We start from the raw sequence: 511,528 nt of genomic DNA, 5'->3' as shown, positions 1-511,528 counted from the left end.
CAACAACTTTAGCCTGCTCTTTAGAATTTCAATTCAAAATGGTGCTGTTAGTTTGGTAAATACCTATGTAGAACAGGAAAAAAGCTTAAATTTGGGACGTGGTTGCATTATACAAAGAAATTTGTACACAGGAATGTTTTATTACATCGGCTTGATTTTCATACATATTAAATTATCACAATAAGCAGTTTTTCTTTATCTATGACTACCTAGTTGAGGGAGAAAACACTCTATACAGAACTACTGTATTCACATTACATCAGAATTTAGGAAAATAAAACTGTACATACAACTGTTCCATTTTGTAGAACTGCATGTACATAATAAGCATATTTGATATCTTTTGATTGATGTGATAATTGTTTAGACTGCAGTTTTTTTTGCAGAAGGTTGAAGATGCTTGCAATGGTCACAGTTAATTGGCCACACAATTCGCATGTTTCAAATTATTAATTCAAACTGATCAAAACAGCAGATATGATCTATTATAGACAAGTCCAAAGAAACATATTTTGCCTAGGTGATAAGAAAGCTGTTAGTTGTGTACATTATTACAAATTAGTAGAACTACTAACAAAATTTGAACCCCAATGGATGAGTACATCTAGGTAATCTGTACAAGGAGTACTTTTGTATTGCAAATGCTTGATAATACAGTTTTTGCCTGCCTATTGTGGGACTCACAAAATTGTCAATGCCCCAAATATTTTAGCACTCCTTCTCTTAATAATATTCTAGCATTTCACTACAATTCCTTGTTTTCACAGTTTTTTTAGTTTCATAACCACACCCTTTCTACCCTGACTAGCTAGGAAATCAAACAAGGTGTCTTGTGTCAAAACCATATCTTAACACTATCCAATCAAAAATATATACCAAATCATTGTGTTGTTCCACGATATACTCAAGACCTTCCCTCTAAGATGTTTTTCAGTTATGGTACCCACAACCCTTTCAATAGTTACAAAGGCCAGTCACATCTGTTTTTAATTTTAATGAAATTACAAGAATCAGCCAAATATTCACATCCATTAAAAGCTGTATAAACTTATTTATAGCAGTAATAATTAGTAATTGCCAAACAAAGATCAACCACCCAAGAACAGCCCTACACAACAACAATATCAATAACATGGGGTCAGGAAGAACTCCAAGTTAAGACAGGTACAAAACCCCTGACAACCAAGTTGTAACTGGTACTTCCACTTCCAATTGGTGGAGAGGATCATGCAATTGCAAAGTTATTTGAACAAATCATCACAAAATTACTCTCAAGTTATGCTCAAGTGGAGACTGCTTTAGAAAAACAGGGGTAAAAATCACTGAAATTCAAGATAAAAGTGTAGTTTCACGGCCACTCTACCCACCTGGCCACAAGTTGTTGTAAAGTATTGACATTTTAACCATTTCTTAAAAACTAATCATTCTGTAATTTATTGACAAGATTTATTTACTACTTGTTTCTATGTTTGCACTAATAAAAGCCTGAGGGTTATAAAGGTCTCAAACTTTTTGCTTAATAACTTGGCAATAAGATGAGCCCTATTCTAAATCAAATTTCAAATTTCTTGGCACTTTCCTTACTCCAAAGCACGAGAGGTGATGTAACATTTGTGCATCATAGACAGACCCCTATTTGTACATTATCATGCTCATCCAATTCACCAAATGCATCATTCATATTTGAGGTTTATTGATATATCACTTAAAAAAAAGAGAAAAAAAAAGATGTCACAAAAATGTTCAATTATATATTTTTTGATATCACCAATTCATCAATGTACTAGGAAAAACGAAAACGTGATCTTAATGCACAGGTACTTCTCACACACTGTGCAATAGTAAGTGTTTAACAATTGTTCGAGCTTTTACCCAACCATGAAAATCGAACTTAAAAAGTAATCTATGTTTAGGTGAAAGAGAATTAAGTTGCAGAACATAGGTAGCAGCAACCTTAGTGTGCCAAAAATATTTTAAGCACATCAAATGTCATTTAAAAAAAAGCAAAAGACTTTGTCTAGTTGCTCTTAGAACCCGAGCCTTTTACATGATATTTTACATGATGCAGAAGAATACATCTATTAATTACAAATTTTTACCAGATCACATTGCCAAGCACAATTAGCAAAAGTGACATTTCAATTAAATTCACTTCAGAGCTCTGTTTTCTCTATGCTAAGTGTAAAACAGCTTTCCATATTTTTTTCTTGGAAAAGGAGAACATTAAAAACTAACTAATGGCCTGAGACTTCTTTTTAGTCATTTTTTTTAGTTACAAAATTCTTTGAAACACTTTGCCTTCCTCCATATTTGAAAAATAAGATGGTAAACTTCCAAAAAGTTAGGTTTATGCTAAAGTTAATTCATTTAATCCTTCACACCCTAACATCAGTATGCACATTCTCCAAACAAATCCTATAATAATGACAAGGAGAATTTGTTTAAAAGTCAAGATCTTCTTTGGTTGATAATCATGCATATCCTATATTCCCTTGACCTATTATGTTTGATTCTGCAGTGATTTTTTTGGGAGGAATTGGATGCTATTCACTTAAAGGGTTAGAGGTTTAAGGGTTTTAGAAATATGAAAGTTAAGAGTTCATTCTTACAGCACAGTCATTAACAAACCAACCAAGCCTATAGGGAAGAGCTAAAAATAATCAGGGTTGCATTGTGTTAATGAGAACTCAACCAAAGTCAAGAAATGATGAACCTGTATGCTTTGAGACACAGCAGTGACATCAGAGACACATCAAAGGCGTGTAACAACAAAAATAAACACTGATATAAGGAGCAATCAGTGAGTGAAGAATCTAAATTATAGTTATAGTAATCAATCAACTGTACAAAACTTTATTGCCTGAAAACTGTACTAGTTTTTACAAGGCAAAAAGGGATTTATCTACTATTTTACAACAGATTTGCTGGTTTACAAATGCCGTCAGATTAACAATCAAAATCTCCCACATATCATTAAGGATATCCATTAGAGAAACCCAGAGAATTTCGCTTCTGGTCATTATATTGAACAAGTTTTGAGCCACACTGCACAACAGAAGCATGTCATGAATGATACAAGTAACAGTCTTTGAAAATAAAAAGGGCAGGATCACTGGCAAAAATCCCTTTCTAACAGTGATAAAAAGATTTTCCAAAAGTTGGTAATCCATTTTCTCATGGCATCACTGACAATTTCCCAGACAACTGGATTGTGTACCCTCTAATACACTACTTTGTTAAACTTCTTGCATGTGAGCCTTTGTGTCAAGTAACTTCTCTGTACATCAAAATGACTACTTATTGATTGCATGCTATTAGTTGCAGAGGTAAATTTAAAATAATATTTTTATAACTTTTTTATTTTGTACAAACAGGTCTGTTTTTAAATTTACTGTTAAAGGCCATCATCCTGCAAGTAAGAAAAGAAAAACAAATAAAGGAGTTGTCCTAATACTAGCAAATTATGATAACAAATCCTACCATTGAAAAAAAAACCAACCAGACAAACAAACAAACAAAACAAAAGAATTGTGATAAGTTATATTTTTTATTTCAAATGCCCTTTGCTAAAAAAAAAAACAGCAACTTGAAAAAAACCCTCAAGTTGTCAATAACATTCAAAAACTGGGAGAACATACAGTTGGTTAACCATGCAATTTCTTGCTAAAACTACAGGTAAGGAAATAATAATTTCTGCTGTTTCAATTTTGGAGATTGAAAAGTAAACCATAGAGAAGACTTTTAAGAACTGTGTCACATACATTAACCATGTCATATGGCAATTATGCAACACCCATGTCAACCTGAACATCCAAGGCATATAATTCAGCAAAAATACTTGTCAATTTTTTTTCTTTTTGGAGAACTACGGTATATAATTGCACTTGCTATAAATCTTGTAAAACTAGCAAAAGATTGAGATACACACTAACCGAGCCTGAACAACAAGCCACTCCTCTTTTCTTGGGAGGTTCTGGTGGTGCATCTCCTACAAGATCGGGTGACGGCACACCATTAACCTCAAATAAATTCAGTTCTTTATAGCACTCCATCTCGATCATCTGCAGAAGGAATTTAGACAGGTTTTTTATAATTAGGAATGGACCTATTTCAAAAATTAACCCCATCAGGTCTATTCAGACAACTGTTCTTCAATTATCACAGTCACCTAAAGTGAGGGACAACTACTTAAAATTCAATTAAAAGAATCCACATTGCCATGCATCTGTTCAGTAATAGATCACTGACGCTGTCAAAAGGTGGCAAGAACAAAAAAGGAGCACAGCTGAGTGTATCTCTGATGCTTGTACCACATTTTGACATCTTCTGTGATCCATTTCTGTACAGACCAACAACAACATGGAATCTATTTGTTTTCTATAGTAAAAAAGCAAAATGTTGCTCATGGTGATCTCACCTATGTGTCTGTCACCCCATAGATCTTGCATAAGAACCAATTTAAATGAGTGCAGGGTTCAGCTTATCATATGACAATAAATGGCAAGCACTGAGTGTGTGCATGAACTGTCTCACAAAGAACAAGAAGAAAAAGCCATGGGCACCTATCATGATGGGGTTAAAAGCTGAACTACAGAGTAAGGAGGCAAATATGTTCACCATCAAAACCACAACACAAATGAACTAAAGTTTGACAGAAGTACCTCAGATTGCCAAGGAATTGAAACTGATCCACTTGAAAATTTCCTATAAAATTCCTCATCACTTTCATCCAAACGAACGCCCTTCACAGAAGAGAACTGTTCAATGTCTAGGACATCTTTGCAGTAGACTGCTCTAGGCTAGAAATGTTCAAAAAGCAAAAGGTTAACTGATGACAGAGAGTTGTTTTCAAAAAAGATTACCTAAAGTGAGATCTTGTTCATTTGTAACCAGTGTGAAAATAAAAAATACATTGGTCCCCCATCAAGAGGTTACACAAGGGAATAAATTTTTTTGTTGTTGTGAAAAAAATCTTAGTAGTAAGTAAATAAAGCAGTGGTCTAAAAAAGTTAGAGAAAGCCATTTTGACCCATCAGTCATCAACTTTTTCCTTATTTTATTTCACTTTAATCATTTCTTCTCTTCATTCATTCATAGGGGGATAACAGGAAACATTTAACCCTTTAATTCCCATGAGTGACCAAGACAGAATTTCTCCTTACAATATCAACACAATATCAACCAGATAAATAATGAGAGTAAAGAAAAATATCAATTTGGGGATAATTAGTTGATCCAATACTAAATCCTCTGAACTAACATTATAAGAATTGCATGGTTGGGAGTAAGGATAATTACAAATTTGATCTGAGAGTTAAAGGGTTAACCTGCAAATTCAATTACATTGACTCATTCTTGAGAGAATGAATAGGTCTCCTTTCTCTCAGATTAGTGATTTAAAACAAGGATGACCAGGATCGGCATTAGCTGATACTTATACCCACAGAATTACAGAATTAGTGGGAACAGCCAGGAAAATTTTTTGGGGGAGCCACAATGTCAAAGTCAAAGCAATTCTTCATGCTAAGAAAACCGATGGAAATTTCATATTAAGGATAACACCAACTTTTTTCAATGTAATGCACAGATGAAAATCAGTTGCTTAGTAATGCCATGGGTGGTCAAAGCTAGATAAGAATAATATTTAATGGCCTTCCAAACTTACATCAGGTACAAAAGGAGGTTTGAAGATTCCAGCTTCCAGCTGGGGCCAGTTAATATTTCTAAAGAAAATATGTTTCTTTATTTCTTCTCCACTTGAATCACCACAACCTAATCTGTTAATTACTTCTTTCTGAAGTGCCTAGAAAAAAAGCAAATTATGCATCAAAGGAAAGCGACATAACAGCAAAATGAAGTTCTAAGCTGTGTAACTAATAACTCCAACTGATAAGGCTGAGCCATGCCGTCCAAATATTTTCCAAGAAAAACCAACTCTGTTCCAGTCAGTTTCTTTTACATCATGTCTTCAGAGTGTGAAATGAACAATTTTGCTTCTAATAAAAAAAACCCATTTTTCTGTCATTTACTGTAAAAGCTTTAACCAACACCCTCGGCAGTAGCCTTGATATATTGTAATATTAACATGATTCAATTGATATCCAACGAAAGCTGAAATATCACATGCTAACCATAAGTTGAGGACAGTTTGAATGTGTAATATTATAATAAATAATGTACTACACAGCTTTCAAAATCCAGTAAGCGAGAAAATTGAATTCACGTCTCAAGGCCAACCAAGATGGAAGAAAAACATTTTAAGTAGGACAAAAATAAATCATATTTAATGAAAAAGTTCATCTTTGTTTTCATCTCAGCTAAAGCAATGATACTAGCAGGTGAGTTGCAATTTAAGCAATTGCAGAAAAGATGCCTGAAAAAATTGCCAAACAAAAAGGTTCCCCAAATTTCCAACCTTTGCTAAAAATATTTTTTTGTACTCCCTATGGTAACCAAAATGTTTGTGGCATGGAGCAGTGTTAGAAACTGTTTGGTCCATTTGGTCCTCTCAGCAACCTACCAGGTTACCCTCTGATAATAATTTTCAAAAATCCTGTGATTCACATTACATACTTATAGGCAGGAAGGGGCTTTGTGACTGTTGTGTCATGTGCTGACAGAAGTTATGTTCCCTAATGCAATTCATTACAGTCCTCTAACATTCAAGATGTTACCTGACTACATATTAGTCTTGCTGATGAACTGAACTTTTCTGTGTACACCTCTTCGTCCTCTTTAACTCTCCGTTCCACTTCATCCCTCTTCACTTTCTCTTTCCTTGCTCTGAACGGAGACTACAACAACACAACAACATAAAATGAAACTTACCACTGTAACTTTACATGATACTGGATCTGCCAGGCTCATGAAAAATTCTCCTGATTAAGAAGTGGAGCCCATCAAGCAGGTCTTGGTTTACTCACCTTTCCTTGAATCATCTCATAGATAAGACACCCTAGACCCCACCAGTCTGGGGAAAATGTGTAGCGTTCATTTTTTACAACTTCTGGAGCTGCAGCACAAAAAGGAAAAAAAAATTATCCAGGCATGTTTGTTTTGAAATCAGTTGCAAGAGAATGAAAGAAGCTTTCTTTGAGTTAAATTCAACTGCTATCTGGCTGTTACATGTTAGCTTCCAATAAAAAGTGAAACTTGAAATGATTGTCACTCATTCGCACTTTCCTACATTTGATATCAGTTCAAAGTGTTTGCTCTCAGAAATCTCTTGCTTCTTTTGATGTCAACCTTTGTTCTGACTGAGTGCTGTTACTTCACTCTTACACAACTCTAAATCCAAAAGACCTCCAAATAGCTATTACATATTTTGATCAAATTCCCCACCCTTCTTTATGCACCATTCATGTTATGTTGAGTATGAGAATTTCCTCTTCACTAAAAATTAATCTTAGTTGATAGTTTTATTTTTTCACACCACTTGTCTGCTTGACAGTAGGTTGATGTTTTATCAAGAAAAAAACTTATTGGCTCACTCCAAATAGTAAGTAGGCTAATTAACCCTTCAACTCCCAAGATCTCATTAGAAACTCTCCTTACTGTCTGCTATACAGTTCTTGTGATATTAGTTTGGAGAATTTAGGATTGGATCAATTTATAATCCCCTAATTGATATTTTTCTTTATTCTCATCACTTGTTTGCTTGATATTGTCTTGATATTGTAAGGAGAAATTCTGTCTTGATCACTCATGGGAGTGAAAGGTTTAATTACAAAGTGACTTATGCTTAGTAACAACAAAGGAGCAAACTTACCCATATAGCCTATTGTTCCAACTCTCCCTCGTATTGTCTCTCCATTTTTAATTTGAACAGCTAAACCAAGATCTGAGATTCTGACATGACCATAATCATCTAAAAGCAGATTTTCTGGTTTCATATCTCTGTAACCAAGACCAATAAGAGGTACATCATTCAATAATTCTGCTGTAATGATAAAACTGCAGACAATGTTCGATTCTATTTTCTTTTTAATCATTCTACATTGAACTTGTATATCTGATCTTTGAGCGCATTTGAGACTGACAGCTGAGTAAGGGGTTATAAAGGCTTGAAACCTTTATGAAAAAAGTCATATTACTTCTACTGGTAATTCTCTTCAAGTTGGTTGCATTCCAGGAATATCAAAGAAGCTTAATAGATTCCCTAGACTACCTACACTACAGGTCTGTACCAAATTATATTTCCGTAGTTGATGGCTAAAGGAGTCTTTAGGACTTCTCAGTGCTGCCTTTCTGTTCTAAATGTCCATACCCTTTGAAAAACACCCAAACACCTATAGATAGAATACTGCATTTTAAAAAAATACACTACATTTTTTATAATTACATACCTGTATACTATTCTCTTTGAATGTAAATGAATTAATCCTAGCATTACTTCTGCAGCATAAAATACAGCTCTTTCTTCTTCAAATCCAGGATTACCCATGTTATGGACATGAAACTTTAGATCTCCACCATTCATTAGTGTTAAAACCATACAGAGCGCGTCTTTGGTTTCATAAGCATATGCTAGACTGACCTTCAAAAACAAGAAGGTTTGAAAAGAAAAGAATTAAAATCATGGCTCCAATCATTCCAATTCCTGCAAATACATGCAGATAAGCTGCACCTTTTCCCCACAATTTTTTTTTAACAAATTAGGGTTGTGGCTTTTTTACATCTGAAAAATGTGCCACAAATCAGTAAAAATTAACACTATTCATTAAAAATTCTTCATGATGTATCAAATGCCTGGTTACTAAGCTAAGGACGCCTTAATGGTCGAACCAAGGATTTCCTGTTGTTTTGAGTAAAATTCTTTTAAAAAATCTGACAGGAAAGAAAGAAACACAGGTTGAATAGTATCAGAGCAAGATCAACCATAAGTCTTTGTTGGTACATGTAAAACAGCTAAAATTATTGGTAAGAACTGCTTACAGCATTCTCAGTAAGTCAGTGAGTTTATGCAGACCTGTACATGTTCTGTGAAGCAACCAATAACTTTCTTAACACTCTCGTTAATAGTGATTTCTTTTTTAAAATTTGAGCTGCCATACTCCAGGAGTGGCTTATCTGCAGGTGCTTATTGTACAACTCTCAGTTTCCTTAATATCACATTAAGGTTTTCATTTCTCAGAGCATTTCATGAGACAACAAAAATCATGGTTTTATAATTCTTATCGTACCATCTGTTCTATGAATGTACTTTTTTCTTTATAGGATACGGTGTAAGTAGGAAGAGGATTATAAGCATGTGGGGGGAGGGGAAAAACATCTATAACAACTCACAAAAATAATTTCAATCATTTTCAGATAGTTAGAGAAGGTTTATGATTAACAACTGATTAATCTTCTATACTGGCAGAGAAAAGGAAGCAAAAGATAGTTACAATTGGTTTTAGATTTATTCAACATCGCCAACTTTTAATTTTATAGGTATTAGTACTCACCACAAATCTGCTGTCAATTTTTTCTAAGAGCTGCTTCTCATTTAATGCCATTGCTTCTCCTTTCCTTCTTTTTATCCGTTTCTTTTCTAGTTTCTTCATTGCATACATTTTCCCACTGATTTTGCTTTGACATGCACAGACCTAAAATGGAGACAACTAGCATTAACTTCTAAATATCAATGCCTGGTAAAGATACTGATAGTAGTAATAGGATGATATCACCCTTTTTTCTTTGCAGAGGTAGTGGAAATTTTCCCTAACACCATTTAAAAGGACTGAGGTAGAACTTAAAAGTAATTCCTAGGAAAATGCTGAGAATTTAGAAGACAAAAATTGTCTTTGTTCAAAGGCAATTTTCTTACTGCTACACTTCAAATGTCCGGAGTCCATCAGTTTGTGGCCATATAGCTCCCACTCTAAATAATTATGAAAAATAAATTCCATTTACCTCTCCAAATCCGCCTTTCCCTAACACTCTGTAATGGCGGAATGTCTTCTTTGTAACAGGTTGTCTGTTGATAAACAAAATAGCCCAGTTTAAGAACATGTAGAAACACACTTACTTCTTAATATTAAAAGGTTTGAACCCAGAAGTAACAGTTAATTGAATGTGTAGCCTGATTCTTGGGTGACATGAATAGTCTTCAGATGAACTACTGTCAGTATCAGTGATGATATTTTGACAATTTTAGCTTAAGTCATTATCAGAGTCAAGTGAGAAGTTGTTTGTTGGCCCCATGTTACAGGTAGGGTTAGTGACTCCAGCTTCAACATCATCACTGGCTATAAAGTAAGTTTCAAAAGTCAGCCATGACTTTAAGAATCTCATTATTGACAAGAGACTCTGCTCTATTTATGGCTTACAGTACTAGCCACTGTCAGTGAATGACTTTGGAAGCTGGGTTACTCGACTTGAAACACACTCCTCTCACAGATCTCAACTAGCACTGGCACCAAACAAATACTTTCCTTATTCATAACCTTAACATAACAAACAAACCAAGCAGAATGACTTAGCTTTGCTGATGGATGAAAACTGAAAAATCACAAGTGGCTTAAATTAGTCATAATTGCTTCAACAATCAATAGCTTATCTGATACCCATGGGTGATCATTCTCCTTATTCCCATGGCCTTAATGTTTGATTCAAGAGTGATACTGTAAGGTGAAACTACATTTCAGTCACTCTCAGGGGTTCAAGGTTTAAGCAAGTTACCTTTCAAGCCACTTCCACTGAAGATACCGTGCAAAGTACATAGTATGCTGGTAATCCTCAAAAGGCTTTTCCCCTAAGAAATCCTTGACTTCCCTGAAAGAAAAAAAAAAGAGTTTATGAACAGTGTTGATTAGATCTATGAGAAGCATAATTATCTAGCACTCTCCAATAATATTTATGTCATTCTGTTTCCACAAGCATCTTATGCACTTATTGATACCTGTGAAAGGCCAGAAAACTTCTGAATGCCATGGCAATTGATAGACTGTTTGAGTTGATTATCAGGGCTGTCACTACTTTTTGAAGTACTTGGAAAATGAAATAAATTGCCATGGAAAGGAAGTAGAAATCCAATATTCTTTTTATAACACAGTGAGCCTACCCTTTTCTTGGCGGACACTTTCAAGCTGCTAGCAATGTGGACAGTACGAGAATATGTACAAAACTAACATCTCATATCCAAGAAACATGACATTGTTCAATGAAGCATATTTTCAGTCAAAACCTCAGGAATTGCAAAATCACTCTTTAAAAAAGTGAATAAGAATTTTGGTTGATGATGTTGGGTTTATTTTTAATTTACAATTTTCCTATTTGACATATTTTTGCTATACTTGCCAAATCCTGTATCAAAGTAGCTATGGCTCAGACTCTTAGCAGCTAGTAGAGGTTCCCCATTTTCATGTGCAATTTGAGAGTGATGTTGTAAGGAGAAATGAGATGCTATTCACTCTCAGGAGTCAAAGAGCTTAATAAATCATTTGACCCTCTTACAAACACAAATAAAATTGTTACATGTATTATGACTTTACCCTTTAACTCCCAAGATCTCATTAGTAATTCTCCTTACTCTCTGCCATATAGTTCTATGTGATGTTTGTTTGGGGAATTTGGTATTGGATCAACTTATATTCCCTTAATTTATATTTTTCTTCATTCTCATCTCTTGTCTGCTTGATATTGTATTGATATTGTTGGGAGAAATTCTGTCTTGGTCACTCATGGGAGTTAAAGGGTTAACAAATTGGAGTAAAGTTTTATACTCTTTTAATGCAACTCTTAGGTATGACTTTCAACACCAGTAATATGCCTCTTTAAAAGAAAAAATTACACACAATCACTGGCAACACTTAAGTCAAGTAATTATTATTACTATTATTATCATTATTATTGCTGTACTTGTACATGTGATTCATGATAGGAAAACAAGAAGTGAAGCTTTCGACAAGCTTTGCCACAATCAATAGCTCCACACAACAACACATGTCAACCACTTCTCTTTTACATCTGTGCTAATAAAAGCTTTATAGCACAACTTGTCAGTAATACCTCACAGCATCTCTAAAGAACTCCATAGAGAATTCTTCATCAGTAGATTTGGCCACTATGCTTCTTGTTTTTTCTGCTGTGTCATCCATGATACCAGCCACTCTTGGTTGCTATTACAAACAAATGAAAAAAGAATGCAATGAGATGCAAGAAACAAACATCTTGGTACTAAGCTGAGATTTGAAGGTTGATGTGCATCGCTGTAAATAACAATGATATATTATGATCCATTTTTACTGTTCACCTCTTGAACAGGATACCTTAAAGGTCCAGAATTTTTTTTTTATAATGTGCAAATGTAAATGGTGCACAGTCCTATTAGCAGTGATACTGAAAATATTTCATAACCTCCTTGTCAATGGTCCATTTGAACATGCTTGTCAGAATCAGATACACGCAAGGTGGAGGTATCACAATCACAAATAAGTTTCTGTCTTGAACACTTTTCCCCTCCTCCTCCCTGGAGGGTATAAGTTTGATAGATAGAATAAACAGAGATTTTTGGGCAGCTGAAATTTCCCATTCTCAGATGTTATAGAATTTCTGAAAAACAAGGATGTGTATGGGGCTGTGTCAAGAATAATTACCAATATTTAAAGAGATCTGATTAGCAAAAAAACAATTCTTCCAAATCTTTTTATTCATAAAAGTGATCCATATGCGATGAATAAAAATGTTTGGTTTTAGTAATCTAATTTATTAGAGACAGAAAAATTTTCAAGACATCCATCACTGATTTTCCATATAAAGATGTGAGGAAATTGGGTTAAGATAAGGCTCTGATAGCTCACGCTATGTGGGACAAAGTTAATGTATGTCAGTAACTAATAATATTTGTTTATACTTTGAGCTAATTTTTCTCTATAGCTCTAAACAGTGACCAAAAACCTTCCCATTTATATTTTCTAGTTGACCACTAGAAGGGTACTTTACATATAATTTGTTTTGAATTCAAAACAACTATAGTATCAAAAGTAATAAAATTTCTTGAAGCATGACAATAACAAATTTTGCTTTTAGTATCCCACACACCAAAAGATAAACACAGCACAAAAATTCAAAGAGTAAAGCGCCTATAATAATATCAAGAACAGTTTCATGAAGTAATTTTTCTTTACCTTGCATGTCACTGCTCAAGAAATGTACAATGTATTTAAAAAACACTTTACAAATTTGTAGCAAAATAACTTCAAATCAATTCATTGCACAATTTCATCTTCTGAATGTAATTAAATCTAAAAAAAAACCCAACAATTATATATATGGCAGCACTACAAATGTTAGGAGAATTTCTTTTCTTTTGCCATACTATGGAGAACATTCTCTAAAAGACTACAGTTTCCTACAAATAAATTGGTGTATATTTTCCAGTCTAAACATTTAATTATTGATACAGGTCTTTTGATGGTTCTTGCAACAAATTAGAGGTATAACCATTTATCTGTTTAACTGCACTACCCTGGGTTCATGCAAAAGCTAACAAGGAAAAGGCAGCTGCAATCGTAAAGCAAGACTCGCAATGCGTACATAGACAGTGTCAAAAAATATTCAGGCAATGTGTTGTGCTAACATGCTTAAATTAGCTGGATCTTTGAAACACCAAATTTTTTTTTAAGTGAGAGAGGGGTTGGTAAGTTTCAACCAATTCGTGTTACAGACGATACACCAAGTTTCTAAAAAAAAAAAACACTGGCAATAAGCAGATCCCTTGATCTCTCAATGATAAGAGCGTAATAAAATTCACACCAAAAACAGTGTCTGTGGAAAAACAGTTCAGAGCCGGTTTCTAGCATTACAATTTCTGTTGGGTTTACAAGATCTACAATAGTTGGTGATCAATATCAAGAGCACATAAAAGATAGCAAATCTTCCATTAAAGAAAAGTAAACAGTAGAAATTTGCAACGATAAATTACAGGTAGATGCGCTAAGACAAGATCTACAACTCGCTTTCGGCTAACTACAGTTATTTTGGTTAGATATTTCCTGCGATTTAAGAGCTCTACGAACACAGTTGGGTGTAGAGAAATTAAATAAAATATGAAAGGCTTGTAGTAGATTGGGGAGCTGTCAAGCCACTAGGGTTTCAATATTTATAAATTAAATCATCATGGATTGTATATACATCGTATTTCGGGCAAGAGAGATCATGCAGAGACACTGACGAATAATCAATCGTGATGCTATCTGGTTCGACACGAAACAACACAACAAGGTGAAATGTGATTTCAGTGTGACCTTAAATTATAAATGATTCTCTTCATTAACGCGCAAGAAGTGCTGTAAGTCAACTTGGAATTCTAATCATTTACTTTTACCCTAATTTTAATGGGTAATTCAATTCGCAGATCACAGAAGCAATAGAATTTTATCGAGGGCCATCGAGAATAAACCAGACGGTCATGATATACGTAAAGAACTTTAAAGTTATTGCCATGATTCCAACCAACAGAACCGTTAACGATGTAAATTATCTGCAATGAGCGACAAATTCCGCCCGAATAAATAAAAGAGAAGAACATGTCCTTAGTAACCCAAGTTCGCTGCTTACCGAATCCTCGGGAAGATGTCTTGCTACCAGTTGACGAGCCAACTCGGGCTTTTTCGCTGCTTCTGCTTTATCGAATACGTCCTAATTTGAGAATAAGACAAAAAACAATGATTCGTTTATCAAAGCTTCCGCAGCATAATTGAGAGCGTCCGCGAATTACGCAAGACTGTCCATGCAATTGCAAAGCGAGGTACCAACAAACATGCGAGATTTTCTGCTTACCACTTCATCGAGGAAGTCGATGGCTTGCTGAAGTGGAGCATCGCCAGCGCAAAATAACCGAAAGAGTTCTCTCCCAATGGGTTCCTTCTCACAAATTCTGTCATACGTGAGAACAACTGTAGGGAGGAAACGCACGAATAGTCTACCTTACTGAATTTACGAGCCATTTTAACCTAGAATATGATCAGGCGAACAGCTCATAACGAAAACCTGCATTCTACCGTCAGAAGAACTCAACATGAAAGCTTACCATCGTTCTTAATAGCTGCAGATATAGTATGATGCGGAAATTTCAGTAGTTCTTTCCATTTTTTACTTCTGCCTTTAGTTTTACCTGCAACACGGAGAAACACGTTCAAAATATTAGAATAGAGTCCTGTGTGACACTTCAGTTCGAATGCACGAACTCGACGAGCAGAAAAGTGTTCGAAACATTTGCGAGCTTTCATCCACCGCAAGGTGACCTATTAACTGCAAAATTCGAGGTTATACTCACTTTCTCTGGCTTTTAAATAAACGGTGTTAGCTACAATATTCTCTAGTTCCATAACTCGGACCAAATCATGGGAAATAAAATGGATAGTAGGAAACCACCCACAGTAATATGGCTGTCATGAACCGAAACACAAACGAGGCTTCTGATTGGTGGATTTGTTATAGATATATATATTTTTTTATTAAGTCTGTGCCTTCCCTCAAGTTAAAGAAGTATCCCTGCTGGATATAATGAAGGAAAATAATAATTACAGTGACGGATTTCATTCAATATTTTGCCTCTTCGCGTGCCTGCCTTCTGTACCCTGCAGAGTAATTTGAAATCGAGTGTTTGGGCCGAGCTGTTTAAGATGTTTATCGAGAGCAGGTTCGCTCCAGTACACCACCCTTGACAACTCTACACAGTAATGACGTCATTATCAAAATAACCGGCTCACTCTATAGATGGAATAGATCCACTGTTTCCTCACTGAAATGATGCGAGATTAACGATGTAAATTTTAAGAGGAAAAAAATAGAATAAAACGATTACACTTATCTGACATATAATGAAATTGCAGGAAACGAATTGTTAGGGAAACGGCTTTCAATCTAATCTGCAGAAGGAATTTTTAAAGTGAAAAAGCTTTTATATATTAGTCCCGGCATCAATTTTCCGAAAATTGAATTTTAGCAGTAAATACTTTTACTTTCTTGTCTGAGCAAATTTTCTTGATTTAATTTTTCTGATGAATTTTAGAAAAATTGCTGATGAATATCTTGTTCCTTTTGTAATTATTTGCTCGTCTGAAAGTCTCATTAGTAGTCTGAATATTGCTTTTGTCTGTTTAAAAATTAGACAATACTGAACACAAGGGTGACCTCTGAAACAATTAGAACTAAGGTGCAGGTAAAAGTGGTTTTAAAGGAATATCACATCGACGCACAGTCCGTAAATTAGCGTTGAAGGGACTACTATTAATTCCGTTAAATTTATTCTTTTTTTTTCATTTTTTTTTCGAAGAGCGTCGGCAGAACTAAGAAAGCGGAAATCAGGATAAAATAAAAGCGTACAAAGGGGCACTTTCTTTAGGAAGTAAAGGGATTCATTAAAATATTTAAGCAAGTGAGAATCATGTAAAACAAATAACCGAGATTATCCTGTTTTATTTCCTTATTCAGTCTGACTGAATTAAAAAAAAAAAAGGAAAAAATATAGGAAACGAGATGACCGAGAGCGGAATAATCAAGCTATCCTGGCACTTTAGGAAACCTCACTAGGTTTTTCATGCTAGTTTCTCACGCGCGTTTGACTGACACCCCGGCTCACACGCACTGCCTAAATTAGGCGTAAGACGATTTCAATAGATTTTAATAAATGAATTAGGAATCAGGAATGATTATCATCATTTTTGTTAAGTACTGCAGAGACGGCACAACACAATTGCCCAATCATCACTACACTGAACGAGTTGAGAAATTTCTAGCGGAGCGGCAGGTCACCATGGCATCTCCGCTTTAATTTAGTTTCATCTGCCCGTAACCCGAACGGGTTTTAACGGGCGGTGGAACCCTTTCATGTGAAAAGGAAATGACTAAGACGAAAAATCAAAGAGGTATCGACTCATCAAATAATTAAAAAAGACTGTAACGGAACCGTTTTTAGCCACCCCAGGTGACGGAACAAATGCAGAATGATCGCTACAGTGCCTGTGAATATTCTCAAGCAAATTATGTGAAATATTATGGTGACCATCAGTCTTTATACTATTTCAAACTCTGCTAGGGACGAATGATTCCCCTCTCTTCCCCCTGAAAATCAGGTGATTCCCCAAAATCCACCCCCCGAGGTGATAAAGAATGACAGGTCTCTCAGGGATCCTAATAATCTCCTACCTAACTCCTGACACCGCTTGGCCGTGGAAGATCTGGGTACGAGACTACTGTTGGTGTTTAACTGAATGTTACAGTTTTCTATATTTTGAGAATCTTCAAGGAGGAGCAACCATCAACCAGTCATAATACATTTTTTAAAAACTTACCTTACAGACTCAAAGATCAGGCATGATTCGAAGGATTAATTACAGGGTGTCTGCTGTATCGATTTATCTAATTTTAATTTCTTGTCGAGAACTTAGCTCCGTTCACTAAGTTTACTGAACTACAGGTAAGAAACAATCAGTAGTCGTTTGTTTAATTATTTAATCTCTTGGCTCACTTTGAAGTATTCACTCTGTACAATAGATATGCAAGAATGACCCTTTTCACATGAAAAAGGACGCTTGATTTTCATGGATTTTATGCTAGTTCATTAGATAATGTGATTGGTTGCTGCTAGGTGATAATTAGAAAGAGTCCATCAATTCCTGTAGCTAAAGTTCATTGTCTCTTGATAGTAAGATATATTTTAAACACCTGTCACTGGGTAGTAGATACACTGCACTCACGCAACATGAAGTCTCCTACGTTCTTCTATAGTCAACATCTCTTTTTCTTATTAACGTCTTCCATTTCACTTTTTTTTTAAATGATAATAATATAAATGATAATAATGGTAATAGTGATAATAATAGAGTAGTATAATGACATTAATAACAACAATAATAATAATAATGATGATGATGATAGAAACAACGATGATGAAGATAATAGTTATAAATTCTCCTAGCAGGGGTTTATACAGCACAGCGTTCATGGCATAAATATTTTTTGAATTTGTCAATAAATACCTTGGCGTAATCACATTACTTATCTCCAAGAAGAAAAAAAGAAAATGAAAACTCACCAAAAAAAATTGCCATTCAACGAAGATGTCGTGATATATCCAAATTTGGTTCTTTATTGCAACCCGTTAGCATTTCAACATAAGTAGTGACTGTTGTTTTAAGTTCCTGAAATGATAAGACTGGGAACAAGCAATAATATCCTTTGCACCCGTCGGTTAGTCTAGTCACGCATCGAACTCTGCATTATCAGCCTCGAGAAAGACATTAAACAACCAGGCTGTCCTCGTTCTGTTCATCGGTCCTAAACCTTCAAGTTCAGACCTTGTTTACAATACAGTTAAATAATGTTGATCAAGCAGCATTCCTCCTGGTTTGGCCCATAGAGTTTATTACAAATTGGACCGAACAGCCCACTTTCTCCTTCACAGCTTTACGTCGGTATGTTACGCAACGCTTATTCCATTCCCCCACCTAACCTCGAAGAGAGTGAAGCGTTGCGTGACAGCCGTTAAGGAAAAAGGAGCTTCTTATGGTGTCACGATCCGTCAATAGTTTCTACAAAGCACAATGTATAGTCTATATAGAAAATCTTTGAAAAGGGTTCAACGTTCAAATACTTTGCTTTATTTGACCGTACTTGGGAATGCCATGGTAATCTAAGAAGTTTGACGTGATCACATTTGATAGTGCTTACCAATAATCGCTATATAAGTGTGCGTGATATGCGTCTCCGGCCATGTGATAAAATGCTAAAAAATGGAAGTATTGTGCTTGTGGCACACGCTGCATATAGACCGTGCAGTATAGGAAAGACGTCATAATTTTCTTCCAGAAAATCGGCACGATGCATCTATGTTGGATTCAGTATGAAAACAGGAATATGATGCCAAACGTTGGAAAAGAATTTTAGATTAGCTAGTTGGTAGCTATTATCTGAGAAAAATTCTCCGTGATTTATAAGTTTTGAAAATCTTTCCCCAACCATCAAAAAAAAAAAAAATTTGGTTTCCTATGATCAGTTGATAATTACGAACAATTATGATTACCTCTCGTCACATTTTAATTAAGTTTTATGAATTTTTTTTTTGGTGGTAAAAAAAATTGAGGTGGTCGGAAACGCATGATATTTTTATGAAAACTTGTCGAATAGTATCGTGATGCCTGCCCAATGTTGTTTCTTTTTTTTTGCGAGAATGAGTTACAAAGGTGGACATCAAGTCTCGTTCTCAATAAAATGATCCAAAGTGCAAAGATATATGTAAAGAAATACCTGCTTTCCTTTCGGAGGCCGAGGCTCTTTGCTAAGACGTTGCCTCTTCTGTTTCCGTCGCTCTTTCGGGCAATGTTGCGATGTTCCCTATCTACCGTGTGAAAAGGTGAAATCTCTGAAGAGCCTTTCTTTCCTTGACCTTCACGCCAACTGTCGTTCAAAGGATTTTCACCACAGCACCGTTAAGAGGAACCCTAAGCTTCAACATTTGCTCTTCACTTTTCGAGTCTCTAAGAGTTATTTGAACTACGTCGCTGAATTCGAAAGATGCATTCTGTAAAGCAGAAGTTTCAATGTTCAAAGACTAACTGATTTGAATGCCGCAAAAGTCACACATCATTCTAAACTAAAATGGTTAAAATGGCTTCGTAATACGAATCAAATTTAGCCAGCGGATTCTATTTTAATAGGAACAATGACGGACCCTTTTTCCAATTAAGCACATTCATTGATTTAAATCTTTTGTTTTTCATTTGCCTTAGGCCGTGATTTTTTGCTGTGCCAAAAGAAAGGAAAACTGTCCATTTCACTTTGAAAATCACGAACATTTATTTTTAAAAGTGTTTTTTTAGCTTAAGGAGACGTTTAATTACAGTTAGTAGTTCGCCACCACCTTCAAAATAGTATTTTTTCACTCAAGCTGTAAAAATTGCACACGATAAATTGCTTTTAATCACAGTTTTATGTCACCTTAGACCGTAGCCAATCATGTTGAATCAGCGCTGCTTATCTCATTAGTTCTTCAATTGCTTATTTACCGAGGTAAATAACGGCGATTTATTGCAGCAAAGAAAAGCGTAGGTTTCGTACATATTTATTTCACTCATGTTGCAAACCTTTGTAGCGTTTTTTTTTTCTCATCGTAAAATCTCACTGATAAGACGTAAAAAGTTCCATTCCCCTCATCCAAATACGCGAAATAAAGAGCAGACTTAAGGCTAGTTCCTCCCAGCATGGGAAGAGATTGTGCTGCTGGATTCCTTGACCTAATAGCCTTGTTGTGGAGTATTCAAATAATGTAAGTGCAATTATATTTCATTTCAATATTTTTTTCCAAGATATTCGACGTCAAGTCGAATGAAGACCGTTACATTTTGGTTTAATTAATTTAGCAAGTCTAATGTTGCCCAGACCTCCCTGGACCTTGAGTATTATTATTCCCAGCTAAATCCGTAGTGCGTATTTGAAGAAAAATCAAGCAAGCCCAGGCGCCGTATGACGCCTGGGAATGAAGGTGCGCAGCGAGAAAACGCCCCATTGTAAGCCTTACACATTGCCTAAGACCAGGGTTCGTACCTAACACACTGAGATTTTGAAATCATTTCCAATTCTACGAAAAAAGATTTGGTTATTTATTTAATTATTAGTCCTCTCAATTTCAACATTCTGCATTGTTTTGAATTGATTGATTTGGCGAATTGGCGAATTGTATACCCCTATCCACCCCTACTCCAAAGACCACGAATAGCCTGCAGCGCAAACGTATTTTTGGCGAGGCGACGCTTAGTATTTCTTCGCAAATAACTGATTTGGCTGCCATCGTGAATTTTAAACCAGAGGCCGAGAAAGAAATTTCTATTAGAGAGGTGGTCGCACGATTGCGAGTCCTCGTTGCTCGCTAAGTACGAGAAAGTTTAGTTGTCTTGATCTTAGAAGAAAACGACTGATAGAGATGGAACACTAGTGTGAGTTAGTTCATAATACACAACGTCTTCATAATTGTCGTTGGCTTCATTATTAAGGGGTGTTGTTCTATCAAGATTAAGGAAAAGTTGGTGTCCAAGAGAAAATAATAGTTCCATTATTTCTCTTGTTTGTGTCTTGTAAATATGTCACTTGAGATTGTATATTCCACAATAACAATAACAACATTGCGTGCACTGTCTAGTCTAGTCCCATCGCCCAGCAGCACTCCTTGCGAGCACCTTGTCTGAATTTCAGAATTTTGTCTAAGTCGACATCAAGTCGAAAACTTCCGTTCCGATCAAGAAAACTTTTTACGGGATTTTTTTGCAGTTGTAGAAACCATTACTGCCTGTTATTTGATGCCTTTGGGAGTGTGGGAAATGATTGGAGAGCCTCAAATACGCCAGTCAAGGTTTAGTTTTGGTCAAGTTTTCTTAACTTTTGCCAATAAAAGTTTTGAGAGCCCTGCAAAGTATACGAGGGGTATTGTTTTATCTCGATAAATAGATTCGCCGCGTCAAAGGCTAGACATATGTTTTAGAACCGTTTTAACGAAAACAATTGATTAGTTTTTATCCATATAAAATTTAGCTGTTAAGATCTACCAATAATAAACTTACCAACAAGATCTGATACCTTTTGGGTCTAAAATCCTTTTTTAAGATATTGTCTCTCATAGCAAAGAAAAAAAAACCCTCCTTTCAGAAAACGAAAATAATTGCTGCCTTTTATGAGAGCATCTTTTCCATCAAAACTCCAAGAAAGAAATTCGGAAAGAAGGTATAATTCCCCCCTTTCCATCTGTTATACATTCTACGACAACAACAACAACAATCTTAGCCTTCGTGTGGCTGTATAACGTTTCTACTTGTGGGGGAGGGTATGACTACATATACATAAAGACTACAACAATTTTTATTTTTTTATTCTTAAGATAAAAGTTACAGTTTTTTTTTATCCCGTAGATAGCTAATGACAATCTAAAATGGCCATGGGACTCGAAAATTACTGCACATTGATAATAACTTATGACATTGAAAAGTTATGAAAAAAAAAAATGGAATAAGGAAGAAGGAGAACAGCTTTGTGGAAGATTTAAATATACAGAGGTCTTTTACAGGCGTTAATTCAGAAGCGGGGGTGGGTAGGAGCCTGAGTAGGATATCTACCAAGAGATCTGATAACTTCCCTACGCCAGACGTTCCTGCCTACGCTGCACGTACCGTCGTCGTTGTCAGCTTTTATATAATTATTACATATGCGTAATCAAAACCCCTTCTTCCTATAAAAAGGAATGGATCTTTAATCAGGAATACTTAACGGAGCGCGATCAGTGAAACGTCAGTGCTGAAAAGGATTTTAACATGGCTTCACTTATCATTTGCACCAGCTACCATTTATATGATAACTGCAAATCCCGTAATGTAGATATAAATGTCGATTGGTGGACGAGAGACGTAACCCGAAGTGAAAGACAGATGGAAGAGGAGTACTGAAATTTTCTCTCTCCCACTCTCTCTCGTTCTATTTTTCCTATGGGTCTCGTATCTCCCCGATCCTCCCTGTCTTAGGTAGTCTGAGATCGAAGGTTGGGAGATTGTGTGACGGTGTTTCTTCTCGTATGAAATCCTGCTGAGCGGAAATGAGCTCAAATTAGTCCAGAATCTGTTAGAAAACAAACGTAAACAGGGCCACAAGAGTCTTTGTTTTGCCTCTGTATGAAGAGAGAGTTAACGAGGATATTGTTCTCACTAGAAATTTTTGCAGGGTTTTACAATCATTTGAAGATTATTCTTGAGAGAACACGTAACGTGTAACATGCTTAATAGTCACGGTTCATCAACTTTCGAGGCGTTGAGTTCTCTCGCAAGAATGTGTCAGAAAGACGATACTCCGTGACGGCCGAGGTTCAACAAGTATCACACTTCAATTTTCCGGGTGTTGGTCCAAACGGCTGGCAATCTTCTTCGGCAGTGAAGCTAGTTCTGAATGTAAGAAAAACTCTTTAGGTTAATCCCAAAGAAGATAAAATGCCTTTCCTAATATTGAGGGAGATAAAGGCAACCAACTTGCCTGCCGTCGACAAGAAAGGCAAAGGAAAAAGTGACCCGTACGCCAGTTTGGAATTTCAAGGTAAACGTGATAACATTCGAACAAGTAAACCGATTCATTATTTTAGTTTTTTTGTTTTTGCAAGGATCAGAATCATGGATTACATTTGCTCCCTATGAAGAAGGGATTATTTGTTGAGGGCAAGGACGACAAGTTTGCTTTAAACAAGAGATTTCCTTGCAAATCATGAACTCTCTGGGGAGTGTTCTGTTTTACTCGAACATTAATCGCGTTAGATTAATCCTTTGCTTTTGTTTTATTCGGTGCAAAAATTCTTCTCAAAACTTCAAGAATTTTCTTGGGCGTGTTAATTTCGGGGGAATTTCTTCGTAAACGGACCCGTGTTTAATCATAAGGGCAAAGAACTGCCCAAAATACTTTCAAATAAGGTCGAAATCAGAATGTTTACACAATAAGTTCAGTATCCTTCGAAGTTCAGAAACTCTCTGTGTCCTCCACCTCACCAATTCCAGAAAGCTATTTATCTGCTCTGTTGACTTCTTTGTTTGCCGTTCAATAATCTTACAAAGCGACCACTCAAAACAAAAGATTTGATTATCTTTATTTGATGTTTTTTCTTCAATAGATATGTATGAATAATTTATGATAAGTTATGCATTTCTATTGTTATCCCATCATGCATGAAGCGCTGTATCTCATCTCAGGGCAACATGTTTTGCATGATGGCCGCGGTTGAATGAAATATGAATGAATGAAGCTCAAAAAGTCAAAATCTGAACACTTAAGCTAGCCAAAATGCTTCGGGTTGCCGTAAGCAGTGCTGTTAATTTGCCCAATGTAGAGACCATTGGAAAGAGCGACCCTTATGTCGTTCTTACTTTCCAAGGTTTGTACTTTCCGTATTTTTGAGTTGTGTATTAACAGTCAGTGTTATTTTAACATTTTGCTTGAGGTGGGGCGATTCGCTTTTGTAAGTTGTTTTACATTGCATTGACGCATTTTAACAAGAAGTTAAGCCAATTTTTTGGTTAATTTTCAGGGGTAAAGAAAAAGACAGAAGTGATTAAAGATGAGCTGAACCCAGTGTGGAACGAGGTAGCACTGGTTACTTTTTGACGACCTAAGGACGGGAGAACCGCTAATGTGTTATTAATGGCCGCACGAATTTTTACTGTGGATAAAATAAATTTAGAGCGCAATTTTCATTTTAAATTTTTAATATTTTGTTTCTTTTGTGTTTAACAGAAATTTGAATGGGATTTAGGCACTCAGCCACTTTCTGTAGAGGAAAATTTGATCGTTCATGTCAAGGATTGGGAACGCATCGGAAGAAATCGGTTAGTGTTTATTATTAATATTATCCTGGCGTTATTTCCTGGTGATATTTTCTTACAGAGTTTTCTTTTCTTTGTAAGAAATTTTGTAACTCTATTTTATCGCGTCGAATCACATATTTTAGTTTTCTAACCTGATATTTTTCTGCCTTTGCGGTTAACCTGAGCTTTTGTAGTCAATTTTTATCAAGCCTATCTTTTAAAGTTATGACAGGAAGTTTACCAACTTCTTTATTTCTACGGCATATATTACTTATTCCCAGTCAACCATTTTGATTGAGATCAAGACTTCGTATTAACTGGTTAAAATTGAGGCGATTTTTAATATCACAGGAAGTTCCGAGAACAAACGGAGTCTGATACTCAGAATTTTCACGAGTTAAAATAAATATGTGTTAAAATCGTTTTTCACGATTTTGAAGTTTCGCCTATTTATCACTTGGATCTCGTTGTTTTTCTTTTATTTTGCCGAAATAATCGAGCTTCAAGGCTATCTCTACCACAAGAAACCTAGAAATCAGCGAAGCAGTCTATCACTGTTTCTATTTATAGAAGATCGTTTCGCGGAAAAACCCGCGGTTTGGAGGGAGTATTGCGTCAACTTTTAAGTCGATCGAATTATCATTTTCGTTGGATCAGTGCCATGGCTTACATAGACTTTGTAATGAGTCTTCAGGAGTTTTATTGATGGCATGCTGTTCGGTAGTCTTTGGTTTAAAAACAGCGAAGCGTTAGTCGCAATTTCTATCTGCGAGCATTCGCCGCGATCGAGACAAGGTGTAAATCGAATAAAAAATATCGAATACATTTATAAGTTTCGTGTCGAACAGAAGCCTTTCGAAGTTTTAAAAAAATGTCACGGGGATTGAGGTAATTTGGACACGATGGACGGTATTTCGCGTCGGTACAAAGAAATTAAATCTTTATGATTTATTTTTCGATGCACTGTAGACTTAATCAGTCGCTTTAGTTTTTTGCCTTCTTTCTTTTTTATCTCCCAGGTGATTGGCGTTTTCGCTTTCCGTCATATGTAGAGACAAATTAGCATATTTTAAAGTTTTGTTTATTCTCGGCAATCAATTTTTTTTCTGTTGTGTATAATTTTAAAAACTATCGCAGCAGCTGTGATATTTTTTAATAACTTTCGGTAGGAAAAACATTTTCGATGCAACATTTAACGTTTTCAGTTAATCTTGATTGCTATTTTTAAGAATCACGTTACGGCGGTTCCCACGATTAAACCGCCCTCATATTGACGATATTGTTCGGCTCATAATTTATTCAAACCTACTTTTCACAAGTGGGAATTTTTTTCGTAAGGTAAATTACGCAGAAAGAGAACGTTGATAAAAGTTTTCCATGTAATACGACTGATAAATTCTAGCGGAAAAAAAAGGAAGGAGAATTTTGTGAATTCTTGCGTTTTAAGTCTGAAAGAAATAAACCTGAAATGTGAATAATCTGTTTGCATAAACTATGACGGAGAGCTGTCAGAAATAATTATTGAGATCAAACATCTCTCAATTTGTCATTAATGGCTAAACCTGACAGGGTGCTTGGAAAAATTTTGGAATTAATATTTAATCAGATTTGTCATTTATATTTGATTTTTTTTTCACTTTCGTAAGGATAAGGGTCCTTTAGTGAGGTACAAAACCACCTAAAACTGTCTGGCAGCAATTGCTATTTATACTATTCTCACTGAGATAAATTTTTAGCATGTGCTTTTTTTTCTTATCTAAAAGAGCATTATTTGATATGACCTATTGATATGAATAACCTTTATAGAAGGCATGTGTTTTGGATAAAAATTCACTTCTGAAATCTGAATTAAGAAATTTGTGAGTTCCTTGGGCATTATATACATGTCCAGTTCAAATTTCAAAATTATTTATGATTGAAATAGAAGAATTTTCACCCATGTGTTATGATAAATAAATACTCTATTGTAATAAGGTTAACCTCAAAGTAGCCCATAATTAAGGTTTCTCAAGGGTATCAGGTGGCACCCACACTGGAATGGCTTAATAGTTAACCCTTTAACTCCCAGGAGTGACCAAGACAGAATTTCCCCTAACAAAATCTATACAATATCAAGCAGACAAGTGATGAGAACAAAGAAAAATATCAGTTAGGAGATTGAGTTGATCCAATATCAAATTCTCCAAACTAACATCACAAGAACAGTATAGCAGACAGTTAGGGTTAAGCAATTATCAGGACTGTTGATTAAGGGGGAATAATAGAATAATTATGCAAGTCCTTGGCCTATTCCAAACATGTTGCTTCTACTAAGATTAATTTGAGCTTGGTAGTAGCATAAACACTGCAGTGGTTTTGAATTGTCAAATTAATTAATGGGAGTGTAGGTCACACCACACCACTGTCACATGACCATGTTATGAAGTTTGGCCAATATCAATTCCCTTTGCAAAAATGAATTTTCTAGAGCATTGTTCTACTACTGTGCTGAAGTCAAATTTAATTCTTGAATGTCGATCAGCACAGCAATAACATGTAAGGTGTGGAACAGGACAAAGACATCTTCCCTCTCAATATTCCCCTAAGTGTGCAAAATGCTGACTAGCGGTTCCCTTGATTTTATTAACAATCACATAAATGGTAAAGTAAACAACAATGAAATTTCCAAATACTAATGTGAAAAACTCATCAGGCAGAATTATGGGGCAAGGGAATCCATTCTGTATAGAGCTCTGAGCCTAATGGAAATACCTTTTTTCAAGAACAAAGAAGGAGATATTTTATTTGATCTCAAAAGTTTGATTCAAAGGGTTCTTAAAAATTTAACTTAACTGTGTACTTGTATATTGAATGGAAAGTGGTAGTTCTTGGGTGTGACTAGCTTCTTCTAAATCTGGTTAAGTTTCTAGTTTGATTTCAAGGTAAAGGTAATTTTTATCGGTCATGACCTCTCTTTAAACAACTTATTTTATGTAAGGCTTCTTGGCACGGCCACCGTCCCCCTGAAAGACCTTGTCAAGGACAGTAGCCATACCATGCAGGCTGATGTCAATCTGCTAGATGGTAGTAACAGGATGACACAGGTGAGTGTTTGTTTTGCATTATAAGCACTTTGTTAAGAACTTGTAATGAGGTCTTGGGGAGGGGGAGGGGATGATATCTCAAGAGGCAAGAGATTGGGACTGGAAAGGGAAGAGAAAAGTTCAGTCAGATATATCAGCAATAAAAATAATTGTTTCAAATCTTAATCATTATTACCAATCAATATAGACTTGTTCAGCAGGATAAACAAATAATTATTTTATGGGAGGTGACCGATTTTATACTCACTTGTATCATTTCTTTGATTCTTTTGGCATTTTTTTCAAGAGATGGTAAATCAAAAAAATATATGTACTATTGTACTATCTCTACATTTTCTTGGAAGATCTATATCTGGAAAGTCAAGGCTGTCAGCAATTGCAATCAGTTGATATTAATTATCAGTCATTTACTTAATGCAATTTCCCCTCTCTTTGGTGAGGTTTTTAAAAACATTTTTTGATCACTGAAATAAGCTCTCCTCTTCCTCCCTCGTCTATTGTGCACAGCTCAATCCTAAAACTTGCTCCTCTACCTTTATTCTCAAGTAGTAATCTCCAAATGTAATTGCTTTTACATCATGGTGACTGTATTCTTGAGACATGTTGTACAGAAAATTTGATTAATAAACAGATGTAGTTTACCAATTTTGTGGGTGGAATTAATTTTTTCTCTTTCTTATTTATGCAGGCAAAGTTGTCTCTGCGTTTGGAGTATATTCCTCCCAAACCAGCCAAGGGGGTTGAAGGAGACATCATACCAACAGACGAAACAGATCTGGGTACAGAACAAGGTGATGAATTTGGATTAGAAGAAGAAGGCATGGATGATGTGGAAGGAGGGGGTGCTGAGGGGGTGAATGATGCAGTCAGGTAATTATAAACTCAACCCTTTAACTCCCATGAGTGACCAAGAAAGAATTTCTCCTTACAATATCCATACAATATCAAGCAGACAAGTGATGAGAATAAAGAAAAATATTAATTAGGGGATTGTAAGTTGATACAATACCAAATTCTCTAAACTAATATCATAAGAACTATATGGCAGACAGTAAGGTGAATTCTTTAGTTTTAAGTCAGGCTTGTAACTCGTGACAGTGTGCTTTACTGAAAGCTTGGAGATAGAATTTTAAGAGGCAAGGCAGTTGTTACAGACATTAACTGAACCTGCATAGCACAACCCTTGGCTCCCGAAGTCTTCACAGCAATTTATTATCAGCATGTAATTTGTGAATTTCAACACAATCTCAGCACAACAGTCAAACTAAAGAGAATCTAAATAGTAGAGAAACAGCTGCAGACTTCTTTCTTTATTGTGAAAGCATTAAATTCAGGAAACTTGATGCAAGGACTTGTTTAGCTATATGATGTAGGTGACTGAACATGTCACTGGTAGCTTCTACCTTTTTTCATGCTTGCATCTTATTTCAGTATTAATTGTTATTTATGAACAATTATTTATAGTGCTTCCTTACATTTCACAGGAAAAAGCGTAGAAGGAGAAGAACTGCCAGGCACAAGTTGTCCAACAAACCTCAAGACTTTCAAGTAAGAATTATCACATTCAGGTTTCCACCAAATGGTGACATTAGTCAGTGGTAATGTTTTATCAATAGTGGTCCAATATACCAGAAAATTAGGTTGGTCTCTGTGTAATAAAGAATTGAGTGCTGATTAACATTCAAAATAATTTGATGTATAAGAAATTTTTGAAGCTATAGGAAACATATCTATTTCTTGAGGAATATTTCTCAAGGATATACTCTAGACAAATAAAATAAGAGAAGATGTACACTGTAGGTTAAAAAATTTAAATTAAATTAGAGCATTGATTTTTCCATGTACATTGGGTATGTAAGTACAAATGCCATCAGAACCATTCTGGTTTAATATTCAGTCTGGATTGTTTACTGAGATGTTCTGCTGATAGAGGAGTGTATTTGATGGCAGTTGTATCAGGAGGAAAAGTAAGATTTAACACGTATGTCAAACTGTTTCAGGTTCGTGTACGAATCATGGAGGGTCGCCAGCTGTCTGGCTCCAACATAAGTCCTGTTGTCAGAGTTCTAGTTGCGAACCATACTCGCCAGACAAAAGTTAAACATTCAACAAACAAGCCCTTCTATGATGAGGTGAGCTTTACCACTTTTCTCAGATTCATTTATCTCTAGTATTACACGCTGTATTTAGAATAAGCTGACATATAGGTACTTAGTGTTTCAAGTTTTTGGTTCATAATGTTGTCAATAAAACTTGGAACATGAATGTTTACAGCTTCCTTTTACACTTTGTATCCTAATGTAAGGAACAAGAATTGAATGATCAATTTTGACTTGTCATAATACAAATCCTCCTTGTGCTTCGCAATTGTATTTAATTTAAATTAAGTCAATTTATTCTCTTATGTTTTCTCTCAGACATTTTTCTTCAATTTTCAAATGTCACCATTGGAATTATTTGATGAAATAATCAGCTTTGAGGTGAGCAATTTACAAAAGGTTGGAAAATAAGATATAGCGGCAGAGCTGTCATATCCAAGTATCAGTGATTGAAGAATAATTAAAATGTGAGATAACCTTTTTTGATGTCAATTTTTTCATGTAATTGTAACTTCAACAGGTTTTTAATTCAAGAAAACTGAGAGCCAATGCCATGATTGGTTACTTTAAGGTAGGCTGAGCCTTCACTTCTAGATCAATAAAGAACAGTATGATGCACCTACTATGTACATGTACAGTTGATCATGTCTTCTGATCATCTAGAATATAGTACTCCAAAAGACTGATATCGGTGACTGTAAAATATGCTGATTAACTGCTGTATTTTTGAAAACGAGACTCCCATAATTCTTGCACAGTTGTGTTCCACATGAGGGTTCCGAATTTTAAAAACTAGATTGGTTCAATACAGAAACTTAATTTTAATTATTATTAGCTGCATGGCAGTTAAATGTGAATAAGTGTTATTCTGAGTTTAAACAGTTTTTTCCAAGGAAAATTTGCACTTTTTCATATGATTGAAATCAGGCAGTAGGAAAGGAGAGAAATGAATTAGAATTTAATTTCCACTTTTAAGAAGGTAATGAAAAAATATTTGTAAACCATGAATGCACTAAATTTTCTTTCTCTTCTTTAGAGTGACATTGGTTTTTTCTACGATGAGCCGTGTAAGTACCTATCTTGATAAAAATAATTTTATCATTGTGATAATTACAATTATTCTTATCATACAAGTGTTGATTAAATACGAAATAGAATATTTGATAATGAAATGTCTTAAAATCAAAACCATAGCCAATCAGAAAAAATTAGATATGAAATGGTAAATAGCTAATGAGGTGCATAGTGCCAAGTTAGCACAAAAGGTATAATTGCTTAAAAAAGTTTTATTTAATCCTGGATGTCTATGGATATCACACAGAGGCTTTCAGAGTAAAAACTAACAAACTGCCTAAATTGTTGGTGACCAAGTCCCAATTGGTTTTAGTTTTTCATCTGAGCAAAAGGTGATGCAAGATTTCTTGACCACTCCCAGAGTGCAGTGAAGCAAACCAATACAATCCAGGATTTCTTTCAAAGGTCAACTGAAATTGCAAAGTTGAAAATTGCTCAATGGTAAAGTTTTTAACATTGTTGGAAATGCACCCCCTTATTTTCATAATTAGGGAATCCCTCTTTTTAACTTACTTAACAGACAGGGGAAGTGTGGTTTGTAATAAAATTGCTTTTGTCATTAATTCTTCACTATTCTTGTTTTCACAGCCCATGCTGTTGTACGGAAATGGGTTCTACTCACTGATCCTGATGACAAGATGGCTGGGGTTAAGGTAAGAAAAGAAAGCTGTGGACACATGTAAAAGGCTATTTTGAATACAAAGCAAACTTTTACTCTTCAGCTTCTTAGGAAATTGTTGTTTGTTTCAGTAAGCAGGTAAATTTTTCTTACATCTATTTTTAATTATTGTTATCTATAAGAGTAGATAAAGGTACGTTGTAGATCAACAAACTTAATGAGTATTAGAAGTCTGACATTTTGAGTGTTAGATGTAGATTGGAGGAAAATAATTAATCATCTTAAGGTTTGGTACACAAGGACCGAGTTGCAGTGACTGTGCATGACTTGCTGTACTCTTTACAATATAGATCAGAATACAAACTCATTCCATGCCACAGGACCTGCCTGTAGTTCATGGAAATCAAATGTAGGACTGTGTAATGAAACATGGATTGAAAAATTATAATAGTCATGACGCTGGTAGTGATTAATAACATATGCTAATGTATTGGTAAATACACATAGTATGGAATGTATGAACATCTATTAATCAAATGAAAATTGTCTCACTTGTTTATACTTGTTTATCTGTATTCTACTGAGGAGATTAGGATGTTGTTAAAGGAAAACAGAATTCAAGTAATTTGACCTCTTACAATACATGGTAGTGCTTCAAAGTAATTTGTTTGTAGGAATTCTGCAGAAGTTTTTAAGTTGTGCTTATATCAGCAAATAATTTAAGATAGCAATACAGATACGTAAAAGTATATATCAATTGATATTAAGGCATAATTACACAAAGTTAGAAAAATACCAATAATTGAGGTGGGCAGGGTTGGAGATTTTGCACATGGTTGGCTTCTGCTTTGAGAAACTAAAAAAGATTTTAGTTCTTTATCTTATTTTTTTTTCAACATCTAATATTTAGATATATCTTGATTGCATGCATTATATAATATACATCATTCAGTGAATGAAACATGTACAAATAAGTATGGTTTCTAAAATTGTTGTGTACTAGTGTTGATTTATATGTCAATGTATTAAAGGCAAGGGTACTCATAATAATGATTCTCACAAGGCTTAAGGGGAATTTTTGACTCCACTTGACTTTCCAGATTGTGAGTTATTTAGTGTGCAAAGTATCAAGCTTACTCACTTTAAGGATGTAATGATTGTTAAGTGGGACAAACTGCCACGCATATTCAATTCTTTAATCAAACAAAGTGGCAAATAATCAAGATGATGAATGCTTTTTAGAATTTACTGAAAAGAAACGACATGCACCATTTATCAGAAGTGCTTACAAGTGCAAATGAACAGAGTATGCTGTAGGAAAATGGTGTATTTTATAACTGGCCTACAGCTTTCATATGTTAAATATTGCTTTCCATGTATCAGGTGTTTTACTGTAAGGTGGTATCAGTGAGTTTTAATGCTTGCACTTATTATGTAAGTGACTACTTAAAATGTCAGGATGAAGATGAGGATGATGAGCAGCCTGACACAGGAAAATCACGTGGGGCATCTGGACGGAGAAGTGGTGGAATTCCAGCAGTAAATATCCTGCTATTTGTGTTTATGACAACATGATACAGCACAATTTCCTTTTTACCTTCTTTTCAATTTATTTTTTTCATTAAGTCATCTGCAAAAAACTATGTGAATAAGATGTTTTTAATGATCTTGTTTACAAATTTTTGAAACTTAAATTATTTTTGTGGGGACTTTTTAAATTAAAATAAAAAAGTGATAAAACATATTTAGTACTTGAGACAAAAATGAAGGCTAAAATGTTATTCTGAAGGTAACTAGTGTCAATTTTAAACTAGAAGGCCTATTGACCTTTAGAAATTGAATTAATTTTAACTGTTGAATTGAAATAATAGGCATCCATTATATTGAGGAATTCTTTGTGCTTCAGACATTTTAAAATTTGTGTGCCATGATTTTCATCAAATTTACCATGGAAGGTAAAAATATTTTCATTGATATACACAAAAGTTTCAAAGGAGGAGAAGTTTTTTGGAAAGTGCAGTTAAAATACTACATTAAATAGTTAAATAGGGTGAATGTTCTACTCAATGTTAATTGTTATGGAAATCCAAAGTAAGATAAATTTTTGATCTGAAAAATTGTGGTGAATATAAATATCAATTACATGTATGGAATGCCCTAAAAATTAAAAGCGAGAGTATATTGTCTAAATAAAATACATTTGATCATTTTAATGTGCATCTTATCATTACTAATAGCTGTTACAACAATTTTTGTGAAAGTTTTGTGGGTAAGTGATCATTGATAGAAAATAAGAAATAATATAATGATAATGATAAATGGATTGGTTTAAACTTGCAATTATTCAACCAAATATTAATTGATGAACTCATTGGCACACCTGGCTAGATAGACATTTTGATGTAGACTGTAATGATTAATTTAACCTTTGTAAATGGTTTAATTGAGCATTGATTTAGACCTGGTTTCCTAAATAGGAGATGATATTATTAGTTTGGAACTTCCTCAAAAAGAATCGTGAATTATTTTAGGTGAATGTTAAAATTTTCAGTTGTGTTTATTGACACTCGCAGTTAAAATGAGATGTAATGGTTAATGTTCATGTTAACATTTATTTCTTGTGTTCAGAATGTAAAGAGAGATTAAGAAGATTTTCAATTTGAAGTAGTTTGTAATTGTGACTTTTCTGAACTGAATTTACTCAGAACAATTATACTTTTTTGTTAAAAGACATGTTTCATAATTGCATTTTTTAAAAATTCTATATTAATGATTCATCATTAGTTTCATATAATTGTATTTGAGTTTAACTAAATTTATTGATTATATGTACTGAAAGTATTAATTTCAATACAATAATGATGGTTAAGTACTGGTTGATTTATGATTGTTATAATAAAAAGCAGAGGTATTAAACTTGAATATAATTTTGTTAGAATTTAATACCAAAATTATAACATGCACATACCTAAAGGGAAATTATTATGATGCATTCTTCTGTTATTTGTTGATTTTGTTCCATAAAGAAACTTACGTATTACCTTAATTTTGATTTGTCAGAAACCTATTGTTTACTGTACCTTTAAACCCAAAGAAAATTGAAACGTTTAAAGTTTTCTTTATAAAAAAAAGTAATAGACTGCTGCACTTTGTGTCAGATTACTAGTGTTACAACCCACTTAGGATGTTGGGAGAACTTGAGAAAAGGGTGGGTTATCGTGGTGGTGAACTGATGGAAGTTGCGGCTGGTTTCTTTCATAAACTTGTATTTCTAATGTATAGTTTTAAAGGTTAAATGCTAGGAATTTTCATAAACAGAATAATGGTTCAAATAGGTTTAAAATAGTTTAAAGTGTGGTCTGTTGAGGTGAAATACATGATGTTAAATTTCTATAACACTAAATATTAAATCCCTTTAGTAGTTGATAATTATGTTACCATCTCATCTTTTACTCTCTTTAAGGCTTGCTCATTTAATACCCCCCTATCTTTTCTCTTTGCTTTGTTTATTCTTTGATCATCATTGTTTAATTCCTATCAATTCTTTTCATTCATTCCCACCAGGGTTATCTCAAAGTAACTGTCATGGTTTTGGGGCCTGGTGATGAAGCTCCGGTAAGCACTATTTTATACTTAGTTCCTCCAATGCAATTGTATGGTACAGAGTAAATAGATACTATATCACTACCAAGAAATCATTAGTAGATCTCATTGGTGATTTTCCTTACTATCTGTCCTACAATTCTTCTGATGTTAGTTTGGAGAATATGGCTTTGGATCAACTAATAATCTTCTCATAATATTTTCATTACTTGCATAACTTGTTTACTTGATATTCTGATGATAGTGTAATAAATAGAAATTGCATCTTGGTCACTCTTGAAAGTTAATGGGTTAAACAAAAAGTTGTATTTTTTCTTTCTTGCAGTCTTCCTCTAAAGGTGCAACAGAGAATGACACAGATGATATTGAATCGTGAGTAGTTGTAGTGCTGTTAATTAAGTTATTATTATTTGTGGAAAATTTGTGTTTTGCAATCCATTTTTTATGCAGAATATAAACCACCTTTTGTCTGTCTTACCTAGGAACTCTTACCCTAAGAATTCCAAGACTGAAACTGTTCTAAATTACTGCAAAATGAATTGTGAATGCATGTCTCCTTTAGGAACTTGTTGCAGCCCTCTGGTGTGATGTTACGACCAGCTGTCTTCTCCCTGAAAGTATACAGAGCTGAAGACATTCCTCAAAGTAAGTACTGCTTCATGAATATTGTTAATGATTTGTTGCTGGACTATATATATTGTCACAAGATAGAGAAATATAATTAAATATTTGTTTACTTTTTTGGCATCAATCTAATGCAAGGAACCCTGAACAAGTGCCAGCATTTCATTGTCAGTTTGAGATAAATGTGATTGTCTTTATTGCACTTGCATTTATATGAAATCTGGTAAATGATAGGTGGTAAATTTTCTGACTGATTTTCCATGAATTAATCATATTTTTACTGTTGATGTGAAATCTTCCTCTTGTGCTATCAATTTTACTGCAGGGCTCATTTTATATCCTAGCCATTTATATTTTGGTGACATTTTGAGGCAGCTTAGAACTAAGAATTTGCAGGGGTTTTACCCATGTCACATTAGATATTCCAGGAAGGTTTTGACAGGGTCGTAGGCTTGCGCTTTAGCTCAATTTGCTTTGTTGGGCCTTAGTTTAGTTGTCATTGGTGATCTCCTTGCAGCTTAGAAGTATGCTGTTTGCCTTTGTTGCAACCTTTGCAGCATCTTCCTTTTGATACTTTTGACCAAGTGTTTTGATTGAAAGATTGGATGGCTACTTGCAAAAACTAAAGCCACATAAAGAGGAAAATGTCTTCAGAACTCTACAACAAGCTTCTGAGTTGTCATTGGAATAAAATTGTTATGTTGTCTTTTGCAGTGGATTCTGGATTCTTTGAAGGTGTAAAGAGAGTTCTTCATGTTGGCGAGGTACAGTGTAGATTCTTTGATTCTAATATATATTACCATTGAATAGTTAACACAAAAAGCTCTTGGAGGGTTAGGATGTTATAAACTGCTACAAAGGATATGGAGAGCAAAAGATGTCAGAATAAAGTCACTAAACTTGTGCAAATAAGGTAAAAAGTAGGTCTGTGCATGGTTCACAAGGCACTGAACCTTATCTGGATTTTCTGGGTAAGTCCAGTATGGGTCACCTCCCAGTATTAGTTAGGCTTCGTTGACAGTGAGACAGCATGCAGGTTCCACTTCCTAATTGAGAAAACGCACCGTTAGAGTTACGTTTCTTGCACAAGAACACAATACAATGACCTGGCTAGGTTAAAGATGGGATCCCTGAACTAACAGTCCAGCTTGCTAACTGTTAGGCCACTGTATCTCCTACTTGTACTTATGGGAAAAGGGTTTAATCACATTAATACAGGGGTGCAAAATTTTTCAAGTCGTGGAAGTGTGAGTAGTGCTCAAGGGATTTAGTAGCTACATGTAGTTTGGCTGACAAACTGAACTTGGCCAATGCTCTGTCAGGGTATCAAGTATAATAAATATTGGTTTATGTCCGTTATCCCTGTGTAGATGCTTAAGTGTTTGGTCTGTTAGCCCATTGGTCCATCTCTCTGTTCTTCTTAGCTGAAGGTCAACACTTTCTTATGCCCTTTGCTATCAATTAACACTACATTTCTTCAGTTGTAACTCTAATAAAGTATTAAATCAGTTGCACATTGTTTTTTGTTTTTGCCTTATTTAGGAACAGAAAGAATTGGTTGATCCCTACCTTGTCTTCAATTTTGCTGGAAGGAAGGTGAACTTTTTCACATTTGTTGTTGAATATCAGGATGGACCAATATATTCTTAAGCTCTTCTTAATTAACTTGTTATGGTAGAACATTTTACAATTTAGCAGTTGAAATATTCTGCCCCTTATCTCTCCCTTTAGTTCTTGTTCAATCCAGGCTTGAACATGAAGTAATGTCAGTATGATTTATTATTGCCAATTTTTTTTCTGAACAGTCAAAGACAAGAGTACATTACAATTCAGATCATCCAGAGTTCAACACAGAACTCAATGTACAATTCAAGGTGAGTTGTGTAAAACGTTAAATATTTATTTACTTTTATGCATGCAGTTTTATTTCATTCCCATGATGATTTTGGTATATTGAACATGTGGATTTATTGCTTTTTTATCGCAGTTCCCCTCAATGTGTGAGAGGCTAAAACTTCAGATATTTGATTGGTAAGGCTCCACAAAGACTCAGTGTGATAAATCATCTTTCCCTCCCAATTGAAATTTAAATGGTCCAAATTTATGCCTTGAGAACGTTTGATTCCGAATTTTCACTTTATGAAACTTCTCTTGTTAAATCTTAATTTACATGATTTCAACTGTAATTTTTAATTAAAATATATGTTCCATGCAGGGATCGATTGACAGCAGATGATTGTATTGGAACAGCTTATTTGCCAATTTCCGCTATTTCTGGACAAGGCGATGATGGTATAGTTACTGATCTCCTTTTTTTTACATTTTGTGATAATGAGTACAACTTTGTTCCTGTCAAGAATGCTGTCCCTTGAAATTCAATTGGAACTTCCTAAGTGTTATTAGAGTTGAAAAAATAAATTACCATCTGGTGTTTGAATCTCAGCGGGAAACGTGATTTTTCTTCAGAAAAACTGCATGTCACACAAGGCTTCGTCATTTTGGAAACACTTTTCTTTAATGATTCTTTCTTATTAAGAAACAGTGAGTCGCAAAAGTAGATAAAGGTAAAGAACTGATAAAACTCCTTGGCTGGAATCAACCTGATACGGTTGTGTCAGATTATGAAAGGAAAAAAATCAAGTTTCATTTAGCCTAGGACCAACCGTTGAACCCTTTTGGATAAAAGCCGTGTTTAGGATACTGCTATGTTTGTATGTGCGTGTGACTTGAATTCTTACTTCTGTTGAGGAGTACTCAAACCTTGGTACAATTCTGTTCTACTGCAGGCTTTCTCCCTTTGTTTGGTCCTTGTTACATTAATTTCTATGGCTCGACAAGAGAGTACTCCGACTTGCCTGATGAATACGATGACTTGAATCTTGGAATTGTAAGTATTTAATACATGTATAGTTCAGACCTGAAAAAAAGTTTGGTTTTGCCCACCATCTCTGGTTTGTGTACGTCTCATGTAATGACCAAAGTAGTGGAATATTCCATTAAGATGCTTTTTGAATTAAAAATCTGTGCAAAAATCCCACAACTGAGTTAAATATACAATGGTGTGGCCCGGCGTGTTCTTGTTGACTCTTTGTACTCTTTCATAGTGTAAAAGCATCCTTGCGCCAATGTTTTTTTTTCTAAAGTTATTCCACTTGTCCCACCAAAGGAAATTTGAAACTTTCGATGTTTCACTTACAACACGATATCTTTCAGAATTAAGCAAATTATAGGAAGATTTACTTTTTAGTCGTGTTTTGTGGCATATCTCTATTTACATGTTCGTTTTTTTTACTATCCTATTTCAGGGTGAAGGAGTTGCTTACAGAGGAAGGGTGTTAGTGGAACTGGAAACCAAACTGGGACCGTCATCAAAGGAGGTTGCCGAAGACCTGCAAAGTCATGAGATCATTCGAGTACAGGTACTTCAGCAATTAAACCTTTGGAGAAGTAATTTTTCGTTTTCGTGTGATTTCTTACAAAGTGTTTCGATGACCGCCAATGAGAAATTGCCCTCTCATACTTCACTCTTGCCAATACAGTAGAACTCCGCCAACTAAAACTCTGTTAACTCGCTGCTAACTCAAATTAAATCAGATTTCCGGTAGAGGGTATTACAAGATGATTTGGTTTAATCAACTGAGTTGATATTGTAAACTTGCCACCGTAAAGATTTCCTAACGCTGACGTTTCGCCTTGACGAAGGGCTAACACTCGAAAAGCCAGCGTTGAAATTCTTTCGGTGGCCAATTTACATCATCATTTAAGTTGATCATTAAAACCAAACTTTCTTGTAACTCGAACACCTTGACTCGAGCTAGTTTTTGAACACTAGGAAAGACATATCACAGCGTTTGTCGTTTTTTGCTTTTGATCCTTTAACCCCCTAGAGTGACTAGCATCTAATTTCTCCTTAAAAAAATTACCCTTGAATTTCATATTAAGGTCACGCACAAGTCAGCACCTTAGGAAATGTAGAGAGAACAGTATGGAGAATATGCACACTGATGTTGGGTTGTAAGGGGTTAATATTGTTTACTTATTTATTTTGTTGTGCTCTTCAGCCGTACTTACGCAGGCGTAAGTTTAAGTTGTTTGCCTGCTTCCTGGAGGCAACGATGATAGCATCCACAGACGGACCATTGGAGTTTGAAGTTAGCATAGGTTGGTCGAGAAATCTTTTTTAGACGAAGGATGCAGTAAAACTCTCCATTCTTCTTTTAGGCCTTACACTAGAAGTAGTTTTGTGGTATTCACACCACTTTGCAATTTTTAAATTGAGTTTCATTGGATCGGTGGTTTGCTTTACCTCTCTTTAGAGTGCTATTCGATTGAGAACCGTAAAACCAAAGTATCACAACGACCAATCACAAGGAAGGAAAATACCTTTAAGAGCCAATGAGAACTCAAAGTTAAACCAACCGAACTGTCTAAAGCGCGGGAAAACGCGGGCGGCCAAGTCGTGATTGGTTTTAATTTTGCATCTAGTTGGTGGGGAGAGTGGTGCGAGTCTTCCGGACTAAAAATTTTGCGCTGTTTCTCGACCAATCAGTTTCAAGACCGAAACCAATGGCGACTAGGTCCCTCTCGATTTCCCGCGCTTCAGGCAGTTTTCTTGTGAGTTCTTATTGGCTCTTTGTGATGCTTCCCTTTGCTTTTATTGGATGTTGCGTTTACTTGGTGACACAAGACTCGATCTAAATGCGCGCTATTAAAACGTGATTACTGTTTTTTGTTAGGAAATTATGGCAACAAGCTTGATCAGTCAGTTCCTCCATCGTCTTCCACTACTCCACCCACCAACGCTGTTTACGATGGCTGCTACTACTATTACCTTCCATGGGGAGACACCAAACCTTGTGTGTGCGTGGATAGTCACTGGGAAGATATTTCCTTCAGACTGGACAACTTGAATATCTTAACTAGAATGTGTGAGCGATTGGTGAGTCAAGGCCATAAATATCAATACAGATATCTACTAGGTGATAAGTTACGGCTTTATTGACCTTTGAAACCACAGGTGGACCATGAGATAATTGAAATTTTTATAGAAAATCCGAAATATTTGACGGATACGATTAAAAGTTTCTACGCATCTTGGTCTGAAAATGTCAGTGAAGTTAAAAGAAACGTTTATGCAGTGACTAGAGTTTTTATTTTTTGCCTCGGTGGGCCTTAAAAAACGCTTTCACTGAAAAACTCACGACTGTTGGCTCATTGGAAATAGGATATTAGTTTGATGCTGTGCTTTTATTAAGGACTCGCTTCTCTTACTTTTCCTCTCTTGTAAATTTGATATGAGTATCGGCAAACTTTCAAGGTAACTGGACGAACTGTGTAATTGGTGTAACATCGGATGTGATGGTACTTATAGTACTCAGCGCCTTAGGAAATCATCTGCCTAAGCGGTGTGAACCTGTTGTGAATCTTTCCCTTATATGGTGGAATGGCCCAAAAGACCCAATAATGGTTTGACGTTTGTTTTTGTCGTTGTAACAGGAAACGAACATGGAGAAAGTTCAGCTTAGTCTGGAAGCAAATGCGCCAACAGCCGAAACAGCCTCACTTTTGATAGCTTTGTTAGATCAGCTGATCAATGATTGCAGGTACACAGGGCGTTCCATTTTAAGTACAGCTGCGTACAGATCTGAACGATCTGTGGTCATGAATAAGAAACTTTAACCGTCCAATTTGAAAGAAGTTACCAAACACTGAGACACTACATAATATATTTAACTATCTAAGAGAAGCGTAGGCGAAACTTCGTCTTGTAACGTTAGCTTTAGAAACTGTTTACGGTGGCAAATTTACATCATCATTTTGATCCCCTTTATCTTAAGAAAGCACATCAAAGTCAGCTCATGAGAGTTTTATCGAAAAAAAGAATTTCTTAACGGCTAGGTCTGCTAACTGTGTAATATGCAGCGAAATATATTGATTTATAGTGTGGATGATTTGGTTGAGGAATGTAATTCAAGTTCTCAAAGCTAATTCTGAACAACTGTTGTCAGTTAACTGTTGAGAAAAACCAACTTTGGGACTTGAGTTTCGAGAGTGTATTTACCATTACGTGACGCGTGAAAGTAGGGGGGTTTTACTAGTCTCCCTAGTTTGTTTAAATACTTTTTCAACTTGTAAACCCGTTTGATTTTATCTTGATATCCAGGCTGCACGGCCACCTCAGACACCTGTTCAATTTTCTACTCCTTAGGAAAGTAAGAACAGGAAATGATAATTTTATTATTGTCTGTAGGAGACCACTACCTAAGATTGACAGTTCCACTCCTGGTGTCAACGAGTTAGACCTTAAGATTCAAGACACAAGAATTTTGGAGAAGGTTTGTTCATGTTACTTTACTTATTTCAGGTAGAGAAACAAGTGTATGTGAAACCTATATAACCATCTACAATGAGTGGCAAGAGTATTTGGCATGCCTCCCCTTAGTTGGTGGACAATCCTCCACTCAACATAGTAAACAGAGGTCTTGTAATTCATTTCAAATAAGTTACTCAACAGTCCTATCTTTCTCCCCAGACAATGTTGCTTTAGGTTGGTGATCATTTGGTTAACACCAAGCAACATTGAAATGGGGTAGAGGAGGAGATAGATGAAAGTTGTAGAAAAAAATTTAAAAAGTTGTAAAGCGTGCCAAGATATTTGCCACTCATTGTAGGTATACATTGAAATTTTGTGCGTTGTGCAGACAGGAGTGTGTCATTGGCCAAACTTGCACGACTTTCATGGGTTAATAACTTCGCCTTTTCGGAATATTTTATGAATTTTAAACAGTTACGTTAACTTTTATGCCAAAATCTGTGTTATCTTTCCTTTGGAAACTTGTCTCGCTCTCAACGCCTCGCTATTTTAGACAATTGGTAATTAAACTTAATGTTTGAGGTTCAAACGAAATCGTTGCCATCTCGTAGGAGTTTTAAACCCGTGGCGGTGTTGCTGATCATGTCTGTTACTTAGTGTCAACTCTTTATCTCCCGAGAGTGACTGATCAAATATTAACGTCACAAAAATAATGGAAATGATCAATATCTGAAGGGGGAAAAAAAAAAAAATATCTGAAGGAGCTTTTGATTGTTAAGCAAATTCTCCTTGTCAGTACCATAAGATATGTACAGAGAAAAGTAAGGAGAATCTGTATGCTGATGTTAGGGTGTAAAGGGTTACGCTCAACCTCTGGTTTGTTACAGCTGGCCATCATGGAGGAGGCAACCAAGCTACGTGAAAGTGCGACGGATGTTGCTGAAGCCATGGCAGAAATTGAGGGTTACATGCAGAGATTGAAAGATATTTCTGTTGAGGTGTGTCCTCGTGAATTGTATGGTTTGAGTCACTGGGTTGCACTTGGTATAAGTTATACAATACTTGGTTGTTGACGCATCTTTGTGGTTGTTTTTCCTTTAGCCCCAGAACAGCATGCCGGATGTGGTAATATGGCTAATCAGTGGTACCAAGCGAATTGCTTCGTTCCGTATCCCAGCTTATGAGGTGTTGTTCTCACCTCAGTTTGATGCCTGTGGTCAGAACTGTGGCAAGGTCCTCAATATGTTCATGAAGGTTAGATAATGTATCATCATCAGTCCTTTAGATGCTAAGTAGCACATAGGGCGTCAACTGGATTCCTCTGTTTCCTGGTGTTCCGCAAGTCGCGTTGCCTGCTCCTAGCTGAGGTCTTAAACTTTCTTAGACTTTTCGTAGAAGAGAAAATAATCCAGGAGTTCATTGGTGAAGCTCAACTTCGCTCTGTTGTCGCTCCAGAAAACTTATGCCACTCTCTCAACCAATCAGATGTAAAACTGAAACAAATCACGATTTGGTCACCCGCGTTTTCCCGCACTTTAGGCAATTGCCTTGCTTTGACTTTGAGTTTTGAGTTTTCATTGGCTCTAAGAGATATTTTCCTTCAGTTTAAGTTTTGGTTTAACGACACTCAACCGAAAAGCACCCCATACAGAATAATACAAACTTGTAATTCATTGAAGTTAAAAAGCAGTAACTTGTATCAATGAAGTCAAGGGTTGAGTCAAATATTTGATCTTATGGAGATGAACTGTCTTTGTTTTATGGTAAGATTAATTACTTCATACTTCGTGCTGTAACTGTTTTCGATGCTTTCGCTGTCTGATTAGTACCCAGGAAAGAAACAAATGAACCTTGAAGACTTTCCAGAAGTCCCTGCCCATGTTCGAATGATAGTCTGGTTGGGGCTCGAGAAACATCAGGAGGATTGGACCAACAGGGAACAGACAGAGGGAGACTTCTGCGTCTACGCAGAGACGGTAGGAGCCTTTCACTTTCACCATGTCTTGACTTTTGTATTACTTTGCAATTGAGCTGATCCACATTTCTCTAAAATGGCGACTAAAACTAAAACTTTCCCTAAAGAAGAGATACCTCTTATTAACCGAGTTCGAGGTCTGTACTTTAAATTATAGACCCAATTTTTTCCGCTCAGATATATGGTCCAAGCGCGCAGGCCATAAATCCGAACGGAAAAACAGTGGGGACCGAGAAAACGAGTTTAAATAAAGGGGGAATATTTCAATACAAACAAACTTTTGAGTTTAGCGGGCCTTATAGTGAAATACGGCTTGCTAAATCGACCAATCATAGTGCTCATACTGACTGAGAGATATAATATGATCTTTTTGCACGTCGGTTCTCGGTCCGATTAGCGCGCACTGAGCATTCATAACTATATACATATTTTTTACATCTATATTCGAGAAGAGTCGTTTTAGACGTTTGTTCTTACCATTACCTGATGCTCTGAACATGGAATCATGGTTTGAAAAAGTGTCACTTTGTATGGCAAGGTTGAAAGTACCAAACTGTGTGAAATGATTAGTTACATATGTGATACATATTTGTCCCATTGTATCCTCTTCTCATTTAGTATGAGAATCAAATGAATGTGCTTGGTACTTGGACCTCCAAGGGACTTCCTCGGCCTTCTTGGTCAAACGCACGGGGAGATGTAAGTATTTTCATCATTGCTTCAAATCTTACTAGTAATTTATTTTAGATGTTGCTTCGTTCGGAACGAATTTAGCGTAATTAGCCTGTTATCGGAAAATTCATCAGCCCTTTGAAGATTTAATGTAGATTGGGTAGTTAACTGAAATTTGGAAAAGAGATTTCTCGGTTATTTACTTTTTACATGACTCCGTTGAAATGTCATGGCTAACTGAATATTTCAAGTAATGACTGTTGATTGAAATGCCCTAACTTACCGATTTACTTTTATCAGGGAGATTAAGGCAGTTGTGTGTTGGAGTCTTAGCAGGTATATGAGTGCAGTATCTCAGGATATGCAGATATGTAGGTAGAAGAGAGGTGACGATGGTCTGCCGTACAGAAGGTGACTGTAGGAGATTGGTACTTTATATGTGTAAAGAAGCTTCAGATTTCATATGGAGTCATTTAGTTAGAAAGTTACTTAAAACGGTAATCGATAACTACACATTAAAAAGTTTGAGGAGGTCCTATTTTTAAATCAGTTAACTACATTGCATATTTTAGTTAGCTCTGATTATGAAATTGGCCGTGGAAAAGAGTTTAGGTCTGCAGACTATTGGTGTTTATACTCTGCAGAAATGCTCTGAAAATCTGATCAACTGTTCCTCCCGATAACAATTTAATTCGGTTTATTTCAGTTAAGATTGTATAAGGAGTATTTTGTCACTCCTCCCGGCTGGCGCTTTGAAGAAGACTGGTTCGTGAACCCAGAGCTAAGGTAAAGATTTACGCTAAACGAGATGCGAAATGATTAAAAAGGTTCAGGCCTCGTTCACACCAAAACGTTTAAATTTGAAAAAGTAAAACGTAGTTATCAAATTTATCCGGTGTACGAGGTATAAGTGTTCATCGAGGCAAAAATATGCCTTTGAGCAGGCCCTAATCAAAAGCGCTTCGGCATGAGTGTTTCTTCGCCCGCGGGAAAGTCTAAGGCCTTAAGCTCACGCCTCAAGCATTTAACTCCCAAGATGTGATTTTTCATTTGTCCCTCTAGCTGCTGCACATTCCCTATTAAAGTATTTGCTGTTAGATCAAGATAACAACTTATGCCTGATAACTTTGAGTATTCTCATCACCTGTTTGCTGAATGATGTATGGATACGGTAGAGAGAAGTTTCATGCTAATCACGTCCAGGATTTAAAGGGTTAAGCCGGCGAGAGGTTTAAAAGGGGTCTAGCACTGATAATGAGAGCAAGACTCCCGGTAACCCTCTCCCCAATTCGTCTCCAGTCTTTTCGCGAAAGGAGAAACGCGTATCCTACAGCGCTTATTATAAGGGCCTGTGGGAAAAATCCATTTACGAAAAAATAAGGTTCAAGTCAAAAGTCCGTAGAAAATAAGTATTAGAGTTTTTAAATGAACCACAACGTTTGGTTAAAATGAAAACCCCAAAACTTCTTAAAATTCTAAACAAAGGAGTAAAAAAATTCGCGAACGAAAGCTCAAAAATAACTAACAATACTCCGTAAAAGCAAACAACATAAGTACGCGAAAAATGTCCTCGTCAGTCTTATAATGTCATGGTTAGAGTTCTTTTTTTAGAGATTGGCTAATTTGTAAAATCACATGCGCCGTGCGTGAATACGAAAAGAATTCGCGAACGAAAGCTCAATAACAACTAACAATACTCCGTAAAAGCAAACAACAAAAGTACGCGAAAAATGTCCACGTCAGTCTTACAATGTCAAGGTTAGAGTTCTTTTAAGAGATTGGTTAATTTGTAAAATGAAATTGAAATTGAAATTTAAAGACCAAAGGGATTTTCTACAGCTAGCTCGCACGCCGAGCTAAAATGTGCACTCGAGGAGACATGCGCGCTATCTCTCGTGCACGTACCTAAGATACAGACAATCTCTTGATTGTTAAAGACGTCATAACTTGACAGTCACCATGAATGTCTCCTGAAGTTTGATTTTAGTTCTACTTCCTCATAGTCTTTGTTTTAAAATTAATAGCATGACTTATGACCGAGACAGTGGTCACAAGAGCTTTCTAGAAGATGTGTTTGAAAACGAGTCTCGTCTCCCTGGTGGCAGCTGGGGACCTTCCTCTGTGCCCTGGACGGATGTGGTAAGTGTTCTGTTGCAACCTGAACCTTCGGTGGCGTGTCCAGGGGGATGGACCGAGAGGTTCCCTCCCTCCCCTCCCATCTGAAGGTCTTGCAACGACATGATCGCATGCTTCGACTCATTATTTAGAATTTAGAATATAATATTCTTGAAGTATATCTCAGCCTATTTCGGATCTAATTGAAAAAGAAAAAAACTGTTTATGAATCCAAGTTTGGTTCTCCCATCTTCCCCACCCATAAAAAAGTCCTCAATAATCCCCCAACCGCGAGCATACAAATTGTAAAGTGTTATTGCGTTACTCGCTGACCAAATTGCAACAACGATGTTTCGTTGTTTTTGGTGTATGCGTGAAAGGTGAATTTCACGATCACCTTTCAAAGCCATACCTTGGGGCGTCAAGTAATGAAGTAATGCTGAAGAAGATTGCATGCAATGTCAGTCCTAAGAGAGCACTTACGTCTCTTAAGAGAGTTTTGAAGCACATGTCGTGCATTGAAAACTTTGACGCCTTTGATTCGTTCCCTTCTTTTTATTTACGAAGTACAAGTTCTTAATTGCTATTTACAAGAAGATTTCTTTCGTAGCGTGGTGATGCTGTGACAGCCAGGGATGAGTTAGTGTGTCCAGAAGAATGGGAGTGGACCTCAGATTGGACAGTCGACTTAAACCGAGCCGTGGATGAAGATGGTAATTCACGGTTTTACGTTCCTAGCAAAACCAAAGCCAGGTTTTAGCTTATACACTTTGGCTTTGCTCTTTCAATTATCTTTTTGATAGGTTTTGAGTACACTGTGGAAGCCACATTTGGTGGTTATGGACCCGTGGAGAAGACATACCACTTGTGTCGGCGAAGAAGATGGGTCAGAAATAGAGTGTTAGTGACAGATGCTAAAATGGAACAAGAACAGGTGATAGGATGACTTTAAACTTGAAGACTGGTTATCGCCCAGGCCATTCATGGCTAGTGCAAACGAAACAATGACCTCATAGTTGCTGGTTGTTAGGCATCGATATACTGTGTGGTTGTAGTGTTATATACAGACAGAAACCTAGTTTGATTGCTTCTCTTTTGTCAATGTAGATCCGAGCTGAACAGCTCGCTAAGGAAGGGTGGGAGTATTCACCAGTGTTCAGCATGAAGTTTCATGCCAAGGAGCGTAAAATGGATCTGGTGCGGAGAAGAAGATGGCATAGAAAAATGGTGCAAGAGGATCCCAGTGCCCCCGCGGTCTTCCATATTGATGTCGGCGATGGTGATGATGTAAGAGTCTGTGTTTTTTATATTATGGCCTACTTAGCTGTTGCCTTTTCCCTGGATAGAGTGAGTTTTAATGTAAATTGGCGTTGATGGTGTAACTGCCTTTTCTGTCACACAAGGCGCAGTCAGAAGTAGTGTGTGACATAGGCTACCACTTAGTCACTTCCTTACTGCTCGTGTTCGAGTCACCTCACTCGATGAGATGTAAGATGGACACTGCTTGGTTGGTACCTGTTCAGTCGCATTTAGTAACACTAATAAGGCTATTAAATAATTTACCTTTCTGGTAAGTCACGTTCTGAACAAAATTCAGTTTTTGAGGACTAGATATTCTCAGACACAGAGGAGAAAATTTTGTGTGGATCGCTGAGAGGTCGCCGTTGTAGAAAGATTCCCGCCCCTAAAGGGAGTGGTTTCCTATGCGACAAGGCTGTTTTCCTATTCAGTATTATCGTGGCCTCGGCTACATCCTAAAGTGAATTTTATTTCTTGCCCACAGGATAAGGAACAAGAGACGATGATGAATGCGCCAAGAATGTTCATAACATTTGACAGTAAGGAAATTGGTTCTTGTTTGCAATTCGTAGAGTTTCCTCGGTAGAAAGTCCGAAAATGTTTTAAGAAATTTGATATTTGACCCTGATACTAGACCATCAGCATTAGGCAACAGAGAAGATTTCTTTTTTTCAGGTTAAAACGTTCGTTGTAGCTTCGATGACTACATAAGTTAACGTATGTCCTCCGATGCACAAAACACATTAAAATTACAAGTGTGACATGATAGAAGTTCTTGACTTGTTGACATCCCGTAATTTACAAGGAAATAAGGTGGATGAGTCTTGAAAAAGATAAACTATTCTCTTTGCCGAAAGTCGTTGTTGGCCATGGACCAGGTGACTTTTGGGACGTCATGGTGATATTTAATTGCCTTTCTCGTCAACTGAGGATGAGATGTTTATAAGGGATTAACCAAGCCGTTAATCTCATTTGTAGAGCCGCACAAGTACCAGCTGAGGGCCTACCTTTACCAAGCGCGTGATCTATTGGCATCAGATGCCGATGGCTTCTCAGGTAAAATGCACTCGTGTTGGTTTGTTACTTGGTACATGTATCTATCAGCCTCGTGCTTGGTGGAACAGGAGATCCCTACGGCTTGACACCATTCAAGTCTTATCGCCGCTGCATGCATTTTTATCTGTGCTAAGTCAATTTGCAGACCAGTTGACTTTCCTTCACCAATCAACTTCAAACTATTTCGCACTTAAGTCCTGTCTACTCTCCTGTCATGAAGGTCTTCCTGCTTTGCCCTTCAATTTTTTCGTCCACTTTCTTTTGGCTTTGTCCGTTTTTAACGCGTGTCTGAGATATCAGTCGACAGATGATTAATTCCTGACTCCGAAAAAGCAAAATACATTTGGACTCGTGTTGGGACTAAAAGAAACTGGCTCGTGTAACTGCATTTTCAGATGAATGGCTAAGCAGTTGCGTCTAACTCCCTAACCTCGCCCAAGAATCAGCCTGTGTTTCTCTATCTTTCATTTTAGTAGCTACTGCGTCGTGATGCAATGTGAACTCTTTTTTTCGTTACGATATATTTTTCAGACCCTTATGCACGAATTGCATTTGGTACCCAAAGCCAAGTGACAGAAATCCTTACACGGACAATTTGTCCTACGTGGGATCAAACGCTGATATTTGAAAATGTTCAGATTTATGGCAGTATCGACAAAGTTGCAAATAACCCACCGGAAGTCATCATCGAGCTGTTTGACAAGGACCCAGTGGTGAGTTGGTTATTTGGAAACAAATGCAACCTAAGTTTACTTTCGACACAAGTAAAGTAACGAGGAAGGTTAGCCTTATTCTGATGCAGGGGACCTTCCACGATACGTAGACATTTTGGTGTGGTCAATTTAGCCGGAACTTTTTTGATAAGAGTTTTCAGTAGACTTGACAGCCTGTAATTTTCTTTAGTCATCGAATGCGCCTAAAAGCAGAGAAAATTGATTATAGAGGCGGAGAAAATAAGATCGATGACTTAGTTTTGAGTTTTTCGGTTTCTTCTTGAAGGGTCAAGACGAGTTTATGGGTCGATGTGTGATTAAACCACTGGTGAAGATGAATGGACAAGGGCCCCCAGCACCAAGACTGTTGTGGTATGATGTCACACGATGCGGAGAGGAAGCTGGCGAGATTCTGGCTGCCTTTGAGCTGTTTTTGGTGCGTGAAACTAAAAGCTACCTCTTTTTTCTCTTTTGTGTGTGGTGTACTACTTTGTGTTAATCATTTTCTATCCTTACGAAAGGTTAAGGAAACACATGATCAAAATCAGTTCTCATACTATGAGCGCCTTTTATCTGTCACAAAAAGAATGCAAGAGCACTTTATGAACAACCTAAATGAACACTGACAAACGGTGCTTATCGAAGATATGGAAGTCGACAAAAACGTCACTGTCCAGTTTAGTGTATGGCTCAATGTCGAGGGCACAACATGCAAATTGGCCAAATATGAGGGTTGGTTGGGCGGGTACGCCTTCCCTTTGTTTTGCTTGTAACAAAAGTTTGGGTCACATTACTGAGTTTAATATCAGTTGTCTTGACTCAAACCCAGCCCCCCGTACCCCACATTTAGCACGTCAGTGCTTTGCCTCTTTCACGAGCTTAGCCGGCTAGAAATCTATCCCTGCTTGGATTATCAGTCGTTGTTTGAAGTTACCCTTTAAGACTGAATTAAAATGTGGCTTGTCCGGAGCTTTGCCTCACTGGTTAGTAACGGAGAGAAGCTTCTCTTTGAGACCTGTCTGTGTTGATTCGAATTAGCTTTGAACACTATTGTGTATCAAAAATGTTGGACTAGACCTCGTCTCTTTGTTGAGACATGCGGGACCAGTGAGAATGACATTGTTATACACGTGAAACCAATGGAAAGATGATATATTTTCGTCTTCTGATTTCATTTACCCAGGACGAAGGTGCAGATTTACCATTTGCTCCACCGATGAAAGGATCGTTGTTTCTTGTGCCTAATGGAATCAGACCTGTTATGCAGCGTACAGCTATAGAGGTATATCTCAATCGAGAAGCCAGCTTAGACTTGAGCTTATTGTAGCAAAATGTCGTAAATTACTGTCGAACACCAACATCATTGTCATAACACATCCACGATGACTAACATATGAAATACGACAGATGACTATCTTCTAAAATCTCTCCTGATGGACTCAAAATAAAGAAAGATTCGAAAAATATTCGAAAAGTTTTTCTTTCAATGACTTTATCCTTTAAATGCCTGTGAGTATATGAAAATAATGTTTGTGAACTGCGGCTTAAGAAGTGGATATGAAACGATCTTCGCAGTAACGAACACTACTTGAGCAGTAGCGAAAATAGGGCCTTATTTTCACTACTGCTTAAGTAGTGTTCAGTAGTGCGAAGCTCGCTTTCATATCCACTTCATCCTTTGGAGCTCTTCCATTGCGAGACTCCGTGTTATTCGGCCAGTGAAAATCATGGCCAAACCGTTTAGAACACTTTTGCGGGTAAATTGCGATTCCTTGCTTTTTCCTTTCCCCACGGACAGTGTTGGGTGCCCGAAATCAAACGCAATTTAAAGATCCCGAGGAGGGTGTAGACAGGAGGTGTGGGGCAAAATCTTAGAGTGTTTGCTTGTGTGAGTGGAAAATGGACATTACTTTCTCATAATACAAGAGAAAGGTGTGTCCCCAAACTTTTGGCCAGGATTGAAGGTTCACAAGGTTATCTAAGGAGCATTGATTTATTTGATTATTGATTGGTCTGTGCAATATTCGATTCCTTGGCAGGTACTATGCTGGGGCGTACGGAACATGAAGAGGTATCAGCTGGCAAGTGTAGCTTCACCCAGCATCGAGTTTGAGTGCGGTGGACATGTTGTTCATTCAACAGTCATCAAGAACACACAGAAGAATCCCAATTTTGATCAGCCATTGTTCTTCTTCGACGTGGTGAGTGCATTTCTAGTGTGAAGTGTTTTGCTTTACACGAAATAAAAGCAGAAAAGGGCTTCTATAGATTGCAGTTTGCCATGAGACTGGTCTGTGACTTCAAAAAGGTGCACACGAGCTAAAGGCGTGTGTGTCATCGTGTTGAAGAGACGAAACTAAGAAAGTTGATTGAGGCAGATAACAAACTTGCCTCTCAGCGCTAAAATACTCGGGGAGTTGTTCTCGTATTTCTATATAATTTCTTCTCTCTTTTTCTCGTCAACAGCTTCTCCTTAACTTTTTCATAAATGCCTGTGATTTTGCTAAAATCTGCACAACTGTGCACCATGAGGACGATATTTTATGTTATGACTTCAGCAGTGTGTCTATGCTCTGATACGTCATTGGCGACGTTTTATCAAAGAGCGCGTAGCATCCGACACCTTATATTATACTGAACGGAATCCGTGTGTTGCATATTTTTCACAGCACCTCGTTATTTTTGTGTTCACAGTACCTGCCTAAGGAAGAGTTGTACACCCCACCAATGAATATCAAGGTTCACGACAACCGATCTTTCGGCCGCAAACCCGTCGTCGGGATTCATTCCATGAAGTCCATGAAGAAATTTCGTTGTGAACCCGCCAGTATGGATGAACCTGCAGACCTTCCTATAGGTCAGTTGATAGGTGCCAAGCCGCCATTGCTATACTCTTTCGTTTTGTTACAGTTAATGATAAGGGGGGATATGAGCTCTTAGGATACAGATGATACTGTGAAGGACATGGGTGAAGAGAATGTAAATGCCTTGAAAGCTTGTTAGCAAAGTCTGGGATTTCTTGTAGAATTCCGGGTTTGATTTTAGTTTCCTATTTAGTTTCCGAAATGAAAATGTAGCGAAGTAAAAAAATGAAGCTGAATGCAGTCAACGCGGTCACCCTTTCTCCCACTACCCCCCCCCCCCCCCAAAAAAAAATTAATTAACTCCCTCGATCTGATTGTTCATTCTCCCCTCTACTTGCTACACATTTCCTTCATGAACATTAAAAACTTCAACCGGATAAGTTTGAGTATTCTTATTACCCGTTTGCTGGATGATGTATGGATATTGAAAGGAGAAGTTACACGTTAATCACCACTAGGAGTCAAAGGACTTCAGACAACTTTCAACGACCCAGATTAACAACTTAAGGCTCTGAGATTTAGGATTCTTCCTTAACCGTGCTAATGAGAATAAATTGCTCCCAACAGATGAAGAGGTGGACGATGAAAGAGAATGTTGGTAGTTTTATACCCAAGACTTAAATGCACTATGAAATCTAGTGTACTCGTGTGTGCTACTTTGTGGATTTACCATTAGACATGCTAGAGCTGAACTTCGTTAGTTTATTGTCACACTTATTTTTTTAGCGGAGAGTGAGTCTGGCAGACATGGCTCATCTCACATTATGGACATCAAGGAGGAGCAGAAGAAAGGAAGTGTAAGTAAAGTAACTCTTGTTAAAAGCATTTCCAGAGAAGTGAAAGTAAGATTTTTTCACCTTAGAAAGCTTTTCGATCCAAAACCCAAGCAATCACAACAGCCAGGAAAATATCGCAAGGAGCCAATTAGAACTGGAAGTGAAATCACGCGAACTGCCTGAAGCGCGGGAAAAAGCGAGTGACCAAGTCGCTATTGTTCACACTTTTGAATCTGGTTGGTCAAGAAAGTGACGCAAGTTTTCTGGACCAATCCCATATCGAAATAAAGCAAAACCAAAGCAATCCTGGATTACTTTTGATACTGAGTTGAAAATTGCTCTATTGTAGTATAAAAATGAATACAGTCTCTTGTCGGAAAGGACCAGCTTTGGACATGACCTTGAAGAGCCCGATTCGTTATTTAAAAGTGATGTTAGTCTAGAAACACTCCATAGAAATACAGAGTACACATAGTACTTGTTTTAAATCCTTAAACTACTATCAACTATCAAGAAATATTTAAGATTGCCCCTTTTGTTAGGAACAACAAGACGAGGACATCGATTGGTGGTCCAAGTTTTATGCCTCTGTGGGTGATGTTGACAAAGCCGGTGTGTATCTTGAAAAAGGATTTGACAAGATCATGGTAAGATGTCGAGAAGCTGTCACCATTTCATCAAAACTTAAGCAAAATATGAGAAAGAAATCAACCATCGACATAACAGCTCGTCGAAATGCACGACAACAGTGCGTGCACATGGCGCATTCTGTCCAGTTGCACAAGCACTACGCACTAGCTGTCTTACTAAACTGTCCAATTACAAGCAAGACGTGTACACTGTCCTCTTAGTATTTATCGGGCTGGTGATAACCAATCATGTTCGAGAATTTTGTCAGTAATCATTGCTTGAGAAGTATTGTGCTCCTTGGGTTGTTTTATTCTCTTTCCTGTTTTTCGGAGATATCAATCAGACTGAACTGTGTGTGATCTTGTGTTTATTCCAGTTAGTCAAGACTTCTTTATCTCATTAGTGACGTACATAATGAACACTAATTATACGTACATAATTAGCCGTTAATGTACTGATTTCATTACACTATTTGAGGAAAATTGTGGTTAGAGCCCTTCGAATGCTTTATCGATTGTTTTTCTTTAGGTCTACGATACAGAGCTGGAGAAGGTTGAAGTATTCAACGGCTTCCAGGACTTTGTAGAAACATTTTTCATCCACCGAGGAAAAGTGAAGTCCAAAGCTGAAGAGGAGGAGACAATTGTAGGGGAATTTAAGGTAAAAGTTGAGCCTTACGAATCGTGAGGTGCACAATGGTTTCACATAAGAAGGAAATGTAGCCTTAAAGAGGGCCAGTATTTTCTGTTGATACAAAAATGAATTATTATTAGTCAAAAAGGATCAATAAGTTACCGCATAGTCAAGTGATGTCCATTGAAGAAGTCCGTTGGCTCGTGTCTGTTATAAATCGTAGAGGGGTTTTGGATGTTTTTGCCGTTAGGTGGTATGTAGTGACAAGAAGCCTCGGTTCCATTGACACCAACGATATTACTTTAGAGATATCTTGATCGGAACTACCCCTTCCCCCCCCCCCCCCATCCCTTCTATTTCCTTCCATTTAGTGAGAGAACCCCATTCCGCCTCTTTTCCGAGCTTAGCCGTCTAGAAAACCATAACTTGCGTGGAAATGTCAGTCGTTTTAACAAGTTACCTATTTTAGACTTGATTGAAATGTAGCTTCTCTGGGACTTTCTTCAGCAGGGTAGTGAGGGGGAAAAGGCGCTCTTTCGAGACCTAACGATGATTCGAATGAGATTTGCACACTATTGTGTGTAAAAAATATTGGACCAGACTCGAAATTTTGGTCGAGATAAGTAGGACAACTGAGAGTGATATTCGGTGATATTGCTCCATACAGCTACACTTACCTTGTGTCCGAACAGAATCAGTAAAACATTCGTTTTTAGCAATGGCTATATAATTTTGAATCTTTATTTTTACCTTTTTGTATACCTAGATGCACGCATCTTACAACAGATTTTAAAGAAAAGTGTAATAGAATAGTTTTTGAATAAAATTTGAATCATTGTGAGATTTTGTATGAGCATGGCATCCCTTTTTAACTCGTGAATTGCGCGCATGCGCAAGAGCGAGTTATAGATACGATGTGGGGAATAGCATTCGCTCGCTCGCTCGCTCGCTCGATTGGTCGATTCCTGTAAACTTTTTTTAAATTTTAGGCTTTTGAGTGCATTTTATAGTTTTTGGCGAGCAATAAACAGACGAAATGGCGACCTTTGTTGCTAAGAATAGTGGTGGGGTGAAAAAGAAGCCAATGATAATCTTAAAAGAGTTTTTTTTTTTCGTTTTAGTTTCAACAAGCGGCGCCAGCGACTGGCAGGCATGCAAGGATTCACACTGAAATAACAGAACAACCTTCGTTTTTCATAAAATTGTAATTTACAGTCCTTGAACTTGAAAACAATCCGAAGATTCGTTGAAAATATCACTTACTGCGAAGCGCTCGGAGTTTACAGATGTTCAAAAGCTTTTTCTGTTATAGCGTGAGATTGAGGACAAAATTGATCATTACGTTTCGTCGCGTGTGTTTTTCCTGTGAGAAGCAACAAAAGATGCCGTCGACTGACGAAATAACAAGTTAACACGAAAATCAGATAACACCTAAACAAACAATTTTAGCTACCGATTTTCAGTGAATTTTTAAAGAACAATTTTCTTTTAAGTTTCAAGACAATTTGAAGATTCAACATACAAACAACGTACTAAAATGCGAAAGTTACACACCACAAAATTGATAAATAGGCCTGAAATGAAATTCTATCTTGTTATTGATCATACGTTGCCTAGCACGTGACCTAAATCTACCCAGGCGGAGATCCAAAATGACGGTGGCAGGCTTGGCTTAGTTATATCACTCAAAACTCGTTCCCGTTTGTCTCATTTGATAAAGAGGGAATCGTTAATGTTTTCATTAAGACAGTATTGCCTTGATTTTCTAATATTTACAACGAAAGACAGTAAATTTCACTTTTCACCCACATTTACTTCCAACCTTTTCTTTTGAACCAGAAACAAAAATGATAGACGTTTAAATCACATGACATCATCCACCTTGTCAAATGTAATAGCATGATCATTTCAATTGTAATGCCTTCTTATCCCAACGTTACTTTGTTTCTTTGCTACATTAGCGAACACTGAACTACTGCTCGTACTCTAGATATGACAATCAACCACAAAATTCCCTAAACCAGATAACATTAAACATAATCTAAAAAATCATGTGTCAATTCACGAGTTTGCTCACAGAGCACTTTGATTATTAGTTATATCATATGCGTGAAAGATTTACCCTGCTTTTTATTAGTAAATAAAAGTTTACAACTTCTATTTTCCTTTGCTTCAGGGATCTTTTCGAATTTATCCTCTGCCAAGTGACCCGAACTCTCCTTTGCCGCCCAAGATTCTACGGAAACTGCCGCCTAGTCAGCCAGTGGAGTGTATCATCAGAGTATACGTTATACGAGTAAGATAACAGCCTCGCTTGGTTTTTTTCCGGCTTAGTTTTTTTCCTTGATTAGTTTTTTTCCTTGATTAGTTTTTATCCATGGCTTGCGAAGCTAGCCCCAATTGTTCTAAGCTGGGTTTAGATAAACCAGGGTTAGTGTGAAATTTTATTTCATATCTGAAAGGTTTAAAAGAATATTTGAGTTAATCCCATGTTTGTTGGTACAATTGAATGATTGAATGCACTAAAAGAAATTGGGAAAATTATCCCATAACGGCTTTTGAACAGAGAAATATAGAAACCTGGATTAAAATTTAACCCTGGGTAAGCGCTAGTCCGCTTACGAACAACTGGGCCCTGATATTTTGCATTGCGTTTTAATGCTGCGTGGCAGGACCGCATGGGAGTGGAGCTCGCACCTCGTTTTCAATTTATGGCAATCGCTCTTCCTGGTCAAACGGTCATGGTCATGATTGTTTTAGTCGGCGATAGAATACTGATTTGATCGACATGAATCAAGTTGAAGCTGTGAAATCCCTCCTTAGCTTTAACGACTCAAATTGATGAAGTAAACACTCTTACACAATGACAGCCCAATCGACTATAAATTTTGTTTGTTTTATTTGTTTGTTTGTTTTTTTTGCCAGGCTTTAGACCTTCAGCCTCAAGACACTAGTGGCCTGGCTGATCCCTATCTTGTCGTACATCTGGGAAAGACTAAGGTCTCTGACAAGGATAGCTATGTACCAAACAATCTGAACCCCTTGTTTGGAAAGTAAGTTGGCAAATCTTGGATTATTGTTTGTATTAAATCATCCACCATGCTCGCAGTGTAACAGGCGATCACCGGTAAAACTTACTCCCGGTAGTTTTTTTTTTTGTTTTTTGTTTTTTGTTTTTTTTTTTTACCGCCTAAAATCGCCTTGAAATCCTGAAAACTGAACGGGCAGAAGGATTGCTCTACCGGTTTGAAACTTTATTCTGCCTGTCGTGCTTAAACGAAAGGATAACACTGTACTCGTTCTTCTTGGGTGATATTTGCTCCAAGGGTGACCCTCTTAGCAACGACACACCCATTCATGTAAACGGGAGCTCAAAGGGATTTTTAAGATATAAAGAATTTTTATTTTTTTGGATACTGAAATAATCGCAGTAATTTTTATGATAAACACTCGATATATAAAAGTACAGCGCAGGTTTAGTAAGATGTTGAGATATTTGTCAAGAGCGTGGGACAAAGAGAAATCTGTGTATCTTATGAGCATTCGATCGGTAGGCCGTTGTTAAGCATTTCGACCTGAGATACAAAGTACTCGTTAGCCACGTAGCTGGGCCATTTGTATGTTACAAATAGAACGGAATACTACCGGGAATAGCTTTGGCGCAAATGTTCTGTGCATCTAGTATTGATTACGATCACGCGTAACTTTTCTATCCTTCTTGCTCTTTTTAAGTAACTTAAATAGCTTCTAATTTTTATACAAGAGTATTATTTCTATCTCGTTTACTACCAGGATGTTTGAACTGACCGCCACCATTCCCATCATCAAGGACTTGCGCATTAGCGTCATGGACTATGACGTTATCGGCCGAGACGATCTGATCGGTGAGACTACAGTGGATTTGGAGAACAGATTCTTGTCTCGTTTCCGTTCCACTTGCGGATTGCCTCAGACGTATTGCACGTGAGTATATAAAGAGCCAAGAGATAAAAATCCTAATGTGCCAGCTGGTTTAGAAGGTGAACCATCAGAAGAGATCCTGACTGCGCATGAGTGGAATATTTAATCATATCTTATCCTGATGTATCATTTATGTGATTTTGTATTGGAATGAACACCTTTGATTCAAACCAGTGGCGTGACTAACGTAAAGTCAGTCAACGACATTGGTCGAAACCAAAGATGCAAAAGAAACGTGGTACTCTTGGTTACCACTTAACAAAAGTATACCTTGCCGACAAAAAAGGCCGGAGAGAAGAATGACTTGTTTGACTCGTTATGTGATTGACAGGTCGGGTCCAAACCAGTGGCGTGACTCTCAGACGCCACGTCAGATCTTAGAGTACTGGTGTGAGCTGAACAGCTTAGGTAAACCTCAGTTCCTTGGGAACACGCAGCTGGTGCTGGACGGAAAGGTTTACAATTTGCAGGAGTTCGGTGAGTTATTCAGAAATTTCTTGTTATAGTAAATGAATTTCTCTCAGAGAGCTTTACAATTTAGTTTCTCGAACACAGAAACGAATTTAACCCGTTTGACTCCTGAGAGTGATTAGCATCTCATTTCTCCTTACATTATCACTCTCGAATCACACCTTAAGGTCATGAGAATAATGGAAATGATCATCAACTGCAGAAGTTTTCGATTTTAAACCAAATTCTCCTTGTCAACACCTTAGGAAATTTATAGAGAACAATGTGGAGAATTTGCAAACTGATGTTGGGGTTTAAAGGGTTCATCGCAACGTTATTATCCTCAATGTACACATTAAAAACAGCCTCGAGCAAAACGAAGTCCAGATTGGACTAACTTGTTGACTGAGGGGCGCGATTTTTAAAAGCTATTCCGTTGCCCAACCAGACTTCGAGTCTATACCTGACTAAGCATGCTTTACATTTTACGTCACAAGGATGTTTCTGGCATCAACTTTTTTATGTTGGGGTAATATCTTCCTCGTGTCCTGTTTTGTCCAACAGAGGAAGGCATGCTGTTCCATCCCCACTTGGGTCCACCTGACCAGCGCTTGGCATTACACGTGTTAAACTCCATGCCGGTAGTACCTGAACACGTCGAGACTAGGGCATTGTATAACTCACTCCAACCTAACATCGAGCAGGTACAAGTATGTCGCTTTTAACAGGGGGAGGGGAACCTTAGTTAGATAGCTAGAACAGTTGTTAGTGATAAAAGTAAAGTATGTCATTGTATATTGGCCTGTTAGAAGATAGCTGTTAGGCTGCTAGAAACACTGGTAGAAGTTTCAGTACTAACTTCGATACTTCAGCTTGACTTCTTGGTTCACCCATTGTCTTCTTAGACTGATCAGCGTGTTCACTGTCCCTCTCAGTTTTGGTAAATTGTCGATAAGAGAGAAAATCAGAATTTTGAAAACAACGATAAATATTACGGTTTCAAGTCATCATTATGATTGTGAATAAAAACAGTCCAGTCTTATTATTCCAGTCTTATTATTAAGAGTAAACAATCCCAAAACGCTAAGCTGAAGCTTGTTAAACTTTTTAACTCCCGATATGAAATTGTTAATTCTCCCCTCTAGCTGCTGCACATTTCCTTGTAAATTCGTTTCGAGAATTTTGTATTAGATCAAGATAACAACTTCTACTTGACAAGTGTTAGTGTTCTCACTACCTGCGTGCGGTATAATGCATAAATCTCCTCTGGAAGTTAAATGGATTAAGTGTAATAAGCGGGCAAAGAACCTGGGAGCCAGTTATAACTTGGTTCTTAACTTGGATTTGATTGGCCGACGTGACGAGAAGGCTGATGCCGAGAGGTAAGTACTGTGGGAAGTGTTGTTCTAATTCTTGGCACATTTGTCTTTCAGGGTAAGCTTCAGATGTGGGTTGACATTTTCCCGAAGCATATGGGAATCCCAGGCTCACCTTTTGATGTTAATCCTCGCAAACCTGGAAAGTGAGTGTAGACACACATTGCAACTGTTTTACTTAACCTTCCCGGTACTGCATACCTTACGCATGATGTTTGTATAACTATTTTAGCTTACTTTACCCTGAGCCGGCATTACTTTCTATGGTACTGTTTATTATAACTGAGTGACTCAAGAGGTTGTATTTTTTAACGTTCGTTTTCCAGCTATGAATTGAGAGTAATTATTTGGAACACAAGTGATGTGATCTTGGACGAAACATCAATAACTGGAGAGAAAATGAGTGATATTTACGTGAAAGGGTACGTACCGAAAAAAAAAAAAGGAAGAATTGCTTTACCTTTTGACTCTAAGAGTGACTAGCGCCTAATTTCTCCTTACAACATCACATATCAGGTCATGAGAATAGTGGAATTGATCATCAACCAAGGAAGGTCTTGATTGTTAAACAAATTCTCCTTGTCAGTAACTTGGGAAATATATACGGAACAGTGTGGAGAATCTGCATAACGATGGAAGGGTGTAAAGGAATCATACCTCGAGCCATCGAAGCAATCAGTTAGATTTTATATCAGACCTAAACTGGTCGTTTTCCCGCTATATCTCAGGCTGATTTTAAAGCGATGTGTATTAAACTCGTTTGCACGACTAAGAAATTACTTTCTTGCAGTGTCGAGAAAATATGTTTTGTGCTTTTCGTTTAATAGATGGATCGCTGGGATTGACGACTCACAGAAAACTGATGTGCATTACAGGTATGTAGATTGTGATCAGCATCTTATTTCTCCTTACAGTACCAACTTTGAATCACCTGTAAAGGTCACGAGAATAAACAAAATGATCGCATATTAAAGGAGGTCTTGATTGTTAAACAAATTCTCCCTGTCAGCACTTTAAAAAATGTATGGAGAACAGTGTGGAGAATATGCATATTGACGTTAGGGTGTAAAGGGTTATGTGTAACTAACTTTGTCGTTGATTTGTCGGGCTTAAGCTTGCGGTGAATTCATTCGGGTTGTTATGAGAGAGGTGGACCTGTGACAAATTTGAAGGATGAAACGACATTGAAGTGGACGGAGAAGATGAAAATCTTGCCAAAGAATTCTTTCCATTCTTAGCACTTCACACTGTCCTACATACCTTGATTTGGTATCTTGCTTTCCAATCCTGTCTCATCTTTCCGGCGCTGTAGTTTCTATTATAATTGCAATTTTACTGTAGCCGTGAAGGGTTTGAGTTGTCGCGTGTTCAAATATACCCTTCAAATGAGTGGCCCTGATTTCATTACATGTACAGGAATACCTTGAGATTCGATAAGCGATTGCAGCATTCACAGTTAATCCGTAGATGCAATATCTCTATTATGACATCCTGTATCACTCAGGTCTCTGGACGGCGAAGGAAACTTCAACTGGCGTTTTGTATTCCCATTCATGTTCCTCGCTGCGGAGAAAGTCCTGGTTGTTAGAAAGAAGGTAATACTGGCCTCTTCTTGTCATAAATTCAACAAATAGATTCCATGTGCGTCTGTTCAGTTTTTTTCCACATGTGGGCGTCTTCTGTGATCTATTATTATACGAGCCCACCGCAACATGGAATCTAATTGTTTTCTGTGATTAAAAAAGAGGAAAATGTTGCTGATGGTGTCATCTATGCGTCTGTCCCCTAATAGATCATGAGTCAGAACCAACCAAAATGCGTGTAGAATTCAGCTTATTATAAGAAGCTTACTGCATTCTCCTTGTCTGTTACAACAAAGTTAATGTTCAGACTAAAGGTGCTAATTTAAATGCATTGGTTTGATTATATCTTGATAGGAACACTTTTGGAGTTTAGACGAAACAGAAGAACGTGTCCCTCCGCGCCTAGTCATCCAAATTTGGGACAATGACAAGTTCTCTGCAGATGACTTCTTAGGTGAGTTTTATTTGTGTGTTTTAGGATCCCAGAATCATTTCTGGGTTTTGTGTGTCAGGGTTCGTACAGGTCCTGGAAAACCTGAAAAGTCCTGGAATCTTATTTCGACATTTCCAGGACTGGAAAATGATTACAGTTCCTGGAAAGTCTTGGAAATCTGCTCAACCCAAGCAACAAAGTTTTCAGAATTTACGTTGTAAGAAATGAATGTAGAGAATTGTATGTAAGTAAGGAGAATTGATTTTGAAATCTTGGGAATGAAAGGGTTTAAGGTTAAAATTGGTGTCTTGGAAAAATCCTGCTAAATATTGACATTGATCTACCTTACCTTGAGCCGTTTGACTGAAAGCACAAGAGTTTCCAGATTGCGATATTACTGATGAGGATAATTTTAACTTTCTTGTTCGTTTTCTGTTGGAAATTTCACTTGAGATGAGGGCAAGTTTGCGCTAGCTGTTAGTTGTGTTGTTTCACCTTGATATCTCGTACTTTCAAGGGAAACGAAACATGATAAATAACTGACATTGGACAAAGCAGTTAAATTTGAATACGAGATAATGGAGGTCAACCCTGATTTTTGATCAACGAGATATTTCATCCAAACCTTGTGGTTTTCTTTCCAGGTCAGTTAGAGCTGAATCTGAACCGTATGCCCAAGCCAGTCAAGAGTGCCAGGAGGTGTAGTCTGCAGCAGATACCCTCATACGAGGAAGGAAGAGCCAGCAGCAGTGTAGAGACGGTGTCCTTGTTTGAGTCGAAGAGAGTATACGGTTGGTGGCCTTGTGTGGCTCAGGAGGCAGGCGAAGAGATGCAATTAACGGTAAGGTCAAAAGAGAAAGTCTCCTTTCACTTGACGCACATAGGAGAATTTGGAAGTACATCTCATCAGTTTCTCCCGGTTGGCTTGCAGTACTATGCGTCAGATGCCATCATGGACATAGAGCTGTTTTCAATTGAGTGTCGAAAGTAATTCATGATTGCTTTGCTTTTGCTCAATTTCGCACTGTGATTGGTCCCAAAAAATCGCGTCACCTTCTCATCCAATCAGATTCAAAACTAATTTGCCTGTTTTTAACTTGAATTCCCACTGGCTGACTTTGATGTCGACCTGCGCTCCAATTGGCTTTCGTGAGTACTGTGGTTTTGGTCTTTCGAAACTGAACTGAAAATTGCTCTATCATAAAGATGAATTTAAATTTTGATGATTTTGTTGGCTTTAAGGTTTGAAATAGTTAAAGAAGAGAAAAGGAGACGGAATTTTTACAAGGAGATATAGGAAAATATTCCATTTGCCATTACAATGGAGGCTTGTTATTCCGTTGTCCTTTGTTATCAAGGAAAAGCGCGGATGAATGTCAATATCGGAGCAACTGCGCATCTACCCTTCTCTTGACTCAAAATTTACCCATATTTTTATCTGTTGACTACTGTTGTTATTGGTCTTTAACTGAGTTTTGCTGATAAAATAGATCTAGCTAATTCACATGCTTAAGTTTTGTAATGAATTGTTTGAGCAACGATAGCTTTTTATTTTCCTATTTATTGCAGGGTAAAGTAGAAATGGCCTTGGAGTTGTTGACCCACGACGAAGCTGAAGGAAAACCGGCTGGTAAGGGGAGAGATGAACCAAATCAGAACCCGACGTTAGACGAACCTAAGTAAGTAAACGAGCTATTCATGTTTGTGATATGAAGAGCCTGGCAGTGTTGATATTCAGCAAAGAGTTCGTTGCAGAACTTTGAAGGAAAGCATCGGCTCGATTTGTAGGTAGCAGCTGAAATTCACGCTATAGAATGAACATCAAGGGAGAAGTATTTGAATCAGTACGAGTAGTTTTTGTTAAACTGGAATTTATGTTCCCTTCGTGTCACAGTCGCCCAGCAACCTCGTTTCGGTGGTTCACATCCCCTCTGAAGACTTTACGGTACATTATATGGAGAAACTACAAATGGATCATTATTGGAGTACTTATCACTCTACTGATCGTGGCCGCCATTGTTATCTTCCTGTATTCCATGCCGGTGAGTATGATGTTTGTTAATAGTTGAGCTGTATGAACGCCTGGATTGGTGAATTAGAGCCAGATATACGCTCTGGTCAATGCATAGAAATGGAAAACAAGGAGATTCATACAACCCTTCCTCCTCCTCCTCCTCCCCCCATAAAATGTGGCGGTGAAAATGGCGGGAAAACGCGCAGTACGTGTGGTTTTTATGCACATCTGATTGGTTGATTTCTAAACCAATGATGAAGGGTAGAAAACGAAATTCCGTAAGAGGCCTTGTGAACCAAAGTGTCCTAACAAATTTTGCGGTATATTCCGGCACAATGGTCTATAGGATTAAATGGAATGAAATGAAATGAAAACTGTTGATCGGTTCCCAACTAACGCCAGGAAAAAAGAAAAAACATTGATGACCATATGGTACACGTAGTGTACCGAACACTTTAGTATATTAAGGGATTTAAATTAAGGGTGGCACATGGTTGCTATGGTAACCCGACATGACCAAAATAAGTGATCGCAACTTGTCGATTAATGAGGATCTTCTTTGGTAGCTCAAAAGAAAAGAAAAATTGTGGTAGTGCCGATTCGTCAGAGAATTGATATAAAAAAAAATACGAAACCACTTTGCGTCAGCTAAACACTTAGAACGAGGGAGTGAAAGAGTTTGTAAAATAATTATGATTCTATTTTACATCGTGTTTCTTGTTTTTTTACCTTTTTGATGATCCTTTTTCCTTTTTTTTCTTTTCAGGGATACTCAGTGAAGAAGATATTCAACGTTTAAATCGTCCCCTACGACGGAAAACTAACACAGCTCAATACAAAGTCTAATGTGTCGAATTTATACTACTATTATAAAGAATGAAATGTTAATAGGATTAATATATTGGAATGAATATTCAGTATTATGTTAATCAGAAAAAATTAGTGGGAGATGCAATGCAATGACAATTGAATAGCTATTACGTAATTATCAAAAGTTATGGAAATATGAAGATTTAGATATATGAAAATTCACATATTTGCACTGCGGTGGAAAGATGAAATTAGAAGATCCTCGCAGCTAAGAACACTACTGAAACTAGTAGTTGTAAGTAGAACCTGAAAAAAATTTTCAGGTTATACTTACAACTACTAGTTTCAGTAGTGTTCTTAGCTGCGAGGATCTTCTTATGGAAATATGTTTGAACCTTTGTTCAAATTGTTAGGTAGTAACAATGAATGATGATTACATAACTGGTCATATGTTTGTTAACCTAGTTACTCTTATATGCCCTACGTAATGTTTTGACTCCTTTATACTGGTGGCATAGCTTTGAATGGAATCACTTAGTTGAAAAAGGGTGCTTAGGAGTCTTTTCAGAGAATTATTTGATTTTGCTTCATCTCTGTTTGATTTGCTTGTTTTCAATGTGAAGCGACTGTTTCTTTCTTCTCGTGTTCCATGCATTTGCACTATCCAATTGAGGTTTGAGATGTAAATTCGATAAAAACGTAGAGTATTCGCCTTTTGCGTAGTTTTGTTTACTCTAGAAATAGCGGGCGAATAGAAATAATGTGTCTAACATTTTGTCGCTAGCGATGAATCCCTTTCTGTATTTGACCAGTAGACAATGGAACATGTAGGAATGAAAGGGAATTTCACATTCAAAAAATAATTTCAATGTATTGTTGAATGCTGAAACCAGCTGGTTTCTTAGGTAGTGGTCTATTTTGCTCTCCCATGGTTAAATATCCGTCACGCAATCTCCAACTTTTTTACGTGACATCCCTATCAGATGTCACGCATCAAAAATATTTTAGGAGAGCGTGACGCTTAATGTGAGGCCATGTTACAAAATGGGTCAAGTTAGCATGTTAAAAGAGGAAAAAATACTTTGACAGTTTCAAAGGACAAAGTTAATCTTTTAGAACTGCTACTTGTCTAGCAATGTTTAGTAGTGCGAACGGATAACTCAAGTATAATAGTATTAAACATGAGCTGATATGACATGAATTCTTACTTGGAAAATTTTGAAATATAGCATTTGACAATGAGTCCTTAGGTTAGCCGCGGGAATGAATATATTATTGAGAAAATGTAATTAATCTTTGTGGATACAATTCCATTTCTCAAGTTAATTTCTTAAGCGTTGTTATCAATTGATACATCCATTCAGGATGGGTGCGACAATTGTTTGCATTTTGTTAAATAATCAATTATTTTTTCATTTGAATATTGCTTAACTAAGAACTATCTGAGATAGAAGGGTGTTAGCTTGTAGCTTCAATAAATAGGATTTGTGCTCTCGAATCAGAAATTGCTTCAGTGATCTTTCTCTGTTTGTTAGTTTAGCATTCTGAAGGGCGTCGAAAAATTGCCCCCGTCCTTACAAGAAATTTGTCGCTTACGGTCTTTCAGCAATGAACGTAAACCTAGAGTACGTTTTTGATGGAAAAACTTACCTGAAAATAAGAGCCAATCGGACCAAATGAAAATATCGCAGGGTATCAACGATAATAAAAGCCACTCTGCCCTTATCAGGGAGAAATAACCAATAACACGTCACGCCTTTCATTGGGGTTAAGTTTTACAGTTAAGTCGCGTGGTACATTTCTAAAACCAAGGAAACGGTATGGTGGAGTATAACCAGAGTAACCAAATAAGGCCTCTGTCCAACATTCTATTGCACTTTTCCTAGAGTCAAAGAATTGTGACTCGAGTGTTAGCTGCAGCTTAAAGCCGACACCCCGGTTTGTTCGTCATTTTAGCCATCGCCACCGATAGACGCTCTGTCGAAGTTACACGTCATTTCACCTAAAGAAATTGTCGTGAAAAAAGATAGCACTAAAAACGGTCAATAAAAATGCTATTAAAAAGCAAGTCAGTAGTAATTTTATCATTTTTCTTATTGTATACGGCCCAAAATACACTTACATCCTTTCTCAGAGTTGAACCGCAAGCGTTCCTTATAAAAATAAATTGATCAAATACGACTGATTTCAAAGTACTTCACCGAGTTACATCTTGCGAAAGTACAACGCATTCGCTTGAATCGATGTTATCGATACATCAGCACTCCCCAGTCATCAAAGATAATGAGCAGGAAACCAGTTAAATATTTCGTGTAGACAGTTCGTTGTCATATTGACGATCGGACAGAATCGTTTAGAAACTAACCGATATATTATTCGCCCTTTGATCGGTCAGAAATTATCATTTATATTACAGTGAAACTCGTAGCTATTGAATGAAAGCAATAGACCCCACTAAATGTCGTTATACCGAGGTATTAACCCATGCACTTACGATATGAAGCGTAGACTTGAAAACTTTTAAATCACTCGCCTTTGGCTCTTGACCCAAAAACCTTTCTCGTGTTTACCTATAAGAAAGCTCTTCAAATTGAGTGTCTTTCAACTAAGACCAAAGTTATCACAATGGCCAAACGGAAGAGAGGAAAATTCCTGTAAGAGCCAATGAGAACTAAAAAAACCCAATTATTTAGCCTAAATGCGGGAAAACGCGAGCTACCAAGTCGTAATTGGTTTTTGTTTGATTGATTGATTGATCGATCGATTGATTGAGCGATTGATCGGTCGAGAGGGTCTATGGAGCGAGTTTTCAGGACCAATCACAGAGCGAGGAAAAGCAAAAAATAGCTTTGAAAATTGTTTTATTCTGCGTCGGTTGTTACGCCGGTTCACCGATAGAGCGTGAGGTTTCATGCTAAGATAAACAAATGTTCAAACAATCCTACTTGCATCAGGCGATGTTTTGTAAACTAAAAGAGGAAAATGACTAAGGTGATATAAAAACGACAGGCAGTCGAAAGACTTGATCCACTTCGATTGTTTGATCCGTTCTAATTACACATAACAATTAACGTTTTTCCTTTCTAAAGTAAATATCACAGCAGGTGCATGATTTTTGTGTCTAACGAGCGTAGTATAATTTATAGAATTGATTGATTTCTTTCTGATGGATTATTACGGAAATCTCCTTAGCGTTTAGCAACTGAAATGTTTCAAAATAAGACGAATTAAGGTTTGTGTTTTCCCAACAATTTATGCACGTCAATACCCTTTCAGTCTTGATCAATAGCTATTATTTATCAAAAGCAGGTGAATGTCCTTGAGTAAATAGTCTATGCCATCTGTCTGTAAAAAAATCTTTCAGGCTCTTTTTTCCTTTCCCTACGGTTTTGCCTTAACGATAAACCACACTATTAAAGTTACCTTTGGGGATGAACACACGTGGCCCTACTCTTTCTTACTATACAGTTGGATACTATAAATTTTACTGCGGAATAGCTTTAGAATTACAAATACAGGGAAAATTAAACATTTTGTCTCTGCTTGCTTCCCCATTATAAGCTTAATTTAGCAATGTAAAACAATTTCGATGCGATACCGCTAACAAAGAGAGAGTACTTATTTAAACGCTAGCCTAACAAGACTGCAGACTCTGCCAAATTAAGGGGGGATAAATTGTAGTATTAAAACACACCTTTCATTCTCAACAGGTTCTATATTTTTATCAAACTGGGACGGAAGGGGGAAAAAAGGTGGACACCTTTCGTCTATGAATTTACCTTCACAGAGCTTGTCCCAGCTGATAGATAACCAAGGAGTGATTTGTAGTAGTCGCCTTTTCGATCTCGACAAAATATAACAATAATACTCAAAAAATATTTAAATTTCATCGCACACAGTTACAATAACTTATGAATAATAATTGTTCCTTATATTCTTGTGATCGAATACACTGGTTGTGAAATTAAATCTGTGGTTATTCACAGCATCTCTTCAAACAACAGATTTAGACAATTGTTCTCTTTTCAAAATATATCAGTGATAAAGTAGTTTGCAGTTTAATATCTCATCGTCAGTGTAGGCTTTGTGGAGAGTTTCAAGTTCAAACAATAAATTCAAATTTTGTCTGCTTAGCGAACGTTCACATGGTAACAAGTCAAGCCGAAGAGCATCGTTAAAATGCCATTGTTGCTTCCATTTTATTTGTTTCCAAACCATTTTCATTTTTCCCTCGCGGCCACGAAGAGAGTTTATTGTTATCACAATTTGATATCCATGTCGGAGTTAATCATTCCCATAGGAAGAAAAATGCAAGTTTGAGGCAAAGAGAAGATTTTAAAGGTGAGATAGTTAAATCTTTTTTTGAGGAGGTAAATCTTCAATATACGTGGGGAAGCATTAAACCCAGTGTTGACGGAATATTTGCACGTTGAATTTCCAAACAAATAATCGTATCCACCTCTCGGAAACTTAGCACATGGTTTTGGAATTTATGATCTTGAGTGATTACCGCGTGTTTAAGTGTTCTCTTATTTCTTCTGATAAAATTTCACTTATCTTCATTAAAATGGACTAAGTGGAAAAACGTTGAGGTTGTAGTTTAATGTGCGTCGCGCTAATGTGTTGGTAATTACATATCTTTTGGAAGTTGACTACCGACAAAGAAAAGGCTGAACTGTTTCATGCATTTGCGGAATAGAACTGTTTTCTTGATTTTTCTGGTTCGAATTTCCTACGGGTTTCTCTATAATATTTTTGTCTCAAAGAGTCACTCAGCAGGTCATTGTGAGTTGAATCAAATGAACCTTTCAAAAGTATTTTTTTCCTTGTCCAGTTTACTTCACCTCTTATCATATTATGTGAAAAGAAAGACAAATTATTTCAAGAAAAAGAATCGAATGCTTTGGTAAGATGTTTCCGTGCAGTGCCCGGCTGTGGAAATTTTTTGTTGAAATAATGATTTAAGACAGTAATTAAAAAATATGCAAAGCAAGTTAGAAAAAAAATAATAAAAAAATAAACTCCAAGGGCTAACAAATTACAAAAAATACAATAAAGTATCACGTTTTACAGTCACGGTGAGATTCAACAAAAAAGTGTATGCCCAGAAATAAACAAATCGGCCACAACTGGCCCTTTTCGTTTCGTGTTGTCAGGGGATGGGGAAGCCCTAATTATTTTCCAATAACTTTTTTTTTAAATTCCAACAACGGACAAATTCAGAGGGTTAGTTGTCAAGGTAACGATACGTGACGTCTCAGGTCAGATGAATTATGTACGAAAATTCGGGCATTGTGCTTTTGTTTGGGTGTCACTCCTGAAAACGTGGCATTATTCCTACCAATTATGCTCACAATTTGTTATTAAAAAATATGCTCAATTTAATGATTCAAAATGATAGCTTTTGAGAGCCCCTCAAAACCTCCCCCCCACCCCCTCCCCTCCGTCATTCCTACAACAATCAGCTTAGTAAAACTAGCTGAGAATAAAAGACTTGCCGAGGTTCACAGCACAACATTTTGCTACAAATTCCAGTGCAAGCAGGAAAATCAGGCTCTCTGATGACAGTACTCAGCCTTGATAACTTTTCTCTTGTTGAAATGTGTTAAAAGACAAAAATGGCATCCAACAAGAATTTTCTGTATATGTGTTTGTAACTTATTTAAGTATTGGAAAATGAATGGAAATAATATATTACCATAAGCCATTCAGTAAAAATTATAATAAGCCAGTTGATCGTTTCTTATTCCTTTTGGCGGTCTTATCCTACAAGTAGAATTTCGGTCACCTTCTTCTTATTGTGATCGTAAATTTGACATGGAGTCAGATGTTTCTACGTAAACTACAATTTGCAGCTAAATCTTGGTATATTTCCACTATGTTGAGAAGAGATGTTTAATTACGAAGAAGAATGATTTTATCTTATAAAAATTGATCCCGTACAGGAATTTCCTGGAAGTAACCTTTCTCATATTTTTTTTGACCTCTTTGACTATTCTCGTTTTTTAGGTTAAGTCCATGTCGAATTCACGATCAAGAACATAGTTCTTAAATTTCAGTTTAACACGTTCGACACCTGTTTTTCTTAGAGGTGACTTAAGGTGTAAACATGTAGTACTTTTCATCCTCCGCACTAAAGTTATAATCACGGAACTTATATGAGGAGCACGTAGCTCTTTCGAGGCGGTACTTTGGGTATGCCCTTTCTTCTCCGAATTTCTGCATGTTTATTCTGTTGTTATGAAACAGTCTTCGAAGGCTATTTTCTCTTAAGACGTCTTTCTAAGTATGATTCTAATTCTGCTAGTAAGTTCATTATACTTCTCGTATTGTCAATCTTGTTTTTGTTTTGCCCGACCTTGACCGTAAGACTAAGAAATTTTAGATAGAAAATCATTTTGTAGAGTGTAAACATCTCGAAGGTACATACTTAGTACGCAGGAACTGTTTCTTGTAATTTAACGTGATTTGCTAGCTGAGTGAGAATTGATAACGTTGCATGAGGATTGAAAGCTTAGTAAGTGTCACTTTTATAAGCTGGTGACCTGCATTCTCACTCAGATCTGAGCTGTACCCAGCATAGTGACTTATATAGCAAAAGAGTGAATAAGGAAAGAGACAACCGAACGAATGTTAGAAATACTACTCTAACAAATGTAACATAGAGGAATTTTTTTAAGAATTTTAGTTATTAAAGCGTCATTATGCTCGAGCTTTCCTTAATTTTTTTCAACACACAACGGTATAATTTGCGGATCTCACCAGTATGCAGATGTGCATGTGGCTTGCGCTCCGAATACTCTTGTGAGACTTGCACCTTTTCATTAGTTTCACATTCATGTTAAATGTTCAAAAAACAATTCTAAAAATCTTAAAAAACCTTCATTTACATCATCCTCCTTTTAATAAAGGGTTGGGCGCCTTTATGGAAGAGTAACTCTAATAACTCTGATTTGCCTTAATTTTCGCATTCCACCCGTAAAACTTCGGATGAAATCGCGGATGAACGACACTTTCATCTTGATTGAGTCAATCAGTTTGCGAAACAACCTGGGAAGTTTCACAGAATACCTTTCGCCTAGCGCTTTCCTCGCCGTGAGAGCGATCATGGGGGGTGTACTGGAACACGGAAACATGGAAAAAAGGGGGTTGCTAAAAGATCAGTTAAACCGTGACTATGGAGATCATTGGTAGTTACAAAGCTTATACATGTAGCATTCTTTCCCACCAACAGCTGACAAAGAGAGGCGTTAATTGAAGACAACTAATTCTCATTTGAATCCTAGAATACTGGCAGAAGGAAAAACATAAATCAAAGTTTCTTGTTACAATGTAGTGTCTTGTTTGCCTAAACCTTAATCTTTTCTCTCCTCAGAGCTCAATCAATAGCTATTTTCCTTACTGTCTGCCCTCAAATTTCCCATAATGCTGCTTCTAAGAATTTGGTGTTAACTCAAACACTAATCCCCTTGTTGATATTTTTCTTTATTCTCATCACCTACCAGCATGATATTTAAGAGAAAATAGTTCTGAGTCACTACTGGAAGTAAAGGGGTTAATACCAACGATAAATAAATCTTGAGCCTGAGTCTCAAAACTGGATTTTAAAATATACTATATAATTGTGGTTAAATTCAATATCCATATAGCTTTTATATTGTTTCTTTTTAGGTTTGTTTGACGGGCCATCATGGATGATGATGGGGATGCTATATCCTCCCCTCCCCCACCTGCTCCAGCCCCAACTCCATCTTCCCCAGTAGAAACTCCGCAGCCAGTTGAGAGAGCTGTTACTCCAGAACCTCCACGTGAGACAGATGAGGGTCAATCGAAGGTTGAGCAGCCATCCAAATTGAAGGATGAGAGGCCAGAAGGCACAAAGACACCACCTGGTGGAAGTCAGGAAAGGTAAGCAAGAAGACATGTTTGGGTCAAAAAATTATGTATGTTGATAACAAGGAAAACGTTGTGCCCCCAGGGAGGGAGAGTGAGAGTGAGAAAGCAAACTCGAATGAGAACCTAGCACACAAAGCTAGCTAGCTGACAGTGTGGAAATGCAAACATGATACTCATTCAGCAATCCTTGTTACTAATTAACCTCATAATGGAGGCCTGCTTGCAAGCTACACTGATTGGGTTTGAAGATATCTTGGGTAAAGTATCCAAATCCTCCCTTAAGCATAACTTTCAAGGTGTGCTTTGATGTGGTTTAACTACAATACACATTTAATGGCTTTGTCTTGAAATTATTTATCCAAAAAAAAAAGGATGCATGAAAAACTACCTGGAACAGAGGATTTACTGGCAAAAAGTGAAGCAAGGAAGAAGCTACCAGACAAAAATCTTGATTTTCAGGTCTGTAAATTATAAGTTCAATGTTTGGAAAATAGCCATTAACCCTTTAACTCCCATGAGTGATCAAGACAGAATTTCTCCTTTTAAGATCAATACAGTATCAAGCAAGCAAGTGATTAGAATAAGGAAAAATATTAATAAGGGGATTACTAGTTCTCAAAACTACTAACAAGAACTGTATGGCAGACAGTAAGAAGAATTACCAGTGAGGTCTTGGGAGTTAAAGGGTTAATTAGCTATTAACTTGGGGATGGTCTAACATCCCATCCAAGGGGGGAGTGCATGCAGTAATACTCCTTGTTGCTTCATGTTATGGAAACTAGGATAAGCTTCCTTTGGATGGGCCACTGAGCTTTAGTACAGACTTTACCTTCCCTGTCAGTGGTTGTTGTACTTATTTTGGTTTTGGTTTTACAACGTTCAATCAAAGAGGGTTCAGCTATTTGTTTGGAACTTCACATGACTATCCATATGCCTTGCAGTTTTAAATAATAAAGGCCTGGTCCGTGTTTTATTTCATTAATGCTTACTTTTTCACTTTTCAGGTGAGGGTTAGAATTATCGAGGGTCGTCAGCTTGCAGGAGCTAATATCAGCCCTGTGGTCCGTGTGACAATGGACAATCAGTCACGGCAGACTAAAGTCATCAAATCAACCAACAAGCCATTTTATGACGAGGTTCGAAAATAAGAAATAGAATTGCTAGAAATATACTTTAGAATTCCTGAACCTTTGACACCCTAACATCATGTAGTGCGCATATTCACCATAGGGTTCTCCGTACATTTAGATATAACCGTTTTTTTTTTACTCAATCAGAAGACCTGATTTCTTGAAGAATTCTGCTTTATTTCCTTAAGGCACATTGAACTAAACTGACTATAATTGCCATGTTGCTAAATCTCAACAGGTGTTTTTCTTCAATTTCAATGTTACGCCACACAAACTGTTTGATGCTCAAGCCCTGTTTGAGGTATGATGTGAAAGAAGTTACGCAGATGGATAAAGAATGTACTCAATTTACCTGCAATACCACAGTGAGATTTTTCGTGGCCAATTTGAACAAGGAAAGAGACAAATGTTTTCAATAATAAAGAAATAATCAGCAAGTAAGGGCTGTTGAAAATGATTAAGAAATGATAAAATGCTGTACTATGTTCATATTTGATCAGGAAAATAGGTTACATTACTTAAATAATTCACTATTCTTACCTAGCTCAGGAGTGTGCTGAATATTAAATTTTGTTCTTCAGGTTTTTAATTCCAAGAAATTAAGAGCAAATGCAATGGTGGGGAGTTTTCAGGTGAGATTTGCTTAGTTAAATGCAAGTCATGTGACATATTCCTCCTATTAACATAGTTATATACAGAAAAAAAACATGGAAAATATCTACACTGATAGTTATTTGGAATGTTTATGTGTTGTACCATCATTTATTTATGCAAGAATTTTTTTTTCAGAACATAGTAGGAGGGAGCTAAAGGATTGTTAAAGTCATTCATACATAAGCACTTTTGTTCACTTCAATAAAGCTTGAGAAGAATGTTTATGTTATACAAATCACACATTTTATCTAGTTTAAATACTAGCGCCAAAGCTATTCGTAAATCTCATTATGTTCCAAATTATTGATGATGAAGCTGACATACATTCTGTTCTGGTAAAAAATTTAAGGGAATATTGATATACTTCACAATTATTTTTGTGTTTTATGATGTTTCATGATGTTTCATGATGTTTCATGATAAGTCAGATCTGACTATCTCATTTCTCTTGCAGTGTGATGTTGGATTCTTCTATGATGAACCTTGTAAGATCACAAAAATCTACCTCATTATGAAAATTGTTCTGTCTTTAAGTTGTGTTCAACATTTTTTAAATTTGAGGTTCATGTAACTTTAGTAGGAAGATTTTGTACCATATTCTTGTGCTGGGGTTATATTGTTACGTTACAAAAGTTCATAGGCCTTATTCTAGGTAGTTAGATTGTTATGCTCGCAACGTCCGAGCAAGAGGGGGTGTTAGAATACATGCCCGGATATTCCGAGCACCCACACTTAAGTTACTTAACACTTGATTTCCTTTGTGGTGAATGCCTGAAATGATTATCGTTCCGTTCTAATTACGCCTATCTGAAAACCTGTATATGATGTGATTCACTGTGAGAAATAAATCAGTTATTACTCCTAGCATTGGTTGATGTGCCATTTTGTGTAACTACTATGGCGACATCGAACTCTTGGAACCTAACATATATACCTCAAATATGTCTAGAGTAGTGATGTTTGGTTTAGATTCAACTTCAGTTGTTTCATTTTTTCCAGCTCATTCTGTACTAAGGAAGTGGATACTTTTATCTGACCCAGAGGATAAAATGGCAGGAGCAAAAGTAAGAAGCATTTCTTGTATATTGGATAACTTGTTCTGTATTTTGATCTATAGAGCAGCTGATACACTCACATACATGTTCACATTCACAGTGGCTAAGCTAGTTCTCATTTTCACATTTTCCTTTCTCAATGGTTTGATATCTCAGTTTGATTTTAATCTGATAATTCTGATTAAAATCAGGACGAGATGATAATTTTCAAACTAAGGAGAACAAATTGATCCACGCCGATACATAGTGGTTTTTAATTCAGTGCACGAGGGTGATGAAGAAAATTAACCATTTCCTCAAATAGTCTAGTGGGAGAATTTCAGAGGCACATATTTTAGTGCACTGGACTCTGGGTGCCTCATGAACATGGCATGCTCACAACACATGCATATAGTTAAATTCAACAACTTCCTTCAGTTCAGATCATACTTCTATTAATTTTCCTTTTACAACCCTTCTATTGTACTTCATTCTTTAAAGATAAATGGTAAGATACATATGCACATGTATCCCTAAACCTTTTTTAAACCACTCTTTGCAGGGCTACTTGAAAGTTACAGTTATGGTTCTTGGACCTGGTGATGAAGCCCCAGTAAGTGAGAAATACAATGGATTTCTTGATGTATGACTGTCATGTTAGCAAGATAGTCTAAGGTTGCGTGGTATCAATAAACGAGTGTGGCATCGATTCTCTCTTGTAGTCACTTGATATTTCCTTGCAAAAAAGTCATAAGAATTTGATGTTAGATCAAGATAACAACTTCTACATGTACCTGATAAGTTTGAGTATAATCTTGATACCTGTTTGTTTGCTAATGTATGGATATTTTAAGGGGAAATTTCATGTTAGTCGCTTCTTAGAATTAAAGGATTGGTAAAGAATGCGTTGTCCATGTTTCACTGTGATTGATGCTTTCATTTGCATAACAAAAGCATGGAACACCACTTGACTCTCCATAAACAAATACCTGTGGCCTAAAATGCTTTGAAACATGAAACTTTTTGCACTTTTTATTCATTTAAATATGTGTTACTTTCATCAGTTACATACATTGATAATGATTCAAATTGTGTTCTATAAATGTATAATATAAAATTGTGCAAGGTTTGTGAATAATTCAACTTGGCATGTACATGTACACGTATTAAATGTAGATTAATTACCAGTGTTGGAGATATCTCAGGGTGGTGCATTAATACAGTTTGGGTGCCACAGGGTAACTAACATATGTCTTTAATGAATGCTTGTATGGTTTGGGCACCCTGGGTTTCTGAGATCAGAGCTTTGATCATCCATCCAATCGTGTAACCCTTTATTTATTTTTTGATTCCCAAAGAGTGCCTGCAGGCTTCTAATTTCTTGTTACTGTCTAACTTTTGAATCAGATCCAGAGGTCATCAGAATAATAAAAGTAATAAACAATTACCAAATTAGAAAGCTCCTGATTGATTGTCAAACAAAATTTCTTAGTCAGTACCATAGAATATGAATACTAATGCCAGGATGCGAATGTTTGAGAGTGCTATTTTTTATGTGATATCTTTATGCAGGTAGTGACGATAACTGAGGATCAAGATGACCTTGATGATATTGAAGAGTGAGTGATATTAAGTTTGGTTTGTTTAATGTTTTTGTTTCTTTTCTTTGGATGTTGAGCTCACATTTGAAATTTGCAGCATTTGGTATGTGGGCTTGAAATGTTTGCTTATGTACAAAGAAAGCCTCTTTATTTATTGAATCTAAATTAGATTTTTTGTGTGTGTTAGCCATAATGATTGTGTTTCTGTTATCTTGTTGTCCAATTTAATTTAAGTTTCTATACATGTCACGATCATTTTATGTAGAGAGTGAAGTTTGATATTTATTTGCACTCTGACTGTGTTTTCTTTCTTTAGTAACTTGATCCAACCTCCAGGCATGATGCTTAGACCTGCAGTTTTCTCCTTGAGAGTGTATAGAGCTGAGGATATTCCGCAGAGTAATACTTTATTTTTATTAGCAATTTATTAGAAGTTGTAGGGGATCCGTGTGGTTTCTCCTAGTGCTGGGAGTAATGCAACCCTGAAAGGATAAAAATACATCTTTGTCTAAGTTCTCAGTATCTCATTTGGTAGAACATGGGAAATTCAGAATCGGACTTTTCTTTGAACTAACTTTGCGAATAATGTTTAGCATCCTTTTCTAGTTCTGAGCTTTTTACCTCTTGAAGTTCCTAAAATTCAATTTTCTTCTGTCTGAATCAAATCAGTGTACATTTTAAAAGCTCATTAGGCTGTGCAATGTTTATAACCGTCTGAGACATATGGACATGCATACCATAGAAAATAAATTTTCATGGACTTGTTATGTATTTATCTTTTCGTTCTGTTACATTTGTTTCTTTGCAGTGGACTCTGCTGTATGTGAGACAATTAAAAAATCCTTTGTTGGTGGGGAGATGAAAGAGTTGGTTGACCCTTACATGATGTTCTCATTTGCTGGCAAAGAAGTATGCCCTTTTTTTTTCACCTGTTTGATTAAATTTTCTAATTTTCCTTTGCTTTAAAACAATATGGTCTCAAAAACTTTACACCAACATGAACCAGAATGTATACACGTATATGTAGCTGCTGACATATACTCGTATATCTACAGAACAGTACTCTTGTTATCAGGAAACATAGAGATCAAATGGAAATTCTTGTTGCCATAACTGATTTCAAGAAATAACCTTTAAGAGTAGGCATATCTATGTGAACTGCAAGTTTTACAACAAATTTACTTCAAAATGCAATCATAGTTCTTCTGATGGACACAGATGCCTGGGAGTTGCCAGATCTAGTGAACAATGCCCGTGCAATAATCCCCTGAAGTTTACTGAACTAGGATCAATACATATGTGTTATTGATCAGGTGTTTAGTTAAAATGGCAAGACTTTTGCCAAGCTCCTTTTCTATGTTTTATGAACCAAGTTGAATGTTAAGTTTATAAAAATTAAAAAAAAAGAACGTAACTTTCGGCCATTTTGAAGGAATAGGCTTGGCTATAAGCAAAAGATTATCATGTAACAAAAATATTTTGCTTCTGTGAGAATTGAGAATGACTGGTTAATTTTTGTGCGGTGGGAAAGAAAGCCAATTTGGGGGGTACATGTTGGTTTTTTATTAAAAAAATTGGGAAATATCAATAAGCTTACAATCTCAGTTAATAAAATTAGAGAGCTGCACAAAGTTAAATTCTTTTTTCTTGCTTGGGATTAAAGCTGGCAATCCCACTTGGGTAGCAATTTAGAACAAAGGATAGGCTTCATCTTACCCACAGGATCTTTAAGGTCTCAATAATAAGATTTCTCCTTTTTTAGGCAAGAACGGATGTACACAAAAACTGTGATCACCCTGAATTCAAACAAGAGCTACATGTTCCATTTCAGGTACAAGTTATTTTTGCTTTGGTTGCTACATTAGAATTGAAATCTTGTTTGTGTCTTTAACACTTTCTCTCCCAGGAGCAACCAGAATAAAATCTCTCCTTACAATAAAGGGCCCAGTTGTTTTAAAGTTCAATCTTGCTAATGATATTTTCAAATTAGTGTTAACGCCAAGTGTGCTGTCCAAGCAGGTTGCCCTACTACTGAGCCACAGAGGAAATATTGGTGAGCTTGGCCAGGAACATGTCTATTCAGTGCTGTTTAGGATGTGGAAAAATTATGCGCTTCTGATTGGCTGAAAATGAGTGCATTCTCATGTAACATGAGTGCAAATTACAAATAGTGTGCACATGCTTTCAAAATTTTCATCTGTCTTGCCTTCCAGTCGTGTTTTACTCATGTATACTAGTAACAAGTAATAACAAGATTTCTCTTGCAATTTGGTGTAATATGCACTTGTAAATTTTTCAAAGATTACAAATTGCACCTATCCTACAGGCTTGTACAATTTTGTTGTCTTTGAAAAATTTACTCGTGTTTATTTACACCAGATTGCACTCAAAATAATGTTATTACCTTTACATATGTAGGGCATTTGTCATGTTTTAATTGAACCTGATAATGACCTTGCACACCAAGAGTTCTCTAAGGCTAATTAGTAGAAAATCAAACTGTGAAATCTGAAGTTCTAATCTTTGGGAGTAGGAATGGGATCAGGACTGAATCTTTTTTCCTACCCTTGTGACAAATAAATAATTTTTTCATTTGCTGACCAAACTTTTAAAAGATTTACAACATTCCTTGATTAATCTGGTGTCATGGAGTCAAAAAGTGACCATGCGTATAGTGTTGCCTTTTTTAATATACACTTTACATGATACTGGTGGACATTTACTTTGTGCGTTAAGATAAATTCAAGGATTATAGTTAGTTCAGGAGAAGTCATGTACAGTTACATGTACATATGTGCCAACAGTATATTTATGCCAGACAGATGAAATGAAGTACATAAAATTTTTTTTCCAGTTCCCTACAATGGCAGAAAAATTAAAGTTGCAGTTATGGGACTGGTATGTAATTTTTAAAATAATATTCATAGTTTAATTTATTTTATTATACTTCTTTTAGTTAATTTTGAAGTTGAACAAGTTAAGTCTAATAAAAATTTTGATTGGCACATGTCAACAATATAACAGATAATCAACAAATTTATGCCTAGGAAAGTATATTTTGTTGTATACATGCTATTGAAAAAACTTTTCTAAAGTTGCAAATATTTTTCCCGGTTAGAAATTTTTAGAATTCCTTGCTGATGGATGTGACCTCCTTTAGAGAGGGTATCTGGATGACTGTAGAATATATCATTTTGATGATCAGTGTTGAGCTAAAATTGTACACTGCCAAATATTGAAACACTTGTGACGCTAAATTTGAATTTTTAGGTAGATGGCATTATAAAGGATAAGCACTCTCCAGCTTAGTAGTAGAGTGTTGCGCTTCAAAATCTGCACCTCTGAGGTTCCAGTCCTCATGAAGCACTCAGATGTTTTTTCTTTTTCAGGTGCCCTCAACATAAGAACCATTTTTGAACACAATACTTATATTATGCAAAACTGTTGTTTTCTAGGGACAAATTAAGTGGCGATGACTGCATTGGAACGTATTACCTTCCCATGTCTGAAATATCTGGACAAGGAGAGGAAGGTTGGTACATGTATAAAAAAAAGACTTAATATACTGTTTATTAGTCCTGGAAGTGCAGTGTCCGAGACAAACTTCTTAGGAGGAACATAATCTTGAGGGAGGCCAAAATAAGTTCCAAAGTAGAGTTTGAAGGAGATCCATGGTGTATGCCGTATGCTCCCCAGCAAAAGCCAAGGTGGCCTAATCTATTCCCTGATCTGCGCAGACAAAACAGTCGGTGTTGAGAGGTCTGATAGGCAGCAGTAGACCACCGGTAACTAGCTGTTGTTGAAATATTGTGAAATTTGGTCATGAGCTGCACATGCTTTTTCAGTTTTTCTGCGGTTATTTAGCAATGAAGATGAGAACAACAACTTGCTTCAACAAGAGCAACAAGTGAAAGGATCTTTCTTGTTGTTTTAAATATTTGTTCTCTGGAAGTACATTTCTGTTTGTGTCTTCCTCATTCATCAACAGTCTTCTGCCATGATTTGACCAACTCTATTCTCTTGTACTCCTAGGTTACCTGCCAAGGTTTGGACCTTGCTTTATAAACTTTTACGGCTCCACAAGAGAATACTCAGATCTTCCTGATGAATTTGATGATTTGAATATTGGCGTTGTAAGTCTTTATGAATACAAACGTTTGATTGTTTACACCCTTACAGTCCATCAATTATTTTCGCTCGCTCGCTCGCTATTGATCTCAATCTATCACTTGACTGCATATGCCCTCAGATAATAATCTTAAATTTGTAAACCTTATGTCCAGTGCGATGAAAGTCTTCGTTTAAGGTTCAATTCAAGATGCGAGAGTCTTTAGCTGTTATTTCAGAAGAAGGGACATGTTTGTTTGTTCATTAAGTCGTTCCAGAGAAAACTGAAAAGTAAACAAACCAAGCATCAAGTGGGAAGCAATTCGTTACCATTTTGTCTTACGCTTTGCAAAAAGTTTTGATAGATGATAAACATCGTAGTGTTTATTTGGCGCGAAAATATACTCGTACATTAGGGACATCATGTGTTCATCAAAGCTCACAGTTTTCGTTGAGCTTTAATCGCGGAAAATTGTTAGATATACCGTTATTGTGATTGGCTGACGTGTTTACTTGAGTCTCAATCTACTTTCAGGGTCAGGGTGTAGCATACCGTGGCCGAGCTTTAGTTGAGCTGGAGACAAAGTTGGACACTCAACCTACCAAGATGGTCGAAGAAGTACTAAATGATGACATTATACGAGTTCAGGTATGCATAGCTCCTGCTTGAAAAAAAGAAACGATTTACTAGTTGGTATAACGTGATATGTTCGTAGACATCCCTTTCTTGCCATCAACGGACATTTCTCAAAATCAACGCGTCTGATGTTAGAGAAAGAGGTGTAACGTAAGCACCGAACAGTTTTGCACATTTGGATCGAGCAGTTTTCGAATGAGTGTTGAATGTAATCGGGCACTGCATTGTTTTTGCTTTACTTCACTCTGTGATTGGTCCAGAAAACTTGCATCATTCTCTCAGGCAATCACATGATAAACTAAAACCAATCACGACTTGGTCGCCCGCGTTTTCCCGCGCTTTAGGCAGTTTGGTCGGTTTGAGATCTCATTGGCTTTAAAGGTATTTTCCTTTTTTCTGATTGACCGTTGTGATTAATTTGGATTTGGTTTTACGACAGTCGATTGAAAAGCTCTGTAACATGCTGCACAGACTATGTGACTTAGACCCTAGTGTTACCAAACCCAATAGGGTGTTAGCTCAAGTCACATACCTTTGCCCGTCTTGAAAGTGGCCTGACTTCTGGGAAATATTTCTTAAAAACCAGAGCATGTTTAAGTTCAGTTATTTTCCCTTCCAGACTTATCTACGTCGGCGTAAATACAAGCTGTTTGCCTGCTTCCTGGAAGCCACACTGGTCGCTTGTACTGATGGACCTGTTACTTTTGAAATAAGCATAGGTATGAATGGTTACGTGATTAGCAAATGTTGACTTGTTATGTGTTCCATTACTGAACAGACCCACGACAACACGGCATTTATTTTTTTTTAAATGATAGGAAAACAAAATGCTGTTAACGGTGGCGTCGTCTATGGGACTGTCCTTTAATAGATCATTAACAAGAACCTATCAAAATGCCCGTAGGAGTCACCTTATCATATTAAAAAAAAAAATTGCTCACGGTTGTCGCAATGCGCAGTTCTTTGTAAAAGTACTGATTGGAAAATTCCCTTGACTCAATTTCGAGAAGTATTGCAAAGTGATAAACTACTTGTTCTTCGCTTGCTTCTGTTGCTACACTGTTGTTTGGTTTCTGTTTTGGTTTCTGATATGCAAATTTTAATTTTGTTACATGATGGTAGTCCATTGAAAGCATTCCTTAAAATAAAGTTGTTAAAAATTTTGGATTCCCTTCCCCTGCCCCCCCTTAAAAAGACAAGTGCATATCACATCTCTGCCTTCCCATGGCAGTTACTTCCTCATTCTCCTGTCCTCGAGATGGCCATTGTAGTTTCTGGTATGCGTTTTTTTCTCAGGTAACTATGGAAACCAGCTGGACTTGTCAGTGCCGCCCTCGTCGTCTTCTACGTCACCAACAAACGCCATATTTGATGGAAGCTACTATTATTTCCTGCCATGGAATGATATTAAACCGTGTTGTAATGTAGATAGTCACTGGGAAGATATCGCCTTCAGACTGGAGCCACGAAATATTCTGACACGGATATGTGAACAACTTGTGAGTTTTAACATTTCGCTAAACAGATGTGCCAAACGTTCTATTTATTTACGGAGGATTAATGTGTGTATTGTGATTTTCCAATTAGGAGTCAGACTTGGAAAAAGTTCAGCTCGCTGTTTCTGAGAAAGCAACTCTAACAACCGTTGCTGTTCTTACAATTAAAATGCTGGATACATTGATAGAGAGCTGCAGGTAAGAAAGCTGGGAGGGTCATCACACAATCCGTCTTAGGAACGTTGATCATGTTGAGGCGGTTTTGTATCTATCAGCAAGTCTTGTGATTTTTAATCCCTGTTTTGAACTCCTGTGATCCGATTCTTAATTCTCCCATCTAACTACCCTGCATTTCTTTGAGAGGCAAAAAGAAGAATCTGTACCCGCTAGTTACTAAGTTTGTTTCCTTATGATCTCTTGTTTGTTGGATAATGTGTTGATTTTGCACGAGAAGTTATAGGTTGATCAAGTGAGGAGAAGTGAACAGAACACATTCAAAAGATGAGATATCTTAGATCAACACTCAAATAAATACGGCTTTATTAAAGTGATCTCCTATGATTCGCAGAAAACCGCTTCCGCAGTTGGCAGCCAAAACACCCGGAATCAACGATCTTGATCTGAAGAGAAGAGACACACGAGAAAGTGAATTGGTCAGTGTGAGAGTGTCAAATCTACATCGATGCTAATTATGTATCTTTGATTCAGAGCCACTTTAAATTGATTGTCGAAAGTAATCCGAGATGTTATTGGTTTTGCTTTTCTTTGCTCTGTGATTGTTCCAAAAAAACTCGCGCCACTCTCTCATCAAATCCGATGCACAACTAAAATCAATCACGACTTGGTCACCTGCGTTTCCCCGCTCTTTGGTTGGTTTCTACTTTGAGTTCACATTGGTTCCTAATAATATTTTCTTTTTTTCTTATTAGTAGATTTGACAACTTTGGTTTTGGTTTTAGCGGTACTTAATCGAAAAGCGTTCTAAGATGTGAGATTTTTGTAAAGCCATTCCTTTTGGTTGCGTTGATTGTTTCATTTACTCTCCCGCATATGTCTCCTTGACACTCTGTCGGTGTCGCAATTGAGAAAACTAAACTGAACGTCGCGATATTTTGAATCGCTCCTCTGCGAAGTAGAAAATTTACTTAAATTACAGGAAAACTGTGAAATAATATTTTGCTTAAGGGGTACGTTCCCTCGCTCCTCGAGTGAGGGGGGGGGGGGGTGGGGATGGCACGGCTACACGTGAGCCACCCCTGAGGAGGTGATCCCAAACGAGAAAGGGATAAGGGTGGTTAGTGGTAGCGAAGATAACACAGTAAATGTGGTAAATGACGATTTGGAAAGTGAAAAGCAAATTCTTTACTTTAAATTTACAAATTATTGTTTCTACGTTTCTTTTAATCAGAAATGTATCATCGAAGAAGCCTCAAAACTTCGTACAAGTGCGACTGACGTAGATGAAACGATTGGAGTCGTGGAGGATTTTTTAAAGAAGCTTCATTTCCTTGCAGTAGAGGTACGAAACATGCTTGAACACAATACAGTAAATTCCTTTTATTCCCAACTCTACAAAGAGCAACTTTCAATTGACTGTGGAAAATAATTTCGAGTTGTATTGCCTTTTCGCTGCTTTGGCTGTTTTCTCTTTGATTGGACTACAAAACTCGCACCTCCCTCACGGCTAATCAGATGTAAAACTAAAACGAATGAGGACTTGGTCTCTCGGTGTAAATTTGGGTTTGGTTTTCCCAGCTAACTCCATCGCAATGCTCCATGGGAATGCTTTTTATCATACCCACTTCCTTTACCTCGAAGTAGAGGTCGCATCCTTGATTGGGTGGGTCTTGAGGTTCGGGACTCGGTCAGCGAGGTAACTTCAACGAGTTTTAAGCTATTGCAACCTCCTTAATCTCAAATTGAACATCTTTTAGAGGGCAAAGTAGGACGTTAGGGCAATTGTTGGAATAATGATATACACGAAGCGTTTAGGACCTCTTACCGCCGTCTGTTCACCCTGCGCGCACGCTCGTGTTTGGGTTTCGCTTAACGGCGCCTTTTCCGGCCACAGTCGCCTATTACACCATCGGCAGCCGCCTATGAAAACTTTTCTATTTTAAACCTCTACAGACATGTTTTTTTAGTCGTGTTTGAATGTCTCTAAAGCCGCAGAATAGTATGCCAGATGTGGTGATTTGGATGATGAGTGGAGAGAAGAGAATAGCTTATCATCGTATTCCTGCCTATGATCTTCTGTACTCAACACATGCAGGGGCTCGTGGAAAATACTGCGGAAAGACACTGGATTTATTTATGCAGGTAATTTTTCGAACAAAAGTTGCCTTGCGAGCGGTTTTTAATGTTCAGATATCATCGAAGGAAAGAAATGAATCCTCTCTCTAACCTCACAGTACCCCGGAAAGAAACAGTTTAACCTAGAGGACTACCCAGAAGTTCCCGCTCAAGTCCGCGTCATGCTGTGGCTTGGACTTGAGAAAGACCAAGAGGCCTGGACTAACCGCCAAGAGACTGAGGGCGACTTTTGCGTATTCGCGGAAACGGTAAAATTAAGTTAAAAGTGATTTTTCAATGATTAGCTTGTAAAGATAAACTGGGTGTAACTTTCATTATAATGACGAACCAATGCACATCGGAAGTGACTGCAAATTTGAAAGAGTACTTCATTTCAAGGGAATTCTCCTCGATGAAAAACGAAATCTATTTTTTACTAAGTTATTGGTTTAAAAATCTTTTGTTTCCTTCTCAGCCAAACAGATTAAGGACTAAAGGCAATTGTGACTTATTAACTCGCGTTTATACGCTTGAGTTCTTATCAGAATGGTTTTAAATCAGTCATACCACTTCTAACTCTGGTCTCATTGAGTCATTCCTTTCCTCTCATTATGAGAACTTAGAGTTTGGTTTACGGCGCTCAAACAAATTGCGATCTGACATCCAACCCGATTTCATAGGCAGATCGCTAGGCAGTCTTTACACAAGGTAGGAATAAAAGAATTCAATCTATGTAAAGAATGCCAGGCGAAAAGCGTAATCCTTTTGCAAACGGCGTAATCCTTTTGCAAATAGCGTATTTCCTCACGAGAAATCAACTAGTGGCCAGAGAATCTGCGTTCAAATGAAAAGCTACGTACGTTGCGCTTTTGTCCTCAGTACGAGAACCAAATGAGTGTGCTTGGTAACTGGACTGCTAAAGGACTCCCTCGGCCTGCCTGGTCAAATGCTGGTGGAACGGTAAGTTAACTTATTCTCGAGAAAGTGACAGAGTTGTTATTCTAGGGAATTGTTTGAGTCCTCAGCTTCCACTGATTTGTTGCTGCGTATCATGAAAATTACAACCTCTACACCCCCCCCCCCCATAGCAATGGATTTTGAATAGTTAAAACTGCTTTTTCGAGCTCTGAGAGAACTTAGCAGAGTAAAAACCTCGTTGGATTTCTAAAGGTCTTAGCTTGAGAATGCCACGTATGTACAGTGCATACTTACACATACTAAAATGCCTCCATGAATTTGCTAAAGGCATTGGATTGCGCAACTATAGGTCCAGCCTAGAATAGTTCTGACCAAGGCTTAAATGTTTTTCTTTTTTCGTGGGAAGTACAATTTATTCCATGTGTGTTGGCCTTCACTCAGGAGTATATTTAGGTAACTCCTCTTCTCAGGATAAAGCGAAGTACGAATTTTAGGTTAATGACAATAATTGTTGAATTATTATGCAGCTGAAGCTGTTAAAGGACTCGTTTATTCCTCCTGATGGCTGGAGTTTTGATGGAAAGTGGTTTGTTAATCCAGAGCTAAGGTGGGTCACTAGAGTTATAAATAACTTATTCTACCGTGTAACATAATAAGCTATGCTAGATTGTAGTTTGATTGGTTCTTACTAATGACACGAGCGTAGCCAGCCTATAGCCCCGCAGCGCTGGGCTTACAATTTTTTTCCTCCAAAGGTTGAAACAAAAATTGAACTTTCTTTACGACATACTTTCGAGTTATAAGATATCAAAGAAGCTGCAAGAGTAAATCTCGTCACGTGAAAGCACTAGATTAGCACACTTCCAGATCTCTAAAAATGCCTACAACAAATCAAAAAGGTGGATACGCCCATGTATGATCTAATGGAAGACAGACTACATTTTGACGTCACCCGTGATCTATTGCTGAAAGGATGCATGGCAACGTGGAATCTGAAAACAAATCGTGGCACTCGAGGCATAACAGAGTGAATCACTAATATTCTTACCAAATTCTGATTTCCCTGTAACCAATGAACAGACGAATGGCAATTTGAAATTCTCCTTACAATATCACCACTGAATCATACATCAATGTCATGAGAATAAAGGAAATGATCCCCAACTAAAGAAACTCTTGATTGTTAGAGAAATTCTCTTCGTCAGCACCATGGTAAATGTACAGAGAACAGTATAGAGAATATGAATACTGATGTTAGGTTGTAAAGGGTTAAATGTGTGTCAGCCAATCATCTAATATTCAATAGGTACACGGCGAGAGGGAATCTATTGGTTACGTAGAAGTAGACAGTAATTTAGTTATTTTCAGTGTTAGTGGGTAGCATGGAACTTGCAGTGGTTATAGCACCTTTGCGTTAGCTAGGACTCTATGTTTTTCCTCTTTGTGCAAAACTAACTCGTGGATCTCTAGCGGGATAGCCTGTCTCAGGCTCTCTGTTGGAGGAAATGAGCTCCAAAACGGCTGTGGTCACTCGTGTTCCTAAAAACCACGAGCACTCTTTGTCACTCGCCTACTCCTTTTCCATTTACACTGATTTTGGGCCTGGAACATGCTATAGCTGAGGTCATAATAATGCACTGGAAATTTCTGAAGTACTGCTCACCAGTTTGGTCTATCAGTTAAGCAACCTCCAGAAAGTAGAAGGATTTGCTGTTTATCAAATACCATTTTTCTTATAAATTTGAACTGTGAAATGATCTTTTAGCTTAGCGTATGAAAAGGACTCAGGCTGTAAAAGTTTTATGGAGGACGTATTTGAAAACGAAGAACGTTTTCCTGGGGGGCACTGGTCGCCAGCGTCAGTAAATTGGACAGACATTGTGAGTACCTCGTAGCAATACCAATACTAAGCTTTACGCGCTATATGCCAACCGATAGAGTGTCATGTTGTCCACTGAGCATGGAAACAATGGAGCTTTTACGCGTGTTTACTGGTATTACTTAATACGGATTCTTATAGAATGTGCGATCATGTAGTATTGTCCTTTAGCTCGCGTGTGTCTCGGTGTAACTTTTTTACATGCAAAGAGCGTAGATTACGTAAATGGAGAACCTCGGTGAACATTCCCCACATTCAGTTTTGGAAGCAAGGTGTTTGTTGTCTTTAAAGTAAAGTAAAAGTATAGTAGGGTAGGTGCCGTTAAGGGAACAGCAAGGAAATCACCACGGCAACTGAGCTAGGCGACTGTCAGCACTACACCAACCAACTGGTGTGTGGAATGAGCACTTACCCTCAAAATGGAAGGGAAGGAGGGAAACGAAGCGAGAAAAACGCCAAAACAAATTGAGCGGAAAAACAGCGCTATTCCCTGAAAAGCCTCACTTAAGCCCCCTACAACAAACTGATGGAGCCGCGGCGATGAATCGGTTTCAACCTTGCCTAAATTACACCTCGCGTAGTTAAAACAGTTAAACTTTCGGACACAATTCATAGTTAACGGAAATGCACGTGATTTATTCCATTTTAGCACGGAAATGCTGCCACTGTTAAGGACTCAATAGTTGCCCCTGAAGGCTGGGAGTGGACTTCAGAATGGAACGTGGACACCAACAGGGCGGTGGATGAGGACGGTAACAAGATAATTGATAAACAAAAATGTGATTTGTTTTGTCACTTTCGTGGGAAGGCCAAGCTTTCTGATTTTGCACGCCGTGGTCCTATTACCATCGAGTTCTCTGTGGCTCATTGGTAAAGCATCAGAGCGAGGGTTTGGGGTTCAATTCAAAATGTTTTCTCTGTCTCAAAGTGAAAGGCAAGAAAATAAAAGAAGTGATCACCAACAAGAGAATCTTTGTCGCAGCGCCTTAGGAGATGTTTAGATTACAGCGAGAAGAGTATGCCTACTCATGTTAGGGTGTTAGGGGTCAATCGGTCTTAGTAAACTCTTGTCTCACCTAAGTGAAGTCGAAACTTTTAAAAAGAATGTCTTGGAAAGCTGACAGCTGTGCTGCTATGAACGTCATGATAAGACTGTTTTGTTGTTTGCTTTCAGGCTGGGAGTACACTGTAGAAATAAGTATAGGAAGTTATGTGGCAGTGGAGAAAACGTATCATATGTCGAGGAGAAGGAGATGGGTTCGCAGCAGAAGCTTGATGAAATCTACCCACAAAGAGGAAAAGGTACAAAAGTATTTGTAAAAAACACTTGGAGGATTATTTCTGGGAAATAATATAATGATTCACTCTAGCGTTTAGAGGCGCCTTTTGCCTCTCACCCAGGGTGAGGAAGAGCCTACGGGAGGTTAGTTTGGGTGATAATTTATCTCTTCGCATCATTTCAAATTAAGCCAGCCCTTTGCTACAGACTTTGAAAGAGTAAGATTTCATCACTGCAGATTAAAAAAAAAATAAGAAAATAAAACTGAAAGTTCTGAAATATTAAAAGAAGACACCCTTTCGCAAGGTTAATTTAAGAGAGTGCTTTAAGGCAAGGAGCCACATGGTCTTGTAAGATCGGTTAAAAAATTTGGGAAGAGCCTGCATTTGGGTGTTTATTGAAAAGTGGGTGATTATTGTTTAAAAAGCCATGATGTGTGAGGGTGCGCCCGGTGTAGATACCATGCTTCTGAAACAGGAGAAATTCTGTTTTGTTATCAATGTCCATATAATAAAAGTGCATTATCTGCGTTTTGTAGGGCCAGGAAAAGGTAGACACAGAGGGGTGGGAATATGCTGCAGTGTTTTCATCAAAGTTTCACAGCAAATGCCGCACTCGAGATTTGGTTCGGCGTCGAAGATGGCATCGAAAAATGGTTCAAACAGATCCGACAGCGCCAGCTGTGTTTCAAATTTCTGACGAGGTTTGTAAATCGGAGAGCGCTTTCACGGTTTAGAAAGCACAGAGTCTATGTTGTTGTTAGCATGAATGCCGGATCGAGAGGTCCAAGGTCGAACTCTGGCGGGTCCTTTGTGTTGTAGTGCTCTGGAGTAGGAATGGATACTAACAAACTGTTGGCGAAAATCTGACAAAATGCTGGCGAAGAGGGGTAGGGGTAGGGGTAGGGTTAACTTTCGGTGTATTAGCGTTTTATCAAGGGATGGTAGGAATACGCTTACTCACTCAATGCTACAGAGAACGGGGTATGCGTTGGCGATATGATCTAGTGAGAAAGTGTGGTCAATTGTCCTTACCATGGTCCAGTCGTGGGCGAAGTTCTGCAGTTGTTCTTTACAAAAAATGTTCTATCTGCAAAAGCCCTTACGGAAGTTAAACAAAAAAAAAGACACGAACTCTGTCTTACGGAAAAAAAAGAAGCAAAGATTCTCTTTTTCTTTAAAACTGGACCTGAGAATAAATTTAAAGTGATCAGAGGTAACTAAAAACTGTCCAATCTCGGACAAATAATTTTTCTCGTGCTAATCATAGCTTCTGACTGGACCAGACAGTTATGGAGTTACTCTAACAAAATAGTAAATCTGTTTAACAGGGTAGAAAGGGAATAATGATGGTGCCCCGGATGTTCATCACATTTGAAAGTACGTAAGATAGCTTAAGGAACACTTATTTAACTTTAAAACTAAAATGAATTTTAGGAAAAATAAAATTGTTCTTTACACGTAACCGTCCTTCATAAAACACGAAATAACCAGCTGGTAGAAAAGCAAACCTTTAGCAATTCGTGTCCTTGTTAATCATCAAGAAGGATGCATTTGCCTTGCAACGTTGAGTTTTAAGCTATAAAATACACGACAGTTTGTATTTTACTTCAGCTACTTGACATGTTAGTTTTTAATCGATATTGATAGAATGACCATTACTAAATTTAACCTTTATAGTTATCGGGAATTTGTAAAATTTCAATGGAACATTTTAGCCACAAAAATTAATAATTTGGTCTCGTTCCAAGGACTTTCATAATAATACAGTTTGTAATTGCTCCCCCGCCTTACAAAACGGTTTATCTCCCATAACTTTGCCTTTTCAGTGACATAGACTCAAGTATACGTTCATGGTTATCTTACAGAACCTCACAAGTATCAGCTGAGAGTGTACCTATTTCAAGGGCGGGACCTCCTGCCTGCAGACCCTGATGGACTGTCTGGTGAGTGTAATGTGGCAAGGATGATTCAGTGGCAAAATGCCTGGATGTTGATTATATCTCTTTCTTCATTAGGTCGTTAGCTTAAGTCGTTTTGATATGATACATTGCTTGCTGAACCACAAGAAATAAAATGTGACCAGCTCTGGAAAACACAAGATAATATTGCGAATGTTAGACCTTGACTGCGAAAGTCAGTGTAGTCAGAAATTCCAGTGTAACAGTACTGAACAATTGTATGAAAATCTGTTCCACTTAGTGCCTGGTCACTTCGCCGACATGTTAATTCTCCAACGCCATTAGTCAACTCGCTGACACCGTAGATCAATTGGCCGACATTCGTCTTTGTTCTTTGCCAAAGAAAAAAGATGATGATGTTACCGGGTAACAAATCCAGGAACAAAAATTAGTGTGGCGAGTTGATCAAAGTTGTGGCGAGTTGACCACTTGTGGTGAGTTGGCATTTCGGTGAAGTGGCCGGTAACCTTCTATTCAACCATCAACTAATACAACAGCATCAATACAGTAAGGTGAAGATTAATGCTTTTTTTACTCTGGATTCTATTTTTTCTGTTTAGATCCCTATGTCCGCATTTCTTTTGGTACTCAGAGTCAGGTATCAGAGATCATTCACCGCACATTGTGCCCCACTTGGGACCAGACTCTCATCTTTGAAAATGTCCACATCTACGGTAGTCCTGAAATCACTGAGGCATCACCTCCACGTGTCGTCTTGGAACTCTTTGATCAAGACCCTGTGGTAAGACGACTATAGTGACATAATCGTGCCATAGCGTGATGTCTTAACCCTTTAACTCCCAAGATCTGATTGTTAATTCCCCCCTCTAACTGCTGCACATCTCTTTGTAAATTAGTTAAGAGAATTTGATGTTAAAATAAGATATCAAATTTTACCTGCCAAGTCTGGTTATTCTCATGACCTGTCTGCTGGATAATTCATGGATAATATGGGGAGAAGTCACACGATGGTCACTTCTTGACGTTTCAGGGTTAAACGTAACTTTCCGGGGAAGGGATATCTCTATATAGGTGTTACCGTGTTGTTAATATGAGAATACTCTTCAAAGATTTTCCTTCTCCACCTAGTAAGTTGTCTGAACGCGATTATAACGCTTAATCGTGTAGTTTGATCGTCGGGGTAAGAGTAGTCCTGCGAAGGACTGTTGTCGGTAATGGTGACTGACGTTTTGACAACCTGAGCGGCTGTCATCATCAGGGTCGTGTGAAGAGTTCATGGCAGGTGAGTGTAATAAGTCTGGACAAAGCAAAGCGATGAGGCGAGAAGGTAGGAGAGGAAGAACCGAATAAGGACAAGTAGAAGGAAGAGGAAGGCTTTTTACCCATTATCAAGAGAAGTGCAAGTCTGCGAAGTCTGACCTTCGTATAAGAAGTGAAATTAAGCACCACTTGCGCTCACAAACTTGAACGGTTTTGATGTTCTTAACATTCCTTTCAAATGTGAAGACATTTTTTTTCTTACTAGGGTAGAGATGAGTTTATGGGTCGCTGTGTGGAGTCACCTGTTGTTAAATTAAATGGCCAGGCACCGCCAGCTCCAAGACTTCTTTGGGAACCAGTGAAAAAAGGCACGGAAGATGGCGGGGAAATTTTGGTTGCGTTCGAGCTTTTCCTGGTAAATGTTGTGGCATATATGGAGAAGAATTTTTTCTTATCTTACGTGGCACTTTGCCCTAGCTACTCGAGTTTACCTGTATCTCTTGGTCCTCAAAACGTCCTTCTCGGACTTGATCTCTGCCTTTCTAGTCAAGGAAGGGTGCAACTAAGTTAACAATGCACATGAAAAATTACGTGCTTCTGATTGGCTGAAAACGAGTGCAAAGTTTTGACACGAGTGCAAATTACGAATAGTGCGCACACGCTTTCAAAATTTTGTCCGTCCTGACACTCTGTGATGTTATGTCATGTACATTATTAACAAGAAATAACATGATTTCTCTTGCAAATAGGTGTAATAAGCTTTTGTAAATTTTTCAAAGAATACAAATTGCACTTGCTCTACAGGCTCGTGCAATTTTGTTGTCTTTGAAAAATGTACTCGTGCTTATTACACCAAATTGCACTCGAAATCATGTTAGTACCAATAATAATTGAATGCTACAAACCTTTATGTGGTTGTTTTATTTTGTATTTACTCCACAGGACGAGGGAGCTGACTTACCTTACTTTCCACCCACCAAAGAACACAAACCGTCATTGTACATGGTACCCAGTGGAATCAGACCTGCGGTTCAGCGCACAGCTATTGAGGTATGAAAACCAGTAGCCTGTTTCTCGAAAGTCCCGATAACCTAACAGGCCCGAAGCCATATTTTATAATTAAAATGTAAAGAAAAGAGAAGTAGGTTTTGGCACCCTTACCAGTCCATTTTGTCTCTCTAGCTGATAGTTTTATTGTAAAACTTTTGAAGTCATCATCCTGAATGAAAACAGATCAGCTTTACGTGCCCATTAAGTTACCTGGACCTTGGAGAAACTGGCCCCAGTATCACTAATCTACGTGTGTGTATGTTGGTAGCAAGCCAGTAAACTTTACCTTTTATCTCTTACAGTTTGCTTCTTCGGTCGTGGACACACCCTTTACACCCTTACATCAGTAACATCAGTATACATATTCTCCAAACTGTTCTCTATATATTTCCTGTGGCACTGACATGGAGAATTGAGTTTTTTTGACAATCAAGAGCTTCTCTAGTTGGTGATCATACTCAGTGTTCTCGTGCCTTAATGGGTGATTCGGGGGTGATACTGTAATGAGAAAGTAAATGCTAGGGATTCACTCTACACTCACTCAAACTACTCTCAACTCGAAATTTGCATTAAAAAAAAAAACTTACAGCCAAATTTTTCAAGTTGTGGTTTATTGTTTGCCATTCTTGTCACCTGTTGGTTTTTTCTTGTTCCTTTGGTTTTTGTTTACATCCATAGTGATTACATAGACTTAACGATGCAGAAAACTAAGCACAACATCTTCACATACTCCTTGAACAAAAGACAATTCTTTCGAGGAGACATTGTACATACTACTTCACAGCACGGGCTCTATGTTTTGAGTGGCGGAGCCATTCGAAGGGGGGTGGGGTGGGGGAGTAGTTTACTTCCTCATTAAGCTTAGTACAATTTAGTTCCACCTAAATTTCGCTCTTTTTATTACAGGTCTTATGCTGGGGCGTTCGAAACATGAAGAAGTTCCAACTGGCCAATGTCTCCTCGCCAAGCATCGAGTTCGAATGCGGAGGTCACGTGATTCAATCGTCGACTATTAAGAACACTCAGAAAAATCCCAACTTTGACGAACCGCTGTTCTTTTTTGACACGGTAGGGATTGCCTAGCTTGGTTACCCAGGATCACCATCATTGTTGTAGAGGTGATTCTTGCTGGGAATTAGTCACTTGTGGTTGTACTAATCAACCAGGATGATGTGATATGCTACGTAGTCATTTGGAATTTCCATTACTCAATTGCATGTAAAAGGGGGTGAATTTCTGGGGAAAATGTGGTGCTGCGTTGAAGGGGAGTGTTAAAAGATAATTTAGTTTTATCAACTGACTTGATAATGTAAATTGACCACAGTAAGGAGTTTCTAAAGCTGTTGTCTCGAGCGTTAGCCCTTTTCAGAGCAAATAGAGGAATTGTGGGTTGTGTCAGTGTGGCTGTGTTCTCTCCGGTAAAGGGCTAACGCTCGAAACGTTAGCTTCAGAAAAATTTTACTGTGATCAATTAACATTAACAACTCCGGCAGTTGTTAAAACCAAGTAACTTTTGAAAGGTATTCATCGACACAGAGATACAGTGGCTGACTCAAACGAGCGTCACCCTAGTTTTCTAGCATCTCATTTTTGTTGTTCAACCTACTCTGCCAAAGACATTGGTGGCAGTTAGAATTCTCCGATTATTTTTATTCAGGCTGAAACTTCATTCTAATTCCAAAGTATGTTTAAGCTTAATTTAGATACTTTCATTTCACTCCTGGAGAAAGATAATGTTAACGTCTTGCTTTCATACTTAAAGTTAACTGTTGTCCCTTGTGTAACTAAAATAACTTATGTTTATACGAGTTACTGACCACACGCGTGTATGTTTTTTTTTTCGTTTTGGATTTTTATTGACTGAGACAACGTCGACGTCCTTTACTAGCAATCAAAGAATGAGTTTTTAAATAAAATACAAGTTACGCCCAAACATATCCAGGAGTTTCAAAAGAACTGGACAACAGCGGTCTATCTCCGCTTACAAGACCTCTCATCGCCGTCTGTTTAGCTGGCGAGTAGAGTTTCGTGTTTGGGTTTCGCTTCACAATACAACCGCCTATTACAACATCGGTAGCCGGGTCATGGAAACAGATATTGAAACCCTACGTATTTCAGAGATGGTTTCTTCTTCAATATTCTTTTCTTCTCCATCTTAGTACCTTCCTAAAGAGGAACTCTACACTCCACCCATGAATATCAAAGTGCGGGATAACCGCTCATTTGGCCGCCGACCCGTTGTCGGTGTTTACTGCATCAAGTCACTGCAGCCTTACAGGTGCTTGCCTCTGGACGGCAATGATTTGGGTGACGATGAAGGTTGGTGTTGAAGGAGAAAAATAATTCTCTCGCGGTATCTGCCACCTCCGGCATACCCCACTGTTTTAACGCATGATCCCCCCGGTGGAGTTTTCGTCTAGTTAGTTTTCGTCTAGTTAGTTTTTTTTTCCTGAGGCGAGACGAACCAGCTTTCTTCTGGTAAATTTAATTGTCGTCCATTCTTTAAAGGACAAAATAGAGAGAAAGAGAGAGCCACTTGCAACAAAACAAATCTCTCAATCTCTGAAATCTTTCTGTTCTTCCAGGCTCCTAAATTTGCTCTCGCTTTAGATACAGTATTCTCTCAATTAAGTGTACTATGTAAATTTTACAAAGACTAGAAATTGCACGCGCCCTACGGGCTCGTGCAATGTTGTTGTCTTTGAAAAATTTTCTCGTGCTTATTAACACCAAATTGCTCGAGAAATCATGTTGTCACCTATAAAAATTGCATTGTTTCTGGTTTAAGTTTGAAGTTTGCTGGAAACGTGCTTGTAATCTGGGTATGATTTAACATAAGGAAACACACAAATGGTCCACTTGACTTTTTTTCGCAGCCGATGCAGCCAAAGATGAAGAGTCTGGTTCTTACTTACTTGACATCGCTGAAGAGACGGACAAAACGGTAAGATGAACGAGAAAATTGTCCTTGAAGGAAAGGACACTTTGGATAGATTGTACGAAGGGGTTTTTCCAATAAATTTCATTATTTTCGATGTTTGTCAAAGATGTCGTCAAACTTTTGTAGCAGTCGATCATTGAAGGGCTTTGTTTACATGGCCATAGCACCATTCGTTTTAAAAATGTTTGTTTCTCAACAGCTCCAATTGGATTGTTTTCAAGGCGTTCTTTTGTGCGATCCCAATCCCTCAAACTTCAATCGTCAACTTGTTATTTCGTACTAAAAATTTATTGGAATTTGTACTCTGATGGATTATCGGTATAGAACGTGCATTATTCATTTCATAGCATAAAAAGTAAGCGAAAAAAATTTCCTGTATGGTAGGGATTTCAATTAAAATCCGTTTAATGGCGGTCTACCGCCGCCCATAAGACCTCTCAGGTGGTTTGGGTGTCGCCTTACGACACACGCAGCCATCTATTTCACCACCGACAGCCGCTAATGGAAAAAGTTATCGAAGCCCGTGTGTAAGAGGTGTTGATAAATCATGGAATCCTGATTTTTTTCTTTTTTTTTGTGGACAGGAATTGGTTGAGGAGGACATTGACTGGTGGTCGAAGTATTACGCCTCACTGAGCGATTATGATAAATGTGGAGATTACATAGAGCGTGGCTACGACAAGATAATTGTATGTACCTATGAAATAATTGTTGCTTTTCCTTGGTATTTTTCATCAGTATCCTACGAATTAATATTGGCACTTCCAATCTTTATTCTACTATGGAAATACGTCGTGGCTTTCATAGAGTGTTCTTTACAAAGTACAAAAAACGCAAATTTAAATTGGTAACCGGATAGAGCCTTGTTAAAGAGGTTTGAGTTTCAGCGCTTTCCGAGTAATTGTGTCCTGTTCTTTGTAAGACACATTACCCTCACTCTGCCCATCCCTCCTTCAGGAATATAAAGCAGATCATAGAGAAGCCTAACAGAATCCTGGGGGATTGGTGGGGGGGGGGGGGGGAGGAGGAGGAGTAATCTGCTATCGGTTGGCATCTTACTTAAACCTTTACACACTAAGATCAGTATGCATATTCTCCATACCGTTTTCTATACAATTCTCAGGGTGCTGACAAGGAGAATTTGTTCAACAATTAAGAGGTTCCTCATGACCTTAATGTGTGATTCAAGGGAAATTAGATGCTAGTCATTCGAGGGGGTTGTAGGGTTAAGGGTGATAATCATACTGAAGTTTCCCAACAGCACTCAACTTCAACTTTGCAAATTAGCATGATTAGTGGAAAGAATAAGAAGTGGTCTGTCCTTTCTGATGTTGTTGTTTTTTTTTCTTCAGGTGTATGAGCAAGAGCTTGAAAAAGTGGACGTTTTTGAAAAGTTCCAAGACATGGTTAAGACGTTTGAACTTCATCGTGGAAAAGCCAAACCTGGAGAGGACGCCACTGTAGTTGGCGAATTTAAGGTACTGAAGTCAAAATTGAAGGGGGTTGGGGTTTTAATTTGATCGAAAGTCCTCGAGGTCAGGTTTGACAAGAAATCAGTTTGATATCCTTCTAACATGAATTGAGCTAAAAAGATGTCTATCCGACTAAATCTGTGTTTCTTGTGGGTTTAGGGAGCATTTCATGTGTACCCGTTACCAGGCAACCCAAATCTCCCGCTGCCGCCTCGTATCCTGAGAAACTTGCCTCCCAGCGAACCGGTTGAGTGTCTGGTCAGAGTTTATGTCATAAAGGTTGGTTCGAAGGCGCAATGTTGGGATAATGATATTGTGTTTTGTTGTTAATTGGAGTATTAAGTATAACGGTAATTCACGGCACATTTCGCGGGGTGCACTTCAGACAAATGCAATAAGAATTGCCAATAACTATGACCTCTCTCCTCGTTTTCCATCAAAGCAATACTTTCATCTTAATGTGTGTAGCTAGGTTAGAACAGATTTTATGGGTCGTATATCCGTTTTGCCGTTATAAAACCAATACGATGGGGGTATGGAACATCCGTCAGGTTTGAATCACAGCAAGCACCCCAATGCTCTTGTCGTGGATTGATGATAATTTTCTTTTTAATTGTTTCTTTTCTTGTCATAAAAATGGACTCAACCTTGAGTTTGAGACATTTAATTACCTTTTTTGCTTTCCTGATATTAGGCTATTGACCTTCAACCCATGGATCCTAATGGCCTGGTGAGTACTGACAATTTTTTTTTTTTATGTGCTGGGCAACTTGTATAGGTAATCACATGATTTCGATTGCAATTTGGAATAAATTGGCTAGAGTAAATTTTTTTAAAGACTAACAAAATTGTGGTCTTTGAAAAAATTAACGAGTGCTTATTTATTCCAAATTGCACGAGAAAAATCATGTGATTACGTGTTAATAATATACATGGAAAAATACGAGATGGCTTATCATAATTATGCTAAGCAAAGCGCACGCATCAAGTGCAAAAATAATTTATTCAAACCGTGCGTTCGTTCAAAACAACCGCGTACGATCAAAACAATAATATGCAATGATATCTTCACATCTTTAAGGCGCAAAAAAGTTCAAAGTTCGTCTAAACAGTTCAAGGAATTGTTCAGTCTGTGTCCGAATCACTTTTGATGAAATGGAATCGCCGTTTCCGAGGTTTAACCATGTTTGGAGGGAAGGGCTTTTCAGTTCTTTTTCTCCCTATGATAAAATTTTAGTCCTCTTGAGTGGAAACGATCCAATAGAATTTCTTGTTTTGGTGGACTGTCCGTCTGTGGAACCTAATCTTTTATCTTGAGCGAAAGTATTGCTAAGTTGCCTGATATATCCCTTTTGGAGTAACACCTTTTGGATCACGTCTCTGTGTTTTGTTGTGTTGTAGATTGTGTAAGATCTTTAAAAAGCGTTTGTATTAGCGATGCTATTGTGATTTGAATTTTGCCTTCCGTTTTCTAACAGGCTGATCCGTATCTGGTCGTATCTCTCGGGAAAACTACGATCAAGGATCAAGACAAGTATATTCCTAACACGCTGAACCCTGTCTTTGGAAAGTAAGCTTTTCACCTTTGCATCGTTGTGACAAACCGTCTCACGTGAGGTGGCTGATTGCTGTCTTTTTTACCCTCACATCCTAACCCATCTTTGTTTTGTTATCATTTCCTTCATTTCCATGACCTTAATGTTTGAATCAGCAGCGACACTGTAAGGAGAAATGACATGCTAGTCTCTTTATTAAACAAAGCAAGCCTTTAACGCAACAAATGAGTAAAGAAGTACCACTGCTAAAGGTACTGTTTCCCCCTTCATTAATTAGAAACAAGTCTTTGTCGAGTCCATGAAAAATTTGCGTTATACAATAGAGCTACTACACCTCTTTACACCCTGTTGAGTCCATGAAATTCGCGCTTTACACTGGAGCTGTTACACCCACTTAGACTGTGCTTTGTTATTTTTTTTTAAGGATGTTTGAGGTTACGGCCCACATCCCAATATCTAAAGACCTGTGTGTCACAGTGATGGATTATGATCTGATTGGTAAAGATGACAAGATTGGAGAGACAGTTGTAGATCTGGAAAATCGGTTTCTGTCAAAGTTTGGAGCCATCTGTGGCCTGCCTCAAACCTACTGCACGTTAGTATTACAACTTAATGAGATAGTAACAGAACAATGAGAGAAAGTTGAAAGTGCTGATACAGAAGCAATTTTCATTTTAGGATCGAAAATATTTTTGTTTGAGTGTTACATTAGTGATGAGCGCGCTTTTTGTTTTCTGTTTGAAGGTTAAGTTAGTGATAAGCGCGCTTTTTATTTTCGTTTTATTATTACGTTAATGATAAGCGCTATCTCTATTTTGAGTTTGAATGTTACTTAAGCGATAAGCGCGCTCTTTTTTCCGTTTGACTGTTACGTTAGTCATAGGCGCTATCTCTATTTTGTGCTTGATTGTTATGTTAGTGATAAGCGCGTTCTCTAATTTTTTGTTTGAATATAACTTTAGTGATAAGCGCGCTCTATTTTCTGTTTAATTGTTAGGTTAGTGATAATCCCGCTCTCTATTTTCTGTTTTTTTTTTCGTTAGTGACAAGTGGGCTCTTTTCTTTTGGCTTGATTGTTAAATAATTGATAGGGGCGTCCTCTGTTTTCTGTCTGAATGTTACTTTAGTGATAAGCGCGCTCTATGTCCGTTTGATTGTTACGTTTGTGATAAGCGCGCTCTATTTTTTGTTTGATTGTTACTTTAGTGATAAGCGCACTCCATTTTCTGTTTGATTGTTACGTTAGTGATAAGCGCACTCCATTTTCTGTTTGATTGTTACTTTAGTGATAAGCGCGCTCCATTTTCTATTTGATTGTTACTTTAGTGATAAGCGCACTCCATTTTCTGTTTGATTGTTACTTTAGTGATAAGCGCACTCCATTTTCTGTTTGATTGTTACTTTAGTGATAAGCGCGCTCCATTTTCTATTTGATTGTTACTTTAGTGATAAGCGCACTCCATTTTCTGTTTGATTGTTACTTTAGTGATAAGCGCACTCCATTTTCTGTTTGATTGTTACTTTAGTGATAAGCGCGCTCCATTTTCTGTTTGATTGTTACTTTAGTGATAAGCGCACTCCATTTTCTGTTTGATTGTGAAGTTGGTGATAAGCGCACTCCATTTTCTGTTTGATTGTTACGTTAGTGAAAAGCGCACTCCATTTTCTGTTTGATTGTTACGTTAGTGAAAAGCGCACTCCATTTTCTGTTTGATTGTTACTTTAGTGATAAGCGCACTCCATTTTCTGTTTGATTGTTACGTTAGTGAAAAGCGCACTCCATTTGCTGTTTGATTGTTACGTTAGTGAAAAGCGCACTCCATTTTCTGTTTGATTGTTACGTTAGTGAAAAGCGCACTCCATTTTCTGTTTGATTGTTACGTTAGTGACAAGCGCGCTCTATTTCCTGTTTGATTTTTACGTTGGTGATAAGCGCACTCTATTTTCTGTTTGATTGTTAAGTTGGTGATAAGCGCACTCCATTTTCTGTTTGATTTTTACGTTAGTGACAAGCGCGCTCTATTTTCTGTTTGATTGTTACGTTGGTGATAAGCGCACTCTATTTTCTGTTTGATTGTTACGTTAGTGACAAGCGCGCTCTATTTTCTGTTTGATTGTTACGTTAGTGACAAGCGCACTCTATTTTCTGTTTGATTGTTAAGTTGGTGATAAGCGCACTCCATTTTCTGTTTGATTTTTACGTTAGTGACAAGCGCGCTCTATTTTCTGTTTGATTGTTACTTTAGTGATAAGCGCGCTCTATCTTCTGTTTGATTGTTACGTCAGTGACAAGCGCGCTCTATTTTCTGTTTGATTGTTACGTTAGTGACAAGCGCGCTCTATTTCCTGTTTGATTTTTACGTTGGTGATAAGCGCACTCTATTTTCTGTTTGATTGTTAAGTTGGTGATAAGCGCACTCCATTTTCTGTTTGATTTTTACGTTAGTGACAAGCGCGCTCTATTTTCTGTTTGATTGTTACGTTGGTGATAAGCGCACTCTATTTTCTGTTTGATTGTTACGTTAGTGACAAGCGCGCTCTATTTTCTGTTTGATTGTTACGTTAGTGACAAGCGCACTCTATTTTCTGTTTGATTGTTAAGTTGGTGATAAGCGCACTCCATTTTCTGTTTGATTTTTACGTTAGTGACAAGCGCGCTCTATTTTCTGTTTGATTGTTACTTTAGTGATAAGCGCGCTCTATCTTCTGTTTGATTGTTACGTCAGTGACAAGCGCGCTCTATTTTCTGTTTGATTGTTACGTTAGTGACAAGCGCGCTCTATTTTCTGTTTGATTGTTAAGTTGGTGATAAGCGCACTCCATTTTCTGTTTGATTTTTACGTTAGTGACAAGCGCGCTCTATTTTCTGTTTGATTGTTACTTTAGTGATAAGCGCGCTCTATCTTCTGTTTGATTGTTACGTCAGTGACAAGCGCGCTCTATTTTCTGTTTGATTGTTACGTTAGTGACAAGCGCGCTCTATTTTCTGTTTGATTGTTAAGTTGGTGATAAGCGCACTCCATTTTCTGTTTGATTTTTACGTTAGTGACAAGCGCGCTCTATTTTCTGTTTGATTGTTACGTTGGTGATAAGCGCACTCTATTTTCTGTTTGATTGTTACGTTAGTGACAAGCGCGCTCTATTTTCTGTTTGATTGTTACGTTAGTGACAAGCGCACTCTATTTTCTGTTTGATTGTTAAGTTGGTGATAAGCGCACTCCATTTTCTGTTTGATTTTTACGTTAGTGACAAGCGCGCTCTATTTTCTGTTTGATTGTTACTTTAGTGATAAGCGCGCTCTATTTTCTGTTTGATTGTTACGTCAGTGACAAGCGCGCTCTATTTTCTGTTTGATTGTTACGTTAGTGACAAGCGCGCTCTATTTTCTGTTTGATTGTTAAGTTGGTGATAAGCGCACTCCATTTTCTGTTTGATTTTTACGTTAGTGACAAGCGCGCTCTATTTTCTGTTTGATTGTTACTTTAGTGATAAGGGCGCTCTATCTTCTGTTTGATTGTTACGTCAGTGACAAGCGCGCTCTATTTTCTGTTTGATTGTTACGTTAGTGACAAGCGCGCTCTATTTTCTGTTTGATTGTTAAGTTGGTGATAAGCGCACTCCATTTTCTGTTTGATTTTTACGTTAGTGACAAGCGCGCTCTATTTTCTGTTTGATTGTTACTTTAGTGATAAGCGCGCTCTATCTTCTGTTTGATTATTACGTCAGTGACAAGCGCGCTCTATTTTCTGTTTGATTTTTACGTTAGTGACAAGCGCGCTCTATTTTCTGTTTGATTGTTAAGTTGGTGATAAGCGCACTCCATTTTCTGTTTGATTTTTACGTTAGTGACAAGCGCGCTCTATTTTCTGTTTGATTGTTACTTTAGTGATAAGCGCGCTCTATCTTCTGTTTGATTGTTACGTCAGTGACAAGCGCGCTCTATTTTCTGTTTGATTGTTACGTTAGTGACAAGCGCGCTCTATTTTCTGTTTGATTGTTAAGTTGGTGATAAGCGCACTCCATTTTCTGTTTGATTTTTACGTTAGTGACAAGCGCGCTCTATTTTCTGTTTGATTGTTACTTTAGTGATAAGCGCGCTCTATCTTCTGTTTGATTGTTACGTCAGTGACAAGCGCGCTCTATTTTCTGTTTGATTTTTACGTTAGTGACAAGCGCGCTCTATTTTCTGTTTGATTGTTACGTTAGTGATAAGCGCACTCCATTTTCTGTTTGATTTTTACGTTAGTGACAAGCGCGCTCTATTTTCTGTTTGATTGTTACTTTAGTGATAAGCGCGCTCTATCTTCTGTTTGATTGTTACGTTGGTGATAAGCGCGCTCTATTTTCTGTTTGATTGTTACGTTAGTGACAAGCGCGCTCTATTTTCTGTTTGATTTTTACGTTAGTGACAAGCGCGCTCTATTTTCTGTTTGATTGTTACTTTAGTGATAAGCGTGCTCTATCTTCTGTTTGATTGTGACGTTAGTGACAAGCGCGCTCTATTTTCTGTTTGAATTTTACGTTAGTAACAAGCGCGCTCTATTTTCTGTTTGATTGTTACTTTAGTGATAAGCGCGCTCTATCTTCTGTTTGATTGTTAAGTTGGTGATAAGCGCGCTCTATTTTCTGTTTGATTGTTACGTTGGTGATAAGCGGGCTCTATCTTCTGTTTGATTGTTACGTTGGTGATAAGCGCGCTCTATTTTCTGTTTGATAGTAAAGTTGGTGATAAGCGCACTTTATTTTCTGCTTGATTGTTACGTTGGTGATAAACGCACTCTATTTTCTGTTTGATTGTTACGCTAGTGATAAGCGCGCTCTATTTTTTGTTTGATTATTACGTTGGTGAAAAGCGCGCTCTATTTTCTGTTTGCTTGTTACGTTGGTGATAAGCGCGCTCTATTTTCTTTTTGACAGTAAAGTTGGTGATAAACGCACTTTATTTTCTGCTTGATTGTTACGTTGGTGATGAGCGCGCTCTATTTTCTGTTTGACAGTAAAGTTGGTGATAAGCGCGCTCTATTTTCTGTTTGATTGTTACGTTGGTGATAAGCGCGCTCTATTTTCTGTTTGATTGTTACGTTGGGGATAAGCGCGCTCTATTTTCTGATTGATAGTAAAGTTGGTGATAAGCGCGCTCTATTTTCTGTTTGATTGTTACGTTGGTGATAAGCGCGCTCTATTTTCTGTTTGATTTTTACGTTAGTGATAAGCGCTCTCTATTTCCTGTTTGATTGTTATGTTGGTGATAAGCGCACTCTATCTTCTGTTTGATTGTTACGTTGGTGATAAGCGCGCTCTATTTTCTGTTTGATTGTTACTTTAGTGATAAGCGCGCTCTATCTTCTGTTTGATTTTTACGTTGGTGAAAAGCGCGCTCTATTTTCTGTTTGATTGTTACGTTGGTGAAAAGCGTGCTCTATCTTCTGTTTGATTGTTACGTTGGTGATAAGCGCACTCTATTTTCTGTTTGATTGTTACGTTGGTGCAAAGCGCGCTCTATTTTCTGTTTGATTGTTACGTTGGTGATAAGCGCGCTCTATTTTCTGTTTGATAGTAAAGTTGGTGATAAGTGCGCTCTATTTTCTGTTTGATAGTAAAGTTGGTGATAAGCGCACTTTATTTTCTGCTTGATTGTTACGTTGGTGATAAAGGCACTCTATTTTCTGTTTGATTGTTACGCTTTTGATAAGTGCGCTCTATTTTTTGTTTGATTATTACGTTAGTGAAAAGCGCACTCCATTTTCTGTTTGATTGTTATGTTAGTGACAAGCGCGCTCTATTTTCTGTTTGATTGTTACGTTGGTGATAAGCGCGCTCTATTTTCTGTTTGATTGTTATGTTAGTGACAAGCGCGCTCTATTTTCTGTTTGATTGTTACGTTGGTGATAAGCGCGCTCTATTTTCTGTTTGATTGTTATGTTAGTGACAAGCGCGCTCTATTTTCTGTTTGATTGTTACGTTGGTGATAAGCGCGCTCTATTTTCTGTTTGATAGTAAAGTTGGTGATAAGCGCACTTTATTTTTTGCTTGATTGTTACGTTGGTGATAAACGCACTCTATTTTTTGTTTGATTGTTACGCTAGTGACAAGCGCGCTCTATTTTCTGTTTGATTTTTACGTTAGTGACAAGCGCGCTCTATTTTCTGTTTGATTGTTACTTTAGTGATAAGCGCGCTCTATCTCTTGATTTTATTTTCTGCTTGATTGCACTTTATTTTCTGCTTGATTGTTACGTTGGTGATGAGCGTGCTTTATTTTCTTTTTGACAGTAAAGTTGGTGATAAGCGCGCTCTATTTTCTGTTTGATTGTTACGTTGGTGATAAGCGCGCTCTATTTTCTGTTTGATTGTTATGTTAGTGATAAGCGCGCTCTTTTTTCTGTGTGATTGTTATGTTAGTGATAAGCGCGCTCTTTTTTTTGTTTGATTGTTACGTTAGTGGTAAGTGCGCCTTTTATTTTTGGTTCGATTATTATGTTAGTGATAATTGCGCTCTCTATTTTCTGTTTAATTATTAGGTTAATGGTAAGTGCGCTATCTATTTTCTTCTTAATTATTAAGTTAAAGATAAGGGTGTTCTTTACTTTGTGTTTAAATGTTGCGTTAGCGATAAGCGCTCTCTTTTTTTTTGTTTGATTGTTACATTAGTGACAAGCGCGCTCTATTTTTTTCTTTGATTATTACGTCAGTGCTGAGGGCGCTCTCTATTTTCTGTTTTATTGTTTCGTAGTGATGAGGGCGCTCTCTTTTCAATGTTTGATTTAATGGTAGTAGTAATCGCGCTCTCCATTTTATGTCCGATTTTTACGATAGTGGTGAGGACACTCTACTTTCTGTTGGAACTTCTGTTTGATTGTTACGTTAACGATAAGCGCGTTCTTCATTTAATTTAATTTGTGTTTTATTGTTACGTTAGTGATTAGCGCGTGCTCTATTTTTTAGTGATAAGCGCGCTCTATTTTGGGTTTGATTGTTACGTTAGTTATCAATAAAGGGCAAAATTACTGAGCGCTGATTGGTTGAGAGAGAGGGCATTTTTTCTTAATCGAGGGCATTTTTAGTAATCAAGAGAGGGCATGATTACCTGTTAATGATTGGCTAATCCATTGCATAGCAACCGTTCGTTATCTTGAAATTTGTTAAAAATAGACTGCGCGCGTGATTTTCCTTCGTATAAATTTTGCCCTTTATTGATAAACAAGTAATCCCATGAGACCTCGTACTATTAAGGATTAATTGCACTTGAGTTTTCAAAATTTTCCAAATTGCCCTCGTCGCTTCGCGACTCGGGCAATTTTGGAAAATTTTGAAAACTCTCGTGCAATTTATCCTTAATAGTACTTGGCCTCATGTGATTACCTATACTAATAGGGGCACTCTCAATTTTCTGTTTGATTTGTACGTTAGTGATAAGGGCGCTCTTAATTTTCGTTTGATTGTTTCGTTAGTGACAAGCAGGTTTTTTATTTTGTTTGATTGTTTAGTTGGTGATGAGCGTGTTCCATATTTTCTTTTATTATTTCGTTAGTGATAAGCACGCTCTCCATTTTCTGTTTGCTTTACGTTGGTGATAAGTGCGCTCTTTATTTTTGGTTCGATTATTACGTTATTGACTAGCCACTCTATCTTTTCTGTTTGATTGTTGTGTTACTAAAAGGTGCGCTCTCGATTTTCTGTTTAATTGCTACGTTAACGATAAGGTCGCTCTCTTATTTTTATTTAAATGTTACAATAGTGATAAGCGCGCTATATTTTCTGTTTGAATGTTACTTAAGTTACAAGCACACTCTATTTTCCGTTTGATTGTTACGTTAGAGATAAGCGCATTTTATTTCGAACTGGGTGTCATAAAACCAGAATAAAGTTATCTCAGCAGCTAGTGAGAACGGAGTAAAATACTGCAAGTTCCTAATACTGAAGATTTCAATGTTAAAACAAACAATTTGCTTGAGGCGCTGTGAGTGATGATTTAGCGATTGGTTTAAGTTTTAAATGTGAGTATTTGAGATTGTAGTGCGAGTTTACTGAACTAATCATAGAGTATAGTATAGGAAAGCTAGAGCAATTTTGGAATACTTTAGACACTTAATTGAAAATTTATCTAATTCCTTGGAAATCTGATCTCAGTTCCGGTATTAACAAATGGCGTGACGCTCGCACACCAAGGCAGATTTTGGACAAGTACTGCGAGACAAACAACTTCCATAAACCGAAATTTATGGGTAACAACAAAGTAATATTCCACGGAGATGCGTACTGGCTGGAAGATTTTGGTAAGTGCGGGACGTGTAGCCCCTGAGGGTGACAAGCATCTAATTTCTCGGTAACTGGGTGTTACCGCCGAATCAACCAAAAGGTTCATGAGAATTGAGGAAATGATCGCTGACTTGAATAACTCTGGATTTTAACTAAATTCTCCTTGTCGGTGCCAAAGGAAACTGATGGAGAATGGAGTGAAGAATGTACTGACTGGTGTTAGGGTATTGAAGGTTAAACATTACATTATCTTTTCAGTTATGAAATATGTGCGTGGCAACTTTAGGATAGTTTTTGTATTAAAAGTCAGAAACTTGTTTAACGAAGGACGCCAAATAAGGAAAAACTGTCAACTTAAAGATGGATTACAATGGCTTGCTTTTAAAGCACTAATGATATATCGCGATGATATTTCCCTGAAACTGGTCATTAATTAACATTTAGAAACTGCTAATATTTACTGTAATTAGAGAGTTAGCTTTTAACGACAGCCTTTCGATACAACCTTAATTTCGGTTCCAAACGAGTTCGTAGACGCGTGTGTTACACGAAATTGGATTCAACATGCCAAGATTCATTTTTCTGCCTGTCCTTAACAAATCGGTGTTGTTGGTTAACACTACTACTACGAGCGATGTTATTAAACTGACAAGAGAAGAATATTTGTGGTGTGAGGCTTCCATTTTTTCATCCTTCCATTGCACATGAATCAATTTGATGATTCCCTTTACTTCTTTGCAGAGATTGGAATGACAATATCTCCTCACATGGGTCCCCCTGATCAACGCCTTGCCTTGCACTTGCTGAACGGTTTACCACTCGTGCCAGAGCACGTGGAAACGCGACCGCTGTACAATACCTTGCAGCCTGGTGTAGAACAGGTTTGTAACTTAATTAATTTACATAAATATGAACTGGTTTGATTCAGAGCTGAAATTGTTTATCTTGAATTTTGGATTCCAGGAAACTATAACGACGAGTATGATACATTACCTGGAAAGTTTACTTTTACTTTTCGATAGTTTTGCCCTTTCGCTTTTGCTAAATGACTGAATTTTTTAAAGCTAGCGCCTTTTCCAAAACGTGTGAGGAAAGCTTTTTTACTCTTTTCGATTTCCTTGCCTAAACTCGCCCAATAAAAGACCATGGAAATCACCCTTTTCCTACGAAACGTTCTTTATTTTGCAAGGGCCTCTTTTCACTCCCAAAGTCACGTTCTTGAGAGACAAAACGTTTAGAATCTGATGATTTTTTTCCATTTATCCAGCAGAACTAGATAATACACATGTTCATGATATTTTTCGTAATTTTACTTCAGGGAAAACTTCAGATGTGGGTGGACATTTTCCCTAAAAATTATGGACCGCCAGGGTTACCGTTTAACATCTCACCCCGAGAGCCTGGAGAGTACATGTTACGTGTCATCATATGGAACACGAGTGACGTCATTCTTGAGGAAGTGTCTGCTTTGGGTGAAGCGATGAGCGACATTTACGTGAAAGGGTAATCTAGATGTGTTGACCTTTTGCAACCTAACATCAGTACGCATATTCTCTATGATATTAGGTTTACATTTTCTATGGCACTGACAAGGAGAATTTGTCTAACAATTATGAACTTCCTTGTTGTGGCTTGCGCCTGTGTTTGGTTCATTAGTGCTACTTTGAGATGATATTAGATGCTGGTCACTGTTATGGGTTACAGGTTTAACTGGTTTTTTTTCTGAACTGTTTAAGGCTTCCTTTATGTTTCTCAGCCTTCGATCGAGGGAAGTTTTTATACACAGAAAACAGAACGACGGTCGAAGAGCTCTCCCATTCTATCAGGACCTATTTTCAATTATTTGAATTTTCTTTTGTAAAGGAAATCATCGGCTGAATTTACTTTTTTTACCGCTAAATTTCCGCTTGGCCTGATATGACATGAAATTATTAACTTAAATCGAGTTTTTTCGATTTACAGATGGATATCGGGGATTGATAAACAAGAAAAGACAGATGTTCACTACAGGTTAGTTATAGACAAAACGAAAAAGTTTCACATAGGGACCTGATTTCCTAGAGTCCTTAGTTTTGCCTTTATCTCTTAGATTAATTGATTGATATATTATCGAAAGTAGTCAGGGATTTCTTTGGGTTTGCTTTACTTCGCTGTGTAATTGGTCCAGAAAACTTGCTCCATTTTCTCGACCACTCAGTTTCCATACTAAAACCAATCTTGACTTGGTCGGCCGCGTTTTCCCGCGCTTCAGGCTGTGTGGTTGTATCTCCTTTGGGTTCTCATTCGCTCCACGGGATAATTTGCTTCCATTTGATTGGTTGCTCTGATTACTACAGTTATTTTCTGGTAAACTCCGTCGAAAAGTGCCTTCATGATTTGACGATTTTTTTCTAGGTCTCTGGACGGTACAGGCAACTTTAACTGGCGATTTCTGTTCCCGTTCTTGTATATTCCGGCCGAAAAAGTTATGGTTGTAAGAAAAAAGGTATGAAATAGCCTGCTTTTGAAGTAGTTCATACGTAATTGTTACTGAACCAAATACATTTGATTGGATGAAGTAAAAATTTAAATCAAGAAAGAAGAGTCTGTATCTTTATCCGCTTTAACTTCCCAGATCTGACTGTTTATTCTCCTCTCTAGCTGCTACACATTTCCTTTTAAATCAGTTACGAGAATTTGACGTGAGATCAAGGAAAAAACTTCGACCCGATAATGTTGAGTATTCTCATTGCCTGCTTGCGGATAATTTATGGATATTAAAGGGAGAAGTAAATTGTCAATTACCTCAGAGAGTTAATGGTTAAGCAGAACTACAACGGAAAATTGCGTTAACTCTCTCAAAATCAAGGTTCCGCATTTGGGCAGCATTTGTTATCACTATGGCAAATTTCCATCTCTTTTTGTTTCGACAGGCACACTTCTGGAGCCTTGATATAAGAGAGCAGAGGATTCCCCCTAAACTGATTCTTCAGATCTGGGATAACGACCTTTTCTCTCCGGACGATTTCCTCGGTAAGTCTCTTTCCCTCATTTGTGAACTGCATAAGTTGTGTTCTTGAACAGTTTAATGTTATTTTTAGATTTATTGCCATTCCATGGACACCCTAAGTTGAAGATACAGCTCCGAAAAAAGCAATCTTACTTACAAACTGACTTTCCTGATTTGCCGCGATCGTAGCACAAACCTGTTATCGTTTTGTCTTCCAATACATTCTTTTAAAATAATAATAGACGTAAGAAGTTGGCTTCAATCATGTTACTTCCCCTAATTGATAATTTATTTATCCTCATTACCTGTCTGCTTGCTGCTGTCTGCTTGAATTTGAACAAAATGATTGTTTGTCAAAAAAAAAAAATTATTTGCAATTCGGTGCATGTATCCTATTAGAAGTTTTCGTGTGTAGTATTGCTAAGTATTTTACGAGTTGTGCTGTATTTTGATTAGCGTGAGTCAAAATACAAACAACGAGTAAAAATACTCAGCAATACTACACACCAAAACGAGTATAAGTTATTTGTTACCTGCTTTATTTTATGCGCATTTCTTATAAGGCGGGAAAAGTGAAGCAGATAAAGAAGCGAAACACTCGCAGCTGACCGGTTAAACAGGTTTTTTACAGTACAAGATAACTAACTGTCCGATATCGCGGAATATTTGTACTCGACTCGCGCGTTATTTTTGCTCTGTAGTTGGATGATAGGGTGTCATAGCTCCTCTGATCTATTACATCGCCAGTGCACCACCATTGATCATCTTAAAGTGGTTTATGTGTCTTTTCTTTACTAGGTACGTTAGAATTGAACTTAAACAAAATGCCAAAACCTGCCAAAAATGCCCGCAAGTGCAGCTTAGACCAGCTTCCAGGATTGAAAGACAAACCGCGACGAAACATAGAGACAGTGTCACTGTTTGATCTGAAGCGAACAAATGGATGGTGGCCTGCAGTCGGAACGGCGGATGGAGAGCAAATCTTGGCGGTATGTACTCAATCTTAATAAAGTGCTGAAGCAAAGGAAATTTGTGGCTCTAATAGACAGGCCAATAGTGGACGTAATTAGATAATCAATTACTCTCAAATGAAGCTTTTAAGTACTACTGTTAGCAAAGAATGTGACAATTATTCCATATGAACAAAAACGAAAAGAATACTTCGTAAAGTGTTAACCTCGAAGAGACACTATGGCTTTTTACATATATAGTGTGATGGAATTATAAGAATGTGACTCACCATTCTCGAGCTAAGGCACGGCTTCCATTTAAGCCGAGGTACAACTATAATGTTGTGTATATTACTGAAGTAGTGGACTCCTTTTCACTTGCAGGGTAAAATAGAGATGACTTTAGAACTGTTGACACAACAAGAAGCTGAGGAGAAGCCCGCTGGAACAGGACGAGATGAGCCGAACCAAAACCCAACACTGGATCCGCCAAAGTAAGTACAAAAAAATCAATGAATATTACACAAATGCTCTCTAAGTGTCAGTTCCAGTGATGGGTCAAGGAGCGGCTATGTTTTAAGGTCTTCCAGGAGACTACAGGGCGAGACACACAGAACGAAGGAAAAGGTCACGTTGTGTTAACTAGCGGCTCCTGTAACCGAGTTTCCCGACAAATCTGTTTCCACGATGATGACCTAAGCAATATTTTAGTCTTGACCCTTTACAATCTAACGTTCATATCCGTATTCTCCACACTGTTCTCTTTAAACATTCTTTGTTAATGGCAAGGAGAATTTGTTCGACAATCAGGTACTTCTTCAATTGTTATCGTTTCTACTATTCTCACGACCTGTGCATTTGATTTATTTTAATACTGTAAGGAGAAGTAAGAAGCCAATCACTCGTAGGAGTTAAAGTATCAAAGCGTTGCCAGTGATAAATTCCGTTGATCACTAACTGCTGGTTACCGTTGGCAGGAGATCCTCCTTTCCTGCCCTTTAACAATACTCTGTGAGGCCTAGTGAGGTAGCTTGCTATTACTAACACTGAACTTTTTTTTGCAGTCGTCCTGCCACATCCTTTGCCTGGTTCTCGTCTCCATTCAAAAGCCTGCGTTACATTTTGTGGCGCCGTTACAAATGGAAGATCATCAAATTCTTGGTGATCTGTCTCCTATTAGCTATGGTAGTCCTGTTTTTTTATGCAATGCCGGTAGGTTTATATGATAGTTCTAAAACACATACTGAAGGAGATTAATGGTGCAATCCGTTATATTTTAAGGATTAAGTTAGCTTAAGATAACGAAAAATGTTCGGAAAAATTATCGATTGAGTTGCGATCCAAACTTGGCAGAGGCGAACATGTTATGGACGTTATAATGCCCTTTGACATCCTCTCTGACCCAAAAGTACAAATGTGATGACCTGAAATCGTATGAAAGGGTAGAACTTTTGGCGGTTGATTCACACTACAAGCATTGATCGTAGAAGCACCTTGTCCTCTTGTAATACAAAACAATTCTAGACGGAATCGAACACCAAAAACCCTTGCTATGCATCAGATTTAACCGCTCCAAGCACCTCTCTCACAACTCTGCTCTCATTTCCTCTCTCCCAGTATTTAAAAAATTAGGGCAGACTCGGCCCTTTGTCATATCTTTTCTCGGACAGCAAATGTGCCCTAGTTTCCACGCCTTACCTTCGACTCACATCATGAGCATGACTTCTTATAATATGCGTTTACTGTGCATGCTTTTCAGGGTTATACTATGAAGAAGATAATCGGTGTTTGAAGACAACCAATCTCAGCATTTTACCACAGTATTATCAGTGGGGAGACCACAATTAACAGGGATAGTTGTACGTGAAATCGACATGAGGCTGGAGACTTTAAGGGAGCGTTTCTCTCCGAATGTCAACAATGACCCAAGAACGGTTTAGCAACCTATCGCTACCAGACAGTTAGAAAGAAAAGACAGACTTTCCCTTCTTGACATTGCCAACGAATTTACTGACCGTAACTGCAGCAGAAAGTGAAATTTTGGTATCGTCAAAGAATGCAATGTACAGTAAATACCTGCCACTACCACATTACCCTTCGCTGTTTTATATTAATTTAATATACCCGAAAACATCACTAAATTAGGTTTGTGTCAGTTGTACATTGTAGAGGATATGTGATATGTCGATGAAGCAATAATGAATCTGATAGATATCGCAAGGGATATTTGGAAATAAACTTTTTCTCCTATTAATAAATCGGCTAAGCATCATGCCCCCCTCCCCCCCCCTCCCCCCCCCCCCCACACCTCTAGTTGGCTCAAACTCACAAGCTCGTCTTTGGCCCCACAAAGTTGCTGCGCGGGCCCTGATTTAAGGTGTACTTACTCTGATAATCATCTGAGCACTTAAAATAAAACAATAATCCTTATCAATCTCAGCGATTCATTCGCAAATACCAGCGAGCTTTGTCTCGAGAATTATTATGTCTACTTTGTCACAGGTAAGTCATGAAACATATCACCATAATTATACATCATTACGCTTCATCCACCGTCACTGAACATCATTCACCGTCATTGCATATCACTCACCGTCATTATAAATCATTGCGCACTGTTGTTACAGGTCATTCTCTGTCACTGTGCATCATTCACTAAAATTGCGTGTCATTCACCATCATCACACATCTTTCGTTTAAACTACGCACAATTCACCATCATTATGCTCTATTTAAATCAGCACATCTTTCGCCGTCACTGCACACTGTTCACCGTCTATAAGTTGATTCGGGAGAAATAAAGGTTGTCGAACGTTTTTTTTAATTTCCATGATTGTTCCCTACCAATGTCTGTTTTGAAAAATACAATAAAAAATGTATTAACCGAGCTTGCTAAAGAGATATGATAAGCAATCTTGACCCATTTATGCCTGTACTAGTACCAAGAAATAATAATAATAGACCCCATTTGTATCTGGGTAACAGGTAATCCGTCTAAGTCTTCTTTATACATCCGTGTTCAATATCTATTTTCCTATCATATTTATAGTTCAATTTTCTCAATTTAAATGTTATTCGAGGGTATTGCGAAGAAAGTTGTACTACTCCAGTCAAGATTCGTGAATTTGAAAATAACTTGTCTCTTTCCAGTAGTTTCCCTTCTATCTTCAAAAAGAATTTGAGACAAGTTATATGGACTCCCCAGTTGATTGGATTGGGCTAGATTATAGTCAGTACCTGCAGTTTCCCCTCGTTATTTAGAAATTTATTTGTATTCAAATATATTTCACGTATTCAAATATTATTTCACGTTACGTGACGAACCTTGCGTAACGCATTTTCTGTAGAGGACGAAAAACACTGGATCTAGTTAACGAGGAAATTGAATTTTTTGCTACTTCGTGAACGATGGATGCAAACTGTCCATTCTGTTTCCCAAGCTAAAGTAAAAACAGCAGCTTAAATAACAGTTGCGTTTCAATACATTTTGGCTCTTGTTTGATGGTGTTTAGATTGGAAAATGGCCTCACAGTGGATTAAAAACTCTCAAATGTAGACCACGTGGGACAGCCAGTTCCACGACACGTTATAGGTAAGGAATAAACATGATCGTCATTAATTTAACCTTTATTTGAGCGCGATAATCTTAAAGCTATAAGAATTTGAGTCATGTCTTTAATCATTAAAAACGAAGCTGCAGACTACGGACTTGGTACAAACGTCGGACTAAGAACAGGAACAATTTGTCGTGTAAACCGATCCTACATGTAAAAAGTATTTTTGCACAATTTGTTACATTTGATAACTACGTATTGTCGCCCAATCACCTTCCTGAGGTCGTCTATCGCGGATCTTTTTCGCCCATTCTTTGGTGGTGAGGATAAACTCTTTTCGAAACGTTGTTTCAGGCCTCAGTCGGGTATGAGATGAGGCTGCAAACAAGCTCTATGCAATTCTACAGTACATGTAGGAACTAAATAGATAACGCGTGATCTAAAACAACATGTTGTAATGCTCGCATTGGATCAGTTCTTTCTTTGTTTTCTTTCTCAACGGTGTTGGAAGGCAAACTTACACCATGAGGTTTTTTTTACTTGTTTACCAAAAAAACGACTGGAGCAGAAAGTGTGCAGTGCACTCAACACAAATACACTGTACCTCCAGACGTCATGTGATTCTAATCTATTTGTTTTCATACGATAAGTTGAACTTGATTGGTTCTTATCTATGATGCTACAATTAACAGAATTTTGCTTTTTTATGATTTAAAACAATTATATTCAGGTCAGTAACAGATCACAGGAGATGTCAAAATACAACAGGAACATCAGTGATACAATTGGCTGGGCCTTGTTTGTCACTTTCTTGTTCTGACCACATTTTGAGGTCATCCTTGATCTGTTACTTAGTAGACACTAGTGTCCAAAAGTAAAATCCGAAAGAAGTGACAGAAATAAAAAATCAGACACCAGTGTCCAAAAACAAATATTGCACACAAGTGTCCAAAATCAAAAATTGCACTCTAGTGTCCTTTAATGTCTAAAGTAAAAAATCGGACATGAGTGTTAAAATGGAAAAATCAGACACTAGTTTCAAAAGTAAGAACTGGTCACTAGTATCTAAACCAAAAACTCCACCAATAGAGTCCTAAATCAGAGATTTTCGTACCCAATTCAAAATGTTCACTGATTATTTGTTATTACTCACCGTATGTACCAATAATTATAATGCTATTCTCCATTTGAGGATTGATTTTGGTTTGGTGTCTAGTTGCTTCATGCAAAAGCTAAACTCAGGCTTGATAGGCAACTTGGCTCAAGTACAGGTTTTACTTTATCTTGCCACAAGTCAGGAAATGGTCAGGAAAAAAAAGGTCCTCCAAGGTCAAGGAAAAGTTTGGAAATTTTGCTTTAAATCAGAGAAAATGTATATTTTTCAGAGAATTTAGGATTATGATTTTTTTACCAATTCAAGTTTTTAAGTAGGTTTTTATAGACATGAAATGTAAATAAACTGGTTTTCATAAAACAAAAAATATGATTTGGTTTTAGTGGTATGTACTGTAGCATATCCACATAATGGCTTTTCTTTCATCTATCAAATCCTAGATTGAATTGTAATGTAGAAAAAGCAGACAACAAATGTACTGGATTGTTTAAATATAGTTTCATGAAAATTAAGAGATGCAGGTAGAAGGTTTCCAAAAAAATCAATGCATTTTCCATGTTGTGTCAAGGAACTATATATTCATCTGCCTTGTATGAGACTCACTGAAATCATATTAATAAATATTTGGGTGGAAAGAATGGTTGTAGGGGTGGTTGAAGGTCATCACTAGAGCCAATTTGGGAAATTTTAAAATTTTCAGGGAATTTCATAAAGCTATGGCTGTAGTAACCATGTTGTATATTCATGCACTTCTGTTTCAAAGTTAACTGAAAATTTCTTCTTCAATATAATTTGTAATAATATAATGTCATAAATATGGTAATTCTTTTGGATTGTCCAAATTGTTTATTTTGTTTTGTTTTAATATTTCCTAAATGCCTCTTTACAAATATTTCACAGGAAGCCTCATATAGCATCTTTCCCTCTGTTGCATAGTTTAGGACAAATACCTTTGTACTGAAGAAAAATAAACAACATTTGTCACTTGAACACCTCGTGGAAGTATAAAAGCCAAGACCTGAAGTTCAAATTACACCTTTGTTAAAAATTGGACAAGATGGAGCTCAGGGGAGGACATCAAGATTGCTACTAAATTAGAGAATCTCCAGAGAGCAGAGAAGTAAATTCCACTTGTCTCTGATGAAAATGTCAATGCTGTGCTTCAAATTAACATTAATGATTTTTAAGGAAATTTCCTCTTTAATAAAAGCAAATTTTTTCTGTGTCTTCAATTAAGTGTGTGAATGAACTTAAACAGGATATGGACACTGAGCAGGAAATTTATTCTGGAAGATTATGATAATGAAGTTTATGTTCAGTCACTGTACATTTCCTTCTGCATATTTGGGTCATCATTTCCATCATTGTTATTGTTGCATGAAACTGTGTTACTGCTCTGACCATGGCTTTGGGTGTTAATAATGTACCTCATTTCACTTAAGTCCTGGGTCTAAGCTTTAGTTTCTCACTGCAAAAGTAAGAAATAATATGATCATTTTCATTGTGTCCTCACTTTTACTTTATCTATTTATCTTGATTGGCCTTGACTGAAGTAGTTTTATGTGGTTATTCTTATGTTCTAAATTAGATAATTTTCAACATTGCAAAAGGTGTTATCAAACAAATTTGTCCTACTGTTTTCCATACATTAATTTATCAATGGAATTTTTTTTTCATATGTTTTGACCGAAATAAACTAAGGTTATGTCATGTTGCTCTTAATTGAGGTTTTTTCATCGAAACAAAGTCTTGCTCATGGTTTCCTCCACAAAACGTCTTGCACTCCGGCTAGGACATTTTCTAGCTTTAGAATGTTTTCAGTCCCTGTTGGTGTTCCCTGATGACAATAAGTTGGAGTATAACCAAGCACGTTTGCAATTGAAGGAGACAAATTGTTTATTCGCTCTGTCTGTGTCATTAATAGGTTCAATGCTGGTTCAACATTCTCTTTGTATATTTCCTCTTGACTTACGTATTCCCGGTCCAGAACAAGTTTTAATTTGCGCTTACAATCTACGTTGAGGCTTGGCATTCGTTTGCAGAGAGGAATATCTCGGAGAAGTGGAGAGAAGGCTTTCTCTGGTCAAATCAGAAATGGAAGAGGAAGGAGTGGATGCGGCCGTGGAGGTACGTTAAGTGCGTAGCAGTTTGGATTTTCCAACTTACATGTTTCGAGAAGCTTTTATTCAAAGCAACCCTCCCATTTACACGGTTTCGCGCTGGAAATACGCTACGATTTCATCCTCCTTTTCGCCAATGGGCTAGAGCAGTTTGTTATTTGGACTATTCACTAGCGAAGTAACAGTATCAGTGAAATAAGCTTTTTTCTTTCGCACAGATATATGGTTGGAACGAACCGAGACGAGCGCTCAAAAACCTGGGGGCTTCGCCGTCCGCTAAGAAAGCAAAGCAATACGAATGGAAATTATTGAGACCGCGAAAAAAGAAGATAGCCTTTGCATTTTTCAAATCTAAAATCGGTCCAAAATTTTATCTTTCCATGCGAACAATTTAAACTACAATCGCAAGTTCCAGTCGGGAACAATTGCTTTAGTAGACTCAGTCTGGTTCGGCTTTCGAATGCTATGTTAACTATATTATTGTTTCCTTAGTAACATGTCACTTGATCGTGAATCTGAGCGGCGATTGGTTACCGATTTGTTTTCGTCTGAGTAATCTAATTTTAGAACTATTCCGAAAAACGGTGTTGCCACGGGTAACACCGTTTTTCGCGGAAAACGGTGTCACCACGGGTAACCAATCCGATCCGGGTTTTGTCGACGCCGTCAAGGGATGACTCGTAGGGACCTCTCTGAGCGACGGCAAAAGATATTCGTTTATACGATATGCACGACAAAACCTTCACACGCTACAAACTTATGAAAACAAACACTCATGGAAACTTCAAACCTACCGTACAGAATGGTAACTCTTTGCAGAAGAACATAGTTTTAATGTGAACTAGGAAATCGACTGCAGCAACTTTCGGCCGCTATATTAAATATTTGCCGAACATTCTTCGGAGACATCGTCTGACGTTAGTGTTTTAAATATTTAATGCAGTCCTTTGAGCTGTGTAGCGCAGTTTATGCGGTGCTTTCGGTTTGCGAGGCGAGATGTCCGAGGAGAAAAAAATGAGGCAAGTATTGAACCACAAACTGATCCATTTTAGCTAGATGTCTTACTAAAGCGCAGATTTTACATCGAAGGTAGCTCTGCGAGTTTTTTACCACCCTATCTCCTGTTAGTGCGCGCTTTGCTGTCTGTTGTCGACTAATCATTACGTTCTTCCTTTTCAAGCAATCTCTAGGGTGACTTTGAGATAGTTTGAGGGCATAGCGACAAAAAATATGCGTCTCTAGTCAAGTGTGCCTTGAAAGAATCGAGCAATCAATAGTATAGCTTGTCTTTGCCTATAGTTAACAAGAGCTTGAGTTAAATTGAACAAACGCGAAACACGGAAGCCGCACCCTTTCGATTTTCCATTTGAATGCTTTTCGTCATGTTTTCCTTTTCAAATGTTTCATATTTATTGAATATTGGATGTTAGCTTTCAACAGACTGGCCTTTTGTAGTTAACATTGGCTATCCACGAGTATGAGGGATTGTTATTCCGTAAATACGAAAATTGAAAATGAAGACTATTTTGGGACTTCCGCTTTCCCTTTCATAGGTATTTTAATTATTGTTTGAAGAACTGTTTCTATTTCATAAAGAAAACCACTGCCTACCTGAACAAAAACAAGCTTCCATTCGTATTTTATCTCATGATTAATGCCTAACCACCAAAGTAACAAATATCATATGAAAGGTGCTAGATTATTATTGCTGCTTTCTTCGACCAGGTTCGCTTACGTTTGGCATAGCAATTGTCTTATAGACAGGAATAGAAACTTCCTCACTCTGATCAACTAGCAAAAGAGCCCAAATTTTTTGCTCACCAGCTTGAAGCTGTTTTCATGCTTTCCCTTGAAGTGACTTAGAAAACTTTCTTGTTGATTGACCTTCGATGAGAACGACACCAATATGACGATGCACAATCGCAAAGTCGATTTCGGCTTCGTCAGAGCTTACTTTCCTCAAATTAGTCGGACGATTAAGCGGCACCTTTTAGTGAATAATATTTTTTGATGAACTTAGCAAATTTTATTTTAGTACAACGAACATCGGTTAGTTAGTTTCATTCCCGAACTTTCCCAGTACGTAGAACAGTTGGAATTCGGCGCTATCTCCGTCAATATTCCCTTTCGATTTCAGTAAGGCGAATTGCTCCCGTAGTCTCTCCCGTTGGAGGGATGTATTCGAAAGAAAATGCCAGCGGACACACGACAGTTTCATGATTTATAGCGTTAACAAAGTCCGGGTAAATTCTGCTAAAGTGATCTTCACAAGCTTTCAACAAGTCAGAAGAATACTTGCTAGCAGGCAATCCTGCTGGTAAGTCCTCCCCTGTTGAATTGTAGAAACGAAACGACTTCCGCGTGGGGGCGGTTACAGCCAAGGAAAAAAATATCTCATTTGCTTCCATCAACTTATCATATTTTTGTGTGATATTCTGAAATAAGGACCATGCAACAATGTGACAACTCATTCCGGAAAGTAAAGTGACATGATCGATCTTTTACACCCTAGAAACAGTATACATATTGTCCATACTCATTTTTATAAGTTTCCTTTGTAACTGAAAAGGAGAATTGGTTAAACAAGTAAAGTCTCCTTAGGTTGGAGATCATTCCCGTTACTCAAGTGAACTTATTGAATGATTCAGCGGTATTACTGTCAGAACTAATTAAATGCTTTTGACTCAGGGCTTCAGGGGACCTTCGATTAAATGCTTGATAATTACTCATAGCATTATTTCTCGCTGAATCCGATTTATTATGAATGAATATGCACTTAAAGGAATTTCTCGACCTCTACGGGGAGGGTCCTATTTGAGACAGTTTGCATCATGAATTTTACACGAGGTAGCAAGGGTAATCACACCCAAGCACGTGACCCTTCGAGTTGTTTGCGCCGCTTTTGTAGTACTTTCGGTTTGCGAGGCGAGATGTTCGAGGAGAAGAAAATGAGGCAAGTATTGAACCAAAAACTTATCCATTTTAGGTAGATGTCTTACTGAAGCGCAAATTTTACATCGAAGGTAGCTCTGCGTGTTTTTTACCACCCCATCTCCCGTTAGTGCGCGCTGTGCTGCCTGTTGTCGATTAATCATTAGGTTCTTCCTTCTCAAGCAATCTTTAGGGTAACTTTGAGATAGTTTGAGGGCATAGCGAAATCGTAATCGTCGTACTCGTACCGCGAAACTGAAAGGAGCGCAGGTTCCTCTAAAAATTGTAATAGTTGGGTCATTTTGACAGCATCGTCAAGTGGTTTCGTCTCAACCACTTGTTTGAACCTCTGGCAAAAGGCAGGGTATTGTTGTGGTGATCCATCAAACTTCTGGACTGGCACATGAGGAAGATCATGGAAAGCACTCGTCCTTTCCATCGAGGAAGGTGCAAGGCTTTCATTCACAGTTGCACTGGACACATTGGGCGTGACTGTAGAGAACGTCACAGAAGTCTACGGGTTTGAATTGGACTCATTTTGGCGATCACCTTTGACGGGCTTAGACACATTTCTCTTATCAACGGCTGGATTAAGTTGCTTTTTTGAACGACAAGTGGATCACTAACACAGATTCCTCCGGCTTCATTCATGGAGGTAGTGCCTGCAGGGTTTTCTACTGCAGGTTTAGACGTGGGGGGTGGGTTTATAACTGACACAGGAGTAATACTGCAAGAAATCACTGAAGGCAGAGAAGCGACTGGCACTCGGAGAAGTTGCATCAGATTGTCCTTTGCAGGAGATTTTTCAACTTTGTGAGACCCCTTAGCACCCTCCTGTTGGATAGTCAGTTCAGACATTGCTTGTTCTGCCAGAAACGCCTCTAGCTTGGCTAGTTCTACTTGATCCCTTGCAGCCGCAACCACTCTTTCAGCCTCCAGTTTGGTTAGTTCAAGTCTATGTTGCCGTTCCAATTGCGTTCGTTTTATCTCCATCTCAACCCTTTTCACCTCCAACTCAACTGCCCTTCTATTTCTTTCTTCAGCCTGTTGTTGCATCAATACTGCCTTTGCAGCGAGGACTTTAGCTTCATGGGTTTTCGAACTAGACACACTCAACCTTGAGGCTTAACTTTTTCCGGATTTCACAGATTCCGGCTGGGAATGATTCCCTTTCTCGTTTACTTCTTCAGCCATTTGGTTATGGTAAAGTTCGGCAGCATCAATAACAAAATTTTTCAATCTTATCATGTAAGCTTGTGCCCTGGCGGTAGAGTATCGCGGTCACTCAAAACACTCCAATATTTTTTACAGGAAGCGTCAAGCAAATCATCATATTATCTCAGCATGCTCAGGAACGCGTTATTAACTTGTGTTTGTTGAATTCGTACCTTAATAACATTTCCAAAATCCTCAAGACTTTTATCTAGCGCGTTACACGCTTTCGTAACGGACAACAAATGCCCCTTGCGAGATCTTTCCAGCGACTCTAACCTTCCGTAGAGAATTCTTCGTTGCGACATGACACAAATCTTGAAAGATAGCGGTTTCCTATGATTAATCGACGATTCTCAAGTTGAGGTCGTAAACAACATAAATGAGCACAAATTATTACACCAATGTCCGGAAACTATCCGAACTTACCATATGGTGAAAGGTGGGAAACAAGAAAGACAAATCACAATTCCAGAGCAAACTAGCTCCACCACATGCGATTGAAAGAAAATGTAAAGGTCGGAGAAGAATAAGCTATCAAGGCATCATGGTCTTACGTATCTATAGAAAATAATGAACTGCGGAATGGACTTTACGACTTGTTGAGGAATAGCCTCAACACATATATTTGCGAAGAAGTTCAGTTCCATCTCTTATGTAAGGAAAACTAAAGCATCACTGATATCGTTACCATTTAAAAGCAAAATATATATAACTTGGGTCCTTGGAACTCTAAATAAATTATCTTTAAAAAACATGAACATTTAAGTTCTGGTATAATTTGAGAGTTTTTGCCCATTTTCAGCAAAAGCTATTGCATTTCCAGCACTCGATGTTTTTCACATTGGTGCTCTTTGTCTTGATGATTTAGCTTCTAAAAAAACAATTTGTTTAATTTATTGCTTGCTTGTCTTTTTTATGGTTAAAATCTTTTATCCATTCAAAATTTGTTAAATTATTTTAATTTTGGTTTTTCTTATATAGTTTGTATGGAAACATAATATTATCTTAGACATAGAAAATTAAATTGAATTAAAGTGGTTTAAGAAATTTTGAACCACAAAGGGTGGATGTAATTTGTAAGAAGCCTCATATGTCCCATAATTACCTGTAAACTAGTTAAGTTTCTAGACAAATTTGATATTAAAACAGTAACATCATCGTTGCATCTGTATCTCTGTAGGCTTCCATGTCCAGTTTTCCCTGTCAATGGTCCCAAGCAAGGTACATTTGATTACTATGTCCTTGTGTGTGAAGATCTTGATTGGAGTATCCCCGCATGGGATTTCCTGAAGACTCCTATTTTGGAGGCTGCAAAGGTATTGATACATCCATAGAGTAACATTCCTTTTAAATTATTATGTAGGTGTTGACTGATCATATGAGAGCCTGATGGACAACTATTTGGCTTGAGCTAAATAAATAAGACCAATATAATCCCTAATTACTTTTGAAAATCTATTTGAAATTTAATCTCATGACAAAATTACCTCACTAACTGTTTTAGACATAATTTTGTAGGTGGATAAAGCTGTTGGAGTTGAGACCTTGGTGTTTTTCTGTGACCAAGACTTGCCAATGGTAAGCTTACGGAAATTTTCAATAAGATGCTAGCAACCTATGAAAAATTTAATTGTGGAGCTGCGCTCTGTTTATATGAATGGTCCGTGCAGTGACCCATAATCATGTGAAAAGAAGAACAGTTTGTCAAGGTCCAGTGGATTTTTAACTTTCTTCCCCAAGAGTTTTAGAATTTTTGTCTCCATGAAAAGTCTGCTCTTGTTCCAAGTGATCCATCTAAGGGGAGCTTGTCCTTCTGTTTGTAGCATGAAGCAACTAGATGTAAGAATATTATTACTATTAAATGGGATGCCAGTCCAGTGCAGATCATTTCTCAGCTCCTTCCCTATCAGCATCTGTTAAGCCTCCCTGAAAGGTTGCTCTTAATACCTATCATATCCCTGGGAAGATAGAGGTACTGTGAGAATAAGCGTGTCTTGCCCAAGAACGACTCAGAATGACCTGTCCAGGTCTCAAACCCAAAGCTACCCTGGACCTGGAGTCTAGCCCTTAATCTGGTAGACCATGGCATCTTGCACAACATACAATGATATTTGAAAACTTACCTCTACCCAGGTATATGCCCCGACAGGCCCTGTTAATAGGGACTACGATGATGTGAGACGATACTATGATGCAGCAATGAATGGAATGAAAAGGTGATTTACTATGTACAACGTGTTTTTTCCCATATGCATATGCACATTTGTGTATATAACTTCTTTTTTTGATATCATGGTTTTTCGTGGGTGAAAAGAAGAGATGTGCGTGTTATACTTGGTCAAGATTTATTACATATAAAAAAATAAAATGGAAACGTTTACAATAATCGCCTACCTCAAGGCAACCATTGATAACAATGAAGCACTGTACTTGCGTTTTAATTTAAAACAGTTACCTTTTATTTAACTTTGAGTGAAAATGTGTGCTGGAAATATAAAAACTATTTTATTTTCTATGTTAGGGAAAGGCTGAGCCTCATGAATTGTGCAGTAATATGATTATGTTACAAATTAATCATTCACTTCTCTTTGGCAACTAATAAATAAATAAATGTTCGTTGAATTTCAAACATTTTGGATTAATTTGAAAAAAAGATAATAATAATAATAATAATAATAATCTTGGTTGATCTAGAGAATATTCACCCAATTTTGCGGGTTCCAAGAAAAGTTGTTTTTTTAGCTTTCTGGAATTTGAAAATTTAGACATTCCACATGGAAACAAAACGCCATGGCTATTTTCCACGTTAATATTGTCAAACTCAGTAAGGATGGCCATAAAGTCACTCTGACTGGATGCTTTGAAAAACCAACAGTAAATGCTTGCATGTCACTAAAAACCTTTTTTGTTCCATTTTAAAGGTCTGCGTTGCAAAAAACTGTATTGTGAGTCCTTATAGCCTTAGCTGATATGATATTGTCACAGACACTCTGGGCAGGCTCAGTTGAAATTGTTACTCTGTCGATAAATTATGGTGTTTTATCATTTTCTAAAGGGCTCTTAAGGGCGGAAGCAGATGCCCACTCCTGGTGACCATTTCAAAAGACACATTCCCAAATTCATGGTCTGTGTCACTTCTTGGAGCTCTTCATGCACTCTATGTGGTAAGAATCACTTAGCATGTGATTTAGAGATTTTTTTAGCCATCACTGCATAAAATCTATGCTTTGAGTTTGAGGTATAGTCAAATGACTCCCAGAGATGCTTTGTTTTAACTTTTACTTAAATTCTGTTTGCTCTATTTGGGAAAAATGGCACAGTAGTGTACAATCCAACGACTTCAAAGAGCGACATACAGGAAACATTTTGTGGATGGGGATGTATTGATTACTGGTATTTGAATTTGCCTTGAATTTGCCAAAACTCAAAATCCAGATCGTAATTCAGCTATCCATTCGGAAATTTTATCTTTGAATTGAGTGTTACATTTTCTTAGTACTAACCAAGCATAAAGGCCTTACAGGGAAATATTGGCCTGGGGTTATGGCGGTATGTTTATTGTGCTTTGGGGTACTAAATGTCTTTAGGGGGCATTTGCTTTACTAAACAGTTTGGGAACCTCTCCACAATGCTATCATTGGGACCGACTGAAAGGGGAGGAGAGGTCTAATAAAAAACTTTCGCTTTAGAAAGATAGTATATTTTTACTAAGAAAAATTACTTTCAAAACACTTGTGAGTTTATAACATTATCAAAATACTTTTCAACAAGAAAGAAAAATAATGTTTAAAAGAAAAGCATACCAAAACAAACAAGGTACAGGGAATCTACAACATTCTCTAGAATGTTTACTTTTAATTTTGCAACTGTTTAGTTTCTCCTCATATGAAATGAATTGTCTGCTTGAGCAAGTTGTCTTGTCATTTCATAATGAAGGAAGGTTTGTCTTATTAAGAGACTGAAGAGTTTAGAGAGAACAAGGGTCCTTCAAAGCTCTTATTAACAATTCTGACTCTCATGTTTAGCCAATTGAACTGCGAGAAGCCTTCCCAGACAAGGAACAAAAAGTTGATCACCTTGGAGTGGTACTATTTGGTGATGTGAGTTTATTTAAATAAAATTATTGTTAACGTTACATTAGTGTCTTCAAAAAAGGGCCTCTGGTGCTTTCAAAGATCAGCGTATGGGGACACCTTGTTGAAGAAAAAAAACTGGCTGCTATCGAGCCTAAAGCTTTTGAAAGTAATCATAAAAAGCAGTCAAAAGCAGAGTTAAGAAAGGCAGATTAATTTCAAGAGTTTGCTTCAAGCCAAAACGTGATATTAGAGAAAGCTCAGAATTATTATTGTTGGGAGTGAAAATGTTTGATAAATGAACAATGCAGGAACACAATGGAGAACATCAAGGCGAGTTATGTATCTAAGTGTTAATTAAACTGTCTACAACAAATACTTTCAAAAGTGCCTTAAAGAGTTTTCCCAAACCAAGATTTTTTTTTCATAAAAAAATTCCATGTAACAGTAAATGATGCAATTCGATGCATTTACACTTTGACTGCTGGATTAGGAGACAAAGGAGTATCATTATTTGACCCATATATATATATATATATATATATATATATATATATATATATATATATATATATATATATGGCTTAGATGATCCCACATATGTGAGATCACTTGGGGTGGCTATATGGTCTTACCTCCATCCTAGCATCAGCACTGCACTGATGAGGCCCAGAAGGCCGAAACAGTACTGTCTGCAGTTAGTTATATATATATATATATATATATATATATGTATATATATATATATATATATATATATATGTATTAATAAGAAGTCTGTGTTTGATTTTTCCGTTTTACAGTGCTCGATACGTAGAGGTAGAGCTCGATGTATATTGAGATAGGGAAAAAACAGAGAGAGAATACTTTCATCCTTACAAGTCTGTGTCGTGATTACTCACTCATAAGGGGATTTTAATATTTTATTACATTTTTCATATTACATTATTACATTATTAGGTATGTATAAAGTCAGTGGCAGTGTTTGTGCTCTTTGAAATTGAATTTTCTTCCATTAAATTCATCACTTTCTTGGAAATATTGACAAAATGCAAGGCAGCCGTTTTTAAATTTAACGCACCTAGTGAGATGTGATGCAATCCTCGATCAATCAGAGCGCGTGCATTTCTATAATCACTTGTGCAGTTATACTAAATACACATAACTATGTCAATCTCTAGGGCTGCAATGTGGAATACATCGAAGCAATCGATTCTGGAAGGTGAGCATATCATGGTGTACTATGCATATGGCAATAAGAAAATTATAGAGAATAGTCTTGTGCTTTAGTCACTGGTGAAGCTTTCTCTCAAGCCATGGCTCTGAACCTATACTTGCAGTCATACATCCACATCCCCCTTTTCACAACAAGGGAGGGATGTTTCACTGTTAACTTTGCATCTTTTTTGCCTTTAATTGGTTTTTAGTCAAAATTAAACCATGACAATAGACATCAAATTCACTGGAAAACGTTCTTTTAAGTTTTCTGAGGTCACTGTCGTGGTGATCAAATACCTGAAACAGTGCTCAATGGATATCCTCTTGCAATCATTATTAAAATGACTACAATGTGCCTTCAAAAATCAAAAGAGAGAACTGTGGGTTATATCTCACCAATTGTTGTGTGATCCGTATCATAGGTATGTGTGTCAGGACATTGGTGGATCAGATCCTGAAAGAATGGCTGCCCCTCGGGTGGAGGAGTACATTCGTGAATTATTTGAGGGTTCTCCAGTTAAAGTAAGCTGGTTTGATTGTTTTAATTTGTCCTGGACATACTTTGTTTTATAATAAAGTTTTTAGCAACCACAATGTTTAGTTGTTAGTTTTCAAATTTTTGGTCTTGAGGAATTGTTCCAAACGTATTCAGAAACTTTAAGGGCACAACTCGGGCACCAACTTGCAAAACCTTTAGCTTTACTTGTAGTTCCTCTGCATAGATCCCTTTGCGATCTTATGCTTCCTGATTTAATTCAGGTAACAGTTGTTAAGGATCCAGCTGAGTTTGAGAAGAACTATCCACTGTATGCAGCCGTCAATAGGTGTGCAAAAGGTAAGTAATTTGTCATTCTATTTAAGATACAGATTCTATGTTGCTGTTGGTCTGTTCATCAGAAAAATTTGGTATGGAAAAAGTTTTTCCGTCATGTTTCTACCTCATTCATGTTATTTTTTTGTATTTATTGCTAAATAATGACAACAATGGCAGTAATTGTTTTCTTCGTCATGGTTTCACCAGATTAATATAATTACATTTTATTAAATAAATGGATATAGGGTAATGAACTTCTGCAAACATGTTCCTTTTAAGCTGGCAAGATCTAACAACGAATGAATCAATTAAAAAGTTAACTATTCAATAGATGTAAAAAAAAAAAACAACAAAGAAGAGAGATTCTCCATAGTTTTAAAAAAACTTTTTGTCAGATGTTTTCTGTGTAAACACCAGTGTGCTTACCAATTTCAGTTGTTGAGAGACACACTGGTCGAATCATCAACTTGGAGTACCTGGCAGAAGGTGACATCCAAAACACTGTCCTTCTGGTTGGAAAGGTTGGTACCAGAGAGAAACTTGTGCTTATCAGTCGTTTAGCCATTTTCCAAGGTTTTCCATGCTCAATTGCATCTTGGCTAAACTCCTTTGTGCTGCCCCTTTGAAGTATTTGACTTTGCCTTTGGTCATAGTAGATGGACCCGGTCCATTAGCACCAGTCTTGCACGATACTCCACTTCTTGCTCATTCTTTTCCAAAATTTTTTTTTATCTGTGTCCTGATATATGTCATTATATGTTAGGATTTGACAATAATTGTTAACTATTTACGCCCATTTCTTTGTATTTTAGGGTGTGACTTATGACACAGGTGGTGCAGATATTAAGGCTGGTGGGGTTATGGCTGGAATGAGCAGGTAAAGATGCTTTTAATATGGGCCTTAGTATGCACGTACTTACACTTTTATTTTTCATTTTCTTACATATTACAAGATATTCCTTTGACCCGTGGATAGCAAATGCTAATCAAGGCGGGACAAATTTGTTTATTTATTCATTTATTTTTTACTTACTTAATTTAATTAGACTGGAAATAAAACGGAAATTAAGAAATATAATATAAAAAGGACAAAAAGATACGCAAAAAAAAAAAAGAAAAAAAAGGAAAATGGTAGATGTTCATTGTAAAGGAGGAAAAGTCATAGCGTTTGTAAGTGTACGAAAAATTTTGTAGAACTGGTTTAATTTGATTCAATTTTGCTGTGTTTGAATTTTAGCATTATCTCATCAGACTTCATACAAGAATCTTCGGTTTCTAGAATATTGAGAAGAGCTCTTTTTGTTTCTTTTTTGAAGGATTTCTTTGAAAAATTTTTGTATTCATTAGGCATCTCATTCCAGACTTTGACACCAACACGCGAAAAGGCTTATTTTGCATTGTAAGCCTAGAGTACTTAACGCTAAAGAGTTGTGACGTTGATGAGCGAGTATTATATGTATGGATGTTTGAGGTTCTCGTAAAAAGTTTCGTGATGTTAGAAGGTATACTCTCGTTATGAACATCAAGCATTAATTTACATACAGCTTCATAATATAAGAAGGTAATAGGCAGCATTTTCGCATTTACAAATAAGGGGATTGCACGTTCTTTTCTATCAACAAAGTAGATTAAACGTAATACTCGCTTTTGGAGAACAACAATTTTGTTTAGATAGTTTTTAGACGCATTACCCCAAGCAACGAGTCCATAAGTTAAATAAGGTAAAATTAAGGATTTATAAATATTTGTGAGTACAGATGATGGAGCAAAGTGTCTCAGCTTAGCAATCATTCCTATGGTCTTATTTTAGTGATAATACAATCCAAATGGTTTTTCCAAGAAAGATTTTCATCGATTAAAACACCTAAATACATGATATAACTCTTATGTTCCGAGCTTATTCTTCTATTTTTTTCACTAACAAATATATTTATTTGAGGAAGATAACGGATTTTCTTTTGTCTAGGGCGAAAAATTACAAGATTTGATTTTTTTGTATTCAAAGTCAATTTATTTGTAGTTAGCCAGTCATGTAAATTGTTCAGTTCAGCATTGACCGTCTGTTCTAAAGACTTGGGGTCCTTGTCAGCATAGAGAATATTAATTATGTAATTGTAGCACTGTTGTGGTTATAGAATATAAAAGGGGACCAATCATAGGGTACTGCGAGTTGCATAGAATCCTCAATTGATAGAAATTTGAGAGAATGATCACCTAATCTGATGGCTTCTGTTGCTTTAAACATGAAAAAAAAAAAAACAACAACAACAACCCAGAGTATGTTGGCTTATTATCTGAAACATGAGCAACTCTGTAGAAAAAAACTTGTTGGTATGACTGGTCAGAGTAAGGGTTAATTTTAGATGCTGACCCGAATTATACAACTTTAAGAATGTTATTGAATCCTGTACAAATAGTTTTGTCAGGCTGACTGGTATTCTTACCTTTATGAGATCTCACTAACTCACTCACTCATGCTTGTCACTCTTAATTGGCATGTAGGGCAGCAACGTGCTCGCATGCAGCGATAGATTATTATCTCAGTCATGTACTTTTTTATTTTAAGGGATAAGTGTGGGGCAGCTGCAGTGGCAGGGTTCTTTCGGGTATGTTAATATTATAATTATCTTTATATCACGTAACATAGGGCCTTTTTTATATCAATTTACTTTCTTCTAGAAGATGTGATTGATGATTCAGAATTAATCTTTCAGACTCTTGCTATGCTGAAACCAAAAGGAATCAAAGTCTTTGGTACAATGGCCATGGTGCGCAACAGTGTTGGTGCAAGTAAAGCACCAAAAAACACATACAGTCTAAATGGTGTCTCACGTTGAAATACTGCATTTTAAGTACCCCTGTGATGATACGTCTTAGATAAATCTTAGCCGCATGTTAAATTAACTGTGTTCACGTATTGAAAAGTTAAAGTTCTAAGGCTTGAATGTCACTTTCGCTTTCAATCAGCTCTAATACCTTAAGCCTTAACAACATCAACAATATTAGTACTGACCAGAACGGAGATGCTTCTTTAATTTATGCTTTCAATTATGAATCCTTCTCTTTACTGTCATCATCCTTAGAAAAGCAAAATTTAATTATGCGAGTTCATCACCAAAAAATATTAAATGTACAATTTCAGAGGGCTATGTTGCTGATGAGATTATAACCTCTGCCGCTGGGGCCAGGATTAGGGTTGGTAACACTGATGCTGAGGGTCGCATGGCTATGGCTGATTGTGTGCATCATATGAAACTCAAGGTAATATTGTGAATTTAAACATAAAGCAAATCAAAAAAATGTAACATACTCATCAAAGAATAACAAGAAAGCGATAAAGAACTTGATAAAATGAACTAGATGAGAATTTAGCTTTGGCGACACCAGGGTGTGACGCTTCATCTTCTTGATTTGTACTGGGTTCAGTTGAAGTTTAGAGTGTTTGGTTTTTGTGGAGGGCGGAAAAATCGAAGAACCTAAAACCCTTAGAGCGTTTCAAACTTTAACAGCTTGTGATTACATCTGAATGCCTGAGTACTACAATTTTTCTTTTTCTTCCACCTTTTCTTGTTCTTTCCTCTCTTTCTCCCATTATTGCCTTTCCCAACCTTTGCTCCTTAATTTCTTCCCTCCTCTCTTCCCTTCTTTTATCATTTTCTTTATATTCTTACTATGTCCGAGGAGACTAATTGAATCTCGCTTTACTTCCCAGTGATTGTCTCATTGTTGTACCAGTAATAAATGTGTAGTCGTTTTGTTTTAGGCTCTCGCAGAGAAAGTTCCCACACACACATTCTTACAATTGCCACTCTCACTGGCCATGCCCGCCTGGCTATGGGTCCTGCCTACTCAGTAAGTACTAATTAAATTGCCACTACTGTTATACAGTCAACTTTCTCACCAAAGCGGTTCCACGCTGTTTAAATTACGTTTTCTTTTATCAGTCAAGTACAGTTCCTGAACTCCCCCATAATTGACCATTCCTCATACTTCTTAAGAGAGCGCAACCATTTTCAGGGGAAAAATTGGATAGCTTCATTACTCGTGCGTTTCTGGAGGATAACCAACCAAACAATGATTATTGTTATGAAATTGCAAAAAAAAAAGCTATAAATCGTCACGAAGAAAATAGATATGTGGTATCTCATATGTGGCACTTGAATGGAAGTTTAGTTTGAACAAACGGAGATAAAGTCATTTTAACAAGGAACGCATTTCGAATTATAAACGTGCACGTTTCAAAACCAGAGAATGAAAAAAGCTGGTGGCGTACTGTAATATGTTGCCTGCTATAGTATATAATCTTTTGAAAGGTACTTTTCGTAATTTCAACCGGTAGAATAACTATAATGATAAGTAGTGGTGATAAGAAGAGAATTGGGAAGAAAAAGAATTGGGGAAACTTGCTGAGTATAAATAGGCCTATAGATAGGAAAAAGAACAGATGTGGTACATACAATTTTGACTTCATGTCCATGATGTGTGGCAAGGCCGTTTATCTACCTTCATGTTTTGCTTATTAGATTGTGATTGACAATGGGCCCGCAGCTCGTACCAAGTTTGCTCAAAATATCCAAAAAGGTTAGTACTTTTTACTCATTTAGCCTGGTAATACTAGTCTTTTCAAGAACATGCGAACTGTAAAATACAAAATTCAGTTAGCGTGGATTGTTAGTCGTTGTCACACTTACTCAATAATTGGTTTGTTTATATTTCTAGCTGGACATGATATGGGTGATCCGTTTGAAATCTCGACAGTTCGTAGAGAGGTATTTGATAAGTTTGATTACTAAAATTATCAGCTTAATCTTGTTCTAAGTCGTCGTTACCCTAAAAATCTTTTTTTCACTTTTATGATTTAAGTGAATTTCTAAAGCAAGCAATCTCACTTTGCGGTCTTCACATCTGCCTCATGTATCGTACTTCACCACCAGTTTGCATCTAGTTACAGAGAAAACGGATATTGCGGCGTTAGGAAGCGTTCATTTATATTTATTTGTGTGCATTTCTTTTGTAGAATCTTCAAGGGTTAAACTTAAGTCGTTTTTAATCCTACACGGTTGTCACAGAAAATTGTGCCAAAAAGTTTGTTTAACATTGTAATTTTTCAAATCCGTGTAAAAAACTCGGTAAGATTAAACAGATAGGAGTAGGTTGTGTATGTTCTTTGTTTGATTTTCAAGGACCAATATTCCTCTTCGTTGGTTTTCACGTAAATTTCACTCAGTTACTTCACAAGCCTCGTTCCAAAATAAAAATTCTAAACCTTCGCCTCTATAAACACAGAATATTCCAAGTCATGGGCGTCCTTTCATCTTAAAGAGCGAGAAACTAAACAAACAGGGAACCCAGCTAACAAATTTATTGCCTCCGTTCAGGATTACGACTTCGTCAAAGCCCATTCAGAGTATGCAGACGTATTGCAGTGTAATAACTCTCCATCCAGCAGAACACCCAGAGGACATCAGTTTCCAGCTGCTTTCCTCATCAGGGCCTCAGGACTTGATAAGGTGAATTCAAATTTTACATTGCAAAGAAGGGTGTTTTCTTTCTGCGCTACTTCGATAAAACTTCACTGCAATTGAGTACACTGCTGCTAATCGCGCATCGATTGGTTGGATTTGAAGATCCCTTACTCTTTTTTGATTGAAACATCGAACAGTCAATATATTGTACTTTATTATCACTAAATATATTTATAATAAGTAGAATAATATACGTATTTTGATCGGTTCTCTCTTATGGTATAATGGAGGACAAGTGCATAGATGACGTCACCAGAAACAACATTTTGCTTCTTTATCTGAGAAAACAAATAGATCCCGTGTTTCTGTGGGTCTGTATAGTTAGAGATCACAGGAGAAGTCAAAATGTGGTAAAACATTGGTGACACACAAGGTTGCGCCTAATTGGCCCTTTTGTCCTTACCACATGTTGACGTCATTTTTGATCTATTATAAACAAACGCACGGCAATATGGAATTTATCTGTTAAATTTATTTATTTATTCATTTATTTATTTTTCATACTAGCATGGTATTGACTCAAACCAGCCACTCTGTTACTCTCACTTTGACATTGCTGGATCAAGTGGTACATTCCCACAAGTTCCTACTGGGGCGCCAGTGGTTGCCATGACAGAAACCTTTCTCAAAAGCCATTTGTTAAGAATCAAAAAATTGTATAGCGGGCGCATTTTTTTACACGTGTAAGATCAAGGAAGACATGTTGATTCTGAGACTCCGCTGTTCATTCTAGCGTGAGATTAAAAGGTAAAAGCTATTACTCTGTGTCACGACCCCGTTGATATTGACCGTTCTGCCGATTGAGAACACCATTGTTGAACAGATCATAAGCTGATCATAGCATTGCAAAGCTTCATGTTTTTGCTTGAGCACTAAAATTTAAAGATAAATCAGCACGAGAAATCTGATTTTTATTTATTTTCGTTTGAGTCAGTTCTAGTATGGTGTAGGAGTCGCAACGGCATATGCGAGGCTTAAAAATAGTTAAAAAAAAAAAAGGTTAAATGAATGATGTAGTGTAAGATGATGATATAAGGGATTATTTATATGGAAAAATTAGGAAATGCTTGTGTTAAAGTTGAGCCGAGTTAAACAGGTATTGAAAAGCTTGTCATGGTTTTCTTTTTCGTAGATTCTCGGAGTTTTCGATAACGCTTCGGTGTTAAGTTTGAGCCAAAATATTGCTGGAAATAATAGGAAACAACGTCACATGTCTGTGATTCCTCGCGGTTGCCTAAATGTAGTGGAATATGACTGACAATAAATAAATAAAATGCAAAAAAATTTTTTTTTGTTGCTGATTCTTCCTTTTTTTTTGTTCGTCATTTTATTACTTAACCCTTTCACTCCCAAGATCTAATTTTCAATTCTCCCTTCAAGCTGCCACACATTGTCATGTAAGTCACCGAGAATTTGGTGTCCAATCAGGACAATACTACCTGATAAGTTTAAGTAATATTATTACCTGTTTGCTGGATAATGTAAGGATATTATGAGAGGTAACAAATTAATCGCTTCTAGAAGTAAAAGTGTTAAATTAGATTTTCTTAATTCAGGTTAAACGCGAGTTGCTGTAAATGATGTCATTCCAAAATGTGCCTTCCTTTCATTTTAAGGATCTTCGTGGATCCGCTGAAATTGGTTCCCTCGCTGAAGAAACGCAGGTTAACGTACCCTAAGATATTAGCTTTAGTATTTACGATAACTGCACAAGTCTTTACGTTGGGAAGGGTATTTGGTAGAGCAACATCCCTCCGTGAGTCGGAACCAGGTGATTGGAGTAGGCTAGATTATATTACATTGTATTCAGTTCCAGCAGAATCCCCTCGTTATCAATATAATATATTGATATTAGAAAAAAAAAAAGAAACAAAAAAGAAAAAAGAAAAATACCATCGTGAAATGGCAATGTAGATGAATAGCTCATTGCTCATTGCCTTGCGTGACGCATTTGCTCTATTGGACGAAAAACACTGGAACTAGTTAAAGAGGAGATTGGAGTTTTGATACTTTAGAGCAGTAGTTGCAAACTACCCATTCTGTTCCCCGAAAAACAGAAGCTTTAACAGCAGCTTTAATAACAGTTTCCTTTAAATACATTTTATCTCTAATTTGATGGTATTTGGATTGGAAAATGGCCTCACAGTGAATAAAAATCTCTGAAACGGAGACCACGTGTGACAGTCAGTTCAACTATACGTTGGAGGTAAGCAACAAACATGACCTTTATTTGAGCACGATAATCTTAAAGCTGTAAGATTTGAGTCTTGTCACTAATATTTAAAAACTAAGCTGCAGACTACTGACTGGGTACAAACGTCGGACTGAGAATAGAAACAATTTGTCGTGTAAATCGATCCTACACGTAAACAGTATTTTTACACAATTTGTTACATTTGATAACTATGAATTGTCGCCCAATCACCTTCCTGAGGTCACATTTAGCAAAATTTTGCCTTTTCATGATATATAAAACAATTAATTGTATGCAATGTTGCCATATAGTAGATCACAGGCGATGTCAAAATGTAGTAGGAACAACAATGATACAATTGGCTGGGCCTCGTGTGCCACTTTTTTGTTCTGACCACATTTTGAGGTCATCTTTGATCTGTTACTGAATAAACACTGGTGTCCAACTGCAAAATCAGACAGAAGTGTCAAAATAAAAAATCAGACACTTGTGTCCAAAAACAATTATGGGACACTAGTGTTTAAAGGGGAAGTACGGTCTAGAAAAAGTTTACCTATATCAAAAGTTTCTGACTTGTTTTTTCATTATTGGCAATTCATTTGAGCTTTAAGTGTATTTGTTGCCAGAAATTACGTTTAAAAAATTGACATTTTGGAATTGAAATCCGCCATCTTTATTATGACGTAGCTATGACGTAGCAATAGTCAAGCGTTGTAATGTCGACTAAGATGGATGAAAACATAGAAAACAGCGGCGAGGAGAGCGATAATGACTCAATTCTCGACTTGGATCTTAATCCAGACGGTGTAATTCGTCCATTCATGTTTGAGCCGCAACATAGCTCATCTTCAGGAGAAGAAGAAATTTCTGTTGACAAAGAAACTCAGGAAGAGATACAAGAAGAAACATCTACGCGCTCACGTCTTGGAAATCGCGAATGGTGCTCTTGCGGCAACTGTCAAGAGATGCCAACAGAAAACGAGTGTATATGCTGCCAAGAAATGGATGTACTAGGTGATCGACTCGATCTGGAAGGTAATTAATTCTTCTCAAATAAAATCTTTGTTTCTAAAGTGATAATTTTTTATTTTTTTACTAAAGAACGGCGCAGTGCCCGCAATGGATTTATTTCACCCTGCTAACTGAGTGATATGAACTATCACTGAAATTGCAGGTAACAAGCTTCAGTGTATTACAGAGCACGGATCATTTGGACCCGTGTGTTTACTAGCGGACGTCTTGAGAACAGCCCTAGTTGGCATGCACCAAGTGAGAAATGACAGACTTGAAGATTATCCGTCAAATGAGTAAGCACCGACAGAATAAATATTTTTCACAAAATTCATGCAAACAAAACGCTTTAGTTGTTTACGAGTTCGTGTGACGCGAACCCTAAGAAACAAATGCAGTGTTGTCAGCCCTTTTAATACAAGTGGTGTTGTAGTCTTTTGTCTGAAGGGTGAACTTCATCACTATATTTAATTGTAAAGAGCCAGTACACCTCTTCAGTTTGTGTGCTTTGTTTTCCTAATGGAGGTAAATTATGAGTAAATATGGACGTGGACGAGACAAAATTGAAAGAAGGAGTTCTTATGAGAATCATCACATCACTTAATGAGGGAAAATAAGAAAGGGAAACTTGCTACATGTAAACAGAGCCTTAGTCAAACGGCGAGCCTCAGGAAGTCTCCCTTTGTCACACAATGTTAGCTTAAGATATTGATCTCATTACAAATGAGCCCCTGCTTGGCGAAGTAGAATTTGTTTGTTTCAACTGCATTTGTCTGGGTTCTGTTCCGAGCATGTATCAATGTCTTTTGTTTTTTCCTAGGAGTATGCGATTGGCAGGTTATAGACAGTTTACTTGGTGGACTTATAACAGACTTGGTAAAGGGAACAGACGCGTGATTCCTTCGTGTGTTGTGGCATCAATAAGACGTAATTACCCAGATGCAGCCGGAAATTATACAGGCTTTAAAGATGCCGAGGACAATGACTCATGGCCGGGATAGTCACGTTTAATTAATAAACTTGTCTTTGTTTTTATTAAACATTCAAGGAGGTCCACGGCGCTATAGGGGTATCGGCTCCAGTTCCAATCATTAAAATACCTTCAACAGTCTGTTCCAAAAATAGAAAACTGACAATGTAAATGCTAGTGCCATTTTAGGCGGACTATTCGATTTTTGTATTTCTATTTTTTTCACTTGCTTAATTTTTTTCCAAATCTGGATACATGCCGTGCGAGAAGGTCCTCTTTTGGTGGGCGCGGAATGGGTGCGATGTTTTTTGGGAGACCAGGGACTTGAACTTGCTCTGGCTCTTCTCCTGTGTCTCTCATCTCCAACACTGAGCATAGCATTTCCGTAACGTGCGGCTTGGTCTTCTCTTCGAAAACAGGCCTTACAACCCAATCCTTCATCCCCTTAGGATAAACATAGCGGAATCGTTTCTCCCCAATCGAAGCCTCTGCTTGAGATCGACCAGTGCCCGAATTGTGGTCTAAAGCAGTTAGCTGTGTACGCGCTACCATTCCCAGGTATCCAAAATGTTGCCGCTTGGGCGCGTATTTGTTGTAGAGTGAATGGTACACTTCTAAGGCCCCTGTGTGGATGGTCTTCGTTAGAAGGTCCAAATCCTTTAAGAGTGTCTTCTCTAGCACTACGTGTTTTAACGCTTCGTGTGCCGGGGAACCTGCGACTAGCCATTTCGTTTTACGATGTGCCCTTGGGGAAATGGGCTCGTGTGCACAACGACTGTACAGCACAGTCGAATCCCAATCGTGTTTGTCAGCCGTGTGGTGGAGGATGCTGACCCACTTCTCTTTGAGGAGCTGGGGATTCCCGTCACATGTCATCGCTGACCACCACATATGGTTTGTCACGGATTTTATCCAAGGAGAGAGGTCCCTGCATTCTTTCTTCTTGGCTTTCGTGACTATCTTGGACTTGATGTTCTTAGTCAAGTGCCACACGTCTACCTGGTGCTCAACACCGAGGTCCTTATACTCGCTTCTCATGAGTGCCTTGATACCGGTGTGCCCGTCAGTACCTACAACACCTACAGGAATGCCACTATTTAGTGCGCGATCAATACTTAAAACCACGTTTCTCCATTGCCTGTGAACTTGTACTCTGCTTTACATGGCAAACTTCGAAATCGACAATTTTCTCACTCTCTTTGTCCATCATGGTGTAAGTTCCGTATTTGGCACTATAGCCTGGGGAGTCACAACGTCCATCCCCGAGGAGAGTGACTGAGTTCCTGTCTAAGAGATCGGCGAGGACTGCCACCTTTTCCTGCTGCCAACGATCATTTATAACAGGGAAAAGGTGCTTCTTCTGCCAGTTGTGATAATCCGATTTGCTCAGAAAGGCAAGATTTATTGCAGAGGCAACTTCTGAAACACGCGAAAACGTATTTCCTGTAAAAAGTATAGCACCTGAAAGCAATACGTTCCCCGCGGCCGCCCTGTTAACAAGTGGCTGGGAAACCCACTCCTTCGAATGGGAGTTTTTACAAAGTGTCGTTACTTTAAGCGCACTTCCCTTTTTTAATAGCTCCTTTTCAAGAACCTCGCCACCGCATTCAACACAGCGGCCAAATAACTTAAGAAGTTCTTCCTCAAATACTATGTACTTGGGAGACGAACACATTTTCTCATAAATGGTATCGTGACTGTTACTAACGGGCGGATCAGTCTTCAAATCGCTTTGGGTGGTGTCCTGGTCCACTTCTTCAAAGCTGATGTTAAACGAACTGTCTTCCCCAGCCTCTTCATCACAGCTGACTTGAATGGAACTGTTGTTGATATTGTCATCATCAAAGCTGACTTGAAGGGAATTGTCGTTCACATCGTCATCTATTGTTACGTCAGTATCTTCTTCCAGGTTAATCGAGAGTTCCAGAAGCCGAGGTGGTTGGCTAGATGAAGCTTTGATCGGGGTCGAAGTAAATGGCTGCGTACAAAGGGACCCAGGCTTAGAGAATAAAGGCAGCGGATTCCATGGTGGAACACAACTATAGTTGTGATCTTGAAGAAGCAGCGCGTCTCCTGTTTCACTAGCAAGCCATTGTGTTCCACACGTCGTAAACTTTTTTTCAGGTTCGCGGTGTTCTGCGCTTGCAGATGTAGCGTCGGTCCGGATAAACTGAGATTCTGTGCAGCTTTGGGAAGAAAGTTGATTCGCCGAAGGTTCTATTTCAAGCTGTGGAGAAGAGGGCGAAGCAGCACAGGAGGTAGATAGTGTATCGCTAGTGTTTTCCTTTACAACTGAACACGAAGACTTTTCTTGCTCTAAAGATAGCAAATTGGTGTTTTCAAGAAGGGTGTTCAAGACCTACGATGAAATGCAGAATGTACCGTGTTGATTACATTTACAGGCTGGTATCACAAAACAGTTGTTAGTTGCATCATTAATATTTCACACCCCACCTCCTGTCGGCTCTGGCGATTCGCCCTACCAACGCTTGTTTGTCGGATTTTCTTTGGTGGAGGCGCATAGGGAAAAACAGATGGAACTGCATCATCTTTTAAATGTCTCTTTTTCCTGCTACCGTCAGATCCAAGGAGCTCGGACTGTATTTTTACAAGAAAGGAAAACAAACAAACATTAAACACACTAATGGTTTTCCTCATTGTCTTCTTATTTACACAGAGTGACTAGAAGACCTTTTTCACCGTGATTCTGGTATAAACAAATATTCACGTGCCTTATAAGATAATTATAAACACTGCTTTGGAAAAATGCTTGGGAAAAATTCTTGGGAGAAAACGGCTAAGCGCCTCATGGTCGCGATTGAATTTACTACACGTGGTCAATCACCAATGCGAGCTTCAATTTGTTTTGCTGCTATTACAGTGGTTCTTTTAAATAAAATTAAAGAAAAAATACAATTCGAGTATGGGAAAGGTAAACATACCTTTCAGTTTGAAGCAAAGGTCAAATATTCATACCTGAATATTCCGCTTGAAGTCGTCCTTGATAAAGTGATCTGAGCAGACGTAGCAGTTCTCGGGTTTAGGTTTCGGCAGAGCGTCCTCGCGTTTTATTTTTGCCAGCCAAATTTTCTTTAAATTTTCATTTACAGGTAGCTTGTGGAAGCTTACTCCTTTCCCTTTTGTATTTTTGTAAGTATTATGGCAGTTAACTACAAGACAGTTGACCATAGTTAAACCCTCATTAGAAATACTCGTCAGAAAGGTCAATCAAGTCAACCAGGTCAAAGCGATGAACAACAAGGTTTGACTATTGCTACGTCATAGCTGACGTCATGTCCAAGATGGCGTTTTTCTAGTCGCGAAAGTGGTAGATAAGAGCAACTTCAAAGCGCTGTTGTCGTAATTACAAAGCAAACTGGTCAAAACGGCAACTATTTTCGAATTCCTGTGGAAAAGTTCTATCAATAGAAGTAAAATTTTTCTAGACCGTACTTCCCCTTTAAGATGAAACCTCAGACACCAGTGTCCAAAATGTGACCCTACATATGATTTTACGGACAAGGGTGATAGCACACTCGCAACACACTTCCATTTGCAAACAAAAGAAACCGGCTATAGCATGCTTACTGAGCATGCTAGGGCACTTTTTGATGAGAGTGTGCTTTTGTTTCATACAATAATAAAGCATGTGCTGTTGAACATTGAAGGGTGAGCAGGCAAACACACAAAGCATGTCAACCTTCGAATACAAAGCTAGTATGCAAGCAGACACAGCACACTAGCATGTAATCTAATGCGTTGTACACTTGTTAATTGAATGTAAAGCTAAAGTAATCATTACACAGTCAATGTACTCATTCCTCTAGTAATACTAGTAGGTCAATTAAACCAAAGTTCATATTGATGTTCTATAATAATTAACTTCCTGATCAGAAGAAACAAAGTTGAAACATTTGGCCACAAACAAGTTTCAAGAGTTTAAAGCAGACACTTCAATTACTTTGTTCATGTGTAGAAGTAGCTTTTTACAATGAAAAAATTTCACATTCAAAGTTTCCATGATAAGCTGATCAAATTTACATTACTTTTCTACTGGGAAATTTTTTTGTTTTTATGTTTTTATTTTAAGCATGCAGCCCAAACAAGAAACAATGGTGAGTTTGGGTTGAATGACTTGACAATTGCAAGCAAACACTGAGAAAATTATAACTGGGCATGCAATGATCTGTCCTAAAAAAGATTTTATTTATTTAAAGTATGATGCATTCAACAGTGCGTGATTTGCTGACAGGCAAAAACTTTGTAAAGTTAAGACAGGACCACAGCAGTAACAAAAAAAAAATACCACAGCCATAGGAATGCATGTATGGTTTTTCTCTCAAGACTAGTCTGCAACTGGTCTTAGACTTGGTCTATTTGAGTCTAATGTGCATGTTTTTGTTCTCTTATCTTTGAGCTGCACTGTAGTTGATATTGGTGCAAGAAGACTGATGAAATTTTCTATATCACTATAATTACACTCTTTTGGATGATTTTGAAATATCACTTGCAGTAGACAGAGCTGTAAAGCATATGCACAAATCAAGAGTTTTGCCAAGCTCACATTGGAAACCACAACAACACTAGAATTGGTTGAACATTTGAAAAATTGAAAAGCAGCACAGATTTTTTTCTCAGGTTTAGACTCTGACAGAGTCAGTCAGGTTAAGCTTAAAACTTTTGCTACAGCCTGTTCTTCAACAGAGGCACAAAATATATTTTTCACACAATGATTAAATACATGTATCCATGCATATTTGTTGAAATTTAGTTGCAAAATGATGTATTTCAATTGGGAAAATGCATTTTTTGTAAGTTGAGCAACATTAATGTTAACATTAATTAAGTTTGCTTAAAAGCAGTTGCCATGGGTGAAGGTTAAGAAGGCTTACAACATTTTTGAAATTACATGTACTGTACTGCCATGTTGATTAATATATACTGCGCAGGCATTATTCAGCTCTATCCTTGCAGTTTCATTGCCAAATACCACTACCAGTCAAATAAATGTGAATTTTTTTTCACTAAAAATCATTTGTCTTCCATGTAAAATGTACAATTTTACTTCAAAGGGTATTTAAGAAGTTCAGATAAGATAAATAGGATAGCTATTTGTATATTATGAGTGGTACAGTAAACATTGTTAACAAAAATGGGTGCCACTTTAAGAATGCCAAATGAGGTAGACATATTTCTTGAGCAAATACAAAATATACTGATGGGAATGTTTATTTCACATGCAGGTGCTAAAAAGAAGAATAAAGTCAAGCCTCTAACCTGACTGTGTGACTGAAGGATCTTTGAATTACAGTTTGTTGTGGCACTCCTTTTGTTTCCTGATGCTGAAATGTATGTTGGTCTTGAGTGATGGTATTTGGTGTGTGACAATGTCAGCATTCAGGTCAACTGTTTCAATTCATGAAGTGCTAGAAGTGAATTACTTTGGAGTTATGTAGGTCAAGAGTTCATTCATCTTCACTACAATGTAGTATAAGGGGGTAAGTTTCTAAAGAAACTATGGTGCTGCATTGGTGGGAGAGTATAACAAGTCATTTAGTGTTAACATCTCAGTTGAAAATATAAATTGGCCACCATAAAGAGTTTAAAGGCTGACATTTCAGTTGTTAGCCTTTTTTCAGAGTGATTGGCAAGCATTAGCCTAATCGCTCTGACAAAGGGCTAATGCTGGAAATGTCAGCCTTTAAACTCTCTATGGTGGCCAATATATGTTTTCAACTCAGTTGTTAATACTAAATTTCCTGATTAACTGGCTGACTACCTGATTGACTGACAGACTGACTGATTGACTGACAGCAGGTAATTTAGTGTTAACAACTGGGTTGAAAACGTAAATTAGCCACCGTAAAGGGTAAAAGAGCTGACGTTTCGAGCGTTAGCCCTTCGTCAGAGCGATATTCCAGACTGACTGGGTGACTGACTCACTGACTGGCTGACCGACTGACTGACAGCTCTTGAAAGGAAGGTGAGTTAGCTGCCTGTCTGGGAATTTAAATCTAACCAAAAACATCGTTTAACAAATTTACTCAATGGCTTTGTATACTTGAATTCTGTCCACACAACTCGACTAGTTTTTTGCGTTCGCATTCGGTCTTCATTCGAAGGAGTTGTAATAGCTTTTGCAAAAGAAGTCTAACAGCAATAACATCTAGGGCCATCCGTGACTTGGCCATTCTAAAACTTTATCCATGTGACTTAATGCCACAGTAACTGTGTGGTTGTTATGTGCTGTCGCCTTTTTCAGCGCCAAAATAACTTGCTACCACTTTTCGGTTAGAGTCGAATTCTTTCTTCTTAAGTGGAGGCGTAGGGAAATTGGTTAGAGTAGTGAAATGGAGTTCACTTTGGTTCTGCTTTTTCTTTTATTCCTTTTTGAATTTTTCTGTTATAAATGTACGTTAACCAAAGATTAAGGTTCAGTAAATGGTGTAGCAATCTGGCAGATACTTACACCTGCAAAATTGTTTTGCACAAATTATCAATTCGAGATAGACAATGACTTATTTGAAGATTGCAGTAGTGAAAGAATTGTTTGTCTTGTCTTCGGGAATTGAAAGTTTCAAGCTGATATGTTGATATACTGATTTCAGGGTAGAAATTTCAACATCTTACCTAGTTTTGGTTATATTTTTTAGTTCAGGCGTTTGGTTTGACAATGGAGACCTTGAGGAAACCACGACGGCTTTGGCAACAAGAACGTGGCCGAACAAAAGGTTCAATGAACGCATCTGTAGCTCAACACTTGCGTTTTAACACGTGCGTTTCCTAGCTGTTCTCTACAAAACAACAACTTTAAATCACCAAATTTGCGTGGTCTGAGGAAGGGAACTGTTCACGTTTCCATTTGAAACTAAACGCTTATTACACATCTTATGCTGAAGATGAGGTATGGCGCCGTTAGAGGCGGTAATTAAATATACCCTCTGGCGAAATTCTGAAGAAAACAAAAATTGTTTTTTTTAGTAACGTTGTGGAGCCATTACAGAAAGTGATGATCAAAACAGAAGTTGTAATATGCAAATTCCATGCCAAAAGCAATTTCCACGTTACCCGAAGTGTTTTCCAAAGACTCAAATGCAGCAGCTCTCAGTCTCTGTTTTTTTTTTTTTTTTCATTTCCTCGGTTTTCTTGTGATTGCTTTTTTCCTGTGTGTCATTCTGGTAGATCTTTCCTGTCCTTTCTCGTAGTAAACGTTGTTGTTAATATGCTCCCAGTTCATTTCTATTGAATAAGGTGATCAAATATATAACACAGAGAAAAAGCTCAACTCATTCTGTTTTAATTTTAATTTTTTTCAGCAAACCTATTTATTCAATGATGTTCTTCAATTTATTGCAGATCGACAAGAAGAAAAGCAAGTGTTTAGAGAAAAATACCAACCTCGGAGAGAATGCAAAGATTGGGGTCCATCTGCCACCTCCCCCCCCCCCCTTCCACACCCGCTTCTTATTTTTTTAAGTATTTGTAGAGGCTGTGTACCTTGTGGAAACATCTTGTAATACGCATGTGTATTAAAACAGGCATTTGCTTACCCAAAACGCATGACTTTCAAATAAATGTTTCTACCACAAGGTAGACAACTTTTAGGAAGACTTTAGAAAACTGTTTGTCAGAGGTGGGTGCCGCGGGGGAGGTTGGATGGGTGAAAAAAAACTGTCTCAAATTATTGTAATATTACTGTATTAAAAGATTTTAAGAAAAAGATTGTGGTGTTAATATTGTAATGTATATTAAAGATTCTATTGTAATACTGTAGTGTACTAAAAGATGTTTGTACCATAGGGTAAATGATTGCTATGAAGAGTTACAAAAAACTGTCTCAAATTATTGTAATATTACTGTATTAAAAGATTTTAAGAAAAAGATTGTGGTGTTAATATTGTAATGTATATTAAAGATTCTATTGTAATACTGTAGTGTACTGAAAGATGTTTGTACCATAGGGTAAATGATTGCTATGAAGAGTTACAAAAACTGACTAAAAGTGGGAGGGGTGGGGGACGGGGGACCGCTTTTGGTTTCACTTCAAGGTAGGTATCTGTTATAAACTGTCTACTAGAGGCGGGTGTGGTGGGGGATGGCGGATGGATCAAACCCCAATTTTTCATTTTATTCTCTTGATTGGGGTTCGATTCAACTTTGCTTTCTTTTCAAGATTGATATCTGTCTCTAGTCTCATGCTAAAGGCGATCGTGTTCCTTGGTATCCAGCTGTGGGTGGTTGAAGAAACCTGCATAACAGGGAAATGAAATTAAGACCAAGAATTTAAGCCATAAAGAACGATACGCCAAAAGACTTAGGCAAACATCCACAAGCTTCTGTCCAACTATGCCACAAATATTATACTCGTACACAGAAAGTAAAACGAATCCGCATGCGTCCTAAATAAACCTTCATAAAAAGAACGACACATTTTCCCAGTCAAAAGACCATGAAAAACTTTCACGAACATTGCAAAAGTTTTCGTTCAAGTGAACATCTAAGACACACTCACCAAAATAAAAAGCATTCTCGTCTTTCTTAACCTTTTTTACACTTGTAATCTTTGGGGTTGCTGAAAGAGGAAAGATACGCAATAATTATAATCATACAAATTTCTAGGACCACCGGTTAAAATGAAAGTTGTCCATTCATTTTAATCTCATCACTTAAATTACAAATAAAGAAATATTTTGGCAGTTCTGACAGTTTATTCGTTTTAACTATTGTTTTTTAATAATCCGAAATATTCAAGAAGCAACTTAAGGATCGACAAATTTTAGAGTTGAAAATTAAAACTATTTTCAGATCAAAGCTAGAGAATTGCGAAAGTTTGCTTTGGCGCATTTCGCATTTTAGTTGATCGAAAGACCAAGTAACTACCTGCCGTTTTCGGGAGACATAAAAATTACACTGAGTACCATCGGCTCTGACGTTTTGACAGCTCTATGGTAATGTCATCAAAAAGAAAAATGTAAGTGAAATAAGCCACGTAATAATGAGCTATGTTACCATAACCATTAATTAGACCAGCCCTGAAAAGTTTTTGAAAATATTTTGTCTTAAAATAAAAGTATAATTCGGGCAAAACTGGTCGGCCATTCAGGAAATATACTAACGTTAACCATGGTTGCCACAGCCAAAGGTTTTTAAAATTCACTGAGCCTGTAACTTTTCCCAGAAAAATGTAAAATTTCCCTGAAAAACTGAATCAACGATTTACCAAATGGTGGCCTCCGACCTTTCCACATAGCCATCTTCTCCAACCATACATCAGGCTTTTAGCAAGTCACATGTAGAGTACGTGAGTCCAGAATTCCTCAATATAACGACAAAAAAGGATATTTTTCCTGAAAACCCAACATCAGCTTGCCGTTCATCTTTTAAAAGGAAACTATTCTCCTCATCAAACAAATTTCATGTCCGTGAAATTTACCAAAGAATTATCAATTCATTCTCAAACCTACTTGGGCTTGCATTTGAGAGGAAACGATTTGCTAGCCAGGAATTTATCAACTGTAGTTATTACCAATATACATAAATAGTTTTTCCTCTTTTTTTGGGGACCAAGTCTTTGCATCACAGATCAAGACTAAGAAAGAGTTGTGTGGGGTGAAACCAACTCCTTAGTGAGTCAGCTTTTATTCACCCATCTCTTGTACAAAGTCAAACATCCGATTAGTGCATAAAGACCGTCCAGTGTCCAAAACAGTTTTTTTTGGGGGGGGACCAAGTCAATAGCATCACAGATCAAGTCTAAGAAAGAGTTGTGCAAGGTGACACTGATCCCTTAAAGGGCCAGCTTTAAGTCTCCCATCTCTTGTACAAAGTCAAACACCTGATCAGCGCATAAAGACAGTCCAGGGTCCGAAACAGTTTTTCCCACATTTTTGGGGACAAAGTCTTTGCATCACAGTTCAAGACTAAGAAAGAGCTGTGCAGGGTGAAACAGCTCCTTAGTGGGTCAGCTTTTAGTTACCTATCTCTTATGCAGACTTAAACACCTGATCAGTGCATAGACAGTCCAGTGTCCAAATCAGTTTTTTTGTTTTGGGGACTAAGTCTTAGCATCACAGATCAAGACTAAGAAAGAGTTGTGCAGGGTGACACCAACCCCTTAAGGGACCAGCTTTAAGTCTCCCATCTCTTGTACAAAGTCAAACATCTGATCAGCGCATAAAGACAGTCCAGTGTCCGAAACAGTTTTATTTTTTTCAGGGACCAAGTCTTAGCATCACAGATCAAGACTAAGAAAGAGTTGTGCAGGGTGACACCAACCCCTTAAGGGACCAGCTTTAAGTCTCCCATCTCTTGTACAAAGTCAAACATCTGATCAGCGCATAAAGACAGTCCAGTGTCCGAAACAGTTTTATTTTTTTTCAGGGACCAAGTCTTAGCATCACAGATCAAGACTAAGAAAGAGTTATGTAGGGTGACACCAACCCCTTAAAGGGCCAGCTTTAAGTCTCCCATCTCTTGTACAAAGTCAAACATCTGATCAGCGCATAAAGACAGTCCAGTGTCTGAAACAGTTTCATTTTTTTGGGGGGGGGGGGGGGGGACCAAGTCTTAGCATCACAGATCAAGACTAAGAAAGAGTTGTGCAGGTTGAAACAGCTCCCTAGCAGGTCAGCTTTTAGTTACCTATCTCCTATGCAAAGTTAAACACCTGATTAGTGCATAGACAGTCCAATCTCTAAATCAGATTTTCCCCTTTTTTGGGGGACCAAGTCTTTGCATTACTGATAAAGACTAAAAAAGAGTTTTATAGGCTGAGATGAAACTGAAATAACAGTCCACGCCCCAAGAATTTTTCCTTTACATGTAGAACCAAGTATTTGCATCATGCAGAGGTGAAGACCAAAGAAGATACTTTTTGGGTGACACTGACTCTTTACTGGCTCAACACTTCATTACCCATCTCTTGCAAAAAGTGCTCTTCAATTCAAAGCATAAACATTTAACAGTTTTGGAAACAGGTTTTATCTTTCCTTTTCCTTTTTTTGGCAAATGACCAAGTTTTCACATACTCAGGCTTTTTATTTCTAGTATACTAAAATGATACTTATCTGATAAATCACCTGCACCATCAAAAACCCTACCAGACTAGAGGAGAACATCTTGCAACCCTGGGAAGGAAAAAGAAAAACTTATGAATGACTCTCAAAGAGAGGTTGTTAAGTTCTACAATATAAAAGTATTTCCCTGTTGTCTCAGTATCAAAACGCAGTTATGTGCTTAGTTGTGTTGAACAGCTTTGTAAAGATCTTAAGCACCTTTCACCTTTAAATTTTAAAAAGAAAAAAATGACTGAACATATCAGTCTGTCATTAATCAGGAAGATCATCAGAAAATCTGTCAATTCATCTGCCTTAAAAAAGCTTTAATTCTCTACAAATGTAATCCAAATTTCTTTTCAAAACATTTTACAAAAGAACTCAGTACATAACAGTTTATGCCAAAAAAAATTTTAGAACTATTTTCATATTCTATACAATACCAGTTTTCAGCTTGTGGAGAACAGTTGATTGTTGATTATACATGTAGATGTACATCAAAAGTATCAAACTTAAAAAATAAAGTTTAGTTTTCACTGGCAACGCTAGAACAAAGTTGGCAGTTGGAATGAAATAATTTTGTCTAAAAAGTCTTGGTATCATGTGAGAATTTTTGATAACTAGATGTACCTCAGAAACGTCAAACTTAAAAAATACAGCTGGGTTTTCTGACTAGGCTTAATGTTGAAGAAGCTTCAAATTGACCAGCTCATTATTTTCACCAACAACATAGAAGAAATTTTTTGTCTTAAAAGTACATGTACAATGTGTTGTTGTACCACAGAAAACAAAGAGCAGGGATTGAAATTGTTAAAAGCTTGCTGTGTGATGCTCATAAGTCCTTGGAATATGACATTGCACACATAAAAATAAATAATCAGCATGTATTATTTAATACCATCTCATCAAAAACCAGTCACCTCATGAATTCAAACATTTCCTCTTTGTTCAGTAAATGGTTTGAACCCAAATTAGCTTGTGTAGTAAATAGCTCACTGTGAAATGGAACTTCCAAGAAAAAGGTTTAAGTCAGCAGAGGGCTTTGCATGTGAAAGCATGTGAAAGCATGTGAAAGCACATCGCATTCAATGACTTCTTTTCTTAAATTTGTATACTTTCAGGTGATAGTTTACAACTTTTCTCATCTAAAAGATGAATCTTCCTTGACTAATGACAAGACCTTTTTAATTCCCATGTAAATTTTAGAATTTTCCTCTAACCTGTGCTTATTGTTTTTTTTAATTGTTCTTTTGCTTTAGCAATTTTTTTTGACAGACAAAAATATTTCAATCTCTCTTGCAAGACCAGTAGTTAACACTGACACTGACTTCAGAAAATAAATCTATCCACACTGCCTAACCTTGAGATTAATCTGTCTTCATTGTACATATTAGATACAGCTATCTACACTGTAGTCTACTATAGATACAACTATCTACCCTGTCTACAATAGATGTAACAATCAGAGTGCAGATCTATCAGGAGTAGATTTAAATTTCCCGCGTTCAGGTATAAAAATAATATCAAAACGAATAAATTAAACAGTTGCTTACCAGAACTAAAAACATAATGATCGAGAAAACCGTCTCTAGAATCAAATTTTAAAAAAAATTCTGCAAAACGAAACATCCTTGAGAAATACCTTATCACTGCACGACTTTCAGATGTTTCGGTGTCCAGCGGCGAGTATGTGAACATCAACCATTTTTGTGTTTGGCAGCCACGGAAATCATTCCTATTAAATTAGAATGAAGGAACCGTATAAAGATAAGTGTGCTTTAAGAGCCAGGTGATGCTGAAGGGCCCTTTTATCTCAGAGTTTTATGTCAAACGATAATATTGTCGCTGCTATCCTACTCTCCATGGTCTACATGGTAGCTCTAGTAATTCCCAGTCTCCGCAGCCAGAAGAATTAAACAACCTCGTTCTCAGAGGTCTCGGCGGTGAGCGAGGGCTCACTATTTGCCTAAAAAGTAATTCTCAAGAACCGAATTTTGGTCCATACTGATTAGTGACGGACCGTGTTGCTTCCCTTTCGATTTATGGAAGATATCAAAATTTGCGAGCACCAATACTATGTTTTTCTAATTATATTCTTAGGTTTATTTACACCTTAAGAATTCTTTTCGCCCTTGTTTCCTGGGCGTCGGTTAAAGAAGGTCTCGCGTACTCAGGTCTACCGCACGTAAGCACGCTATGCCTACTAGGCGCAATGGAAAGGGCCTCTCGTCTCAAGCGAGAGGTCTGAGATCCCAGGCGTCTTTTTTTTCTTCTCTTTTCCCTTTTTTATATTTAATTTCTTCCTCAAAAACTTGTTTTTTTCCCTCTTTTCGCTTAGAGCGTCATCAGTTATTGTGCAGCAGTCGGCATCTTTTTTTCGGTTTAAGAAGCCAATTACCGAAGCGCAGTGTTTGTCTTTCCTTTTCCTGCTTTTGGAAAAAGTAGATTCGAATCATTCCGGAGTACAGTTTGGAGATATTATGTTTTAGGCAGTTGAATATTTAAATTTAATAAAGTCAACATTGGCCTATAAATATTTATATGAAAGAAGGCATATCACCCTCACTGTACATTTACCGAGCACTTCAAATGTACAACATGTGCGCATACCTTATCCTCGCAGTCTTAAATTCAGGTCATCTTTCATCCATCAGTAAAATTTGCTCATCTCACATCTCAGCTGTTAGATAAATATGCTTTATTTCTCATTGGACTGTTAGATCTTTGACCAATTCTCAGGTATCAGTTGAGCCTCATGCATGAACTAAACATTCGAAAGTGGACTTACCACAAAGTTAACAGGAATGGAAAGAAGAAGTGATGGATGGGAGGGAGTAAATTTGGGGTCATAACAACAACTCGGACATGGCTTTCAGCCATTTTCTGAGTTCAAAACGGGTGAGCATGATTTAATGAATAGATTCGACGATTAAAAAATAATTCTTTCACTGTCGCGGACTTCACTTATGCTCGTTTTGTCATTGCGCGCGTTATAATCCAGGCGCGATTATCAGCTGCTGTTCGGGAATATGAGCCCGCGCTCCTTCCCCACTTACGAATTTAAGAAACGTGCATAGATATCCTACCCAACACACAAGAAAGAATTTAGCTCCATACAAATGAAAATTCTGTTCAACATTGATTTATTTCCATTTTCCCATGAAATAATACCTGCAAAATAGCATCTTATGAACGATATGAAATTTTAACAAAAATTCTCGCATTATCTTTAAGCCTTTTTTGCTTTCATTACATTTTTAACGACCGCTCTCCTGTGCAGTCTCAATGAGTTACGTGACTGCTGACAATTTCAATCATTAGAAACTAACTAGAATTAAACATCAGACACTTGAGCATTGAAGAAAGCCTGTTTGTACTCTCTACGCAGAGATCGATATCATTATGCCTTGTGGGAAGAATAGCTTCTTCAAAATTCAGTCCTTTGTGGAAGATTTGAAGATTTTCTAATGGAGAACCAGCAGAATAACATTTTCTTGAGCTAATATGAAATTTAATGGACCTTATCAATTTGCATTCTAAGGAAATTACCTAACAGCTTTAGAGTTAATGTTTTTAAGGAAATTTCGAGATAAATTTGTCTTCAGGTAAAGGAAACAGAAGTTTCCCAAAAATCGCTGATCTTGTACTGTTGCCGTATCTGCCAACTTTAAGCACCAAATATCTTCTTTACGGTGTAACCCTAAAATAATAATAAAATGAAAGGTTTAACATGTATACAAATCCCGTTAAAGGGCTTTTTGATGTGCTGTTGTAAATGGCGTAACTAACCAAAACCAAATTGATATTATAACCGATCAGAACAACTACTCCTAAGTGCAGGAAATTTTGGGTGAGTAACCCGTTTGGTTTTGCTGTGTCGCGTATATGTGAGTAGTTGCGGGGTACAGGTCAGTCAACCCTTTACACCCTAAAATCAGTATGCAAATTCTCCATATATTTCCTAAAGTGCAGACTAGGTGAATTTGATTATAATCAAGCGTTTGTTTAGTTGGCGATAATTTCCTTTATTCTTGCGATTTTAATGTGTGATTAAGGGGTGATATTGTGGGGAAAAATTAGATGTTGATTTCTCTTAGGGTCAAAGAGTGAAGACCAATAACATTACTTCGTGAAGTGGAGCAAAGGCAATGAAATCCTTGATTACTTTCGATGTTAAATCATAAGATTCTCAAACAAAGGGCTTTTCTTTATAACTTATGTAAACATCTGCAAACTTTTCTGAGAGTTTGTCTCTTATGCTAAACGTCCTGAACACACAACAGTGTACTCGCAGGTACAATGTACACCGTAAGGGCTTTCATGAACTATACTGCATTTATATTTCGTGTATAATACCTTTTTCATGGTATGTTACACTCCATGCAGCCATACATGAGCTACAGCGCGTGGTTTTATAAATTATAGTAATGCTTTCAAAAACAAGACAGTGAACTTACAGGCATGCTGTATATAAAGATGCCAATCAACAAACCAACAATGAGCAAGATGAGGAGAAGAATTATTAGCCATTTGTATCGTCGCCAGATGATGTATTTCAGCGTCTTGAATGGTGATGTGAACCACAGGAACGAGGTAGCAGGACGGCTGGTGACAAATGAGTCATGATCGATTAACGATTTACAAGCCCAAATACCAATCACAGAAGGATTAAGTAGAGGTAAAGTAAGTTATTTCTCAACAAGTACCTCTCTGAAAAAAGACAGGCACGCTGTAGTGCGCATTTCAACTAAGAACCTTAAAGTCAAAACCAAAGTAATCGGCCAATCAGAAACAAGAAAACATAACGAGGAGCCAATTGAAGCAAACACCAGCAAACTACCTTCATTATTGATTCAAGGCTCTAGTTTTGCATCTGATTGGAAGAGAGATGGCGCGAGTTTTCGTTGGATTTCCTTTGACACACAATTGAAAATTGCTTTATGAGCCGTCTACCTTTGTGGTAAACACAGCTTACTCTCTACACTTACTCAGGTTCTGGCAGAACTGGGTGCATGTTGGGGTCATCTCGTCCTTGTCCCGCGGGCTTTGCTTCTGCCTCCCATCCCTGAAGTAACTCAATGGTCATCTCAACTTTACCCTGCGATAACAATGAGAGAGAATATAACAGCTGAAATATTGAGCACGATGAATGTATATAGAGGAGATCCTAGCGTGTGATACAACGACGAGTCATTGTTTCGCAAATTACGAAATTGCACAACAATTTGATTTTGAATTAAACAATTTGAAAAAATATATTCCTAAGTTGATTTTTCTCGAGTGAGACGCCACCCTAGTAAAATGAAAGTTTGGAATGGAACGAACTAAAAAGAAACTCTTTAAGATGCTGGTATACATTTCCAGTGTTATTTTAGCTGGAAATTTAATTTTCACCCACCATCTTCTAGAATTTAAGGGTTCCTTGGCGGAAAGGCCAAGTAAAAAAAATCTGTGAGCGTGTATGACACTTACCGTTGGTTCAGCCGGGTTTTCGGCATCTGGCTTAAAACAGGCCCACCAACCTTTTGTACTTTTTACCGTGAACAAGTCAAGGGTTTTACCATTAAGTCCTGGATCTTTGTTAGGATCACCACAGTGGTCAGAGTCAAGACAAGGCTTTGCCAGCTCATTCAGATTTAACTCTAGTTGTCCTGTGTATAACAGAGAAACACAGTAAGAAAATACTTAGCAGAATATCACTTCGTCAATGTGCCACAAGTTGGTGAGAATACGCACTTCTTGGTACAATGTGTCTTGAGAGTACACACTAGTAAACCCAGAAGAGAAAATATCATGAATAACACATCGCGAGACGAAGGAGTCGTCTTTCTTGTCAAGGAGTCGAGCCTCGGAGCGAGGCTCAATCGAATTCTATGACTAATCCTTGAACATTTCCTAGGACGTCACCGTCATTGGTGTACGGACACCTTCTGTCCTGAAGAGATATGACCATCGATTTCCATAGATGGCGGTGAAAGATTTTCTTTATACGATGTGCAGGCCTATAATTGCCTACCTATGAAGTCATCACTAGAGAATGTGTCGTTCTCCCAAATCTGAACTTTGAGTTTTGCGTCGACTTTCTCTTCAGTCTCGTCAAGACTCCAGAAGTGTTCCTACGAATACAATAAGCTTTAATCATACTTTCTCTTTCGAAAACAAACCTTTAACAAGTTGACATCAACTGAAAAATAAGTAACTAAGTATTGTCTGTTGCACTACCTTCTTTTTTACAACCAATTTCTTCTCGATAGGCAAGTAGTCAAAAGGAAACACCATTCGCCAGTTGAAGTTGCCATCGCCATCCAGAGATCTGTTTCAATCAATCAAAGCACTCTTAGGAATAAACGTTTAAGCGGAAGAGCTTGAAAGAAATTATTTATGTTAAGGATAGGAGGAAGCCAGTTTTAAGGATTTTTATCTCTATTATTTTATGAAATTTGTCCTCAATTGTTTAGCCTTAAGTTGTTGAGGAAAGTGAAGCCGTTCAATAAAACGAGAGAGAGAAGGAGAGAGAAAGTCAAGCGAAATGACTGTTAAATTCCTTAGGGGATGAAAAGCTGTTACATGTACAATGAATTTGAAAAATACTGACCAAATTCCGGAAAGAAAGAACAATATTGCATTGTATACCACTTTAATATGGCACTGTTAGTTGTAGAAACGTAACTAGTGAATCCTTTACGTAAACGAACAACAATTTTTGTTTCCGGCGGAGTTTAACTCTTTAACCCGGTTCCACCCTAACATCAGTATACATATTCTCCATACTGTTCTCTATGCATTTCTTATGGTTCTGACGAGGAGAATCTGTTTAATAATCAAAAGCTTCTACAGTTGTTAATCATTTCCTTCATTCTAATCACTTTATTGTGTGCTTCAGGGGTAACAATGCAAGAGGAAATTAAGCTAGTCGCTTTTAGGGGTCGAAGCGTTCAGATGTTGAAGTCTTTAGATTTACATCATATTTCTCTTTTCCTTAACTTTACCTGTAATGAACATCCGTCTTCTGTTTCTCGTTTTGAACGTCGATCCATCTAAGAAAAATCCCAGTGTACAAATATTATTGTCTATATTAAATCAGCCTTTTTAATGAGAAAGGCAAAAGTATTTTTTTTTCATATAAAAGCAGCAACGAGGAGGTACTCACGCCTTGACATAAATGTCACTCATCATCTCGCCTGTGATCGACTCCTCCTCGAGCAAAACGTCAGTTGTATTCCAGATGATTAGACGCAACTCATTTCTATCGGTACAAAACATCGTGAAAAAATTCAATAAACGGAAATCGATGAATCCGATTTGAAGGTAATTTTTGAAACTCCGGCACTTATTTTCTTCGGGAGGGTTTCACTTGGAAAGTCATCTTTTGAAATTTACTTCAGCAGTTTATCCAGTTCCATCATCTTACAGTTGATCACCTATTAAGTGTTTTAGTGACTTAAATCGGCTGAGGTAGCAGAGAAATTTCTTTAGAAACTAGCAAATGCTCTAATTTACTTTCAGGATAATTTTTTTAGCTCCATTGCTGGGAAGAATCACCGATGCATTTTTTTAGCTTCAAGTAACTAATAATGATGCGAGTAGACGGCACACCTCAGTCCCTATGTCACAGAATATCCAACTTGTTACGTTTAGATCGATTTTTCAGCTATTTTAACCATCTCAGGTACAGTGTTTCTTATATGAAACGAAAAGAGCAGACCTAGAACTAGTTTCACTCACTTCACAGGTTTCCTTTCGTCGATAACAACAGGCGGCTTGCAGGTACCGTCGTCCTTTGGAAAGATGTCGACCCACATTTGAAGTTTTCCCTACGTAGAAAATGAATTAAACAATTAATGAAGGAGGAGGAAAGTTTAGCGACTGCTAAATACAGTGGTAGGATGACGATACTTCAAAACTTGCTCCATACCTGCTCAATATCTGGTTGAACCGGACTGTACAGGGATCTGGTCTCCACGTGCTCCGGTACCATATTGAACGTGTGCAGAATGTGAAGAGCCAAACGTTCGTGAGCAGGTCCTACTTCCTTTTCTGGCGGATCACCTTCCTCTGTGAATCATGATAAATAGTCAATCGAGTTGTAAGTGCAAGGAAATCGAAATTGCGAAATGTACCATAGGCGAAATTTTAGGGATACCTCCCCTTTAACGCTGAACTCCGATAGTTTATTTTTGTTTATGATGTATATTCTTATCAAATGTTTATTCAGACAGGTGAGGATCTCTTCTTAACTCTTTTGCTCTTAAGATCTCAGTAGTAATTCCTCCTACGGTCTGCCACGATAATGTTATATAGTTCGAAAAATTCGGTATTAGATCAACCAATAATCCCCTAACTGTTATTTTTTTCTCGTCGATTATCTTGATATTTTCTTGATAGTGTAAGAAGAAACTCTCTCTTGATCACTTGTGGGAGTCAAAGGGTTGAATTCTGGATTTCGGATTCTACGTTAATTCAGTCAAATATTTTCCAAGCCCAAAGTCAAGGTTATGTCAAATGAAAATAATGCTTTCTTACCGAATTGGCTCAAGGTATATTCTCTGTCTCCAATTATGATCCTGTCAGGATTCTGATTTTTGCCAGGGAAGAAGTTGAAGGACTTCATGGCAGTCTCGCAGTACCTCGTAAGGATACTGAATGGCTTCTCAGGATGGCGCCAAGCGTTGGGCCCAGACCTAAAAGAGAAACAAACGCCAACCGTTAAGTAAATGTAATAAAATGAAAGTGAAAGTGAATCAAAAGCAATGACTCAACAATTACTTTCGAGCATTTCTCTCAGGTGAAAAAAGCGTTTAAATGATCTTGGAGCACAGCTTTGCTTAAGATTTCGTTTTTGGTTAACTGTGACGTATCACAAAGAAGCATATAAAAGTAATTAACTCCTATTAGTCTTAAGCTTTTTTCGCTCTACAAGAATAAAGGCAAACTAACGCGCTAAGATAGCTCAATTGTTCTGTGTCGATTTTCTGCAACTTTTTAAACGTTTCCCCTAGAAACTACCTTTAAAATCCTCAAGTGCTTATGATTTTTATTTGAAAAGAAATGATGCATGAAGTTAGTTAAGATCTGCAAACTTACACGAAGTATGTCTTGTGTAAACCACACTTTGCATGGAAGCGAGTCAACAGCCTCTGTTCCAAGTCGACCACCGTTTCACCGATCAAATCGTCCCTGCTGAGGTAGTCGTAGTCCATCACTTGGATTTTTAGATCTTTTTCCTGAGGGATGGAAGTTTTGAATTCGAACATCCTACGATAAGGAAAAAGAACAAGATCATTGGTATTTACAACGAAGCTTACCAGTGATGCATGTTGAAAGCAGTGCATGAATCTGAGGACTGCAATTTGTGACATGCAACAACTTACTTTCCAAACACCGGGTTGAGCGTATTTGGTTTGAAGTCTTCTTGATCGTCATATTTCTTCTTTCCAAGGGACACAATGAGATAAGGGTCAGCCTACCAGGGTTAAAAAAAACAAAAAGTATATGAATTAAATACCACTTGTTATAGTTGTAAATCCAAACCTAGTAAAAGGATACATACAAAAAAAAAAAAAACGTACTCACAATACTGTGGAAAATTTGTCAGCATGAGCCTTGACAACGACGACCACGACGAAAACAAAAATAACAATGCAACAACAAGAACAATAACAAAAACAACAACACCAGCAAAAGCAACAACAGTAACACTCACCAATCCACTTGGATCTTGGGGCTGGAGATCAGTAGCCTATGTGGAAAAAAATCGAAATTTTAAGCTGTTTTTACAATTGATGTACTGCAGAAAACAACGTACAGCTGATCCAAAGGAACAAAAAATGAAAATACCGAAAAAGCAAAGATGAATGACTGTTTCGTTTTTTTGCGAAGAGCACATAAACTCAACCAAACCAAATACTTTTCACCAAAGGGAGTAAAAGAAACTGAGGTGCTGCGTCAGTGGGAGGGGTATAACGAGATAGTTTAGTTTCATCAAATGAATTGTCCATGCAAATTGGCCACTGTACAATTTCTATACCTGGTTTTCGAGCGCTAGCCCTTCGTCAGACCATTATATCGACTAGAACTCGAAGTTTACTGAAAATAGATGGGTGCGAACTTACCAGAACAACGTACACTCGAATTGTGCACTCGATTGGTAAGCTGCTGGGAAGGTTAGTGAGCATTGTTTCAGGAAGATCTGTATCCGACATCTCATCAGGAATAGGGTAAATACGGAAAGTTCCCTAAAGAAATAGACCATGAAGAAGATTTACATGCAAGTCTGTATTATTGTAACTTTAAGCCTTAAGAGTCCTGAAATAATTTTACATCATTACCGTTCGTAACTAACTGAGTTTAAAAGCTTGCGTCTTCTTATTCAGGTTAGACATAAAGAGGCCATTTCTGAATTACCTTTGGCCTCATTTTGAAAGCGAGTCTTAGTGCTCATCCTTTCATGTGATTGTAAGTTTTCATTCACATGTAAATTAAACTCGTTTCCAAACAAATGTTTGAGTACCAGGGCTCATTTTGAAAAAGAGGCAAAAGGTTATTTGGAAATAGCCCATTGCACACCTCTTTGATTCACTTTAGGGATAAGTCTACTAGAAGGGAAGGAATGCAAGCTGCTTTAGCTTATCTAGGTTTTTTCGCACCTTGAATTCACCAACCGATCCTTCGTCTTCGTCATCATCCTTGTGAGACTTTGTCTTTCCACGACGAAGTGGAAAGGTTGCAAGGAAGTCGCTGAAGCCTTGGAATTCTGGGACTTTTTCAAGCTCTTTGTGATACACCTGGACAAAAACCCAGAGAACAGTTATGAATTGTTGTGGGTCATTCACCAATTTATCGAGGTGGAGCTATTTCAAAAATGCTATGGGTTGTTTTGAGAAGACTATCACTTGAGTTTTTTTTTTCTCTCTCTCTCTCAGAAAGAAGATATCAGAAGAAATCTACGGTAAAATTGAACAGGCCTTGAAACTGTGTGTGCGATTCGTTATTTCTTGCGATATGATTGTGTTTTCTTTCTTTACAATTTCTGGCCAGTTAACACTTAAGGTAAACTTAAAAACCCACCAAACAGCCATCAAACAAAGTTGAAATTTTTACCTTGATTGTGTCATATCCCCTGGACAAGTATTTCCTTGTATGTTCGGTAAAGCTGGCTTTGTCTCCTTCTTTGTCTGTCGTAAACATTCCAACAAGCTACACAAAGAGAGTGGTAATTTCCATATTTAGTTATCTAATTTTTCAGTCTCTTTATTAGCAATCCGAGTATCACTTAAGACGACAGTTGAATGGCAAACTTAGCAGCAAATCATGCAAGTAAAGAAATCTGTTAGTAGCCTTTTCATTCGCGAAGGCCAAAAATATAGTGCGATTCCCTATAAGGAATCCATCCCCAAAACCCTGGATTCCGCGCTTCTTTGTTCTATCCCTGTACCTCTGTGCTAAAGCGAACTCTTCGCTGAATCACGCAATTAATAGAGCAAATGATTTAAAACGCAGGCAAATGATTAGCTATTAGCTATTTAAAATAACAAACAACCTCGCACCTTTTCTCCTTTAGATATTTTTGCTCCTGCTCCAGCCCCTTGCAAAGAGGCGAAGTACTTGGACCACCAGTCAAACCTGTCGGGATCCTGTATGAAGAATATCAGGTATATTTATATGGCAATTTTCTCTAGGTCGTAAGTATTCTGTTCTTATTTACCTTGTGATTGGTCGAGAAAAATGCGTCATTTCCTTAACCAATCAGAATAGAAAGAGCATGTAATCTTTACTTAACGATCAATAGCTCGTTCTGAATTCAAGATCCCATTGGCTGCCCGTTATATTTTTCTCTGCTCTGATTGGTCGTCGTAACCCCTTTGGTTTTGGCTTTATAATAATCAATTGAAAGGCGCTCTACAGTCAGTAATAGATTTAGAGATATTTCATATGATTAACTTGGACCATTACTGCTATACATAAATTTTCATGTATACGCACGCAAGTCTTCATCAGGGACTCAAGTGCCTTAGAAAAAGTACAGTCTTAAACGCCAGAATCATTTCTTAAATCAAAACACTCTTTACATCGGCTTATTCGTTTCCTTAAGATGAAGTATTCTTTAAAAAAAGTGTTTTGCAATTGGGTCTACAAAAAACTTTTGCCGCTTACGATCATCCTCTTTTCCTTTCCTTTTCCCTTCGACTTTTTTTCAGGCGGTGGAGCTTCTTCCCTTTTCTCAGGCCAAACTTTCTTTTCAGGGGGTGGGGCATCAGTTAAATCCACAAGCACTTCTGCAAGATTGAACACAAGACTGCGGTCTGTCACAGCCCATAGGGTACTTTTTAAAGAGACAGCGAGACGCAATGCAGGCTAAACAAAGACTTCATCTTTAATCCTTTATACCCTAACATCAGTATGCATATTCTCCATACTGTTCTCTAAACATTTCCTAAGATGCCTACGTTTAACGAAAGAATATTTTAAAAGAAAACTATTTGCGACCCAGAAGTAATGACGATTATTGAAACTATAATAGTGACGAGAACAAGGAAATTGTAATGACGTACCATCCACTTCCGAATCGTCTGCAGCAGTCTGTGACGGCAGCTTACACTTAAATGCCGAGAGAGACTTGACTGAGTGGATACCAACCAACGGTTTTCGACCAAATTGTCGGTTGTCTCTGACTCGAATGTTGATTGGTGGCGAGTACAAGTCCTCCACTGGTAAATTCTACGACAGATTGCAAAGTTTATCAGACACTTCCATCATTGCAAGTTTTAGGTGATGTTAACCAGGAATTAGCTTTACTTATTCAGCTCAACAAGAATAATGTGTTTAACTGAACACACTTTGACGGTGTGGAAGTGAATACGGGAAAGAGACAGAGAGACAGAGAGAAAGAGAGAAAGAGAGAAAGAGAGAAAGAGAGAAAGAGAGAAAGAGAGAAAGAGAGAAAGAGAGAAAGAGAGAAAGAGAGAAAGAGAGAAAGAGAGAAAGAGAGAAAGAGAGAAAGAGAGAAAGAGAGAAAGAGAGAAAGAGAGAAAGAGAGAAAGAGAGAAAGAGAGAAAGAGAGAAAGAGAGAAAGAGAGAAAGAGAGAAAGAGAGAAAGAGAGAAAGAGAGAAAGAGAGAAAGAGAGACATACAAACAGCCTGATTGCCACTGATGTAAGAGACTTACCAGAATCTTTCTCTCTAATACTGGTTCTCCAAAGTTCGGCATTTTCTTTGTGTTCTCAAGAACAGGTGACTCAATCACCGAACCCATGCATTCGAACTCGATCGAGGGTGATGTTACTTTGGTCAACTGAAATTTCTTCATGTTCCTTACGCCCCAACAAAGAACCTAAGGATAAATAATCAATTACGTAAGGATACATAATCAATTACATAAAAACCCGCAGATAAGCCGCACCTTTTTTCCAAAAATCGTGGCTTGAAATTGGGGGTGCGGCTTTTCTGCGGGAACATTTGAAAAAGGTGCCGTGAATGTTTTCACTCGCGTCCGATCCAATGCCTGGTTACTAAGCTTCGAATCTTCCGCTCACGTTCTTGTTGTAATGCAAAAATCTATGGAAAAACTGTGTTGAATGAAGAAATTCCTGTCAATAAATACCAGAAAAAGATCAATCATATGTCAAAGTTGGTAAAAACGATGTTCATTATATAAAAGTGCTAAAATTGTGGGTAAGACTTTGAAGTATTTTCCGTTAATCGTGAGTTTACGTTCGATGAACTGTAGATGAAGAAGACTTCTCAAAGCTCGACTTTGGATTTCTTTTGATTTCTTTCAAAATACTTTTTTTTCAAAAATTTGAGCTGCTAAATTCAGGGTGCAGCTTATTTTCGGGTGCGGCTTATCTGCGGGTTTTTACGGTACATTGGAAATAAGCGATCTCTGAACAGTTTTCCATTTACTGAAATATAAAAAATTGTTTTCAGCGCCACAAAACCAGTTTTTGGAAAAGTTTAATCAGTACTTAGTCAAAATCTATATAAGAGAAGAGAAAGAGTTTTATTTTAAATATTGAAATTTTTTAAACATGTGTCACTGTCTCAATTTTGATTGGTTACAAGCATGCAGTCGCTTCTCACGGCCTTTGAAAATTTCAACACAATTAAAAGCAATTTTCTGATCGTTAAGTCGAGTAAACAGTGATTCAAGTAAGGTGAATCCATCGCACGGGTCTCGTACACCTAAGAAATACCTACTTTGTTCGCTTCCAAACACGACTTAAGTTTAGAGTAGGGCTTCTGACTGACATAAAATCTCTTCGATCAACATTTTTATTCCGTAGTTCAAATCTGCTTTTCATACATTGTATTTGATAAGAAATCAGTATGGGCGTACTCTTTTGTAGGCCAGTGCACCTAAAGAACATTTCCGATTAGCTGAAGATCATCACATCTTACCTCCACAGCTGTCTTCTGAACGACGGGCCGCACCTTGCTCCTTACAGGGTACACACCATCACGCATAGGGGGTGGGAGTGGCAACTTTGCTCCCTCATCCTAGAAAAATAATCACTCAACTTACACCTCCTTGTTTACTTTCATAAATTGAATGTCGATGCTCCTGCATAATAATGGAAATGAGACCTGACGATTTAAACACTTACCATAAACAGCTCGCATTCAGCGAGCATCTCGCCCCCATCGTGATCTCCACGCATCACCTTGTGCCACAGTAACTTGGCTTCTGGTTCTTCGAGTCCCTTGAGTCGAATTTTTGGAGTCAACATACAGCGACCAAGGAAATCATCTTTTCCCTAAAAAATTGTGAAGGAGAATGGTCTTCAACTAATCAAATTTCAAGCTGTAAACTGCAAGGGCCGGTCATATGAGCGAAGTCAAAACTTACATTGTTATTTCAGACAATTAGTGTGCCTTAAGATTTCCTTAAGTAGGGCTTGTTGAAAAAAGAAATCTTTTTTCTAGTGTTAGCTGCAAGCCGTCTTGGCACTATTCACAAAATGATATAAACATTTGGTAAAAACGTTTGACCCAGATCGAAGATTCTTTTAAAGGCACTTTTCCTGTTGTGAGGAGCAGCCCCAAGAATTTTGATGACATTTATTTTTTAATGGAAAATTTATGATTTTTCCCTTTCAAACCGTATCGTTCGCCTTGTAGGTCAATTTGCTTTCATGTGCTAAGTTCTAATGCATTTTACAGCGGTTTATCAAGAGAACTGTGAAAGAGCTACTGAGGTATTGAACCAGATCGAACGCAGATTTTACACCGAAATGATTCGGTTTCTGCTTAACGGTACGGTTCCAATATCAAGAGCACTTTGACGACAATTTTATACTTCAAGTGATCCTTGAATTCCCGATTAAGCTGCCAACTACTTGACAACTGAACGGTATCTTAAAACTGTTTTAGTTCACAACTGATCGTACCATGCCCGTGTCATGGTCAAACAATTCCACGACCACACTGGGAGGATTTCGCTTGAGGTTCTCAGGATCTTCGCTGATTTCCATGTTCATAAAAATCAATGTTTGATCCCAGGTTGGACAAGGAGTTTTGCTGATAATGTTCGTTATTTGACTTTGGTTACCAAAGGCAACTCTTGCGTAAGGATCTGAAATGAAATAGGAAAAAGTGCGTTACGAATTAGGTTTATTGACGCAGTTTCCTTTTCATGCAGTTCTACTGTAGTTTTCTTTGCGCTAAAATATTGTGGGGAAAGAATTGTGATTATGGCTATGAACAGCTCTCCATGGTGTCAGGGAACATGTTCTTAAAGAACCCAGTATTGGCTATTCTTCCTTCCTCTTACTTAATGAACAAAAAATGGCAAAATAATATATTGAAGTAATTTTCATTTCCATGAGTTAAAAATAATAACAGCAAAGAAAGACCACTGCGTGTACGAAATGAACCAACATACCATTCATTCCATTTTCATCTTTGGCGATAAGGTCTCGTGCTTGGTAAAGATACACCCACAGTTGATACTTGTGTGGCTCTGTTGTGAAAAAGAAAGTTGATACGGTTTTTCAAAGTTCGTCCGAAAGATATCGGTAATAATAGATAATAGATAATAAAAACGTAAATATAAGGAAGAAATCGCGGGACTACTTACTGGCAAAAGTTACAAACATCCTTGGAGATATGCACAACGCACTTTCTTTGTCCTGCAACATTAAATTGTCAACACATTTAATATAATGACAATCATATTTTCCAATGAATTTAGAAAAGGAAAGAAAAGCATTTCAATACAAGACCATCGCTCCTTCTTTTTCTCGCTTTTTCCTTTCATCTTCGCGGGAATGTGCGGCTTTTTTTCCAGCCCTGCCCGCATCATCACGTTCTGTTCTCATATGGCGATTTTTTTTACTAATGTTATCCAATAACTGCGCATAAGGCCAAACAGTTTCATATGATAAGGAAAGTTATCCATTCCTCGCATTTTAACCAATGAATTTCCTGGCTCCAGTAAGTTGCCGCTGGTGACTGCGGCGAAGGCCTCTACGTCGGTCAAGAAGCTATTACAGGCTTCTCGTACGTCCCCACTAGATCATTAGAACCTTATGACTATAAACCATTGCGGTACCAATGGGAACCAAACCTTGCAGCAGGGTTCATCTGTAGGACTTACCTTAGATTTGAGCTGGATTCGCAGAATTGGTGGCAGCTTGCAAGAGAATCCATCAATCTTCCCTGCGCTTGGTACTATCTTCAACAGCCAGCGTCTTCTACGCACAAAATCTAGCTTTTTCTCCTTGGCGTGAAATTTCTTATTGAACAACGGAGCGTAACCCCAGCCCTCTGCCAAAAGCTTCTGTAATTGATCCTAGAGAGAAGATTGGATCGAGAAGAATTAACCAACATGAATCATATGATAAGCTGAATTGTATACGCATTTTGATTGGATCTATCGGAGGACAGACGCATACGGTGCAGATGACGAAACCAATAGCAACATTTTTCTTTTTATCATGTAAAACAAATAGAATAAATATTGTCATGTTTCCATGTCCAGTAATGGATAACAGAAGAGGTCATAGTGCGGTAAGAACATCAGTGACACACTGGGCTGCGCCTTGTGTGCCACTTTTTTCCTACCGCATGCATCTGTGATCTCTAACTGAACAGAAGCACGGCAACATAAAATATAATTTTTATAATCCTTAAACTCCCAAGATCTGATTGTCGATTCTCCTCTCTAGCTGCTACGCCTTTCCTTGTAAATAAGTTAAAAGAATTTGGTGTTAGATCAAGGTAACAACTTGTACCTGATAAGTTCGATGACTCTCATTACCTGTTTGCTGAGTAATGTATGGATATTATAGGGAGAGGTTACATGTTAAACACTTCCGGGAGTTAAAGGGTTAGACAGAAAGCGTAGTAAACATCACATATCCGTAACGCGTCGCAAAACTTAAACCAAAATTATCACAACGCCCTGTCAACCCTTTTTTCGATTCTCCCCTCTAGCTGCGTTACCCTGCTGCCAGGGTAATGTTCCGAAACGCGCTAACGAGAATTCGAAGTAAAAACAAGCAGACTAACATTGGAGCCCAGGAAAAAACGCGAGTGACTACTTAATCGCGAGCATTTTACTTTTTATCTCATTGGTTAAAAGGGTAATGTAGCTTTTTGTGGGCCAAAAAAAAATTGTGGCCAGAAATTATTTTGCGGCGAAGCAAAGAAAAAGCGATGCAATTATGGATATTCTCGACATTCAACTTTGATGGCGGCTATGAAATGAGGTCTCAATTGAGAGGTTCATTATTTTAGGAAACCATTTATATTTCTCTTTAAGAACTTTACCTGTTTCTTGGTGGAATTTGCATCCACTAGCTCCCTCAATCGCACAAGTCTTCTTCTCCTAGACATGTGGTAAGCCTTCATGACTGGCCCATAAATTCCATACGTTGGGTTAACAGAATATTCCCAGCCTAAAATCAAGGGTAAATATATCCTTACAATAAACACAAAATTATTTTAGAGTATTCATGAAGTGATACGAAACCATCTACCCGTATTTCAAAAACAGAATCTGAAGTCATATTTCGAAGATGAGATTCATATCCAAGTGAGGCAATGAAATATATCCTCTTTTCATCTACATAGATTCTCTTTAGTCACTAGTTCGTATTTCATTTCTTTGTAACCTACCGTCTCCATCGACAGCTCTGTTTTTGTCCACTTCCCAGTCCTTTGACTTCCACGCCCAACCGGGAGGAGCTTTTTGAGCAGAGGGACCTGGAACCTCTTCTCCGTTCTATTTAAAAAGAACGAGTCAGTGGAGAATTTATCAGGCAGGTGAAATTAGACAAAAGGAAGGTTCTTACCGCATCAGTCCAGTTATTTTCTCCGGCTGGTTTGAAGTCGCCACCGGGAAAACTTCTGGCTTGATTCTCAAAGATATCTACCAAATATTCTTTATGCCCTTCATCAGGATCGTGGAACAAACTGAACGAAAAGCAAAACTGAACTTTAGTATCATTTTAGGAGCAAAGTAAAACTTATTAGTAGCTCGGAGTGCAAATGCAACGACGTTTCCCGTCTCGAAACCAGTGGTTGACGATTTCATGAACAAAAACAGACAGAGGACAATTCCATTGTGAAAGTATTCATCTTTTTGAACTTCTGTCATCGTTATGTTCGGTAAAAAAATCTTCTTAATTATTCAACAAAGTTAAAGAAACGTTGATTCCATTATTTTTGTACCTGAGCTCAGGCTTCTTTTGCCAACCACCTTCAAATTTCCAGCCTTCAGGTGGAAAAAACTTGTCTTGGGGTAGTTCCAACTGGAAAGAAGACATAAAAAGACTTTATGAGTCATCCCAATGAAAAATATGCTCAAAGGGCAGGCGCACGTTTTGACCTTGCCCAAGGGATTTGCTCGTAAATGAGCAGTCACGCGAAGCGAGAACCTTGTCCGTCCTCTCACACGCTTTTTACTTCTGTTTTGCATCTAAAGGTTAAACAAAATAATAATGATAATAATAATAATAATAATAATAATAATAATAATAATAGCAAAGAAAACAACCCGTGAACATTTACCCTCATGCCATTCAGCCTTTGAGGGGCAGATGATCATATACTAGAGCTGAAAAGTCCAGAAAGATTACTATTGAGTCGAGTATTTGAGAAAATGATTACAAAGAACAATTAATTCTGCTGGGGAAGAAAAGCGATTATCAAGGTAAATAACATTGTACTTACGTCACCAGATGCATCAGAGAACCGAGGACGAGTCAGCTTATTGTTGGTCCACTTGCTGATAATCTTCACCTCATTTTCGTACTGATTTTCAGAAAATAAAAATATGTAACTAAATTAGGGTGTAGTTGTGCTTGTTAACATATCTACATTTATGAATCAATTTATCTTTTGGATTCTCTAATCATCGGCACTTTGGGGTGAATTTCATACAAACTCTGAGCTTACATTTCACTTAAATCTTATTTAAGCTTCACCCCATACTGTAATGGAACTTTGTCGAAATTGGCGACTGAAATGAAATATCCTTTCAGCATGAAGTACAAGGTCCGTGTTGAAGGCTTTTAAATAACTGCAACCATAATTAAACACATAAAAATGTCTGCACTACTTTTAAAATCAAAATTTCCTTTGTCTTGACTGAAATAACAGCTGGTTCATAGCATTTTGAAAGATCATCAAACTGACGATGCTTATGTAGGCAATGATACATATTTACAGTGTAGTTTTATATCTTCATAGTTTCATTTTTAGCCTCTCTTGTGGAAGGGTCTATTGCTAAGCAAGAACGTGATACAGGACAACGTTTGATTTCCGAGCCACCTGCATATACCTGTAGGGTCTCGCTCAAAATCATTATTGGTCTTAAATAACCTACCGTCTCGGCAAATACACAGAAATCCCCCTCAGTTTTGGGTCGTGCAGTCCAGTACTGCTGTTGCTTTTCCAGTCCAAGCCACATCTCCACGCGTAATTTGGCTGGAAGTTCTGGGTGTTCCTCGACGTCTTGTCCTTTCTTGCCTGGATACTAAAGACAAAAAAGCGAAGAGCAGTTTTGAGTGAGCGGTGGCTTAGTGCCGATCGAACGAAACGACAAGGACGAAAAGGGAAGCCAATCGGTTGGTATAATTTGTATGGAGATGTTACAACCAGCTCTTTCTCACTACTTGCAAAAGCATAATACAGGTCAGGCAGCCGAAAAGAGGTTGTTTAGCCATACCAAGCCAAGGCAATAAAAGAAAAACAAAAATAAAATAATCTGCGAGGCACTTTGTAACAAAGGGTAATCTGTCCATGACTCTTGTTTTGTTTAAACTTTTATGGCGAAGGAGCATGCGCAAGCATTATTATGTATTACCCAGCAACGGGAGACATAAAAAAACCCCTTCCCGCTCCCTTGCGTTCGTGCGCGCTCTGGGTGATTTTCTAAATGAGAACATAATTAGGAAGCTATGTGAACAGAATGCAAGGAAGAATGAAAATAATGCGACCCTACAGCGCTGATCCTCCTTCCTTTTTATGTGTCATTGATAGACGGACTCTAAATAATCTTGGCTAGTGATAAACACGAGTTTCTCAATGAACTTACCTTCATGGGAATCTCGATTGTTTTTCCACAGAATTTTCCACATGCTGCTTCAGTCTCAGAGAACAACAGTAAATGAGATGGCATTCTGTAGTACGACACTCGTTTGTCACCACTGATCATCCATATGATAACGTCCGGTAAACTCACTTGAGGCTACAAGAAAATTTAAGGTTAAAAAAAATTAATGGTGACTAACGTATTGCTGTATTTGTGGTATTTCACGGAACATTTGTTGGCTCGAACACACATGGTTATCATGAGCAGTTTAGCACGCTAGACTGTACTGGGTCGAAGGAGTTATGATTTGTAGCGGCTCTACTTTAATCGAAATGCTGTTGAAGCGAAATGACTTTGTAGCAAGGGACTTTGTGGCGAAATGACCGAAAACTCTTCAGGGTCACAAGTTTAATAATAGGCTATTTATTTCGAGCTACTTATCTAATTTAAAGCTAATGTGGTAAGAAATAATTTATACGCAATGTGCGAAAGAGGAGGGGTGTTAAATGTTAATTGTAGCCAAATGTCTTAGACACGGTCTTCAGCAAGACAGATAACTCTCACAAAAACTACTCTCCACCCAGAAGTACAAATGAGGAGGGGGGGGGAGGGTAGGGTAGGGAGGGGGTGGTTTCTGCATTGAACTTTACATTTAGACCAAGTTTCGTTGGCAGAATGTTACCTCAAAGTTCGCTAAGCGCCTTCAACACAGATGGTTACCCGCTCAGCAACATAAAAGGATGGTCTGTGTCGTCTAAGACTTTTGATACAGCGTGATGAAATTTTCCACTTCATTTTCCGTAGGGCACGCATGCAAACAAATTGAAATTTAATAGATGACGCGGGTTACCTCAATTTTTAAGTCTTCAAGGCGCTGTACAAAGCCGTCGAGCTCGGAGAACATCTCTTTGAAGTCCACCTCCTCCTTTTCCTCTTCACCCTCCAAAGGTGGTGCTAATTTCCACTGCAGAGCACCAATATCATCCAACAAGAACATCTTGAAAACAACAATGGTGATTTTTCAGTTGACAACAAATGCCAAACAAAAGGATTCATCACAATCATAACCACGGTAGTATTCTAAACTCCAATAATGTTAGTCAATTTTTTTCTGTTTCTTCGTACGAATTGCTTTAATAAAAGTCGAGTTGGCAAAAAGCAGTGTTGAAAATTCTGATCTGAAATTATGATCTGTGGATTACTTTGCAAAGTTACACTGTACTTACAAATTCGTCAACTCTCATTTGATGGAGCTTGTTGTCCAAACTGTTTCGTTTTCCGGGAAGATTGGGAATTTCTTCCTTAAAACGAGAGTGCTCCGTTCTAAAGGAAAGCGGCACAGCTATCAGTATGGCATTACCCTTTTTGTGATATTCTCATCTTTTAAATTCAACGCTGTGTTGTAATTGTTCACGTTACCTGCAGTCCCGGGCCATGTTGTCCAACAGGGAAGACAACATATCCTTTATTTTTGGGTCGTCACTAACTTTGGACTGTTCAGCTGCTTGTTTCAGACGTGATACGGATTCTCGCTGAGATTAAAACACAATATCAGAGTCGGTGAGGTTTGCTCAGGACAAGAGTAAGCATTATTTTTAAACCTTTAACTCCCACAAGTGACTAAGACAGAATTCCTCCTTATAATATCAATTCAATTTCAAGCAGACAAGTGACAAGGATGAGGTACAATATCAGTTGGAGGATTTTGAGTTGATCCAACACCTAATTCTCTGAACTAACATCATAAGAATCTATGGCAGAAAGTAAGAATTGCTAAAGAGATCTTGGGAGTGAAGGGGTCAAATTTAAACAATCGATGAACGCTAAAAAGCGCCTTTTTCATGCAATAAAATAAAACGTAATGCTCATCTCAACTAACGTTACTTCTTCCTTAGAAATTAATGAAGTGAAAATTCAAACGCAGGCTAGATTTCTTAAACAAAATCACTTCCATTTATTATGTTTCAAACAAAGTTTAAACAAAGACCTCAAAATGATTTTCCCTCAATTTATTTCACTTCATTTAGAATTTGATAAATGTTCATACAATGTCCTCTCGTTGACGATTTTTTGCTAGCCTTCTTCCTTATAGTTTGCCATATAAATTACTGGCCATAGTCTACAGTCGCTCGATACACAATTTTCTCACTTACCAGCCGCTCTACCAACTTGGAGAGAATGTTGACCGGTTCAAGTCTAAAGGCAATATCCTCCCAGGAGCATTCCACGCATACACAAGGCTTCTCATGTCCCCAAGGGAGGTAATAGTAATGACAACCGTCGTAAACAGCATTGCAGGACGGTGTGTTACACGCAGCCACTGACTCATCAAATTTGTTTCCGTTGTTTCCTATTGGACGTGATATCAAAAGAAAACTCTTTCTATCGATAGATTTTTAGAAACTTGTTACGTCCGTCTACATCCTCCCCTCCCCCCCCCCTTTTTTTTTTTTAGGTGCCTCTGCCAGGAACAGTTTCCTCGTGGATACCATTATAGAAAGGGCACATCATGATCTCCTCGCAATTTTATTAAAAAATTCAGTTTAATTTTCGCAGTTACGTACCGATGCTGACTTCAAATTCTACAGGCCCATCTGTCTCAGAGACCATTAGTGCTTCGTAGAAACAGACAAACAGCTTGTACCTTTCACGTCTCAGGAAGGGCTGGAAGAGAAAAGTCGTTCATATGAGTAGCTATCAAACGTAATATACATGATGAACGTTTAGATTTGACCCAACTCTGTATGGAAACAATCCTTAGAAACCTGCTACTAACAATTATCAAAAGTGGGTGGGGCAACCCGTGCACCTGCTTCACAAAAATCGGGCATGAGTGACGACAACATAGACTATTCATGGCCGATAAACCGGCAAATTTGACCTTCTTTAGTCAGGTAAGTCAAATATGTAAAGTGAAGGAAGTCGTTCATGGACTGGTGAAAAGCAGAATACGGTGTAGATATTTAACATTCAGTGGCACAAGAAGAAGTAGTACACTCCGCAGATACTTATATAGGAACATTTATCTCCGGCCCCCCATAGTTATATAGCCAGCTTACAGTATCTCATATGACTTCATCAAGTTAGGTTGATCTTACCTGAGCGGCAATGATGTCTTCATTGGCCAGCACGCCTATCGGTTGCTTAAGATCTTCGTTAAGAGTCGTTGTTAGCTCAACAAGAACTCGTCCACGATATGCCACACCTTCACCCTGAAAGAAAAATACAGGTAAATGAATGTCGTTCGCTTGGCTGTTTTGCAACTACTGTGAACATAACCAGAATTGTAGGCACCCATAAGGCCAAGCTCAAGTTATAAAGACCTGTCGAGAGCTATGCACATTAGTTTTAAAGTTGTATGGTGTTTTGGGGTAATCCAATAGGAACAATGTCCTTCACAGTTAACAGTGCAGAGAACAATATATGAATTTAACCATTGTAATCTAAAAGGTCTCCGATATTCCTCAGTATTGACAAAACGCGATGCAGCCATTTTGAGATCCAGTGCCCCTCAAAGAATCACCTGGCCGAGGTGATTGTCACGAGATATGACGTAACCTCGACCGATCGGAGCGTGAGAATCCTATAATCAGCTGAGCAATCTTATTGAAACCGTGTATGGTGGCCAAATCGCTGGCACGCCACTTCACGTTATACGGGCCAAATTGAATGAAGCTTGGAAAATCTAATCAAAGACCAAGCTAAAATGCACCTATAAAAGCCGAATGTAAATTGAAATAAGCTGCGCTGACCAAAAGTTTAACAAATGACTCAGAACCTCGAGCTTGTGTAAGAGAATACTGCCGTGCGTTAAGTTTACTCACAATTCCCTTGTTTAGATCATCGTGTTCATCTGGCAAATTGGTGAACTCTCTAGTGGAACCATAGAAATTGACAAAACACGGACCAAACTGAGGCAAGAAACCTGAAAATTAAAACAGCTCATTTGTTTTAGAAGGTGTTTAAGGCAAAAACAATAAAATCGGAGTAACATTTTGATCGATTTAATCGGATCATTCTCATTGTATATTTAGCTTTACCTTCATCACCTCCTTGCCCGGCAATGGACGACAGGTTGATAAATGCTGTGCCGATACAATCATCAGATGAACCTCGGTCCCTGAAGAGGAACGGAATAACAAATGTTAATAAACATGCGGATACACAAAAGACACCAACAACTACAAAACAAAAGCAGTACAATCTAACACAAGTAAATAAATGTACCTCTTATTAACCGAGTTCGGGGTCCGCACTGAAAGTTACGGACCGATTAGAAAAAACGAGGTCCCTTAACTTACAGTAAGGACTGAAAAACGAGGATAGTACGCGATAATTATAATATCTCTAAGTTCAGTTAGAGGAGGAAGATTTGAATTCATACTAATTTTTGAATTTATTTGACCGTAACGGGGAAATAAGGGCCCACTAAACTGACCAATCATAGTGCACGTACCGAGACTGAATAATAAAGAAAATTCCTCCAGCATTTTCACCCGACACTTCTGCATTGTTTGAATATACGAACTATTTTCATGAACACTATCGAATAATGGATCTAGATGGTAAATATGACTTATAAATGTTACAAAACTATTGTAACTTACCAGTCAAACACTTGCAGTTTCAGTCTCTCACACATGGACGGGAGCTGTGCCATTCAAAAAGAGATAAAATTTAATACGAAAGTAACAGAAAAAGAAGCAATGCCACATTGACGTTTGTAAACTAAGAGTCACAGATCAGATATGATCGGAACACACTGTAGAAGGATGCATGCGAGAATCAAGCGAAAAGATTAACCCTTTTACTTTACGCCATCCCAAATCCAGTAGTGATGATGATGATGATAATAATAATAATAATAATTTCCTTTGTTTTCTAGACGATAAGGATTTAAGTTTAGCAGCTTAGCATAACATCCTTTTTCAAAAGGAATGGAATTTGTAATTTGTAATCAGAATTGTAATTTCTTAGTTCTAGCAGGTTCGAAGACAACCACAAGATGCAATAACTTGTTAGAGTTGTATCAGAATTAAAGTTATAAAAGTAACTTAAACGAGAGGCCTGAAAGGACTGTATTTACCATGAGAGGGATCTTCAGAAACTGTTTGAATTCTGGATTACTGTCGTGGTATTTTATTCCCGTCGTTGCCTAATGAAAAATAAAAAATAAAAACCATTGTTATCTTCATTTATCGACATGCGTTGACAGAAATTGTACTACAACCACAGTGTGAGGTAGGGTTTTGTTACCTTCTTCCCACAAAAGCTAAATTCCATGTATGGATCCACAAGGCCTTTCTTTCCTTTGTCCTCCTGCAAAAGAACAAGTCAAAAACAAACCAATTGACATTCAGTTTGACAAGAGCCGTGATTTCGTACATTATCACATAACTTAGCCAAACTTTGTGTTTTATATTTCACCAAGAAATCATCAAAGTGGCCGGAAAAACCGACACAAAAACGACTCGGACTCTTTAAAAACTAGGCAGTTAAAAAGAAAAACTAGAATTACGTCGTCCAGACACAGCAAACATCCCGCCTAATTAGCCAGTGATGCTGGTTTAAAAAGTGCAAAGACAGGGTTTTTAAGTTCAAGTTTTTTTTACCTAGCGAAAGCTAAACATCAAACCTCTTTATCATCGTCGCTTGAAAAAAAGCTGAAGAATTTCTTAAAGCTCTGCCCAATTCCTGTGTCCACTGGAGAGTAACACAAGAAAAGTCGCGTTAAACTTAGAAATAAATTCATAGAAATCTGCGAGTCTTGAAGAGCAAAGGAGTAGCAGCGGTATACACTAACAAATGTTAAGTACTGTAACCGCGAATTTTAAATCACCTGCCGCGTGAAATTTTGTATTGTGTACTGTTTATACATATGCGTTCGTAAGGTAAGTTGTCAGGTAGTGTACTGTAATTGGTGATGATTGATGTTTTTTAGTAACGATCAAAGTCGGAATGTCGGTCAATGTCAGTGTCGAGGGAACTGCACCCCAACCAACAACAATCAACTGATAACAAGTTATGGTCAATGTTGGGTCAGGGGAGGGGTAGGTACACATTTGCTCAGATACTGATATTGATTTGTTGTAAGCTCTTACTTTGTGGAAGATCTTCTGCATGAAACACTTTAAGAGTAAAGACGGCTGATTGTCGAGTTACACCTACGGGTGTCAGAAGGTTTCTGAAACCAAAACAGGAACAGATCTAAGACTAGGTCAGATTAGATATCACGTTGCAGAGTGAGTTCGGTAAGAACAGTGAGAAATACTGAATGCACAAATTTACAGCCAGAGTGATTGAAAAAAAAGCAAAAATATATTGTATGAACAATTATCATAACTGCCAGGTGCTGAGTCAGAAGTGTCATAACCTATATCAAGCCCTCATGAAACAGAAATTGTACTGAACAAATCCAGATCTGTAAATAATAACAGTGAAGTTCGGATAAATCTCGATGTACCATTGCTATGAGAAATATGAAGAGACGATTATACTTACGACTCAATATCATCCTCGATATCTTTGGGTTGAGCATTTGCTGCAGCCTAAAGAGAGAACCAAACTCATTACCTCTATGCATCAGATAAAAGCGATTTCCGGGACCAATCCTTGGCAATTCATTACAAAGAAGAAGTTAGAAATTGGTTTGGGAGAACTTTGAATCTCTCTTAATGATTTTTTTCAGCGCCTTAACTGAAGGGCCTTATTTTTGCCTTAGTTCAAATCTGTCGTGGTATTAAGCGGAGCTGTTTCTCCCATTAGATAAGATATGTATTACGCCTCTTTGTGTCCTTACGGATACTTGACGTTCCGAACGGTACTTTACCCATCTAGCAACTTTAACGGATTGTTGTTAGCGTTTTTGAAACGGATAGATTTACGCTTCAAACGCTTTGTGAAGTATAGGTCTCTAACAGACGGCTGACGGATGCCTTACACTATTGGCTGTTTAGCAGAAAAGCGTCATGGTGCGTTTTCCTATGCAAAGTCACATTTTTGGAGTAGGGTGTACTAGCCTTATCCTGGCTTTTGAGGGCTTGCAAGGTTCTTGTTTTTTTAAATCATTCCTTCTTCTAGGCACCACTGCTACCCCTCTTTGATCCTGTTTTGTCGCCCACTAAACATTAATATTGTTGACACAACTCAATATACTCACCGGCGGTTCATCCCCGGGTCCGAGGACCATGGAAGTGACTTTCAAATACCCCTGAAAATGAAGTTATGGTAGAGGGAAGTTAATAAAAACACAAGAAATCGATCAAGACTCTTTTTGAGACCGCACACTTCTCGCAAAGAGTAGGGAACGTATCTCCCGGTGTTAAGGTCTGACCTTGTCATTGTTTACACAGACCCCATTCAAACCGATTTTAAGCTGAACTGAGCCACCCTGTCTAAATATCACAAATACATACATACACTGAAGATGGCTATCAAATCTGTAAAAATTGAACGCCGAATAATCGTCGATATGAAGATTTTAGACAGTGACCACATTTTCATAAGTCATTTGTTGTCAGGCAAAGATCATGGAGCAATAGCATCAGTCCCAAGTTCAACGGTTATTGTACTTACTGCCGGTGTATCTCCTCCTCGAGTTTTCTTTGATTTTCCTTCCTCCTATTGCGTTAAAAATAACAAATAAGAAAGAATGTTTGTCGGTTACAAAGAGTCAACTGCAGCTTACACTACGCTCCACTCCTTTCGACAATAACCTTCAGCACACGATAACTAGATTCCATTCTATCTCAGAATAAAAGGAGACACGTATTTAATTGCAAATACATTTTAATAGAAATATCAAACCTCATCTTCATCTCTATCCGCTGGTACTGACAACAAGACCCATTTGCGAATGAAAGAATGACCTAAGTTGTAAAATCATCATAAGTAAGAAAAGGCTTGAAGTTTTTGAAGTCTACTTTTTAATACTCTAAGCTTTGAGAAATAGAATTTCTCATTGAGAAACGTGCATGTTTTTCGATTTTGTAACAAAACGAATATTTCAGTAGACTGAGGAATGAGTCTTAAAAATACAAGGCATATGAACAGCTGAGAGTCCACGTGAGCCGGTCTGGAAAAGCCGTCCGGCCCTGATGCACATGAGCGGCTTTTGTTGCCAAAAAAGAAAAGAAATATTATTCGCAATTGCTGCATAAAACGAGTGACGTGGAAAAACTTTTTGAGTTACACGGATAGCAATTTCAAAAATTACACCTCGACAATTTTCGCGAGAAGCATACAAAACCTTACCTTTCATTTCGTATATTCCACCAATATCGCACTGCGAATAAAAAGTATATGTCCATGTTAACGAGGTGTACTAATATCATTAGTTGTTCAACTCTACCAATTCAATCGACTAATAGGTTCTACGCACCTCAAAATAACCGAGCAGTGAATCAGAGCGCAGTTTTCGTGAATTGAAGACCTGTAAAATACATCTGTCATTAGAATCATATCTATGACAACGGAACCATGTTCCAAACTGATGCATGTAGAAGTAAGAAGGGCGTCTTCAATAAGTGTCAGAGCATAGGCGGTACAGAGATTCAGGCGCTCTGATTGGTCGAAGGTAATTTGCTATAATAACTTAACGCGGGTTCTGTATGATACTGAAGCCCTTTTTTTACAATGGATGTACCTTGGCAGTCGAAATGAAACATAATCTCTCGAAATATGTTGATCGGGTTTTCTCTGATACTTCACCAAGCCGAGGTTAGCTGCCTTAAAAACTTCAAGTAGCTTTCATAGTTAAATCTCGATTAGTGGCATCGTCCGACGGTACCTCGGTCTCGACATGGAACAACAGTTATACAGACATCTCTCCCAGAGTGAGAGAATATTGTTTTCAAATCTTAACTGACTGGCTGTATACCTAAGAAATTACAACAAAACCCACCTCAAGTGTGACCAGTTCATCAAACAGCTCCGCTTCCGACAAATGGAAATTGAAGAAGAATGTCTAAAATGGACGAGCAATTCATTGTTAAAACATTGAGACGAAACTGCGTCCTTTAGGAGTGGAATTAGTTAAAGTACGGTAAGAATCACAAAAGATGTACAAAATTATACAGGAGCCGATACCATGACCTTCAAGTTCGTAACAATTGATGAATCTCTTCAAAACGCGGACAACGTTTTAGATGAAGCTTGTATTTGAGTCAATAGGCCCAGAAGTAGTTTTGAAAATGTGAACATACGCAGTCTTAGAAAAAGATAAACAATAAACAGACAAATTGACTGCCCCAAACCTGATTGTAAACGGGCTTGTTTGTGGATTTTTTCACAGCTGTTTCTCTCCGCTGACCATTCACAGTCACACGAACAACTGGATGAATATTGCTGCCTGGCAACTGGCGGCCTTCAAGAATCCTTATCCGGATCTACGTGACAATATAAAATAAATTAACTTAAAGAACGAGAGACGGTACATCGCAAACCTTCTAATCAGCTCCGAGGTTTTTATTTCAAATTTAGGAGAAGACAAGGATGCCTATTCTGAGGGTAAGCCTTATGATCAAGGAAGGGGGAGGGGTGCTCATCCATTTTGTTTCCGATTCGTCGCCGGAAATCTTTGTACTTTGCGATACAGTATTTGTGTGTGAACAACAAAATAAGTTATGTATCAATTTAAAAAGAGCTAATCCTATAGTTTTGCAGCACAGGTGGTGCTCGAAATAATTTATCCAACGTTTACTTGTTCTCAAACTGAAACAAGTATGATGTAAACGTGCAAGGCCGGATGAAGATTCACAATCAGTTGTCTCAGTTCTCGGAGGGGGGAAGGAGAGAGCCTTTTCAAAGCAGATGGGGGCACTAATTTATAATTTTGGTCGACAAGGGGTGAGCGCTAATTCGGGATTCCCCGAACGGACTAAGAAAGTTGTTTCCTTATCAAGGTACAAAGCGTAAATGAAAGGTAGCGAGCCACTAATAGATAGGTGTCTTACGTGGACAATGAAGAAAATTGTGTTTGTAGATTTAAATCAAATCATACGAGGATACCTGGAAGTCTTGCACTTTTGTTGACCAAGCTCTTCTGCCTCCCCTGCTAGTTGGTTTCCTTGGATGAATAAAAGTATGAAAACAGTAAGATGAGTAGTAAGCTTCCCAATTCAGACCGACAACGTTCAAGCTCAATTACAAACAATAGAAACATCGCCCTACCTCCTTCGCTTCTTTCTCGGCTGTCCTGGAAGTGCAGGGTCGCCTCCTGCTTCTTCATCTTCGTCCTCTTCATCACCTTCATCACCCTCTTCACCAGCCTCTTCCTCCCCGCCTCCTGCGTCACCGCCACCACTCCCAGGGGGAGCAGAATACTCAATCTTCAGCATAATTTTGCCCTAAAAAAGGAGAACGCGCGAAAGAAAGCCGTGTTAGCATTTTCCATGAGTTTTTTTCATATTCACATGTTTCCTTCAAGCCTTAAGTTAAAATGTAAGAGAAAAGGAAAGCTAGTTATTGATAATCAGTAGTTGAATTAGAAATTGATTTTAAGACCAATCACAAATAGAATATTACCACATTCGAGAAAGGTATTTTTTACTTAAATTTGGTGAAATGTTAAACGTGTTAATTACTGTGCACACAATAATTAGTATTTTTAGCCAAAAATATCCTGTCTTGCAATTTGCATTGCAGATGGTTTTATAGGCGCTCGACATGAAAGTCGACAGCACAGTTGCATGACAAGAAATATCCTCCAAATTTCCGTTGCCTGTGACTTTTTTAACGGCGCCTACAATGTGATTACCGTAGGTTGGTTTTTTTTTTCGCTCACCAAAGTGGGATTGTTCTTGCCATCAACCAGATCATATGTTCTTTCAATCTGATTGTTTCCCAGCAGCTCTCCCAAAGGAACTTCGACTTTACCAAGGAGCCTAAAGAGATTGGAAAAAAAAAGAAAGGAGCAAAATAATTTCAGATACTCTAGCCTCTCCTTGATGTAATAAATTAAATTAAGAAAACTAAAAGTTTGGCCAAAGAATAGATGATTTATTCTCTGGCAAATACTAGGACAGAGGTATACATGCTGTTTTATAACTTTATTGTTATAAATGTACTTAATAGCTAGTACCTTAATCTTCGTACCGATAACTGAAAGCAAAATCTGTCAAACAGGCAGTCTTTAACTTTAGGTGTTTTTTCTGCCATTCAGATAATAATGGGAAGCTGAGTTAAATGCCGAATATACTTTTTTCATATCAAAAGGAGAGGAAGTACATGCAACGTTGGACCTTTATGGGTTAAACCCTTGCCAAACTGAAGTACTTCATGAAACGCTCAACCGTCTTACTTTCTCGCCAATAGCTTCTCATAGTCCTTGACCTCGATAGAAAGCTTGTCATCCGGGGACAATGGTTGGCCTGAAAGATCCCACTGGAAATCCTGCAATCAAGGAAACACGCATTAATTTCAAAACACAAAAAGGGTTTGGATGTGTTTAAAGCATACTATCAACTGTGTACCACTAGTCACTGTTGGTTATGTTCTCTTACCTTTGCCTGAGGATACTATGCGAAATAGGGGCTATTTACGTTCATGACTGACGTTTGTTGATGCCATATTCGACAAAACACTGACACTAATGGACAACTCGTGAAAAGTAAAAAGAGTGTTACATGCAAGTCTTTTTTTAAATATGCTTTTACAGTTGTATGTATACCTTATTCCAGACTGGATCTAAAGTATTATCTTGATGATCAGTTTTCTTTTCATCTCCTGCAGGTTAAAAAAAATCCATGAAATAATTAAAAAAAATGGCAATCAACTGAATCAAAAAATCGCACGCGGTTCTTCGCCTGTATAAACCCTTGCTTGTCTTTAAATTCAGCATGGAAAGTGCAGAACTTTTGCTAAGCTCTGTAAACTTAATAACTTAAAATCCTCTGGTTACATCATGTTGTGTGTTAATATCGGAACGTAACTCGGTCTGCCTTATTATTATATAAATATGAACACTCAGAAGAAAAACAAAACAAAAAAAAAACCAAACAAAACAAAACAAAACGAAAAGAACCCAAACAGAACGAAACAATAAAACATAGAGAGAAATCCAAACAAAGCAAAACAAAACAAAAAAGACAGTCACGTAGATAAAGTAATCAGAGAGGTAGCCAATGACTATTTAATCGGTTTGTCTTTTATTTATATCTGCATGTTAGTTTCCAGGTCGTCACCCACTCGCGTCTACGATGTTGCATGTCATTCAAAATTCAAGACGTTAACAAATTTTCCACATGAAAGATTTTCAAAATTAATCTGCCATGAATGATTTTTTTCCACATGTATGACTACTATTCAGTCGAATGGCTAACACTGAATTAAATGATGCAAAAATGTCATGTTTGGCGAGCCATATAGAATTATACTGCCGCAACAACGCCCTGTAATTTCGGCGAAATTTCGAGGCGGTATTTAGTCAGCTGTGATATAATCACGAGAGGCTTCAACTGGAGTTCAAAAATGGGAAAATAAATTGCCAACTTGATTGCCCCTGACTTCACTTTTGAGAAGCTTTGCATAGATAAAGTTAAAGCATTTTTAATGAGCTTAACTCAAACCCGAAAACAAGTAGGCGAATTGTTCTCTATCCACTTCATTCGATTCAGTGGAAATTCTAGAATTATTTATGTCCCTCGGATAGTTAAAAATATTCATATTCAAATCACTTTGCTCAAAATGAACAACGAATTATTAGGGTATGTTGTTTAATATGTTGGCAGCCTCATGCTTTCAGTTTTTTTACTTTGCTAATTATGTCGCACTTTCCGTGATATTCCAATATTTTGATTATAGAGACGCCCTGTAATGTTAATCATTCCGAAAAAATTCTACAAGAAAACAAATCTAGAACTTAATTTTCATAATATATCCCGGGGCGTAAATTCAACTCTTGTCCAAATTCCATGCAATGGCTTCCTCTTTGCAAAATCTCTTTAATAATTTCCATAAAAACTCAAAGCAGACATTCAGAAAATGAAAGCTCATATTGAATGATAAAGCCGTCTTTATCTAAGGCGAAGGTTTTTTTCTTTGAGAAATGAAGCGAGACGAAAACACTCCTGAGCCTTTAATGGAGATTAAAAAAATCCTTGCACTTTGTGGCCCGACGCTAACGGCCATCTTAGGACAGTGAAAGCCTTGACAAGAAACAGAAAATCTTAGAGTGAAAATAAGTTTTCAAAATATGGTATTGCAAAATAAACAATGCTTAAAATTAACTTGACATCGTGTATTGTCCTTTCTAAAAAAAATTCCTAAATCCACTTTAACCACCTGATTGCCTCAAGCTACAAACACAATTTTTACTTGACTTTAAATGTGCAATAGATAAAAGGAAATTGAAAATTTGTCCTATTTTAAGATGTCGTGGTGAAATTTGTAGCTCACGCGAGTTACTATGCATACAAGATTGTTTGTTAAATAGCACTGGGATAAAGGTCCATGCGCGCAGTGCCGACATTTAAATTTCGGTTTGAAATGCTTCACTGATTTTTCAAAAACAGCCTGTAAACTGTAAACAGCAAATCAAAAAATTTCGTTAGATGCTCAAAATCGCTCATCTAAAACTAGATTGCTTCATCTTGGTAGAAATTAAAAAGAATAAATGACCTAAGATCAAAATTTAAACGCTCAGAAACTTGGAATATTGGAACGCAAATTTCTACATGAACATTCTGCATAATAATGAACACTAATTATGCAGAGCTAGTAAAATGGAGTTTTAGTGTCCTTTAACACAAGTCAAACTTTTTGAACTTTTCTAAGTAATAATGGTCGCAGCCCGCGAAATAAGAGCCTAAACTACGTGAAAACGAGTGGAAGTTTATAAACATGCCATAATTGTACATATATCGGCTTGTACATGTACGAATGCAAACGAATTGATCAAGCACTGAAACTTACCATGGAAGATAACTTTGGCGTATGGATCACTCTTTCCAAATTTATCGACGTCTGGAAGGTCAGTGGCTCGTTGGACGGTTACTTTAAGCATTTTCCCGGTCTGCTCTTTAGTTCAGCAATCCAAGAACACCTTAAACCATCACGAAAGTGAAACCCTTCAACTCAGCTGTGCCACGAACGCTTCTATCTTTACGGTTGACTTCCACAGACAGCCTCACACCCATTCACAGAACATTCTGCATAACAATTAGCTTTACGCTCCGACATACAAAGAAATGCAAACACACAATAAGAAGCATACTTAAGCTTGGCGTCGGATAAGGGTCACGACCTAAATTCTTGCCATATTTGGTGTAACGACGAATATTTTCTATGTAATTCAGACAAAACGAATATCACAACTTTCCCATAAACCTGTTCAAAAATAAAAGATTCCTTATCGTACAATTTGAATTTTTTTCTCACCAAAAGTAATATTATGGCATTTTTTTCCGAAGCTGAATAGCCAATCAGTAATTTCTATACGCGATAAAGATCTTATGTTATCCACATCGTAGTGCAAACGGTCAGTTCATTTCCGCACCATTTGTTGACTAAAAGATGTTTCTGGTATCGCCTCCAAGTATTACCAAATATGCGACACTATTTTTCAGAGGCCAGCAGAGTTTTTAATGGCGTAGTGCAAATTTATTTGGAACACAAAAAGAGCTAAAAAGATGAATACAAGACTATGGAAAAAAGACCTTAGGGACTTGAATAAACTTGCAGAAGATGTGGTAGCGAACTAGAAGAAACAATGTCAAGAACAGGAAGAGAGAGTCACAGTGAGAATGTTTGCCAGAAGAAAGAGAATTAAAAATAGTATGTGAAGTTACATTCTGGTTCCTCTTGTGTCTCACTCTCTTTCTAACACGCTGTTTTTTCCCTCAGTAATGGAAACTTGCGTTATCTGGAGCATCAAAGTAAATGATAAACCTTGTGTCACCAACACTATGTTGTTTATTTTGCCGATTATTTTCTACGCCTTTTCTGATCACGAAAGGGTCACACGTGGGTCACAAGCTATTTTCCTCATAGAAAATAAAACCACAGTTTTTCTACATCTCCTTCGAAACCGATTTTTGACCACAAACTGTTAAGGTTTGCTATTTTCGGTGTGCATCGAACTTCTAAAGTAGGCCTGAAAGAATTCTAGAATTTACAGAGACGGATTAGCTAAAGGGGGACAGCTTTACTGAGGTATCAGGGCAGAGGATACAATACCACATACAGATTAGTTGAAAATAAATAAATAAAAAACAAATGTTTTCTTTTACGCAATCAGAAAAAAAAGACAATAGCGAAGACGTGCGAAGTCTCTGGTTTCAATTCTTGTGGAGCGGAAGTTGTATTGACAGTAAACCCTTTACGCCTGAACATCAATATGCATATTCTCCATACTGTTCAAAGGAGAATTTGTTTAACAATCAAGAGAAACTTTAATTGGTGATCATTTCCTTTATTCTCGCGAAGTTAATGTTTGATTCACGAGTGTTATAGTAAGGAGAAATTAGATGCTAGTCACTCGTAGGGGTTAAAGAGCTTAGTTACGTCTACATCTCAGTTTGCTTTATGTCTTGGTCGGTTCTTGAAAAAGTTCAATATCTTAACAATACCATATCTATTTTCCTATTTCTTCTCCACAATTCACATGCATGTTTCCACGGTCACAAAACTTACTAAAGAAGGACAAATTTCAACAATGCAGTTTTCGTTCATCATTGCTATTTTTTTGTTGAGGAAGTGTCTAAAAACCCAAATTCATGATCATCCCCATTCTTATTATCTACAAATGTTACCCTATTTAGCTCCATAACCTCCCCTCTAAAACCCAAACCAATGAAACTGATAATTTTCAATTTTCAATTTTTACAGTTTAAATAAAGTCAAAACTAGCTCAAGATAAAAAATGTAAATGCAAGTTTATTTTATCAAAAAAAAAGACATCAATATTTGCTTTCTAGCTATTTTTAAGATAGCTATATATTTGCGGTCTACAACAAGTGTTATCTTATATCCAAATAATTATGAATTGCAGCATCGATTTGAATTCACTTTAACCTAAATTTTTCTCTTCAAGGAAAAGAAGCCATCGATGGTCGAAAGAGCTCAAGTCTTTTTTAGTTCCTAAGAAGTTTTCCAATTGTTTCCATGTCGCGGGAAATGAAAAAAAAAATGAAAAATTGTCAGCCAAAGAATGATAACTTGATAAAACACCAAATACTCTGGTTAATTTACATGGAAACATATTGCCGTCAATATTTCCTTATTCATAATTTTATCAAGCACGACCGTTCCCATGAACGCCAAAATATTGTTTATACATTTGTTCTATCTCAATTATAATAAAACGCACCCCAAAACATCTATTAACCCAGTTAACCACAGCAGTGACCTGCCCGAAAAAATACCTATCCCAATTTTTCCAATTTAATTTGTAACATATTGCCTATCAGCCGCAAAATACTATTTTTAATACCTTAAGTAACAAAAATACATCTTTATCAAAAATCTACCTGCATTTCTCATGTGAAAACATTAGTAGTAACTGACGCAGTTACTCGTGGGATTGACTTGCCCACAAAAAAATATTTTCTAATTGGTTTTTTAATTTCACACAAAAGACAATTCCTATCGATGCCAAAATATGCTTCACGTAGCCAGAAGTAACAAGAGTACTTCTTCATCAGACATTTTATCTTGGCAAGATCACCTTTGTACCAAATTGATCTTAATCATCATGAGTGTAATAAACGAAGCAACATTCAGTTATCTGTCGAAGAAGTTTTCATTATCTTGCCCCAGTAAAGTAGCAGTGTCTGTAATGGTTATCTCGTCATGGACGAACAGAGACAAAAACATAAATCTCTATATGAACACCCGATTGCTCCCTAAGGTTGAAGAGCTTCCTGTAATTTTCCAAAAGTCTGATAATAGACCTTTAGATAACCCATTACTCTATTGCCAGATGACAACCATGTGGTTTATATATTGTAAAATAGGTTTTGGTTTGTCATCGTGGTAAATAACACTTCCAAACGAGAAATGTAATCGTTTTTCTCACGATGAGTTCACTTTGGATGCGGATCGCAAAGTTTCGAATACATAGTACCGGTCTCCTACAGGTTGACCGTACTCAGTCGCTCTCAATCGACCTCGCAATCTACGTTCCAAGCGACCACATCGTGAGACAAACGATTACATTCTTCCTTTGAAAGCATGTGGTTTTTATTAATTTTTTTAATTTCTTAAAGCTTGCAAACATGGCTTATCTGGAGTTGCTTCTCGCCATCTCCACTTGTTTGGCGTAGTGGTACTTCATAGACCAAGCCCTCCATTCTACATGTCCCGCTTGGTTCACAGAAATAAATCACCGCTTCGATCTAATAGGACCAAAACCAGAGAACATCAAAATTAAGTGAGATGAAGCGTGAACTTGCTCTTTGGCTGATCGGATCCTTTCATTACTTTGACAGAAAATGTCACTTGTAGGATACAAGGCCAACCTAAACGTCAAACAAACTGTAGATACTCACCCTCATAATAGTCTTTGGTTCCCAGTCTACCTCTGGCACCTGGACTTTGCACAGAGCTTGAAAAGAACCTTCACCTATAGAGCCAGATGAAGGTTCTAACTTGAATACCTCTTGGATAACTTCTTCATCTGGAAGAAAACCCATATACAGAATAGCCATTACGAAGTGGTTTTCTGTATACTTCTTTGACATTAAAGCAAGCAATCTGCAGTATCCTCCTTCCCGAACCGTACACCAAGGGTAATGGTTTTGTTTGTAATGAAGCGTTAGTACCTCGATTTCCATTTAATCCCTCAGCTTTGAAAGTATAGAAATTAAAAAACCGCTCCACATATAAACGATTCTTTGAAGGTATACTCGCACAAAGCCAAGCTGCTCACTTCCTCATTCATTCACAATTCAAACAGATCTTACAAGCTCTTACAGCCACATAGCATCAAAGAATATTCATTCTCACCTTCCTGAAGCTTAAAGGTCATAACTTGCCAAGGACTTGTCACACCCTTAGTAAGGTAACATCCTTCAGGAAGACTTATTCCCAGTTTCACCTCCAGGCACGATCCACCGGTCACGTGAATGGGTTCTTTGCGTGTGATTGGCGTTCTTTTTGACGTTAATCGTTTCGCCACTGCACTCACTTTATTTGACTCGCCGGCGACCGCACGGTCTTTCGAAAGTTTAGAATGTTCAACAATATTTAGCTACGAAGGAAAACATCTCTTTCAGCGGAATTTTCTGCGACTATCTTCAACCTGTGCTAACTTAACCAAACTCCATTCCAGACTGTTATCTGAATCATGCTGGATACCAAAACGATCTAAAACTCTTAATCAAGGCCCTTGATGATACCTGAGATTGTTTCATCTGATTACTACTCTTAGTCCATCTAATAAACATCTTTCCGGCGTAAGTTAATGAAAAAAATATACATAAAGAAACGACCTTAAGTAACAAAAAAATTTGTCTTCAATGAGAAGAAACTAAATGCAGTGCAACAAAAAGACGTGCGCTGTACTTGTTCATAGTATCGGCCTGAATTCTCTCCTGTTTCATATTTCGCTACATCTACATGTACCTGAAGTGATATGTCTTGCCATGTGCGATATACATGAAATACAATTTGAATGTGTAGCGCCAGTTTGTTTTCATCGGGTTGCTAAACTACTTACCGGATGTATTGCCTTATTTTTGCTGAAGGCTCCACAGTTACAGGAGTCACTATGCAGGACCAGTAGAGTGATTTTGTCGCTTTTCAAATATCTGAGTCAAACTTAAATGACGCAATATGGGAAAACCTACACTACACTTGATTAATAAGAGAGAGTGAATGCTTCTTAGCGTACCACACACATCATAAACGTCATGGTCACTCTTTCCCCGACAACATAAACATCACTTCCTTTAGCCTACAGCAAGCTTAGAACGCTATTTATAGCCTCTTACCTGCGACACTAAGAGTGTTTTCAAGTCAATAACTCGGACGGCGTGGTTGTTAGTGTCTGCTACATACAACGTTTGTCCATCCGGGCTGACGCACAAACCACCTGGTTCGTCAAACTGTACCCCACCCTGCTCAGAAGACAGACCTGGTTTACCAGAGCCCAGAAGTGTTTCACAAGTCTTCTTTGCTGGGTCAATAACTTTAACCTAAAGACAAACATGTAATTAGGCTCGGAAGAGTTGGTTTCACGTCAGCAAGAGCTTGCTTTAAGTTTGGATCAAAAAAGGGTGTTGAAGGACGGCTTTGCAAATTTCTCAGAAAATTGTTTTCAGAAAAATAATGCGATCAGCGGCACAATAAATACTATCGAAAAGCAGTCAATACTAAGAGTAATTTGGAATGTCTCTCAAAACGGAGCAGCAAGATAGCTATATATAATCACGATCAAGAAAGGACCACGTACGCATGAAGTTTCTGGATAAATGTCAGTATCTGAGCAAATGCGCACTTACCCCTCCTCTGACGAAACAACAGTCAACTGATAACAAGTTAGGGTTAATGTTGGGTTTGGGGAGGGGTATGTGCGCAATTGCTCAGATACTGACATCGATCCAAGCTTGTTATGCCGAAGTGATCACAGATGCTCATTTATGTCCCTCGAACCTAACCTGTCAGAAAACATTTTTACAGAAATTTCGTACACATATATGTAAGTATGATGACTTTCGCGCACGCCAAAGAAGCAAACTCCCGTACATTTGCGAGGGAAACGACTAGTTTAAAATCGACGAATCTACAGTTTTTCCACCTCGTGCAGAAAAGGATATCAAGCGTGAATCATTCAGTATATATGGATCATTCAGCGTTGTCACAGTGCGCAATCATCCACGCACTGCCACGGAGTACAAACTCTGTATAAAAATATTTGGATACCTTATGGTTGTACGAGTCTGCTACATACAGCCTCTGTGTCAGCGGATTCCAAGCTACTCCTAAGGGATGCTGCAGCTTGACATCAACACCTTTACCATCCTGATCACCAAATGCAAAAAGATTCTGGAAACGAGAAACGCAACGTTTTATTGGGCATGCACTAGACAGAAGAATACCTTTGATGTAACCAAATCACCTTATCCTGAAATTCATTCCTAGAAGGTGCAGGTGTTAACGACCTGAGGGACAGTAACAAAGTCATCATCACCGTCGCTCGTTGCGCCAGCGCACGAGGCTGTCACACTGCCCCACCATGATAAGGTGGTGATCCCACTCGGAGCAGAGTAACAAAGTGGCTTCTAAAATAATCCAGGATTGCAGATGGTTGCCTAAGTTTTGCTTCAGTACATGCACACTCTGCAATTGGCATCTGTCAACCTTCAGCCGCCACACTGGTGTGATTAGTCTAGAAGCAAAACCAAAACCACTGGGACTCAAGCAATTTTCGATTGAGTGGTAAAGGTACATTGTAATCTGAGATTGCTTTGTCTTTCGTCTACTTTACCATGTGATTGGTCCAGAAAACTCGCGTCACTCTCTCAACCAATCAGATTCAAACTCAAACCAGTCGCGACTTGCTCGCTCGCGTTTTCCCGCGCTTTAGGTAGTTTTGTTGGTTTTTGCTTTGAGTTCCACATTGGCTCTTAAAGGTACTTCCCTTTCTTCTGACTGGCGTTGTGATTTCCTTGGTTTCGGTATTTTGAGACACTCGATCGAAAATTACCCCAAGACGACTAGTCATTCGCGTTTCCACCTGGCTCACTGGTAGAACATACGATTAATAACTAAGTAATGTCATACGTTAAATTCACTCCAGAGGATGGGTTTTTTTTTCTTAGCCTATCCATGTATCAAGTGCCTCTCACTTACTGTTGGATCCCTGTCAGCTCCCACAAGAGCCTTTGTAGCACCACTGGCCACATCAACTGTCCTTATACTGCTGCTTTCACTGTCTGCCACAAATAAGCATCTGAAGGGTTTTTCCTTTGCAAGACTGATGCCTGAAGGCTGTGCAAAGGCTGCTTTGTGGGGATAACTGTTATTACGATTCTCTTCTGCACCACTTCCAGCAAATCGAAGACATGTTCCTTTTACTTGAGAACTAACAAAATTATACCAAGAAGCATTAGAAACACAATCAGTAAAAGATTGTTTATTATAAGACTGACAAAAATGACTTACCAATAAAAGAATCTTCAGATGAATATACAGGAAAACAAATAAAATTATAGAATTTTATCCATGAAATGATACGTGAAAATTTTCATATGCACCATACATAACATGTATGGAAGCATTGGAAATGAGAGAATTTAACTGATTTGGACATTGAAGCATGAACTGGCTACTTCAAAAGGAGGGGAAGGGACTAGCTATGATTTTAGCAGACTATCACTCATGTTTTGAGAAATTTATTAAAGGATTACAAGTTTTGTATGGAATCATTTCAGTTTTGATGATGATGTGCCTGTACCAAAAGTGTATCATTTTCAATAGCACCTTTAAAGGGGTCTACATATAAACGCAATATGAACATGAACATAACATGTGACATAAAACTTAAGTTTAACAATGTAAGAGTTACTTTTTAAATGTTTCATCAAAGTCTACTTTTACAAATTGAAAGAAAATTGATGGAAAGTTAACGGAATTATTAACAGAATCAGATTCCTAAATCTGGCAGCAGCACAACCAAACAAACTAGCCCCACAGGTCTCCTTAATTCATTTCTTACTTTTGGTGATGTTAGAGAAAGAAATCAGGGGTTACTGTTGCTTCAAAAATCATAATTTGACTATGGCAACACATGATAAAAGAACTGACAAAAAAGAATGAGTGGAAGAACAAACGATTCAACCAATGTAACAATTAACCACTTTCAATGGATGAACAAACAAATGACAAAAGAAAGTGAAATGTGATCATCGCAGTAAATGTGTGGCTTCATAGCTCAGTTGGTAGAGCATCGCACCGGTATCGCGGAGGTCACGGGTTCGAATCCCGTTGAAGCCCTGATTTTTTTCAGGCTTCTTCTTTCCAATTGCTTAAATTGGAAAATTTACTGCGATGATCACATTTCACTTTCATCTACAACCGCAGTACAAATATGAATTATTTCATATAAACTTCACAAACAAATGACAGTTGACTAACATGTTTACTAACCTCCCATTAAACCATGTGCTGTCCTTAATGTAAAGCGCCCATATTTGATGTGTGCCTGCCATAGCAATGTACAAAACATCTCTAACATCTCCATCCTCTGCATTGGTAGGTCCTGCAAAAAGAAAAAAAACAATAAGAAACTACAAAGGGTGATTAAATTACAAAACACAAAAAACCAGGTATATTGAAGAAGGGAAACCCAGCATATGAAGAAGGAAGTACATGTTGATAAAAAAAGATAAATAAAGGAAATGACAAAAAAAAAAAAAACAAAACAAAAAACAGGGAAAAAGGATTTCTTAGCAACAGCACATTTTCATACTTTGAACACCATGAGTTGGGTATCAAACAAAAAGAGAAGGCAATGAAATGCTAGCATGCTGAACACTTGACGTCTTTAGAATAATCCAAAAAAGGATCTTCTTCAGATTGCTAGAGCAACAGTATCACAGACTCACTAAATCAAGGCAAGAGGAATAGCTGCAACCAATTTTTAACTTAATGTTTGTGGAAAATTAGTACATGTTCATGTAAAGAGCTTACTTAAGTAAATTAGATAATGAATGGCAGGAAAGTGTGATTCAGACCTCAAAAAAACTGTACTGTCTTTAAAAGCGTCTTTGCCTAAATGCTAGCTTAAAGGTGTGCTCCTCAGAACACTGAAGGCACAAATTTGTATTTCCCAATATGAGACTTTCAAATATCAGTTGCATTGGGCTGTCATACCGTAATCATTGACAAAAAATAGACAACAATAAAAAAACAGAACAAAATAGGTCAGTAAAAATATCTACATTTTAAAGATTGAAAACAAACCAGGTGGTGGGCCAATAAGGACATCCCATGGTGAACTGATGCTTTGTGATGTTCCAGTGTTTCCACCTTCCTTGTCACTTCCTTGCTTTCCATCGCCAGTGACAGTGGTGACCATTCCTTTCTCAAGATCAATCTGGAAAAACATAATGAACATAAATTTGTTCAAAAGTTTATCCCAAAGAAATCTCATAAAAAGTTGTAACTTTGAGTTAGGAATTGCATTCCAGAATCATAAATCAAAGATAAGATCCAAAACATTATATGAGAAGAAAATATTAAATGAAAACAAAAAGTAGTTCTTTGAAAATTATCACTTACCTGTCGTATGGCATGATTCTCTGTATCAGCAATATAAATTATTTCCTGTTCAATGGCTATTCCCTGTGGTGAATGAAATCTAGCTTCTTGAAATGATCCATCAACAAATCCAGCTTCAAATTTTTCTCCTCCTCCAATTATATTTAAAATAATTCCTTCTTTGCTAATTACAAGGATTCTATGGTGTCCTGTGTCAGCCACAAACAATCTTTCTCCTCTTTTGTCCATGGATACCTTTCCAGGAAATGAGAGACTTGTCTGTGGAAGAGTGTCTTTGACCAGAGACATGCCAATGGAATGGTCTTTTACTTTTCCTACAAGAATAAGGTGCTGGGTAATATGCAATAGATTGGTGGGAAGAAAATATTGAGAAGAGAGAGTTTCCACCAAAGAAGCATATCACTTATCATGACAAATGGACACCTGAGTGGGATTATGTGACTTTTGAGGTTATAAAAGGTTAAATAACTAATCTAGGAAAAATGTTGACAGATTTCAACAATACAAGTTGCATTTTAGCCATAGAAAAAACCAACTCAGTGTTACTAATGCAGTATGGGAAATTATGATCTTCAGGGGTGAATGCTCCAAACCTTCCTTTTTGTTTTCTAAATTATTTTATGATTGTTTGTTAGTGTGTTGGGTTTTTTTCTCCAATGCATGACATGGGGGAAAATTGCAATGTCATATATGGCAACGAGAATCCTTGATTCAGCATGATTCATTTCCAATTCAATTTTGACACGTTTTGAAAGTAAAAGAATTGATGTCAAAAATGTTGCAGTACCTCGCTGTTTGTAGTATTTAAGAGCTGTTCCCACAAATTGTAACAGCGGATCTCGGTGCCCCTCCCCCACCAAACTAAGAAGAATTTTTCCTTCTGGACTAACAACGACAAGAGTTGGCCAACACTGGACAGACAAAGAGTGCCACAGCTTTGCCTCGGAATCATTCACCACGGGATGTCTGATATCGTACCGTAACACTGCACTTAATATGTTTGTGGACGATTTTTCGTTCTCGAATTTCGCCGAATGAACACCGAGTATGACAAGGCCATCTTTCTCGGAATGAAGGCGTTCCAGTGCCTCCAGATCTGGCAGGATATGTATACAGTTTATGCAACAATAGGTAAAGAAATCCAAGACACATAACTTCCCGTGAAGCTGGTCTTTGAAGAACAATGAATTTTTGCAGTTCAGCCACTCCAGATTCGAATCAAATTCTGGAATACTTAAGGAATCTCTGGATTCCATCCATTCGATAAATGTATAAATTGCTTCGTCTCTCTCTTCCTCTGAGGCCGCGGATTTTAAAGTACATAATAGATCCTCTCCTTTTTTAATAAACCAACCCTCTGCCAGCGCCATGATATCCACGAGAAGGCAATGATGGGTATGAAATGATATTACCTGGAAGAGTAAGTTTTAGAATCGCTACATCATCGTGATTTTCCCCAAGGCGTTCCAATATTGTGGTCAGCAGAGATTTCCAAAATATATTTGTGTTGTGTAATTTCATCAAAGAGTCGTGCGTGCACGGTAATAATTTTCGCTTCTCTGAATGGACATGAAGTCTCAGCTTTTCTTGTTTGTAGAGGAAAGCAATGTGGGAATAAAATACTTTTTGTTATTCTTAGTAACTCTATGTAATTCAAATTTCGCTTTATTAGCCTGAGGTTTTAAAGGTGGTGATGGGAGCATTTTTTACCGCAATTTTCAAAGCTGATGATGAATAGTATGTGTCGCCACCCTTTTGAAAAATAACATGGCTGACCCTAATTTGAGATTACCAATAAAAAGGGAATACAAAAAAAAAGTATGAGTTAAAATTTCAAGAATGGCGTGATTTTTGCCGTAAAGTATAAGCTTCGAACGACCTGACAAGATTGAAATAAAAAGGACATTTTCCTCTTACAAAACATCATTAGCAAATTCATAATTTCCAAAACATGCAAAGCTGTGTTTACTGGTCACTACCTTATTGTTTTTTTATAATGATAGAAATTTCCATTTGGTAATAAATTAAATCTTTTTTAACCTTTTTTAACGAATCCTCAAGCAAGCGCCTGAAATAAAGACAAAATATTTTATTTATGCCCTCTGTATTTTGCCTATTTTCAGAACTGGTGAAAATTGGTCTCCATGACGCCCAGCGTATATCAACAAGGAACGTAGGGCAAGCTTAGCTTTGAAACAGGTTACATAGATACTAACGATTCAAGTGCTGTTTATGAAAAAAATGTCATATCACTAAGGAAGACTGAGTGTACGTGCTCTCGTTTTGCGGTCTTGTTTGTACTCCGATCACAAATGTTGCAACATGTACTATTTTTTTTTGTTGACGTATGTGGCGTTTTCTTTTTTTTTTTTTTTGTTGCTACGTATACCGTTTTTTTTTTTTCTTTTATTTGAATTTTAACTGTAGGTGGGGATTCTTTTCACAAAAGGCGTCATCATCACCTTCGTAACTTGGCTAAAATGCAGGAATGCTTCATTTTTTTTTTCGCGAAGTTTCCAGCTCAAAAAAAATGCAGATCGTTTTCGAGTGGTTGAAGGCAGATCTGCATTTTTTCGTTCTCAATGAAAATTTTTTGTACTTTAAAAAAAATTACACCTTGGAAAATTCAAGGAAAGGAGGTTAATTCGTCAGCCACAAAACTTTATAGCCATGATTGCACCTTAAGAGGGTGTAATTGATGAAAATAGAATTTTCAATTTTTAATCAAGTGAGCGGTCAATGAGAAGTGATTGACAGCTAGTTAGCGATCATTATGAAGGAGAGGTGTGGCTAAGCTGCCCTCTCTGCCTACGACTTCCTATAGGTTGAATCAAAGGGCACGATTTTCTCGCATATAACTGCTTATGTAAACCTTGATAGTGAAGCTCAGCTCACCAGCATGTTGAAGGTGGTTGTGAACAATGCAAGTAATCTCCCAAATGTCGATAAATTCAGCGGAAAAAGCGATCCCTACGTGATAGTTAGCTTTCAAGGTAAGTGGCAAAATTTAAAATTGTTGCCCAGTGGGCTCCATGTATAATTCGAGAAAAATCATATCCCATTTAGCTATGGTAGATTTGCCCTTCGCAAAGTCATAAAACAGATCTAGTTTTTGAAGAGATGCATGAAATGTTTTGATTTAGTCAAGTAAAGTTGAAATAAGTTATGAGGTGACGACAAAAAGGTTTAAATATTCCAAATGCTAAACACGAACGAGGAAAAACATCTCGTGGTCCAAAAACCTCTGTTTTCGAGTTTCTTTTAGGAAGAAAAGATTATAGCGCCAACTTTATCAGTCGTTTTAATTCGTTTGTTTTTTGGTAAAATCGAACCAACCCATCTGATAGTGAAAGTTCTGTGTTCGAAATGATCAACAACATTGTTTGTGTTTACTTCGCGTCGCAAACAGTAGAGTTAATTTATCCGAGTGTAGGTCAAAGTCGAGTTGGGAGCTGATCGAAAAATTTAACCGAATTATTCATCACCCAGAATTGTACCCTTGTCTTCGTCTTAGAGCAAAAATCGTGCCTGTACAAGCATGATCGCTTCGTTGTAACGCACAAGTTTAAATAGTCTGATTAAAACAATACATTAATGTTTTTCCAATATAAGCGCGCGTCGGAAAGGCTTGAGTCTCTTCGGTGTTACTTGCAAGTAAATGTAGCTCGTTTGCTGAAGCTCATAATTCAAGTTGTAACAAAATTTGCTCCCGACGATTAAAACGTAGTTCACTTTACAACGAATACTTTCTCCGCGCACTCACTTCTTTGGCTGATAAATCATCACTGCAGTATGCCAAGTGGGGCGCTGGTAGTAAACGAGGAAAATTAAGTCTTTAACAAAAGGAGGTATTCATGAGCTTAAGACTGGGTTTCTATCGCGTGATAGCTGATGAGGGCAAGGTTCAAATCAACTATCACGGATAGCATGGAAATCGTGAGCAAATAATCTTATTGTTTCAGTATAAATCTACAAGTCGTTCTAAACTAAAAAACAAGACAGGCTCGGAATGGATTGTGAGTGGCGTAGCCAATCAGATTGCGGTATTTGTGATAGAACACTGGCAGACATCTTTGAAAACCTTCAGAAAGTACTCTCCAGTGCTTCGGTGAAAAGTAATGCTATCCTGTTCCAGTAATGAATGGAGTTCAAACTTAGATATTCAGAACTGGCTTATTGTCTCAGTCATTTTACAATAAATCAAAGTGCTCTGTGAGCAAACTCGTGAATTGACACATGATTTTTGAGATTATGTTTAATGTTATCTGGTTTAGGGAATTTTGTGGTTGATTGTCATCTAGAGTACGAGCAGTAGTTCAGTGTTCGCTAATGTAGCAAAGAAACAAAGTAACGTTGGGACAAGAAGGCATTACAATTGAAATGATCATGCTATTACATTTAACAAGGTGGATGATGTAATGTGTTTTAAACGTCTATCATTTTTGTTTCTGGTTCAAAAGAAAAGGTTGGAAGTAAATGTGGGTGAAAAGTGAAATTTACTGTCTTTCGTTGTAAATATTAGAAAGTCAAGACAATACTGTCTTAATGAAAACATTAACGATTCCCTCTTTATCAAATGAGACAAACGGGAACGAGTTTTGAGTGATATAACTAAGCCAAGCCTGCCACCGTCATTTTAGGAAAGCACACTCCGACATCCGTCAGAAGGAGGTCATCTCGGGTAGATTTCCGATTACGAAATCCGAGCTCGCCCGATGTTGTCTTCGTGATGAAGGCCCTACACGTGCTTCGTTTTCGCTCATGACTTCGTATTAGGCGTAAGATAGTGCTTTTTTTTTTGTTGCTTACCTTCATTACAGACTCCACAAAATTTTTGCGATGCCTCCTTTTCACGGATGACCGATTACAACTACAACATAGTAACACCTCCACGAAATCTGTCAAAAGGAGGATTTTAAAACACCGGAAATGGAGAGGAAAGATAAATGATACGGTCGATTGACTCCCAGACAATTGAATGGTCCAAACTAGCAAAGGCGGGAAATTTGTCATCATGCGAGATATCAAAGTATCTGTTTGCTCACTCAATTCGTATTCAGCGTTCGGCCGTATTCCAATCGATAATTTCGCTTTCTGAACAAAATTTCCAATTCTATGATGGCACGTAAATTAACTTGTCAAGAAGTGAGTTCATTGTTTGAGAGAAAGTTGTCTGAAAGGTGAGGTCTCTCCTGAAGTCTACTATGAAAAAGAATTCGCGCAGGATGAAAAAAAAGAAAGTAGACTATAAAAGGCTGCCAGTATCTCAGAAGAAAAATCCTTTCACTGGACGTGTAGGGGAAAGAGGAAACAACATGAAAAGGGGGTATAACGTCAGCTTAAACGATATAGAACGCCAGCCTGCCAAACAGCCGAAACTCGCACACATCAAGAATGCCAACTCAAGCGCTGAGGCTCAAATAAACATAAACCCATAAAAAAATTCAAACGCCAATCAAACTGTAAAGGCAAGCACCCCTTACACACCAAACACGACCACATGCATCACCAACACCGCAAACGCAAACACCATCTCCTCCATTAACACAACCTCGAGCACGACCAGCACTGCAAACACATGCATCATCCTTACAGTAAACGCGACAACGAACACAAACCTGGCCCAGCAAAATAAAAAAGATGGTGAAGTAGAATTTGTAAAGACCTCTCACAGAAGCGCCTCAAAGGCCGGTAAATTCCATCTCTCGGAACAGGACATTAGCACCACTTCAACTGGAGACTGGCTCACCGACCACTCAGTCTGTTCTGAGGGAACAGTTCCCTCACGCAAGAGGATTGGAAAATACAACTTTGGGGCCTATTTTTAATTTTTCTGTTCAAAAAGGCCAATTTTCATAAATCCTGAATACTGGCAGCCATCATTGGGTGTTGGTATCTACTGTAGGATGCTACACTCCTTCTGTAGTTTATCTGTACGACAGCCTGTTTTCGGGAAGAATTGCAGCCCTCGTGCAGAAACAGATTGCATCAATTATATACGACGAAGGAACCAGTTTTAAGGTCATTGTACCAAATGTGCAACACCAGAACAATTCCGATGACTGTGGAGTTTATGCTATTGCTTTTCTGGTTTCGCTACTACATGGCCTCAATCCTTCTAATCTGACATTTGACAGGAAGCTGATAAGACAACATCTTTTAAAGAGCCTGGAGAGTGGATCATTCGACCTCTTTCCCCTCTCTAAAGTACCCGAGTGTCGAGACAGGAGGCCACTTTTTGTTCAAGAGGTCTCGGTAATGTGCGAGTGTAGAATGCCGAGGGAAGAGTCAGACTCGAAGTCTCCTTCTCGTTGTGTGAAATTTTGTAGCTGCAAGGAGTTTTTTCACAGGAAATGCATTTCAACAATTATTTTGGAAGATTCAAGTGCAAACTGGCGTTGTCCAAACTGCGAAAGAGCCCTTAAGCAGGAAGAGAAAAATAACCATTAATTTAACATGTAGTATTAAAAACTGATTCTCAGAACTTCCCATTAATTGTTTATTAAGATAATCGTCGAAGTGAAATATATATGTGTAGTAATTTTTTATCTATGTAGAAGTCAGCTAAAAGAATTTTTCAAATGTATTCATGAGAAACTGTTTCTTATAGATCTTTCCCTAAGTACGCTCTTGCGTTTAGAATTGAAAATCCTCATCTAAATATTGTAAAAAATATTATCGTAGAATATTTTCAATGATGATCATGGCACAACGCAGATAGAGAAAATATAATAGGTGAGACAAATCACGGATTATCCTTGTCGACAAAAGTAATATCGCCTGCTTTATTATATTCAAACTTAATCTCCGTCCAATCGAGGTAATGTACAATTTTTTTTATCAATTACCATATTAGAAATAACAATATATCGTAACTGCGTTAAATTTATTTCATCAGAAATCCAGAAAATTTCCGGTGTTTTAAAATCTCCTTTTGACAGATTTCGTGAAGATGTCATTACGTTGTAGTTGTGATCGGCCATCCGTGAAAAGTAGGCGTCAAATGTATTTTGTGGAATCTGTCATATAGGTTAGCAACGGAAAAAAATGCAAATATCTTAACGCTAATACAAAGTCATGAGCGAAAACGAAGTAAGTGTTCCTTTCTACTCTAATTTGCGGCTCTAAAATGCGAAATAGGGCCTTCATGAAAACATCGGGCGAGCTCGGATTTCGTCATAAGATATCTACCCGAGATGACCTCTGGTGTTGTAACATCCTCCTTTTGATAGATTTCGTGGAGGTGTTACTATGTTGTAGTTGTAATCGGCCATCCGTGAAAAGGAGGCATCGCAAAAATTTATTGGTGTCTGTAATATAGGTAAGCAACGGAAAAAAAATGCAAATATCTTAAGGCTAATACGAAGTCATGAGCGAAAACGAAGCACGTGTTCGTTTCTACTCTGTTTTGCGGGTCTAATATGCTAAATAGGGCCTTCATCACGAAGACAACATCGGGCGAGCTCGGATTTCGTAATCGGAAATCTACCCGAGATGACCTCCTTCTGACGGATGTCGGAGTGTGCTTTCCGTCATTTTAGATCTCCGCCTGGGTAGATTTAAGTCACGTGCTAGGCAACGTATAATCAATAACAAGATAGAATTTCATTTCAGGTCTATTTATCAATTTTGTGGTGTGTAATTTTCGCATTTTAGTACGTTGTATATATGTTGAATCTTCAAATTGTCTTGAAACTTACAAGAAATTTGTTCTTTAAAAATTCACTGAAAATCGGTAGCTAAAATTGTTTGTCTAAGTGTTATTTGATTTTCGTGTTAACTTGTTATTTAGTCAGTCGCCGGCATCTTTTGTTGCTTCACACAGGAAAAACACATGCGACGAAACGTAATGATCAATTTTGTCCTCAATCTCACGCTATAACAGAAAAAGCTTTTGAACATCTGTAAACTCCGAGCGCTTCGCAGTAAGTGATATTTTCAATGAATCTTCGGATTGTTTTCAAGTTCAAGGATTGTAAATTACAATTTTATGAAAACCGAAGGTTGTTGTTATTTCAGTGTGAATCCTTGAATGCTTGCCAGTCGCTGGCGCCGCTTGTTGAAACTAAAACGAAAAAAAAACTCTTTTAAGATTATCATTGGCTTCTTTTTCACCCCACCACTATTCTTAGCAACAAAGGTCGCCATTTCGTCTGTTTATTGCTCGCCAAAAACTATCAAATGTACTCAAAAGCCTAAAATCTAAAAAAAGTTTACAGGAATCGACCAATCGAGCGAGCGAGCGAGCGAGCGAGCGAGCGAGCGAATGCTATTCCCCACATCGTACCTATAACTCGCTCTTGCGCATGCGCGCAATTCACGAGTTAAAAATGATGCGCGTCTCAATTATTTAGAACAAAATCAAAAGTCTCCTTTCGGAGAGGTGCACAAACTAGCACAATTCTGATAAAAGGAATTCTCTTTTCGGAGAGGTGTTAAAATCGGTGCAGATGTGATAAAATAAATGATTGACATTCTACTGGTATTATACCACAAATGCTGTAATCTGAATGGCGACGTCACTCTCTATCTATTCCGTGATAGAGAGTGAGTAACCTAAAAGTGTGAGGTTGTCCAAAAAATTTATCATAATAACAAAAATATCCTGAGAATGTCTTGTTAATCAGTTTTTGACGATTAGTGGAAATAGACAATTAGACTATCTGCTCTCTATTCCATGCGTGTAACCTGATTCGAGCCTTACCCTCATCAACTATCACGCGATAGAAATCGAAGGGGAATAATCTGATTGTTAATTAGAATGGATATTTCAGCCTTTCGTGATTTAAATGGGGATTGAGTGCATCGGATAATAAAAATGACAATGTGTTGTGATTAAAAAGAGAATAATGAGATGTGGCAGCAATATATGAATACAGTAATTCCCACAGCAGTCCTTTATCTTAAGGAGCAAATTATGGGAGCATCGCTCTAACAAAGGGCTAACGCTCGATACGCCAGCTTTTAAACTCTTTACGGTGGCCAATTAACGTTATCAACTCAGTTGATAATCCTAATTAAATTCCCTTACTATACTGTCCAACCGACGCAGCACTACAGTTTCTTTCGAAACTGTACTTCCTCATTTATAGGAGCATTTTGGTCAAACAGTTCAAATTAAAGGAAAATTAACGAAAAGGATGTAAATGACATCTCGTCGACTTAATTTCCTCATCGACAAATGTGGAAGAAATTATTTTAAGAAATGGACCTAAATAATTTAGGAATGGAAGTGAAAAATAATCCGCTACATAAATGCAAAACAAAACCGTCATGAAATCGTAGGTCTGACAAAAAGTTCTGCATACATGAAGTCTGTTTAGCTTTCAAGACTCAGTCTCTCTTACAAAAGTTCGATGCATTTCAGTCAGAAAAATCGATTTTTTTTTCATACTCCCCGCGCGAATCTATCTTAGTCTGATTAATGAAAACCATATTGGTTTTGCCAATCATGGCGAACTAAAATTTTTGCCGAGAGAAAATCGCTTCAGCGCTCAGACAAAGGCCCATTTTTAACAGCGACGATTCTCAAGAAATAGCACAAATTGCAAAACTCTCACTTTCACAAATTTCTGCTTTGTGGAATATCTTTTGCCTTGCATATTAAGTTTTAAGTTTTATTTACCCAACGCTTTTTTTATTCGAAAAAAAAATTTTTTTGACACTCTTGACTCGCGATTTTGTCTCTTCAGCTGCTGAAGGTATCACAGAAGGAAAATAAGCGTTTTCATTTAGACGCGAAAATTATGCGCGCTAACCCTGAAAAAGTAAACATTTTCTCAAAGCTTAAAAAAACAATGATTTCGGATTATTACCTTAGAACAGAATGGGAACCTAATCATTGACGCCGAGACGTTTATTCTACTAAGCATTTTAATCAACACGTTTCTTTTTAATCGGAGCGTGATCTTCACATATTGATCTAAATTAAGCATGTGTCTGGAATTTTTATTTGAACGCCTCGGTATTTCTTCATAATTTTTTTAAAATTCGAAGTAGTGCTTTTCAGCAGAGTTTTCACTGTAGACGTTGTATCTCAAGAAAGACGTGAAAATTATGCGCGCTAACCCTGTAAAAGTAAACATTTTCTCAAAGCTTAAAAAAACAATGATTTCGGATACTTACCTTAGAACAGAATGGGAACCTAATCATTGAAGCCGAGACGTTTATACTACTAAGCATTTTAATCAACACGTTTCTTTTTAATTGGAGCGTGATCTTCACATATTGATCTAAAAGCATGTGTCTGGAATTTTTATTTGAACGCCTCGGTATTTCTTCATAACTTTTTTAAATTCGAAGTAGTGCTTTTGAGCAGAGTTTTCACTGTAGACGTTATATCTCAAGAAAGAAGGGAGAAATCGAAAATCCGGGACACACTTTTTGGGGTTCAGTATATTTCCAACATAATCTCCAAATTTCACGAAAATTGGCCGAATGTCAGCCGAAAATAAACTCTTCAAAGAACAGAACTCAAGCCAAAACACTTCACCAGAAAAAGCAACCCCAAATTTTTTCAGGGCGTCGGTACTTGTCGACATAAATACGTGCTAGGAGGCAAAGAGCGAACACAATTTGTAAGGAGTTAGGTCGAGATGGTTAAGTGTAACACGCGGAACGGGAAAAGGGACTTGTTGCTTTTGGACATAACAGCTTGAAAATAACACTTGACTTGCAAAAACCAATCTCTCTAGCTTTCGGAAAGAACTAAAGTAAGTAGACTTGATGACGAATGAGCGATTTCGGAACTCAGGGTACAAAACGTTTATCAGGTGACGAGATGAAGTTGACATGAAGTGCCATAAATCTCGCGCCTTCTGTTCTACTTTCAAATTATTTTTTGCTTTATAACTTCTGAAGTAAAAAAGATACCAAAATGAAATTTTCAGAAATTGATGGATAATTAGTTTTTTAATCGATGTTAAGTTTTCAGGAAATTGAAAAAAAAAAGATTTTTTTTCCTTCTATGATACCTTAAAGGTGAAAAGTAATTGCTAATCAGTTCCGAAATAGCCAATTGGCGCAGGCGAAGAGGATTATTCACCTATTTGGAATATACTAATAAATGAAATTTACTCGTAAATTGAAAACTTTGCGGTTTTTTTACGATTAAGAACACGACGAAAAATCATTAAGAATTGAAAAACCTTCATCCTCATTTAGAAAAATGCAGGATCCGAAAGTTGACCTTTACAAAGTAAAAGCTGACGTTTCGAGCGTTAGCCCTTAGTCAGAGCGAATGGCAAGAGACGAAGGGCTAACGCTCGAAACTTCAGCCTTTAAACTCTTTACGGTGACCAATTTACGTTATCAACTCAGTCGATAATACGAAATTACCCTGTCATACTCTCCCACTGACTCAGCACCACAATTTCCTGAGGAACTGAACCCCCTTAACAAAGCATAGCTGCATACTACCCATCGCTTTGTTTCTTATTCAATTAAAGAGATACAATGAAAAAGCAATCTTCAGAAGCCAGGATGGCTATGGAAAACTGCTGTTTACCCAAAATATTTCTTTATTTTCTTGCATGAATTGTTCTTATTGGTAGTCAGTTAAAGAGCAGGTCTTTTAAGTTGGAAAATGTAACACATGATCTAAAAAAATATTTGCAACGTGAACTAATTATGTAAAGGTCCTTTTAAAACGGAATTCTCCGTGTACATAAACATCGAAAATTAAAACTTATGCGGTTTGTTCTCACTGAGGATTTATCTAAATATACGAAGCAGAGAAATTCCTAAAACCAGAATTTTGTGAAAGGAAAAGGTCGGAAATTTTTGCCATATTTGATAAATCAGTTCATGCATACTGTTAAGAATGGGCCTTTGATTGCTGGAGCGATTTTCGTCTGCAAAAAATTCCTTTTCTAATATTTGACAAAACCATGATTTAGTCCATTTTTCAACAGTATTTCCCTAGGATTACGAAATTCCCAAGCATGTTCTTTGGTCCTAGATCGTGTTCGTCACATGCTGTTAAAGTTTCTCTTCGCAGAATGTCTATGCTCTTCTCATTTTTGGCGGCACAAGTATGCGACATACTTGTTTCGCATCAACCACATACTCTTTTCCGTCAAAATTATTTTCCCGTTTCAACTATTTTAATGGTCTTAAAAATTGTTCCCAAAGCTAATTTTGTGATTACTTTTCCCCCTCTTAGACAAATTAACCCTTTGTACCTCAACATTAGTATTCATGTTCTCAATACTTTCCTCTCTAAATCTCTTATGGTACTGACAAGGAGAATTCGTTTGACAATCAGGAGCTTTTTTAAATTAGTGATAATTTCCTTTCTGTTCTTGACCTTTGTATTTAATTCAAGGAAGATGTTGTAAAGAAAAATTAATTAGAAGCCAGTCACTCTTAGAGATCAAAGAGTCGTCCATCCGAATACTGTTAACGCCCGTAATCATGGTCGCTACCTCGTGATACATCATCAACGATTTAAAAACGATTTAAATATAGCTGTGTACGTTCTGAGAGAAATTCAAGTTTCCCTTGCTCTTAACTCTGAAATGTGAACTTCTTCATCTCTTTCACTGTGATATGATTTATTCTACTCCAGGCCAGGAACAAAGGACAGACGTCATCAAAGATAATCTCAACCCTGAATGGAACAAGGTATAGGTTTATATCGGTGACTTTACTACTGCCATAATCCAGACATCACTTCTTATCTTTCTCTTCCGTAGAATTTGAATTTTTGATTTCTGACCTTATTCTCAGAGCATCAGTGGAAAAGTCAGACATGATTCCCCATAGCTGTGTTTTCCTTTCTTCTCGTCAAATATATTCTTGAAAATGTATCGATATTGTGAGGAGAAATTCCATTTTAGTCACTCTCAGAAGTGGATACAACCACACAACTCGAACGAAAAGCTTTGCATTCTTTGCTTATGTATTGATGTATTTGGTTTGTTTAGGAGTTCGAATATGACCTCAATGGAAAGGAGTTGTCAGCTCAAGAGACACTTCTTTTCAAGGTTAAAGACTGGGAGAAAATAACAGCCAATCGGTAATTACTTACTCATCTCTTATTGCACTCTTCTCTTGACACTATCTAACGATTGGCTAATGATCCAAAGATGTCGCGTGATAGTTAATGAGGGCAATGCCTGAATCAACTATCTCGAATAAAAATCAAGATCAAATAATCTTTTTGTTTTGCAACAACAAGACAGGCGTATGTTTCTATCTTATTTTGTTTACGACGACCGCACATAGTGAGGCTATCTACTTTACTCACTATCTATCAAGAAATCGATAGTGAATAGCGGGGCCAATCAGATTGCAGCCGGATTTGTGGCTAATCAGGATGTAGCATTTGTGGGAGAACGCCAATAGATCTACACACCTGTACAGTTCTGAAATGGCATTTTAAGAACACGCTCCTTTAATTCTTCGTCGATAACGGAAAAAAGGTTAACGGACAATTTTGTTAGGGTGGTCTCCGAAGCAAAATTTCAAACTAAACTAAGTAGAAACATATAGTCATGAATCCTAGCAAATATTCAATATAACAATCAAATAGAGGAAATTCCTTAGTCCCGAAAGCAACGTAAGTTGTCATGAGTTGCAACCAATCAAAGAAAAAGTCAGAGATCATTTTCTGATTTTTCTCATCTCGCTATTGAAAAATAAACATTTAAGTTTGCTGAACAAGTTTCTTGTGCACCTCTCGCACACCTGGCGTGTTGTATTCTTTCGAACGCTTCTTTTCTATTTTCAAAGCTTGAAAGACTCAAAACGGTTTATTGCTGAACTGACCTCGGTTTATTGTTTGATGTGTCATGCACAAAAATTTCACCACAGTTTGAGCATGCTGTGCTGTTTTCCTGCTGACGTTTAATGAGTATCCTGCTGATCGGATATTTTCTTCGAAAAAAGGCATGTTTGTAAAAAGGAACGTTTGTTTTACGACTGATTAACGAAATTGCAGAAAATTAATCAAACCTCTTCCTCCTACAGCCTTCTTGGTTCAGCCACAGTTCAATTAAACAATTTGGTCCGCTCCAAAAGTAAGTCTGTGGACACCGAGGTTAATTTGGTAGATGGCGAACAAAGAGCCACCCCCGTAAGTACTATTTTGTAATGATCTTCATGAAAAAGCTAATCCAAGAAGTAAGGAAGAGAAAGCTTACACTGTTGACACCCTGGTGACCCGAACCTCCCGTTAAGAAGTTCAGGTTTTAAGTACATTCAGACAACCCCTTCGTCAAAAACACCCCAGCCTCCCCCTCTCCCCTATACCCCTCCGATCCCTGATGACACACTCTAAAATGAGAATCTTTATTATCACTCATTTTTTATCATAGCGTTGCAAGTAAGAAAAGTTCTTGCTTTTGAGAAAATGATCTAATTTGCAGTTCTTTGAAACTGATTTGGTTCATTCAAAATTCCATTACGTTATTTTTTATAACGCTTACATCGACTAAACTTGTTATATAATTTCACACCCAGGCTAAACTTAAGATCAGCTTATCTTACGACCCTCCTCCATCCGCCGCCAAAGGAGAGGCACAGGAAGGTGGCATTGAGGAGGGTGAAGAAGTGAAAGAATTTGAAACTACTGGAGGAGAACCAGGGAAAGTAGGAGTTAAAAGGTAAGTTCTCTTCTGAAAAGTAGTCAATGGCTTGGCTATGTGCGATGATACGTTGCTCCACAGCAGGTTAGATAGACTGTTTTGATAGACAGGGGAGATAATTTTTTTTTGTTGGCTTGCTTTAATGGCCGGTGAGTCAGTTGGCATTTGCCTATAACGCTATAGAAGTTTAATCACTGGCTGACCGACCATGTTTGCAAGCCACGAGCGCAAATAGTTCTCTGATTTCTTTTGCAAACTGAAATGTAGTAGGACAACGATGAATCAGTCATTTGATTAATTCAGGTGGTAAGAAAGGAATCTAACAGAGCACCAGTTGTGCCTACCATTGACATATTTTTGTCCGGCTGATAAGGAAAAACACGATGTAGTATTTGAGAAAACGGAACAGGGATAAATCAAGACTGACGTAGCGTTTTGCACTTTATGCGGCCTGTTAACCCTTAACAGCCTTACATCAGTAGGCAAACTCTACATACTGTTCCTTATACATTTCCCAAGATCTTTACAAGGAGAATTTGATTTGGTTCAGGGATTATATTGTAAGCAGAAAATAGATAGTTACTCTTGAATGTCAGAGGATTAACATACATCGTCATATTGCGTTTGTAAGTAGACCCCATGAAGAGTGCTATTGAAAATGTCCCACTTTTTGTATGCGCCCTTTGCCATCAATACAAAAAGTGTGATCTTTAATAAATTTTTCGAAACACGAGTGATAGTCAGGTGAGTTCATAGCTAGCCCCCCCCCCCCCCACCCCTTTTGAAATAGCCAGTTCGTGCTTCAATGTCGAAATGAGTAAAATTCTTTCATTTCCAATGCTTCTTACATTCCAAGATGATCAGTTATTGAAAACCGAATTACATTTTCAGGACCAGACGTGGACAGAAGGGAAAGGCGTTATCAAATAAGCCTCAGGATTTTCAGGTAAGAAATATAATACAAATATATATAATGAAAACATTTCAAATCGCTACTCTCTTACAGCTGAGGTTTTTCTCTTAAGATATTTCACACATAATAACTTTTGCTGTGTGATTTGAAACAGATACGTGTAAAGGTATTTGAAGCTCGTCAGTTAACAGGAGGTAACATCCACCCTGTTGTTCGAGTGAGCGTGGCTGATCAAGACCGAGACACAAAAATCAAGAAATGCACAAACAATCCGGCATTTAACGAGGTTGGTCATGTAATCATTTTTGCATGGACTGGACATGTCACAAACTTAAGAAAATAAATCTCAGAGCTAAAAGCGTCATTTTCTTCAATTCCATCATTTCATACAGAATTTCTCCTTCAATTTTCACTCTGCACCCATGGACTTGTTTGAAGAAACAGTGTCGTTTGAGGTCAGTAAACAGGGAACCCAACACTGATGAACCACTTCATCGGTATTGTTAACCCCTTGTTGTTATTGTAAAAGGCAGGAGGCAAGTTCTCCGTGCTATTCTCAATGTATTTCCTATGTTATAATTACCTCCAGGGAGTATTTTTTAACTATCAGGAGCTTCTTCAGCTGATGATATTTCCTTTCTTCTAATCACCTTTACATTTGATTCAAGGATGATACTGTTAGTGTACGGAGAAATTCGAAGTCAGTCACTCTTAGGGGTAAAGCGCTGGTTCATATTTTTTTTCGAGTCCTGCAAGTTAAGATGATTTGAATTAAGCGCCTCTAAGCATAAGCTTTATTGGTTTTTTCTTTTCTAGTGGATGACGTCTTTTTTGTACGAATGTCTTGTGTTTGATTGTTTGTTTTAAATTAAACAATGTCAGCTTGCAAGGCTTAAAAAAAAGGACCAGTCTTAATATCATAATGTTAATAACCATATGCAAATATTCATTTTACTTTATCTCTTTCTTCCTTAAGGTTTTCGACTCCAGAAAGTACCGTGCGGACTCACTACTTGGTTATTTCGAGGTTAGCCAGATTAAATTTTCAGAAATGAGGAAAACACAACGAACACTTGATAACTATTCCTTAGATTTAAGATTTTGGTTAAATAATTGCGACAAATATTAAGTTGATAAGCTATGAAATGGTTACCCAAAGCGGGGAAGCCAGCTGAGTAAAGAGCAAACTGAACAAAGCAGATTTTCCGCACATTAGTACTGTAACATGATCAATAGAGGAAGTTGTGTCATTAATTTCTCTTGTATCACCCTGCATACAAACAACTTAGAATGACCTCTTGAAAAACATTGTGTGCTTCGTACTAAAAACGTGGCCTGGTATGACTGCTTTTTTTGTGTCAATTTGGAATCGAATTCCACCTTTCATGTTATCAGTTCCGACGGCGTTCTAACATTGCTGTATCTTATACCGCTTGCCTTAGAGTTACGAGTAAATTTTTTTTCAGCTTGACATCTATTCAATTTACGACATGCCAGGTAAGTGGTTTGATGAAGTAACGCTAGACTCTACATGGCTGGCTTTTAAGGTATTGTTAGCCATCTCTGTGTTTGATCTGGATCAGCTTTAATTTTACCGACGAAGATTAGGACGATCCAGCCAATCTTCAGACATTAAGGCAACATAACAACATACATTTGGCACACTTGAGACTTCACTTATTGATCGTCATAAATTATCTTTTGTTTTTAAACCTTTGACAATTACAAATTCAATCAATCAGATCCTCTTCATCACAGTGGATTTTTCGTATTTTATGCCTCGATACCAAGAGAATATGTCTCTGTGTAGCAATTGTATACATGTGCATAATGAGATATCTTAAAAAGATAAAACATTATTCTTTTTGCTATCTCAATTTTAAGGTCATTCTTTTATTCGTAAATGGATGTTGTTAAGCAATCCTAAAGACAAAGGAGGCGACGAAACAGAAGAGGTAGGTTCATTTATTTCCTTTTAAAAACAGGCCAGCTACCCTATAATAGAACCAATTTATGAGGCCAACCAGACGTTTCTATGAGAATCAGAGCTCTGATTAACAAAAAGCGCCGATGCAAGATTGAAGGGCATATGTTAGGAAAACATAAAATGCAGCTTGAAGTATATAAAATACGATGACGAAACAAGCCCGTAGCCATTAGGAAGGTTTTGGCGGGTGGGATGAATGCCTACCACCCCCTCCACTCTCCCCCACCAAAACAAAAACCTAATGGACAATGGAAAATGGTACAGACCCAAAACATGGTGAGCGGGAATGAAAATAGTGGCAGAGAGGAAAAATAACATTATACCGTTTGCCCTAATAAGTCTCTGAAGTTCTGACATGTTTTTTTTTCGCTGATTTTTTTCTTTTCATTGATGAACAGAAAAGCGCAAAAGGAGTTCGAGGAACTTCTAGAGGAGGCTCACCAGCAGTAAGTGCGATCATACAAAAATATGTTTATAATCCTTGTGGAGATTTTAAGAAGTCTAACGTAAAACCGATAACACATTTTCATCTCTTACACGTTTGATTATAGGGTTACCTAAAAGCGACAGTAACCGTGCTGGGACCTGGAGACAAACCACCGGTAAAAAAACTATAAATCTTAACTCTTGCCGAAACTTCGTTCTATTGCTGGTTCCCTTAAGATATAGACACAACTTTCTCTTCAGCGTTGCGTTAAATTTGTGTAATTGATTAATGTACACGTCCGATCACGGTCACTTGCGGTTCCGAAACGGAAAAACATAAACTTCGCCCAAGAAAATGGCGCAGGAAATTAAACCTGATTAGAGCCATCAAATGTAATGGCGATGTTCCATTGCTAATTGAGAAAAGGGAGATAACAAATTTATCACGAGGAAAGTTGTTAAAAAGAAGACATAAGTTAAACCAAACAAAATTACAAAAGTACTTTCAGACAAGTCCTTTACAACTATGTGAATGACTGTAACTGTAATTAAGTTTTACTTTTTTGATGAATTTTTATTTATTCTCAGCCTCTGTCTAAGCTCGCCGGAGAGGACGGTTCTGACGACATTGAGGCGTGAGTACCTTTATGAATTTAATAAGCAATTTTACAAATTTATCTTAAAAGCTCTCTCATATGCTTTCATTTTTTCTCATGTCATGTTTCCCGAAGAATACTAATTATCTGCTCGGTGCCAGTTTGTCGTTCTTGTACAGTTTGTCCTATCACTTTCTAACAAAAGCTCGCAAACTTAATTATGTTTTTGCTTTTGCGAAGGATTTGCAGTGACATAAGATAACTTTTTATTACGAATATATGAGCTACATCATGATCCAGAGTAACTAAGGCAAAAGTCAATCTATTTTAAGAGTCGATGGCTATGTGCTGTTACGCGAACTTTGGGTCAACAATCGTTATTTATGAAGTAACTACCTATGCATGCATTCGCACCGTAGTTATTTGGTATCGTTATATTGCGAAATATTTCATAGCTTATAATTACGAACAAGTCCTCAATAATTAGCTCTGCAGGACGCGCGTTTCTCTACCAGCAGGAAGATTTGAGACGAGTCAAGGAGAGGTTTGACAGGGGTCTGGTGCTACAACTAACCAGGCCCCTTATAGACGTCTCGCCGGTTTTCGTTGCTCAAACCGTAATACTATTATTCTGCAAACGCGGAGAAGCTGGTGCCGAAGTGCTTATAATGAGGAACCGAGGGGCTAGATAGAGTAGTCTATACGTAGACTACTATATACTTAGCCTATGGAATTCATCAAACACTTGGGAATCACAAAAGCCGTGAAAGTCGCTGAAACATTTTTTCGTTTTAGCTTGGTTGGTTTTTTTTGTTGTTTTGTCAGTTTCCTTAGTTTGATTTGTTCCTTTCATATCGATTATTTTTTTTACAGTAATCTTCTTAGGCCTGCTGGAGTCGGTCTTCAAGACGCAGTTTTTACTTTCAAAGTTTATCGAGCGGAGGATCTTCCTCAGAGTAAGTTAATTAGGTAGTGTTATCAGTTATGGGTCGAATAATTACAGGTTCTCCAGAGAGAATTTTTGTACACCGAAAAGAAAATCGTAATATTTTAGCTCAAAAAAATTACCACTAAAAATTATGCGATGTAAAGTAGCAAAATAGTAGTATTTAGAGCTCTAACATGATGATTATAGAATACAACTGTGTCGTCGGTCGTTCAGCTCGAGAACTATCGTGAAAGAGAGATGCCAGAAAAAAAAAAATGGTACAACCCAAAGATGTGGCTCTAATTTGTCTAATTTTGTGTTTGTAGTGGATACAGCTGTGATGCAAGGTGTCAAGAAATTTTTCAACATGCAACAGGTAATACTCTCTCATCAGACGCAAACAAAAGATAGAATAAAAAGCAGAACAAAAGTCAAATCTCATTTTTTTCGATAGGAGGATGAAAAGCTTGTGGATCCCTACGTTCTATTTCAGTTTTGTGGAAAAGAGGTATTGTACATGTTTCTTTGTGTTTGTCATAATCTGATCAGATTAACCTTCTACATGGAAACAATGCTGGCTCGCAAGGAAGTTTTCGCTTACGTCTGTGATGAGAAGCTACTTTTAAAAAGTGACTCTCTAAGCCCATACCTGTCGTGTTAACCACGAGGAAAAATAATTTGAAAGCCGGTACGACTGCTTGTTGTAAGCGCAAAAGGTATGACTGCAACAACAACAACAACAGCATTAACAACAACAATAACAACAACAGCATTCACAAAAAACAACAACAACAACAACAATAATAACAACGACAAAAACAACAGCATAATCAACAACAACAACAGATATAATTACAAATACAGCCAAAAAAACAGCATTATCAACATCAACAACGTCGACAACGACAACAACAATAAACAACAACAAAAATAACAAAGTGGGACTTACAGACTCATAAAATCCACGTCCTCTTTGGAACGTCTTTCTAAATCCGACAATATGCATGAAAAATAGCAATAATCAATGAACGAAGGCAAAGTATTTCATTTCTCTTGATACAGAATCGCACCTCTGTCAAATACAAGACAGACTGCCCAGAATTTAAGGAGATCATCAAAGTTCCTTTCATGGTAAGAGTAAACAATTTAATCGGTTGTTTACAACCTTATAAACTATATTCTTTCGTAAGGGTGAGATCTTTTCCTTCTGTTTTTGTTTTATACAGTTTAGTGTATTGTTCATCCCTTCTAATAAAAATTTCTGGAAATTCACTTGAGAATTTCTTTTACAGAAGAAATCTTTCAAATCAGTCTACCTGCTCGCATAAGTGATATTTCTGGTTTAACGTTTCCACCATAATAGATTCCTGTCAACTGTACCGTTTAAAAATTTCTCTCCTTCAGTTTCCATCAATGTGTCAGAGAGTGAAAATCCAATTGTCCGATTGGTGAGTGAATAAGCTAACCAAAACTACACTCTTTACTCTTAAGCCTCCTCCACACCAATATCTTTTGATGCGTTTTTTCCATCATCTACACTGAAACATTCGAAAACGCTCATGAAAATAGAGTCTTTCGAAACCAGTTTCGAAAGGCCTCATCTCAACCTAGGCGTTCTTGTTCGAGAATGCATATTGCTTTACAGCGTTTTTGCATATCATCCAACTACATCGCAAACAACGCTGATAAAACCGTAGATATTTAAAACGTTTTCAAGGGTAAAGAAAATACATCGTCCTTTAAACGCTCCGTTTTTTGAAAAACCTCTACCGAAAAATGGGTCACTCCTTTTCATTTTCATTTGCATTTCCAAGCGTTCTTGTGCGTGCGATAAACACATAAAATGTATGTGTTTTCAAAGGAAGATTCACTTATGTGGACAGTTCTAGCGTGGGTGAATATTAAGTCCTTCACTTTGCTTGGGACGTTGCCAGACATTTTTGAAAAACGTTTATTGTTGTCGAGCCCCTTGTACGGGTGTTATGTATCAAGGAATAAGCATGTTTGCAATATTTCAACACAAGTAATTATAGGAACGTACGATAACAGTATACAAACGGCAATAGGGAAAATTAATCGAGGCAAGGTATAGTGCTACTAGATAAGAAAGCGTGCCTCCTTTGATTCGAGGATTATATACATCAGAGAACTTAACACACTGTACACGTAAAATTTCTCTCTAAAAAACAATGTGTATATTCAAGAAATGCATTGGCAGGTTCTCGGGAATGTTGTTTGAAAGTTCGTATTTTTTTCCTTCAGGGATCGTCTATCTGATGATGATTGTATTGCAACTACTTTTCTTTCTCTTGCCTCGATGTCTGGACAAGGAGAAGAAGGTTACATGATATAGTCTGTATGACATGATAAAAATCTACGTTACCTTTCTATTTTCCTCAAATTGTTCGTTTTTTATCAATTCATTTCCTTTATTGACTACTTTATCTGCAACTAATGAGCGAATAATTTGTCAATGTCTAGGATTTCTTCCAACGTTTGGTCCTTGTTGGTTAAATTTTTATGGTTCCCCGAGGGAGTTTTCTGAGCTTCCAGATGAGCATGAAGATCTAAATGATGGAAAGGTACTTGAAAAATTATTTATATAGTTGTGTTGTGCATTTTCAAGTAGTGTCTGGCGACAAATAGATCAGAATGCGTCCAATAATTGATTTTTGTTAAGGAACGTCTCATCTGGAAGACAACAGTTCTTTACTGAATTGTAATTACGTCGAATGCTAATTCACCGAAAAGGACCTGATGCATGAATCAATATGTGAAATGTTACTTATTTGTGCTAAAAAAACCCTGTTTGGCAAATATTAGATCATATATTATTTTGTAGTCACGTGAAAAAAGTATGCAAGCTAAAGCAATTTCTAATAACTGTAAGAGATTAATTAACATTTTTATTTTACAGGGGGAGGGAGTGGCGTATAGGGGGCGATTACTGGTGGAGTTGGAGACCAAGTTGGGTGAAGAGATTGACAAGGAGCTGGAAGTCATGAAAGGACCAGAACTTATTCGAGTACAGGTAGTGCTGAACTGCAAAAAGACTCCACTGAAAATAAAACTAAACAAAACAGTCATTTAAACAGGCTTTTCTTTAGAAAAATCCCTATTTTAACAGTATTGAAATAAATTATCACTATTTCTACATCTTTCATTGTTGTGAACGCCAAGCGTGTGGCGAGAAATTGCTCTGACGGGCTTCTCAGGTGGGGTCTAGTCCTTCACTGCTCCGTCATTCATGCAACACGTGTAACACATGTAACACACAAGATACCTTGTGGTTCAGAAAAGTTTTTTTGAGGTATTACCGTTAGTCAATGGTTTGAACCTCGGGGTAACATTTGAACGCGTCGCACGATTTTTGTTTAAGGTTAATCATGATAAAGACTATTGTCGGTGGTGCAGTGATCATATCTGATGTTTCGAAAACCTTGAGAAAGTGGTTGTCATAGTCGAGTAATGATGATTCCCGTCAGAGTTGTCGAAGGGTCAGTCACCACGACCGACGTTAAAGTAATACCTACATATACAATCATGAACAGTAACTAGAGTGTCAGTCTCAAAGCTTCATACAATTTTTAAGTTACCCGTAATATTTCTCGTAAATCACGGAACTTGCGACTAACACTTTGTTCCCTAACCGATTATAATCGATACAACCGAATGAAAACCTCACAAATTTTATACTAATAAAAAGTACAGACTAGTTTCTATGAATGTGTAAATTCACGCATTTATACTGAGGCCTTAATAATGTTGTTTCTCTTAAGCCATACCTGAGTCGCAGCAAATACAAGTTGTTTGCTTGCTTTTATGAAGCCTCCATGGTGTTTGATGTAGACGGGCCTATTGAATTTGAAGTTAGCATCGGTAAGAATTTCATTCTTTTTGCTCTTGGCAATCCTATAAAGTGGACTAAAGTAAACTGATTGTATGATGGCGGGATGCAACGAAATTTTTAAAGATTCTTCTCCAATATGTGAACGTATTGCTGTGCCAATGTGAGTTAAAAACAAGCATTTCAGATTTTTTGTTTCTAAGGGATCTTCGGTCTCAACCATACATGTAATGTTAGAGGACAGCAATTAGTTGCTGAAATTTATCATAGGGCTTTTCACAAATTGTCTGTAAATGAGCGGGAAATTGCACAAAGTAGCTTGTTTTGCAAAAAGGTTTCTCAATCATTGTTCTGTATCGAAACAGTTTATATAACACAGTTTACTTTAAAGGTAAATGTATTCGTTACAGAATTTAAATGATTTACAATTAATGACTTTTAGCAACAACAACTATATCCCAACAGTGTACCAGATTTACACAGATCAGATTTATTTGAAATGAAACTTCTTTCAACAATTTTCCCAGCTGATGAGAGCTGTTACTTTGTAGGTAACTATGGCAACATGATGGATGAGTCGGTGGCACCTTCCAACACGCCCCCTTGTAACGCAGTGTATGATGGAAGTAACTATTACTATCTTCCCTGGAGCAGCGAAAAGCCTTGTGTGTGCGTGGAAAGTTATTGGGAGAACATATCCTTCAGACTGGAACCCTTAAATGCCCTGCTGAGGATTATTGATCGCGTGGTAAGACCAAGTGCTACTTTAAACGCTTCTGCATGAGCCTTGCTTTTGTTCTAACAGAAAAAGAGTCCCCTTCAGTGGAGCAAAATTTCAGGGAGCTATCATTTCAAGCAACACGCGCATTTTCAGTCAGGTTTTTCACTGCGGACAAATTTTTCAAAATCAAATCTAGAAAAAGGGTTTGGTTCAAGGAGCGTAAAACCTTGACAGAACTGAGCTGAAGTAGTGAATTCGTGAGATATTTGTTTGATATTGAAGATGACATGGAAATCATATCACAGAAGCAATACATTTGCTGTATCCTCAGCGTAGATTAACGGAAATTGCCTTTAACCAAGAAACTTTTTCTCTCCCCAGAAAAATAAAATAACGGAAGTGATGTATATGATCGCCACCAATGCACCGGAAGTAGACAGGGCTTCTTGTTTGTTCTCTTTACTGGACCAGCTTATCGTAGACTGCAGGTTACTTGGGACGTTACATAATTTGTAAAATATACTGGTGCATGAAATTTCATGATAGGTTTATTCAAAGATACATACATAACCAAGAGAAATGCCTCTTAATCAAGATCTGCTGGACTTATACAAGTTTTAAACGTAATAAATGGATCCTTTGATCCCGACGCTCCTGTTTCTGTTTGAACAAAGGGTCATATGCCGACCAATCTTTCGATAATCGACACAAAATTCGTTAAAGACCGAACAAGAAAAAAGCACTGATAATGTTATGAGGCAGTCATGAAAATCAAGTCGTGCATTGGATGCACTTGCATGGATAAAGCGAAGTCTATCATAAGTAACCCAAATTGTATTATGGTTGAATCGAACCATTTTAAGGGACTTGTTCGTGAAATTCTCGGCAATTTCAATATTGAACGAAGAGTCATAAATAAGTAGCAACTATTTTAATGCATACAAAGCCTCAAGATCAATGCAAAACCCGACAGATGGTGCATGGATTGAAAAAATTAGGACAGAATAACAAGACTTGTTAAAGGGTAAATTGGCAAAAAGAGAGTGGGTAACGTTTTTCAGGTTTTCTTATCAGTTTGTTTCAATGCGTTATCTATGTGAGGCTACGGCCGTGCTAATGGAGGGGTTAGATATCGTTAGCAGAAGTAAAACAGTAAACGCACCAATTTTTTACTATTCTCGGTCATAAAGGGTTGAGAGTTAGAGAGGTGAGTTAGTTTAAGTATAATGCAGTCCAAAAAACAGCTAATGTTTGAGCTCTGCATACGATATACAAATTTGAAAACAATTGAGACACTGCGAGCTGCCTAATTTGTCAAAAACCTATCGTTTACTGTACTGGTAAAACCAATAGGAAATTAAATTTTTTATTATAAAGTAATGTACCGCCTTCTCCATAGAATTACCACTGTGATTACTTACTCAAGATGTTGGGAGAACACTAAAAAAATTTGTAAATCACGAGCCAGAGGCCGTCTTTCACTTAAAAGAATTGCTTTTTTATGCTTTCCAAAATCCTCATTTACTTTCTTTTCATCCAGCAATAGCCTCCCTAACTTGAAAGGGAAGACAAACAAACTCGATATGAAGCGGGACCGTGAGAGAAGATGCGAGTTGGTAAAGCTGCTGTTATTCAATTTAGTAGAATTTTTCCGAGAAAAAAGTTCGCAGCATACTCTAATCGTGCTCGAACACATTTATTTAATTTAATTGATCTTGCAAACAAAGAGTTTCATAATAGGTGGGCATTCCCACTAAGATCTTGTGATTGTGAAATAATACCTTTTTTTGTGTCTTTTCTTAGACTAATGAAAATTGACAAAAGGTTTGCATGAATGAGACCTGGTGAAGGTCGATCTGAAAAAAATTCAACGAAAAAGAGGCAACTAATAAAAAAATGATGAAAATAACCAAGATTCAAATTGAATAAACAATAACAAATTAAATATGAAGTGAAAAAAGTTTCAAGCTATGAAAATTCTCAGTACCCTTGCAATAGTTTAAACAATCTGTTCTCCTTATGTTATAATCTTTTTCAGCGCTCTATCGCACAGGACGCCACGGAGCTTAAAGAAAAAGCAACAAACGTTGAAGACGCGCTCTCAGATGTAAACGGATTTCTTCAGCGGTTACAAGACCTTGCAGAAGAGGTCAGTATAAAGAATTAAAGGCAAATGCCAATTTGATGCACATTAAGTTTCCTCTCGTACGCTTCTCGACTAAAATTTTCTTTCTAGACGACTAGTTTTTTTTTTTAGTATTTCTGAGTATCTAATTCAAGCTTCGCTCTGTTGTCCTAGCATCTATCAACCCTCTCTTGAGTAGGAACTCCTTCTCTCTCCCAGGAAAAGGCGACGAAGTAGAGGTTACCACTCCTTGAATTACATGCGCGTCTCCGTAAATTCCGTTTAGTGGCTCTGATAGCATTTCGAATGTGTCTCATCTTCCAGCAGTACACAACAGGTTTAGAGAAGAATTACTAAGCATCAGTGTGAAAGAGTAGAACGACAAAATCTTGGAAACATTGTTAATTCCGGCAGTTGCCATCAGAACGAAAACACAAATTTTTGGCAAAACAAAGTAAACACACAGGATAAACAAAGAAAGAATCACATTCAATAGTTTTTCAGTTCTTTGTTCGGAATTTTAACTAGGTCTTTGTCAGCTAGCAAAAACGTTACTGCACACACATCATAGCGCTCTGATTAAAAGGAGCTTTCAGTTCAAATTCAAGCAAAGTTTGAAAGAATTTTTCTTCAGTTCCTTAACCAAAGCAGGTTTTGCTAACTTTTCATAGAGATGTAATTGTACTTGGGTATTATTAGAGGCAAGGTTTCCATAGACACTTTTTAAGCTGCCCTGTTGAAACACACTGTATAAAGTTCAAACTATAATAACACTTAGAGATTCTATCTTCTTTCTGAAGTTAGTTAATATTTGCTGTAGTGAATTATAACGTTGTTTACTTTGCTTCAGTTCAATTAAGCATGGTTTGAATTAAAAATGTAGCAATATTTTGAAGACAATCTCAAAAGCTTTGGTGCTCTCCTTTGAAGTCTTGAAGATCTAAACATAATTTCTAACTTAAATGAGTAGGTGAAACATAACATTGTCTAGACTTTCAACTAACGAAAAAGAAGGTGCTTTGTTGATCGTGCGTGAATATGACCAGTGACTTAATTAATCTTTATGTGTGTCGGAATACTTGAATTGTCTGAAAATTCGTTCATGCGTTTTATCTGGCTGAATTGCTATCGCCCAATCATTGATGAAAACTGATGACGTTCAAAACAGAAAAATCTTTTAAGACGAAGAAAAACTTCTGTTGGCATACGGAGGGAGTTGCTCACACTGTTCAATGCAAGAGTTTATTGCCAGGAGATGAGATTTAGTAACTGGTCTTCACTATTTAGGTGCTGAATTCTTTTAGTTCTTAACCCTTTACACCCTAACCTCAGTAGGCACATTCTCCATACTGTTCTCTATACATTTCTTAAGGTGCAGACAAGGAGAATTTGTTTTATAATCAAAAGCCTCTTAAGTTGGTGATCATTTCCTTTATTCTCGTGACCTTAATGTTTGACTCGAAGGTGATATTGTTAGGAGAAATTAGATAACAGTCACTCTTACGGATCAAAGGGTTAATTAGTCAACAGCTTTGTCAGCTTTTGCCCATTCAAATTCATGACAGGCCTTAAGGTAACTCTTCCCATTCATGATATACAATTCATTTTGATCTTAATCTTCTACAACTGATACAGCCTCAAAACAGCCTACCCGATGTTATCCTCTGGATGATCAGTGGCTCAACGAGAATTGCCTACCACAGGATACCAGCCTACTATGTCTTGTTTTCACCCAAGGAGGAAGCCTGTGGTAAATTTTGCGGCAAAACAATGGAGATTGAAATGAAGGTAATTCACCAATTTATTTAGAGGCGGGGGCAACATTTCCGTTTTAGCGAGTCAGTTTCAGAAAATGTGTGAAGTTTAGTTTTACTTATGTAATGATTTAATCATTACAAAGAAAATTCAGATATTTTAATTGCAGTGTCTATGCGAACGTAACTTTTCCCTAAGAGAATACCGCGGTCTTGTTAATCAGCGGTAGATACATATGTGATGCAAGACCAAAGTTCCAGGTAATGATGGGGTTACCATGTGATACAGATAACTCCCTCCATTTGTTCCCGAGCATTGCCTAGGTTCTTGCTACAGTTAATCACATGATTTCGAGAGGAATGTAGAATATATAAGAACGAATAATTACTATGTTTTCCAAATTGCAAAGGGACTATCATGTGTCCACCTACTTATAATATAAATGAAGAAATCTTGAGAATATTGAGCAGAAGCAAAACACTCGAATCACCGAAATAAGCCCGCAAATATACTGGAAGAAATCCAGTTTTTACTTGTATTTCATTAATCTTCTAATAGAGAAAGATGGTAAACATTTGTCATAAACAGGCACAGAAACAAACTTTCGTGATCGGATATAGTGCGAACTGAACTAAGAGAAATCTTTAGTGCGATATGCTACTGACAGAGTTCCCTTTTTTCCCCTTCTAGTACCCTGGTAAGAAGGCCCTAAACATTGCAGATCACCCAGAACTACCCGCAATCGTCCGAGTCGAGCTGTGGTTCGGACTTGAGCAGTATCAGAGTAACTGGACTGCACGCGAGCAAAGAGAAGGCGATTTTGGCGTCTTAGCAGAAACGGTCAGTGCACTGTACGATTAATTCTGTGATTGCTAACGAAAAAAAATCTGATACACGTTCAGTTTTTCGAATGTTCAGTCCAGTGAAATATTCTATTCAATCGTAATTATAGCGCTTTTGATTACGAAATTGTTACTTCTTTTGCAGTATGAAAACGAAGTCAAAATTGGTTTTTGGACGAAGAAAGCCCTCACAAGACCAGGATTTTCGAATGCCAGTGGAGAGGTATGACTTCTAGCTTAACCGACTAAACGAATTCAGAATATCATTATCACAGTACTGATTTTCCTATTCTATCCTGTTTTTCTTTTCTGTCACTTACCTCATCTGATATTTGAGAAAAACGACTATAACATGTACTTTGCTGAAATCTGGTCCGTCCTTTTAGATTACACTAGAACTATCATCTATTTATTCATTGTGTATCGTTGTCTCTTTGTTGCTTATTCCTATAGTTAACATACTAACAAACAACGAATGTTTCACATTTATACTTTCCTCTGAGCAGGCTGCATTTGTTCTTCATCTTGTAAGAATCATTCCAATAACTTAACAGTAACTGTTCTGTTTGTATGTTAACTAATTATTAGCTATTTATAGTGGTAAATATTTTGATTTTCGTCCTCAGCTACCACTACCCAAAAAAAAGTTTCAGGCCCCTGAAGGTTGGGAATTTGAAGGAGACTGGTACATAGCTCCGGAAATGAGGTCAGGTTTGTTTTTAACTTAAACGTTTCTAGCTGCCTTACTGATTCTCATTTTCCAAACATATTTCCAAATTTTTAGCCTGAAAAATTAAAATTACTCATTTTCCAATAAATTTGATCGAAATATTCAATCGAACATTCTCTATATTGAAATTTTCAAGCTCCTTGCTGATTTCGTGATCAATTTTAAATCGCTACGGGTAGAAAATTTGCTGCAGGCCAGGCTACTCATCGTGCTCTCTTCATTTGAACTACTTATGGCTTACCCTTAAATTCAAAGAAGTGGGTAAAGAAGGCGTGTGAGGGCACATGTCAAAAGAGTGATAACCTGAAGGAATAAAAGGATCTGGCCAGCAACACTTTGAGGAAAGGTCCCCCCTCTACTGTAAAATCAACCTGCCTACCCCCAACCACCTTCAATACGTTGTCAACACGTTGCGCAGATTGATTTAAAACGTAGTAAAACTAAATTATGTACAATGTTGGTCATTAAGAGTGTACTGAAAAACAGCAGTAACAACAACTCAAACCCTTGATGGTTAAGTTAAAGGTTCGCAGGTATACGCAGATTTCAAATTGCTTGAGCTTTGTTTAGAGCATCTTTCTGTCGTTCATAGCCATTTATGTACCCATCTTGTTTGCTATCCTGGAAAGTGATATTTATCAGAGAGGTAAATAGCGCTTATCACACGTACTGGTTGGTTAGCTTGGAAGTAATTAGAAAGTCCTATTCACCTCCGAGAAGCCGAAAAGACAAAATCGTGCGTCACAGGTTTAATTTCCGAGCATTTTACGGAATTTTGACACATTTTTGGGTGGTTTGTACTATGATAATATTTCTCCTCAGTGTCGGTGGAAGTGGTATAAATAAATTAGTCATTTCACCACTTATTAGACTCTATTTTAAGTCCCGATGCCTTCGGAAGATCAAAAATGAAGGTCTGTATTTCTCGTTGACAGTTTCATGAAGAAAGTCGATGAAATCGCGTCCATTAAAGCCGAAACCAGAAAATTTGGCCTTTGCTTTTGCATTAAACTGAGCTAATACTTGTTTTTTCGATTCCCCTTGCGCTTCTTCTATGGTATTCCTCGCTAAGTACCTCAGCACGATGTAACATTAAGTTCTTGCTTAATCTTCATGCTTTGAAAAAATGTAATTTCGCTGAGGAAGATCCGTGATTTGCGACTCTTTTTCGCCGTGAGCCGATAAGTTTCCTTCTCTCCCGACCTGCTTGTTCGTAGATTCGTCCATCACGCTGTTTGTGTGAGTTGCGGTCACTTGATCAATTTTGTTTCCAGCCAATTTTCTACCTGCCCACCTAATAAAGGGAATGGTTAAAAATGCTGTTTGGAATGAACGCATTCGCCAAGCATATAGAAACTGATTTGTAGCGGAATTGAGCAGCAGGAACAAATACTGCAGATCTCGAAACCAATGGATAAGAACACAGCTACATGAGTTACACAGGTTAATTATGTAGACCATCACAAGCGAAGGCACGCCACAGGCTAAAAATGACACGATAATAAACAGAAAGGACATCGTTATCTTCTGTTCACGTTTAAGATATTTTTGCCGATCACGGTTGCTTCTAATATGTTCAGTGTTCTTTTCATGTTGACGAATACTCCGATAGATACTGAAGTTCACAAATAGTAGAACAAAGATGCTAATCACGACCGCTGTATTGGCAAATATGAAAGCCAGAAGATAGAATCCCACTGCCAGGTATAGTAATGGAAGACTAAGGGAACACATCCACAAAACAACTGACGTTACGATTGTACTGGAAGCCTTTCCTCGTACAATGCGGTTTGATGTTGCCACTTTGTATCTGTTGACAGCTAGAGCCAGTATACTTAAAACTGATGCAGTTGAGCTCATAAAATATGATACATACACCACCCATCTAAGACCAAGGACAGGGCGTTTCAGAGCCTCGCTTGCGTGATATCCGACAAATACAGGCTCAGTTACAGTTCCAACAAGCAGATCTGCAATGGCGAGGTTGAGCACCAAGTAGTTAAAGGGAGTTTTGAGGTTTTTCGTCGGGTTCCACAGAACGGCCCAGCAAATAAGTAGGTTACCGGGTACAGTTATGATGCTTAAAATGGCAGATACCGTTGTTGTGGTGACAGAAGTTGCAAATGGTGCCCAGTAATGGTCACAGAGGTCAGACTGAAATACCATTATGACACAGTGGGAGAATCTAAAACGGAAAGAACATTTTCAACACATGTATTTTCCACACTTTTTGCAAAATCTTTGTGTCTCTAACTTAAATAACTCTTGAATATTTATTGAAATCCAATGTAAACATCGGAGCCTCCATTTTATGGGCTAGAATTTCCAAATTTCCAAGTTACCCTCTTCATTTCTGACTGCTGATTGGTGCATTGAAATACCTAAGTCACGAGAAAAGAAGAACAATGGTTGTGATTAGTACTTCAACCAGCGAAAGCTGTAAATTTAATACATGACGAGGGCTCTCCCTGTTCCATCTCCATTGGTCTCTGAATGTCAGAATATTCCCAAAATGCCACGTTTAAGATATTTGTGTCTTCCATGGTTGCTCTCCAAATTTCAAGCTAATCCTTTAAAATTGGGAGATCGAGAACCCATAAAATTTTTTTAAAAACCTTAATTATTTTATATGTAATCATATGCCATTAAGAATAATTGCTGATCGGCAGCGTTTGTAATAAGGAAGCATTTTTTAGTAACCTACACATTTTGCAATACTAGCTGCGGCATTATATAAGGAGAGGTACGAACGAAAAAAAGACACTGAAAAGAAACAAGCCGTATCCAAGTAAGGAGGCCCAATACTTATACCTCGTCACTAATTGAATAATGCCATTTTTTCCTATTTGTTTTTATGTGTCTGTGCCAAAGTTAAAGTTATTTAGTTATTTAGGCAGTCTTCATTCGCAAGAGGGAAACCACAGGTACCCAAGTTTGAAAAATTCAGTATTGAGTTGCGAGATTCAAAAACATATTAGAATTTTGTCACACATTGCGTAAACAGACGAGCAGTTCAAAGTGCTACAGCACTAATTAAAAACTGTGTAGCTCGCCTTTATTACAATATGGTGCAATACGTATTACAAATGCTTAAGTTATTTCAAACTGAAGCCGCAGCTGTTCTCACAAAATGCGCCGTTATTACAAAATGCCGCAACCGTAATTCCAAAACTGAATGCGTAGGTTATCGCAAAATACGTCGCTAACACAAAATGTCGCAGAACATTATTTGTTGTGGAAAAATTCAACTCTTCATTACTTAATCAGCTTAATGAAAGAGAAAAATTAATTGATGGTAGGTTATTGTGTACCGATAGGTAACGACTGCCATCAACATATGATGTCTTTAATAAAAGATTATAAAAAATGCATACTCCCCAACAAGGGGTTTCGCAGTATGAGTTTTCAGGGAGCAAATACCCACTTACAAGAAAGATAGTTAACAAAGTTAGTAACTTCAGAAAAAACAGGAGCGAAAATAGAGTATTGAATTTTAATAACTATTGAATAGGATGCTTCGTGTGTTTGGAAGCCATTATCGAAGTCTTTACCGGACATCAGTTATCGTTTTCAAACGTAGATTTAAGCGTATTCAATACATTGTTTTATTAAATTTTTGTTAGCAAAAGTCATTTTATCTCGGTGGTAATTTTACCGAAACCTTAATCTCCATACTAAGGAAGTCTGTATCGTCTGGAGACAGGACATAACTGAAAACTGTAGTGTGTAAACAACGTAGTATTTAAGAACTACGCTGAACAAATGGAATGGGTTGTTTTTTCGTTTTCTCAGTATTTAAGATCGTTTTGTTGAAACCGTAGACTAACCGTTGAGTTTATGTGGTTTACTCGACGTAGGTGATAAGGGAAGTCGTGTGAGTTTCCGTTTTCATTTGCGGTGAATCTGATGTAACTGAAAGCATTATTTAAGCTGCGTTTAAAAATGCCCGACCACATGTTAGAAGCTAATGCACGCTTTTTTTCCAACGGTATATTGTAGGACTATCTCAACCCCCGCGCTAATCGGTCTGTGTTTACAGTGAAAACTATATCCTGTGCCCTGTCCATATTGACCGGACAATCTGACTCAAGTGGACTGTCTCGTTACAGTCCTTGGAAAGAAGCTTGTGGAGCGGTGAAGAGATATATCAAATATGATAACGCCATTATTAAAACTGTTTACCTTATATCACACACGTTTTACCCGGTTCATACATGATAGGGACTTTTGTTAGTCAAGCCATACCAGAGTACAAGTAATACTGACAAACACAGGCTGGAACCCCGCCGAAGCCTGAATCCTTTTTTTTTCAGGCTTTTTCTGGACTTCCTGATTACGGTTTATCTGCGACGATCATATCTTTAATTGTCTGTCACCGGCAGGCCGAAAACATGATTAATTTTACATACGCCAAAATTTCGGGGCACGTGCTGTTTTCAAGTTAAATTTAACTTCAATGCTAATAGTCTCTTTTATTTGAATTAAAATGTTGTCTTTACCTATGTGAGAGTTCCTTACCCTTGGTCAAACTGTCCGGAAAAAAAGGGAATGGAGCAAGAAAAAGTAATTAGAGGGTCGAAATAATCACAGAAAAGTTCCTATAGATACCCATCTACATTATGCATACAACCTATTATTCTGGTCTCTTCTGCCGAAAGAAATATGTGGTATGATAGGAAGGAAGAATAACAGGTCAGGATTGTGGTTGCAAGTTGCAGGTTCATTATAATTGCAGCTTTGTCGTATGAATTGGGAAATAAGGAGAGGTATTTTTAAAAGCACGTAGTCTTTTGATGAGATCGAATGACGGATCTGAAAGGGTGAGATATTAAAAATAAATATAGATAGTTGCGGTGGCAGCTAATGGGCCGATGACGGCATTATTAGATTTTGAGAGTTAAAATTCTTTATTGCTAATGGATGATTGTTTGCTTTTCAAGAGTATGAAAACATTAAAAATAGTTTTTTGAGCATTTTTTGCACAAATTGAATGGTGAAAAGAATAGTTTCGGAACCATATTTTAAAATTCATTAACGGAATCTTTCTGCCAAATAATAGTTAAGATCCAATAATTTCTTTATTGACCGAGCTTGTTAGATCCTGACTTGTGGCATTCACGAAGTCGTTCACTGTGTTTTAATTGGAGCTGGACCTTGTCTCGAGCCATACAAACGAGGAAAAAGGAGAAAGCTAAAAAGGGATAATATACAACCATTTATACTTTACATTCGGTCAATAACGCGTGGATGTTTTTCTTGCTATACCTAGCGAACTACTGGAGGCCAAGTCTCATACAACGAAATCGATGCTGTACTTTGATGTCATCCGTTCGCACAATGATAGAGATGAACATTTGCAAATTCTTCGTTTCATTATTGATATATAAATATATGTATATGCGCAATTTGCAAAAAGATTGGCATAGAAATACGGAAATAAACTGTCTAACCGGGAGAAGTGGTTAAAAAGAATAACTACGCGTTATTCGAGCACAGAGACCACTTTGCGTGGAAAATAATGAAGAAAAGAAGAAACTATCAATGGCAAAATTGGCGTACCTCTAAACTTCCTTTGTGATTAGTTGAATGGTTTGAAGTGTACCACCAGGTAGATTGGACTACAGCTTTTCTCTATAAGTGTCGTGCGCGTATCATTTTAATTACGAAGAAAATCAACCACACCAAACATCTTGAGCAAGGCTCGACTGATTTTTTTTCCAATTCCAATTGCTAGCTTCATAAACACAGGATTGGGGATCTGCTTGCGTTTTTGAATAAATGATATTCACAATGACCATCCTAGATTGTCGGGAGAACATAACTTTTATTTGCAGTTTTCGGAAAGTCTGTCTGTCATCTTGGATGCATAACCGTCATAGATTCAATGCTGAGATACCTCAGAGGAGATTTAGTGTTTTGATGTTCTCCTTAATGCTCAATTCGCATCATTAAAGATCATGAGAACTGGAATTTATTGCAATTTATTATATTTTTATTGCTAAGTGGTTTGCTTTTAGGTTGTAGAAGAGGAAAAAGTCGCTGTTTCGCAGAATATCCGAAATTAGCTATGAGGTTAAATAAATTTAGTAATACTTCCTACAAAGTAGGCACAAATATCAAGCACTCACCTTGATACAGGAAAAGTTGGCTATGTTGGTGATACTATTTTCCTCGTAGAATCACGAAAAATCTAGCAATTTTTGACCACAATTTTTTTTCAGATAATTTTTTTGTCAGCAGGTGTTTGCACTAAAGTACTGAACGCTTAATAAGGTATTTCCCTGAGCTATTTCTTTTCACAATATGACGCACGCCAGCCAAATGTAATTTTCTGACCTTACCGATGTATTTCACACGATTATCCTAATCAGCATTAATAGACATGAATACAACACGGCGAAAGGAAACGGAATTGTTTCACATCGAATTGAATACGATAGTATCAAACAAACCTGACAGGAATATATTAAAAAAAAAACAAACAAAAAACAAAAAGCTGAACATGTCTGTCCCTGTCAATTGAGAAAAAAAAAGAGCGTGGACCGATTCGAACAAAGCGATCGCAGATAGACGCCCAAATTTATTCTGAACATGGGCATTTACTTACTTATTGTCTTATGATGTCTAGAGCTGATGTTTAAATGAGGGCACAGGAGGAACTTTGAATCAACCAAAAGTGTATCGAAACGTTTTTCCACGTTTGAAATTGAATTTTGTTAATTTGATACAGGTTTTCTTTTGTCGTAATAAGTAGTGACAAAGGGGGATGTTTATCTGAGAAGGTGCAATTTAACAAAGCAAGTGTGACTCAGGCAGGTGGTTATGACCAATGAGCTTTGACTGTTTCTTGGGAATCATGGCATGTGATATTTACACATATCCCTTTGGCAAAATAAAGTGGTTTATTTCTTTCAACTACGATTTCCTTTGGCTAACAATAGCAGAAGATTTCGCCCAATTTAGAAATGTTCTATATTCTTTGTTCGCGTCATTCTATCTCATTGACAAGTTTGGCTAAACGTTTACAATGAAACATTTTTATCTTATACCGGATTGTTCACAATAATTTTGGACCCAAATTTTTATTGGGGAAATTCCATTTTTTAGATCACAAACTTGACGATTAAGGCTATAACTAACGTAGGGGAAAAAGATGTGAGATTTGAGATTTGACGCAACCATAGCGAATTAAAACAATTGCGTAATAACCCCTTATTAATTTTTTCGCAACCTCTACGCATGTCCGGGATGGATAGAGTGACTATCAGCTGACAAAAAAATTGACATTAAGGGGCCAGTCATTTCTTATCACGGGGGAAGGGGGGAGGGGGGGTTGCGTAGGATTTTGGAAGGGGATAAAATGGTTTTCAGGGGGAGCAGAGGGGGGATCAGTTGTCGCTAACCGCAGGGTATAAATGTCTGTTGTTTGGTACATCCTATTTCGTCATTCGTTTTGTTCTGAGTTTTGATGGAACTAACCTATCACTACGATTTTATTGTTTATAAAAAACTTATGACTCAGTGACTTCATTTTTTATCAAAGTGATAATTTTTACCTGTATTTCACACTTCCATTAAATGAAAAATATTATTCTCTATTTGGTTTTCCATCATTATCATCATTATCTCTACTATGTCGGTGGCAGTTACTTAGCCAACACAGTAAACACATAAAATGTAAAAGTAATGTTACATACATGTCCAACTGTAAATTTCCAGTATAATGAGAATTAGTCAATACTTATTAACACGTCCTTGTTGAACTAATGAACTGAGATAGTTCTTAAATCGCCAAGAAACTATAACAAGGAGGAGCTGATTCCAACCTCAAGCCTAGTTATGGGAAAGGAGAACCGAAACACTACTTTCTTTCGATAACGTTTAACAAGAGCAAGCTTATGGTTAACCATTAAAATGAAATATCGCTAAATTTTTACAAAATTTTGCGGATTTTGTTATTATCAAGACCCAAAATAGTTTTTTTCAGAAAGATCAACTGAGATCTTTTCTTCTTTCTACAAGGCTACACCTATACAGATTTTCAAAATTTATTCAGCATGAAGGTGACTCTCGAGGACCATTTAAAGGTCGTTTCTATGGATGTGGGTCGCTGTTGTAAGCTTTTTTTTTAGTCAGTAAATACAATGTTTATCTATAAGCCCGACGCAACTGACGCACGTTCTTTTTAGGTTATCTACCAGTCTGGCTGTCATGTTATTAGTCGAGCATACAAAACTTCTATTCTTGGGTATTAAAGTTTGCTCTCTCTTTGCATAGCTCCGGGGGCACTTACTTTCAGTTCCTGAGATGGTGTACTGTCAGTTTGAGATTGCTGTGGCGTCGGATAGTTTAAGCTTAACTCTTGTCTTCCAAATTTGTCTACCAGCCATGCAATTGCTGATATGGTCATAAAAGCCCTTTTAAAAGAGCGCATGCGAAAGGCGTAAAGAAACTGATTCGAAGCAGAGTTAATCAGAATGAACAAGAACTGCAAGTCTCGGAGCCAGTGGATAAGAACACAGTTGCATGTGTGACATAAGTTAATGATGTAGACCATCACACAAGAAGGGAAAGAACACAAAATAAATGCAACTGCTATCATAAGAAGAGAGTTTGTTGCCTTCTGCTCGCGTTGCACTTGCTTTTCTCGTTCCAACTCGCTGCTCTGAATGTGTGCAGAAGTTTTCCTGTGTCGTTTTAGAAAGTGACACACACGGAAGTAAACGAAAACAAGAACGATCGAAGTGACAACAACTGCAGCGTTAGCAAAGATGAAAGCCAGTCTAAAGAAACCAACAACACGATAGAGAAGAGGAAGACTAAGAGAGAGAATCCACAGAGAAACAGACACTTTGATTGTGCGACTAATGGAATGCTGTGCACGATATAAGCGGTATGACCTAACCACCTGGTACCTGTTGACTGCTAATGCCACAATGCTGAGAACCGAGACCGTCGAAGTAAAAAAATATGACACGTGGACCACCCACTGAACACTCAGGAGTTCTTTTACCTTGAGGGCTTCTTTGACGTGGAAGTCAACAAAGACTGGATCTGTGATCAGTCCTATGATGAGGTCGGAAATGGCGAGGTTCACTACCAAGTAATTGAATGAAGTCTTCAGCTCTCCGGTTGGGTTCCGTATCACAGCCCAGCAGATAAGCAAGTTGCCGGGCACGGTAACAAGGGTCAAGATAGCGGCCACCACTGATGTCGTTACAGAGGTCGCGAATGGGGCCCAGTGATCTTGGCAGTAGTTGGATTGGAAGACCATTTTGTAAAAGTATGAGGCTATGAAAAAATGGAGGCCACAGTGATCAAACTTTGCTTAAACGCAGCCTTGCAATTAACTGGCGTCAAATCTCTGCCTGCATATTCTAACCTGATTTGATTTATAAAAGACTCGGAGAAAGTTATTTTCTGTAAATGCAATTGTGTTACTTTCGGATTAAATGCTGACTTTCTAACTGCGCTACACCATTCAGTTGATTTTACAATGAAATTTTACTTTCCAAATACTACGCGAAATACACGAGTGTTGTTCAATATTCCTGAATCGACACGACTCGTCAAATGCATCTTATTAGTGCGACTTAGAATAAATAGTTGGAGTGGAGGGCGAATGGTTCGCTGAACAATTATCTGAATCGTTCGACACGGACGAATCGTGAATGGAAGTTACAACTCGTGGTCGGATGCTTTTATTTCCTTTGGTTCTTCTGGTAAGATTTCGAATAAGAGTTAGTAATCTACCTCCAATAAACAGATTGTGGTGATTTTTCTTACAACCATCCATCTCTCACTTGTTCGTGTATTTTTTTAAATTCATCACGAGTCTCATTGTTTGCATTCCTTGCACGAATAATCTAGTGTGGTTGAAAATATGGCAAAATGTGTAATTCTTCGCTGCATGTGCTTACAGAACGATGAACACATATATTGGCTTTTTTTATTGCTTTGCTGTACGATGAAGTGAGTATTCTCTTTTGCTTTACTGCGCGAGATAAGGAGTGTTGTTCATGATATAGAGAAGGGAGAACGTTTACTTCCTCAGGGCCCGTGCTTTTAGAACGACGCATACAAATCTTGGCCTCCAGTTTGTTTTGCGTTACGAGTTATGGAATGTTGTTCAAAATATAGAGAAGTTAGGAAGTGTAACTCTACGCTAATTTTCCTCATAGTACAATTACGTCATAAACATATTGGCTTCTTTGCTTTTTTTTTCCTGCGCGAAATATCGATTGTTGTTCAAAACATGAAGGATCGATCGATTCCACAAATCTTTCAGAGCACCCTTCTCCCACCTCTCTCACGATATATTCAGTCGAAGTCCCACAAATGAGATGCCTTCCATGACTCGACCACGAGTCGGGACTCCTATTCATGATTCGTACGAATGAGATTTGACAAACTATCTCATAGAGCAAGTAATGCAATATTACCAGGGCCTATACAAAGCCAAATTCACGAGGCGATAATGGCGCTATTCTTTTCGAGACCAGGAAGCAGTCAAACGACCATGCACATACTAGATTCTTGAAAGACTCACTAGCATATCAAGGGGCCGTCGTGTGGAACTTATTTAATAAAAAAAAAAAGATACACGTATAAACTCTAAACTCTAAACTCTAAACTCTAAACTCTAACAAACTCTTAAATCAACTCCTGAGTACGACATTCTCGGGGACTACACCTTCCACAGGTTATCTAACTCTACCTCTCAAAACAGGCAAATCGACTACGCTTATTTTGAAATATGCAATAATAATATATTTTATTTTTTATCACTTTTTAGGTTTATATGTACAGTTTTAATTTAATTTACTTTAATCGTAATGATAACATTTTATTTAACATTTCTTCCAAGGGTTATTTTACAAGTAGTAAGTATGTAAGTAGTTTATCCAAGTATATCGCACTGAACAAGACCCCAAAAGCTTTTAGCTTTAATCTTATCGGGTAAGTGTTGAGTTTCTATTCAATTCTATTCTGCTCGTTCAGGGAACCATATTCCTACCTCTCTCATTATTTATTCTACGGATAATGGTGCATTTGTCGGATTGTCAACTTAGCTTCACGATTTGTCAACTCAAACAGATCGACATGCAGAAAGTAATTTCGAGTCGTATCGGTTATTGAGCATTGGACATGTGTAAAGTCGCGTTACGTCGAAATAGTTTCGCGGATAATCACTGAAAGACCACTCACCGACAAGGAAAGTTAAAGTTAGCCGCTATAGAACTTCGCTGATAAAATATTTCCAAGTTCTTTCATCTGCACCCCGCTTCAGGCTTAGCTTGAAAATGAGAAAATGAGAATTACGTGGGCAATTTATGAGATTTCAAGAGCTGATAACCGCAAGAAAGTGAAATACCGCAAAACCTCAATAGCTGCACAATATCATTTCGGGTCATGGATGATTTTCCGGATTCTGAATAAATTAAAGCGTCGTGATTGGCGTGGAAAAACATCAAAACAAACTATTTCCCCCAGCGGGATCTGGGAAACTAAAAAAAGACTTTTCGTCAGAGGAATTTCTAGGCGGGTATATTGTTAAGCCCAAATAACGGAAACGCTTGATCAAGATAAATTTGCGAGAACAAAATTGTTTTATTTGATTCCAAACTAATAATGTCAGAAGCCCATTGATGGCTTCGTGATAATGTCAAATCATGGCTCGATGTCAGTTTCGAAAGTTCTGTTTTCTCCATCTTCGCGCTTCATTAGATTTGCAACTTCGAGATCAATTTCAAGGTTATGTTTAGAATTGACACGTGTTGTGTTTCGAACTCTTGTGCTCTCGCTTCTGGAGAATCCAGTGCTCTTGAAAATTTCCATTTTATCTCATTTACCTCACCGCCCCCTTTCAGAACTTCCGCTCAATATTCCATCATCGTTGGGTTTTCTCCGAAATTTCAAGAAGGTCAAATACACCAAAAAGGCAGCTGAATCGCCTGCAAAACAATAAAGAAATGAAAAATTCATCATTTTGGGTGGTTTTCATCGTCATGCATATTGCTTTTCCCTTTTCGAATTTCTTCTTTGAAAATAACCGCAAAATGGCTCTTCTTGTATCATCACATTTAGGCCGTTTAAATTCGTAAATCTTCAACTATACCAGTTTCCCACGATGTCGTTTTTCATTCTCTAATACTGATGATCTCAATTTTCTGAGCATACAATCAGTAAAATGAAACCATCGAATCCAAGCTAATCCAGCTATTATCTTCAACATAGATACAACTTGTACCCTCTGGTACTCTTTGTAAGATTTCTATGCTCAATCCATGTGAAATATCTTAGTTCTTCTGAAAAATGGACAAATCAAATCTCAGAAATTTTCAGATTTTTCCCTGTGGATCCCAATGTTCTTAAAATAATTCTTTTTTTTTTTGTTTTTCTTTGTCTTGGGTATGTTTGTTTGTTTGTTCTTCAAATGTTTAGTTTCCAAGGGTTCGAAACAGCTTAATCACACGTAGATATCTTATCACACGAATTAAAAATATGCCTTTATGCGTCTTATCAAGTCAACACTAATATTCAGTAAAAGCTAGAGGTTATATGGGGTACCCTCATTTTCTAAGCGCACAGGACAACAATTAAGACCCATTGACAGCTACAGAATCACATGAACTTTTCTTCCGTCTCAGCAACTCTTCAACGTTATTTTCACCATTGCAAATACCCACAACAACCTGAAACATCTTAATAACAACTTTGAAGACAATAATAACAACATTTTGTTTATGTGAGTTTCAGACTTGATAGGGAATGGCGTTTTGATTTTCCACGCCGAGCAGTCAATTCGCTAGCTTAAAATGGCTCGTGTTCAAATAGTGCTTGTTCAGACTTGTTTAATTTGAACAAGCCAATTGTTATCCAATGTTGAACCTAATTTCAGATACATTGCTGTGAAGTGTTCTGTCTTCTTAATTATAATTGCATGATTATGCGTTGCAAAATTTTCATAAGACTGACTATGAGGGCGATTTTCCATGTATGTGCTGAGGTCTTTAAAGAGTGACTCGTCCTCGCAAACGGATTTGTATGGGGGCTATTTATTAGTGTGGGAGTTAATGAAAACCTAGTTAATGACAGTTTTCGCACTATTATCTGAAAGTATTCCAGCTGCTATGTTTCTAGGCCTGTTGCCAGAGCCTTAGCTTGTAGGCCATATTTGCAACCAATTTTCCAAAAAATATTTCATACCAGAAAAAAGACTTTTATCTAAAGATGCATACCCACCAGGTTTTCCCTTCCACTTGAATCTTTACAAACCGACATTCTTCGGAGAAATGGTAAACATTCGCGTTTACTCGTATCAAGTCGTACAAAGCTCAAAATCTACCATCTTTCTTAACTTATCAACTCCCATGACGCTTGTTCGAGATAAGAAAATGTTATGACTCAGGACCTATTCCCATTAGCAGACAAAACTAGAATTGTCCCGACAAAATCAAAGGACAAATTTTTGTCTCCACTGTTGCATTCGCACTAAAAATGTCGAAGCTGTCAAAAAGCCGTCAAATTCGGTTAACAGCTTAAAATAACGCCGATATCATATTTCAATCAGCTGTGCGCGCCAAACCATCAAACGTTTTGGCGGGACAATGGAACATGTTCAAATGTTTCAACTTGTGGCGTGTTTCTTGCTTTTAAATTTCGCTCAGATGGCAGACGAAATGATGCATATGATGAGCTTAGTATTGAGGCATCGATTTCTAAGACACCAAGCAACTCTTTTAATGGTTGAACACCGTAGAAGACGGAAACGCCGGGCACGTCGACACGACCCGTACTTTGCGGAAGTACTACAATGACCGAACAATTCCCGTGGAGTTTTTTAGTAGGCAACTGCGAATGGATCGTTGTACCTTCGATATTCTGTTGAATGTTTCGCAACCTGCTCTAACACGCGTAAACACAAAATTGCGTGACTATAATTCGCCAATGGAGTAAAGTATTCCAATTACCGGGATTCATCTTAAGTTAAACTTGTAAAATCTGCGAGTTTCGCAACGAAGGACAATAACTGCAAATTTTATTGGTAAAATGAACCCAATTCAATTACCACACTAATGGCAGCGTTTACGACAAATGGTTAACAAGTTTATCACAGTTTTGTTTATTTAGTAGATGTTGCCAAGCTTTTAACTGGGACAAATTTTGTCTGCGGTACGTTTGAAAATTTGTCCGCTTCGGCAAAAAATTGTCAAGTCGCGACAAATCATCCGCACTTGTAAAGAGTTAGTGATAACAGAAAATTTGTCTAAATAAACAATTTTGTCGCTAGTGCGGATAGGCCCTTATCTTACCAACGAGTTATTTGATCTGTAGCCGCTCAGTTGGTGGAGCAATCCACCTCGATTTTTCGTGCTCGTTTCAAAATGGTTAAAATCTTCCTTTATGCAACAACCGGGCTTAAAATAAAGCTTCACCAGCTCTAAATTTATAAAATCATTTTGCCTTCTGTCGTTATACGCACCGCGTTCCTGCTGCGTCTTTGAATATCTTTACAAACAAACACTTACAATGCTGGAATTTTGTCAAACTGCGTGTGAACTAATAATTTTCCAGAAGCAATCTAATCTGGGATTATATTACTAACTGTTTTCCACGCATGTAAGATTTTTCAAAAAACATCTGAAAACCCAAACTGATAAGTGCAATGATATCAGGTTTTTAAGGTCAAGAAAGAGCGATCGCCAAGGGAGGAGATCTTTAATGAGGGTGAATCCTTCATTAACGACAAATTATCACGCAAAATCAAATCCTGCAATAATAGTTGAAAGAAGTGGGAATCTTCTGGTCATAGCATTTGCTTCACTCGCTTTGGATTACCCGGGAAAAATTACCACCTTCTTTAGCCATTAGCTATTTTTGAAATCACAAATACATCTTACTTTATTTCATTAGTTTGATGTTTGACCGCGACTCAGGCCACAAAACGTTCTTAGAGGATGCATTTGAAAACGAGGCGAGGATGATTCCTGGGGGGAACTGGAGCCCAGCCTCTGCACCTTGGACGAATGTGGTAAGTCTGTGATATTCACAATGCACGCTGTTTCAAGTTTTTTTGTGTCTTATATTCATTTTCTTTTTGCGTGTATCTGAGATGTCTTGGACTGTCAAATGTTTATCGGCCAAAAATTGTGTTAATAATCGTTTTTTTCCTGTTTCACAGCATGGTGACAAAATTGACGAGAAAGAGAAGATAAAATGTCCAGAAGGCTGGGAGTGGACCGGAAACTGGCAGGTCGATGACAATAGAGCTGTAGACGACGAAGGTATCGTTAAGACTGAAACATTGGGTTAATTTAAACACTACTGTACACATTTAAATTCCAATAGCAATTACAAATTGAGAATCGACCCAAAAGCCAAGACCAGCCAATTTAAACGTTAGTGCTCTGATGCACCCCTCCTCCTAGATCACGCTGTCCCTAAGGAACAACAGTATGCTCAATTTTTTTGTCATTATTATTTTTTAAACAACAAAAAGCATCTGCAATTTCGTTCATCAAAGATACCTGTCACCTCTTAGCCGCATGTATTGATGACAAAACAATACAGTTTATGACCAAAGGAAAGAACAGAGAGATTCAAGAGGGCCAAGGTGTTCTTGAATATGAACTAATATTGGCTGCATTTGCAATTTATGTAATGCATTAGTTGGTCGATTGACAGTTTTGCTTAAATTTAGGATGGGAGTATTCTGTCGATGTATCATACGGAGTGTATGGTGCCATTCAAAAGGCTTACCATTTGGTGAGGAGAAGACGATGGGTCAGGGAGAGATTATTGAAAGATCCAAAGGCTGCTATCAAACAAGTAGGTCAAAAATAACCGTATCTTGATCTGAGTTACCGATATATATGCATGTGCTCTTGCATGAAGGGGGTAGGAATATAACAAACAAAAAATAAAGAACCTCATCTGCTTGAAACCAAAGTAATAAGTTACTGTTAGCTCAAGAATTCATTAGTACGCCTTGAATTTCGATTGAAGGGTTTGCACCCAATTTCAAAATTTAGCGAGACCTAATCTTGCAACAAGCTGAGACTTGGGACGGTTTTTTGAGAATCTCAAATGAATACATCAACATGGGGTTTTGTCCAGCCTTAAGTCTTGTTTCCAGTAAGAAAATTCGCGTTCCCTTGTTCCGTATGCTAAATGAGATTTTTCAGGAATGCTGAGGGAATTTCGCATGAGGATTGTTTGCTTGGAAAAGATACAAGTGGTATGCTTCTGCATAACAAACGCTTTTTTTTCTAATTTTAGAAAGAGCTTGAAGAATTCGAGAAGGAAGGATGGGAATATGCCCCAATTTTTACGGCCAAATTCCACCACAAAGAAAGGAAGATTGATTTCGTCAGGCGTCGGCGATGGCACCGAAAGATGGTTGCAAAGGGAGGAAAGGAAGCCAAAGTGTCCATGCCTCCTGTGTGTCTTCTCGAGCTTGAAGACGAGGTGAGATCTACAGCTATGGAAACGCAATCATATTTTTCATTGATTGCAAAGATCAAAATACAAAGAAAGCTTGACCTATAAACTGAGTAGCAAATCAAAGCAGAGGTAAGATCTATAAAGGACCGATGAAGATCAAGGAATGCGTCAAACGGCCAAAAGCGCCGCGGGAAGCCTGTAACAAATAAGTGGTTTTTTATAGCTTTATAGGTGTGTTTGGTGGAGAAAATGACAAGAGTTTTACGAATACATACATACAAATATACTTTGTTAGTATTCCCTAACTAAAAGGGGCTTTTAAATACTAAACAGCAAAGAACATTATAATTAAAAAATGAATAAAATTAAAAAAAAAGCGGTCAATTAAAATAATTCTCTAGCATGTGCGTTTTCAACTTTCTTTTAAATGATGTTAAAGGTAACTGTTTAAAGTCTTTGTCTAAATTGTTCCAAATGTTAACTGCTCTATGAAGGAAACGTCGCTGGCCTGAATTTGTCTTGCTTGGAGGAATATCAAGGGATTCTCTGTTTCTAGTGTTATGATAGTGAATAAACTTGCGCCTTCGGAGAGACTCACACAAGTATGTGGGGACCAGGCCCTTCATGCACCTAAGCGTCATTACAGTGTCTCTGTAGTGGAGATGCTCATTTACCGGTAGCCCTTTGATCTCGCGTAACGCAGGTGTTATGTACTCAAATTTCTTGGTTTTTGTGATGATTCTGCACGCGAAATTCTGAAAAGCTTGAAGCTTCTTGATATTTGTTGCAGTTGTGTTCGACCAAAGTGTAGAGCAATAGAACAATTTGCCTAGGACTAGAGCGGAGATGATCGTGCGTATGTCACAAGTCGTAGAAATAATCGTGCACATGTCACAAGGCGTAGAAATAATTTTATGGAGGATGTAGGAAGTGTAACCCAATCTTCCTGCTCTAATGATTATTTTCTGCGGTTGAACCTTTTATCAACTGGATTTCTCTTTCTGACTTGTTATAAATCTTGAAAGACAAATGTTCTCGCAATATTCTCTTATTTTAAACAGGAGGAGAGTAAAAGTTGTTTAAGGAATATTCCAAGAATGTTTGTTACTTTCGAAAGTAAGTGAAATAATTTCAAGGTTTTTCCATGTAACTGTCTATTTATTTATTTATATTAGCTTTATAGTCTTGAAATCAAGTAAAATCCGGCTAACATTGAGAGGTAAAACTGACTTTCTTTAAAAATGAATAAAACACGAATAAAAGACCAAGAATAATATGGGACCAAGAACGGCATATTTTCATTATAAGTGTTCTTAAAGGACTCAGCAGCTTATCGAGAAAAAGCAAGAAATTTTAATTTAGATTCATTTTGTTCTTGTTTTCAGAACCTCACAAGTATCAGATGTGGGCCTATATCTATCAAGCACGTGACCTTCTCGCCATGGACGAGAGTGGGATGAATGGTAAAAGAAAATATACGAAAAACTTTTTAATTAAACGAAGAGAATTTACCACATTGCTAGTAATATTGCAATCTGATTGGCCAATTTGCTGTTGTTTAAAAGAGTAGAGACAATGCTGCTCGCGTCAACGTGTCGCGCAATGCTTTTATGGATGACTCTAAAATATATTTTGACATCGACGTTGTGGTAAAAAACAAGTCGATAGTGGTTCAATGCGATCTGTCCTCTTTTCGACAACGATATTCGTCATCACAGTGGTCAAAATCTGTTGCAAACTCACTCGGCTGCGCCTCGCGAGTCGATAAGCAGACATATCACGTTAAACCACCACCGTACTGACACGGATTTATTTGCTTGATTCTTTTTTCTCCAAACATCAGATGCCTACGTTCGCGTGGCATTTTGCAAGCAAAGTGCTGTAACAGAAGTGCTGACCCAGACTTTATGTCCCACCTGGGACCAAACGCTCATATTTGATGATGTTGAAATCTATGAGAACGTGGAGAATGTCGCCAAGAGCCCACCGAGTGTGGTGGTAGAGGTTTTTGACAAGGACGCAGTGGTACGTTTACATACAATTAAAGTAAAAAGCAGTGATACTTTTGAGGTACTTAATCAAAAGAACTGATGAAGTGTGGTTCCTATACTTGATAGTGGACAGTACGTTTGTTTTGTGCAGATATTTAGTCATACTTTGAAGAGTAAACTTTTATACCGTTTTTAATGGTTTCGGTCATTAATATAAAAGAAAAATCTTGAGGTTTAAAACACGGTCGTAGTGTTTTACTTCATATTGGATTATAATGATAGAAGAACCTTTTTCGACAAGGTCAGGCAAGAGGCATTGCACTGAAAAGTACCTTCCATTTATTGTCGAATGTTTGTCCATCTTTGCAAATCTAATCGATAAGACATTTCGTGTTGAGCTTTCATTTGAATAGTGATGGTTGTTTCATGACGTACACAGGGCAAAGATGGCTTTCTTGGCCGCTGTGTGATGTCACCTACGGTACGTCTACATGGACACGAAACTCCTGAGCCGCGGCTGCAGTGGTTCAAGATCAAAAGAGGAGACGAAGAAGGAGGAGATCTTTTGGCTGCTTGCGAACTTTTCCTTGTAAGGGTCTTGGATTTTTTTATGTTTCCCCATTTTTCGGCGTGGCGCACAGTTACGGTTTTCAGAAGGAGTGTTATCTGTTTATCTCTTTCGGAATTCACACTATGTTGACGAGCCAATGCTAAGATATGAAGCAGTTTCACCAATGTGATGCGGGGGTTCCAGGGAGGTTTACAGCATCGTGTTTGTGTTCAATTACCCGTGCATAGAGAACTCAAGTACCTGATAAACTCAGATGCTCACATCTCAAGGCATGTGGACTAAGAATATAAAGTTGATACTTTAGTCAGAACAAAGAGGAGTAAAAGTCCCTCTTAAGGATTACTTATTTTTTAGTTCATATTTTGTACGTTTATTGTAGTGAAGATATCAGAAAAAATAGTTTAAGAGGTATTCATCTTTTATTTTTAGGATGAAGGTGCAGAGTTACCATTCACCCCACCCATGAGAGGAGACTTATATGCTGTGCGAAGTGGTGTCCGTCCAAAGTTACAACGGTCAGCGATTGAGGTCAGCAATCGGTTTTAGCTTCCTACTTTAATTTCAAGTTTTCGTTGATTTGGAAGAGAAATAATTTGATATCCAAAACTTGACTTTATCACAGCCGAAAAGGCGTTTTTATATGTAGGAACACTTTGTCATGTCGCTCGACCTACTCTATATATCTTACAAAAGTAATGTAGCCAAACGCAAATAGAAAATTAAACGAAACCTTTTTACTTAGAAAAATAACAATCAAATAACAGCGATCCGACTTGACGATGGATTGTTTCGTTAATTGCGCATGAAATGCAAACTGTATAACACCAAAACATTAGCGTTTTGAAACCATAGTTGAGTTGAAAACATTCTACCAGTCTTGCCAAGCTATCGTCTTTAAACCACTATCATATACAGGTCTTGTGTTGGGGAGTGAGAAACATGAAAAAGTTTGAACTAACGAGCGTGACGTCACCAAGTATTGAGTTCGAGTGTGCCGGAGGACTGGCGCAGTCTGAAGTCATCAAGGATACGAAGAAGAACCCGAACTTTGAGAATCCCGTTTTGACAAGAATGATTGTGGTAATTACGAATACCTATTTTGAATAGAGAAAGTTTGTATATTAATCTTGCTTTGGTAAGCATGTAGGTGTCTCGTATACAGCTATTTCAATTTACGTTGTCGGATCAAAGCTTCAAGGGTACGGGACAAGACCGAAAGGCGGTATGGGTAGATTAGAATTAATTTTAGGCTTTCGGGGTTGTCGGCGCGAGATGGACATGGAGGCTGAAAATACAATTAGTATTGCCTTGCGCGTCATTAAGATCCCATATTCCCCTTCGGTCTTGTCTTGTAGGCTTGAGGCTTTGATCCGACAACGTAAATTGAAATAGCTGTATATAAAAACCGATTTTCCAAAATAAAAGGGTAACGGGGAAAGTGCTGAAGTATCTTGAACCAACCTATACCTTTTGGGACTATTACGTTGACCCTTTTCACTTTCTGAAACGCTTAAGTGTATAGTTTATACTAAAACGATGGAAACCAGTGTTTGTTGTCACTGAAAACAAATATATTTAGAAAAGCAAAACATAGGCTATTTGAAAACAAGTCATTTTGGAAACGCTGCCTCTGGCATAAAGAGCTTTAAAGGTCTGAATACGGTGACTGAAAGAGTCAAAAATTATCTCGTGCATCAGCGTTTTCAAGAATTTTTATTTGGAAGATAAGCGAAATTGCATCAAAGAGTGTACGTTTTGAAACCGGAAACTGCATCGGTAAAGAATTCCATTGAAATTGTAATGGTAAGGAAAGGGGAAAATAATATGGTGAAAACGTTAGCGTGATTGAAAGTATTTTGCGATGTTATCGAAATGATAGCAGGTATTGTAAAGGCTCTAGTGTGGGGGGAACCCTACAGGTTATATTTTTCTTAAAGAACCGTCAACACTATCACATTTGTTAATATTACGCCATATGCGGCTCATAAACAAAACACTGAGTTCCATCATAAGCCCTTCAAGTCAATCCTTTCTTGATGTTTTTTTTTTTTTTCATAGAATCTTCCCGTGGAAGAAATCTATACGCCAGCACTTAACATCCGGGTCCGTGACAACCGCTCTTTTGGTCGTCGACCAATCGTCGGTGTTCATTCAGTGAGATCCATCCAGAAATACCGCTGTACAACGCCGCAAATCATTGAGCAAACTGACTCTGGCCCTCAAGGGTCACAAAAGAAAGGTAAGCTTCCACTGATTATTGGCTTTTAATAATGAGGCGAGACCATTCGGTCTTGCTGTTAAAGGTCAATAAGCAAAGTTATTTATGTCCACGTGAGTAAAATTAAGACAACAAGCTCCTTTTTAAAGTTGTAAAACTTGCTTCCTATTGTTCCCTGAACGTTCACACGATGTTTAACGGTTTTCTCTCTTAAGAATTATTTGCTTTGAGATTTCAATTTACGGTATTTTTCTTACTATTTCACTCTTTGATTTTGTGTTTAGGAATCACTGATAACGTTTCAACCAAAAGCAAAGAAGGTTCACATGTTGTCGATATCAAGGAATCGAAAAAGGTCAAGAAAAAGGTACATGCTAATCCTCACGTAAGTGAAAACGTAAACATACTTTCCAGTTTTAATTAAGCTCTGACAATTGAGATACCATCACCACTGCATTTGAGCAAGTAAAGAGCTTAACCAAAAACGCGGACGGCAACCGGAATAAATTCATATGTGATGTGTTTTGACGCCAACATATCGACTGTGCGGTCGTTTTTTTTGGATTATAAACTAAACTGTAATGACCAAAATGATGTGGTGAGCATTAGGATTTAGAATTTTTAACTTCCGGATGCTGTCCGTCTCAGAAACGTTTGTGCTTAAGCTCCCTATTGACCTTTATAGCAAATAAACCGTGCTCACGAGCATAGTTAGAATTTTCTAAGGGAGGGGGGGGGGGGGGAAACGCGGTGAGGAACTGCACCCGTTATGCTTAGTGGCTAATACCATTGCTTTACACCTTGTGAAAAGCAAGCTCGTATTCACGCGGCGAGATGGACAGGCACCTGTAAAGTGTCTAGCACTAGAAAACATCTATGTCGTAAATATTCAGAATTACGTGTTTACACAAACCTGAAATATAAGGTTTGTCAGAGAGGGGCACGGGCACCCTAGGGGTCTCCCTGGTTTCCCCGCCTTAGTGCTACGGTATGTGAAGTTTTTTGTACAATATCTCTTTTTGTTTCACGTTTTCTGTTTCAGATAGAGAAGAAAGAAGAAATCCCAGAGGAGTCCCTGGATTGGTGGTCGAAGTTTTTCGCCTCTATAGGCGATGAAGAGAAATGTGGAGAATTTCTCAACCTAGGATACAAAAAGATGACGGTACTAAGTTTGGCTAGCTTCAGGCAGCGAGGAATAGTATTAGCAGTGCAATATAAATATATCTTCTCCAACCCACTTTCTTTTCGCCCATGCTATCGCCCTGAATTAGGTGACAAACCTAACGTGAACCTTTGGTCACAAGACATCTTCAGGACTGGGAAAAGTGTCCCCTGAATTGTGGTTTCCATTCAGTAAAGATAACAGATACATAGCTCTCGGAAGAAATTTTTCTTTAATTCGAACGGAAGTTTCTCGTCCCTTGAAAAATTTTTAACATCTGGCTCTTTAGTTTTCAAGGACACGAAGTTTTTAACGGCTTACGGGCGTAAAGAATATTCGGCAATTCTGGAAGTCAAAACTGAAAAGTATTATTTTTATATTTCTTGGGAATCCTTTATTCAAAAGCTGATAATAGAATCACTGATTCTATTATCAGCTTTTGATCAATTTATGGCACGTTGAGTACATTGGTGTTAAAATTGCCTACACAGAGTTGAGACCTTGCAAAATACATGCAAGCACTTTGCGTGTACATCCAACAATTATCTATACCTTGCTTGATTATGAACTGAACCTGAAAAATGATTACTTAAAACTTGCTTCTCATCGAGAATCCGAAACATTGTATGAATAATGAATAATTAGAATTTCCGGAAATCTTGTAGGAGATTTTCTTCCTGCTTTGAGCAGTTTCTGGATAGTACGCTAATAAAAACATGTCATCATTCTTAGCTTTGATTGACGTAATTTTGCTTTTGGAGTTGACCGTCTTAGAAAATAAGCCTTGTACTCTAGTCGTATTAATTGCAAAATATTTACTTTTAGAAGTATCAATCAATTAAATCATGGCGTTTAAATTTAAGGTCTATCAAACTGAGCTGGAAAAGGTGCAAGATTTTAATGGCTTTGAGGACTTTATAAGTACGTTTCCTATTTACCGCGGAAGAGCGAAATCGCGGGAAGAAGAGGCAGATACCATTGTCGGGGAATTTAAGGTAAATAATGTTTTTGCTGCTTCAAAAAGCGAGCGCATGTTGCATTTTTCCAGAGGTGTAAAGTAAGAAAACTTGTTAAAAATATCAATTTTTTCAGGGAACATTCAGAGTGTATCCGATGCCAGAAGATGAACAGATTCGTCCCTTACCAGATACTGTTTTTACGTATCTCCCACAGAGCAAACCTGTAGAGTGCATTGTCCGCCTGTATGTTATCAAGGTAAGAGAAACAGAGTAAGCCATCAGTTAGTTAACTTGAATAAACATTAGTTTACGGTAAAGTTAACTGAAAAAGAAAGAGAAAGACAAGAGTTTGTTTCAAATTACGCAGGAGTCAAAACGCAGGCATAACAAAGTACACGTACACAACTAACGGGCACCTTTGTCATATGCTTGTACTGGAGAAAATAGCAGTTTTGAAAAAAATTATCTGGTCTACCGATAATTCTACAACATAGAAAACTCATTTCACCTCATTTATATTTCTAGGCTTTGGAACTTCAACCGAGAGATGACTCTGGAACAGTAAGTTTAACCAGAAGATTCTTAATTTAAAGAGATCATGGTCTAATAAAGGAACTAAGCGATGTAATATAATAAATGGAGAAAAAAAGATAAACCGAATAGGAAATTTTTAAAAGAAATTTTAATGTCATTAAAATGAGGACCAGCTCTAGAGCTTGAGTTGAAGAGTAGAGTAGTTCGCAATTAAAATATGGTTTCTATTTTTGACAAACTTCACGGAAGTCATGTAATGTAATACAATAAACTCGAAGTTTATAAAATGCTGTTTTTGCGAGGTCCCTTGGTGCAACTCAAAGACTTCTGTAATAGGAACTTCTTGAAAGAAACGAAAGTCATGACAAACAAATTAGACCACGTTACAAAAGTTTGTTTGCTATTTTTATCTATCAAAACGGAAATTTTACTATGAAGTCACTAAGTGCTGTTATCAGCCTAAATATTTAGCTCACGTCCAAACGTATGGGACGCGGACCACTTGTGCGCACACGCACTCGACAGTAAATGAACTACACTCTACCTTTCTATTTTTCCAGGCCGACCCATATTTGGTAGTCACCTTAGGGGACCAAACGTTTGATGACAAAGATGTTTATAAACCTTACACAGTGAATCCTGTCTTTGGAAGGTAAGCCTACATGTACTGCGTCTGACAGTAAAACTCTTGTACCATGTCGCGTAACCCAACGCTAACGGCTAACTTGTTCTTAGTTAACTGTTGTAGGGATAGGGGAGGGGTAGGTGCACAGCTGCTCAGATGCTAACATTGATCCCTTCCTTTCAGCGAGATCAAGAGCGTGATTTTTAGATTCAAAGTTAAAAAAAGAAGCCCAGATGTGTGATGTAAAGTTAAGTCTCAAAGTTTTTCAAATGCGCGTCGAGCAGGAGATTTTAGGTGGTCGAGAAATCACCAGATAAATAAATTTCAATTTTCTACTCATCCTCGGTACATATTCCGATGCGATAAACATCCTCTTTAGTACAGAGAGCTTTTGTTTCATGTCACCTCAAACTCTGCACTAAGACCCGGTTAAGAAGACTATATAAGCACATATTAATAAAAAATTACTATTTTTCGCGTTTGTTTTCAGACTTTTTGAATTTACAGCTACCGTACCTCTTGTCAAAGATCTCAAAATCGCCGTTATGGATTATGACCTCATCGGACGAGATGACGTCATCGGTGAAACACAGATCGATTTAGAGCAGAGACTTTTGTCTCGATATCGTGCTTCTTGTGGATGCTCTAAGAGTTACTGCAAGTAAGAACTTCTAACGCTTAGGTATCTCTTTCATGGATTATCCTTGCAGTTGACACCTGTCTTCCTTCGTCAGATAATAAACGGGAAAACAGGATCCCCTTTTTTAAGGGTGTTTGTCCCGAGCCTCAAAGGCAGTGGTAAGGTTCGAGACAACAAAGTTTGTACCGTCAAGCAAATGCTACCAGGTTCGAAAGGCATTCCCTTTAATCTTTTACACCCTATGATCAGTTTTCATATTCTCAACACTGTTTTCTTTACATTTCCTACAGTACCTGCGAGGAGAATTTGCTTGACAATCAGGAGCAACTTAAATTTGAGATCATTTCCTTTATTCTCTTTATTTCATGTTTGAGTTAAAGGTGAAACTGTAAGGAGAAATTTGAAGCCAATCACTCGTAGCTTAAAGGGTTAAGTTAGCACATACCTACGTAGTTTTTATAGGAGAGTATTCCCCTGGTGGCTTGTTGCTAGGGGTAACGGGAGTATAAAGTGAGAGGTTAGATGACACAGCTCACCTTGATTTATTACGGTTCATTATTACATGTATATCTATTGACGTTTAAGATCTGGTCCTAACAAATGGCGAGATGGGCGAAAACCGAGAACAATCCTGCGAGACTGGTGCGTCATGCATAACAAGAGTCTTCCAGTGTATACGGATGAACCTTGCTCTGTGACAGTGGACGAACAAACTTATACTCTGGCTGAGTTTGGTTAGCATTATCATCAAATTTTACTCACGGCACTAATTTGTTTATTTGATTGACTTTGCAATCTGTCCATAACTGATGATTCTTTTATGATGTATGAATGAGGGCTTTCCTTGCCTTTAGTTGCATCATGATGACACATCTGTGTTGTTGTCTGACTCAACTTAGCACATTTCATGGAAATAATTCCATGGTTTAGTTGTAAGTATTGATACGATAATAGCTCAAAAAACTTTGGGAACCAATGGGCGATCTTACAAGTAAAGTAACGTATTCTTTATGGCTCATTGCAGCGAGGTTTCGTTACCACCTTTCTCCTGTTAGGTTTTGTGATTTGGTTAATTTGGATTTAGTTTAAACCCCTAATCTTTATATGACTAGATCCTGCAACAACTGTCATCAACAGAACATCTGCTTTAAACATCATTTAAATTATCTTCATTCCTCGACACGATTTGAGATAATTTTTAATTCGGATCTCTTACTTCGTTTGGATTATCCCTCGGATTTCGTTTAGTATTAAATCCTTTTTCAATTTTTTTCAGAGGAAGGAACAATAATCCATTCGTACCTTGGGAAACAACAAAGTCGCTTGGCTCTGCATGTCCTCAATAAAACGAACATCGTGCCCGAGCACGTGGAAACAAGGGGTCTGTATAACAAAACACAGCAACCGACCATGGAACAGGTATAGAGAGTCCCATCATATGGCACGACGCGAATATTCGGCACTTAAAACCTTCACATGAAAAAGATTCCTTTACACTGGCCACTTCTGAGTTTTAGAAACCTCCATTTTACAATTGAAGCATGGTGCAAACCTTTCAAAGACCTTGTACACTCGTTTTCGGGAGAAGTCTCAGTCACCTCGAAGACGACTAGTTACCATTCCCAAATTTACAAAGTATATTCCCAAAGTACAAGAACCGCATTACTAATTAAAGAGCATGGATGATAACAATAGCTAGGATTCTGTATGAAAAACTTCCTTGAAGAGGCCTTTCGAAAATTAAACCCTAAGCAATTTATCAAAAGCGAACCCTCATCGGAGAATTTTCATTAACGCTCTCTTATATCCGAAGTTTTATTTGTCCCCAACGGAGTCAACCCCATTTCAATTGTTGCGCTTGTTGCTATTAAGGATTCATACTATCTGAAAGTTTCACCCTCGCTGCATCTTTAATTTTTCGGCCCTTTACTACTTAATGTCTAATTCTTTACCGTATTCCCTTTCGTGCTATTGATCTTTTTTCCACAGTTACGATACTTATTTGTTTTTCAGCCTTTTGTTTCTCTATTTATTTGTTCTTTCTTGTATTCTTTTTCGTGCTATTGATCTATTTTCACAGTTACGATACTTATTTGTTTTTCAGCCCTTTGTCTCTCTATTTATTGTTCTTTCCTGTATTCTTTTTCGTGCTATTGATCTGTTTTCACAGTTACGACACTATTCCTTTGTTTTTCGGCCCTTTATTTCTCTGTTTCTCTGGTTCTTTACCTTATTATTTTTCGCGCTATTGATCTGTTTTCCATAATTACGATGTTTATTCTTTGTTTTTCAGGGAAAACTTCAGTTATGGGTTGATATTTTTCCGGCCGCAGAGGGCAAAGCACCTGCTGCGGTTGACATCACCCCAAGAGAACCTCAAGAGTAAGATCTGCATGGTTTTTGTTACAAGAAACTGAGCATTCAGATTTGTTTTAACTGATGATTGCACGTCGTTTTCCTCAGCTAGTTTTCATTTCTTAGAAACAAATTGACAAGGCTTCGTGACCGGTATGAATATAATATCTCTTGAATGTTGAGGTCTAGCCATTTGTTTGCAGAATGAATTAATTTTTCTTGATTTTATGGGACATTAGAGAAATTATATGATGTTACAAAAAGCAACGAATCGATGGACTGCTCTGAATTTCAACGGTGCTTCAAGATTCTGTGTAATTGGTTCAAAGCAAATCGTGCCATCTTAATTCACAACCACACATGTGCAAATTGTATTAAGACTTATCATTTTGCTACTGTGTCAGACCTATCGCGATGTGGTCACTCACGTTTTCCTACATTGGACGCCGTTTATATTCTTTTTACTTTGTGTTATCATCGATTCCCCGTTTAATTTTTTTTCGCCTTCATTAGCCACCAGGAACAAATATTTGGTTTGGTCTTACATGACACCCGAAGGACTTGAAGCGCATTTTGCGTAATTGGCATTAACCACTAGTATTGGCTATTTTCAGATACGTTCTTCGTGTCATCATATGGAACACCAAAGACGTTATTTTGGAGGAGACCTCAATCACTGGCGAGAAAATGAGTGACATCTTCGTGAAGGGGTAAGAGAGAGGAAGCGATTGATAAAATTATCGTTAGATTTCTAAAAAGTTTTTATTTCCTGCTTCATGGAGAAGTAAAGCAAAGAGATGTAACACATAAGGTCAGTTGCTAATGTTCACTGCCATGACACAAAGGCGTTTAAGCTCCTTATCGGTGTACCTATGAACTTATAACACTTACGAGTACAAAAAAAATACAAAAGAACAAAAATATTTAAGTCAAGAAAACAAAAAAGTAGTGACAAGACAAGGAAAAACTTAACAGGTTCTTATTGCGAGATAAACTCAACATCATAGTAGCTTAGTTGACTTGATCATGAAAAATATCCACGAGTGATTATTAATAAGTTTTTGTTTCGATATTAGCTGGATTGATGGAATCGATGATTCACAGGAAACTGACGTCCACTACAGGTTAGAAATGATAGAGCCACATTGATTATCGATAATTTTAAAATAATGTGTACTAAGAGCTGAAGTAATAGAAGTGACACAGAGTCTCAGAGAGTGAAATTAAGTTCCTGATCAGACTCCCGGTGCCTCCCGTTTGCGCGCGTGATGTTCGAGCAAGTCTACCCAGACTTTCCAAACAAAGTGACAAAATCATTTTGAGAAAACTCACTAATTTTTTTTGCAGATCCATGGACGGGGAAGGAAACTTCAACTGGAGATTTGTTTTTCCTTTCTCTTACATTCCAGCAGAAAAGAAACTAGTGATTAAGGAAAAGGCAAGAGAATGTAAAATTTATTATCTCTTTAGTAAAGGTTATTTCTGTAATCGTTCTTCACGATGCGGTCACTTCAGATATGGATCGCGACGTTTCGACTGCATTCCGCTTGTCTTCTTCAGGCGATGAGGTCGATTGAGTACGAGCCACCTATATTCCGTTGCGCGAGGCTGTGATTAGATGGAACTCCACGGCTGTAATCAAGATGCACTAATCAGAGCCGTGGAATTGTTCGTAGCTTCCTTTTTTAAGTCATACCTGAAATTAGTTGAATCTACAATGAAGCAGGCTATGAAAGATATTTGGGAAGGGGATCTTGCAATTTCGAAATTTATGATGAGGGGCTCGGCTTTGAAATGCAATCTTTGGTTTGATACATGAAACACTAACTAAACGTAGTCCTTTCTGGAATGATCTATACTGAATATGAACCAGTGTTACCTTAAACGTCACATTTGGCTTAGGAAATGACATGAAAACGTATCTCAACATCATAGGAGCATTTCTGGAGTCTGGACGAGTCGGTAGAGAAACTTGTACCTCACTTGATGCTCCAAATATGGGACAATGACTTAGGATTTGCAAATGACGATTTTTTGGGTTAGTAAATCTTGTTTGGATCATTACCTCTGCCCCTCTTTCTAAAGCAGTTTTTTGGCAGTCAATTGGAAGGCTAAGAAGGAAAAGATATTGGAGAGTAAGGTATTTTAACCCATCAAAACAGCACGTCTGTTATAATTTGAACCCCATATATCTGAAGTCTGAAGTCTTTCACCGTGGGGCACTCTTTATCTGAAGAAAATTGTAAAAACGTATAGCTGCAGAAACCATAAAAATATGTTTAGCAGAGCGACGAAGCGTTCTTCTTTTTATTTGCTTTGGTTTACTCATAATAATGAAATAATGATGATAATGATAATGATTGTGACGATAACAACAACAACAACAATAATAATAATAATAACATCAACATTTTAGGCTTGCGTTTGTTTTGAGACCCTTTTTAAGTATTTGTTAAAGGTTGTACAATTGAAAGCCAGTTAAGATTTTGAATCACTGTCAATTCTTTTAGTGTCGAATCCCAGTTACGCTTTGCGCCCCATGTGGTTACACTAATGCATTAGACACTTTTGATCATAAACAAAATTCGGTATGAGGGCTCATGGAACATGCCGTATATGGTTCATGGGACTGAAGGAACAGTTTTGTTGTTTTTTCAATACTGCAGGTTCTCTACAGCTCGACCTGACATCTCTTCTCAAACCGGCGACTACTGCTCGCTCTTGTAAGCTACCAGGAGACTCGGAACCATCACCCAAACTGGACTTGTTTAAGCAAAAACGTTGCTATGGCTGGTGGGCTACAAGCTCTATGAAGACGGGATCAATGAAGAGCACGGTACATTGTACCTGTTTACTAACTTGTATACATTAATTGCTCAAGATAAACTGAGTAATGCCTCAGTGTAAGATGGACCTAGTAGTCATTCCACTGAGTGAGAGGGAACTTGCATCGTTCATTTGTTAGTATTTATAATTCTGATGAAGTCTTGCTGTGATCCGAACGATAAAACAAAAAGAAACACCTGCACTCATTAGATGCTTGATTTTTTGTACCTCGTGTCAAAGATTTTCACCGCCCCGAAGAAAAAGCCGTGAGCTGGTTCGTTTAGGCACGATCCGAAAGAAACGTAATTAAATATTTTCTTTACTTTCCAGGGCAAACTTGAGATGACTTTGGAAATAATGAAAAGAGCAGAGGCAGAGGCTAAACCGGCAGGACTGGGGCGAGACGAACCAAACAAGAATCCGCCATTAGAGGAACCGAAGTAGGTTGCAACCCGTTATTACTCAAACGTGGGAAAAGTTTTTTTTTCGTGGAAATTGTGGTGACAGGAGTCACACGTACCGTACTTCCAAACTTGTTGTTAGGTACAACAACTTATGAAAACTCACACTGCGTAACTGAACTGCGTCAGATCACCTTTGAAAACGAAATTCTTTTTCTTTCATTCCTCCACAGCCGCCCTCCGACCTCGTTTCCATGGTTTACGTCACCACTCAAAGCTCTCCGCCATATAATCTGGGGCAGATACAAGTGGCACATTCTCGGCTTTCTGCTATTCCTTCTTTTCGTCTCTCTCATAGCGTTCTTCATTTACGCAGCTCCGGTAAGTGTCACGTGTCAAATCGCTCAGTCATCTAATTACTGTATATTTAAAATCCATGGTGACAACCCTCTCGCGTTCCAGTCCCAAACATTTTGGGGATTCTCCCCTTACATCCGTTCGTTTTAACCCTTCACATCCAAACATCAGGATCTATATTCTCCACACATTTCCTCAGAATTTGTTTCACAATCAAGAGCTTCTTTTGTTAGTAATCATTTCCTGATATTTTCGTTACCTCAATACATGATTCAGGGGTGACATTGTGGAGATTAATTATATGCTTGTTACTCTTGGCAGTCAAAGGGTAAACAAAGGCCGATTTTGAACCAATTGGGTTAGCTTGATCTTTACTGTATGCCTGCGAGACGTTTAACTCCGATTTTGTTGGTTGTATCAATCATAATGACGAAGAAGCGCTCTTCGAGAGTTTAAGTGTTTCCGCACCGTCACCATGTTTTAAAACAAAACTAACACATATATGTTTCACCTTGTAGGGATACACCATGAAGAAAATGCTAAATGCGTAAAGGGCTGAAAGTTCAGTTGGTCAATTCTTTGGAAATAAAAGTTGAAAGGATCAAGCTCGGCCCTGCATTTACACGGCTTCATATTGGAAACAATCAGGGACTGATTGCGCAGAGTAAAGGAAAGCTTTGTTACTAGTCAGCAAATAAAGTTGTGCATCCACAAGATTTTAAGGCTGCATTTAGGCTAAATAATACAGATTAGGCTTTGAATTTTTCAATTTTTAGTACTTAGCCAAAAGAGGTGATTGTATTCGTTTCAAGGAATCTAGTTCAAAATTTGGTGATTTAGTCAAATAGTTTAATGAGTTTACTCTTTTAATACCGACAATGTAGATAGCTAAAGAGTTTTTCGATTTATTAGTTCAATCAAACTAAAGTGAATATATTTCCAGTAATCTCGACTAAAATAGTGAAGGGGGCAGGAATCAGTTTTCAGCCCCCTTTTCTACCACCATCTTTTTTTGTCGTGTCCTTCGTATTGCGCTTATTAAACAATTCTCACTGGTAAGTACCTTGCCATTCTTGTTCATAAAACAGCGTGACCCCCTACCTTAAAGTAGAGGGAGCTTCTATTTTGCTTCACTGAGCAAAAATGAGAGTTTCATTTTCCATAAAGCTTTACGAGTTAAAATCATCAATAAATGGGTAGTTTGGGGGAGATTTCTAGGATAGTTCTTCAGCTGCAAAGAGAATAAAATGGATATTTCCCAAATGTGTCTCGTTCGATGATTCTCCCAATCACCCACCACCCCCACAGGCATTTGACGGCTCATGGCGTTGTGAGAATTTTATGTCATCTTTTCCCTTTCTTTTGCCTGACGTTCGCTGCTCCGCGTTTCGTAGCTCGTACCAGGCCCTTAAACTGGCCCGTCATTTTCTTTTGTTTCCTGTGACAAAGATCAATCAATTGATATATTAACGACAAAAGCCTTCGATAAAGAGCCATGGGATGACATAGTGGCTGTCACTTTCAAAGTGACAAGAAAGATCGTGATAAAGCATCCAAGGTAAAGTAGAGAGACGAAAAGAGAAACGCCGCAGTCGCCTATCAATATGCTTCATAGTTCCTCAAAACATTTCCTATTTCTTTGCCAGTGAATGTACTTTGTCCCTAACGTTTGACAACAACTTTGCAAAAACGCAAGAGAACGATTATTTTGTTGAAAAGATGTGACACACTATGGCAAGGTCAAATTAGAAAGTACATTGGTTTAACAGGCGTTGCACACCATATTTGCGAAAAGGGGAACGCGACTTGTGGAACACACCATTCATTTTGCGATGAACGAGACGCGTCTTGAGAGGTTTTTGCTTGTCATACTTTCCTCACGATAAGTATGACAAGCAAAAACTACTTCTGGGAAGTGAGTTGCGATAGCGTTCTTTTTTCACGATAGAGAGGCGAAGAAGGAGAGGAACCGGGAAATTTCAGGATCCCTCAGCCCTGCTGCAATCAAATAATATAAATTTTGAGGCAGGTCAGCACTTACCTCTTGTTGAGCATATTTAATTGGAGAGGCACATAAGCAAATGGATCTGGTTTTCCTTTCTTCTTCACATCACCGCCCGCTTTCTATCGAGTTAATGAAGAGAATTTCTTAGTATCAGTAGAGATTCAATCCTGGCTTCTTTGTAACAGTTCAATACACGAACATTTTCGTTATAGCACCAAAGAATTATAGTCTCTGTCGCAGCCGCCGTTTGGTCTCGCAAAAGTCCCTCTTTTGACAAAGCTGCATAACAGACTCGAGAAGGGCGCTCAAAAAAAATAAAGCAGTCGACAAAATGTCAGGTATTTGCTAGTTATATGCAGTTCTTCAAAATGGCAATCGAAACGAAAGATCAACATTGAGAAGAAAAGTAATATTGTACCTAATTTTCCATTTTGATTTATCTACACATCTGTCAATGGGTGAAAAAGGAAGTTAACTTTACGAAAAGTGAGAGACCGCAACAGGAAGCATTAAGCCTAACACTGAGGAAGAAATTCGAGAACACAATCAATAAGGCGATGACTTGATCATTTAATGAAACCATCGGCCAATCCGCCAATCGACTTGTCAGTCTTTTGATCATATTAATCCCTTAATCAATCAATCAATCAATCAATCAATCAATCAATCAATCAGTCAATCAATCAATCAATCGATGAATCAATTAGTTGGTCAACAAGTAAATCGCTCGGTCTATCGGAGAGTCAGGCGGTCCCTCAGTTAGTCAATAAGACAGTACGTGTCGGATCAGTAAGGAGGACAGGAGGGTAATGAGAGACAGTTAACAAAACTAACCCATACCTTCGCTTTGTACTCAGCTCCAAACGCCTTATCACTCTTTTCACGTCTCGAAGGAACCTCTGTTAGATAAACTTAAGGTAGTTAATTCTACGTCATAACAACAGAGCAGATGCCAACGAAAAAAAAACAAACCTTCAATGAGCGCATCATCTTCATTATTACCACCAAAAGATTTCCGCTTCTTTTTCCCTGGGAATGGATCCTTGAAGAAATGTGGAAAAATGTTATATGAATTAATCTTTAACTAGTGACAACTCTTCATAGCAAAATAATAATAATAATAATAATAATAATAATAATAATAATGATAATAATATCAATAATAATAATAATACGACATCGGTTCGTGCGTCTTTTAAAGCAGTTCTGTAACACCCGTACAAAAAGTCAGTGAATTGAATCATTTGTTACACAACTTCTGGTATTTAACAGAAAGTAATCCTTTTGTTGATAGAAACTCTTATTATAGAATAAATGGTTGTTATTTTATCATGAACGGAAATGGTTATGTATTCTATCAAGAACATAGATGGTTGCTTCTTTTTCTAGCTAAGTTACCCTTTCCACTTGTGGGTTTTCTTGCAGGTGGCCGCTTAAACGAAATAGTACATTAAGTCACAAAATGTGCACAACTACGCCTGTCAGTAATAGTAAAACTATATCTCCTATTGAAAATGAAATGGAAAAAAGAGCTACTAAGGTTACAGCCATGAACTACTTTCCCAGCCTTGTTAGGTCTCGTCAGCGAGGCATGGCTCATTTGTGGCTCACTTTTTATTTCTTCGTATTGATTTACATATTTTCGGGGGGGAGGGGTGGGTCAGCGGTGGCGGCTGCGTCAATACTACTGACCCCGTAGTGCGCATTGTGCGACTTCAGTGTATGTTTTGCTTATTTCTTATCATAGGCTCAGCCCACAAGTGTATCAGCAATACAACACGGCTTACCTCTTCCATATCCTCCACGGGGTCCTCCGGACCTGTCAAAAATGATAACATAATCACAGTTACAAATACGCAGATGGATAACACGCTAACGAAGGGCAGTTTGAATGAGCAGTCTTACACATCAACAACTACAATATAATTCCTGAAGTCGTCTCACAGGACATGTACCTGATTTTCTCTTACGCTTGGATCCAGGCTCGTGTTGTTCCTCCTCGTCCTCGTTATCTTGGATGATGAGCTTTCCATCGGAAGAAACCTGGAAATCATCTGTTGCTTTACGTTTGGTAGGCTTTTTTGGATCCGTTGCTTGGGACGAACAAAAATATGAAGTCAATGGAGGACTTTAAATTCATTCATCTTGATGGATTCAGACGTTCTCTCTAACACTTCTGAGATCCATTGTTAGCAAAGAGTGTCTTCAGATACAGCAGTTTCAACTATGCATTCTTGAGCTACATTTTCTACCAAACATTCACAGAGGAAAACATCTTCCAACTGTTGCCATGACAGTATCGTCCGCAAAACGATCTTGAGCTAGTTCATGTAGCTATGGATTCTCAGTAAGTCTTTTTTTCTCTCTCTTTTTGGCCGCAAAAAAGTTGAAATCATGTATGGCGCAAAACTCTTCTGTCATCAAATGTTCCATGACATTGTAAGGATTGAAAAAGTATCAGCCTAACAGAGTAACTTATCTAACTGTTCATGCATGCTCCTATTTTTCCTGTGGTTTTTCTCTGTGGCATTATCGTTAACTAAGTGATTTTAAACCGCTATGAATTTTATTATTTTTCGCTTATTATAAGCAAGCAATATTCCCTTCAAAGCTAACATTTTACTTAAGCGCAAAAACGTACCTAAGCATCCTGGATAACGCTATCAAAGGGATAAATTGCTATACAACGGATAAGCGTTTACAAACGTACTGCGCTAACCTCCGGATACAGATTTATCCACTGGATAGCATTATCCAGCCTTCGAACAACTGGGGCCTGGATGCTAGGAGATGTCTTACCCACAACCCTCTGCACCACTCCCGGGTCAAGAAAATCCACAGGCTCTTCTTCAGTTCCCTCTCGGATCCAGGCTTTTGGACCTTTCACACGTTCACCGGCTTGACCTGTTTTGGCAGCCTGCGAGTCGATTAAAAAGTTTCAAAATTCTGTTAATTATTGTTTCCACGGCATTTCCCTATGCTCAACAAGAACAAATATCATCTTTCTTAATTCAGGTTCCTACAAAGATCAGACACTCATCAGTAGTAAAACATCCCTAATATCAACTTGAAACAAATGTGGCGTTGAAGCATGTTTGGAACGGGTGTTGATACCTGTTTCTTTTTCTTCATACCAGGTCTCTCCTCCTCTTCATCTTCTCCAAACATAAGATCTTCATAACTAAAAGTAAACGTTGCACTGACGTGAACTCTAAGTAGGTGGTACGAGACAAACTAAATCGGATAGTGCGATCCACGAGCTACGATCGCGGCGTAGAACAGACCACAGTCGCTTTGAGACTTTTCTCATCAACTGAATGATTGAACGTTTTCCTGAACGCAAACTGTTCACTGAATAGTGTAATGTTAAACGAACTTCACTGGAACCTTCGATCAAACAACACCTACGAAAACAGAAGAGTGTCCCCTGTCCGTTCAAAGCAGCGATTAGATACAAAGGATAGAGGAACTTCTTTTCAGTATGAACAAGTTTGTATATAGCCTTTAAGAGAGGTGCTCTTGGAACAGAGGTATATCATATCAGAGGGCCCTCCAGAATTTCCTCCTCGAATCATCAGGGCGAAAAAAAAGTTATGACAAAAAAGGATTAAAAAAAGGTTTCTTTCGTTTTACGCCGAACTCAGAGCGTTCCCAAATATACTAGCAATATTAGTACAACTGGTATATAAAAGTTCGATAAATGTAAATCGATGATAACCCAAATGCAATCCCTTTGTGCAGTGGGACTGGTGATGCAATGGCGTTGTTTACTCAAGCTACTTTTGGGACTTGCGCCTCCGCTATATCAAAAACCAACCTTTCAAGTTGTGGCGATTCTTGATCGAATCCTTCTTTGTCCTCGTGCTGGAGAGATTGAATTAAGTCGAATTACGTTACAAACAAGACTCAAAGCTGGAAACGAAGGTACCCAATTACAGATTCTACAACTTTTCAAAACGTATTGAGTCTCTAATGCGTTATCACCATAGAGCTACAGTGCAAAGAACAGGGAACAACTTCACGTTTAAAATTTGAATTCGATATTCCTGTTGGTATGTTGCTCTTTTCCATGTAAATTGAAGGTAGCATAATACACACGCATACAAAACTATACTATATTAACAGATAGCAGCATTTTTAATGATAATACGACCGAGTGAGGTCCAACTATACAAGCGATTAGCAATGTCAGACGATCTCGTAACAGGATGTATACACATAAAAGAGGTGAATATATGAAAATGATATATGTGGACTGCGGTTTAAGAAATAAATATGAAAGTGATATTCACGGTAATGAAAACTACTTGAGCGGTAGTGAAAAAAAAAAAAAAGGCCTGAAAAAAAATTCAGGCCTGTACGGGGCCTGTACAGGGATTTTAACCCAGGACCACTGCGTTGCCGGTGCAGCGCTCTACCAACTGAGATAACAAGTCAACTGGGAAATGTTCTCTACGTAGTGTTCATTACTGCAAAGATTGCTTTCATATTCAGTATACACATAATTGGACATAAAGTCCTGTAACCAATCAGTCAAAATTATGACAAAATTTGAACCAACTCAAGCAATACTCACGGATTTTCTGTCTCTCCTTGCCGCCATTTTCTGCCTTTTTAGTCTCTGAGTTGTCTTGTAAGTGTTGTGAACTAATTTTTGATGTTCTTCAGGGGTACTTTTGTAGATTGTTTGGTATCTAAAAAACAGAGCAATCACAATAAAATCCGACGTTCGTCATTCATAATTTTTTTCAAAAATAATTTCAAATCATAATATTTCCCGAGCAACGTTAATATACAACGATTCACTAAATTTAAGTTCTAATTGGGTACCATTCTCCCACCAAAACGTATCTTTTGGGGGTTTGATGAACGAGAGGTACACGTCAGTGTATTCGGCGTATACTCTCCAGCGATGGAAAATAGACCTTGCAGTTCTTCCCAAAACTGGCCGTTAAAACAAAGAAACGAAATAAAATTTAATTCATGTTCAAGTTTTGATTCGAGTTTTAAGAAATTCTGCAAAATCTACATTTCCTTCACAAGTATACCGATATCAAGGTCAAACCATCATTTCAAGAATCTTTGGGTGTGTGTGTTGGCTACACTCAACATTTTTCTGAGGTAGCAGGAAAGTAATCAATATAAACAAAACGAGGAAATAACATTACGATTTTAATAAAGGAAACCAACTGAAATATAAACGGCTCAGATTTACTACTACTGACCCAAACTTCCTGAGGAGACGTTCGAACAGAACTTTGATATTGAAGCGAAAGCGCCGACGGGCATCGTCGTTCCAGGCTACCAGACCACCAATCTACAAAAAAAAGTCCAAACAACATTTCCTAAAAGGTAGTTTCAACAGCACTTGGTCCTTTAATGAATTATCTGATGCGAGACGCCACAATGATTCAACTCTCAGCAGTTTGAAGTACAGCTTTCCCTTCGCAAATAACGACATTTACTACTGTAACCACGAGTTTCACAAAAATATCTTTTAAATTAATGGATCTTCATTTTTTCACTTACGAGTTCCTGGAGATAGGGAAGCAAGTCCTGTTGATTCATAACAGATATGATAACCTGTGGAAAAAATAAACGATTGTAAAACTTAGAGGTTTCAATTGAGAATTGTAGTAGCAAGAGGACAGTGTAAAGTAACGGGAGGATATTCTCCACGTCTAAAAAAAAAATACACTTGTAGCTCAGGCTTTGGAAATTTAGCCAAAGAATTCTGCATTTCAAACGATTATAGTCATTATTTCGATGAGTTTTAGTTTAAAAATCCTGCAATCTCTCTGTTACGCGGAACGTGAGTCAAAGTATCAAGATGTGAGCGACTTGACCTTAAGTACGATGCACGATGCGACAGTAATTTCGCGGTGAGTGGAGCATGTCACTTGCATCGCTTAAGGGATGAAAAAGTAAGCTTCCCGACTGCGTATCACTCTAAATATTAAGGAAACCTTACCTTGAAGAAGCCTAGACATGACTTGATCACCTCCCTAGCAGTGGATCGCAGACAAACTAAAATACCTTGTATAAGTTTCTCTAGCAAAGCACTGGGAACATCGTCTGAAAATTGAAAGCGTAAACACAACGTTAACCATTCAATAAACGTAAGGCGCTGCTTAACTCGAAATGTGCTTTTGATGCTGGTCTAATACTCACGTCGAAACTCGTACACAACCTTAGACAGGGATATGATAGTGGCACTTATCATGTGCGGTGAGCCCGCGATGCCCGCAACCACCAACTCCAGAAAAGAGATCAAACATTCTAAAACAAAATAAGAGATATAAAATAGTAACAAGTGAATTCAACAGAACAACTAACCTGTAAAATAAAAACACTCAAACCTCTGAAGAATGAATTAACTGTATCCGAAAAAAAACGTCACAAGGCGTTTTCAGAAATGTTGTTATTATTTCAGAGATTTCCTCACCTTGTCTTGTCTTGCCCGACGAACGGAAGTTGGCGTTGCAGCATTCGATCAGTAAAGTCAAGGCCGATGTGCGAGCTTTAACAGCAACTTCTCTGGAACAAAGTATCACCTTGAACAAGACAACGAACAGTTGCGTCTTACAGTCGAAAATTAACTGAAAATTGTCCGTACAGTTAAAAACTTCTAACCTTGTCTCATTGAGTGTCATTAAACCAAGAACAATGTGATCAAAAAAGCCAATCAGAAGAAAGAAAACTGAATGTCACCAGGAGGAAATGAGAACTGAAAGAAAAAAAAAACCGCTCGAAGAACGGGTAAGCGCAAGATATCGACTTGCTATCGCTTACTGTTTGATTTTTTATTGGTTGCATCTGATTGGTTTAGAGGTTTGGGTGACTTTCCTAGACCAACCAGTTAAACAAAACCAATGTAATCTGAGTTGTGTTAGATGTTCCCTTGAAAATCACTCTTTGAGGAAGTTGGCTGACTTACCTCAGGAATTATGGCTTGAATAAACTCTGCAGGGTCTTCCACCTTTTTAACTATATGAGCAAGGCAGCGCAAACGGGGCTAAAAAGGAGAAGAGAAACAGAATTAAAATACCTTCTTCGCCAAATCTAGACTCGTGTTAAAGTCAAATGCTTTAACGTAAAAGAAAAGGACCAGAAAATTTTACCGAAATCATTACGCGCAGCATTTACGTGGCCCATAAACCCTTCACACCCTAACCTCAGCATGCATATTCTCCATACTGTTCTCTATACAGTTCCTTAAGTGCAGACAAGGAGAATTTGTATAACAATCAAGAGCTTCCATAGTAAGTGATCATTTCCTTTTCTCCGAAGACCTTAAAGTTTGATTCGGCCATAAGACTGTAAGGAGAAATTGGCAGCTGGTCACTCATAGTGTGAAGGGTTTATGCAGGAGTTTGCACTGCATGTAAATTGTAGCACCCCATGAACAGATGTTGATTCATCGCAGGTAGCCCTTCACCAGCTCCTCAAGTTTCTACAAGGCAAACGTGTTCCTCGCCCTCCCCCCCCTCTTTCCACCTTCCCCCCCCCCCCCGCAAGAAAAAAAGGGGAGTAATCCTCTTTCTTTTTATATCCAAGTCGTCATCTTCATACCATGACAAAGAGTATTGTACGTTTATAAATTATGGTTCAAATCCCCAACAGGAGACTCAGAATTTCTCATAGGTTAGCTCATCATCTCAACAGTACTCACAGTTTTAGAAGCTGAACTTGACGCCGCTAATGTCTTTAAAAGAATTTCTTGAAGTTCGCTAAGATGTGAAACGACGAACTCTTGGCTGCTCTCAGATTCAGCGCCACAAATCTGTTCCAATACGCGATAAGCCTTCTTCTGCTGCGTAATATCTGTGGCCTTGAATATAAACAGCACGCAAAAGGTGATGCATGACTATTACTTCGTGTCATATGGTTTTACCTCTAACTAGAATGCTTTTAGAGTTATTATAATATTATTTCGAGTTAATCTTCTCAATCCTTGCCCTCCTTGAAGATACATTGCAAGACACAAAAAATTAAGAAAGCCAAAAAAAAAAACAAAAACAAAAAAAACACACACATATGCAAACAAAAACCACAACTTCGGTGAAGTTATTAAATCGCGTACTTTGCTATAACATGCCTTTATTAGAAATTTGCGAAAATCTTGAAAATTTTTCTTTGTTGCACAAACAAAACAAGCTCAAAGTGTTCACACTGGACACTTCATTCTCTTGTATTCACCTGTAACCATGGCGACGCCAAATCATAGAGCTTCTTTATATTTTGCCCATCCACATAGGGCACCATCGCGATAACTAAGTCCATCATCAAATGTCTGAAAAAAGAAAAATGAAAAGTACTTATTATTTTTATTTAAATGTACACTTCCTCAAGTTTTTGCATCATACATGTAAGCAGAGTACATCTACCGTAGATCGTTGTCATTTACACGTACGGTGTAACTGACAGCAATCGCCTGGTACATGTCTATGCTAGCAGTCTATTCTATTCAGAGGTAAAAAGAGAAGAGAACCTACGTTTAAATTGCTTTGGCTTGTGTCTGAGTTAAGGATTCTGTTTTCATTATCATTATTATAATTTTTAGCAGCTAACATTTCTATTCCATCTTGCGTCATAACTGATCTCTCTATGATGAGGGGCGAAGTAGTTGGCACACCTCCCTTTAGTAGGTAGTCGACACAATAAATAGCAATCTAGTAATTTACATCTAAGTTACTTCAAATTCCCCTCTCTCTTCTCCCTAACAATGTTGCAAGAAAATTAGGGACCACTTTGTTAACACCAGGCAACATTGAAATGGAGGAGAGGGGGTGACAAATAAGAGTTATGGAAAAAAAGTTCAAATAATATCTAGTACCGTGGTTTTCCGTTGCTTTTACCGTCGGTTAACTTTTCAAGACCCTTGGAGAAGAACGTGGCCACGAGCTAGAAGAAGGTATAGGACAAGTTTTAAGTAACAGGATTTTATTATGGCTCGTCCGAACATTAATGTGTTTATATAATTCTAGGGGAGAGAATGTTCATTTGGGTCTTATGCAATAAGTTGTGAATTTATTTAAAATTTCACCGAGCAACGTTTCTTGTCTTTCGAGCAAAATTTTGCATGCACCTTAGCCCACGCAACGAGAAACGCGATAATTTGTGAAAACACTCTTTACCAGGCTTTTCCTTGTGTACAAGTTTAGGGAAAACAAAGGGCTGGTTAATAAAACAGAAGGATGGAATTATTTCAAAAACCCTACTTATGAGGAAAATTCGAATTCTATTGATTGTTTAAAACTACGGCCCAAATTAGACCTTGTTTCAATAATCGACCCAAGCGTCTTGTCGCATAATTCCTTTTGCTTTTTGGCCAATTTGCTATCAATGAATTCGTCTTTTCCTTCTCTATCCAGCGCATTGACAGTGCAAGAGTAGCTCGCAATTTTTTTGTATCACAAGGAACACGAACTTTGTCTTATCCTCCCTTGTGATGCGGTTTGGCAAATGGAGTAGCATAGAAGGCAAGTTACTAACTTTGTGATCTGTTATGCTCAGGTAAACTCTGACTGTCTCCAGTATTGCCAGTTTATCAGCATCCCCTTCATCGTCTTCCGCAGTGTACAAGTTAAACAGGATTGGAAGGTAGTTCTTTGAGTATTGGGATAACTCCTTTTTGCTTGCATCTGACAGTTTCAGCAAAAAGAAAGTATGATTAGCGATCTGTTACCTTTGCACAACAAAGTTGATGTAGGGTCTGCATCAGATAAAGAATGACTCGTGTGGTTATCATAGCTGATCCCACAGTGACAAGGGGTATCACCATTCCTCAAAGATGAAATACTAGCCCCTAGCCCTCCCCCTTCCCCACTATTTTGTCGTGATTCCTGCCACTATTCAATGGTACCCATTAAACCCATGTGTGACAGCTGCGCCGGTCCAGCTTAAGAACACAACACAATGTCCTTCCTAAGATCCAACCCTTTTTGATCAGCAGCTCAACGCGATTTACATTGGGCCACAGAGTCTCACGGGAAAAAAATCCATACAAAACAAATATAACGATAGGCTAAAACAAAACGGGAACAACAACAAACTCATATAACCTAGCCCAGGTTGTTTACAGGCTGGAAAACCCTATCCACTGGATAAATCTCTATCCGATCGAAAAGTTACTACGCTTTTAAAACTCCTATCCGCTGGATTAGCAATGTATATGCTTTTTAAACAACCGAGCCCTGCTATTCGCCTCAAAACAAGGTAACGTACGTCGTTACTTTCTTGTATGTCGCTTTTCGTGCGAAGCGACTGGTTTCCGAGGGGCACGTCTCGTTTTAAAATACGTGAGAATGCCTTTACCTCCGAGGGGCTGAAATTTCAACACGATATCTTCTCATTGTACATCCACACATCTAAGATATGATAAAAAAAACCAGAATTTCAAGTGATGGCCTTACCATCCGACACCTTGGAAATAAGCAGCCTCAAAGCTTGGCACACTGTTGAACGTAAGTCTGCTCTCTCTGTAAGGGCCGTGCCCAATATTCGAGCGACAGACTTGAATGACTGCAAAGGAAATTGATTTCGAAAGATTTAGCTGTATTAAAAATCTTATATTCGTTCGATCAGTAACGTGTAAATATTAATGGCATGGTTTCCTATCACGAATGGCTTAATTAAAAAAAATCTGAGTAGAAATATGAACTCTACCAGGCATATGTCGGTCGGTCGAGTGCAAAATCCTGGTAAAAGAGCCCATATCTGAAAAAAAATATACATGTATCATTATCAGGTTATCCCACAAGTACAAACTAAAGCGGTTCATTACATATTAAGTAAGCAGCACAAAATAATCGTTTTTAAATAAACTTTGTTTTCGAATATTCCTCAGTTTTCCTTTTACCCACTTTTGTTTCCTTTTGATATTTTTAGGGACGATTCAATTTTTTTCTACATATTTTTTATACCATAAAGAAAAAAAAAAGCCAATAGTCTTGCCGCAAGCGCAGGACAAGGAATGTTTTGTTTTTACACAAGTCGATGAGATCAGGTAGGAACATTTACATGCTTATAAACGAGTACGATGAAAGGAGTCCTTAAGTGTAGCCAATACGTCACTTTTTTTGTTTTTATTTTTACCTGTAGTTGCAAAGTGTCATATACTTTACTCTCGAGTAGTTTCCCTGCTTCCTTGAGAGTTGTAGCTAAAAGGAAAAAATTATACACGTGAATCTCTCTTAAAGGAAACTCCTCTGTTAGGAGAAATAGGACGCCAATCACTCTTACGGGTTTAACGGTTAACAAGTGGAAGCAGTCACGTAAACGTCTGGATTGGACTCTTTGGAAGTCGCCATAAGTATTATTCAGGTTTTCGGAAAGAATAAATGTGTACAAAATCAAGGACGTCCTGCTTGTTCCTGTACTGTCAGAGTGCTGTATTTATTTCAAAAGCAGTGCGGCGGGTGTTTTACGACATATGTAAGAAGCTGTCATACCTTTGGCTCTCAGATCAGCTGACAGTGGCAGCAAAACTTCAAAGAAGTATTTTAACTCGGTGTCTTTGATGTTATCTTTCAAAACAGGCAGAAGCCAGCTGCGTGGAAAGTTGCAAGGTCCACCTCTGGAACATGAAAGTAAAAATAATGTCTAATGTCAATGCTGAAATAAATCAATTGCAAGGAGTGGACGATGCGAGCTGAGAGAATTGCTATTCATCTTTTTATCATTCTATAAGTTTGGAGGGACAGCTTCGGGCGAAGAGATATGGACGATATTAGATTAGAACTAGACAAAATATTTCATTCCCTTTCCTTTTCTCATGATGCGTTCGCTTTTCCCCACGCTCGTCCAGCAGGACCGTAAGAGAACAAACAGCCTCAAAGTTTAGAGGAGAATGGATAACACAAAAACTGTTCACGAACATGCACAAAGTAAGCCAGACACACAGTGACTAGGTCTCTGTTGTACGCCGACGACATGACAGCTACTCTAGCAAATATTTCATCAGTCGAAAAAGTAATACAAATCCTTAATGACTTCGAAAAATGTTCTGGCTTAAAATGAACCTTTCTAAAACCAAAGCTATGTGGGTTGGAAAAAACAAAAATTCTTTAGAAACACCTCTGGGCCTTGAGTGGTGTACAGGTGTTAAGACCCTAGGTATTCACTTCTCCTGTGATCAAGAACAAGTTATAAAACAAAATTTCCAGGATAGATTAAATGAAGTTCAAAAAATGATTAATTTATGGAAACTCAGAGGTCTCTCCCTGTTTGGCAAAGTAACAATAATTAAATCTTTCCTAATCCCAAAATTATTATATGTTTCCTCAATAATAGAAACCCCACCCGAAATTATTAAACAGATGGAGAAAATGATCTACAAATTTTTGTGGAAAGGCCCTGATAAAGTTACAAGGCTTTCTGTGATAAATACTTTAGAGAATGGTGGACTGAATCTCACAGACCTTGAGCTACATATTAAAGCATTAAGATTGTCCTGGATTCCGCGTCTCATAGATGAGAAGGAAGAGCCCTGGATTTCTTATCTCAAATACAACTTAAAAAAATACGGAGGATGTTTTCTTTTTAGATGTAACTATGATGTAAATGATCTTGACTTAAGTCTTAGTAAGTTTTACTTACAGCTTCTAAGATGGTGGGCGGATTTTAGATGCTCCTTTTCTGATGTGAATTATTCTCAAAATGTAATTTGGAATAATAAGGGTATACGAATTAATAATAAACCTGTTTTTTATAAAACATACTTTGACAAGGGCATAACTTATTTGAATGATTTACAGTTCGATGTTGACAATGTGCGTTCTTATGAATTCTTTAAGCAAAAAGGGCTTAACACTAATTTCCTGACTTGGACAGCCTTGAGATCTTCTATTATTAATACGAAATCAAAAAGCTCCTGCCCCATCCCCACAGCGGGTAATCTCGATCCTATGAATTTTGATTATAAGTCTAAATCTTTTAATGCATATACTGCAAAGTGTAAACAGTTTTATTCTACGATGATAACAAGTAAAGCGAGAATCCCGAATGGCTTTAAAAAGTTGACAGCGGATTTTGAGCTTTCAAATGCGCAGGAAGTTTTCTCTATTCCTTATCTTGTTGCGAGCGAAACGTATGTTTGGTCGTTTCAATACAGAGTATTGAATTTCATTTTGTTTACAAACGATAAATTGTTCAAAATAGGGTTAAGTGATTCGGACAAGTGTTCTTTTTGTGGAACCTATACGGAAGATCTGTACCACCTCTTCTTTAACTGCTCCTTTGTGCAAGCTTTTTGGAACGTATTTACAGTCTGGTGGTTTGATCTTAGTGGCGAATATTTAATTTTGTCTTTAAAAGATATTATGGTTGGCTTACTTCAGAGGAACGATCTGTTAAATTATTTGATAATTTTAGGGAAATTGACTATTTGGGAATGTAGAAAAAATAACACCTCTCCAATATTTAGATTGTTTTTGCACAAGGTTGAAGTTAAAAAACAAGTTGAAAAAATAATTGCTATAAGAAACAGAAAGCTTCGCGATTTTCAAATTAGATGGGAATTTCTCATATAATTTTGTGTTTGCCCTTTTTTTAAGGAAAAGAATGGAAGACCAATGCATAAACTTAGATCTCATATTCTTCCTTGTTTATTAGTTTATTGTAGTTTATTTTTGTTAGAGAATTAACTGGGCGTCGCCATCGCCGGTATGTGTCACTGTGCAATGTTAAAAGAAAATAGTACTTTTTGTATGTAATGGCATAATTAGTAGACTGTGTTGTTAATAGGGCTGGATACTGTAAGTAGTGTAATTATTAGTGACTGTAAGTAGTGTAAATATTAGTGACTGTAAGTAGAGTAATGTAAGTAAGCATTGTAATTAGTGTAAGTGGTGTTTCATATTGTATTGTAAGCATTGTGTTTGTAATTAAAAAAAAAAAAAAAAAAAAAAAAAAAAAAAAAGCCAGACACACAGTGGGCTCTTAAGGCGCGGGCGCAGACGTAGGCGCAGCGAAGAATGAGAGCCAATACAGAAAAACTGAATCCCATAAAGAGAGAGTAAAAACTGCTCATTTTCATCTCGTTACCTCTAGGTTTACCTCCCACAGTGAGATAAAAAACCGTTCGGAAACATGAAAATCTATAATGTAGTGAGCTTTTCTAAAATCACTGAACATTTTTTCACATTCGGGCAAATAGTTCTCCATCAATGACATTCAAAATTTGTATTCAGAGCTTTAGCTACTGCACTCTGTTGAATAAGATATGACTGTCAACTTGAGAAACAATACAATGTGGTTCATGTACATCTCTTTATGAATGGGATATATTGTTTTAACATGTGTTCAGCTGTAAATATCTTTAGTCTCTCCTTACATTTCCTTGTCGAGTTGAAGAGGCACAGCTTCTAAAACAACCCTGAAACAGAAAAAGTAACCGTAAGACGACTTAAACGTATCTTGAACAATTGCCTCATCAAGCTTACAAAGTGTATAGTAACTATATGCAGTGTGCCAAGACGATAAGATTAATGTGAAAGCTGAAAACCTTGTGACTTTTACTTGCCCTTTCACCATGCAAAACTCTTATTACAATAGTGATACAGTGTACAGCTGCAGTATTTTCAATATACCTCGATAGAGCAATTTTCTTGTGTAGAAAGAAATCCGACACTAATGAATGAAGGGGGTGCGTTTCTAAAAAAGCTGTGGTGCTGCGTCGGTGGGAGAGTATAACAGGTAATTTGGTATTAACGACTCCGTTTATAATACCAAATTACCTTATTAATCCGAGACTACTTTGATTTTGCCTTCCTTGGTACGTGATTGGTCCAAAAACTCCGCCACTTTCCCGACCAATCAAGCTTAAAAGCAATCCCAACTCGATCACCCGCGTTTTCCCACGATTCAATCACTTTACAGGTTTCAACTTTGCTTTCACTTCTTATTGGCTCTTGAGATATTTTTCCTTTCCTCTTATTGGCTGTTGCGATTACTTTGGTTTAGGTTTTTCGACACAAACGAAATAGGCTCAATCACAAAAAATTCTTATAACCAATCTTCTAGCTCAGCAGCCAGCAGGGAAGGTTACTAAACAGATCTCTGAAACACTAAGAGTTGTGGTTTTACCACTGTACCTTGGTCCCATTTTCTGTATAGCCATGCCGACGGCTCGGTCCAACTTGTTGACATAAGGGAATTGATGTGTGCCACGCAAGTCACAGAGGGAAACTAGAAGCTTTAAGAAAGGAACATAAAACATTTAAAATGGGTTGCATAATAAGGTTGCCCTCTTGCAAAGAACAATTGTCACGGACCAGTAACTTATGTCTTTTGACAACGTGAGCGAATTTGCTGGGATAAAATTTCTAAAAGCTGAGCACCCTGGTTTTCTGGGACAAGGGCCTTCAGCCAAGTGGTTATTTCTCGAAGAATTAAAAGTCGCATGTATATGAACAAAAATGCATGAGTACAGTAATAGCGGAGCTCGCAGAGCGTAGCCCTATAATTATACAAAATAGTAGTAACCCATCAAGCCGAAAAAAATTTGGATGTACGACCGTACGACCGACCGTACAAGGTGCTAATTTTAGCATGCGCGGCTAACTGTACTACGGGCACTATTTTATAATCAGTCCTCTACACGGACACGGAGAAGTTGCGAATGAAAATCCATCAATATTACCACGCACGTTATCCATAGTAAGGGCTTTAGTTTTGTTGAAGAGAGGTGCGGGAAAAAAAATGCGAGCTCCGCTTTTGGGCTTGCCTAAATCTATATATTACATCAGAAACTAATGATGATTGTGATGGATTTTCACTCATAAGCATGGCAAGAATAGAAAAATACAGATACTCCCCACAACTCAAACTTCCCAGGTACACGAAGTACAATAAATGGTTAGAGTTTGAATCATTGTAAGTAAAATCACAATGAAAATGACTCAAAACAAAATCAGTCGCACGCACTAGCAAGCGACTGGTTTAAATAACTCACCTTTCTTAGCAATTTTGGGCAATGGTTCCCTAGGACCTGTTGAAAAGACGAGACTCAGCTTTTTGTACTTCGTATAGGGATGTTTAAATTGATAACAGAGAAGGCCTATACCTAGATGTACGTGTACAAGTAAACAACAAGAAGTGCTGTAGCATTAGAGTTTTGTGTAGAGGTAAATAAAACAAGTTAGACAAACAAACAAATAAACTTCGTTCTGACGAATGCCAAACGCTCGAAAAGTCAGCTTTGAAAATCCATCGGTGGCCATTATACATTATCAAATCAGTTGCTAAAACCAAAATTATCTTTTTATACTCCCCCACCGACGCAGCCACACAGTTTCTGTAGAAACTTAACCCCTTTAAGCATATTAACAGACAGACAGGCAGACAAACTCAGAAGGAGAAATTCACCTCGAATGAGACTCTGACGACCTCTAAAATCACAGACCATGATCCTTGATAACGATATTGAAGACCTGACTCTATGCATCTATAGAAAGATAAAGCATTTCATTACGATGCTCTGGCTAACGACAGTGTATTGCCTCTTTTAATGAAGTGGCTAACCCTCAGTTTGTCTAATACAAGAAATCAGAAACTAGAGACTACCAAGGAAACTAACAATTCTTAATGCCCACTTATTAATTCGGTTTTGCCTACTATGTTTCTAAATTGGGGCGCTTTTCAATTGAGTGTCATAAAACCCAAAACCAGAGTAATCAAAAGATCTTTAAGAGCCAATGAGAACTCAATGTGACACCAACCAAACTACTTAAAACACGGAAAAACACACGTGACCAAGTCGTGACTGTTTTGTTTTGCATCTGATTGGTTGAGAGAGTGGCGTGAGTTTTCTAGGCCAATCACAGAGAGAAGTAAAGCAACACCAATTCAGTCCCAGGATACTTTGGACACTCAATTGAAAAATGCTCTGTGATGTGAAAGAATAATTTCTGGTCTTCTTTGTTTGTGACAGTAAGAAAGAACCTGTCATATGTGGTAGTGACCATACTCCTCCAATTGGCCATTTTCGATATACTAAAATTCAAACTTGGCTCCGAGGCTTGGGGGACTTAAACAAAAGAAATCACTTTGAGATTGAGAGAAGAATAATTAATTTATTTTGTTTTATTTCCTCTAGCCTCGGAGTCACGTTAGAATTTTTAATACATCAGAAATGGCCTATTGAATGTCATAGCATGCTACACTGACATAGGATGACACTCACTTTATAATTTTGTGTAACGGGGTAGCGCTTGCACCCGAAGATTTGGTGATCTCTGCACAGACTTCTTCAGCAACTAGAGCAAGACACTCTTGAAGTAAAATCTGCATATATAAGAAAGTGGATACAGTCACTTCCTAGTTCAAAACATCAGATAGCAAGAGCCGAAACTCCATCTCGAAAGATACATACACGCCATTGATCTTTGTACACAATAGTGGCTTAGAATTTATGCTTTGAGATCTTTGTTTTAAACTGCACAGAAGTCTCACTCAGTACCCCAAAAAACTCATCGAAATTTTCATCTAGCCAGGTTTTGGTTCAGCGAGGGAAATGTAATTTTATCTTAACAGACTTCTCTGACGTTTGAGGGATAAGTTAAAACCCTGAACATACACGAAAACTCAAAACGTGAAACGAATTATAAGAAACAATAACATAATTATTATTGGAACGAAAACTGAGAAATGCTTTAGCGTCGAATGAGAGTAAACAAGACGTACGGGCGTCAGTCGATTTAGCCAACTTCTCGATCGAGTCCCATCATTCTACAATGATTTTAAATTCTTAGAACAAAGCTTTCACGATCCCAGGTTGGAATCTTACATCGTCCAGAAAAAAAGTGCATTAAGTTTATTGTTCACATCTTAAAAACTTTCGCAAACATATTATACGAAATATTAGTGGAATCATGAAAAGTCGTTTCAACGTTTCGTTGAAACGGCAGCCATCGCATCCTTGAAAATGTTGATTCGATGTTTTGGCGGCGGCATTTTGAAACAAGGAACTCCGAAACAGTGCAGAAAAAAGCAAGCTGACTGCGTTGAATAACGCACTCAAGACACAAGCTTTGACGCGCGAAGGTTTTGCATGTGCGTTGGCCATCTACCTCTGAGCTGTACTGTATTTTCAAACATTCATTTCTTCAATAATAGAAGTTTCACATCCTCGAAATTTCCAGTACACACAGTTGTGCAATCATGTACACGCACTCACTGGAACAATTACATGTACCAGTATTTTCGAGGTTTTGGTCACCCATTTGGAGAAGGACCTCTAACACCCAGGGTGCATACACCGTTTGGGAGGAAAACAATCTTTCTAAGATTACTCTAAAAGTGGCTGAAGAAAGACTCACATTTAGGTGGAAGTACTTACACTCATTGTGTCCTGTGCAGCTTTTGAGAGAACTCGTTGATCTGATAGAAAGTAACTCATCAACGAAGAAAAAAATCTTGGCAGATGGTTGTAGCAAAGAGTAGCATCTAATCTGCAAGGAAATACATAAAAAGGTTGATATACAATGTACAAGTACCAAATGTTACTGTATCTTGAAGCTCTGAATTGCTTCCTCCCTCCCTTTTAGAAGCCCCTTTGGTTTGTCATTTCTTTCATTTTTCCAACAGTAAATGCACAAAATTTAACAACTAGCTGTACACCGATGCTTTAACGTCACAAATGCAAATTACACTATTGAATCTGCATGTAATTAAGATAGCATTACCAGAACCATTTTGATGCATAATGAAAAGAGCTACAGTAAATCTTTTCCAAATTTACAGCATTTGCACTTCAAGATCTATAGACCCTAAGGTTCACACTCATACCTTGCGAGGTTAACATAAGCCTTCTCTATAGCTGAAATCCAGGCTTGTGATGGATTGCTGTCATTGACACTAGGTTGGTAATCATATAGAGCCTGATACAAGAAATGCATGTTTCAAAAAAATTAATGACTGACATTGCAAATTTTATTTGCTACTCAGTGCAGTTCTCAACTGAGTGTTGAGAGCCAAAACCAAAGTACAGTATGGCTATTCCAAAAAAGAAGTATGGCATCATGATGAGAACTCAAACTGAGATGCTGGAGAATAGCAAGTGACCTTGATCTCAATGGATTTTAGGTTTGCATACAGTTGGTTGACAAGGTGGTGCAAAGTTTTCAGTATAACAGGACAAAGTAAAACAACTCTAATGCAAACCAGGTTTACTTTTGACACTAAGTTTTGAAGACTACCTCAACAGTTCTTTCACCAAACAAAATAATCCTTACTGTATTTATTGCTGAGTAAAATGTGCTTAAATTATAACAATTTGTACTCTTTCTTCTTACATTGATTAGCTGAGCATTAAGCTGCTTGCTCAGTGTTGTGGTGTCTGGGTTTGCACAGAGCAGCTTATAAATGGCTTGAAGAGAATTCACTGTCACCATCTGGAAAAAAAAGAAACACACATCTTATTACATGAGCCAGAGGAGAAGCAGACAGAGTTTTTGAACTTTGAATTACTGCAACACAGTACTAACAGTGTAATGCAAGTATAAGTACAGTGTTCTATGAGACATACCACATTTCCTAATGTCATCAGCTTTAAAAGGCACTCACAAATGGTCTTCACATTCTTTGAAAAGAAGGAAAAAACATTTTAACCCTTTAAGTCCCACCAGTGACCGAGACAGAATTTCTCCCTACACCATCAGTATGATAGCAAGCAGACAAGTAATGAGAATAAAGAAAAAATATAAATAAGGGGATTATTGGTTGATTAAATTTCAAATTCTCCAAACTAACATCAAATGAATTGTATAGGAGACAGTAAGGAGAATCACTAATGGAATCTTGGGAGTTAAAGGGTAAAAAAATTCAAATTATTAAGCTTGTTGCTAAAGATGGGTTCTGTACTATAAAACCATAATAATAATTTCAATTCATGCAATCTTTGTGCAGGTACATTCGAAGGTGCAGTACATGTGTACTGCCCTTTAGTTTATACTTAAATATAGGCACACTCAGAGCAAAAGACTTTGGATTCTAAATTTCATTCCTCATGTTTGTATTGCTTTTTGGCTCTCCTTCCCCAAACCTGACAATACAACCTTTATCAATACAACCTTTATCAAATTTAATTTGCGGCTGGATTTGAAAATATTGAATATGAGTTAAAGAAGCACTACAAAATCAAATAAAAACTTCTAAAAACAAAGAACCTTGTCAAGGAGCCATAACTTTACTGACTAAAACAACTTGTGTATTTTGCCACCAACTAATTCCCTAAAATGGCAATAAAGTCAATCACTGCACATTATGATCAATTTTTGTATTTTATGTAAAATTTAAGAATGACAATGAATTTTTATGGAACTTTAAATCTGACCCACTAAAAAAAATTCAGTAACATTACAATCCCCACAATTTAATGATACAAACCTGTACAGGAAGACAAGGGAGTATTTCCTTTAGAATACCAATGATGTGTAAAGTGGTGGCTGTACCTTGTGAAGACCCTATAAGGAGTGACCATACCAGAATAAAGAAATTGAATTGGGATACAATAAACTCAACAGGTTAAAACATTACTGCTTGAAGCAATGTTTTGCTTGATGCAACGTTCTTACATCAGTACCTGGACTTAACTGCGCTTTATTGTATAAGGTACAGACCATGCAGGTGACTGTGTGGCATTAATAGGGATTAAGGAAGTCTTCACTAACCAGGAACACAACATTTGATTTACAGTTTCAACAACTCTACATTTTTAAAACTCTGATGATAAAGACGTCCACTGAGGAAACTAAAATGTCAGTCCATTCCTGCTATAATAGTCTTTTTGCAATTTTCTCACACTACGGCAATATCATGACATACAGTAATTGATAACTTAATCATCATGCCATACAAGTAGATATGCATACCTCCATTTTCTTCGATTTGTTGAACACAGAATTTGGCTGTTGCCCCACAAGCAGGGTGATGTGTCATATCTCCTGGTGGCTTCTCTAACAGTACTTTAACTGCCTCCTGAGCTGCTTTTCGGACCTGCAGTACAAACAGATGGCTGAGAATTATCAAAAACCATGTATGAACAGGAATTTTATTCTTATAGTCTTATATTGGTAAAACAACTTCTGGCTACACTGTAATTAGTTTGTTCATCCACATCTTGAACAAATGTATTTTACAGGTACCAGGGTTAATTCACTGATATATTGGGAAGTAACAAGTTAACCCCTAACACCCCAACATCAGTATGTATATTCTCCGTACTGTTCTCCATTTGTTTCCTAACTCCCAACAGGGAGAATTTGTTTAACAATCAAGAGCTTCTTTAGTTGCTGGTCATTTCGTTTATTCTTGAAACCTTAGTGAATGATTCTGGGGTGAGATTGTAAAAAGAAATTAGATGCAAGTCAATCTTGGAGTCAGAGGGATGATAGTTTCTGAGAGTCCCATATACATGTAGGACACATCCAATAAGTTCTATGTTAACATCAGTTGACTCTCGTTTGCACTAAATGAAGGTGGTAAGGGGTTAATTCAGTCAACAATTTTCCTTTCCCTTACCTTTGGTTTATTATGAACCACAAAGCTCAATACTCCATTGTAGGTTGTTATTGTTGATGATTCTGACCAAACAGCCCCTTCCTGAACACTGAGTAATCTGCACAGACAGGCAAGCAGCTGGGACAGAAAACAGAAAAAATTCTCTTGCATCATTTCTAAGGATACATGTACATCCCCATGTTAAACTTTAAGTATACTGTAATTATTTAACAGTAGTAGCAAAACAATGTCTCATGATGAGACATGATGTGAAATTGCACTTTTCAATACATGAAAAAGGTTAGTACAATATTATACTGTATATAATATGTACATAAGCTCAAGGACTTTACTGCCTAGTCTGTAGCTGAATTTTGCAGGCCACTTCAGTTATAAAGTCAAGATGCCATCAAGAAGACAACAAACCATGAATGAAACCTACACTTGGTCCCAAGTCCCAAGAACAAAAAGGACATTTACCTCCTTAAAAATGTACATGTTACAAAAACCCTGTACATCATGATATTAATACATAATTATGATTAAATTACGTGGACACTGTTTCAGTCCTATTTGTAATAATGAAATGTAATGCAAGTGGTGTTGGGAACCTGAGTTTGTTCTACAAAGATATATTTTGCATTGAAAAGTGACACTGAACACTTTACTAACAGGTCTAAGAAGTCCTGGGGTTCCATCAGCAGCATGAGATGCCATTATCTTGACAAGAACTTGACAAGACTTGGAGAATTTTGATTGAAGAATAGCATCAGGGACACTGAAAAAAAAATGAGAGAGTGAGAGAAAAAAAAAGAGATTTTGTTTTGAAATTTGCAAAGAAGTTTTGTCCTTCAACTTAATGAGACAATCATTTCTACTAATGTCTATTGTTGATACATCTTGTTACATTTTGAACTGCCACAGATAAAAGCTTATGAAAACTTCAAATTAATAACAATATTTTTAATAATAAGGTCATGGGTTCAAATCCCATACAAGCCTGAATTTTTTTACCAGGCCTTCTTTTCACTACTGCTTCAGTAGTGTTCATAACTGCAAAGATTGCTTTCATATTCACGTCTTTATCCACAGTTCAAATATATGACTTTCATATATTCACAGATGTTTATTCGCCGCTTCATGGGTTTGGAACCAACACAGTGACCAGCTCCCAGTTGGCTTGTTGGGTCAGTTGGTAGAGCACTGCATAAGGTTACGGGTTAAAATCCCATACAGGCCTGAATTTTTTCAGGCCTTCTTTTCACTACTGCTTTGTTCATAACTGTGAATATCACTTTCATATTCATGTCTTTATTTGCAGTTCTAATATATGACCTTCATATATTCACAGCCCAATATTTTTAATAATATATTGTGAATAAAGTTATATGTCCCCAACTGGTTAATACCTATCCATAAATCAGTGTTTACCCTTTACGAGCATCATTCATTATATTCAATTACACAACTTTGTACCTTTTAATAACCAAACTCAACAAAAATGTTATTGCTACTATTGCTTCCATCTCATCAGCTGACTCTAAAGCAGTCATCTTTAAACAAAAAGGATGGAAAAAAACATCAATACAAACATTCTGTGCCTTACTCTGTACCGATTGGATTTTTAACTTTGAGAAAACCAACAGTTACTGTTTAGTCTTAACATTTTTAAAGATTAGATTTATTATATGTTGGTCAGTCTTCATCCTTGCCAGCTGATCTGTTTTTGTTTTTTTTCATTTGGTCTTCAGAGACCATAAAATGAGCGAGTGACAAAACAATCGCATTAAACAGTAACCATGTGTGGATATTCTTCCTCTGTCACAAACAGTACAATGTATGTGCAGAACTGTGAATGTGCTTGCAGACCAAAATTCAATATAAACTAAAATTTAATATAAAATTGCCTAGTTACAAAGGAAATTTACACCAGTTTTTCCTCCACACTCCAGCAGACAGCAATAAGTCATTCATTGCATAACCTCATGACTTAAAAAGGGACATCTACTCCTTAAATATACACCATTTATCAGTATGCTTAACATGAGACATTCTCAGAGGGCTGAATTGAATGCATGAGAACGTAAAGTTATTTTATTAAGTAATAACCTACACTGTAAACTTGGATCACCTACTGTGAAAGCAAGGACCACTTCCATTATCACATTTTCGTATTCACAACTACGAACAACTAATAATTCTTTTCTCTATGAGTTTATCATGGCATGCATATCCAAAACTATAAAATTTAACATACCAGGGCAGCAAAATACTCTGTTTCAGATTCCTTGCCACCTTTTGATTTGATAACCTACAGAATTAAAAAATGGATTTAATTTTATATATCTGTTATGATATAGTTACCACTGACAACAGATACACCAAAATTCCCCTACAATACAAACTTACTCTGTGTATATGACTGCCTCATTAGAGACCATGTTTTAAACCTTCATTGGGCAATGTTTGCCTTTACCATTCACAAATGCCTCAAATTTTAAATATATATATATATATATATATATATATATATATATGTATGTATGTATGTATGTATATATATATATATATTGTGTGAAAACAAAATAAAATAATTCTTGAAAAAATCTTACCTCAGTGACTGCAGCCAAAACAGCACAAACCTGGAAGGGAAATTAATTCATCCATAAACTTTGTTGTGTTGCTCATAACACACAAATCTTTACTTGCTTTTATGTAATAAAACAATCCAGACCTAAAAACAATCATGTGTCATGCACACACAAAGCATGCCTGTAATGCACACAGATGTTTAAAACTTTTCTTTTGTTAGGTATTCACTTCACCTATATAATAGTGGACAAATATTCTCTGCATGAAAATGTAGTGAGTGAGTTCATCTTTCACCTAACTTCCTGAGATTTCTACAAAAGGCCTTGTCAATTAAGCCTTCAGTAATTATATCTACATACTGTAAGATTTTATACCATTAACTAATGGCGTAATTTGGCTTAGTTGGTGTTTTTCATACTGTAAGATTTCACAACAGTAACTAATAGCATAATTTCATTCAGATGGTTTATATATACATATATATATGTATATTGTAAGATTTTACACTGTTAACTAATGGTGTAATTTCTTTCAGTCGATAATTTATATATATACAGTAAGATTTTATGCCAGTAACTAATGGTGTAATTTCATTCAGTCTTTATTTACATACTGTAACATTTTATGCTGGTAATGAACAGTGTGATTTCATTCAGTCAGTATATATACATACTGTAACATTTTATGCCAGTAAGTAATCGCATAATTTCATTCCCTTGCCATATATACATGCTGAAAGATTTTATGCCTGTAACCAAATGTGTAATTTCAATCAGTTGTTAGATATACATATTGTAAGATTTTACGCCATTAACTAACAGTGGAATTTCTTTCAGTCAGTAATGTATATATCCTGTAACATTTTATAACAGTAACTAACGGCGTAATTTGGCTCAATTGGTGTTTGATATACTATAAGATTTTATGTTGTTAAATTATGATGCAATTTTATTCCAGTTGGTAATGGACATACTGTAAGATTATATGCCCTTAACTATTAAAGAGGTTATTTCTTCCAGTTGATATATATACATACTGAGTGATTTTACACCATTAATTAAAAGCTTAAAATCTTACAGTATGTGCACCAATGCAGATGGTGGCATAAAATCATACAGTCTATGGACAGTGTGAGTCACATATCATGCCATTATCTAATTACTGCACCACAGACCATTTATTTTGTGAACGGTTGGAACATGAGAGTTAGAGTGAACTGCAATATATGATTATCCTGGTGAGAGTTGTACTATAAAGGAGAGTTGACAGTGACATTGATTGATTTTCCTATAACTTTAGTATTCAATTTCTGAAAATTTCGGACCCTATCATTGACAACAGTCCTTCCCTGCAGGACTACACAAGACATTAAATCACACTACAGTCACCTGATGGTCACTGTAGGAATAAAAGCCCAGGTGAAACAAAAATATGTCTCAGTTCCCCGATATGTATATTTACCGATTTTAGAGCCAGTTCTCGATGGAAGAAGCTTAAATCAAAACGCTTTCAACTGACCTCTTTGTGTTGTGATGAAGGAGAATCCCAAAATCTCTTCACAGTAGCAAACACAGGATTGGAACAGTCCGTTAAGCCACTAATGCTGAAAGCACCAAACGTTTGTCCACTCTTCACACTGAATCCTTCGTCCTCTTTAAGCTCCACGTCGCCATCGTCATCGTGTCTTTCTTCATGTTTAGCGAGAGCTTCAACAGTTAAATTAGAATTCTGAGTTGAACGACCTGTGATGCTTCCTCTCTTTGCTGCCGTTCTGTACTTTCTCGTTGCCGGATTTGACTCGCAGCTTTGGCCTTTTCGCCACGTTTTGTGTTTTCCTTTTCGTAAACGCACCATTTTATGAGTCTAAAGTCTTTAAAACATGATAATCGGGCCTATTTTTCAGACTGTTCATAAACGCTGTTTACGAAATTCGAGTGATCCTCGTGGTCAACACGAGCCTTCGCTCTATTTTTGAGTGAACAGCGGGGTACCAAAAAAAGTGTCACGTAATACTAATGTAGTGTATCATTACGCAAAAGTGCTTTAATAAGCGGGATAAGTTTCTATGGAAACGGTGGTGCTGCGTCAGTGGAAGAGGATACAGATTGGACACTGTTAAGAGTTTCAAAGCTGACGTTTCGAGCGTTAGCCCTTCGTCAGGGCGAAGAGAACGAAGTGCTAACGCTCGAAACGTCAGCTTTGAAACTCTAAACGGTGGCTAATTTAAGTTATCAACTCAGCCATGGACAATACCAAATTATCTTGTTTAAAAAAAGCGGTCACTCCCGCGCAAGAACACACGAATGAGGAATCTCCTCACAGAAATCGCGCGATCTCAAAGCTATAACACCTACGCGATTCAGTGGAGTTAAAGATGGATAAGATGAATTCAGTCCGTCTAAATTTTCTTCTTTCTTATTTCCTTTTAACCCTTCGCACCTCAACATCAGTATGCAAATTCTCCATACTCGTTACATTTCCTGTGGTACTTACAAGGAGAATTTGTCAAACGATCAAGAGATTTTTGAATTCGCGATCATTTCCTTTATTCTCGTGACCTTGCTGCTTGATTCAATGGTGATACTGTTGGGAAATATTGGATGATTATAACTCTTAGTGATTGTTACGGTGACAAAATATTATTAATGATTGACAATGATTTCAAACAAAGTAATTGACACTTTTAGTCGTTTCATATATCAAGTTCATTAGCTTTCAGTTCAGTTTAGTTTGTTACACGTGTTTGCTAACCAGTTTAATAGAAGTTACACCAAATGATCAATTTAACGGGAAACCGGCGACAGAAGTAAGTTTCAATTAGTTTAGCTTGTAATTTACACTTTTAGTCGTTTCGCATATCAAGTTCATTAGCTTTCAGTTCAGTTCAGTTCTTACACGTGTTTCCTAACCAGTTTTATTGAAGTTACACCGAATGATCAATTTAACGGGAAACCGGCGACAGAAGTTAGTTTCAGTCAGTTTAGCTTGTACTGTCGGTTTATTATCCACTTTTATAATCGTTGTTGTAAATACTCGAATGTTTCATAATTACATTGCTTAACTGTATGTTTCAGATCGAATAATTCCTTCAAATAAACTTGTTGATTATACGATTGATGGTTTCCCGGCGTTTTTGTGTCAATTATCCAACGGTCCAGTGATTAAAGGGTTAGTTGGCTGACCAACAATCGCTGTGCTCCATACATACTAGTAAGATTTTAATGGTGTTAACTCCGTTTTTGATTTTTAAGAAGGGGAAAACACAATTTATCACAAGTTAAATTTCTGTTTATCTCAACCAAGAATCTAAACTTTGTGAACGAGGCTGGTTGAGACTGGGTTTAGGTTATAACGTCCAATCACATGTTATTATCAGGATATTTGGCCTTGTAGCAAAGTTATCAGGAGGGGTCACTATGCGCTGCACTGGGTCTAAGTATACTGTGTAACAACAACGTGGAGGACAAAAACTGTAACATGCACGGTGCGAAGTCGCACAGTAGGCGTTAAGTGATCTCGTCACACAAAATAGTCCAAAATGTCTTAACCGTTGAAAGTTTTCTAAGTTTTTAGCCTTGGTAAATTTAGACTTCAGTTATTTGTATTTTGCGATCGACGAACATAGAAATTTTCAGTTGAGTATCGGTTATTCAACTTTCAACTCCAAATGTTCTGATTGGTTCACTCAACTCAGGTTATTAGCTCATATTCCGAGCCACCTTATATGGAAATGCATTTCGCCGACTATTGCGGAGCTGAAAACGCTTCAAATATTCAAACGTTTAGGATTTCATGGTAATTAATGGAACATTTATAGCCAACTCGATGCTACGCACCTCGTTGGCTATTTATCAAGTCATATCTAACGCATGCTCATGAAGTAATTGCAAATTATCCAGGATCTTTTTGGTGTTACTCTACATTGCTCTGCGATTTGTCTAGAAATCCTGCGTCACCCCTTTACCAACCAGAATCAAAACTGAAGCCAATGGCGACTTTCCTCAAGCAGTTACCCGTTTCCACCCTGAGTTTCTATTGGTTAATGATGATGTTCACTTTTATTTTTGTTATAAATAATTCGGTCTTGGTTTTTCATCCCCTTTGAAAACTGCTGTCCAACTGATTCACTCTGAAGAAGAGCTAATGTTTGAAATGTCAGCTCTTGAAACTCTTTTTACTGTGGCCAATCTACATTATCAACTCGGTTGATAAAAACCAATTTATCTGTTAATACGTAACGATGTAGCACCATAGTTTCTCAACAAACTTACCCCCTTTGTTGCAGTGTATTATACTTGAGACTGTTTATTGAAGTTGGTTTCAAATGTGTTTAACATTTTTTTCTTTTTTAATGATCCTATGTACGAGTCATATGTTATGCAAACGGTCTTCATTCAGTACTTGTTACGTCGGGTAACAAAACGAAAATCGTTTACAAATAAAGTATTCATTTCTCAGACTCAGAACTTGTTTCCTCTGTAAAACCCAAGTTGCTAAAATAAAAAGAGCCTGGACGACGGGCTTGATTTGACCTTTCCTCGCATTACATTTGCCTTCTCAAAAGAAAGCCTCTCCTAAAAAACTGTGCTCTACATGTAGATACTGTGTAGGGTTCAGATTTGCTTGGCGATTGTGGAGAGTAGTTATATTTAACTAACCGCAAGTAAATCACTCGACTAACGTTGCTCTGGTCAAGGGCCAATTAACGATAATGTAATCATTGAACCTTTTCACTCCCAAGATCTAAGTAGTAATTCTCCTTATTGTCTGCCATAGAATTCTTATGATGTTAGCTCGGAGAATTTAGTATTGGATCAATTAATGTTTCCCTGATTGTTATTGATATTATTACGATTCTCATCACTTGTCTGTTTGATATTTTCTGGGAGAAATTCTGTCTCAGTCACTCATGGGAGTAGAAGGGTTAACGAACGATAAAACTCTGCTCTAGGGGTTAAGAAAGCTCAATGTTCCAGAAAGCTCGATACCATGTATTTGATAAAGAATTTCGACAATACTCCTAATTTCAGTTTATCAATGTTCTTCATACTCGCATGGCCGTGTACCGCCGACTTCAAATAGTTCAGCGCTTGAGTAAATCTCCTTGATTGTTTCTCAGGCTAGATCATTCTTCCCCTTAGTTTGATCTTGTTCTAAATTAACTTGTCTCAAAAGGGAAATATAAGTTCACGGTTTTTTTGGCTAAGTAAATTCAGTTTATTTAATGATTTACGAGCTCTACACTTGAATTACGATTGCAAGTTTCTATACCAGGGCAACAGAAAAGCGCTAAAACGATGATACTCTTAAATCCAATGGTACTCAGCCGTTTCTTTATTTGTCTAACTCTCCTAATGGGATAGACTTATTTAAAATTCTATTATTAATTTTGTTTAAAAGACATCAGTAAGGTTAAATAGTGCGTAGAACATCTCACCGCCAGTGACAATTATATCATCCAGTTAGAGGGCAATTAAGTACGTTACATTACAACACCGTCGCAAGGGTGAGGCAGGCCTTGTGCTGGAGAAATTATACCGTGATGACTTAACTATTACGGCGCATGGTCTTGTACGTTTTGCTGAAGTGGGTGATGTTCGTTCAGCAATCCGTTGCGCATGTTCAAATCTCGCCCTTCACCGATTGGATTTTCGCGAATAGTGTACCTTTCAACCTTGTGTGAGTTAGATCTCCTAAATGACCACGCAATCGACCCAGTGCGATTTGCATGGACGTTTCTTCTGGAGAGGGTGTATGAAATCCTTGATAAACGCCTTTCAAAGCGAAAATTGCACTGATTAATAATTTTGCGGAACTCCCTTTGAAAGTTATGGCTGAGTAATATGTACAAGAATGGGTCTATTGCGCTGTTTGAGTGCGAAATCCATAGAAGTAAAGAAATCGCATAAGGTGGTATTCTCGAAACGGCTTCTTTTTGAAAAGTGACGTAGTAGTGAACGGCGTGGGCTGGAAACCAGCAAATTGCAAAAGCAGTGACGATCATTACCATCACCTTGGCAACCTTGCGCTTTGATCTTTCCACTCTGTCTCTAAAAGTTGGCGAACGGGACATTCCAGGAATGCTCCGATTATACAGTTTGTAGCCAATGATCGTGTAAAGTACAGTTATGATAAGAAGCGGCAGCAAGTAAAGTAAAGCAAATAGCGAAGCATAGTATACTTTAGAGAGAGTATCTGCCAGCTGCGGATCTTGTCCAAAATATTGACTACACGACCATTTTATTTCTGAAGAGGGGAAAGGGGTCACTTTGAATATTACTATTATTGGGCTAGTAACTATGGCCGCACAAATCCAAATTGTGGCTGTCATCTTTTTGGGCTTTCGAAACAGCTGTCCTCTCATGGGATGACAGACGGCGAAGAACCGATCTATAGATACCACCAGTATAGTCAGAATGGACGTAGCAATGGGAAATACAAATAAATATTGAGAGATCTTGCAAGTGACAGTGCCTGAAATCCCCGAGAGCCAATAGTGCCCGTTGTACAAGAAAGATACTGACGTAGGAATTACTATGAAGACAATGAGCAAATTGGAGCAAGCGAGGTTGGCGATTAGTAAGTGAGTGGCTGCTTTGATGCCGCATTTCTTGCAGATGATGTAGAGTCCGAGGGAGTTTCCAATGAATCCAATGACGAAAGTTATTGCATAAAGCGTTGTTATCAGGATCATCAAACTGTCAGACATTGATCCATCATGGAGTCTGTATGGGCCCTCTGAAAACGAAAGAGATACATGTCTTCTCGAACGTGAACAACACCGAAAGAAAATAAACTGCCTCATTGACTGCTGTAGCAATGCAGGAACTGTCAAACAGAGAAAATCTGATGGGCAACGTCTACGTTACTTCCTCGTGATAGTAAGTGACCTAATTAATATATTAGACTGGGGCCATTGCTGGTGAAAGGCCTGCTAACAAGATGTTAACTTAAGGTACTTAAATGATTCAACTAACTTAATCTTAATAAAAAGATAATGATAAAGAGATGGATTTCATTATGGGAAGGCTCTGGAAACCTAGCCGAGATTCCAGCCTTAAAATAGACTCAAATTGCGATGGAGCAATCACCTTGGCCTGTTTCAGGTATTTAGTAAGTAAAACGTAGCGCAATAGTCGTTTTGAAGAAAGAGGGAGGTTTTGCTATCCCTCACTTTTTAATCTCAAAAACATGTTTTCAGTTCTGTTCATATCAACTGTAAGGTCATTAAAAGCACAAACAATTGATCAGTCGCTCTTCGCTTTCCCTGTGGACTTTTGTATAAAGAGGAGTTACCTTTAGCTATTTAAATAGCGTTGTGATAGAGAGAGAGTCAAATTTGAACATTTAAAACGGACTCTAGTATTTGCCTTTTACATTGTCGCTAAGAGAGGCCACGATACACTTAGAGGCTACGGGCGCACAGATACTCCCCACCAAAGTCTTGAAAATGTTTTGGAAATCTATGAAAGGGTAGAATAACAGCCCAGAACCAACATAACCTTCCTTTACGATAACGCTTTCGATTTAAATTCGGTTAAAATGAATGTATCTTGTCTTTTCTTGTTATTTGCTGCGTTTTTGTATTTTTAACTTCGCGCACAGTCGCGCCAAGGTTTACCAGTAATGATGTATATTTGATGTAGTCTAGAACAAACCTGTTGTCAAGTTTGTATCGTTGAAAGAAGAGTTTTCGTCCATCATAGTGATGTAGTTTTGTTATCCCTAGAAAAAAATCATTAAAAATTCCGTGAGAAAGCACTAGAGCTGGACTTCCAAAGGGATCGGGAATATTAATCCACTTTGGGTCTCTGTTCTTTTTCCGCTTTTTTTGCACAATTCATATCTCGGGGGACAAACCAAAACCTAAACAACGCCACCGCAGAAAATCAGGCTGTTTTCCACCCATTGTTCTAAGGGCACAGACACAAATGAAAATTTAATGCGAAAATTTCAACCCAACTTTAACCGTTATAGCATCCACTCAGTACACGCACAGACACAAATGCAAATTTAATGCGAAAATTTCAACCCAACTTTAACCGCTATAGCATCCACTCAGTACACGATAACACTCGAATATTTTGTTTGCTCCTTTTTGTAACCTTATATGTCCATCCTGACTGTTTTCATGCCAAATAATAATTATTATTACGAAAAAAAAAACACAAGTATTGAGAGCATGTGCCCCAGGTTGCAAGCTGAAACCTGTTTTTTTCTTCCTGGTGGCAACATTTAGCGATGCCATCGATAAATATCAGGGTCGGCCAGGGGGGGTAGTGGAATACCAATATACCCGAAAAAAAATCGACAAAATACCCCAAAATACCCCAAATTCCTCCAAATATACCCAAAAATAATCGAAGCTTTGAATACTTTATACCTGAAATTCAAAGAAAGTGATATACTGAATACCTATATTTAAGCTGCAATATACCGTATACCCGATTTAAAACGCCCCTGAATACCGAATACCCAAAAACCCTGGCCGACCCTGAAATATTGTTAATTAGATCGGATATGTGAATTGTCCCAAGAGCGTGGAAAATTTCAATCACTTTACGTTGTCGTGATGTATCACATCAATATCTTTAACAAATTAACTGATATCATCTTGCTTTTGATGTAATCCAGACGTTTATAGTTGCAGTTATCTTGCGGGGGTTTATCATGAAACCTCTTGAACAGAAGAAATTTAAGACACCTTTATTGGAATGGTGTAACTGAGACGTTTCATGATATATATATTGGGCTTCTTACTGTGCATTTTAAAATTGTTTGCTTACTAAATTGGACCGATCTTATCGGGCTAATATTGGCAATCCTTAACTTTGATGAGAAAGGTAAAAGTTTTCTAGGAACTAACCAAATCAAAACAAGTTGTTTTCCCGATTGGCTGTTCTGAGAACCTCATCCGTTGAGCCAATATTCTGGTAAACAAAGAAAGCCGAAGCTATTATTGAACATTTTAGCTCTAACTCCCTCTTCTTTCCTCTTAAAAGAGGTGAGACGCATTAAAGGTGTCATGCAAGCAAAATTTGGTATTGATAGGAATGTGGAGTGTTCCAATAAAACTTGACTGAGACTGGAGTCGGTAGGTTGAGTTACAAGAAAGCTGACAAGATTGTTTTACATCATAACTCTGTAACTCCTTAAATTTGATTAGTCAAGAGTTGTTCCCAAGCCAGGAAAAACATTTGTAGTTCACGCATGAAGATAGCACGCGACTTAAGAGGGCTTACTCTTGTTTTGCAAGATAAAGAATTGAATTGACAAACAAAACCTACAACAAAGTACTTATTTAAAGATGCAACATCACCTTCTGATAGTGAGCCAGCGAATTAACAAGAATGATAATCAATTGCTCGGGAAAGTCCTCCTTTTAATCTGACCACACCTCAGAACATGTCAGGCAACACTAGAATAGAAAGAAAATTTGTTAGATATTCTCATGCAAAGCTTTGTCGCCGACATCTTCCTGAATGGCGGCTTCAATACTCAGTAGTCAAGAACAAATATATTTTTCTTTTTTTATTATTATCATTAAAATCTAGGTTACCTTTACAAGACTTAGATATAATCCACAGAATACAATGGGGTATAATACAAGAAAAAGAAACTAAGAGCAAATACGGCCTCGGAAATGATTCTCGTCAGGAGTAATGACTCCTGTTCTCGTTCACATTCAGTCTGCTTTCTAAACAAACTCCATCATCAACTTTTTGTTGGTGAACAAGGTCAATGAAAGGTGTCAACGGATATTGTTTTGCTGAAAAACGCTTTAAGAACCACTGAGAATTAACATAAATCGCTTCCTTTACGTTAAATCGGTTTTACCATGAGTGAAAATATGGGTTGCCCTTCGGGTCACTCTGTCGTTTATCTTCGCTTTGTTCCAAAAATTGGCCCTATCCAGTTGTGCGTTTTACAAACACATCGCCAAAATGTTGTACACCATTGACAAAATATTTTCAACTCAGTTTTGATAAACAAAGTCTCAAAAGATTTCACTTAGTTGCAAGCTATCGTGGCTTTGATGTTGGTCAGCAGAGCTTCAGGCATCGTCGATAGAAAGATGTCTCTAGTATCATTTGCCTTGAATCTTGACGAATTGAAGGTTCGAGATTACAAATAACAATTAGAAGATGGCACCAGATGAAAAGACGAGACAATAAAAAAATTATCCCAAATAATAACAAAAAGTGTCTATTGTAAACGTTGAGAAAAGGACTTTGCATCTGTTACTCCTAGTGCACAAATAATCGAAGACATATGAAAACTACGTACATTACCACCGAAGAAATCTCTGCCTTCACGAACTGAGCTTTATCGCCAACTCGACACTTTCTCCATAAATTTAGTAAAATCATTCACCTAGCTGGCAAATTACAAATTCAAGGAAAACAATCGATCGGAAACACTCCTGTCAAATACCATATATCGCGTCGGATACCCTGATGGCTTTCTGTTATGTTTCGTTTAAGGTTGTTCATCGAAAAATGAGAGAACAACAGAGGTTATAAACTAAATCTAGGATGATCAGCTGTAGGATTACCCCTTCGTCGAAAGTTATAATTTAATTATTATATGGTCATGTAGGCGTGACCAAGATAAGTGCCAACTGAAAACGAAGCCGACATCAGTCGTTTGTCCGTTAATACCGAGCAATCCGTGTACAGCGTTATTCAAATCAGGTCTCATCCAAAACCCGGGCTGTTATAGCTTCTTTCTTTGATACAATTTCTTCATGAATGAAACAGATGTTCATCAAAACTTCATAACTTCCTACCTTTGACGCAGACTTTGGCTGACTGATCAAAACAATCCCCAGGAAGGAAACAAAAATTGCCGATTTAGATAATATCTTACTCATGATCACTTTGACAAACTAATGGAATAGCTTATGCAATCTTATCAAACTGTCTTCGCAATAATATTTACCAAATTAATTCTTGAGTGGTTTGCCGTCAACCGCGAACAATGCTTCTTTGCATGTTTTGGTCCTAGAAATCTGATGGTTTCTAGCTGAGAAACGTAAGGTTACTGAGATGTTTCCGATACTGCCAGTTCAACAAACAAAATCTTCCCTCGATTAAGGAAATATGTAACAGAAAACCACTTCGGTGCCGAGAAGGATATCTCCAAAGGAACAAACATTTCCCAAAGCACCCTTAAATTATTGCAGTGTCACGTGCGGAAATCTAAACAATGCGCTTTGGGTCACGTTTTTCACCGATAAACACTTTATTTCAGGTTGAAGCGGATAACGAACTCTCTTCAACCAAGACGTGGGCCCTTCAGAAGAGAAAAAAGCTAAGAAAACTCCATATACGATACTCTTGTCACTCATTCTCCCCTAATGAGGATAATAAAAAAAAACTCTTCCCTGCATTCACTGATGCTGAAATGGACGTTTTCAGAGTTCAGTAAGCTTCAATTGTAGAGCGCAATATAAACAAATTAAATTAATTCAAATTGGATGAAGCAAAACTACTTACATTTGAATTTATTGGAACTGATTTCTTCCACACGCAATCGTAACAGAGTTCGCTTATCGATAACTTGATTTACATATATTTTTTGAGAACCTTTCGGCAATATAGATATGATGATTCTTATCAACTGATTATAAAGATGTTGTGGGAATCAATTTGCATTTGAATTCTTCATCGATCGCTATCAGAAGACCAATCTTTTTTCAACAAAAGACTGTGGATTTTTTTTCCTCAACAGTTATCCCGCTAATCTTTAAAAAAATTCAACCAAAGCAACAACTGAGCGATTCTCACAAACACCGCGGCCATAGTTAGCAAGTTTCAAAATTTTCGTTTGCATGCAGCTTACAACCGTCTTTCACACCAGCAAAACATGTTTAGTTAAATCAGGCTTTGCTAAACGAAAATCAGAGACAGAGAACTGAAAGAAAACCTGAAGTTGCCATAGCTTTCAAATGCAATTGGTCACCAGTAGATAGCTTGTGTTTTCAATGTACTAAATCCGAAGTCCAAAAGCATAAGTTTAAGGAGCTTCTATGTGAAAAGGACACATTTAAACCGTGTTGAACAAAACAGCTTGAAAATATGAATAAAGCTTTGGTGTGCATGGCGTATAAGTTAGAAACAGCACTACTAAATTTTCTCTTGACTGGATGAATTTTAAGGTATTATACATTTTTTTTTACTCTGTTTGTCGAATCGCTACCATTTTTTAAGACTTGATCGTTCTATTTCATCAAAGAAGGACACAGTTATTATTAATTTAGTGTTTGGTAAAATAAACTTTCACGTGAAATACTTCGTTCAAAGAGCGGTGATATTTTTTCCTCGGCTATTTAACCAAAGCATTAATGCAGAGTTATTACTGATTTCGATTTTTTCAAAAATAAATTTCAAACACAAAACAATTATCTTACTTTATCACATCCGATGTAGAAACCCTATTTAACTAAGATATTTAGTCTATTTACGATATTGAATGCGAGAAATTCTTCTACTTTTATTATTTTTTCATACCCGATTTTATACTGAATCCAAGTAAAAATAGCTGAGTGTCTATTCGTGATTTTTGTCTCTTTTTGGTCGGGAAAAACTCGAAAAGAATTCAATAATCCTGCTATTTTTCAAATTTCCTTAGGATATCTGTACCGATACAAGTACTCGCTTATTTCCTTACATCCAGTGTTCTTTTGTAAGCTTAGAGGAGATAATGATATACTGGATTTCCTGCTTTTCTTCGATTTTGGTCTCCTTTTCGGACCATTCTCCGAATGGAAATCCCATAATACACAGGAAAATTACAGCAGCACGTAAAAATTATACATCTCTTTCATTGGTGATCTCGCATGCAAGAGTTCAAGGAGTGTAGCCAGATGTTGCTGGCCAGTAATGCAAATGTAATTTTAAGCTTGGCAAAAAAGGAAAGAAATATTGATAAAGAGACATGTGCCAATGTTTAATCGCACAAGTGTCTGTAAATAAAGACGACTAAGACTGTCATTTCTCTTTTAGTTAGAGTTATTTACTTGAAATTTTCAGTGCCTGTAAATCTTTCGCATAATTTGATTTCTTTTGAAGAGATTTGTAGTTCCTGGATATATTTACTTTTTTAAAAATCTCCTTCGCCACATTGGAAAGGATAAAGTATTTCTCCCAAGTTATTGACGGATGTAATAAACTTAAGATTGTCATTCAACCTGGAGCAATTAAATCAAAATGCCAGGCGGATTGATTTTTCAATTTCTACTTGAGTTTTTCTAAGTCATTACTTGATCCATTTGTTTTTCATGACAGGATTTAATAATTTGTTTTGGGATATATGATATTTGAAGCCCCTTCGGGTACTCTGCAACATCAATGCTACCGTCACTTAGAGAAAGAAATCAAAATACCTCAGTCTGTCTTTTTGTCAGGAGAGCTCGGCAAGATCACTTTAACCTTTTCTCTTCTTACTAAATCAACGATGCCTTCGATGACGGCGGCATCATTGATATTGGGACCGAATTTTCAAACTAGCGCTCGTTTGCATTAAAAAAGGCAATTAATGCGTTATCAATGATGACCGAGTTTATGACAATGGTACAGAAACTACAACAGGTGATGCTCTTTGGCACATAATGTTGAGAACTGAAGCACCGACTCAATTGATGGTCCAAACTGAGGCTGGCCTTAAGTGAGTCATATAAAAGCGCGGTGTGATTTCACTGACGGCGGTTGACAACTACAAAAGAACCTTTTAACTTAAAAGTACTTTTGCTAACAGTTAGTAGATCAGTCGATAGGACGAACAAAGAAAGCTCCAGCAAAAAGGGAGTCTTGGACGGGTTCAAAATCTTACTTTGTAGTCCAAAGGTTGTGTGAGCATCAAGTGAAATGCTGCAGTGCGTAGTGTCAAAACGACACAGACACATAACTTCGGATTTTTTATAGCCTGTTTTGAACTTTTCATTGTAGCTTGGTTCTGATTTTTATGGTAATGGATAAATCTGCAAAATCTCGAAACAAAAATCTAAAAGAGCCTTTGTTTCTTGTCACAAAGGTTGAATCACTATCAGGAATTCTAAGTTTGAATCGAGATTTACACTTTTTCCCGCTGAAAGTTCGAAATATGCAGTCCTTTGTAACTTATACTGAAACGATGACCTCCAACAAAATCTAGTCGTGCTTTACAATTAGATATCATTGGACTGGACTAATTTCAATTAACGAACTTTTTATCGTCAGTAATTGCATTGTACAAAGGTTCATAGGAGTCCTTAACATCAGCATCTCACAAGTTCACTTTCTCTGAATATTTCTGGGCGATAAATTCAATCAAAAACATTATTCTAATAGAGATCTAACTGACTGATGATTACTACTAGCAGTAGTTTTACATTATTTTAGCACATTTGCGTCCCCCACACGAAGGCAATACATGGAGATGGAGTGACAGATGTTGAAGCAAAGCACCTACGCTGTTTTACGATAGCCATATTGTATAGGCACTTAGCAGAGTTCCGCTCAAGGAGAGGCGAAGTAATATATCAAGTATGTTGCTTGGTGACCATCACAGATCAGGGGTCCTTTCACGTAATGGGAGTTGAAATTAATAATAAATCAAGTATGTTGCCTGGTGACTGTCATAGAGGTCCGGTGCTTATCAAAATTCTAAAAATACAATGTAGTTGTTGAGATATTCTTTGAGTATTAAGAATCCAAGTTGCGCACTTATCGTGAAGTTAGCGCAACATGGTTTCCGGTGGAGTGCGTGAACTTATGTACTGGAAGACGTAACAGTTAGTTAATTAATTCCTTGTGTAAACATGAAAAATAAGTGGTATTTCAGATGACTAAAGAGTGGAAATGAGAGGGACAGCCGTTGAAATCATCGAAGGTTATTGAAAATATTTGGTGCAAGTTTGTTGATTGCTATATCACATCGCCACATATTGTTCTGCACTCGAAGCATCTAGAAGCATTCTATTTACAGTGGTTGATTAGTTACCTTTGTTTATACAGCTAACAAAAAGATACCTAATTGATCAGCTATTTCAATAACGCAGGATTTGCAGTATAGAAGATAATTATGACTTATGGAGAGCTCCTTACAAAGCTATATATCTTGTGGTCTATGGGTTTGACGGAGAAGGATCATTGACCATATCCGATCAGAAGTTGGGTTTCCAAGCATTAACCATAGTGTATCAAGGTGGTTTCAAGCTTTATCCGAAAATAGACAGAAATTTAGGTGATCGGGTCATCAAACCAAACGGATTTGTGTGAATTAGCAAAATTCTTTAGAGCAGACTGCAGTCTTAAAGTAGTGCTTCTCCTGGCAACCTCAGACAGAAGATGAGTATGTAAGTATTGCATAAACACATTCCAAGAATAAGCAACTCTCGGCGAAAAATCAAGAAAGTCCAAGCTGGACATCAAAATAATAATGCGCGGGTTTAGATATATTTTAGACACGACTCAGAGTCGTTTTAGCCCGAGCTGCTAGGCGAGGTTTAAAGTAAGTCTGAGAAGAGCCCGAAACGTTTCTTTGCCTAAGAACATAAATTGTGTCACTATTATCATTACTTTGAAGGACATTGAAAAAATTAAGACCTGAAAAACTTAGCCCTGAAAAAGTCTGAACAATCACGCGAGTATGCGAGCGGGCTAATTTGAAAATACAGTTTTAGCCTTCCAAAATCTCAATTTCAGCCCATGAAAGGCGTCACAATGTCCGACAAAGTTTTAATTATAAACAATCCCACTTATCCATGCCATTCCAATCCACAAGAGTTCATATCTACTGACGGCAGATGTCAGAGATGCACATATGGCTTATATATAATCTACATTAAAAAGCTAAACGAGCAAAATACAGCCTGTAGCTATAATAGTTTTCTCTACTTACTTGCCACGCACCTCGCTGGATAAAAATAAGCTTGATGATTTTAGGTAACCCAGCTTAAAGATGGGAATTAGAATTTCTTTACGATAAACGTCAAGTGTGATGTAAAGCCTTGAGATCAACTCACCTACTTGGTTGGAAAAACTGAGGAATTTTACCTCATTTCAAAATATCCTTGGGAAAAAGCTCTGCTCCATGTTTTTCATTTGGACAATAGGCCCGCGTTCAATGCTTGGTCGGAAAAGTCAATTGGATCAAACTTCGTCCTTCTATGTTATGGGAGCTGAAACTGAAACTCTTCCTATCTTTAAGATCCACATGTACCATGATTGACTTTGTCATTATGACGCAATAAAATAACAATAACCTTCTAATTTTGACATATGGTCAAAGGTAAGGGTTCAGCTGTTTGCGCACGTGCGCTTCTTCATTTTGTTCGTTTACCAGCCAAATCTCTATTAATAGACCGCTACCAATAAAGCCCTCTCTCTCCCTATATAAATATGCCCGCTCTGTGGTGTTTCCGAATTCTCTCTTTTGTTGAAACGAGATTTGTCTCAGTAAGGTTCAACAACGCCTGGGAAAAGCCAGTGACACCTGGGCGAAGTCCGAGATATGTAGGACAATATGAACAGCTTGACTAGGAAGTGAATGGCCTTATTCCGGAAAAAACTCACAAATGTAATCCTCACACTGGAACAAGCAAAAATTTCCGAGAAAGGAAAGTACATGAAACATTGCCAATTTCCCCTAAATTGTAACTTAGGTGGGAAAATCGTCTTCCCGACTCAGAAATACTTGTTGCTGCTGATACGAAAGTATTGTGACTTAATTATTTCAAAGTTATTGAACTATTTTTAAAAACTTTATTGAATGGAAGGAAGTGTTGCAGCATATATTTTAATTATGGGTAATAAGCCAAAACAAATCATGGAGCTGGAGTCTACTTGTGTTTTTTTTTTTTTTTTGTGATTTGGAAGAGTTTTTGCAACAGCTGCATACCCACTAAAATATCTTGCGGAGATCGATCATTGATTGAAAATAGCTTTTAATTAAATTGAATCCCTTTACGGGTGCGTTTCTTTGACTTTTAGATTCAAAACAGATCAGGAAGATTTGAAAAATCTTTCCTTAACTCCGCCAAGAGAGGCTGGCGGAATGATGAATTCAAAAAGTATCGTTAGTCATTACGAGAGGATTCATTCCGGATTGAGTTCATTTGACGGTGCGTTCCTCTGCAAGAGGATCCGCTTATTTCTATTTTTGTTCATTAATTCGTTACTAGTTTTTTGAGAAGAGTTGGAGATGCAAATGAACGGCTGTATGGTCCAAATATAGTACATTAAGTTTGCGGTCTTCCTATTTGGAGGAAAAAATCATGCGGCTAGTTTTGAGTCAAGTATTTATTAACCCCTTACACTCTAGCATCAGTATACATAATCTCCTTACATTTTTTAAAGAGCTGACAAGGAGAATTTGTTCAAAAATCAAAAGCTTTTTTCAGAGTTGGTGATCATTTTGTTTTTTTCTTGTGACCATTAATGTTGGATTCAGGCGCGATTTTTTAGGGAGAGATAAGGAAGGAAAAATCAGCGGGAAGCTCAGTATTTGCCGCAACAAATCCTCATTAGCCACTTCTCGCGCACAAATCGTGGACGTCTGGAATTGATCATAAACGAAAGTTGCAGTGATTCGTTGCTCTGTTCTTGGAAATTGACACAAACAACTTCACAATCATGGCCACGATTTAGAGTTTCGCAAGCCGTTGCGCAAAGAAATCGATTAAAAACTTTCTCAAAAGAACGGTCGAACTGTCGAAGATCACGGAACGATTTCCGAAGAACCCCATACAATTATAAAATATAGTCGTTGTCCTAAAGACAATCCATTGCTTTCGCCATTGTTTTCTGTGAGGAAATCTTGCCAAGACTATACCGTTTATGAACAAAACTTAACGTAAAACCTAGCTTAACTAGAGAACCAAGCGCAGCTCAAGGCGTAGACAAACGACGAAGTGTTCATTCGATTGATTTGGTGGCAAAGAAAATAACACAAAGACGCAAACGAACAGAGGAAATAACTTATATGAAGTCACAGCAGTCACAACTGTTCGGTCATGACTATTGTGAAACAAATGTTATTCACTTATCGATTTCTCGGTCGTGAAGCCTCGGGTACTCAAGATAGACTCGTATTTGCCATAATGCCGAAGTTTTCCCTTCACTGAACCATAAGTCTGATAAATGCCATGAAATTTCTTTCACTTTCCTAGAGTTAAAGAAATCGGCAACGGAATCATGAATCAAAAAATATTTCAGTTTGAGTTTTTTGTTTAATGAGACAATTTTTTTAAATGATTTGGAAAAAAATCACTGACATTTCATGAAATGTCTCTGTCGCTCAGATCACAGTAAGTATGCTCAAATCACACTTCAAGCTCCGCAGAATGCATTAAAATAAAGTGAAATCAGTCAGAGTGATTGCGCGCACGGTTCCTATCGCATATATACAACCCAGCTGCACTAATCAAAATCACTATTGTGAAATTTCCGAGTGCCTTATGTGAAAATCTTAGGAATTCTGGGCTTTGTCTTCAATTTTACGCTTATTCCTTGAAGACTGAAATAGAATTGAGTCGAGCACGACCGCTTTGAGTGGTCAGATATCTTATTATTTCAACTATAAAAGTGAGACGAGATTAAATGGTGGGATTTGGATGATTATAAGTATAAATAACATGATTCTAGTGAGAATGCTCCTGTGAAATCAGACTAAGGGCTATAAAAGTAAGACATTAGTACGTGAGAGGACTGAGGAAGTAGTGTATTCTATTCTTTCGGTCCGCAATAATAATCCGTTTCTGTTCCCACAAAAGTACATGACACGAAAGAATAAAGGTTGCAAAATGAAATACTTCCTCAATGCATAACTAGTTATGGTCTAGCTATGTTTTAAGTTCTGAGGTTCGGTCACTTTCATCTTAATCGATCTTAATTGGGCAAAAACGTTTTTGAATGCTGATAGTCCAGCACAACACGAAAACTAAAAACAATCTATATCTATCGTTCAGGATATATTTTCAATAGCAGAGCAGCGGAGAAGAAGATTCAGCAACGGAATCAACATTTCCGAAAAAAAAAATTTCAGTATGAATTTTCAGTTTAATGAGACAAATCTTTTCATGATTGTGAAAAAAATCACCGAGCAGTATTGTCACGTAGAAACCAGGATCGTCCTTTAGCTGTCAGTTTTCAATCACTTCTTGACGTCAATTATTACCATTCGATTCATCGCATATCTTTTATAAGTTTGTTTGCTTCACAAGCTATCATTTTTAATTTAAAGGAAACACGAATTCAAAATTATTGTTGTGAGGAAAGTAATTGTAAATGTATTGCAATGGGACAAGTGTCACGGATTTTCATTTATTGATTTTCAGTTTCAATTTCCAGATGTTGGTTGTATCAATAAATACAGCACTCGCTGCAAAGAGACCTTGCTATTTTCGCTTCGAATGAAATCCTTCTTATGATTGTTAAATATTTAAAATAAGGAAGAAAAAAAAAACCTTTCCACGCTCGTATTGAAAAATAATAATTTTGTTTTATAATAATTTTGAAGTAAATACGTGCTGTTTGTCATCACTTGGACGGGTCTCGCGCATTATGACTGAAAGTTGGGCCCGGGTGGCACGTGATAAAGGGCTTCTCGATTGAGTGTTATAGAATCAAAACCTAAGTTATCGCATCAACCAATCAGAACAAGCGAAAATCATAAGGAACAAATGAGGAGGCAGAGCGAAGTGAGCAAACCGCGTAAAGCGAGGGAAAACACGATAACTAAGGCGTGACTGGTCTTAGTTTTGCGTCTGATTGGTTAAGAGAGTGGCGCAAATTTTATGAAGCATTTACAGAGCGAACTAAAGAAAAACCACGTAATCCGAGATTACTTTCGACACCCAATTGAAAATTATTTAAATCTTTCTTTTCAAAAACCATACCAGATTTAGAGAACATAAATATACTCAACCGATCTCATTTATTACACTGTTAGTGATTAGCTATTGGTGGTAAACTTCTGACCCCGACCAAGTACGAAAAAACCGTTCAGCCGCTGGCAATGCAAGAACGCTTTCAGATTAACTTTCTTTTTCAAAATAAGTACTAGCTTGTAAAACACCTTGCAATCGATATTCCGCATAGTACAAAAAAAAGTACATTGTTAACTATAAGCTGTTAGTAATACGTGAATTGTTTTGGCCTATATGCATCTCTCGATATATTAGAAGAACCCTCCACACAGCGCTAAAGTATGCTCGTATGTTTGCCCACAGTTATCTTCTATATCGGAAAACTGTAAGTTCGTTTTTAGGAACAGAACTAAAGTTAACAAGAAAAAAAAAAAACAAGATAAATAGTATTCTCATAGAAGCACGCACCTTCAGAACTCAGAAACTGCTGATAAACACAATATCAAACCTGAAACACAATGCATTAACTGCGATGAAATATTTGCAAATTATTCCCTTGGCAGACCATCTCAACTGAACAAAATCCACACAGTAGCATCAGGTAATCGTTTCCTTCCTCTTCTCATCAAAAAATGTCGCTCTTAATTGTAATTGAAAGAATGTCTCGTTTGTAATATTTTCAACGTTTTCATTTCGCGTGGAAAGATATTTGACGTGAAATCCTTTTACGTTGGCAAATATTTTTCACGTTTTCATATTGTACACTGTTGGTCGGTGTCGTTAATGTGTCTTACTATCATTTCCGCTTCGGAAACTGTTTCCAAGGTCGGAAACATAATGTCAATTTTGCTTTTAAGCGGCGAATGGGCTTACATGGACTTCGGACCTAAATGTTTTTCGATATGCAAGATATTCAAGCCAAAGGAGACTGTGACAACGAAGGGCGCGTCGTAATCAAGATCCGAACCAGCCCTATACACTTTCAAAAGACACGTAGCCGTCTGCTTTCCTTAATCCGCGAGACGAGATCGAACGACAGTACAACAACAACAAAAGAAAACTGCCAGACCAGTAGTCCGAGAAAGTTTAGGCTTTGAAGTTTTCATGACATTTCTCGGCTTTGGTTATCTGCGGACAGTTAATCATAGTCTACGAGCAGCCCCTCCTTTCCGACGAAGTCTGTCAAAACATAATGAAAAGGTAAATGATGTTAGCGCGCCGCTTGGAACTCTGGGAATGAGGCGCGCTAACATCAATGTTTCTTTCACTAATTTTTTTTCACTCGCGCGACAGACTTCGTCGTAAAGGAAGGAATGACTTTTCGTAGTCTAAGTTTAACATTTAATTTCCTTTTCTTTTGCATACTTTACAACACAAAAAAACTACAACTAAAAACGAACTTATTAACATCAAACCAATTTGTTAGTTTGTTTTATTCGTTTCAAACGTGAACATTATTTCAATTGCAATACAAAATTGTTTCCCCGTGCTTCAGATAACTTCAATAAATAACATTTAATTTAATTATCAGCCTTAATTTGCAATCAAGATATCCATTGCCCAAATCTGATCCTATCCTATGACGTCAAATTCCAAAAGTCAAAGGCAAACGTTCAAGAAACCTGACGCCAACTTTTGTACATTTTGTACAAGACTCATCCTTTACATCCAGATATGCACATACCATTAGAAAATTTTACATAGCGTTAAATCTTGAAATTTAAATTTAATTATTGTTTTGCAAAAGTATGAACTTAAGCGGTTCAGTTTTTAAGTCCAACAAGTATTAAAGATCAACTAGTTGCCTAAGGAAAGTTGAAGCTCTTAACCTTTTAACTCCCAGAAGTGATAAGTGATTAACATATAAATATATATATATATATATATATATATATGTATATATTATGTTACTAAAAACCCTAACTTTTTGAATACATCACAGTAGGAGATGGAAAGACTCTTATATAATATATAATATAATATAATATACCATCTTTAGTTAAACTGGGTTTAACTGAATGAAAATCAGAAACAAAGTACTAAAATAGAATTTTCCATCATTTTCATGTACCAGCAGTCTTAAACTCGTATTTTCAACGTGCTGAATTTGAAGTTGACCAACAGTGGTTTAAACAGCTTCTTTAAAGAGAACGATTTCAAACCATATTAACAAAACAGTTGTAAAACACGTAAACTTACATGTATGCTTTGTTGTGATTGGGATATAGGTCTACATTAGATACCACTTCCTTTTTTAAGCATCAACGAAAACAATAACTTCCTGACATTGTTGTGCTCTCTTACTTTAATAAACTGTGGAGTGACCCCATTCTGATGCCAAATGGCACCATTTATGGAAATTATTACTGTTTTTTTTTTAACGCCAAAACTGAATGCACCTTTTGGAAGACAAAATTGGAAGTGAAGTTAATTCCACCAAAAAACGAAACAAAATTGAATGGATCCTTCAAATGTATGTGCATGTCTTGTTGAGAACAATAACTTTGAAATTTGTTCCAGTGTAATCATGGTTTGAAAAGTTATTAAGGAATTCAGCTGTCAATTCATATCCAAAAACCTAACACTTACACCATAACAGTTGCACAGAGATTACTACACATCTGTTATGTAAACTTCTGTATTGTTCTGTGGCAAGAGATGGACTGGCACAGAGATTACCAGTAGTGCCTGGGACCTACCGTCCACGTTGGACAATCAGTTGGGGCATGTGCTTTTTCAGTGAATAGGACACTTACATGTAACCTCTCACAATGTGTCTATCCAACACAAAATCATAAATGGGTAGAGGCAAGCTGTTAGCAAAGCCTTTATGCACACACACAAAAAACAGTGATAAGTTCCTTCTGGACCAGGCTTCTGACTCCTAAACTTACCTAATATTCACAGGATGGTATGCAAAAGTTGCTTTGTTTTAAATACATTGTTTACAAGAGTACTTACATCTAAAAAATTAGTGTAACCTTAAATTTCTAGAATCTAGAATGATTGGTAGGTAATGGATTAAAAAAAAAACCAAACAAACAAACAAATATTATAAAACAACTGGAACATCAGCCATTAGAGAATTTATCATTAATCTAGAAAAAATACTTTCTATTTGTTACCTGCTAAAAGTTCATCACTTTAATTCCATAGCATTGGTTTTGATCCATGGAATAGCAGACTAGAAGTTGATCATTCTGCTATTAAACAAAACACCTTAAATTTACCTCCTCCTAGAGTATGAATTCGCATTACCCAAAAATCACTTGGGTCCTTTATTGTGCATCATCTCTTTTGCATTAACTGGAAACACAGTGCATGATCCCTTGTATCCCCCCATCCTCCATTAGGACTAAATTTAGAAGCTAGATTGTGGTCGCCTTCCTGTATGTTCACGGAGGGTGGAAAAAGGCTGTTTGTGTTCTTCTCTATGATGGTTTGGAACTTTTGCACAGTAGCATCAATCTTGCAATCAGTTTTCTTGTGATGAAGACCACTGTAATGACAAAGAGTAATTTATATTATCACAATATTCACATCATAAAAATGGAAGGTCCTCCTCATTAGCACTCAAGACAATAACAAACAGTAAATTATGTGATCATAATAATCACATCATAAAAATGGAGGGCCTTCATAAATTTAGCACTCAAGACAATAACAAACAGTAACTTATGTTATCATAATAATCACATTATAAAAAAAGCCCTCCTTATTAGCCCTCAAGACGTGCATTTCTCTGCATCCAGGAATGTTTGAGACGAGTCAGGGAGAGATTTACTGGGGGTCTAACACTTCATTATCAGTGAAAAGCTTGTGTCAAAGTGCTTAGAATGAGGGCTTGCTCTTAGGTTAAAAAAATAAACAACAAACAACAAAGAAGAAAGAGTAACACAGATAACAATCACAGCCAGGATAAAATGCAGTTTCATACGTAAGGTATGTACATACACTAATTCCATATGTATGATGTAGCCATTAAGTATACTGATTGAATATCCTAAGATCAACTTTACCATTCTCCCAGGTGAAAAACTCTTGGGCCCTTGAGGATGAGTGACTTGAATGGCTGTGGCAAGCAGGAAACACTTATCTTCATCAAAGACCAATCCCAATTGTACTCATCATAGCTCTTGCAAAAAACCTATAAAAATTGAGTGACTTCTTGATCAGGTCATGCAAATTGACATCCTCACAAAGGCAATTGCAGATTAAAAAAATACATGATGACCAATAAGTAGAAGAAATAATCTTTGAATGTCCATTTTGTACACTCTATCTTAATGCTACACAAATTCATGGGACCATGTGCACACATCATCTCACATCATGCATGTAGGGTAAAATTACATGTAAATGCATGAGTTGTTCTGGAGTATCTAATAATGGTTGGTAGACACTTAAAAATTATCATATAATATTGTTTCTAGCTACAGTGGGTGTAAAAGTATGTTCCTTCCTGCTGCTAACAAAAAGGCAGCATTTTTTGTTCTTGAGCATAGCAGGGTCAGGTTTTAAAACTCTTAATTGTACACACACAAATTCATAGCAGTCACCCTTAACCTAGTAAGTTGTAACACTTACGTGGAAACAAGTCTGTTCCTGGGCCTTTTAAACAACCCATAACTGTGGGGGGAGGGGGAAGGGGAGGGGAGGGGGTAGGAGTTTTGGATTTATTTTGTGTACTGTTGCTGCAGTAGTAAGTGTAAAAAAAAGTAGCATGCTAGAATATAGAATAGTACTATGAAGTTTGGTGAAAATTACCATGATATCAAAAGGCTCTTAATAACTAAAATAAATTAAAAATGATGTGTATACATGATTATTCCCACTCACATCACTACATTTTTTTATTTTATTCCATGTCACTCTATCAAATGCCATCCCCATGTTGTGTTCGTGGGATCTCCAAACTGAAAGGGCTGCCTGGATGTGGTAAAATTGTTTAAGATTTAACATTTAGCTCCTACAACAAAGACTTAACAAGATTATTTAACCCTTTTACTCTCAGAGGTGATTAACATGTAACTTCTCCCAATAATATCCATACATTATCCAGCAAGTAGGTGATGAGAATACTCAATTCCAAATTCTCATTATAAATTTACAAGAAAATGTGCAGAAGCTAGAGGGGAGAATAGGCCATTTTACAGTTGTGTACTTAGTTGCCAAGCCTTTGATTTGGAGTGAGGCTGAAGGTGACCTTGTTGTGTTAGAGACCAGAATCTAGTTAGCATGATAAAAAATTAATTTGCATTTCAAAAGCAGCAAGGTTTGTAACATAACAAGGTCACCCTTAGCCTCACTCCTGTTCAAAGGCTTGGCAACCAAGCACACAACTGTAAAATGGACTATTAACAATCAGATCTTGGGAGTTAAAGGTTAATGTCATCTCAATGCATCTACTATTTTGTCCCATGTTGTTAGTTGGCCAGTGATTTTACAGTGTGATAAAAAGTACATGAATGAACATCAAGTTTGTCTGTGCACAGTGAATACCAAAAGTGAAAGCACCTTACCATGTCTTTAGCACCATTCAGCTCATAATTATCCACAGCTCTGTATGTACCCAAGGTTATCAAATCACAGTCTTCCTTACAACCACTGTCAATCAAGTAATGCACAAACATTTGAGAAATGTTGACAGACAACCTTATTGGCAGGTTTTAACAATAGAAGAATAACAAAAGAATTACACCAGTACTTATGATATGTTATTTAGTGAGTTTGAAGTGCCACTCTGGAAGACATGTAACTGCTAACATCCCTATCCCACATTTTGCCTGACAAATGCAAATCATAGCTGTCACAAAACACCATTATGTATCTTTGAATGCAGTTTGCTTAATTTACATGTTCAGTCATGAAGATGGCCACTAGTGTTATCCAGCACTTGGGGCAATTGATTGTCTTAACCCTTTAACTCCCATAAGTGACCAAGACAGAATTTCTCCTTACAATATCATTAAAATATCAAACAGATAAGTGATGAGAATAAAGAAAAATATCAATTTAGGGATGATAAGTTGATCCAATGCTAAATTCTCTGAACTAACATCATAAGAATCATACGATTGAAAGTCAGGAGAATTACAGAGTTGATCTGGGAGTTAAAGGGTTAAATTTGTATTCGAATAGGCTCCTTGTAGTATTTTCCTTTCCTCTGATTGGCTGTAGTATTTTCCTTTCCTTTCCTCTGATTGGCTTTAGTATTTTCCTTTTCTCTGATTGGCTGTTGTGACTACTTTTGTTTGGTGTAACAAGGCTAATGCTCTCTATGCTAACTAGAAATTTATATTACGTGTTACTAACAATATGATTTACAAACTAGACCTAAACATTAGTAGCAAATGCATTTGCTATGACGAAGGGCTGACGCTCAAAAAGTCATCTTTGAAACTCTTTACAGTGGCCAAATTACGTATATCAACTCAGTTAATAATAACAAATTACCTAAATAGAACTAACCTCATTTTGCTGTTGTACAATAATTTTAACATGTGGTAGAAGTCTGGACTGACATAGTAATCTTCTTCGAGGAATAAAACTGGACCTGCATAGTCTTTTGTAACATTCAGCATGTCAAATACTGTGTTTGCCTTTAGAAAAATTCACAATCCAGGTTAACAAATAAATCCAAGAGTAATTAAAAAGGAAGTGAAGATGATCTTAAAAACTGTGAATATGTGCAGTACTTAGCAAATGCCAAGACTACTAGTAACAGTAATGGGACATTGTAGGTGCATTATCCAAAGACTAAAGCTTAAGATGAATAATGTGTAAGCAAACAAAGATAGATGTTTTGTTTGGTAAATTTGATATTGATGAAGACTTTATTGTTATTAACCACATGCTTTTTCTTGCAAAGTTCTATATCTAACTCTATAATACAAAACCATCTTTAGGAATTTTTAATGCTAAATTAAAAGCTACTCTTAACATGGAATTTTTGATTGCCAAAAGAAATGGCACACTGGTAAAACAAACAGTGGGAAGCTTTTATTCATATTAAGTAATTCCCCTTCTTACCATTCTACCATTAGTGTAGTTAAATAATAATGAGCCATGCAACAAGAGTTCATAGGCTATTTTTGCACTTTGTGCAATAAGCTGGTTTTCTCAACTGTTCTTCTTCCCTGTTCTCTGCAGTATTACATACTGTAGAGTAATTGCAATGCTAGCATTGTAAGTGATGTTTAATCTTGTAAGTAATGACGCTTTTAGTACATTATGTAGCGTTAGTAGTGTAGGTAAAGTTAGTGCTGTAAGCATTGTAACAGTTACTATTGCAAGTAGTATTAGTTTTTGAAAGTAAAGTTTGTTTTTGTTAAGTAATGTAAGATTGTAAGAAATGTCACTAATGTTAGTATTGTCACTAGTGTTAGTAGTGTAGGTAAAGTTAGTGCTGTAAGCATTGTAACAGTTACTATTGCAAGTAGTATTAGTTTTTGAAAGTAAAGTTTGTTTTTGTTAAGTAATGTAAGATTGTAAGAAATGTCACTAATGTTAGTATTGTCACTAGTGTTAGTAGTGTAGGTAAAGTTAGTGCTGTAAGCATTGTAACAGTTACTATTGCAAGTAGTATTAGTTTTTGAAAGTAAAGTTTGTTTTTGTTAAGTAATGTAAGATTGTAAGAAATGTCACTAATGTTAGTATTGTCACTAGTGTTAGTAGTGTAGGTAAAGTTAGTGCTGTAAGCATTGTAACAGTTACTATTGCAAGTAGTATTAGTTTTTGAAAGTAAAGTTTGTTTTTGTTAAGTAATGTAAGATTGTAAGAAATGTCACTAATGTTAGTATTATAAGTAATGTGTATATTTAAATAAAAATTTTTAAACAAGTGAGCAAAGAACAGTTGAACAGTGTCTTCCCAAGTTGACCCTACCGATTGCACATTCAGAAAAGGAAACAAAACCATCTTTTTCACATACAAGGTCTATATGTCACCATTGTGAAACTTGCCTATATGGTACTATCAGCATTTTTCTTTCAGCATGTCGTAGCTGATTGTTTGAAAGAAGGAGTGTACTTTACTTTTACTGAAATGACGCCACTAAGAGGATCAAGAACTTATCTCCTGAACAGCAATTTATGCCCCTTGAAAATGTATCCATTCTTTCAAGAAACTGGAGCAAGGTAAAAGGAGGGTAAATCTGCGATATAGTGAACTTACCTTCCACCACCAGTGATGTTTTATCATAGTAAATGGTGCTTGTCTGTAGTGACCATACATATCTGGAGTCTCTGCATTGATACAGCTCATTTCTTTAGCTCTAAAAGTGAAAATACACTTTTAATCCTTTACACTATAACATCAGTATGCATATTCTCTATACTGTTCTCTATACATTTTCTAAGGTGCTGACAAGGAGAATTTGATCAGCAATGTAGAGCTTCTTTAGTTGGTGATCATTTCATTTATTCTCGTGACCTTCATGTTTGATTCAGGGGTGGTATTGTGAGGAGAAATTAGATGCTAGTCAGCCTCTTAGAGGTTGAAGGGTTAATTAGAATAAATATCTTTCAGACTGAATAGCTCATTTGTATACAGTCACGTGTGCATTTTTTTATCACATGCAGGTGCAATCTGTGTTATTTGGTGTGCAGTATGGAAATTGCATGCATGTCAAGCATGTGTGATGCTGCAGTTCAAGAGAGCTTTACCAGCATTACAGTGAATGTAACAAGTCCCATGTCAAGCAAAAGAGTTGTCCATGTTTGAGGTATCTGAAAAGTTGAAGATACCAAAAATGAATTTGATGTACTCACTTCTCACGTCTGATATCTCTTGGGCAGTCCTTAGGATCAGTTCCAGGAAACTCATTTGGATACAGCTGATATGAGAATGGGAAAAAGATTTGCATGACCTGCAAAAAATAAAAAAAATAAATTAAGATAAAAAATACATTTAAACTATATGGAGTAATTTTTTATGAATCTAGATTCATAACAAGAAGCAATGCTTGACTGTGTGGTGGGATCATCTAGGTATCGGAATAAATCATACTTGTTGTTGTTTTTAGTTTTACTTCTTATGACTAATGCACTGCGTAACTTTGCTCTTTTTGTTTAAATTCCAGTTACTGTCATCGACAGAAACCCCTCTCTGAACAACCCTTGGTCAGACAAACTCACAAAACATTGGAACCTGGCAGTGTTTTTTGGTAAACTGCCAGCCATAAAGGAAACAAGGTTGATTTCATTACCTACATCTAGATGCGTTAACCTTTTCACTCTGAGGATCTCCTCTGAGTTATTCTTGTTACTGCCTGCCATACAATTCTCATGATTTTAGTTTGGAGAATTTGGTATTGGATCTACTCATAATTCCCTAACTGACATTTTCTCTATTATCATCACTTGTCTGCTTGATGTTGTAGTTATATTGTAAGGAGAAATTCTTCTTTAGTCATTCAGATGAGTTAAAGGGTTAAACAACAGCAAAAGCAAAAATATCAACCCTAGATTGTATCATGCTCGCACTTAGTCAAAACAAACATGCAAAAAATGACAGGTTGTGCTATTTGACATGTACCTGAAACAAGCTAAGTTCACTAACATTTCTTAAATTTGCTGACTCAAATTTTGAGACATAATTGACTCATCAAAGTCTCGTGAGGGCTGTCCAAGATAATCATTCAGCAATTAATTTCATGTATATTTTCATAATGATTTTAAAAAAATTATCAATAATTGCGTGACAACTTACTCTCAAAAGCCCCCCGAGGTTCATGAACCTTTCTGAACAGTGAGGAGAGCGTCTACTGAGTATATTGTAGGTAATAATTACGGTAATAATCTCTTGTAATCGCAATGTATACTCTGGTTTTTGGGTATATGTTTCCAGCTGCTTTTGTTTTGGCAAACAATAATCAACATAAATTTACGCGAGGCGTCACTAAGTTGATACATGAATAATTGATTCTTTGAGGAAAATTTACGTTAAGAAGGATTCCGACTTTTTTCATGTTTTGCTTTCCGTAATTAGACTCCCCTTGGAATAACACTCCAAATTGATCGCTGCGGTGTTAGAATCACCTTTAAGCTACGAAAAAGACCACGTATTAAAAAGGAAAAACCCACTACAATAAATTACGAGTAAGAGGTATTGCATCAAGGACACTTCAGCGGAAGTCGTTTTTAAAGTTTTAAAGCGATATCATGGGACAAAATGAAGGAAGATTTTCAGCCATCTACCGGTATTATTAGGAGCATGTCATAAGCTTAACTTTATCCCTACAATAAAAAGTCGTAAACATAGTGCGAAACAAGTTATGGTAAACTTGTCGAAAGTCAACATTTTCTTCGGAAAAGCTCTCACTTTTGGTAATCAATTCCCAGCAGTTTTATCACCTAATTAAATTAAAATGAGAACCAACGCTGACTAAGGATGAAGTTAATTGAAAGAAGGCACTTACTCTACAAAAGTCGATGGATTCCACCAGTTTGTTCATTTCGTCGGAGTGATAGTCGTGACTGACAATAAGCAAAGCATCTTCGATTCCTCTCGAGCGCCTCATAGAATTCAGTAAATGAGAAAAATAATCACTTCTATCGTGCACTTGAATAATGATCACAATTGAACTTGGAGACAAAGTCGTACCGAATTTGTCGCCATTTCTGATGTACTGTTCGTCATTCATATTCTTTACGAAATGTCTAAGTTTCTGAATCTCAGGTTCAACGCTTTTGTTTAGTGAAATTTTTATTGTTGGTCGCTTTGTAGTAACACGTAAGCTCTCTTGCGGGACATTGATGTTTATATTTTCATTCCTTGCTTCAGTTTTCATAGCGTTTTCGATTGATGTTGTCACAAGCGCATTGATCTGCGGCCGATTTAGATAAAAACCATTATTATGAGGAGGAGGGTCGATATTGCCAGACGGGTCGAAGGCAATGATCTCGTGTAGCGTCAGCACCGCAATAACTGCTCCAATTCCCACCATAACCAAAATAAACAGTTTTGTACTAAAGAGACGTATAGTAGTCCCTCTATATTTGAAAATCATGGCTTCAGCGTTCAAAGAGGAAAATACCATACTGACTCCTTGCTACAGCAAGGGATGACTTTGTAAGATATACTCAGTTGAACCCATAATGGCGGACGCGAAGCCGGCGTTCCTAATAATGAGGGCTAAGACATGCATGTTAGTCCCTTTAAAATGGTCCTTCTTGCTACCAAACTCTATCTTGAATCCTTGGTAGCATATGTTTTCCTACAGGAACGACTTCCAAGGTCATCTAAACATTTTTCGGGGAGTGATTTCAACTGTAACTAGCAACCATTACCGCAGATACAGCTTCCGTTTCCCGTGTTTGCGCGCGTGTAATTTATTGCTGAGCGCATTACCTGTTTCCACTCTCACTCGGTTTGCCCACGCTGCGAGAAACAAAATGGCAGCTTGTGATGCAGTTTGTTTTACTATAAAATGGAGTGGAAAAGAATATTCTATCGACAAATTATCGCCGACAGACACGGTCGGATATCTAAAAGAGGTGATTAAGGAAAAAACCGGAGTTTTACCCGAAAGACAGAAACTGTTAGGTTTGAAATATAAAGGTAAAAAAAAAAAGTTAGTCGCTATTAATATTTGGTAGAGCTGCAGATTGAGAGGGAAGCGTGTGTAAATTATAAAATTAAATGTGGTTAAATTTTAAGTTATGATGGATAGGAAAGTTTCTTAATGAGATGAGTTCCTCAAATGAGATACAGCTTTCACACATACGCCGTAAATCTTGAAATTAACACTATCTCTTTCCAAGGCGCCTTTTTCAAATTGTTTTGTCACCAAACAACAGTTTTCTGGTGTATTTTTCATTTCAGGGAAAACTCCTGATGATGATGTGCGCCTGAGCGCCTTAAATTTGAAGTCTAACACAAAGATTATGATGATGGGAACAAGAGAAGAAAAATTAGTACGGCTTGTTAATTTTTTATAAATATGAAATATTAGTCCTGGGTAACTTGCTCTACCTACGTGAATAGTATGTTATGATGACCTGAATTTTCAGCAAATTGAAAAAAAAAAGAAGATATCGTAGCTGTGTCAATTTTTGAAAACTTTAGTCTGTGCACCGTGTTCTATGGTGATGAAAGAAAACCTAACACTAAAAAGGTTTTTTTTTTCAAACATGTTGCTTGCATTTTCCTCACAGGCTGAAGTGATTTCTCCTTCCGAAGAGTTATTGAACAATCAAGTAATAAATGACTTTGACATTGAGGAAGAAGAGATCCAAATAGAAAACAGGTACGTAAACCTTTTTAATGACATTGAATCAAAGTGCTCCATTAGTCATTACTTTTAAGGTCAAGATTTGCATCCTCATTCCCACACTTTTTGCCATATCTTTTTTTCCTGTCAAAAAAATGTATTTTTCACTTCTCCAATTTCTCCAAAGGAATAATTTGTACACCAAAATTTTGGAATGAAAAATGTAGGCCACGGTGCTCAAATTTTGAGAGGTAAAGACCACTGTACTTGTTTACCTTGCCTATCAATTGAAAAACAATACCATGTTCTTTGTATCCATGCATGTTTATTGGCTACACACAGTTTGCACAGTGCAATACTGATTAATTGCCTTAAAGAGGCTCTGGGGAATAAACCACACAAACTCTTTTACTCCTCAGAGCTTCATATGGCAGTCCATGATGTATTGCTAAATTTTTAAAGATAAAAATTGGTGGAATTTATAATCTGTAAGTTTGTTGTAAAAATATAGATTAAAGAACAATTTTTGGCTTTTAATATTATTTTAGGTAACCAACCATGTTATATCTTTGCAGAGATGAGAATCTTGCCAAAATAGATAAAAGAATATCAGAATATAAAGTGGAAATACGTAATCCACCAAGAGCTGGAAAGAAGTTACTGGTACTTGATGTTGATTACACAATATTTGGTGTGTATATCAGTTTTAACTTCTTTATCAGTTTAAACAAGAGCTACACATTCCATCAATGAAAGTTATCATCGACGATGATTTAGTTAAATAATCAGTTTGCAGATTTTAAAAATGATACTTATTGTATCTCTCAGTTAGAGCATGCACTATGGAAATCATTGGTCAATCAAAATTTTGTTTGAATTAAAATCTTCTCCCTCTATTTGAACTCAGAAATATAATAGATATCTTACTAACCTCATTTTTCTGCACTGATTGATGACCTGCATGCTTTACATTTAGGCCATACAGTATAACTGTACATGTAAATCCAAGAGGAAAAAACTGTGACTTACAGTAGGGACCTTAAACTCCATTACATTGATCTAGAGATTATGTAACTATTTAATTTCAGATCACAGATCAGTTGCAGAGACTGGTGTGGAACTTATGAGACCATATCTTCATGATTTTCTCACTGCTGCCTATGAGCATTATGACATTGCTATATGGTGTAAGTGACTGTATTAAACAGTTATTGACTGAAGTAAATATTGATAAATACTCCCCTAGACAAAGCCAAGGGGAGTTTTTAGCAATATTAACTTAGCTTGAGGTAAAAAATTGTTTTAGTATAATAATTGAATAGTAGGTGCTTTCAAATTATGTTGTAAATATTTATTTTGATGTTGAAACCGTTCTGTTTTTAATAGGTTGTTTGATTACTCATATCGAGATAAGCAATCAGTGTCCATTTTTAGAAATTAATAGGTTTATTTAATTAAATCAGCAAAACCTTCAGATCTTTCTTTTGAAAAGTGTCAGGCCAAACTTACTAGCATGAATTTTCTCCTGTTCCTTGGTAACATTGACAAAATGCAGTGCAGCCATTTTGAAACTTGTAGCTCTCTTGCTACTGTGTATAACCACCTTGCCCAAGATGCTCATTTTTATAATCATTGCAGTATACTTAAAGTTACACTGAATTTCTTAAATTTGAAAAAATAAGTAACCAACAGAATCAACAAGAAAGTAAATTTGTTATGCAAAAACTCATAGGAAATTTTTGAGAATAAATCCTTGTCAGGGATGACCTTATTCAGGAAAAGTGTGATTTCCATCACTTCTTGAGAGGCTGGTGTTTGATCCTCCACAGAAGGAATGACTAGTTGTACAATCAGCAAACTATGTCAATCTGTAAAGTAAAGAAACTGAACAAAAAATTAAAACTTGGAAGAAACTGCCTGTTGTAAATACCATGTGTAGTGCTCATTTTGGTATAATTAATGATTTAGTACATTGTATTTACTGAATATTCCAATAATATTTTTCCTGCTGTTTGTAACATAGCTGCCACCAGTATGAAATGGATAGAGGCTAAAATGAAAGTAAGGAAATTATAAATGAGTAAGTTATATTCTGCGGTTTTACAGTTGTTGAATTCTTCATAACTGTGTATCTTTTTTATCTTAAACTATGTCATGATTATAATAATAATAATAATGATGGTAATAACAATGAAAACAATAATTACAATAATGACAATAGAGTTGACTTTATAATTAACATTGATAATAATAATTAATAATAGTAATGCTCATCATAATTATTATGATAACTACATGACTATAACAACAACTTACAATGGTTATGATGATTATGATATTAGTTTTACTAATAGTGATGATGAGTATGATGCTAACTTATTAGTTTCATTAAACTTTGTATTTTTCTCCAGGAACTTGGTATTTTTGACAATCCAAATTACAAGATTTCCTTTCTTTTGGACAGTGGAGCAATGATTACTGTTCTGTCAACAAAATATGGGCTTATTGAGGTAAAGTTTTATATTTAAACAACTGAGTGAAATGTGAAGTAGGAAAGGTGGCTCTGTGTCACTAATGCAATCTTTGAATTGCTTAAGACTCATTTTTCTTGTAGACTAAGCCACTTGGTGTTATATGGGGAAAGTTTGAGGAATACACAAGCAAAAACACCATCATGTTTGATGATCTCAGAAGAAACTTCCTCATGAATCCACAAAATGGTTTGAAGGTATAGTTATATTGTGCATGTATTCTGTTAGGGGTACGTTTCAAATTAAGATTATTTTTTATCTGAATCATCAATAATTGCACCTGTTTACAGCCTTTATTTTTAATGAATAATTGAAATGAAAACAAACAAACACAGTGTACATATACAATGTTTAATTCAAGCCATTATTTAGTGTTGCATATAGATGACGTTCTCCATTGCCAAAAAACTAGCAAGATTTTAAAAAGAAACAGATTTTATCTGTGAGATGCATGCTGTTTCCTACAAATGTACTTAATTCACAACTGTGCTGTCATTTTGTTTTAAGATCAGACCTTTTCGAGAAGCCCACAAAAATAGACACAAAGACAGAGAACTGTTAAAATTAACAAAGTACTTGAAGAAGATTGCCAAACTAGATGATCTTAGTGATTTAAACCACAAGCACTGGGAGAGGTATGTATGATAATTAATATGTACAGTACAATAATAATAATAATAATAATAATAATAATAATAATAATAATAACTCAAGAATGTTTATTTGTTATTCAATTTGTTACAAGATCCCTCTAACATGGGTTTATTAAAGTATACAGTCACACATGTCTTCCCTACATGCTAAGACATGTATACAGATATATACTGTTATACTTAGAACCAGTAGCAAGTGATTTTTGTTTTGTGTAATTATGATGAATTACTCTTTCCAAAAGAATTTACAATCAAAGAGTAATGCTAATTTAAGTTTTTTTTTAAGTGCCAGGTGCAGCAACAAAACCCAATTTTTTTTTTCAAACAAATACATGTTGTGTGTTCAATAAATCAGCTCGAGTAAATTTTTCAAAGGCTAACCAAATTGCATAAGCCTGTAGGGCAAGTGCAATTTGTGGTCTTTGAGTGAGTGCTGATTTATCTCAAATTGCAAAAGAAAAATAATGTGATTATTAGTTAATAATATACAAGCAAAAAGATTACTGTTTTTGCTTTTAGTTGTTTTTATTTCGTGCCATAGCTCACTAGTTCAGCTGCTGGCCTCTGTCTTATTGCCAGAGGTACCAACTTTTCCCTCAAAAACTTTCTTCAAACTCTTAACACCTCTCTGAAGAATTATTGATCATTTATATTCTTTATCTTGTTAGGTATCAGTCAATAGTAATAAGCATTACATGAAAGCTATCATGCTTGTAATCTTCCCAGTCTTTCCTATGAACTGTTGCATAAAACTTGTAGAGAATTGTATCCAGGACCTCTTGTTAATGCTTTTATATCCATTTTTGGAAGCCAGACTTGAAGAAAGTTGTTTTCCCTTTGTTGGGTGTTTTTGTTTTTTGCATTCTCCCCCAAACTCTGAATTAATTTAACTCTTTTGTTGTGATTTTGCGACTAACCTGTCAATCAACATAATTTCAACTTAAACTTCCTGCACTCAATTTCAACTTTCTGCACTCAATTTCATCATTCCTGGATGGGATTGATGCTAGTCCATTGCAAGGTTACCCCCTAGCATTTCATTAGGCTTCTCACCTGACAATTTGGCAATACCCATTTATACTCCTGTGTGGGGAGAAGCACTATGAGTGAAGTGTCTTATCCCAGAACACAACTCAGTGATCTTAAACCAAAAGTCCAGTACACTGATCATAGGCCACTGTGTCCCCCAGCATGTATAAGGACATTGTGTTGATTTAGATGGACCCTTCTAACTTTTAAAGTCACTTGCTTTTGAATTCCTAGATTACTTTCTAATGTTACTGATTAGTTTGTTTGTTTTTTTTTTTCAGCTACAAGCCATGATGAATAATTTTCAATTTTGATATAAATGAAGACAGTTGATATGAAGACAACTCCAGGAAGTCTAAAACAAGAAAAAAAAAATTCTGATTAGCTTAAAGTTTTGTACATAACTTTTACTTTGGATGAAAGTTTTAAAAATGGTGTTGTCTTTGTTCTCAACAAGCTTTGTAATTGTACATCAGCCACCGTGGGTAACTGGTGTTGTAAACTCCTCTGGAGGCTAACATGTAGTTATTTATGCATACCTTTTATAGTCAACCTGATGTTAAATATTGATGGTTGTTGATATTATTCCCATCAGAGTTTATTGGTCCAAATAATTCTCTCCAGAATTTGTCATCAGGTTTTAAAAGTAATTGAGGCCTGGAGTTGAAAGCTCAATTTTGCTTGTTACGTACAGGGTGTGTCTGTGGAGCTTTGCTCTCTTCAGAAAATACAATAACTGTCAAATTTATTATTATTATTATTCTATTGTTATTTAATTGTTTTCTTAAAGTAAGCAATTACTCCTAAGCCCTCTGTTTATCATAAGAAATTACACATACATTAATGAGTGAGTAGAAAATATCATCAGGAAAATGTCATTCCCTACTACATACTCTTGGTTACATCCCTGCCTCTCTCTTGGTAACCCAAAAAAGAGGGACCAGTATCAAGTGGTACTAGGGCACCAACAGTAATGTTTTCATCAAGTGCTGTATGTGCACAAACCATCTGTTAAATGATGCAATTAAAAGACTACAAGGCAGTGGCCAAATATAGGTTCAAGAGAAGTAGCTACACTGATTTGGTTCAGCAATTGCCTGGTGACCACCAAGTTGATATGTTCCAATCAATGTAGCAGAGTGGGAAAGGGTAGTTGCCATCAAATGTTACAGAGAAGAATTCCCACCTCTCGTGTCCCCTTGAGAAATTTTCTCTTTTATTAATAGCCGACCTTTGTGTGTAAGTGGAGAACTGTACTATCACTTTTCCTTTTCTAATAAAATCCCACTCCTCCCAGTAAGAGGGCTCTTTTCAGTTAACATTTCCTCCCACCCTTCTAAACAAACACTGTGTATATTCAGAGCAATTTGGAAGAGGTGATCTGTTCTTTCAAAAGAAAGGAAATACTAAATATTTCAAGCATTACACAGATGTTTCATTAAAAGCAGGTTATAAGACCTCTTCCCACCTTCTGTTCAACTTTAAAGCTGGCTCTTGTGTTTGGGTTTTACCTTACAGCCCCTTTATGAGCACAGCCTCCTATTATGCCGTCAGCATCCATTTAAGGAAAAACTTTGTAAACCTCTGATTATACTTCAGTCTATGCTGAAGGAGTGCTGTTAAACAAATACCTTGTTTTGGTATGCATTGAATAATTGGCTGTAGAGTGGGAAAGAGTTGCAAAGGGGAAGGCATAGTCAGGAGTATGCAAGCAATCATTTGTAGGAAACAGTGCCACGTTATTGAATTGCTTGCTTTCCCTGTTAAGGCTTACATTGTTCTGCAAATCCAAAATGGCAGAACGGGCCAAGCATGTTAATATAACTTGTACAAGTCTGTGGAGCTGACCACAGCAAATTATTAAATTTAATAGCACCGTAAGAAAACACCCAACAACACACTCACTTGTCTTCTAGCTTGACTCATTATCTATGGCAGTTACATGTACAAGCACCACAATAGCTATTATCTTGGACAAAGTTTGTTCAACTTCTTTTTATTAATTGGGTATAAAGGGCAACAGACTTTCTTCTGAACTCAGATGTCCCTTTAGACAAGTGAGGTGCTTGTTTTACCTCTCCAGAAAACCTCACAAAACAACCTCTAGGTAAGAGGCAGGATTCCCTTGCAACTAAATGGTGCACACAATATGAAATCAAACACAAGTAACTGACACAGAATTATGTGTATTATACTATTGCATCTGATTAATTACTTTTGTCTGATAGGAAAAGTTACTTGTCCAAGACATTCGGACGGTCCAAATTTCACACAAGTAACTGACACAAAATAATATTTATTATACTATTGCATCTGACTGATTACTATTGTCTGATTGAAAAAGTTACCCATCTAAGACAGTCAGACAGACCAGGCTTCCTGCTCTGCTACTAAATTTCACGCATTTGCAGATAAGCTACTGAACAATATTGTTAGGTTTGCTAATTGAAAAGGCCATTAGTACAGTAGCTAGCAAAGCCAGTCTTGTAACATACAAACATAGCATTTCAGGTCCATTATTCTCTCCAAAAGTTTTCTGTAGTCATTTCTGTGTTAACTCTGGAACTCTCATGATCTGCAGAGTAATTCTTCCCTATACATGTAGCTTTCTTAAGACTAGTGTTTGGCTATACATCAGCATAACACCCCTAAGCCTTTAAGTCTGTCCTCTTCCAGCACCTACTGGCTGGAGTATGTATTGATAACGTAAGGTAGAGTTACGTAATAAAGACGCCCGAGACGAAGTGGATTATATGGGGTACCACCAGTAAGAAAAATAACAAACATGGAAATCACATTCCTTACCGAGTTAGAACAGAATTGTACTCATAAACTTATCACAAGATCCTGGACCTAACTTAGAATGAGTTAAGACCATACAATCTCCAGTATTGTGTTCTTAAAAGCTGTCATTGTCTTAAACAGTTTTCAAAGTGTGCAATATTTCATAATGGATGTCATGATTGAACGTTGGTCTCGGATGATTTTTCTCCAAGTTCTATCCGTCGACCCGTAAATCCAGTCTTATAACCTTGATTTCTTTCAAAGATAGTTTGCGGTATTCCTTCCCTGTATTTCAAACTCTGAACCTTTGTTGGATCATCCAGAGAATCAATCTGCCTTAAAGTTCGTTCCTCCATGGTGCTTGGTTTTTCCTTGGACCATTTTTCGCTCGTCCTCACTCGATTTTCCACATAATAACCAACAGAGCCGACGACCACCGCAACTGGTAAAACAACGTAAGGAGCATACGTTCTTGCTGCGGCTAATATCACAGGCCAAACCATGATAGAAAAGAAGGTAAAGCTTCTCTCAAAATTTGTCGAGGTTCGATCAACCGTGCAATATGGCGGAGAGCGGACGAGTGGAACCTGGGGATGATTAGTTATCAAGCTTTCTCGTTGGTTTTGTCTGTTTGGTGGATGCCTGGCGGAAATCAAGAGAAAGGGATGTAATCAATATGGCCGACGACTTGTTACTTTAACGATGATGTTGAATCGTTAAGGATTTTCACGTTTAAATATGATTAGGAAAGGATTAATGAGTCCTAAAAATATTTTGATACTGAGCTTCGTACTTTCCCTTCTTGGATTTTTATGGTTTACAAATCAATGCCTTCAAGGTACGTGATCTGTTATTAAGAGCCTCTGTTGGTAAGTAGGCCGTCGGCCCAGCCTTTTTTTAACCCTTTTAACCCAGATATCAGTTTGCATATTCTCCATACTATTTACTATACATTTCTGCAGGTGCTGACTAGGAGAATTTGTTTAACAATCAAGGGCTCCTTTGGCTGTTGATAATTTTCTTTATCATGACCTTAATGCGTGATACAGGGATGATATTGTAAGGAGAAATTAGATGCTAGTCACCCCTAAGGGGTTAAAGGGTTAAGTCTTATTTGGTACTTGCTTGACATACTCCTTGATGGAGAGACGAACTGTGAGAGTAAGGTGGGCTACCCAAGGACATGGTACAATGACCCAGTCAGGGCTCAATCGTAGACCTAAAATGGAAAGTCCTGTTTCAAAACAATAGGCCAGTGTGTCTTCCTCCTACTCTCCCTTAGTTATGTTCCTCAGAAAAGTCTTTGAACATCTAACATGTTGATTCTGGGGGTAGTGAATGGTCACTTGAAACATTCTGGGTTGCAGAATATTCATCAGATCTCAAAATCTTGTAATCCTTTGTGATAGCTGCTGATGTCTCACAATTCTTTCAAATTTCTCCAAGCTCATGGCAATCCACCAAATAGTGATTTATCTAGCAAACAGTGTTGTCCACCCTTGGAACAACTAGGGCCAGAATTTGTTCCTGTAGCTCAGGGTCTTAGTCTAAGGCAACCAGAGAAGCCTAGGGTTTTTGATTTGAGGGACAAAAGTCTGTTTGATCACCCATCCCCTAGTCATCAAACCAGTCACTTTGTTAGGTTTAATTTTGAACCAATCAATACTGCTCATGATTGGTACATTTTAGTTTATTTATTTTTCTAACTGTTGTTGTTTTTTTTTTAACAATGTTTCTTCTAGACTCTGGTAGGTCAAGGGATGATGTGGTAAGGATAAGCCAAATGCTTAAAAAACTGGAAAAGAGAGAGCTCTCATTACAAGAGAGAGAAGAAGAGATCATTAAGAAACTTAAGATCCTAGGGATAAGAAAAGTCAACGGTCTGTTTGAAGAAGGCTTTGATGAAATGCCAACTATTTATTTTATCACTCCTACCTATAAAAGACATACACAAAAGGCTGACCTAACAAGACTGTCGCAAACACTGTTACATGTCCCTAAACTTCACTGGATAGTAGTAGAAGATTCTGACAAGAAAACAGATCTTGTTTCACATTTCTTGGAATCCTGTGGTGTTAGTTACACACATTTTGCAGTCAGAACTCCAAAGCAGCTCATAACTAAAGAAGGAGACCCAAGGTGGTTAAAAGCCAGAGGTGTAGAACAGAGGAATTTGGGCCTTAGATGGATAAGACAAAATTTAAAGGATGATATGAAAGGTGTTGTATATTTTGGAGATGATGATAACACTTACGATTTGAGAATATTTGAACAGGTAAGGTACATCTCAAATTAAATATAGTCAATCGTGAACTCTTGGGTGTTTAGTTTGTATATATGTAAATGGTATCACCCCTTTCTTTGGTGGTGCTGCCACAAATGTGCAAGTTGTAAGTAGGGTCATTAGAAGCTGAATCATGACTAATTGGAGATCTCTGCAGGTAGATTAGTCACTGCAAGTCAGAGGACCCCTAGTTAAGTAGATCAACTTGAATATAGAATTAGTTACCTGTAGAGATCCAAACTATATCTTTCTTTCATTCTACCGGTAACTTGTAATTCCTTTTAAAAGAAACTAAAGAGCATTTCAAGAATTGTGACTTTTATTATAATGAATTTATATACTTTCACAAATTTTAATTTTTAGTGTACTCTTTTTTAGTGAGATTTTTAGTGACCATTGAATGTGGTTTGACAGTTCTGTTTTAAATTTTTTAACTGCTTCTAGATGCGATACACAAAGAAAATATCAGTTTGGCCTGTAGGCTTAGTGGGTGGTTTAAAGTGGGAAGGACCAATTTGCAAAGATGGATCTGTTGTCAGATTTTACACAATGTGGGAGCCAGGACGCCCAATGCCTGTCGACATGGCAGGGTTTGCTATAAATGTCAAACTGATTATGGATAATCCTGAAGTGGAAATGGACCCGATGGCCAAGAGGGGCTATTTGGAGTCTTCTGTTGTTGGCAGATTGGCAGCAAGGGAAGATTTTGAGCCATTGGCTAATGATTGTAAACAGGTACACCAACTTTGTTGGCTTAGATAAAGCTTCAGAACTGGTACAGTGTGCAGGTGTAAATTATCATCAAGTTAGACAACATATAATTTTTCATGGATGTGTATCAACTGCATTGATCTTTTACAAATGAATGTCAATTTTTTTTGATGGACTGGACATTGATTGGTTCAGATGTATGTGAGCAATTTTCCTCTGCTTGCACAAGACCATAAATGTCACTCCCACTATCCCTGATTCCTAGCCTGAATTGCCAGTGTTCAAAGGTGGAGGGGGGGAGGAGGTAGATTATTTTATTTTATGAGCATGAAGGGCAATATATGAATTAGCACCCAGACTCCAAGCTGGCACACACATCAATCACCCAACCCCTTGTTGGTATGTGGACCACTCAGGCTACCTTCTTTCCCTCTTTCTCACTTGCACTAAGTTACCATTCCACCTCTTGCTTCCCTTTTTTAATCCCTCCCATTACTACTCCTACCCTCATCCCTCACAAGCACCACCTTCCTTTTGGCTTTTGGTAACGCAACTCTCTTGAACAACTAAGAGTTCAAAATTAGCAGCTATTAAAACAAGCGGAATGTGGTTGAGATTCCGTAGAAGAATGTGGGTGACTGACACTGGACAAAGCTGAAAAGGATCTCAATTGAATGATCTTGCTCTTTGACACGTTGATCACAACTACAAAATTTGTAAACGTTTTCCTTTCGGTATAACTCTACCTTTATTTGTTTGTTTGAAAAGGAACGTTAAAGGGAGTTAGCTTAATGCGTTTGTGACAGATCCTCTCCTCTTTTAGTCCTTACACGTGCACACATGTCAAGTTTTAATTGATTTCTTTGGCCCTTAGGAAATGCTTTATGTGCAATCACTTGCAGAGGATTATTTGTTCAATACCGTTTTTTCTTGTTAACAGATACTGGTGTGGCACACGCAAACAGCTGAGCCGAAAATGAAACAAGAAGATAAATTGAAAAGAATGGGACGTGAGTCTGATCCATCCATGGAAGTCTAAACATTGGTTATCTGCTAACTATGCTGTTTTTCTATCAAAGTTTTATTAAACTGCTTGTGGAACAATTGGACCATATCTTTGTTCTCTTAGCACTATGAATTTAACGAGCTCTAATCTAAATTTTAAACTAAAATGGCAAGATAAATATTTGAAATTAAAAGAAGGTTATTTTGGAGGACGAATACTGATTAACAAATATATTTCACTCAGTATTTGTGGAGAAGAAGGAATATGATCTTGTTTGGGTGTACGTTTCAACGGTGAGTTTTTGACAATAATAGCTGCACTTTTCGGGAGTAGTTACAGTTGCTCTCTTTCTTCCTTGCCAAGCATTTTCGTTCCTTTTCATGGATTATACATTAATTCGGTGTTGCTGAACTGTGCTTTCAGTTATTAATACGAATACGCGCATCAGTCATCTTGAAATCGACTTGTAGAAGGGCTAGACTTTGGTTTAAGGCTATACACTAGTCATGCGCACTTTACCTTCTTTATTAACTCGGCCTTTTTACGGCAAATAGCAATACTTTCGCCGTGGGTGCAAACGTAAGTCTGCCCAGTTCACTCCAGAAAGGCGAAGGGTAAAACTTTTGGATTTGTCGGAGCTTGGTGTGAGTAGGATACGTTAGAAGAAGCTGTCTGTAGAGGAAGGGCGCACGAGTTTATTAGTGATGGATGTGAAGTCGAAGTCTAAAGAAGATGAAGAGATGGGGCATCAATGTACGAATATCCACTCAGATTTGAAAGCAACCGAAAGCGCTAGTTTGACGAACCTTCGGCAAACTCCATGGAGTGCTCTATATTTGAATTCTCCTCAAAATTTACTTTCAAAGAAAGTGACAGGAAGGTCGAACACAGGAGAGAAAGAATTTTAATTCCTAAAAAAAAAAGTCGTACTGAGGTGCTGTGAATGCTGTTTTTGTTTTATTTTTTTCATTTCAAGCGTCTGTTTTATAACTTTCGCTGGAAAGATGAGTATACTATCAAATTTTAGTTTCCTCGGCTTAGCTTGCATGATTTTTATGGAGATTTTAATATCAATTTGATTAGCGTAGCACACGACTGATTACTCCTCTGTGAACCCTTATTTGCGAGCTTCCTCATCTATGAATGTGCTCATGGAAATGTTGTTCTACCTCTGACTTGGTCTTCAGAACAACTATGAGAGGAGTATGCTGTGACTGCCATGCGGCGAATATGCTGTGTCGTCAACAGTATGACCTGGACTGTGAAATGGCCTGTCTTGGTCGGAAAGGGTTGAATTCACTGGAGAAGAAAGTTCGGAAAGGTGATTACTTTTAACCGAAAACTGCCCTAAATGGCTCTGGCATTAGCAACATCCCATTTTAGTTACTGCCGGAAGCGACATGAAGGGTGTTTCGGTAAATTTTCTCCATTTTCCCTTCGAAGTTGAGAGGAGAGAGATTATTTTAGCATGGAGGGCAATCTTTGGAATCTTAGTACTCTCAGATCTATCGCTGGCACCCGCATAAATCACTCCACCCCCTGTTGGTACGTTGACCACTAAGCTTAAGGCTACTCGCTTTCCCACTTGCGAGATTATTTCTCTTGTACTTTTAGATTGTTGAATTTCCCAACACCTAAGCTTTACTTCTCAATAAGACATTGTGAAAATGGACCCATCAATCCAGAAGGAATTTATCAACAGTGCCAATTGAATCATGATTTTTGTAAGTGTGTCAATTGAATGACCACGTGATTCCGAACCGCGTGGAAATGAGTCTCGAAAAGGATTCTGAATTACTGGGTAAATTGCATCGGCATTAAACAAACTGGAAATGCAAACTTAATTCTATCATTTCTCCTCTAACTTAAAATTCGTTGTAGTTGACGCCATCGTCTTCACCCATTAAAACCTTTTCCTTTTTACTTCTTTTAACTACACTCTTTTCTACACTCGCCTCGGCACGCATCATCTCTGATGCTGGTGTACAACTCGTTGAGCCGATTGAAGTCTGCGGTGAGTGCATACTTGGTGTCCGGCTTAGATGCAATCTCTTTGAGCTGCCCCATGTCGTAGTTTCGTCCAATTCCAATAGCAAATACGGTGATGTTTGCCTCGTGCAGTTTTTGGGCTGGTAGTGTTATATTGTCAGTTGATTTTCCATCAGTCATAACTATAAGAACTTTTGGAACCTCTGGACGGCCTGTTTCGTCGAATAGTTTACGCTTAACGAAAGATAATGCTTTTGCCGTCAAGGTACCGCCTTTCAGGTAAGGTGCTTTTTCAATATCCTTTATCATTTGTTCCGCATCAAAGTATTGCTTTAACGTGAAGATAGTTTTGATCTGAAAAGCACGAAATAGAGAAAAATATCAATTCAATTGCCTAGCAAAACCTCAAGGAGAATTAAAAAACAGCACTATTATCGCAATAGTTATGATGGACATCTTCATTATCGTTATTGCCATCGTCGTTATCGATATTGTCATACTGGTGTCGCCATCGTCCTAAGTGTCATGGTCATCATCGTTATCTTAATCGTCATCTTCATTGCCGTCATCGTTACCATACTTGTCGTCATCGTGATCATCGTTATTGCCATCGTGATCATTATCATCGTTATCGTCATCTTTATTGTCATTGTTATTGTTGTTATCATCGTCATCGTCATTCTTACTTATCGTCATCGTTTTCGTTATAATCGTTATCATCCTCGTTTTCGTCGTCATCTCATCGTCGTGATTGTGGTCGTCATCATCATCATCATCATCATCATAAGTCCCAACGTCATCCTCTCTTGTCATGAAAAAAGGGGATGGGGGAGTAGTAGTGTTTGTTCATCATTGCTCTATGACCTTAGGTTCACTGGTGGGCAACTGTCATACAAAAAATCAGAAACTGCCTAAACTGTACCTTTTATTAAAGATAAATGTAATCTACTTACACAAGGACTTGCCAGTACAACAAACCTTTGAAGAAAACAAGACCATTCCCACGTGTGTAAAGGTCTCTGAGATAAATGAACCGTTCACAGCATTTTTGATAAAATCCAAACACTTTTTGAAGTTTCCTTTGCCGTATTTTTCGATGCTTCCTGAACTGTCCACTAGGAATCCAATGTCTATCTTGGTTTTACATTCTATGCAACGACAAAAAAATGATAAGTATCAATAATTTTTTTTATTATACAAACTACAGTGTTATACAAGGATTTCCAGCCCTGAGAAAAGCCGTAACAACACGTGAAAAAATACGATATTTTGTTCACGTGTGTTTGATATCGCCAATCAGATACTGACATGTCACACGCCTTTCCGCCACTCGGTCAGGTTGATGAATGAACGGCAAAGCCTTCACCATTCTCAATCCATGGTCGTTTGTCGGAATATTTTCGGATTAATTATGGCTGCTATAAAACTGAAATATCCTTATTGACGCTTACAGACAGTGAAGTTCAAACTTTCCTAGAAAGGGAAGAAAATCAAAATACGAAATGAAAAACCAAAAGTTACGTATTTAGTGGCTTTGGTAATGGAATTTCTCGCGACTGAGGACGAAAATCGACCACTGAAAGATTTGCCACAGGCCAATTTTGGCCGTTTACCTGAATGATTTCTTCTGTCGGTAAGGACCAATTCAGTAACTGAGAATTTTGTTCATTGAAAATTAGGCCCATTGTTTGTTTTCGTAGTGATTCAACGCATGTTTTCATCTTGAGTGCGCCAACGTACTTTACGATTTGTATTCTGGATTGTTGATCCTTTTATTTTCATTCATTAACAGAGTCGACTTTTCTTGTCAGTAATAGGCTATTGCGTTCATATGATAAACAAAATAATACATAGAGAAAGATGATACACGGTTGCTTGTAGATATGAGAAATAATACGTGGTTGCTTGTAGATATGAAATTTCTCTTCTCGTATTTAACTCAATATCTTACTCCGTCGTTCGCTGCGGTCACTCCTGAGCTATTGAGTTAAACACTCGAAGGGAAATTCCATATCTACGCGCGCCCATGCATTATTCTCTATTTATCGTTTGGTTGGCACCAAAAGCCAACACAAGAATACAGGCAGCTCGTCAGAAAGCTTAAAATAATATTCTAATTTTAAATAATATGATTTAAGTAGGTCACTTGAAAGCCTTTTTGTCTTCTCAATTCAAATTTGAACCAAATTTGAAAAAAGCAAGTGTTAAAACCCGTGAACGCATTCCACTGTCTCTGACATGACCCCTCAAGTGCTTGTTGTTCACAGTTATTTGTTTCTTCACTGAATGACTTACTACAAAATCCACAGGTGAGAGCACAATGCTTATCCATTCCGTACGGGTACTTGGTACAGAAGTCATTATCTCTGTAGTCTTTGCAAAAAGCCTCGTAAGCTTTGTCATCCCGACAGGTGTCATCTAACAAAAAAAAAAAAAAAAATCCTTAGATAGAAAGGGAATGGATAGATAAGCAAAGAAAAGAATAGGCTAAGAATTTAGTGTAATCCATTGTGAAAGGATTGTGCCATATTATTGAAGTCGCAGGTTCTCGGATACTTAATAAATATTATTTCCGTTAAAACTGTCACTAATACTTTTTCTAAACAGAGTGAACATTTGTGCAAAATTAAATTTCATTCGGGTGAAATCCGTGTGGGAGCGAGGAATTCCATATCAAACCAATTAAGAGTAATTTTAGATTGATTACATCTGTAATAAGATTGGTTTAAATGAATGGCTTCTTTCAGTCTCAAATGTAATCTAGAAATGCATTGTTTTGCTTCTCCTAACCTTATTGGTCTCAAAACTCGCTCTTTGTTCTTAACCAACCAGATGGAAAACTCAAACCAACCGGGAGATGATCCTTAAAGTTTTACTGTGCTGGTGATCGTTTAAAAGCTTTTGCTATGAGCTAATTTCTCATCAGTTCCTCGCGAAGTTAAGCTAACTTTTGATTGGCCAAGTCTACGAGATAGCTAGTGCGGTTTTTGTTTTACGACACTTAATCGAAACAAAGCTTTATGACTTGTCTCACCAAGAGTTTACTTTAGCCCTTCGGCCTAGCGTACCAATAGTGGTCAGAAGCGATGAGGTTCGATTCACCATTTTTGAAGAACTAATATGACATATTTCTGTTTCCACATTACTTATTTAAGGAGGTGACTTCAAAATATTATGCTTCAAGAAAGTAATGTTCGCGTAACTATTCACAACAAGCTCAAGTTCAAGAAAGCTATTTTTCGTGAAAGGATATTCTTTTCGTTGAATTATTTGTTGGGAAAAAACGTACTCTGTGACACTTCTTGTCTTGCCCTTCCAGCTTCTGTACCTTTGTAAAATAGTAGAGTGTTGGAATAGAGTTACACATTAACAAACAATTCTTAAAAGTATTTTACAGGTAAGGAGAACTTTGATCATCCATCGCAGGAGCGACCTACCGTACTATTTTAAAATTGTATCTTAATTGATATCCGGGTGTTTTTATACATTTAACCCTAAAACTAGAATCTAATTTCTCCGTACAATATCACCCCTGAATCAAACTTCAAGGTCACAAGAATGGAGGAAATGAACCAACCGAAGAAGCTCTTAGATGTCAACTGACAAAGAGAGAAAAAAAGGAAGAGAAAAGTATGGAGAATGTGCATACTGATGTTAGGACGTAAAGGATTATGGTCGTGTCTCGGACTGTGAACATCCGTTATTTCAACCTGTTAATTTTTTATCTAAACTTACGTGCATCCTCCAGGCTGTGATGTATGGTTGACCTAAAATTCTCGTTGAGTATAGAGCTACTTTTTCTCGCCGCGTTTGAGTCAGCGATGTTCCAGTTACTTGAAGAGGCGTCTGAGAAAAACAAGATATTATCACAAGAATAAACATAACATTACAAACAATTCGGTCGCTTTGCTAGATCGTATTCCTGAATGTTTTACATATTGCAAAACACCTTACGCAAGTTCCAGGATTATCGTGGATGTCGCTGTTTGAGAGTCTCAATTGGATTGTAATTTTTAACGGCTAACGGTTAAAATTTTGGCCATTTTACAGCTAACGGTTAACTTCCTTCCTTTATGATCAATAGAAAAATGTCCACGTTGAACTTTTTTTACGACTTACTGTTGCAATTTGTCAATTTTTACGCCCAACGGCTCAAGTCTTGGGCCTTTTATGTTCAGCGGTTAACCCTATTGAGACCCTCCTGTTTTGTTGAATTGAGAAAGCAATATTGTACTTGACACAGTGCGTTTTTTTCCTAGCATGTGGGTAGTTTTTATCCGATGGGTAGCATTAGGTTTGTTTGTTTTTATCATTTTTTTAAATACCTTCTCAGTTCTTACCTTTAGTGAAGACTGCTAGAACTGATAATAAGAGGCAACCATAGAAGATGGAAATCTTCATTTTGACAATCTGTAACAAAATCGAAATTGTTTATTTCGTTAGATAAATTGTGATTATAACACAGACATTCAACAAATTTCCACGTTCTTCACACACAGAATCAATGAAACAAAATGTTTTCGACTTTATTCATATCTAGAAAGCTAGATGAGACAGGTTTACAGATTGCGTTCGGGGATCACAATGAAACTAGGAGTCTACGACTAGTTGATTGCCTTAATGCACCCATAATCGATTATATTATAAACATATACATGTTTGTTGATTTTCTTTTGTTATTATTTAACATAAGTTATAATGTAATAATTATGATAACAGTGTTTGTTTTCAGTTTGGTGTACAATGTCATTTTGAATTAATTACATTACAACATTACTTGTTGTACTCACTCTGGTTTTAAGCTGACAATAGTGCAAAAAATCTGCTTACTTACCAGTTTTGGATCGTTTGCTGTTTCATCCAGAGAACAACGGAGCCGTGACTCCTCAATGTTTGCCTGAAACACCTTACAATTTTGCGGGAGAAATGATAAATAATTATCAGTTGAAGGGGGAATGGTTTTACGTGTGGTGTATTCAAAGATTGGCAGCAAGTCACAGGTGTTGGTACAAATCGTCACGGGTGTTTCCTTTTTACCCTTTTCACCCTAACATCAGTATGCATTTTCTCCATACTGTTCTCAATACATTTCCTAAGATGCTGATAAGGAGAACTTGTTTAACAGTCAAGAGCTCCTTTAGTTGGTGATCATTTCCTTTATTCATGTGACCTTAATCTGTGATTCAAGGGTGATACTGTAAGGAGAAATTCTAGTCACTCTGGAGAGTTAAACGTTAAAGCGATCTCTGTGTAACTGAACTTGATAACTCCGAGAAAACTTCAAAAGACCGGGGGGGGGGGGGGGGGGCACAGAGGGGCTATGTGCTCTTCAACTTTTTGTTTTATTTGTCATATCACAGGCGGCCCGAGCTCCAGCTGTGAGATGATCATCTTGCGAAATAAGAGTCATGGCGAAATTATAAGAGTTTGTATGTGAATATTTATGACCGCTCTTCGGAATTAAAAAATACAATCAAATTGCCACTAGAAATACTTCACCTTACTTCCACAGTGCATCACTTGTTATCTGACCGCTTACTGTGTTGAAAAGGACCCATTTTAGCGAAGTATCCATTTGTAGCAGGTAATTTAGTGTTAAAAACTGAGTTGAAAACGTAAATTAGCCACCGTAAAGGGTAAAAAAGCTGACGTTTCGAACGTCAGCCCCTCGTCAGAGCGAAAGGTCAACCGGTCTGACGAAGGGCTAACGCTCAAAACGTCAGCTTTTTGACCCTTTACGTTGGCTAATTTACGTTTTCAACTCAGTTGTTAACACTAAATTACCTGCTACACTCCCCCACCGACGCACCACCACAGTTTCTTTAGAAACTTACCCCTTTATCCATTTGTAGGTTTACTACGTACTTAACTGAGAGAACTAAAATTATCAGCTCTCTCAATGCGACAAATCATAATTTAATTCTACGTGATTCGGTTGTTCTTTTTGGTTAGTGCAAAAACCCGACATAAGTAACAGATCGAAAAAGACCATTAACAGCTGAATCTAGTCACTCAAGCTCACAGCCAAGCAATACTAATCCGGCAAACATTTTTCAGGAACCATGCTTATAACGCTCGATTGTCAAACAACTTTTTTTCAGCCCTGATGACAACTTTCTACTCAAGTGTCAATGTCGCCGACAAACGTTCTTTTCAAAAATTCCGTATCCGGGAAGATTCGACTCAACGATCAGTACTTATCTTCGTTTTAGAACTTTGCCAAGGAGGTTTCCATTGCTACTTACGACCTTACGGAGACCTTCATCTTTAATTCGAGTTAGGAGCTTAACTAAGTGTCCTTAAACAGTTAGATAAGCTTTCAGTGTTTACATCAAGTCTTGTATTGATCGTACTTTGAACGAAGAAAATTTTCAGGAAATAAGCTTTTAAAAAGTAAACCGTCTGGATTAGCTTCGCGATCGAAAGTTAACCAAGGCTAGATACAGTTTGTGGTTAATGGATTTCTCTGTTCTCGTCGTGACGCAGTATATTTTTTCCGCCAATTTGTGGGCGAAGCGAAAAGCCATCATAGCACGACTTTTCTGTCACCGATGTCGAGTTTTACGTCTATGAAAAATTGCTTCAGGTGCTCAGATTGCGTAGTAAAACAGAAAATGCATTTCACGATCAGTTATGAAATGAAAACCTTGAAGAGAAAGATGTTCTTGAAGTTATTTACACTGTGTTAAAATATATCTCTTACGATAATTAGCAATTTCAATCACTGTAGTCGTTCATCCTTTTGAGAAATATTTGTATTCCTAATCCCGACATGGGGAACAAATATTTCCCAAACTTTGAAATCGAGATTAGCTTTATGATTCGATATTTAACAAAGACTGCTTAAAGGAATATTGTCTAGAACTTTAATTTTCTCACTATTTCACAACTGAATTTTAACTTCATAATCATGTTCATGTATGATTTCAAGATTAGCTCTACAATCTTAATCAAAAGTTCATTATTGCGCAGTTTTGTCTTATGAAAGTTACGCACAGCCACTTTCTCTCTCGCCTGAGATTTTATCAACAGAACCGCGAGAAAAGTTCCCACCTGGAAAGAACTGACCAATTGTTATGATATACGTGAATTTTCTAAAGTTGCAATTAACTTAAAAGGAAATAAAATGACACTTCTGTTGCAATTATTAGAAAGATTGTTAGTATAATGAAAGGAAATAACTCAATTTGAGAGGTTTTCCGAAGTGTAATTAGATAAACTGTCGACATTTCGATTGATGTTAATTCTCACTTAGATTCACGGATAAATCGCTGATTTTCTCGTGTCCGCTGCCTTAATGAGATTGGAGTTGTATTTCGTGATGTTCTTATCATTCCTAACGAAACTAAATTGTCGTGCCTCAAGCTTTTTACACCTGTTTACTTAGTTTAATAAAGCTAGTAAGTGAGATTTCAGTTTTTCTTCTTCTTTGCCATGGTAAAGTTGAAGTACTGTTATCCTTCATGACAAGAAAGAATTTTTAATTTTTCTTCAGCTTAGGTGTTAGGATTAAGGGCGAAACATTAAATTCTTTCAATTGCAATAATAATTCGTATTATTATTGATATGTATTAAAATCCTGTTTTGTGTAATGAGGGTTATTCCCCAGTGTAAAAAGTTTTTAATTCTTGAGTTATCTCAAAATATACGGTTAACCTTCGGCTTCCACTGATTCTCTTATCTGTTTTACCCCAATTAACAAAAATCATGATCACTCTAGACCCACTTGTCATCGCGCAAGAATCATATTTACAAATGGTAGGGATATGAATGTCAAAATCTTCCTCGGCAATTTTTTTTAATCTTTTCACCAAGGGCAGATAAAGAGCCTGTGATAACAATTCACAAGTTTTTGTTGTGCATGTGTTAAAAACTGTCTCTGGGAAACTTCAGAAATTATAAAATCGTCTAACCGACCGTAGTCGGATCAACATTAATCCGTAACACGTGTTTGGAGGTAGAGGCTAATAATTAAACCGTATAAAGGTTAGTCACGTTTGATGGTAAATCCTGTCAGGTACGGCACGGAAAAGTCGTATTACTATCAATTCATTATGTAAAACTTACGTCAATTAACAATATTCCGTCATCTATTAAAGGGGCAGAGATAACATGTCTTGTTTCAAACTACTATTCTAAACTTGGGCGCGTGAACAAAGCCAACGACATCCATAAAGGTGAGACTCCTTTTTCATGGTTTCTTAGCAGATTATGTCGTTACGGCGTTCAAATTTTTGATGGTAGATTCGAGAGAGTTGCTCTTTTAAAACCTCCTGTTTTTATTATATTCTATTTCTGTGTTCCAAAGACCTTCACTGTAATTAAACTGAGGTCAGGTGCGAAGCCATTGTTTAGAAATGAATATCATTCACAGTAGTATTCTTTTCTTCAAAGAGAAGAGTTTACACTTATCCTCATTTTAAAAAAGAGGCATCTCGGAAACGGTTTGTTCTGTAATGTAATTTTTCTGCTTGAAAACTAGCTCCTAAATAAACCGTCATTCATTCATTGCGAGAGTTGAGTTGGATTCTCAGCGATGAATTCTAAAAAACCAACTCAAGTAGGAGATACGATACGTGATCATGGCTTTTATTGGGAGGAAGATTTACATTCAGTTTGTGCATGGCATTGTAAGGGCTCTGTAAAATAAAACAGTTTAGATGTCTTTGTAGGAGAGTTTATGAAAATACTCTTCACTCGAATTATTTTTTTCCACTAGCGTCTTGATCCTATCTTAGGTTCATTATTATTTTGAAAACGCGATGTCAATTTCATATTATCTTTTGAAATGTTTCGTTAAACATAAAATAATTCAAATACATCATATTTTTTTTTATGTTTGAACAGCACTTTGGAAGTGATTTCAATATTAATTATTTTTCGGCCGGCTTAAACGCGAGTCTTTCCTGTTTACTTGACCATGAAGGCGGTTAGTTCAAATACACATATGTACCTAGCAGCCAAAACAATTCTTTCAAGTCTTGATCTGATATGTAAAGTTAATAGCGAGACGTACGTCAGAGCACAGCGAGAACTATTATCATTCTTGGCTGTGAGATATATATAGAATAACTTGTTCTTGGCAGTCAGTTAGAATTAAGGGAACAAGTGTAAATAGGAGGGCAACCAAGGAAGAACAAAAAAAAAAAAAAAAAAATACAGGGATACAGGGATCTTAATTAAAACCCCGCCAATTTTCTCTCGCCCGCCCAGACGGTTGTCTCTGCTACTGGCCGAGAACCCAGTCATAAATGGGCGGGAAGAACAAGTATTGAACGTCCTCTCATATGCCTGTTACGTTCTGACTCATGATCAAAGTCGGTTTACGTAATTCACTGGTAGTGCTTTTAGAATTATGATCCAAATCACTGATTTTCCACCGTTCATTAGCATAAGCGGAAAAGAGATAACTTCCTTGAGCTCGAGTTCGCGCGCTCTTCGTAGGATTGACAAGAACTGTACTTCAACTGTTGAGATTTTCAGCTGCTCATATAGTATAAATATTTGCATACATATTGCTCTTAATGTAGGAGTTGAAACTCTATGGCCCGAAGAATTACCAACTTTGCCACATCTATGCCTGCGTTGATTATCAAAGTGACGAACTATTAAGTAATCATTTCTCGTTATGAAGTAATTTTCAATTGAATTTAAAAAATAAACCCAGGTTGCATTTGCTTTGCTTTAGAGCGCTATTTGATTGCTTTAGATAACTGGTGCCATCAGTTCTCGACCAAGCAGATGCAGGACTAAAACCAAACTCGAATTGGTCACTGGCTCACATTTTCCCGTGCTTGGCGCAGCTTACATGCTTTGTTTCTGAAGTTCCTATTGGTTCCTTCTGATTCTGCCTTTTTTTTCTGACGCAGTTACGACTTTCTCGCTATTGATGTAATATGCTCAGCGTTTAAAAGATTTTAGAGTGAACAACGACCGGAGGTGGTTTGGTTTGAGTAAGAAAATATCTTGTACCTTAAATTGCTTTTTTTTGTGTATTCGTAACTCATTCAGTTAAGATAAAATTTTTCGAGTGTCTATCGGTAAATAAGGTTTCATTGGCAAAGGGGAGTGCTTTCAGCATGTTTGGTTCCACTCTTGGAAAAAGTAATGTTGTCTTTTCTAGCCCGAGAAAAAAAATTTAAATGAAAAGCAGGACTAATTAAAAGGAGAAATCTTTTTTTTTTTGACAAAAATAACCGCAATTCTTAATCAGATAAATTTATCGATCATAATAAATTTAAATTTTGCGAAAGAAAAAGAAAAGAAAAGCTTAGCAGGAATATTAGCCTTGGTTCCAACGCAACGCTGTGCTGACCGACTAGATTAATGTTTAAAATGGACAAAAAATTGATCGCCATAGGTCGCCACAATTAATTTCGAATTAATCCTTTCTTTAACTTTACCCTTTTAAATGACAAGTTATTAGAATATGAATAAAAAGTGGGCCAAAGAATAATCCCATCCCATCTGGGGCTCGGATTTTTAACTTCAAAGAATAATCATGATAGGATTAATCAGTCAGTGAACTATTTTTTTACAATTTATAGTTGCTTCTGCTGATAAAGCTTGAAATCCTGTTGGAAATTATTTTTCTCATTTGTTGAAGTTGCTAGTTTATTTTGGCAACCATTCACAACATCAAACTTTCAAAGTTTGAGCTTTTTCTCCCCCCCCCCCCCAAAAAAAAAAAAACAACCGAAATGAGAGTTTGTTTTGGTGAAAACACTCTCATTAACAAGTCACTCATTTCGATTTTTCAAGCAACAGAAGATGTTTTAACTTTGCATGTCAAGCCGTGATGGAGGTCACGTTTCAATGCACCCTCAGGGCAGTAAAATGAAAAGCTAGATATGTACTACAAAAAAGTTTACTATATATATTTTACTCTAATCAGTTCAACGGCTTTGTTTTGAATGAGCTCCTGTCTTTATAATGTTTTCGTGACAGGTAGCTACAAGTTTCTAGACACAAACATCTGTTGGGTTTGTTGGTTAATCTTAATAAATGGAAAACTGTTCCATTAATAGTTGTAACTTCCCTTCCCAAACGTTGAACTATTGATGCACCAGCGATAAAAACTGCATATTCAGTGAAACCTCACTGGAACAACTTCGCTCCTCTTTTGTTTTTAAGGTAAGGGAATAATATAAGTAACGAAATTGACTATTGTTGTTTTGAGCCAGAAAGTGTTAAAAATGTTAATTGTGAAAGTTCTTGTTTTAAAATTGACTTTTCTCTTCGTAATCTTAAAGATGAGGAGATACACAATTAAAACTATGGGTAGTAGTTTTCATTCGTGTTTGGTCTCGAGTCGATTGTTTTCTCTCTTTTAGAAAAAAAAAAGAGTTCATTGTCTTTTGAAATCCGGAGCTTTCTTTCCCTTTATTTTCATCTCCAGGTGACTTGTATCACTGCTTCTATTTCTACCCTGTCATATGAAGCTCATTGTTGTCGTTGGTTTTGAAGTGAGATTTGTCGTGCCTTTTTCACACGCACGTTAGCTGTTTCTGCTTTGTGACAGCAAAGGATTAATTTTCCAAAAGAGTTCAGTCTAGATCTTTGACGCAGGAAGCAGGTGCAAAAGACTAGTTTTTGCGTAATTTACCTCCTGGGTTTTCCCTTCAATAATGAAACTCCATTAACGCTAAAGTTAAAACACGTTCTAAAGCTGTTTTGTCAAACACGAGTTGAAATTGTTTCCTATATAGATGCTGCTTGGATTGATGTTTGTCGACCTCAAATTTAGCATAAGGAGACTGCAAGTTCGTGATTATTTGAATCCTATATAAATTCATCTTTTCCGTTTTCCGTTGCTGATTTTCATTCAGTTGAAAGTGGTTTAACAAGACATGTGAACTGGGCATAATTTTGCATCATGTAAGCCGACAGATTTATCTGATCTACTTAGGCGTATGAACTCGATATGAATTAAGGCGGTTTTCTGTGTTAGCGAACGATTTTTCTTTCGTTTTTCTTTAATCTTTTTACCCGATTGAACTGCCCTACAGATTATCGACAAGGGACATAGTATAATGATAGACTCCCACTCAAAATGGGGAGTCTGTAGACAAACTTAAACTCTCTCGACGCCGTCTCCCGCTTCGTTACTTTTAGCACAAAGAGGAATCTGTCATTTATAATCACACAGTAGAATTTTACTATAATTTTATGTTTACACGTTACTTTTTTATCGCATACTACCACCGATGAAGAAGTTATAAGCTATTACATTACGGTAAAGAAGTTGTGACGGTAAAAGACATCCATTTTTCTTTTCGTTTCAAGCACGTTTAGAACAATATCGTGCTGCGGAAAATAAACTATTTTTGAAATTACAGAATAGTAGTTGCAGCACCAAAATGTCATTAACACTCAAAGCCACTCAACCAAATGTGCCAACCGTTTCAACCAGCCTATTTAACTTGTAAGAAATCGTCTGGAAAAATTTTCTCATTTTGGAACTGCTAATAAAAAGGCTTGTGGAAACTGCTTCTGTTTTATATTCTCTTGGTGAATTTCGTTCTTCGAAAACAAGGAAGATCTATTAGTCTCTAGCAGGGAGACTTAAGTGGATTCTATGATTGGTCAGTGACAATTTAACTGTGAAAGCTAAGCCACGGACATGGCGTCAAAAAAAAAAATTCAGGCTGCATATCTTAGTTCGATGCTGTCAATCCGTGTTAATCTACTCTTAGCCGGTTTAGCCGTCCATGATCCTTTTGTTTTATTTCTACCTCGTTAGTGTCTGTTAGTTCTGTAAAACAATTTTCCCCTAGTTAAAGGAACTACCCGGCCTCATCGAAGAGGATTTCAAAGAGCGTGACGAACTTCTTTAAATCGAGAAAGTAACTCGGTGGCTGTGTACTTGAATAATTCGATGGTGTACATGTATTAGTGGTGAAACTTTTGTACAGTCGCTGTAACAAAGCTGAAGGTTCAAAAAAGTAGAGCGCACATCCCGACCTGATGGAAAGTCGGGTTTCCCCCTCCCTCCTCCGTTTTCAGTGAAGTCGCTTAATCAGTCATGTAGTCAATGGGGGGAGCCCTCCAGTTCGGCACTTGAGGGGTGGGCTGAGATTTGTCACCCTTAGGATAACCAAAATAGACATTGACTGCTGATTCTTATTCTAGAGTGGTATTTTTTAATTTGCACGGAAACAAAATGTTCACTATAAGAGTCGTGGTTAGTTCGATATTCGCTTCTAAATGTGCTAATATATTAATGTAAAGGAAAAATTTTTCAATTTTACGATTAATATTTCAATACACCACAAATTGCTATAAATGGATATAGTTCTGTATAGATCATAGATTAATTCTATGTTAGTTATAGATTTTTTCATATCACAAGGATAACAAGATATCTTGTGCGGTAAAGATTACAAAGTATCTAGCTCAGAACTTCTGCCAGTTGAGTCGAATTTTTTTTATTTATACCAATCTAGTGATTGGGTAAACAATCAAACAGACCATAAGAATTCGATCCAACAGACAGCTGTGACTAGAAAACACCCTGAGAAGTTCACAAATGTGAAATCAACTCATTGCATTTTACGTTGAGCCTCAGTTATCTTTAGCAAAACAATGTTTAGGTTCAGAGAGAGGTAGGAAAATATTGCTGACGTTCCCGATGCAAGGATTGGGTAGAATGTAATTTATGAAGAAAATATTCAGCACATCATGGGCAGCCTCACACTAAACATGAAACATCCGTTTGGTCACGTCTAATTTTGTTTCCTCTACTATCTTGAATATAAAATCGCAGGCCATTACTTCATTTCAAATTAATTAAAGGCGGGCAAAATAATCTGTTTCGTTCGATAATGATGTGTTTAGCTTGTGCGCTTAAGATGGATAGCGATCGATCCAACTTAGGTTTCCTTAACGACTCTTTTTTATTTCTTTTTATAAATCGAATTTTAATTTTACTCTTGCTATTCTTTGTTCCCTCTTTGGTTGATTAACTTTTTTTATCCATCAAAATGACAATTTTTTTCGTACAATAGCTATTTGCATGTGTAATTGTTTTGCAGAGAAAGTTTTATTTCAATTCTTAGTTTTTTGGGTTCATTTTTCATATGATGAGGATACTAAACACGACAATTTTCGATTTTTAAAGGTAAGCACCAACAAAATTTTTTTTCTGCTTCATAAAATAAAATTTGATCTTTCAGCATTCCGCCCAAACCTGGTAAGTCCCGTAGTGCTCAGTTAATTTTCAGCTAAATGGACATCTGCAATGAAAGTTGACAGTAATTCAGAATAGTTTTGAGTCAGGTTATTAGCCGAAAACTTGTGCCACTCTCGTAGCCAATCAGACACACAGTTAAAACAATCGTGACTTGAGAAATATTTGGTGATTGACAAACGTCTTCCCACGCTTTTATCAAGTTTTATCTTTCGTAAATTGTTCTGCAATAACGACACTAAATCGAAAATTGCGTGTAGCGAGTAATTCAAGGCTGATACTGAACTAGTTCTGCGAGTTTTCGGTTTCGTGGAGATTCATTTTTTCCATTCCTTGAGGAATTTAGTCATAAGCTAATGGTGCCGCAAATCTTTTCAAATCTTTTTCGAAACAGAGGGGCTAAGAAAGCATCGTCAGTGCGAATGAAGCAACGGATTCAGTTTATCTCCAAAACATGTACATGATATTATTTATTTCATATATATATATTAACTCATGTGCATAAATAGGCTCCTTACTCGACATTAGATTTAGACAATCTAGGCCTTGAAAGACGATTTCAAAATTCTGTGACAATAACTTTTAAACTAAGCCACAAAACTTGGTTGACCATAGTTGCTGGAGCGGGTGTTCGTTGACTCGAGTCCTGCGAAACCAACGAATTTTGTCTTTTGTGATTTAAAGGGAAAAACATCTACAACGAAACGCATAACAACTGAGGCAAGATTTAAATTAAAAAGTAAGTCATGATCACCTTTTGAATATAATATTTTCAGTGAAATTTCTCCATCTCATCGATTGGTAAATTTTTTTCCCCTCACCATAGCACAGCCTCAAGTATTTACAGACAGGCTTCAACTTTAATCTTCACACTAAGAATCAGTTTTAGAAGTTTAAAATATATTAGCCTTTGATAAGATTACGCTATAAGCTGGAGCTCTATCAAGTTTAATCCCCGTTGCATTAGATCTACTAAATGAAACTCAAAACATATATTTAAGCATTGCCTTAAAAGGAAACTTTCATTTTGTGAACGTAATTTAGCTTTGACTTTTCTGCTTTTTCCTCTCACTTTACTCTTGTTTAGCCTTAAAAGGAAATATCAAAAACTCGAGGGCATGTTATTCGTCACGATATTTATTGCTTTCAGTTATTTGCGTGCATTCCCCTTTCGATTTTCATCAACACAACGAAACCACCGACGAGGTCTTCGTGTTGAAATATTCTCTACCAATTTTCCTTCTTAGCGTTTAATATCGTGATTAAATATTCACCCTCTTTTACTGTAATATTACACCACTTGTGTCCCTCCAACTGATATTTTTAATTCGAATCAAAAGTCAACCACTCTTGGCTCTGGTTATGTTATTAAAGCTATTAAACTCTTATCGCTGTCTTTTGCGGTGACAGACGTGAAGGAGAACCCTTGAAGATAGGTGTTTCTTCTGATTATTTTGTAATTAACGCAAGCTTATTTCGTTTTCAACTGAATGATTTACGTGCATTTAAGACAGACCTTTCCGATTCTTTAGTGGAACGGAAACGTGACAATGGGGAGCCAATATCCTGTTTGAGCCATTTCACTCTCGCTCTGGCAAGTGTATGAATGGATCCATTTGATTTATTATTGATGCACATGTCTGTGTTTTTCAAATATATTTTACTTTCTTAAGACCTCAAGCACTGATTCGCCTTTAATGGTTGAGATGAAACGAACTGCAGATCTTCCAAAAGAAGCGTCTTGTAACACGCTCTTGCTACACACTTAAACAGCCAATTTCTTAAAAGCCTTTCATGTACTTTGGTAAGGAAGTTGATTAATTTTATTGAATTCCTTTTCTTCCTTTTTTCTTAAGTGATGTTCTTTATTGAATTTAGTTCTGGTAATTTCTCTTGGTAAGAGTCAATGTCGACATTCTTCGTTGGGAAACGACTTCTTTTATTCTGGGAAGGCCTCGAAATAAGGCATTCACTAGAAATTCAATTCCTGACTATTAGGAATACAATAATAAAATTGACAAATCAGTAATTTCATTTAGTGAGCAACTGATTTCAAAACTAGAGCTGATTTAGAATTAAATAAACGCCATGTTCACCCAAATATGCATTTTGCTAGTTTCAGTCTTGAAATGCAGTGGTTGGGCAACCACTCTTTCAATTATAATTCTTGTCACAATGCAATAAGGTTCGACTAATTAACAGAGTAAACATAAATTTTCAAGAAAACGAGACTGCCTCAGGCACAATAACTAGCAATCAATACAATGCATCACTGTTTCTCATCATTCGTGTTCTCTATGGCTTGACGGCCAACCCAAACTCATTTTTTTCATTTCAGAAAATGCATTTGTTTAGCCAATCAAGCCTGATTTGGCCTGCCTTTTGCTTATCTCATTGATACAAATCGAAATCTCTACGTGGAGTCAAATGGGTAAATTTTACCATATACTTCACTGCTTGAGGAATTTTCATGGAACTACTGTTTTATTTTGTAACTGATAAAATAACAACAACAAAATCACCTGAGGTTGCTCTTAATCCACATTTTGCTCAACATTTCTTATTTCCTTTTAGACTGACAAGCTGAAGTGTAAGTTCCGAAAGATTGACCAAAAAGCGGTTCCTGATGTACCCTAGGTTTTTTAATATCGTTTTATTTACTCTGCCAGGGTGTGCCAAAAGTAATAAGTGATAAATATGGTGACCTCAAATGTAACTTTATTAAGGGCTTAAGTTCATTTGAACAATAGAGTCGGATAAGTATCTCGGATACAGTATGTCAAGAAGTCGTAATCCTTTTTCCCATGACTAATAAACGATTTTAAATGCTTTAGAGGTTTTTTATTTACAAGGAGTGGTTTTCTTTTTTGGTCTCGATCATTTGATCAGCTTGATGGAAAAAAAATTAAGAGAAGTTTTATGCTACATTATTTTCGAAAACTGAATTACATCTCAATGTAATAACCAAAGAGGTTTTTTATTTCATTATTTCACTGAAAATTGCGCAATATCGATTTCTTCAAACTTGAAATTTCTGACTTAATAATCATCCGCGGCCTGCATGCACTTATCACTACTTTTCCCATTGTTTTCTACTGGGATTGAAATTAATATATTAGTTCCGATTTTCATAGAAATTTGTCTACATCGCGTAAAAAATGTTTGTCTAAAGAGCCATTTTGTGCTTTCTTTCCTAAGAGTCTGTCACTTTTGATTACATTGGATGATTACAATGGCGCCAGTTTAATATTTAGAGGTTCCCAAGAACTGTCAATGTCATCACCTAAGCGGACAGCTAACTTTAATTAATATCACTACAGGCTAGCAGTGTCCAGCTTTGACGAATAAATTTTAGAACATAAGTCTTTGACGCGAAGCTCTTGCTCGTACGATGTCATAAGTTAAGCTGGCATGAATATAAAATCCACTCTGAAAGTTATTCCAGGCTCGAAAGTGTCTGATACTTCGTTTCTAACACAGGTAAGAATGAGGGACATCCATGGGTCAGGATCGCGCGTTTAATGGTAAAAAACGAAATTAGTGAAGGTTTCTCTAGTAGTTATCTCTTTTTAAAGTGTTCAGTGGCCATAGTGAATATGCTTTTACCAAAACAGATAGACCTGTTTCAGTTGCCTAAATCAAGAAGATAAATTTATTTTACAGATGGTAATTACTTCCTTAAATTACATAGGAATGAAAAATTCTTTAGGAAATTTTGTAGATAATGCAGGAGATTTTAAAAGAATTGATTATCTTTTCTCAAAACAATTCTTACTTATTTGCCATCCTACAGCCTTGTCTCATTGTGGGTTACCAAATAGTCTGGTATTGTAAATTCTCCCTAAATAATTCACACCTGCAAGTATTTATTTTTTCCTTTGCGACGAAAATGCATCCGGTGTAAATAACATTAGTGTTGCTTAATTTCAATCGAAAACCACCTAACCTTAATATTTTTAAAGCTTCTCTTGTGGCTAGCGAGTGGCTCACCGCTCAAGTCTAGCAATTACGCGCTAAAGATACCAGGGTCAGATGTGACTAATAGGGAGATTTCTGGCTCACGCTAAGTTCTAGAGCAGTCAATACCCTTAGCAGTATAGTACTTTACAAACGCAGGATATTTGAACATTATCCCTAAAATTTTACTATTGCCTCCATTTAGGTATCCCCGTTCGGTATAACCGAGTACTTTTACATATCAGTTCGTTGGAATAAACTTAAGGTAAGAGCAGTAAATGTCAAATTGGAATCGCATAAAACCATGTATGGCTTGAAGGCAAAGTCTGATTATTTAAGCAAGTGTTAACGAATATATACATGGAAAAGACCAAAAATTAGAAGCGAGAAGATCAGGAATCGGCTGTAAGGATAAAAATTTGACAAAAAAATCATCCTTTCTGCATACTTGTCACTTGCAGAGAGCCTGGGAAACTGTCCTATATTTAAAGCTGATCGTGTTTTCAAATCCCTTCTCATCATTTTTATCCTTTGGGTATCATTTTGATTTGCTATTATGGTTTTCATTGAAATTTTACGATTCTCCTAAGTTACTGAAGAAAATTTATGACTGCATCAGAAAAACCCTCACACATGTTGACTTTTCACTTGCAAGGATTAGGGTTAACCGAGAATGACCAAAACGAATAGATCTCGACTTAAAAATATTTTGAGTAAAGATCTCGGGCTGTGAATAGGGCGAAGGAAGGATATAGAAAACGGATCAGAGGAAAGTGAGGCAATAGCAGGAATTTTATGAAACCACGTCGGTGACGGAACCGTGAAAGTAGAGGAACAAAAGATTTAGCAACCAGGGCCCAGTTTTATAAAGGGCTGATAACGCTACCCAACGGATAAATCGCTATCCAGCGGATGAATGATAGCAAAGCGTATAGCGTTATCCATCGGATAGAGATTTATCCTGTGGATAGCGTTATCAGACCGTCGAACAACCAGAGCCAGAGCAATAGCTCAGCGGACGCAATTATAACACTTTGAACATTTCGTAAAAGAAAACGTGGTATCACCAAAATTTGTCTCCTTTAAGAACGGGAACCTCGACGTACGTAAAGTAGGTCAAGTTTGTGCTTTAAACATCCACATGCTATGCTGGAGGGGAGGATCTTACAATATCAGAAACGGTTAATTCATCGAGTTTCTGAGAAAATTTCCCAGGAGTAAAAAAAGTTCAATCTTTTAAAAAGGGGACGTTTTACCACGCGTCGCTGTCATGTTATCTGAAGCTCCCTAGTGTTTTAAAGTTTCGGTAAATTTAAGCTGCTCGTTAAGCCCCGAAATGGGAAGTTTGTTTCATGGTGGAATGCAGGTTTTCTAAGAAATAAGTAATGAGGCGGAGAATACGAAAGTTGGTCAAAACAAATGGAATAGGAGGAGGAAGCTAAGAATGTGTCACGTGCAAGCCTTAAACATTTGCGGGGAAGTTACTTAGTTCCTAACTTATCTGATTCAATCCTGGCTCTTAAAATTAAGCAGAAGTAACAGTTATGATTTTTATCTTTAAACAAAGGGATGAATTCTTCTAACGATACCGCCTCAGTTAAACAGCTTTACACAGACACCGAGAAGGTTGTGTTGATCACTCTGTACGTGGCGATCTTTACAGTAGCTCTATTTGGCAATTCTATTGGATTGTACGTAGTTTGTTTGAAGACAACTTCTAAGAGAATACATAATCTTTTGATCAAGAACCTGGCAATCGCTGACTTGTTAATGACATTGACTATTATGCCATACTCGGTGCTTTTCATGTTCCTTCAACCAAACCAATGGTTTGGAGGAACTTTTGGGACAGTCACGTGCAAAGCGTTTTTCTACGTCATGCCTGTTTCAATTGCTGCATCCGTGACAACGATGGTGGTCATTTCTCTGGATCGATTTTGGGCCATCTATTACCCACTCAATCAGGCCGTTTTCCAGAAGCATAAAACAGTAACAGCGGCGATATGGCTCATTTCTTTGATTTCCACGACGCCATATTTGTTACTATTCAAAGTTTTCAACGTAGGGGAGTACTCTTATTGTGTTCAAGACTGGCCTTGGGCAGATAACCCGATGGACAATTTTTTGGCCGTGCGGACATTCTACGTTGTGTTATTTTTTTTGCTCTATCCCGTCCCCCTCTCCATTATAACCGTACTCAACAGCATCATTGGTCGCCGTTTGTGGTTTCACAGGATACCAGGAAGTATCTCTAGTGCTCCAAGGACACCCGTTGAACTCTCAAGGCGGAAAGTTGTCAAAATGTTAGTCGTAATTGTCTTGACCTTTGCGCTGTGTTGGTTACCTACACATGTGATGCATTACCTCACGTTTTTTGAACAGGCCCAAATTACCGCGTTGACAGCGAATTTGCTTTATTGGGTGTCGCATGCAAACAGTGCGATAAATCCTTTGTTATACATCGCCTTCAACAGAGCTTTTCGTTTGGCATTTATGGATGCCTATGTTGCAATGGTCATGTGTCCTGTACACGCAGTCAGTGCGTGTGTAGGGTACATCTCTGGAGAGCAATCCGTGCCGGAACTGCAAACAAGTGAGCGTCTTGTGGTACTCCGGCAGAAAGCGCACTCGTTTCGCGTTGCACCTTCTTCAGAACGTGCACAAGACAATGAAAAGGTGAACTATGACACTAAGCTTTAAATCTCTGTGTACGGCGCAGGCTTTAGAGAGCAAAAATTTAGCTGAGTTAACTGTTCTAAAAGTTATTTCAATTGCTTGCACTTGACTTGAAAATCAATTTTGAAACGTGGAAAATCTGATGATCATACAATTTTCATGACGAGGAAAGTGCCAAAACTTGATCAAGTGTTTCCGTTAAAATAAATTTCGTGATTGTTCATCAGTTAGTTGTATCGGTATCAATGTAATGTTTGAGGTTATATGGATAAACTAGTGGCGAAAAAAATCTTCACATGAACAGGCAATTTATATTTTAAGATGAATCAAAAAAAGGACCATTATAATTTCTCATTGATTGACATATATATAACGATTGTGTCTAGTTGATTAAGGCTTTTTCTGTTTTACGTCCTGATTTCCCCAACCAACTAGAAGATTATTCCAAATTTTCCGGAGTTAGTTAAGTCTAGTTAGGTAACACTGATGAAATTAAAAATGACAATTTCTCCAATGTTAGGGGGTTTATACGAACTGGTTGCTGCATTTGAATTTTCTCCTTTATTTCGTAGGTAAACAATTAACCGAGCTCTTAAATTTCCAGCTTTCAGGTAATAGAATTGCCATAGGGGGAAGAGGGGAGGGGGAGTGTGTGGAGGGGGATATCATAGTTACGAATTTCACACCGAGAAGTAATTATACCTCGAAGATTCTTTGAATTCGCGCGTTTTTGCCAACTTAAGGTATCACGATGATCTCCTACTAATTTACGGGTACAGATGGTCCCCAACAGATACTCAGTTACAAAAAGGGTACCAAGTGCTGCCACGAAAGCGAGGAGAAATCCCACTGGCAGTAACTGCTAAAGAGAAGTAAAGAAACTAAGGAGATAACAAAAAGGAAATAAAAAATATCACTCCCCATTATGTAAACCTTGGTCTGATTAAGCCTCATGATATAATAAACTTAAGTACGTGTCAACTGTTTTGTGATCATATTGTACATTAAAAAAACCTGTCTTATTGTGCATTGTCTTTTGTATCTGAGAACTATTCAAGATTATGCCACTCGAAATACATCTTTGAAGCACCTGAATCCCAGTCCCTTCGGATTAAATGTTAGGAAATTCTGTCCGATTAACAAATGGTTCATACGTCAGCGTGCGTTCATCGAGATATGAAGCACGCGGAAAGTTTGGAGAGCAGGAAAGATGCGTAAGAGTAACTCTAGCTTCTTGAGTGCTCTCCAAACTTCCCGCGTGCTTCATATCTCGATGAACGCACACCTGACGTATGAACCAAATGTTTTATAACATTTTCAACCCGATGGTTTAAATAGTTGTAAAAGGGTTAATATTCCTCTGCTACGCTTCAGCGTGCTGATAATTTTGTTTCAGGAAAACATTTCGCTACGCTGTAAACTATCTTGTCTTAGATTTGTCAAAAAACTTACAGGTGAATTCATGCGTGTAAATGAACTTTATTTTCTGATTGAATACAAAATTCTCTTATCCAAAACAAAAACAAAGATGCATAGCATCTTTCTTGTCCTTTAAAAACTCCATTCCCAAAGAAAAAGTAGGCAGTTCTTCATCATCAGCTGGCTCACAACTTTCCATGTTTAGCTTGAATTGCCGCCGAAGTCTTAACCAGTTTTTTAATAGTAAAATCCCAAAGTAAAAAATCGCGGAGAAAATTTTTTTTCTTGAGGGATTTGCTTGCTGACGTCATGAGCGTGTACAATAGGGATGTGAAGCACGCTCACGGAATTGAATTTGATTGGACAAATTTACTAGCTATGTTATAACTTCTATTGAACTGATATTCCTATATCTACATGGAAGAAGCCTACTTTGAAACTATTAAAAGGAGCACTTTTCATGGATAACTTTTCTCAGTAATAGTTACTATCTGGACCTGGAACTATTTATTTATATTTTGTTTAAGGACCCTTTAAGGTGTGATTTCTTTTCTCCTTTCTGATATTTGTATCGTTTTGTTAAGATACATGGTGTAAGTTAGGTAACAGAGCATCCGTACCCTCCATCAATTTTCTCCTTCCTTTGCAATCATAAAAAAACGTTTGTTGCTGTTAAAATGGAAGAAAAAATGAAAATGAATAATTCATCAAAAAATAAAAAAGTGATCCTCAAATACTCATACCAATATAAATTATTGGTATGAATATTTCGCTAATTTGCAAAGCACGAATTGAACATTTCACACCGGGGAAGGGCGGGGGGTAACGACACCCTCGTAAATGCTCACCCCAAACCAAAATAGACATTGACTGCTGATTCTTATTCTAGAGTGGTATTTTTTAATTTGCAAGGAAACAAAATGTTCTCTATAAGAGTCGTGGTTAGTTCGATATTCGCTTCTAAATGTGCTAATATATTAATGTAAAGTAACAATTTATCAATTTTACGATTAATATTTCAATACAAATTGCTATAGATGGATGTAGTTCTGCATAGATCATAGATTAATTCTATGTTAGTTATAGATTTTTTCATATCACAAGGAGAAAAAAGATATCTTGTGCGATAAAGATTACAAAGTATTTAGCTCAGAACTTCTGCCAGTTGAGTCAAATTTTTTTATTTATACCTATCTAGTGATTGGGTAAACAATCAAACAGACCATAAGAATTCGATCCAACAGACAGCTGTGACTAGAAAACACCCTGAGAAGTTCACAAATGTGAAATCAACTCATTGCATTTTACGTTGAGCCTCAGTTATCTTTAGCAAAACAATGTTTAGGTTCAGAGAGAGGTAGGAAAATATTGCTGACGTTCCCGATGCAAGGATTGGGTAGAATGTAATTTATGAAGAAAATATTCAGCACATCATGGGCAGCCTCACACTAAACATGAAACATCCGTTTGGTCACGTCTAATTTTGTTTCCTCTACTATCTTGAATATAAAATCGCACGCCATTACTTCATTTCAAATTAATTAAAGGCGGGCAAAATAATCTGTTTCGTTCGATAATGATGTGTTTAGCTTGTGCGCTTAAGATGGATAGCGATCGATCCAACTTAGGTTTCCTTAACGACTCTTTTTTATTTCTTTTTACAAATCGAATTTAAATTTTACCCTTGCTATCCGTTGTTCCCTCTTTGGTTGATTAATTTTTTTTACCCATCAAAATGACAATTTTTTTCTTACAATAGCTATTTGCATGTGTAATTGTTTAGCAGAGAAAGTTTTATTTCAATTCTTAGTTTTTTGGGTTCATTTTTCATATGATGAGGATACTAAACACGACAATTTTCGATTTTTAAAGGTAAGCACCAACAAAAATTTTTTTCTGCTTTATAAAATAAAATTTGATCTTTCAGCATTCCGCCCAAACCTGGTAAGTCCCGTAGTGCTCAGTTAATATTCAGCTAAATGGACATCTGCAATGAAAGTTGACAGTAATTCAGAATAGTTTTGAGTCAGGTTATTAGCCGAAAACTTGTGCCACTCTCGTAGCCAATCAGACACACAGTTAAAACAATCGTGACTTGAGAAATATTTGGTGATTGACAAACGTCTTCCCACGCTTTTATCAAGTTTTATCTCTCGTGAATTGTTCTGCAATAACAACACTAAATCGAAAATTGCGTGTTGCGAGTAATTCAAGGCTGATACTGAACTAGTTCTGCGAGTTTTCGGTTTCGTGGAGATTCATTTTGTCCATTCCTTGAGGAATTTAGTCATAAGCTAATGGTGTCGCAAATCTTTTTCGAAACAGAGGGGCTAAGAAAGCATTGTCAGTGCGAATGAAGCAACGGATTCAGTTTACCACCAAGACATGTACATGATATTATTTATTTCATAGATATAAATTAACTCATGTGCATAAAGGGGCTCCTTACTCGACATCAGATTTAGACAATCAAGGCCTTGAAAGACGATTTCAAAATTCTGTGACAATAACTTTTAAACTAAGCCACAAAACTTGGTTGACCATAGTTGCTGGAGCAGGTGTTCGTTGACTCGAGTCCTGCGAAACCAACGAATTTTGTCTCTTGTGATTAAAAGGGAAAAACATCTACAACGAAACGAGTTAAAGAGTAAGTCACGATCACCTTTTGAATGTGATATTTTCACTGAAAAAATTTTTTTACCCTCACCATAGTACAGCCTCAAGTATTTACAGACAGGCTTCAACTTTAATCTTCACACTAAGAATCAGTTTTAGAAGTTTAAAATATATTAGCCTTTGATAGGATTACGCTATAAGCTGGAGCTCTATCAAGTTTAATCCCCGTTGCATTAGATCTACTTAACATATATTTAAGCATTGCCTTAACAGGAAACTTTCATTTTGTGAACGTAATTTAGCTTTGACTTTTCTGCTTTTGCAGTTATTTGCGTGCATTCCCCTTTCGATTTTCATTAACACAACGAAACCACCGACGAGGTCTTCGTGTTGAAATATTCTCTACCAATTTTCCTTCTTAGCGTTTAATATCGTGATTAAATATTCACCCTCTTTTACTGTAATATTACACCACTTGTGTCCCTCGAACTGATGTTTTTAATTCGAATCAAAGTCAACCACTCTTGGCTCTGGTTATGTTATTAAAGCTATTAAGAGGCTGTCTCTCTTATTTCCACCCGGTCAATTTTGCGTCAAAAATAATTTTGCCTGAAACTCTGTTAACAGAAAGACTTTACCTAGGAAAGACCTAAATTAGATTTGGTTTGATTCGAAATAATTTTCTGACTGCATTACGGGCCATAATTATTTCCCAGTCCGTAGGGACCGTCGCAACGTCTCGAAAATTGAAAAATAGGCATATTTATGTAACGTTGTAAAATATTTGATTCGCATAGTTAAGCCACAGAATTTATATCAGATTGCTTAAAAACCTTTCTAGTTTGCCAAGAACAGATACAGATACAAACTACCTTAACTTCCGGTATCAAGTTCTGACGGCGTTGTTATAGTGTAATATATTATAATATCTAGTAGTCAGTGAAATGTTTTGATGAAATCGATTGAAAATTTACCAAAAGCAACACTTATAACATCTGTTCATACGAAGCATGTGTCAAGTTTTTAACACGTTGGTAGCCGATTTCTCCGGCTATTGACAGGTTGCTGTTCTGTGGACACAATCGACGCGGAACCGAGAGAAGCAAGCTCAGGATATTTGAAATTGATTTATTAATTATATGATATCAAACTCCAGGTAAAAGCATTTATTCTTTTCATCCAAAATTTTTCTGCCCAAATATTACTTTGGGATACAAAACAAAACCATATGGCACAACGTACGGCACAAGCTATCAGCGGTCTTCTCTTTTGTGCGGACCTTTGTGAGAACAGTATAACATCGAACTGGATCTAAATTTAAGCGATTATTTCTTCACTTCAGAAGCCTAAAACCTTCATTTCTCTCTCAGCTTCCAGACATGGAGAGTTTATATTCTGATTTTTGAAAAAATTCAGCTCTGCAGCGATGTTAAATGGGTGATTCACCGCGAAATGTGGCCCATTCCGGCATTTGTTTTAATACCACGAATCACGCTGGATGCCGCCTACTTTTCGAAGGCAATACCTAGCTATTTTAGAAGATCCTCGCAGCTAAGAACACTACTGAAACTAGTAGTTGTAAGTAGGACCTGAAAAAAATTTCAGGCCCGTACGGGATTTGAACCCATGACCTCTGCGATACCGGTGCAGCGCTCTACCAATTGAGCTAACAAGCCAACTGGGAGCTGGTCAATGAATTGGGTACAAATAAACATCCGAGTGAATGAAGATTTTAGATATATGAAAAATTCACATATTTGCACTGCGATAGAAAGATGAAATTAGAAGATCCTCGCAGCTAAGAACACTACTGAAACTAGTAGTTGTAAGTAGGACCTGAAAAAAAAAATTTCAGGCCCGTACGGGATTTGAACCCATGACCTCTGCGATACCGGTGCAGCGCTCTACCAATTGAGCTAACAAGCCAACTGGGAGCTGGTCAAGGATGCGAGGATCTTCTAATTTCATCTTTCCACCGCAGTGCAAATATGTGAATTTTTCATATATCTAAAATCTTCATTCACTCGGATGTTTATTTGTACCCAATTCATTGACCAGCTCCCAGTTGGCTTGTTAGCTCAATTGGTAGAGCGCTGCACCGGTATCGCAGAGGTCATGGGTTCAAATCCCGTACGGGCCTGAAATTTTTTTTTTCAGGTCCTACTTACAACTACTAGTTTCAGTAGTGTTCTTAGCTGCGAGGATCTTCTAATTTCATCTTTCCACCGCAGTGCAAATATGTGAATTTTTCATATATCTAAAATCTTCACCTAGCTATTTGTTGAAGTTATCATGGATTTCACCAATTTGGTTACTAGAAAAATTCTGAAGTGAGCCATGAAGCCGGGCTGCAAAGCGGGTAAGCTGTATTTATGACGAAATCTGCTCCAGTGGTTCGATTTTGGTGTAGGCAAAAAAACCGCGAATGCTCGTACATGTGCTGATTCAAACGGTCATAACTTTTGAAAAATCGAAAACGTACAGGGTTTTTTGCATATTTTTGCCTATAAAGGTCTAAACTTAATGGCTGTGTAGGATAGAATCGTCAACCAGGTCCCAAATCCCAAAACTTAGCGTCTAAATCAAGGTTATTTACGGCCATCGGCCGATGGCGATTTCTAGTGGTCAGAATATGCTAAAATTCGCCTTTTCAAATTTGTTGAGAGGGCAAATTCTAACTTTCTTGGCAAACTAGAAAGGTTTTTAAGCAATCTGATATAAATTCTGTGGCTTAACTATGCGAATCAAATATTTTACAACGTTACAAAATATGCCTATTTTTCAATTTTCGAGACGTTGCGACGGTCCCTACGGACTGGGAAATAATTATGGCCCGTAATGCAGTCAGAAAATTATTTCGAATCAAACCAAATCTAATTTAGGTCTTTCCTTGGTAAAGTCTTTCTGTTAACAGAGTTTCAGGAAAATTTATTTTTGACGCAAAAATTGACCGGGTGGAAATAAGAGAGACAGCCTCTTAAACTCTTATCGCTGTCTTTTGCGGTGACAGACGTAAGTTGAGAACCCTTGAAGATAGGTGTTTCTTCTGATTATTTTGTAATTAACGCAAGCTTATTTCGTCTTCAACTGAATGATTTACGTGCATTTAAGACAGACCTTTCCGATTCTTTAGTGGAACGGAAACGTGACAATGGGGAGCCAGTATCCTGTTTGAGCCATTTCACTCTCGCTCTGGCAAGTGTATGAATGGATCCATTTGATTTATTATTGATGCACATGTCTGTGTTTTTCAAATATATTTTACTTTCTTGAGACCTCAAGCCCTGACGAAAGTGATTCGCCTTTAATGGTTGAGCTGAAACGAACTGCAGATCTTCCAAAAGAAGCGTCTTGTAACACGCTCTTGCTACACACTTAACAGCCAATTTCTTAAAAGCCTTTCATGTACTTTGGTAAGGAAGTTGATTAATTTTATTGAATTCCTTTTCTTCCTTTTTTCTTAAGTGATGTTCTTTATTGAATTTAGTTCTGGTAATTTCTCTTGGTAAGAGTCAATGTCGACATTCTTCGTTGGGAAACGACTTCTTTTATTCTGGGAAGGCCTCGAAATAAGGCATTCACTAGAAATTCAATTCCTGACTATTAGGAATACAACAATAAAATTGACAAATCAGTAATTTCATTTAGTGAGCAACTGATTTCAAAACTAGAGCTGATTTAGAATTAAATAAACGCCATGTTCACCCAAATATGCATTTTGCTAGTTTCAGTCTTGAAATGCAGTGGTTGGGCAACCACTCTTTCAATTATAATTCTTGTCGCAATGCAACAAGGTTCGACTAATTAACAGAGTAAACATAAATTTTCAAGAAAACGAGACTACCTCAGGCACAATAACTAGCAATCAATACAATGCATCACTGTTTCTCATCATTCGTGTTCTCTATGGCTTGACGGCCAACCCAAACTCATTTTTTTTCATTTCAGAAAATGCATTTGTTCAACCAATCAAGCCTGATTTTGCCTGCCTTTTGCTTATCACATTAATACAAATCGAAATCTCTACGTGGAGTCAAATGGGTAAATTTTACCATATACTTCACTGCTTGAGGAATTTTCATGAAACTACTGTTTTATTCCATAACTGATACTCATCGGTACTCAGGAACTCGAGACTCACTCTTAGCTCAATCAATCGAGTAAAAATAAATGAATCTGCTAAATATCTAGAAACCGCAAAATAACCATATTGGATGCGTAATATTGGACAAGGGGTAGTAATTCTTGGAATGTTTTGGCGTCGCCTTACTAGTACATTTGTCAAACAAATCGACCGTTTGTGAAATCAACTGAGGTGTTTTTAAAGAAAAAAAAAACAAAACAAAAAAGACACAAAAACAAACACAAAAAATGAAAAATAAAAAATAAAAAATAAACGGACAACATAAAACAAGAAAAACAAGACAACAACAAAAACAAAAAACAAAATAAAAAAATAACAACAACAAAATCACCTGAGGTTGCTCTTAATCAACATTTTGCTCAACATTTCTTATTTCCTTTTAGACTGACAAGCTGAAGTGTAAGTTCCAAAGGATTGGCCAAAAAGCGCTTCCTGATGTACCCTGGGTTTTTTAATATCGCTTTATTTACTCTACCAGGGTGTGCCAAAAGTAATAAGTGATAAATATGGTGACCTCAAATGTAGCTTTATTAGGTGCTTAAGTTCATTTGTTCATTGACGCGAAGCTCTTGCTCGTACGATGTCATAAGTTAAGCTGGCATGAATATAAAATCCAGTCTGAAAGTTATTCCACGCTCGAAAGTGTCTGATACTTCGTTTCTAACACAGGTAAGAATGAGGGACATCGATCGGTCAGGATCGCGCGTTTAATGGTGAAAAACGAAATTAGTGAAGGTTTCTCTAGTAGTTATCTCTTTTAAAAGTGTTCAGTGGCCAAAGTGAATGTGCTTTTACCAAAACAGATAAACCTGTTTCAGTTGCCTAAATCAAGAAGATAAATTTATTTTACAGATGGTAATTACTTCCTTAAATTACATAGGAATGAAAAATGTTTTTAGGAAATTTTGTAGATAATGCAGGAGGTTTTAAAGAAGTGATTATCTTTTCTCAAAACAATTCTTACTTATTTGCCATCCTACAGCCTTTTCTCATTGTGGGTTACCAAATAGTCTGGTATTGTAAATTCTCCCTAAATAATTTACACCTGCAAGTATTTATTTTTTCCTTTGCGACGAAAATGCATCCGGTGTAAATAACATTGGTGTTGCTTAATTTCAATTGAAAACCACCTAACCTTAATATTTTTAAAACTTGTCTTGTGGGTAGCAAGTGGCTCACCGCTCAAGTCTAGGAATTACGCGCTAAAGATACCAGGGTCAGATGTGACTAATAGGGAGATTTCTGGCTCACGCTAAGTTCTAGAGCAGTCAATACCCTTAGCAGTATAGTACTTTACAAACGCAGGATATTTGAACATTATCCTTAAAATTTTACTATTGCCTCCATTTAGGTATCCCCGTTCGGTATAACCGAGTACTTCTACATATCAGTTCGTTGGAATAAACTTAAGGTAAGAGCAGTAAATGTCGAATTGGAATCGCATAAAACCATGTATGGCTTGAAGGCAAAGTCTGATTATTTAAGCAAGTGTTAACGAATATATACATGGAAAAGACCAAAAATTAGAAGCGAGAGGATCAGGAATCGGACGTAAGGATCAAAATTTGACAAAAAATCATCCTTTCTGCATACTTGTCACTTGCAGAGAGCCTCGGTAACTGTCCTATATTTAAAACTGATCGTGTTTTCAAATCCCTTCTCATCATTTTTATCCTTTGAGTATCATTTTGATTTGCTATTATGGTTTTCATTGAAATTTTACGATTGTCCTAAGTTACTGAAGAAAATTTATGACTGCATCAGAAAAACCCTCACACATGTTGACTTTTCACTTGCAAGGATTAGGGTTAACCGAGAATGAGCAAAACGAATAGATCTCGGCTTAAAAATATTTTGAGTAAAGATCTCGGGTTGTGAGTAGGGCGAAGGAAGGATATAGAAAACGGATCACTGAAAAGTGAGCCAATAGCAGGAATTTTATGAAACCACGTCGGTGAGGGAATCGTGAAAGTAGAGGAACAAAAGAAATATTTAGAGGTTCCCAAGAACTGTCAATGTCATCACCTAAGCGGACAGCTAACTTGAATTAACATCACTACAGGCTAGCAGTGTCCAGCTTTGACGAATAAATTTTAGAACATAAGTCTTTGATGCGAAGCTCTTGCTCGTACGATGTCATAAGTTAAGCTGGCATGAATATAAAATCCAGTCTGAAAGTTATTCCAGGCTCGAAAGTGTCTGATACTTCGTTTCTATCACAGGTAAGATTGAGGGACATCGATTGGTCAGGGTCGCGCGTTTAATGGTGAAAAACGAAATTAGTGAAGGTTTCTCTAGTAGTTATCTCTTTTTAAAGTGTTCAGTGGCCATAGTGAATATGCTTTTATCAAAACGGATAAACTTGTTTCAGTTGCCTAAATCAAGAAGATAAATTTATTTTACAGATGGTAATTACTTCCTTAAATTACATAGCAATGAAAAATGTTTTTAGGAAATTTTGTAGATAATGCAGGAGGTTGTAAAGAAGTGATTATCTTTTCTCAAAACAATTCTTACTTATTTGCCATCCTACAGCCTTGTCTCATTGTGGGTTACCAAATAGTCTGGTATTGTAAATTCTCCCTAAATAATTCACACCTGCAAGTATTTATTTTTTCCTTTGCGACGAAAATGCATCCGGTGTAAATAACATTGGTGTTGGTTAATTTCAATCGAAAACCACCTAACCTTAATATTTTTAAAGCTTCTCTTGTGGCTAGCAAGTGGCTCACCGCTCAAGTCTAGGAATTACGCGCTAAAGATACCAGGGTCAGATGTGACTAATAGGGAGATTTCTGGCTCACGCTAAGTTCTAGAGCAGTCAATACCCTTCGCAGTATAGTACTTTACAAACGCAGGATATTTGAACATTATCCTTAAAATTTTACTATTGCCTCCATTTAGGTATCCCCGTTCGGTATAACCGAGTACTTCTACATATCAGTTCGTTGGAATAAACTTAAGGTAAGAGCAGTAAATGTCGAATTGGAATCGCATAAAACCATGTATGGCTTGAAGGCAAAGTCTGATTATTTAAGCAAGTGTTAACGAATACATATATGGAAAAGACCAAAAATTAGAAGCGAGAGGATCAGGAATCGGACGTAAGGATCAAAATTTGACAAAAAATCATCCTTTCTGCATACTTGTCACTTGCAGAGAGCCTCGGTAACTGTCCTATATTTAAAACTGATCGTGTTTTCAAATCCCTTCTCATCATTTTTATCCTTTGAGTATCATTTTGATTTGCTATTATGGTTTTCATTGAAATTTTACGATTGTCCTAAGTTACTGAAGAAAATTTATGACTGCATCAGAAAAACCCTCACACATGTTGACTTTTCACTTGCAAGGATTAGGGTTAACCGAGAATGAGCAAAACGAATAGATCTCGGCTTAAAAATATTTTGAGTAAAGATCTCGGGTTGTGAGTAGGGCGAAGGAAGGATATAGAAAACGGATCAGCGAAAAGTGAGCCAATAGCAGGAATTTTATGAAACCACGTCAGTGGCGGAACCGTGAAAGTAGAGGAACAAAAGATTTAGCAAAAGGGCTGATAACGTTATACAACGGATAAATCGCTATCCAGCGGATGAGTGATAGTAAAGCGTATAGCGTTATCCATTGGATAGAGATTTTTCCTGTGGATAGCGTTATCAGACCTTCGAACAACCAGAGCCGGAACAATAGCTCAGCGGACGCAATTATAATACTTTGAACATTTCGTAAAAGAAAACGTTATATCACCAAAATTTTCTCCTTTAAGAACGGGAACCTCGACGTAAAGTAGGTCAAGTTTGTGCTTTAAACATCCACATGCTATGCTGGAGGGGAGGATCTTACAAAATCAGAAACGGTTAATTCATCGAGTTTCTGAGAAAATTTTCCAAGAGCAAAAAAAGTTCAATCTTTTAAAAAGAGAACGTTTTACCACGCGTTGCTGTCATGTTATCTGCAGCTTCCTAGTGTTTTAAAGTTTCGGTAAATTTAAGCTGCTCGTTAAGCCCCGAAATGGGAAGTTTGTTTCATGGTGGAATGCAGATTTTCTAAGAAATAAGTAATGAGGCGAAGAACACGAAAGTGGGTAAAAAATAGGATGGAATAGGAGAAGGAAGCTAAGAATGTGTCACGTGCAAGACTTAAACATTTGCGGGGAAGTTACTTAATTCCTAACTAATCTGATTCAATCCTGGCTCTTAAAATTAAGCAGAAGTAACAGTTATGATTTTTATCTTTAAACAAAGGGATGAATTCTTCTAACGATACCGCCTCAGTTATACAGCTTTACACAGACACCGAGAAGGTTGTGTTGATCACTCTGTACGTGGCGATCTTTACAGTAGCTCTGTTTGGCAATTCTATCGGATTGTACGTAGTTTGTTTGAAGACAAGTTCTAAGAGAATACATAATCTTTTGATTAAGAACCTGGCAATCGCTGACTTGTTAATGACATTGACTATTATGCCATACTCAGTGCTTTCCATGTTCCTTCAACCAAACCAATGGTTTGGAGGAACTTTGGGGACAGTCACGTGCAAAGCGTTTTTCTACGTCATGCCTGTTTCAATTGCTGCATCCGTGACAACGATGGTGGTCATTTCTCTGGATCGATTTTGGGCCATCTATTTCCCACTCAATCAGGCCGTTTTCCAGAAGCATAAAACAGTGATAGCGGCGATATGGCTCATTTCTTTGATTTCCGCGACGCCATATTTGTTACTATACAAAGTTTTCAACATAGGGGAGCACTCCTATTGTGTTCAAGACTGGCCTTGGGCAGATAACCCGATGGACAATTTTTTGGCCGTGCGGACATTCTACGTTGTGTTATTTTTTTTGCTCTATCCCGTCCCCCTCTCCATTATAACCGTACTCAACAGCATCATTGGTTGCCGTTTGTGGTTTCACAGGATACCAGGAAGTATCTCTAGTGCTCCAAGGACACCCGTTGAACTCTCAAGGCGGAAAGTTGTCAAAATGTTAGTCGTAATTGTCTTGACCTTTGCGCTGTGTTGGTTACCTACACATGTGATGCATTATCTCATGTTTTTTGAACAGGCCCAAATTACCGCGTTGACAGCGCATTTGCTTTATTGGGTGTCGCATGCAAACAGTGCGATAAATCCTTTGGTATACATCGCCTTCAACAGAGCTTTTCGTTTGGCATTTATGGATGCCTGTGTTGCAATGGTCATGTGTCCTGTACACGCAGTCAGTGCATGTGTAGGCTACATCTCTGGAGAGCAATCCGTGCCGGAACTGCAAACAACTGAGCGTATTGTGGTACTCCGGCAGAAAGCGCACTCGTTTCGCGTTGCACCTTCTTCAGAACGTGCACAAGACAATGAAAAGGTGAACTATGACACTAAGCTTTAAATCTCTGTGTACGGCGCAGGCTTTAGAGAGAAAAACATAAGCTGAGTTAACTGTTCTAAAAGTTATTTCAATTGCTTGCACTTGACTTGAAAATCAATTTTGAAACGTGGAAAATCTGATGATCATACAATTTTCATGACGAGGAAAGTGCCAAAACTTGATCAAGTGTTTCCGTTAAAATAAATTCCGTGATTGTTCATCAGTTAGTTGTATCGGTATCAATGTAATGTTTGAGGTTATATGGATAAACTAGTGGCGAAAATCTTCACATGAACAGGCAATTTATATTTTAAGATGAATCAAAAAAAGGACCATTATAATTTCTCATTGATTGACATATATATAACGATTGTGTCTAGTTGATTAAGGCTTTTTCTGTTTTACGTCCTGATTTCCCCAACCAACTAGAAGATTATTCCAAATTTTCCGGAGTTAGTTAAGTCTAGTTAGGTAACACTGATGAAATTAAAAATGACAATTTCTCCAATGTTAGGGGGTTTATACGAACTGGTTGCTGCATTTGAATTTTCTCCTTTATTTCGTAGGTAAACAATTAACCGAGCTCTTAAATTTCCAGCTTTCAGGTAATAGAATTGCCATAGGGGGAAGAGGGGAGGGGGAGTGTGTGGAGGGGGATATCATAGTTACGAATTTCACACCGAGAAGTAATTATACCTCGAAGATTCTTTGAATTCGCGCGTTTTTGCCAACTTAAGGTATCACGATGATCTCCTACTAATTTACGGGTACAGATGGTCCCCAACAGATACTCAGTTACAAAAAGGGTACCAAGTGCTGCCACGAAAGCAAGGAGAAATCCTACTGGCAGTAACTGCTAAAGAGAAGTAAAGAAACTAAGGAGATAACAAAAAGGAAATAAAAAATATCACTCCCCATTATGTAAACCTTGGTCTGATTAAGCCTCTTGATATAATTAACTTAAGTACGTGTCAACTGTTTTGTGATCATATTGTACATTAAAAAAACCTGTCTTATTGTGCATTGTCTTTTGTATCTGAGAACTATTCAAGATTATGCCACTCGAAATACATCTTTGAAGCACCTGAATCCCAGTCCCTTCGGATTAAATGTTAGGAAATTCTGTCCGATTAACAAATGGTTCATACGTCAGCGTGCGTTCATCGAGATATGAAGCACGCAGGAAGTTTGGAGAGCAGGAATGATGAGTAAGAGTAACTCTAGCTTCTTGAGTGCTCTCCAAACCTCCCGCGTGTTTCATATCTCGATGAACGCACACCTGACGTATGAACCAATTGTTTTATAACATTTTCAACCCGATGGTTTAAATAGTTGTAAAAGGGTTAATATTCCCTGTGCTACGCTTCAGCGTGTGGATAATTTTGTTTCAGAAAAACATTTCGCTACGCTGTAAACTATCTTGTCTTAGATTGGTCAAAAAACTTACAGGTGAATTAATGCGTGTAAATGAACTTTATTTTCTGATTGAATACAAAATTCTCTTATCCAAAAGAAAAACAAAGATGCATAGCACCTTTCTTTTTCTTTCCGTTTTTTTTGGGGAATTAAAAACTCCATTCCGAAGAAAAAGTGGGCAGTTGTTCTTCATCAGCTGGCACACAACTTTCCATGTTTAGCTTAAATTGCCGTTGAAGTCTTAACTAGTCTTTTACTAGTAAAATCCCAAAGTAAAAAATCGCGGAGAAATTTTTTTTTCTTGAGGGATTTGCTTGCTGACTTCATGAGCGTGTACAATAGGAATATGAAGCACGCTCACGGAATTGAATTTGATTGGACAAATTTACTAGCTATGTTATAACTTCTATTGAACTGATATTCCTATCTCTACATGGAAGAAGCCTACTTTAAAACTATTAAAAGGAGCACTTTTCATGGATAACGTTTCGCAGTAATAGTTACTATCTGGACCTGGAACTATTTATTTATATTTTGTTTAAGGACCCTTTAAGGTGTGATTCCTTTTCTTCTTTTTGATATTTGTATCGTTTTGTTAAGATACATGGTGTAAGTTAGGTAACAGAGCATCCGTACCCTTCATTAATTTTCTCCTTCCTTTGCAATCATAAAAAAACGTTTGTTGTTGTTAAAATGGAAGAAAAAATGAAAATGAATAATTCATCAAAAAATAAAAAAGTGATCCTCAAATACTCATATCATTATAAATTATTGGTATGAATATTTCGCTAATTTGCAAAGCACGAATTGAACATTTCACACCGGGGAAGGGTGGGGGGTAACGACACCCTCGTAAATGCTCACCCCAAACCCCCCCTAGTTGCGCCTCCGCCCCCACCAAATGCTAACCACTTACCTTTCGATTATTATTACACCAGGAGCTTTGACGCCCAGTTAAAAATATGATACCTGTATTTTCTTGCATTAGAAGTTGAAAAAACGCAGCTGAGCTTATCAGGTGGGGCGTCATTCAGCCGAGGCCTTGACTGTTTTTCACAGCAATTATAAACATAAACGATAAACTAGAAAACTGACATTGACTAAACTAAGAAAACAACCAATTGTTGATAACATTGGACCTTAATTATTTTCTTGTAAATGGTGATAATTTCGGAAGGGGAAGTAACTAAAATGCTTGTATTTCTTCGGTAAACTGTTTACATTGTGTTTTGCTGCAAACACCTGTCTAACTATGTTTTTAAAACATTCATGAAAACTCAACTCACGCGACTTAAATTTGCCTCACAGATTCACGAGTGTTCTTTAGTGCGGGCTCCATACCACGTTGGTAAAGAATATTTTATCGTTTATGTCCCCCAGTTCAATTTGATAAGTTTGTTTTGACAGCGGCGCGTTGAGTCTACTAAGAAAAACGTCAAGAGAGGTGAGATTTGACTGTATCTTACTTAAGCGTATTACACCGAATTGATGATCTGATCAACTCAGGTTACTTCTTTTTTCCAAGTGTCGTAATTGCATGCTGGTCTTTGCCAATTGACTTAGCGTGGCGTCTTCAGTTTCTGTCTATACGGGAAATTTATTTTCATTATAAAAACCATCAAAGTTCAATTACATGCGATAGCACCGAAAATTGATAAACAAATATTTACACTCATTTTAAAAGGGCCAAATTTTGAAGAGCGTATAAGCTTTGAGTGAGAATTGTTATAGAACTCAATAATAAATCGCGCTTGAGGAAATTACCGGGGTTGAGCTAAAGACTGAGTTGTTTTGTTGGGAAGATTTAGCATATCTCTGGAAGTATTTAAATATAAGAATGAAAATAATTACATTAGAGGAGATAATAGAATGGTATTCCTGTCGTATACAGGAATTATATCTGTATCTCCATTCGTAGATACAAAATTGAAGGGACGAACCTTTGGCTGAAAAGAAATAGTAAGAAATAATGCTAGAAATACTCTTCGAGTATGGAATACGACAAGGCCGATTCAATATTCAAGTCAATCAAGCTTTAACATAAACCTTTTCGTACATGATCTTAAGGAACCCTTGTGTACGCTTTCCACCGTTCCGTGGAGGTGCATTTCCCAAAACAGCTGTTAGTGGCAAAAGGACTCGGGTGTTTGTTCGACCATCAAAAAGGCAGTGACACTTTTATGTTGATTAAATTTTCTTGCATTTTTTTACCAAACGTAAGGTCTCATATCCATAGCCAGTTCTCCTTTCTAATATTTGCATCTTTTTGCTTAGATACATGGAAAAGTGTAAGTTGACTAACAGGGCATGCCCTCCTTCGTTTTCTCCTTTCTTTGCATCATAAAAAAAGATTTGTTGTTGTTAAAATAGAGGAAAAAATGTAAAAATGAATAATTCATCAAAAAATAAAAACAGCGATCTTCGAAAAATTCGATCAAGTCCGAAAAACTGTACGAATCGACAAAAATTCAAGTTAATGAATAAATGTTATTTTATATTTCTTTTTCTTCTCCCTTTTTAAAAATATGACATAGGCGAAAAAGTGTGCGGCACTGAAACAAACTTGAGGATGCTCTCTTAGAATACTCACTCCAAGTCCCTTGATAATACATACCGTTGGGAGATTATTTTTCGCTAGTTTGCAAAGCACGAATTGAAAAGTTTACTCCATATTGGGGAAGGGTAGGGGAGGTAACGGTCACCCCTCTTAACTTCTCACCCCCAACCCCTATATCTGCGCCCGCGCCCCCGCCCCCGCCTCTGCCCCCGCCAAATGCTAACGAAATAGCTGACGATTATTAAAACATCAGGAGCTTCAGTGTCAAATTAAACATTCTTGCATAAGAAGTTGAAAAACCGCAGCTGAGCTGATCACTGGGGCGTCATTCAGCCGGGGCTCTGACTGTTTTTCACAGCAATTATAAAATATATCTATAAAGTATGAAAGAAAACAACCAATTGCCAGTAATATTCGACCATGGTTATTTTCTTAAAACTGATGAGAATTTCGGAAGGGGAAGTACTAAAATGCTAATATTTCTTCGGTAAAATGATTACATTGTGTCTTGCTGCAAACACCTGTGTCGCTAGTTTTTTTACACACTCTTAAAAATTAAACTCACTCTACTTGAATTTGCCTCCAACTTCACTGGCGGTCCTTGGTACAGGCTCCATACCACTTTGGCAAAGAATATGATGGCGTAGATCCTGACCGTAAATAACCTCAGTTCAAACGGTTCGTTAGACATTCATTTACAACACCAGCGCAAAGAAACGTGTCTGCTGATACAATAATCACTTTATTTAAACAAAAAACGATGTTTTATCATTTATGTCCCATGATTCAACGTGATAACTTTTGCTTCGACAGCGCCGCAGAGAGTTTACTTAGGAAAATATCAAGAGAGGTGAGATTTGTCTATATCTTACCTGAGCGTATTACACTGAATCAATGCTCTGATCAACTCCGTTTACTTCTTTTTTTCAAGTATTGTAATGGCAATTGCCAATTGACGCCCCTCGCGTCTTCAGTCTCTATTTATATGGGAAATTTATTTTCATTATAAAATCCATCAAAGTTCAATTACATGTGATAGCACCAAAAGAGATAACCAAATATTTACACTCAATTTAAAAGAACCAAATTTAGAAGAGTGTTAAGGCTTTGAGTGAGAATTTTTATAGAACTCAATAATAAATCGCGCTTGAGGAAATTACCGGGGTTGAGCTTAAGACTGAGTTGCTTTGTTAGGAAGATTTAGCATATCTCTGGCAGTATTCAAATATAAGGAATGAAAATAATTATATTTAGAAGTATCTCATTGAAATAGAACAATATTCCTGTCGCATACAGGAATTATGTCTACGCCTCTGTTCTTAGATACAAAATTGAAGAATAGAACCTTTTGTTGGAAAGAAATAGTAAGAAATACCGCTCGAATACTCTTTGATTACGGAATACGACAAAGCCAAGTCAATCCTAAAGTCAATCAAGCTTTAACATGAACCTTTTCGTATATGATCTTAAGGAACCGTTGTGTACGTTTTCCACCGTTCCGTGGGAGAACATTTCCCAAAACAGCTGTTAGTGGCGAAAGAAACTCGGGTGTTTTTTCGACTATCAAAAAGCACCGATACTTTTTATTTTAAGACTAAATTTGCCTGCAATTTTTTAGGACATGCAATGTCTCTTATCCATAGCCAGTGCAATTCATCATTTTAGTGTACAAACGGCTGAAAATGGGCAGTTTGTGATCAATTTGTGCTGTTGACGTTTCGAGTAACATCATGTTTGAACTCTCAAATATCTATGGAAACCAGAGGCACGATATCAACGCCGGTAAAATAGGATAAGTTATACAATTGAGTCACGCCAAAACATCGGGCGAAGGCTTTTTACTTTTATATTTTACCGACTCAATGAAGAAGGCCTTATAAAATTCATGGCCCTGGCATTTCTGAAAGCTTGAGTTGCAGCTATAAATTTCTCTTAATTGCTCACAAAAGAAATTCTTGACGAGCTTACAACGATGGTCCAAAGAGTTTTGTTATTTTTCGATATATTCATATAATCCTCAAATCACAAAAAAGTTGAAAATGACTCGAAAGTGACGTTCCTAAAATGATCGATGAAATTTTTTGCATTTCATTTTTCAAGGGATGAATTCCACCGATGATGCGCCATCCGTTGGTGAACAGCTTTTGTCAAACTCTCAGATGATCCTGGTAATTTCGTTTTACGTTGTAATCTTTGTAGTGGCACTATTTGGAAACTCCATCGGATTGTACGTGGTCTTCGTCAAAGCAGTCACTAGAAAATTAACCAATCTTTTGATCAAGAACCTGGCAATCGCTGACTTGTTAGTGACATTGACTATCATGCCATACTCAATACTGCACATGTTTTTCAAGCCAAACCAATGGTTTGGAGGTCCTGCTGGCACAGTCACGTGCAAAGCAATTTTCTACGCCTTACCTGTTTCTATTGCTGCATCCATAATAACAATGGTGGTTATTTCTTTTGAAAGATTTTGCGCCATCTATTGTCCACTGCGTCAAACCTTGCTCCGAAACGGTAAAACGTTAACAGCAGTAATCTGGCTCATTTCTTTGATTTCTATGAGTCCTTATCTGCTCCTTTTCAACGTTGTTCACTATAGGGGGTTCCATTTTTGTCTGCCACGTTTGCCATGGACAGACGACCCTCAAGAGGTATTGCCAGTCTTGAAGATATTCTACATCATCTTGTTCGTTCTGTTTTATGTCCTCCCCCTCCTAGGAATATCTTTCCTGAACATCATCACTGCTCGACGCTTGTGGTTTCACAATGCGCGAGGAACCAACTCCAGGACGGCAAGTGAACTACGGAGGCGGAGCGTTGTCAAAATGTTAATGATCATTGTCTTGGCATTCACGTTGTGTTGGTTACCCGCACACGTGATGCATTACTTTTTCCTTTCAAGACAGGCCAAAATTCCCAAATTAACAGGTTACTTGTTGTTTTGGGTGTCACATTCAAACAGCGCTATAAACCCTTTATTGTACATGGCTTTTAACAGAAGATTTCGTTGTGCATGCCTTAACGTATCTATTGCACTGCTCAGGTCACCCTTCCATGCAATAAGTGCATGTGCAAATCACCCCTCTCCACAGAAGTCTATACCGACAGAATTTCGAACAAACAAGCAACCTGCAAGACAACGTGAGGACAGAGCTTTTTGTATGGAACCTGTCGCTAGTGCCTGTCAAAACCATCCGCGTGGACTGTACCAAGAAACTAAGGTGTAAATCCATCGATAGGAAGTATTTAGCTAAGTGTTTAACGAGTCTGGTCAGAAAGTGGAAGAAGGAGTGGTCTGCTATGATAGTTATTCCATATTTAAAATACATTAATGTCAAAACCTGATACATGTGTGGAAATCATGGGCATTTTTTATTAAACTGTAATGTACTACACATTTCTCCTGTGTATGCAACTATGCATTGGCATTCATGATCCGTAACTCCGCAGGCCTAACTTGTTTCAATGACTGAATAATTAAGAAGTTTTCCTCCGCATCTCTTTTCCCACCAGATTTTACAGTCGATACAATCTTCCTTCTCCCCTCGTGTCCGATAATTAAGGTGAAGTTAATTCAGGAATAAAATATCCGATAATTTTTAAGGCAAACTAGCAAAAGCACAGGCTAATTTCAATACAAATTCAGGTAATCATAGGTATCTGGGACAAATTGACGAGATAACATTTGACAAAAAGAATCAAACGAAAATCAAGACATCTCTTCGTTTATTAAGTTTGAGCTAAGCAATTCTAACATCTAGTGTTTACAAGAAAGCTAATACACGTACGTACATCATTATCATAAAACTTGTCCAGCTTCGTAGGGCATATAACGAAGAGTTCCCTCAAGAAACCGCGAAATTGTTTTTGATTATCATCATTTTTCTCAACAGTATTACTTAAGAAACTGGCTCATGTCAGCTTTAGTAGATCAACTTTTAGCCATGTTGAGTGGCCGTTTTGATATTCCCCTCCCATAGGGCAGTTACAAAGGCAAACGATTTTTTTTAAGTGCTGTTAAAACCACAGTACTTTATGACAGTTGGGCTGAATTAAATTCGTCTTAATCACAGGAGGGTTCGATAAGCGGAACTAAATCCATATTTGTTATACCACGGTTGTCTTTTTCGCTTGGTACAGACGAACAATCGGTCGATAAGCTTGTTTAAAACAGGGACATCTTCGGCAAAAACATGATTTTAGAGTGGAAATCAGTGTAGAACGAAGATGATCATTAAACATTATGTAAAGGCATGGATTTATGGCGCTGTTTGCGTGCGCTAACCACAAGAAAAAGAACTCGAACCCAATAGGTAGCTTGGATTCTTGGCGGATGAACCAAAAGTAGTGATTGACATACGTTGGAAACCAACAGAGCGCAAACAGTACGACAATTATGATCAATAACCGCGCAATCTTGCGTTTAGATCTGTCAGCAGCAGTTCGACTGTCACGCGACACGTTTCCTGGGATTTTGCGAAGCCACAACTTTCGGCAGATCAAAAGATGAAGCAAAACCAAAAAGAAAAGAGGTAATGCATAAAGGGTAGTAAAAAGACAAACATGGAAGATCTTAATAACGTCTTGGTCTGTTTTTGATGAAAGCTGGGAACACTTGTATGCGTTTTGTCCTGTGTTTAATTCGACAACAGAATAAAGAGGGTATGGAATCATCAATACAAGTGATAACAACCAAACTATGGTGGATAAGATCTTTGGTTTTCGAAATAATCTTCTTTTTAGTGGATAGAATATTGCATGGAATCTATCAATCGAGATAACTAACATTGTTAAGACCGTTGCTGCTATGGAAACAGTGACAACGTAGGAAAAAAGTTTACAAGTTGCGGTACCAAATGCTCCTCCGAACCACGTTCCTCCTCTGTAAAAATATGCAACCTGATATGGCATCACCGTACATGTTAGCAAGAGATCTGCCGCGGCCATATTAGCGATGAATAGGCTCGTGATTCTGCCGACGGGCGATGATTTCTTGAGTACCACAAACAACCCGAAGGAGTTGCCGAGTAATGCGAAGACAAAAATCACAGCGTATGCAAGGGTCATGCCAATTTTCAGGCCAGTGGGATATAGCAGCTTTGTGGTAACTGAGTTCTGGTCAGGAAGGACTTTTGTTTCTGAAGAATAGGAGGAAACAATGGGTGTCACATATAAGCAAGTAATATTTGCACTCTGGGCGTAGGTTATCAGCTGAGAGTGACATGGCAGATGTTGACGATGATGACGGTGATGCTAAGGGTAATGATAATGATAATCATAACCATAGCAATTACGATTAAGGTAACAGATGTAAAAGAATATACGTCATGATCAACATTCTCAGCTTCGAAAAGATAGCTTTTAGATTGAAAATAAACACTACATACGAAGAACTGATAACTAAGAGATGGCTAAGGATGTAGAGGGCTTACGGAAAGTTTTAAATTCAGGCTAAATCTATCAAACTTATGAACTGTTATTTAGCTCTATTTTCGACTAGATGTATACAATTATATCAACGGATAAATGAAAAATGCAAATCGAGCATGCAAATAATAGTACAAATATCTTGACGTAAGATCGACAGACATAAAACTATGATATAATTTTTTTTAAAATCAGAGCGTTACCATTTGCATTCGTTGGATGTGTGTCATTCGCCATACCGAAATAGCTTGGCATCTCTGGGTTGGCGTAGTCCTGCATAATTCAGATTAGGAGGATAAAAAGGTTATTTTCGACAATTTACACAAGCGAACTCATGGTCTTATTGATAGACGTGACAGTATGGGTCACTTTGTTATTAAAGAATGATTTATGCAAACTTGATGGCGTCTTTTTACGTAAGCAGTTCCAGTTGAATGAAAACCTCATTTGATTAAATCTGCTCAACAGAGAAACCATTTTTCTGAGCTGCTATTAGTCCGCGAGATTTTTTTTTTCTAAAGAAATGGATCAGTTTATTCCTCTGTACATAGTAGATAGGAACTTGGATAATGCTTCGTTTGCCAAGAAAATGATTTCATTTTCATAGCGTTCAGTCATTAATTACCGTTACTGTGCTGACAAACAGCAATCCAATCTTAATGACGGCTTATGATGAACGGATTTGATCTCCCACCTTGTTTAGTCTGAAAGATTATCCCCAAACTAACTCAAATTGAATGCACATGAAGTATTGTTTTCTTTGAACGCCACTTCAGTCAACAAAGCTTCAAATCTTACATTTCTTTTAAACCAGTTTAATGATCCTATATTTAAATGAAGAGAGGAATCATTCAAATGTACTTGTCCTCTTTTCTTTCTGGATTTTTTGAGTCAAACCCCATCGTAAAAGTATTTGCGATCGAGAAACAAGCTACTACGTACTTCGACTGATTTGTTGTTCACAACGGTCAAAGATTGATGCTAGCTTGGTAATGCGGGACAAGTTCCTGTTAGCGAGCTTTTTCCAAACAAACACAAGATCTCCTGAATAATAGCCACCACAGGAGTAAAAAAGGTACATCAGTTGCCTTGCTTGATTGATACTTTGTTTATATCTTTCGGTTGAAGGAAGAAGCGATATCAGGTTGTTTAAGAATACCAAATTTCCCGCTGGCGAGCTATGGGCAGGAAAAATAACCCCCTGCTGACCTTCTGCTGTGCAGGTAGAGGACACAGGCAGGGGCCTAGGATCTACGATCCTTTTAGGCTTTTGATTATGTTAATTTGACTTGTGGTTAGTGTTCCTATAATCGCCGTGGTCGCTCAATTTTTAGCTGTTTGTCGTTTTAAAACAGCTGCTCGACAATTTATATGAGAGAAATGAAATTTTTCGCTACGAAATCTGTTGTCATAAAATCATCGTACTTTGAGTTTGATCAGCTAATGGATGTCAAGTTGAGACGCCATCAAAAATCTCTTTCTTGGGTATTTGTTGATTTTGCGGAAAAAAAAAGAAAAAAAAAGGAAAATTAGGAAATAAATCATCTCAAGTCGGTATTTCGAATTATTTTTCCCACACCATTGTTATCATGATCAGCTCAGTATTTGAAGGATCAAGGGACAAAACAACTCGATTTTGCCTTTCTTTGCCTCAACACCCACTGGTAATTGTGAAACAAAGGAAGCTTGACGCTGTTATGATTTTGTTCGAAAGGCCCTGAAGTCATGAGAGAGTATCCCTATATTTTTAATGAGAATCGAAAACTACACTTACCTTTGACCAAAAATCTTGTTAAGAATTTTGAATGGGGCAATTTTAGGACGAGGCAAGATCGTCAACTCTCAAGGACGCTCGCAGCATGTGACGACTATGCGAATATAGTGAGCGACACAGCTGTCTCAACAAAAATCAAGAAATGACCTATTTCATTGGATCATCCATAAAATATGGACAGATTTACTCCATGTGATGTTCCACAGATTATATTGCATCCTTACAAGCCATTTGCGCACACCACTGATGAATTTTGAACTAGTTGCGTATACAGAACAATGGTAGTTCCATGATTTATTTATAGATCCCGTCGGGGATAAATGATACTATCATCGATATGAAATGAACTCAGTGGTATGATAAGATGCTCTTTATGAATGATCTTCTTATTCTGGACATTTCTTCCCGTGGTCTGATGGTAAGAACCAAAATTCATGAATCTTTTGTGAATTTAAGTTTGGATCTTAATTTAGGGTGATGTTTAAAACCAAATTAATTGACCCAAAAAAATTGTACACTAGGTCCTACCTAAAGTTTGGGAATACTTCAACCAGACCGAAAGCTTGAAAGGTTATCACCCTCTTGTATTTGTAGTCTAGGTAGCAATCATCTCCTCGAAGTTCATTGGGAACAGAGGAAGTGGGTGAGTGATTAAAAATTTACAGGTGACCTGTGGCAAGTATTAAGAGGATAGTAAAAGAGGGAGAAGGGGGGAGGGGGAGGGGGAGGGGGTTCCTGATCACGTTCCATGCACGAATGCCAGAAAAATTTACGCGTTACGCATATAAAAGGGAAAATTCAACTCTCTCTTCTTGTTCAGAGGGTTTCTGGAAAATCTTGAGGTTTTCACGAAATGAATTCAAGAGTCACGGGTCACGTAAATTTCAGAAGGTCAAATCACGCCTTACATTGGTTCATAAATTCACGAATCACGCTCGCCTTTCTGTAGATTCAAGCATCACATATTAGTTTTGGCACTAATCACGCCTCCCGTATAAACCTTTGGCCAATCTCTCTAATATAAACGCCTTAATCCTTTAACTCCCATTACTGACCAAGAGAGAATTTTTCCTTACAATATCAATGCATTATCAAGCAGACAAGAGACGAATAAGGAAAAATATTAATTAGGGGATTATCAGTTGATCCAAACCCAAATTCTCGCAACTAACATTACAAGAATTGTATGGGAGACAGTAAGGAGAATTGCTTATGAGATCTTGGGAGTGAAAGGGCTGAGGATCTATTTAGAGCATTCTTCGACAGAACAACCAAAGTCAAAGTGATCCACGGTAAATTATGACAAAAGTTAACATCATCAGCATTAGACAATGGGAGCTTGAAGTAAAAACAGCCAAACTGCTTGAAGCACAGGAAAACACGAGTTCCAAGATCGCAATTGGTTGTAGCTTTGCATCAATTGGTTGAGAAAGTGACGCGAGTTTTGTGGACCAATCACAAAATCGAAGTAAAGTAAATCCAAACAAATCCAGGATTACTTTCGAAACTAAATAATTGAAGAACGCTTCATGAATGGTCGCGGTCTTGTATGTATCAGAAAATCGAGGTAGTATAATTACATATGCGGATTGAATGTTATTTAAAGGGAGTTTTTATTTAAATTAACTTTACATTTCGTTACCCTTTCATCAATTGTCAAAGTTCATGAAATGGTTAAAGAATGAATCAAGCCATTTCACAATTAAAGACATTATGAGTAGGTAATCATTTCAATAGATTGTATTGATGAAAAGTGAGACTGCTCGCTCGCTCGTTTCCGCTTTCACTAATGTTCCGTGAGCCGTCAAGGAAGGAACACTATCAGTTTGAATACGTGTGAGCACTTTAAGTGTAAGTAACCTTTGCAATAGTATTATACACCAGGGAGTCAGAAGTGAGAATATAGCACACTACTGGAGGAAAAAGGGGTAGGGCAAGCAAAATACGGCGTCTTATATTTCTTCCCGACTCCCTTCCCCAGACTGGTTTGTTCACTTCACGCTTTCCGCGATCTTAACTAACCATTAAAGCAGCTGCAACAATCGATCGGAATATGTAATGAGTTCTCTGATGAAATGTTGCCGTCACGCGTGCCAAACGAAATCGCATCCCACATGGTTCCACCATGTGAGTTGTTTATGTCACGGTAATAATAGGTAAAACCTACAGAAACTATTAACGAGGACAACAAGTTATTATAGTGACGAGTTCTTCACGAAACTTGCTATTTAACAGGATGTATAGACATGGATTTATTGCGCTGTTTGCGTGCCCTAACCACAAGAAGCATAGCTGTACTTCAGCAGGCATTTTGCTAAGTTCAGGTCGCACGAACCAAATGTATTGATTAATATAAGATGGGAACCAGCAGATTGCAAAGACCAAGACGATTACAACTAATAACCGCACAACTTTGCGTTTGGATTTTTGAGCCGCGGCAAGATTGGCAGTCGTCACATTTCCCGGGATCTTTCGGAGCCACAATTTACGACAAATTACGGTGTAGACTACAATGGTTATCGAGGCCATGTGTACAGTACAACGAAAATCGTGATGTGAAAGATCTTAAGTACGCGACAGGTTTCAGCATATGTAATATCGTTTTTGTCTTGCCATGGCCACACTTGCAAACAAAAATGTTTGTTCAATTGAGGTACAAACTCTATTTGGTGCAACAAAAGATATGGGACTATCAGCACTAAAGATAGTATCCAAATTATTGTGCATAGTATTTTTGGCTTGCGAAAGACGTTCTGTTTTAGTGGATAGAATATGGAGTAAAATCGATTGAAGGAGATGAACATCATTGTAAACACAGTTGCCGCTATGGAAACTGGGATAATGTTGAACACCAACTTGCATGTAACGTTTCCCAATATTCCCGGAATCCAAGAAACATCCCCATGAATGAAATTCTCTTGAACCGGCATCATTGTACACGTCAACATCAAATCTGCGATGGCCATGTTAGCAATGAACAAGTTCATGGCGCTGGTAGAGTGAGACCTCTTTAAGACTACCAACAACCCGATTGAATTGCCGAGCAAAGCGATGGTAAATATAACCGCATATGCACATGTTATTCCAATTTTGAGTAGGGCTGTTGGTGCTGCAGAAGGAAACGAAAATTGCCTAAATATTAAAAGTTAATGCTACTAACAAAAAGCCGTTTTCGGACTTTCCCAACCCTTTTTTATTATCAGAATTTCTTTGGTAAAGGTTTTCAGCGGGTGTAGGTAGTGCAGGATTAGCTTAGCAAAGGAATCCACTTTAAATCACCTCTCTACTTTATGTTCAGTTAGTGTTGATCGTCTGCAAAAACAGTGGACTGAGTTTTCCCATGGCTCATGGACTTTCTGCATGACAAGCTGGTGATAACTGCTGACCCCGGCTGATGAAAACAAATTTTCTCGATGAATGTGAAAATCTAACCTACGTAGCGATTTAAGCGACGATGTTAAACGGGTGCTTTGAGTGTGGGTGTTTTACTTGCTGACAAGTTTGGCTATAAAAGCTACAGGAGCTAAACCAACGACGTGGAGGAACATAATCACAATGTCCGCCTTACCATTGGGCATTGATGCACTGGAGCTGTTGTTCATTTTGATGGAGAAGTTTCTACTGCTAGTAAGCTAGAGAATAAAAGAGCAACATAAACCATAATTATAACAGGAGTGACACAAGTGGAAGGCTGTGGAAGCTATGTACAGCAAGATGTAACAGTGCAAATGAGTATTTCTGTGAGAATGAAATCACACTCTTAAAAGTTGGTGAAAGTGATGAAAGGGACAACGCTGCAGATCCTAGCTGGTTCAGGTCTTTCAGTGTCTTTCAGGGCAAACAGGAATCATCTTTTTGTTTCTGAAAAGTTACCGCCTTGGGAGAACTTGTTTACGACACATAGTTGTCACAAACGACACGATGCAACCTGGAAATATAATAAATATTTCAAAGAGCTTATTTTTCTTTAAAGACAGCACTTTGATTTCCATTTTTCATAAAATTTGATATAAACTTTGCCAAGTGCTGTATCTCTTTCTTTATTTCGATTTCATAGAAACTTCCTCTTTCTTACCTTCTCAGTAAATCTTGTTCAAATGAAAACCCAAATCTTTTCTCAATAGATTTCAAATGTCCGTGTTATTATGAGCGCTTCAAGGGATGTGTCTTTCACAATTTACTGAAAATGAAAATATGAAAAGTGTTTTAATTGTTGTAATCCTGGCAGACAGAGTCTGAATGACTAACACTTAGATGTTGGTTATGACGCATTAGAATCTTTGTTCATTAGAAAGCGGCATGGAAAATCCAGTTATTGCGTGTGAGAATTTTTTATTTTCTGCCTCTCAGACTGTAGGGCAGTATTTGCCTGTAAACTATTAATTACAAATTTCTTGAATAACATGTCTTTTAATCGGTAGATTATAAGCTACATTTCTTTGAAAATGAATCTTAGCTTTTCCATGTTCCCAAATTTTAAACTATCAAGAAGAAATGAATATCTGAAATATGATCTTTGCTTCTCACTCACTTCAATCTAGATCAAACACCTTTTTGCAGAAATGAATTCGTATATGGGAAACCTGTCCGTAAAAAGCTGTACCAGATCATTAGCCCAGGCAGATATGAAATGTTCTTATTGGGAAGGAGTTGTCCATTTAAACACGCCGCTATGTGCGATAATTTGCCTCTTACCTGGCACATTGTGTGTCACATTTCACTGAAAGTGGATCTAGTTTGATCAAATTGTAGACGTTTTACGTACCATAAAGAGATGAATACCACAAATATGACTTTTGCTGCTCCCTCACTTTAGTTTAGATCGAACACCTTCTTTCACAGCGATGAACTCGAATACAGAAAGCCCGATTTTAAACAGATGTTCGAGATCATTCACTCAAACAGGAACGTTTTATTGAAAAAGCGCTGTCCATTCATCCTACGCTACACTATTCAAATATTGAGGATGCGAAAACGGTAGTTTGAACGACAGTGTTGATGTATTTGCCTTTCTTTTGAGGATACACTAAAGTTAGTTCTAATCGTTTTTCTAATTGACTTCTTTCATATGAAAAAAAAAAAAAAAGAATTTTCCTGGTTCATCACTTCAATTAAAAACTCAGTGCTTTTTCAAGCAGAATGTGAATACCGATGTAAGGGTGTAAAAGGTTAAAGAAGAGCTTTCAATTGATCTCACGTCATGGTGGACGCAACAGCGGTATTTTGCGCGATAATGTTAACAAAGTTGCCGTTCACTACGCACATTGTATGTCACATTTCAACGTTAATAAAAATCATCATCAACAAAAACATTAGATCTTGAAGATCTAGCGTTTGTCTATCCTTGAATTCTTTGTATTATCGAAAGGAATACCTTAAAAATGATTTTTTGCTGGTTAAGTAGTTCAGTTCAGATCGAATGCCATTTATGCAAAAACTTTATATTCGAAAAACCAGTTTGCATACGACTGTGCCACAGTATTATAATTAGCTCAAACATAAACGAAGTGTTGCCCATTCATTTCACGTCTGAATAACATTATTCAAATAGTAAGGATACAAAAATGCGCCACAAAGTTATTTTTTATTCGGTAAATTGTGAGCCTCATTTCACTGAAGTCAAATCTTACCTTCTCCATTACCGACTTGTAACGTATTAAAATGTAATTTTTGCTGCTCTTCGTGATCACTTTGGTTTAATGATATCCCTTTTTTATAGCAATAAATTCGTAGAAATTCGAGAAACCAATTTTAATAGCGCGGGGAAAACACGTGTGACAAGATCGCGATTAGCTTTAGTCTTGCATCTGATTGGTCATTATCTGACATATTGCTTCTCCCTAACTTCAATTTAGATCAAACACCTCTTTTGCAGAAATGAATTCGTATACAGGTGACCTGTCCGTTAAAAGCTGTACTAGATCATTAGCCCAGGCAATTATGAAATGTTCTTATTGGGTAGAAGCTGTCCATTTATAACACGCCGCCACGTGCGATAGTATTAATGACGGCACATTGTGTGTCACATTTCACTGAAAGTAGATCTGGTTTGATCAAATTGTAGACGTTTTACATACCGATAAAGAAATGAGTACCACAAATATGACTTTTGCTGCTCCCTCACTTCAGTTTAGATCGAACACATTCTCTCACAGCGATGAATTCAAATACATAAAAGCCAGATTTTAAACAGATGTTCGGGATCATTTACTCAGACAGGAACTTTATATTAAAAAAGCACTCTCCATTCATCCTACGCCACAGCGGATGACACTAATGAAATATTAAGGATGCAAAAACGGTAGTTTGTACGACAGTGTTGATATAACTGCCTTTAGTTCATGCAAATTGTGTCATATTTCACTAAAGTTAATTCTAATCGTTTTCTTAGTTGACTTCTTTCATATGAAGAAAAAATGAATTTGGTTGGTCCATCACTTCAATTCAGATCGAAGACTTTTTTAAAAAATTGAGTTTCTTAACAAAAAAGCCAGTCTGTATAAAGATATTGGTGTTCTGATTAGCTAAAAAATGAACGTTCTTACTGAAGGAGACGCTTTTCATTTATCTCCCGTCGTTATGGGCGATATTTATCCGAATATTGAAGATGCGAAGATAATACTCTGTGCGACAGTGGTAACACATGTGTTATTAACTATACACATCATGTGTCACATTTTACTGAAACTAATTCAAATATTTTTCCTTCTCTTCTCCTTTCCTAGATAATATAAACTTTTTATATTCTCTTGTTCTTATACATTAAAAACACCCCTTTGACAGCTGAGACTAACAAACATCAATTTTGTCCTCACAATATCACCCCTGAATCACATATCAAGGTCACAAGTCTAAAGAAAATGATCTCCAACTAAAGAAGCTCTCGATTGTTAAAAGAATCTTTTCAAATCTTACTTTTTCCATTACCGTAACGTATTTAAAAGAAATAAATACCAAAAGTGTAATTTTTGCTCCTCTTCATGATCACTTTAGTATAAATAATATACCTTTTTTATAGTAGTAAATTTGGAGACAGGAAGACACTCTGTAATCAAGGTAAAGCTGTCCATTCATCTCACGTCACGATGGACGATATGGAGAATGCAATGACTGTCGTTTGTGTGACAATGCTAATAAGTATGCCTACACCGATTATCGGTGTCAAATTTCACTTTCATAGTTTCAGATTTGCTTATCTATCAGCTTTTTGCACACGAAGAAGGAAGGAATACTTTCAATATGATTTTTGCTGCTCCCCCACATCAATTCAAGTCAAACGCTTTTCTTTTACAGGAATAAATTCGTATACAGAAAGCCAGTCTTTCTGCATGTGTTCGAGATCGCTGGTGTAAACAGAAACTTTCTTACAAGGAAAATCTGGAGCACTAACAGAATGGGAAGATTGCAAACGGGAAGGAAAATCAGGCTCTAGTTATCAAGTCACCTTGACCACCAATTTTCTGTCCCAGTAAAGAGTAAGTTAGATATTTCCGGGATAACTTTAGGAAATGGAGTCAATTTTGACCGCCACCTAACTTATCTGTTAGTAGAAAACGAATAATTAATTCAATGAAATTTTACCCTTTCGCGACATTATTTGAAGAGATAATCTCTCCTAATTTGTAAATAGTCTTCATTCTGCTTCACTTTTATTATTGCTCTTCAGTACAGCATTTTTGTGGCATGCGTAACAGTGAGAAGCTAGCAGCACTTAACAAGCTTATATTTAGGTTTACATGTTTATTAAATGATTAAATCTCTTACTACAGGACCCTGCTATTTAGTGAGGTTTTCAGTATTAGTTTACAAAACTTAATATTCTTCAGTTGGTTTCCTACACATATGAGAAATATGTAAACTGCATTTGTGTCGCAACCACGCGTGTTTTCTCTTAATAAGTGTAGAACGACTCACTAACTATGGACTACGTTCCTTCTCATATTTTAGCCAATGGAATGCTCTTCCTGAAAGATTAAGGACTAGAACGTTTTCCGATTTAGAAGACTTGTACAAAGCCTGTTACTACTACATAATTTTAACAGGATGTATAGACATGGATTTATTGCGCTGTTTGTGTGGGCGAGCCATAAGAAACATAGCTGTACTTCACCAGGCAACGAATTCCTAAGTTCAGGTCGCATGATATTATAACATTAAGGGTAAATATTTTAAACTTAAAAACTGTCAATTGGTTCCTTTAATAAGTTGAAAAAAGTATGGGCTTCATGAAAATCAATGGCGCGTACCAAGATGTTGACGTGTTTAACCGAGAAACCAGCCTTTATAGCGCACGGAAAACACGTGTGACAAGATTGCGAAAGGTTTTAGTTTTGCATCTGATTGGTCATAATTTGACAGCCATTATTTGCTTCTAGGGTGAAGGACTATTTGGATACATGTGAGCGTTTTTGATGCTCATCCATAAGAAATGATACATTTAATGAGATATTTCCGCTTCTCTGCTTCTCTGATTAACTATTTACAACTGTGTAGAAACAGTACCGATCACCCTCCTCGAACTGGTTTGGGGAGGGGGGCTCTCCGATTTCCGCGAAAAATATGTATCATAGGGCGCTTCCTACCTTTTTACCCGAATCTACAAGGACAGTTCAAAATTCTTGGTCGGAATAGTGAGTTCTCACTCCCTAGAAAATTTGTGGTAATGTAGAAACCGTCTCACGACCGAAATATAACGTTTTCCACATTGTACCACCAGTTATTAATATATTCTTCATGCGGTCATTTCTCTCGAAACCGGCAGAAAAAAGAGCTTGGTTCGTTAACGAGGACGGCAAGCTATTGTAGCGAAGAGTTCTTTACGAAACTTGCTATTTAACAGGATGTATAGACATGGATTTATTGCGCTATTTGCATGGGCGAGCCATAAGAAACATAGCTGTACTTCAAGAGGCAACGAATTTCCAAGTTCAGGTCGCACGAACCAAATGTAATGATCAACATAATTTGGGAACCAGCAGATTGCAAAGACCAAGACGATTACAACTAATAACCGCACAACTTTGCGTTTGCATTTTTCAGCCGCAGCGCGATTGGTAGTTGTCACATTTCCTGGGATCTTTCGAAGCCATAGTTTACGGCAAATTAAGAAGTAGATGACGGCGGTTATTGTAAGGGGCCATGCGTACAGCACAACGAAAATCGTGATGTGAAAGATCCTAAGTACGCGATAGGTTTCAGCATTTGAAACATCGTTTTTGTCTTGCCATGGCCACACTTGTACACATAAATGCTTGTCCACTTGAGGTCTATACTTTATTTGGTACAACATAGGATATGGGACCATCAGCACTAAAGATAGAATCCAAATTGTGGCGGACAATATTTTTGGCTTGCGAAAGATCTTCTCTCTCAGTGGATAGAATATGGCGTAAAATCGATCGAAGGAAATAAACATCATCGTGAACACAGTTGCAGCTATTGAAACTGGGATGATGTAGAACACCAGCTTGCATGTCACGTTTCCCAGTGTTCCCGGAATCCAAGAAACATCCCCATGAATGTAATTCACCTGAACTGGCATCATTGTAAACGTCAACATCAGATCTGCAACGGTCATGTTAGCGATAAACAAGTTCGTGACGTAGGTAGAAGAAGACCTCTTCAACACAACGTACAACCCAATTGAATTTCCAAGGAAAGCGATGGTAAAAATAACTGCATATGCACATGTTATACCAAATTTGAGTTCCTGAGAGGTGCCTTCTGGAACAGTAGGTGGGGTGATTGATGCTGCAGAGGGAATCAAAAATTGCGTTAATACGAGTTACCACTACAAACGGGAAGAGAAAGCAGAAAGCTTTTTTCGGAATTTTATGACCCTTTTTTTTAATCATTGGAAATTCTTTGGTAAAGGGTTTCGGCGGATATAGTAGTGCAGGATTAGCCTAGCAAAGGATTCCACTCTTTAAGAAACCCCACTCTTAAATCACCTCTCTACTTTATATTCAGTTTTTAGTGATCGATTGCGACGATGGTGGACTGTCTGCATGGACTGTCTGAATGATAATTGACCCCAGCTAGCGAAAACAAATTATCTTGGAAAATTTTCTTCCCGCCATTGATGAATATGAAAATCCAACGTAGCACTTAAAGCAACAATGTTTAACGGGTGCTTTGAGTGTGTGTGTTTCAGTTGCTGACAAGTTTGGCTATAAAGGCTACAGGAGCTAAACCAACGACATTGAAAAACATAATCACAATGTCCCGGATACCATCCTTACCATTTGGTATTGATGCACTGGAGCTGTTGTTCATTTTGATGGCGAAGTTTCTGCTGCTAATAAGCTAATGGATAAAAGAGTAACATAAACCATAACAGAAGTGACACAAGTGGAAGGCTGTGGAAGCTATAACTAGCAAGATGTAATAGTACAAATAAGTATTCTGTAAGAGTGAGTTCAGATTAAAAAAACCCGCTCTCAAAAGTTGGCGTAAGTGAGGCAAGGGATAACGGTGCAGATCTTAGCTAGTTCAGGTCTTTCAGTGTTGTTTCCTGATCTGATGTTTTTCTGAGCAGAGGAAACAAGAATATTAATCTATTTGTGTCTGCAAAGTTGTCGCCTTAGGAGAACTTGTTTACGACACATAGTTGTTGTAAACGACACGATGCAACCTGGAAATATAATAAATATTTTCAAATAGCCTATTTTTCTTTAAAGACAGTACTTTGCTGGAAATAAGGCTTTCACCTCAATTTCCATTTTTCATAAATTTGATATAAACTTTGCCAAGTGCTGTACCTCTTTCTTTATTTCGATTTCATGAAAGCTTCCTTTTCTTACCTTCTCAGCAAATCTTGTTCAAATGAAAATTCAAATAATTTCTCAGTAGATTTCCAGTGTCCGTGTACTTGTGAGCGCTTCAAGGGATGTGTCCTTCACAATTTACTGAATATGAAAATATGAAAAGTGTTTTAATTGTTGTAATCCCGGCGGACAGAATCTAAATGACTAACACTTGCATATTGGTTGCGACGCATAAGAATCTTTGTTCATTAGAAAACGGCATGGAAAAACCAGTTATTGCGTTTGAGAATTTTCATTTTCTACCTCTCAGTCTTTGGGGCAGTATTTGCCAGTAAACTATTTATTACAAATTTATTGAATAACTTGTCTTTTACTGGGTAGATTATGAGCTACATTTCTCTGAATATGAATCTTAGTTTTTCCATGTTTCCAACTTTTAACCTATCATGAAGAAATGAATATCTGAAATATGTCCTTTGCTTCTCTCTCACTTCAATATAGATCAAACACCTTTTTTCAAAAATGAATTCGTATATGGAAAACCTGTTCGTAGAAAGCTGCACCCGATTATTAGCCCATGCAAATATGAAATGTTCTATTGGAAAGAAGCTGTCCATTTATATCACGCCGCCGTGCGCCACAGTGTTAAAAACTATGCCTCTAGCCTGGCACATTGTGAGCCACATTACACTGAAAGTAGATCTGGTTTGATCAAATTGTAGCCGTTCTATATACCATAAAGAGATGAATACCACAAGTATGACTTTTACTGCTCCCTCACTTCAGTTAAGATCGAACACCTTCTTTCACAGCTATGAATTCGACTGACAGAAAGCCAGTTTTAAACAGGTGTTCGAGATCATTCTCTCAAACAGGAACTTTTTATTAAAAAGGCGCTATCCATTCGTCCTATGCCACAACGGATGACACTTCAAATATTGACGATGCAAAAACGGTAGTTTGTGCGACAGTGTTGATGTGTTTGCCTTTCTTTACGCAAATTATTCGATACGATGCATTCTGGCAATATTATAACTATTTTCAAAGAGCTTATTTTGCTTTAATGACAGCACTGTGCTTGAAATGAGGCTTTCACTTCAATTTCCATTTTTCATAAGATTGGATAATCCATTCATCCTATGCCACAACCCATGACACTATTCAAATATTGAGAATGCAAAAACGGTGGTTTGAACGACAGTGTTAATGTATTTGCCTTTCTTTACCAAAATTGTGTCACATTTCATTGACGTTAGTTCTTATCTATCTATCTAATTGACGTCTTATTGTGCTGGTCCATCACTTCAATTCAGATCGAAAACTATTTTAAAGCTAGTCTGTAAAGAGGTATTCGAGATCTCGGGATTAGCTCAGAAATAAGCGTTCTAGTTAAGGTGGCACGTGTTCTTAACCACGCACATCATGTGTCACATTTTACCGAAATTAATTAAAATATTTTCTCTTTTTACTCCTTTCCAAGATAATTTAACTGTTTACATTCTCTTATTCTTGTATATTAAAACACCCCTTTGACAGGTACGAGTAAAGAGCATCTGTTTTCTCCTCACAATATCACTCCTGAATCAAAGGTCACAAGACTCCTCCCGATTGTTAAACGAATTTTCCTCGTCAGAACCTAGTGACATTTCTAGAGAACAGAAAGGAGAAACATGAACTGTTTAATCAAGGAAGAGTTGTCCATTCATCTCACGTCACAATAGACGATATTGAGGATGCAATAACGGTTGTTTGTGCCACAGTGTTAAGAGAGTGTCTCTGTAAGAGCGGTCGATTTTGCTTGAGACACGGATTTCGCTCGTTTCTTGTGTGTTGTAAGGCATTCATGTACCTATACTAAAACAACAATCAGTTTGATCGGATCTCTTTATTTTTCAGAGTTTTACGGAAATTAAATTTCACTCGAGCGAAGGCATGTCGTGACACTTTTCAAGACTTTAATTTCATACAACTTTGGAGGCCATTTTACAAAAAACTTCGTTGAGCTTGGGTGGCACAGGCTATTTCTTACGGTGGAATCGACGAGGGGAATTCGAACACTCAGTAGTTATAGTGGTTGAATTGTTGGAAGAAATGGTCGCATGGGGATGGTAAGTTTAACGAACAATTTCAAATTTTGCCGCTTGAATTGAAAGGAAAGTTCATCTGAATTGCTTTCGTATGTATTTTTGACGATTTTAGATCTACCTGCTTGATATATATCGGTTACGCTTCATGTTGACAAGTCCCTCAAAATGGCGGCCAAACTTGGAAATATTACCAAAAAGTAGGTAAGTTCACGGAGTTATAAAGTTCTCGTAAAGGTCGGGCCGCAAAGTTTTTTTCGGTAGTTACCTTTTCTGTGGCACCTACTTCCTAGCTATGTTAGTTGGATCAGTTAAGAACGCCTCACTTTTTCAAAAATTTATCTTAAATCTGATCGGTTTTGGCGTGTGTGATTTAGGCGAACCGATAAGGTGTCATTCAAGTCTTCCTGTTTCCTTGATTGAAACGTGATGTCTGCGAAAGTCGCCTCGATAGATAAGATAAAGTTAATATACATGGCTGTGGTATTTGCTTTTTTCTGAGTTCCGAAGTTTTTTGTAAAATGGCCTCCAAAGTTGTATGAAATTAAAGTCTTGAAAAGTGTCACGACATGCCTTTTCTCGAGTGAAATTTAATTTCCGAAAAACTCTGAAAAATAAAGAGATCCGATCAAACTGATTGTTGTTTTAGTATAGGTACATGAATGTCTTACAACACACAAGAAACGAGCGAAATCCGTGTCTCAAGCAAAATCGACCGGACCACTCTTACAGAGACACTCTCTTAACCCTTTGACCTCTAAGAGTGAGTGGCATCTAATTTCCTCTTACAATAACCCCCCCCCCCCTGAATCACACTTCTTCATGCAATCATTTCCCTCAAAACTGATAAAAAAAAATTAAGAACTTGGTTCGTTAACGAAGACGGCAAGTTATTGTAATGAAGACTTCTTTACGAAAATTATCTTTTAACAGGATATATAAACATAAATGCTTGTTCAATTGAGGTCTATAAATTTTCTTATTGGGAACTTATAAGTTCTTTGTATTACGTCACAATAAAAAATATCAATTTAGTATAGAGGATGCAAAAGCAGAAGTTTGAAGGTAGATCTAGTTTGATCAAATTATTGACCTTTTACATACCACTGAAGAAGAAGTGAATATTATAAATGTAACTTTTCCTTCTACCTCACTTTAACTCTTGACGAACGCCCTTTTTCACAGCAGTGAATCCGTATACAGAAAGCCAGTCTTTATATTGGTGTTCGAGATCATTAAATCAGACAAGAACTGTTTATCAGGAAGTGCTGTCAATTCATCTTACGTCAGGATGGACGATATCATTCAAATATTAGCGACACAATGATCGTAGTTTATACGACGGTGTAAGTAAATTTTACTCCCACTATGTTCATTATGTGTCGTATTTTACTAAAATTAGATCTAATCTTTTTCCTCTACTTGATTTTTTTACATACTGATGAAAGGAACACTTTAAAAATTGATTTGTACCGCCCCTTTTTTTTGCAATAACGCCGTATGCAGGAAACCAGTTTTTATATAGGTGTTTGAGATCATTGACTCAGACAGGAAAGTTTCATTAAAGAAGTGCATTCCATTCTTTTCACATCATGATGGACGATATAATTCAAATGTTGATGACCCAATAATAATAGCTTATGCGACAGTGTTAACAACTTTGCTTTTGACTACGCCCACTGTGTCACATTTCACTGAGATTAGATCTTCTCTTTTTTCCTTAATTGTATTTCTTATATATTAATCAAATCAATACCGGAAAAATGGTTTATGCCTGTTCGTCACATGGAACACAAAGTTGTGTTCAACCTGAATCCATGATCATTAGCTCATACGTTAACTTGCTCATTGAGTGGCGATCTCTGAAACAGCGGTCCAGGGGCATTTCTCATCGAAATAAAGTTTTGCCTCAAACTTTGCTCATTAAACTATCTTTGCTGGTAAGTAAGTAGTACCACATTAGTCTCTAGAAATACGTTAAAATTGTTTTTTGAAAGCTCTCAATAATCAAGGCTGCAAAAGGCCCCTTTATGACCTCTTGCAGCATCGAAATTTCAAAAGTTGACGAGCTCACTCCATGTAACACACACTGCATGCAGCAAGAAATTGTTTGCATTCTTAAATTGTGGATCTTGGACAGTAATTTTCTTCTCGCTGATATGAAATCCTGTATTTCTCTGCTCTCATCAAGTGCAAACACGGCTGATAGCCTGGAAAATCTAGGCTAGACTTCCGAGCCAAAAAAACTCACGTTATCGCTGCCTTATTTAGAATAAATAGATTAAATTTTTAGAATTACGCGACTGAGCCATTGCATGGTCACGGTGAATTTTGGTATGTGCTGTTATAGACTACGTGCAGTCCCTTCTTTGGCGTGAAGTCCGTCGCGCGAGTCAGAAAATAACCAGAGCTGAAAATAGAGAAAAAAAAGATGCCAGCGCGCCGCCGGGAGCTCTTGGAGTGAGGCACTAAAATTTGTTTGTCCTCACTGATTTTTTTCGACCTGCGCCACGACCGTCGCCGAAAAGGAGGGACTGCTCGTAGTCTTGTGCTGTTATCGCCGGTTACGCTAAATAAAATCCTTTAGTTTGGTCCTGAAATGTTCATACAAGTTTGAATAACTTAAGCTCTCTAAACTCAAACATAAAATAACACACACCATTTTTTTCTAAAGAAAGAGTTGCTTATTAAAAGGTTGACCGAACGCTAATCAATACGATATTCGATACGTTTTGTTCACCTTTTTTGTGAACATTTGCCGGATTTTAGCCGTTTGAAATGTTTAGAGTATCAATCAGTGTGTTCTAAAAGCTCTTTCCCACTATCTATTTTTTTAAACGGTTTAAATCTAAGATTCATGGAGCTATTAATATAGAACTGTCAGAGTTTGCTCAACAGATAATTTGCATAATTCTTCAGTCACGCTAGGAAAGTCGCCTAAAGTTTGAAGTCACCACGGCAAAGGAAATTAAATAGTGCAAGATGTTTTTATGTTTCTATGCTATCGAACATCTTATTTGAAGAAACAAACCGGAGTATTTAGTGGCCTGGTCTGGACTTGAGAAATAACATCCAAGAAAGAAAGAGTACTCTTGACCAATTTCAGAAGCTGTCTGACGGGTGTTTTTAGATAAATTATGGCGAACCTCTAAATAAACACACGTCAAAATTGAAATGCTTTCCAACCCCTTAGATATTACAAAATGTAGGAATGCCAACGATTTCTTGCCGCATGCAGTATGTTACGAGAAGCGAGCTTGTCAACTTTTGAATTTCCGATGTCGCAAGGTCGAAAAAGGGCCTTTTGCAGCTTTGATTATTGAGGGCCCTCAAAATTATTTTAAACGTATTTCCGGAAACCAATGTGGTTCTATTTACTTTCTACCAAAGATAGTTAATGGTGAAAGTTGTGGCAAAAATTTATTCCGATGCGGCCTAGACCGCTCTTACAGAGATCGCCACTTGAGGGAGCGCTGACAATTTGTCACGTCATTATGGATATACGATGAAATATAGAAGATGCTCAGAAGGAATTTTTGGGAAATTAGTAACATATATTTTATTTCCAAGAGGGTGTAGTAGCGAATCTTGAAATCTGACTGGTTCTTAGTACGGTCCGGATCTCTGCCCACGGGTACGATGTCGCTTAAGTGAGTCGCTGAGTACATCCCTCGCTTCGTTGCCATTTTTCATAAAATGTGTTGTTTTACTGGCTAGGCGCTATTTTAAAGCAAAGAATTCGGTCATGATCTCAATAGATCTCGATTTGGATAACTTAATAATTCAGTCCACTACATGTGTATCTTCTCTCAAATCACTTTGGTTGCCTGCAAAAAACTGGTTTCGAAATTATCACGCCGAAAAAGAGAAAAACCGTCCTTGAGGTAATAATCTTTTATAAAAAGTAATTCATGATCAGAAGTTTAGAAACTTACTTTTTTAATCTAATTTCATTCATTTAATATCTGAATTCTCCAAAACAATTTATTCGTTGTAAAAAATTTGAGCGAAGATTTGAATTCTACTTCATGTTCAATATCGGGGAGCAAACTCGTAAGCTTAATTTTCTACCGTTGACGTCAGTGCTATGACGTTAGTGATTGAACCATCCTTCCGTTTTGCCTTATAAAAAAAAATGATTGACATGAAATGTGTTCAGGAAACAGTACAAATGCAAGCTTAGTTATGTCTGGTCAAATTTCCCAGCAAAGCTGTTTCAGTCGTGGAATTCGAACTTACTACTTTCTTAAGCAGTGGTGAGCTGACGCTTACTCTTGTTTAATTAACATTTTGGTGTCGAATGCACGAGGAAATCAAAGCCAGGGCTCTTAGAGCCAGCTCATTCATGTTTTGGCTTAGGTTTGTATCGATTTCTTGGATTTGTTGAATATAGGTATAGTTGAATTCGGTTTATGTGAACTTTCAAGACTTTAAGAATAAATTCTCTCCTATTTTTGGGCAGTTGTGAGATAAGGAAACTTGTGCGTTCGTCGTGATGAGAATTGGAAAAAAGGTTGTGTGGGCTGAAGGTAGGATGAACAGAGGTCATTAGGCAGACAGTGTCCTTTTTGTTGGTGTGTGTGTTTGCGTAGTAACGAAAGAGATGAGAGATAAAACCAGCAGAAAAGTAAGCAAATGGCCAGTCACAAAAGCAACTTTTCGCTTTTCCCTTTAAAAATTCGCTGGTTCCTCATGTACTCAGTCAATAACAATATAAGGCACATGATATAGAAAAATCAGTTGGTCATAATCCGCATTTTTGTCAACAACATTTTTGTCATACGCTGAGACGTATGAACCATTTTCGCGTATTAAATATTCAATAGTGACATCTCCTTTAAATCTCCATCTACATCTACTTTTAATGAGTTAGTAAATTCTGTACCGACATCTCACCAATCAACTCGCGCGCAAAGTGAGAAGACTATATGAAGGCTTGAAATTATATTAAGAACGACTGTGATCAAGAAACGGGCAAGGAATTTTCCACAATAGTGCAAATAATCATGAAAGACAATCGCGGAAAAGCAATTGCGTGACGCTCGGTAAGTTGCAAGATGACATGTTATCACGTATCAGACGAAAAAACAGTATAAATTCTCAGTCTGCATTTTGTACCCGGTCTGCAGTCAGCAGTCTGCATTTTTTAGTGACCGGATTGGTATTGCTGTTTTTGTTCGAGCGAGCCTCAAGTCCGGACCGAAATATTGGAGCTCGAAAAAAAAATTCTAGTGAGACTATCTTGGCCGCTATGACTGATGTGTGGACTGTATGTTGAGGAGCTCACGAGGAAAAGTACAATGATAGAGCTATGATTACTTTATACAGACTGAAGACGAACGCAAAAGCGCGGCTTACCAATATGGCGACTTTTGATGCTCTTTCGCGGGTCTCCTAGGTGTGAACATTTCGGCTTCTTGATTCAAGTTGCATTTTCAGAAGTTCGAAAATGTGAATTGAGATTATTATTTTATTAAACCATATAAACATTTTATTTCTTTCAACGTGAGTTTCTGAGCTTCAACGAAATTAATTTTGACTTTCACTAACTGGGGAGGGGTAGCATGCGAGTTTACTTCCGTTCAAGGTCCACAATGCAACTTCCGTCCACGGAATACAACTTCCGTCAATATCTGCTCCACCACGATACGTCATTCATTGCTTTCAGCATGAATGAGCTAAAAAGAAAAAAAAGACCTTATAGTTTCATTGTGAGATTTGACTAGAAGTCTCAGGTAATTTAGCATTTTTTTGAAAAGCTGGAAAAACATTTCAATGTACACCAACTTAATCACAGTTTTGATTGTAACAACTTTAATTTCACTGATCAGAGTGAAAGTGAAGTTTGATTAATATTAGGGAGAAATGATCAGCTTCGATCTTATTTATTATATATATTTACAGTCAATAAGGAACGGTATCAAGAAATCTTGCAAATGCGGAGAGTATTCATCAGCCACTTGTGGGTTGAGCGCTATTTTAATGATCCACACGTGCATCAGCTGATGCTAGAATTTTTAATTAAGCTACCCAAGCTAAATTCCTTCCTATCCTTCAAGCGATAGCGATCCTTCATAATGTACGTTATTATAATATCATGAACGTATTGTGTAATGTAGTCCACTAAATCAATTAATATATTTTTACATTGTTACGGTAAGTTTATTTTATAATGATATGCTGGATAATACGTTTATTTATAGCTTATGTTATCAATCCACTTACATAAACATTTCAGTATATTGATTTAGAATTTGTTTCAACCCTCACGCAGGATTAAACTGTAAGCCATCACATATGTTCAACTTATTTAAAGGAAACAAAATGTCTAGTTGTTTCTGTACGTAACGTGCAGCTACGCTACAACAAAGACGAAGTTTTAGGAGTAACCTTGTCTTATTGATAGATCAGTTCAAGTCATTCGGACTGTCCCAAAGGCAGAGGAAAACTTTTTTAATTCCGTGGACAAAATAATCCGATGGACTCACACATTAAAGTTTAAATCCAACCATTAAGGCCTGTCACCTCTTTGGAATGGCAACGCATTTAAGCCGGCAGACTTTTTGTCATGTCGTTCAAAGATGCAACTATCCTTGCTTGTGAACCAAGGAAAACATCTATAAACCAGCTTTTAAGACAAACGGTACACTTGGTGCATGTCTTCTCCACTTTTACCAGTGTTCTGTGAGGAGTTAGGATTCTGGTTCTGAGGTGGTGGACTATTTGGGTACGAGTGGCCTTCTTTGATGCTCATCCATGACAAAGACAGGTTAGTGTGCCCTCTTTCCCGCTTCTCTGAGGGACTACGCGGCAACGTGTACGCCGTTACTCGACCAAACGACATCATTTTCCACATGGTACCTCCAGTTGTAAAACTGTTCTCCTCCTCATTCTGTGACGAAGCCGACAAAAAGCGTGCCAGCCTGACTCGATAACGAGGACAGCAAGTCATCGTGATGAAAAGTTCTTTGCGAAATTTGCTGTTCAGCAAAATATAAAGTGATGGATTTATTGCACTGTTTGCGTGCGCGAGCCACAAAAACATTAGCTGTGCTTCCTCCGGTATCGAGTTCCGAAGGTCAGGTCGCACGAACCAAATGTAATGATCAATATAATTTGGGAACCAGCAGATTGCAAAGACCAAGACGATTATGACTAATAACCGAACAACTTTGCGTTTGGATTTTTCAGCCGCAGCGCGATTGGTAGTTGTCACATTTCCCGGGATCTTTCGAAGCCATAGTTTACGGCAAATTAAGAAGTAGATGACGATGGTTACTGTAAGGGGCCATGCGTAAAGCACAACGAAAATCGTAGTGTGAAAGATCTTAAGTACGCGATAGGTTTCAGCATTTGTAACATCGTTTTTGTCTTGCCATGGCCACACTTGTAAACAAAAATGCTTGTTCTCTCGAGGATAATACTCTATTTGGTACAACATAGGATATGGGACCATCAGCACTAAAGATAGAATCCAAATTGTGGCCGACAATATTTTTGGCTTGCGGAAGATCTTCTCTCTCAGTGGATAGAATATGGCGTAAAATCGATCGAAGGAAATGAACATCATCGTGAACACAGTTGCCGCTATTGAAACTGGGATAAAGTAGAACACCAGCTTGCAAGTCACGTTTCCCAATATTCCTGGAATCCAAGAAACATCCCCATGAATGAAATTCACCTGAACCGGCATGATTGTACACGTCAACATCAGATCTGCAACGGCCATGTTGGCGATAAACAAGTTCGTGACGCTGGTAGAGGAAGACTTCTTTAACACAACGTACAACCCAAATGAATTTCCAAGGAAAGCGATGGTAAAAATAACTGCGTACGCACATGTTATACCAATTTTGAACTCATGAGAAGTACCCTGTGATGGAGCACCGGCGGTTGTTGCTGCAAAAAAGAAAAAAAAAACACAAATTGCATGAATTTCCAAAGAAAGCGATGATAAAAATAACTGCATATGCACATGTTATGCCAGTTTTGAATTCCTGAGAGATGTCTTCTGGAAAAATGGGTGGGGCGCTTGATGCTGCAGAGGGAATCAAAAATCGCCAGATTATGAGTTACCACTGCAAACGGGAAGAGAAAGCAAAAAGCTGCTTTTGGACGTTTATGACCCTTTTTTTTTAATCACTGCAAATTCTTTAAAAAAGGTTTTCGGCGGATGTAGTAGGCAGATTAGCCTAGCAAAGGATTTCACTCTATAAGAAACCCCACCCTTAAATCACCTCTCTCCTTTATATTCAGTTTTTAGTGATCGACTGCGACTATGGTGGACTGTCTGCATGGACTGTCTAAATGATAGTTGACCCCAGCTGACGAAAACAAATTATCTTGGAAAGTTTTATTCCCGCCATTGATGAATATGAATATCCATTGAAAAACATACGTAGCACTAAAAGCGACAATGTTTAACGGGTGCTTTGAGTGCGTGTGCTTTAGTTGCTGACAAGTTTGGCTATAAAAGCTACAGAAGCTAAGCCAACGACATTGAAGAACATAATCACAATGTCCCGGATACCATCCTTACCATTTGGTATTGATGTACTGGAGCTGTTGTTCATTTTGATGGCGAAGTTTCTGCTGCCAATAAGCTAAAGGATAAAAGAGCAACATAAACCATAACAGAAGTGACACAAGTGTAAAGCTGTGGAAGCTATGACTAGCAAAATGTAGTAGTACAGATAAGTATTCTGTGAGAATAAGTTCAGATTCAAAACCCGCTCTCAAAAGTTGGTATAAGTGAGGAAAGGGATAACGGTGCAAATCTTAGCTGGTTCAGGTCTTTTTCAGTGTTGTTTCCTGATATGATGTATTTCTGAGCAGGAGAAACAAGAATCATCTTTTTGTGTCTGCAAAGTTGCCACCTTAGGAGAACTTGCTTACGACACACAGTTGTTGTAAACGACACGATGCAACCTGGTAATATAATAACTATTTTCAAATAGCTTATTTTGCTAGGCCCGTTTCCAACCTGGATGCAACGCGCGCCTCGACCCAATTTCCTGTAACACGAAGTTCCCCAGATCGCTGAAAACCTTCTAAAATCGTCTTTCTCAAGAGTCATCCTGGACATATAGTTAACTATTTTACGGTAAATACATTCACCATTCGTCATTTAACAGTTTCCTTGCAGTATTTCGAATTTTGTCCGATAGAATCCGAAGAAAAATTTTTTTTTAGTGTCACGCTTGGATCTCTTCGTACTCTAGAAGCGCTTGAGGATTCTAAATGAAGATGAAATATTTTCCAATAGAAATTGGTATTTTTTAAAGAGAAATATGGAGAAATATCAGACTGCCGGACGTTTTGTTATTCGAAGACCATGTCCGGTAGTGTCCGGTGAAATTTTCTTAGTGTCATGCTTGGATCTCTTCGCACTCTGTGTACAAGTCAGCGAAACAGACAACGTTGGAATTTTTTAACTTTCTAGAAGCACTTGAGGATTGTAAATGAAGGTAGAATATTTTTCAATGAAAAATCGGTATATTTCAAAGAGAAATACGGAGTTATTTGAGGACCGTGTCCAGCTGTGTCATTGAAAAGTTTTTGAGTGTCAAGCATTCGGATGGCTGTATACAAGGTTAGTGAAAAACATCAAGTTCGATTTTTAGGCTGCATAGGAGCGCTTGAGGATTGTAAATAAAGGTAGAACATTTTCGTATAAATATATTTTGGATTTCGAAGAGAAATATGGAAAAATATCGGACGACCGGACATTAATTATTTTAAGTTTAGTCACTTCATTGCCGCGGGAACGTCTGCGACACTGACGGTTTGCGTTACAATTCTTATTTGCTGCTTTGCATGGACAACAACCTCGACCACTCTTTCGAGCGCAAGCTCCTCTCCACGGGCAGGAAACTTCAACTGACCCTTGATCCTATTTAACAAGGATGGCAAACTTCAATTAAAAAAAATTGATGAATGAATGAAAACGTGATGGATCAGCATTTTCACATTCTTCGAAATGCTCGCAAGGATTTTCGTGTTCCTCTTTAGCAACAACCGATCCATAAGCGTTTAGTGCCACAGAATCTACTAAATCATTGGATTCATCTGATTCCATACCAGATTAAAACGTATAGAACTGTTTTAAACACAATTGTTTTGACAAGCTCTTCAAACTCATCGAAGGAAACGCAGTAGGCATTTTGAGACAACGTGACACGGTAAAAAATAACTGACCAATCAGAGGCGGTATTTAAACAAAAGCGGTGGTTCAAAACAAAAACAAACGACCGCATTGAAGGTTAGAAGTGTGTCTTTAAAGACAGTACTTTGCTGGAAATAAGGCTTTCACCTCAATTTCCATTTTTCATAAAACTTGATACAAACTTTGCCAAGTGCTGTATCTCTTTATTTCGATTTCATGAAAACTTCCTTTTTCTTACCTTCTCAGTAAATCTTGATAAATGAAAATTAAAATAATTTCTCAGTAGATTTCAAGTGTCTGTGTTATTGTAAGTGCTTCAAGGGATGTGTCCTTCACAATTTATCGAATATGAAAATATGAAAAGTGTTTTAATTATTGTAATCCTGGCGGACGGAGTCTAAATGACCAACAGTTTCATGTTGGTTAAGGCGCGTTAGAATCTTTGTTCATTAAAAAGCGGCATGGAAAAACCAGTTATTGCTTTTGAGAATTTTCATTTTCTGTCTCTCAGTCCGTAAGGAAGTATTTGCCAGTAAACTATTCATTACAAATGTATTTAATAACCTGTCTTTTACTCGGTAGATTATGAGCTACATTTCTCTGAATATGAATCTTAGTTTTTCCATGTTTCCAACTTTTAACCTATCAAGAAGAAATAAATATCCGAAATATGTCCTTTGCTTCTCTCTCACTTCAATTTGGATCAAACACCTTTTTGAAAAAATGAATTCGTACATAGGAAACCTGTCAGTAGAAAGCTGCACCCGATCATTAGCCCATGCAAATATGAAATGTTCTATCGGAAAGGAGCTGTCCATTTATATCACGCCGCCATGCGCCACAGTGTTAAAAAAAACTACGCCTCTGAAAGTAGATCTGGTTTGATCAAATTGTAGACGTTTTATATACCATAAAGAGATGAATACCACAAATATGACTTTTGCTGCTCCCTCACTTCAGTTAAGATCGAACACCTTCTTTCACAGCTATGAATTCGAATATAGAAAGCCAGTTTTAAACAGGCGTTCGAGATCATTCTTTCAAACAGGAACTTTTTCTAAAAAAAAAGTGCTATCCATTCATCCTGTGCTACAACGGACGACACTATTCAAATATTGAGGATGCAAAAACGGAAGTTTGAACGACAGTGTTGATGTATTTGCCTTTCTTTACGCAAATTGTTCGACGCAATGCAGCCTGGCAATATTAAAACTATTTTCAAAGAGCTTATTTTGCTTTAAAGACAGCGCTGTGCTTAAAATGAGGCTTTCACTTCAATTTCCATTTTTCATAAGATTGGATAAAAAAACTTTGCTAAGTGCCGTGCTTTTTCCTTTATTTCGACTTCCTCTTCCGTATCTTCTCATTAAATCTTTTGAGATAAAAATTAAAACCATTTCTCAGTAGATTTTAAGTGTCCGTGTTATTGTGTGTGCTTCAAGGGATGTGTCTTTCACAATTTGCTAAATATGAAAATATGAAAAATGTTTTAATTGTTGTAATCCTGGCGGACAGATTCTAAATGACTAACCCTTAAATGTTGGTCATGGCACAGTAGAATCTTTGTTCATCGGAAAGCGACATGGAAAAACCAGTTCTTGCTTTTGAAATTTCCCATTTTCTGCTTCTCAGTCTTTGGGGCAGTATTTTCCAGTAAACTATTAATTGGAATTACTTAAATAACATGTCTTTTACCAGGTAGATTATAAGCTGCATTTTACTGAATATGAACCTTAGCTTTTCCATGTTTCCAACTTTTTACCGATCAAGAAGAAATGAAATGTGACCTTTGCTTCTCCCTCACTTCAATTTAAATCAAAAAGCTTTTTGCAGAAATGAATTTGTATATAGAAACCTGTCCGTAAAAAGCTGTACTAGATCATTAGCCCATGCAAGTATAAAATGTTTTTATTTGGATGGAGCTGTCCATTTATATTTCGCCGCCATGCGCAACAGTCTTAAAAACTATTCCTCTTACTCAGCACATCGAGTGCCACATTTGACTGAAAGTAGATCTAGTTTGATCAAATTGTAGACGTTTTACATACCATAAAGAGATGAATACCACAAATATGACTTTTGCTTCTCCCTCTCTTCAGTTAAGATTGGACACCTTCTTTGGCAGCTATGAATTCGAATACAGAAAACCAGTTTTAAACAGGTGTTTGAGATCATTCTCTCAAACTGGAACTTTTTCTAAAAAAAGCGCTATCCATTCATCCTATGCCACAACGGATGACACTATTCAAATATTGAGAATGCAAAAACGGTGGTTTGAACGACAGTGTTGATGTATTTGCCTTTCTTTACCAAAATTGTGTCACATTTCATTGACGTTAGTACTTAACTATTTAGCTAATTGACTTCTTACATATTAAATAATAACAGAAATTGAATTGTGCTGGTCCATCACTTCAATTCAGATCGAAAACTATTTTAAAGCTAGTCTGTAAAGAGGTATTCGAGATCTGATTAGCTCAGAAATGAGCGTTCTAGTTAAGGAGGCACGTGTTCTTAACCACGCACATCATGTGTCACATTTTACCGAAATTAATTAAAATATTTTCTCTTTTTACTCCTTTCCAAGATAATTTAACTGTTTACATTCTCTTATTCTTGTATATTAAAACACCCCTTTGACAGGTACGAGTAAAGAGCATCTGTTTTCTCCTCACAATATCACTCCTGAATCAAAGGTCACAAGACTGAAAGAAAATAATCACCAAATAAAGAACCTCCCGATTGTTAAACGAATTTTCCTCGTCAGAACCTAGTGACATTTCTAGAGAACAGAAATGAGAAACATGAACTGTTTAATCAAGGAAGAGTTGTTCATTCATCTCACATCACGATGGACGATATTGAGGATGCAATAACGGTTGTTTGTGCCACAGTGTTAAGAGAGTGTCTCTGTAAGAGCGGTCGATTTTGCTTGAGACACGGATTTCGCTCGTTTCTTGTGTGTTGTAAGGCATTCATGTACCTATACTAAAACAACAATCAGTTTGATCAGATCTCTCTACTTTTCGGAGTTTTACGGAAATTAAATTTCACTCGAGCGAAGGCTTGTCGTGACACTTTTCAAGATTTTAATTTCATACAACTTTGGAGGACAATTTACAAAAAACTACGGAACTGAGAAAAAAACAAATACCACAGCCATGTATATTAACTTTATCTTATCTATCGAGGCGACTTTCGCAGACATCACGTTTCAATCAAGGAAACAGGAAGACTTGAATCACACCTTATCGGTTCGCCTAAATCACACACGCCAAAACCGATCAAATTCAAGGTAAATTTTTGAAAAAGTGAGGCGTTCTAAACTGATCCAACTAACATAGCTAGGAAGTAGTTGTCATAGAAAAGGTAACTACAGAAAAAACTTTGCGGCCCGACCTTTACGAGAACTTTATAACTCCGTGAACTTACTTAATTTTAGGTAATTTCCAAGACAAGCGACTAAATACAGGAATGGCTCCAACCTGTGATTGGATGATAAAAATAGTAAAAGTTAATAAGTTATATTTTAACTCCTTGCTCGTGAGTATTGTTAACCGCGTGTCTCGAAGCGGAACGATGAAATATCAATGCGAAAGAAAACACCGATCTGTCCAACAAGAAATGCTTACTTACGTAGCGAAGGAAGGCAGCCTTTCTCGTTCAGCGAAGTCGTTCAGCGATATTCCGGCGATGAAAAAGTAATCTGCTGATTAGCTCTGCTGACTAAACTCATTTAGTCAGTTCAGGCGGACGACCAGAGACTGGAGCCATTCCTGTATTTCACCGCTGACAGGAATAGCTCCGACTGAAACGTTTAACAATTTTTTTTTCAATAATGTTTTAATAATTTTTAAAAAAAATTTTTTTTCAATAATGTTTTAATAATTTTTTAAACAATTTTTAAAAAAAAAATTTTTTTTTAAATTTAAAACTAAACTAGTGAGCAATTGTTAAACTTCTTTATTCTCTGATGCGTTTCGTCTGACTGTCGTAAACTTCTTCAGGGAGTTTTACAAGTTACGACTAAACGCCTACATTTATAAGCTATTGTGAGCGGCTATTGCGGGGGCCAATGACCATATGAGCCTTGGCAGGAATAGGTAAAGTTGTGAAAATTTTGAAAATTTCTTTTGAAAATTTTTTAGGCAAGGTGAGAAATATTTTTGGGAACCACGGTTTTAGCTAAAAATTTTCGAATTTGAAAAATTAAAGCGGTTTTTTACAGATGATTCCTGGAAAGCAGTTGGCAAATTAAGTTAGGATGGCTCGTGTACTTTACAGAAAATATGGTTTATGTTCTACTCATCCTTTCTTAAATTTAAGTGGTATAAATACCTTGTCTAAAACAGTAGTGTGATACAACAGTAAACGAAATTTACTCGTTCCAATACAGCGTCATGTGATGAACAGCCTTCATTAATTTTAGAACAAGTTTTATAAAATCATTGTACTCTTTCTTGTTCCATCACTGAAAACAGTCAAGGTACTTCGGCACGATTCAGTGCGAGAGCTACTGCCACTGGTTTAACTGGTAAGACGTTTTTTTGGTTTGTTTTGTTTTTCCCTTTTTAGGGCTAGTGGAGTTGTTAGAAATTACCAAGCAAAATCAAGCGACTTTCTTACTTTATATGTTGTGCAAAAATAGATGAAGAGCCCGATGAATGGATTTGTCCTTCATGTGAACAATAACCTAAAAAAAACAGTTTTCTATGAAAAAACTCCCTCGATTGCGGCCAAGCCATATTTCTCTACCAGAGCATACTGTAAATTAAAAACATCGGTCGCAGCGTCACGCAACATTGCGTGATTCTCCAAACGTGACTCAGCGGCTGGTCAGCCATCACGTTTATGAAGTAAACATGGCGATCGCTACCTGATACAAGCGACTAAATACAGGAATGGCTCCGACCTGTAATTGGATGATAAAAATAGTAAAAGTTAATAAGTTATATCTTAACTCTTTGCCCGTGAGTATTGTTAACCGCGTGTCTCAAAGCGGAACAATGAAATATCAATGCGAGTGAAAACACCGATCTGTAAAAAAAGAAATGATTACTTACTTAGCGAAGGGAAGGCAGCCTTTCTTATTCAGCGAGGTCGTTCAGCGATATTCCAGCGATGAAAAAGTCATCGGCTAACAAGCTCCGCTGACAAAACTCATTTGGTCAGTTCAGGCGGACGACCAGAGACTGGAGCCATTCCTGTATTTCACCGCTGACAGGAATAGCTCCGACTCGACCGTTTATTAATTTTTTTTCAATAACTTTTTAGTAATTTTTAAAAAAAAAATTTTAAAAATTTAAAACTAAAATGGTGAGCAGTGCTGTACGAACAGTAGTTGTAAAACTTCTTTATTCTCTGACGCGTTTCGTCTAACTCTCGTAACTTCTTCGGGGAGTTTTACGAGGTAACACTAAACGCGTATAGTTATAAACCATTGTTAGCAGCTATGACCAGTGACTATAAGGGCTTACCTGGACCTACGAGCAGGAATAGGCAAAGTTGTGAAAATTTGAAAATTTCTTTTGAAAATTTATTAGGCAAGATGAGAAATATTTTTTGGGAGCCGCGGTTTTAGCTGAAAATTTTCAAATTTGAAAAATTGAAGAGGTTTTTTTTACAGATGATGCCTGGAAAGCAGTTGGCAAATTAGGTTAGGATGGCTCGTACAGAAAATGTAGTTTATGGTCCACTCATTCTTTCTTAAATTTAAGTGGTATAAATACCTTGTCTAAAACAGTAGTGTGATACGATAACTAATGAGATATACTCGTTCCAATACTATGTCATGTGATGAACAGCCTTCATTAATTTTGGAACATGTTTTATAAAATCATTTTACTCTTTCTTGTTATAGCCAAAAACTGTTCGAAGATTGGTTGTGCTATCACTGCAAACAGTCAAGGTACTTCGATATGATTCAGTGCGAGGGCTACTGCCACTGGTTTAACTGGTAAGACACTTTTTTTGTTTTGTTTTGTTTTTTCCTTTTTTAGGTCTAGTGGAGTTGTTAGAAATTACCAAGCAAAATTAATCCGCGACTTTCTTCCTTTGGGTACGGGTGTTGTGCAAAAATAGATCAAGAACCCGATGAATGGGTTTGTCCTTCATGTGAAAAATTACCTAGAAAATCCGTTTCCACGAAAAAAATTCCCTCGATTGCGGGCAAGCCATACTTCTCCAGTAGAGCATACTGTAAATTAAAAACATCGGTGGCAGCGTCACGCAACCTTGCGTGATCTTTCAAACATGGTATGCAGTTGCTGCATTATTTTAAAACTTAGAAACTACATGGCCCTGTAGAAATAAAAGAGGGCTTCATTTGCAAGCACTGTAGACTTCAACATAAGAAGAACCTAATAAATAGCTCTTTCACTTTTTATCTGTATATAAATTATTTAGCCAGAACCAAAAAATTAATATACGCATGAGTTGGAGCCATTCCTGTCAGCGGTGAAATACAGGAATGGCTCCAGTCTCTGGTCGTCCGCCTAGACAGACTAAATTAGTTTTGTCAGCGGAAATTGGCAGCGGATGACTTTTCATCGCCGGAATATCGCTGAACGACCTAGCTGAAGAAGATAGACTCTGCCTTATCTTCGCTATGTAAGTAGCCATTTCTTGTTTGACACGTCGGTGTTTTCTCATCGATATTTCATTGTTCCGCTTCGGTACACGCGGTTAACAATACTCACGTGCAAGGAGTTAAGATATAACTTATGAACTTTTACTATTTTTATCATCCAATCACAGGTCGGAGCCATTCCTGTATTTAGTCGCTTGTTACCTGATCACCGTTCTTGTCGATCCGAATGTCAAAATGCCAGCGTGATATTGCCGCGAAGATGAAGCAGTTATGTTATTTGATTTGTACTTCACATTCGAGTCGAAGCTTGGTTGGTACAGGTTATTTCTTACGGTGGAATCGACAAGGGGAATTCGAACACTCAGTAGTTATAGTGTTTGAATTGTTGGAAGAAATGGTCGCATGGGGATGGTAAGTTTAACGAACAATTTCAAATTTTGCCGCTTGAATTGAAAGGAAAGCTCATCTGAATTGCTTTCGTATGTATTTTTGACGATTTTAGATCTACCTGCTTGATATATATCGGTTACGCTTCATGTTGACAAGTCCCTCAAAATGGCGGCCAAACTTGGAAATTACCAAAAAGTAGGTAAGTTCACGGAGTTATAAAGTTCTCGTAAAGGTCGGGCCGCAAAGTTTTTTTCGGTAGTTACCTTTTCTATGGCACCTACTTCCTAGCTATGTTAGTTGGATCAGTTAAGAACGCCTCACTTTTTCAAAAATTTATCTTAAATCTGATCGGTTTTGGCGTGTGTGATTTAGGCGAACCGATAAGGTGTGATTCAAGTCTTCCTGTTTCCTTGATTGAAACGTGATGTCTGCAAAAGTCGCCTCGATAGATAAGATAAAGTTAATATACATGGCTGTGGTATTTGTTTTTTTCTGAGTTCCGAAGTTTTTTGTAAAATGGCCTCCAAAGTTGTATGAAATTAAAGTCTTGAAAAGTGTCACGACAAGCCTTTTCTCGAGTGAAATTTAATTTCCGTAAAACTCTGAAAAATAAAGAGATCCGATCAAACTGATTGTTGTTTTAGTATAGGTACATGAATGTCTTACAACACACAAGAAACGAGCGAAATCCGTGTCTCAAGCAAAATCGACCGGACCACTCTTACAGAGACACTCTCTTAACCCTTTGACCTCTAAGAGTGAGTGGCATCTAATTTCCTCTTACAATAACCCCCCCCCCCCCTGAATCACACTTCTTTATGCAATCATTTCCCTCAAAACTGATAAAAAAAAATTAAGAACTTGGTTCGTTAACGAAGACGGCAAGTTATTGTAATGAAGACTTCTTTACGAAAATTATCTTTTAACAGGATATAGATAGAGACATGGATTTATTGCCCTGTTTGCGTGGGCGAGCCACAAGAAGCATAACTGTACCTCACCCGGCAACAAATTGCAAACTTCAGGTCGCACGAACCAAATGTAATGTCCACATAACTTGGGAACCAGCAGATTGCAAAGACCATGGCGATTACAACTAATAATCGCACAACTTTGAGTTTGAATGTTTGAGCCGCAGCGCGATTGGTAGTTGTCACATTTCCCAGGATCTTTCGGAGCCACAATTTACGACAAATTAGGATGTAGATTACAATGGTTATCGAAAGAGGCCAGGCGTACAGCACGACGAAAATCGTGATGCGAAAGATCCTAAGTACGCGATAGGTTTCAGCATTTGTAACGTCGTTTTTGTCTTGCCATGACCACACTTGTAAACATAAATGCTTGTTCAATTGAGGTCTATAAATTTTCTTATTGGGAACTTATAAGTTCTTAGTATTACGTCACAATAAAAAATATCAATTTAGTATAGAGGATGCAAAAGCAGAAGTTTGAAGGTAGATCTAGTTTGATCAAATTATTGACCTTTTACATACCACTGAAGAAGAAGTGAATATTATAAATGTAACTTTTCCTTCTACCTCACTTTAACTCTTGACGAACGCCCTTTTTCACAGCAGTGAATCCGTATACAGAAAGCCAGTCTTTATATTGGTGTTCGAGATCATTAAATCAGACGGGAACTGTTAATCAGGAAGTGCTGTCAATTCATCTTACGTCAGGATGGACGATATCATTCAAATATTAGCGACACAATGATCGTAGTTTATACGACGGTGTAAGTAAATTTTACTCCCACTATGTTCATTATGTGTCGTATTTTACTAAAATTAGATCTAATCTTTTTCCTCTACTTGATTTTTTTACATACTGATGAAAGGAACACTTTTAAAAATTGATTTGTACCGCCCCTTTTTTTTTGCAATAACGCCGTATGCAGGAAACCAGTTTTTATATAGGTGTTTGAGAACATTTACTCAGACAGGAAAGTTTCATTAAAGAAGTGCGTTCCATTCTTTTCGCATCATGATGGACGATATAATTCAAATGTTGATGACCCAATAATAATAGCTTATGCGACAGTGTTAACAACTTTGCTTTTGACTACGCCCACTGTGTCACATTTCACTGAGATTAGATCTTCTCTTTTTTCCTTAATTGTATTTCTTACATATTGATCAAATCAATACCTGAAAAATGGTTTATGCCTGTTCGTCACATGGAACACAAAGTTGTGTTCAACTGAATCCATGATCATTAGCTCATACGTTAACTTGCTCGTTGAGTGGCGATCTCTGAAACAGCGGTCCAGGGGCATTTCTCATCGAAATAAAGTTTTGCTTCAAACTTTGCCCGTTAAACTATCTTTGGTAGTAAGTAAGTAGTACCACATTAGTCCCTAAAAATACGTTAAAAATTTTTTTGAAAGCTCTCAATAATCAAAGCTGCAAAAGGCCCCTTTATGACCTCTTGCAGCATCGAAATTTCAAAAGTTGACGAGCTCGCTCCATGTAACACACACTGCAGCGAGAAATGATACGTTTTGTTCACCTTTTTTGTGAACATTCGCCGGATTTTAGCCGTTTAAAATGTTTAGAGTATCAGTCAGTGTGTTCTAAAAGCTCTTTCCTACTATCTGTTTTTTTAAACGGTTTAAATCTAAGATTCATGGAGCTATTGATATAGAACTGTCAGAGTTTGCTCAACAGATAATTTGCATAATTCTTCAGTCACGCTAGCAAAGTCACCAAAAGTTTGAAGTCACCACGGCAAAGGAAATTAAATAGTGCAAGATGTTTTTATGTTTCTATGCTATCGAACATCTTATTTGAAGAAACGAACCGGAGTCTTTAGTGGCCTGGTCTGGACTTGAGAAATAACATCCAAGAAAGAAAGAGTACTTTTGACCAATTTCAGAAGCTGTCTGACGGGTGTTTTTAGATAAATTATGGCGAACCTCTAAATAAACACACGCCAAAATTAAAATGCTTTCCAAACCCCTTAGATATTACAAAATGTAGGAATGCAAACGATTTCTTGCTGCATGCAGTATGTTACGAGAAGCGAGCTTGTCAACTTTTGAATTTTCGATGTCGCAAGGTCGAAAAAGGGCCTTTTGCAGCTTTGATTATTGAGAGCCCTCAAAATTATTTTAAAAGTATTTCCGGAAACCAATGTGGTTCTATTTACTTTCTACCAAAGATAGTTAATGGTCAAAGTTTGTGGCAAAAATTTATTCCGATGCGGCCTAGACCGCTCTTACAGAGATCGCCACTTGAGGGAGCGCTGACAATTTGTCACGTCATTATGGATATACGATGAAATATAGAAGATGCTCAGAAGGAATTTTTGGGAAATTAGTAACGTATATTTTATTTCCAAGAGGGTGTAATCGCGAATCTTGAAATCTGACTGGTTTCTAGTGCGGTCCGGATCTCTGCCCACAGGTATGATGACGCTTAAGTGAGTCGCTGAGTACATCCCTTGCTTCGTTGCCATTTTTCATAAAATGTGTTGTTTTACTGGCTAGGCGCTATTTTAAAGCAAAGAATTCGGTCATGATCTCAATAGATCTCGATTTGGATAACTTAATAATTCAGTCCACTACATGTGTATCTCCTCTCAAATCACTTTGGTTGCCTGCAAAAAACTGGTTTCGAAATTATCACGCCGAAAAAAAGAAAAACCGTCCTTGAGGTAATAATCTTTTATAAAAAGTAATTCATGATCAGAAATTTAGAAACTTACTTTTTTTAACATAATTTCATTCATTTAATATCTGAATTCTCCAAAACAATTTATTCGTTGTAAAAAATTTGAGCGAAGATTTGAATTCTACCTCATGTTCAATATCGGGAAGCAAACTCGTAAGCTTAATTTTCTACCGTTGACGTCAGTGCTATGACGTTAGTGATTGAACCATCCTTCCGTTTTGCATTATAAAAAAAAATGATTGACATGAAATGTGTTCAGGAAACAGTACAAATACAAGTTTAGTTACGTCTGGTCAAATTTCCCAGCAAAGCTGTTTCAGTCGTGGAATTCGAACTTACTACTTTCTTGAGCAGTGGTGAGCTGACGCTTACTCTTGTTTAATTAACATTTTGGTGTCGAATGCACGAGGAAATCAAAGCCAGGGCTCTTAGAGCCAGCTCATTCATGTTTTGGCTTAGGTTTGTATCGATTTCTTGGATTTGTTGAATATAGGTACAGTTGAATTCGGTTTATGTGAACTTTCAAGACTTTAAGAAAAAATTCTCTCCTATTTTTGGGCAGTTGTGAGATAAGGAAACTTGTGCGTTCGTCGTGATGAGAATTGGAAAAAAGGTTGTGTGGGCTGAAGGTAGGATGAACAGAGGTCATTAGGCAGACAGTGTCCTTTTTGTTGGTGCGTGTGTTTGCGTAGTAACGAAAGAGAGATAAAACCACCAGAAAAGTAAGCAAATGGCCAGTCACGAAAGCAACTTTTCGCTTTTCCCTTTAAAAATTCGCTGGTTCCTCATGTACTAAGCCAATAACAATATAAGGCACATGATATGGAAAAATCAGTTGGTCTTGATCCGTATTTTTGTCAACAAAATGAACACATATCGGCTAAAACGATGAAACGTATGAACCATTTTCGCGTATTAAATATTCAATAGTGACATCTCCTTTAAATCTCCATCTACATCTACTTTTAATGAGTTAGTAAATTCTGTACCGACATCTCACCAACCAACTCGCGCGCAAAGTGAGAAGACTATATGAAGGCTTGAAATTATATTAAGAACGACTGTGATCAAGAAACGGGCAAGGAATTTTCCACAATAGTGCAAATAATCATGAAAGACAATCGCGGAAAAGCAATTGCGTGACGCTCGGTAAGTTGCAAGATGACATGTTATCACGTATCAGACGAAAAAACAGTATAAATTCTCAGTCTGCATTTTGTACCCGGTCTGCAGTCAGCAGTCTGCATTTTTTAATGACCGGATTGGTATTGCTGTTTTTGTTCGAGCGAGCCTCAAGTCCGGACCGAAATATTGGAGCTCGAAAAAAGATTCTAGTGAGACTATCTTGGCCGCTATGACTGATGTGTGGACTGTATGTTGAGGAGCTCACGAGGAAAAGTACAATGATAGAGCTATGATTACTTTATACAGACTGAAGACGAACGCAAATGCGCGGCTTACCAATATGGCGACCTTTGATGCTCTTTCGCGGGTCTCCTAAGTGTGAACATTTCGGCTTCTTGATTCAAGTTGCATTTTCAGAAGTTCGAAAATGTGAATTGAGGTTATTATTTTATGAAACCATATAAACATTTTATTTCTTTCAACGTGAGTTTCTGAGCTTCAACGAAATTAATTTTGACTTTCACTAACTGGGGAGGGGTAGCATGCGAGTTTACTTCCGTTCACGGTCCACAATGCAACTTCCGTCCACGGAATACAACCTCCGTCCACGGTCGACAACTTCCGTCAATATCTGCTCCACCACGATACGTCATTCATTGCTTTCAGTATGAATGAGCTAAAAAGAAAAAAAAGGCCTTATAGTTTCATTGTGAGATTTGACTAGAAGTCTCAGGTAATTTAGCATTTTTTTGAAAAGCTGGAAAAACATTTCAATGTACACCAACTTAATCACAGTTTTGATTGTAACAACTTTAATTTCACTGATTCAACACTCACCTTGACAAATTGTATATTGATCAGAGTTTTATAGATAACATTTATTGCGCAATTTCCGTGGGTGTATGTGAAGTTTGATTAATATTAGGGAAAAATGATCAGCTTCGATCTTATTTATTATACATATTTACAGTCAATAACGAACGGTATCAAGAAATCTTGCAAATGCGGAGAGTATTCATCAGCCTCCTGTGGGTTGAGCGCTATTTTCATGATCCACACGTGCATCAGCTGATGCTAGAATTTTTAATGAAGCTACCCAAGCTAAATTCCTTCCTATCCTTCAAGCGATATAGCTGTCCTTCATAATGTACGTTATTATAATATCATGAACGTATTGTGTAATGTAGTCCGCTAAATCAATTAATATATTTTTACATTATTACGGTAAGTTTATTTTATAATGATATGCTGGATAATACGTTTATTTATAGCTTATGTTATCAACCCACTTACATAAACATTTTAGTATATTGATTTAGAATTTGTTTCAACCCTCGCGCAGGATTAAACTGTAAGCCATCACATATGTTCAACTTATTTAAAGGAAACAAAATGTCTAGTTGTTTCTGTACGTAACGTGCAGCTACGCTACAACAAAGACGAAGTTTTAGGAGTAACCTTGTCTTATTGATAGATCAGTTCAAGTCATTCGGACTGTCCCAAAGGCAGAGGAAAACTGTTTTAATTCCGTGGACAAAATAATCCGATGGACTCACACATTAAAGTTTAAATCCAACCATTAAGGCCTGTCACCTCTTTGGAATGGCAACGCATTTAAGCCGGCAGACTTTTTGTCATGTCGTTCAAAGATGCAACTATCCTTGCTTGTGAACCAAGGAAAACATCTATAAACCAGCTTTTAAGACAAACGGTACACTTGGTGCATGTCTTCTCCACTTTTACCAGTGTTCTGTGAGGAGTTAGGATTCTGGTTCTGAGGTGGTGGACTATTTGGGTACGAGTGGCCTTCTTTGATGCTCATCCATGACAAAGACAGGTTAGTGTGCCCTCTTTCCCGCTTCTCTGAGGGACTACGCGGCAACGTGTACGCCGTTACTCGACCAAACGACATCATTTTCCACATGGTACCTCCAGTTGTAAAACTGTTCTCCTCCTCATTCTGTGACGAAGCCGACAAAAAGCGTGCCAGCCTGACTCGATAACGAGGACAGCAAGTCATCGTGATGAAAAGTTCTTTGCGAAATTTGCTGTTCAGCAAAATATAAAGTGATGGATTTATTGCACTGTTTGCGTGCGCGAGCCACAAAAACATTAGCTGTGCTTCCTCCGGTATCGAGTTCCGAAGGTCAGGTCGCACGAACCAAATGTAATGATCAATATAATTTGGGAACCAGCAGATTGCAAAGACCAAGACGATTATGACTAATAACCGAACAACTTTGCGTTTGGATTTTTCAGCCGCAGCGCGATTGGTAGTTGTCACATTTCCCGGGATCTTTCGAAGCCATAGTTTACGGCAAATTAAGAAGTAGATGACGATGGTTACTGTAAGGGGCCATGCGTAAAGCACAACGAAAATCGTAGTGTGAAAGATCTTAAGTACGCGATAGGTTTCAGCATTTGTAACATCGTTTTTGTCTTGCCATGGCCACACTTGTAAACAAAAATGCTTGTTCTCTCGAGGATAATACTCTATTTGGTACAACATAGGATATGGGACCATCAGCACTAAAGATAGAATCCAAATTGTGGCCGACAATATTTTTGGCTTGCGGAAGATCTTCTCTCTCAGTGGATAGAATATGGCGTAAAATCGATCGAAGGAAATGAACATCATCGTGAACACAGTTGCCGCTATTGAAACTGGGATAAAGTAGAACACCAGCTTGCAAGTCACGTTTCCCAATATTCCTGGAATCCAAGAAACATCCCCATGAATGAAATTCACCTGAACCGGCATGATTGTACACGTCAACATCAGATCTGCAACGGCCATGTTGGCGATAAACAAGTTCGTGACGCTGGTAGAGGAAGACTTCTTTAACACAACGTACAACCCAAATGAATTTCCAAGGAAAGCGATGGTAAAAATAACTGCATACGCACATGTTATACCAATTTTGAACTCATGAGAAGTACCCTGTGGTGGAGCACCGGCGGTTGTTGCTGCAAAAAAGAAAAAAAAACACAAATTGCATAATTATATATAACCAATAGCACGCCTTATTAAGAGCGGTGAAAGCAACCATCCCTATTTACACTGTTTATAGATGAGTGTTAGATTAAAATGGCGAAACATTCCCCTCCGACCCGACCCTGCAGATCCTTCTTATTATTCATGCTCGGTTTGAATTCATCATGGCGACAATTCTATAATAAGTCATCACTCAGCAACAGGCAAAACGCATGACAACAATGACGGAATGGACGGCATATATAGAGCTACGAGATCCTTACCGTTTGTTGTTGATACATTGGAACTGTTGTTCATTTTGAGGGAGAAGTTTCGCAGCCTACAATGTATTGAAAAATAAAGAAACAAAAAAGGCATAAGAGAAACTATGAAAAGACAGAAGTAGCTTTAGCTCATATGAAATTAAATTGGTTGGAAATGAGGCAAAAGCTTTTGCTCAATACTTCTGCAATTTCTTGATGTCATATTTGATTTTGGCTTTGGAACGTTGTTTAAATAACTTGAATCTGTTCTTTACTTTTGTTAAATACCATAAAGTCAGAAACAGGGAATGTCTAATACGAATTACATATTGTATAGAGACATTACGAGTCTAGCTTTTTCTATTTGTAAATAAGTCATTCTTTTTTTTGAATGGAGTATTTTATCTTTTTGCCTTTTTTAAGTTCAGGGTGTACAGAGATAACACAAAAATGATATAGTTTTTTATATTTATAAATTACATGTCAAAAAGATCATTTTGAGCAATGTATTATGTAGGTAGAATTTTGATTTTCATAAAGCTGTATTTCCGTTATTACAATTGTTATTATCATTATTATTTTTATCATCATCATTGTTCTTATAATAATTATCATAAGGCAGGTAGAGTGATGCGAATAACAACAAGAGGAAGAGGAAGGTATTTCTTAGCCCTTTACACCCTAAAATCAGTAACTATTTTCTCCTTGTTCTTCTCTGTACATTTCTTTTGGTGCTGGTAATGAGAATTCGTTTAACCATTAAAGTTTCTTAGGTTGGCGATCATTTCCTTTGTTCTCATAATCTTAGTGAATCATTCAGCAGCATTACTTTAAGGAGAAATTAGATGCTGGTACAGGTAGCTTCGGTCCTCTATGTTTCGCGCCTTTGTTGTTAAGTCCCTGCGCACGGAAACAATTCACGGTAAACGCAATTCATAATTGAACAAAATGAAACTTTCCTCTTAGCACAGCGCGACACATTGCTCACAAAGGTATAAAACGGGTAACCCTTAAAGAAAGTTTATTTGCAGAATAGCTCTTGAAACGTCCAGAGCAAAGCTACCTCTGTCAGTCAAAGTGATTAAAAATAATTTGTGTAAGCCTAGGGAGGAATTAGCTTTAATATATGATCTCGTTAAAACTATAGGCAATGACCAGTGATGCAAAAATTAACGAAATAAAAAAAAAGTTTTTAGTTTATAATGCTAAATTAATCGAACTGCAAGTTTGACAGAAGTGAGTGACAACGGGCGCGGAACACAAATTAGCCATCATGAGAGCAAACAGTAAAAAAAAAAAGAAAAATCACGAGCGACTGACAACCCTTATTGTTGTATTATTTGCAATTGTTGTGAAATGAGCGATGGGAAAATATTTTGCTTGACCTATTGTAAGCCAAAGAAGACAGGGAGAGAGAATATGATCATACATGCAGTGATTAGAGGTTTGCAAGTCAGGGTGCCCTCTTTTTAGTTCAAATTATTCTATCGTTGCGGTTTAAAATTCGGCATTTCTAGATCTTTATCGGAAGTATATGGAGATTATTTATTCAGTTGACACTGGTTCTTTTTGGATGCTTTCCTTCCCTGTAGTCACAAGAAAAGAAAAATAAAACAAAACCCTGTTGCTGAAGAACAGTTGTCGAAAACCGGAAAACAGAATGTTTCCTAGCGTGACAGTTTGAACCAGAATTACTAGACAAGGCAAAAGAAATGCCAATAACGAACCAAAAAAAAAGGAAAGAACCTCTTTAACAAGTTTTGTTCTGACCTGATTTGTTTGTTCTTGTATCAATTTGTTGCACAGGATGTATTTGATTTACTATATAAACAGATTGATCTCCTTTGATTCTCTAACATGTTTGCCGCAGCACGAATCATCCCTTTTTTGAAATGGTGAAAAAAAATCGCACGCTGCCTCCTTTGTAGAGATTATTTCTCCTCTTTGGGTAATCTTCCTTGCGACCGTTTTTTAGGTGGCAGTGGCGTTTAAAGCTCTTTACTGTTAAAGAATTGATTTATACTTCGAAATAACGCCGGATTGCAATGTCAAATTGACTACAAAATACTCCAACTAGGTAGTTTTCGGGAATGCAATTTTGGAATTGTAAGACGAAGAGAATTCGGTATGTTAACTCCAACATTGACGAAATAACACAACCATTTCCAAAAGCGGGTAAGCAAGAGGCTCTTTGTGAGGTGTGAGATTAGAGCTGAAGTGTTTAGACGCAAGTGAAGTCTAAAATATGACATCGCTTAGAGTATCGTTACAAATCCGGCCGATCAAACTAAAGGTCGGTGCAGATTAATCTGGTTTTGCAGCTTTGCTGGTAGACAGGTTTTCTGTTTACATTTTGTACTTTAAAGTTTGTCTAACCGATAAAACTCCCACAGATAAAACCTCACGAAACTTTCGCCTTGAGAAATGTTTTTGTACAAAAATAATATCACAATCGAGATTTTTAATCCTGATTTAGCGGTCATCGTGTGCCCAATTACCTACACCGTTCGGTGTGAGTAGATATCTGCGAGAAGCACATTTTCTTAAGTGGCACGAAGGGCCACCTAACTTCAACTTACATTACCACAGGTTTGAATTTGATTTCACAACTAACCTGATGTAGTATTTTCAAGCTTTTCTCGGAAAAACGATCGCCCAGCTGAAATTCTCTAATTTCACAACTCCGCAATTAGAAGCCTCGACGAGCGTGGATAATAAACTGTGTCGTGCTCTGTTTCTCTCTGACTGACAAATCTGCAAACAAGAAAGAAAACAATGTGTGATGTCGTTACACTAACAGGAAATTAACCTTTAGCAAGTATGTGACCACGTATTCAGATTACAAATTTGTTACAAGTATAGAGGAAGTAGTCTTTGGCACCTTGAGCTGCATTCATCCAAGACATAATTCCCCATCAGCGGTCTTGCCACGTTGGCAAAACAATCCTTAATATTCGTATGCACTTCGCTTAAAACGTTTTATTGCTTTTAACGCGCTCAATATGGAAAAAATTAAAGATAGAAAGTAAACATGTACGCCGCAACTGTCACTGAAGATTGCAATATCGTGTCCGGTGTTTAATCTAAAAACGAGAGGGTTTTAAAACCAAACGGAACCGAGATGTGATGATGCTTTTGTTGGCAAAGAAATATTCTCAGTTGTTGTTCTTGAAGCAACGTGACTCAGTGGTAAAACGTTGAAAAAAATGAAAACTCAACTCATATCATTGGGATAAAGTAAAATAAAGGCTGTTTAATGAACGAATCGGCAAATAGTGACCACTTTCAAGCCTAGTTTACGATATAGAATATTAAGTCGAAATTGATAAATTTCAATTGGTCTATCTGTCTTGTATAAATAGCAGATTTTTTTTTCTTATTATTTCATCTTTTTTACATTTGGTAAACACTTTTTTGCAAAATTCTGTTTGTTCAAAAAATCATGTCTTGGGTTCAATTTTCTCAATTCAAAGAAGCTATTTTCTCTCTTTAGGTAAAATGATTTAGTTATGTTTTCAGTAGCGGTACCGCTTGAGATTGAACCAAGTATCAGCTTGCAGAAAGCGGAGCGCAAGACCTGATAAATTTTGAGCGCTATTCATAGAAACAATATTTATATTCAGCAGGATACTTCTAATTAAGGTTATAACTGGTACTGGATTTCGGGCGTTTCAAAAGCATTGTATACATGATTACACTTGCCACCAAAACGAGTACCACATAATCAGGATTTTTTGTTACGAATCTAAAAAAACTGAGAAAAGGTGCTAATATCACAATATCATCGATATCAAATGCTACTAATCCTTATTAAAGTAATGTGGCGATGAAGATACCCACTATAGCAATTTAATCGTTCGGTAATTTCGGGGACATCGCCAGAATTTCTGAGCTTCTTTTTTAAGTAAAGATTCAAATAGGCATTCTGTCAGAAAATATATGTTTTAACCTTTCTTAATCAAGAATCTGCAGGTGCTAAGTAGCACTTAGCATCTTCGTTGCGTTTGCAAAACATGAAAAGGCGAGGAGGACCATGTCACGTGCATCAATTTCGCCCTAAAAGAAGTTAGTCTTGATACCATGAAAGGCTATTGCGTAGATGATGCATAGTGCTGCTGTCAGGAGCTTTAGAGCCAGGGGGGAGGGGGGAGGAAGAAGCGGCGCATTTTTAACTGCGGTTTATAATGCGCCTATTGTCAGAATGAAATTTTGCGCAATTACAAAGAAAACGGTGACGATTTTATAATGTAAATAAGCCTTTGTCCCTAGCAAGATGTTCTTTGTTACCTAGGGGGAATGTTTGTGGGCGGCAGAGAACAATATAAATAAATACGTCATTACTAGATTTTTCTTTGTCGTTATGTTATTGCATTTATCAATAAACTTCCATTTCTATGTAGTCTCCCTTGTAAAAGCCGAAAACTGCCTGTGGTGGAAAAGATCATAGTTGTGTCTTCAACGAGCACAAGTTACTGCTTTTTTTTTAGGAACACGATCGTTATGAAAAAAAATTTCACGTTTTCCACCTCTAGTTAAGTTTATAATTGGTGTTGACCACAGCTTTTATCATTATTTGCCAGTATAGGAATATATGATATAGCAATGTTGTGAACCGCACACTAAACGAGAATCTACCGAGTATATTTCTTTTTTTCTTGATGGGGAGTCGGAAACTAGGGAAACCTGTTTTGAATGCTTTTATTTCGTTTTTACCAGACGTTCTTTCGAATCGTGTTTACGAAGTTGCAAATAGAACTTGCAAAAGGTGATACAACAAAAAATCATCATGCCTTTTGTAGGGAAAGTGAATTTGACAAACTGTCATCCTCACATGTTATCCTAACATGTTATGCTAACAATAGGATATTTCTTAAATTCGGCAGACTCTTACTATGTAAAAATTTAGCGAGAGAAAGGGTAATTGTAAATTAAAATTGTTTCCTAAGAAGGACTACGATGTTTTTCTGAACTTTCAAGTGACTGTGGCAATTTTAACACACTTTTGAAACGGAGTTTACATTCACCTTACAGAAACATATTAAGAAAACGATGTTGGTTCATATTTTCATATTTAAGGCATTAAGTACACTGTAGCTCGAACTGGATAACTTCTATAAGAAGAGAGTTCTACACTACTACCCATATTAACGTATTCAATATATGACAGACCACATGCTATTCAGTTTTTTACAACCTTATCGTATGAAGGTATGAGTTATGATGAATTATGAGAAAAGGGCTCTTGAATGAAACTGAGGAATTTGAAAAGGGTAAAACACTTGTATTATTGAGCTCTGACCCATATGAAAGGTTCATACCGGTGGTTTAGCGACGTAAGCGTCTTAGTGAAAGAATTACCATAACCGCCGACGTAAGGATTAACAGTTCACTTTTTGAAGCCTATCTCTTCATTGGGAAATTTACTGAAAGATGCTGCTCTTGACTGACTTTACCTTTGCTCCTTATGCTCTATTCGTGTCCAAATCACGTCACGAGCCTCTTTAACCACTTGAGTTCAGGCGACCGATCCAAGTCGTTTAAGAACTTAGCGATCGCAAGATGAAGTGTGGCAACTGGTCTAAATCAAAATTTGCAAAATAACGTTCATCTTTTTAGCGCAAAAAAAGGTCATTGGCTGCGCTTTGCGCTCATCTCAGTGCGATCCATTAGGATAAGATAACTGTCATAGGAGTGAGCCGCGTTCATATGAAAAAGTGCTCAAAAACAAAAAAGCTGATGCACACAACACTTAAATTGGATAACTGTGCATAATAATTTTAAGAAATCTATTATTGCATGCGTTAACTCCTTACTTAGGAAATCTCCAGAGAGTAGTGTGCGCCAATTAACGAAGACTTGGTTTTGTGGCACCCGCAAAGCGGTTTCCCCTCAATGACGCAAACAATCAAATGTAATTTTGTGTAAATAGGTTGCAGAATGCGAAAACAAGACAATAAAAGCAAGTAATGTTTTTATTCTCCGAACTTATCTCTTTTCACGTAAGCGAGTAGGGTCTAAAGTTTTGCCGAGCGGGAAACACCATCTTTTTCTTCAATGTTTTGCCTGATAGTGATCATAAAAGCTGACGGCTTATGTTTGAATGATATATTAAAGATGGTTGCATGGAAGTCAACATTAACAAAACAGCCCAGCTCTTCTTTGTGATATCGTTAATGTTATAAAAAAATATCCACATTTACTCGACACTTTTTTGTTTGCTTGTGTTTTTCAGTATTGACCTAACAACGGGCTCAATTTTTTCAGATAATTGTAAGCCTAAATAAATTTGAACAAAAGAGTGGTGTCGTGGTACGCAAGATGTGACTGCCCAAAGAAAGGACTAGTTAATCTTTTAAGATTTCAATTTCTGTGGAAAACTAATTCGGAATTATTATTGAGATCAAGTGGCACTGATATGTTTTTGTTTTTTTGGACTTAAATTGACACAGATAAATCAGATGTACATTAATGACAGCTTCTATATAGGAACAATGCGGCAGAACAACCTTTGACTAACTAAGCCTACGAAGGCAAAAGCCCTAGGCAAATGCGTTCGATTACTTTTTCGCAGTTTTAACATAAACCGGGATGAATTACCTCTCAGGTGAAAGTACAGTTCTAGCTAGAGCCCTTTCGGCTGAATATTCAATGACCGCCTATTCGAGTCACATCAGAGTTATTCATGTTTAAAATAAGCTTGGAAGTATTATCATATCTATGTCAAGTTAATAAAATGACCGGGATGACATAAGAAGATATAACCGACTTATTTTAGGCGAAAGCGTTGACGACAACAAAGATTTCTTGTATGATTCGTGACGGAGTTATTTAACCACGGATTTAATTCGGTTATGAGCTATAGTCGAGGTCATGGTGTGTATATTCACCACCCGAAAGATACGAAATCTTTCCACATTTATACTTCACTAAGCGATTACAGTTTGTCAACCCCTTTGGCTGGGATGTATTTGCTCTTTTAAGATAATTTCTGGAAGGCCACAGATTTAACTCGGTACTGGACTATGGCTGGGGTTTCAAAATTTTTTTTCCTGAGCGGTAACTGATGCTGTGGCGGGCGGTTGTGCAATAAGGGAAAACCAAAGCACGAGATCCTGCCTGAAGGCTAGACATACCACAGTGAGAGACGGTAGACCACCTGGGACCGACTCTTATTGAAACCTTTAAACCATGGTTAATATCATGCTGTGTGTATTCACTTTCCACAAGATATAACGTTTTTTTCCACATGTATAATTGAACAATTGTACTTCGGCGGAGAACCACTTTGGCCGAGATGCCACGTTATGTTTATGGTTATGGTTGGGTACATTTATTTTTCCATCTCCTTCTCCATTTTTTCATTTTTTTTTTTTTTTTTTTTTTTTTTAAGACGGGAATCGAACTTTTGCACACTCGTGAGTCAACGTTAGGTTCCCTCTTTGAAAAACTTGCTTTGTTTTCGATGCATGGAAGGTTCTAATTTTTCAAATCAAATGTAACAGTATCTAAACATTGGAAAAGCATGTATCTTTTCCTTTGAATTTTAGCCCCTCTGAGGAGTGAAGTTTTCAAATGTAAAGTTTACGGGGACACCAAATAGATTAATTTTATTTTGCTCGGTTTTCCTCTAATCCTCAGAATCAAAACCATAGAAAAAAATTCCTTAACTAAGTAAATTTGAATACTTTCAATTCAGTGTACAAACAGCTGAAAGGACACGACAAGAAGTTTAGTTTTGTATTTTGCCCCAATGTTAAGCAAAACCTTTGAGTAATTTTTTTAACCGATGTTTTGCTGTGTATACTCGTTAAAATTTTGTCTCACTGAGAGCTTTAGGCCTTTTTAACACGAAGAATGTTCATGTTAATATGCGGCATTATTTTTTCAATCAACACAGCAAGCGTTGTTATTTCTGCTGGTGTCACCAGAAATGCAAACCTGATTCGTCTAGACACCCACAGATTTATAAATTCTTTTAAAGGTTGTTTTTCTCGCTTTACACCGAGAAGTGCTTAGGCTGAGACATGTTTACAAAAAATATTTTAGAATAGACATTGATTCAAACTTTAAACGGGCAAAGATGCTTTTTTTTTTAATTCTATTTTTGCTCGTAGAAGTGTGAAAAGGGAATTGGAATCAAAATGTTGCGTGAGCGTAAAATTGGCCGGATGTATAACAGTAATAGAAAAAATCCCGAATCTGTTAACTTTATAATACACTCAGTGAGTATTTGTGCATAACATGGCCACCATATTAGCCTAAATAGCAGGAAAAAGTAGTGAACTGGATTGCATGAAACTTCAGTTCACTTTGCATCAAATTGCGACATAATTTGTTTTCCAGAAAGGAAATAATAGAAATCGGTAGAACAAAAATTGACCGACTCTTTTCTCGCTGATAACCGAATATTTGTTCAGCAAAGTTTCATAAATTAGTCTAAAAAGCTGGGGGAATGCGTTTCTTGTAAGCTTGAGCTAGTGCATCTGTGAGAGGAACAGCCTGTATTTACCTGTAAAGGGCGGTGAAAATTCAGTATCGTATAAAAGTTATTGCAAGGTGCGCTGATGTTGTCCATTGTCAATCGGTGTTACAGACCAAGAGTGGTTGGGATTTACAACAATTAAGTTACCTCTAATATCAATAATAAGATTTCGAGTTACGACTAGCCCTACCTTGTAACTCAGTTTTTTTCGATTTCTTTTCTTTTTTTTTATGATAACTACCAGTAAACGGTCTCTCGCCTAAAAAACCATAAAATGAAATTTAATCTCGAAGCCCAAAATTAGATCAGGGAAATGGTTATGTCAAAAGTGTATGCAAATGCTGTCACATTACATATCAAAATAAAATGTCGAAAAGACTTTTCTAATTACCAAATAGTCTTACCTTGGCAGTTGAAAAGAAAACAAAAAATGGATTAAGTGTTTTTTTTTCTTCTGATACCATTTAGGAAAAAAAATTAAGTTTTCTGTTGGCTTAACCACTTTGGTAACTCAAGGATACAAGAACCAAGTAAAACACAATTAAGGGGATTTTCAAACAAAAAAAAGGTTTTCAGGGTAAAAAAAAACAGTATAGGTATATCAGAATACATATGAGCTCAAGTTCCATAATGATTTTAATCTTCCTTATCACAGAGAGATGTGATACCACAAGGTGAGAACTGGAAATTTGCGACAGCCACTCCTAAAATACCCTGAAGGTGCAGTGATTTTATTTGCTCTCTCGCACTTGATATCTCAGTCCATGCATGATTCTAGCTCATTTTCTGTCATTAACAGGAGGAAGATCTTCCGGAACATTTATTAATCTCTCCTTGTTTTGGTTTGAAGCTTGACAATAAACGCAAATACTAAACGACGAAAATACTAATTTGCGAGAAAAAGTCTAAGGGCCTAATGTCGGCTTTAAAAGTGCAAAAGAACATTTTAAATAGTTTTCAACTTTAAAAGGAGCTTTTTTATGTATGTGGTAAGGAGGGTTTGATTCAGTTAACTTCAGCCTCATTTCAGATGGCAACAAATAAAATCAAATGCCCTAGGCTAAATACTTAATGAAATTACATCTTTAATATGTGGCCTCGCAGTTTCAATTTATCGTAATTGTCACAGATAAACATTTAAGTTTAGACTACCGGCTTAATGCATTCATGTACGGGTTTTTGGAAGCTAACAACTTTGACAAACGGAAACTGTCTTTCAAAATTCATTGAACAATATTTCATCACAGGATGTTTGCAATCAACTCACCCTTTTCGGCGTAATATTATTTGCATTAGTCTGTGCAAACTATTTGTTGCGTACATTTGAAGAGAAACTTGCGGTAAAATTCTCGTCTGTCGTGGTGATTTGTTCTTAAAATTGTGAACTAAGTCACTTTTACCAATGACAATAAAACAAAACATGATTTTCCACTTCTATAAATTTATTTCTGACTGTTGAAGCTTATGTCTTAAATCTAATATCAACCAAAGAAAAGAAAAATGTTATGTAAGTGGAAAAACGTTTTAAAAGAACGTAAGTGTTTCATGGGCAAGCACATGTTTAGCTCAACCTATCATTTTGCGTCTTGGAGATCCTGCACTTAATTTGCTTTTCAGTCTTCACCAGCGATTTAATTTGGACAAAGGAGAGACGTTACTGTTGGTTACGGAACATCTTAGGAAAACATTAATGAAGCTTCGCGCTGCTTTTGTAAGATCAAGTTTTTGTACCACCTTAAATGGAATCCTGACAGTTTTGTCAACCTTAACCGAACGAAAAGAAATCAAAGAAATCACCAGGAGAAAATTAAAGTGGTCGGAACTTTTCTTATGAAGTTATTTATTTAAATTTGACTTTTACGGTCAGTTATAGAAATGGCTGTAATCCGTAACATGACACCTCTGCATTTTACTCTCGTTTCTTAACTCTCGTTCTTTCTTTTATTTTGAGGTTTGTTTTGCAAATTATCACACCGCATACAAAAAAAAAAAAAAGACAAAGTGAATTATTAAAACCTTTGTTTTGGTTGTTAACAACAGGGAATAGCAAACTTAGAGGTTTTTGTACTAGCTTGAAGTTTTACACCCTCCAAACGTCACAATAGGAAAAGTGGATAAAAAAATATGCTTTGTTTGTCTACTAAGGAAGAACTCGGATTTAAAGGAAACATCGACAGCTTCTTGTTTACGAATCTAGCGATTAGTAAGCTTAATTAATCCTTTGACCTCTAAGAGTGATTAGCATCTAATTTCTCCTAACAATATCACCTCCGAGTCACACATAAAGGTCACGAGAATAAAGGAAATGATCACCAACTAAAGAAGCTCTTGATTGTTAAACAAATTCTCCTTGTCAGTACCAAGAAAATGTATAGAGAAGAGTATGGAGAATATTGACACTGATGCTAGGGTGTAAAGGGGTAATCCATGTTCCTAGTTATTCTCCACAGAATTTGATTTCAAAGTCAGCGTTGAACTATCACCTTTATAACCTCCTAATGTTACTCGTATGAACTCAGCCATAAGGAGGCAGAGGAAGAAATATGTCTGAATAAATGATTTCATGACAATTTCGTATAATTCTATACTGATCTTTGTTTTTTATTTCTGTGAAGACGTTGCTATTGTCGTTCACTGCCATCGCTGTCATATCTTTTTTCCATTATTAAACGAATTACCTTTTTATTTCATTTCTACTCTTAATTTCTGAGTTAGAATGGAAAGTTTATTTTAAAAAATTGATTTTCTGATTGTAATATTGGTGATTTAGTTTACATTTTGGTCCTGAAAATTTATACATTTTTTATTGAAACAGATTAAGAGAAAACAAAACGCCAGGTACACATTTAGGAGAGTTAGGACCAGGAAAATGAGAAGACGATAGTTAAACCCATTGTTGTATTTTTATCTTTCCTCGGACTTTAATTATTGCAATATAAGATCACATAAATCTGAATATGACAGAGCAATAATTAAGAATTTACAATTCGTAATTTGCAGAGTACTGTTTACAAAACATGTAGTATTTCCTTTCATTTTGCCCTTTGTTCAAAACTATTTTTTCGAAATCAAATAACAGTGCAGGAACTCATGAGCGTAGTGATTTGACTACACTTTGCTTGGTCCTGATATAGAGAACTAGAACTTGTACAGTTGAAATTTGAGAGTATTGATTAATAGATAAAGCGAGATACGTGAACTACTGCTGTTTTGCAATACGCCCTTATCCTCTGTGCTTGGTTTATAAAGAATTAAAAATATCAAACAAAATAGGAAACTGTTCAATATTACTCACTTGTGCCGGTATCAAACTCTCTGAGCGCGAGCTCTCTGGTTATTTGCCGTCTGCCCATTTTTGCCAAACGATAAGTTTTGCACCTGCGCGCGTATCTTTGTCATTAGGTGCATATCAAACAAAGGTAAACGCATTTGAAGAATTAACACATGTTCAGCAGGTAGTTTAGCTGATAAAAACCACTCCACCAGTTTTACCATTATCTTTCTTCTTTGTTGTCATTGACACAGCAAGACCTCGTCACTCTTACTCAGTCAGCTTTGGCAAAGCTACACTTTCCTGAGAACGCTTTGTTAAATTTTCCACTTACCCACCAAACCGCAGTTAGATCTACAGGTGTTTTACTTCATCCCTTAAAGCATCCGTAAACCTGCGCGCAGAAAAGCTAACGTTTGGAAGCCGGTGGAGAATGCTCTAGTTCCATTGCGATTTCAAGCTTGTGATTTTTTTTAAAATTTATTTTAAAGGATTAAAAAAAGAAAAGGCTTACTGAATGAATCAATTTTGGCTAGAATATCTTTGACGTGCGGTAAATTATCAATTTACTGCACTTTTAAGTACCAATCGCTCTGACGAAGGACTGACGCTCGAAACGTCAGCTTTTTTACATTTTACGGTGGCCAATTTACGTTTTCAACTCTGTTGTTAACACTTAATTACCTGCTATACTCTCCCATCGACGCAGCACCCCCTTTGTACAGGAAGTTAATTTGCCTCCTGGTGGCAGAAACGATAAGAAAAATTGAACGTGGATCAAATTCTTACCTGTGTTTTCACCTCAAACAAGGCTTCACGGCGTGGAGTTGGCCACAAGGAGATTTTCTCTTTAATTTTACAAGTTCGTTAAGACTGCTGTTAACCCTTTTACTCTCAGATCAAATTTATAATTCTCCTTACTGTCAACCAAAAAATTCCTAGAAGTTTAGTTCAGAGAATTTAGTATTGGATTAACTAATCATCCCCCAATTGATATTTTTCTTTATTCTCATCACTTATCTGGTTGATATTGTATTGATGTTGTAAGGAGAAATTCTGTCTTGGTCACCTATGGGAGTTAAAGGGTTAAACGAACGAAACGTACCGCGTAAGCTATTTTGAAGAACTAAACTTGGTAAAAATTAATAAAAATTCCGAATTGCCAATTCATAGTTTTCGTTGATATAACTCGCCCGTATGATTACAAACTAAAGAACTACAGAACTAAACTTGATAAAAATTAATAAAAATTCCGAATTGCCAATTCATAGTTTTCGTTGATATAACTCGCCCGTATGATTGCATGAAGCTTCTGTTTCGTAAGTACGATCAGAGCTACAATCTTTCCTAGATCCTTCCCTTTGACAGGCGTTAACAAATCACAAATACTTGAGCATAAATCGGGCTTTCAATACCCATCGAGCGTCAGTGAAATGGAAAATGTTTGAACGTATTAACTAATTCGTACTCGGTAGCAATAAATCAACCCACGTCTTACATAGAGACAGCTGTGTGGAAACGTGAAAAAAAAAAAAGTTTAAACAATACTCGGCCGCTATCTATTGATCACCTTTCTGTAATACAAATAAACGTTAACTTTTTGATTTAGAGTTTTCTTTTCTTTCGTGCCAAAAGTCTAATTCGATGAGGAGTGTTGACGCTACTTTGTTATTTTTAGATCAACTTCTCGCAATGCGCTTTTAGAAAAATACTAATTTCCGTTTTTGCCTTTTGCTTTGATTTTTTCCTCTTCCATTTTGACCGCTCGAGAACTGGGTACGCACATAGCGCGAGCTTTAATAGTATAAACATACATAACAAACATGGAAGCTCGATACGATCGCATGGTTGTTAACTGAAAAGATGTGTTAAAACATTTTAAAACAATACAGTTTTTGTGTAATGGAATCTAGGGTCTCTAGCAACTGCACCTGTAATATTCATAGGCCTTCTACCCCTGAAAAAGAGGTCAACCGAAAAGAAAACACCGTGGGAAAGATTGCCAAAAGGCGACAGATTCGAAGGTTTACGCATGCTCATATATTGATCTTGACGAAGTTCTATTACATTACGTAATGTTTTGCGCAAAATAAAATAGGGATCTTTCGAGTAAGATTCATCACGTTTCCTTCGGTGGAATTTCCTAAGATTTAATGGACCGTTAAACATATCTGTGCCCTTCTTAGAGCTTGTTGATGAAAAAAAATTCATAACACAAAATTTGAGATAGAGGACGAAAACACAAAATTGCAAATAGCAAGGAAACTACCTAGGTAACCCCTATAATTTTTGGCTTTAAAATGATAGGCAGGACAAATTTCACAAATTGTGAAAATTTTGTGAGATTTTACCTAAACAAATTGAAGAAAATCAAAAGCAAATCCGAATTATCGCTGACGGGCGCCTCCCTTCGTTGAGCCTGAGCTTAATAATGAAAATCATTTTGATAATATTCACTAAAGTAAACGATAATCCGAACCTTGGTCATCACCCTTCTGATGGCTTTCAGTGACCTTAAAATGCCAAAACATAAAAAAATTTTTCGAAAAAAATAACGCTTGCGCGCGTGCCAACATTGAGTAAAAGCGCTATAGAGCCTCCAAAGCATTCTAATGAAATCTATTCCTCAAGATGTAAAAAAATACGTAGTTAAAAAGGCAATCCACTTTGATGGTTCAGAAATATAGGATGTAAATGATTAAACATTCTCTGAGAAATTTAAAGTATGGTTCATTGTCGCTTATGGTTTAGAAGATGGAACGTTAAACAACTGAACAAACTATAGAACATCAAGTCATCAATAGAAGTGAGGAAACTTGATCTATCCTTTAACAAAACTTAGGCACTGTCGCCCGTAAAGTGAGTCGGAATTACTTAGATGGATTGTTGATTTGCAATTCTTGTACACGGATAGTAGAAAAGAGATTCTGAAGCTTTCTTAAAGCGAACATTGGGAAAGAATGGTCAAAAGCTTGATCAACGTGAAAACTACATCTCCAAAATGATGTCTTAGATTTAGAATTAATCATCGGAAGAAGTAATTCCTATGGCATGGGATATCATTGTTCTGTCAGTAGGAAGGAATGACGATTTGAAACTGCTCTTCTTTTTCAAAACTTGTTTTTTACTTGGTATAAAGCAGTTGTATTCAACGAACAGAAAACTTAACTTTTAGAACTTTTTAACTATATCGGCATTATCTCAGAGTAACAAAGCGCAACAATCGATGATGATCGTGTGCATTACTTTTGCACTGTGCTGTATGTTTTAGTGGCAAAGTTGAGATAATTACAATTTGCGTCAAAGTGTTGTTCCAAATTGCGTATCAAGATGATTATTGAAAAATGTAGCAATGCATATTATAAGATGCGTAGGTTATTGAAAAATCCCACAACCGTTATTATAAAATGCAAAATTAACAAAATGAGTCGTTATTAAAAAATTGCCGTAGAAAACGGTGTTCTTTTTAAAGAAAGTAGTGCACATGGATAGTGCAGTTCAAATATAAAGGTTTTGATCGAATCCATCCGCTCTTCAGTATTGATATGTGTCTTGTATTGGGCGGAAAACAAAAAAGTATAACACATGGCTTACGTACAGAATTCATTAGTAGAGAAATGTAACTCGCTAAGCTTCGTCTTTGCTACGAGAACTGAGTAAATCGCGATCAAACGTGCTTGCCAAAAGCTCATACAGAATAAAATGAATTTTTTCCTTCAATGGATTAAAATAACAAATATGAAAAAAAAATAACTTGGAATTCTGTGACAGTGAGACAATTTCACGATATGGCGTGTGGGTATTTTGTATTCTGTGCCTACCGAACCGAATGATTTCATAGTTATTTTTCATCCCTGATGTTTTCACACCCCAAAAAAAGATCATCAAACAATAATGTAAGCGCCAATTTTGACCTGATGATTATTTTCATCGAAGAACGCAATGAACAAAATGAAGAGAAACTTTAAGCTGCTGACCTGTATCCGTAACTCTCCGGGTCTTCACGGCATCCTGAAATGAATGTCACAAACCACTCATTAGTGGTTATGCTATTAACTAAGACCATTAAATTTGCTTTTAGTAATAATTTTTTTTTAAGAAAAGTAAAGTCCTTCTCAAGCCGCGCCATTGGGCAGTGACAAGGCTGACATTTGCTAAACTAAAGAGCAATAAAGCTTTGGTCGGGTACCGTCCATAAGTGTCAGTTCGGTCCGCAAACTTGACACAATTAATAAAAGTACAACACATCCTGACACGCGATGCGTCACAAGATTTAAAAATGTAAACGAGGGCAAAATACGCTTTTAAGATCAAGTACATTAACGTGCGTCAATATAATAACAGCGAGATTATCTTAACGAAAAACTCTCTTGGCCGTGTTGGAAGAATTTAAGGTGATGATAGGCTTTGCGGATTGTATGCCCGTCAGCCACTTGATGAAAGTAACAACATGACACTGTGGTGAGACTTACATAAATGCGCTTATTTTAATTGGTTATTTGATTACCTTTCCTGAAACGGAGTTTACCTAGGTTATGACGTCAAGATATAAATTGACCTTTTATTGCGCTCTGTTCATAAAAACAGATTTTAATCTTTACTAGACGAAAAAAAATTTTTTGCCGCCAGCGCGTATGTTTAAGTTACACTTCGTTAACGAGGAGGATGCTATCTATTTCCTCAAAATTTTCGACAAAAAGCCTTGCTTATAGTTTACATTAGAAAAGATGAGTGATTTTAATCGTGACCACAATCTCTTAATCCAAGGTTTAGAACATCAACTGTTTCAACTAAGTAATGCAATTGAAGAAGTTTAAAGAAAGGAAGTTGAAGGAGAAGATAACAAACGAGCGGGGGCTTTTGAATTTATGACCAGTGTCACATGGAGGTCCAATCTCTGTGGGGATCATCACGCATCGTGACACGGTGAGGAGCAATTAAGAGAATTAGAAACTGTTCATTTGGGCACGAAAAATTCACAGATTTTCAAAGATTTCAGGAGTTTCAAATTTACGACGAATTGTGGTGATTGCGAGCCATATATATCAATCTGCTTTTGCTTAATTTGTACTCTTCTTCCGTTGGCTTCTCCTAGGAGCAGACATCACGTGTCGTCACGATGTCTCGGCCATTTGTATCTTGAAAATTTCAATCAAAATGTTGTGATATTATCATTTGCAATCTGTCTAGATCTATTCAACCTTTGATCCTTTGTTGGTCGTTGACAGGAGCCTATTTGGCGTTATTTTATTTTGGTTAAAGTTAAAGTTAATTTTATGCTCTGTAGGTCAGAATATCGTATCAGACCTCTTTTAATAATTATCCCGTACATCCTACAATATTCAGTCTGAATTGATGATTATCAATGATATTGTTGTAACAGCTATGATGTGGGCAAAGGGAATGGCGTGGGGCGGATGAAAAGGTTTCTAAAGAAGATTTATTCTTGGAAATTAAAAGGACTGCACTTATTAGAAGGATGGTTTTAAAAATTAGGAAGGAGATAAGTGCATTATGTACAGCGTGTTAATCACCACCACGAGTGTTTGGTTGTATAAAACGCGCTTTGATTGGATGTTATAATGTAAACAAAGAGAATGGGACTGGAAAGCAATGCCGTCCAGAAATTATGTTTGTTCGTGTACGCTAGTGCTATCTCAGCCTACAGCAATCTTAAGCGACTTGAATCAAATCCTTCTATGATAAGGTTGCGGCTACAGGCCATTAAAGTAATTACGGCTTCATCGGCGCACTTTGTGACTTGACGTGAGAGGCTTTTAGACTGAGGAATGTGATGGTGAGTGATGAAAAAAAAATGAACGAAACACATAACTTGGAATTTTCCCAAATCTCTTTTTTTGTTTTCAAATGAAACTCCTCCAACGAAAGCGAGCCAAAGAGAGCACTTTTTGTCTCATAAACACAGCTGTCAAAGGCTTCGGTCTTTGACGAAGTCAACCATATTTTTAATAACACTTTTGTAAAGAGGAAATTTTTGAGGATGAAAAATATGGCTATGTGTACTTGCCTCTTGAAAATGAATATACAATGTCATTTAGAAACATTTTGTTGGGTTCCCTTAATGTGTATTTTAAAATTATTAACCAGGCGAGAATTTCAAGGCAAATTTGGAATTCTTCATGACTCTTCTACTAAATTAAGAGTACGGTATGGAAATATAACAAAAATGATCGGAAACTTGTTAGAATTTGATCCAGAACACGTGCAGAACTTGACCAAGCGATTACCGAGATCATCAAGTTCATTTCTGTTCGCTCATACAGAATCTGGTTGCAACAGAATGAGAACGACTTCCGTTATACAAAATCAAACTGAATTAGAGAATTACGAAATGTTCATAAAACTCACCGTTTAATGATTTGCTTTTCCTTTTCGCGTCCTGGAGTTCCGCTTTTCCGAGAACTCTACGGCGTTTATCGGAGTCACACAAACGTCAAATGACGGGGATTAAATTTTAACGTGTGTAAGAACTCTTCTTTATAGTAAGAAGCAAGTTTGTAAGTTTACAACGCCAACGGTTTTCCCTTGACGTCAAAGAGCTAGTACAAAAAGGAGAAATATTGTAATAGTTAGAACTACATCCGCTCCATAACCTTATCCGTTTTCATGCAACTTAACACTAGACTATAAACTTAAGCTCTCTTAATCCGGGTCAATATTTTTTCGTCGGTGAAATGTCAAATATATCCTCAGTCAACGTTGTTATCATTATCTCAAGATATTTCAGGCACGTACCGACTCTTCCGAGATAGATCTTGTAAATGCGATTTTTTCTTTGATATCACTTGTCTTTGGGCTGTTTTATCAAATAAATTCGGGCAAACAAACATGTAGAAGTATTGTCGCTAAAATGCCTAAAACGAGCGGCTGCGTTAGATCACTGGTGTCCTTTAAAATGTCAGGCTTAAACTATAAAAGCTTTTTAGTTCATGGGTGGCTCTCCAAGTGATTATATAAACGACAAGAAAGACAAAAAATGTATTCAGTAACATTTCGTCCCTTTACCTCCCTTGAGATCTTTGTTATTACACTTTACTATGACCAGCCAGTTCAGGAAGCCACCACTCATTATTTATCACGAGGGGGGGGGGGGGGGGGGTTGGGGGGCCGGATGATTTTGGTTGTGACAGAGTAAATAAACCTGATACTCCCATATGGCTCTGTATTATTCTAATGATCCCCACTCACCCCACTCATAGGCAGTCAATTTTCTGTAGTCCCCTCAGTACTCTGTCAGTGACGACTGATATTCCTCTGTTCTTCCGGAAAACCATGTGATCCTTTAAAATCCTCCTTGCCCCCTCCCCACCACCCCCCCCTCCCCAGCCAAGAAAGAAAAACGGGTCCCTAACAGACAATTACTGGCATTCTGCCTCATGATATATTTGATCGCCCTCTTCATAATTCTCCAGTGTGCAATTAGGCCAACTGCTTGTTGACTGCGTTATCGAGCTTTTCAATCATTTACCATTCTTTCATCATAACCCAAAGCCCTATAATAACATCGTTATCTACCTGATGAAAGATATTTGAGAGAAATAATCGAGTTCAGTGTGGGAAACAGATATTATCTGCAGACCATACAGATTTTTGTCGGGCTGCTCATTGATCTTTTAATGTGAGTCGCTGGAATTTTTGTTTTGTTTTGGTTTGTTTTTTAATCTAGCTGAGTAGTCGAAAACTGGAATTATCTTAAACGTACTGCTTCCGTCTTTTGCATAATCTGATTCGCGCCAGTTGATGTCGTTTGTGGCTTCATTTGCAAGAGCCATCTCGGTTCTTTCCGCCAAATCCATCATAAATGATAATTTCTACATTTGGCATTCGAGGGTCTGTACCTTCCCTATCAAATACAAAGACACACTGTAATCTAAAGGTTACATTTATAGGAATCGTAAGTATTGATCATTTTGACAAGAAAAAGAAAGCATTTTTCATCACTTCCATCGGAGACCAGAGTTTTGAAACTCCCAGACATATCAATCCACAAGAATTAGATATCAGTTCCACCAGGAGCCCATTACAGTAATGGACTACTGGTTCCAGTTAATTACCACCCTCTTTTAGCAAAGTATCAAATTAAACTCAAGTAGGGGCCCTTAGTGCATGCAATGGGATATAACGAAGTTGATAGATCGTGTAAGGGTGAAATGGTTTTACTGGGGAGGGGGAAGGGAAAAGCTAATTCGACAGGGAAGCGTCAAATATTTTGCCTCTCAAAAAACGAATACCGCAAATTAAACTTAGAGTGATTATTTGTACGAGTCGTTCGAAAGGAAGTCACTGTCTTTCATGATCTTGGAAAGTGGTCACGGTAAAATTATTTTCACTAGCAAAGAGGGCGGGATTCAAATAAAGAATTTCAAAGTTCCTGATTCTTAGTTTGTATTGCTGAGTTCGTAAATCGTAGTTTTTAGGAAAAATCTGTGTGCATTGCTCTGAATTCCGTGTTCTAAAGTCCAGAGTCCGGAGTAAATATTTGGTGATTCCGTCAAGACGGAGGGCCAACTGGGGAGAGCGTCCATTTCAAGTTGAACGCCTGGCGAAAATGATGTGTGCCAGAGAAATATGGAGTCACAAGGTTTGTCACGGGAAAGCTTATATTTCGATTTGTGACTACCTGGAGGCGTTCCTCGAAAATTGAACTAAACAGAGAGACAACATAATCCAAAAGATCAAGAAGACCTCGCAGACATTGTCAAACGTTCGCTTGAATTCGTAGGCATGGCTTCACCTGTCTTCTCGGCGAGATCAAGTTTAGTTGTGGTTGTGTTAATACTGAGTGTGTATTTGCTTTCAGCAAAATCCCAGTTCACTGTTTTTGGTAGGAAAGCGGTAGAGCACAATGTCTCGATAAATTTGGATCGCGCTGTGTTCACTGTGAACGAAAAGTTTCTCTCCGTTGCCATTGACTCTGGTATCTTGAGGCATCACTGGTCACCGTACGTAAACTTTACCTCGGAGAAGCTGTATACGCTTGCTAAAGGTCTCTCTCCAGCATTTCTCCGGGTTGGAGGAACTTCAGAAGATTTCTTAATCTATGATGACTCAAAAGACTTCCAGACGTTCCAAAATTTTAGCAATTTTACAATCTCACATGCAGATTTGGACAAGATACACCTTTTGTCATCAAAAGCTGACTGGGACGTCATGTTTGGCTTGAATGTGTTTTTAAGGGGAAAAGATGGATCTTGGAATGCAAGCAATGCAAAAGAAATCATGCAATATGTTGCAGATCATGGATATCACTTTGGATGGGAGCTTGGGAATGGTATGGAATATTTATGATTAATAGATATTCATTATTTTTGTTAGTGTCAGTTGTAGCAAATGAGATTTAGTTGGCTGAATCAATTTAATTATTAAAATGTAATCTAATCAGATCTAAATGCCACAAAATACTCATTAGTACAAGTCATATACCTTAAGCATGTGGGTGTCTTTGACTATAATCAAACCTTCAAAGTGGCTTTTTTATATGCATGCTTTTCTTCCTCAGAGCCAAACTTGTTTAAGAAATTTAACAAGTCTATTTCACCTGAAGAATTGACAGCAGACTTTACCACACTCAGAGAAATACTTAAAAGCAATCCTGGGTTTGGCAACTTTCTTGTTGGTCCTGATGTAACACGCATATTAAATCACTCAAAAAGTGGCATCTATTTGGAGAGGTAATCACTGCAGTCAATATTAAACAGTACAAACATAATAGAGTTTATTTTTATTACTAGAGCCTGACCTTTTTTGGAGGTATGGTAGGTCCATTTCCTCAGAGGAACTTGCTGAAGACTTTCACACTTTAAGAGCAATACTTGAGGGCAGTCCTCAGTTTGGTAACTACTTAGTTGGACCTGACATGGCAACAGTAACATCTGAAAAAACAGGAAGCTTTTTGAGGAGGTACAGTTGCACTCAGCTGTATGCATTGCAAAAATATAACTCCACTGCTGTTATGAGGACAACTTGCACTTTGAAAAAGCTCATGTTTGCTTAAATAAAAATCAGCACTGTATATAAATTTATTTTTATTGTCAGTGATTTATTGCATTTTGATGTAAATGGAGGCTTTTGTTCGAAGTGTAACAATGCATCTCTCAAAATTTTAGCTTTTTTACCCATGCCAAGGATGTCATAGATGCAGTTACCTGGCATCAGTAAGTAATTTCCATTTATTCTATTTAGGGTTGTATGACAGTATTATATTTTGTCACCAATGAGATTCCCTTTCTCTTCTGCCCAATGAAACAAAATAAAGCAATAACAAATGTGTATATTTTATGAGAGAGAAGGCAGTAGAGCCACAGAAATGAGCAGAAGGGCTTCAATACAGCTATATTTTCTTTACTCCTGGATTCAGACTTTGATCTTCATACCTGTTTTTCAGCTTCTAAGGCTGGGGAATCAGTTTCCAGGAGAAGATTTGAAAGTGGAACATTTTTCACAATCTTCTCTTTCTACAAACAAAAACACAAACAAAATTGCAACAAGGATCCTCATCTAGCCCCTGTGCTTGGCAGTCACACAGCAATCTGTTATGATTTTATTACTTATTATTATCAATTTCTATTTCTCACTGCATAGTATGTATGTTAACTTGTTTCATGGGCTTTGCCAACACTAATTCTGAAAATAAACTCTCTGTGTTTCTGTTACAGGTATTATGTCAATGGAAGAACATGCTTTGAGAAAGACTTTTACAATCCAGAGGTCCTGGATTACTTTTTGCATGAAGTGAGTGAAGCCAATTCGATACTGGATGGAATAAAATCAGGATTTTCTCGGTGGCTTGGTGAAACTAGCAGTGCATATGGAGGAGGAGCAAGTGGATTGTCAGACAGATATGTGGCTGGATTTATGTAAGTTGTTCATTTTGATTGGCTGTAAAAATTGTTATAAAGTTGGTTATTTCTTTGGGTTTTCAATCATTTACTTTATTCCTATGACCTTACTATTTGATTTAGGAGTTATTCTTATGGGATATATAAGATGCTCATCACTCTGAGGGGTTAAATGGATTACTGGATAATTTCCCTTCCCTTAAACAATGGAACTTCCACTGATTTATGTTCAGGAAGCATGGAATGCCAGGGAGATTATTATTTAGCAATTATTTGCTGGAGGTGAGGTGAATATTGTTGAATAATCCTCAAGACAAAGTCAAGGGGATTATTCCACATTGTTATATACATAGACTTTCACTCAACAAAACAAGCACTGAGATTGGTTGATTGTTGATCACGTGCCCCTGATCAAAGTCAAATGTATCCTGATCGTGATACAAATGCGCAGTTGTTACCTGCGCGCCGAATACAGCAGCATATGATTGTTTAAGGGAAAGTCTAAGTATATAACAAAGCACTTAATGTATAGTCCCTCGGGAAACTAGTCGGTTTTGTTTTCCCTTGAGTCCTGAAGAAACCTCTTGACTCTCAGGAAAACAAAACTAACTGTTTCCCTTGGGATCATACATTAAGTGTATAATATTCACTTAGCCTGAGGTGAATAATTGTCTTAGTATAATTGCTCAGGTGCCCTTGAATTCTGTTATAAATTCATTTGTTTGTTGATACCACCTTGTCACTGTTGTTTTGATCACTCATATCGAGATAAGCAGCCAGTTTCCACTATAATTTACCAGGTTTAGTTAATTTATTAAGCAAAACCTCGTTTTTTCTTTTATTGAAAAGTATTATGCAACCTTTAGTAGCATTATTTTTGTTCCTTAGAACTATAGTTGTTCCATCGCGTTAATCACTTCCAGCTCAACTTTAACAAAATACAAGACAAGGCTTTTTTCCTCGCGGGAGGTGATTATAGCGAGATATGGCGGAATCCTCGACCAATCGGAGCGCGCGCATCTCTATAATAATCGCTGCAATTATACTAAATATATATTTATTTTCGAGATCACTTGTGGCTATCGTGCAGGTCACCTGTCCCTTTACTCCATATGCCTCTTACTTACCGAGTTCGAGGTCCGTGTTGTAAGTTACGGACTGAGTATTTTCCTCTCGGATATGTATGTCTCTACCGCGAAGCGCGAGGGCTATAAATCCAAGCGGAAGAAACGAGGTTCCGAAACTCACAGTATGGACAGAGTTGACGAGGTTAGTAACTGTTATTTATTACGCACTGTTTATCTCTGAGTTAAGGTAGAGGGGTAAGATTTCAATTCAAACAAACTTTTCAATTTAGCAAGCCGTATAGACCATCCTACATGTATCTTGAACGATTAATTTTTTTTGATGACCTTCCCCCTAAAAGATTCATACCAAAATCATGTTTGGGCAATTCCCTGGTCGAGAAAGGTTATTTTTTCTTATGTAGTTTGTTTTCCTGTGTTGTCGTTTGATGGAACATGATTTCTTTGTCTTTGTTTTCAAGGTGGCTAGACAAGCTAGGTCTGGCAGCTCGGTTTAAACATGAGGTGGTTGTGCGACAGACGTTTGTTAAAGGAAACTACTCTTTATTAGATGACGATCTGGATCCAAATCCGGTATGTTCCTAGTATGAATACGATATGGCAAGGCTCAAAAGTACCTGTTTGTTTATTTTCCGCAGCAGCTTTCCTTGCTTGCTTGCCGACAGAAAATTTCCACGAAGGCTGGAGTTTAGCCTTAATAGGTTTATTCCATAGCAACAGAGGATTTTGAAGAAAAAATAAACATAACACCGTTTTGCCACATTTTCATCCGCGTTTACGAACGACAATAAGCTCAACGTGAATTGAGTTCACCGAGTGATAAAATTTAGTGCAGCATACGTGTCGATGATTTAATGGAGAAAATTTAACCAAAAAATAGAGGTAGCATCGATACATTGAAAAAGTTCTGATTAAATCCACTTGCTGACTTCACTCATCTGCCCGCTTTACTGACTTATTCAGTGCTTATCTTTTTTATAAACAGGCGGTTCTGTGCCTGGGAAGTCACTGTCGTCTCGTTTCTGGTCTCGTCACAGACGGCCCGAGCTCACGTCTCGAGAAAAAGCAAACGATTAATCATGAAAGTGTCACGCGTTGTGTGACTCTGTGTTAAGTTACGTTGAGAATTTGAACACGTTATAAGGAAAAGTATAGGGAACGAAATATGGTCGATTTACAACGATAAACATTTCGAAATATGAACATTTTACACGTAAAATCAATAGCACTTACTCTCATCTTTTGTGTCTGCTGTGGTTTCTGGTAATTCCCGCCGCTCTCATGAGTTAATGGTTGGCTTTTTCTCGAGACATGAGCTTGGGCCGCCTGTGGTCTCGTTTTGCCTTATCTTTTCTCGTCTACTCCCTTCTCTTATTCTCTCCTCTACTATTCCACTTCCCTCTGGCTTGTGATTGTATGATATGAACAAAGGGAACTCGCATTAAGTTTTAATTTTTCTTGTCTTTAGGACTACTGGCTCTCTCTTTTACACAAACGTCTTGTTGGAGAGAAAGTGCTGGACGTGAGTGGTCAGACAGAAGAGAAACGAAAGGTTCGAGTGTACGCCTATTGCTCAAGCAGGTATTTCAAGGTTTCGTTTGCCTTACATTAATAATAGTTTGAGACGAAGTGCAATTTAAACAAGCGAAGATCAGAACAAATTACGATTGAGTGTCATGGAACTAAAACCAGCGTAAACAAAACGGCCAATCAGATTTAGGGATGATATTGCAAGCGGCTAATGAGATCTAAAATTAGAACACGCATACTATAGGAAAAGCAAGCCACAAAATACGATTTTTTTAGCATGAATCTGATTGGTTGAGATTGTGGTGCGACTTTTTTGAAACCAGCCACACAGCAAACCAAAGCAAAGCAAAACAAGAGAAATCTCAGAAAACCTTTGACACTTAATTGAAAATAAAACCAAGCCAATGTAGCGATTTCACTGATGGGATGTATGAAGTCCACGATGGGTTTGTAGGGCAATGCTATGTGCTTTTTCATGGCTAGCTTTGGTCCTTTGCTTGCTTTATTTCTCCTCCCTCCCTCGCTAATTTTGGGTTTGCTTTCATTCCAGTGTTGTGTCAACAGGTGCCTGGAGCAAAGCTGTGGCTTGGTTACCATGGTGACCTCGCTGCAGAGGAGATTCTTGCATCTATGTGTCTGTCCCCCAGTAAATCACAAGTAGAAAAATGCGTGCGTAATTCAGCCTTATATGTATACTATTGTTAATTTATTTTGCTTGGCTTGGTGACTATGAATATTCTTTTTGCGCAGTCAGTATCCATTGGGTTCTGTCACGCTTCTTGCTCTCAATGTCCTCTTGGATACGCCAGTCGTCCTGAAACTCAACGGTGAACTTAAAGGAAAAGATGTCGACGTATATCTTCTTACTCCTGAGAACGGCGACCTATTGACAAAGTAAGTAAAATCATGTTAGAATTAACTTGCTGAAACTCAGTCCTCTCATCCATGGCATAAATTAATGAAATGGTTGATAAGAAAGTTACTTAGTTACTCACCTGTGCTTTGAAATGCGATATGAAATGGTACCTTATGAGAGACAGACGTCAACACACCAGTTGATGTTCAAGTTATAGTCAGGTGTCATATGCTGCTGTAAAGCAAAGCAGTATACAGAACACGTGACACACACTAGATGAACTCAGTAATGACAATATCTCACCACTGAGTTGTCTGTGGCACAGTGGTAGAGTATCGGAGCACGGAATCTGCAAGCCTCAGGCTGAATTTCTCGAAGGAGGTTAAGATTTCTTCTTTGCTCCTCGCTCGATGCCTTGTTGTTCGACCACCTTCCCGCCATGTCCATGAACAAAACACGATACATAGCCCAACAAAGAGTAGGAATTTCGAATCATGCCATTGAATTGATAAAAGATCAATTGACATCTTTCTCCCCTTAATTACAAGTGCTGCTGTTTGAGAACTTTCTCTCAATTGCTTCGACTGATTCAGACCAGCATATCAATGTAACGTCTTCGTCCCAGAAAGTATTTTATTTTTGAGTCGGTTCTCTTTTTATCGTAAAAAAGACAACAACAAAAAGAATGTTTCTGATTATTTTCCTGTTAAGACTCAAAGAAAAAGCAAAAACAAACAAACAAACAAATACAACGATGCTTACTTTTGAAACAGGGCCGTCAAGCTTAACGGTAAAGTTCTCAAACTAGTGGATGACCGCACGCTCCCAGACCTCGCGCCGAAAAGTGTGCCGGGAGACGAACCCCTCAGTCTTCCACCTCTGACCTTTGGCTTTTATGTCATTCCAAAAGCCTTTGCGAGTGCTTGTGGTTAATGGATTAATTTAACAGCTTATGCAGATACGCAGAAAAAAAAAGTTAATATGCACGACCTGTCAGATTTCGTCAAATGCATTATTGTGAGCACTGGAGTTAAAATATTGAATCACCAGTGGGTATTAACGAATAATATATGATTAATTTATTAAGGAGTAAGAAATGAAACCTAAAATCTTTCTGTTTGTGTGGTCCTTACAATATACAATTTTAAAGTTACAAAGTTTTATGTCAAAACATAAAGTGAATGGGTAAAAAATTAAAAATAAACGAGTTGAATCAGGGCAGAATAATATTGGGTCGTTTGTGAAACACTATTTAGCCAATGTCTTGCTGATGCTAGATTGCATCTCAGTATTGTATTATCGTTTACTGTTTGTCATTGAAGTATGTCGTGAAACAGACTCAGGAAAGAGCTTTGTGAGAGGGAAGAAAAGTTCACATACAAGTAATCACGTACATCTTCGTGTGTCCTTTTAGATTGACTACAAGGGCTCATTTACAATCGTAGTTCGGAGTCCGAGGTTTGTAGTCTGTGTTCCATGTCCCGAAGTATATGGTCTGTGGTCAGAAGACCGCAACTTGAAGTCCGATATCTCTTAGTCCGTAGTGTCAGGTATAGATTGTCCGAGGTTTGTGTTTAGTAGGTTGTACAGCTACAGTTTGTGGTCCATAGTCTGTGGTTCGTGATTCGTGGTTGCCGGCTGTTCACGGCTCGTGGGCAATGTTCCATGGTTCGTAGTTCACAAACTCGTAGTTTTACTTTTCTGGCAGAATTTCCAGCAACGGCCGCCTCTTTTGAACGCCCTCTATCTTTCTCTTAAGGGACAGGTCAGTTATTCTTGTTTGTCTTCCCCCCCCCCCACCCCCTGAAAGTCGATGAGTGCGCAAGGTTAGAAGGGATTGCGAAAGAGAGAGAGTCATAGACAGATTTGGCAAGATATCGCGACCATCCTCGCAGGAGTTCGCCCTGGTAACCGTGGAAGTAAAAAATTCTTTGAAAATTGGAGACACGGTAACTGAACATGGTGATTGATGTAAAACACAGATTTTATGCTGGAGGAAAAGAACAGTGAAAATTGATTACAAAATCGCTTTCATCTGGGTTAATAGCGGGAAAGTATCGAGTCTGGTCGAAACTTCGATTCAAAAATTGATTAAAACTCGAAAACTGCGACAAAAAACTGTTAAAAAGAGAGTTTAAGTTTCCGAAATACTATTAGCCACGCATGTCAATATGCACGTTTGTATTTTTTCCCTGACGAAGTTCAAGCCGCAAGTACCTTGTAAGACTGAAAATTTTGTCGTGGATAAGTTTATGCCTCTAGTTGTTATAAATTTGGCTGATGCCAAACTGTGATTTGTATCAAAATGTACTTTATCATTTCATCTGAACCTGAATAACGTATGAACGATTATCCTTTTTCATGGAGTTTGACGTGTTCACCTGCTGAGACTCGCTAAACTGGAATCGGTTCACTAATTTTCAGAGGGGAAGCTGTGGAAACTCATCCTGTCTTTCTCGCTTGCTTTTTCCACAACATATTCATCGAGTACACATGGCAGTTAAAAAGTGCCTTCCGCGAAAATCTAAGATCGTATTGAATTTATTTCATAAAATTATACCAAATACCCATTAGTATACTGGTATATTTTTACCCCAAAGGCTAGATGATGATTTTCTTTTTTCAATTTAATCTTACATTGTATGAAAACCCCCCTTCACCACCCACACGCACGCACGCACGCACGCACGCACGCACACACACTTCTGCTCTTATGTCCGTTGTTCGTTTTTAAATGCTGAAAACAGCCTGAAAACTTTTTTTTACCTTCTGTTTGATATAATACATGCTATGAAGGGGTTAATCCTTGCCGCCGTGGTCACATAAGGTTACGGGAATTTAGTGATTAATACAAACATTTATCATTAACTCTTTTTTTCAAAAACGCAAATACCGGTCTGTTTCATTTTACTTCTCCCTTTACAAAGACATCGATTAAAGACATAAATTTGCCATTCGTTCTAATTTGCTTGAATTTTTTCCACTTTTCATTTTAAACCATTTTCAATTTCAATTACTTTAAGGGGGGAGTCTGGTTACATTTTGGGCCCAAATTTGTAATAGATTGTAGAGATTATAAAACTCCAGCTATTTAATGTATCACCATAAAATTTTGCATGCAAATAGACTAACCCACAACCTAAAGTGGCATATGGTTCGCAGACCATAATAAGCAAATTTATGGTTAAATATTAACCAAATTCATCATGGAGGCTAATTCTCACTAATTTCATGCCCCCCTACTTTTTTTTCTGTTCTAGTAATACAGTAAGCATAATATTTCACACAATAACACTACACAAACTCTCCTACAAACCTATTGAGCAATTTTGGTTTTCACCAAATTGTGTTGTCATAGCAACAGCATACTTTTGTAAAGAGTTTAACCTGGAATAACTTCAACAGAATTCATCAAAAAGAAAAAAGGCTCAATAGGTTTGTAGAGCAGCCTTTCATATGTAACTGAGCCAAATTTGGCAGAAAATGGATAAAAGCAAGTGAAAAAAGTCTAGGGGGGCATCTAAAAACTCCGTAAAAATGCCTTTTTGAGAAAAATGCTGCTTAAAAATTTCGAAAGCAAAATCAGTGGTGAAACATCCATTAAACAAAACAATCATTAATTAATTTAAAAAACAGCCTTATTAAAGTATCCTGAGATCATTTTCTAGTTATAAATCACAATTTCTATTTTTTTTTCTTTTTTTTTGCTGGTGCTGTAGTAACAGTCAGTTCGTTGAAAGCACCAGCACTGTATGTTGTGCCCTCTTTTTGTCTCCGCTGCTCCTCATCTCTTTGTTTTGCTTGTCTTCGAGCAACTCTGTATTTCTTATGTTGATCCTGGATCCTTTTTTCAGCCTTTTTGATTCGCTCAGAGTCTCTTCTGGTGCTCTCTTTCCTGGTGTGGCCCCCAACAGCAAGCCCAGCCCTTGCCATCACCTCATGCTTTGCTGTTGCTCCTGCACTAAATTGAAGGGTAGCTGATGCTGTTGCCAAAAGAATTATTTTCCTTCCATGCCATTTGTGTTTTGGGCATCTAATCCACACTAATGAATTGATAGACTCATTTGCATTTTGAGTAAACCCAGGAAGACAGCGTGAAAGAAGGGCAAGATCACTGAGCCTCTCATAAATAGGATGCAAATCCTCTCTTGGACCATGTGCCATCAAAACTGACTGGGATGTTTACTTCAGTGTCCTCATCCCCTGCACTGATCCCTTCTTCTGTCATAGCCAGCTTCCTTGCTTCCCTTCTGTTTTTCTCCAATTCAACCTGGAGAACTTCAGTGTGAGCTTGAAGCAAGGCATCTTCATGACTGTGCCAGGTATCTTTGCTCAAGGAAAAAGGCATATTCAATATTTCACAAAACTTGGAAACATCTTCTCTGCCAATTCCCATCTCAATGGCAGCGTAAACCACTCTGCGATTTAAATCTTTTCCCTGCACAGTTCTGGGGGCATTGTCGGAGGGATTATGATCACCGGTGGCCAGAAATTCCGACAGACCACAATCATCACAAACAGCATATAAGCTGCTACTGAGGCCAAATCGGCTTGTGCTTATTTCTCGAAGTTCTAGATGGTCTACAACATCAAAAATAAAGAAATAACTTAGTGATAACGACACAAGATGAGAAAAGCAATAAAGAACCACATTTTATGATGAATACAACGTAAATTGCGAAAGAACAAATAATTATCTCACCGGAAGAACATGGCGAATTGGAATGAATCCTTCTCGCAAATTCCACAAGACTATTAATGGACACAAGCCGGTATCCTTCTGGTATTTCACCTATCGGATCCATACTTTCATCCGAAGAGCTTTCTGTGTATTCGACAGCAAGTTTTCTAAATGACGCCGAAGCAGCGGTCGGTGGAATTTGCTCGCTCACAATATCATCTTCACCGACAAACGTGATTTCTGTAGCAGAATTTCTCGCAACTTCCACGGGAAGTTTCTTCTGCTTTTGGACTCCCTTGAATTTTGGTATCTTTTTTCGACAACTTCTTTTCAGAACGGACTGTTTTTGTCCGATTTTTCCTCCCTTTGGCATGGCGTTATTACTACTATGAGCTAGATTCACGAGGAGTCAGCATGAACAGCGAAATGATCCCGTACTAAGCAACCAGGCCTTTTTTAAGCTTTGGAAATATACACAGATAAGTCTTGGAAGGGACTACAGGAACAAACGAATCATCGGACTTAAAAAAGACTCTCAAGAGACCTTAAAAGTGCATTTATTTGAAACGGTTGCCATGGAAACGGATCAACAAACTTGTACACGTCATAAAGATTGAACTTTTTTACCATTTTCTGGGTAATTTCTGATATTAGAGGCATTAATATTTTAAAGTTGAATAATTTTCCTGTCTAATAACGTGTAGAAAAAAAATTTGACCGAGTTCACAATTTAACTCAAAATTTCAACCAGACTCCCCCCTTAAATGCAGGTACACATATAGGTAAGTATTTCATTAAATGTATTCTTTTAAAAAGTTAAGTCTTATCGATGATAACGATTTTCTTTAACTTAAAGGTAATTTTTGTTTCATGTTCAGTCTTTCGAGGCTGTGGCATGTGCCTCTCGAATACCTAGTGAGTGGCCAGAGTGAGACGCTGTCAAAGCGATGGAATCGGCGCGGTTCAACCTGTTCTGGTAATTGCATCGCAGAATGCTGCGCACTTTAGACTTTAAATTTCCCCCATAATAGCCGTATAATAAAGGATCGAGCGCCGTATTAAGAAATACCATAAGTTGAGCCGCTCTCCAACCCAGGCCGTGGGAAGCCAGGTTAAAGTACATCAGCGTTCTAAGAATCATAAATGAAGACCAACACATAAAAAAAGCAAGAGATAGAGCTGCAAGTGTCTTAGCAACTCTCTTTTGTCTTTGGTTTGATTTCATGATATGCGAGTTGCGCATTGGAACAATGTTCGCTCGAAGAGAACGAGAAATTTTTCGTTGCGTGACAATCATATATGTCAATGGAATAACGAAGAAAACTATTGCATGCACAGTGTAGTATATTTGCCTTCCAGTGCTCCCCCATGTTGTGTTGGCACACACAAGTTTGCCATCCTCGTTGGGTTCGACTCTGTAAATATGTGCTATTGGTAAGCAGATGACCAGGCAAATACACCAGATGGTAACTAGTTTCATATATTCTCTAATCGAGAATCTTCCACTCCTAGAATTGAAGGGATCTGTTACAGCTTTGAGTCTAAGGTAACTTGTAACTACAAGGGTTGTGATTGAAGCACTATAACTCGTTTCGATGAGAAATCCTTGAAGTTTGCATGTTGCGTTGCCGCCGACCCATCGCCACATAACACTAATGGCGTTGAAAGGAGTTAGACAAGTAAATAGAAGATCCGCAGATGCTAAGTTGGCCACGCACCACATCAAAGGAAACTGATTTCTTTTTAAGTTTCGATAACATGTCACCAAAACCCATATGTTACCCACAAGTGAGAAAATGAAAACGGTGCCGTAAAATAACAAAAAGAAGATTAGTAGCGGAGAGAAATTGTCGTTATATGTCATCTCTAGTGATGTTAAGTAATTTTTTCTTCCTTGCCTTAATTAATCTAATTTGAACGATTTTCTGTGGAACCTCTCCTGTTTCTTGTCGGTTAGGTGTACTGCAGAAATAATAAAATTACAATATTTTTAAGTTCGCTTGTTTGCTCGATGAGGGCTTTAAGGACTTCATCCAGCTTAAGTTCTCTTGTTTTTTTTTGTTTTGTTGATTAGGGGAATTCAAACACTAGTTGTAGTGTTTGAATTGTTGGAAGAAATGGACGCATGGGGATGGTAAGTTTAACGAACAATTTCAAATTTTGCCGCTTGAATTGAAAGTAAAGTTCATCTGAATTGCTTTCGTATGTATTTTTGACGATTTTAGATCTACCTGCTTGATTTATATCGGTTACGCTTCATGTTGACAAGTCCCTCAAAATGGCGGCCAAACTTGGAAATTACCAAAAATTAGGTAAGTTCACGGAGTTATAAAGTTCTCGTAAAGGTCGGGCCGCAAAGTTTTTTTCCGTAGTTACCTTTTCTAAGGCACCTACTTCCTAGCTATGTTAGTTGGATCAGTTAAAAACGCCTCACTTTTTCAAAAATTTACCTTACCTTTTGACGTGTGTGATTTAGGCGAACCGATAAGGTGTCATTCAAGTCTTCCTGTTTCCTTGATTGAAACGTGATGTCTGCGAAAGTCGCCTCGAAAGATAAGATAAAGTTAATATACATGGCTGGGGTATTTGTTTTTTTCTGAGTTCCGTAGTTTTTTGTAAATTGTCCTCCAAAGTTGTATGAAATTAAAGTCTTGAAAAACGTCACGACAAGCCTTTTCTCGAGTGAAATTTAATTTCCGTAAAACTCTGAAAAATAAAGAGATCCGATCAAACTGATTGTTGTTTTAGTATAGGTACATGAATGTCTTACAACACACAAGAAACGAGCGAAATCCGTGTCTCAAGCAAAATCGACCGGACCGCTCTTACAGAGACACTCTCTTAACCCTTTGACCTCTAAGAGTGAGTGGCATCTAATTTCCTCTTACAATAACCCCCCCCCCCCCCCCCTAATTCACACTTCTCCATGCAATCATTTCCCTCAAAACTGATAAAAAAATTAAGAACTTGGTTCGTTAACGAAGACGGCAAGTTATTGTAATAAAGACTTCTTTACGAAAATTACTTTTTAACAGGATATAGATAGAGACATAGATTTATTGCCCTGTTTGCGTGGGCGAGCCACAAGAAGCATAGCTGTACCTCACCCGGCAACAAATTTCAAACTTCAGGTCGCACGAACCAAATGTAATGTCCACATAACTTGGGAACCAGCAGATTGCAAAGACCATGGCGATTACAACTAATAACCGCACAACTTTGAGTTTGACTGTTTGAGCCGCAGCGCGATTGGTAGTTGTCACATTTCCCAGGATCTTTCGGAGCCACAATTTACGACAAATTAGGATGTAGATTACAATGGTTAAAATTTTTTTTGAAAGCTCTCAATAATCAAAGCTGCAAAAGGCCCCTTTATGACCTCTTGCAGCATCGAAATTTCAAAAGTTGACGAGCTCGCTCCATGTAACACACACTGCATGCAGCAAGAAATCGTTTGCATTCTTAAATTGTGGATCTTGGACAGTAACTTTCCTCTCGCTGATCTGAAATCCTGTGTTTCTCTGCTCTCATCAAGTGCAAACACGGCTGATAGCCTGGAAAATCTAAGCTAGAATTCCAAGCCAAAAAAACTCACGTTATCGCTGCCTTATTTAGAATAAATACATTAAATATTTAGAATTACGCGACTGAGCCATTGCATGGTCAAGGGGAATTTTGGTATGTGCTGTTATAGACTACGTGCAGTCCCTTCTTTGGCGTGAAGTCCGTCGCGCGAGTTAGAAAATAACCAGAGCTGAAAATAGAGAAAAAAAAGATGTCAGCGCGCCGCCGGGAGCTCTTGGAGTGAGGCACTAAAATTTGTTTGTCCTAACTGATTTTTTTCGACCTGCGCCACGACCGTCGCCGAAAAGGAGGGACTGCTCGTAGTCTTGTGCTGTTATCGCCGGTTACGCTAAATAAAATCCTTTAGTTTGGTCCTGAAATGTTCATACAAGTTTGAATAACTTAAGAGTAAATGTCAATAAAAATCACAGATTATCGAAAAAGTCGCGGACACAGTCAAAAATCGATTTGGTTCATTTTTTGCCTGTGGGTAGCCTTATCTAGTAAACAAACGGAAATGGGGTTAGATTTTTGAAATATGCACTTTAACGGGAATAATTTGTTTTAACATTTCCGGGGGTAAAAAGCTCAAATTTCACCAGGCGCGATCCTGAAATTATGCACTTTTCGGGCACTTGTCATGCTAAGAAAAACGTAACGGAAGGACTTTTCTAGTCATAGAAATATTGAGTTGGAACTGCATTATCGAGACAAAGTGATAGTTTTTGTCTCATGTTATTCTTGGAGGAGCTACGTCGCTATTAAGAGACGACATCTTCGGCATTTCGAAATTAAGGCAAAGGTGGCCTAGAATAGCTTGGCAAAAATACATGTGGTAGTGTCTCAAAGTTTACAATAACACTACCAAGAAGCCTTGAAAGATAGTTCTTAATGATGTGGGTTTTATTTCTTTGGGACCTTTGACTATGAAAAGATGACCACCAGCCGAATTTCGGTTAAATTAGTATGACGCCATAATGAGATGCACAATAACAAAATTAAACGCGTCGGACACAAATAACTGTTTTGGTCAGTTATATCTTCACTGGCCGTTAAAATGACTAGAAACATATTAAAATGTCTATAACTACACTTGATTTTTTATATACGGAGACTGGAGAAACAATTTTCGACTTTTGCTACCCTTTGAGAATCACGCCATAATTCTGCATAATTCTACACACAACCGGTTAAACAGTTGAATTGCACTCAAAGGTTAAATTTGGCACAAAGCCGTTAGTTTCCGTTTATTTCTCATCCGGTGAACATGGATTCGAGCATTTGCATCCCTTTTGCGCCTTCTGCACTCGCCAGTTTCGAATTTACTGAAAATCGTTCAACACAAAGATAAGGAGGTTTCACAAGCAATGGTGAGCTCGAGTGACTAAAATCCGATATATAGGACTCTGCTGTCACGCAACGCCTCCAGGTAAATAATACACGCACCGCTTTTATAATCAGCAGATCAGTTATTCGTAAAACGTTCAGTACTCATTTACTTGGAAGAGCAGGTACACTCCTGGACTAATTGTGTGAGTCGTGCGATAAATGGCTTTTTCCTCTTCTGAGGCGAAATGTCAGAAATATCCAGCCCAAGGTCGATGCACATGTCTCTTAGACTATCCACTCTTAAAGTTGTGAGTTTACGTTTTTGTACAAGTTCGTAGAGTTTAGATCGAAAGATACAATCGGACGTTGAATAGCCACATCTCTCATCACATTTGCACACACTGCAGATAGATGACTCTCAGCTGCAGCGGAAATTTCGTCCTTGTCGACGCTCTCCATGTCCACTTCTGAGATTTCACTAGCTTTTGCTCTGTTACCGGCGGCTGTAACTTCTAATCGCTTCTTTGCTGAAGACGGCTGAAGGAGCCACTAATCTGCTGCGACGTAAGAACTTCATCAGGTTGAAATCGACGTTCCCCCGCTTGGTCTCTTGCTAGGCTCATGGTTTTCGAAACTTCCTGTGGATCGCTTTTCCGTCCACTATACTTCCCTTTTTGAAATTGGTCAGTTAAGAATTCAGTCTGTTTCCTTGTAAAACGCACCTTTTTCTTAATTGTCTTCAGGGCCCAACCCATTGGAGGCGGCAAGCCGTCACTCTTTGATTGTGCGGCAACTTGAACGCTTGGTATTCGACTGCGTCCCTCCGTCAGCTTGGAAGAATATTCTCTTTTAGCTTTATCGTAGAGAGTTTCCTGTTCGAGCATCATTTGGTGTTTTCCAGTATCTAGGTGTGTCTGGAGGTTTGCAAAGCTTTCAGTTAAGAAATTTGCTTTGACAGAGCTTTCCTTAATATGTCGGTGTCTCATAATCTTGAACGTCGGTGCGACACTTGGACTCTGCGATGGCGAGTCTAGGATTTCCAATTTTTCGGGCTACTTCATGACTCCTTCGAACTTGGCCAATGGCACTACTTTACCGGAACCCACATTGAATGCTCTCCACACTCGTGTGTCACTTTTATCGTACTCAAAATTGTTGAGTAAGCTTATGCCATCCCATTTGATATTAAAGGTGCTTGACGGTTTGGCAGCAACATAACTTGCTTTCTCTCCTGTGGTTTCTTGGCCAGATTCAATGGCTGTTTTGAACTGTAGAGCGTTGATAACATCATTGCCTTCGTTTACGTACCTTCCAACGTACCTTCCCTTGATTGTTGCCGCTTTGCTATCACATACCCCCTTTCCACCTTGAGGGTCCGAAAAGTCGTTTATTACAACAGCCACTCCCATGGCATCACCGGCCAGCTTAGCTGAGATGATTGAATTTCCGCTGTGATAACAGCCAGCGTTATCTTGTTTGTAAATAAGCCATTTCCAGCTCTGGAATTTCCTTTTTCAGGGTAGTGAGGCAGTCAAGCATTATCGAAGCCACAGTCACACTGTCTTGGGCACAGCTTTGAAATACGTGAACAGGTGTCTGCGATTCAAAGTGCTCAGAACCCTCCGACCGTCTTATGGCAACGCTAATGTGCCATGGCAATCCTCGCTTCGCAAACCAATCTGACTGTGCCTCTCGATATTTTCGGGGCATATATTTCATTGCCCAGTCCTGGACTAACAACACCGATCGGCTGTCGAGTTTGGCTAAAACTGAATGCTTCGCCTCAGCTTGGTGGACTGAACGTAGCTGATGCGCTTTCCAGCAAATGATATCATCCCTTGCCTGTTTGATGGTAAATTGCATGTCAGCTTGATCTTCTGCTGACGAGAGCGCACTTGAACACTCATCTTCTATGGTACACAATACTTCCTGTAACTCATAACACTGCTCATGTGACTCATTGTGGAGATGGTCGAAGGAGCCCCGAAGTTCAGCATTGCTCGGGTCACTTAGCGCGTAAATTCGACAATGATCGGGAACCTTTGAGGCCTCCACTAAATGTACCTAAAATAAAAAGTAAAATGACAAGCGCGTGATTTAGTGTATATTTACAAAGCATTGCAAGCGCATATGATCGACATTTCAAAAAGATTACTTAATTGATTTTCAGCGTTGTATACATGTGTGTAAGCGTATTACAGTGAATTATAAACTGTTGTTTCATCAATTAAGCATAAAGAAGACTTGGAGAGAAAGAAAGAGGTAGCGGTGAATCATAGTAAGAAGTTTACTACATCACCTCTGCAAAGGCAACTCATAATTATAAAATATGCACCCACCTTGTAGTCGGCCTTTAGGTACTGCTTCGAAAAACGAGGTTGCTGCTTAATTTCCCTCGCTCATTGCTGAGTCTTGCCACAGTCAACATGCTTGTCTACGAGTTTTTCCATGGCATCAATTGCTTCCATTCCTGATGCTGAAAAGTTATCAAGTCCTTGCAGAGACTTGCGAACAGATGAAGAACACACGGCCCAAACTCTCTGTAGAGTTCTCTTACTCATAGGCTCAAAGTTGGTTTCACAGCAGTATTGTTGATACTATTGGACAATACGCTCTGCTATCATTGTTCTGATAACATTGGGTGTTTTTATGATCTCGCTCAGTCGACAATTTTAGAAGTTTTTCCCCGAAAGGAACATCTTGAGTAACGTATGGACTCGTTATGAAAGAAACAAAATGTTCTAATCTTACAGGTTCAATACTCATTCTTCTTTTCTCCTGGTTTGGAAGAGGAGCAGCTCTTCCGTGTATCAGGCTTCACGAAAATCCCGCTTCTTGCTAAGATAATTTCAATCTCTGTCTCAACACCTGAAAATTGTAAAAAACGCTTGTGGCTTCCTCTCCGCCACAAACGCCACCTACAATATCAAGTTAAGATTAAGACATTCTTTTTCTGCTGGAGTTAAAGCAACCGTTGTCTTTATTCCCCTCACCGACGATTATTACGCTTTTGTTTTTTGTTTACTTTCGTTAACTGATCACATTTGTTTTCCGTGGGAAAATTGTATCGTTATTTTCGTTCCATAAGGTTTTCACTGTACGGTTTATATTTGTGAAATTTTTTAAAGTCTATTTCTTTGTTGTATCGTTCTCGTTCATGATGGCAATATATTTGTTTAGATCTTATATGTGAGGCAGAATGAATTGTTTGTTGATCTCGTTACGTGACAGATTATCATATGTCACGCAGACTGACAGGAACCTGTGAAAAATTAAAATGCGGCAAATCGCTAGCGTTACCTGCCGTTTTGTACGGGACCCTTTTTGTGGGAGACGTCAAAAAAAACAAAACTAGGATCAAAGTAGACTAAACGTAACTGGGTTGTGACACGCTGTAGAAAATGACAACAACAGGTAACTTTATTTTACTCATCCTGGCTCAGTGGCTTCAATGAGTTAGCCGGTCGGCCCCCTTCACACCAAATTGCAAAGGACAGTATTTCGAAAATATCTTCCAAGCAGAATAACAAGGGCCTATAAAAGATTTCTAAGGTAAGGAACTATTGATGTCAAAGCAAAAATAAAAAGCTAAATGCGGCTGCGACTCAAATGCTTTGCTTGTACCATTGCAATGTTGATTTTGTTCATTACAATATGGCGCCATTTACAATTTTAGCGAAGTTTGGTTGGTTGGTACATCAAAACAGCAGAAGATACCAGAAGAATGAAACGATGAATTTGAAGACCCACCTTATAAGCCCTCGTGATAGTATTTCTGGAGATTTTGAGAAACTACCACATGCATTTTTGCCACACTACATTAGGCCGGGTTTGGCATGAATTAAATATGGCGAACACGTCCACCGGTAATTAACCTGTGGTTTCGTCAGGAAGGACGCGATGCAAAAAATATCACTACAACTTGGTAATGGAAGGCCATATGTATATATTTATAGCTAGAGAAGTCCTGCTGTTGCATTTTAGTTCATGCAAGGACGGCCTGAAAACTGCATAATTTAGAGCTCGCAGGCACTCATTTTCGATCATGCAATTAATATCGGTTTATTTCCGTTAAAATGAATATTTACAGAAACTAACCTCACTTCACTTTAAGTAGTACCTATAGCTACCTGTAGACAAAAAATGAGACGAAACGATTTTTTTAGCATGTCCGCGATTTTGTTATTTTTCTTTGATTTTTAGAGACATTCACTCTTAAGCTCTCTAAACTCAAACATAAAATAACACACATCATTTTTTTCTAAAGAAAGAGTTGCTCATTAAAAGGTTGACCGAACGCTAATCAATACGATATTCGATACGTTTTGTTCACCTTTTTCGTGAATATAAGAAATTATATTAAGAACGACTGTGATCAAGAAACGGGCAAGGAATTTTCCACAATTGTGCAAATAATCATGAAAGACGATCGCGGAAAAGCAATTGCGTGACGCTCGGTAAGTTGCAAGATGACATGTTATCACGTATCAGACGAAAAAACAGTATAAATTCTCAGTCTGCATTTTGTACCCGGTCTGCAGTCAGTAGTCTGCATTTTTTAATGACCGGATTGGTATTGCTGTTTTTGTTCGAGCGAGCCTCAAGTCCGGACCGAAATATTGGAACTCGAAAAAAAATTCTAGTGAGACTATCTTGGCCGCTATGACTGATGTATGGACTGTATGTTGAGGAGCTCACGAGGAAGAGTACAATGATAGAGCTATGATTACTTTATACAGACTGAAGACGAACGCAAATGCGCGGCTTACCAATATGGCGACTTTTGATGCTCTCCTAGGTGTGAACATTTCGGCTTTTTGATTCAAGTTCCATTTTCAGAAGTTCGGAAATGTGAATTGAGGATATTATTTTATTAAACCATATAAACATTTTATTTCTTTCGACGTGAGTTTCTGAGCTTCAACGAAATTAATTTTGACTTTCACTAACTGGGGAGGGGTAGCATGCGAGTTTACTTCCGTTCTCTGTCCACAATGCAACTGCCGTCCACGGAATACAACTTCCGTCCACGGTCGACAACTTCCGTCAATATCTGCTCCACCACGATACGTCATTCATTGCTTTCAGCATGAATGAGCTAAAAAGAAAAAAAAGACCTTATAGTTTCATTGTGAGATTTGACTAGAAGTCTCAGATAATTTAGCATTTTTTGAAAAAGCTGGAAAAACATTTCAATGTACACCAACTTAATCACAGTTTTGATTGTAACAACTTTAATTTCACTGATTCAATACTCACCTTGACAAATTGTATATTGATCAGAGTTTTATAGATAACATTTATTGCGTAATTTCCGTGGGTGTATGTGAAGTTTGATTAATATTAGGGAGAAATGATCAGTTTCGATCTTATTTATTATACATATTTACAGTCAATAAGGAACGGTATCAAGAAATCTTGCAAATGCGGAGAGTATTCATCAGCCACCTGTGGGTTGAGCGCTATTTTAATGATCCGCACGTGCATCAGCTGATGCTAGAATTTTTAATTAAGCTACCCAAGCTAAATTCCTTCCTATCCTTCAAGCGATAGCTATCCTTCATAATGTACGTTATTATAATATCATGAACGTATTGTGTAATGTAGTCCACTAAATCAATTAATATATTTTTACATTATTACGGTAAGTTTATTTTATAATGATATGCTGGATAATACGTTTATTTATAGCTTATGTTATCAACCCACTTACATAAACATTTCAGTATATTGATTTAGAATTTGTTTCAACCCTCACGCAGGATTAAACTGTAAGCCATCACATATGTTCAACTTATTTAAAGTAAACAAAATGTCTAGTTGTTTCTGTACGTAACGTGCAGCTACGCTACAACAAAGACGAAGTTTTAGGAGTAACCTTGTCTTATTGATAGATCAGTTCAAAAATAATAATCCGATGGACTCACACATTAAAGTTTAAATCCAACCATTAAGGCCTGTCACCTCTTTGGAATGGCAACGCATTTAAGCCGGCAGACTTTTTGTCATGTCATTCAAAGATGCAACTATCCTTGCTTGTGAACCAAGGAAAACCAGCTATAAACCAGCTTTTAAGACAAACGGTACACTTGGAGCATGTCTTCTCCGCTTTTACCAGTGTTCTGTGAGGAGTTAGGATTCTGGTTCTGAGGTGGTGGACTATTTGGGTACGAGTGGCCTTCTTTGATGCTCATCCATGACAAAGACAGGTTAGTGTGCCCTCTTTCCCGCTTCTCTGAGGGACTACGCGGCAACGTGTACGCCGTTACTCGACCAAACGACATCATTTTCCACATGGTACCTCCAGTTGTAAAACTGTTCTCCTCCTCATTCTGTGACGAAGTCGACAAAAAGCGTGCCAGCCTGACTCGATAACGAGGACAGCAAGTCATCGTGATGAAAAGTTCTTTGCGAAATTTGCTGTTCAGCAAAATATAAAGTGATGGATTTATTGCACTGTTTGCGTGCGCGAGCCACAAAAACATTAGCTGTGCTTCCTCCGATATCGAGTTCCGAAGGTCAGGTCGCACGAACCAAATGTAATGATCAATATAATTTGGGAACCAGCAGATTGCAAAGACCAAGACGATTATGACTAATAACCGAACAACTTTGCGCTTGGATTTTTCAGCCGCAGCGCGATTGGTAGTTGTCACATTTCCTGGGATCTTTCGAAGCCATAGTTTACGGCAAATTAAGAAGTAGATGACGATGGTTACTGTAAGGGGCCATGCGTAAAGCACAACGAAAATCGTGATGTGAAAGATCCTAAGTACGCGATAGGTTTCAGCATTTGAAACATCGTTCTTGTCTTGCCATGGCCACACTTGTAAACATAAATGCTTGTCCACTTGATGATCATACTCTATTTGGTACAACATAGGATATGGGACCATCAGCACTAAAGATAGAATCCAAATTGTGGCGGACAATATTTTTGGCTTGCGGAAGATCTTCTCTCTCAGTGGATAGAATATGGCGTAAAATCGATCGAACGAAATGAACATCATCGTGAACACAGTTGCCGCTATTGAAACTGGGATAAAGTAGAACACTAGCTTGCAAGTCACGTTTCCCAATATTCCTGGAATCCAAGAAACATCCCCATGAATGAAATTCACCTGAACCGGCATGATTGTACACGTCAACATCAGATCTGCAACTGCCATGTTGGCGATAAACAAGTTCGTGACGCTGGTAGAGGAAGACTTCTTTAACACAACGTACAACCCAAATGAATTTCCAAGGAAAGCGATGGTAAAAATAACTGCATACGCACATGTTATACCAATTTTGAACTCATGAGAAGTACCCTGTGGTGGAGCACCGGCGGTTGTTGCTGCAAAAAAGAAAAAAAAAAACACAAATTGCATAATTATATATAACCAATAGCACGCCTTTTTAAGAGCGGTGAAAGCAACCATCCCTATTTACACTGTTTATAGATGGGTGTTAGATTAAAATGGCGAAACATTCCCCTCCGACCCGACCCTGCAGATCCTTATTATTCATGCTCGATTTGAATTCATCATGGCGACAATTCTATAATGAGTCATCACTCAGCAACAGGCAAAACGCATGACAACAATGACGGAATGGACGGCATATATAGAGCTACGAGATCCTTACCGTTTGTCGTTGATACATTGGAACTGTTGTTCATTTTGAGGGAGAAGTTTCGCGGCCTACAAACTATTGAAAAATAAAGAAACAAAAAAGGCATAAGAGAAACTATGAAAAGACAGAAGTAGCTTTAGCTCATATGAAATTAAATTGGTTGGAAACGAGGCAAAAGCTTTTGCTCAATACTTCTGCAATTTCTTGATGTCATATTTGATTTTGGCTTTGGAACGTTGTTTAAATAACTTGAATCTGTTCTTTACTTTTGTTAAGTACCATAAAGTCAGAAACAGGGAATGTCTAATATGAATTACGTATTGTATAGAGACATTACGAGTCTAGCCTTTTCTATTTGTAAATAAGTCATTCTTTTTTTTGAATGGAGTATTTTATCTTTTTGCCTTTTTTAAGTTCAGGGTGTACAGAGATAACACAAAAATGATATAGTTTTTTATATTTATAAATAACATTACATTATGTCAAAAAGATCATTTTGAGCAATGTGTTATGTAGGTAGAATTTTGATTTTAATAAAGCTGTATTTCCGTTATTACAATTGTTATTATCATTATTATTTTATCATTATCATTGTTCTTATAATAACTATCATAAGGCAGGTAGAGTGACGCAAATAACAACAAGAGGAAGAAAAACATCAGTATCTATTTTCTCCTTGCTCTTCTCTGTACATTTCTTTTGGTGCTGGTAATGAGAATTCGTTTATCCATTAAAATTTCTTAGGTTGGCGATCATTTCCTTTGTTCTCATAATCTTAGTGAATCATTCAGCAGCATTACTTTAAGGAGAAATTAGATGCTGGTCACTTATAGGTAGCTTCGGTCCTCTATGTTTCGCGCCTTTGTTGTTAAGTCCCTGCACACGGAAACAATTCACGGTAAACGCAATTCATAATTGAACAAGGTTTTGTTGGGTTCCCTAAGGTTTCTCAAATGAATTAGTTTTCCTGCTCTGTTCAACAATCTAACGTTTGTTTCTGTTTGAAATAAGCCGTGTTAGTTTAAAGCTTCCGAAACTAAATCCCCCGCAGTCAAACATTCACATTATTGATTAGCTTGTTAGTTACCGTCTTGCCCCAGCGCGGGTCATGTGGTGTTAAAGGCTGAGAAGATAACGATATTTCGTGTTCTTCAAATAATTAATCAAAGTACAACGGTGTTATGCCAAGACTGCTTTTGGTTTTCTAGATACTTAAATATGAATAGAACGATGCACCTGTCATTTTCTTGTTACCGAAAAAGGAATAAAAATCAACCCTCATTATAACCTAGTTGGTAAATTTGTCTAATCAAATTCAACTGCGTGAGCGTGCTTCATATTCCTATTATGCACACTCATGACGTCAGCAAACAAATCCCTCGAGAAAAAAAAATTTCTCCGCGGTTTTTTTAACAATCAAGAAGCTAGAGTTGCTCTCGGCTACGCCTCGAGCAACTCTTACGCATCTTTCGTGCTCTCCAAACTTCCCGCGTGCTTCAGATCTCGGTGAACGCACGCTGACGTATAAACCAATTATTAATTAGTGTTTTACGCCCGGGTATTCATCGATGCATAAATAATTATTAACAACTTTCCTTTAATTACTTTTTTCGAAAGTAAAGCATTACAAAGACTGTTTTAGCTTCTATGTCAACTACGGCCCATGCGGTTCAGTTCTAACTGAAAAAAGCAAAATAAAATCTGTAAGATAACAATGAAAATTTGACATCAACTCTTTAGGAAAATTAAAAATGTGTTTTGTGCCAATTCTTTATATTTACATATCTTGGCTGCTAGATACTTAAACATAAACAGAATGATGCACCTGTCATTTTCTTGTTACTGAAAAAGGAATGAAAATCAACTTTCATAAGCGTTTTACGCCCGAATATTCATCGATGCATATATAATTTTTTACAACTTTCCTTTAATTACTTTTTTTGAAAGTAAAAGCATTACAAAGACTGCTTTAACTTCTGTGTGAACTAAGGTCCGTGCGGTTCAGTTCTAACTGTTCACCTAATAATTTTGAAGAGCGTTTGCAGGGGGTGGCTTATAACGTGGCGTTTTTAAGTAATAATTCCGCTAAAGTTTGACGTGCTGTAACCCGTCGTCACATATGAAAAGCGAAACAGTCTGTGGATCAATTATCGTGGACAGTTACGAAGGAAGATGCTTGAATGAAGGTCAAATCAAGGATTGGAATATAGAAAAGCCAACTTGCTTCGCTCTCGATATGAAATTCGTTCAGAATGGAGATCTGACACGAGAAATTACATCTTGAGGATAAAAGCGTTAAGGCAATAAGAAAGTGGGCCAGTAGTTGCGCGTCACTACATTTCCGGAAATGAGCAGGCAATTTAGCCATCAAAGAATTGGCTTCGACAATACCTCCTCTGCGGTCACAAATATGAGCTGATGCACTGCACTCCATATTTTTAAAACGAAAATCCTTCAGTATAACTGCCGTTAATCTATTTGACAATTTTTCTTTTTTCTTCCATTTGATCGTAAACGATAGTTGAAGCAACAAATAACTACACTCGAAGGTTTTCCCGCAATAATATTTGTTTAAAAAAAAATATAGTTGGTATTTACTGCACTCTATATCTCCAAATGAAAATCCGTGAGCGTAGGTACCGTTAATCCGATGCTTCTTCCATTTGATCATAAGCAATCCGGACAAACGACAACTACGCCCGAAGGTTTCCTGCGTAATTTCTTTCATAAGAACCAACACCTGAAATAGCAGGCTTTTCCAAAGGCCAGTTGGCAACACGGCCAGTAACTCCTTACCAGACACCAGTATAGAAATTGCTTCTTTTGCTCCGATTTCAGACAAATTAAATTTCCAAAGACACTCAAGTGCAAATGCAAATGCGAGTAAACGTTTATTTATTAAATTAGTTTTATAACTGGCTCCATACTTTTGTTGCAGACGTATTATTACATCTTTCCCTTTGTTCTACACTGATCTATCAATCTTGTGTACGAAGTAAACCTTCATTCGTAGGGTTGTCCATACCTAATAACCTTCGTGTTTCCGCCCCTGCGTAGAAAATGGGCATCGCCTTTTTCAAGCTGTAAGATATCAAAATGATTCGCGATAGCAATTATGAAATGTGAACTATTTACCACCTTTTTTCCAGGGCTTTTGCAGATATACGTACAATACACCTTTTTCGATAATGACACTCAATTGCAGACATACAATCCACCTTTCTAAACTGACATTCACTTGCTAATACATATGCAATATTCTTCTCCAAAAGTGAAGCGGCAATGTACAAGTGTGTATATTTGTATCTTTATATGAATATACATTACGATTTTATCCGAAAGTCATTATAATACAACAGAATGCTTCCAAACACATTTGTTGCATTGTTGCTACAATGCAACATGAGAACTAAAAGGAATAAGTGTCATTATAGGAGAGAATCACAACTACAAAAAGTTCGCGGGCCAAAGCAAAGTTTTCCCTCACCATATTTTCTGTTCACCTGCTTCAAAAATTGGTAGATTGTTAAACCTTTATTGTGGATTGGTGATGGTTTGTTGCTCTAAGCTTTTAATTAAAGGGATCTCAATGACTTAATCGTTACGTTGAACACTAGTTTTTGCTGCACCATTCTGTTCATAAGAAATTTTCTAAGGAGGTGTTTCACATTTATGCGATCGTTATTTGAAAACATATTTTTAACGCAAACAAAGAAAGGTGCGTCGATTAAAAACAGTTTCAACTTCAATAAGGCCCGAGGAAGAGAGAAGGAAAAATTACAAGTACCTTGAGGAGATAATGAACGTTTTGCGGTCCATTACCAGAAAATGTACATTCATTTCATCGCATAGTTTGGCCGGTAGTACGTGTACATGTGAACTGAAGATCCTGAGTTAACACAACAGTAGTTCCATTAATAAGCAGTAACTAATATTTAATAGCATCATAATTGACATTTATTTTGGAAAAACAGCGGTCAAGATTTAACCTTACTTTGGAGCTTCACATATTAATTGGTTTTCCTGTTCCGTTCAACAAATTAACGGTTTCCCCTGAACTGTTATTTAATAGCTTCCCAAAGGAAATCCTCAGTAGTCAAACGTTCACATTATTTTTTATCTTATTATTTATCCCTTTGCTCAGCGCAGTTCGTATGATCTCCAAAGGCTGCGAAAATGGCGAAGAGTTGTGGAAGTCGTTGAGTTTGCTCTTTTAAATATGATGCAGCGACTTTTCTCCGTGATCAATACGTGATTATTAATATACGTTGTATATTAAATAAATACAGGTGTATACATTGCCTGATGGCCTTTAACAGCGTAGGAGTTACTTGCATTCAGTAAATTTCGTCCCCTTCATTCGCTTTGTAAAGGTTTTTCTGACCGCAGGCAAATGCCACGAAGAAACCGAATATCACTCGAACACAGAGAGAGAATCGTGAGAGGATTTGAGGATGAGGAGGGAGATTATCTTGTGGTCGCGGATACGCTCGGAGTGAACTGATCAACGGTAAGAGGCATTGTGACGCGCTACATCAGAGAGGGCAGGGAAAGACCACGAGGAGGTAGAAACAACGTGCGCGTAGACGAAGAGATGAGAGATTGCCTAGAGGAAATCATAAACGAAAACTGTTTACTCACACTTGCTCGGATAAACGGTGAACTGAGGAGATGGCTACCCCTAAAACCTCAGATCCATGACCGCACCGTGGCAAGGACATTAGACGGGATGCTTTTCCGAGTGAAACTTGCAAGGCCTCTCCTTGCGGTTAGAAACAGACCTGATGTGATGAACAAGCGAGTGGATTACGCCACCTGGTTTATGAACCATGCCGTAGTGCGCCACTGTGTGTTTGTCGACGGATGCGGCCCTAACGTCTGGACGGCCAGAAGCCACGGTAGAGCGCGGCAGGGAGAGAGGGCGTACCGTCAAGTGTGCGGCCAGCGAGGACGAAACTTGACTGTGAGAATGGCAGTTTCGCCAATCAATGGACATGTGTTTTCCTCAGCAGCTTTTGGCGGAATGAATGCAGCGCTTTTCGATAATTTCCTGGCACAGGCGTGGGAAACTCTAGATCCCGACGGGGAGGTGATCTTTGCGTATGACGGAGCACCGGCACACCGAAACCCGGACATTCCCGCCCCAAACGCAGAGCTTAAAATGCTTCCTCTCTACAGTCCTTTCCTAAACATCGTGGAGCAGGCACTAAGCTGTCTGAAAGCGGTAATCAAGGCTGACATCTCGCGTCCGGAAATTCAAAGACGCATGGATAACAGAGATGAGGCCAGAGCTAGAGGAACGCCACTGGGGGAGTTTCGAACACAACAATTGCTTGAAGCTCTGCACAGAAACATCGACACTGTGACAGCGGCTAAACGCGCGCAATGGTACCACTCTATGCAGACCTATCTGCCATAATGTTTAAATAGAGAGATTATTGAAGGGTAAACTGAAATTCAAAACAAGATAATTTTGGAATAGGTATTTTTCAATTGGAATTCGATGTTTGAATATTGAAAATAAAAACGCTTAATTGTTTGTACAAGCGCATACTGAATGATTGTCTTATACTAATGCTGTTCAGGAATGCTATTGAATTGCAAACAGTGTGATAAAAATGTTAATGGATGGTTTCTGCACTATATTGATTATGTATTGTCTCTTCAATTTGAAGATGGTGTAAATGACTTGAATGTTAGCGCACATGAAAGTATATTTTTCTCTTTTGTTTGACGAATGACGTCTAAGAATGCCTACAATTGTTATTGAATACTGATTAAAATGCAATAATGAATCTGATTTACCTGCAAATGATTGTATTTTGACGCAATTGTTTGTCCCTTAACGCAAATGAATGCGTATTTCCTCGTAAGGAACAGCAAAAGGTGTCCTTTGTAAAATAAATACACGTTTTAAGCCGTAATTAGGAAACAATGTAATTTCATTGAAGCACAGGAGCGCGTATACATGTACATTGCTGCAAAAACTGGCTACTAAATACGCTTGATTATGTGACTGTAGTGGATGTCGCGAAATGTCTTCTACTACACTTTCTTCCCGAGTTGTTACTGAAAGGTTTTGTGTTCTGGTTCCCCCTTGTATACTTTCGTGTTGAGTTTTTGCTTTTTTCATCTTGGTATATTATTAAAATGATATATCATACAATCGTACCACTTATCATTTTCCTTTTGACAACGATAGTAAGATGTCAGTTGGCCAAAAAAGATTACAGAATTTTTAAAACCCTTAAACAGAGAGGGAATTACACGTTGCGCTTAGAAATTTCCTCATGCAACGATCAGGAAGGCCCCTATTTGGAGTCAGGTCGTGTATTTTTTGTTTATTTCAACTTTACAAAAGCCAGTTTACCCCGTTTTAGATAGGCTCAATCCCGTTTATTCTAGACTTTTTCCGTGGTGGTACCTTGGCGCTTTCATTTTGCTAATATATTTCACTATTGTTTGCTAATAATTGTTTCCTTTCTTGCTGTGATCTTTTTCGATAATTGGTGTATTAGAGAGGATTCTATCGTATAAGTTGCAGGTTCTGTGCAAACCATAAAATGCTTAACAAAAAAGTCCCCAGAATCGTTTATTTACATAAGTGGTGCCAAATCTGAAACAACAGATATGCATGATGTAGTAGCATAATCGCTATTCATTCTTCTAACATAATTATAAGCTATTCCGCACTTTGTGAAAGCAATTGTGTGTAAGCTTATTCAAAAAGCCGTTGATTTCATTGTAAGCCCTCGGCGAGTTCTGATCTCTAAGATTGGACAGCTTTATAGAATAGTTGAAGCACTTTTTGAAATGTTTATCGCTCTGTTTATCACTGAGCATTGTAGGATTTCGTCATGCTATGTGCTCCTTTACAAAAGATCAGTTTAAAAATGATGAATAAGCAAACCTTGAAGCAAAATCTTTAGCCAATCACGTTCAGTGTTGGATTTGTTTTAACGCTTATCCGATTTTGTCAATCTCTCGGCGATAGGGACACTACTCTATTATTTTCTGTTCACCTGCTTCAAAAAATTGGTAGATTGTTTAACCTGTATTCTGGATTGGTGATGGATTGTTGCTCTAAACTTTCAATAAAAGGGATCTCAATGACTTAATTGTTAAGTTGAACCCTAATTTTTGCTGCACCATTCTGTCGATAATGAGAAATTTTCCAAGAAGGCGTTTCTCACTCATTCGATCATAATCCAAAAACTTATTTTCCTGAAAGCAAAGCCGAATCGATTGTAATGGTTTTCTTCCAATGAAACTTTTGTCTCCTCGTTCAGTTTTATGAGAATGTGGCAAGTGTTACCCGTACACCTCGCGAGAAGCCTGAGATGATTTTCTCTCTGAGGGATGTTCTCGGAGTTCAACCCGTTCTGTTAATTGCATCGAAGAAATCGTCGCACCTTAGACTTCAAATTTTCTCCGTAATAGCCGTATAATAAAGGATCGAGTGCCACATTCAGACATATCATCATTTGAGTCACGCTCCAGACTAGACTCGGGGACACTAAGTTAGAATACATCAGCAGTCTAAGAATCGTAAAAGGAGACTGACAAGAAAAAAAGGCAAGAGAAAGAGCTGCAAGTGTCTTTGCAACTTTCTTATGTCTTTGATTTGTGTTGATGATATGCGAGTTGCACATTGGAATAGCAATCGCTCGAAGAGAGCGGAATATCTTTCGTTGCGTTACAATCATATAGACCAAGGGAATTATGTAGAAAAGTATTGCGTGTACGATGTAGTATATTTCCCTGCCAGTGCTTCCCCAAGAGGTGTTGGTGCAAATCAGTTTTCCATCCTCATCGGTTTCGACCTTGTTAATACTTGCTGTGGGTGAGGAAATTACCAAGCACACACACCAGATTAAAACGATTTTGATGTATTCCTTGTTGGAAAAGTTTTGGCTTCTAGAATTGAAAGGATCTGTGATAGCTTTGAGTCTTAGGTAAGCTATAACCACATGGGTTGTGATTGAAGTATTGTAGCTCGTGTCGAAAAGAAATGCGCGAAATGCGTGTTATTGAACGCTGATTAAAATGCAAAAATCGTTAATGAATCTGATTTCCCTGCAAATGATGGTTTTTTGTTTCTAATGATTGTATTTTGACGCAATTGTTTGCCCCTTAACGCAAATGAATGCGTATTTCCTCGTAAGGAACAGCAAAAGGTGTCCTTTGTAAAATAAATACACGTTTTAAGCCGTAATTAGGAAACAATGTAATTTCATTGAAGCACAGGAGCGCGTATACATGTACATTGCTGCAAAAACTGGCCACTAAATACGCTTGATTGTGTGACTGTAGTTGATGTCGCGAAATATCTTCTACTACACTTTCTTCCCGAGTTATTACTGAAAGGTTTTGTGTTCTGATTCCCCCTTGTATACTTTCGTGTTAATTTTTTGCTTTTTTCATCTTCGTATATTATTAAAATGATATATCATACAATCGTGCCACTTATCATTTTCCTTTTGACAACGATAGTAAGATGTCAGTTGGCCAAAAAAGATTTACAGAATTTCAAAGGACCTTAAACAAAGAGGGAATTACATGTTGCGTTTAGAAATTTCCTCATGCAACGATAAGGAAGGCCCCTATTTGAAGTTAGGTCGTGTATTTTTTGTTTATTTCAAGTTTCCAAAAGCCAGTTTGTCCCGTTTTAGATAGGCTCAATCCCGTTTATTCTAGACTTTTTCCACGGTGGTACCTTGCACTTTTATTTTGCTAATGTATTTCACTATTGTTTGGTAATAATCGTTTCCTTTCTTTCTGCGATGTTTTTCGATAATTGATGGTTTTACAAAAACGCACGGTCTTTTATTCTCGTCAACGTTGTAAAAATATGGTATTGGCATATATCCGGTAGTCATTAATACCTTATTAGAGAGAACTCTAGCGTATTAGTCGCAGGTTCTGTGCAAACCATTAAATGCTTAAAAAAAAGCGCTATAGAGTTCGAGGTTTGAATCAGAGATGGTTGACCATTGAAATTAGAAGGTGCATGTAAACTGTCATGAATGTGATGTAGTTCCATAATTCGTATTGCGTACTGAAACTCGAGAACATTTAAACATATTAGACCATCGATTTTTCAGTGGATTTTTCCCAATACTATTTTGTTCGCAAATGTGAGTCGGAGTGGAGAGTTTGTGCATGGATGCTTCTAACCCTTGAATGTTTAAAGAGGGTAAGATTTTAAAGAAACGGTGTTGCTGCGTCAGTGGGGGGGTATAAAAAGATAAGCTGAACTTTAATATAAGATAATTTGGTTTTATCGACTGAGTTGAAAATGTAATTTGGCCACCGTAAAGAGTTTCAAAGCTGACGTTTCGAGCGTCATCCCTCAGTCAGAGCGATGATGAAGGGCTAACGCTCGAAACGTCAGCTTTGAAACTCTTTACAGTGGCCAATTGACATTATCGACTCGGGTGATAAAATCAAAATTACCTTGAATGAGTAGATGAGGCCATGTAAACCGCGGAATTTGTTTTCTATTCTCATAAGCTCTTTCTAAAGATTCGCGCGAACCTTCCAACTTATAACCGTGATATCAGGGTAAATATATCTTATTAGACGTTTTAGTGTGTAGTATCGCTGAGTATTTTTACGAGTTGTGCCGTATTTTGACGAGCCCGCAGGGTGAGACAAAATACTAATCGGTTATTCATTCTCCAAATGCTTTCTTCTGCCAAGTCTCTTTGCTCATTTCTCATAAGGTGAGAAAAGCAAAGCGAATAGAGAAACGTAGCGCGCTCAGCCGACTGGTCAAACAGGGTCTTTTTACAGTACAACTATCCAAATAACCAACTATCCAAATAACCAACTTTTCAAATAGCCGTACAATATCGGAGGATATTTGTACTCTATTCGCGCATTATTGTAATCTACTTTGTGCAGTTGAATAATAAATACTACTATCACACCTATCGGTCAATGAGAGAGCGCGTTGCGGTTCCAACTGACGATATAAGAAGCCATGAAAAGATAGATTTCATAAAAGTGTGTGACACACATTCTGCTTGGAACTAAAAATTACTTTTAAATGTCATTTTGGCTTGAAAGAGTAGTTATGCGGAGTCTCACAACTATCGCCTGCGGAAATACCTCGATGCATGCATGCAGTCGAACACAGGCTGACTCTAAATATAATTTCGTATTTTAACATGTCCTTCACAAGATGTCAAAATTATAGGGGATGCATGCACTTCGTCGACCCGCACTAGTAAATGTATCTATATACGGATCATTTAACTGTATTTTGATTTGTTTGTGCTGAATCTACTGCTGAAGCCAGAGGGGAATTATTTTCAAATGCCTCAGCTTTAAATTAGAAGTATCAAAATACAGTAGATGAAAGTTTTCAACGTCTGCTCGTAATTTTCAGTGTCTTCCCTTTTCTAGATATTTCAGTTGTCCAGTGACTTGTGTTGGACTGTATGATTTCTATCAAAGTTACGATGATTGTGCTGTTGAAATGTTTTAAATATTCACCAAATCCTTAACGACAATACTTGCATTTTTCAATGCAATTTCAATTTCAATTTTTTCATTAGCGAAATCTTTAGCCAATCACGTTCAGTGTTGGATTTGTTTTTACGCTTATCCGATTTTGTCGACCTCTCGGCGATAAGGAAACTACTTTATTATGAATTGATTGAATGAATGGTTGTTCAATATGCCTCAGATTAGATAAGATGCAGTTATCAGGTGATATTGGTTAACTCCTTCGTCCTTACTCTATAATAACTTGATTTAAGGTCCTAGAGCAAAAATCTCTTTTCATTATACCTTAGTATAACGCACGCCTTTCCAATTTCTCCTATTCACTTTGTGAGAAGGCGTTTAACTTTAACTAGTGTTATAACTCTCCTTTTACTGGTAAATCAATAAATTCGATGGTGCAACTTCGTAAGGGTATATATTATTTACTGATATTCACTTGAGACATGTGATATAATGTAATTACCATAAGTTCTGTGACTTTCGCTACCTTTTATATAACATTTGGGTTTTATTATCTTAACTAAGTTGTATTCAGTCACGGTACAATATTGGATTTTTGTGGGACAAACAAACCGCTGAGGTACCTTTTCTTGACACAAAATTTACATATATATATATCTATAATCCAGACAAGACAATTCTCCATCTTATTTTGTTTTGTCTATCTGTTTTTGTTAATTTATTCTTCCCATACAAAATACACGACGTCAATAGTATATTTGGGTTGCAAGCCAAATGCGGTGCTTCTCCTTCCTTTTTTCAATATTAAACAAAAAAAGGGTAAATATCGGAATAGACTTAAACTTGGCCTGATTAAGAGACACATTTCCAACAAAATGAAAGTTTTCACAAGTATTTGAGAAGTAGCAACCGTGGCAATTCGATCGAAGTATCTTAAAGAACTTTTCACTCATCACCGGTTGCCTTTCTTTCCTTTTCCTCTCTTAATGATGTTGTGTCTTGTTAACTTTTTATTCCCACAAGTAGAAGGAACCAAATGGACTTGCAGAGGTTCCTTGCACAAAATTTATCCCTGAAAACGTTGGTGTGTACTTTACGGATTACAAATGCGACAGTGTGAATTTAATATTTATAATAGCAGGAAAATTATTTCATATTTCTTTGTTCCTTTCTTCTTGTGTCTGGCTTTAAAGAAACACACTCGCTAAGATTCGTGTAGATCATGGAACACTCCTTCGTGGCTGCCACGGGTTCATGCCTTGTGTCTAACATTAAGTTCTCAAGTATACATTTCACTCTATTGTATTATATATCACTTACCGCTATTTTGGCTTGGGTAAAATATTCCTTCTATGAATATCCCGAACAATTGAAAGCTGACTTTTCACACCTCTCTGTCCTTGTTTACCAAGGTAGTTTCTATTAAGGAGCCACAGAACTAATCAAAGTACAACGGTGTTATGCTAAGATTGCTTTTGGTTTCTCTATTTTCTTTCCCCTGCTTTAAATGCTTTTGTTTGTACTTTTCTTTGTTTACCACCTGTTTCAAGTTTGGTTCTACATCAACAATTGGACTATATGAAGAGCGTAAGAATATATCATAGCATACTGAAAGTTTTGTTTGAGAGCTCAGTATAAATTGTTCGAAGTCATTGTATTACTATACAAACCAAGATACCGCTTTTAAATTATTAACCTTCTAGTTTCCAGAAGATGTCATCGGAAATGCCTTAAGAAATAATTAAATGTTCAACAGTATTTTTGAAGTTTCTTAATGAGTAAGGAAGTTCTCTCACTTGCATTTAAAAATACGCTTTTAAGATCAAGTACATTAACGTGCGTCAATATAATAACAGCGAGATTATCTTAACGAAAAACTCTCTTGGCCGTGTTGGGAGAATTTAAGGTGATGATAGACTTTGCGGATCATATGCCCGTCAGCCACTTGATGAAAGTAACAACATGACACTGTGGTGAGACTTACATAAATGCGCTTATTTTGATTGGTTTTTTGATTTACTTTCCTGAAACGGAGTTTACTTAGGTTATGATATAAATTGACCTTTTATTGCGCTCTGTTCATAAAAACGGATTTTAATCTTCTAAATTTTTGCCGCCAGCGCGTATGTTTAAGCTACACTTCGTTAACGAGGAGGATGCTATCTATTTCCTCAAAATTTTCGACAAAAAGCCTTGCTTATAGTTTACATTAGAAAAGATGAGTGATTTTAATCGTGACCACAATCTCTTAATCCAAGGTTTAGAACATCAACTGTTTCAACTAAGTAATGCAATTGAAGAAGTTTAAAGAAAGGAAGTTGAAGGAGAAGATAACAAACGAGCGGGGGCTTTTGAATTTATGACCAGTGTCACATGGAGGTCCAATCTCAGTGGGGATAATCACGCATCGTGACACGGTGAGGAGCAATTAAGAGAATTAGAAACTGTTCATTTGGGCACGAAAAATTCACATATTTTCAAAGATTTCAGGAGTTTCAAATTTACGTCGAATTGTGGTGATTGCGAGCCATATATATCAATCTGCTTTTACTTAATTTGTACTCTTCTTCCGTTGGCTTCTCCTAGGAGCAGACATCACGTGTCGTCACGATGTCTCGGCCATTTGTATCTTGAAAATTTCAATCAAAATGTTGTGATATTATCATTTGCAATCTGTCTAGATCTTTTCAACCTTTGATCCTTTGTTGGTCGTTGACAGGAGCCTATTTGGCGTTATTTTATTTTGGTTAAAGTTAAAGTTAATTTTATGCTCTGTAGGTCAGAATATCGTATCAGACCTCTTTTAATAATTATCCCGTACATCCTACAATATTCAGTCTGAATTGATGATTATCAATGATATTGTTGTAACAGCTATGATGTGGGCAAAGGGAATGGCGTGGGGCGGATGAAAAGGTTTCTAAAGAAGATTTATTCTTGGAAATTAAAAGGACTGCACTTATTAGAAGGATGGTTTTAAAAATTAGGAAGGAGATAAGTGCATTATGTACAGCGTGTTAATCACCACCACGAGTGTTTGGTTGTATAAAACGCGCTTTGATTGGATGTTATAATGTAAACAACGAGAATGGGACAGGAAAGTATGCCGTCCAGAAATTATGTTTGTTCGTGTACGCTATTGCTATCTCAGCCTACAGCAATCTTAAGCGACTTGAATCAAATCCTTCTATGATAAGGTTGCGGCTACAGGCCATTAAAGTAATTACGGCTTCATCGGCGCACTTTGTGACTTGACGTGAGAGGCTTTTAGACTGAGGAATGTGATGGTGAGTGATGAAAAAAAAATGAACGAAACACATAACTTGGAATTTTCCCAAATCTCTTTTTTTGTTTTCAAATGAAACTCCTCCAACGAAAGCGAGCCAAAGAGAGCACTTTTTGTCTCATAAACACAGCTGTCAAAGGCTTCGGTCTTTGACGAAGTCAACCATATTTTTAATAACACTTTTGTAAAGAGGAAATTTTTGAGGATGAAAAATATGGCTATGTGTACTTGCCTCTTGAAAATGAATATACAATGTCATTTAGAAACATTTTGTTGGGTTCCCTTAATGTGTATTTTAAAATTATTAACCAGGCGAGAATTTCAGGGCAAATTTGGAATTCTTCATGACTCTTCTACTAAATTAAGAGTACGGTATGGACCTATAACAAAAATGATCGGAAACTTGTTAGAATTTGATCCAGAACACGTGCAGAACTTGACCAAGCGATTACCGAGATCATCAAGTTCATTTCTGTTCGCTCATACAGAATCTGGTTGCAACAGAATGAGAACGACTTCCGTTATACAAAATCAAACTGAATTAGAGAATTACGAAATGTTCATAAAACTCACCGTTTAATGATTTGCTTTTCCTTTTCGCGTCCTGGAGTTCCGCTTTTCCGAGAACTCTACGGCGTTTATCGGAGTCACACAAACGTCAAATGACGGGGATTAAATTTTAACGTGTGTAAGAACTCTTCTTTATAGTAAGAAGCAAGTTTGTAAGTTTACAACGCCAACGGTTTGCCCTTGACGTCAAAGAGCTGGTACAAAAAGGAGAAATATTGTAATAGTTAGAACTACATCCGCTCCATAACCTTATCCGTTTTCATGCAACTTAACACTAGACTATAAACTTAAGCTCTCTTAATCCGGGTCAATATTTTTTCGTTGGTGAAATGTCAAATATATCCTCAGTCAACGTTGTTATCATTATCTCAAGATATTTCAGGCACGTACCGACTCTTCCGAGATAGATCTTGTAAATGCGATTTTTTCTTTGATATCACTTGTCTTTGGGCTGTTTTATCAAATAAATTCGGGCAAACAAACATGTAGAAGTATTGTCGCTAAAATGCCTAAAACGAGCGGCTGCGTTAGATCACTGGTGTCCTTTAAAATGTCAGGCTTAAACTATAAAAGCTTTTTAGTTCATGGGTGGCTCTCCAAGTGATTATATAAACGACAAGAAAGACAAAAAATGTATTCAGTAACATTTCGTCCCTTTACCTCCCTTGAGATCTTTGTTATTACACTTTACTATGACCAGCCAGTTCAGGAAGCCACCACTCATTATTTATCACGAGGGGGGGGGGGGGGGGGGTTGGGGGGCCGGATGATTTTGGTTGTGACAGAGTAAATAAACCTGATACTCCCATATGGCTCTGTATTATTCTAATGATCCCCACTCACCCCACTCATAGGCAGTCAATTTTCTGTAGTCCCCTCAGTACTCTGTCAGTGACGACTGATATTCCTCTGTTCTTCCGGAAAACCATGTGATCCTTTAAAATCCTCCTTGCCCCCTCCCCACCACCCCCCCCCCCCAGCCAAGAAAGAAAAACGGGTCCCTAACAGACAATTACTGGCATTCTGCCTCATGATATATTTGATCGCCCTCTTCATAATTCTCCAGTGTGCAATTAGGCCAACTGCTTGTTGACTGCGTTATCGAGCTTTTCAATCATTTACCATTCTTTCATCATAACCCAAAGCCCTATAATAACATCGTTATCTACCTGATGAAAGATATTTGAGAGAAATAATCGAGTTCAGTGTGGGAAACAGATATTATCTGCAGACCATACAGATTTTTGTCGGGCTGCTCATTGATCTTTTAATGTGAGTCGCTGGAATTTTTGTTTTGTTTTGGTTTGTTTTTTAATCTAGCTGAGTAGTCGAAAACTGGAATTATCTTAAACGTACTGCTTCCGTCTTTTGCATAATCTGATTCGCGCCAGTTGATGTCGTTTGTGGCTTCATTTGCAAGAGCCATCTCGGTTCTTTCCGCCAAATCCATCATAAATGATAATTTCTACATTTGGCATTCGAGGGTCTGTACCTTCCCTATCAAATACAAAGACACACTGTAATCTAAAGGTTACATTTATAGGAATCGTAAGTATTGATCATTTTGACAAGAAAAAGAAAGCATTTTTCATCACTTCCATCGGAGACCAGAGTTTTGAAACTCCCAGACATATCAATCCACAAGAATTAGATATCAGTTCCACCAGGAGCCCATTACAGTAATGGACTACTGGTTCCAGTTAATTACCACCCTCTTTTAGCAAAGTATCAAATTAAACTCAAGTAGGGGCCCTTAGTGCATGCAATGAGATATAACGAAGTTGATAGATCGTGTAAGGGTGAAATGGTTTTACTGGGGAGGGGGAAGGGAAAAGCTAATTCGACAGGGAAGCGTCAAATATTTTGCCTCTCAAAAAACGAATACCGCAAATTAAACTTAGAGTGATTATTTGTACGAGTCGTTCGAAAGGAAGTCACTGTCTTTCATGATCTTGGAAAGTGGTCACGGTAAAATTATTTTCACTAGCAAAGAGGGTGGGATTCAAATAAAGAATTTCAAAGTTCCTGATTCTTAGTTTGTATTGCTGAGTTCGTAAATCGTAGTTTTTAGGAAAAATCTGTGTGCATTGCTCTGAATTCCGTGTTCTAAAGTCCAGAGTCCGGAGTAAATATTTGGTGATTCCGTCAAGACGGAGGGCCAACTGGGGAGAGCGTCCATTTCAAGTTGAACGCCTGGCGAAAATGATGTGTGCCAGAGAAATATGGAGTCACGAGGTTTGTCACGGGAAAGCTTATATTTCGATTTGTGACTACCTGGAGGCGTTCCTCGAAAATTGAACTAAACAGAGAGACAACATAATCCAAAAGATCAAGAAGACCTCGCAGACATTGTCAAACGTTCGCTTGAATTCGTAGGCATGGCTTCACCTGTCTTCTCGGCGAGATCAAGTTTAGTTGTGGTTGTGTTAATACTGAGTGTGTATTTGCTTTCAGCCAAACCCCAGTTCACTGTTTTTGGTAGGAAAGCGGTAGAGCACAATGTCTCGATAAATTTGGATCGCGCTGTGTTCACTGTGAACGAAAAGTTTCTCTCCGTTGCCATTGACTCTGGTATCTTGAGGCATCACTGGTCACCGTACGTAAACTTTACCTCGGAGAAGCTGTATACGCTTGCTAAAGGTCTCTCTCCAGCATTTCTCCGGGTTGGAGGAACTTCAGAAGATTTCTTAATCTATGATGACTCAAAAGACTTCCAGACGTTCCAAAATTTTAGCAATTTTACAATCTCACATGCAGATTTGGACAAGATACACCTTTTGTCATCAAAAGCTGACTGGGACGTCATGTTTGGCTTGAATGTGTTTTTAAGGGGAAAAGATGGATCTTGGAATGCAAGCAATGCAAAAGAAATCATGCAATATGTTGCAGATCATGGATATCACTTTGGATGGGAGCTTGGGAATGGTATGGAATATTTATGATTAATAGATATTCATTATTTTTGTTAGTGTCAGTTGTAGCAAATGAGATTTAGTTGGCTGAATCAATGTAATTATAAAAATGTAATCTAATCAGATCTAAATGCCACAAAATACTCATTAGTACAAGTCATATACCTTAAGCATGTGGGTGTCTTTGACTATAATCAAACCTTCAGAGTGGCTTTTTTATATGCATGCTTTTCTTCCTCAGAGCCAGACTTGTTTAAGAAATTTAACAAGTCTATTTCACCTGAAGAATTGACAGCAGACTTTACCACACTCAGAGAAATACTTAAAAGCAATCCTGGGTTTGGCAACTTTCTTGTTGGCCCTGATGTAACACGCATATTAAATCACTCAAAAAGTGGCATCTATTTGGAGAGGTAATCACTGCAGTCAATATTAAACAGTACAAACATAATAGAGTTTATTTTTATTACTAGAGCCTGACCTTTTTTGGAGGTATGGTAGGTCCATTTCCTCAGAGGAACTTGCTGAAGACTTTCACACTTTAAGAGCAATACTTGAGGGCAGTCCTCAGTTTGGTAACTACTTAGTTGGACCTGACATGGCAACAGTAACATCTGAAAAAACAGGAAGCTTTTTGAGGAGGTACAGTTGCACTCAGCTGTATGCATTGCAAAAATATAACTCCACTGCTGTTATGAGAACAACTTGCACTTTGAAAAAGCTTATGTTTGCTTAAATAAAATTCAGCACTGTAAATAAATTTATTTTTATTGTCAGTGATTTATTGCATTTTGATGTAAATGGAGGCTTTTGTTCGAAGTGTAACAATGCATCTCTCAAAATTTTAGCTTTTTTACCCATGCCAAGGATGTCATAGATGCAGTTACCTGGCATCAGTAAGTAATTTCCATTTATTCTATTTAGGGTTGTATGACAGTATTATATTTTGTCACTGATGAGATTCCCTTTCTCTTCTGCCCAATGAAACAAAATAAAGCAATGACAAACAAAAAATTGAAAGCTTCTTTACTCTCTCAACCTTCATGAGTGATTCAGTTGTGATATTGAAAGGAGAAGTTAGATGCTCTTAGGAGTCAGTCAAACTTAGTGCTCAAAGAGTTGATGGTAGGTAGGCAATGAGTGTGCAGTGCTGAGTTAGGGTAAATAGAGTGAAAAATATGGGAAAGTTAATGTTGAGGGGTCTCTGTCCCCACCCCACCCTGGTTTTTCTTTTCAGTGATCTGATAGTGTTAGGGGGATTGACCAGGCATGGGGCTGGTGTTTAGTTCTGAGGCTGGCTGGACACAATGGATACCAAAAGCACTGATTTTCCTTTAAAGAAATTCGGTAGGCTAAAATGTGAATTGATGGACACATAAGTACCATATGAACAGAAGTGTTGTTAGTAGACTGAGTATTGTACTGTAAACATTGTACTAGCAAATTTCAGTAATCCTTGTCAAAAAAGACAAATGGTTTTGTGTATATTTTATGAGAGAGAAGGCAGTAGAGCCACAGAAATGAGCAGAAGGGCTTCAATACAGCTATATTTTCTTTACTCCTGGATTCAGACTTTGATCTTCATACCTGTTTTTCAGCTGCTAAGGCTGGGGAATCAGTTTCCGGGAGAAGATTTGAAAGTGGAACATTTTTCACAATCTTCTCTTTCTACAAACAAAAACACAAACAAAATTGCAACAAGGATCCTCATCTAGCCCCTGTGCTTGGCAGTCACAGCAATCTGTTATGATTTTATTACTTATTATTATCAATTTCTATTTCTCAGTGCATAGTATGTATGTTAACTTGTTTCATGGGCTTTGCCAACACTAATGCTGAAAATAAACTCCCTGTGTTTCTGTTACAGGTATTATGTCAATGGAAGAACATGCTCTGGGAAAGACTTTTACAATCCAGAGGTCCTGGATTACTTTTTGCATGAAGTGAGTGAAGCCAATTCGATACTGGATGGAATAAAATCAGGATTTTCTCGGTGGCTTGGTGAAACTAGCAGTGCATATGGAGGAGGAGCAAGTGGATTGTCAGACAGATATGTGGCTGGATTTATGTAAGTTGTTCATTTTGATTGGCTGTAAAAATTGTTATAAAGTTGGTTATTTCTTTGGGTTTGCAATCATTTACTTTATTCCTATGACCTTACTATTTGATTTAGGAGTTATTCTTATGGGATATATAGGATGCTCATCACTCTGAGGGGTTAAATGGATTACTGGATAATTTCCCTTCCCTTAAACAATGGAACTTCCACTGATTTATGTTCAGGAAGCATGGAATGCCAGGGAGATTATTATTTAGCAATTATTTGCTGGAGGTGAGGTGAATATTGTTGAATAATCCTCAAGATAAAGTCAAGGGGATTATTCCACATTGTTATATACATAGACTTTCGCTCAACAAAACAAGCACTGTGATTGGTTGATTGTTGATCACGTGCCCCTGATCAATGTCAAATGTATCCTGACCGTGATACAAATGCGCAGTTGTTACCTGCGCGCCGAATACAGCAGCATATGATTGTTTAAGGGAAAGTCTAAGTATATAACAAAGCACTTAATGTATGGTCCCTCGGGAAACTAGTCGGTTTTGTTTTCCCTTGAGTCCTGAGGAAACCTCTAGACTCTCAGGAAAACAAAACTAACTGTTTCCCTTGGGATCATACATTAAGTGTATAATATTCACTTAGCCTGAGGTGAATAATTGTCTTAGTATAATTGCTCAGGTGCCCTTGAATTCTGTTATAAATTCATTTGTTTTTTGATACCACTCTGTCACTGTTGTTTTGATCACTCATATCGAGATAAGCAGCCAGTTTCCACTATAATTTACCAGGTTTAGTTAATTTAATAAGCAAAACCTCGTTTTTTCTTTTATTGAAAAGTATTATGCCAACTTTAGTAGCATTATTTTTGTTCCTTAGAACTATAGTTGTTCCATCGCGTTAATCACTTCCAGCTCAACATTAACAGAATACAAGGCAAGGCTTTTTTCCTCGCGGGAGGTGATTATAGCGAGATATGGCGGAATCCTCGACCAATCGGAGCGCGCGCATCTCTATAATAATCGCTGCAATTATACTAAATATATATTTATTTTCGAGATCACTTGTGGCTATCGTGCAAGTCACCTGTCCCTTTGCTCCATATGTCTCTTACTTACAGAGTTCGAGGTCCGTGTTGTAAGTTACGGACTGAGTTTTTTCCTCTCGGATATGTATGTCTCTAGCGCGAAGCGCGAGGGCTATAAATCCAAGCGGAAGAAATGAGGTTCCGAAACTCACAGTATGGACAGAGTTGACGAGGTTAGTAACTGTTATTTATTACGCACTGTTTATCTCTGAGTTAAGGTAGAGGGGTAAGATTTCAATTCAAACAAATTTTTCAATTTAGCAAGCCGTATAGACCATCCTACATGTATATTGAACGATTAATTTTTTTTGATGACCTTCCCCCTAAAAGATTCATACCAAAATCATGTTTGGGCAATTCCCTGGTCGAGAAAGGTTATTTTTTCTTATGTAGTTTGTTTTCCTGTGTTGTCGTTTGATGGAACATGATTTTGTTGTCTTTGTTTTCAAGGTGGCTAGACAAGCTAGGTCTGGCAGCTCGGTTTAAACATGAGGTGGTTGTGCGACAGACGTTTGTTAAAGGAAACTACTCTTTATTAGATGACGATCTGGATCCAAATCCGGTATGTTCCTAGTATGAATACGATATGGCAAGGCTCAAAAGTACCTGTTTGTTTATTTTCCGCAGCAGCTTTCCTTGCTTGCTTGCCGACAGAAAATTTCCACGAAGGCTGGAGTTTAGCCTTAATAGGTTTATTCCATAGCAACAGGGGATTTTGAAGAAAAAATAAACATAACATCGTTTTGCCACATTTTCGTCCGCGTTTACGAACGACAATAAGCTCAACGTGAATTGAGTTCACCGAGTGATAAAATTTAGTGCAGCATACGTGTCGATGATTTAATGGAGCAAATTTAAAAAAAGGAAAAAAAAAAAGAAGAAAAGGTTCTGATTAAATCCACTTACTGACTTCGCTCATCTGCCCGCTTTACTGACTTATTCAGTGCTTATCTTTTTTATAAACAGGCGGTTCTGTGCCTGGGAAGTCACTGTCGTCTCGTTTCTGGTCTCGTCACAGACGGCCCTAGCTCACGTCTCGAGAAAAAGCAAACGATTAATCATGAAAGTGTCACGCGTTGTGTGACTCTGTGTTAAGTTACGTTGAGAATTTGAACACGTTATAAGGAAAAGTATAGGGAACGAAATATGGTCGATTTACGACGATAAACATTTCGAAATATGAACATTTTACACGTAAAATCAATAGCACTTACTCTCATCTTTTGTGTCTGCTGTGGTTTTTGGTAATTCCCGCCGCTCTCATGAGTTAATGGTTGGCTTTTTCTCGAGACATGAGCTTGGGCCGCCTGTGGTCTCGTTTTGCCTTATCTTTTCTCGTCTACTCCCTTCTCTTATTCTCTCCTCTACTATTCCACTTCCCTCTGGCTTGTGATTGTATGATATGAACAAAGGGAACTCGCATTAAGTTTTAATTTTTCTTGTCTTTAGGACTACTGGCTCTCTCTTTTACACAAACGTCTTGTTGGAGAGAAGGTGCTGGACGTGAGTGGTCAGACAGAAGAGAAACGAAAGGTTCGAGTGTACGCCCATTGCTCAAGCAGGTATTTCAAGGTTTCGTTTGCCTTACATTAATAATAGTTTGAGACGAAGTGCAATTTAAACAAGCGAAGATCAGAACAAATTACGATTGAGTGTCATGGAACTAAAACCAGCGTAAACAAAACGGCCAATCAGATTTAGGGATGATATTGCAAGCGGCTAATGAGAACTAAAATTAGAACACGCATACTATAGGAAAAGCAAGCCACAAAATACGATTTTTTTAGCATGAATCTGATTGGTTGAGATTGTGGTGCGACTTTTTTGAAACCAGCCACACAGCAAACCAAAGCAAAGCAAAACAAGAGAAATCTCAGAAAACCTTTGACACTTAATTGAAAATAAAACCAAGCCAATGTAGCGATTTCACTGATGGGATGTACGAAGTCCACGATGGGCTTGTAGGGCAATGCTATGTGCTTTTTCATGGCTAGCTTTGGTCCTTTGCTTGCTTTATTTCTCCTCCCTCCCTCGCTAATTTTGGGTTTGCTTTCATTCCAGTGTTGTGTCAACAGGTGTCTGGAGCAAGGCTGTGGCTTGGTTACCATGGTGACCTCGCTGCGGAGGAGATTCTTGTAGCTATGTGTCTGTCCCCCAGTAAATCACAAGTAGAAAAATGCGTGCGTAATTCAGCCTTATATGTATACTATTGTTAATTTATTTTGCTTGGCTTGGTGACTAAGTTTGTGAATATTCTTTTTGCGCAGTCAGTATCCATTGGGTTCTGTCACGCTTCTTGCTCTCAATGTCCTCTTGGATACGCCAGTCGTCCTGAAACTCAACGGTGAACTTAAAGGAAAAGATGTCGACGTATATCTTCTTACTCCTGAGAACGGCGACCTATTGACAAAGTAAGTAAAATCATGTTAGAATTAACTTGCTGAAACTCAGTCCTCTCATCCATGGCATAAATTAATGAAATGGTTGATAAGAAAGTTACTTAGTTACTCACCTGTGCTTTGAAATGCGATATGAAATGGTACCTTATGAGAGACAGACGTCAACGCACCAGTTGATGTTCAAGTTATAGTCAGGTGTCATATGCTGCTGTAAAGCAAAGCAGTATACAGAACACGTGACACACACTAGATGAACTCAGTAATGACAATATCTCACCACTGAGTTGTCTGTGGCACAGTGGTAGAGTATCGGAGCACGGAATCTGCAAGCCTCAGGCTGAATTTCTCGAAGGAGATTAAGATTTCTTCTTTGCTCCTTGCTCGATTCCTTGTGGTTCGACCACGTTCCCGCCATGTCCATGAACAAAACACGATACATAGCTAAACAAAGAGTAGGAATTTCGAATCATGCCATTGAATTGATAAAAGATCAATTGACATCTTTCTCCCCTTAATTACAAGTGCTGCTGTTTGAGAACTTTCTCTCAAATGCTTCGACTGATTCAGACCAGTATATCAATGTAACGTCTTCGTCCCAGAAAGTATTTTATTTTTGAGTCGGTTCTCTTTTTATCGCAAAAAAGACAACAACAAAAAGAATGTTTCTGATTATTTTCCTGTTAAGACTCAAAGAAAAAGCAAAAACAAACAAACAAACAAATACAACGATGCTTACTTTTGAAACAGGACCGTCAAGCTTAACGGTAAAGTTCTCAAACTTGTGGATGACCGCACGCTCCCAGACCTCGCGCCGAAAAGTGTGCCGGGAGACGAACCCCTCAATCTTCCACCTCTGACCTTTGGCTTTTATGTCATTCCAAAAGCCTCTGCGAGTGCTTGTGGTTAATGGATTAATTTAACAGCTTATGCAGATACGCAGAAAAAAAAAAAGTTAATATGCACGACCTGTCAGATTTCGTCAAATGCATTATTGTGAGCACTGGAGTTAAAATATTGAATCACCAGTGGGTATTAACAAATAATATATGATTAATTTATTAAGGAGTAAGAAATGAAACCTAAAATCTCTCTGTTTGTGTGGTCCTTACAATATACAATTTTAAAGTTACAAAGTTTTATGTCAAAACATAAAGTCAATGGGTAAAAAATTAAAAATAAACGAGTTGAATCAGGGCAGAATAATATTGGGTCGTTTGTGAAACACTATTTAGCCAATGACTTGCTAATGCTAGATTACACCTCAGTATTGTATTATCGTTTACTGTTTGTCATTGAAGTATGTCGTGAAACAGACTCAGGAAAGAGCTTTGTGAGAGGGAAGAAAAGTTCACATACAAGTAATCACGTACATCTTCGTGTGTCCTTTTAGATTGACTACAAGGGCTCATTTACAATCGTAGTTCGGAGTCCGAGGTTTGTAGTCTGTGTTCCATGTCCCGAAGTATATGGTCTGTGGTCAGAAGACCGCAACTTGAAGTCCGATATCTCTTAGTCCGTAGTGTCAGGTATAGATTGTCCGAGGTTTGTGTTTAGTAGGTTGTACAGCTACAGTTTGTGGTCCATAGTCTGTGGTTCGTGATTCGTGGTTGCCGGCTGTTCACGGCTCGTGGGCAAGGTTCCATGGTTCGTAGTTCACAAACTCGTAGTTTTACTTTTCTGGCAGAATTTCCAGCAACGGCCGCCTCTTTTGAACGCTCTCTATCTTTCTCTTAAGGGACAGGTCAGTTATTCTTGTTTGTCTTTCCCCCCCCCTCCCCCCACCCCTTAAAGTCGATGAGTGCGCAAGGTTAGAAGGGATTGCGAAAGAGAGAGAGTCATAGACAGATTTGGCAAGATATCGCGACCATCCTCGCAGGAGTTCGCCCTGGTAACCGAGGAAGTAAAAAATTCTTTGAAAATTGGAGACACGGTAACTGAACATGGTGATTGATGTAAAACACAGATTTTATGCTGGGGGAAAAGAACAGTGAAAATTGATTACAAAATCGCTTTCATCTGGGCTAATAGCGGGAAACTATCGAGGGTGGTCGAAACTTCGATTCAAAAATTGATTAAAACTCGAAAACTGCGACAAAAAACTGTTAAAAAGAGAGTTTAAGTTTCCGAAATACTATTGGCCACGCATGTCAATATGCACGTTTGTATTTTTTCCCTGACGAAGTTCAAGCCGCAAGTACCTTGTAAGACTGAAAATTTTGTCGTGGATAAGTTTATGCCTCTAGTTGTTATAAATTTGGCTGATGCCAAACTGTGATTTGTATCAAAATGTACTTTATCATTTCATCTGAACCTGAATAACGTATGAACGATTATCCTTTTTCATGGAGTTTGACGTGTTCACCTGCTGAGACTCGCTAAACTGGAATCGGTTCACTAATTTTCAGAGGGGAAGCTGTGGAAACTCATCCTGTCTTTCTCGCTTGCTTTTTCCACAACATATTCATCGAGTACACATGGCAGTTAAAAAGTGCCTTCCGCGAAAATCTAAGATCGTATTGAATTTATTTCATAAAATTATACCAAATACCCATTAGTATACTGGTATATTTTTACCCCAAAGGCTAGATGATGATTTTCTTTTTTCAATTTAATCTTACATTGTATGAAAACCCCCCTTCCCCACCCACCCACACACACGCACGCACGCACGCACGCACACACGCACGCACACACTTCTGCTCTTATGTCCGTTGTTCGTTTTTAAATGCTGAAAACAGCCTGAAAACTTTTTTTTTACCTTCTGTTTGATATAATACATGCTATGAAGGGGTTAATCCTTGCCGCCGTGGTCACATAAGGTTAAGGGAATTTAGTGATTAATACAAACATTTATCATTAACTCTTTGTTTCATGTTCAGTCTTTCGAGGCTGTGGCATGTGCCTCTCGAATACCTAGTGAGTGGCCAGAGTGAGACGCTGTCAAAGCGATGGAATCGGCGCGGTTCAACCTGTTCTGGTAATTGCATCGCAGAATGCTGCGCACTTTAGACTTTAAATTTCCCCCATAATAGCCGTATAATAAAGGATCGAGCGCCGTATTGAGAAATACCATAAGTTGAGCCGCTCTCCAACCCAGGCCGTGGGAAGCCAGGTTAAAGTACATCAGCGTTCTAAGAATCATAAATGAAGACCAACACATAAAAAAAGCAAGAGATAGAGCTGCAAGTGTCTTAGCAACTCTCTTTTGTCTTTGGTTTGATTTCATGATATGCGAGTTGCGCATTGGAACAATGTTCGCTCGAAGAGAACGAGAAATTTTTCGTTGCGTGACAATCATATATGTCAATGGAATAACGAAGAAAACCATTGCATGCACAGTGTAGTATATTTGCCTTCCAGTGCTCCCCCATGTTGTGTTGGCACACACAAGTTTGCCATCCTCGTTGGGTTCGACTCTGTAAATATGTGCTATTGGTAAGCAGATGACCAGGCAAATACACCAGATGGTAACTAGTTTCATATATTCTCTACTCGAGAATCTTCCACTCCTAGAATTGAAGGGATCTGTTACAGCTTTGAGTCTAAGGTAACTTATAACTACAAGGGTTGTGATTGAAGAACTATAACTCGTTTCGATGAGAAATCCTTGAAGTTTGCATGTTGCGTTGCCGCCGACCCATCGCCACATAACACTAATGGCGTTGAAAGGAGTTAGACAAGTAAATAGAATATCCGCAGATGCTAAGTTGGCCACGCACCACATTAAAGGAAACTGATTTCTTTTTAAGTTCCGATAACATGTCACCAAAACCCATATGTTACCCACAAGTGAAACAATGAAAACGGTGCCGTAAAATAACAAAAAGAAGATTAGTAGCGGAGAGAAATTGTCGTTATATGTCATCTCTAGTGATGTTAATCACTTATTTCTTCCTTGCCTCAATCAAACTAATTTGAACGATTTTCTGTGGAACCTCTCCTGTTTCTTGTCGGTTAGGTGTACTGCAGAAATAATAAAATTACAATATTTTTAAGTTCGCTTGTTTGCTCGATGAGGGCTTTAAGGACTTCATCCAGCTTAAGTTCTCTTGTTTTTTTGTTTTGTTTTGTTTTTTTTAGTTTTTGTTTTTTTCTTATCTACCGCAAGAAACAAAACAAGAGTCCATTCAAATCGCAAAATCACTAATTATGTAAATAAGTGTGGCTAAATATCATGGATAAGCAGTGGTTAAGATTTAAGCTTACTTGCGAGTTTCACACATTCATTCTCCTGTTTCTTTCAACAATTTCACGTTCGATTTTGTCGAAACTGCAGTTTAAGCTGTTACTTAATGACCTAATGAAATACTCAGTAGTCAAACGGTAGAATAATTTCCGTCTTGTTATTTACCGTTTTTCCCAGCGTGGAGTATGTGGTTTTCAGAGGCTGAAAAGAAAGCGAGAAGTTCTTGAAGCTTCTTAACGAGTTGGGGTTGCCCTCTTACTCACATTTAAAGAATATTACACTTGACTGACTCGCTCATATTGATGAGAGCATAAACGCCGCCACCCGGCAAACAGAACTTTCCATTATGACACGAATTGCTGAGATTAATCTCCGTGATTATTCCTTTGAAACAAATATACGGTTAAAGCCTTATAGTAAGCACAATGCATTATTGATAAAGTACAGGTGTATGTATACATTGACTGAAAGCCTTGAAGTGCTTAGTGATTACCCGAGATGATGCGGATGCTGTAGGTAGCGCAAAATTCTGTTTCTGCTTTAATCTATCTTCTATCTTCATGAATAATGCCTTTATATAAGTTCGTGTGTGCTTTTACTGCTTCCTCCTCTTACTTTACTATTAAAATTATTCATTACAGTCCTCCCTATTAACATTTCTATTCGGACAACAATCGTAGGCTTTCAATTACTCGAACCGGAACTGCAGAATTGCCAGGGGGAAATTTCAAGTGGCATTTAGAAGTTTCCTAAAGCTTTTAAACATGCAAGGAGAGAAGGCCTCTTTTTCTAGAGACGTTATTTAGATTTTCAGTTTATTCCAAGTTTACAAAGTTACACCCATTAACGTCAGTGTGTCCTTTGTTTGGGTAGCCTCTGTCCCTGTTCTTCTCTCGACTTTGTCGGCTGTGGTGCATCGCCAATATTTTCTTGTGCTACAATCTTTTCCTTTTTCTTCGATCTTTTTCGAGAATCAACGATATTATAGAAATGGCATGCCTATTTGTTCTCTTAAATTTTGTGAACAAATGACGTATGCTAATATCCATCAAAAAGACCCAGTTATTTGATCTTATTAGGAAGACTCACAGGTTCTCTGTAAACATTGAACATTGGAAAAAGAGCAGGTGTATGTAAATTGCCATAATGTTTGAAACACTTCCATCATTTAAATTTTCGACTTGAACTCGACAACATTTTACAATAGACTATTTATTTTTTAATGGGACTTTTCCAAGCCTGTTTTCACAAATGGCGGCTATGTAAAAACTAATTTCAAATCTGAATCCATACTTTTTGTTGCAAACGTTTTAAGTTTTACATAGAAATAGTTTGAAAGCAATTGTCAAAACTGAATTGAAATTATTCGAAAAATTGTCAAATTTCAGTTCTGACCGGCCTTTGTTGTACTCTAATGTATGAATCTTTTGTTCAAATTAAACCTCGTTTCGGACGTGTCTGTGGTTGTTGACACTTCTGGAGAATTGTTTGGTTATCAGCTGCACGTTTTCAATAGAGTAGTGATATTGGAAATAATGATGATAATGAAATAAAAATGATGATGATGATGAAGATAATAGTAACGACAAGTTATTATTTCTTTCCATCAGTCAAGAACTTAGCACTTGACAAGCAAGCAACTGCCTGCCAACTGTCTGTTGTTCAAAGTTCTTAGTCCACCGGCAGTGATAAGATGACAATAGCTTGATTCCGTAGTCTTTAATCCATAGTTCGTAGTTTAGGTAGCCCTCGTTTGTGGTTAGTCTGTGGTTCGTAGTTGCTGGTTGTTGTTTGGTGGCTCGCGGCTCGAAGTTGGGGTGTTTCGTGGTTTCAAGCCGGTGATTCGAACTTTTTTCCTCTTTCTTATTATGATGATGATGATGATTATAATTATTTTAATTATTATTTACCTTGCAGAATTTCTGGCAACGGCCACCTCTCTAAAATGCAAAATGAGGTCTTTTGGGACAAGTCACTCCTATTTGACTCCCTACCCCTTTCCCACCCATACGGCAACAGCCAAACAGCTTCAGCTTGTTCAAACCGGAAAAATGACCGCACAACGGGCACGATGAACGTAAGCAAAACAAACGCTTTGCTTTGACAGCTTTATTTCGCCAGTGATTTCCACGATAGTAAGTGCAGATCGTTGTACGAACTGTTTTTCTCATTGAAGGCTATTCGGTTTGTGAGCAATCCTCTCTTTTTTTGTGCATATGTGCTAGACAATATTACTTCTAATATGATAGAATGTGACCTGAAGGACTCTTGGGACTAGTTGACCCCGAAGAAAAAGAGATCCCCTTTGAGCATGTCACCGCGCGAAACAGAGTGCCCTGCTGACGCCTCTGGTTTGAAACGAAGGGGTTGAACCATTGTGTAATGATGTCTGTGAGTAAAGTAGTGCTTTGTGAGAGCAAAGTTTAATTCATGTGCGACCTTAAAAAATCAGAAGATTTCCGTTTATTTTTATCTGCCACCTTTCCCGAAGTCTTAAGTGTCTCAGATGAAAGCCAATGGTGCAGTAGTAGCCCTTTCCAGCCCGAGAGTGCCATATGGCACGAATGCCATTACTTGCGTACTATTTGTTCATTTTTTTTCTGAAATTTCACAATCAAAAGGTCATTGAAAGATCTGCACACTGAAGGCATAAAATCATGGCCCCCTCCAATATAATACTTGGTTTACCACCCCTTCAACTTTTGAAACTTTTTGTCTTTGTACTGTTTTGGTTCAGGTGATGTCTCACCACAATCAATGCTCTGAGAGCTGCCATTTAGGCTATAGTGTAGTAGTATACCCTATATGTACAAGGCAAACAAAAATTTTCAACGTTTTTTATTTTTCGCTTTAAAAAAACTTCTCAGACTTTTCAGTTACCTTCTCCGCGCCTGTTAGTGTCATTTGTAGCATACCCCAAAAAATACCTTTATAATGATATATTAAACATGGTCTAGTGGTTCATCATTCTTATTTTAGAAAAATTTGGCATTTCCCTCGGGTAGGAAAGGGTAGAAATGGAATTACGAAGGAGGGAGAGTCAATGAAAAGAAAACGACAAATTTGCCCACACACTTCCTAGCAGGCGTTCGCCCTGTCAGCTTTAGAAGCAGAAATTGTCTTGACATTAGTGGCACGGGAACTGAATTGTGATGTAGAATGAGGAGATAAAAAATTTGAAAAAAAAAAGACATGAAGACGGAATAAAGGTTATTAATGCAAACAAGGAAAGGGGCGTCGATTAAAAAACAGTTTCAGCTACTAAAAGTCTCGAGGAAGAGACAAGGAAAAAATCAAAAGTACCTTAAGGAGATAATGAACCTTTGAGGTCCATTAGCAGAAATTATACATTCATTTCAGCGCATAGTTCGGCCGGTAGTACAAAAATATTTTCATGTGAACTGAAGATCCTGAGTTAACACAACTGTAGTTCCATTAATAAGCAGTAAGTAACATTTAATAGCATCGTAATTGACATCCTGTTTTGTTCAACAAATTAAGGTTCGGTTTCGTTTGAATTGTTATTTAATAGCTTCCGAAAGGAAATCCTCAGTAGTCAAACGTTCACATTATTTTTATCTCGTTATTTATCCCTTTGCTCGGCGAAGTTCGTGTGATCTCTATAGGCTGAGAAAATGGCGAAGAGTTCTTGAGGTCGTTGAATTTGCTCCTTTAAATATAATGTAGGGACTTTTTTCCGTGATCAATACGTGATTATTAACATACGGTAAGAGCCTCCTGAGGAGAGCAATGAACTATGTTTAAATACAGGTGTACGTATACGTTGCCTGATGGCCTTTTAGAATTAAAAGGGGTTGCTCAACCTGCACTTAACTTTAAAGAAAAGAAATTTCAATAACGCCATTACATCCCAATTTTTTCTGCACCTTTCTGTTCATAATTAGAAACGAATTCCACGCACCCGTTTCTTACTGAAACGATCATAATTATAAAATGTTTATTTTCCTAAAAGCAAAGCCGAATCGGCGGTTATGACTTTCTTCTGACATAAATTTGTTTCCTCATTCAGTTTCCTGTAGCTCGTTTCGATGGTAAATCCAAAACGTTTGCACTTTTTGTCACAGCTGACTCAACGCCAACTAAAGTTATTGGCGTTGAAAGGAGGCAGGAAAGTAAATCGAAGATCCGCAGATGCCAAGTTGGCCAAGTACCACAACAGAGAAAACCGATTTACTTTTAAGTTACGATAACATGTCACCAAAACTAGCGTGTTACCCACAACTGAGATGATGAAAACCGACGTAAAATAACGAGGTGACGACGTAAAATAACGAGATGATCAGTCGTGTAGAGAAATTGTCGTTGGATGCGAATCGCTTTCTTTTAGTTACTTGTCCTAGTCAATCTAATTTGAGTGAGTTTCTGTGAAACATCTGCTGTCTCTTTCTAACAAGCTTTGTTGATCAAATGTACTGCAGAAGCAATGAAATAACATTTTTCTTACGTTCGCTAGTTTCCTTGAGGTGGTTCTTCAAGACTTTATCCTTGAAATGCTCTGGTTTTTTATAATCTGCCGCATGATTCCAAAAAAGTTATAATCCAAATTATGTAATCACTAATCATGTTAATAACTTTGTTAAACTATCATGGACAAACTTTGATAAAGATGGAAGCTTACTTCCCTTTTCATTTTCCTTTTCCGCTCAGCAATTTGATGTTTGATTTTGTCGGAACGTGGCTACTACGGTGTGTGTGGCTTTTAGGGGCTTAAGAGAAAGCTAGAAGTTATCAAAGTTTCCTAATGAATTAAGGAAGCTCTCTTACTTGCATTTAAAAATAATTAAGCTTGATCGCCTCAATCATATTGATCAGACTATAAACATCCCCTCCACACAGAACTTTCAAGTGCGACACGTACTGCGCTGACTTTTCTCAGTGGCATCAGAATTCGAGATTTAAAAACTAGAGACTCAGAGAACGTGGGAAAAGATCAGGTGCATTTAAATTGCCATAAATTTTAGAAATACTCCATCACTCCAGTAGGGTACTTAAACTTGTCAACATTTTTTAATGGACAAAATATCTTTTCGTGGATCTTTTGCTAGCCGATTTTCATAAAATGCGTATGAACGTTTAATTTTTTGAAATTAATTTCAAAGCTGAATCCTTACTTTTTTTGCAGTGGTTTTATTACACCCGTCCCTTTGTTGTACACTGGTCTATTAATCTTATATTCGAAGTAAACTTTCATTTGCAGGTTTGTCGATACCAAATTACCCTCGTGTTCCCGTGCTTCCGTGGAAAATGGCCATCGCCTTTTCTGAGCTTTGCGACATCAGAATAGTTCGCGATAACAATTATGAAATACGAACTGCCAGCCTGAAAGGTACAATTTAGACCCTTCTAAATTCCTCATTTTATTTTTTAGATTACACAGTTAATTGCTAACATATAAGCTCGATATACTTTTTCCAGGAGTTTTGCAGATATACGTACAATACACCTTTCAAAAATGATACTCAAATCAGACATGTACAATCCACCTTTCCAAAGTCACATTCACTTGCAAATATATCTGCAAGATTTGTGTCCAAAATTGAAGTGGCAATGTAGAAGTATGTACATTTGTATCTACATATGAAAATACATTACAATTTTATCTAAAATTGTTATAATGTAATAAGATGCGTGAACAGACACATTTGTTACATTGTTGCTGAAAGCAAAGCCGAGTCGATGGTAATGGTTTTCTTCCGATGTAACTTGTGTCTCCTCGGTTAGTTTTACGATAATGTGGCAGGTGTTACCCGTACACCTCGTGAACAGCCTGAGATGATTTTACAGGGATGGAGGCGGACTTCAACCCGTTTTGTTAATTACATCGAAGGAATCGTCGAACCTTAGACTTCAAATTTTCTCCGTAATAGCCGTATAATAAAGGATCGAGTGCCACATTCAGAAATATCATTAGTTGAGTCACGCTCCAGACTAGACTCGGGGACACTAAGTTAGAATAAATCAGCAGTCTAAGAATCATAAACGGAGACTGACAAGAAAAAAAGGCAAGAGAAAGAGCTGCAAGTGTCTTTGCAACTTTCTTATGTCTTTGATTTGAGTTGATGATGTGCGAGTTGCACTTTGGAATAGTGTTCGCTCGAAGAGAGCGGAATATCTTTCGTTGCGTTGCAATCATATAGATCAATGGAATTATGAAGAAAAGTATCGCGTGTACGGTGTAGTATATTTCCCTGCCAGTGCTTCCCCAAGAGGTGTTGGTGCAAATCAGTTTTCCATCCTCATTGGTTTCAACCTTGTTCATACTTGCTGTAGGTGAGGAAATTACCAAGCACATACACCAGATTAAAACTAGTTTGATGTATTCCTTGTTGGAAAAGTTTTGGCTTCTAGAATTGAAAGGATCTGTGATAGCTTTGAGTCTTAGGTAAGCTATAACCACAAGGGTTGTGATTGAAGTATTGTAGCTCGTGTCGAAAAGAAATGCGTGAAGTTTGCAAATTACGTCACGGCCGACCCAACGCCAACTAAAATTAATGGCGTGGAAAGGAGTGAGAAAAGTGAAAAGGAGATCCGCAGATGCTAAATTTGCCACGTACCACATCGGAGAAAACCGATTTCGGTTCAAGTTCCGATAACATGTCACCAATACCCATATGTTACCCACAAGTGAGATGACGAAGATAAAACCGTAAAATATTAAAAATCCGATCACCATTAGAGAGAAATTGTCGTTGGATGCCATCTTTGATGATGTAAACCACTGTTTTCTTATTTCCTTTTCTTGATCAATGTAATTTGCTTGATTTTCTGTCTAACCTCTGCTGTCTATTTGAAACTGGGTATGGCCAGTGAAGTATACTGCAAAAATAACAAAGTGGCATTTTTCTTGAGTTTGCTGATCTGGTCGTTGTATCAGTTTATCCTTGTAAATTATTCACTATGTATGGCTAAATATCGAGGTAAAGATTAAATATCATGGATAAACCGCAATTAAGATCGAAGCTTACCCTCTAGTTTCTCAAATGAATTAATTTTCCTGCTCTGTTCAACAATCTAACGTTTGTTTCTGTTTGAAATAAGCCGTGTTAGTTTAAAGCTTCCGAAACTAAATCCCCCGCAGTCAAACATTCACATTATTGATTAGCTTGTTAGTTACCGTCTTGCCCCAGCGCGGGTCATGTGGTGTTTAAGGCTGAGAAGATAACGATATTTCGTGTTCTTCAAATAATTAATCAAAGTACAACGGTGTTATGCCAAGACTGCTTTTGGTTTTCTAGATACTTAAATATGAATAGAACGATGCACCTGTCATTTTCTTGTTACCGAAAAAGGAATAAAAATCAACCCTCATTATAACCTAGTTGGTAAATTTGTCTAATCAAATTCAACTGCGTGAGCGTGCTTCATATTCCTATTGTGCACGCTCATGACGTCAGCAAACAAATCCCTCGAGAAAAAAAAAAATTTCTCCGCGGTTTTTTTAACAATCAAGAAGCTAGAGTTGCTCTCGGCTACGCCTCGAGCAACTCTTACGCATCTTTCGTGCTCTCCAAACTTCCCGCGTGCTTCATATCTCGGTGAACGCACGCTGACGTATAAACCAATTATTAATTAGTGTTTTACGCCCGAGTATTCATCGATGCATAAATAATTATTAACAACTTTCCTTTAATTACTTTTTTCGAAAGTAAAGCATTACAAAGACTGTTTTAGCTTCTATGTCAACTACGGCCCATGCGGTTCAGTTCTAACTGAAAAAAGCAAAATAAAATCTGTCAGATAACAATTAAAATTTGACATCAACTCTTTAGGAAAATTAAAAATGTGTTTTGTGCCAATTCTTTATATTTACATATCTTGGCTGCTAGATACTTAAACATAAACAGAATGATGCACCTGTCATTTTCTTGTTACTGAAAAAGGAATGAAAATCAACTTTCATAAGCTTTTTACGCCCGAATATTTATCGATGCATAAATAATTTTTTACAACTTTCCTTTAATTACTTTTTTTGAAAGTATAAGCATTACAAAGACTGCTATAGCTTCTATGTGAACTACGGCCCATGCAGTTCAGTTCTAACTGAAAAAAGCAAAATAAAATCTGTCAGATACCAATGAAAATTTGACATCAACCCTTTAGGAAAATTACGCCCGAATATTCATCGATGCATAAATAATTTTTTACAACTTTCCTTTAATTACTTTTTTTGAAAGTAAAAGCATTACAAAGACTGCTTTAACTTCTGTGTGAACTAAGGTCCATGCGGTTCAGTTCTAACTGTTCACCTAATAATTTTGAAGAGCGTTTGCAGGGGGTGGCTTATAACTTGGCGTTTTTAAGTAATAATTCCGCTAAAGTTTAACGTGCTGTAACCCGTCGTCACATATGAAAAGCGAAACAGTATGTGGATCAATTATCGTGGACAGTTACGAAGGAAGATGCTTGAATGAAGGTCAAATTAACGATTGGAATATAGAAAAGCCAACGTGCTTCGCTCTCGATATGAAATTCGTTCAGAATGGAGATCTTACACGAGAAATTACATCTTGAGGATAAAAGCGTTAAGGCACTAAGAAAGTGGGCCAGTAGTTGCGTCACTACATTTCCGGAAATGAGCAGGCAACCAATCAAAATGAGTTAAATTAAAAACTGGAAGCACTGTCATTCGACAAAAACAAACACACGTAGAGTCAATGAGTGAAACAGTTTTTTTTTTAACCAGAAAAGAATTGGCTTCGACAATACCTCCTCTGCGGTCATAAATATGAGCTGATGCACTGCACTCCATATTTTTAAAACGAAAATCCTTCAGTATAACTGCCGTTAATCTATTTGACAATTTTTCTTTTTTCTTCCATTTGATCGTAAACGATAGTTGAAGCAACAAATAACTACACTCGAAGGTTTACCCGCAATAATATTTGTTTAAAAAAAATATAGTTGGTATTTACCGCACTCTATATCTCCAAATGAAAATCCGTGAGAGTAGGTACCGTTAATCTGATGCTTCTTCCATTTGATCATAAGCAATCCGGACAAACGACAACTACGCCCGAAGGTTTCCCGTCGTAATTTCTTTCATAAGAACCAACACCTGAAATATTCATTAAATTAAATTTCCAAAGACACTCAAGTGCAAATGCAAATGCAAATGCGAGTAAACGTTTATTTATTAAATTAGTTTCATAACTGGCTCCATACTTTTGTTGCAGACGTATTATTACATCTTTCTCTTTGTTCTACACTGATCTATCAATCTTGTGTACGAAGTAAACCTTCATTCGTAGGGTTGTCCATACCTAATAACCTTCGTGTTTCCACCCCTCCGTAGAAAATGGGCATCGCCTTTTTCAAGCTGTAAGATATCAAAATGATTCGCGATAACAATTATGAAATGTGAACTATTTACCACCTTTTTTCTAGGGCTTTTGCAGATATACGTACAATACACCTTTTTCGATAATGACACTCAATTGCAGACATACAATCCACCTTTCTAAACTGACATTTACTTGCTAATACATATGCAATATTCTTCTCCAAAAGTGAAGCGGCAATGTACAAGTGTGTATATTTGTATCTTTATATGAATATACATTACGATTTTATCCGAAAGTCATTATAATACAACAGAATGCTTCCAAACACATTTGTTGCATTGTTGCTACAATGCAACATGAGAACTAAAAGGAATAAGTGTCGTTATCGGAGAGAATCACAACTATAAAAAGTTCGCGGGCCAAAGCAAAGTTTTCCCTCACCATATTTTCTGTTCACCTGCTTCAAAAATTGGTAGATTGTTAAACCTTTATTGTGGTTGGTGATGGTTTGTTGCTCTAAGCTTTTAATTAAAGGGATCTCAATGACTTAATCGTTACTTTGAACCCTAGTTTTTGCTGCACCATTCTGTTCATAAGAAATTTTCTAAGGAGGTGTTTCACATTTATGCGATCGTTATTTGAAAACATATTTTTAGCGCAAACAAAGAAAGGTGCGTCGATTAAAAACAGTTTCAACTTCAATAAGGCTCGAGGAAGAGAGAAGGAAAAAAATTACAAGTACCTTGAGGAGATAATGAACGTTTTGCAGTCCATTAGCAGAAAATGTACATTCATTTCATCGCATAGTTTGGCCGGTAGTACGTGTACATGTGAACTGAAGATCCTGAGTTAACACAACAGTAGTTCCATTAATAAGCAGTAACTAATATTTAATAGCATCATAATTGACATTTATTTTGGAAAAACAGCGGTCAAGATTTAACCTTACTTTGGAGCTTCACATATTAATTGGTTTTCCTGTTCCATTCAACAAATTAACGGTTTCCCCTGAACTGTTATTTAATAGCTTCCCAAAGGAAATCCTCAGTAGTCAAACGTTCACATTATTTTTTATCTTATTATTTATCCCTTTGCTCAGCGCAGTTCGTATGATCTCCAAAGGCTGCGAAAATGGCGAAGAGTTGTGGAAGTCGTTGAGTTTGCTCTTTTAAATATGATGCAGCGACTTTTCTCCGTGATCAATACGTGATGATTAATATACGTTGTATATTAAATAAACACAGGTGTATACATTGCCTGATGGCCTTTAACAGCGTAGGAGTTACTTGCATTCAGTAAATTTCGTCCCCTTCATTCGCTTTGTAAAGGTTTTTCTGACCGCAAGCAAATGCCACGAAGAAACCGAATATCACTCGAACACAGAGAGAGAATCGTGAGAGGATTTGAGGATGAGGAGGGAGATTATCTTGTGGTCGCGGATACGCTCGGAGTGAACTGATCAACGGTAAGAGGCATTGTGACGCGCTACATCAGAGAGGGCAGGGAAAGACTACGAGGAGGTAGAAACAACGTGCGCGTAGACGAAGAGATGAGAGATTGCCTAGAGGAAATCATAAACGAAAACTGTTTACTCACACTTGCTCGGATAAACGGTGAACTGAGGAGATGGCTACCCCTAAAAACCTCAGATCCATGACCGCACCGTGGCAAGGACATTAGACGGGATGCTTTTCCGAGTGAAACTTGCAAGGCCTCTCCTTGCGGTTAGAAACAGACCTGATGTGATGAACAAGTGAGTGGATTACGCCACCTGGTTTGTGAACCATGCCGTAGTGCGCCACTGTGTGTTAGTCGACGGATGCGGCCATAACGTCTGGACGGCCAGAAGCCACGGTAGAGCGCGGGAGGGAGAGAGGACGTACCGTCAAGTGTGCGGCCAGCGAGGACGAAACTTGACTGTGAGAATGGCAGTTTCGCCAATCAATGGACATTTTTCCTCAGCAGCTTTTGGCGGAATGAATGCAGCGCTTTTCGATAATTTCCTGGCACAGGCGTGGGAAACTCTAGATCCCGGTGGGGAGGTGATCTTTGTGTATGACGGAGCACCGGCACACCAAAACCCGGTCATTCCCGCCCCAAACACAGAGCTTAAAATGCTTCCTCTCTACAGTCCTTTCCTAAACATCGTGGAGCAGTCACTAAGCTGTCTGAAAGCGGCAATCAAGGCTGACATCTCGCGTCCGGAAATTCAAAGACGCATGGATAACAGAGATGAGGCCAGAACTAGAGGAATGTCACTGGGGGAGTTTCGAACACAACAACTGCTTGAAGCTCTGCACAGAAACATCGACACTGTGACAGCGGCTAAACGTGCGCCATGGTACCACTCTATGCAGACCTATCTGCCATAATGTTTAAATAGAGAGATTATTGAAGGGTAAACTGAAATTCAAAACAAGATAATTTTGGAATAGGTATTTTTCAATTGGAATTCGATGTTTGAATATTGAAAATAAAAACGCTTAATTATTTGTACAAGCGCATACTGAATGATTGTCTTATTCATACTAATGCTGTTCAGGAATGCTATTGAATTGCAAACAGTGTGATAAAAATGTTAATGGATGGTTTCTGCACTATATTGATGTATTGTCTCTATTCAATTTCAAGATGGTGTAAATGACTTGAATGTTAGCGCAAATGAAAGTATATTTTTCTCTTTTGTTTGACGAATGACGTCTAAGAATGCCTACAATTGTTATTGAATACTGATTAAAATACAATAATGAATCTGATTTACCTGCAAATGATTGTATTTTGACGCAATTGTTTGCCCCTTAACGCAAATGAATGCGCATTTCCTCGTAAGGAACAGCAAAAGGTGTCCTTTGTAAAATAAATACACGTTTTAAGCCGTAATTAGGAAACAATGTAGTTTCATTGAAGCACAGGAGCGCGTATACATGTACATTGCTGCTAAAACTGGCCACTAAATACGCTTGATTATGTGACTGTAGTTGATGTCGCGAAATATCTTCTACTACACTTTCTTCCCGAGTTATTACTGAAAGGTTTTGTGTTCTGGTTCCCCCTTGTATACTTTCGTGTTGAGTTTTTGCTTTTTTCATCTTCGTATATTATTAAAATGATATATCATACAATCGTACCACTTATCATTTTCCTTTTGACAACGATAGTAAGATGTCAGTTGGCCAAAAAAGATTACAGAATTTCAAAATCCTTAAACAGAGAGGGAATTACGCGTTGCGCTTAGAAATTTCCTCATGCAACGATCAGGAAGCCCCCTATTTGGAGTCAGGTCGTGTATTTTTTTTTATTTCAGCTTTACAAAAGCCAGTTTACCCCGTTTTAGATAGGCTCAATCCCGTTTATTCTAGACTTTTTCCGCGGTGGTACCTTGGCGCTTTCATTTTGCTAGTATATTTCACTATTGTTTGGTAATAATTGTTTCCTTTCTTGCTGTGATCTTTTTCGATAATTGGTGTATTAGAGAGGATTCTATCGTATAAGTTGCAGGTTCTATGCAAACCATAAAATGCTTAACAAAAAAGTCCCCAGAATCGTTTATTTACATAAGTGGTGCCAAATCTGAAAACAACAGATATGCATGATGTAGTAGCCTAATCGCTATTCATTCTTCTAACATAATTATAAGCTATTCCGCACTTTGTGAAAGTGACTGTGTGTAAGCTTATTCAAAAAGCCGTTGATTTCATTGTAAGCCCTCGGCGAGTTCTAATCTCTAATATTGGACAGCTTTATAGAACTTTTTGAAATGTTTATCGCTCTGTTTATCACTGAGCATTGTAAGATTTCGTCATGCCATGTACTCCTTTACAAAAGATCAGTTTAAAAATGATGAATAAGCAAACCTTGGAGCAAAATCTTTAACCAATCACGTTCAGTGTTGGATTTGTTTTAACGCTTATCCGATTTTGTCAACCTCTCGGTGATAGGGACACTACTCTATTATTTTCTGTTCACCTGCTTCAAAAAATTGGTAGATTGTTGAACCTGTATACTGGATTGGTGATGGATTGTTGCTCTAAACTTTCAATGAAAGGGATCTCAATGACTTAATTGTTAATTTGAACCCTAATTTTTGCTGCACCATTCTGTCGATAATGAGAAATTTTCCAAGAAGGCGTTTCTCACCCATTCGATCATTATCCAAAAACTTATTTTCCTGAAAGCAAAGCCGAATCGATTGTAATGGTCTTCTTCCAATGAAACTTTTGTCTCCTCGTTCAGTGTTTTGAGAATGTGGCAAGTGTTACCCGTACATCTCGTGAGAAGCCTGAGATGATTTTACAGGGATGTTCTCGGAGTTCAACCCGTTCTGTTAATTGCATCGAAGGAATCGTCGAACCTTAGACTTCAAATTTTCTCCGTAATAGCCGTATAATAAAGGATCGAGTGCCACATTCAGACATATCATCATTTGAGTCACGCTCCAGACTAGACTCGGGGACACTAAGTTAGAATACATCAGCAGTCTAAAAATCATAAACGGAGACTGACAAGAAAAAAAGGCAAGAGAAAGAGCTGCAAGTGTCTTTGCAACTTTCTTATGTTTTTGATTTGTGTTGATGATATGCGAGTTGCACATTGGAATAGCAATCGCTCTAAGAGAGCGGAATATCTTTCGTTGCGTTACAATCATATAGACCAATGGAATTATGTAGAAAAGTATTGCGTGTACGATGTAGTACATTTCCCTGCCAGTGCTTCCCCAAGAGGTGTTGGTGCAAATCAGTTTTCCATCCTCATCGGTTTCGACCTTGTTCATACTTGCTGTAGGTGAGGAAATTACCAAGCACATACACCAGATTAAAACGATTTTGATGTATTCCTTGTTGGAAAAGTTTTGGCTTCTAGAATTGAAAGGATCTGTGATAGCTTTGAGTCTTAGGTAAGCTATAACCACAAGGGTTGTGATTGAAGTATTGTAGCTCGCGTCGAAAAGAAATGCGTGAAGTTTGCAAATTACGTCACGGCCGACCCAACGCCAACTAAAATTAATGGCGTGGAAAGGAGTGAGAAAAGTGAAAAGGAGATCCGCAGATGCTAAATTTGCCACGTACCACATCGGAGAAAACCGATTTCGGTTCAAGTTCCGATAACATGTCACCAAAACCCATATGTTACCCACAAGTGAGGTGATGAGAATAAAGCCGTAGAATATCAAAAATCCGATCGCCATTAGAGAGAAATTGTCGTTGGATGCCATCTTTGACGATGTAAACCACTGTTTTCTTATTTCCTTTTCTTGATCAATGCAATTTGCTTGATTTTCTGTCTAACCTCTGCTGTCTATTTGAAACTGGGTATGGCCAGTGAAGTATACTGCAAAAATAACAAAGTGGCATTTTTCTTGAGTTTGCTAATCTGGTCGCTGTGTCAGTTTATCCTTGCAAATTATTCACTGTATATGGCTAAATATCAAGGTCAAGGTTAAACATCATGGATAAACCGCAAGATCGAAGCTTACCCTCTAGTTTCTCAAATTAATTTTCCTGCTCTGTTCAACACACTAACGTTTGGTTTTGTTGGAACTAAGCCGTGTTAGTTGATAGCTTCCAAAACGAAATCCTCAGCAGTCAGACATTCACATTATTGATTAGCTTGTTGGTTACAGTCTCGCCCCAACGCGGGTCACGTGGTGTTCAAGGCTGAGAAGATAACGATAGTTCGTGGTCTCCAAATAATTTAAGGAAACTCTTCACTTATATTGTAGGTGAAACGAAATTTTATGTCTCATTCACTTTAATGAGACTATTAACACTACCATCAAGCAGGAAATGCGGTCCTCAATCTTACTCATTATAACTGATTATTCCACCTTTTGCTGTTCATTACGAGAGAATACGCATTCATTTGCGTGAAAAGGCGAACAATTGCGTGCAAATACATTCACCAACGGCAATAAACAATTATTTGCGCGTAAATCAGATTCAATAACGAGTTTTGCATTTTAATCAGCATTCAATAACAATTTTGAGCATTCTCGTGCGTCATTCTTCAAACAAAAGAGAAAAATATACTTTCATTTGCGTTAACATTCAAGTCATTTACACCATCTTGAAATTCATTAGAGACAACACGCAAACAATATAGTGCATAAACCATTCATTAACATTTTTATCACACTGTTTGCAATTCAATAGCATTCCTGGACGGCATTAGTATGAATAAGACAATCATTAATGCACTTTTACAAACAATTCAGTGTTTTTTTATACTCGATATGCAAGTAGTGATTTTCAACTAAACCCGGCTTCGTCCCCTTCATTCGCTTTGTAAAGGTTTTCTGACCGCAGGCAAAATGCCACGAAGAAACCGAATATCACTCGAACACAGAGAGAATCGTGAGGGGATTTGAGGACGAGAAGGAAGATTATCTTGTGGTCACGGACACGCTCGGAGTGAACCGATCAACGGCAAGAGGCATTGTGGCGCGCTACATCAGAGAGGGCAGGGAGAGACCACGAGAAGGTAGAAACAACGTGCGCGTGGACGAAGAGATGAGAGATTGCCTAGAGGAAATCATAAACGAAACTGTTTATTCACACTTGCTCGGATAAACAGTGAACTGAAGAGATGGCTACCACAAAAACCTCGGATCCATGACCGTACCGTGGCAAGGACATTAGACGGGATGCTTTTCCGAGTGAAAGTTGCAAGGCCCCTCCCTGCAGACAGAAACAGACCTAATGTGATAAACAAGCGAGTGGATTACGCCACCTGGTCTATGAACCATGCGGTAATGCGCCACTGTGTTTTTTGTGGACGGATGCAGCTACAACATCTGGATGTCCAGAAGCCGCGGTAGAGCGCGGCAGGGAGAGAGGGCGTACCGTCAAGAGTGCGGCCAGCGAGGACGAAACTTGACTGTGACAATGGCAATTTAGCCAATCAATGGACTTGTATTTTCCTCTGCAGCTGTTGGCGGAATGAATGCTGCGCGTTTCGATAACTTCCTGGCACAGGCGAGGAAAAATCTAGATCCCGACGGGGAGGTGACGTCTGTATGACGGAGCACCGGCTCACCGAAACCCGGACATTCCCGCCCCAAACGCAGAGCTTAAATGCTTCCTCTCTACAGTCCTTTCCTAAACATCGTGGAGCAGGCACTAAGCTGTCTGAAAGCGGTGATCAAGGCTGACATCTCGCGTCCGGAAATTCAAAGACGCATGGATAACAGAGATGAGGCCAGAGCCAGAGGAATCCCACTGGGGAAGTTTCGAACACAACAACTGCTTGAAGCTCTGCACAGAAACATCGATACTGTGACCGCGGCTAAAAGTGCGCAATGGTACCGCTTTATGCAGACTTATCTGCCAAAATGTCTGAATAGAGAAATTACGAAAGGGTAAACTGAAATTCAAAACAAGCTAATTTTGGAATAGGTATTTTTCAATTGGAATTCGATGTTTGAATATTGAAAATTGTTTGTACAAGCGCATACTGAATGATTGTCTTATTCATACTAATGCTGTTCAGGAATGCTATCGAATTGCAAACTGTGATAAAAATTTTAATGAATGGTTTCTGCACTATATTGATTATGTATTTTCTCTATTCAATTTCAAGATGGTGTAAATGACTTGAATGTTAGCGCAAATGAAAGTATATTTTTCTTTACTGCTGAAGCCAGAGGGGAATTATTTTCAAATGCCTCAGCTTTAAATTAGAAGTATCAAAATACAGTTGATCAAAGTTTTCAACGTCTGCTCGTAATTTTCAGTGTCTTCCCTTTTCTAGATATTTCAGCTGTCCAGTGACTTGTGTTGGACTGTATGATTTATATCAAAGTTACGATGATTGTGCTGTTGAAATGTTTTGAATATTCACCAAATCCTTAACGACAATACTTGCATTTTCCAATGCAATTTCAATTTCAATTTCTAGATATTTCAGCTGTCCAGTGACTTGTGTTGGACTGTATGATTTATATCAAAGTTACGATGATTGTGCTGTTGAAATGTTTTGAATATTCACCAAATCCTTAACGACAATACTTGCATTTTTCAATGCAATTTCAATTTCAATTTTTTCATTAGCGAAATCTTTAGCCAATCACGTTCAGTGTTGGATTTGTTTTTACGCTTATCCGATTTTGTCGACCTCTCGGCGATAAGGAAACTACTTTATTATGAATTGATTGAATGAATGGGTTGTTCAATATGCCTCAGCTTAGATAAGATGCAGTTATCAGATGATATTGGTTAACTCCTTCGTCCTTACTCTATAATAACTTGATTTAAGGTCCTAGAGCAAAAATCTCTTTTCACTATATGCTTAGTATAACGCACGCCTTTCCAATTTTTCCTATTCACTTTGTGAGAAGGCGTTTAACTTTAACTAGTGTAATAACTCTCCTTTTACTGGTAAATCAATAAATTCGATGGTGCAACTTCGTAAGGGTATATATTATTTACTGATATTCACTTGAGACATGTGATATAATGTAATTACCATAAGTTCTGTGACTTTCGCTACCTTTTATATAACATTTGGTTTTTATTATCTTAACTAAGTTGTATTCAGTCACGGTACAATATTGGATTTTTGTGGGACAAACAAACCGCTGAGGTACCTTTTCTTGACACAAAATTTACATATATATATATCTATACTTCAGACAAGACACTTCTCCATCTTATTTTGTTTTGTTTATCTGTTTTTGTTAATTTATCCTTCCCATACAAAAAACACGACGTCAATAGTATATTTGGGTTGCAAGCCAAATGCGGTGCTTCTCCTTCCTTTTTTCAATATTAAACAAAAAAAGGGTAAATATCGGAATAGACTTAAACTTGGCCTGATTAAGAAACTAAGATTAAGATTAAGATTAAGGGTTCTTAATTTATGCAATATGGCCGCCGGCCACGGCGTCTTGACCTGCGTTATCTATTACCTTTCTTCGTTTACTCATGACTTGTTGTAAGTTTTTGTCTTTACTATATATTGCCTTACTGTCAAGTGATCCATTTAACATGCTGACGCGGAATGCTAAAACCTCTATGAATTCTACTGGAAAAGATTCTAACACTGGAAAAGACACAAATGCTTCGAGCACCGAGTTCGTTTCTCTAGCGACTCTGAGGGAGATGCTCCAGATGCAGGAACGGATGTTTAAGAACATGTTTGAGTCGGTTCTGTCTTCTGTAAATACAAGAATCGACAAGGTTGTCAAATCTGTCGCGGAACTAAAAGCGAGCCTAGAATATTCACAACAAGATATTGACGACTTGAAGGAAGCTGCAGACGCCATAGACGAAATGGAAGAAGAACTTGATGACATCCAAACAGGGTTACATAAACAAGAAGAAAAATTGGTATACCTTGAGAACCAAAGCCGTAGAAACAATGTCCGCATCGATGGAATTCCCGAACAACACAACGAGACCTGGCTGAATACTGAAACAAAGGTGAAGGAAGTACTACAGGAGAAACTAAACCTGAGCTTTGAGCCGATGATCGAGCGAGCGCATCGCACCGGAGCAAGACCAAGATCAGGTGCTGCTGATGGTATCAACACACGCCCAAGAACCATTGTGTGTCGTCTGCGCGACTGGAGGCAGAAGGATGATATTCTTAGAGCCGCCCGAAGGATAAAACCATCTGGTATATTTGTGAATGAAGATCTCACAAATGAGACCATCGAAAAGCGGAAAAGGCAGGTTGATGAGCTGAATGCGGCAAAGAGAGCCGGGAAGACGGCATACTTCGTGTTGGACAGACTTGTTATAAAGGAAAGACGTAGTGCAGAGCCCAGCTAAGTTTATTTACTAAATAACGATAATGTCGCTTACCAATTTACCGTTTAGTCACTTAGATGACAGTGACTTTGCTGCGGTGATTTATGAATTCAGAAATGGACCTGTTCATTTCGATCCCGAGAGACTATCTAACTTATTTATCAATCCTTTGAGTTCCGATTTTGAGCGGTTCTTAATTCGTTCGGATGATCTAGACCCTGACATACATTTTAATATTGACGGCGGGTGTTCTTATTATGTAGAAGATAAATTTAACGATACTCTTCAAAAAGAAATCATGATTAGTCGTGAACAATCGAATCATCTTTCATTGTTCCATTTAAATATTCGAAGCCTTCAAAAAAAGGTTGATGAACTATCGACCCTTCTAACCTCTCTAGATATAAAATTCTCCGTTGTTGGGATAACTGAAACCTGGTTAATGGATTCACCAGTTGGAGTCGAAATTGATGGTTATAACTTTGTTTACAAAAATCGCCCTGTTAAATCGGGTGGAGGTGTTGGCTTGTATGTATCAGACAATCTTGATTTTAGAATTCGCACCGATATTTATGCTGATGAAGCTGAGGTGATGGAAGCATTGTTCATTGAGATCATTCGACCCCATGAGAAAAATATCATTGTTGGTATAATTTATCGCCCTCCAAATCAAAATGTAAATGATTTCGTGACCAGAATGAACGAAATATTAGGGAAAATATCTCGGGACAACAAGATATGCTATATAATGGGAGATTTTAATTTGAATCTGCTAAAAAATCAAAACCACAACGCCACCGGGGAATTCCTAGATGGCCTGTATTCTCACCTGTTTTTTCCGTTAATCACGTTACCTTCCCGAATTACTTCTCACACTGCAACTCTGATTGACAACATTTTTTCTAACCATGTCGAGCACAGTTATTTGAAGTCTGGACTATTAATAACGGATATTTCGGACCATCTGCCTATCTTTTCCATTTGCTTCGATCATAAGTGTACCCGCGAACACCAAGAGAACATATTTGTCCGTGACAAAAGCGAGCTAAACATTTCCAACTTCCTAGAGGAATTAGATTGTATTGATTGGCTCAATATAGACGGGTATAATGATCCTAAAATCTGCTACAGCAAATTTCTTGAGCGATACACTAAAGCTTACGAAACACATTTTCCTTTGAAGAAACTGAAGCGTCGCCTTCACTTTAGGAAACCGTGGATATCCCAGGGCTTACTTAAATCTGTCAAGCAGAAAAACAAACTATACAAGCAGTATATTTCAAACCCCTCTCTCTGGAACGAAGCGAAATATAAAACTTATAAGAACAAACTGAATTACTCCCTACGAATCGCGAAACGTTTATATTATGATAAGAGGCTAAGCGAGTCAAAATCCAATATAAGAGCCACTTGGCGTCTGCTTAATGAGGTACTAAACAGCAAGAAATTGAGACCTAAACCCAACTCTGTGTTTAAGGTTGATGATCAAGATATTTCTGACCCAATGGAGATTGCTAATCGATTTTGTCATTACTTCAGCAATATTGGACCAAACCTCGCTAAACGAATTCAATCTACGACCTCGTATAAGAATTTTCTTCCTGGTCATTTCCCTCAGTCAATGTTCCTAAATTTAGCAACTCAGGAGGAGATTATAGATATCGCATCTACGTTTCCGGCGGGAAAATCGGCTGGGTATGACAATATCCCTATGTCTATCATAAAGCGATCTATATGCAGCGTTTCCTCTCCATTAACACACATTGTAAATCTCTCCATTACTCATGGTATCGTTTCGGATGATTTGAAAATTGCTCGTGTCATACCTATTTTTAAATCAGGTGACAAAGCTCTCTTCAGCAACTACAGACCTATTTCTGTTCTACCGTGCTTTTCAAAGTTTTTGGAACGAATAATTTACAACCGTATTATGAATTATCTCAATGACTCCGATGTCTTATGTGATAATCAATATGGCTTTAGAAAAAATCGCTCTCCTAGCCTTGCGCTTATCGATTTGTGTGACAAAATTTCTTCTGCATTTGATAGAAAAGAACATGCCATTGGAGTATTCCTAGATCTTTCGAAAGCATTCGATACGGTAAATCACGACATTCTTTTTGAAAAACTCAATCATTATGGGATCCGTGGTCTGGCACTAGAATGGGTCAAAAGTTATCTTTCTGAGAGGACACAATTTGTCGAATTTAATAACGTTAGATCTGCCCCACAGGGGATTCCCTGTGGGGTGCCTCAAGGTTCTATTCTTGGTCCCTAATTTTTTATCCTGTATGTTAATGATTTGAACAATGCTTCCCTGCTTGATGCAATCTTGTTTGCTGATGATACAAACTTATTTATCTCCCATAATGACCCTGTTTACCTAATTAACTCATTAAATAGAGAATTAAACAAATTGTCAACCTGGTTTGCAGCAAACCGGCTCTCCTTGAATTTAGCCAAGACTAATTTTATGGTATTCAAGCCTTGGCAAAAGAAGCAATCCTTTGAATTTCAAGTTTTCATAAATGAGCAGCCTATTCTTCGTGTTTCTGAGACCATGTTTTTGGGTGTTTTATTAGATGACAATTTGACCTGGAAATCGCATATATCCTTAACAGCAAATAAATTATCCAAATCTATAGGTATTATTCATAAATCTAGGTTTTTTCTCTCTACTCACTCCCTTCGTACTTTATACAATTCTATGATCCTTCCATATTTGTATTATTGCAATTTAGCTTGGGCTGGTACCTATAAGTCAAACCTTCAAAGAATTGTAACCTTACAGAAACGTGCGTTAAGAATAGTAAGCAATTCTACATACATTGCCCATACTGGCCCTATTTTAAAGGAACTTAAACTCTTAAAATTTCATGATATCCATTCGTTTCAATTAGGTACTTTTATGTTTTCATTCGAGAACTCTACACTCCCTTCCAAATTCAATAACATTTTTTTACTGAATAGTCAAATCCACAATTATAATACTAGGAATGCTCAGTCCTTCCGTTTGCCACTGTGCAGAACGAACACCAGGAAGTTTTCAATTTACTTTCAAGGTCCAAACTTTTATAATTCGTTAAATTCTGACATAACTAGTTCTCCCTCCTCCGCTTCTTTTAAAAGAAAGCTTAAGGAATTTCTTCTCTCTAAGTATTAGCTTCTGTAAGGCAGTAATTCTTAACTAACTTACTTAATATGTGTGTGCGTGTGTGTGTGTGTGTACGTGTGCGCGGTCAAAGTTAATTACCATAAGTCCATATTGTAATTCTAATATAAGATTAGTTATTTTAAGTGAGAAAACCTGACTTGTTATAAGCCTCGTGGTTTCTTTCAGGTTTTCTCGCCATTTATTTTCTGTCATCAATTTTCTTAATTTTTTTTTTTCCATGTGTAAATGTCGTATATGGCAAATAAATATTGTATTGTATTGTATTGTAAGAAACACATTTCCAACAAAATGAAAGTTTTCACAAGTATTTAAGAGGTAGCAACCATGGCAATTCGATCGAAGTATCTTAAAGAACTTTTCACTCATCGCCGGTTGCCTTTCTTTCCTTTTCCTCTCTTAATGATGTTGTGTCTTGTTAACTTTTTATTCCCACAAGTAGAAGGAACCAAATGGACTTGCAGAGGTTCCTTGCACAAAATTTAACCCTGGAAATAGTGGTGTGTACTTTACGGATTACAAATGCGACAGTGTGAATTTAATATTTATACTAGCAGGAAAATTATTTCATATTTCTTTGTTCCTTTCTTCGTGTGTCTGGCTTTAAAGAAACACACTCGCTAAGATTCTTGTAGATCATGGAACACTCCTTCGTGACTGCCACGGGCTCATGCCTTGTGTCTAACAGATTAAGTTCTCAAGTATACCTTTCATTCTATTGTATTTTTATAGAGAGATATCACTTACCGCCATTTTGGCTTGGGTAAAATATTCCTTCTATCAATATCCCGAACAATTGAAAGCTGACTTTTCACACCTCTCTGTCCTTGTTTACCAAGGTAGTTTCTATTAAGGAGCCACAGAACTAATCAAAGTACAACGGTGTTATGCTAAGATTGCTTTTGGTTTCTCTATTTTCTTTCCCCTGCTTTAAATGCTTTTGTTTGTACTTTTCTTTGTTTACCACCTGTTTCAAGTTTGGTTCTACATCAACAATTGGACTATATGAAGAGCGTAAGAATATATCATAGCATACTGAAAGTTTTGTTTGAAAGCTCAGTATAAATTGTTCGAAGTCATTGTATTACTATACAAACCAAGATACCGCTTATAAATTATTAACCTTCTAGTTTCCAGAAGATGTCATCGGAACTGCCTTAAGAAATAATTAAATGTTCAACAGTATTTTTGTTACTGATGTCAAAAGCGTTACTTTAATCCCCAAAAGTAAATTTTAGATTAAAACAAAATCTGTTAGATACCAATGAAAAGTTAACATCAACTCTTTAAGAAACTTAAAAATGTGTTTTGCGCCAATTTTTCTATTTACATATCTTGGCTCTTAGCTTCTTGGTACTTAAATATAAATAGAATGATGCACCTGTCATTTTCTTGTTACCGAAAAAGGAATGAAAATCAACTTTCATATGCGTTTTACGCTGAGTATTCATAGATGCATAACTAATTATTTACAACTTTTCTTTAATTACTTTTTTTGAAAGTAAAAGCATTACAAATTCACCTTGGTTATCTCAAGAAGATTCCATTTGATACTAGGATGTTTCCATAAGGCTGTAGTTCCTGACCAAATCTATATCAAATTGTTAAGGGTTTTTATAAAATAATACATCTATTGTATCAAAAAGAAACGGGTAGTTCTTCATTTTGGGCTCAATGATTAATGGACTGTTATAGCTTGTATGTGAAGTAAGGCCCATGCGGTTCAGTTCTAACTGTTCACCTTTTGATAACAATTTTGAAGAGCGTTTGCAGGGGTGGCTTATAACGCGGCGTTTTTAAGTAATAATTCCATTAAAGTTTAATGTGTTGTAACCCGCCGTCACATGTGAAAAGCGAAACAGTCTGTGGATCAATGACACGAGAAATTACTTCTTGAGGATAAAACCGTAGGGCAATAAGAATGTGGGCCAGTAAAATCAGAAATCTTTCAAGTAAATACTAATTATGCCCTCATAAAGTAGCACAAGTGGTAATACCGTCCAAGTTTATGTTTAGTTCTGTATATAGTTCAGTTCAAATACATTTCTATTTTTTGGGCTGATTGGGCCGTTCTGAAAAGGAGTTTTTTTAGCCCAGAAGGAGTTGTTTTTAAGCTCGCGATCGTTTAATCAACCGGCCATGTTTGATTGGAGTTAGATTGGACGGTGGGGGAAGGGCGAGAAGACGCAGAGGAAAAATCTTTCTAGAAGATACTTATGGTGCCCTCGTAAAGTAGCCGAGTGGCATTACCGTCTAAGTTTATTTGTAGTTCTGTATACCATACTATTTTTGGGCTTGTTGGGCCGTTCTGAAAAGGAGTTGTTTTGGCCGCGGTGAGATGGGCAGAAATAGCCAAAACTTCGACATAAGGGGCTGTTATGGAGAAATGAGGGGTAGTTTTGGCTTTTAAAGAGGTCGAAATTATTGTAGTGTAATGGCTTAATCGGCATCACTCTTGATAGGAGCAGTTTTGGACATAAATTATATAAAACTTCCCTATGAAAAGGGCTTAGCCTACTGTACAGGTGTCATATTAGTGTGAGCTAACGTTATAGGCTCGCGATTGTTTAATCGACCGGCCGTGTTTGATTTGGAGTTAGAGTGGACTGTGGGGGAAGGGGGCGGGGAAAGGGCGAGAAGACACCTACCCGAAGAGGATGTTGAAAAGCAGAACACCCCCTGAGTAGTTGCGCGTCACTGCATTCCCGAAATGAGTAGGCGACCAATCAAAATGATTTAAATTAAAAACCGGAAGCATTGTCATCTGACAAAAACAAACACACATGGAGCCGATGAGTGAAAAGGTGAAACAGTTTTTTTATTTTCAGGCAGAAAAGAATTGGCTTCGACAATACCTCCTCCGCAGTCACAAATATGAGCTGATATTTGCAGCACTCCATATTTTCCAAACGAAAATCTTTGAGTATAGCCGCTGTTAATCTATTAGACGATTTTTCATTTTTTCTTCCATTTGGTCGTAAACGATACTTTGAAGCAACAAAGAACTGCACTCGAAGGTTTACCCGCAATAATATTTGTTTCAAAACGTTCTCTGCTGATGCAAATACGAGTTGGTATTTGCCGCACTCTGTATCCTCCAAATGACAATCCGTGAGCGTAGCTACCGTTAATCGATGCTTATTCCATTTGATCATAAACAATCCGTTGAAGCCGACAAACGACAACTACGCCCCATGCATTTGGCAACACGGCCAGTAGCTCCTTACCAGACACTAGTATAGAAATTGCTTCTTTTTGTTCCGATTTTAATGTGCGAGACAAATTAAATTCCTAAAGACATTTTAGTGCAAATGCAAATGCGAGTAAACGTTTAATTTCTTAAATCAGTTTCAAAATTGACTCCATACTTTTGTTGCAGACGTATCATTACATCTTTCCCTTTGTTCTACACTGATCTATCAATGCTGTGTTCGAAGTAAACTTTCATTTGTAGGGTTGTCCATACCTAATAACCTTCGTGTTCCCGCCCCTCCGTAGAAAATGGGCATCGCCTTTTTCAAGCTGTAAGATATCAAAATGATTCCCGATAGCAATTGACTCCGAAGGAAAAGAGATCACCTTTGAGCATGTCACTGCGCGAAACAGAGTGCCCTGCTAACGCCTCTGGCTTGACTCCAAGGGGATGAACTACTGTGTAGTGATGTCAGCGAGTAAAGTAATGCTTTGTGAGAGCAAAGTTTAATTCATGTGCGACCTTAAAGCTGATCAGAAAATTTCTATCTATTTTTATCTACCACCTTTCCTGAAGTCTTAAGTGTCTCAGATAAAAGCCAATGGTGCAATAGTAGCCCTTTCCAGCCCGAGAGTGCCATACCGCACAGGATGCCATCACATGCTTAATATTTATTAATTTTTCTGAAAATTTCACAACCAAAAGGTCATTGAAAGATCTACACAATGAAGGCAAAAAATCATAGCCCCCTCCAATATAATACTTGGTTTACCACCCCTGCAACTTTTGAAACGTTTTGTCTTTGTACTGTTTTGGTTCAGGTGATATTTCACCACAATCAATGCTCTGATAACTGCAATTTAGGCTATAGTTTAGTGGTATACCCTACATGTACAAGGCAAACAAAAAAATTTCAACGTTTACTATTTTTCACTTTGGAAACTTCTCAGTGTTTTCAGTTACCTTCTCTGCACCTGTTGGTGTCATTTATAGCATAACCCAAAAAATACCTTTAAAATGATATATTAAACATGGTCTGGGGGTTCATCATTCTTATTTTAAAAAAATTTGGTATTTTCCTCGGGTAGGAAAGGGGTGGAGATGGAATTACGAAGGAGGGAGAGTCAATGAAAAGAAAGTGACATTTTCATGTGAACTGAGGATCCTGAGTTCACACAACAGCAGTTCCATTCATAAGCAGTAATTAACATTTAATAGCATCACAATTGATATTTATCTTGGAAAAACAACAGTCAATATTTAAGTTTACTTTCGAGCTTCACATATTAATTGGTTTTCCTGTTCCTTTCAACAAATTCACGTTCGGTTGCGTTTAAACTGTTATTTAATAGCTTTTGAAAGGAATTCCTCAGTAGTCAAGCGTTCACATTATTTTTTATCTTGTTATTTATCCCTTTGCTCTGCGCAGTTCGTGTGATCTCTACAGGCTGCGAAAATGGCGAAGATTCCACGCACCCATTTGTTGCTTAAACGATCACAATCATAAAATATTTATTTTCCTTAAAGCAAAGCCGAATCGACGGTTATGACTTTCTTCTGATTTAAATTTGTTTCCTCATTCAGTTTCCTGTAGCTCGTTGGAATGATAAATCTAAAACGTTTGCACTTTTTGTCACCGCCGACTCCACGCCAACTAAAATTATTGGCGTTGAAAGGAGTGAGAAAAGTAAGTCGAAGATCCTCTGATGCCAAGTTGGCCACGTACCACATCAGAGAAAACCGATTTATTTTTAAGCTACGATAACATGTCACCAAAACTAGCGTGTTACCCACAACTGAGAAGATGAAAACCGACGGTGTCGTAAAATAACGAGAAGATCAGTAGAACAAAGAAATTGTCGTCGGATGCCATCAGTTATGATGCAAATCACTCTTCTTTAGTTACTTGTCCTAGTCAATCTAATTTGAGTGACTTTCTGTGAAACATCTGCTTTCTCTTTCTAAAAAGCTTTGTTAGTCAAATGTACTGCAGAAACAATAAAATAATATTTTTCTTAAGTTCGCTAGTTTCCTTGAGGTGGTTCTTCAAGACTTTATCCTTGAAATGCTCTGGTTTTTTATAATCTGCCGCATGATTCCAAAAAAGTTGTAATCCAAATTATGTAATCACTAATCATGTTAATATCTTTGTTTAACTATCATGGATAAACTGTGATAAAGATATAACCTTACTTCCCTTTTCATTTTCCTTTTCCGCTCAGCAACTTGATGTTCGATTTTGTCGGAACGTAGTTACTACGGTGTGTGTGGCTTTTAGGGGCTTAAGAGAAAGCTAGAAGTCTTCCGAATGAATTAAGGAAGTTCTTTTACTTGCATTTAAAAATAATTAAGCTCGATCGCCTCAATCATATTGATGAGACCATAAACATCCCCACCATACAGAACTTTCCAGTGCGACACGTACTTTTGTCAGTGGCGTCAGAATTCGAGATTTAAAAACTGGAGACTCAGAGAACGTGTGAAAAGATCAGGTGCATTTAAGTTGCCATAAATTTTGAAATACTCCATCATTCAAATAGTGCACTTAAACTTGTCAACATTTTGTAATGGACAAATTATCTTTCCGTGGACCTTTTGCAAGCCGATTTTCATAAAATGCAAATGAACGTTTAATTTCTTGAAATTAATTTCAAAGCTGAATCCATACTTTTTGTTTCAGTGGTTTTATTACACCCTTCCCTTTGCTGCACACTGGTTTATCAATCTTGTGCTCGAAGTAAACCTTCATTTGCAGTTTTGTCTATACTAAATTACCATCGCGTTCCCGCGCTTCCGTGGAAAATGGCCATCGCCTTTTTTGAGCTGTAAGATATCAGAACGGTTCGCGATAACAATTATGATTTACGAACTGCCAGTCCGAAATGTACCATTTAGACCCCTTTAAACTCTGAACTGGCATAGGCCAATTGTACTTGGAAACTTTCTCTTTGCTTGGCTCCTCCGAGAGGAATTACTGATTTGAGCCCAACAAGATATTACTATCATGCACACACAATAAAAGAACTCCGTCGGTTTTCTTTCAACTCTTCAGTGAAAGCCTATACGTTACGTGTCTTTGTACGTAATTTCATTTAATGTTCTAGATTACACAGTCAATTGCTAACATATAAGCTCCATATACTTTTTCCAGGGGTTTTGCAGATATATGTACAATACACCTTGTCGAAAATGATACTCAATTACAGACATGTACAATCCACCTTTCCAAACTTACATTCACTTGCAAATATATCTGCAAGATACGTATCTAAAACTGAGGCGGCAATGTAGAAGTATGTACATTTGTATCTACATATGTATATACATTACGATTTTATCTGAAAGTTGTTATAATACAACAAGAACAGACACCTTTGTTACATTGTTGCTGGATCATAAGGCCTAAAAGGAAAAAGTGTCATTGTCGGAGAGAATCACAGGTATGAAAAGTTAAGGGGTCAAAGGAAGGTTTTGCCGCAAAATTTTTTTCTGCTAACCTGCTTCAAAAATTGGTAGATTGTTGAACCTCTATTGTGGATTGATGGTGGATTGTTACTCTAAACTTTCAATAAAAGGGATCTCAATGACTTAATCGTTAAGTTGAACCCTAGTTTTTGCTGCACCATTCTGTCGATAATGAGAGATTTTCCAAGAAGGCGTTTCACACTTATACGATCATTATCCAAAAACTTATTTTCCTAAAAGCAAAGCCTGAGATTACTTTACAGGGATGGAGTTGGAGTTCAACTCTTTCTGTTAATTACATCGAAGGAATCGTCGCACCTTAGACTTCAAGTTTTCTCCATAATAGCCATATAATAAAGGATCGAGTGCCACATTCAGTAATATCATCAGTTGAGCCGCTCTCCAGACTAGACCGGGGGACACTAAGTTATAATACATCAGCAGTCTAAGAATCATAAACGGAGACTGACAAGAAAAAAAGGCAAGAGAAAGAGCTGCAAGTGTCTTTGCAACTTTCTTATGTCTTTGATTTGTGTTGATGATGTGCGAGTTGCACATTGGAATAACGTTCGCCCGAAGAGAGCGGAATATCTTTCCTTGCGTTGCAATCATATAGATCAATGGAATTGTGAAGAAAAGTATTGCGTGTACGGTGTAGTATATTTCCCTGCCAGTACTTCCCCAAGAAGTGTTGGTGCAAATCAGTTTTCCGTGCTCATCGGTTTCGACCTTGTTAATACTTGCTGTGGGTGAGGAAATTACCAAGCACACACACCAGATTAAAACGATTTTGATGTATTCTTTGTTGGAAAAGTTGTCGCCTCTAGAATTGAAAGGATCTGTGATAGCTTTGAGTCTTAGGTAAGCTATAACCACAAGGGTTGTGATTGAAGTATTGTAGCTCGTGTCGACGAGAAATGCGTGAAGTTTGCAAATTACGTCACCGCCGACCCAACGCCAACTAAAATTAATGGCGTGCAAAGGAGTGAGAAAAGTGAAAAGGAGATCGGCAGATGCTAAATTTGCCACGTACCACATCGGAGAAAACCGATTTCGGTTCAAGTTCCGATAACATGTCACCAAAACCCATATGTTACCCACAAGTGAGATGATGAGAATAAAGCCATAAAATATCAAAAATCCGATCACCATTAGAGAGAAATTGTCGTTGGATGCCATATCTGATGATGTAAATCACTGTTTTCTTATTTGCTTTTTTCGATCGATGCAATTTGCTTCATTTTCTGTCTAACCTCTGCTGTCTATTGGCCAGTGAAGTATACTGCAAAAATAACTAAGTGGCATTTTTCTTGAGTTTGCTAATCTAGTGGCTGTGTCAGTTTATCCTCGCAAATTACTCAGTGTATGTGGTTTAATATCAAGGTTAAGGTTAAATATCATGGATCAACCGCAATCGAGAACAAAGCTTACCCACTAGTTTCTCAAATTAATTAATTTTCCTGCTCTGTTCAACAATCTAACGTTTGTTTTTGTTGGAAATAAGCCGTGTTAGTCTATAGCTTCCGAAACGGAATCCCAAGCAGTCAAACATTCACATTATTGATTAGCTTGTTAGTTACCGTCTTGCCCCAGCGCGGGTCATGTGGTGTTCAAGGCTGAGAAGATAACGATAGTTCGTGGTCTCCAAATAATTTGAGGAAACTCTCTGCTTAAAATTTAGGTACAACGAAATCATATGTCTCATTCACATTAATGAGACTATTAACACCACCATCAAGCAGGAAATGCTGCCATTAATCTTAGTTATTTTCCTTTGTAAAACAAATGCACGTTTAAAGCCGTTTAGGAAACAATGTAATTTCAATGTAGCACAGGAGCGCGTATACATGTACATTGCTGCAAAAACTGGCTCCTAAATTCCCTTGATTATGTGACTGTAGTTGATGTCGCGAAATGTCTTCTGTTACACTTTCTTCCTTAGTTATTACTGAAAGGTTTTGTGTTCTGGTTCTCCCTTGTATACTTTCGTGCCAATTTTTTGCTTTTTTCATCTTTATATATCATTGAAATATATATTACAATCGTACCATTTTTCATTTTCCTTTTGACAACGATAGTAAGATATCAGTTGGCCAAAAAAGATTAGAGAATTTCAAAGGACCCTAAACAGAGAGGCCCCTATTTGGAGTCAGGTCGTGTATTTTTTGTTTATTTCAAGTTCACAACAGCCAGTTTGTCCCGTTTTACATAGCCTCAATCCCATTTATTCTGGACTTTTTCTGCGGTGGTACCTTGGCGCTTTTATTTTGCTAATATATTTCACTATTGTTTGGTAATAATCGTTTCCTTTCTTTCTGCGATCTTTTTCGATGATTGATCGTTTTAATTGAAAGCGCACGGTCTTTTATTCTCGTTAACGTTGTAAAAAATGGTATTGGCAGATATCCGCCAGTCATCAATACCTTATTAGAGAGAACTCAAGCGTATTATTCGTAGGTTCTGTGCAAACCATTCAATGCTTAACAAAAAGCCCTATAGAGTTCGAGGTTTGAATCAGAGACTCTTGACCATTTGAAGGGAAAAAGGTGTTTGTAAACTGTCATGAATGTGATGTAGTTCCATAATTCATATTGCGTACTCAAACTCGACAACATTTAAACATATTAGACCACTGATGTTTCAGTGGATTTTTCCCCAATACTATTTTGTTCGCAAATATGAGTCGCAGTGGAGAGTTTGTGCATGGATGCTTCTTCTTCTTGAATGTTTAAAGAGGGAGAGGCTCTTTTTTCTGCCAAGTTTCTGTGCTCATTTCTCATAAGGCGAGAAAAGCAAAGCGAATAGAGAAACGTAGCGCGCTCAGCCGACTGGTCAAACAGGATTTTTTTACAGTACAAAATAACCAACTGTCCAAATAACCAACTTTCCAAATAGCCGTGCAATATCGGAGGATGGCTGTACTCTATTGTACTCTACTTTGTGCTGTTGAATAATAAATACTACTATCACACCTATCGGTCAATGAGAGAACGCGTTGTGGTTCCAACTGACGATATAAGAAGCCATGAAAAGATAGATTTCATAAAAGTTTGTGACACGCTTTCTGCTTGGAACTAAAAATTACTTTTAAATGTCATTTTGGCTTGAAAGAGTCGTTATGCGGAGTCTCACAACCATCGCCTGCATGCATGCATGTCGAACACAGGCTGACTCTAAATGTAATTTCGTATTTTAACAT

The 511,528-nt window shown here is 37.5% G+C and overlaps 34 protein-coding genes, 6 long non-coding RNA genes and 4 pseudogenes across 93 annotated transcripts; 18 read left to right on the top strand and 26 right to left on the bottom strand.

The window, feature by feature from the left end:
- Positions 1 to 2,837: 2,837 nt before the first annotated feature.
- On the bottom strand, positions 2,838 to 15,403 carry LOC113682745 (G protein-coupled receptor kinase 5-like). The gene is made up of 16 exons (XM_089197335.1): positions 15,260 to 15,403; positions 15,014 to 15,097; positions 14,764 to 14,879; positions 14,542 to 14,622; positions 11,992 to 12,101; positions 10,663 to 10,755; positions 9,895 to 9,958; positions 9,447 to 9,587; positions 8,346 to 8,536; positions 7,769 to 7,896; positions 6,924 to 7,012; positions 6,675 to 6,794; positions 5,666 to 5,803; positions 4,662 to 4,799; positions 3,933 to 4,061; positions 2,838 to 3,409 (listed from the first exon to the last, which is right to left on the bottom strand). The coding sequence occupies exons 1-16, from the start codon at positions 15,309 to 15,311 to the stop codon at positions 3,395 to 3,397; spliced, it is 1,689 nt and encodes a 562-aa protein (XP_089053461.1). The 5' UTR covers positions 15,312 to 15,403; the 3' UTR covers positions 2,838 to 3,394.
- A 7,155-nt stretch (positions 15,404 to 22,558) lies between these two features.
- Positions 22,559 to 65,279, top strand: LOC113683708 (myoferlin). 4 transcript variants are annotated; one of them, XM_089197331.1, is made up of 59 exons: positions 22,559 to 23,052; positions 24,032 to 24,087; positions 24,238 to 24,329; positions 27,286 to 27,391; positions 28,080 to 28,261; positions 28,876 to 28,939; positions 29,392 to 29,523; positions 29,809 to 29,871; positions 30,011 to 30,061; positions 30,527 to 30,557; positions 31,153 to 31,217; positions 32,642 to 32,722; positions 34,748 to 34,798; positions 35,112 to 35,158; positions 35,349 to 35,431; positions 36,125 to 36,174; positions 36,953 to 37,006; positions 37,216 to 37,284; positions 37,398 to 37,441; positions 37,626 to 37,702; positions 38,197 to 38,297; positions 38,716 to 38,829; positions 39,472 to 39,571; positions 40,147 to 40,349; positions 40,907 to 41,013; positions 41,661 to 41,745; positions 42,611 to 42,721; positions 42,825 to 42,977; positions 43,550 to 43,699; positions 44,317 to 44,397; positions 45,077 to 45,156; positions 46,395 to 46,509; positions 47,096 to 47,198; positions 47,289 to 47,419; positions 47,593 to 47,772; positions 48,269 to 48,323; positions 48,763 to 48,840; positions 49,372 to 49,553; positions 49,840 to 49,989; positions 50,737 to 50,835; positions 51,593 to 51,754; positions 52,248 to 52,410; positions 53,144 to 53,214; positions 53,736 to 53,840; positions 54,352 to 54,483; positions 56,633 to 56,752; positions 57,382 to 57,509; positions 58,249 to 58,419; positions 58,748 to 58,893; positions 59,431 to 59,570; positions 60,300 to 60,388; positions 60,569 to 60,664; positions 61,070 to 61,117; positions 61,747 to 61,837; positions 62,180 to 62,279; positions 62,903 to 63,099; positions 63,828 to 63,937; positions 64,153 to 64,300; positions 65,039 to 65,279. In XM_089197331.1, exons 1-59 carry the CDS (start codon positions 22,950 to 22,952, stop codon positions 65,069 to 65,071), a joined length of 6,129 nt encoding a protein of 2,042 aa, XP_089053457.1. In that variant the 5' UTR covers positions 22,559 to 22,949; the 3' UTR covers positions 65,072 to 65,279. The 4 variants fall into 4 exon arrangements, with proteins under 4 accessions (XP_089053457.1, XP_089053459.1, XP_089053458.1 ...); XM_089197332.1 differs by lacking the exon at positions 22,559 to 23,052 and adding an exon at positions 23,680 to 23,878; XM_089197333.1 differs by lacking the exon at positions 32,642 to 32,722.
- A 4,017-nt stretch (positions 65,280 to 69,296) lies between these two features.
- On the top strand, positions 69,297 to 114,660 carry LOC113683614 (myoferlin). Of its 2 annotated transcripts, none has more exons than XM_089197326.1 (54): positions 69,297 to 69,423; positions 72,754 to 72,990; positions 73,350 to 73,437; positions 73,983 to 74,114; positions 74,347 to 74,409; positions 74,690 to 74,740; positions 75,217 to 75,247; positions 75,762 to 75,826; positions 76,359 to 76,409; positions 77,369 to 77,415; positions 77,714 to 77,796; positions 78,206 to 78,306; positions 79,160 to 79,228; positions 80,252 to 80,295; positions 80,853 to 80,929; positions 81,430 to 81,530; positions 82,040 to 82,153; positions 82,761 to 82,860; positions 83,438 to 83,640; positions 83,729 to 83,835; positions 84,206 to 84,290; positions 85,046 to 85,156; positions 85,804 to 85,956; positions 86,049 to 86,198; positions 86,809 to 86,889; positions 87,375 to 87,454; positions 88,613 to 88,727; positions 89,376 to 89,478; positions 89,901 to 90,028; positions 90,544 to 90,708; positions 91,336 to 91,384; positions 91,873 to 91,950; positions 92,526 to 92,707; positions 93,452 to 93,601; positions 94,129 to 94,236; positions 95,143 to 95,304; positions 96,396 to 96,555; positions 97,113 to 97,180; positions 97,762 to 97,866; positions 98,530 to 98,655; positions 98,809 to 98,928; positions 99,344 to 99,379; positions 100,128 to 100,219; positions 100,630 to 100,800; positions 108,335 to 108,480; positions 109,205 to 109,344; positions 109,782 to 109,966; positions 110,426 to 110,473; positions 110,858 to 110,948; positions 111,376 to 111,475; positions 112,251 to 112,441; positions 112,787 to 112,896; positions 113,467 to 113,614; positions 114,162 to 114,660. In XM_089197326.1, the coding sequence occupies exons 2-54, from the start codon at positions 72,773 to 72,775 to the stop codon at positions 114,192 to 114,194; spliced, it is 5,715 nt and encodes a 1,904-aa protein (XP_089053452.1). In that variant the 5' UTR covers positions 69,297 to 69,423; positions 72,754 to 72,772; the 3' UTR covers positions 114,195 to 114,660. The 2 variants fall into 2 exon arrangements, with proteins under 2 accessions (XP_089053452.1, XP_089053453.1); XM_089197327.1 differs by lacking the exon at positions 69,297 to 69,423 and adding an exon at positions 70,277 to 70,321.
- Positions 114,661 to 118,334: 3,674 nt separating this feature from the next.
- On the bottom strand, positions 118,335 to 119,183 carry LOC149050323 (uncharacterized). Its single transcript, XR_016183932.1, has 2 exons — positions 119,043 to 119,183; positions 118,335 to 118,538 (listed from the first exon to the last, which is right to left on the bottom strand). It is a non-coding gene; the product is annotated as an uncharacterized LOC149050323 (long non-coding RNA).
- Positions 119,059 to 136,234, top strand: LOC113683981 (putative aminopeptidase W07G4.4). 2 transcript variants are annotated; one of them, XR_016183930.1, is made up of 19 exons: positions 119,059 to 119,197; positions 124,517 to 124,652; positions 124,855 to 124,914; positions 125,470 to 125,552; positions 126,392 to 126,500; positions 127,362 to 127,436; positions 128,591 to 128,631; positions 129,050 to 129,149; positions 129,387 to 129,462; positions 129,877 to 129,962; positions 130,254 to 130,318; positions 132,008 to 132,047; positions 132,156 to 132,231; positions 132,584 to 132,702; positions 133,205 to 133,293; positions 133,965 to 134,022; positions 134,161 to 134,210; positions 134,820 to 134,951; positions 135,474 to 135,726. XR_016183930.1 is itself a non-coding variant. In XM_089197328.1 (19 exons), exons 1-19 carry the CDS (start codon positions 119,184 to 119,186, stop codon positions 135,651 to 135,653), a joined length of 1,587 nt encoding a protein of 528 aa, XP_089053454.1. In that variant the 5' UTR covers positions 119,059 to 119,183; the 3' UTR covers positions 135,654 to 136,234. The 2 variants fall into 2 exon arrangements, 1 of the variants encoding a protein (XP_089053454.1); XM_089197328.1 differs by having other exon boundaries at positions 132,584 to 132,710; positions 133,215 to 133,293; positions 135,474 to 136,234.
- Positions 136,235 to 136,941: 707 nt separating this feature from the next.
- LOC149050320 (uncharacterized) lies at positions 136,942 to 147,021 on the top strand. Its single transcript, XR_016183931.1, has 4 exons — positions 136,942 to 137,172; positions 144,385 to 144,639; positions 145,795 to 146,045; positions 146,498 to 147,021. It is a non-coding gene; the product is annotated as an uncharacterized LOC149050320 (long non-coding RNA).
- On the top strand, positions 137,681 to 139,341 carry LOC149050322 (P2X purinoceptor 7-like). Its single transcript, XM_089197330.1, has 3 exons — positions 137,681 to 138,195; positions 138,335 to 138,467; positions 138,992 to 139,341. Exons 1-3 carry the CDS (start codon positions 137,877 to 137,879, stop codon positions 139,170 to 139,172), a joined length of 633 nt encoding a protein of 210 aa, XP_089053456.1. The 5' UTR covers positions 137,681 to 137,876; the 3' UTR covers positions 139,173 to 139,341.
- LOC149050321 (uncharacterized) lies at positions 139,364 to 140,201 on the bottom strand. The gene has a single exon (XM_089197329.1). The coding sequence runs from the start codon at positions 140,177 to 140,179 to the stop codon at positions 139,364 to 139,366; it is 816 nt and encodes a 271-aa protein (XP_089053455.1). The 5' UTR covers positions 140,180 to 140,201.
- A 6,300-nt stretch (positions 147,022 to 153,321) lies between the features above and the next one.
- LOC113683947 (myoferlin) lies at positions 153,322 to 184,756 on the bottom strand. Of its 2 annotated transcripts, none has more exons than XM_089197322.1 (61): positions 184,643 to 184,756; positions 182,400 to 182,455; positions 182,031 to 182,122; positions 181,515 to 181,614; positions 180,902 to 181,077; positions 180,740 to 180,797; positions 179,986 to 180,117; positions 179,634 to 179,696; positions 179,112 to 179,162; positions 178,985 to 179,015; positions 178,538 to 178,599; positions 178,307 to 178,351; positions 177,891 to 177,941; positions 177,233 to 177,279; positions 176,833 to 176,915; positions 176,367 to 176,434; positions 175,988 to 176,050; positions 175,818 to 175,886; positions 175,339 to 175,382; positions 174,772 to 174,851; positions 174,556 to 174,656; positions 173,830 to 173,943; positions 173,296 to 173,395; positions 172,885 to 173,081; positions 172,151 to 172,263; positions 171,958 to 172,054; positions 171,582 to 171,728; positions 170,735 to 170,887; positions 170,024 to 170,173; positions 169,369 to 169,449; positions 168,868 to 168,947; positions 168,489 to 168,609; positions 168,313 to 168,418; positions 167,965 to 168,092; positions 166,790 to 166,984; positions 166,271 to 166,322; positions 166,076 to 166,153; positions 165,582 to 165,766; positions 164,799 to 164,948; positions 164,593 to 164,691; positions 163,361 to 163,525; positions 162,747 to 162,912; positions 162,349 to 162,497; positions 161,742 to 161,828; positions 161,296 to 161,391; positions 160,842 to 160,979; positions 160,308 to 160,430; positions 159,899 to 159,934; positions 159,567 to 159,658; positions 159,280 to 159,450; positions 158,719 to 158,876; positions 158,111 to 158,250; positions 157,921 to 158,009; positions 157,346 to 157,441; positions 157,185 to 157,232; positions 156,418 to 156,508; positions 156,212 to 156,311; positions 155,668 to 155,846; positions 155,184 to 155,293; positions 154,653 to 154,800; positions 153,322 to 153,895 (listed from the first exon to the last, which is right to left on the bottom strand). In XM_089197322.1, exons 1-61 carry the CDS (start codon positions 184,731 to 184,733, stop codon positions 153,863 to 153,865), a joined length of 6,324 nt encoding a protein of 2,107 aa, XP_089053448.1. In that variant the 5' UTR covers positions 184,734 to 184,756; the 3' UTR covers positions 153,322 to 153,862. The 2 variants fall into 2 exon arrangements, with proteins under 2 accessions (XP_089053448.1, XP_089053450.1); XM_089197324.1 differs by having other exon boundaries at positions 162,349 to 162,470.
- Positions 184,757 to 186,586: 1,830 nt separating this feature from the next.
- LOC113683958 (NHL repeat-containing protein 2) lies at positions 186,587 to 195,424 on the bottom strand. The gene is made up of 10 exons (XM_027201246.2): positions 194,739 to 195,424; positions 193,952 to 194,265; positions 193,634 to 193,766; positions 192,818 to 192,929; positions 191,522 to 191,753; positions 190,592 to 190,714; positions 189,661 to 189,864; positions 188,675 to 188,918; positions 188,218 to 188,345; positions 186,587 to 188,064 (listed from the first exon to the last, which is right to left on the bottom strand). Exons 1-10 carry the CDS (start codon positions 195,319 to 195,321, stop codon positions 187,930 to 187,932), a joined length of 2,208 nt encoding a protein of 735 aa, XP_027057047.2. The 5' UTR covers positions 195,322 to 195,424; the 3' UTR covers positions 186,587 to 187,929.
- A 1,313-nt stretch (positions 195,425 to 196,737) lies between these two features.
- Positions 196,738 to 255,752, top strand: LOC113683980 (myoferlin). Its single transcript, XM_089197325.1, has 60 exons — positions 196,738 to 196,944; positions 206,520 to 206,575; positions 206,878 to 206,969; positions 207,923 to 208,028; positions 208,415 to 208,557; positions 209,431 to 209,485; positions 209,607 to 209,738; positions 209,845 to 209,907; positions 210,429 to 210,479; positions 210,919 to 210,949; positions 211,337 to 211,407; positions 211,838 to 211,885; positions 211,991 to 212,041; positions 212,454 to 212,500; positions 213,335 to 213,417; positions 213,716 to 213,765; positions 213,844 to 213,897; positions 214,452 to 214,520; positions 214,794 to 214,837; positions 215,652 to 215,728; positions 215,871 to 215,971; positions 216,307 to 216,420; positions 217,169 to 217,268; positions 217,788 to 217,984; positions 218,339 to 218,445; positions 219,498 to 219,573; positions 219,996 to 220,106; positions 221,718 to 221,870; positions 222,528 to 222,677; positions 222,825 to 222,902; positions 223,306 to 223,385; positions 238,326 to 238,443; positions 238,594 to 238,696; positions 239,113 to 239,240; positions 239,691 to 239,879; positions 240,917 to 240,971; positions 241,241 to 241,318; positions 241,699 to 241,880; positions 242,286 to 242,435; positions 242,847 to 242,945; positions 243,333 to 243,497; positions 244,476 to 244,656; positions 244,920 to 245,002; positions 245,678 to 245,797; positions 246,661 to 246,792; positions 246,890 to 247,012; positions 247,282 to 247,317; positions 247,851 to 247,942; positions 248,406 to 248,576; positions 249,141 to 249,289; positions 249,832 to 249,974; positions 250,849 to 250,937; positions 251,525 to 251,620; positions 251,987 to 252,034; positions 252,258 to 252,348; positions 252,846 to 252,948; positions 253,577 to 253,746; positions 254,067 to 254,176; positions 254,371 to 254,518; positions 255,013 to 255,752. The coding sequence occupies exons 1-60, from the start codon at positions 196,851 to 196,853 to the stop codon at positions 255,043 to 255,045; spliced, it is 6,069 nt and encodes a 2,022-aa protein (XP_089053451.1). The 5' UTR covers positions 196,738 to 196,850; the 3' UTR covers positions 255,046 to 255,752.
- On the bottom strand, positions 224,375 to 225,721 carry LOC113683951 (adenosine receptor A1-like). Its single transcript, XM_027201239.2, has one exon. The coding sequence runs from the start codon at positions 225,573 to 225,575 to the stop codon at positions 224,514 to 224,516; it is 1,062 nt and encodes a 353-aa protein (XP_027057040.2). The 5' UTR covers positions 225,576 to 225,721; the 3' UTR covers positions 224,375 to 224,513.
- LOC113683950 (adenosine receptor A2a-like) lies at positions 230,889 to 234,823 on the bottom strand. The gene is made up of 2 exons (XM_027201238.2): positions 234,618 to 234,823; positions 230,889 to 232,700 (listed from the first exon to the last, which is right to left on the bottom strand). Exon 2 carries the CDS (start codon positions 232,681 to 232,683, stop codon positions 231,661 to 231,663), a length of 1,023 nt encoding a protein of 340 aa, XP_027057039.2. The 5' UTR covers positions 232,684 to 232,700; positions 234,618 to 234,823; the 3' UTR covers positions 230,889 to 231,660.
- On the bottom strand, positions 255,380 to 282,559 carry LOC113683952 (RRP12-like protein). The gene is made up of 41 exons (XM_027201240.2): positions 282,111 to 282,559; positions 280,613 to 280,642; positions 280,258 to 280,311; positions 279,477 to 279,553; positions 278,673 to 278,778; positions 278,022 to 278,138; positions 277,373 to 277,496; positions 276,888 to 276,964; positions 276,028 to 276,081; positions 275,795 to 275,893; positions 275,289 to 275,380; positions 274,840 to 274,951; positions 273,685 to 273,785; positions 272,868 to 272,946; positions 272,455 to 272,490; positions 271,595 to 271,695; positions 270,835 to 270,876; positions 267,953 to 268,077; positions 267,597 to 267,661; positions 267,168 to 267,218; positions 266,915 to 267,023; positions 265,995 to 266,143; positions 265,336 to 265,403; positions 264,699 to 264,792; positions 264,172 to 264,330; positions 263,437 to 263,514; positions 262,945 to 263,053; positions 262,671 to 262,778; positions 262,471 to 262,574; positions 262,029 to 262,082; positions 261,725 to 261,816; positions 261,076 to 261,193; positions 260,317 to 260,363; positions 259,614 to 259,680; positions 259,299 to 259,416; positions 258,455 to 258,592; positions 258,287 to 258,318; positions 257,472 to 257,541; positions 257,340 to 257,398; positions 256,536 to 256,618; positions 255,380 to 255,932 (listed from the first exon to the last, which is right to left on the bottom strand). Exons 1-41 carry the CDS (start codon positions 282,444 to 282,446, stop codon positions 255,839 to 255,841), a joined length of 3,828 nt encoding a protein of 1,275 aa, XP_027057041.2. The 5' UTR covers positions 282,447 to 282,559; the 3' UTR covers positions 255,380 to 255,838.
- A 3,226-nt stretch (positions 282,560 to 285,785) lies between these two features.
- LOC113683999 (kappa-type opioid receptor) lies at positions 285,786 to 301,138 on the bottom strand. Of its 18 annotated transcripts, none has more exons than XM_027201296.2 (5): positions 300,910 to 301,040; positions 289,912 to 290,010; positions 289,459 to 289,522; positions 288,251 to 288,317; positions 285,786 to 287,330 (listed from the first exon to the last, which is right to left on the bottom strand). In XM_027201296.2, the coding sequence occupies exons 4-5, from the start codon at positions 288,294 to 288,296 to the stop codon at positions 286,147 to 286,149; spliced, it is 1,230 nt and encodes a 409-aa protein (XP_027057097.2). In that variant the 5' UTR covers positions 288,297 to 288,317; positions 289,459 to 289,522; positions 289,912 to 290,010; positions 300,910 to 301,040; the 3' UTR covers positions 285,786 to 286,146. The 18 variants fall into 18 exon arrangements, with proteins under 18 accessions (XP_027057097.2, XP_027057095.2, XP_027057093.2 ...); XM_027201294.2 differs by lacking the exon at positions 300,910 to 301,040 and adding an exon at positions 296,599 to 296,769; XM_027201292.2 differs by lacking the exon at positions 300,910 to 301,040 and adding an exon at positions 293,980 to 294,115.
- A 721-nt stretch (positions 301,139 to 301,859) lies between these two features.
- Positions 301,860 to 311,774, bottom strand: LOC113683959 (alpha-1,6-mannosyl-glycoprotein 2-beta-N-acetylglucosaminyltransferase). Its single transcript, XM_027201247.2, has 8 exons — positions 310,862 to 311,774; positions 309,213 to 309,310; positions 308,617 to 308,716; positions 306,913 to 307,043; positions 305,964 to 306,048; positions 305,281 to 305,370; positions 304,461 to 304,588; positions 301,860 to 303,940 (listed from the first exon to the last, which is right to left on the bottom strand). The coding sequence occupies exons 1-8, from the start codon at positions 311,480 to 311,482 to the stop codon at positions 303,730 to 303,732; spliced, it is 1,464 nt and encodes a 487-aa protein (XP_027057048.2). The 5' UTR covers positions 311,483 to 311,774; the 3' UTR covers positions 301,860 to 303,729.
- Positions 311,775 to 311,806: 32 nt separating this feature from the next.
- On the top strand, positions 311,807 to 318,168 carry LOC113683996 (ubiquitin-like domain-containing CTD phosphatase 1). Its single transcript, XM_027201287.2, has 10 exons — positions 311,807 to 312,003; positions 312,268 to 312,359; positions 312,600 to 312,691; positions 313,231 to 313,346; positions 313,744 to 313,842; positions 314,679 to 314,716; positions 315,067 to 315,165; positions 315,270 to 315,383; positions 315,694 to 315,821; positions 317,150 to 318,168. The coding sequence occupies exons 1-10, from the start codon at positions 311,838 to 311,840 to the stop codon at positions 317,160 to 317,162; spliced, it is 957 nt and encodes a 318-aa protein (XP_027057088.2). The 5' UTR covers positions 311,807 to 311,837; the 3' UTR covers positions 317,163 to 318,168.
- A 2,106-nt stretch (positions 318,169 to 320,274) lies between these two features.
- LOC113683985 (galactosylgalactosylxylosylprotein 3-beta-glucuronosyltransferase 3) lies at positions 320,275 to 323,756 on the top strand. 2 transcript variants are annotated; one of them, XM_027201267.2, is made up of 4 exons: positions 320,275 to 320,490; positions 321,395 to 321,927; positions 322,381 to 322,671; positions 323,588 to 323,756. In XM_027201267.2, exons 1-4 carry the CDS (start codon positions 320,391 to 320,393, stop codon positions 323,684 to 323,686), a joined length of 1,023 nt encoding a protein of 340 aa, XP_027057068.2. In that variant the 5' UTR covers positions 320,275 to 320,390; the 3' UTR covers positions 323,687 to 323,756. The 2 variants fall into 2 exon arrangements, with proteins under 2 accessions (XP_027057068.2, XP_027057069.2); XM_027201268.2 differs by having other exon boundaries at positions 320,295 to 320,521.
- Positions 323,757 to 324,588: 832 nt separating this feature from the next.
- LOC113683988 (matrilin-1) lies at positions 324,589 to 331,340 on the bottom strand. Its single transcript, XM_089197321.1, has 9 exons — positions 331,142 to 331,340; positions 330,477 to 330,548; positions 329,983 to 330,052; positions 329,378 to 329,488; positions 328,932 to 328,970; positions 327,938 to 328,060; positions 326,621 to 326,790; positions 325,609 to 325,996; positions 324,589 to 324,952 (listed from the first exon to the last, which is right to left on the bottom strand). The coding sequence occupies exons 1-9, from the start codon at positions 331,157 to 331,159 to the stop codon at positions 324,846 to 324,848; spliced, it is 1,098 nt and encodes a 365-aa protein (XP_089053447.1). The 5' UTR covers positions 331,160 to 331,340; the 3' UTR covers positions 324,589 to 324,845.
- Positions 331,341 to 333,741: 2,401 nt separating this feature from the next.
- On the top strand, positions 333,742 to 347,490 carry LOC149050319 (tachykinin-like peptides receptor 86C). 10 transcript variants are annotated; one of them, XM_089197311.1, is made up of 3 exons: positions 333,742 to 333,819; positions 343,993 to 344,052; positions 345,355 to 347,490. In XM_089197311.1, the coding sequence occupies exon 3, from the start codon at positions 345,357 to 345,359 to the stop codon at positions 346,485 to 346,487; it is 1,131 nt and encodes a 376-aa protein (XP_089053437.1). In that variant the 5' UTR covers positions 333,742 to 333,819; positions 343,993 to 344,052; positions 345,355 to 345,356; the 3' UTR covers positions 346,488 to 347,490. The 10 variants fall into 10 exon arrangements, 9 of the variants coding, with proteins under 9 accessions (XP_089053437.1, XP_089053446.1, XP_089053444.1 ...); XM_089197318.1 differs by having other exon boundaries at positions 333,779 to 333,819; positions 343,993 to 344,048; positions 345,352 to 347,490; XM_089197315.1 differs by lacking the exon at positions 333,742 to 333,819 and adding an exon at positions 335,550 to 335,595.
- Positions 343,288 to 361,019, top strand: LOC113683987 (RYamide receptor). 8 transcript variants are annotated; one of them, XM_089197306.1, is made up of 4 exons: positions 343,288 to 343,310; positions 343,993 to 344,052; positions 357,547 to 357,606; positions 358,887 to 361,019. In XM_089197306.1, exon 4 carries the CDS (start codon positions 358,889 to 358,891, stop codon positions 360,017 to 360,019), a length of 1,131 nt encoding a protein of 376 aa, XP_089053432.1. In that variant the 5' UTR covers positions 343,288 to 343,310; positions 343,993 to 344,052; positions 357,547 to 357,606; positions 358,887 to 358,888; the 3' UTR covers positions 360,020 to 361,019. The 8 variants fall into 8 exon arrangements, 6 of the variants coding, with proteins under 6 accessions (XP_089053432.1, XP_089053435.1, XP_089053433.1 ...); XM_089197310.1 differs by lacking the exons at positions 343,288 to 343,310; positions 343,993 to 344,052 and adding exons at positions 355,104 to 355,311; positions 355,994 to 356,053; XM_089197309.1 differs by lacking the exon at positions 343,288 to 343,310 and having other exon boundaries at positions 343,986 to 344,052.
- A 6,687-nt stretch (positions 361,020 to 367,706) lies between these two features.
- LOC113683994 (orexin receptor type 2) lies at positions 367,707 to 371,350 on the bottom strand. Of its 3 annotated transcripts, none has more exons than XM_027201284.2 (3): positions 371,176 to 371,350; positions 369,605 to 369,674; positions 367,707 to 369,112 (listed from the first exon to the last, which is right to left on the bottom strand). In XM_027201284.2, the coding sequence occupies exons 2-3, from the start codon at positions 369,654 to 369,656 to the stop codon at positions 368,082 to 368,084; spliced, it is 1,083 nt and encodes a 360-aa protein (XP_027057085.2). In that variant the 5' UTR covers positions 369,657 to 369,674; positions 371,176 to 371,350; the 3' UTR covers positions 367,707 to 368,081. The 3 variants fall into 3 exon arrangements, with proteins under 3 accessions (XP_027057085.2, XP_089054827.1, XP_089054828.1); XM_089198701.1 differs by having other exon boundaries at positions 367,707 to 369,227; positions 371,176 to 371,302; XM_089198702.1 differs by lacking the exon at positions 369,605 to 369,674 and having other exon boundaries at positions 371,176 to 371,293.
- Positions 371,351 to 373,350: 2,000 nt separating this feature from the next.
- LOC113683978 (substance-P receptor-like) lies at positions 373,351 to 376,814 on the bottom strand (annotated as a pseudogene).
- A 2,084-nt stretch (positions 376,815 to 378,898) lies between these two features.
- Positions 378,899 to 381,387, bottom strand: LOC149050318 (neuropeptide SIFamide receptor-like; annotated as a pseudogene).
- Positions 381,388 to 381,416: 29 nt separating this feature from the next.
- On the bottom strand, positions 381,417 to 382,765 carry LOC149050317 (uncharacterized). The gene is made up of 3 exons (XR_016183926.1): positions 382,677 to 382,765; positions 381,978 to 382,082; positions 381,417 to 381,480 (listed from the first exon to the last, which is right to left on the bottom strand). It is a non-coding gene; the product is annotated as an uncharacterized LOC149050317 (long non-coding RNA).
- A 7,126-nt stretch (positions 382,766 to 389,891) lies between these two features.
- Positions 389,892 to 393,101, bottom strand: LOC149050316 (prolactin-releasing peptide receptor-like). The gene is made up of 4 exons (XM_089192440.1): positions 393,009 to 393,101; positions 392,565 to 392,628; positions 392,003 to 392,063; positions 389,892 to 391,866 (listed from the first exon to the last, which is right to left on the bottom strand). Exons 1-4 carry the CDS (start codon positions 393,099 to 393,101, stop codon positions 390,657 to 390,659), a joined length of 1,428 nt encoding a protein of 475 aa, XP_089048566.1. The 3' UTR covers positions 389,892 to 390,656.
- Positions 393,102 to 400,969: 7,868 nt separating this feature from the next.
- On the top strand, positions 400,970 to 402,612 carry LOC149050315 (uncharacterized). 2 transcript variants are annotated; one of them, XR_016183924.1, is made up of 3 exons: positions 400,970 to 401,190; positions 401,282 to 401,364; positions 402,099 to 402,612. It is a non-coding gene; the product is annotated as an uncharacterized LOC149050315 (long non-coding RNA). The 2 variants fall into 2 exon arrangements; XR_016183925.1 differs by having other exon boundaries at positions 401,282 to 401,368.
- A 4,151-nt stretch (positions 402,613 to 406,763) lies between these two features.
- Positions 406,764 to 417,974, bottom strand: LOC113683992 (prolactin-releasing peptide receptor). Of its 2 annotated transcripts, XM_089197296.1 has the most exons (4): positions 417,878 to 417,974; positions 411,820 to 411,959; positions 409,227 to 409,282; positions 406,764 to 408,935 (listed from the first exon to the last, which is right to left on the bottom strand). In XM_089197296.1, the coding sequence occupies exons 3-4, from the start codon at positions 409,258 to 409,260 to the stop codon at positions 407,668 to 407,670; spliced, it is 1,302 nt and encodes a 433-aa protein (XP_089053422.1). In that variant the 5' UTR covers positions 409,261 to 409,282; positions 411,820 to 411,959; positions 417,878 to 417,974; the 3' UTR covers positions 406,764 to 407,667. The 2 variants fall into 2 exon arrangements, with proteins under 2 accessions (XP_089053422.1, XP_089053423.1); XM_089197297.1 differs by lacking the exons at positions 409,227 to 409,282; positions 417,878 to 417,974 and adding an exon at positions 412,087 to 412,221.
- Positions 417,975 to 429,502: 11,528 nt separating this feature from the next.
- Positions 429,503 to 436,509, top strand: LOC113683983 (heparanase). Of its 5 annotated transcripts, none has more exons than XR_016183921.1 (9): positions 429,503 to 430,250; positions 430,479 to 430,650; positions 431,086 to 431,133; positions 431,635 to 431,835; positions 433,364 to 433,475; positions 434,371 to 434,483; positions 434,983 to 435,101; positions 435,183 to 435,326; positions 436,062 to 436,509. XR_016183921.1 is itself a non-coding variant. In XM_089197293.1 (9 exons), the coding sequence occupies exons 1-9, from the start codon at positions 429,704 to 429,706 to the stop codon at positions 436,219 to 436,221; spliced, it is 1,638 nt and encodes a 545-aa protein (XP_089053419.1). In that variant the 5' UTR covers positions 429,521 to 429,703; the 3' UTR covers positions 436,222 to 436,509. The 5 variants fall into 5 exon arrangements, 3 of the variants coding, with proteins under 3 accessions (XP_027057065.2, XP_027057066.2, XP_089053419.1); XR_016183922.1 differs by lacking the exon at positions 430,479 to 430,650 and adding an exon at positions 430,711 to 430,879 and having other exon boundaries at positions 429,520 to 430,250; XM_089197293.1 differs by lacking the exon at positions 434,983 to 435,101 and adding an exon at positions 430,739 to 430,879 and having other exon boundaries at positions 429,521 to 430,250.
- A 1,846-nt stretch (positions 436,510 to 438,355) lies between these two features.
- LOC149050314 (uncharacterized) lies at positions 438,356 to 440,532 on the bottom strand. Its single transcript, XM_089197295.1, has 2 exons — positions 439,991 to 440,532; positions 438,356 to 439,869 (listed from the first exon to the last, which is right to left on the bottom strand). Exons 1-2 carry the CDS (start codon positions 440,340 to 440,342, stop codon positions 439,412 to 439,414), a joined length of 810 nt encoding a protein of 269 aa, XP_089053421.1. The 5' UTR covers positions 440,343 to 440,532; the 3' UTR covers positions 438,356 to 439,411.
- A 203-nt stretch (positions 440,533 to 440,735) lies between these two features.
- Positions 440,736 to 441,833, bottom strand: LOC149050313 (neuropeptide Y receptor type 6-like). Its single transcript, XM_089197294.1, has one exon. The coding sequence runs from the start codon at positions 441,831 to 441,833 to the stop codon at positions 440,844 to 440,846; it is 990 nt and encodes a 329-aa protein (XP_089053420.1). The 3' UTR covers positions 440,736 to 440,843.
- A 130-nt stretch (positions 441,834 to 441,963) lies between these two features.
- LOC149050312 (uncharacterized) lies at positions 441,964 to 443,139 on the top strand. Its single transcript, XR_016183923.1, has 3 exons — positions 441,964 to 442,103; positions 442,195 to 442,281; positions 443,005 to 443,139. It is a non-coding gene; the product is annotated as an uncharacterized LOC149050312 (long non-coding RNA).
- Positions 443,140 to 450,079: 6,940 nt separating this feature from the next.
- LOC149050311 (prolactin-releasing peptide receptor-like) lies at positions 450,080 to 452,733 on the bottom strand. The gene is made up of 2 exons (XM_089197291.1): positions 452,492 to 452,733; positions 450,080 to 452,201 (listed from the first exon to the last, which is right to left on the bottom strand). The coding sequence occupies exons 1-2, from the start codon at positions 452,583 to 452,585 to the stop codon at positions 450,934 to 450,936; spliced, it is 1,362 nt and encodes a 453-aa protein (XP_089053417.1). The 5' UTR covers positions 452,586 to 452,733; the 3' UTR covers positions 450,080 to 450,933.
- Positions 452,734 to 456,735: 4,002 nt separating this feature from the next.
- On the top strand, positions 456,736 to 458,273 carry LOC149050310 (uncharacterized). Its single transcript, XM_089197292.1, has one exon. The coding sequence runs from the start codon at positions 457,074 to 457,076 to the stop codon at positions 457,896 to 457,898; it is 825 nt and encodes a 274-aa protein (XP_089053418.1). The 5' UTR covers positions 456,736 to 457,073; the 3' UTR covers positions 457,899 to 458,273.
- Positions 458,274 to 459,738: 1,465 nt separating this feature from the next.
- Positions 459,739 to 460,500, bottom strand: LOC149050309 (galanin receptor 2a-like; the record flags this gene model as incomplete). Its single annotated transcript, XM_089192435.1, has 1 exon — positions 459,739 to 460,500. A coding segment is annotated over one exon (636 nt), but the record flags the coding sequence as incomplete, so codon positions are not given.
- An 8,420-nt stretch (positions 460,501 to 468,920) lies between these two features.
- LOC149050308 (heparanase-like) lies at positions 468,921 to 476,465 on the top strand. 5 transcript variants are annotated; one of them, XR_016183918.1, is made up of 9 exons: positions 469,002 to 469,733; positions 469,962 to 470,133; positions 470,569 to 470,616; positions 471,588 to 471,788; positions 473,317 to 473,428; positions 474,316 to 474,428; positions 474,928 to 475,046; positions 475,134 to 475,277; positions 476,013 to 476,465. XR_016183918.1 is itself a non-coding variant. In XM_089197286.1 (9 exons), the coding sequence occupies exons 1-9, from the start codon at positions 469,187 to 469,189 to the stop codon at positions 476,170 to 476,172; spliced, it is 1,638 nt and encodes a 545-aa protein (XP_089053412.1). In that variant the 5' UTR covers positions 469,002 to 469,186; the 3' UTR covers positions 476,173 to 476,462. The 5 variants fall into 5 exon arrangements, 3 of the variants coding, with proteins under 3 accessions (XP_089053411.1, XP_089053409.1, XP_089053412.1); XM_089197286.1 differs by lacking the exon at positions 474,928 to 475,046 and adding an exon at positions 470,222 to 470,362 and having other exon boundaries at positions 476,013 to 476,462; XR_016183919.1 differs by lacking the exon at positions 469,962 to 470,133 and adding an exon at positions 470,194 to 470,362 and having other exon boundaries at positions 469,011 to 469,733.
- A 1,536-nt stretch (positions 476,466 to 478,001) lies between these two features.
- On the bottom strand, positions 478,002 to 479,767 carry LOC113683984 (neuropeptide Y receptor type 6). The gene is made up of 2 exons (XM_027201266.2): positions 479,617 to 479,767; positions 478,002 to 479,228 (listed from the first exon to the last, which is right to left on the bottom strand). The coding sequence occupies exon 2, from the start codon at positions 479,128 to 479,130 to the stop codon at positions 478,141 to 478,143; it is 990 nt and encodes a 329-aa protein (XP_027057067.2). The 5' UTR covers positions 479,131 to 479,228; positions 479,617 to 479,767; the 3' UTR covers positions 478,002 to 478,140.
- A 5,044-nt stretch (positions 479,768 to 484,811) lies between these two features.
- On the bottom strand, positions 484,812 to 485,081 carry LOC149050307 (uncharacterized). The gene is made up of 2 exons (XR_016183920.1): positions 484,956 to 485,081; positions 484,812 to 484,915 (listed from the first exon to the last, which is right to left on the bottom strand). It is a non-coding gene; the product is annotated as an uncharacterized LOC149050307 (long non-coding RNA).
- A 64-nt stretch (positions 485,082 to 485,145) lies between these two features.
- On the bottom strand, positions 485,146 to 486,310 carry LOC149050306 (QRFP-like peptide receptor). The gene has a single exon (XM_089197289.1). The coding sequence runs from the start codon at positions 486,170 to 486,172 to the stop codon at positions 485,285 to 485,287; it is 888 nt and encodes a 295-aa protein (XP_089053415.1). The 5' UTR covers positions 486,173 to 486,310; the 3' UTR covers positions 485,146 to 485,284.
- Positions 486,311 to 490,002: 3,692 nt separating this feature from the next.
- On the top strand, positions 490,003 to 491,300 carry LOC149050305 (uncharacterized; annotated as a pseudogene).
- Positions 491,301 to 492,938: 1,638 nt separating this feature from the next.
- LOC113683990 (QRFP-like peptide receptor) lies at positions 492,939 to 503,317 on the bottom strand. 2 transcript variants are annotated; one of them, XM_089197288.1, is made up of 2 exons: positions 503,194 to 503,317; positions 492,939 to 494,081 (listed from the first exon to the last, which is right to left on the bottom strand). In XM_089197288.1, the coding sequence occupies exon 2, from the start codon at positions 493,963 to 493,965 to the stop codon at positions 493,078 to 493,080; it is 888 nt and encodes a 295-aa protein (XP_089053414.1). In that variant the 5' UTR covers positions 493,966 to 494,081; positions 503,194 to 503,317; the 3' UTR covers positions 492,939 to 493,077. The 2 variants fall into 2 exon arrangements, with proteins under 2 accessions (XP_089053414.1, XP_089053413.1); XM_089197287.1 differs by lacking the exon at positions 503,194 to 503,317 and adding an exon at positions 502,419 to 502,558.
- Positions 495,057 to 496,154, top strand: LOC149050304 (uncharacterized; annotated as a pseudogene).
- LOC149050303 (uncharacterized) lies at positions 497,602 to 498,811 on the top strand. Its single transcript, XM_089197290.1, has one exon. The coding sequence runs from the start codon at positions 497,672 to 497,674 to the stop codon at positions 498,518 to 498,520; it is 849 nt and encodes a 282-aa protein (XP_089053416.1). The 5' UTR covers positions 497,602 to 497,671; the 3' UTR covers positions 498,521 to 498,811.
- A 4,017-nt stretch (positions 503,318 to 507,334) lies between the features above and the next one.
- LOC149050302 (QRFP-like peptide receptor) lies at positions 507,335 to 510,252 on the bottom strand. The gene has a single exon (XM_089195293.1). The coding sequence runs from the start codon at positions 509,506 to 509,508 to the stop codon at positions 508,621 to 508,623; it is 888 nt and encodes a 295-aa protein (XP_089051419.1). The 5' UTR covers positions 509,509 to 510,252; the 3' UTR covers positions 507,335 to 508,620.
- Positions 510,253 to 511,528: the final 1,276 nt, after the last annotated feature.

This window comes from Pocillopora damicornis, chromosome 2, assembly GCF_964200805.1.
Source record: "Pocillopora damicornis chromosome 2, jaPocDami1.2, whole genome shotgun sequence".
Classification (NCBI taxonomy): domain Eukaryota; kingdom Metazoa; phylum Cnidaria; class Anthozoa; order Scleractinia; family Pocilloporidae; genus Pocillopora; species Pocillopora damicornis.
Note: the sequence above shows the minus strand (reverse complement) of the source record. Positions and strands in the feature narration are given on the sequence as shown.

What these genes read in the sequence shown, in the direction of transcription:
- LOC149050302 (XM_089195293.1), bottom strand. Translation starts at nt 509,508, where the DNA reads ATGGCATCCAACGACAATTTCTCTCTAATGGTGATCGGATTTTTGATA.
- LOC113683980 (XM_089197325.1), top strand. Translation starts at nt 196,851, where the DNA reads ATGTTGAAGGTGGTTGTGAACAATGCAAGTAATCTCCCAAATGTCGAT. An exon ending in TTGGCGTCTTAGCAGAAACG is followed by an intron (nt 222,678 to 222,824) that starts GTCAGTGCACTG and finishes CTTCTTTTGCAG; the next exon opens with TATGAAAACGAAGTCAAAAT. An exon ending in CGGGATCAATGAAGAGCACG is followed by an intron (nt 253,747 to 254,066) that starts GTACATTGTACC and finishes TTTACTTTCCAG; the next exon opens with GGCAAACTTGAGATGACTTT.
- LOC113683985 (XM_027201267.2), top strand. Translation starts at nt 320,391, where the DNA reads ATGATTAGGAAAGGATTAATGAGTCCTAAAAATATTTTGATACTGAGC. An exon ending in TACAAATCAATGCCTTCAAG is followed by an intron (nt 320,491 to 321,394) that starts GTACGTGATCTG and finishes TGTTTCTTCTAG; the next exon opens with ACTCTGGTAGGTCAAGGGAT. An exon ending in ATTTGAGAATATTTGAACAG is followed by an intron (nt 321,928 to 322,380) that starts GTAAGGTACATC and finishes AACTGCTTCTAG; the next exon opens with ATGCGATACACAAAGAAAAT.
- LOC149050319 (XM_089197311.1), top strand. Translation starts at nt 345,357, where the DNA reads ATGAATTCTTCTAACGATACCGCCTCAGTTAAACAGCTTTACACAGAC.
- LOC149050311 (XM_089197291.1), bottom strand. Translation starts at nt 452,585, where the DNA reads ATGCCTTTTTTGTTTCTTTATTTTTCAATAGTTTGTAGGCCGCGAAAC. An exon ending in CAATGTATCAACGACAAACG is followed by an intron (nt 452,202 to 452,491) that starts GTAAGGATCTCG and finishes TCTTTTTTGCAG; the next exon opens with CAACAACCGCCGGTGCTCCA.
- LOC113683983 (XM_089197293.1), top strand. Translation starts at nt 429,704, where the DNA reads ATGGCTTCACCTGTCTTCTCGGCGAGATCAAGTTTAGTTGTGGTTGTG. An exon ending in AGTGGCATCTATTTGGAGAG is followed by an intron (nt 430,651 to 430,738) that starts GTAATCACTGCA and finishes GAGGTATGGTAG; the next exon opens with GTCCATTTCCTCAGAGGAAC. An exon ending in ACGATCTGGATCCAAATCCG is followed by an intron (nt 433,476 to 434,370) that starts GTATGTTCCTAG and finishes TCTTGTCTTTAG; the next exon opens with GACTACTGGCTCTCTCTTTT.
- LOC149050310 (XM_089197292.1), top strand. Translation starts at nt 457,074, where the DNA reads ATGAGAGATTGCCTAGAGGAAATCATAAACGAAAACTGTTTACTCACA.
- LOC149050308 (XM_089197286.1), top strand. Translation starts at nt 469,187, where the DNA reads ATGGCTTCACCTGTCTTCTCGGCGAGATCAAGTTTAGTTGTGGTTGTG. An exon ending in TGGATGGGAGCTTGGGAATG is followed by an intron (nt 469,734 to 469,961) that starts GTATGGAATATT and finishes TTTCTTCCTCAG; the next exon opens with AGCCAGACTTGTTTAAGAAA. An exon ending in AACGGCGACCTATTGACAAA is followed by an intron (nt 475,278 to 476,012) that starts GTAAGTAAAATC and finishes CTTTTGAAACAG; the next exon opens with GACCGTCAAGCTTAACGGTA.
- LOC149050322 (XM_089197330.1), top strand. Translation starts at nt 137,877, where the DNA reads ATGTCGACTAAGATGGATGAAAACATAGAAAACAGCGGCGAGGAGAGC. An exon ending in TGATCGACTCGATCTGGAAG is followed by an intron (nt 138,196 to 138,334) that starts GTAATTAATTCT and finishes CTGAAATTGCAG; the next exon opens with GTAACAAGCTTCAGTGTATT. An exon ending in GAAGATTATCCGTCAAATGA is followed by an intron (nt 138,468 to 138,991) that starts GTAAGCACCGAC and finishes GTTTTTTCCTAG; the next exon opens with GAGTATGCGATTGGCAGGTT.
- LOC149050306 (XM_089197289.1), bottom strand. Translation starts at nt 486,172, where the DNA reads ATGGCATCCAACGACAATTTCTCTCTAATGGTGATCGGATTTTTAATA.
- LOC149050314 (XM_089197295.1), bottom strand. Translation starts at nt 440,342, where the DNA reads ATGCCAAAGGGAGGAAAAATCGGACAAAAACAGTCCGTTCTGAAAAGA. An exon ending in CAATTCGCCATGTTCTTCCG is followed by an intron (nt 439,870 to 439,990) that starts GTGAGATAATTA and finishes TTGATGTTGTAG; the next exon opens with ACCATCTAGAACTTCGAGAA.
- LOC113683992 (XM_089197296.1), bottom strand. Translation starts at nt 409,260, where the DNA reads ATGAACAACAGTTCCAATGTATCAACAACAAACG. An exon ending in CAATGTATCAACAACAAACG is followed by an intron (nt 408,936 to 409,226) that starts GTAAGGATCTCG and finishes TCTTTTTTGCAG; the next exon opens with CAACAACCGCCGGTGCTCCA.
- LOC149050303 (XM_089197290.1), top strand. Translation starts at nt 497,672, where the DNA reads ATGACTTGTTGTAAGTTTTTGTCTTTACTATATATTGCCTTACTGTCA.
- LOC113683981 (XM_089197328.1), top strand. An exon ending in CTATTTTGGAGGCTGCAAAG is followed by an intron (nt 124,653 to 124,854) that starts GTATTGATACAT and finishes ATAATTTTGTAG; the next exon opens with GTGGATAAAGCTGTTGGAGT. An exon ending in CAGTGGCAGGGTTCTTTCGG is followed by an intron (nt 132,048 to 132,155) that starts GTATGTTAATAT and finishes TTAATCTTTCAG; the next exon opens with ACTCTTGCTATGCTGAAACC.
- LOC113683996 (XM_027201287.2), top strand. Translation starts at nt 311,838, where the DNA reads ATGGCAGCTTGTGATGCAGTTTGTTTTACTATAAAATGGAGTGGAAAA. An exon ending in GAGATCCAAATAGAAAACAG is followed by an intron (nt 312,692 to 313,230) that starts GTACGTAAACCT and finishes ATATCTTTGCAG; the next exon opens with AGATGAGAATCTTGCCAAAA. An exon ending in ATCCACAAAATGGTTTGAAG is followed by an intron (nt 315,384 to 315,693) that starts GTATAGTTATAT and finishes TTTTGTTTTAAG; the next exon opens with ATCAGACCTTTTCGAGAAGC.
- LOC113682745 (XM_089197335.1), bottom strand. Translation starts at nt 15,311, where the DNA reads ATGGAACTAGAGAATATTGTAGCTAACACCGTTTATTTAAAAGCCAGA. An exon ending in GGAAAGGCGGATTTGGAGAG is followed by an intron (nt 9,588 to 9,894) that starts GTAAATGGAATT and finishes TCTCCATTTTAG; the next exon opens with GTCTGTGCATGTCAAAGCAA. An exon ending in AACCTCCTTTTGTACCTGAT is followed by an intron (nt 4,800 to 5,665) that starts GTAAGTTTGGAA and finishes GAACATTTCTAG; the next exon opens with CCTAGAGCAGTCTACTGCAA.
- LOC149050316 (XM_089192440.1), bottom strand. Translation starts at nt 393,101, where the DNA reads ATGACTCTTGAGAAAGACGATTTTAGAAGGTTTTCAGCGATCTGGGGA. An exon ending in CAGTACATCAATACCAAATG is followed by an intron (nt 392,064 to 392,564) that starts GTAAGGATGGTA and finishes TTCCCTCTGCAG; the next exon opens with CATCAAGCGCCCCACCCATT. An exon ending in GAATTCAAAACTGGCATAAC is followed by an intron (nt 391,867 to 392,002) that starts ATGTGCATATGC and finishes AATTGGTATAAC; the next exon opens with ATGTGCGTACGCAGTTATTT.
- LOC113683988 (XM_089197321.1), bottom strand. An exon ending in AAGACAAGAAGTGTCACAGA is followed by an intron (nt 328,061 to 328,931) that starts GTACGTTTTTTC and finishes TTTTTTTGTTAG; the next exon opens with ATGACACCTGTCGGGATGAC. An exon ending in TGGTCTTGTTTTCTTCAAAG is followed by an intron (nt 325,997 to 326,620) that starts GTTTGTTGTACT and finishes CGTGCTTTTCAG; the next exon opens with ATCAAAACTATCTTCACGTT.
- LOC149050313 (XM_089197294.1), bottom strand. Translation starts at nt 441,833, where the DNA reads ATGACATATAACGACAATTTCTCTCCGCTACTAATCTTCTTTTTGTTA.
- LOC113683990 (XM_089197288.1), bottom strand. Translation starts at nt 493,965, where the DNA reads ATGGCATCCAACGACAATTTCTCTCTAATGGCGATCGGATTTTTGATA.
- LOC113683950 (XM_027201238.2), bottom strand. Translation starts at nt 232,683, where the DNA reads ATGGTCTTCCAATCCAACTACTGCCAAGATCACTGGGCCCCATTCGCG.
- LOC113683952 (XM_027201240.2), bottom strand. Translation starts at nt 282,446, where the DNA reads ATGGTGCGTTTACGAAAAGGAAAACACAAAACGTGGCGAAAAGGCCAA. An exon ending in GCCCAAAATTGCTAAGAAAG is followed by an intron (nt 271,696 to 272,454) that starts GTGAGTTATTTA and finishes CCTTTCTTAAAG; the next exon opens with CTTCTAGTTTCCCTCTGTGA. An exon ending in GAATCGCCACAACTTGAAAG is followed by an intron (nt 259,681 to 260,316) that starts GTTGGTTTTTGA and finishes GTTTACTTTTAG; the next exon opens with TTATGAAGATCTTATGTTTG.
- LOC113683708 (XM_089197331.1), top strand. Translation starts at nt 22,950, where the DNA reads ATGCCTTTCCTAATATTGAGGGAGATAAAGGCAACCAACTTGCCTGCC. An exon ending in AGCTGAAGACATTCCTCAAA is followed by an intron (nt 35,432 to 36,124) that starts GTAAGTACTGCT and finishes TGTCTTTTGCAG; the next exon opens with TGGATTCTGGATTCTTTGAA. An exon ending in TGTTTGACAAGGACCCAGTG is followed by an intron (nt 49,554 to 49,839) that starts GTGAGTTGGTTA and finishes TTCTTCTTGAAG; the next exon opens with GGTCAAGACGAGTTTATGGG.
- LOC113683951 (XM_027201239.2), bottom strand. Translation starts at nt 225,575, where the DNA reads ATGGTATTTCAGTCTGACCTCTGTGACCATTACTGGGCACCATTTGCA.
- LOC113683999 (XM_089197300.1), bottom strand. Translation starts at nt 288,296, where the DNA reads ATGATGGACGAAAACTCTTCTTTCAACGATACAAACTTGACAACAG. An exon ending in CGATACAAACTTGACAACAG is followed by an intron (nt 287,331 to 288,250) that starts GTTTGTTCTAGA and finishes TTTCGTTTTCAG; the next exon opens with AGGGCCCATACAGACTCCAT.
- LOC113683958 (XM_027201246.2), bottom strand. Translation starts at nt 195,321, where the DNA reads ATGGCGCTGGCAGAGGGTTGGTTTATTAAAAAAGGAGAGGATCTATTA. An exon ending in TAAATACTACAAACAGCGAG is followed by an intron (nt 194,266 to 194,738) that starts GTACTGCAACAT and finishes TTATTCTTGTAG; the next exon opens with GAAAAGTAAAAGACCATTCC. An exon ending in CAGACTCGTACAACCATAAG is followed by an intron (nt 189,865 to 190,591) that starts GTATCCAAATAT and finishes GTTTGTCTTTAG; the next exon opens with GTTAAAGTTATTGACCCAGC.
- LOC113683614 (XM_089197326.1), top strand. Translation starts at nt 72,773, where the DNA reads ATGGATGATGATGGGGATGCTATATCCTCCCCTCCCCCACCTGCTCCA. An exon ending in CAGGGCGGTGGATGAGGACG is followed by an intron (nt 89,479 to 89,900) that starts GTAACAAGATAA and finishes GTTTGCTTTCAG; the next exon opens with GCTGGGAGTACACTGTAGAA. An exon ending in ATGGAGAGCAAATCTTGGCG is followed by an intron (nt 112,442 to 112,786) that starts GTATGTACTCAA and finishes TTTCACTTGCAG; the next exon opens with GGTAAAATAGAGATGACTTT.
- LOC113683947 (XM_089197322.1), bottom strand. Translation starts at nt 184,733, where the DNA reads ATGCTTAAAGTAACCGTCCAACGAGCCACTGACCTTCCAGACGTCGAT. An exon ending in GAGAAGCTATTGGCGAGAAA is followed by an intron (nt 181,615 to 182,030) that starts GTAAGACGGTTG and finishes CAATCTCTTTAG; the next exon opens with GCTCCTTGGTAAAGTCGAAG. An exon ending in AGACGATTCGGAAGTGGATG is followed by an intron (nt 162,498 to 162,746) that starts GTACGTCATTAC and finishes GGGCTGTGACAG; the next exon opens with ACCGCAGTCTTGTGTTCAAT.
- LOC113683959 (XM_027201247.2), bottom strand. Translation starts at nt 311,482, where the DNA reads ATGGTATTTTCCTCTTTGAACGCTGAAGCCATGATTTTCAAATATAGA. An exon ending in TTGTACAACAGCAAAATGAG is followed by an intron (nt 306,049 to 306,912) that starts GTTAGTTCTATT and finishes CTTGATTGACAG; the next exon opens with TGGTTGTAAGGAAGACTGTG. An exon ending in GTTTTTCACCTGGGAGAATG is followed by an intron (nt 303,941 to 304,460) that starts GTAAAGTTGATC and finishes TTGTCATTACAG; the next exon opens with TGGTCTTCATCACAAGAAAA.
- LOC113683984 (XM_027201266.2), bottom strand. Translation starts at nt 479,130, where the DNA reads ATGACATATAACGACAATTTCTCTCCGCTACTAATCTTCTTTTTGTTA.
- LOC149050321 (XM_089197329.1), bottom strand. Translation starts at nt 140,179, where the DNA reads ATGAGAAGCGAGTATAAGGACCTCGGTGTTGAGCACCAGGTAGACGTG.
- LOC113683994 (XM_089198701.1), bottom strand. Translation starts at nt 369,631, where the DNA reads ATGACACACATCCAACGAATGCAAATG. An exon ending in ACATCCAACGAATGCAAATG is followed by an intron (nt 369,228 to 369,604) that starts GTAACGCTCTGA and finishes CATTACCCTTAG; the next exon opens with CATCACCGTCATCATCGTCA.